Source organism: Panthera leo, chromosome C2 (assembly GCF_018350215.1).
Source record: "Panthera leo isolate Ple1 chromosome C2, P.leo_Ple1_pat1.1, whole genome shotgun sequence".
Taxonomy (NCBI): domain Eukaryota; kingdom Metazoa; phylum Chordata; class Mammalia; order Carnivora; family Felidae; genus Panthera; species Panthera leo.
Genome location: NC_056687.1, coordinates 94,437,230 through 94,916,011, shown reverse-complemented (window position 1 = coordinate 94,916,011; position 478,782 = coordinate 94,437,230). Strand labels below are relative to the sequence as shown.

Sequence of the window (478,782 nt, the reverse complement as noted above, 5' to 3'; positions counted from 1 at the left end):
AAATGAAAATAAGAGAACACACGTTGTTTTGTCGCGTGGATTAAATGTCATAGGAAACTGCTTAGCATAATGCATAAGTGCTCAGCAGTGTTGGCTATTATTATTATTGTTTTGGTGTATGTCAAGAGACACTCGTTGGAGTGGGGTTCTTAAATAAATCTGCCCATATGGCTTGAGTTTGTGCCCTTCTGTGTCTCCTGTATGATATTCAGTCCCTATGGGAGCCCAGGTGGCATCAAAATTGGTTGAACTTGAACTGTGTTTGGCGACGATTGTCACTGGCTCCACTGAGGCTCAGCTGGAACCAGGTCCTAGGGAGGAAATATAACAGAGAGTCCCCCAAGCCAGGGATGTTACAAAGAAACAGACAGTGATAAAGTGAAGAGGTAAAGGAGACTCTGATTTCATGTGTCTTGTATTTTGCTGTCATCCTTTTATTTCTATTACCACTCTCTGCAGGGTAACACAACTGAGTAAATAATTCAACTCAAACCACATACTTTTATTGAGCCCGGTACAGTCTCAGGCTCTGAAATACATGAGATAAATAAAACACGTGGAGCTCGTAAGGTATAAGGACAGATGAATGGAATCACAGACACGCAACACAGTTTTTTTTTCTTTAGTAGAAAGGCATGAAGGAATATTATTAGCAATGATAGTTAATCTTTATTGAGTTCTTGCTTGTTGCCAGGTGCTGCTCTCAGCATTTTACATAGATTAACTCGTTCATCGTAACATAAGGCACTCTCCGTTGTTGAGCTAAGCTTTGGGGGAGCAAAGTTAGCCCAGGTAGCCACCTGCCACCAATGACGTTAGTGCGTTGCCAGAGTCTGCTTTCTGCACCAGTTTCAGCGGCTGATGCGAACGCTTTCCCGTCAGAGCCTCTACAATCAGGGGAGAATTTCTTAGCAATCATCTTCCAGTGACATGACACCGCAATAAAGAGTCTTTGGGCGGCTGTGGAAACTGGGTTACCTTCCAGATTTTTGCCATCCTCTGTTTTTTGAATCTTCCTTTTTAAGAGGCAGCATTGGCCTTGAATGCTGCGTGGGATCAGGCGAGCCTTTAACTTCGGGTGCCGGTCGGAACAGCCCGGGCCTTGGGAACAGCGCGCGCAGGGCGCTGTCCTCCTCGCCGTTGGGAGCGCACCCTGGCTAACCGGGACGCGGGAACTTGAGCCACCCAGACCAGCTTCCTCTGGTTTAGCGAGGACCTCTCTTGTTCTGCTCTTGCTCCGAAATGAGTCATCTCCGCACCATTTAGGGAAGGGCTGAAACTATCTCCGGGGTGGGGGTGGAGGGTGGCAGTCACGGTGATTGCCTTGGTGGATTTAGCCCTCGGAGGACTGATACTCCATTTCGGCCTCTGGGGAGAGTTTGCTGGGGCGCCCACTGGAGGAGCTGCGGGTCCGATCGATCGATCGCACGGAGGCGTCCTCGTGTTTCCCCGGCTGTAGGATAAAGTCAGGCTTTTTGTGCTTTGCTGTCGGGTTGGGGGCCTCTCAGAGAGGTGCTTCGGTGCCCAGAATCACCCAGAGATCCCTGCCAGATGGGGTGAAACCAGTTCTGTGTGGTTGTTCTTTAGGCTTCACACTTTAAACCCGTGGGGTCAGATTCTGATTACTTCTTGCTTAATTTAACCTTCCTAGTAGATAACCAGTATCTCTAGGTGGTGAGAGTTTCCAAGTATAGAGAAGAGCCGCTCTTTATTATTATTATTATTATTATTATTATTATTATTATTTATTATCGTTCCATTCAGCAACACGAGTGTTTAGTTTATTTCTATAAATGGGAAGAAAGAAAACCAGCTATCCCAGCATGCTGCATTCCTCTCTCACTGGGGCAAGTGCGGGTAATGCAAAGGCATCTCTGGGGAACCAAATCAAGTTAAGTTCAAACTGGGCCAAGCCAGGAGCGCAAGGGAGTGTGGGAAACTCCTGTTCCCTGAGGAAGTCTGGTGTATTTTAAGATTTCCGAGTCAGATTTGCCCTCATCGTAGCCTGCCTCTTCTCGCCCTCTCCAGATACCTCTCTGGTCCAAGCTACCAGCGTCTCTTCTGACTGTGACTATCTGGCCTCCCTGTCTCCATTCTTACCCTATAGTCCCTTTTGACAGAGCAGCCAGCAGTGATTTAAAAATTAAACCAGACCATAATACCCCTTGCTTAAACGTCTCCAGAGGTGTCCCAGTCACCTTTAGAAGGAAACCCACATTCTTTACCATGGCTGACTTGGTGTAGCATTCCTTGACACTGAGATTTGCTCCCCTACTACTCTCCTCCTCTCCTGCTTAGCCACACTGGCCTCAGACTTGTTTAATGTGTTCCAGGCTCAGCACCTTTGTACTCCATGGGTTGCTGTCTAGAGTGCTCTGCCCCAGATTTGTCTGTGGCCAGCACCTCTACATTCAGATGACAGTTCAGACTCTCCAGCCAGTCTTTTTTTTCTTTCTTCCTTCCTTCCTACCTTCCTTCCTTCCTTCCTTCCTTCCTTTCTTTCTTTAAAAATTTTTAAAGTTTGTTTATTTATTTTGAGAGAGAGAGAGAGGCAGCATGCACGGGAGGGGCAGAGAGAGAAGGAGAGACAGAATCCCAAGCAGGCTCCACACCAATAGGGCAGAGCCTGATGTGGGGCTCAAACTCATGCAAGATGATCCTGAGCCCAGACCAAGAGTTCGATGCTTACCTGACTGTGCCACCCAAGTGTCCCTCTCCAGCCAGTCGTCTTCTTTTTTTTTTTTTAACGCTTATTTTTGAGAGACAGAGAGAGACAGAGCATGAGCAGGGGAGGGGTAGAGAGAGAGAGAGGGAGACAGAATCCTAAGCAGGCTCCAGGCTCCAAGCTGTCAGCACAGAGCCCGATGCAGGGCTCGAACTCATGAGTTGTGAGACCATGACCTGAGTCAAAGTTGGACACTTAACCAACTGAGCCACCCACGCACCCCTCTCCATGCATCCTGTCTTCTTAAGGTGAACACCACCTACCCCTTCCAACTCATTCTCGGTCCTGTTACTCTATTTTCTTCCTAGCACTTATGCTTGAAATTTTATTTACTATTATTTTATAATCAAAATATTAAACATTAAATATTTATATGTAAATTAATAAGTAATAATTATAGCACTATAAGTGTAATATGATTGTTATATATAATATAAATTAATAATTACATATTTAATTGTTTAAATATTAAAATTATTTTAATTAAAATTTATTATTTTATTATTTATTTGTGTATTACTTATCGTGTTCCCCTTTCTCCACCATATATGTGTAGACCTTGCCCATCTTGTTATTTCTAGTGCCTGTGAGAGTGCCTGGAGTAGAGTACTACTTCATAGTAGGCACTCAGTAAATATTTGTTTAATAAATGGAGGAAGTTCAAGAAGAGTTGCCCCATACTTTCTTGCAACGGGGGAGAAGGCGTCTGAGGCTGGCATTGGACACTGATTGATTTAAGTGTCAATAAATTCACTATTTACACTGTATTTTGCTAGGCACCTGTTACAACAGTGAATGGAACAGACAGGTTTCTACTCTCATGGGGTTACATTCTATGAAATAAATTAAATAGTACTGACGAAGAGAACAACAGGAGATGCCCACTTTAGAAAAAGTGCTCAGAAAAATGTTTTTTGAAGAGGTGTCTTTTTAGCTGATACCTGAAGAATGGGCAGGTGGTGTGGAGGGGGCAAGTATATGCAGCAAAGCCTGAGAGAGGAAAGATCTTAGGTGGAAGAATAAGAGAAGTGTAGTTAAAGCCAGAGAGCCAGAGGAACTGGAAAGAGATGTTATTGGGGAAATAGCAGCTGTACTCATGCAGGGCCTTGAAGGCCATGAGAATGAGCTTGGATTCATGCCAAGGACAATGGGAACTCACTGGAGGGGATTAAGCATGGAAATGATATGATCCAATATATGTTTTAAGATCACTCATGCTGTTGAGTGGGGGGCGCATTAGATGGGGCGTCCGAGAAAGAGAAGAGACATGATTGTAGGGCTCTTATAACAGTTCATCCTTGCTGTTAACCACTAGAAATAATGGTGGTAGCAGGGAAAGAGAAGTAACAAATTCAAGATGTATTTTGGTAGTTTAGCTAGACTTTTCCCTAACTGCTTGAGAGAGGAGTGAGGGGCAGAACTGAGGGTGATAGATAGGTTTCTGGCTTGTTAAATTGGGATGACTGTGATGCTATTTAAGGCTATAGGTGCTGGATTGTTTATTCATCTGAGTGATAATCCAAGTTCATCTCCCAGACCTCAAGGAGGGTCCCAATAAAATAACCAAAACGGACATATTTTGTTTTACTTTTTAAAAGTTAAACTTTTTTTCAAATAATTGTAGATTCAAATGCAGTTGTGAGAAATAATACAGAGTTCCCATATACCTTTTACCCAGTTTCCCCCAATGTGACATCTTGTAAAATACAGTGTAATGCTATTGACATCAGTAGTCAAGATATTGACATCAGTAGTCAAGATACAGAACATTCCCATCGCCACAACGATCCCTCATGTTGCCCTTTTATAGCCACACCTACTTCCCTCTTACCCCTACTGATTCCTAAACTATGGCAACCACTAATCTTTTCTCCATTTTTATAATTTTGTCATTTAAACTGTGTTATATATAAATGGAATTAGCTAGTATATGTATTAGTGTTCTCTAGAGACATAGAACCAATAGGACGTGTGTATATATATGAGAATAGGAGAGAAAGAGATTTATTTTAAGGAATTACCTCACATGATTGTGGATTTGGTGAGTCCAAATTCTGTAAGGCGAGGCTGGCAGGCTGGGGACTCAGGAAGGAGTTGCAGTTCAAGTCCAAAGGCAGTCTGCTAGAGAATTCCCTCTTGCTCAGGGGAGGTCAGGCTTTTGTTCTATGAGACCATCCACTGATGAGACCCATCCACATGCTGAAAGACAATCTACTTTACTCAAAGTCCACCAACTTAAATATAAATCTCATTCAAAACATTCTCCTGGAAACATCCAGAATAGTGCTTGACCAAATATGTGGGTACAGTGGTCCTGCCAATTTGACACATCAAACTAATCATTACAGCATGTAACCTTTGAGATTGGCTTTTTTTGCTCAGTATAATTTCTTGAGATGCATCCAAATTGTTGCATGTATCAGTAGTTTGTTGGGTTTTATTGCTGAGTAGTAAGTGTTCCGTGGTGTGGATGTGCCACAGTGTATTTAACCACTTACCTTTGAGAACATCTGGGTTGTTTACAGTTTTGGACTATTCCAAATAAAACTTAAGACATTTATGTAAACAAAAAACAAAAACAAAACTTTTGTGTGTGTGAACATAAGTCTTTTCTCTGGAATAAATGTCCATGAGTACATTTGCTAGTCCATAAACTTGTTGCCTGTTTAGTTTTTAAGAAACTTCCATTTTTACTTTCCTACCGGCAATATATGGGTGATCGTTTTCCTGCAAGCTTATCATCTGATATTGGCATTATTTTTTAATTGAGACATTCTAAAGGGTGTGTAGTAATATCTCATGATGGTTTTATTTTGCATTTCTTTATTTTTTAATTAAATTAATCACTTTATTCAAAAGAACAACATATCTAGATTTCATTTCATTTCATGAGACAGCTACTTTTTTTTTTTTTTTAGTATAATTGACCCAAAATGTTACATTAGTCTCTGGTGTGCAGGTTAGTGATTTGACAAGTTTATATATTATGCTGTGTTCATCACAAGTGTGGCTATCATCTGTCCTGTTACATCATTATTACAATATCATTTACTGTATTCCTTATGCTCCTACTTTTTACTACTGTAACTTACTCATCTCATAAGTGGAGGCCTGTATCTCCCTCCTCTTGATCCATTTTGCCCAACCATGCATCCCCCTCCCTTCTGGTAACCATCAGTTTGTTCTCTGTATCTATAGTTCTGACTCTGTTTTTTGTGTGTTTATTTAAAAAAAATTTTTTTTAATGTATATTTATTTTTGACAGAGATAGAGAGAGAGACAGAGCATGAGCGGGGGAGGGGCAGAGAGCGAGGGAGACACAGAATCTGAAGCAGGCTCCAGACTCTGAGCTATGGGCACAGAGCCCTAGTCGGGGTTCAAACTCACAGACCGTGAGATCATGACCTGAGCCGAAGCCGGATGCTCAACCGACTGAGCCACCCAGGTCCCCCTGTTTGTTCATTTTTTTTAGAAGATTCCATTTATGAGTAGAATGGTATAGTAGTTACCTTTCTTAGTCTGACTTATTTCACTTAGCATAATACCCTCTAGGTCCATTCATTGTTGTCTCAAATGGCATGATCTCATCCTTTTTTATGGCTGTATAGTATTACATCATGTATGTGTACCACACTTTCCTTATCTGTTTGTCTATTGGTGGACGCTTAGGTGGCTTCCATGTCTTGGATGTTGTAAATAATGCTGCAATAAACAGAGGGGTGCATATAAGTTTTTGAGTTAGTGCTTTCTGTGGGAAAACAATAGTGGAACACTAGTATTTTCCCTGGAAAAACACTCAATAGTTGAATTGCTGGATTATATGATATTTCTATTTTTAACTTTTTGAGGAACCTTCATTCTGTTTTCCACAGTGGGTGCACCAATTTACATTCACCCCAATAGTGCACAGGTGTTCCTTTTTCTCCACCTCTTTATCAATGCTCGTTTCTTATCTTTTGCATTTCTTTAATGATTAATGATGTTGAACACATTATCATTTACTTATTTGGCATCTATATATGCTTTTTGGTGAAATGTCTCTTCCTGCCTTTTGTTTATTTTATAATTAAATTATTGTTTTGTGTGTTTATGTATCTGTGTGTTTTCTGTTGAGTTTGACAGCTTCTTATGTATTTTAGCTACTACTTCTTTGTTGGATACGTGATTGACAAATATTTTCTCCCGCATTCTAGCTTGTCTTTTCATCCTCTGAACAGGATCTTTCACAGAGCAAAAGATTTTAATTTTTCCGGAAGCCAATTTATTAATTTTTCTTTTTATAGATTATGCTTTTGGTGTCATATCTTACTTTTGGATAGCCTTCATCTTGAAGATTTTCTTCTACGTCATTTTTTTTTTTCTAAAAGAGTTATTACGTTACACTTTATATTTAAGTCTATGATCCACTGCGTTGTTTTTGGTATAGTGTGGGACCTAGACTGAGGTTCATTTTTGCCTATGGATGGATGTCCAATTGCTCCAGTACCATTTATTGAACAGGTTATCTTTCTTCTATTGAATTGCTTCTGCACCTTTATCAAAAATCACTTGAGCATATTTATGTGGATTTATTTCTGGGTTTTCCATTCTGTTGCATTTATGTTTGTGTCTGTCCCTCTACCAATAACAGAGTGTTGCTTACTATAGCTACATAAGTCTTGAAATCCGGTGTACTGATTCCTCCCACTTTATTCTTCTTTTTAAAAATTGTAGTTCCTTTATTTTTCCACATGAAATTTAGAATTTCATATAAATTAACAAAAACCTCTTGCTGATATTTTTCTGGGAATTTATTTTAATTCCATTAAACTTGCATATCATTTTGGGAACAATTGACATTTTTACCATATTGAATCTTCCAGTCCATGAACATGCTCTTCATTTATTTGGATCTTCTTTGATTTCTCTTATAAAAGTTTTATGATTTTCAGCATACAAATCTTATTCAAGTTTTGTCAGATTCATGTGCTGAAAAAATTTTGAATATTTATTTTTGTGAGAGAGAGAGAGACAGACGGACAGACAGAGCATGAGTGGGAGAAGAGCAGAAAGTGAGGGAAAAACAGAATCCAAAGCAGGCTCTAGGCTCTGAGCCGTCAGTACAGCTCAAACCCACAAACCACGAGATCATGACCTGAGCTGAAGTCTGATGCTTAACCTACTGTGCCACCCAGGTGCCCCTGTTTTGTCAGATTTAAACTTAACTCTTTTATTTTTCTCAGTGATTTAAATAATATTGTATTTTTAATTTTAGTGTCCATGTGTTCCTTGCTAGAATATAGAAGTATAATTAATTTTTGTGTGTGTTCATCGTATATCCTACAACGTGCTGAACTCACTTATTCTAAGAGTTTTTAGTAGATTTCTTGGACTTTTCTATGTAGACAGTCATGTCACCTGAAAATAGGGAGAGCATTATTTGTTATGTTATGACCTATATGCCTTTTATTTCCTGTTCTTAACTTATGACACTGGTAACAACTTCTAGCACTGTGATGAGTAAGAGTGACATAAGTGAATATCCTTGCCTTGTTCTTGATCACAGGGGAAAGCATTAACCTCTCACAATTAAGGATAGTGTTAGTTCTGGGTTTTCTGTAGCTGCTCTTTATCATGAGAAAGTTCCTCTCTATAACTATTTTTCTAGGACTTAAAAAAAATTATGAATCAGTATTGAATTTTGTCAAATGCTTTTTTTTTGTATCTTCTTTAGCCTGTTAATATGATGACTACATACCATCTTTGTTTTTTTAGTGTTTATTTATTTTTGAGAGAGAGAGACAGAGAGGGAGAGAGCAAGAGAGTGTGCGAGCACAAATGGGGGAGGGGCAGAGAGAGAGGAGGACACAGTTTCTGAATTGGGCTCTGTGCTGACAGCAGAGAGCCTGATGTGGAGCTCAGACTCATGAACCATGAGGCCATGACCTGAGCCAAAGTTGGATGCTTAACCCACTGAGCCACCCAGGCGTCCCTGTCTGGTTTCGATATCAGGGTAATATTAGCTTCATAAAATGAATTTAGAAGTCATCTCCTTTCTTTAGTTTTCTGGAAAGGATTGTGTACAAATGATGTTTGGTAAGATTCTGCAATGAAACAGTGTAGGTCTGGAGATTTCTTTTGGGGAGGTTTTAAATTATAGATTCAATTTCCTCAGTAGTTACAAGACTATTCAAATGATCTATTTCATATTGGATGAGGTGTGGCAATTTGTGCTTTTTAAGGAAGTGGTATATTTCATCTAACTTGTCAAATTTGTGTCTTTCTTAGTATTCCCTTTTCATTATTTTTATGGCTGCATGGTTTATAGTGATATACCTTGTTTCATTCCTGATATTGATAATTTTTGTCTTCTCTCTCTCTCTTTCTTTTTGTCAGTCTTGATACAGGTTTGTAAACTTTATTGATTTTTGCAAAGAATAAGATTTTTATTTCATTGATTTTTCTCTGTTATCTCTCTGTTTTCAATTTTATTGATTTCTACTCTTATCTTTATTAGTTTCTTCCTTCTGCTTGCTTTGGGTTTATTCTGTAATTCAGTTTCTAGGTTCTTGAGATGGGAGATTAACTGGTTGATTTGAGAATTTTCTTCTTTTCTAATGTATTAATTTAGTGCTATAATATTGCTTCTCAGCATTGCTTTAACAGTGTTTTGCAAATTTTAACATGTTGCATTTCAATATTCATTCTGTTCATTTTTTTTTATTTCCCTTGATCTCTGGATTATTTTAGAAGTGTAAAAGAAGTGTTTGCACTCAACAAGTGTTGAGAATTTTTCTGTTCCTGTTATTGATTTCTAGGTTGATTCCACTGTGGTTAGGAAAAACACTGTACAATTTCAGTTCTTTTAAATTTGTTAAGGATTGTGTTGTGGCTCAGGATATGGTCTGTCTTGATATATGTTCCATGGACTCTTAGAAAGTATATCTCTTCTGTTGCTGTTGAGTGGAATGTTTGGTCAGTGTTGATTAGGGTCTGTTGTTTGATGGTATTGTTGAGTTCTTCTAGTTATGTGTCTAGTTGTTCTATCAATTGTTGTGAGAAGGGTATTAGAGTCTGCAACCATAATTATGGATTTATCTATTACTGCCAAGTAAAGGTAGAAGTCCATGCTGCCCATTCAGCTTACAATGATACTCAAGGTAGTGGGAGAGTTCTTCATTTATACTGGGCGGGGGTGAGATTTCCTGCTCCCCATGTGGTCTCCACTGATGCTGTGGTGGGGGATGACTTCATTCCTGATGGGCAAGGTAAAATTCCTGTCTCTCCACTAGGCCTCCTCTGGCAATACCCCAGCAGGAAGGGAGAGGGGAACTTCATTAATTCAAGTATGGGGGAAAGTCTAGAGTCTTCACGATTACCACCGATGCTGCTGGAGGGGAGTCTCAGTACAGCATGGATAAAAGTCATGCTCCTTATTTGGCCTTCTTTGACATCATCCAGGTAGAGATGTTGGGATTTTTTGTTAGTGCCTCCCAAGGATAGAAGTCTAGGTTCCCTACTCAGTCTTTGTCAGCTTAATTTGTGTCAGGGCCAGTTTTGTCTGTGATGATTGGATGGAATAAAGCAGTTATTATCCAAAAGTGTTTTTTTGTTTTTTTGTTTTTTTTTTTTTTTTTGCCTTAGTAAGTTTTCCTTTTCCTTTGGCTACAGAGAGCAGATTTTTGAAGAACTTTTTTTTTTTTAATTTTTGCTTATTTGTACCCATTGGCATTTCTGGGTTCTTCATTCCAAATTGGGGATATATGAAGCAGTGGAATTCACCACTACCATTTTTCAAATTTTGAGGTTTCTAGCCAGTTAGCTCTCTACTCTCCACCCTCTGTAGTTTTCTTCTGTTTGTTTTATATTAATGTCCAGGGTTTTAGTTGCATTTAGCCGGGGGGAATAGGGAAGAGTTTGTCTACTTCATCTTCCTGGTAGTTGAGGCCTTGTTCCATTTTCAAAAGACTTTAGGGAAAGAAACCTAATGAATTATAAAACAATCACAAGAACAAATAAACAAAAGATGAAGTCAAACCAAACTAAAACAAAACAAAAAAAATTATGGCATTTAACTTAACTTTCTCCTACTGAAACTTCAGGTCTCCCCACTCATTTTGCTTTTTCTTATCTCATCAATACTAGAGTTGAGAAGTTATTGTTTTTCATCTTCTGTACTTTGGTTCATCGTATGTAATGGTGAGATACGGGGAAAAGAAAATGGGCTAAAAAGGTAAATAAATGTGGGCTCAAAACTCTCTCTTTGAGCTCTAAACAAAAGGGTATTAACTGCCTACTCAATATTTTCACATAAGTGTCTAATAGGTACAATCTAAATGTTATCATAATTAAACAGAAATCTTGATTTCTTTTTTTTTTAAATATTTTTTAGTGTTTATTTGTTTTTGAGAGAGAGGGAGAGAGGGAGAGAGAGAGAGAGAGTATAAGCAGGGGAGGGGCCAAGAGAGAGGGAGACACAGAATCTGAAGCAGGCTCCAGGCTCTGAGCTGTCAGCACAGAGCCCAACGTGGGGCTTGAAGTCACTAACCATGAGATCATGACCTGAGCCAAAGTTGGGAGCTCAACTGACTGAGCCACTCAGGTGCCCCAGAAACCTTGATTTCTTACCTTCCCACCCTCGAATATCCCATTTGCTGCTAATGTAGCTTTAGGCCTCAATATCCACTTCTGTGAGACTGATATGATAATGTCTACTTTTTGGATTAGTTATAACAGTTAGAGAGTATGTGTAAATAAAGAGGACATGGCAAATACTAGCTGCTCAGTACTGATAGTGATTATTATTGTTATTGTACATGCATATGAATCTTTCTATACAAGTGAAATTTCATCATATCCTCCTTTATCTCCATACAACCGATTCCAACAGTTGGCCCTTCTGTAGTTTGCCCTCCCTGTTAGAGTGGAAGACTATGTCCCTGTTCGTCTCTAAAGGCAATGCCTACACTCCTGTTCTAGACCTTCTTTAATCTCTTAAGGACCTCATTCCTGCAATTATCCACTTTCTCTTCTTGCAGTCGAGAGAAATCATTACTTTCCTCATTTCTACCAAATTATTTACTTCAGCAATATAAAGCACATTAACATGGCCCATTTGGGGGGAAATGCTCTCTTAATGTCTAGACGTTTGCTGCATTTCTCTGCTTCCCTTAATGGCAGAACTCTTCCAAAAAGTTGTCAGTGCTATCTTCACTATTCACCAGTCTTTTCTCTTCAGTCTGCTTTAAATGGGCTTTTGTCCTTCACCACACCTCTGAAATAGCTCTTTATGAGTTTCCCAACAATTTACATCTCCCTAAGGATAATGGACAATTCTTTGTCCATTGGACCACTCTCCTTTTTATTGAAACGTTTTCTTCTCTTGACCTCATAACAACTGGATCACTTGAACTCATTTTCTGACTCCCTCTTCCTTTCCAGACTTCTTAATGGTGTTATAGTTCAGGGCTTAGTCCTTGTCCTATTTCTCTTTTTACCCACATTCATTCTGTATATAATCCCATTGGATCTAACGGCTGGTATCCAGAAGAATGTTCTGTGATGATAAAAATGTTCTGTATCTGTGCTGTCCCATATAGTTGTCACTAGCTACATGTGACTATTTGAATTTAAATTGATTAAAATAAAAATTCAGTTGGTCAGTCATACTAGTTACATTTCAAGTGCTCAATATCATGAATAGCTAATGGCTATTATATTGTACAACACAGAAGTACAGTATCTATCTCTAGCATTGCACTTCTCTCTCCAAGCTTCAGACAATACTCAACATCTCCACTTAAATGTCGAAGAGTTTTTATCTTAAGTCAATCCTGTGTAAATGGAACTCCTATTTTCTCTAATTTTTACCCTTAAATTTGCTACCCCACAAGCCTTTTCTTGTTCAGTAAATGGCATCAAAAATTGTTACAAGCCAGGAGTCATTTTTTGTCTTTTAAGTCCTATAGCCAGTTCATTGGAAAGCTCTGCCCATTATGCCTTCCAAATATACCCCAAATCTGACCACATCTCACCATTTCTACCACCATCACTCTAGTCCAAGAGAGTACCCTCTTTGGCCTTGACTATTGCAATAGCCTCCTAACTACTCTCCCTGTCTCAATTCTTGCTCCTCTGCAGTTCATTTTCCTTGTAGTAGACACAAATATCTTTAAAACATAAATATATCTTTAAAAAGTAAAAAACCAGAAGACATTTCCCTGTTTAAACTGCAATTTCTTTCCATTTAAATGAGAATAAATCAAAACTCCTAACCTTACCTAAAAAGCCTGCATGATTTGATCTTTTGCTTATTTTTTTAACATCTGCCCTTCCACCTTCATTTCTGTTCTTTTTACAGTAACTACCATGTTATTTGAGCCCATTAAGCTAGCTCCTTTCTATCTGGAACACTCTTCCCAAGATGAATGCCTCCTTCTTATAATTTAGGTCTCAATTCAAATATGTTCCTCTCACTGTCACCTGTTTCTACCTTCACCCCCGACCTACTCCTACCATCCTTCTTCCTGACCACCCTGGCTAAAATAGCATCTTCCCTCCATTCACTTATTATCATTATTACCCTATTGTAATTTGTTCACTGCATTTGTTAATGCCTAAACCCAACTTATGTATTTGTTTCCATGTTTATTTTTATTATCTCCCTAAAGACCATACAAAGTCCTTGAGGAACAGACTCTATCACGCCCACTGTTGTATTCTCAACTCCCCAAATAGTTTTAGTACACACACACACACACACACACACACACACAGTAGGTGCTCCTAAAAGACTGGATTTTAGGATATTTGTTGATTAATATCAAATATAAATATTTGTTGATTAATTAATAATTAGGCAATATACACAATTTGCCAGAATCCTTTTCTACCATACATCTGGAGTAGACTGCCTAGGTTTGAACCACAGTTTCATTGTTTAGCTATGTGACCTTGGGAAAGTTACTTAAACCTTCTGGGTCATAGTTTTCTCATCTGTAAAATGGGGCACATAATAGTGCTTCTCTCATAGTTGTGTAAGGATTAAAGAAGTTATTACATGTACTTGGAATGTTTGGAACAGTACCAAGCCCATAATAACTATTTGATGCTATTATTATTAATTACTGAATATATGCTAAATTTCATTAAAGGGCACCTTCATTTTGAAGATTTTCAATAAGGACATTGGGTTTCAAGGGATGATGATGATACTTCAAGAATTCCCTGACTCTGATCAAAACATGCCAACTGTAGTGGTTATTATAGATTTTATTTATTTAATAAATATTTATTCTCTTTTTAATCAATGATGCTTAGAATTAGTCCCAGGAAGCAGGCCAAAAAGATCATCTCTTGCCCACTTAGAGAGAAAGGGAAGGATATTTAACTAATTAGTATGGCCTTCCCACTAAGGGATTCCTGATGGGCATCTTTAAACCTTGGAAGAGCCCACAGGACATTAGCATCATCTCATTGCATTGTTTGTCTGGCAATGAAAGATCTTGATATTATCATTAACCTTTAGAAAATCAGTAAGGCAAGGGGCAATTTCACAAAAGAACTAAGAATTAGAAAAGTAATCAATAACCAAATTCCTATGACCTCTTTCTAAACTATTGAATGCCTACCATGGTTCAAAAATGTTACACATTGTCACTTCATCCCTGTAACACCATTTGAATAGGACACTATTTTCATTTAACAGTGAGAAGACTAAGGCTCAGAGCACTGAAGGATCTATCCCAAGCTTCCATGGCTAATCAATGGCAAATCTGCTCAGAAAAATGTTTATAGATTATCTTTTATGTTCCAGGACTGGACGGAGCAGTGAACTAATCAGATAAGATTCCTGTCTTCCTAGAATTTACATTCTTATAGGGATTGGGATCCAAGTTTTGGAACCTATCTTGAGAGCACCTCAAATTTGTGAAAATGACAACCTATGGGGGGGTGAGGTAGGAAATCGACAAATGTGTTAAAAAATACATCAAAACACTGAACAACCACTGTAGCAGTCACAAATATTTAATGGACACTTGATGGAAAACATACTCTTTCTTTTAGTTCTACCCACAATCCAAATAGAAAGTCATATATTGCATGGATAATCTCCATATAATAAGAGTATGATATTTTTCCTTGTGAAAACATAAAATGAGGACTTCATTGAGTGTATTAAGTTTGAGCATTGAAACTAAAATGTACTAAAGAATTTGGGTAAACAATTTAGAGATAATTTAGAGGCCACAAAAATATTACAGATTCAAGCCTTAATTAAACTTTGTGTGTGCAAACAATGTAAGGCAGTTGGGCCAATAATATTAGACCCTTATATCTTAGAGTAGGCCTTTGGGATAAATAAGTCAATGAGCACAAAAGCCTGAGCTCTGATGTGATAGACTCAAGGGAGAATGATGAAGAATAGATATTTCTCTGATAGACAGTAGTATGAGTTTGGGTTGTGTAGGGCAATGCGTAGAAAATGAAAGAGGGAGAACACCAAAAAGAATGGAGTCCAGGTTTCTAGGAAGGGCTGCTGAGGTTGGTGTATTGTTCCTGTTTGGATGCTGTGGGATTCAAATGGACCTCTTGGACTTTCCCTGGAAATGAGTCACAGCAGGGGTCCAGAGAGGTCAAGTTGTGGTCCAAGTGTGGTCACGGTCTCTATCTTCAGCCACACCCATGACTAGGGGAGACTGTTAGGACCTAAAGGGTAGTGTCCCATGCTGGGACTAAAAGGAAAGAATCTTGGGCAGATTGTTGGTGCCAGTTCTGTCTGTGGCAGCCAATAAATTGGCCAGTTTCCTATATTCCTTATCTTCTCCTTTCTTTAATTTTATGTATAATTGAGTCAATTCAATAGATTTAATATAGGTGGATGAGAAAGAATGAATGGATTCTTCTGGCTAGCTCAGTGGTAACCTGGAGAGACTCAGACAATCTAAAGTGACAAATCCACATGTACACAGAGGCCTGTGGGACCTCTTGACCCCATCGCAAAGACAGACCTATGGCCACTAAGTGCAGGGCAGAGGAAGTAGCCCTGGTCACTGGGGCTGTGACTTTAAGACTTCATGGACAGATGCAGTGACCTTAATAGTCTTACAATGACCTACATTGGGAGTCACAGACACCAGATAGTGCTACCCAGTGGTTTGTACAAGGCTAGGCACCTTTCCCACTTTTCTGCTCTTTCTTCTAGTCTGGAGCTTGTGATATTTGGCAATGAGGACAGCTCTCATGAAAAGAGCAAGAGGTCTACTGAGTGGGCAGTCCCCTGGATTTGTGCCATTCATGTCACGAAGGTTTGACAATCTGTGGCTAATTCCTTTGACAGATGCACATCTACAGCAATTTTTCAGCAAGCACTGTCCCAAATTAATTAATCATTGGGTAATTCAGTCTAAATTGAATGGTGCTGCTGCATGCAGAAAAGTTTTTGTTTGCAATTTTTAAGTCATCTCAGTTTAAATTAAGTCTATTAAAATTCTCTGTTCCTAACCAGTTTTCAATCAAGGATGCCTATATGGCCACAACACTCCTCAGGGCATCTTTCTGTTATGAGTTTGTGTCTCTTTAATGTTCGCAGGTTAATCATTTTCAGACAGTGTTTGTGCTATTTTCTACCATTGCCTTCGGTACCATTAATTTGTGGGGTGCTAAGGAAGGCTTACGAAGTTGACATAAAAAAGTGGGAGCAAAGATCATGAGGTCATCATGGAGGTTTCACAAACAATGTTGTTCCGTGTTGTTGACCAATAGGTCACCAATAAAAGGAGCAGTGTCAGGAAGAAACAGTTCTCGTGACAGTTGTTTACCAGACACAGAGGAGTTCCAGGAATGTACTGTCATAAGCAGATGGTGCAATTCGGTGGTGGGCAAGTTGTTGACCCAGACACTCCTTTGTCTTGTAGATCTCTAAGAGACACAGCGAGCTTCAGTTTATTAGCCCCATTCTCCTCAGAAAATCCCCAGTGCTTACCAACACCAAACGTGGGCTTCTGGAGTCTCTTTAGAGACATCTGAGAGTCAGTGGCAAGACTGGCAAACGTGAAAGCAAATAGAATGTCTCTCTCTTGCAACTTGAAGTCACCTCCTCTCTCTGAGCATGGCAAGCAGATTTGGTGAAGCACTTTTCGGTGGTTGATTGGAGGAGGGAGCAGTGTTTATTTTTCTTCAGTGACTCAACTGAGCATACCGGAATTGAAGGTCAGAGCCTCAGTGTCTCTGTGCATTAGATGACTCAGTTTCTCCAGCCCTGGGAGCAACCCTTTGGGCCTCTAGGGATGTTCAAGGTGGCCTGAGAATGGAGCCCTCCTTTTTTGGCAGCTATGGTCTCCCCTTCGAGGAGGAGTCTGCCCCGAGGCCACGTCACTGCCTTTCTTCTCACCTTCCCTCCCCCTTTTTCTTCTCTCTTCCCAAACTCTCCTCAAGTGGCCTATGCTAATGTGAAGGGGAAAATTGGTTTGCTACAGCAAGAGCACAGGTGTCCGTGTCTCTTACCCTGACCGAACTGCCAGACTCTAGCCGAACCTTATAGGTGGGCTCAGTTGCCACACACAAAGCCATTGCCTTTATTTTACCACTGATGGGAGCAGGGTGAAGAAAGGGGAACAGCTTGTTGGAGAGGAAAGAGTGCTGTCTTAGGAGTCTGAAGATGAGCCTTCTTGTTCCATTGCTGCTGTGGCCCTTCAGACCGCCTTGAGCCACTCAGTTATGGTCTCTGAAGGGTGAGGCTCTAAGTCCCTTATAGGGATGCAATTTTGTCCTTTCAAGACATGTAAGATCACAGCAGAGATAAGGGGTAGATTCCTTGTGATGGCTTCACACTGAAGGGCAAAGAGACCATCTGAGTGTTCCCACAGGTAAGGGTCTTGAGTGCCAAATGCTGTTCTAGTTCAATTCTGGTGATTATAGCTCCCACCAAGAGGCAGCCCTACCACTAGAATGTCCCTGGTCCTTTTGTCCTCATCAGTTAGCACTCGGCCTGACTCAACCATTGTCCTTATGGATTTCTTGCCAGTGAGAACTCACTTAGCATTTTAATTCATTAATTTGCTGCTGCAGAGCCAGCCATGCCTAGGAGATAACCACTCCAGATGCCGTGGCACCGAAAGTTCGCTGTCAGAAGAGTTTATTGGGTAATGAAATTTAAAAAATCTCAAACACCAGATGTACAAGGTAATGTTTTTTTTCCGATTGTCATTGTTAACTTCCACAAAGATTGTGGCTGGAACATTTGTGGGAATGTAGGAGTACAAAATAGATCAGGGAAGAAATTATGGGATTGCCACAGAAGCCACTGCTTGATTGGTAAGGCTAAATGCGAGTCCAAAGACAAACATTCTTATAAAGTATCTCTCATTAAGGTAGAGTTATATTCATTTTTTCTTAACCATCAAAGCTTAAGGAATGAAGCAGGCAAATGCATGCATATAATGCAGGAATATAAACCTAAGAGCACCAGATGGAAATGTGCAAAAAACAATAGAAAGTCAATAAAAAGTAATTTGGTTTTTTTTAAGGAGGAAAGGGAAAAAATATGATTTTGGGTATTGAGTGGCACAGGCACCTTCTTCTTTCCATCTTTAAATAGATAAAAAAAGTAACAATGGTATTCTTTTTATGTAGTTATTCCTCTAAACTTTTGAATCTTATGGTCATTATAAGAACAACTACACACAAAATTTCCAAAGAGTTTTTTTTATCTATGACCTGATGTGATCAACATAGCACAGTTGTGAGGCGGGCAGAAATGGTCTCATTATCCCCATGTTAGAAATAAGCACACACAGAGCACCTGGGTGGCTCAGTCAGTTAAGTGTTGATTTTGGCTCGGGTCATGATCCCATACTTCATGAGATCAAGCCCTGGTAGGGCTCTGTGCTGAGTGTAGAGCATGCTTGGGACTCTCTCTTCCTCTTTCTTCCCCTCTCTTGCTTGTACTTTCTCTCTCTCTCAAAAGAAATAAATGAACTTAAAAGGAAAAGGAAAGAACACAGAGGCTTGAAGACGTCTGTTTACCTAGGGTCACATATTGTATTGGCTTTGGATTCTGTTCTTCATGCAGTTTAGGAGTAAAGTTCCACTTCTCGGCTTTCCCCTTTTCATTTGATTTTCACATATCCTTTTGGTTAAAGGCCAAGGAACATCCTTCTCCCTGGGTGGTCACTGGCATTGAATCAGTCTTGACTCTAATGTCTCAGGAACCAAATGCTCTTTGAAGAGGTGCTATCAGGTGTTCTTTATTTTAAAGAAGGGTCTTCTTCCCACAGTAACTGTTATTGGCTGTGGTTTGATAGAAAGAGCACTGGACCAGTCACCAAAAAATCAGGCTTCTTATTTAAGTTCTACCATTGTCTACCTTAAGATCTTAAGTTATTTCCCTTCTACGCATTTCAACATCCCCAGTTACCAAATGAGGGGATTAAATAGAATGAGTTCTAAATTAAAATTAAAATCAGGCAGAAAAAAATTTTAATATGGTGGAAAAATAACTGTAATGAATAATTAATTAATTAGGACATAGAACAGACAAACCCAAAAAAGCAAACCAAAAGAACAGTAAGTTAAGAGAAAAAAATTAAAAGGAATGTAAAAGCAGATTAGAGCATATAGATAAAATGCAAATAAAAAGAGGAAAAAGTTAAAAATAAATAACATACAGCAGTACATGCAGAAATTGAATCATAAAAATATTCAAAGAAGCAGAACAAAGTAAAAAGAATTTAAAGTCACAAAGATGTAGAAATCAAGACAGTTGCTAAATAAAAGGGAAAGGCACAAAAAAAAGCACGCCCCCCCCCCCAAAGTAAATAGCTAAGTCAAAAGAAATTTAGAAGGTGGGTATAAAAAAGAGAAGTACTAAAAATAAATAAATAGTAATAAAACATTTTTATCTCAACTGAAATCTAAGAGACGATAAAAATGTTGGTAAAAATAGGTGGAGGTTTGAAAATCTGAGACAGAATGAGGGTAAGAATGGCAAAAGAAGTAGGCAGCTCTGGGCTGTCTGGGGAGGGTGCCCCCAGCAATTAGGGCTATCTGGGGAGTCTCACTGCAGTAAAGTGGCAGGTGTGTGGCTCAGAAAGCCACTTCCAAGTGATTGGTCACAGCAGCCTCTAGGCAGCCCTCTCTTCCCAAAGCCCTGCTTGGGACAGAAGCTGGTACCTGAGGCCTGCATAACATAAAAAAGGGGTGGCTTTTGGACACACTTTCCATGTCTAGACACGCTGGGAGCATAAAGAATTGTTCAGAGGGGAAGAAGAAAAAACTCAGAAGTGTATTTCTCAAGGCATGGGATTGGGGGCTGTTCAGGACCTGGGGCATCACAATGACAGATTCCTACTCACAGCAGGGTAGGTGATCCAGAAGTCTGCCTTCGTATTAGGCACACAGGTAATTCTTACTATCAGGAGAATTTGGGCCAGTAGGGCCACAGGACAGCTTCATGCTTCAAAGCTGGGGTGCAGTGAGGAAATCTGGGGGCTTAGTCCTACAGGCAGAAAGCACAAGAATATGCAGAATTATATGCACAAAATGATCCGTTTGAGGGGCTCCCACTATCAACACACACAGAAATCACTGGCCTTCCTAACTGATGTGATTCATTCCCTGAGCATTGCCCATGGGGCCAGGCAGCTGGCTGAATCAAGATCTGGAAGGCTCTGCGGCCTATGTCAGAGGATGGGCATGGGGTAAAGAGGGTAGGTTACATATTCATGTCGTCAGGTGATTGCTTTTCCTGCTCCACCAGCACCGTGTGCTTGTGCAGACCTACTTGTCCTTTCTGTGCCCACATGCTCCTCATTCCTCTGTGCCTTTGCTCAAGCCTCTCCCTTCCTTTTCCTGTCTCATAGCCTGGTAAGGGCCACCTCCTCCTGGCAGCACTCCATAACCCTTCTCTTTTGTCCTCCAGCAATCCCTGCATTCCTCTATCAAATACTAGGCTCTGCTGTTTTGGTATTGTCTCTGTGTATGTTGGTATTCCTCCCCACTCTTCCCATCTCCCCCGTAGCAAAAGGTGACTTTGGATCCTTGAGAGCAGGGAGCATTTCTTCCTTAGCCGTTTCTGTCTTGGCATCCAGTGTTGGGCCTGTGGTGTAATAAACAACTGACAAATAGCTACTTTGCTTTTATTCACACAGATGGTATGAGCTGGGTTTGCTTTAGTGGCTTGTCAAAAGTCTGATCATAGATGTTGCAAATACTTGAGAAATTAAGATGGCTTATAAACCGGCAAAAATGTAAAAATACTGTGATGATATTTTTGTAGTTCTCTGATACCTGAAGGTGATCAGGGCAGCCTTATTAAGATGAACTGAACCAGTGACCATTAACATATCCGCATCAAACGTTGCCATAAAACACAACAAAGATTCAAACGGGGTTCTTAGGGAAAACGTTTACAGTTAGATTTCCCAAATTCTGGATCAGGGACGTCAGCAGGGCTTAGGGTGTGGAACTATAACAAGGGGTCCAGTAACCCTCGTGGATACCACACGTTGTTTGCAGACTAAATACATGACTCACGTGTCTTAGTACTTTTCTCCAAATGAATGTGGCTTATAAAATGCAGTTTCATTTGAAAGTGTTCTTGGACTTCTTGTCGCCTTTTTCATAGGTGGTTATGATGGGAGGTCATCATATTTGGGATTGGGAACAACAGGCTGATAAGGTGGCTAGGATACTGTTGGCTGGTATCCTCCGTGTTTTGCGACGTCTTCTGCCTCGCAGCATGTCCGCTGAGTGATGAAACTGCAGCCAGTGGAAGTGGCTGGAATTCTGCATGAGTTTAAGCACCATTTGCCTTGATAATGCCAGCAACATAAGTCTAAATCACAGACACCAGGTGGGACATCTGCTTTGTTCTTGGTCCTGGATGATGCTGTTTCCCCCCACTTTTTAAAAAATACTTATCCCATCAATTTTTGAGATTGTTAGTACATGCTATCCTGGAAAAAAAGGTCTGGACTTTTATAAGCACTCTGGAGCAGTCATTCCCACACATTTTTTTTTTTTTTTAATTTCACTAAGCAGCAAAATTTCAAAAATAAAACCAAAGACTCCTCAATCCAAACCCCAAATCTTGTGAAGACTGACAAAAAAGCTGCCAACCTTTAATTTTGCCAAATAGAACCATGGGTAAAAACAAAAACTACCCCCCCCCCCCAAATCTCACAAATCATCTCTACTCCCTCCCCTCAAACCCAAACTAGAACATCTTATAAAATGAACGGCTATATATTATCAGCGTCAGCTCTCAAATACATCTCATCACTATATGATGAAAGCATGCCATCTCCAGGTAAGAGTGTCTTTGAATGAGCTTTATGGAAAACTCACTATGTTGTCCTTTCTGATCATTTTGTCTTGCACTGATGATAACTTTGGCTGGCATGCTGTTTTTTTTTTTTTTTTTTCCTAAGGAGGAAGAATGATATGGGGGGAAGTCTCAGGTTAATCTGAAGGCTATGCTGATTCTTTCTGCTCCAGGGATGGCTTCTCGTTCTAAATTCTTTCATCTTCCCACTGCCATCTATTTTTGAGCTTAGTAACACAAGATAACCTGATCACAGAAATCACGGAGCACTAGGTGTAGGGCTGAAAAATCTGATCAGACCATAATGCTGCTAAACTGTGTTTCCATTAAGTCCTCTGGTAAGTTCACTTTGAACTCTGGAAACCAACATGACTATTCTAGGGGGAAAGGTGACCATCCATCACATTGTTGTCACAGAACGTGGAATTAATTGCTTATGGAAATATAAAAACATAGTCAAGCTGGTGATACTCCATTTTAAAGAAAACCAAACCCTAAAATGATTTTTCACATAAGTTGTGGAAAGCTCATTTTGAAATAACACCTAAGAAACCTTAGCATCTGTTTCACATTCTCCACCCGAACCCAGAACCAGTGCCTTGTCTCTTTTGTAAAGAACTTCAGGAATCTGCAACTAAGCACCATGGAATCCCAAAATGGCGCTGGTCCTGGAAAAGGTTGATTAAGACCTTGACCCTGGCTATTTAGCATGAATTACACATTATCTTTCAGCTTGACAGGTTTGTGAAAAGACACAGAAAATAATAAAAGAACAAATAATTATTTCATTGTTATATTGCTTCATATTATGTCATTTCATTATCTTCTTCCTTTATTTTTAAATATGTTTCTTTTATTAAGTGAGCAGGAAAATACATAATTGAACAAATCGAAACTACAAGTGTGCCCTTTACAAGATTGAGTGAAACAATAAATTCATCAGAAGGCATGTTTCAATTTCCTAAATGAAACTTCATGCAACAACATTCAGTGGCGCTGAATATATACAGATGTTAGAGCCTGCCCAGGCAAGCTTCAGAATTATCACTTGGCCAAATGATAAGAGCCAAATGTCATTAGGTTTTCTTGAAGCTGCCTTGGGCAGGAGATACTTTTCCTGTTGTTTATTTCTTTTTTTAGAAAAAAAAATGTCATTTTTAAACATTTAGACCAGAAAACAAAATGCAGAATCCTCTTCCCACTTCCAATAACTCTGCAATACCAAGAGTTTAAAATGGATCATTATGTGTATAAACGTAAGGGTTTTGAAATGCTGCTTTTCTTCAGGTTCTATATAACAGTCTCTCCTCCAGCCCTGCGACTTGGTCTGTTAAGATGAGTAATGGAAAAAGACAGTACAGCCAGGATCATAGTGGTTTCCATCTACAATAGCCTTCCAGGAAAGAAAATCCATGGGGTTTTCTATTTTCGACATGAAAGCAAACCGATCCTTTTATGATATAAGCTTTGGACATAGCTTTTTGTTCTGATATTGAAATGAAAATGACCATATAGTTCTATAACCTTTTTTGATTCCCAAACTCCGTTATTGTTTACTTTCATTCACTCATTAATTCATCCAATAAATATGTGTACTGTTTGTCAGCTAGCTATTCTTCAAAGCACTGGAGATAGGCCAATGAACAAGGCAGATGCTAAGTGCTGTGAAAAGCAATAGGGCCGAAAATGAGTGGGCGATTAGAGATTACATAGGTCTCTGACAGTAAAGGAGTATTTGTGCAGGGACCTAAAGGAAAGGAGGGGCAAATCACGCAGAGGTGTGGGGGAAGAGGTTTCCAGACAGAAGCAGCAGCCAGGACAAAGATCCTGAGACAAGAGCACGCTCTGAGGGTGTTCTGGATAAAGCAAGGGCAGGGTGGTGGAGCAAATGAACTAGGGAAATAGCAGGTGAGGTCAGAGAAGTGGTAGCAGTGGTTGGAGATGGGGCAAAGGTGCCTCAGATTTATTAGGGGCTTTAGTGCTATTGGAAGGACACTGCCACTTTGAGGGAGGTGGAAAGGCATTACAGACACGAGCAGAAAAGTGGCAGCACCTGTACATGTTTTATGTCATCCCAGGCAAGATGTGGCATGGACTCCTATATCCATGGATTGTGGATACATTCTGAAGCTAGGAAAAACTATATATTCCCCTCCCCCCAATGGATTGTATGTGGTATGTGAAGGAGAAAATTTAAGGGCAACTATACAATTTTCCAGTCTGGAAGAATGGAGTTGTTTACTGACACAGAACATACTGTACGGGGAGCAGATTTGTGGGTGGGGTGCACATGAGGTGTTTTGGACATGTTGAGTTGGAGATGCCAACTACAGACCCAGATGAAGATATCAAGTAGCAAGTTAGACATAGACCTCTGGCATTCAGGAAAGAGGTGAGGGCTGGAGTTGGAAATGTGGGTGTTTCAGTGCACTGATGGTGTCTAGAGCCCCAACACTGGAAACAGACCAGTGCTGGGCACTCCAAGGACTTGGCAAAGGAGACCAAGAAGCAGTGGCCAGAGGCATGAGAGAACATGAGGGATATTCCAGAGCTGAGAAAGTATTTCAGGAAAGAAGGTGTTATTAACTGTGTTAAAGACTGCAGAGAAGTCAAAAGCATGAAGCCAGAGACCTAACCTTTGCAGTTGATAGCATGGAGATACATTTTTCTTAGCAATAGCTACTACCGTGGGGACGAGAGCCTGATTTAATTTGGTTCAAGAGACCAAAGGACAAGAGGACTGAAGACAGTAAGTTTACATAATTCCCTCTGAGGAGTTTTTCTGTGACGGGGAGAAGATAAATGAGACGGTGGTTCGACAGGGTTAAGGGGGCCAAGGTGTTTTATAAGACAAGAGGTAGCAGCATGAATGTAGTGAAATCCTCCATTAGGTTGGGGGAAAATGGCGATGCAGGAAAGGGAGGGAGTTCTGTGGGCAGTGACCTTCATTTGGTGAGGTTGGAGGAGACCGACCCAGAGCCTGCTATGAATTAAGGAGGCGGTAGAGTGGTCATGTGTTTCACGACACAAGACCAGGAAGCAGAGAAACCAGGGTATTTATAGGATTGTCTAAGTGGATATTGAATCTCCAAAAGTTGGAGACAGTGATGGTGAGCCAAACCTGAAAATACTTAAGCAATGAGAGGGAGTGAAGGAAGGTAAATAGGGACTTTGTAGGTTGATGGCAAGAGCTTCAAAGCACCGGGTGCTTACGAGGGATGGGTCACAGTCTGGAAGGGGCAATGAGGGACAAGCAGGCATCCTACTACTATTAATGTTTTATTACTCACATTTTGACAGTGATCATATAATATATTCCAAGGTGTGGCATTGACTCTATGGGAAAACCCTGGCTTAGAATCTACCAGATCATTTCTAAATACTGCTCAGAACAACTAGAGACAACAAACTGAAGGCTTTTTGTATGTAGGAAAAGAAATACTGGAAAGTAACCCAAAGGTTCAGACTAGAAAATACACCAAGAATACTTTCTTTTTTACCCTAACACAGCTGAGACTTACCCAGTTTCAGCATATTTTTGACAATTTAAAACACTTTAGAAAACTGGAGATTTAAACCATGTAGACATTTGTAGGCGTAGCAAAATGATAGTCTCCCTTCCCAATCCTGTAAATCTGGCATCTCTATGGTTATGGTGACATTGTAAATAAGACAGCTACAACGCCCCAAAATAGTTTCACAACATCCAATTTTAAAGTTCATCCAAGCTGTCATTTTTTTTTCCCCCTGCTGTGATTTCTTGCTGTCACCTAACATTTGAAATTCTGATTCAGGGTCATAACTAAGGTTTTAAAACAAGGCATAATACAATATTACTATTCCTTAACACTAACCCCAGGGGAAGAGACTGAGAGGAAGGGGCAGCTGGGGCATGGATAGTTGTCATGTAAATAACGAACCATTGCTGGCAGGTGAAGACTCACCTCTCCAGGAGACTTTGCTCTGCCTCAATAGCACAATGCAACGCGGTGATGATAAACACAAACCATCGAAACCAAACCCTGTCATGCAAGGTGAGTTAGTTTGAAGGTATCTACACAAAGCCCCAAATCTGTAATCTTTAGAACATTTCTATTTTTAACTGTGTGTGTGTGTGTGTGTGTGTGTGTTTTCAGTCTTCATCCAAACGTTTGGCCTCATGGACACAGAGTCTAAGATTTTGATCCAGATTTAAAATATCTCAAAAACATATCCAGGGATTTTTGTTTCAAAAAATGCTTTTATGGGGATTCTAGTTTTGGTGCATTCGGGCACTTCCTGAAATGGCAGGCCTGGAAGGATAAAGTTCACAGCAGAGAGTTATGGTCTCATACTGTTTAACACTGCAATTTTTTAAAAATATTCTAGTCATCTGTGGAAAAATTCCCACAAGAATGAGACGGCATGAAAATCAAACAACACTAGAAAATGCTTAGTAGAAATGTACAAATGGTCGGTTTTGAACCTGAAAGTTCTCAAGGGATTTTCTTCTTTGCTGAGGCTTCTGAAAAGAGCTCAGTTTATACCATTTTGAGACCCATGAAAGCACAGCACACCTTTGGATTTCTGATGCCACTATGCTGATCAGAGCCAAAATGTAGTGGCATTTGAGAAATATTGGCTGGTAAGTGAAATCACATTTAGACTTTTGGGTTTTATGTTGTAACTACGTAGTTTCAAGGGAGAAGCCAGTTATAGATTGGTTTGTTGTGCTTTGTTTGATTTGGTGAGATTGAAATTTGTGAGGCATGAATTAAAAGGTAATTAATAATTCACAGAAACTGTTGAGATGGCCAGAACATACTTTCAGAAAAGGATTTTGGAATATCAGGGGCTTGATAAGATGATTCAGGATTGTTATCAGTGTATTGTGGATATTCTGTTCTCCTCCATTGGGTTAAAGAGTTTTATTTTCTTTCCTAAAAATAATGTGGCACATCTTCCATCTTAAAGCAATCAGCACAAATACAAGTGATGCCTGTTCAAGCGGACTTTCAAAGACACACACACTAGTAACACAAAGAGCTCTTTCACATTTCAAGAATACAGTGACGGGAACTGGTACACATAATAGTAGAGAAAAAAAATTTTTTTTTAACTTCATGGAATGGGAGGTCAGGCTTCAGGCACTTCTTTGTCTGGCAATGGACAAAACCAAAAGGGCTCTGACCTGAATCTCGCATCTCTTTCTAATCTACCGCACATGAGGGACCAGAGACACCAATTACCGATGAGTCACAAGAGCAGACAGAAAACTGTTAGTAGGTCTTGACAACCAGGAACGAAGATGCTTTGGAAAAACATGTGCTGGATGCCAAGTATGTAAGAAGTGTACCTTAGAAAGCGATGCCATTGTGTTAAGAAAAATGGAATTCCTGTCCAAGTGGCCTTGTGGGATTTCATCTGTGCCATCATCTATACTGGTGAAGCAGCTCTGGGTCTTGAAGCATCGTTTAAAAGTCTTCAAGAAAAATCACGAGGTGTATATAAACAGAACCATAAATTTTATGTGGAACTTGGTGCAAGCTGTCTTCATTTATCTTGTGTGCACTGGCAGTGGTCGGAGTGCAACTGGCCTTGGGAGGACTCTCACCATTTGAACCGAGATCCTAGTGGTCATCTGTTTCTACCACCCACTGGAAGCAGGAATCCATACTACGGTTCCCCGGACTGGCACCCTAGAATGATGGCCACCTGCTAGAACCTGGGTCAAGACTATGACACGGGCAGGCTCAGTGGATTTATGCATGATTATCAATTTAGAGCAACAAGAACCAAAAAGCTCTAGTGAAACTTACTTTGGGGGGAAGGCTCAGTTTCTCTTTGTAAAAGAAAAATAAAATGAGCCAATTCTACTGACAAAATCCCCTATGGGAAGAACTAAAACTAAAAACGGAAACTAACTGGTTTCAAAAGTAAAGAAATTTTTATTAAAATGGAATTAACATGAATGAAAAGCACAATCCACCCCCCCCCCCAAAAAAAAAGAAAAAAGAAAGGGGGAAAAATGGGGCAAAAAAGGAGGCGGGGGCGGGGCGGGGGGAAGAAAACAAACCAGAAAGCTGAGGATTATTATGAGCCATGAGAACAATAGTCTGAAATACTCCGCATGGCACACTGGGTCTCCACGGGTCAGGGCTACGGCCTGTCCTGATGGAAGAAAATATATTCTTGAAGATAAAAGCTTCCAGGAGTGATTTAGGTATCTGTTAAGAAACACAGCTTTGGTAGGGGACCTTTTAAATTTAGTTTTGCCTTGTACTCAGTGTAAAATATTTGTACAAAAATATAGAAGGCATGGCTTGATGTTTAACGTCTGTGTTTTATTGTTGTTGGCACCAGAAAAAGCTCATGTTCTATGTTATGTCACTGTACATACTGTAAACAAGACTGCATTAATATTGTTTTATGAGTTTTTGTTTCAATGATTCTAGATTTTAAAAAATACATTCACAAACTACCTTATGTTTAAACACAATGATTCCCTTTTATTTCTTAACTGTACCCAAAATCCCACAATAAAAAAATCATTTAAAGCTGTGTGTTTCAAACTCATCACTTAGAAATAAAAACAAAACATAACATAAAAACAAAGATCAGTTTGCAACATAATTTAAAGAAGCTTCTGGTTCAAAATACCACAGCAGCAATATAAAGAGCTGGTGGCAATCGCATTTGGGGGTGAGACCCAAATCAATATATTTTGTCCACGTTGGCATCCAATTACAGTAGTTGTTAAATTCAATCCACAAAGTTATTGCTGAATTTGTTGCATGGAATTTGTGAAGATAGATTGTTCAGCAGCAGAACCACAGCAGTAAAAATGAGAACAGGGGGGATTTCATTGCTTTTGAGAGCTAAAGGGACCATGGTGAGGACATCTTGGTGATCACCTGAAGATAATCCTCAATTCCATTCTTGTGTGTTACCTGTTTAGAATAAATGCAAATGATAACCACCTTTACAGGAGGGGAAGAATCATTTACTTCAGAAACTGGAATAATTCCCCATGCCCTTACCCTGTTTGCCTAAACCACCAGATTGAGATGGCTCCATTTTCCTAACGTGTATTTCGTTCTCATTAATAGTACATCAGCTGCTAATGTATTTAGGCAAAATCAGTAGGATCACAGACTTTAAAAAGAAAATCTGTTTACATTAATTGTTTTCTTCAGAAATAAGCCACATTTGTTTTTGTTGTTGTTGGATTTTTTTTTTTTTAATTTTTCCAGAAGAACAATTTGGTCAACTACTGTTTTGTTTAAAAAAATATTAAATACACCTGAGATTGCCAGTTGAGCTCTCTATATGTCTCCTGGAGATAACACTGCTGTGATGAACAGTGAAACAAAACAAACAAAACGAGGTAGGTTAAAACAGGAAGCGCAACACAGATCGTTTTGCAACACCTCGATACCACAGGCGGCCATGCTTGTAGCTTTGGAAAAAAAAAAACCCAGACAGTCACGTAAAAGTTCAAATCATCCGAGTAAGAGTTTATAAGGACACAAGTCAACCTGAACTAAATACATACATATCTCTGCACAAATGTTGTTTACCGTATGTTGGGTAATTTGGAGGAAGGTAAAATGATTAGGGTCTCAGAAATTTGGCCAAAGCCTTGTTTTTAAGTTCTATCAACTCTGAACCAATGGTGCCCGCTGTGTCTCAGGCAGGCTTGGTAGTCTTGTCCCTTCTCTCACCAACCCAGAGAGAACACAGGCAGCTCAGAAACATTTATTGTTATTATTTTTTTTCAGTCATAGTTTTCATTTTCAGAAAGTGGCACCCTCAGGAGAAAGCTGGGAATGACCAGGGCTTGGATGTCATTCACTCCCCAATTCCCAGAAAGAACTCGACAAAGTCTCCCTCCTAATGAAGCCCAAAGCAAATGACCTCTTAGCTGGAGGCTTTATGCATTAAAAAAAAGAATGTGTATATATATATATATATATATATATATATACATATATATATATGTATATATATGTGTGTGTGTGTATATACATACATATATATATATATATATATATATATATACACACATTTTTTTAGCTTGTTTCCCAGAAGCTCTTTTTGTCTGACCCCAACAGTCATCCCATCTTTTGCCCTGATCTGTTGCATAATAGCTGAGGGAAAGTTGTGTTACGGAGTCCCTCAATCGTTAGAGCCAACTCGACTCAATGGCACTACTATCCCATTCCACACATTCCATTCTGTACAGGGCCATATAAAAACAGGACCTGTCAGACTCACAAAAATGGTAGTTGATTTTATTAGTCTAAGGCTAGTAGTTTAGCCATTTAAAATCTATTTCCCCAAAGAGGAGAAAACTAGTATTTTTCTTCTCTTAAAAATTCATTAGCCAGTTGCTATCAAAAAGCAACCTTTTGGGTTGGTGAAGGCAAAAGAGTTCTAAAATTACCCCACTATGCAATTATGGCCTTCAGTGTAAGGAGATAAGGTACATTTATTGTGCTGTCTCTCACCATTTGAAATTGGAAATTTTACAACATCTTGTATACTTAAAGCTAGCAGGCAGAAGGAATTAAAAAACAGACTCGTTTTCTCGGTATGCATTCTCTCCCCATTCTTACAAAGTAAGGGGGTAAAGAAAAAAGGTAACAAAACAAAACAAAACAAAACTCAAAATCCACCATAACACAGCTGAATCATAAGAGCACACAATATTTGTTTCTATCCCTAACTCCGAAGGGCACCATGGTCCATCTCTGTCCACAGACAACGCAGCATTCTTGGGGATCTCCTGGAAATTCCTGCCACCTTTTTCTCTCCTTCTCAACCAGGCTGCAACACTGAAAGATGGACTGTGGGCTGTACTGGGACGGGCGGAGAGAGAGGAAAAGGGGAAAGCGGGATGTTCAACCAAGCCTTCTGATTCTGCCTCTAGACTGGCATAAGTCCACATGAGTTATGTTCTTTTTAATTAGAAATAACGCCATGAAGATAAGTGCCAAGTGCTCTTCTGTTACCAGTTCATCATGGAATTTCTGTTGAGGGTCATGAAAAACACTTGGCTACTTCCTCCAGATCGCACGGATGCAAAAAATACCTGTTTGAAATTAAAAAGAAGTTAGTTCAACTGCATGGTTTCTTTTCCTCTTTTCTTCAACCGTCCATCCATTTTCTCTCACATGTTCTATCCTTGCCATGTGTCAGCTCTTAAGACTCAATGGCTGGTGTTTATAAAGTGCCTTTTAATACAGTGCATCCTCTGTAAACACTCCTGACTTTATTACTATGATTGTTACTATTACTTATTGTGGTACTGGCCTTCGGGAACATGGGAGGGGCTATATATTGATTTGCAACATCCCTTAGGATGCTTATGTTTTAAAAGGGAGTTTCGTGCTAGGGAATGTGCTAGACTTCTGGCCTAGGACACAACAGGTCTTTTGTTAATTTCTGGAAAGCCATAGAGGCTTTCTCCCATACCGACAAGAGGGCAGACTTTGGGACTGAAGAGAATCTTTTCAAATTCCCAAAGTCAGTGGGGGGGGGGGGATTTTGGGGTCAACTGACTACTATACAACCTCAGTTCTCAATTTTTAAAGTTACGAAAAAAAATTATGTCATCAGATAGGATAAGGTGTTTAATGCCTGTTCATTTGGTATGCCAAAAGTTAACTCTTGGCTTGTCAGCTGGTGCAGGCATATCCTAGGAGATAATGGCATTAATAGAACCACAGTCCATTAGGTCTGGGTCTGTGAAATCATTTTATCAAACAACTAAGAGAAGTGAGCAAAATTTGGGTTATTGCTTGCTTGAATGTCAGTGAACCACTGCCCGAGCTAAATACTATTCTGGGCTGTGGCCTAGCCCTTCAATCAGCCAACGCCAAACTTTGGTCCAAGGCATTTACTTTTGTCACTAGTGTAAAGTCTCTGCTACCTCATTTCCACAACTCCTTCAGAAGAATGTTGTCTCTCCCAACAACGACTTCTTACAAAGTTCTGTGGAAATGCTTGGCATTCAGCTAAAGCTACGTATGTAAGTACAGCTACTGTTAGGGTCAATGAATCAAAATGTGGAAGCACAGAGGACCCATGGAAACACAATGGGGGAAAGAAAGGGCTGCTGTTCTCTCCAGGTTGTGTGCACCCTCGGCTCTAAACCTTGGGCCCCAGATACTGGTGTGGTCCCAGCCGGCTCCTGAGGGCATGGGCATGGCTTGAAATCGGCTTGCTGGGGTTGGTCTTCTATGAACTGGAGTGTGGTGGTCTATGCCCAGATCACTCCTAGTCTTATGATCCCCAGAGACTGGATTGGGGCTGGAGTTTTGCCAGGGGTCAGGTCTGCTTCCTGGCATACTCTGGTAAGGCCCTGGAACCACCCGTGCCACCCACAGCTACTGTCTATCCAGACCACACCAGGTCAGAGTAGTTGGCCAGGGTTGGGATATAGTCTAGACTCACACTCCCAGGGTTGGACTAAGACCAATCAGGCCTCTGGCGTGCTAGGGCGGACCAAGAGATGTACATCTGTTCAATCCATCACATTCTTTACTACAAGTGTTTATTCCTGCTGTTTGGGGGACAGCATTTCTAAGTTGGCCATAGTCACAAAAGATGAATTCACAAATGAGCACAGCTTAGCTACTAACACTAAACACTTTGGGTTGGTCTACACGGAGGGCAAAGGAGAAGCAGTGTTGCCGAAGAATACCCTTCTGAGGCCACTGATCATGCCAGACGGACCCCACCAATTTCACTGCAAAACAGTCCCCCTATGACACTTTGGAAGAAACATGGCTGGAATGACACAGGACATGGCACTAGTTGAGTTTGTGATGGTGCATTTGTTAAGGAATGGGTGACAATTTTTGAAAGTTTATATTTCTATATGTCCAATGTTTTACATTTAAAAGTGGATATAATGTGATGGGTTAGGTTCTCATGGTGACTTTGTGACACGTCTAAAAGTGGAGTGTGAAGTTGACCCTGTGTGAATGATTAACGATGGGCCAAGCCTCCCAAGTGCTTGGGAGAATTTGGGATGTCTGCTGAGTCATCGCAAGGCCTGTGGGCCACAAAAGTTACTATGGGTTTACAAGAAATTTTTGGAAGTTTTAATGTCTTTTTTAATATGTGAATACTATATTTTGAGGGTTCACGTGAATCAAACCAAATAATGCCATTTGAAGATAATATTGATTGTTTAACACAGATGTGATTCAAATCAGTATAAAGGAAAATGAAGGTTTCACAGGTACCTGGTGGTCTCTTAAAATGCAAACACTAATGCAAATGTTGAAACGGATTTACCTTATCATTTCTTTCACATAGAAACTTTAACCTTTGAGCTCGCTTATGCATAAATACTCCATCCAAATGTCCTGTTTCCACTGACCGGATCTCAATAGCTTTCTCGCCCCAGCCCATTATCTGATTGGAATGAATGTAGGCTGTCAAAAGGAATTTCCAAAACTGCATTAAAAACATTAGATGGGCAATAACTCACAGCATCTGTTCACATCTTAACCACAAAAATGACAAACGACTTGAGATAAACAGACAAAGCAAGTCTTACAAGTGTTATTCACAGACTTTTTTTTTTTTTTTGTGGGATCAAATGGTTGTTTCACATTTCTTGACTTTCGTTTCATTTGGGGGGTGTAACTGCTGAAGGAGATAAGGAATGGTTAACCTACCCACAGACGTGGGCATTTCTCCCCATTGGAGCACCACATCCTTAGTTATCCGGCCATAGGTGTTTACATACACCCCCTCATCCTCATAGCAAACAAGCATTTCCATTCCATCTGTTTTAGGCAAGATGACAATGGCATGAGGAGTGATATTGCCCTGAATCTAGGAGACAAAGAAAGGCCAGGTATTATTCTTTTTAAAAAATAAGACAGCACCCTGACTATTAATCTCTAAGAATTGTACAAAAGGATCCCTCCCCCACCCCCATTTTCATTCTAGAGACTGACATTTTGCCCTGCTTTGCTTAATTTAACCACTGATCTGTTAGATACCCCAGCATACAAATACAAACTTCGGCACTAGGTCGAGAATCCAATTCACTTGTTCCTAAAACAAACGACTACAACTATGGAACACCTACTATGTGCCAAGCACTGGGCTCCTTACGTGCATAATTCCTAGTCCTTAGGAGAGCTCCCTGTGGTAGATATCTTTTTGGATGAGGCACCTGCATGTCAGAGGGGTTATGTAAATTGATCGTAGTTGCACTGATATTTGGTGGTAGAATTGGGATTTGAGCTCCTGTCTCATGGACATTAAAACTCATGTGTTTTCCATCTACTTCTAAAAAAGATGAGGGGAATGAAAATCAACTGAATCTAATGGGAACAGCCTAAATGGGGTCAAAGGGTGGGACCCAAACAGACGCCTACAAATAGGCTATGAGCATACAACACAGAATGTTTTTCTGGGTGCCTACATAATGCAAATTAATGGCTTGTTTAGAAAAAAAATTCCCCTAGCCGAGATGTCATGGTGGTCCAGTAGTTGCCTGGCTGGGTAGATGAGAGGATCAAGGATGCTCACAGTGAGGCCCCAGTCACCTCACTGAGAACATGAGCTGTGAGTCCTGTGTGCATTTGCACATACCTGTGTGAAAAGCTCTGACACAGCAATGAACGCTGCGTGCGTGTGTGTGAGGCAGCATGTGCGCATTAGGCACTGAAACAACTTTTTTCAATTGTTGTGCTTCTTTGCAGTAAAGTCTTTAAACTCTCAAAATACCAATCAGCAACAGATCAGGCCTCAGACTTTCCTGACAGCGTCTATGGTACGTTAGCCTTGGGATTACGTACAGGAAACACAACTTGCACCGCGCCAATCCTAATAAGTGGAACCATGTGTGGCATTTCTGTTTAAAAGTCAGGTTTGGGGCAATGTGTCAGTATAGCAATATTAATACTACAATTTGCAGGGGCTTATGGCAAGTACCTTAGAGGTATTGCCTCATTTAATGCTGACGATAACCCTCTGGAATAGGTCCTTTAATCCCCGTTTTACAGATACGGAAGTCAAGGCTTGGAGGGACTGTCTAATGTGCCCATTACTGCACAATGAGTACATGCTAATGCCAGGGATGCACTCCAGTGTCTGATTCCTCTATACGACGCTCCCCTCAAGTTGAAGAGAGCAACAAAGATAGCACAAAGGGGCCACTGACTTCCCATGTAAAATGAGCCCATCTCCCTTCAAAAACTGAAACTAGGAACTCATCTACTACACTTTTGCTTCAAAAACACAATTTATGCCCCTGAAGGAAAAATATCATATGCATTTTCATCTAAAGTCCAACGAGACGACATGTCTAATACATGGCAAAGAATTGCTGTTATGTGTTACTCAGTTTCAAGCAGTCATAAAAATGAAATTCACATGTTTTGTGTATTAAAAGCATTGTCTATTCAGTGGAGGCTAAAAGTCCATCTGCTTTACCGATTAGTAAAAATTAGCAGGACTTCCGCTAAAAATGTGCAAGAGCAAATCTCTTTCCGCATGCATGTTGTTGTACACAGAACCTGGACAGCGGGCTCCCAGGAACTTACATGAGATGGGATGTAGATATCATAAGAGTTTCCTGAATCAACATCAATTACATGGAAACCAGTGTGTGAACCAAAAATAACCTTTAATCTTTGACCTTCTTCTACCGTGAGATCAACAAGCAGTGGCTTGTGCTGGAGATCTGCAAAAGACTTTAAAAAGCACCCCATGAGTGTCCACATCGTTCAAAGAGGTTATCTGAAAATTGTTTTCTTTTAGCCAAAGCCTGGTGGAAGTTAGTATCTGATTTTCTTACACTGAAAGTCCCAGAGATCCCTCTTTCAGCTTTAGGTCTATTCATATTCTGGCTCTAGGAGGAAGGGTCTAACATCCTTTTGTGCCCCCGTCTCTACCCCTTGTCCTCTAGGGAAGAGAAGTGGTTTACCGTTGTCAGTTTTGACAGTGTCATTATACTTTAAAACTTGGCATCTGGGTGCTGCTGTTTCTTCCTGTTTATTTCTGGCCTTTTCCCTCTGGGGAAGGTACAGTCACTTCTCTCTGGCTCCTTTTCTCCCCATGGAACAGCCGGGCCCAGGCATGGCCGTTACCCTTTCAGAGATAGCCTGGGGTAGACAGCTGGGCAGCTCTGTGCCTAGTCTGTTGAGGATTAACGGGCATGCTCTGGTTCTGGTTTTCCCTCAGCGAGTGAGTGAGCATCAGACTGGCACCTTCTTTAAACTTACTGTTGACATCTGAGACTTAGGTTTGGGCAATAGAGAAGGCGGGGGAGGCTGGAACATCATAAGACTCATGACTTATGTTGGCTAGTTGGGCTTAACTAGGAAGGAAAAAAGAGAGCTCCAGCCAAGTTTATCAAGGTCCCATGTGTTTGAATCCAGAGCCCAAGCCCCAACAAGCTGTCAAGCATTCCTCTGTTTTCTTTTGCCATTATTCCTGCACAGCCAACCTTTATTGGGTCTTGACATCTGGGAGAGACTTTGTGAAACCACAAGTGCCTCAGCTTTATGGCCATCGCCACCCAAACGGAGCGCCCTTTCTTCATCTTTTGCTAAAGGAGTCTCTGACTAGGGGAGGCCCTGGCCTCATCTCCTGCCAGCTCCAGTCCTCCCTGCTCCAGTCCTTGTCTTTGCACTGGCCTCCTTATGGGCTCGGTGCCACAGGTGGCATTTTGGCTGGTAAACCAACAGCAGTAACTTCCCAACCTGACTAGGAATGGGAACTTTGAAAAGCGTTCATGGACAGAGATTTTGGCAGAACAGCAGCATTGCTCCGGCTTAGTTAGGAGTTATCCCTTAAGTGTTATTACTAACTTAATACATTCCAAAAATTTCTCTCCATGAAAGTGGAGGGGAGCCTATTTCCTTTGATGTACCTGCCTTCCTGAGCACCTCGCAAACGAGCCCCTTGCACTAACGGAACAGGAGTGGGGTGATTCCGCCCCAAAGGGCGCCTCCTAATGTTTCCAAGGCAGCTTCTGCCCTTACATGGCATAAGTGGCAAGAAAGAGTACATAAAGGGTCAAAGGGAGACAACAGTCACAAGGATGGGAAGAAAAAGTGAGGGCCAATGCGCTATAAAGAAAGTGAGAGACACAGGCAGACAGAGACAAGGAGCAGAAGATTAATTCACGTGGGCTGTGGATAGACTCTGCAGCTCTGTAAACACCAGAGTGCTAGCAAGTACTGGTCCTTCCAGCATCTGGGGGGAGGGGTCAGCTTTCACGAGCTGGAGTCCATGACGCTAGCATATCCTCATCACACCCTTACTGAGTGCCATGAAGACTGATCCAACCATGGTGGGTACAGACTCAGATAAGATCAAAAACGAAAAGCAGAATGCAGAGAAACCAAGCCATTTGTATGTAACCACATTCAGTATTCATTTCAGAGAAATCCGGTAACATTGGGGATATATGCTCATTATGTGAGTTTTAGGGATTTTACCCCAAAAGGCTTATAAGGATGAGAAGATTTGGAGACATGGTTCATCCTTGAGATTTGGTGCTGCCATTGGTCTGCCTTTTTCAGATGACATATCAGAGAGCACCCTAGTTAGGTGGCTTAATAATGAAGTTCATTGCCTAATATCACAACTAATGCTTTGCTCAGTAACCATCCCATACTAAATGTCCCTAGGAGATGATGATTTATAGACCTGAAATGAGGGAGGGCACACCCCAGTTTTTTCCCCTTTCATCTATCCCCCCACCTCCCAGTTAATTTTAATTTGACTAACTCTATAGCATTGATTGGTGCTTAGTCTTTGCTTTTGGAATAATAAATCTATATAAGAGTTCCTATACTTTTAAAAGGGGTTTATTATATATAAAAAAATTGGTACTGGTCGATGTGTGAGACAGATCACTTTGTTAACTGGTAGGAACCCAAAATCTAAAAAATCCCTTCTTTAGATAATCACATGCCCACTTACCTTAAATGCCATGAACTTATGATACGGTTTCGGAGCCCAAGCATATATCTCCACAGCATTCTTTAAGGCAATCACTAGGAATTTAATCCTTTCATATTTAACTGTAATAGAAAAACTATGAATTAAAAGAGTATATCAACTTATTCAGGTTTTTGCATTACTGACTGCGTAAGCCACGATATGGGAGTATACATTATAATTGAGGGTGATGCTCTTGGTGTGAGATTTGCTCATAGATACAGATTGAACTTTCTTTATTTTTTTCTTTTTAAATTTTTTTTTTAGCATTTATTTATTATTGAGAGAGAGAGAGAGAGAGCGAGCGAGTGAGCATAAGCATGAGAGGGGCAGAGAGAGGGGGAGACACAGAATCTGAAGCAGGCTCCAGGCTCTGAGCAAGCTGTCAGCACAGAGCCTGATGCGGGGCTCGAACTCATGAACTGCGAGATCATGACCTGAGCTGAAGTCGGACACTCAACCAACTGAGCCACCCAGGTGCCCCTGAACTTTCTTTAAAGTACTCGGTCTGCAGATGCTTGGGGTCTTTGGCTTTACACTGAAAGCTCTTCATCTGAAGGCTTAGGACTCTCTTTAATCACTAGGTCTAGATGTGAATTACTCATTGTAAGAAGAATCTGCATAATAGCCTTCCTGTTCCCTTGCCTGGCTTTCATAGTCACCCACACGGAAGATGCTGAGAGCTGGTATGGCCAAATGGTAGAAAAATTAGCAAATGGGTAGAGACATAAAGTGTGCCATTTGCTTATTATTCAAATTTGAATTCCAATTATTAGGAATTTATAAGTGATGAGTGCCTTTATAAAAAAAGGCCCTAGAAAGATCCCTCTCTCCAGACACTACATGAGGTTGTGGCGAAAAGACAGCTGTCTATGAATGAGGAAGCAGGCCCTCACCAGACCCTGAGTCTACCAGCACCTTGATCTTGGACTTCCCAGTCTCCAGAATTGTGAGAAATAGACTCTTATTGTTCATGGTATTCTGCGGTAGCAACCTGAATAGGCTAACACAGTCAGCAGTTATTTACTTTATTGAATACCTGGATGAACAGAATACTTGTGTCCTAAAGAAACTGGACAGCCCAGGACAACGAACTTAATTCTTGCTCTCTGAGCTCTCCCTTCTGTTTACATATTCTGTCTTTAATATACTTTCAACTACTTCTTCAGCCACTTATTTCCATATTTCTAAATAACATATTTATAATTTTACTGATTTTTTTCATTATAGATATTATCTATCGACTTGAGAGTATGGAAAGGATTTAGTTGATTAGAACTGTCTCCTCTCTGCACTTCTCTCTCTCAAACATACACATTTCTTCCTCACCCACACCAGTGATACAGTTATATTTTAAATTTTTGGTGAAATCAAGATCCCATGTTGAAATTATTATTGTTCACAGCTAACACATAATAGTATGCCACAACCACATTTCCTTTTTGGTTTTCCGTCATTTTTTCCCACTTCCTTATTGTCTATGTATCTATCTCTGACCACGGAGACTTTCTGCTGGTACTGTAAAGGCCTTCGGTACAGTCAAACATGGCAGGGAATCTATTAGTCACATTTTATTTTTCCTGGAGGCATCCCTTTTGGAATGCTCCTTGTTCTACTCTGCTTGGACTGACTCCTCTCTAGGCCTCTGTAGAGTTGTCATCTAAATTTCTTTCCCCCTCATTCTGGGTATTTTCTTCACCTTTTACCTGGATTCCTAGGTTTATTCCTTTATTTTGGTGGAATGCATCGGTCAGTAGTTTCCTGAGAAATAGGGTATGGAACATAAATGTTTGGAGAACCTGCACATCTGAAGGTGTCTTCATGCAACATTCAAAATTGACTGGCAGTTTGATGGCATGGTGGTTAAGTTCTATGTGTCAACCTGACTGGCCACAAAGTACCCAGATATTTGGCCAAACATTGTTCTGGGTGTGTCTGTGAGGGTTTTTCTGAATCATATCAACATCTGAGTGGGTACACTGAATAAACCAGGCTGCTCTCCCAATATGGATGTGCCTCATCCAATCAATTACAGACCTCAATAGAATAAAAAGATTGAGTGAGAGGACACCTCCTGTCTGACTATTGAGCTGGGAAACTGGTCTGTTCCAGACTTCAGATTGGGATTTACACACTGGCTCTCCTGGGTCTCCAGATTGCTGACTACAGATCTTGGGACTTCTCAGCCTCCATAATTGTGTGAGGCAATTTCTTATAATAAACCTCTCTCTCTCTCTCTCTCTCTCTATTTATATATATATACATATATATATATATATATATATATATATATATATATACATATACACATATATACACACACACACATATACACATATATACACACATACATACTTGTGTATATATGTTTATATTTATATACCTCTTTATATATATACATATATATATATATATATATATATATATATATACACGTGTGTGTACGTGTGTATCCTATTAGTTCTGTTTCTCTGGAGAACCCTATTTAATACAGATGGTTTATAAAATACCAGTTGAAGGCTTTGTTCCATCTTCTAGTATTGCTGCTAAATCTCAAGTCACCTAATTCTGTGCCTATTATATATAAACTATTTATTTTTTAATTATAATCTGGAAGCTTTAAGGACCTCCTCATTTCCTGGGTACTGAAATGCCATGTTAATATATCTTCCTGTGAATCTTTTTTTTCATTCACTATACCAGGTACTCAGTGAATCCTTTAAAAAAAAATTTGTTAATGTTTATTTAATTTTGAGAGAGAGAGGGAGAGAGATATAGAGAGCGAGAGACAGAGTGAGTTGCTCGAGCAGGGGAGAGGCAGAGATAGAGGGAGACACAGACTCTGAATCAGGCTCCAGGCTCTGAGCTGTCAGCACAGAGCCTGACGTGGGGCTTGAACTCACAAACTGTGAGATCATGATCTGAGCTGAAGTCAGATGGTTAACCAACTGAGCCACCCAGGTGACCTTATGTGAATCTTTTAAATTTGGGATTTCAAGTCCTTATTCTAGAAATTTTCTTATATTTCTTTTTTGATACTTTCCTCCCTTTCCATTTCTTTTCTTTTTCTTAAAACTCATGTTACTTGGGTAACTCATGTTACTCATGAAGCACTTGGATTGATCCTTTTACTTTCTTACCTTTTCTTGCCCGTTCTTTATGTCCTGCTTTCTAGGAGACCTCTCATCTTTATCTTCCGATACATTTCTTACACTTTTTATATCCCTACCAGCATATTTTAATCTCTAAGATTTTTTCTTGGTCTCTGAATGACCTCCCCTGACCCTGCTCTAATGTTCTGTTTAATGATCCTTATGCTTCTGTTCCGGAAAGAGTTTTTCTAATTTCCCTGAGGTTATTAAAGTTTCTTTAAAATTTTTTTCACTCCTCATTATCTTTGTTTTGTCTACCGTCCTTTCTTTCTGTTTAATTTTCCTTCCTGTTAGCGGATGTCCCCACATCAGGTAGTGGGCTTACTCACTGCCAGGCTTCATGTGTGGGTGGTTAGATAGCAAGCTTTTTCATGGCACTTCAAATGTTAGTACCTGAACATCTTTTCTTTCCGGCTGTTTAGTTTCTCCAAAACCAAATCTTTCAGAGTCTTGCTTGGGAATATAAATATGGTCGCCAACATTTTGGGAGCTAAACAGGGCTAGAAGGGGTGCGTCTGTGTGTGTGCGTGCGTGTGTATCTGTCTGTCTTTCCTGGCAATGCCGTATTCCCACAATTCAGATTGGTTGTGGCAACTTCTCATCCTCTGTTGCAGTGGGGGAGGACTTGTGGTCATCACCCATCCAACAATCCTATTTGCAGTTCCTCCTTCCACCTCTATCTCAGATACACCTGGGGCCTCAGACCCTGGGCCTTCCTGGGTTCTGTTATGTGGTTGGATTGATGTTGATGCTGTTCCTCACTGCAGATGTAGACTTCAGCATTTCCTGGTCATCTAGGTTAGGTCCTCGTCATTCAACTGTTCTTGTTCGATTCTGCTGATATCTCTTGTTTGCTGGTCTCTCTTCTTCTGGTCTCATGTCCTTGTGGGTTTATGGCATTTTTAATTCCTTCACTGTTATTTTAATGAGTATTTGGAAGGGAGTGGACATAAATGTTTAAACTGGAGCACAGGACTTTATTCTGAATGTACTCTTTGAACTTGATCAATCTGATGTTTTTGGAAATAATGCAAGTATACCTTAAGTTCCAACAACATCTTAAACTGGTAACAAATGCATCATCAATACCTGACTGGAAAAAAATGGAATGATTCTGATTGAGTAAACAAGTCCACGTCTTGACACTTACCAACTTTGTAATGTATGCAGCCTTCCAAGTCCCCAACTGTGATCCAGCCTTGTTTCTTTTCTACTTCTGGGTCGTTGTGTAGTATTCTGTTTCTTAGCCATGAAAGATAGTAAACTCGTAGCTTATTCTTTTTTCCTGTTGAAATAACAGAGCTCTAATTTCACACCCCTATGACAGCATTTTCTCTCAGTCTTTCCCCATCTCTATTTTATTTAATTCATTTATTTTATTTACAATTGTGTATGGTGTAAAGGCACAATAACCAGTGTCCCTAGCATCGTCATGCGTTGCCTATGCCAAGACTTATGATTAAAACACCTCCAAGTGTTTTGGACAAATAACCATTTTATAATTTGTCTTTACCTTCAGGTTGTTTCTTATCTGAGCAAGCTGCTCTTACTCTCTCTTCTCAATGCAAAGGGCAGTGTCAAGACCTAACTGTGTAACAGAATAGTTGATCAGAGTGCCAGAACATTCTAGATCTAATTACACGAAGGAGCGTTGATAACTGGACATTTTACTATGCTTATGTGTGACTGCACATAACCTTCTTTCCCTCACCTTCTAACCTAACAACATATGTTAACAGAGAGCTTCTTATTCGCCTCCTCTATTACTTTAAAGATGATAGCTGGTGGTAGTTTTATTTTACCTAACAACAACAACAAAAGAATTGTATACAGAGACAAGAGAAACAATTAATGAAGGCGACCTGGGCTCACAAGATAACCCTGGACACGTTTATGATTCTGGGATCACTTACTAAACAAAAATAGGAGAGAATGAGATGTGTACTTGGAAAATACAACATCCCCGTTGGTAAAGCGCTCCTGGGGCAAGGAATTCTGTGATAAGAAAACATCTTAAAAATGTTGAGGGGTGCACAAGGAGCAAAATTTAATATACCCTATGAGATCATCTGAGTACCAGATAAGAACACGTGCCTTGGGGAGGCTCTTCCTAAGTGATCAGACATTTAGGCCTGTGGGCTCTACTTCTTGGGTACTTATTTTCCCTTGATTTCTCTTAGGCATCAAAAGATGTTTTATATTTTACAGATGTGATATATATATAAAAAGAAGAACATTTATTTATTTTTTTAACTTTTAAAAAAATATTTATTTTTAAGAAAGAGAATTGGGGGAGGGGCAGAGAGAGAGGCAGGCAGAGGATCAGAAGCAGGCTCCATGATGAAAGCAGTGAGCCCGACGCAGGGCTCAAATTCACGAACTGTGAGGTCATGACCTGAGCCTAAGTCTACTGCTCAACCTACTGAGCCACCCAGGCGCCCCCAAAATTTATTTATCTATTATTTTTATTTTTTAAGTGTATTTATTTATTTTGAGAGAGAGAGCGAGCGAGCCTGTGTGCATGAGTAGGGGAGGGGCAGAAAGAGAGAGAGAGAGAGAGAGTGAGAGAGAGAGAGAGAGAGAGGGAGAGAGAGAATCCCAAGCAGACTCTGTGATATCAGCACAGAGCTCAATGCTGGGTTCGATCTCATGAACCTTGAGTTCATGACCTGAGCCGAAATTAAGAGTCAGACGCTTAACAGACTAAGCTGCCCAGGAGTTCCAGAAGAAGAAAATGTATTGAAGCATTACACACTGGATTTGACAGGAGAGTGCATTCATAAATGAAGGAAGTCACTGTGTAGTTGCTATTCCTTTTTATAGACAGAGGCCCAGAATTGATCCCAACAGCTAGGATGGGCAGAAAGGCCAGTGCTTCCTCCTTTCTGTGCCAATGCAGATAGGAGGGCAGTTCAAGAATCATTTGCTCCTATTTTCGTTTTCTACTTTCCCCATCTACACTTCATGATAAGAGGAGACGGTTACGTTTTTTAAGAACGGGGATACGTCACTAACAACATAACGAAGCCAGAATGTGAACTTTCTGGTATCATTTCCACTTTCGGTAGGTGAGTGACAGTTGTACGGTTTTAAATTTGATTTGCCAGTGTAGCAGTCAAGAAAGCCATTAGCAAGAACAAAAGACGACATTGAATTAAACTCGAATGATAATACAAGAACAATTTACTCGTTAACTCTTATTTGGAGAGAATAAAAAGAGATGAAACTTTTGTGGAATGGCAAAAGAAAGAGGGAATTGTAGCATCAAGTGAAGGTAGTTTTTCAAAATGGAAATACAGCTCAAGAGTTAAACTTTATTCAAGGTTGAACCCAGTAGCCCTGTGTCTTCTCTTTGTGAAATGATGGCTGAGTATAGAGCCCTGGTTCTCAAACTTTGCGGCGCATTAGAAACAACTTAGGAACTATGAAAGCTATTGATACCTGGGCCCTTCTCCCAGGCATTCTGACCCCACTGGTCTGGGCTTCTCCCATTCATTCAAGTGGTTCTAATGCACAGAGGTGCGGTGGTTTCATACTGGGTGGGATGGGAAGGCAGGGGAAAAGGGATATTGATTAAACTTCTTCAAAGATCATCAGAAAGAACTTTCAATAAATACAGGTTCCTTGAGGTTACATTTTTAACCTTGTCAAAAGGTTAACTTGTTACATTTTTAACTTCACTTCTGTGTAGGCTTTTTTAAATTTTTTTGAGTTCTTTTTGGGAACCAGAAAGCTGCAGAGTGTAGCAGGAATGATTCCCACATCTGAATCTCTTTGCAGACTCAATCACCCAATGGGCCAGCTGCATTTGCTGGCATCAGTGGAATATAAGCTAGAACAGTTCTTGAGAGAAAAGAGACCAGAGACATTTCTGCTTATAAAATTTCCCACCCTGAGAAGCCCACACTTTGATATTCTCCACCTGAGAGTAGGTAGCAATGACTGGAGCTCAGACATCTTCAAAAGATCCTTGCTGAGTCCTGGAAGAGGTTAAAGGCCTATAAACATACAGCCTTTGTGGTACTTCTCCTTGATTCAGAGATCGTGCAGAGGTGTGAGGCTTCCCTTTGGAGGTCAGTGTCTCCGGAGTTATAAAACCTGAGTGATCTCTCTGACTATCCTGCTATAATTTCTTATGTCACTATTAGCTGGGAAGGGCAGAGCTTACTGTTTTTTTCAGAACCGAGGGGATGGCCTTTCCTACCTGTGCAGACTCAGAGGACTTGGTCATTCCGGTGACATCCCAGTAACATACCTGATATCGTCACCAGGACATTCAGTCCTTCTAGCACGTCCATCTGCTGAAATCGCCTCCGGTTGATCAGATTATAGACTTTGCCTTGCCCGCTTCGGTCCAAAAGCATCAGGCCGTTTTCCGTTCCCACCAGGAGGTTTACACCTGCCAATATAAGAAGCACCCCAAGACTGACTTTTTATTGCTTTAACCTTCTGCATCTGGGGTCCCTGTAAAATCTAAGAAACTGTGCCTTGTTAATATAAACTAATGGGCAAGTAGGTACCCCAGGAGGGAGTGAAGAAGTGGAAGCCCTGCCATAGTAATTAAATCACTGCCCCTCTGGCAATGAAATTACTTCTCTTTCATAAAGTGGTAGCAGCATTCATTACATCTTGCCATTTACTACCTAGTATAGAGTCCTTCTTAAGAGATGCTCTGGGCACAGCTGTGACACTAGCATCATTACCTTTATTCCTTTCCTGTAACACCCATCCCTTTCTGGGCTCTTTCTATAAATCCCACCTCAAGACTTCTCCAAGGTGCAGCCCCGCCCCTGTCCACACAGTGATCTCTAGCCTACCCACCTTCACCATACAGCAGAGTGCCCCATTTCCATACCCCACTGGAAGAAAAGCCCTTCCTCCTTCTCACACAAAAGCTTACGAACGTCTCATGCCCTCAAGGTTCTGCTGTCAGGGAAATGACAAACCAATGCAAGTGAGGTGTTAAGAGCCTGAGAGTTGCAGAAAGATTGGCTGTAAGGGACCACTCAGGTATCTAAATCTAGCCCAGCCTATCTCCCATGCAATCATCCCTATTAGAAAAGCTCTAGCAGGTAAGTGGTCTCGTCTGGATAGTTGGCATCCTAAAAATTCATCCCTAGACAAAGTAACTCCCACCTGCCCCTGTAACACACCACACACACACACACACACACACACACACACACACACACCAACACACTGAGGGTCCTCTGTATACTGAACTATGTTCACAAACAGGTAACTCTGTGACTTCTCTTGCTTTTTGTACATGTATTTTTTTGAGTAACATACATGTCTATTCTGTCCACAAATTATTCAATATCAAACATGGTCATCTTGTCTTCTGTCTCTTTTCCAGAGGACAGTGCCTTATTCCCTCCATCACATCTCCCATGAAATGGTTTCCAGGCTTCATCTACTTCCCCAAACATCTCCAATGCTTTTGTCCTTATAAGACTGTGGTGCCCCAAACTAGGCCTAGTATTTTAGATGGATACAGATGGGTCATGTCCTTCCTTAATCCGTATGAGATGGTTGCAGTAACACAGACCAGGACTTTGACAGAATTTCATCCCAACTATACTGAGTTTGAGGTCAGCTAAAACCCGTGCATCATTTTTTATAAGAACCGTAGGTTGATGTTTTGAACTAAAAGGGAAGGTTCGTCATCTGCTGTCCTTTTCCAGTTTTCTCTTGCTACTACTAGCCTTCAGCAATTCACTAAAACATTCTAGGCTGGTTTGTCCGCTGTGAATAGGGGTCATATCTAATTCCCCTTGCAGGGTATTGCATAGATCATACAAGGCAGAATGGGGGACACATCACACAGTGCTGGGCAAATAGTGTGTGGTACATGGTAGCTGGTTCAGCAGCCGACTTTAGCTATCACTATTATGTGTCAAGGTCATTTCTGAATCTGATCTTGTTATCTTGGGCATTAGGTTATCAGCTTTTTTTTTTTTCATGTTTATTTATTTTGAGAGAGAGAGTGTGTGTGCAAGCACGAGAGTGGGAGAGGAACAGAGAGAGAGAGAGAGAGAGAGAGAGAATCCCAAGCAGAGCCTGACATGTGGATCGATCCCTCATGACTTGAGTCGAAATCAAGAGTCTGACGCTTAACCAACTGAGTCACCCAGGTGCCCTATCAGTTCTTGCTACCTGTAAAATTGCTCTTGATTTCTCCTGAGGCCAAGATGGTCTCAAGTCAGGACTTGACACCCCTGATTCAACCATTGCTCTTCGGATAGTAAGCTCCAGAGGTTTTTAATGTTTGAGGGTCGATGTGTTAACGAGTGGTAAAAAGAAGAACTTACCCCAGAGAGCTGCACAAAGTATTTCTGAGTTGAATCGTTTCTTGTATTTTCTGATTTCTGGTGTGTCGCTGTGAGGTCGAATGTTGGTTGGGTTTACATTTACCACTGAAATCTTTCTTGCTTCGTTGAGTTTGGCCTGTTCTTGCCTAAGAAGTTCGCTAGTAAACAGAGCTTTGAGAAAGAGAATCAGAGAAGTCAGTGGCATCTTAAAAAACAACCAGTGGAGGTATGGAGAAGGGGCTTCAAAACACTATGATTTCTCCTCGTTTAGTGTGCATTATGGGAAAGGCACAGAAACTCTGAAACTATGTACATTTTATACTTTTTTTTTTTTTTTTTAGTAGACTACAGTATAAGTCATTCACAGAAGCAGGATTTTAACCATTAGTAAAACAGACTTAAAGATACTACTTGGGTAGTTTAGAGAATACATACACACCACCCCCATCTCATAGAACACTGCAGGAAAGATTTACTTTTTAAAATTCCATATCATCAACTGACAGACTAGCCTAAGCCTCCCCTGATGATTAGTGAGCTGCATAAGTCCAGAAAGCAAGGCTCTCCTCTAAATCAGCCAGACCTGTGCGGTAGGAAGCACACACCTAGAGCTCAACACAACCCAACACGCACTGATTAAGTGTCTACTGCGTGCACAACATTGTACCCAGAAATTGCTTTTGAGAAGTATGTGGTAAGTTTGGAGATCGCTGAGGAACACCTTTTCCCAGGGCCCCTGGATACCTCTGGGTTCCTACCAGAAGCAAAATAGAAGAGATGAAAAAAAAATGGGAGACAAAGATATTTGTTTTAGAAATCCTACAAAAATAATAATGATAAAAACAAAACAAAACAAACAAACAAACAAAAAAACCAACCTCCCTTTAAGACAGGGTCTAAGCAGGAAATGGCTTAAGTACTAAACCAATAATTCATTTCTTTATCAGGTCACACCAGGAAGGAAAACCAAGCTGTTTCTAAAACATCTGGGCAGTTTCGCTTACCTGCGGCTGATGATTCTTCATCCTCTTCATCTTCATCGGTGGGAGATGTCTGGTAAACTCTGGGGTCCACAAAGGGGGTGAAGGAGGCCTTCGTGCTGCTCCCCATGCCATACTAATGGAAAGGCAAGAGGATTAAGAAGAACAGATAAGTACTACAGGAATGAACAATGCCAAGAATACTTTGCTTGGGCTTTAGAATGGTTACAGATTCTTCAATCTATTTAGCTTGTTCACACTCTGACCCTTGGAGTCAAGGTGTGCCTCTCTCTCCAGCTTCTCCCGGTGCTGGCTACTCACTGGCCATTCTGCCTTTGCAGGGCTCCATTAATTGTCAGACTGCAAGAGTTGCTGGGGGCAAATTATATTTTGGACCACATGGTACGATGACCGTGATGACAGAGCTTATCTCTCCCTTGAAGTACAAACAATCGCATATTGATCAAATGGTCTTAAGAAAAGCTGACACAATAAACTAAGTAAGCATGCCCACATAGCAGCATTTCATCCTGAACATCCGGTCCACCAAAATCTCCCTCTTGGAGCCTTTGGGCCCTTGTAAGCTGACCTGGTGATGCAGGTGGATTGGTGTCGGCTCAAGAAGCCTTAAAATCTTTAATTCAGGGACAATTTCATCCAGGGATTGAATATTTTTCCCTCCCAGAATGGTCACTTTAAAAGGATATTCCTATTTTCATGCCTTATTTAGGGACTTCATGAAGATGCTAGATTTGCAGGCAATGCACAGAGGGCTTGCTTAAAAAATAAATCTCAATAAAGACATGAAAGCCGACTCGACTAGGGAACAGCGAACTAAATATCAGGGCTTCACCTGGTGAAACTCCATATTTCAGCTCTGCCAAAGAAGGTACAATAACCACTTCCTCATCTTGTCTGTCATCTCTATTCCTTCTACTATGCTCAAGTCCTCTTAATATCACAAACAGACCTGCATTCGATATCAGAATATCTCCTTTCAGATAAATGTCTTTAACTGAGTTTTCACTTTCTAGCTTTATTTTCAGGTTTCCATTTAAAAATAAAAACATCTCAGGACCCCTAAACACGTACGGAGGAAACCGCAAAGATCCAATTGATTTTCCCTCCACCTTATGAAATTAAAATGATTTCACCCTCTACAAGGTAAGACTCCTTCCAAATGAAGAGCTTTCACATACATTCTCTCCTTTGATCTTTAGAAGAAGTCTGCGAAGGAGGTGGGGCAGGTACTAACATTCCCACTTAGAGCTGGAGTAGCAGCAGAATTTGAACCAGAGTCCAATCCCATGGGGTTCTTCTAGGTTCCGTTAGACATGTTCAGGCAGAGGAAACCTGACCACACTGTGGGAAGCCACAAGAGGATATGCGGCCTCCCAAGGCACCTCTGTTTTTTTTCCTTGAGGTAGAATCCAAAGGGTGTATCATAAAAAGTTAATGTGTGGACAGCATCAAAAACACCAGGGCATATGCTTCATGATTTCCTTCGGGGCCTCCGTGTGATTCATGAAACATGACCAAGCCCCATGAACTCATCCATTGGTCGGGCTTGGATAACTACACCTACGAGCACTGCCTAACAGACTGTATTTATTCAGGCTGTCTCCAGGGACTGTTTCTATACAGGCAAGCTAAATATCCCATTTCTCCCTTTCCCACACAATTTGGAGTTTAGGAAGATGGATGAGAGCCTATCTATCTATTGATTTTTATCTTTCATTTAACAAAGAATTTCAACCTCATTTTAAGTCAAACCTAGTTTGACTAAATCAATATAAACATGAACCTCAACCGTTGGCCATGGGATCTCTATAGGCTAAAGTTTCTCTCACTGGCCTGGGAGATAGGAAATCCGAGTTCTAGTCCTAGATTTGTCACCAGCTAGCTGTGTGCCATGGGCAAGTCACTTAACCTCTCTGAGCCTCAGTACTGTCATTTGTAAAAATAGGCATTGGGCCAGATCTTTTTACCCCTCAGCTTCCATGATTTTCGTCCGTTAAAGTATTTGCATAAGTAGTTATATAGCAACCGAACCAACACATCTCAGGTTGCTTACAAAGCCTTATTCCTGAAGACAGCAGGGTTTCGACACCCCCCACACCCCCAGGAGAACAGAGCTGTCACGACTGTTGCCCAGCACCTACCTCAGTCCCAGACTCCATCTCCTGCGGATGGGTGGAGACGCGTCCCAGGCCCTCGGTTGGTGTCCCGGCCGGGGAATGGCTCTGCTGCACCAGGTCTGGGAGGTTGATGTGGCCGGCAAAGCCATTGCTGTCACTGTGGCCAGACCGCTTCTTCTCTCCAGACGTCTGAGGGGGCACAACACATGGGGAGCATCAGAGAGGGATTAGAGAGGGAGGGTGAAGGCCACCGAGTGGTGTCACCCCTCACACAGCACAGGCACAGTCCCCAAACGGACCTGCTGGGGTGTGCGGAAGATAACAGTTACATTTATATTTTACTAAGAAAATAAAAAAGAAGTTAAACTTTGTTCACGCTTAGTATATGGACTGACCCTGCGGCCTTTTGCTTCTGCATGAGGGCAGTCAGGGTCACACAGGAAGTGGGAGTTCCCATGGGAAGGCAGGCGGAGGGGCTGAGCTCCTGAGGTCTGCATTTGCACAGTTCTCTCCTGCAGTATTTGTGTGTGTGTGTGCCTGTGGGTGCACCGTTGACTGGATTTGCAGGTATATTACCAGGTTACAATGATGCGAACCCCTAAGACACATACATGACCTAAAATGCTGCTGAAACACAGAGGCTGGGATGAGATAATACTATCTGTATTATCTGTATCTGTGTGATACCTCTGTATCACACAGAGGCTGTGTGAGATAATAACCCACATACCATGTACGCCAAGAAAACGCAGAGATGCCATCTGCCCAGATCATAGGGCTCTTTGTCAGTCATGAGGTCAAAACAATGATTAATTCACCAGATCGGACAGGAGTTACAAAAAAATGTACTGAAATAAACCACAGATTATTTGAAACTACAGGTGTGTGTCGGCTACTGAATCTGAATACTGAATCTTTTACAAGCAAGTATGGTGCCTTGCAGTAAAAAACGGAAGTCATCATGACTAACAAGGAATAGTCAATAACAATATTTGAACTATTTTGTATAGCATCCCTTTTTAACGTCTTTTCAAGGTATTTTGTAATATATATGATACGAGAAGTAAGACAAATGGATGAGTTATAAATAAATACACTGCAATTAAGTGGCATGCTCTCAAATTTTTACTGATAGGATTGTATGACCTAACAAGTTTGGAAACCACTGCTCTGCGAAACAAAGCCTCCTCTCACCCAGGGAAGAAATACAGGATTAAAAGACAGTTCTGCTTCCTAAAAGCCAGTAGCCACACTGCAGGCCTGGCCAGTATTGTGCTTTCTGATTTAACATTTGTGCGACTAGCTCACTGAGGTTTCTTAGAGTAGATCTGATTAAGCAATGATTCCCTTCTTTGCCTTTTCTTTCTTTCATCCATTTACCCAGCATTTCTGAGTGACTACTAAGTGTGAGGCATTTTGTTGAACATGGAGGGATCGGCCAGGATCAAGGCAGGTAGACATACTCCCTGCCTTCCTTGGGGCTGGCTGGCTTGGGCTCACTGGCCTGGCTTCCCCCTTCCAGAGCCTGTCCTTGTCTTGCAATGACCACTCTGCACCTGCTTCTGGCTAGAAGTGAAAGGGGGCAATTCTGGGGAGAGATGAAACAGATTCCCAAGTTCCTGAAGGGGTGCATGTAACAGATGTTACTGGGGAGCTTAAGAAATAACTGTAAAGCTGCGGTGCCCTCTATTTCTTGGCAACATGCTCCTGGCCTGCAAGCTGCCCAGGAGAGGGGCATTTTCTGGATTCATTTTGTCCACACAGTCTTCATGCATCCACAGCTTGTACTAGTGCCTGTTCTCAGGATCGAACATTTTGTCTTCTCAATGACATTTACAGGGTTCAGTCCTAATTTATCTCACTGTCTCCTATTTTATGTGTACTGGGCAGCTTTTCCTTTCTTCTAAGTTCTGTTCAAATACTGAAAGGCTTTTTAACATTTCCCCCCAATCTCCCAGTAGCATAAATCACACATGGCCTCTTTAGAGTTTTACGGGCTCTCTATTCTATCCCCAGCATTCTGCCTCGAGCCAAAAGCTGAGGCAGACGCACTGGTTATCAAAGACCTGAAGAGGCTAACGAGGGAAACGGCCCAGACAGTGAGAAGCTTGAAGGAATCCAGTGGTGACCGACTCCTGAATCTCCCCACTCTGAGTCATCGGCCTTCTGTCCATTCAACCAGCTCCTTTGAATTAAATACCTTCTGTGTGCCAGGCACTTTGTTAGCAATACAGAGATAAATGAACAACAGCCTGGCCCTCTAGGGCCTCCGTAACAGAGCCCAACAATTTCTACAGTCTTCACGCCCTCACCGTTCCCATGGGGGTGGGCACTAAGATTTCCCTGAGTAACAACTTGTGCCTGGGACCATGCCCAACCTTTAGGTATGGTATTCCCTCCAGTCCTTCAAATACCACCACAGGCTAGCTCCCATTATCCTCACTTTACACATGGAAAAACTGCAGTGCAGAGAATTCAGCTGACTTGCTCCGAGTGACACAGGTTGTAAGTGCTGAAATCAGGGGCTGTCTGTTGGGAGAGCCCGGGTGCTCTGGGCTGCTGCCGTGATAGGTGGCTCTGCTCTCGGCCGTAGCTGATTGGAGCTGGAGTGGACTCCTAAGCCAAGCAGGGTCAAGTTCCCTTTTGCAATTCATGTTGGGTCTGAGAGACACTGCTCAGTCTCTGCTGGGCAGCTGAACTGGGTGGGATGTGGTACATGTCTTGCAATTGGGGGATGGGGTGAGGGGAGAGCTCATGCTGGCAGAGGGAAGAAAGCGGTTCTGTGGAGCAAAAAGAACAAAGGAAATTGGAGGAAAGAGAAATGAGGGAAAAGGAGGGACAGGCATGGAGGAAAGCAGAGATGAGGGTAGGGAGAGACAGGCAGTTGAGAGAGCCAGAGATAGCTGCCTGAGCTCCTGGTCCTTGTTAATTTCTGGTTCTGGCCCTGTGCAGGGTCTCAACTAACTCTTTGCCTTTAGATTCCCTGTATGAAATACCTCTGAATCTTTATTCCCCTATCTCTGATACCTACTGCACCTTTCTCCCCACCACACTGTAAGCTGTTTTAAGCGGATTCTTTTTCCTATCATTTCCCATTCCCAGCTGGTCAGTAGGAAAGGTGCTATAGACAGAGGCTCATGGAGTCCCAAGAGAGGCTTCAAGGAGTAAAGGAAGGCTGAATCAGACCCACGGGGATCTGCTGGGTGAAGACTGGGCAGCAGGGGAAGTTAGGAAGGGAGAATAGCTCTTCTGACAGATGGGTCCCTATAGACAATGTGGTAGATGACAGCTGGTGTGGTTTGTTCTAGAACTAGAGTAGGGAAAGGTTCTCTGGGACCATAAGTTAGGGGGAGGTAGAACCAGAGGGCCAGGGTGTGCATTGATAGGGCAAATTTGTGTGTCTTGGCAGGACTGTGGGTAGTAGAGCCAGTATTTTCCTCTAGAACCATCTTGTCCACTCCCATGAGAATGCTGTCTTGAGTGAGTTCTCTTTGATGTTCATCTTGGGGAACTGAACTATAGCACCCTATAAACTAAGCTCTATTATGAGTTTTCATTTTATTTTCTTATTTTTTTGTCAGGGACATACTATTACTTGCATTTGCCTTTGTAATACCTGTACTTTTAATGATTCCAACTCAAGGTTGTTATGTTAAAAGCCCACCTTTGGGAAAGCTGGCATTTAGAAACTGAGGTACAAAAAGGTTTTGGGGCCCTCATTATATCAAATTCATAGAAGACACTGGTGAGTGCTATTTTCAAAGTGATTGGCTGTGGTCACAGAATACTGGGGTGCTTTAAATAACACAGAGCCATTTGGATATGTCTGGCAACTGAACTGAAAATGCGCCTCCCAATATCTTCTTCAAGGTACTGACTCTGTCATAACGACTCTAGCAAATTATAAACTGCATTAGAAAGCAGAGTCAGAGAGTCACTCACTCAGAACATTTCCCCTCAGGTTTTCCAAGCAGCAAGTTAGAATGACAGCAGCCTTCTACACCGCCATCGGAATTATCCATTCACCACATTGGGAGATTTATGTATCAGCACTACACAACGTCAGCTTGTGCAGCCAAGTCCATTTCTTATTTCAGGCTTACAGGATAGGGCTCTTTAAAGCCTACTTCAAAGATTCGGCAGGGCCATATCATGAAATTCTAGCAAGTTGCTTTGTGAACTACTTTTCCAGTTACTGACCTTCTGCCAATTATTACTTCAAAGGCCTTATTCATCTCAAAACTACACTTCCTTTCTTTCCTGGGAGAGCAAAGCCTGCTATTATGGTTTCCCAAACTATCCTGGCTGTAGAATGACAGATGATATACATTGTTTCAGAGGCAAGAGTAGGAAGGGATAACAAGTAAAAGGAGAGTGAAATGAAATAAATTACAGTTGACCCTTGAACACATAGGGGTTAGGGGCATGGTCCCCCAGTGGAATTGAAAATCTGAGTAGAACTTCTGACTCCCCAAAAGCTTAACTACTAATAGCCCACTGTTGACTGGAAGCCTTATCAATAACATAAACAGTCGATTCACACATATTTTGTATATGTATTATACACTATGTTTTTATAATAAAGTAAGCTAGAGAAAAAAAAATGTTATTAAGAAAATCATAAGGAGGAGAAAATAGATTTATAGTATTGGACTGTGTTGAAAAAAACCCACACATAAGTGGATTCACACAGTTCACACTCGTGTTGTTTGGGTCATCTTATGAGTCATACACTATTATTTACAAAATTTTATAGATGATAACACAGACCCAGGGAGGGACATCAAGTAACTTTTGCCCAATGTTACCAGCTATTGTTTTCCTTCCAATCAGAGACTTGTCAAATTTACACGGTGATGATGAAGTGTGAAAGAAGAGAAGACAAATTCTGATTTGTCAAGGCCCTTCTGGCTGGCACAGATGCAGTGAGGAAGTGCATGTGTAGCGAGCACATGCCCCCCACTCAAATGAAGTGATGTTCCTCGAGTTTAAACACACAAAATCAGGAGTACCTGGGTGGCTCAGTCGGTTAAGGGTCTGACTTGGTTTCGGCTCAGGCCATGATCTCATGGTTTGTGAGTCCGAGCCTTACGTTGGGCTCCATGCTGAATGTGGAGCTTGCCTGGGATTCTCTCTCTCCCCCTCTCTGCCCCTCCCCCACTCGCTTTCTCTGTCTCTCTCTCGAAATAAGTAAATGAGCTTAAAAAAATAAAAATACAGATAAAAAACCAAAATCACCGAAAGCAATAGGTACATTTTTAAGTAGATCTGCATATTTTTTTTTTTTAAATCAAAATAGCTCAATAGCCTTTTAATGTTGGTTTAAGCAGATAAGATGATATCACCGTTTCTTGGAACTTCTAACCATTTTCTATACATACAATCCACAAGGATAAAGCCATGGGGAAAAGAGGCATAACAAGGCCTCAGATGCTACTGAGTGAGGCCATGCATTCCCATTTCGCTGCCGTAGGAAACATCTGGGTTTGCCAGTTTTATATCCTCAAGCTCAAATTCTATACTCTGATTTGCATAGCTCCTACTGAAGAATTCGGACTAACGTAATTAAGTCACACTGCGGAAGCTTAGAAGGATACAGGAAAGAAGGCGGTGGACAACTGAAATCACTCAGCCATTTAGAAGCACGTGTTTCCTCTGGCTCCCCACCCCCATTCACTATGCTGAAAATACATGCTGCCAGCATTCTCTGCGAAAGCTCTGATATAAATACCACGTAAGGAAGCACTTCCTCTTCACAGTTTTTATACCAACTTACCTCTCTTATCATCAAGGTTCCTTCTCTTGAAATACTGCTGCTGAAAGTGTCTGCGTGAGAAGTCTCCAGCCCGTGCGTGCCGACCATTCCCACATTGTACTGCTCGGTGCTCCCGGGGGCTCCTGTTGGTCTGAGATGGGAAGGAACGGTATTAACAGCAATGTGTGTTTAGGGAATGCCTGTTTCCTGTTTATGTTAATTTTTCAAATTGGGGTAAAATATATGCAACTTAAAATTCACCCATTTTAACTATTTCTAAGGGTACATACAGTCAGTGGCCTTAAGTACATTGTATTTAATTTTTAATGTGGTGCTGATGCCTGAACAGGTGTCCTGCTTCTGCAGCATCCTCTCTCGACCTATTCTCCATGCAGCAGTCCTAGAGAGCAAGCTTCAGACTGTCCAAGGAAAAAAACACTGCCGTCGATGTCAGAGCCCCTCGCAGTCTCTGCAAGGCCTCCAAGCCTTCTCTACTCCTTCTCTGACCAGCAGGCACCCTGACCTGTGCTTTGCTCATGCTGTTGCCTCTGCTGGAAAACTCTCTCCCACTCTGGCTCTTGGCTGGTTGCCTCTCTTAAGTAACAATATTTCATCTTAAGTGATACTTTCCTTGAGATGCCTTCTCTTACCACCTAGGTTTTAGCCCACCAACCCCTCTTTTTTCTTTCTCTTCATCCTTTGTCTTATTGGTTCTTATCACAATTTATGATTCTTTCTCTTTTTGAGTCTCTTGGAACTTTCTCCCCCTGTCTCGTTAGAACATATGCTTATGAGGGCAGTCTTGTCTCTGTTCATTACTGTATACCTAGCGTAGAGCTGGGCACAGAGTAGGAGTGCAACATACATTCATTTGATAAATGGGTTTTACACTATTTATGGAGAAGAAATATCAATTAAGGGCATTCTGGCTTACTAGGACATCCATTAGGTAGGCTGTTTAAAAATATGCAGCACTTTTTAAAACCTCTGTAATTACTCCACACTGTGGTATATCTATTTTTAGTTTGTTTCTTGTTCTTGTGTTTAATGTCTAACGGAGAAGGTAACAGGACCTTCACATATACCCCGAGAGCAGAGACTCATGTTTTCTATGTGCCCCGTAACACAGACCACAACATCAAGGGAAAATGAGAACCAGGTAGGTGATGTGATTTGTCTACAGGATTTTAGTTTCCATGCAATCCTCATTGATACCCTGTATCAGCAGCTGCCTCTTTTTTAAAGTGGGTTTATCAAAAATAAAAAATGTATCAAGGCTTCTCTCATTAAATATATTAATTGTATCTTTTACTATTTTTTTTTTCCTCTTAACTGTTTCTTATGTATTTGAAAAAGACATTTCTGGTCTCTTGGATCCTATCAAAGTCCAAGTACTTGATGAAATACTCAATTCAAGAAAGAAGAAACATGACAGACTTATGACATCTCTGGGACAGAGAAAGCATATGTTAAGGATCCAAACAAAGAGGTGATAAAATGGGAAAGGGAGTCCAGACCAAAGAAAAGTGCATAGCAAGATGCTTACTTCAAAACTACTAAACTGGAACAGTGGATTGAATGAATCTAAAGATGAGTTAGAACTGACGTATTTGGGAAGAAAAAGAAGCAATATTTCATTCTCAGAAAGGAGCCATTTATAGCGATCCAGAGACATGGAATAAGAAACTGCTGCAATGAATGCCTGACATATTGCTAGACTGGCAAATCAGAATAGTTCTCAAAACTATGATATCTTCACTCATTTATTTGAAATTTTATTTTACCTTGTGTGTGTGTGTGTGTGTGTGTGTGTGTGTGTTTGTGTGTGTGTGGCAAAAATATGGAATGTAAGGCAGCTAAATATATATATTTATATATTATATATTTATATATTATGATATTTATATGTTATTATATATAATATATATTATTATATATTTATATATCATAATATTTATATATTATATATTACATATAAAATATATACTATATTATATTATATATTTATATATTTTATATATATTTATATATGTATATATATGTATATGTATATGTGTGTGTGTGTGTGTATATATATATATGTATATATATATGTATATATATATGTATATATATTTAGCTGCCTTACATTCTTGTTTGGGACAAGACGGTGTGATACAAATAAGTCCATAAATGGGGCATTTATCAAAAGCTAAAGCCTTCTGGGAAGGGAGGCACTTTCCTTCTTCGTCACTCAGACATCCTTGGCCACTGTCAGAAGTGTAGGTACACCGATGGTGACCACCGCCAGGCTGACACTGTCCAACTGAGTTCCCTTTCACCATTAAAGTTCATGGGAGTGAGAAGATCAAAGATATTTTGGCCCCACTTATTTTTTTCACCCTGATGATGTTTGATTCCCCCCAGTTTCATCAGAAACATGTCAATATGAGTGAAATTTTCATAAAAAATGTATTTTCTAGAGCTAATTCCATTAAGACAGTTCCTTGATTAATTTCCCATATATCTCAGCTAAAATCTTCCTCAATTTATTTATTTTCAGTATTGTTTTACTAAAATTATCATCATAGGTTCCAATTCTTCCCTATGTAAATTTTATGACAAAGATTTAATCAGCCAATCAAGATGTTTATCCCTGTCATCTTTCAAAGGCTTCTGTGGTCACTACTTCTACCAAGTCCAATTTGTTTGTATTAGTTTTAAAGGTGTAAATTGTATTAAGAAGGTTTGGTTCATCTGTCAAGTTTTAGTCAGTAGCAAGTTTTACAGTGTAGAGTGTTAGCCACTGTCAGTTTTACCTCCTGCATATTTTTAGTGAGATTATTTTTTTTCTGGGTTAATTTTTATACTTAAATTTTTATGAGTCAGAACTGCTTCATCTATGATAAACTTTTATGGTGAACAGTTCAGGCTGTTTTGAGTTTTTAAAAATATTACTTCTACTAGTAATATTCCTTATATTGAATAAAAGATAATAATCTGTATTTCTCCCTTGGCCAATTTTATCTAGAATGGTGAGCAATTTCTCTTAGTAAGGTTAAGGTTGTCTAAGGATTGGTCTGTTTTATTCTGAATCTTTTGTACATTCTGGATACCTTGTTTTAATTGACCACACCATTAATTTTTCTGTTATCAATAGTGGCTTTTGATTATGGAAAATTCCTACAAACTTCTGCATGTTCTGAATCACTTTTCTACAGAATTCTTTTTTTTTTTTAATTTTTGAGTTTATTTATTTAAGTAATCTCTACACCCAGTGTAGGGCTTGAGCTCACAACCTTGAGATCAAGGGTTGCATGCTCTTGCAACTGAGCCAGCCAGATGCCCCAGAATTCTTTTTAAAAGGCATAGTGACCGCAGCAATTTCTTACTTGACACATCTCCAAAGGCAAGGGAATTAGAAGGAAAAATGCACTATTGGGACCTCATCAAGATAAAAAGCTTCTGCACAGCAAAGGAAACAATCAACAAAACTAAAAGGCAACCGATGGAATGGGAAAAGATATTTGCAAACGACATATCGGGCAAAGGGCTAGTATCCAAAATCTATAGAGAACTCAACAAACTCCACACCTGAAAAACAAATAATCCAGTGAAGAAATGGGCAGAAGACATGAATAGACACTTATCTAAAGAAGACATCCAGATGGCCAACAGGCACATGAAAAGATGCTCAATGTCGCTCATCAGGGAAATAAAATCAAAACCACAGTCAGATATCACCTCACGCCAGTCAGAGTGGCTAAAATGAACAAATCAGGAGACTATAGATGCTGGCGAGGATGTGGAGAAATGGGAACCCTCTTGCACTGTTGGGGGAATGTAAACTGGTTCAGCCGCTCTGGAAAACAGTGTGGAGGTTCCACAAAAAATTAAAAACAGATCTACCCTATGACCCAGCAATAGCACTGCTAGGAATTTACCCAAGGGATATAGGAGTGCTGAGGGATAGGGGCACTTGTACCCTGATGTTTATAGCAGCGCTTTCAACAATAGGAAATTATGGAAAGAGCCTAAATGTCCATCCTGATGAATGGATAAAGAAATTGTGGTTTATATACACAATGGAATACTACTTGGCAATGGGAAAGAATGAAATATGGCCTTTTGTAGCAATGTGGATGGAACTGGAGAGTGTTATGCTAAGTGAAATGAGTCATACGGAGAAAGACAGATACCATATGTTTTCACTCTTACGCGGATCCTGAGAAACTTTCAGAAGACCATGGGGGAGGGGAAGGGGAAAAAAAAGTTACAGAGAGGGAAGGAGGGAAACCATAAGAGACTCTTAAAAACTGAGAATAAACTGAGGGTTGATGGGGGGTGGGAGGGAGGGGAAAGTGGGTGATGGGCATTGAGGAGGGCACCTGTTGGGATGAGCACTGGTTATTGTATGGAAGCCAATTTGACAATAAATTTCATATTAAAAAAACGATCCATAGCATAGGAGGAAATAAAAATGGATTATGGAGAAAAAAAAACCAAAATAATAAAAACCAAAAAACAAAACAAAACAAAAAAGGCATAGTGAGTGCCTTCCTCCACATACTACAACTCTTCAAACTGTTGCTCTCTATACTTGACTTCAAGCATCTCAAGGAAACTCAAGTCATTTCTTAGCTCTCAAGTACAATGATTGCTCTTCGATACTTTGAGTGTTTGGCCTCTTGTCTGTCTACTATGACTGACCTTCCAGTCCATCCTTCTCTGCTCCCCTGACCATGTCACTCTTCTGCTTTCAATTTATAAGAGTTCCCAATTAACCATAAGATAAGCCTGTGGCTTACAAGCCTTCCTGTATCTGGTCCTTGTGTATTTCTCTAGCCTCATGGTTTCAACGAAACCTACCTTCTATTTCTAACTCTAACAACATGTGATTTCTAGCGGTTTCCTACACACATCATGCTACCAACACCCTTGGGCAACTTTAGTGTATCTTCTGTCCACGAATGGTTCCCTTACATTCCCTGCCTCCCTCTAGGTATTCCATCCTTTACACTGCAGTTCAGGCACTCTCAAACCCCACCTCAGCCCCACTGGGATGGTTCAGTAGGTGGCTCTCCATTCTGCTTCCACAGTATCCCCTGTCACTTCTAACCATGCACTCAATGCACAGTCCTGCAGTTATCATATCTCAGTAATGTTGGTATCTTCAGTGCCAAGCACTGTGCCTGGCATGCAGGTGAGATCCAGCGAATGTTTTATAAGTCCACAAAGGCTTTGTTTAATAACCCCAATAAACATTTCATTCAAGTTTATTATCCAAATATACCTCTTTTGTGAAGTGATGAACAGTCAGCTATGAGAAGAATTATTACCATGCTTAAAGTGTCCTGAATACCTAATGTTGAATTTTGTCTTTTTAAAATTGACAAAATAACTTTAGCATTGGGTTCACTTTATATACAGGATGTGCCAAAAACAATTTTATTATAATTGTTATTAGAGGATAATGAAAAAATTTGTTCAGCTATGTCACAGAACTTTATAGCATGAAGACTGAACTTTGATGTATGCAAATTAAAAAAATCATTTAGGAGGTTGGAGGATCTAAGGAAAGAATGTAGACTGTGAAGAGAGAGAGAGAGAGAGAGAGAGAGAGAGAGAGAGAGAGATACGGAGCATGGGCAGGGGAGGAGCAGAGAGTGAGACACAGAATCCAAAGCAGGTTCCAAGCTCCGAGCTGTCAGCACAAAGCCTGATGCGGGGCTGGAACCTACAAACTGTGAAATCATGACCTGAGCTGAAGTTGGATGCTTAACTTACTGAGCCACCCAGGTGCCCCACAAATGTATTTTAAAAACGTGAGTTGGAGATGGAAAAAGGTTGACCTAAGTAACTCTGGAAATAAATGGAGTCCCCTAAGATTAAAGGTAAAAGAAACAGCTTGTAAGCACTGTACTCTGACTGATAAAGTTGTTTCCCATAGGTATACTGGTTAACCATTCTGATCCTGCTCTACATGGGTACTGGAAATGAACAACTAAGCAAGAATTGGCAGATTGTGACAGCCAGGTTTCCCGCTGTTGGAGTGGAAATTGACAGGTAAGGAAGCAGAAGGGGCTAGAAGGATCCATGTGGTAATGAATCAGAGTTGGAGATATCAGGATAAACTTTTATTTAATGTAGATACAGATGGATATATATAGAAATATTTATAGATATGTGTACATAATGGGTTAATATACACAATATATATTTCCTTGCTCTGTCAGTTGAGAGGGCCTAAAAGAACTGATTCACTAGTAGCAATGAGCACACCTAGTGCCCAACTCTTGGTTCTAGTATCAGTTTTTAATAAAGGGAATCAAGGCTTCTAGGAGGAAAGGGTGATTCCAGGACTAGAACAGGAAATACATGAGGTAAGCCTGGAACATCTTGTAGTGTCAGAAAGTAAAGAAGTGCTTGGTGGGGGGTAGGTCAGCCACAGGCGTACAGGAGCCAATGGAAAGAGCTTCCAATGGTTGAAGGTGGAACAATTTAAGCAGCAAAATGAAATAGTGGATTATAATCCGAAGCACTAAATAAATATCCATGAACCTATACTGATATAAATAAATGACCGAATAAATTAATAAATGGAGAAGAGATAAATTCCTGCAGAATAATTTCAAATAAATTATGTAAATACTCTACCCTAAAGGAACACAACTCCCTACTCCTTAAGTGCAGGCTGTGTGCACTGGCTTCCTTCCAAAGAGTACAGGATGGAAGGGGGGGGCGGGGATTACATTACAGTAGAGAAACCTGACAAGCATTACCTCAGCCAGATGATCAAGGTCAGTGTCAACAGTCTTAAGTCACACTGGTAGTACATACCCTTGATATGAAGTGATAAAAGTCACATGTGACCTCTGTGATCTTTCTCCTCCAAACCCATAACTTTGGTCTAATCATGACAAGAACATCAGATAAATTCCAGTAGACGGGAATTCTATGATATTCCTAATCAGTATTCCTCAAAACTGCCGACTTCATTAAAAAGAAGGTAAGTCTGAGACACTGTCACAGCGAACAGAAGCCTAAGCAGATATGGTAACTAAATAACTAAATGTAACAAGATGGGATCTTGATACTGAAAAAGGACTTTAGGTAAGTAAAAGCTAAGGAAATCTGAATAAACTTAGTAAAATGTATCAATACTGGTTTATTAAGTGTAACATATATACATACTAATGCATAATGCTTATAATAGGGATAACCGTGTGCAGGGGGTAGGAGGAGTAACATGGGAACTTTGTACCATCTAAACTTTTTTGTGAATTTAAAACTGTTCTAAAAAAATAAAGTTATTAATAGTAAAAAAATGAAAAAAAGCAATGATTTAAAAAAAAACACTAAGGCGAAAACAGCTAAAACATTTTATAGTTAAGGTAATCCTTTGTTCTAAAAATTATTTCCGAGGCACAGTCTGGGTGGGAACAATGAGTTGTCCAAATTCCTATAAAGACTGTAACAAAACAAAACAAAACACTTCTACTGATTAGAAGGTAAACTATAGGAAACTTACAGTGATTAGGCCACAGTTTTAGAACAATAATTTTCTCTAATTGGATTTGTCAAAGTGTTCCTGCAGGTACTGATTTAATTCAATTCAATACACATTTATCGAACATCTGCTATATGAAAGGCTCTTGGTTTGGCATTGGGTGGTGGCTATAAAAGTTGAGGAAGACATGGCTCCTGAAACTAAAGAGATTAGCATCCAGAAGAGCTTAAAAACGTAACATGAATCCTCAAAAACAAGGCAGGATGTAAATGGGAATGCAAACTAGAGGGAGAGGTCACTCCAAGAAAAGGCACAGCACTGGAAAAGTGCAAGGCATTTATTTGCAAGAATTGATAGGTCAGTTCTGCTGGAGCATATGTTGAGGGAATCATGAGCCGCAGGGATGAAGAGGGTCATAGGGCACTAGGATACAGCATGACCAGAGCCACGCTTCTGCAACACTAATAAGACCAGAGCTTGAAAAATGGATGGAAAGGCAGAGAGGACCACAGGCGAGGAAGGGGAGCATTACAACAGCCTGGCAGGGCAATGGGGTCAGAAGCTCGGCTTTCCAGTGATAACAGAATGAAGAAAACACACGGCATGTGGCTTTCATTGTCCAGACTGCATTTTACAAGACTGTACACAGCTCAGGGACTATTCTAGCAGCAGGTAGTCATAACGGTTAAGACTGTGCCTCACGTGTACTGTTCTGAAGCAGGTGCACGTACTTGAGGGAAGGTGCTGATACAAAAGGGTGTTTTTTCAGCTTGCTCGAGCTGATGCAAATTCACTTAACGTACCTTTCCTTCCCTTCTTCCCGTTCTATACAGCTCTTACTTTTTCCTGACTATAAAAATAGTACATGCTCATCATAAAACTGGGGGTCTACATAAAATAAAACCCACTCACAATTGTATAATCCAGTGATAATCACTTTTATAATTTTAGTCTATTTCCCTCCACCCATTACTTTTCTATGCATGAAGCATCGGGAAATAGTGCAGTTGGTTAGTTAGAGAAATCATCTTAATTATGTGCACTCTTAATAGGTGCGATCTTATACTATAAATATGAAACCAGCACTGTACATAGAAAACAGTTGTTGTTTTGAACACTAGGATCTACAGCTGCTTGTCTGAATGGCTGGACTCCATTTCTGAGAAGCTCTTTTGTATACATTTCATGGCAGTGAACTGTGTTGCAATCCCAGATATATATGTGTATATATATGGCTCTAAAAATACATAGCACAGAATGTAAAGGCTTATCTTAACAAGATAAATCTTAACAGAAAATAAAACTTATAAGAATGTACATAAGAAGTATTCTAACTCTGAAATACCCTATTCCAAAAGACACGATTGTTTTATAATGAAAATTTTTAATAGTGTGAAGTATACAACTATCATGCTATAGCACAACAGGCTGCTTATATTTTATATTCACGAAAATGCATATATTTACCAAACTGGAATAAACACATATAGACACACCCACGCACGTATATCTGGCCTTGTCTCTGATTGTAGCTCATATACAAATAAATATTTTTAAATGTTCTTCTTTGAATGTGCACTTCAATCTGTCTAAAATTTACCAATTCTTCAAGAGCCATGTCAACTTTTGCCTCCATTATAAGCATTCAGTGATAGCCTATTTATTATTTCTGGATGATAGCAATAGATCCTCTGAATTGCTTTACCAGTGTCTAGCCTGTTCTTTTTACAAATCATTTTGCTGAAATGATTTCTCTCAAACATAGCACTGATCATGTCATTTCCCAGCTCAAGAGGCCTTCTTACCAGTTCCCAGTGGCCACATGGTGAAGCACATACTTCTTGGTCTGGTTTCACTAGTCCAGACCACCCCCCGACCCTGCCCAGCACACCCTAAATTCCTACCAGAGTCAACCTTCTGTGCCTTTACTTCAGTTTCCTCCTGCCTGCGATTCCCATATTACCCCATGTTCTCTTCTGTCTTGACAACAGTTATTTGTGAACATGTATTTCTTCTGGATTGGGCTATAAACTCTATGAAGCCAGGACTTGCAATTTCAGTTCAGTGCAACTGAATATAAATCAAAGCCACTGAAGACCACCTCTATTCCAGACATCGCACAAGGTGTTAAGAGTAGAGAGATGAATGAGACGCCATCTTCACCCTCAGGGATCTCACAACCCAGAGAGGGAGACCATGTAATAAATAGCCTGATTCAAGCACTACCCGAAACTGCAGGGATACACTCAAGGTCCAGCGGCCACACAGCGGAAGATACAGGCTCTATCTGTGCAGGCTGCGCTGCGAGTAGGTGATTTCCAAAGGGACAGGAGAGTGCCAGACAGCAGAGAGGAAGTGCATCATGGCCTATTCAAGCAATTCTAGAAAGGTGGGTATTTCTGCAGTGAGGGAAGAAATGGATGTGCCCTTAGTGGTAGCAGGTTGAACACTGTCAATAGCCTTGCAAAATATGACAGGGCTTAAAAACCAAACGTGACTGAACATCTCCTCCAAGGCTGTCTTTGGTCATTCTTCCAAATATTTATATTAATCTGAAGTTTCCGTATATAATTTTGTTTGTCTCCAACTAGCCTACAAACTTTTAGAAGGCAGAATTTGCATCTGCACTTGCTGAATGTTTCAAAGCCCTCAGTATGGTGTGTAACACAGAGTGGAAATTTTATCAATATTTTAAATACATAATCCACCCTCATCCTGGTTGTTGTAAGCTCAGTGTTTAAAGGGAATTCAAAACATCTGTTAGAAGAATTAACCAATGCTGAGTCAAGACAAAAACTGAAAGGACCAGCATATTTTTCAAAAATGTTTTAGAATAGTGATTTCGCCTCTAGAACAATTTTATTTGCTGTTAAAAAAGCAATTTAATGCAATTTCTTGCAAATGTCATATTTTAGCATATTTATGGTTGTCAATAACTGTGTAATCAACAGTAACACAACAAGTACAAATTTTCAGCTGTGATAATTGGATTTGCCTCTCAGAATTGCTTGTATATAATGATTGTTAATCAATGGATGACGTTCCCTACAGACTGGCCAGCCCTGTCTCTCCGATCTCTGCTGGACAGGACAGTAACCGGTAGCCCGAAATGGCATCTTATCTACAGGGAGCGAGTGTGGTGTGATGGCCAATACTAGTAGGTGGGCTAAAGAAATGGAGGTGAATGAAGAGTGAAGTTGGAATAATCAGCGTCCCACTCTGTTAGATTTATACCAAATCAGGGTGACAGCACCTTGTGTTTATTTGGGGGAGAAAGCAAGAAATGTATGTGAGTGTGACTGTATGAATCCGTTTGCTTAAACTGGAGAAGCAACAGGGCAAGAGGAATTCTCTCATAGGACCCTATCCAATGACAAAAAGAAAAGTGAGCCTTTCCTTCACTTAACCAAAGAAAAGAAAAGACGTAAAGGCTATAAATAATAAGGGAGATATAGGTAGGCATACATACAGGTATAAATAGCCAAAAGAAGACCGCAAAGAAATGGGCAGATGTATGTGGCAAAGTCACAGGCCACAGAGAAAAGGATCACATGAGAGAGACAGTGAAGAAGAAGAAAATCACTACAGGGATATATTTAAGTCAGACACTCAGAAGGTTCTCTGCAGGATTATTTGACCCCTGATTCTTTTGCTGGGATGCTAACCCACACTGCCACATACGTTTGTGTTCCTCATTCCTCCTCTTGTCGAGGTGATGGTGAGGAAGGAACACATGTCTATGCTGTTAAATTTTAACTCCTAAACGTCATTGCCCATAACTCCATGCTTTCAGTTCTTTTCATTTTTTATAATTTTTTTTAATGTTTATTCACTTTTGAGAGAGAGAGAGAGAGAGAGAGAGAGAGAGAAGCAGAGCACGAGCAGGGTAAGGGCAGAGAGAGAGGGAGACACAGAATGGGAAGCAGACTCCAGGCTCTGAGCTGTCAGCACAGAGCCCGACGTGGGACTCAAACCCACGCACTGCGAGATCATGACCTGAGCTGAAGTCGGCCACTTAACAGACTGAGCCACCCAGGCACCCCTCCACTCTTTCAGTTCTAAGGGGGACAGGCAAGTGCCAACGGTCTGGTTGTCATCATTTTCCCTGGAGATGAAAAGAACCAAGAAAGTGTCACCAAAGAGAGAGTCAGTCCAATGAGAGTACCTAGATAAAGTATATGCAGGTACAAATGCCACTATGTATTATTCTAAGTGACCGTGTTTGTGGAGAGAGGTACTTACAGAACTATGCTCTAATAAACACTCCAATCCCAAAAGTCAGTTGATCCTGCCAGAGACCCATAAACGATCCTATATTTAATTCCTATTTCTTGTCCTTTCATTTTGGAGACCTAGCCCTCCCCGGCCGACATCGGAAAATCCGCCCTCTTACATCAGTCTGGGTATGTCACTGACAGCCACTGTCCCGTCATGGGCCTCGCTCTCTCCATCTTCCTCCTCTTCATCACTACTTTCCGACTCCTCGCTAGAGGAGGAGTAATCAGTCACCTTCTTCAGCGGGCGGTTTGTTTCTTCAATCCGGAGTTCTCTTAATTCTTTGGCTAATGCCGTCAGATCCTACAAAAGAAAAGTTTGTTCAGCATGTAGGAATTGTAGATACAACAAAGTCACATCTCTCAGCAAGTCAGTGCTCCAGCTTAAGCAACAAGAAAAGAAAGCTCTATATAGAACGGTTACAAACATAGTTGCTGCATGGAACTCAGAAAACGATGTTTGTAGCACAGAGAAACTAGAAAAGAAAGATGAAATAAATTTAGACTTTGCTCAAAACCAATTGCTAGACTGAGACGGCTCAGTTCTGAATATACGCGTGTATATATGTGCGTGTGCGTTGTGTGTATACACATATATACAAACATTGGGTTCTCATTTTATTTTGGGAAGGTGAAGTCGGTCACCCTCAGAGTTTATGGGAAAACACAGGGGATTAGCAATTGTTCCCCAGTATTTTGGGTCTCCTGCCCAAGCCAAGGTCATGGCCTCTCCCCTCTTTGATTGCTACTGTACCAAAAATCTAGCATCAGTCACAGAACAGAGCAATTCCCAAGGTTCCAGCTACTACAATGGCTCATTTGGTGGGTCATCATTCCCTGGAGAGCAGAGGCACCACATCAAATAATGGCCCACCCCAAAGCCTAGTGCCACTGAAATTTATAGCCACGGAGCTGAATTAATCAAGAGGAACAACAACAAAATCGAAAAGAAAAAAGAGAAAGGGAAAAAAAAAAAAAAACACAAGGAAATTCTCTTCCAGAACGATAGGTGTTTCATTTTCTTTTGTTTAAAATTACAGTCACCTGGCAGAAACCCTTATGAGGAATACCAAAGTGCATGTGCAAACACCAAAAGAGAAGAGATCGTTTTTCAGTTTTCCATGAGTATGATGCAATCTTTAGCCTTATGGATGTGATGATGTGGTATTTAATCACCAGGCACATTGCAGGCAGTGTGCTGAATCTCTGACTACCTTTTATTTCACATGCTTTCAGAGCAATGCAGAGGGAAGCAGTTCTGCAAAAGCATGGCCGCTCTAATTTGCATGGGTTAAACTGCCCATGGCACGTAGCATGCAAATGAGGAAAAAGCAATTTGATATCAGTCTTACCATTTCTCCCTACATTAGTGACCCATGTGGGAATCAGAGCATTCAGTGAGAGACAGGGGATTAGGGAGAAAGAAACTCATTGAAAGATACTAAATCCCACAGTTTTCTTATGGCCATATTCTCTCTTTATTTCAATTCAGAAATGTATTTGTCCAATTCACCTGATGTAAGATTAGAGCAATGTAGGTGATCTAAATGATACCTGATAATCTATCCTAATTGGTCAGAAGAAAAACTGAGATAAATGTGTATCGTTAAATTATAAATATAATTTTATTTTGAGGAGATAACAAATCATCATGTTTCTTTACTGTCACCTGTATATCAGGCATTACTATGTTGGTTAAATGCTTCAGGTGTTTTATTTGGTGTAGAATTTAGGAAGGTCAAGGTGCTAAGTGAAGGTCCAGGGTCATTTCTTTCTCATTTCATAATAAAGTCAAAGGAAAGCACGACTTTTAAATTTGTTCTGAAGTCACTTGAATTGAAGCACTTGGAAAAGGGTAGTTTCTGAAAATTCAAATTGTGCATTTTCCACCCAAACATGCTTGCTGGGCTTTTACACACATGCACACACGCATGGCCTCAATCTCAGTGGATATATTTACCCCATCTGTGAAAGTGAAAATAGAATTCTATTAAAAAGACTCAAAGGTGTTTAAATATAACGTATACCATTAAAGAAGAAAATTACCACATAGACAGAATTTTATGCAAATCTACTTGTTTCTTTGGCAATGGGCCAAAACAGGAAAAGCCAATATTCAGATTTCAGCTTATACCCCTCATTTCCTCTTGACATTGTCAATGTTTACCTTTATCAAATTGAGAAGAAAGTGAAGGGTAATGCAATACTTGAGCACAGTGGGAAATATAGTTTGGATATTTGTTAAAGCTATGAACAGAAAAGGTATTACAATCTTCCAAACCAGTAAAATAATAACAAAATTTATTTTCTATTTTGTCTTCTATATTTTAGGAGCATGTTAGGTCTCATCAAAGAATATAAGGCATTTAAAATGTTACTTATGATTAAAAAAAGCATTTTATTATAATTTAAAGAGAGAATATGGTTTAAAATAATTTATTTCTAATGTCAATAATTCTGAGTAAAATATAATAATATTAGCTATGATTTATTTAAATTTATAATACGTTTTCCCCGTGGATTCATTTTCCTTATCTTTGACATTTCATGACAAGATAAAAGAGATTTTTAAAAAGTCAAAACTATTTAGAAATATTTAGCTTGTCCAAAGCCCATTGAATTAAAGAAACTCTCATTTGTAAAAATGACCTAAATTTTTCTAAACACTGTATCTAGGAAAAGTTTAAAGCTCTGACCTGCTTTACAACTTCACTTTTAATTAGAATTTTTTTTTGTTTCTTCATTATTAAAAAGTTATCTTTCTTGAAACACTGGAAGTAATTGCAAATTCCTTTTAAGTTTACTTGGTAACAGCTTGGACGGTGAGACGTATATGAGACTCCCGAGGTAACAATAATGAGTAATTCGAAGGTAATACCCCAGTCAAAGAAAATTAATCTTCCATTGCCAATAGTCTACATGCTTAGCTACAGTTTTGTTCCTTATCCATCCACTCTGGAAAAATTTACAATAGCAAAGTTATAGAAAATAGACACAATCTAAAATTGACACCATTGGGTTCAGATCCATTTTCATACATTTTATTTTCTGACAATACCAATTTTCTCCATATAATGAGTTTTTGTGGTAATTTATTGCTTGGCTGTCTCAAGCCTGAAGCTAAAAAAAATTTCAAAAAAGAGAAAAAAAGTGCTATTTAGTATGGAAATATTTGAGAAATGCACAACTAAAAAAGAAATACGGCAAAATGGTAAGATTTTTTTGACTATGGAGTAAATGTGAAGATAGGAGACTCTTACCCAAAGGCTTGTTTGATGTAACACTTTTTAGAATTAACTTGATATATATTTTTTCATTAAAAAAAACTCTTATTTAATCTGACAATTATGTAGACTTTACCTCAAAAGGTGCTCTTTTTGGGTCTCTTTTTAGAAACAATGTAGTTTATTCAGATTTTAGTTCAATTTTTTGAATTATTAAAATAAAGGTTAAAAGCTTTTAGGCTGGTCTTTTTTTTTACATATGAAAATAATTTATCTCCTTTTTAGGAAATCTTAAGAAGTGACATTGGGGAAGTTACTTAACTCCAGCATCCTCAACTGAGAAAAAAAGCTTTTAGATCACTAGCTACTGTTCAAGTTTTGTCCTGTCTATGGGTGTGCGATGGGATTTTTCAGATTCTTACACAATAACAAAAATATAGTGCTAAAGCCAGTATTTGCTTATGTATCAATCTTCATGTCATATGTTTAACTGCTAGAGTGAAAAGAATATTTTCAATGATTGTATTAAATAATCACAGACTATATTGCACAATCTTATATCCCATTAGAAAGGAATGCTAAATTAATGGACACTCCTTGAGACTGATTTTCATGAAAAATCAAACTGTTAAATTAACAATAATAAGCAACATGTTTTCCAAGAGTTTAGAAACTTTTCATTTCAATCCTGGGTTATCTAAATGGCAAATCAGTCACAATGGAAGGAAGCCATATTGAACCCTGTGACTGAAGATGGGAGAAAGGTTTAATTCAAGGTTTCTCAGCTGTGGCACTATTGATGTTTCGGGCCAGATCCTTCTCTACTATGGGTGGCTCTCTTGGCATGGTAGGATGTATAACAGCATCTTTCTGCTCTACCCACAGGCTACCAGTAGCACTGCCCCCCACTTCCAAGTTGTGATGAACAAAACCACCCCAAACTTTGCCAAATATCTCCTAAGGGGAAAGAAGGGGATGGAAGGAAAAGGAGAGGTGGAATCGTCCCTGGGGGAGAACTACTGAGTTAGGCAGAACCAAGTAATCCTGTATTTTTAGTGGTTTGGATCAGTGATATTCAAGGGATAGTTAACAGAATCACCTGAAGGATATTTTCCAATCACACATGGTCCGAGATTTTGGTGTGCCACTTACATCACCTCAATTACTTATACTTCTGTTGCTATCTCTCATCTGTGTCCAGGGTATGAGAGTAAAGCAAAATAAATAAAGCAATTTTTAAAAAGCCTAAAATATCCTGGGTTAACCAGATGAAATCCATTTTCCTCATGACAACCACCTTCAAGCTGAAATCTTGTGAGATTTCCCTTGAGTTGCGCACACACACAACCCTTTTTCTGGCAGCCATAGCACCAGAATATTGCTTTCTGTCTTCAACCATGTGGGAAAAAACTGATAAAAGGTGTAATAATTGCTGTCCTTCTGACTATGATGAGGGAAAGTTCAGGGCTGTGGTACAAAGCAATGAAAAACGTTCCTCATTTTCCTCTCTTATAAATGCCGTCCACACACTGTAGACACATAGAGTCTCATTCTTTTACGAGCAGTAATCTCTTACCTAAGAAATAACATTCTAAACCACTCTGAATGGTAAGGCAGTCCTAATTCTGAAAAAGAGAGGCTCTTTGGTAAAGGTCAGAAGCATAGGATCCGACTTCTCCCACCTGCCAAAATGGCGCCATGCCGCGGGCTCAAACTAGCATGAGGACTGCCTCTTGGCTTTCTCAAAATGTTCTCGCACAAGTGATCTTGAGTGATCCTAATCAATCTTACGACCGAGGCAGAGCAGGTGCCTTCATCCCCATCTTACACATGAAGAAACTGTGGCCCAGAGAGGTTAGGAAACTGGTCCTGGCCAGTTATTTACTCGGGGGAGCTAGAATTTGAATGCAGCTTGCTGATTCCAAAGCCAGTGCTTTTTCCATGTCGTTTCACAAAAATAGTGCTCAGCAGAGCTACAGCCTTAAAGCCATAATAGTAGTCTTCAGATTCCATGCACTCAGGACTCTTTGCAAGGCCTGTCTCTTAAAACAAACAACAGCACAACTCCACTGTGCTGTATTCATGCAGGTCTGACAAACAGCAGGAAGGCAGTCATCCTTCTTAGCAAGCTACCTAAGATTGACAAAGCCATATATTTTTCTAATGGAAAAATGTCTCCGCAGATAAGGAAATAAAGTCACTTAACTCGCCAGGATTCATTAACTAAAGTTGATGTTGCTGCCGATGCTGTAGTTAATGTCCCACAAAATTAATCTAACAATACCCAGTAACTCCTTGTTCACAAATCACACATTATAAATTTGGAGTGCTTTAGAATGATGTCTCTTTCTCTGTTAGTAAAACTGCCATCCCCTCGCGAGGCTGGTGAGCACAGGTTAAGAGCTCGGGCTTTGCTATTGGAAGATGCTGGAATGAAAAACTGCCAATAACAAAGCACTAACTAATGTTTATCTTTAGCTAGATTGCAACATTGGAAAAGTGACATTTTGGCTTCGAAGGAAGGTCTCTGGAGCTTTACCCGAGTGTCTGAGGGCCTCAGGCTGGCTGCCATTGAAGGGGCTTGCCTTCCAGCAGACCACTCCGGAGGAGTGAACTTTAAATCTGTGATCCAACAGGCCACATTTCTGAATGTCAACATCAGGAAATCACCTGTATATTTACATCTTGTGACAGCATGACCAAGAAAAGGTAATACTAACCTCATCTATAGCTTTCTTATAGCTCTGAAAAAGGAGGAACCCAATCCAGAAGAATCCACAGGAGGGGGAAAAGCCAGAAGAAAGAGAGCAGGTTAGACACAAAATGGGAATTGTTAGTACACAACTGATAAATGCAAAATACCAGAAAGGGCGTCAACCCCAAATGGGGCAAATTCCCTTCATTATTACTCTCACTATGCTTCCTTACTTAAATATGTAAAAACCAGAGTAAACCAAAAAGCCTTCGCATTCATTTCATAGAAAAGGTTCTCAGAAATTTTAAGTAAAGTATGTGGATGGAAAATAACTCATCCCAAGTTAATTTCCAACTTTCAAATATCAGCCTCCATGCTCTTATTTCTTTTGCTAAAACTATCTGGGGTCTGTCATGTCACAGCAATGAAGCTAGATTTCAAGTTGTCAGGCCCATGGTCAAACCATGCTTATCATGTTTTGGTCCAGAAAAATAGAGTCCTAAAGACATGAAAAACAGCATAAATTACATTAATTCATATGGAAAATAATATGGGGAGAGGGCAGAGTAGACAACAGAAACCCAAAGAAAGTGCCCACATCCCTTCAACTGCTAGCTTGAACATCTTTTTGCCAAAGCTGCTGAGTAGAAATTATGTTATGATAGGAGTTATTTCCCACCTTTTTTATTCTCTAAAGTAGTGCTAATGATTGGCAGAAAGCCTAATGGCAGATAGGCAATCTGAGATCTGTCCAGTTCTTTCCTAATCAGGTATTACTTTCCTCTGGATACTTCTAGCATCCATTCTTCTTCTTAATCTCATTAAGTTTTGTTTCATAGTCATGGGTGTATCCCCAACTACTGTGTCCTGTGGCTTTTCTGGTAATTTAAAAGAGTTCAAAAGCACTCACAGCTGGTCGACTAGGTCGGGTAATGTCCCTGGATTCTTCTGGCTTCACCTTGGAAGGCTCATGGGGGAGCACAGGTGATCCTTCCGACTTACTGTTGGCTAGGTAGAAAGACAGGGATCAAGAAAAATAATGACCATCAAAAGTGTTGACTCAAGTTCTAGAGTTCTGTGGTGAGTCATCCTTCGGGATTACTCAAGGGATACATCATTCATTTAGGCAAATCCTGAAACACATCCATGAAAAAATTGTTAATATTCAGGCAAATGCACTTAGGCTTGTAACCTGGAAGTCACTGATAATAGTAAGAAAAACTAGCACGTACCAGCACCACCACCATTTACTGAGTGCTAAATGTGTGTCAGGCTTAATGCTAAAAGCCTTCTATGTCAACTGTCTCATCGAATTCTTGCTGCAACCCAATGTATGGCCCTCTTTTCCCATTTCACTGTTCAAAACAGACTTAGAGAGATGGCATACTAGCCTAAGGTCATGCTGAAATTATGGGCAGAGTTGGTATTCTGTCTGGCTTACCCAAGTCCTATTCTGGGCAGTACACTAGACCAGCTTCTGTGTTAGCATTCTATGGTTGGTTTCTTCTTGTACCACTTACCCGTCAGAGTAGGTTATTTTGAGGGAGTGTTGTGGGAAAAAATAGAAACCTATTTTATGTGATGGAATGGTTTTTAAATGGGGGGCAGGGGTTGTCTGGGTCCTTTAAGGAAGAAAGAATGAGGTGGGGACAGGAAGGAGAGTATTGGTGACAAAGGGGAAGAGCCCCAGAATGGAGGATGAAGGAGGTCCCCCAACAGCTACGGAGTGAAGAGTATCTCTCAGATTTTTTTATAGGTACAGAAAAACAATCTGGCATCGGAGAGATTCTTTTACTGTAAAGTGGTCTTTCATGGGCAGAAACACATCAGGGATACAACAGTGTTTTTAACCCAGAGGAACTAGGGGCCAAAGGAAAGAAGATAAGAATTAAACCCAAACCAGATCAGAGAATTACAATGATACGCATAACTTTAGTTTTCTTTAGTTTTCTCTAAGGATATTAAGATGCTTGTGAATAGAAAAAAGATAAATGAATGGCACTTTTCTCAATTAAGTAAATTTATATTTGAAGTAAAGCAACAGAAGTACACATAGCTATGTGCTGCACCACTGAGGTCTGAAGAATGCATATGGAGGCAGCCATATCCCGGTCCAGAGACAAGAGCACTGCACGCCAGATTTCAACCTTTCCAAAATGGAAATACAGTGACTCTACTTATTTGAAACCTTAAAAAGCTAATATGTGGCAACCTATGATTGTGGCTAATGAAGAGGCTAAGAAAAAGGGCTGGTGGTTTTTCTCAGAGCACAGCAATTTGTTAATATTTATCAAATTGCACTTAAAAAAGTTCTGGTGTTTATTACTTGGAAGCAAAATTATCTTCTGAAGGTTATTCAGAAAGAGTAAATTTTGATTAGCTAGAAGCAATGTGTTGTCATGTGTAATTAGCTGGACATGCTAATGTTTTTCACAAGCTTCCTCATTAATGAAAACTAAACAGTGATAAATGACTTGAATAAATGGTCAGAGAGGCTCATTTTTTATCCCTCTTTGGTAGGAATAACTAGAAGAGTGAAATATACTTTCTAAGTCAAAGAGTTTATTTCTTCTTTAAAATGTATATGTGTTCTACGTTAGTCTTTACCGAATCCCACTTTGAGAGATCCTTCATATCATGAAATATATTCACACACAAAGGGAAGACTGGCATAACGGGAAGAGGATACTTGGGGGTACATGAAACTCTAAACAGACAACAAATGGAAATGGGAATTCAGGTGACTCAAAAGTAGTATTTTCAAATAAGACCAATAGTCTATGATCATCCCGGAAAACAACGTGATCTGCAATTAGAAAAGATTTAGTCCACACTGTGACGTCACACATGTATATGACTGGGGATGGCGGTTCACTCATCTAAGGAGACTGAGGCTCCGGGAAGTCAGGACTCTGTGGCATCACACAGTGGTGGCCATGCCAGGAGCAGGAATCACAAAAGTCAGGAAGTAAATGGTGGGGGAAGGTTTACCTCGAACTCTGGTTCGCTCGCTGGACCCCGCTTGCGATCCAGGCTGAGAGCCTCCTTGGGAGCTGGGCTGGGAGCTGGGGGTGCTGGAGCTGGAGGAACTGCCACTGCTGGTCCTCTGCAAGGGGCTCTCCAAGACAGGCTCCGTTCTCCGGAGGTCGGGGTTGCTGTGTGGAAGGCAGAACGCGGTGACTACACCCTGGACACCTTGCCATCCACAGACACAGTACAGTCCAGTCCCACCCCCGGTGCAAAGGAGCAAAGAGAGCACGTGTGTGACACTGCACGGAAGGGGTCAACGGAAATGACAGTCATGTCGTCCTCTGTGGAGCTCCCAGCCAGATACTGCTGGATGAGATGAACTCTTGACCCAGCTCCTGGGTCATTACACTAAAGTATTAGCTCTGAAATGGTGCTCGTCAAAGGAGGCTTTCTTTGAAACCCTTGTTCCTGTGTTCATTATAAAAAAAACAAAAAAAAAAACCCAAAAAAAACAAAAAACCTTGAAAAATATTAAAAGATAAAAGAAGGAAGCAACACATTCAATCTCTGACCCAAGAGACATCCAACTATATTTTACTATTTGGTAGAGTATCTTCTAGACTTTTGTATATACAGAAGCATGCTGTATGTTCGGTTTTGCAGCTTTTTTCCACCCTCCCTTAGCACTGCTTTGGGAGCAGCTTCTTATGCTTACAAAAATAATAATGGCTGCATAATAACCCAGTATATGGATGAATTAGTTTAACTATTCCTCTACTGCTGGATATTAAGCTACTTCCAATACATTGCCGTGACATGCGACATTGAAATAAGTATCTCCAGGCACCTGCACATCCCAGTCACATCTCTTTCCTGGAACTGGGATTGTTGGGTGGAAGGACATGAACAGGGATGAGTGTGTTGCATATGTTTTTGTATGTGGGTGTGTAATGTTATCACTGGTTTTTGCTGAAGTGTATGAAACGGACCATCTTACTGAATTCTTACCACGCTTTAGGATGAGCAGTTTGCTACTTTGTAAAAAAAAAAAAATCTATCTTGTTGTTGTAATGTTGTTTTAAAACATTACTCTTGAGGTAGAATAATTCTTATTCACATTCACTTGCCATTTATAATTCTTCTGTGAATTGCTTAATCAAGTTCTCTGCTTACATAGTTAGTGGTATATTTGCATTTTAAATTTCTTTCAGTAAGTCTTTATATACTTTGGCTATTATCAAAAGGAGGTGTGTTTTAAAATAATTATTGGGTGTTAATTCAAGAATAAATACTTTTATAAAATCTTATTATTATTCACCTTTATATGTAAACTGCCCCCAAGATAGTGGTACTTATTTGCTCACTCAGATGGTCTATACCAAGCACTGGGTCAGGTATTTGAGATACGGTAATGAACAAGACACAGTCTTGTCATCTGCCGGTTTAGTCGGACGCACGCAGCCAATTTCCTCCATGTTTGCCTGCAGTGAGCACAGGGCAGCATGGGAGCATGGACAGAGCCATGTAAGCCACGTTTGGTGATCATAGAAGCTGTCCTAAGAGAGTGGTGGGAAACAGCTGCTGAGGTTTTTATGATTTTGTTATAAAAATAAGCAGCATCCTCAAAGTTTCCACAAAGCTCTTCCTTTTTAATTTATACCTTAGAGGCCTTTTCATTTATATAATTCTGGGCCTAAATTAGTCCATAGATAATTTAGTGAAACCTGCAACTCAAAGCTCAAATCCACTGCCATCCACCTGCCGAGGGCCCCTACATGTTTCCAATGTCTTCAGTTCTCCAAACAGAACTGCACACCTTAGTGTGATCACAGACTATGATTTTAATGCAATAATTCATGTTAAAATGCAATTTTAAGGCTTCATTTTGCTCCCCTCATTTCAAGACTGTCAAGTGCACACTAAACTGTGTGGGGTGTCCCATGTTTCATGTATAAAAATGGAAATAATATGGTCTCTTCCCTCGAGACGCTTGCATTTTAGTGTACCAAAAATCTGGCCACAGAATGACATCATTATAGCAGCAACTGGACCAAATAATTTCTATCTTGAAAACTTAAGAATTTTGCTTTTGGTGATATATCTTCCAAAAACATTTGATCAAGTGAGAAAATGTTTTAAATATTGGGTTATTGTAAGACATGGCTCGTGGCTCTGGAAAACATATGTGAAAATAAATATGTCCTCATAACTTAGTAATTTTTATCACATAAATATAGAATTTATCACAATATTTATCTTAAGGTTTTATGGTAAAGGAGTTGCTAAGTCAACCCAACAGTATGATCGACTGAAGCCGAAGTGATTATCAAATTTAAGGAAAATGTTTAAATTCTCAATATTTTTATAGGACTCCTTTGCATAGTAATTATTTTTGTGAAAACTGCTTGCACTTAATTGGCTAAAATAGATTTGGATCCATACTGGAACTAGCCCTGATTTGGAGAATACCTAAAATGATAAATGTATAATACTTATGCAGTATCCTACCTTTTGAATTTTCCTTAAAGAAACAATCTTATCTCCTTTTATTCCCAATAATAAATTATTTCCCATGGTCTTGTTTGATTAAACAGTGATGGTCAGGAATTATTTATACATAATTAATAAAGTCCAAAGGTTTTTTTTTTTTTTTTCTAAAAATTGCATTGCTAGCCAACTGTATCACAGATTAAAGGTAATGGACATGCTAAGGCTTCTTGGTAGTTGCTTTCGTTTTGTAGAATGGTAATGTAGTGTTCTTTGTATTTAAAAATAAAAACAGTTATTGTGAGAAGGGTGGCTGTGAGCTCTGAGATATTTTTCTCTGGTGACTGTGGTGTGGTAGCAGGATCCAGCTACTTGCTTGAACACAACACTCCTTTGGTAATTTAACCAATACCTTTCTGTGAAACACCTGCTTTGTGAGACTCGTTGGACCAATATGAGGGATGGAGGACAGCACAGGTCACAGGTGTGAGATGCAGCAGAATTCTAGACGTGAGAAACAGGCAGCGGAGACAACAGCGAAGAAGGCAAATCTCTGCATGCTATGCGTGAAAGAGCCCGTAAGTATTGTTGGAGTTTGGGGAACGATGAATGCAGCCTGGGGTCATTGAGGTGGTGTCAAGAAGGAGACAGGACTTGACTGGGCCTTTGAGGAATAAGCAGGAAGTCTGGGGGAGCGCCTGAGTGAAGACGCAGCGGCTGTGATTTTTCTGGGGCTAGCTGGTGTAGAGAGGACACCCACCCTGATGGAGTACTAAGTCTGTGTTAGGATAGCCTGGAAGAGTGGGTGATCAGAAGAAATGGATGCCTTATGCAGCAGTGCCTGTAAAGCTTGGTAGAGCACACAGGTCTCCCAGGGCAGGCTTATGGATGACTGGGGAGGAGACATGCAGGCTGACCAGGTGGGAGGCTGCTGCCATATTGATGATATAAGGCTTGGGCCCAGGGTGTCAGAGAGGGGCCTGGTCATTGGCAGAACCAGCTGGCAAGTGCATATGTCTCTGATGGAGCTCAGAGCCTCTTTTGGCATGAAATTAATTGAATCCCATGGGTGTTAAATCCGTGACCTGGGCCTCATTAGCACAGGCCCTTCTTACTGGAGCTAGGGTGCTGATCTTAATAGGTTGCTATTTTTGCTGCTGGAGACTGAAAGAAGTATTTAGTGTCTATACAAACACACATAGAAATAGGGGAAACTTCAAAATGCTTTTTCTATGTTATTTTTTTTTTTTTGAAAATATAAGTATTTAAAAAATTTTATTAAAAAAATTTTAAAAACATTCTAATTTATTTTTGAGAGAGAGAGAGAGAGGAGGGGCAGAGGGAGAGGAGGAGGGAGAATCTCAAGCAAGCTCTGCACTGTGAGCACAGAGCCCGATGAGGGGCTCAAACTCATGAACTGTGAGATCATGACCTGAGCTGAAATTCAAGAGTCGGACACTTAACCAACTGAGCCACCCAGGCGCCCCAGAAAATATAAGTATTTTGATAAAATGTCATACCATTCATATTTTTCTTTTCCTTATTGTATAGTAATCTGGTCTGGCCTTGGGGCCAAGAGGTCTGAGATAAATGCTTTTAGAGGGAATTTCAGAAGAATTCTATGAAATAATAGATTTCTCTTGTTCACATATCAACTGAAACTACTCAGATCCAAATGTGTAAAAACTTGAAAACATTCATATATACTTCTTCAAATGCTAACTTTTGGTTCAGACATTTGCCATCCCACAGACAATGCCATGGGGGCCTGTAAAACACACAGTAAAGTGAAAATGTGGCAATTATTTCATTTACTTGAATCATATAAAAAGTCAAAACAGAAAATTAGGATTACAAAGTGATTTCTTGGCCCAAGTGGGCCAAGTCTGTAATTAACTGGCTGACTGCCAAAATTCACTTTACTTTGTTCTGTGATGACACAGCCAATGAGAACAAATGAGCCATAGGAAGAGAGGTTTGGGATGGGACAGAGAATTATTTTTTTAAATTAAGCATTTAGTCATTGGGTTTTGACTCGGTGTTTCTGGCTTACTTTAAATCTTTTCATATTCTGAATGTACTTGTTTGATAAAATTTTAATTTGCTTTAAAAGAACACATGAATCAAAGTTAAATATTAAGGTACCTGGAATTTTTTAAAACGGTATTTTAAAAAATGAACAAACCAAATCTTGATTTAAACTCAACTAATCACTCTGACACCATAAGGCATCTGGGAGCCCACACAGCAGGTAGGAACCGAGCACAGATCTGCATATGCATGAGACAGAAGGGCAGGAACAGGTGTGTGGGGTTATGGTGATGGGGTGGAAACTGTCAAAAGCACCTAATGATATCAGTACCAGCTTGAGTAGGAAGGTTTGGGGGCTATAAATAGGTTCTATGGGACAACAACCACTAAAAGGTAGTCAATACCACAAGATGAGAATCAATAACCACAGGATTAAAAGGAGCTATTAACATTCTCACTCAATTACATGGTGGGAAAATGGAGGCAAAATGGAGGCAAAATGAACAAATCAAGAACCCTCTTTCCTTTGGGAACATGATGCAGCAACGCCAGCTGTGTTTATTGCAAAACAGGTAAGCATGACATGGTACTTAAGAGTGTGGACTTTGGTGCCACAGAATGGTTGTGGACAATGGTTCAAATGGTGGCTCTATCACTTAATAATCTTGTCACCTTAAACAATTTAGTTAACTTGTGTTTGTCTCAGTTTCCCTTCTATAAAATAGAGGTGATTACAGCCACTACCTCACAGAGTTGCTATGTGGTTTAAAGTTTATTTATTTTGAGAGTGAGAGTATGCACACGCATGAGCAGGAGGGGGGGGGGGAGAGAGAGAGAGAGAGAGAGAGAGAGAGAGAAAGAGAGAGAGAGAAGATCCCAAGCTGGCTCCGTGCTGTCAGTGCACCAGATGCAGAGCTCGATCTCAGGAATGGCAAGATCATGACCTGAGCTGAAATCAAGAGTCAGACACTTAACCAACTGAGCCACCCAGCCGCCTGTTAAATGGTTTAAATTAGTTACTATTTGAGATGCACACTGAAGAGTGCCTCACAAATAAAGATGTTCCAGATGTGTTTCTTAAATAAAGAAATAAATAAAAAATTGACCCAAACCAATCAGAAGGCAGGGATGCAAGGGGGTTGCCCAGTAACACTTTCCTGACCAGCTAATGTCAGCACAGCTGTATTCCTTGACACACACAATGATTTTAAGACATGTTCTTTACAGGGCTCTTTTTGATTTGGTGTAGTGTGTGTAGATAGGGGAAGTGACATAATAGGGAGTTTTTTTCTGGGAGAAGGAAGGCTTTTGAAAATAGTAAAGCTCTGCTTTTTCCTCACGTTGGAGGCATGCTTGCATCTCCCATTTTAACTCACCTCCAGAATCTTCCATTCAGGGTGCCAAGTAGCTTACTGACTTACACATACTGTTTCCTACATTCTCAGAAATTAGCATACATTCTGCAGTTACTATGGAATATACAATATCTTGCACCTAGTGCTTGGAGTTCATTAGTACTTAAATTCAGGAAGCAAAAACTGAGCTCTTTAACCATTAGGTTCTACTTTCTAGTCTTCCTTTTTCCTGCTGGCTTAGCACAAAAGTGGTTTATTTCTCACTCATATCACAATATACACAGATCAAACTGGTCTCCTTGGTGGTTCTTCCTCAGATGGGCACTTGGGGACTCAGGTTCCTTCCATGTTCAGACATTATTGCCTTAAATTTGTGATCCCTACATTTGCTACAAAAGAAGGGAGCCTCTGCTTGGGGACTCAGGTTCCTTCCATGTTCAGACATTATTGCCTTATATTTGTGGTCCTTACATTTGCTACAAAAGAAGGGAGCCTCTGCCTTCTTCCAATAATTCACATATCTACTTCAAAGCAAAGGAGGAAAGCAAGGCAAGAAATAGAATTTTGCCCCTAATAATGCCTATAGCTCCAAAGGGTAGCAGGTATGGTATATCCTCTGACCCATGGGCCCTAGACTCAGGTGGTCTTGGTTGAGTCACTGACTCCCAAGGTCCCATGCAGCCCTGAACACAGCAGGTCCTCAGTATACATTTGCTGAATTTAGCAAATGAAAATAATAACAACAAAACATCCTGAATTTGTCCTTTATTAGATGTGTGATTTTTCTTGGGATCCATTCTTACTTTGTTAATTTTCTACTTTCCCTTGAAGATCAATTTAAGGAGAAGGGCCGGGAGGATAAAAAGGAATACTGACCAACAACAAGAAGTATAGTTCATAAACATGGTAAAGGATGAATTCTTTAAAAGCAACCCTTTGTCATGGCTTCGTGGATGGCCAGTTGCCTGAAGAGCGGTACAAAAAGAACTATGAGAACTTCATTAAGACCAATATAAGATAGGAGAGTCTGTTTTACAGTAATGTCCCCAGCCAATCACATCTCCCATCGTCCGTGCGCTGTGTATTTCCTTTAGCGCACTGACTCAGGGCTTGCCCACATGACTTGTTGCCAATGGGACATCAACAAAGATGATGCAAGCAAAGGCTTTAAAAGTGCTACTGTACTGGGGCCCTCCCTCTCGGGAGGCTGTCCTGAGATGGCCAAACAGTAAAGAAGACCAGGATGAAGGTCCACATGAAGGTACAGCTGACCCATCAGCTCAGCGCAGCTGCATAAGTAGCCCAAGTGAGACCAGCCGAAAAACTTATTAGCCAACCCAGAGAATCGCAAGAAATAATAAATTGTTCCTATTTCAGACTACTAACTTTTAGGATGTTTTCTTATGAAGCAAAGGCAACCGAAACCAATAAACCAAAATCCTGAAGTAATAAACAGTAAATAACCAAAGAGTAAGTAAACCAAATCCTGAAGCTTTAAAAAATGCAATCCCGGGGCGCCTGGGTGGCTCGGTCGGTTAGGCGGCCGACTTCGGCTCAGGTCATGATCTCGCGGTCCGTGAGTTCGAGCCCCGCGTCGGACTCTGTGCTGACAGCTCAGAGCCTGGAGCCTGTTTCAGATTCTGTGTCTCCCTCTCTCTGACCCTCCCCCGTTCATGCTCTGTCTCTCTCTGTCTCAAAAATAAATAAACGTTAAAAAAATTAAAAAAAAAAAATGCAATCCAATCTAGAGTGGCAAAGTCTGATTCACATCTTAAGTGTTGGTCATTTGGTGACAGCAAGAAGTAGGGGGTCCGGTAGGATTACTCTAGTTGGCAGAGATGGGGATTCTCCACCCCCTCCCCCACAGTCCCTGATTTTCATTGTAGGTAAATAATTATTACCTCTTAGCTCACTCCCTCCCTCCCTTCTCTGTAAGCAGAAAAATGTTAGCTGTCGCACAAAGTTTGCATTCTTTGGACAAAGTACAAATTTAAGTGGTTCCGAGGGAAAAGCTCATGTTTTACAAGCCACTGACCATCAAAAGCCAACTATCTTAGGCCCTAGTGTCATTAAAATAACACTTCAGAGGGAACAAAGAGCTGCTTTTTATTTGATTATATAATGATAGTTCTCTTTCTTTTTGGTTGATAGAAAGGAAAAAGATTTTAGTTGAAATGACGCTTGATCTACAGCCGCTAAAATTCTAAGCAACTGATCCCATGACCAGAGCCTCGAGGGCAGGGTCCAAGGGACCAAGAAGCACGGATAATTGGGGGCTTATTGCTGCTCGAAGAGGGGGACTGACAAAGTTCACGCCCGCAATCCCAGGGCTGATGCTCCTTTGGCTCCCGGTCACAGTACACTCTGGTCTTCCTCAGCGCTGCTTAGCAACGCCAGCTCAGGCTGGAGCTGACAAGTCACTGGGAAAAAAATGGCTCATTCAGAGCTTCCTGCTATTGGCAATCCCACTCAGAACGGGCTAACTTCTTCGCCCTGAAGGGATTCCTGTTCTTAGTACAGTTCCATCTTATTTTTGGACTGACCTCTTTCTAAAGCTCTTCATGTGAAGAGGAAAATTAAAGCTTCCCGATCAAAAGCATTCCCTATATTAAAGATACGTACAAATAATCATAACTTTCATTTCCAGTCTCTCGTTCTTACTAGCTAGGGAGAGTCCTCTCGTGAACACAGTGAAGAAGAACATAACGGCCTGCCCAAGCTCATCCTTTTTATAGTCTCAGCAGAAACCATTTGCTATTTCAGTTCATCCTAAAAAGTGGTGTATTCATCATGAAAAGTCTGAGGGAATCTCGACGAACTGGAGAAGCAAACGGCATAGAATAAGCTCAGATACAGTACAGATATTGCTTACTTTCCAGATTCTCTTGAGACCTCTACACCAACCGGTAGGTGAATGCAGTTTCCTCACTGTAGGAATATCCACTGTTGATGGAAAATTCTAGGAGAGCACAGAGTGGCGGTGGAAGCATAATTGAATCTCAGTGACCCTCCATAATGCCAAAGAAGTGATTTTTTTGCTAAGAAATAGTTCTTTTGTAATTTGTCAAGCTAGGGAGCTCTGCAGCTGGCCACTAATACATTTCTTTGGCAATTACTTTGTAATGTCTTAATGGCTCCGAGGGTACATTTCTTGACCTGATGCTAAAAATCACCTCAAACCAGGCTGTCTTGTTCTGCTGACTTCATGAAATGGCCTCTTAAGTCATGGTTTGGGGTATTCCAACCAGACTTATATTTGCAATTTTACTCTCAGATTTTAAAAATGAGGTACACTTGGTTGGCTTCTGGGATGCCTCACTCACTCATTTATTCATGAGCCCTCACTCTGCACTGATTTCTGTGAAAGGTGACTGAAGAAATAAAAGGTGTATCTTCCGGCCCCACAGAAGCTTACAGTCCAAGTGCCCAGTCAACATGCCTCTGAAGTGAAACAAGGACAAAACCAATTTTTAGGAAAGCAATAATGACAGTGGAAGGTGGGGTTTTTTCCTTTACCTTAACCATCTTCCTTCCCTTACCTTGCTCTGATGGGTTGAGATCCCAGTCTGGGTCCCAGAGCACTACCATTTCCAGGAGAATTCTTTCTGGCTAATGCTGGGGATATAGAAGTTGTTCTTTGAGGCACCTGAAAGAAAACCGGAATTCAGAAATATTTTCCATGAAATAGCTCCCATAGGTTCCTACCTGAAAAGCAGCCTAACCCTTTCCTAAAATTTACCAGGAGTTACAGAAACAGGCAAGCAATAGTGTTCATTTTTCAAAGAAATATTTAACTCCCTAAACACAGACAAAAGACACTGGCTGAGGCACATTCAGCCATCACGAAGGAGTACGGTAACTATAAAAACAAATTAAAAAGGAGACCAAGCTAATTATTTTGATTCACTGGGCTAAAATAACCGACCTCCTTTGCTTGTGTAAGAGTGGTGAATATCAGATATTTCTTTTGGGGGTACCATCAACTCAGCTGATCATTGGAAATTTCATCAGGTGAGAGTCATCCAGAGAAGCTGAGCTACGTCACAACTGATAAACAGGCAAGGAAATGATGACATCTGGGGAGAAACTAGGGTATCAGGCTAGAACTTGGGACATAAGCCACATGTTGCTGAGCTCAGAGAAGCTGCTTCAATAGATTCTATATGTTTCCATTTCCTAATCAACTTGCAATCACTAATTAGAAACAAACCCCTAGACACTGTGCTTTGGAAGGTCATTTGCAAATGTAACACAAAACAGGATTAATATTGAAAATACTGGCAGGGTCTTCAAAAAGACTGTGTGTATCATCAGACACAGAGTAGGAACATGTATCATTATTAGCTTACCTGACGAGGGCCTAAGGTGGAATTCATGTATGTCTCATTTCATTAAACATTTTTAATGAAATCAAATATTGTAAGTGTACTAAAGGGGTCCAACATGAGGGAGGAGAATAATACTGTATGAAAGTGAGCAGGAAATGAAAATGTAGATATCCCATGATAGCTAATTGGGTTAAACATTTGTCAGGTACTTCCGTTTCATTCACTTCTTGGGGCTCTTTTAAAGTGGGTTTGTGGTTTTTTTTTTTTTTTTAATGTTTTTATTTATTTTCTAGAGACAGAAAGACAGAGTGTGAATGGGGGTAAGGCAGAGAGAGAGGGAGACACAGAATCCAAAGCAGGCTCCCGACTCCGAGCTGTCAGCACAGAGCCCAACACGGGGCTTGAACTCACGAACTGCAAGATCATGACCTGAGCCAATGTCGGATGCCTAACCGACTGAGCCACCCAGGTGCCCCTAAAGTGATTTGTGTCTTGCACTAGATATTTTAAAAATGTGCTTTGTTATAACATTATTGGTTAATACATTAAGTGATATTTAAGATTAATATAAATTTTGTTGGTTATTATGATGCATTTTAAGATAAAGACCTAGGAAGATTAGTCAGTGAAGTGAAGCGGAATGGCCAAATCAGAGTTTCCACCCGCTCAAATTAAATATTCCTTTTTCTTTTTGTAAACTTAAATAGTTGTAGAGAAGAAAGAATCTAACAAATTATTAAAACTAAAACCTTTGTATAGATGTAAAATTTTCTCCCAGAGTTATAAATGTATGCCTACATGCTTTCAGAGAGTGGACCACTCACTTCCATTTTCAGTTTTTCTGGCTCTCGTGACACTTCTCTGCCTGTCCTATTTTCCATATTGGACTTTGCTCCCTAACTAACCTTTTCTGATGGCATCTCGGCTTCCACAAAAAGAGAGCACCAACAAAAAAGCCATGATCAGCTATTTTCATTTCCAAAACAATGGAAATACTGTTATAATATCCTTTTGAGTAGAAGATGAGGAAGAATATTTGAAGATCATTGGGTAAAAAGTATTATTTCTTCCTGGAATCAACAATGGCACTGATCTTTGGAAATAGTGGGACATTCCATTTGTCATAGATCCTATGCTAAGTTCAAAAGAAAGGGGAATCTTGGACCAGGAAAAATCTAATGCAAACATTTCTCCAGTATTTTGAAATATTTCCAAGATGTCTGTAGTGAGATACATGACCACATTACATAACAACTTTTGGAATGAGTAACAACTGGCTTAGGTAAAATCAAAAGAAACCAATCCCAGGGTTATTCTGTCCGGTGGATGGCTAGTCATTTCACCCTACAGTTTTATCCTTAGGAATTAAATTATGACCTGGGCTAGAAGGAACTTGCCTTAAACAGCCAATTTTAAGAGCAGTACTATCTTCTGAACACCTGCAATCTGATTTCACTTTGTGTTCTTATTAAAAGTAGGAATAAATCAATTTTCTACTTTTTATCTGCAAGTTTTCAATTAGTCTAGATGTAGATTCAGTCACCAGTGAAAATATCCGTTTTTCTATTTCTCTCTCCTTTTTAAAGAAAGCTATATACCCAATGTGGGGCTTGAACTCATGACTCTGAGATTAAGAGTTGCCTGCTCTACTGATTGAGTCAACCAAGTGCCCCTATTATTCTATTTCTTAATATGGATAGTAAAATAATAGTTTGGAATGCTTGAGATTGAGAGTTCTAATTCTGGATACAGGATAGATGTTTCCAGGTCACTCAATCTATATGAGCCTCCATTTCTTGGGAAATAAAGGTCAGAAGTGATAAATGATAATCCAAGTTTTAGCTTGGGAATGAGGAGGGATGAAAACAAACATGGGCGGAGCTTTGACATTCTCGTGCTCCTCATTACCATAAAAGGTCTGGAATAGAGGTAATAATACCAATAAAAAACAATGATGACCATGACAGTAATGATGATAAAAGCAGGCCACACTGTTACCTTTGGTGGAATGTCTTCTTCCTGTCGTAACCAAGAGCTTCGGTCAAACTTCTCAATGCGGGTGGGGAGAGGAGGGTTTTCAGAGGTGGGATCCGAGTTCTGGCGTGGCATCTCAACACGGTGAGAGGTCACGTTCAGAGCCTCCTGAAACCCAGAGAGGCCCTTCGTGGGCTGCTCATGCACTGACTGGGAGGCGGTCAAGGCAGGTCCCTGGGATTTCACAGCTACAAGATGAGGAATCTAAGCATCGAACCAACATTAGAGCAACAGGATTAGAAGAAAGAGTAGATCAGCTAGTACCTCATTCAGTGGAAGGGAAAATAAAATCTTAGGGAGGACAAAGAGGCCATCATAGTTATCTCCAGCATACTTTCAGAAGCTTTTCCAAATTTCCCATTTACAGACATATGTAGGGCTGAACCAGGGTGCTCGGCAAAAATTAAGTGATTTCCTCGGGATTGCTAAGAAGTCAGTGAAATGAGTGTGGTGACAATGAGAGCAATTTTCAGTGAACATTTACTGACCAGCAAGATAACGTATTTAAATATTTTTCTTCTAACATGATAAATTTCCTCCTTCAACACCCTTAACCTGACATTAGAGAGTACTCTGTAAAACAAGAAACGCTCTGAATATCTTACTCCTTAAGAACTCACTAAATTCACCATGAGGTAGACACAATTATTTCATCATTTTACACATGTGAATGGAAGGTCTAGAGAGGTTAGATAACAACCTAGATCTCACAGCTTATAGGTGCTGGAGCCTGGATTGGAACTCACACATACCTCATGGTCCACACACCTAACTCTGCATTATTCTGTTTTCCGGTAAGCTGGCTCTTACCACCCACGATACTCTATATCTCTCCACACCAAGATGTTTTTTTTCGAGTTGTAAGTCACACAATTTGGCATGCATTGATATTGTTCATGCAGGGAAGACATGCCATCTTCTGGTAGAAATGTGGCACTTTAAGACAAATCATTAAACTCAAGAGTTCGCAGTGCTCTTGACCATTAGAACTGCTCACATTTTATTGCTACTGCTTCTGTAAGTCTGTCTACTTCTCCACCACAAAGGTAAATTCCCTGGAGATGGGAGCCATGTCCAACATGGTATCTCTGAGTCTAGCACTTTGCCTGGCATGTGGAATGTGGTCAATAAATCTTGGCTGGGAAAACACCTACAGTACTTCCTAAATTCAATAAACACTAATCTAATATCTGATTTGTGCAAGGGGCCTATCAGGCCCTCTCAGTGCCAGACCCTTGGGGGCATTTCCACAGTCCTCTTCCATTAGCCTAGCCCCATTCCTTTTGCCCTTGAGGTCTTACCCCTGGAGCAGCCCTGCCCTAGCCTCTTCAGACCATCTTTGGTCTGAAACCTGAAATATTATTAATTATAGTTCAGTGAAAATTCTCAAAGTCTAGTTCAGGTGAATGTTATGCTTCAACCAGAATAGAACTGTAACCAAATTTTTCTTAATGTTAATTAGCATGAAATATAATAAACAATAATATTAAAACAAAGCATATTTTACAAATAGAGCACAAAACCACAAACCTACTTCAAAAGAGTTTTCAAAGACGTGTGGGTGAAACCAGCTGCATTATCACCTTTGTTTTTCATAAAATTCCATTCTTTACTTCACTTCCTATTTCATTTTTAGTATTTAAAATTTAAGAAGCCTCCTAAAACCTCCAGAAACATCTCCCGAAGTGGAGTACCTTTTTTCTTTTTTAAATAGCTTACAACAGTGGCTCTCGAGTCCTAGACTGCATAGGAGCACCCTGGGGGCTTGTTAAACCACAGACTACCAGACCCCCACAGAAGGTCTGAGCAGCAGGTCTGAGGCGGACCCAGGAAACTGCATTTCTACCAACTTCTTGGGTGACGCTGATGCTAATGGTCCGGTTTCCCTTTGGGAAACACTGGCTTGGAAGACACAATTTCATGCAAGTTCATTTACTTTTTCTGGTTAAAGATCATACCAAAATCCCAATGAACAAAAGGTAATATAATAGTTTATATATAACATATATATATATATGTATATGCATATATATGTATATATATATATTTGTGTGTGTGTATACATATACGTATATACATGACTATTAGCTTGGTAATTATAACTAAAAGTATGCTTGTTCCTACCTTGCAGACACTCCCATGGGTCTCTAGTGAGGCCAATTTACCAAGAAATGACTTTGTGGTTGGCTCAAAGTTAAGGATGGGGTTTTTTTTCTTTCTCACCCCTTCCCCATCCTTCGAATCCAGTGGGGTCTCCTTTATTTCTATAGATTCTGTATTAAGGGCCATTGTTTGACTGGTCCGATGTGTGAATCCAAGTTACAATCCCCTGTTGTTTTCGTAGGCTTAACTGTACACCCTATAGAAATGGCTAATGGAACAAAGGGGAGAGGTACCTGGGGATCGACTGGTCTGAGCATGGGAGGTGTCCGAGCAGGCTGAACCCCACTGATACTGAAGGACTCCGACCTTGGAGGCAGGTTGGGGTCAGATATTCTGTTGGCAACCTTGTGAGGCATGGCAGGTGAACTCTGCCGGTTGAGCCTTGACCGCTCTTCTACCTGGAAGCAAAAAACAAAACAAAACAAAACAAAGAAAAGAAAAACAAAACAAACAAGAAAAAAAGGTGCTTCAATGGATAAATGGATAGAAACTGATTTGCTTCCTAATAAGGATTATCTGTAGTCACCTGCACAGCCATTTTTGTGTCCTTCTGGTCAATTTGTTTTAAGGAACCCAAACTCTTCATACCTGCTCTGCATCAAGAACTTCTTAAAAAAAGCTATTTTCTGTCACAGTAAACCCTAGCCCCCAAAACACAGAACACATAAGCCATCTGGTACCCAGTTATCTTATGCTGTTTCAGTTAACTGGGAATTTGGGACCCACTTAAGAGTTTATCTTGCACTAACTGGATATTGTCTTACTGACTGGTCGGTTGCAAAGCCATGGCGTCAGTGAGGGAGACACTGGTGGGTATTAAGATTGCTTGGGAACAGGGGTGCGTGGGTGGCTCAGTCATTTGAGCTTCCAACTTTGGCCTCACGGTTTGTGAGTTCGAGGCCAGCATCAGCATTGAACCCTGTGCTGACAGCTCAGAGCCTGGAGCCTGGTTCAGATTCTGTGTTTCCCTCTCTTTCTGCCCCTTCCCCGCTCACACTCTGTCTCTCTCTCTCTCTCTCTCTAAAAAACAATAAACATTAAAAAAAAAAAAAAAAAGATTGCTTGGGAACAGCAGAAAACTGCTTTCTCATGGGACAGGAAGGGAAGACCACTAATGGTGCATTTCCTCACATGCCCTTCTGATAAAGCAAGAGGGTGTTTCAAGCGCTCCCTTAATGAGCTGGACTGTCTTCAGACTTCCTGTATTGTTTCTGTCTTTTAGGATCCTTCCCTTTCACTTGTCTCCCTGCTCCCTAAAATATGTCTTTCCATTTCCATCCAGAACTTCACTGCCTTACTCTCCACCCTCCTCCCTGTTTGTCCACGTGTGGCATTCATTCTTGCTTCTCCCCTTCTTCTCTCCCCGCCTCCAACCCTTTTGCTTCTGTGGCCGCTTCATTTCCCTTTCTTGCTGAGTCTCTCCCAACCCAAAGCAGGTAACTAATCAGAACTGTTTCATAGGAAAGGCTCACAGTCCCAGGGAATGCCCTTTTTACAGGTAAGATTCCCCTCGGTACATGTCTGCAGCAGACTGTCACAGAGGATATTTCCGAATGGAAATTTAGATAAACAAGATGTTGGGGCAGCTGGTGGCTCAGTTGGTTAAGTGTCTGATTCTTGGTTTCAGCGCAGCTCACGATCTCACAGTTTCATGAGTTCGTGTGGGGCTCTGCGCTGACAGCACAGAGCCTGCTTGGGAGTCTCATCCTCTCCCTCTTTCTCTGTCCTTCCTCCGCTTGTTGCTGTCTCTGTCTCTCTCAAAATAAACAATCTTAAAAACAAAAAAGATAAACAAGATGTTAAGAACTTTGACGACTTTAAGAGGTCCAGGACTTTTCTTTCAGATCCATCTTATCCTGTCCTTTATTTCTTTAGGGTCAATTTGACAGCTGTATTTTCCAAATCTCCGGGGCAGTGCATCCACCCTGATGACTCTTCAGTGTGAGCATTAACTCTCTTCTGCTGACTCACTGATGAGTGTTCCAAGTGTCTGTCACAGAACCCACATGCAGGTCAAGATATATTTGCATGGAGCTCTTTATTCATTTCACTGCCTGATTTGAAATTAAAATTTTTTCACAAGAGCTATTCTTCCCCTTCCTTCTTATATCATTAGGAATCTTTCTAGAGGCAGACTCAGTCTCATACACTGAATAAGTCTTTTTTTTTAAACTGTCATATTAATTGCAAACATTTTAACATAAGAAGATACGCTGCAGAACAGAAGACCATCCCCCACCTCTACTTAGGGATAACTTAACATGTCCTCTCCCACCATGGCTGTGCAGGGTACATACAACTGGCATCCAGCTGACTTTGTTTTTCAATTCCATGTCCCAAGAGCTTTACCACATACCAAACAATGTTAGCTATAAAAAGCCAGACGTATAAACCAGAACATGTATACTTTGTGTATGCGTGCATACAAAGCATTGCACCAGCAATAATTATTTGGCTATTGCACTGAGCAAAAGAAAAGAATAAAGCCAGTTTTGAGCTGAGGTCATAAAGAAGACAAAGTCCCATGAAGACAGTGGTAGATAAACTAAGAGGAAGGCATTCAATGTATTGCTTTTCTAAGTACTAGACTCCTTGAAAAAGAAAGTGACTATTCCAGGCCACTGAAATTGGTCAAATATTAGCCATCTTCTTATTTCCACGGAAGATCATTAATAGATAAATCACGTGTACAAGCATCCCTCACCGTCCAAACTCCCCCAGTCTAAGCAGGTCATTGCAGTCTGAGCTCAGGAACCCAAGAGATTCAGATGCATTTTCAGAGAAATACCTGGCTATCCAATCGATAGCCACCTGTTACCCAACAGTCAGGAACCAAATATATTCAGAGAGTGGGGAATACTTGCCATTATTTTTATTTTTTAACTATAAAATTCATTCCTTGTTAAACACACACTTAGAGACAGCACATTAAAAACAGCAATTGAAAAAGTCTGCCTTGAGGGGATGGAGATGAAAAAGACTCCATCTTGAGCAAAGAAACCATTTTTGAGATAAAGAATTTTTTTGGCCAACAGCCTGCAGCAAGCTTCCAGTAAAGGAGGTATTCTCACCACAGGCCATATGGGCCATAGAGCTGCCATGGGAAATGAACAGGGCAGAAAGTGAGGTGCTGATTTTCATAGGAAGTTAATGGGTTTGATTGGTCGTGTATAAATATTACTAATGTACTTCTAGCAAAATCTGGTTTACACACTAAATCCTACCATTCGTATGTGTCAGGTTGTACCATTCTAGAATATATGGCATAATTAATTTATGGTTATATTTTGCAAATTATTTCAGGATGATTCAAAATCTGGTGAAATTTCTTGGGTTGGAACTTGTCCAACGAAATTTGAAAATCTATGAGAAAGGTGTAACAATGAGCCATCTGGCTATATACTTTGTCTCAAGAGAACCTTGTCCCAAAGTTTTTAGGAAGATAATGTTGCCCACTGCTTTTGCACCAAAGGAACAACATGAATATTGGAGCAAAGATATCAAATCAAACATCCTAATATCAGACAAAGGAGAAGTTGGGTAGCGTACTTGGGTGCAGGCCCCTCCTGATCATTTTGATACTGGGCAAAGGGCTGTCTCCTGATTCACTACATCTTACTTTCACTAATCGAAAAGGAGATAGATATGTGAATGAGACAAATAAAGAAGGTGTTTTTTTTCCAAACAGAATAAGGATATTTGTGATTAAACAATGGGGACAATGGAGATATATTTCAATCTGCCTTGCATGATATCAAAAATCTATTAGCTGAGCCTCTGCTCCAAGGAGATGTAAAATGTCAGAAGTACCACCAAAAAAGAATGCTCTAGTAGCAACAGATATAGAAGGTCAAGGTGCCGGACCATGACAACAAAAGATATCCGTTACAAAGGATTTCATACTTGTAGGGATTATCGATGAATATAGAAAACAAGATTAGGAGAGGCTGATCAGTTTTAGTATAAATGCAATTTGTTTCTTATTAAAAGGACTGTTTGAGCATCAAAACTAAATTTGGGGAGGTTCAGATCATCTCTGCAGAGATGCTGTACTATACTGGGTGGCTCAGTCAGTTAAGCGTCCAGCTTAGGTCAGGCTCTCACAGTTCATGAGTTTGAGCCCCGAGTCGAGCTCCACGGTGACAGTGTGGAGCCTGTTTGAGATCCTCTCCCTCCCTCACTCCCTCTCTCTCTGCTGCTCCCCTGCTCGTGCTCTCTCTCTCTCTGAAAATAAATAAACTTAAATAAAAGAGAAATGCTATGCTATGTTTTATAGCATTATAGGGAGAAATAAAACCATAATTATAGTCTCAGAAATAAAACTCTGCTCCAGGCAGCACTGTGTTGTCCATTGGGTTCAATGGGAGTGATGTCTAAGGCCTCTGAGATGCATAAAGGCTATACGAGCACAGAAGACCTGAAAATAAATTTGTTGATTGTAGGATTTCAAAAAATTTCTCAAAATAAATAAAAATATGTTTAAGCATGTATAAAAGGAAATATATCGATGTCAATTGTTGAAGCGTTTTGTACGTTGACAACAATTCATAGCTTACAGTGTCTCACTTAGCAACAATGAATGATACCTGCCGAGAGAAAAATTTCAAAACAAAATTATAGAAGTAATCTTTTAGATGTTGACAGCAAAAATATATTTACTATGTCACATGGGTGCATTTTTATAATATTTTATATGATGCAGCTTCTGTGGGGTCTATGGAGGCCTAGAAGGTCTTACTTAGAAGCTTATACATGGTGAATTGAACATAATCATACGGGAATTCCTTTTGTTCAAACTGAACAAAACAGTTTGATGTTTTTGTCTTTACTGGAAATGTTGGAGAAAGAAGTCAACAAATAACTTTTAAGTTTAGATACCCTGGCCCTGTATTCACTGGTCCCATAAAGAGTTGAGTCATATTGCCCTTTGGCAAAAACCACAGGAGCAAGATGGTTACTGAGCGAGACTGGGGATAGCCCTTCTCTGAGGCCCCTCTGAGGATAGGGGAGACTCTCATTCATATGAAATGTTTAAAATGCGGTCTCATCTGAAGACAAGAGCCGGGACTACTCTTCCACTATCTACTCTTAACCAGTGACTCCAAAGAAAAGTATAGGTCTTCATGGGGATGGAGCGTTTAAGTTAAAAATAATAAGGCAAATATTATAAGCTGAGAGGGAATGAAGAAGTGTGCATGTATCACTGGGGAGAAGGAGGGTGGAGGAGATGGGGACGCATGTGGGCTGCCCGTGTGAAGTACACACCGGAAACAACAGAGGCAAACACTTACTCCTTGTGGGTGACAGTGACCTTGGAAACAAAGTATGACTGTGTTGAATGCTATCTTTCATTTGTATCTGCATAGTGCTTATGGTTTCAATGGCACATTCATACACACAATGGCCCAGGGGCCTTCCCGAAGGCAGGAAGTGCAGATGGGGAAATTGCACCCCGGGAAAGCTCCAAGGCTTGTTCCATGTCACCCAGCCAGGAGGTGGAAGAACTTGAACTTGACCTCCTTATGCCAAATCTTAAGAGAGAGAAGCAGAAACTGAGGAAAGAAGGGAGCAGAGCTATAAACTCTCTAAATGGTCATTTGAAACCTCATATATAAAATAACATACAAAAAGGAAAAAAAGAAAACCCACATCACTACTGAGTAGGGAAAACCAAGTAGAGGAGTTCTCATATAGAGGATTTCAGAGTCCAATGGGCCGATGAAATATAAAGGGATATCTTGGTCCATTGTTTGCCAAATAAAACCATGGCCAGATGACTGGAATGCATCACAGAGTAAGAACATGATGTAGTATTGAAAAAAATTAAAATACAATTTCATACAGCATTCATGTAGAGACAGCATTCTGTCACTTTTGTGTGTTGATGAAAATTTGAAGAAAAAGTTGGGGAGGGGCACACACAGTTACTGCCAGGCCCAATCACATGCCAGTTTAAGGAAAGGAATCTGCTCCATTGTTTAAACAAAAAAAAAAAAGGTATTATAAGAAAATAAATCTCTATCTTTCAAAAAGTGGAAATGAGAAAGAAAAAGACCTTCAAATTTTGCTGACATTGAACAGAATATCATACTGATGTTTTTACAGAACAAATCTGATTTCCATCCCAATCCAGAAATGGCAGAGAATTTGAAAGGAGTAAAAATGTCCTCACCCCTCCTTTCAATAGAGACATAAATGTTCCTCCCTGGCTGAAATCTGAAAATCACAGTCAATGTAACAATCAGAACAGATCAAATACTCAGTGAAAGGAGAGAGGGAAGGGGCATCTGGGTGGTTCAGTCGGTTAAATGTCTGACTTTGGCTCAGGTCATAATCTCACGGTCTGTGAGTTCGAGCCCCGCATCGGGTTCTGTGCTGACAGCTCAGAGCCTGGAGCCTGCTTCGAATTTTTTGTCTCCCTCTCTCTCTCTCTCTGCCCTTCCCCTGCTCACACTCTATCTCGCTCTCTCAAAAATAAGTAAACATTAAAAAAATTTAAGGAGAGAGGGAAGAGCTCAACAAGATTTGCAAATGACCGAGTATTTTTATTTTTCTTATTACACCCAACAGATTAATGAGAAGGCTAATGAGAAATGCAATGATGACTTACGTTTTACAAAATGAAGCAAAAAAATCACAGAGGGTGAGGCATTATAACATTACACTAGCTAATGAAGAACTGTTGATTTGAAAAAAGGAAGAGAAAGAAGGGATGAAAAAGTAACCAAAGAAGGAAAAACCATTCTGGTGAGGAGGTATAGACATGGGTTAGAAAACCAGTACTGGCATAAGTTACAGAGGCCGCCAGGGGAATAGACAGCTGGGGGTGTCTTCAAGGGCACAGGGGCAAAAAAGGCCTAGCCCCTGCATCACAGGGGACCGTGGCAAGGATAATTCCAATTTTATACCCTGGTAGAGGATGCATTAGAAAAAGAAAGGGTGCCTTTTATTCTAACTGCAAAGGAGAGTTTAACCTAGGTTATTTTTCTTGGTTGATAATTAAGATACTGCTAGGCTAGAAATTCCATCCATATCTAAATTTTGAAAATATTTTACTGTTCAGCTACTTTCAGCCCCATCTACGTCACTACTATAAGGAAAAAAGTCTTTAAATAATGCTCTAGAAGAGAAGTTCATGCATTGCTACGAGAAGCATTAAAAGGTCAGGAAGATAAGGATCCTCATACCCATTTTTATTCCCATTTTAAGAAGTGGGTGTTAAGAAAATGATGAAACAAACCGAAGCACACAATTATTTGTTCTTATTTGTGTACTAGTTGCTCCAATCCCAAATTCAGCACTGTCATTTATTCTGTGATCTAAATGTTTCATCTTCTTCTAAAATGTGAACACCCACTCTAAGACTTGGGAATTGTTTCATGGAATAGATTGGTTAGTTGGAAGCTGGATTATGTTAACCACACCCAGAAGTATTGGACTAAATATGAGCCCCAGAAGCATGTTCCCACATATGTCTAGAACTGCATGAAGCCCAAAGAAGAGCGCCAGCTGCCTGGAAGCCAGGGACCTTGGAAGATGTCACCCACCAGAAGTGGCTCAGATTTATGACGGCCAGGGAACCTCACATCGGGAGTGCTTGCCGACATAGCCGGGTTGTTTGCACGCCCAACTACTGTGTTTCTTTCACTGCTAGAAGCCTGGCTAGGAAGCACAAGGGAATCAGGAGGTCTAGAAAACCACCTTGATGACATCTGCAAAGATTGGCGCCCAGGAGTGTCATGGCTTCTGAAAGCTCGGGAGCTGTGAACTAGTTCTGAACAGAGAGGATAGGCCAGGAAACTCAGTGAGGAAGACAAAGAATAACTAGATAACCATGAGGTCAAAGCAGTTAAGTTCACATCGGAACGTGCTGGGCAGAGGCGGAAGGTAGGACGTGGGAACTGCTCCAAGCTTTTCCCCCTTCTCTGGTACATTTGTGCATGAGGGAGCTGCATGGGGGAAAGAAGGAATTCTGGGATGCTTCGCAAACAATCACGGTCTTCTCCAACGGGATCTGTAGGTGTCCCTCTCCTAAACTCATGCTGGGGGCTGGGAACACTGAGGACCATGTAGTCACACATCAAGGAAACATCATTTAGCGATGCAGCACTTCTTAGAGGCGTCGAGGTACTTGGAAGGATGCGTGAATTCATGCCCCTCCTGCCCCAAGGTCCACAGGAGTCTCCAAGGCCCTCCTTACTTGCAGTGATGGACAACCTAGGGTTTGTCACTTTGAAGATGTTGGGAGAGGACACACAAATGACCTTAGATCCTAACTCTTGAGTCGGACTGCATCCTTGGGAGCGAGATCGCCTGGGGGATCTCACTATGATCCTTGAGGCTTCCTGAGCCTTCAGTTGTTCTTCAAGACCAACTCTGTTAGGACAAGCTGGTCCATCTTTCTTCTGCGAGTGATGCTCCAACAGGAGTCTTGCTCTGGAATCATTAATTTCGGCAGGTGATACTGGCATTAGCTTAGTGGAGCCTAGTTTTTCAGCCTTCTGAACACCTGCCATGATCAGGAGCTGTGAGTCTGGCTTAGCTGAGGGTTTCAACTTGGCAGGACTAGAAAATGGGTTAGCAGTGGAGGAAGGTGGCACATCTCTACCAGCCGGGATGCATGTCAGCTGCTGTTGAACAGCATGGTGATTCTGCTTAGCTGGAAGGATAGGTGGGTTATTAAAGAGTCGGTGCTGGACCTGGGAGTTGGATCACAAAATTGAGTTATTGATCTAAGAGAAAGAGGCAGCTGTTACAGACATAGGTAAATACAGATCGTATTAACAGACTCTAAAAGAAAGTGATCCAAAACATTCTCTATGTGAGATCAAACGATTTTCTCTAAAGGTTCAGATTTCTTTAAGTTTTAAAAGAAAAAAAAATTAATTTCTGTAAGAGTAGCACATGGTCATTATAAAAGACTTACACAATATATAAGAATACAAAAAAGTTGGAAGAAAAATCCCTGCAGCGTCTACTTCCCTTAAACAATCATCATTAACATTAGGGCAATATCATTTCAAGCATTTTTTTTACATATATGAAAGAGAATAAGAAAACGAAAAGACAGAAATATTTTTAGAAAAGGAGGATCTTATGTAAGAAATCCAGTTCTGGTGAGACTGTGGTCTAGATAACTTGAAAAAGCTCTGGCTATAAATACCTGAAGATACTAGAACGAAATATGAAGTGACATAAACACCATGCTCATAAGAAACTACAGGAAATCACTGGGAGCCACAAGCAATGACAGAACCGAAAGCCAGAGTGTTATGTGTGTGAGATGACACAGTGACTCCTGGGAGGGATGTTGATCCTGGCTGGAGTTATTATTTTGTTTCTTTGCTTTACCCATTTAGTTGTCACCTCCCCCCCACCCCCCACCCCCACCACGCAAATAGTTTTTAATTAGATTTTTAAAATAGCTCATCACAGAGCCAAGTTCCTGAAAATCCATCCTTAGTCGGGTAGTTGAGCAAATGAAGAACCATTGCCCTGGAAGTATTTGCAAAAGCAATACAAATGACCTCTGATCCTACAAGGGACGACCACAACCACAGGTCTGAGACCAACGGTGTGTCCATTTGTACCATAACAGAGCAAAGGAAGGTTAGCAACGATGCTGATGATAACTTTGAGGGTCTAGGTATGGACAAGAAATGATTCTACCTAAAATTCCTTAAATCTTTATTAAATCATATTCTTTCATGGGAAAGTCACTTAATTCCTCGTGCCACAAACTCATTTGGACTTCTGTGAGAAAAATGGTTTTTCTACTTCCTGTTGTTGATCACAAAAATCCCCTGTATCCGAGAAGATTAAAAAACAAATACAAAACACGCCAAAACCCCCAAAAACGGCCTGGAAAACAAAAAACCACTAATGGATTAAGGTGTCTTGCCAATTCTCTACAGAAATAATATTATGGCCCTTTCAGAAGCAAAGCATGCATTTCTCGTGATGAATTGTTTTCCAACTGTATAGAGCTAGTTCAATTCTCTACTTCTACTGGATGAACTCACTGTAGCCAATAGCCTGGTCAATAGGACATGGTGACACTTGCTAACGTACTTACCTCCTTGGCCCATGCTGGTTTCTCACTAGGACTCATCCCTTCTTTGTAATGGTACAGTGGCTTCTTCTCCACAGGCCTCTGCTCCTGCCGCTGGTGCTGGAGAGACACCAAGTAGTCTCTCTCTTGCTTCAGCTGTCTCTGTAGTCTTTCTGCTTGTCTCTGTTCTTCCAATTGTTTGCGCTTATATTCCTATCCAGATCAGAAAAGAGGAGCGAAGAAAAGGCCAAATCACCATATGGAAACCATCGGCCAGCACTGGAAAAGCATGCAATGGAGCCGGAAGAGATGGTAACAAGGGGCCTTAATGCTAACAGGGAGGCGCCACAGAGGTAGGCCACAGCCAGGGGTTAGCACTTAGTGAAAACACTATTGCTTTCATGGAAATCCCTACAGAACACCACCCATTGCAAAGTGACTTGCCCCTGAAATGTGACCAAGAAAGTGGCAATAATGAGGACATTTGGATGGTCAGCACACAACCCCTATAAGGAGTCATCCACTTCCTGATTTAGTAATTAAACCATTCAAACATGTCCAATTAAGTACAAAACTAAATAAGCAGTTACAGATAATTGCTTAAATCATCTTCTGTTTAACAAAACTTGGACCAACAAAGGCCATTAGCAAGCGTATGCACAGGCTAAAAAATATCACAGTGCCGCTGAATAAGAAGTTCAGTTAAAAAATATATATCAAGAAGCTCATTTGGAGAGCAGTGCAATAATAATAAAAAAGTACTTCAAGTGGAAGCCGTGTGAGCAGGGAACACAAAATGTTCCCATCATAAGGGTAAAACTAATAGTCTGCAAATGAAATATGACTGCAGATCTGAGTGGGCTCTTACAGAAGAGGTGCATTTTGCTGTGATTGTATTCCAGCATGTTGCAAATGACCTTAAAAATTACTCCGCAATAAACACAGTGGCTCTCAAAAACAGTCTGAACTTGTAATAAGACAGGATTCATGCTAAAGTTTTACAAAGAGGCAGAGTTAATAAGGAACACATAACATGTGTCTCAAATGTATGAAGACGGCAAACTAGGTCAGGAGATGTATTAAGTTTCCATGAGACTTTCTGAGGTCCACGAGGCTTGGAGGATCCCCTCTTGTGGACTGGCATGTTAGGGGGACACACACAGGGACACACGCACACACATGGTGAACACAGAGCGGGTTGCTGGCCCTTGGCTTTCCCATTACCAGAAGTAGAGCTTGTTCATGCAGTAGCTGCTGTTGCAAGATCTCTAACTGTCTCTGCTCCTCCTCTAACTGTCGCCTGATGTACTCCTGGAGAGGTAGGCAGCAGAGAATTCAGAGGAACACAAAGAGAGAAAGAGAGAGAGAAAGAACCGGTAATTTCAAAGGTGACAAGAGCTGCCGAGTAAAGTGTGGAAGGAAGGAGTGAAAAAAATACCCAGACGCCTCCTCACCAAACAGGAAAAGTACCGAAGCCAAAGCATTTCAATGCAGTCAAAAGCACAAGCCCTCTACCTACAGCAGCCGACAGAGATCGCTCAGTGCTTTGTCCTTACGATTTGGTTTTAATCGGCTACATCTTAAAGCTTTTCATTACAGGTTCCCTCTTTATGGGCTACCCGGAATGAACAACGCTATAAAGTTCAAAGGCAACTGTGCAAGCAGCAGGAATAAAATAATTGTTGAATGCCATCGTGCACAGTCTTTGTAACGGAACCATCCCGCAGAGTGCCACCTTGCTGCTGTCAGAATGCGATTCTAACAAAGAGAGAGGGCCCTGCATCCATGGCTCCGTCATGGAGATGGGAGATTGCAGGAGTGGAAAAGCCCTTCTAAAGCAATGAAAGATGTGGCTCGTTCATTACGCCGTGGCGCTACCTTCAAAGAACATACCCAGGGCTGGGAGAACCCTAAGATCAAGGTATGTCAGGGGACTCTGGCCTGGGTAGGAAGCGAGGCTCAATGAGTGGGCATTGCCAAGGCTGTGCATTTGACTTCTTGAATAGGTGAGAAGAGCGGCTCGAGAAAGAGTAAAAACCTGCTTAAACTGAGCAGTCCTAAGAGAAGGTGACCCACACCCCAGGGACGGCGGGCGCCGGAGCTCACACAGGGGCCATCTGCGGGCTCCGTCCCCGCTGTACCTGCTCGTGCTCCGCGCGCCGCCTCTCCTCCTCCCGGCGCATCTGCTCCTCGTAGTGCCGGCGCTGCTCTCTCTCTTGCTGCTTCCGCAGCTCCTTCTCTCGCCGTTGTTGCTGTGGGGCCACAAGCGGACAACCATGAAGGAAAGGGGCCTGGTGCTGAGCCGTCGGGACAGCAGCAGCGAGGGCTGCAGAGCCGCAGACGTGCCCTCTTCTCCAGAGATGCCTACGTGCCCAAAGGCTCTTTCTGTCCCGTGCTATTGGGGGACTCGCTGGCAAGGATGGGCTGATAGCAATTCAGTGTCACGCCCAACACCCTGTCGTTTCCGATGCAAGTACTCTCCAGATTTTAGTCCTCCCAAGAAGTTCCTGTTAAGTGCATTCTCCCTATTGGCTAATGATGGTTTTCAAACCAGGGGTAGGAAACATCAATGCAAAGTAAGTTACTCATTACATATCATCAAACTGTTTAGGAGATTCTGTAGGTTTTAAGGGGCACCTGGGTGGCTCAGTTGGTTGAGCTTCCCACTCTTGATTTCGGCTGAGGTCATGATCTCACAGTTTGTGAGATTGAACCCCACATTGGAACCTGTGCTGACAGTGTGGAGGCTGTTTGGGATTCTCTCTCTCTCTCTCTCTCTCTCTCTCTCTCTGCCTCTCCCCAGCTCCCTCTCTCTAAATAAACTTAAAAACACATTTGTAACGCTCATGTCATTCAATTCTTTTGACACCACGTAGAGCAGTTATTTCGTAGATAAAAGAAAGCAAAATCCAAAGAAATAAAGTGACATATTCAAGGCCATACAGTAATTAATGGCTGAGAGTACAACAAAATTCATTGATTCTGACCCTGTCCATTACCCTCTCCGATACATCATGCTGCCTTTATTTATTTTCTGAAGAATTCACTTGTAAGTGTCAATTTCAATGTCTCACTCAAGTAAGACCTTTAAATTCATCATCATCTCATACAATCACCATGCCTCTGAATATGGACAGTGTGGTAAACATCTTTCATGCTTTATCATATCTAATCTTCACAAAAATCTGCTGAGGTAGGTATTATTATCACCCCCATTTTATATGAGAAAACCGAAGCTCAGAGACATTAAGCAATTTTGAAGGTCATCCTCACGTTCAAGGTCATGCCCAGTAAGTGGTGGAGTTTGATTTCAAAGCCAGGCAATATGATTCCACAGCCTGAACTCAATCACTGCAGAAGATGAGGAGGCAACAGGGGGTGACAGAAAGATGACAGACGCATCCAGCTCTTCATTACACTCTCAGAAAAGGAGAACATCTTAGGAACAGTTACAGGAACCAGCGTTTGCCAATGGGACAGTATCGTTCCCTAATCCCTGGAGCATCTGGAATGTGTAGGGGCATGTGGGAGTTTTTCTGGTTGTCTCTATGACCAGAGGACATGACTGGCTTTAGCATGAAGTGTCAGGGATGCTAAAACTCCTGCAATGTACAGGACAGTCACACATTACAAAGTATTTTCCTATACCACATGCTATCCGTGCTCCTTTTGAGAAATGCTATAGCCCTTGGTATTGGATCTCTGTACTGGCATTGGGAGTTCTTCTTCCTCAAATATGGAACCGGTTTGAGGGAACCGATTGGAGGGGGGCGTCCAATTCTCTTTTAACTTTTTTTTCCTCTTTTAACATTCTTAACAACACGTCACTGCCTGGCTGAGAAAATATGAGGTATCGAAAACAGAATGGATTGTGACTATATCACACTGACAAGCTAGCTTTATACAACCAGGGAAAGAGCCTTCTAATACAAAAGCTCTCTGTCACAGCCACAGCACACCCAAGCAGACATTCAGACCTCCAAAGAAGCCCACAAATGAGGAGGCCTTCCTAATGTGGCCTCCTCCTGCAATCCGTTGAAACTGCTGTCTTCCGATGACCTCTGAGGTTTGCAGATAAGCTACATTTTTTGAGACTCAACATCTGTCACTTCCAGATCAACAATTATCTGTCCTCCTCAGATTGTAGGTGATAGAGAGCCATTGGAGGACTTCCTGCAGTCAAATGCCATAACCAAACTTGCATTTTCAAGGGGCTTCCTAACAGTCATGGGAGGAAGCATAACTAGGAGCTGAAATACAGTGCTAGGCCATTCTGTGGGTACAGACAGAAAATAACAGGGCACCGATGAGTTAAGCAAAGGCAATTGGAGAGTCCATGTTCATAATCACTGCTGAGAATGGAGACGCAGCCAAAAGGAAGACAGACTAAAAGCTATCCAGGTTTCCAACTCTTCTAACAGGACTGGAGTGGATGCCAAGTTAGAAGTAGAAATTAGAATTAGGCCAAAACAGAATAGGCAGGATTTGGGGACTATGGGGCTTGTGAGGGTGAGTGGAGTTCCTGGCCAAGGAGCAGAGCAGATGGTTTGAAACAGAGAGGAAAGGTAGGTTTAGGGAAAGGAACGAGGGGTGTGTTGGGGGATAGGGATGAGTCAAGCTCCAGACATGTAATTATTTGTTTTGCAGAAAAATAATACAGGAAGATGCGAGTAGAAAACATCATCATAGGAACTGACTGAATAATTTGGATTACAGACCCAAAACAGAGATCTTTCCAACACTCAACCCAAGTGAACCAATGCCAACACAGAGGATAAAATAATTATGTGTACAGATCTGGCTCCTGGCAGGAACTAGCCCTAATTTAGCTAACATTTCAAGATTTTTACTCCCACCATCGGTCTCTTTCTTGACAAAAAAAAATAATCGAGGCTTTTGAAGATTTAGCTGATTTTTATGTGAAGGATTTGTACATTTTCAACCCCTTCGCCAGGAATCAATACTGTTTTATAATTACATGCCACTCAGGTCCTTGTGTGAGGTGTACAAAGTATTGATTGCAACTCAAGAGGGTCTGGGCTTCCCAAGTACTCTGTAGTTTCTGAGAAAGACACTCAGAAGTGACTAATAATTAATAATGATCTCATTCAGATCAGCTGCCGCTAACGCATGGAGGCATCTGCCAGGGCTTTGGTTCCCGTGGCAAGGTTGGAAAAATAAATCATTCCCCAACCTTCTGAGGGCACCTTGCCAATTTCCAGCTGCTGTGTTCCAACGTCAATGCCTTTCCCGGAAAAATCTTTGCTTTCTTTCCTCCTGGGCATGGAGCTGTTTTTGGGTACATACCAAAACATGTCACAGAAAGACCAAGTCCCCGACCTCAAGCAGATACCTCTACAAAACCCTGACTCTTATTAGAAGCAGCTCCTTGAGGGAAGGCTTATGCTTGATTCCCTCTGGACCCACAGCCTCTTATGTGGGGCTAGGCAAGTGGCAGGTACACAGAAGATTCTTTGAACGGAACCAAGTAAGAAAGATGGGACAAAGAAGACAACACAATATCTTAAATTCCTTGGGGGCATCATCTGTCTCATTAATCCTTAGAGTTTGTATCACATTGTGTGTTAAATTATGTTTATCTGAGTATGTCTTACCTACTCTACAATCTAAGATGAAAGCTATTTGTGGGCAGGGTCTCTGTTCCACTCCACTTTTTATCTCCTACTAAATCCCATATTGGGCCCGATACCATTGATATCTATTGCAATGAATACTGTAAACTGGGTACCAAGAGAAGAGGAGAAAGCCTGGTGGAGCCTCAAACCACTCCTCCAGCCTTCTATGCCATTCTCAGACCAGAATGTTCTTTTATGTTGAGCATAGACAAGACCTGAGAATGTTTATCTAAACAGAGAGCCACCAACAACTAGCACTGGCATGGTACCTATTTGCCATCTTAAAGAAAGGCGGGAAATTAAAATAAGGGAATAAGAGTCTATGCATCTCTAAGTTGCCTTTTTAAAAATTGTCTTTTATTTATTTATTTATTTGTTTGTTTATTTATTTATTTTTAAATTCAAGTTATTTAACATATAGTGTAACAATAGCTTCAGGAGGAGAATTTAGTGATTCATCACTTACATATAATACCCAGTACTCGTCCCAACAAGTGCCTTCCTTAATGCCCGTCACCCATTTAGCTCATCCCCCCACCCATCCACAGCAACCCTCAGCTTGTTTTCTGTATTTAAGAGTCTCTTATGGTTTGCCTCCTTCTCTCCTTTTATCTTATTTTTGCTTCCCTTCCCCTGTGTTCATCAGTTGTGTTTCTTAAATTCTACATATGAGTGATATCATATGATATTTGTCCTTCTCTGCCTGACTTATATACTCTACACATCCATGTTGTTGCAGATGAAAAGATGCTCACCATCGCTGATCATCAGGGAAATACAAATCAAAACCGCAATAAGCATTTCTAAATTTCATTCAAACTATGCATAAAGATGACAGTGGTCCTGCTGTCAAAAAGGAATGGCTTAAACCAACTACCCTAACACTTTTGGCGACATCCTACCTTTACTGAACTGCCTAGAAGCATGTTTTCATCCACATTTTCTTCACAAATCGTATCACTTAAAATTAGACATTCTGTGGGGTCTTACAAGTGTCTTAATTTTTTTCCCCTGGGTGGGGGATGATTGATAATATCCACTCTGAAAATTTCTGAGGCTAAAATCAATATTGCCCTGCTCTATGGAGTAGGTCATGGGGGTCTTGTTGCCCCACAGTCTTCTATGGATGTTCTCAAAGAATAATTTTGTTTTGGGCAGCTTTGGTTCTCCCCTTGGGTGTTCCCCTCAGGCCACCTCCAGGTGGAGGCTGTGTGGCTGTACTTCAAGTATGTGAACTAGTTAGTTTATTTTAATGAAATAATCTTGTTTCCTTGCTCAGGGAACCCTCAAAGGTTATACATTTATTCCAGACTGATTTTGCAGAATTTTGGCTCCTCAAATTCTTGCAAGAGAATATCACCTTAACTCTTACATGTTCGATTCCTATCGAAGTTGTAACAAATAATCCTCATGGCTGACTGTCACCAAAGTTCTGGTGTTGATCTTTCTTTCGTTTCTTTAAATGCTCCTTTTAGATTAAGTTTAACCAGCAGAAACGTGTTACCTCCACCAGGGTGCTCTGGCTCTTGTAGAAGTGACTTTTTGATGAGCTGTCAGGCCATAAACTGCATTTTATTTTATTTTTATTTTTTTAAATGTTTATTTATCATATTTGAGAGAGAGAGACAGAGTGAGAGTGGGGGAGTGACACAGAGAGAAGGAGACACAGAATCTAAAGCAGACTCCAGGCTCTGAGCTGTCAGCACAGAGCCTGATGCGGGGCTTGAACTCACCAACCGTGAGATCGTGACCTGAGCCGAAGCCTGATGCCCTACCGACTGAGCCACCCATGTGCCCTCTATTTTAATTTTTTTTAAGTTTATTTATTTATTTTGAGAGAGAGTGAGCATGTTAGTGGGGGAGGGCAGAAAGAGAGACAGGGAGAGAGAGAGCCCCAAGCAGGCTTTGTGCTGTCAGTGTGTGGCTTGATTCCACAAACCATGAGATTATGACCTGAGTTGAAACCAAGAGTGGGACACTTAACAGACAGAGCCACCCAGGCTCCCCATAACTTGCAGTTAAAGTGTCATCAGAACAGCTGAAAAAAGCTAACCACTGTGTTTATGCTAGGAATATCACCTCACACATCATTCACGGCATTACTCCAACCACTACTAGGCAAGGGTAGAGGTTCCAAGTTATCTCAGAAAGCTTACCTGAGTAACAAGTTTACTCTGATCTGATGGACAACATGAATCTCAAACCACTTGTTTGCCTCTCTTCTTAGTTGCTAGGGTCAGACTCTCAGAGTCGGACTGGTGGCCCCCTCAGTCACCTGCACCTGGCATTCTGTGAACTGACCCCACCCTGGCTTTGTCTTGTTTTTTCTCTTCTGCTTTAAAGTCCCTTCTGCTTAATTTTCTCATTTATTTTATTCTTAGTTGGTATATTAATCTTTGTAAGCCACCTTTCATCCTTTCTTTTGGAGCAAAGAAGAATCATAAAGAAGGGTATACACAAACAAACGAGGAACAGATCTTGGATCTCCAGGGATTTTGAAACTTCAAAGCTTCCCTTGGAAAGATCAAAATGAGATAAACAAGAAGTTGTAGACTTGTAATTTGGTTCTTTGCTTATGAGGATGGCATGTGTGTTGATGACCCCTGAGCAAGTGGTTAAAGTTGTTTTTACAACATGGCAGTCAGTTTGCTCTGATCCTGCCACAACCTCTCAATGAAGAGCTGTTGAGGCAAGCAATGGTAACACACACGCCGGCTGGGACCGAAAGGGTAACAACACAGTCTCCTTTCTAATCTAAAAGATCTTACCTTGCACCAGAGCAAACATGGCTAAATAAAGCCCACCCACCATTCAAGGATATGGAATCTTTTAGGAAAAAAAGGACAGGATTACAATCTGTATGTATGGCATCATTTTTACCCAAAAAAGTACTGTATTGTAGATTATTGTAATCAGAGCCTCACATTAGCTCTGTCAGGTAAGTGAGGCAAATGTCGTTTTCTTTATTTTCCTTTTCAGACTCTCAGGAAGGTTCATTACCTTGTCACTGGCCACGTGGTAAGTTCAGGGAAAATCATGAAATGAATACAGGTCATCATATTGGGCACTGTCTGTAGGCGTCAAGTGTTTGCTTGGTTGGGTGCTCGGCGTGTTTCAACTCATTTGGTTCCACAGCGTGACTACAGACTTTATTATTATTATTCCTAAATGACAGATAAGCAAATTGAGGCACAGCAAAGTAAACTGTTCCATGTCACACAGCTGGGAAATGGCAGAGCTTGGAATCAAGCCCAGGTCAGTCTGACTCCATGCTCTTTCCATGAGTCCATCTGACCCCATGCCCAGCTTCTGTTACCTGGAAGAGTATTCCAGCAACTGGAGATGTAGTGGGATGTACAGTTTAGAGTGTGCAGGGAGGGATGGAGCAAAAGATACCTCATCTGTCCTACCACCAGTAGCACTTTCTTCAATATCCTTCAGAATTTCCAGATAGGAAACATGGCTGCTTTTTTCTACTTATTGAATGTTCAGATTGAAATTGAATCTTGTTCTCATGACATTCTGGTAGATTTGGGGCTCTGGGTCTATCTTTTATATACATTACATTTCCCAGTGGAAAGACTCAGAGGTAACACCTACATTTGGGAATTAATATCCCATAGCTGTAGTGACGTGTCACTGGAGGATGAGGGGGTAGGCAAGAAAGGCCACAGGGCTTGGGGAAAGAACACTGGATCAGAAATAGTAAGACTAGATTCTGGTGTTGCTCTGCCACCAAAGCAAACATTTAGACCACAGTCTCAAGAAATATTTGTTTAACAAATGAGTGAATGCTATATGACCTTGAATAAGTCACCTTAACTCAACCTTGAACATGGGAGCAGATTAGGTGATCTCACAGGTTTGTGCATCTGACTCTAAGCAAGGATGTGCTGCATTGCTAAGCAATCTACTAACAATTCAGAATGAGAAGTGAAACAGAGTAGAATTCTGATTTGCTCTTGGACAGCTCCACTTGCTTTCAACCTGGGTGACCTCCTGGAAGAGGTGAGAGGGGACCCCACTGAGCGTGGAAGACCCGAGCCAGCCTCCAGAAACAGGCCAGCAGCTGGCACGGGATCAAGTCAGGCTCTGTGGCAAGTACCTTCAACCATCTCCTCGACAAAGAAGCTCTCTGTTCAAAGACACTTGGAATGAAAGGACCCAGTGTGGTCTTTTGAAACCACTGCACAGCCCCCTCACTTAAATAGGACTGTTCTGTACAAGCCTTACAGCATCTGTATCGTGAGGAGAGGTGTTCAAGCATTTGGGCATTCTATTCACCCATTTTAACTTTTGCTAAAATTTCGGTTTTGGAAAGACCAACCACTTGCAGCGCAAGGGCATGATACCTTGCAACTAACACCAGGATTCTGAACAAACACCATGTAGTGCCTTCTATGATGCCAGGCAGCGTCCCAAGCCCTTCACTCATACGGACTCGTTAGTCATCACCACTGCCCTGTGGGACATGTTCTGCTGTCACCATCCCCATCTGACCGATGAGGAAACTGTGGCAAACACAGGTCAAGATCCTGCCCAAGTTCACCTGCTAAGTGCAAAGCCAGGACTATACTCAATGTCTGGCTCTTGCCATGCTCCCTCTAAGGATTCAAAAGAAGCTGGCCGAGACATCTACACATATGAAGTGAAAGATGCTGTCTTATGCTTTTACAAGTGGCCATTTCCCCTTCTTTTTATCCTCCCTTCCTTACCCATCTTTTCCTCACAGAATACAGAGAACCAATGAGAAAGCTAGACCAGCCAGATAGGCCACGTTCTTTTCTTTTTACACTTACTTCATACTACTAAAGTTAAACCATCCAACCTACCCATTCAGAGCTTTCCCGGAAGATTAACTTCCTAAGTGAAGCTCTTCCTTTGGGTTCCCAGGCCGACTTTTGATCGGTAGGCAGTCCTACGGCTAAGCACCATCTGAGTACCTATGTGCTAAGCAGATCTTCAAGCGCGTAGCCCAAGGAATGAAAGTTTGAAACAAAGCTGCGAGAAGGCTTAATGACAAATTCTGGTCCTGCCTCTTCTACGGGTGCTATTCAGCATGGTCATGCTCCTTATTATCTCCAAGCTGCAGTTTTCCCCTGGGGGGAAGGGCCACCGGGGTTTTCCTGGGTATCATATAGAGAAGCCAGAATGACATCCTGAGGACCTATGAATCTGTAGGTTAGTGTAAAAGTCAAGTGCAGTTGTGACTCCAAATTCCTTCTGCCATCCTTTGGAAGACTTAAATGAGACTCTCAGATGGGAGACTGGTATCCTATGAAAACAAGCTCATTATGGCCCAGTTTATTAACACAGTGCCTACAGAGAGGGCCACTCCAGCACATCTGGGATAGTACAGAAGATGCTAAATTGCATCTTACATGGAAAGGCTGCAGGAACCAGTGACAGTGGGAGAAGGAGATTATCATTGTCACAGACATTTCTGGGGCTGGAGGGGAAGGTCATTTAGTTTTCTTTGGCATCACTTGTATTAATGCAGGAATATCACAAGGACTTGAATCAATAACAGGATGAATTTTTTAACATTAGGAGCCGCTCAGAAATAGGACATCCTTCCTGAAGCCTCTAAACATAAGCAGAGATCATATGTTAAACAGGTTAAATGACTGAGGCATCTTATCAAAGGGATTCTTCAAGAGAAGGATTGGCTGAGATCACTTTCAAGGTCCCTTATGTTCTCCAGCCTCTATGATTCCACAAAACTGCTCACTGAAGAACACAAAAGGGAAATGACAACAATCCAATCTAAAAGTCATGCTGAAATTATATTGTCTGGGCAACTATTGCCGTAAAAGTTCTATGGCTAGGGACCACTAAGAATACTGATTGTACAATACGGAGATGCAGGCCAGATGTAATAAAAGAGGTTCCACAAAGAGCCCAGATACTGGAAGGCAGTCTGTAATGCCCATTCCATGCTGTCACTGAAAAGCCATCCCTGCCATCCACCTAAGGTGCTCTAGGTACATTGATGGTCAGGAACTGGCTAATGCAGGCTTTTTTCCAGCATGAAATGCTGTAAGTGTAAAATACTGGCATATGGGGGCCCCTGGGTGTCTCAGTCAGTGAAGCATCTGACTTCAGCTCAGGTCATGATCTCATGGTTTGTGAGTTTGAGGCCCGCATCGGCCTCTGTGCTGAGAGTGTGGAGCCTGCCCAGGATCCTCTCTCTCCTCCCTCTCTCTATGCCCCTCCCCAACTTGCCCTTGCTCTCTCTGTCTCTGTCTCAAAATAAATACACTTTAAAAAATAATAAAAAAATAAAATAACATACTAGCATATCTTTCCATTCCTTGGAAATGTAAAAAGGGGTCTGAAAAATAGGATTGCAAATATTAGTAACACTTTAAGCTGCCATTCAGGAATTTCAGCCCAACTGCTTTGCCCTATTGGCAAACCCCTCCCATCACAGTGTCCAAGGGCCCAAGCAGAATGGCAGGTAAGTCAGAACAAGGAGCCCTTCTGGGATCCACCGAGAGGCAGTGTTCCATACGGCCGTGCCGACCACATGGCCTCCTGAAGCACCGGTGTGACTTACACAGGCGTGCGACCACAGACCACCGTCAGAGACCTGTGGGCAGGCCCCACCTAGGACAATGGGCACCCAGTTTGCCTGCCTGGCTCCCAGCTGATTCATAATCTCTGTTCAGCTATTGCAATAAAAGAACAAAAGCCCAGCTAGAAAGCATTCAGTCTTCGTGCTGATGCTAAGGACATTCAGGGATAAAGGGCTGCTTTGCTTCCCAACTGAGGGCACTCGCAAGACACATTAGGATGCCTATGGTTAATGACGAAGTGAATTAAAGGCCGTTTCTCAGCAGTGCCAATGAATTAATACCCCAGGCCCTGAATGGGGGAGTTATTCTTGCTCATGGTGCTTTCTTCCGGTCGAGGGCCTGGGAGTATTGTCCGGTGGGTGGGAATGTGCACTTGTGAAAAGCCGCCCTGATTTCCCTGTCTCCCGCTTCTGTGCGCTGAGCTTGCTGGGGCCACCTTCGACTGCAAGCACCCTGAAAAGATGACTCAGGGTAGCAATGGCAAGGCAGACCATGGGAAACAAAGATTTTTCCCTCCCTCTGCAACTCTCTTCTTGAACTTCCTTAGGTACTTGCTTGGTGTCAGGTACTGTTCTAAGTGCTTTCTGTGTATTAACTCATTCAATCCTCAAAATTATCACTATCCCCTTTTATAAACAGACAACCTGAGGCAGAAAGAAGTCATGTCTCTTCCAAGATCACAAAGGCAGTAAGTGGCAGAGACAGATCCAAACCCAGGCAGTTGATTACAGTACCTTTGACTGCCTTGGTCCTACCTTCTCGGTGAAAGGGTTCACTCCTAAGGTACAGTGTCCTTGATGCCCAGAAGCTTACTATTGAGACACAACAAGATCTCTATCTTAGAGGTTTGTTTTAGGTACTGGTAGGACATAAAATTTGATGTAGCCATTTGGTGGCAATGATGGGATCATAATTACACAGTGTTGGAAATGACAGCAAGAAATACTGATAAGAGAATATATCGAAAAGCAGAATTTCTCCAGGGGAAGGTTCCCGGAGGCTTGGCTGGTAAGAGACTGCTCTAGGTGGCAGTTCATCCTACTAAATGAGGTACATCCGGAAGGATAGAGAATGGGCTGCCTCCGTGCGCCGGCAAGGCCAGGACCGTTGGCTAAGTCATCAGCAGACAGATGTGCCAGCAAGAGACAATGAGAGTTGTGCTCTCAGAAAGGGATGGAAAAGTCCATGGGTTACAGTAAATAGAGAAGGTGCCTTAGAGAATTCAGGAAGGCAGACAATGGGAAATGCTATCTATATAGAAAATCCTAACAACAATTTTGAAATCATCCATTGCAAAATAACAATAAAACCGTTGCCAATAATGTCAATCACTCTTGTGTCAGGATTGTGTCAAGCCTTCTGTACATGATTCCCTTTACTTCTCACAACAGTCCTGCAAAGTAAATAGTATATTTTTTAAGTTTATTTATTTTGAGAGAGAGAGAGAGAGAGCATGTACACTCATATGACGGGGGAAGTGCAGAGAGAAAGGACAGAGAGAGAGGATTCCAAGCAGGCTCCACACTGTTGGCACAGAGCCAGATGGAAGGCTCGAAATCATGACCTGAGCGGAGATCAAGAGTCAGATCAGCTTAAGGACTAAGCTACCCAGGTGCCCTAGTAAATGGTATTTTGATTGTGTATATACAGAAGCTGAGGTTCAGAGAGGGTAAGTAATTTACTCAAGACCACATAGCTTGAATTATACCTTTATTTCTATAGCTTCAAAGCTGGTATAGTTTGCCTCTGTACTAAGCTATCCAGTCATTTAAAAACTATTGACATTTTTTTCTCCTAATGACATAAATGAATTCCTACTAGTATAACACATACTCTTCTCAAGACATGAATAAAAGCTTACCTGTTGGTACATTTATTTTAATAAATTCAAGAGGATTTTACTACTGTACATAAAAGCATTTAAACTTTTGGAAATTACACCTCTGACTTCAGCCAAAGGCACCCACTCCAATAATAATAACTAATATTTATTGAGTGCTGCTGTAAGTGTTAGTCACATTCTAAGCTTTTCCAGGAACTAACTCATTGAATCCTCATGACAGCCCTGGGAGGTAATCCTACTATTCTTTCTAGTTTTACAAATGGGGAAACTGAGGCACAGTTAAGTTAAAAGCTAGTACTTAATAAGGAAGGTAACTGTTAGACAAAATGCTGCTATCAACAGAATCTCCCCCAAGTGCTCTGTTGCCCGTGGGGGTTTTCAGAGCTTTATTGTGATGTCCTGCACATACTGGCTCTTAAAGATGTGTGCAGCTCCCCCTGGCCCCTGCCCCTTTGCTTTGGTTTAAGAACAACTGGGAGAAACGACATAGGTTCCAAAGAATAACCTCACATACCAGGGGCTTCTCTGGGCTCAGGCTGCAGCTGCTACAGCTTCTCTGAGACTAGCCTGCTTGCCCTGAAGGAAAGCAGATGGTAAGGGAGAACGCGAGCAAAAGCTGAGCATAAATGGGGGCGCCTGGGTGGCTCAGTCGGTTAAGCGTCCAACTCTTGATTTCGGCTCAGGTCATGATCTCACGGTTCCTGAGTTTGAGCCCCACATTGGACTTCACAGTGTGGAGCCTGCCTGGGATTCTCTCTCTCCCTCTCTCTCTCTCTTTCTGCCTCCCCCTCCTCCTTGCACTCTCTCTTTCTCTCTCTCTCTCTCTCTCTCAAAAATAAATAAATAAACATTCAAAAAAGCTGGCCACAAATGGATGAACACAAAATTGTTTAGAGTTCTCTAAGCAGAAGCACGAGGTGGGGCTTATTAGCCATATTTAAACTACACTGGACAGGCCCTTCAAAAGAGAGATCTGTCCAGCTTTGGGCAGTTGACAAAGTTCTTTTGCGTCCGTCTTCCTGGTTAATTCCCAACATGACTTAGGTAGGGGACAAGCTTGCTTAGGGACCTCTGTGAGAGCCCAGGAATGGGAGCCAGGGTGGGGAGACTCAAGAGTGGTCAGGGTGTGCAGGAGGCACATGGCAGCGCTCAGACCCAAACTGATGTCTTCGCACCCCAAATTCAGATCCCACTTGCTGAGCAGATTGCTTCCCTTTCTCTCAAACAGGAAATGAATGCACTTATCTTACTCGACCTCTGGGCGGCATTCTGCACAGCAGGCCCCTTTAACTTGTTCATTGCACTCGAATACTCGATTTTCTTTGCAATAACATCAAATTCTACGGGTGTTCCTTCTACACCTCTATCAGTCTTTGCTGGCTTCTCCTCTCTTGCTCGATGTTCTCAGAGTTCAGGCCCACACCCTCCTCTCTTCTTGATGTATACTTCCAGTACCATAAGCCATGATGCCCCCTTTTCCCCATCCCACCCTCTCTTCTCTGGCTGGCTCTGTATAATCCAACTGCCTGCTTGGCATCACCACTGGCCACCTCACAGACATCTTCAGTTCACCACATCGCAAGCTCATCTTATCCTCTTGGTCCCAAACCCGGTCCTCCAGCCAGATGCTCCAGTCCACACTGGGAACCATCTATGACATCTACTCAGGCACCACATTTACAGATGCAGTCTGCATGTTCTACAGCCCGCATCTCTTTCCAGTGTGTCCCCTTTCCTCAATCCCCCTTCCACCGCCACTCACAGAAACACCACTCTCTCTGACCTGGACCAACTTGGCTCTCTCGTCCACTCTTCCCTCCTCCAATCACTCAACCTTGCAGCAGCCACAGTTTCCTTTTAAAAATGCCAATCTGATTGCATTCCCTTGGTTAACACATGTCAACACATGTCAATAGTTTCCCACTATTTTCAGGGTAACACTTAAAAATCCTTAACTGGGCCTGGGAAGCTGTCTAGATGAGTGTGCCTTGGCCTACCTGCCTGGCATCTCTGCGTGCCCCTCCCACCCGAGTCTTTCAGCTGGAATCCCCAGCAGGCCTCCCAGCCAGGCTGGGCTGCTGTCTCCACCCCACACCTCTCTGGTTGATTACTTAGCTGCCCTTCCTCTCCACCACAGCAGTCTGACAATGATAATGAGTGGTTATTTAGGTGACTATCTGCCCCATGCCTGTTTCCCTCAGAGATCTGGTGAGCACCAGGGCAGACTGTATTCCTGGGGTCCAGCATAGCAGAGGTGTGAATTCATGAAATTTGTTGAATGACTGCCCGTCGGAATAGGAAACATGTTTTAATTCTACCATACCCAGTTGAGCCTAACGTCTTCGAAAGCCCAGCCACTGACATTAAAAAGTTAGAGGCTTATAGGGAATTCACCTGTCAAGACTGTTAGGCTCTCATTTTTTATATCAGCGCTCCACTCTTACTGGCCAATAAGATACTAGTGGTACTTCTTAAAAAATGTTTTTTCAGGCAATAGAACCAAAGAGTATAACATCTTTCAGCTGGGACTGGTTGTTTCTATAACTGGCTGATGTTATGATGGTCTTGAAGGGCACTAAATAAGACGTAGGTGACTTGAAAGACTTAATGCAATTCTCTGAAGAATGAAACTTACCACCATTGAGCAATTTGGTGCCCGTGGGGTCAATCTGATTATTCTTGTGACTTAAAGATATTCTTCTCCAAACGAAGGCATAGAATGCTCTCAGCGAGTTGGAAAAAAATGATAAATCACTAAAACCATTCCAAAACCCTTGGGCACAGTTAAGTATCACCACAAATCTGGCCAAGGTTAGTCTGAAAAAATGACCATAGTAAGTGCTGTAGCACTTTAAGGTCATGATTCTTGGCCCCTAACTCTGTGATGGAGAATAAAACAAGAGGGATTTTGTGTAGGCCAAGTGACAGAAAGAAATTTTTATTGAACTAAATAAAAATAAAGGAGGTCTTCTATGTACTTTTCTCACTATTGATGGATTCATTCACCTTAGCTAGGTTCAATCAATTTCCTGGAAATTAGTTATACATTGTGCTTTATCACTGGTCAAAAGCTGAAAGTCTTATACCCAACCTATCATTGGTCCAAAGTCACGTCCTTTTCATGTACGTGTACAAAGTCCTTCTAAGAATATGCAGATACTGATATAGAACCTATTCAAATCCACATGGTTACCCATAAATAGCAAAGGACACACAGGGCTTCCTTGGAAACTAAAACTCTGGTAGGAGGTGACATCTGAGATCCCCGGGGAATATAAAGGGTACAACCTACACAGCCCTGCATCACCAGAAGGTCATCTGATGGCCCTTTATTTGAGAATCGAATTGCATTTCCAGGATGCCAACAAAAGCCCACCTGACCCACAATGAAGCTAAATCTGCAAGTCTAACTGTGGGCTTTCACTGCCTCTACATAGTCCAAGCTCCTACTCAAGGCACCAGAAACACAAGTTGTCACCAAGGGCCAGGGCGGCAGACTTGGATGGGGATCCAGCAGGAGCAGGATGCAGGAGAGGAGCCCCTGGCAGCAGAGACAGATATTACTTAGGAGTTCAGAATTTACAGCCACCTCAGTAGTTAGTATTTCTTTTTCTTTGTGTTGAGGAATAGGTGCAAGATGAAGGATCAAAAGATAAAGCTGGTGTAATCTCTTAATGCCCTGTGGTCACAAGTGTTCCTGCTTCTGAGGAGAAGCCAGGGCTCATGTGCGTTGGTGCACAAAGCAAAGTGTCCTTGGGCACACTGTTGCCTTTGGTGCAAGCGGGGACTTGGAGGGTGTGTTCTGTGGGTACATGTGCCCCACTGAGTCTGAACTCTGACCTGCCTCCAATATAGAGGCTCCAGAAAGTGCCACACAAGAAGAGACATGAGGAGGCCTTGGCCATAGCTCTGACGGGGCACACCAGAGCCAGAACCCATTTTAAAGAAGAGCACCCACTGGCTGGGTGCAGCTTGTTTGCCTTTGCTCAAAAGTCCTTAGGTTCTCAGAGTAAAAGGCCACAGGACCATGGGCCAGAAAAATATGCCTGGCTAATCAGTGGAGAGGCAGAATTGATGCAGTGACAGCTCTTTGGCTCTGGAGTGCGATCTCCTGGGATTGAAACCTAGTTTTCCCCCCAAGCTGTGTGACCTGTAGCAAGTTATTAACCTCTCTGAAAAAAATATTTTTTAAGTTTATTTGCTTATTTTGAGAGAGACAGAGACAGCATGAATGGGGGAGGGGGAGGGGCACACAGAGAGAGAGAGAGAGAAACCCAAGCAGGCTCCGTGCTGTCTGCTTAGAGCCCAATGTGGGGCTCTAACTCACAGAATGTGAGATCATGACCTGAGCTGAAATTGAGAGTCGGATGCTCAACCAACTGAACCACCCAGGTGCCCCATAACCTCTCTGAAATTCAGCTGCATTATCTTCAGACTGGGGGTTATTGTGAGGATTAAATGAGACAATTCATGTAAAGTGCAGAACAGAGTACCTGTCATATGGTAAATGCTTTGGAAAGCGTTAGAAATCGTTATTTTAGCAACTTGATGAAAAAAAACGTTTAAAGCTCAGATAAATCATATCAGGTAAGAAGGGAAGAAAATACAGATAAAAACAAAACAAAATAACACAATGCATCCTCTGAAAAGACTTTGCATTAATTGAGAATCCAGGCTCAAGGGTCAAAAGTTGTTATGTTAAAATTAAAAAAAAAAAAAGGAAGAAAGTGCACATAAGTGTGTGTGTATGCACAGGCACATGGGCATTCTTGAGTATTTTAAATGTTTTATGGGAGGACAGTGGAGATTTTCTAGGGTTTACATGGTAAGTGTCTTTCACTTGAAATTAAATGTAACAAGTCATTAGGCAAGGAGCCCACTAACTAAGGCATATGGTCAAGGTTTCCAGGGTGTAATGCCTCAGTGAGGTGGTGCCCTTCAGAAATGCCCTTGGAAGGAATAAACCATAAGGAAGGGAGCAGGAGGTGGGACGTGGGGGCAGAGCCCAACAGGGTACTGCTTAGGTGAGGGGAGAGGTTTGGCCAGAGTCTACACGAGTAAACATGGGCTCCAGCCCACAGAGGCATTTGGTTCTCAGAACCGGCAGACTGGTGGATATGGCACAGCTCTGGATTGGGGGCTAGAATGAGAGGTCCTGACTGACCTAGCTGGGCTGAAGGTGACACCAGGTCTTAGCTGCAAGGGATTTCAATTCGTGCCCAGGAGAGTAACCAGAGGGGGTACAGCCACCTGCACAGCTATACTCTGCGCTTCGCTTCTGAGAGCTGCTTAATTAACACCCGCACCTCCCTTTCCCCTGCCTCTGCCTGCTCCTTCCAAGGTCTCCTTTCCATGGCACCACAGGGTCTCTGTCTACTACAGTGTCGTTTTTAGAATAGAAGGTGGTGAACTTCAAACTTCTCTTGCACGGAGCATTCTTCACACTGACAAGAAGACAGACTTATAAACTGAAATTGGAACGTGCTTCACTTGCCCACTGATGCTTGCAGAAGCCTGCAAGGTCCTATTGTGAGGGTCGCAGTTCAAGGCTTCAATGACTTACTTCGGGGCTCGTGTGGACATTGAGATCAGATCTCAATGGGTGTGAACACTGTGCACTTAGCGGCCCTGTGATATTGGGCCAATTATTTCAATCTCTTCCTGAATTTCAATTTCCTCTTGGTTAAATGGGGATTGTATGCATTCGGCACGAGAGGCAATGGATATACGCAAAGAGATAATGATAGTAGATGAGATCCTGGATATAAGCAAATAACCTCACCCAGGAGCTGGTGCACAGAAGTCACTTTATAATTGCAACTGTTGGGTATTATTGTGGCTGGTCTGTGTATGAACATTCCAGGGATATATGAGGTTGATAGGATTTTACTGCAAACTGAAACGGAGGCCCTCACCGATTTAAACCAGGGAGGCTGGACCTGGATGTGCCAATTAAAAAGCAATCTGCTCCTGGTGCCTGCAATCCACCAGCCTCGAACTGCCATGGCCACCTGACAGAGCAAGTGAATTGCTGTAAACCGTTAACGAGGAGCAAGACGGCGTTTGGGAAAACTGTAAAATTGCTGCCCCATTATCGTGCAGTCGGTCAACCTTTCATCTGCCATCAGACTTTTCCAACAGCTATGCTCTCAGTTTCCTAACTATCTAGAGGCTTTGATGTATCTCATAAAGGAAGGAGGCTTAACAAACTTCTGTAAGACCACAAGGGTGAGAGCCTCACCCAGGACAAGGCATGCAGGAAGGTGTGGCTGCTGGTATGGTTTTCCACACAGATGACAGCAATGCCTGCTGGTGAAGGCAAGTGTGGCCAGCAAGCTGGAGGACGGGTCCTGGATACTAAAGGTGTGCAAAAGGACTTGTGAAGTGCTTTCCACAGTGTCCAGAGGGGTGACGAAGGAGTATCTACAGGAGGACCCTGCGTTTCCATACCTGACATTTCACTTGCCTGCCTAGTCACTGCGGTCTACTTAACACCTATATTGTACCTCTCCATATTGACTCATTTATTCCTATATTAGTTCATTCATTCCATGAATACTCACGAGGCATCTACCATGTGCAAGGCCCTGTTCTAGGCGCTGGAGATACATGATGGAGAGATGCATCGGGGATGAAAGAGACAAAATCCCCTGTCCTCGGGAGCTCAGATTCCAGCGTAAGACGTGCAAAGGTACATAGAGAGTATGTGTGAAGGTGGTAAGAGCTATGTAAAAATAATAAAGCCGGGAAGGGCAACAGGACATGCTAGAGGGAGGGGGTGCAAATTTAAGTAAGGTGGTCAAGGAGGCTGCACTGAGGAGGTGATATCTAAGTCAGACTTGAAGAGGCTGAGGTCTTTAGCTGCTTTCCTGAAGTGACCACACCAAGGTCACTTCTCACCAAGGTCACGCCCTGGCCCCCTGCCAGGCAAGGGAAGTCCTTGACTGGTAACACCATTCAGGCCTCATCCTCCTTTGCAAGTTAAGGTGTGTGCTCCCAGCGGGCCATGGCCCCGCACAAGGATGGGACACTCAGGAAGCGACCCGGCCAAGAGGCGTGGGCTTCCACGGTCACCCAGGCAGGTGCTCACCTCCTCCAGCCGCCGCCGCTGCTCCTTCTGCTCCTCTATGCGCTTCTGGCGCTCGGCCAGCAGCTGCCTCTTGTGTTCCTCGTTCTCCCGCTGCTGCTGTTCCAGCTGCTGCCGCCGCAGGGCCTCCGAACGCTCCTTGTTGGCCAGCTGGAGCCTCAGGAAGTCCCGCCGCAGTGTGGACTCCCCTGGCAGGTTCAGAATGGAGCTGTGGGCAGGAGGGAGAGATTAGGATCCTGCGTGCGGCAAGGGTCATTATTACCCGGGTCCTGGGGAGGACAGCGGGCAAACAACTCCCCTGTATGTGGGGAAGGGAGCCACATGTGCCAGCGGGGGCTCTTAGACCCTCTGTTAATTACAGTACTCATCCCCAGGGAAACTGAGTCAAGGCTCAGCCTCCTTTTCAGTGTGACTACTGCATACGCGTTCTGTCTCCATCCCTAGATGGAGATGTCACCACCTCTCTCCAGCACTGTCCACACTGCTCCCTCACCCTTGTGACATGCAAAGATCTGCTTCTAAAGGTTTTAATGAGTGTGCAAGCCTTAGGCACTGGATCGGCTGGTTTTCATGTTTAAGAAAGGCACAAAAAAATCCAGCAAATGAAATGAACAACCGGGAGCAGCAGGGAACCTATTTTACTGAGTACATCACCCCCACCCCCCCACCTCCTCCGTGATTCCCTGCACCAAACCCCAGGAGGCAAAGGACAGGCTGCTCATGTGAAGACATGATGAGCCAGGGAGGGAGAACATTTGAGTCAAGGTCAACACAGAGTAGAATAGGAACCCAAGCCTGCCAAAGTCAGAGAGTTCAAGGCTTGTCTCGCTGCACCAGGATTAAAGAGAAGTGACATGGTTTGTTCTGGAGCAGATGGTGTAGACTTCAACCCAGCTCACTGATTCCTAGATTCTATTTAAGCACCATGGGCTTCAGTTTCCTCATCTGTAAAACGGTGGTTGTGCATCATGTGTATGTGTGTGTGTGTGCGCACGCACATGTAAGAAAGAAAAAGAGGATAGAAAACACCATAAAGCAACTCTCCCCACAGCCCTGGTCTAGGGCTGTCCTATTCACATCTAACTGCATGTGAACAACTCAAAGTTAGACTCTTTGGTTGCACACATCAGCCTAACAGGGAGGTGGGGAAGGCTCTTGTTTGTTCATGCAAATCTTTTCATCTTTCTGGCAACTTCCACTTGTGATAAACCCATTAAATAACTATTGACCCTTTCTAGGTAGCAGGCACTGTGATAGGTTCCAGTGGATACAGGAGTTGCTCAATGAATGTTCTCTCTAGTTATCTTGTTGTGGGGAAGAGAGACAGACAAATAATTAGATAAGATACAAATAACAATTTCACTTAGGAGCAGGGCTCTATATAAGACAAAAGATGTAATGGCTTAAGAGTGGCAATGGCAGGAGGCCGGGGCGAGAATTAAGGGTTCTGCTCAAGACGGGGGTGATCAGGGAAGAACTTTCTGAGAAGGTGCCAGATGAGCTAACACTCAAATGATGACGGGTTGGTCCCACAAAGAGGTAGGGGAAGAACCTTTCAGGCAGAAAGAAAAGTAAATGTAGAAGCCTGTGGCGGGAACAAGTGCGGCATCTTTGAGGAACCAAACTCCATGGGACTTCCCGGAGCACAGTGAAGGAGAAAGGTGGTCCAAGAGGAGGCCAGAGAGACTGGGCAGGCCCGGGAAGGCACATGGCATGGAAGCCAGTAATGGAAAGGTTATAGTCAGGGTAGTGACGTGATGGGATTTGTTGGCTGCTGAATGGACTTCTGTCTGCAGGGTGTGGGAGGGGAGGGCAAGCAGGGCCACCAGCTGGGCTGGCACTGCAGTGGCTCTGTGGGGGTGGGGCGGTGAGGATGGAGGCAGAGAAGCACTTGCTGGGAGAGCTGATGAAGCCTGTTGATGGATCTGGTGTGTGGAGTGAGCAATGCTTGCAGGTTTTGTCTGGCACCTGGACAGTGGTGGTGACGCAAACGGGAGCAGATTTGGTGGCAGTTGACGAGGGGATTATTTCGTTTTGGAGAGCGGTTAGCATGCCGCGTGACTGCCATCAATGCCAAAAAATGACATGAAAAGGCTTTGTTCATGATGTCCCACAGACGGTGCTTGGATTCTACTAACAAAACTCCTCTAAAACTTACACTTTTGTTTAGGACTCTAAACCAAACCCCAAGCAAGAGAACTTATCCACACAGGCCACAAGCTCCGTGCAAAAAGGCAGGACTCGGGGAGCCCGGCCTCACCATGCACACGAGGATGCACTGGTGTTGAGTCAATTGATGTTGAATCAATTAACTGATGTTGAATCAATGTCAGGCGATTTGTGCTGTAGTAGTAGCTCAGTCATAAACTTGGTGTGTGACCTGCTTGCCATCTTTGAGTTCTCACCTCATTTTTAAAATGAGATAACAACTGTCCCTTTCGGGTTTTCAGGATTTCACAAAGATTAATTACATGTGCCCATAAAACAGGCCTTGGAACATAATCTTCAGTGTGATATAATGACACGTTACAATTATAGAAGCGTTAAGGCATGGCTAGGTCACCCTGCTAAGTGACTCAGTTTAGCAAGTACTAGTTAAAATGTGGCTTCTCAGTTCTCTAGAGAGTGATCAGAAGGGCTGACATGACATCTGGGTGAGCTTTGGAAAAATAAAAAATAGTGCACAACCTCTCTGAATGCAGGGCATTTGGTCCTTTGCCTTTGATCGTCACTACTTGACAGACATTATCTCTATGTAGCTAAACTGGGGGAGGCCCATGTAAAGTATCAGATAGAAGGAAAAACTTTCCTTCAGTCTCTGACCTTTAAAATTCCTGTAGCAGGTGAAGAGAAAAACTGGATGGCCCTGTAAGTCCCTCCTTCTTCCTGTAGTTCAGCAATAATCCAGCTTGGGAGATCCGAGTTAACTCAAAAAAAGAAGCCACTGGTTCATTCTAACAGCAGTGGCTGAGTTGGCCTCTTTCCTGGTCAGGTAGCTCCGCCCCAGCAGTATGGCAATTATGCCTCCCAGATCATTGGAGTCCTCTCCTTGGATGGCTAGAGGATGGAGCCCCATATACCCCACTGAGCTTTCTTCTTTTGCATTTTCCCCGATAAATCTCACTTCCCACCACCATGGTGTGTGTGCCTGTCCCCCTCAACTCACCAAACTGCTGCCAGCTGAATTGTCTCAAGGAACAGAAATCCCAGCAATGTGAGTACACTAACCTTAATCATTCATAAACACACTGGAAGAAAGTCAGAATCAATGTCAAGTGAAATTCAAAACGCAGGGATGGTAATGATAAAAGCAGCATTGGTTCTGGGATCCAACATGTGACAACTGAGGTGGGCATGAATGTTTCTATGTAGGGTTCCCCTCTCGAGCATGATTCAATTTCCTGGAAATCATTTCCTCTCAGATTAGACTGTGGTGAAAATACCAAGACATGTGACCAGGACAGTGGCTGCCCAAATGGGCTTCTTAAAGAAAGGTATGATGTAATGAAGTGAATAATTCAAGTCCCAAAATACCACTGAGGTCTCCTGAAAGTCACAGTTTTAGATACCTTGAGTCTTGTATTACCCAGATAATTGCCTCCTACCCATTCTACACATTACATACGTGAGGAAACAAGGTCTTAGAATAGAGACCATAAATCTTAGGGGACAAGATAAAGAATACGCTGATTTCCACATTTTTGTAAGAGTCTGCCTGGGGAAATTTTCCCAAATTAATGAGTATGTTCATGGGCAATAAATTAAATGAGACCACCTTGCTGGATTCTTAAAAATGAACCTATAAATCAAAACGAAGCACGTTTCACACAAGCACAACTCAGAATGTGAAAGTAACACTTAGCTTTTGCTCTCCTACCTGGGCTCTCCTGAGTCATTCTCCTCCTCTTCTTCCTCACTTCCGCTGTACTCATACTCTGTCTCATCTAAAGAGAGACTCACAGAATGTTAGTGCACAAAAAGATGCAGTGGCTCGGTCAATCCCCCCCCTCCCCCCGCCCCCGACCCTTGTTTTATATATAAGTAATCTGAGGCCCAAAGAGCTGTCATTAATGCTGACCCGGGACAGGCTCCAGGCCTCCTGACTTGTGATTTAATAGTTCCCATCAGCTGGATTCAAGTGCATGGAATTAACATTCAAAACTGTCCCAGCTGACTCTAGATACCTGTCCCTAATGGCTAGTGTTCACATGAAAGTCAAGACAAGGAACTGAAAAATAACTTTTCAGTTTGTGTTAATTCCCCATTATGGGACCACCTAAACCAACTTTTATTGGCCCAGTATTAACTTATTAATCATTTTTTTAAGTAGGAGTTTTATTATGACTTACATGGACCCACAAACTGTCTTTAGATATGTTGATAAACACCAGAAAGAAACTTGACAATGTGTGCTATTAAAAATATAGAGTTGGGGTGCCTGGATGACTCAGTCAGTTGAGCATCTGACTCTTGATTTCAGCTCTGGTCATGATCCCAGGGTTGTGGGACCAAGCCCCTTTCTCCCTCTGTCCCTCTCCTGCTCACACACACGTGTGTGCGTGTTCTCTTTCTCTCTCTCTCTCTCTCTCTCTCAAAAAAAAAGACATAAATGGACCACTGGGGACATTCATTCAATTGCCCATTGGGGACATCCATTTAATTCAGTAATATGTTAAGCAAGTTAATATGTAATAATAAATACGATTGAGTCTGCTTTGGAGGAGATCAGAATCTAATGGGCAAGATGGACAAGTAGGTAATCAGATCCTCCATGATTATGAAGAAATTAATCTTTATTGGGTATCTCCCATGCCAGTCACCCTGCTAGATACTTTACCTATGTTCTTTCATTTATTTTGCGTAACAGTACTTTAACACACTTTCAAGTGAAGACACTATCACAAGAGGTTAAGTGACCGAACCAATGACTTATTAATAAAAGGTCAGTCAATCTGGGATTTGAATTTAGAATTCAATCCAGAACTTTTCCAACTTTGAAACTAGTATTCTTTCCAACATATTATATGCTAAAGAGAAGTGCATAAAAAGAGCAATGAGATATCAGAGAAAGAAGCAAAGCCCATCAGTAATAATGAGGGAGAGGAGGGCAGCAAAGCTTTTGAGGAGGAAATGAGCTGCGCGTTGTAATTGTTGGTGGCCCCCTTCCAGGCAGATGGCAGCTGAAAGTGGTGGGAAAAGGACATTCCAAGCAACATAACCACGTGGGTAAGGGTGACAGTATTAAAGGGCATGACATGTTCACAATGAGTTGTTGGTGGCTAGATGTTGGGCGTGAGAAAAGCAGACAGAATGAGTAAGGCCAGCAGGTCTGATATGACTTTCTGATCCTTATATAAAAGTCCTTGCTGAAGACTTTTCTGCGGGGTTTGGGGTATCTTGGAAGAGCTTTTACTTTTAAGCAAGGCAGGGCGTCACATTACTGTTATCTTTTCATAGCTGTGGATTAGTAATTATAACTTTGAAGGTATTTGTGTACCCCTAAAAAGGAACTAAAACTGCAATTTGGTTGGGCTACCACCAGGAGGCAGCACACATGAAAAGAACTAAACCCTTTGCCTTCCATACTCTTCAGCCATTAAAGGGCTAATGAAAAGGAGCCAAAAGCATGATGATGTCAAGTGCATTTTTTTAAAATCACAAGTTAGTTTCAAATATTTAGATATGTATGAAGTTTTCAGACTACTTATTTTTGAGTATTATGCCACCAAAATGTAAAGGACTTCCATAAAGTGTTTCAATATTCCACACTGAAAGTGTACTTTTCCAAATTTACCTGAAATAAATCAATGGAAGAAGAGTAGGAAGTAAACTGCAGAAATTTTATCTAGAGAAGGAAATTCTAGCAAGGAAAAGAAACACACAATTAATCCAATTATTTCTACTCTCTATGGGAAAACCTGCATTTGTCAGGCCCTTCAACTGTAATACTTCACCAAAATCTGGTCTTATTGTTTTTATATTACTGGCATAAATTAGCATATGTCAACATATCTTAAGGAAAAAATAATATTGGCTTAAAAAAATCATAAATCAATTCTCATAAACTTGTTTGATTGTACCAAAAGCTGGTCTTAGAGCCACTAAGAGAGTATGAAAGTATTACAGGAAGCAAATGAAGTAATTTGATGAAACTGAGCAAATGGAATGAGACCTCATTTGATCAATACTCCTTCTGGGGAGCAGACAAAAATGAAGGCTTCTGATGGCTTTGAGCCTAAACAGAATTAGCTTTCTTAAATTACTATGTAACTGTGGAGCATACCTCCTACCAGGAATCTTACTCTTCTACTCTGCAGAGAAGGAACACATTAAAAATAGTCTTATTTGGGGGCACCTGGCTGGCTCAGTTGGTTAAGTGTCCAACTCCTGATTTTTGCTCAGGTCATGATCCCAGGATTGTGGGATCAAGCCCCTCATCGGGCTCTATGTTGAGCAAGGAGCCTGCATGAGATTCTCTCTCTCTCCCTCTGTCCCACTGTCCCTCTCCTCCCTTTTCTAAAATAAAAAAAATAGTCTTATTTTCATAGAATGGGGTGTTTCGAGTCACATTTTAGAGTTTGTGCCCTCCAAATGTGAAAGCAACCCAAGGCACAAGCTTTACCCATTCTACTCACAGGTCAAAGGCAAAGAGGTCATGAGTTCTCAGGAAGTGATTCTGAATAGTACTGAAAAATTATAGGTCAAAAAAGAACTGTCTATATGAGAATAGCTAATATTTATTAAGTATGACTATATGCTAGACATTGTATTAAATATTTCAATGCATTATCTCACTTAATCTTTGTAACAATGCCAGGCAATACTAATTACTATTATATCCCCTCTCCTATTTTAAAGATGAGAAAACTGGGATGAAGTTCACATAACTCTTCAGGGGGTCAGAATTTGTTGGAGAGCTAGAATTTGAACTAGTCTGAGTCTGGAAAAGACAGGCCCATAGAAAAATAAATTTCCCTCTTAGAGAAATTGGCCTTTAATGGTTGCATGTCTGACACACCTCTCTAAAATGTCCCCATTACAATTTTAACTCCCTGGAGTGGGAGACCACTATTAATAAACAGCAGTTGAAAAATCAGTCCTGGAGCTTTTTGACCTTGACTTACCTATTTCTCTCATGCCTGGTTCCTCCAGCTTGGGCTGCCCTCCCAGCCCCTTGGGTTCTGACAAACACCCCATCCCCTTCCACCCACTCACAACTGGAGATGAGCCTCCTTTTTTATTGTTTTGTTTTGCTCGGAATTTTTATTTATTTATTTTTCAGTGCTATAATAATTTTGTATTCAATCAAAATTGGCAATGAAGCTTTATTTCCTATTCAGCACTTCAAGTGAAAATAGTTTGATCCTCAAACATTCAGCAATGTATCTTTGTTTTATTTATTTATTTATTTATTTATTTATTTATTAAATTTTTTAACGTTTATTTATTTTTGGGACAGAGAGAGACAGAGCATGAACGGGGGAGGGGCAGAGAGAGAGGGAGACACAGAATCAGAAGCAGGCTCCAGGCTCTGAGCCATCAGCCCAGAGCCCGACGCGGGGCTCGAACTCGCGGACCGTGAGATCGTGACCTGAGCTGAAGTTGGACGCTTAACCTACCGAGCAACCCAGGCGCCCCATTGTATCTTTGTTTTAAATCGAAGGATAGTTGACATACAATATTTCATTAGTTTCAGGTGATGGGCCTCCTTTTTGGCTTTGCCTCATAACCTCCTACTCTGGAGTCTAACCTGATCGCACATTTCCCTGACTCCCTGAGGCCAGCAGCCAAGAAGGAAGCCTTCCCTTGAGCCTTCACTGAGGATTTCCCCTCCTGCCTCAGCCCCCTGCTGCTCCTACCTCTACGGTCTTGACTCCTGCAATGCTTACCACCCACCCCACACACCTGCTTGCACCTCGCCACATTACAGATGGTAGCTGCAGAGGCAAAGAAGGGAAATTCAAATAAAAGGAGAGCACACTCTGTCCTGTGGGGCCCACCACCCTCCAATGCTCCACCTGGCTTGGAAGAACAGAGGAGAATGGTGTTGAGGACAGAAAAGAGGAAAATCATGTCGCCAGTTGTGTCCCACTGTCGGTGCCTGGTCTTCCCCTTTACTCTCCATGGCTGCACGCTCAGGGCTCACCTTACCAGCCCTATACTGCCTCCTCACCGTCAGCCCTCCCCTTTTCTCCACTGACCCTCCTGCCTCCACTCGGGGAGGACTCACTCTGTCTGTCCTCTGGATCTTTCCCTTTCCTCCCCATACCTCAACCTTCCCCAACTCCCCATCCAACCAGGCACAAAGCTTGCCCCAGACCACGTGAATTTTCTGCTTAGTCAGGATGCTAGTTAAGGAAGTCCGAGTCTCTATTTGAACAACCAGGATACGGCCCCAGGACCCCAAGTTTGAACTCATGTTCTTTCCATCGATGCCATGAAAAGATAGTGTGGTAGAACAGCCAGAGCCATAAGAGATAAGAGTTTTTCAATCTATAAAATAAAGAAGTACATTAAATGATCCTCCAGCTCAAAATTCAATGTTCCAAATAGCAAGTCTGGCATCTCTGTGACTATAAGAAAATTCATTCTGACTTCTGAGCTAAATTCTAAATGAGCCTCAGAGCACAAAAACTTAAATGCTGAAGAGTGCCAGTATACAAAAATGTCAACCAAATGATTTTTTTTTTAGGTTGTCTTCTGTAGATTTTTAGCCTTCAAAACATGAATATTCATTTGAACTAAGAAAATCACTTGTCATATTAAACCACTTCATAGTATTACTCAACATGTCTCTTTGTTAGTGCCTGGAAGAGGTAATATTCCTTACAGTTCTATCCTTTCATGAAGATTCCATTTCACAGGCTCAATCCATTGATGCCTACAGGCTATGAGCTCAGAGGCAGGCCTTCACACTAAAGAATAATGCAGGTCCATCTGAAACCCCCATGGTCACCTCCAAATATATCAAGAGCCCATGACTCGCTCCGTCTTTTGTTTCCTTTGCTGAAATACAAATGTGCTTCTAACCTTTTTCTCCTCGCTTTTTCTTTGTTCTGTCAATATGGTCCTTGAGTTGAATGCGGACCTGTCGTTCATTAGGTTGGTCTCGTATAAATGGATGCTTCATCAATTGTTCTGTTGCTGGTCGCTGGCTGTGATTCTTTACCAAGCAGCTCTCAATAAATGACTGGAATTTTTTTGACCTGCCAAACAAAAGAGATGAACCCACAGATAAAAAGACCATCCAAAGAAAAAGCAAAATTCTATTTCTCCAAAATGCTAGAATAAAAAAAAAAGAAGAGAATAGGTTCAATTAGCCAACATAGGAATCAACCAATCACAAAGTACGTCTAGACCTTTATTAGGCACATGGGATTCAAAGACATCATCACCATCAACACACAGTTCAGGCAATGTATGGGAGTTACGTGCATAAAAGCATTTTTGCACAGTTTGTATGTAATATCACACAAGAGACCAAAAGGAATGAGAGAAGAGAAAGACCTTGGTGAAAAGTGTATCTGGAAGGTCTATTGTAATGAGGGAACAAGAGCTGAGACTTAGAGAATGAATAGGAAACCGGGGTGCCTGGGTGGCTCATTCAGTTGAGCATCTGACTTTGGCTCAGGTTATGATCTCACAGTTAGTGGGTTCGAGTCCCATGTCGGGCTCTGCGCTGACAGCTCAGAGCCTGGAACATGCTTTAGATTCTGTGTCTCCCTCTCTCTCTGTCCCTCCCCCACTCAAGCTCTCTTTCTCTCTCTCTCTCAAAAATAACTAAACATTAAAAAAAAGAATGAAGAGGAAGTCACTTTCAGGAGAGAGTTCAGGGAGGCAAGAAATAGTGAAAAACCAAGGACTGGGCTGAGCACACTATATGTCAGGGGAACTGAGATGAGTTGTCTAAATGATGCAGAAAATGCAAGCTGGGAGGAGGACATAAAATCAAGCTTGTATAGATAAAAAGGAGTACATTTGTAGAAATGAGAAAGATTCTTATGTGGTAAAGTGAGCTTGGTTAGGCAAATTTTTTTAAATGGTAATTTCAAAATTACTTTTGAACTTTGCTCTCCAATTAATAAGAACAGGATTTATGTGTATGTTTGCTATCAACCCAAGGACTTGCAAACTTAGGAACTAAGTTCATATCCAGAAACGAATTTACCTCCCACTAGACAGGCACTGTTTCCTCAAAGATAAACCCCGTGCCTCACACAGGGGAGGGGACAACTGGTGAAAGATAATATACCAAGGAATAGGGCAGCAAGTCCACAATGTGGGAGAAATTAACAGTGGACTTCAGCTATGATTCATGAGTTGGGCATGTATGTTCTTGCTGCATTCCAAGAAATTGTCCAGCCTCATAAATAATTATTTCACAACTATATAGCATGACTTTCTGATGTGCTACATTGGCCTCTTGGCACATGATGGGCAGAGACCTTAGTGGAACTCTGGTCACCCTCTTTGTGGCCCCCACCCTGCTCAGAGCAGGTGGGAATCCATTTTGTGCTCTCCGTCGCCCTCCTGTGGAGTGCTGTGGAATAACAGGAGCGGATCCCAGGAGCAAGCTTTCCTGTCTCCCAGCGGACCTTACACACAGAATTCAGGCTTGAAAGCTGTCTTCACCACACAGAACACAATGGTGAACATGTTATTCAAGATCCAAACACAAGAGGGCACTGGCATATGCACCACTCTGCATTTCTGCCTAGGTCAAAGCAGTTTCTCGTTCCATTGTTTTTGAAGGACTGCATTATTAATATTTTTTTCTCCCTACATTTCTAAGCTAAGTTCATGCTTTTACATTATTTTACATAGAAGCATATGTACCCTGCTATGTTTGGGGTCACCGCAGGATCAATCGGGATCGGCCACCCCGTGGCCTGTGGAAAATGGTGACAACAGCGTGGATACTCTATGTACCTCCTTGTATGTCCTTCAGCCTGTAGCCCTGCTTCCTCCACACTGTTGTTCTCCAAGACCACTGGTGTGCTGTTGGTATCCTGAGCACACTTACCTGCCCTCACATGTCTGATGAATGAATGAATGCAGGAATGGTTATCACTTGTAAGTTCCGGACAAATGCTGTAAAATGGCTACCATCAAATCTGTGCTTGTGAGGCACAGAGAGGGAGGTTTGGAGAGGAAATAGTATTGAATATGCTTTCTTTTTCAGGTCCATGAGACAAATCTGTAGAGGCACAATTGTGATATCATCTAAGGAGAGACTTTGCAAAAAACAAAACAAAACAAAACAAAACAAAACAAAACAAAACAAGACAAAACCATCATGGGATAATGGACTGTCCCAAGGAATAAATAGAAGAGAATGAGATTGACCTGTATAAAGAGATAGACAAATTCCACATGGCGCTTTTCTAGGTAGAAAATCAGTATTAAAAACATGAAAACAAAAACAAATTAAGACGGGGAGCTGTTAAATATTCATGATAAATGCAAATGAAAGCTGTTTTTTCTGCTTGCAACTAGAAGGAAGTGCTTTTTATAAAGTGCTCAGCTATTAATTAGAGGGTGATAAATAAAGAAATCACACCCAGTTTAAAAATGAGATGCAGACTCGATAAACTGTATGTTCCATTCCCCAGTACTGACACCCAAAAAAAGTCGGTGGCATCTCTAGGGTAAGAGAGTGTTCAAAGAGTTCCGCGGAAGCAGCTGGGGCTCACAGGCCACTTTCCAGGATCTCTTCCGGTGGGAAGGAACCTTCAGGAGAATAACCTTGAGCCCAAAGATTGGGCCAAGATGTGTAGAACCGCAACCCTGGCAATGTATCTGACGTCTTCTTCAAATGGAACAGTTTGAAGACAAAATAATGCTTACTTAAAATAAATCTTCAAAGGAAAGATTCATTGTCTCTTATTTAAGTTAGTGTGACCAAAGAATCAATATGCTTAATTACACATTTAATTAAAAGTAAAAACCCTTCCCTATGTTGAACACCACTTGACTGTTTGCTGAGTGGTCTAATGGGTTTAAAGTACATTTATATAACTTTATTGTTTGAATCTCTGCTGCCGGTAATTTAGTTCTGTCTATTAAAAAAAATGCCCGAGATTAGTAATACTAATTTCCCCAGGGGTGGCCTGGAGAGATAAATGTTAATGTTTGGTGCTTACAGTCTGAGGCCCTGGTTCTAATACCAGCATCACCAAACACTTTATCTTCCCAGATTTTTTCTGTTTATATATTCAATTGTGTTAGAGGAATTAAAAACGCCTGAAAGATTATTACATTAATCACTGTAACCAGTCAGGCTGAAGTTTCTGATAATTGCAGGACTCCCTAAATGCAATTTGAGCTTTAGAATTTGCATTTTCCCAGAACTACCCTTTCTCTCTAATTTGGGCTCCATCGCTTACTAACTGTGAGACTTTGGGCAGATTATTTAATGTCTCTGTGCCTCAGTTGCCCTGGCTGCAAACGGTGGGATCGTTAGAATTGATCTCAAATGACTGTTGTGATGATCCGATGAATTGCTTCATATAAAATACTTAGCACGGTGTCTGACATGTCATAAACGCCGTATGTATGTTTGCTGTTATTGTTACTGCTATTACTTTCATTGTGTTTTCAACGTCCTGCCACCTTTGAACATCACCAGGCTTAACCAACAGCAGTATCTGCCCTCAGAGCTGGGGGCAGAAACAGAAGTGGAACTGAATAGGTCAGTGTTCTTAAAGGGAATTAATTTCACATATATTTGGATTAGATATGCTCACAGAGTCAACGAGACCACTCTCTCCAAGGAGACTGTGCAAAAAAGGTTAATTGTAAAAGCTGTGGAACAATTTTTGTTTTGATTTCAATGAAGCCTGAAGTCATATTGTCTACTAGCAAATTCAGTTAATTTGAAGTATTTTCTGATATTTGCTTTCTATTATGATTTTATTTAGAACACACATACACAAATAACTTTGTCAGTTCTTAAAGAACAAAAATGCCTGACAATCCACCAAGAATCAGAGCTGTTGTTTCATAAAATAACAGTAGTGACTGTAAGGGGTTCAGGGCTGTGGCTCCAGCAATGAAACCTCTGGGACTCTGGATAAGCCAGTTAACATCACCAGGCCTCTAGTCTTCATCTGGGGCACAAATGGGCCGGACCAAGGAACCTCATGTCTCTCCCCAGTGATAAGCAGTTACGATTTTCCTAATGATCTCAATGAAACACTTCTTTGCCTGTGTGCAATCTTTGCATTTGAAGAGCAAGGAAAAAGAAAAAGACCAGTTGTCTGTTACAGGAATGAAATCATCCCCATCTTTCTCCAGAAACTCCTGCAGGAAACTGCAGCACTGAGTAGGGCAGGGGAGCTGGCCTGAGCACGGTGGGAAGATAAGGGAGGAGGAAATGTGTTGAAGGAGATGGTTCACCCACGTGGGTGGAATCTGACCACGTACAGAGATGGGAGGAAATGGGAGTCCCAACTTATTACGCGTTTGCTGGTGGTGACATGGAGACAGCGGCCGAGAGATGCCTGGTGTCCTCTAATTCAGCTGAGGTTATAATCCTCCCTGAGATCTAATTATCGAATGGCTGGACTGGAGCCCTGACTGCATGACCTCCTTGCCAAGGAGGCCTCTCCTCATCTCACTGACATGGGAGGGAAGGGCCGGGTTCTAGCAAGTGGACTGCTCTCCTTTACCCCACAATGGAAGGGGCAAAGAACCCTGCTACTGCCCTTCTTTCCCTAATATTAAGGCACAGGAAAAAAACTGTTCAACTAAGAGACCAGTATCTCATTCTCTATTACTCTAAGCTGGAACTTCAGAGGCCAGATGGTGCAGGTGGGAGAATGGGGGTTACAAACTTAGAAAATTAGAAGACTGTACAGCCTTGCACAAGGCTCATAACCTACCCAAGCCATAGTGTTACAGCAAGAGAAGGATGACTCAGAGCATCTGCCTGGCAGGGTTGTGGGTAAAATTAAATTTATAGAGACCTTAAATTTACATACACACACACACACACACACACACACACAAATTACTGAGTCTACAGCATGCATATATGCCTTATATGTCCTGTATGTTGTAGATTCAGCAAGTTAGGTGGAAATGACCCTCAACTGAATGCATATAATAAAGAGTTTATGGTCCATCTCTACCACAATGGCACCCCCACACCCACTTTGGTAGTATTTTGATATACACGCTGCGAACGGTGCACTTCATCTGATAATTCATTAGGCAGAGAATAAAAGAACATTTTGGAGTTTTGTTTTTTTTGACGGGTGGGGAGAGGGATCCTCTCCCTTGAAATATAAAAGGAAAATAAATAAAGTTTTCACTTCCTCCCAAGCACTAGGGTGTGTTAAAACCCTAACTGATTTGAAATATTTTTTAAATGTTTATTTATTTTTTTGAGAGAGAGAGACAGAGTGCCAGTGGGGGAGGGTCAGAAAGAAAGGGAGACATGGAACCCAAAGTAGGCTCCAAGCTCTGAGATGTCAGCACAGAGCGCGATGTGGGGCTCCAACTCACAAACTGTGAGATCATGAGCTGAGCCGAAGTTGGACGCTTAACCGACTGAGCCACCCAGGTACCCCATTTTTTCTCTTTTAATTCCTAACTTATTTCAAATCACTTTGGACCTGGTCATTCAGGAAAGTACTCTGCAGTGCTCAATATTCTCACTTAAAAACTAGAATTCTGTGCAGAGAGCTGGAAGGCACACTCCACGTCCCGTGGCGGGGGGCTGCATTACCATCTTATAAAGGCCGGGTTCTGAGTGAGAAAGAGCACCTGAGCAGGGCCTTTGTTTCCCCACTCACTCTCAGATAGCCACGTCGTTTCCCCCTCCCCTCTCTAACAGTGTGGGTCTCGAGCTCCTGACTGGCTTTCCTTTGGAGTCAGGGAGGGTGTGGAGGGAGGCTGGGCAAGATGGAGGCCTGACCTCCTCACTGTCCCTGGACTGTCCCTGTTCCCTGCAGCACCATCAGATATAGCTCCTGTTGTCAAAGGTTTGACTCAGAAAAGTCAGCCTGTATTTTCCTCAAAGTCTGTATTTCTCAAACAAGGCCAATACAGAGTTGAACTTTTTGGAGCAGGGGCAAAGAAAATTAAAACTGTAGGGCAGAGGCTGTTTACTCGCTTCTCTAGCAAGCCAGAAAGGTCAGACAGAGGGCAGTGCGAGCTCCGTATAAGAGGAAAACAGGACAAGTATGGTGGCCAAGTGACCCCCACTTCTTAGTCGGGGAGAGGTGGTGATGGGCAGAAAAGACCACCTGGTGTCACACCTTTGCACAAAAGGCCGGAAACCTAAAGGTAAAGCTCAATCTCCAGATTTTTCAAAGTTGGCAATTAATACAAATGTTCCTGAAACACGGTGTGTGGCCACGCTGTGTTGAGCACACATAACACATGTGTGGATGGCCAGTTTGACTCCTGTGGGTGGAACTCTGGAAACGTCTGTCCAGCAGCAGTTCTGGGAGAGGGAAGGGGAGGAGGGAACAGGCAAGTGAAGTCTGCCCTTTACAGTGTGTGTGTGTTGGGGGGAGGAGGAGAGGGAGGCCTGGCACCAAGGACAAGCAGAAAGCGAGCAGAGGGCTTTGTAGTGCTACTGATGCTTCCAGAGATGGAACTGAGCTGACTGCTCTCCCGAGGAAGTCTGTTCCGGGGAGAAGGGAGGAAGCAGGGCTTCCGGGCCCCACTGATCATGTGCCATACAGGTACCCAATGGAAGGCTGTTGCTGGGGAGAGAATGGCTATCACACAGCGACCCTCCAGAGTGAGAACGAGGAACAGGGGTTGCTCTGCCCCTTGTTGCCAATAGCAACTCTGATGCTCTGTTCTTCTTCTGCAACTCGGGGCTGCCGGCCCCTTCTGGCTGTTTTCCTCTCTTCTCTGGGCAGTATGCCTTTCCCTTGTCACACCAGGGTTGCTATGTCATTACTAGGTGGCTGGTATTAATTAAACTGCTCTCTGTATAGCAGAGGAAAGCTGTGAGTGGGTAAGGGAGGAATATGAGGGTCCCCGTGAAGGGTGATCATGAAGTACTGTGAAAAGGGACAGAGAGGTCTTGAACCTTCATGTTCTAAGTGCCCAGAACGTGCCTCTAGAAAAAGATAGGAGATCACACGTAGCCCAGGAATTGATCCCAGGGCAAGGGTGTATCAAGATCCACCATACATACAGGGGAAAGAAAGGACCAACGGATTCTTGTTATGCAATAATAAGATACAAAGACCCTGATGTAAGTAGGCAAAAAAGTCAAAAGTCCAACATCTGGCCTAACCTGCAGAACTGTGTGTCTCAAACTTGAGTCAACTGTATACTATCAGCACAATTTTTAGCCATATTCCTACACCGCCCATACTAGTATCCACTCGGTATTCTTTAAAAAATTTTTTTTTAACGTTTTATTTATTTTTGAGACAGAGAGAGACAGAGCATGAATGGAGGAGGGGCAGAGGGAGAGGGAGACACAGAATCGGAAGCAGGCTCCAGGCTCTGAGCCATCAGCCCAGAGCCCGACGCGGGGCTCGAACTCACGGACTGCGAGATCGCGACCTGAGCTGAAGTCGGCCGCTTAAACGACTGAGCCACCCAGGCGCCCCTCGGTATTCTTCTTTAAATTAGGCCAAGTTTTTAAGTGAATCAGTTTATTAAACGGGAAGGTTGTACCACCACCCAACTTAAGAAGCCAATATCACTTGCCATAAAGAGAAAGCAGTGGTAAAAGCAAAACTTACAAATATTTATGCACAGACCAATAAAATCATCTTTGACACTGCCAAGTATGTGTGTGTACTTACAGAACTGCCATCTTAAGGAATAGAAGAAAAGTCGGCCCTCCGAACCAGCTGACTCTCGGAACTATCCCCCTCTCTGATAAGATGTTTTGTGCAGCCAGGAAGGATACTTCTTGAGGTAATAAATCAAAGGGCTTTCATGTTATTTCTGGGGCTCCACTACTCACTTTAGGTAACAGTTCCTTACCTGGAAGGTGTGGTGATAAAGACTTGTGCAAACAGTAGGTACTTAATAGGTGCCTTAAGAGGAGTGATAGTATATGGAAAAGCACTCACTAAGTCTTGGTTTATGTTAGTCTACTCATGGAGCCGGACCTACGGATTTGAGCTCATCCAACAGAGCATCACAGGAAACCCTTCAATCTGCAAAACACTGAAGACCAAACTCACCACTTCTTAGACTTCAGGCGAGGTGCTGGGTTCCGGGGAATGAGGAAGAGGGCTCTCATGGGGTGCATGTCACAGAGAGCTGCAAGAGACCAAAACAAAGGGCAATTCAGGTTAGGAGGCCAAATACAGGCCAAGCCCACCCTAGCTGTGCAGCTCATGCTACCGAGTGGCTCCCAGTCGCACATGCCACGTGAGCAGAGTCAGAGGACTACAAAGCTTCTGTCTGTGAAGCACTTAAAAGAGCTGGTGTCTCATAAAATACGCACCTCAACTAGACATTGTTAACATTTCTACTTGTACTTCGTATTTAAGAAAAGTACATTACAGGGCCAAAACCTCTGCTTTGCTATCGGGATAGCCATCGGAGATTCAAAGTAGACAACATCAAGATAACAACTACAATGGAGATGGTAGGTTGTTTTTAATTTGTAAAAGCCTAAGTCATAAAATGAAAGATGAATGGTCTATTTCTTATATACCAAAGGCCCATACAAACGCAATGCTATGTACATAGATTTTTAGAGTAAAAAGCACTAGGCCAGAACACCTTTCTGTCTGTATTTCTAAATAACCTGATGGCTTTTCGGGTTTTATGATATGCTTATCGTTTGTTTGTTTGTTTGTTTGTTCATTTGTTTGTTCGCTGGCCCCAGAAAGAACAGAGAGATCAAGGCAAAGAGGGTCTGGTAGAAAAGTCATTAAAATATCTCAACTTGGAAACATGGCATTATGGTTTATAGAGAAAGGACTCATGTGTCCTTATTTTAATCAAAATATTTCACAGGTCTATTTTTCAAACATCAGGGGGTATCCTTTCCTTTGTGCCCAGAATATGAATATATTTTCTCTAAAAGCTAAAGGATTCTGTGGGTAGAAGTTTATTTTCAGCCCCCTCTACTACTCATCAAGAATGACAATATGGTTTTCAGACTGCAATATACTATTCTTCTGATTCATAAATGCCTATTAGCATTGTGAATGAAGGGAATTTTGTCATCAAACAATCCAAATCAATCACGCTTACAGATGAATCCTACCAACTCTAGAGTGAGAAATCAGACTATGATAACGTGAAGATAAAAAGTCATATAAACAAAATGACCTGCCATGCACAGATGGGGCCTGTTTTGGTTCGGGTCCCCTGCAAAGCAGACACCAGGGCAGCACTAAGGATGAGAAGGTATTACCAGGGAAAACCCCTGCCTGGAAGGAAGTAGGGATGGAGCCAGGGAAGGCTGGGAGAGTTTTCAGTTTGCTCTGCATGTCTGATCAGAGTGAAAGGAAGAGGCAGACAAAGTAGGTGGAAGTGTGCTGCCTGAGCAAACTAAGCAGTGAAACTAAGGAGTGAGAGTTGCCTACAAAGGCATCCTGTGCCCTCGAGAAAAAGTTCTGTCTTATATCCCTGCCAGGCTGGGTCACTGATGCGGAGGGCTTTGCAGGGCGGTGGGTAGAGCAGTGGCAGCGGAGGCCCCTTGGTGAGTTGCACTTCCTGTAGGGAAGCCTGTGGGGCACATGCTCACAGCCAGCACAGGACTGGTGGAGGCACTCTGCAGTACCAACACTGCAGAGCTCAAGGAACAGCAGAGGTTCCCCAGATAGCCAGAGCCCTGGCCACTCTGCCTTGGACCTCAAAATCTAAACGTCAGTATTTTATTAGGAGGGAGAGCAACTGAGTGTGCAAGTGTCTGCATAAGCCGTGCACTGGAAATCAGTTCTGACTTTTTGTTAAGTTGGAGTTTCTAGTCTGTGTGAATTGGCCCCAGTTTTGCGTTAGGCGAAGGGCAGTTCAAGAAGAAACTACACACTGAATCGGTAAAATACACAAGATCCCCGAGTTGTCTCCCTTCTCTTTCTTGTTTCCTCTAAACACGAGATCTTCACACCGCTCTGAGATGAATGGATTCCTGGTTGATTTAAGATGACTTTGCTTTCTAAATATGCCAGCTCGAACCCACGCCGGGCTCGGTGTAGCAGAAGCAAAGCTACTACAGAGCCTGGCAAGGAAGCGTTGCTCAGTCCCTGCAGAGCAGACCAGCAACAGATTTCACCCAGAGGAAGGTACTTACGGGGAGCGCCTTCTGCCATCTCGATAGCGGTGATTCCCAAAGACCACAAGTCACTCTGAAAAAGATAGAAGGCATAGACACATGCATAAATGCAGTCATCAGACAAGAACTTGGTTAAGCCCGGTAATCGCTCCAGAACTGCCTGTAGAAAAGCCATTCAGTCATCTCTTTACGAACCTATTTTGCTCACTAAGCCTAAAAGCAAGAACAGCTTTTTTCACTCTTCATGGGTAGTATCTCTCACAGTATTTCCGATACATGGTGAGTTTCCAGTAAATGTATGAAAAATGAATATAATGTCTCAAAAATTAATTGATCACCAAAATTTATCTGTCGATTGAACCCTATGTAACTGGTGCTGTTTTAATGCCTTCATTGAGGTAGAATTATCATACAATTAACTGCCTATATTTGAAGTCTATCATTTGCAAAGGTTTGACATGTATGCACCTGTGAAACCGTCATCACAATCAACACTGTAGATATACCCCTCCCCCATGCCAAAGGGTTGCACGTGCTACTCTGGCGTCTCCCCTCCTGCCCTTGCTATCCCCTGACCCAGTTCTGCTTTCTGTCACTATGGATTAGCTGGCATCTTCTGAAGTTTTATATAAATTAAATCATTCCATTTCTTTCACTAACATAATGGATTGAGGTCCAGCCTTGTTGCAGTATATATGAGTAACTTCATTCCTTTTCACTGCCAACTAGTGTTCTATTGTGCGGTTACATTACAATTTGTTTATCCATCCGCTTGTGATGGACAGTGTTTCCAGTCTGAGCTATTGCACATAAAGCTGCTACAGACACTCATGTACAAGTCTTCATCCGGACATATGCTTCTGTTTCTTTTGTGTAAACACCTAGGTGTGCAATGGCTGAATCATATAGTAGGTACATGTTTGTTTAGTCGATTGTTTTAGACCTACCAAAACAGCAATTTCACATGGCTTAACCAAATCAGATGAGGACAAGGAAACTTTTGGGTTGTATCTGCATGTATCTCCAGGGCCTAGATGGGAGCCAGGCAACAGTGGCAGGTGCTTGGTATGTCTGTTGAATGAATGAATGAACAATAGCTTCCATCTTGTAAGTAGACAATATGTAAAATAGAGAGTCTGCACCGTTATATTCTTTCTTATGATGAGACTGACTTTTATGTTCTCATTGGAATTTTCTTTTTTTTTTTTTTCTTTTTTTTTTTTTTTAATTTTTTTTTTAAGTTTATTTATTTTTGAGACAGAGAGAGACAGAGCATGAACAGGGGAGGGGCAGAGAGACAGGGAGACACAGAATCGGAAGCAGGCTCCAGGCTCTGAGCCATCAGCCCAGAGCCTGACGCGGGGCTCGAACTCACGGACCGCGAGATCGTGACCTGAGCCGAAGTCGGACGCTTAACCGACTGAGCCACCCAGGCGCCCCTCTCATTGGAATTTTCGAGGCTAACGTCTCCGCCCCTGCCTATGCAATCTCCGTCTGTAGCAGTATGCTTCTCCCCCACTCTGCGTCCATGGCTCAGTTGTCTCTGAGGAGCATAGGAAGGAGCAAATCAAAAGAAAGGGAAAACCAGGTTAGGAAACCCCAGAAGAGATGCTTGCTGCTTCAGTGTCCTGGTGGGTGGGTAAGAAAACACAGTGGGAAATTTGGTTCAGTGGCCTACAATCCTGATGAAGACTTTCATCCTCCTTTTCTTTTCAATATAACCTGCATTTTGTATGTTATTCCAAATTCTCTCCCGGAACCTCACTCAGATTACCGAGGTCAAAGTTCAGTGTCCGTGCTATTCCCATCAAACACATGTCAAGGCCACATGAGAGGAGTCACACCTGGAAAAGGACTATGAAATCCATGCTGGGCCATTACCCAGGACTAAACTTCTCGGTATCCGGTGAGTGACACCCAGGTGTGTTCAGTATTGGACCGAGGCCTGCACATAAAGGCAGAAGGCTTTCTGGGGGGCGGGCCTAGCCTCTTGCCTGAAGTATAATCTGCTTTTAATTATTTATTTATTTGAGAAAGAAAGAAAAAGAGTGTGTGTTTGCATGAGTGGGGGAGGGGCAGAGGGAGAGAGAGAATCCTAAGGGGGCTCCACACCCCAGCACAGAGCCAGCACGGAGCATCATGTGGAACTCAGTCTCAGGACTGACTGTGCGATTATGACCTGAGCCAAAATCAAGAGGTGGATGCTTAAGAGACTGAGCCACCCAAGTGCCCCAAGTGTAATCTACTTTAGAGTAGGTGGCTAGGGCCCATGCTAAGCCCATACTAGGACCAGAAAGGGGTTCTTTTAATGCATGAGCCCATCAATCGGTTCACATGATACAAGTTCTCAGTTCAACTTGGGATAATAACACACCTGCACAATACCACTGTTCGCAGACTGTAGGTCACTTCTCTGCACAGAACACAACTCAAAAAGGCTACTCTTCTCCTTTCACTTTGTTATATTTCAAGATGTATTCAGAGTTGTCATTAGACACACACACACACACACACACACACACACACACACACACGTTTGCATAGCCCAGCAAGTGACTGAGTTTTCCCGCAGGCTCCTGGCCTTGCGGAGCTAATAAGGAAGGACCAGCCTGCCATTACAGGCTGTAACCGATAAAGTTGAAAACACGGCTCTCTTGTACCTGGGGGTTTATGGTTGATTAACACAGACAATCATTTGAGAACATGACAAAAACACTGAGTCACTCGCTGTGCAGGAGGCATTCAACAGGAAACACAGCAAGAATAGGCTGGAAATGGTGGTTTGTGCTATTCTGATAGGATTTTAATATCTCCAGGTCTTGCTGGTTCTACCATTTCCCTTACATACCCAGAAATCAAGTGTTTCTGTAGCGTGAAATGAAGTACAAATATAAAGGTGGTGGCCGGGTACTATGTCTCTAAGTGCCACGGCAGGGTCACATTTAAATGGCCCTCCAGTCTTGGAAGCTTGAGCTTGGAAGTTTGAAAGACAACTGAAAGCCAATGCATCTGAAAGGAAATGATGGGGTTGGGGTGAGAAGGGCTCCAGGCCAGTTCTCAGATGGGAAAGAAACAGCTCAGAAAACCCAGGCACATGTCCGCCTCTGGGTCCTTGCTCTAGCTACTCTGTCTGCCTGCAGCCACTACCCTAATTAAGTGCCTACCATCACCCTCCTCTCCATTACGTCTTTGTTCAAATGCCATGTTCTCAGTGAGGGCCACTGAATCTCCCCCGGGGCACTGCCAGACCCCATCCCCTTTCCCACTTTTGTCCCCCAGGGAACGAATCACCTTCTAACGTCTACTAATTTACTCATCACTAGTTTATATTGCTTTGTGTTCATTGTTTGCACCCCCTGCCTCCAACACACCCAGACTGGATAAAACATAAGGTCCACAAGGCATCAAGGATCTTTGTTCTGTTAACTGGCATATTCCAAGTACCTAAAGCAGCACCTAATAAATAATTGTTGAATGAATGAGCAAACCAAAGGTGCAAACAAATGAAAGATACGTCCTAAGATTGTCAGACTCCTTGTAGATCATCTCCGACCCAGACAAGGGAAAATGACTTACCCAAGACCCCAGAGCAACTCAGCACCAGGTTTGGGGCAGAGCTGGGTCTTCTGCCCCTGGGCCACTTTTATTTTTTAACTGTCATCACTACATAAAAACCTGAGTATTCATCTTCTAGATAAAATTTATCAGGGGCCCATAAAATAATTGCTCTAAATTCCCACTTTGTCTACAGGGAACTGAAGGTGCTGGTGACTGAATGCAGGTGCTGAGATTCAGTGAGTCACCCCAAAAACCAAGGCTAGGAAACTGGCCTCAACTTCCCAGAGGCAGAGGGAATAGTCTTTTAAGTCTCAGACAGGCCTGGATTCAAATCCAGGTTCCTATCATAACTACATGCAGAGCACTGCTCAGACCTTAGCTTTCTCACTGTACAACACAGGTCACCGTGACCTGCATGCATGCAGGCATCCTGTCTTGCAAAGCGTCTGGCACATAGTAAGCTCAAGAATACGAATTTCCTTCTCTCCTGTTAGGTGAGACTGCCTGTGCTTGCCCAATGCACTCTTGTATTATTTCCCCCTCTTGGGTTGTTGGCTAACCCAACAGGCATTTTCTTTTTTTTTTTTTTTTTAATTTTTTTTTTAACGTTTTATTTATTTTTGAGACAGAGAGAGACAGAGCATGAACGGGGGAGGGGCAGAGACAGAGGGAGACACAGAATCGGAAGCAGGCTCCAGGCTCTGAGCTGTCAGCACAGAGCCCGACGCAGGGCTCGAACTCACGGACCGTGAGATCGTGACCTGAGCTGAAGTCGGACGCCCAACCGACTGAGCCACCCAGGCGCCCCCCAACAGGCATTTTCAGACCCCATTTCCCTTGCTGCCTCCAGTTCGGAGTATAGGAAAGCTAAACCTGCTTATCCAGACTTCCCTGCAGCCAAGGATGGCAGGTAAGGATGTGACGTAGTTCTGGCCAATAAGACACAGGCACACAACTTCTGGGAGCTTCTGAAACGTTTTGTTCTTCCTGATACAAGTGACAAATACAGATGATGTCCTGACAACTCTTTTCCACTTCTTAGTGCCTTGAATAAAAACATGGTATCTAGAGTTACAGCATCCATCTTGCAACCATGAGGCAATAAGCCAGCAAATGAATTATGACAGGGCAGAATGGTAGGAGCCTGGGGTTTGAATGAATCAATGAGTCACTACACTAACCCTGGACCGCCTTCCTCTAGACTACTGATGATGTAAGAAACAGAGGTACAGCCAAAAGCGTCTTTAGTGATAATATGTATACAGCGATAAATTGACGAAACATATTCTGAGAGCAGGAAAACGGAGAGGTCCCAGTTGTTAGGTGAGCCTGGATTTACCCCCACAGGGAGCAGGAAAAGTCAGCAAAGTGAGAGGTTTCTTTTATTCAGTACATAGCACCTCAGATCCCCTCTTAAGTAGCTTTCCCCCAAGTCCCAAAACAACCCCTTCAAACCAGAGGTCACACCATCCCAAGTCCTGTGCAACCTCTGTCACATGACCAGGCCAGAAACTGCCTCTTCTTTAAGGCCTCATTTGATATCATCATAAAGGTCTTTTTTTTTTTCTTTTTTCTTTTTTTTTCTCTTCTTTTTTTTCTTTTTGCTGGGGTTCTCTTCTTTTCCAAAAGGAACATTTACATTCCTGACCATCCGTACCCAGCGCTGCTTGTAAGCTACGCTTAACTGCCCATGCTAGACAGCAATAAACGTCCTTGACGGGACTTGTTTTAAGCCTTTGGATACATTAGCAAGTCCCAAAGACACTTCAGAACTTAAATACGGGAGAAAATGTTCCAATTACCACTGGCAAGACAGATCACAGGAGACGAGAAAGGGAAGAGGGAGGAACAAGATGGGGAGAGAGTCAGGGAGAGATAAGTTTCCTTCGTGGCCATGGTGTGACTCATTTTGGCAGGAGCTGGGTAATTCATTATTCTAGAGGCGCTGCTCAGCCTGGCCTGTGGCATGATTAATAGCCCAGTCCTGTGTGCTTTACAGACAGAACAGAGACAAATTCTAGAGCCTCTGAGAAGGCAAGCACACAACTTCTGGCTGCTGGGGGGCCCGCTGGCATGCAGGCAACTTGGACACAGCATAAGAGCATCTCTTTTGGGGCTGGGTTGCCCAACACATGAAGAAAAGAGCACTTGCTGATGGCTGACCCCTTCGCGGCACAGTAAAGAGCCCCGTGTGCTTGAAGAGGCAGAAAGAGCTCATGCAGTACAGACAGACAGACCTAGATTTGACTCAGCTCTGACACAACTAGCTTGGTGACCTGGGGCAAGCCACATAATTCCTCTGAGCCCAGTTCCTCACCTATAACGTGAAGAGAACACCTACCTTGCAGGGTTAATACCAGAACTCAATAAGGTGGTATAGGTACAGTGCTCAGCACGTTGACGTGCAAATACTGGGTATTTAACAAACTCTGGTATGGTTGTCATTGACCGGCAGTTCAAGCAGCACACCTGCATCAGGTAAGGTGGCAATGAGCTCTGGTACTTAAGGTACTCAAAGGAGTCACTGGGATGATGTAAGCTTACGGGAAGAAACGGGAAAGGGCGTGTTCTTCCTCCTTCAGCCCTGTGGTCTCTCTTCATGGGCAGAGCCTAAGAAGCCAGATGGAGTGCTAGTCCCATTATCCCAAAGCTCAGGGTAGCAAGGTAGTCTAGACTTGACAAGCAATAGCTCAATGACGGGCACGGCCAGTAGAGTGGACTCTACCAAGATTCACAGAGAAAAAAACAGTCTTCTGTTTTGTGAGTTATTGTTATTGTCTTTGTGGAAATGTTCAAGCTGGAAAAAGGAAATTGTATTTATTGTGTGCGGTCTCTAAGGGAAGCACCTTAATCCAGAGGCAGAAGTTATGGATAAGCGGATTCTGACTCAAAATAGGCAGACAATTAAAGATGTGTCATACAAATATGAGGTTTGAATCTTAGGATACTGCTGGTTTTTTTAGGTTTAAAAAAAAAAAAAAGGCCCCAAATGGCAGTCCCTTCATATGACACACAAACACAAATATTAACTATCATATGTTGAGTAGCTACCAAGTGTTAGGCATGGAATTAACCCCTTTGTATATGGTAGCTCAGTTTATTCTAATACAACTTTGTCATATACAATTTACTATTTCCATTTCATTGAGGTTCGGGAAGGTTTCAATAACCTCTCTGAGGTAATGGAGCAAATAGGAGGCAAAGTGTACATTTTAAACCACTCCTGTCTAACTTTGAAAGCTTGACTCTGAATTCACTATGTCATACGCTTAGATTCTACATTAAATATAAACAGCCAAGTTGGTGGGTCACTCAGGGTCACCGAGGGTGCTGAAGCATGGGTTGTGACTAATAATTCCATTTCACACATAAAACAAACTGAAAGCGGAAATCTCCAGTCCCTTGTTCATCTACATGTGTTATCTGATGGAAGGGAAAATGTTAGAACAGCTTTATCACCTTCGGCTGGGGACCGGCCTGCAGGCCAGGGGAGGTGCTACTGTGCCTCACTGAGGAATGTCATACAGGTGGATGTGAACACAGAGCCACAAGGGATCTGGTTCAATAGCGATTTCAGCCTCTTACTGGTGATAATAACATGGTGTCTGTATCATCCTTTCCTCCTTCCAAATAAGGGTGGCGCCTTTGAATCTCAGTAGACAGAGGCCAGGCCTTGTTTGAGAATACAAATCTCATGCTGCAGTCTGAATATCGCTCTCTCACATCACACTCTGCGTGGATCTTGGTGACTCCCAACGAGTCAGATTTCTCCTTCCATCCTGCCTGAATAAAGCCAAGTATCTGTGACACAGAAGAATGAGTATTTGCCCTACAGCCAGAGCACAACACTCACCTAAACCCTGGAGGAGACATCTATGCCTGCAAATGATCCACAGCACCTGTGTGCAAAGTCTCATAAGCAGAGTTGAGGTGAATGACACAGAACATTAGTGCAGGTGGGGCCAGAGGATGGGGGGGTGGGGGTTGAGGGGCTATGACATGTCACTGGACTTCTCTTACTTACTAATTTAATATGAATGCAAGGCCAACTTATGGGGTGGAGTGAGCAGGACAGCAAAATATATAAAATAAAAATTTTAAGCTCTCCACCCCCATATCATCCATCCATGGGGCAGGGGTGAGTAAGACTGTATCATGTGCACTATGCTGTAAGCTGCTCTTTGTGTCTGACACTCTGTCTTGGGATCTGTCCACTTCAGCACGCATGCTACCCCATTGCTTAAATGACTGCATGGTTTTCCACTGGACAGATGCTCTTGTCTTTATCCCACCAGTTCCCTATTGCTGAGAATTTGGCTGCAGAAAGCTTTCATTAACGAGTAATTCTGTTAAAGCAATAGATACATAGGACTATGAAATACTTGACAACCCCCATCCAACTGAAATGAAATTCAAATTTTAAAAATAAGAATTTAAACAGCTTAGGAAGTTTGAACCGTTTTATTAATTTTAAATCTTTTGAATGCTTATTATTAAATGAGAAAGCTTCCATTATTGCCCTACATACTTATCAGAGAAATGAAACCTTTCCTTTTGCTTGAAGTGTTTTGACAGAATTTCTGAAAACAAGAAAGAAAGGGCCTCTAGGGGGAAAGTGAACACACCAGGCATATGAGATTCTGGTACTCCTCCTTCGAATAGGGGTTATTTTCAATCAGTTACTTACTGTGCCTGGTAGATATCAGACAAAACTAGATTGCAAAGAAAACCATGAGCTCTTCAGACTACTTTTCTACAGAGGCCTTTATTTTCTTGAGTTGCTGTAGTTTTAGAAAAATTTACAGCAGTCTTTAAACATATCTTAGACAGATAGTAGATGGTAATCTATAAATAATAAAACAATAAAGCAAAACTATTCTCTTACATTTTGTTTTCATTTCATTTCATTTTTTTTAAAGCTCATTTATTTATTTATTTTTATGTTGAGAGAGAGAGAGAGAGAGAGAGAGCACGAGCAGGGGAGGGGCAGAGAGAGAAGGAGAGAGAGGATCCCAAGCAGGCTGTGCTGCCAGCACAGAGCCTGATGTGGGGCTCGAACTCACTAACTGTGAGATCATGACCTGAGCTGAAACCAAGAGTCGGATGCTTAACCGACAGAGCCACTCAGGTGCCCCAGTTTTGTCTTTATTTTAATTTTTTTTTTTTTAACGTTTGTTTATTTTTGAGACAGACAGAGACAGAGCATGAACGGGGGAGGGTCAGAGAGAGGGAGACACAGAATCTGAAACAGGCTCCAGGCTCTGAGCTGTCAGCACAGAGCCCGACGCGGGGCTTGAACTCACGGACCGCGAGATCATGACCTGAGCCGAAGTCGGCCGCTTAACCGACTGAGCCACCTAGGCGCCCCTGTCTTTATTTTAAAGGAAGGCCCCTGTGACATCTAATAAAGCCTAGTGGCTTTCAAGTCATCTTTTGTTCCAAACATACCCCTAGGTGGAAAGTATCGATAGCACATTAGAGCCCAAAGTGTCGACATAAGTTTCTGAGGTTGGAATATACAGCTGGGTCAAACAGACTACCAGATGCACAGTACTGAACGCCTGAACCTTGATGGGGTTGCAAACTAACTTTATGTGTCGAAAACTGCATGTACAGACCCAGCTTAGTTAATTCTTTACAGGTGGTGGGTATTTAATAAATATGTGCTGAGTGAATGAAGAAATGGTTTTGAAAGGCAACATATTGTCACGTTGTCTCCTGGTGACAGACTACATACCTAAGAATGGTGAAGAGAAAAAAAGGATACAATCTGGTGCCAAGAAAGAAGGAGAAAGATTATATTTACAGAATCACTGCTTCTCTAGTCCACTGTAAAAGTGTGAAATGGTTGAAATAAATCTTCAAAGAACGCTCAAGCCTTCCTTTTTGCCCAGTCTTCCTAACTTAACCCTTTAGTCATGATCCTTCTTGTACCTCTGGCAATGACCGGGGAGGCTCATGTTCTTGCCGTGGCTTCTTCCTCCTTTTGTACCACCTGCATTATAACAGTCCTGATGAATTAATTCTCACTAAGGTCTAAATGACTAATATAGCGAACCTGTTCCTCATCAGGATTCCTTATTTTTTAATAAAAGACACAGAAATTAGTCTTAACTTTATTAATGTTTCAGGATACATTAATACTTTAATAGTCACATGGACTTTCCAGTATCTCTGAAATCACCTTCTGCAGCATGATCCCCCTGTGGTTACTCATACACCAGGCTGTGTCCACACCTAGAATTATGCATTGGGCTCAAAAGTCTTTTGCTGATTCCAAACTATATTCCTTAGCCTTACTCTGAGGAAAGAGGACCAGAATATCGGTTTAATTCTAAGCTTTGGCTTTGCCAGAAGGAAGTCCTCTTCTACATTATTGAAAACAGTGAAGTCACAGGGATCTATTTTATGTCACAGAAAATAAATGCCACATACAGAACAACTACCCAAAATACTTAAAAGGCTAAGCCAAGGGTAAAAGTTTGAAACACCCTGATTGTCTATGGTATGTTATAAAGTAGTTTAAACTATCTGTGGCCCAGAAGTAGTCTAGTTAGCACTTGTTAAGTATAACTACTGTTTGAAGAATTGCTTATAGAAAATTATGATACACATATCTGGCCTGGGACATATATTTTGTAGTGGCTCCTCTGAAGGGATTTGCAAATTAAATTATTTAAATGTGCTTATCATTAGCAGTTTAAATAAATGACATTTATTTTGGCAAGAGATTAATTTTTAACTTGGCAGCTGTTTTCAGACAGATTGTTGTCAGGTTATTACAGTGCCTAACTTTGAAAGAAGGAAGAAATGTACAGGAGATTATTTTGGTTTTAGACTTTCAGCTTGCATTTCTCCAAAGAGGCAAATAATTTCGTCCATGCCCTACGATACTGGGTCCCAAAGACATTGCAATGTTGGCATCTTTGTGACCTGATTTCAATAATAACCCCACATGTGGAGAACTAAAAATGTTCTTTAAAAGAGGAATTCTTCAAATATACTCTTCAGAAGCTGTTTTGTTGGTAAATTGGAGATTTATATAAGAGCACATCATAGAGGAGCAGGGTAATATATTGGTAATATACTGAAAAGAGATTTGCAAGATGGGGGCTCAAGCCCCAACTCTGAGAAGCCCACTAACTTGGGGGTATACTTGCCAAGACCTCCGGCCTCAGTTTCCCATCTTCAAGAGAAGGGTATTTGGAGCTGACTACTAAAGTCCTTGCGTGAAAAGTCCGTGCACCTGTGAAACCAGCCTCAGTAGTGTCAGGTTTTGCCCAAGGTTGTCCTGTGGTCTACACAAAGGCCACAGGGTATCTCTTCATCTATTTCCCCGTCTGAAAACTCACAGTTCCTACATTCCATTTGCCTCCAATTTTAATATTTCAACTTTCAGCCACAATTCATGACAATAATGTCACCTGACATTGCAGCTGTCAATGGGATAGTAACCCCAAATTATGTTTTATTACTGGCTAGCATAATGGAAAAGAGGGAGGCTTCTTGAAGAAGGGCACAACTACCACCATCTAGTTAAACACTGCTTTGAATTCATGAGCAAATTGCCAGTTTATGATACAAGGTAACAAGCCACCAATCGAATTTCAATGGAACACTACAACAGGCTACAGAAATACCATAAGGTAGCTACCAACACCCCACTTCATTCTCTCTCATTGAAAAGAAACCTCAAAAATTAAACTTTGAGCAATGGAGAAACGAGGAAGTCTATTTTTAATCAGAAAAGACCCAAGACAACACATTGGCCTCTTTTAGCATAAAAAGCTCTCAGCATATATATCCTTCGCCAAAAGTTTAAACATTAATCAAAATAGAAATCTATTGTTTTTTCAAAGTTTTAATTTAAGTTCCAGTTGGTTAACATGCAGAATATTATTAGTTTCAGGTGTACAATCTATTGATTCAACGCTTCCAGAAGAAATCTATTTTCTAATAAGAAACCAGACTAAGTTCAAGAGAATATAGAAAATGGTTTCAACATTTTTTACAAATAAGCAACCAGATATAATGGGTCAATTCATGAAAAAGATTCTCACTTGAATGTCTTACCATTTTAAATTCAAATAATGCTTTTCAGTTCTCCCTTTGGATTACATAAATCGTAAACCCAGGATTATATAAATTCTAAACCCAAAGGCACATGAGAATTCTCCCACTGCAAGATTCAGGGCAGGATGTGAGACATAGTTTTGAAACAATGAAGAAGTCATACCTTGAAATCATATGTGGCATCTGGGTTTTCATCACAGGCAATAACTTCTGGTGCCATCCAATAAGGGGTCCCAATGAAGGTATTTCTCCTGCCCACTGTTCGATCAAGCTGGGCACTGACTCCAAAGTCCACTATTTAAGAGAAGACAGATGCATGAAGTCAATGTCCTTATATGGTGATAAAATGAATGTGCATTTTTTTTTTACTGTGGCAAAATAAACCCAACATAGAATTCACAATTTTAATCATTTTTAAGCGTACAGTTCTGTGTCATTAAATACATTCACATTGTTGTGCAACCATCCCCACCATCTGCTTCCAGAACTTTTCTGTCTTCCCAAACTGAAACTCTGTACTCATTAAACAATAACTCCTCATTCTCTCCTCCCCGCTCCCCACCCCTGCCCCTGGCAAGCACCATTCTACTTTCTGCCTCTGTAAATCTGGACTACTGTTGGTACCTCATATAAGTGGAGTCATACAGTATTTGTCTTTTTGTGACTGGCTTATGTCAATAAGCATAATGTCATCAAGGTTAATCCGCATGTGTCAGAATTTCCTAACTTTTTAAGGCTCAATAATATCCCATCGTATGCAGGTGCCACACTGTGTTTATCCATTCATCTGCTGATGGGCAACTTGGGTTGCTTCTTCCTTTTAGCAATTGTGAATGTTTATTTTTAAACTCTGTGTATAAATGGATAAAGTATACCAATGAGGAAAGCACAAAATGCTGTATTTGGTTAAACCAAGGGTCTGTAGGGACCAAAAACAGGTGTTGAATAAAAAGCAAGCTTGTTTGCCATAAAAGAGAATACTTAGAGGATACAAAGGAAGTGGTTATGAGCCAAGTTTCTAGAGTCAGACTGCCTAAGTTTGCATCCCATTTCTGCCACTTACTAGTGATGTCACCTAGTGCTAGCAGATCAACCTCTTTAGGCTTCAGTTTCCAAATTTATAAAATGAGGGTGATGGTATTTACATAGAGTTGCTATGATGGCAAAGTGAGAGAAACTATGGAAGAGTGTTGTGTACAGGGCCTGACATAATATTCTCTCAACAAGTGACTGTTGATTAATGATGAGTGAATATTCTGAGGATACATTATCTAGCCAGTATACACAAACATATGTACATGCACGCACGTGTGTACACACACACACACACACACACACACACACGCGCACACACACACACACACACACACACACCCTGCCTACGAAATGTATGCTTTTGTTTTAAGCGGGAATTACTCACAAGATGAAAGTTTGGCCCCAAATGCTAACTAAGAAAAAATGGAAATTATGTATTTTAACAAAGAGGCAAGAACAAATGTTTAGGATATAAACACAGGAGATATTTCAATCTCTTTGAAAATAAACAATCATATGGGCAATACCTCCTTTCTAGATGACAAATTGCATATCCTAGAGATAGCTGTCAATCCATGCCCTTACTCATAGACGCCAAGCAGGCAAATGCATGTGGAGATTCTCTACCTTCTCTTCCCACCAGATTGTTGGAAAGAAGCACCAAGGAGAAGGGTTGCCTCACAGATAACTCTGGCAAGTGGAAGTAGGATATCCAGCATGCATACAAAGGAGAATACTGAACACCTATTTTGTGCACGTGCCCTAGGTAATAATGAAGTCGATGAAAATATAATGTAAAACATATGGGAATATAGCAGGAATTCATTATTCTAAATGTGTCTGACAGGATATTTTTCAGTAAACAAATGGGTCATCACTTTCTGTTATAGCAGCAACAAAGTCAACAAAATGGTAAGATACAGGAAACCATTTCAAGGTCAGTCACTTCTAATCTAAAGGGTTTTGCTTAAAAAAAACCTCATTTTGGGGGGCACCTGGGTGGCTCAGTCAGTTAAGTGTCTGACTTAGGCTTAGGTCAAGATCTCACAGTTTGTGGGTTCGAGCTCCGCCTCGGGCTCTGTGCTGACATGTCAGACCCTGGAGCCTGCTTTGGATTCTGTGTCTCCCTCTCTCTCTGCCCCTCCCCCCACTCACTGTCTCATTCTCTCTCTCAAAAATGAATAAACATTAAAAAAATTTTTTAAGAATCTGAATTTTTTTCTACGTATTGATTAAGCAAATGGTTCTGTCTGCTATATTGTATACCAATTCACTCAAGCACTTTTAGAAAATGTTTTGAAACAGACAAAGAAACATTTTCCTCTTCGTTCTGTAGTACACTGACCTCCAAATTCACAGTGAGTGACAAATTTATATTCATTAAAAACAAAACAAAATGGAAAAACAATCAGCTGTTGAAATAATCGTATCAGTTCCCTCAATTCCTAGGCTCACTGGATCTTGTTCTTACCTAGTTTAACTTCTGCATTCTCAGTCAGCAAGACATTCTGCCCTTTAATATCTCGATGAATCACTTTATGCTGGTGCAGATGACTCAGCCCCTGGAGTAACAGAGAGTTGAAAAGGGTTAACAGGACAGAAGCCAAGATGCAAATAAACTAGCTGGGTTGTCAGTGATCCAAAAAAGATGTGAACTCACCCAGAGAGACTTTTGTTATCAGACTCACATCTTTCATATGTGTACAGTGCTGTTCTAAACTAGGCAACTGATCAATATAAACTAAAATACAGAAGCAGTCTTTGCAACGCCCGGTGCTGTATTAATGAACTGCTTGCATATCAGCATTGATCTCAGGTAGCATGGACCCAAGTGGACAATGATGTGGCTCTGGCATGCACGAGTTTCGGCTGATGGTACTGAGAAAAGTGAGGGCTGACTGCATGTGCTGGTTTGTAACAGAGTCTAGAGTCTCTTACAGAAAACTAACCTGATTTAACTAAGTACTCCAGTTTGTTTTTTAAATCAATATCTGAATTCAAAACTTAAAAGTTACATTATAGTGTATAATTTTAACTAAGCACAATGAAATATTTCTCAATCCAGACAAGAAATTTCCCATTGCCTTTAGCTAAAGTGCCTCACATTAAAAAAAGAAAACAGCAATTTCCCTTTCCTTTGTTTGGCATTCATAGCTGTCATCTTTAGTGCTTTATGATATTTATGACTTTGTGTTCATTATATGAAATAATTATGTGGTGGCATCCAAACCTGATTGTGTTCCCCTTCTCCATGAGTTACTCTCACTTTGGCTTCTCTGTGGTCTGAGTTCTAAAAATCTACAGACTTGCTCTAAGTCAGACAAAGCATAACCTAAAATAATCTCAAATTGGTGTCTTAAAGCAAATTATGTCATGCTAACACTTGCTCATCCAAGGTATTTATACTCAGGTATTGCCATTTTATTATTTATACTTTTATGTCTTTTAAATTTTCCTGCATAATGACAAAACCCTGGTATGAAAAATGAAGTTGACATAAAAAAATTCTAAATATCTGAATTCCCTTGTTGAAAAGACTCATCAGAAGAATATGGATGTTCAAAAAGATCAATGTGTATGTTCAGGAATATCAGTAAACATAAACCATGAGAGTTTGAAGCACTGGCTTGGGTGCTAAAAAATTACCTTTCTTATCTAGTCAGGTTAGCTCAAGGTGGACATCAAGCAGATTAAAATGTTTTACAGCATCTTAACATCCCATGAATTCTTAAAAGAGGGACTGAAGATCCCTTGGCCTCCTTCACTACCAGAGCTTTTGGAAGTAGGTACCAGAGCACACAAGTGAGCCAAATGCCATATTTTATGACATCGTATGATGCATGGAGGGTTATCTCTGAAACTTCTTGTGATTGAGTGTCTCTTCCAATGAGTCACCTTATCTCAAATGCCAGTACCTTTTGGGAGAACGTATTGGAAGAAGGAAGAAAACAGTTTTCACACATTCTACCCAAGCATGGAGGGAGAATCATCAGGTGATGATCCTGCTGTTTTCAGAACCCTGGAGAGCACATGGTGGATCCCCAGGGTTCCCCAGCAGCACAGAAAGGTATATTGCAGAACCAGCCCTGAAGACCCAACAGATTCTTGGCACCACTGGGTGGTCTCGAAGACTAAATAACCTTTCGTGCTTTCTCTAAATGAGTAAAATTGTAAGTCAGAAATTCAAATGAAGTTGACAAAAAGGCACCTCGATCTTTGAAAATAAATGTCAGATTTGAAGGACAGCAGCAGCCATACCTCCTTGTATCCCACTCAAATTTTGTTTTGTGTTCTTTTGCCCACCCCAAGCCATGGAGAGCTTATCCTATGTTTGCTCTTAAGAGCTTTATTTTTTGTGTTTTTCACCTTTATGTCTCTAATCCAGGTGGAATTAATTTTTAAGCAGGATATAAAGTAGGTATCAAGTTACATGTTTCCACACGACTATTCAATTAACCAAGCACTATTTACTGATAAGGGCACCCTTCCCCCATGCACTGCAGCACTTTCTTTGTCATAAATCAGGGGTCCATATGAAGTGCATCTGTTTCTGAATATTTATCCTGTTCCTTTGGCCATCTGTGTATTTGTGTGACGATACCTCATTCTGTCTTATCTACTCAGTAGCTTCATAATAAGTCTTGATAACTGGCACCATAACTCGTTCAGCTTTGTTCTTCTTCTTCAAGATTGCCTTGGCTATTCTTGGCACTTTGCATTTCCATTTAATGTTTTAAAATTCAGCTTGTCAAGGGGTGCCTGGGTGGCTCAGTCAGTTGACCGTCTGACTCTTAATTTCGGCCCAGGTCATGATCTCATGATTCGTGGTTTCGAGCCCCACGTTGGCCTCTGCACTGACAGCTCAGACCTTATTTGGGATTCTCTCTCTCTCTCTGCACCTTCCCTGCTTGCACTCTCTCTCTCTCTCTCTCTCTCTCTCTCAAAATAAATAAGTAATTGTTTAAAAAATAAAGCTTGTAAATATCCACAGATACACCTAGAGAAATTTTGATAGGGAGTTCAATGAAACCACGGATCAAACCGGTAAGAAATAACATCTTTACAATATTCAATATTCTTATCTGTGAAATGGTATATACCTCCAATTATTAAAGTCTTCTTTAATTTCTCTCACTAATATTTTGTAGTTTACAGTGTATAAGTCATTCACATCTTTCTATAAATTTATTTCTAAGTATATGCTATTACAAATGTTATTTTTATGGGTCCATTTTCTTTCTTCCTTTCTTCCTTTCTTCCTTTCTTCCTTTCTTCCTTCCTTTCTTTCTCCTAATGTGGTTTCAATTTCTTAATGCCTTCTATCCACCCACCCATCCATCCATTCACAGCACATAATCTGTCTCTCAAAAGTGTATCTTGGGCACATCATGAAAATAGTTTTAACTTTTATTCCCTTAGATTAAGAAGGCAGAGCTTATAAATAAATTATGATTGTGAAGCAGATCTAGTAATAATGCTCAGTAAACGTACAATAGACTCCATATTACTAGCAAGAGATAAATAAACTAGTCTGACTGAACCCTGACCAATTACCTTCTTCCTGAATTGAGCTCAGTACATATGATACTATTGTCCAGATTGCCTGACTGAGATTAGTGGGCAAAACTGGACAAATATACATAGTCTTATCCAGATATTTTGATTGATTTAAGTGACAACATCTCAAAGAATTTTTTTTTTTTTCATTTAAAATCAGTTAGACGAGGTTATAAATGCTGGAATGGTTAATGTCATGCAATTCGTAAACTATTTTCATAAATGGAAAATTCAAGTAATCGAAAAAGCTCTAAAAAATTCATTTCCTAAGTGAAACCTTATCTCTATGATCTAAAATCATATTTCTAATTGAAAACACCATTGGAAATGGTTAAGGAAAGTCAACCAATGTTAACCCCCCAAATGAGAGTTCACATGGCCTGATCAGAATGACTCTCCCTTCTATTGGAGCAGACCACAAAACCACCACCACTGCCATCATTGTTAGAATAAAGCTTTAGAAAGGTCTACAATACTTTTGTGAATGTCAGTGGAAGGTTGGTACAAAGTTCAACACCTCCCAAGATACTCCATGTTGTCACTTACTCGTAAGATCTCCCTGCAGATGTACGCGATCCACTCTTCCTTCAACGTGTTACCTTTTGTGTTCTTGATCAGGTCAGTGACAGAGCCAGCACCACAAAACTCCATCACCAACTGGCAAAGGAAGCAAACATACCATAATTATAATTATACTTCACAGCTTCCACTGGGTTAAGACAGCATAAGTCATTCCAGTTGGCTGCTTTAGAATGCCATTCCTGTAAGGAACAAGTGATCGTAAGACAATATATAAAACATAAACCTATATCTTAATTTCTTTCCAAAATGATGGAAAAGAAAGATTATTTTTAATTTTCCAATCTGAAAATTATAGTTGGAAATTGAGGAAAATCTCCATATTCTAAGTATTTTTAAAAACAAGGGCAGATGTATTTGAGAATATCTCTGCAGTTTTATCCAGCAATTGATCTCATCTCTCCTACAAAAGCGGATCATTCTCCTGTCTGAAAGAGCTATGGTTTTCTAGGCAGTCCAACATTAGGACAATAAAGTGTAGGCTGTTTATGCTATTGGTTTGTAAGTGGCACTGTAAGCTGTCAGAGTGCAGACTATCTGTTTTTAATTAACTTCAGCAAATGTTCCCGGGAGGTTAGACACATCAAATAAATTCGATAAACAATAAGCCTTAATTTAGCACCTTTCATCCAAAAAGCTTCAAGTTCTCTATAAATATAAATTCATTACAGCACTCAGCAACTTTATCGAATAGGCAGAAAATAATCCTCTCCCTTATTTAATAGAGAAATAAAGACTAGAAGAGGGAAAACAATCCATCTGATTTTACACTCATTTTCTAGGTTGAGGAAACATATCCATTTCCATATTTTCTTCCTTTTCTTAAAACTAAAAGAGGTCTTCTACAAATGTCATCTTATTAAGTACTTATATATTTTTTGTAATTATATGAAAAGAATTCAGAATAACTAGCAATCAATCTCTGACTAGACACTAGAAACAGAACTAAAATGGATCCATAAGAAATCACATTGATGGTTTTGGCTTTGTCCAAATGTCCATTCCCAACATCAACACCATGGTTGCCTAATAGAAACTCAGTAAAACTCTGAAATGAGTTTCATGAATGAGTTTCCAGTGCGTCTTCTGACTTGTCTTATGATTCCACAAATGGCAGGAAATGCTACCATCTTCTCCAGACTGCCAAGGGAAGTAAAGAGACCTATTAGAAGTTTCTGTAAGGAAATTTGAGAAGTGCCATAGTAGCTCACACTGCAACCTAAAAAGAGTTGCAGAGTTGTCATATATGATAGCCAGGAAGCTATAGGAGACCACAAGATCATGTTAGAAAGAACTCAAGAATCAACTTGAAGAGGGTCTCACTGGCCAACTATGGGATGATTTGAGCATCAATAAAAGTAACACCTGCAACGGCTTGAAACACATTAAATGTGCCTAACTAAATGCATTAATAAACAACCCTCAAAAAGAATATATATAACTGGCTCTGTCTTATTTTGAGACTGGTAAATAAAGGGAAAGAATCAAGAGTTTATACTGCCAATCTTAGACAAGTTTTACCACTGGATAATTAAGTACTTAAGAGGTAAATTTTCTTTTCATAAACAGCAGGCATTCCATGCAATAAATGAAGAGGACATAAGAGAATTAGAATATTACTATTTCATAGCTCCTAAATAAAAAATTTAAGCACTGATTATCAATGGCTGCTAACACTAAAATAAATAAATAAATAAATAAATAAATAAGAAGTAACCAGACAGGATTTGCCTCTTGATTAGAATAACAACATCACCTAAGAAGTAGCCTTGCCAAAAACAAACAACAGTAAACAAACAAAAAACCGAGAATCTGATCAAGTGTTTAGTTCCAACTGCCAAATTACAAAAAATTCAGAGTACTGAGGAACATGTTACCTCATGGGGACACAATCAAGAAAACCTAGAATAGAAAACTCCATAGGGCAAATGACCCATTTGCTTTAACAAATAAATTGCAAGAAGGTAAAAAGGAGATGGAGGGGATATCTATAGACTTAAAACCATTAAAAAAGATATACCAACAATGTGCAAAGGATGCAACTTATCTAAATATGATTTTTTTTAAAAAGCTGTTAAAATTGTTGAGGCAATTAAAGCTTTGCATACAGACTAGATATTTGATGATACTAAGGAAATATGAGGTTTTTTTAAAAGTGTGATAATGGTACTGTTGTTATGTAAAAAATTCTTATCTTTTAGTGAAACATACTGAAATATTATGGATAAAATGATATGATGGTCTTTTCTATAAATGCTGCTGGGACAACTGAATATCCATATGTAAAAGAATGATGTTGAACCCTGACCTCATACTATACAAAAATTATCTCAAAATGGATCAAAGACCTAAATATAAGAACTAAAACTATAAAACTCTGAGGAGAGAATACAGGGGTAAATTTCCATGACCTTGGACTTGGCAATGGTTTCTAGCTATGACAATAAAAGCACAAACAACAAAAGAAAACACAGATAAATTGGATTACATTAAAATTAAAAACTTCTATGCATCAAAGGATATAAACAAGAGAGTGAAAAGAAAACTCCCAGAATGGGAAAAATATTTGTAAATCATATATCTAATAAGAGTCTAGTATCCAGAATATATAAAGAACAGATCAACAACAAAAAAATAAACAACATAATTTAAAAATGGGCAAAACACTTGAATAGACATTTCTTCAAAGAAGATATACAAATAACCTGCAATCACATGCCAAGATGTTTATCATCAACAGTCATTAGGAAGTTGTAAATCAAAACAATAAGATACCACTCTATACCCACTAGGATGGTTATAATTTTTTTAATAAGTCAGAAAATAACAAATGTTGGCAAGGATGTGAGAAATTGGAGCCCTCATATACAGCTGGAGGGAATGTAAAATGTTGCAGTCACAAACAGTTTAATGGTTCCACACACATTAAGTTAACATAGCATTGCCATATGACCTAGTAATTCCAATTCTAGGTATATACTCAAAAGAATTGAAAACCAAGTATTCAAACAAAAACTTGCATCAGAATGTCCAAAGCAGCACTATTCACAATAGACAAAAGGTGGAAGTAACAAAAATGTCCACCAGTGGATGAATAAACAAAATGTGGTATATCCTATAATAAAGTATTATTTTGCTATGAAAAGGAAAGAAGTACTGATGCCTGATACAACATGGCTGAATCTTGAAAAGATTATACTAATTGAGAGAAGGACCAAAAAGGCTCTATATTGTATAAACCCACTTATATGAAATATCCAGACTAGGCAAATCCCTAGAAACAAAAAGATTAGTGGTTGCCAATGGTTTCCTTTTGGAGTCATGACAAAGTTCTGGAACTAGATAGTGGTAATGGTTGGACAATACTATGTACTTAATGCCACTAAATTATATATTTTAAAATGGTTAAAATGTTAAATTTTATGTTATATATTTTTATCAGAACTTAGAAAAAGAGATATAATGAAAAGATATGTTTCAAAATAATAGAAGGGAAGAAGTGGGTAAGCATATGGATGGGCAGGATTGGTCAATGATTGATGGTTTGGGGACTAGTGTTGCGCATACGAGTGTCCATTATATTGTTCTCTTTACTATTGTGTATTTGGGGGATTCTCTACAATACAAAGTTAAAGAAAAATCCCATTGTGTAGCAAACCATGGTTCAATGGTGGCAGGGTAGACTGAAGAAACATCCTTGGGTTGAAATATTTTCTCAAGTGAGCTGAATATGTTTGTGCTCCTTTCTCTTCTCAAATCTCATTTTGACAAACACAGTGACCAGACCTCCTATGAATCCTTCCATTGCTCCCATATCAGCAGGAGAAAATGTCCCACTGCTGAGCTCTATTAGGCCACGAAATTATAGTTCCCAAGGAAAGCAGTGGAAACCCAGTGACTCTAGTCTTTTAAAATTAGATTGGACAAAATACTTTCAAATATTCAGTAGGAAACAATCCTGCTCTAGCCAGGCACTAATGTCAGTGATTTCTATAATTTGCTTCGCTATTCAGCTCTAGCTGAAGGCTGCTGAATTCTTTTCATCTCACTATGGAATGAAATGATTGTTAAATTATGTAATGGGATTTTTTTAAAAAAGAGAGAAAGGAAGAAACCAGCATTTGCTAGCAACTGGTTCCTGCAGCCACACAGTGACACTGATAATTACTGCCACCACGCAGCAGGGACCCTCCCTCATCACAAGTAACCTCATCACATTAATAAACAGAAACAGGGCTCAACATGCCAAGCCCAGCAGCAATAAGTCAATAACTTCACATCTCACAAGCAAGAAATAATGGATCATTAATATTTTCCCCCAAAGAAAGTTCTTGAGGAGTTGACACTGGGGCAACAATACTTGCTAACATTAACTGAGAATTTGCCATGTGCCGGGTGCTGGGCTTGGTGATTTGCAGCTACTGATTCATTAATACGCCATTTCCTCAATTCCCTTTTCCTTATTCACTTAGAAATGAAGCTTAGTAATGGTCTGCAGCCTTATCCATGGTATATCTACTCATTAAGTAAGCAGAGCATGTTGAAAGAATGGTGCTCTCTCAAGTACTAGTTATGTGACCCTGGGCATGTATGTTCTCTAACCACCCTGGGCTCAGCACCCCACCACCATCACTATAAAATGCAACGTAAAACAATAAAATAAAATAAAATAAAATAAAATAAAATAAAATAAAATGAAATAAAACAAAACAAAATAAAATAAAATAAAATAAAATAAAATAAAATAAAATAAAGTAAAATAAAATAAAGCAAAATGTTTGGTGTGAACACTAAATGTGTTTATGAGTGTAAAGGTCCTAGCAGTCCCAAATCTTAAACTATAAAATAATATAAAATAATATAATAATAAATAATATATTATAATTAATTATTATAATTATTATAATATTATAATTATAATTATAATATAATATAATAATAAATATTATAATTATTATAATTATTATAATTATAATTATAATATAATATAATAATAAATAATATAAAATAAAATAAAATAAAATAAAATGAAATAAAATAAAACAAAATAAAATAAAATAAAATAAAATAAAATAAAATAAAATAAAATAAAGTAAAATAAAATAAAGCAAAATGTTTGGTGTGAACACTAAATGTGTTTATGAGTGTAAAGGTCCTAGCAGTCCCAAATCTTAAACTATACTTATTACTTTTTATCTGTTGGTCTGTCTGCATTTTTAAAAACGAGCAACCAGGAAGAGTTTCCAGCTTGGAAGATGGTATCAATAGCTTCCCAAGATCCACTTCAAATGGCTGACAGAGCATGGGGCACATGCATTTCTATAACCTCTATTAGCAAAAGAGCACAAAGAACACATGGCTTTTTTTTAAAGCTTGTATCACATGGCAAGAAAAAAACAGTGGTGCATTCCAGGATGTCGGATCTTTTTATTTGAGGCTGAAGAGGTAGAGGGAAAGGTTTAGAAGGAATGGTACATTTGAAATGCTCTTTCCACACCACTGAAATAACTGGGTCAGAAAATAGAATACACCTGTGTGTCACTTGGGAAAAGAGAAGAGAGGCTGGGTTGAAGGTGAGAACAGAACTAAGCTCAGGCAGGAAGGGGCCTGGACCTGGAACCGTGTCACTGACTAGATATTTAAGAAACAATATAGTGAAGCGAGACCCAATTAAGAGGGAAGGGGTTGGGGTGCCTGGGTGGCTCAGTTAGTTAAGCCTCTGACTTTGGCTCAGGTCATGATCTCACAGTTAATGAGTTCACGCCCTGCATCAGGCTCTGTGCTGACAGCTCGGAGCCTGGAATCTGCTTCAGATTTTCTCTCTCTCTCTTTCTCTCTCTCTCTCTCTCTTTCTCTCTGCCCATCCCCTGCTCTCTGCCCATCCCCTGTCTCTGTCACTCTCTCTCAAAAATAAATAAAACATTAAAAAAATAATAATAATAAAAGGGGGAAAGTGTTGCCTGGATGATTTGGACACGTAGTTATTGTTATCGACACTAAAAAGGTTAACTTTTAAAAACAAAGAGTTTGTTTTTAATGTTTACTTATTTTTGAGAGAGAGAGCGAGAGTGGGGGAGGGGCAGAGAGAGGAAGACACTGAATTCAAGGCAGGTTCCAGGCTCTGAGCTGTTGGCACAGAGCCCGACACAGGGCTGGAACCCATGAGCCATGAGATCATGACCTAAGCCGATGTCAGATGTTCAACTGAGTCACCCGGGTGCCCTTTAAAAAAGAACAACAAAAAAACACAAAGTTCTAACATATGTCACAACTTACATGGTTGTTTGTCATGTATTTTTGTCAGTTGTCTTATATTTGTTTTCTCTTAGAGGCTGTGGGGGGAGGAGGCACTTATTATGCCCTCCTCTGTCTTCCCCTCTCCAGGACAATATTGAAGCAAAAGGTCTTAGGTCTCAGCTGAGCCCAGAAGGAATTTCAGAAGCACTGCCTGAGCCAGCCCTGAGCTCACCTCATCAGGAGGGGCCTTCAATATGGAGTCACCTGCTGTGGTCACTTCTTTAAAAAATTTTTTTTTAATGTTTTATTTTATTTTTGAGAGACAGAGAGAGACAGGGCATGAGCAGGGGAGGAGCAGAGAGAGAGGGAGACACAGAATCCGAAGCAGGCTCCAGGCTCTGAGCTGTCAGCACAGAGCCCGATGCGGGGTTCGAACCCATGAACGTGAGATCATGACCTGAGCTGAAGTTGGACGCCTAACCAACTGAGCCACCCAGGCACCCCTGTGGTCACTTCTAACCTGCACTTTCCAATCCTAATCACCTCTGAAATACTTTTAAAAGGTTTATCCTCAGAACCAACTTAAGAAGCTTAGGATGATTTCTGGGGTCCCTACAGTATTCACTGGTCTGCTAGTTAACTGGTTTTAAGATCCTATATAAGAAACAATGCTTTATGATATTTTAGAATTGCAGGCACTAGCCCCAAACACCTCAACTTGTTCCCCTCACATATCACTAGTCAGTCACTCACAAGAATAACTGACTATTAACAGATCCTTCTCTTTTATAGTAAAAGGAGGAGAAAGAGGCAGGGAGAGGAAGATGAGGGAGCAGGATGCTTAAGGTCTGTCTAAAATGAGAGAAGTTCTGGGGCACCAGGGTGGCTCAGCCAGTTAAGTGACTGACTCTTGATTTTGGCTCAGGTCAGGATCTCATAGTTCATGAGTTCAAGACCCGCATCGGGCTCTGCTTGGGATTCTGCCTCTCTCTCTCTCTCAAAAGAAATAAATAAACTTAAAAAAAAATTGAAATGAGAGAAGTTTGTACTGAGCAACTGAAGGGGCATTCCAAGAAATGGGTAGGAAAGATAAACTCCCAAGAATTCACAGCTCTGCAGAGGGTAAGCATCTTGACCTTGAAGGTCCAGAAACATCAGAAAGGCACAGGATATTTTTATCATGTGTGGCTGGGAATAGCCACAGATCTCATCTGCATGATTTATGAAGGTGTAAACAAAACCAGTACTTTGTTATAGAATGCTGTCTCACTTGTCAGAGGTAGTTTAAAGTCCCACAATATAAAATACACGTGTATGTAAGTACAGAAATTGGCAGGTGTACATATGAACGTGCTTACCATTTAAGCCAACTTACGTAAAAGTAAAGTAAAACTGGTGGGAATTTCAAATTTGGAAATGCATTCATTTTTAAACTAGCATGTATTTGAAAAGAAAAATTCCTTCTACATTATATTTTTAGACTTCAGAACAAGTGCTTGAACTACAAATTCTAAGTTTTGCAAAGACAAAAAATTGAGTCCCAAGGACGTGAAGTCTCTCAAACTTTGTCAATATAGTTTCTGGATAATGAACGACTTTATATCTTGAGAACGACAATGGGAGTTTGAATATATGGAGCCAACTGGTACTTTTAGCGACAAGAAGCCTGTGTAAAGGATAGGCCCACTACAAGGGCTCAATGGTTACCATGTCTAGGGAGAGAGAGCCTCAGAGTTGGCATAGAAGCATTCAGGGAATAAGCAAAGTTAGTTGCATCTTGTATTTGGTTTCTGGTGCTCAAGTTTCTCAGTATGTATGCAAGCTCAGCTGGGGAATTTTTCCTGTTAGGAGTAAACCATTACGTGTCCATTCTGCTCACAGAAACTAACCTTATTAAGGCCGTTGAGAAATGCACAATGCTGCTGGTCAGAATGTTACAGCCAAATAGAAGAATTTGGGGAAGGGATGGGAAAGCAAGCTTTCAGACAAGTAAAAACAGGAAAAGAAGAGAAAATACTAGCCTCAGAAGATTTATGATTAAGCAGCTTGATAGTTGAGGATTTTGAGAAGCATTTAGGTTAATGAGACACAGACTTTGGTTCAGAATTTATCTAGAAAAGGAACCAGAAGGTTTGTTTAGACCAGTGGCAGAATAACTCTGGGGACACATAAGTTTTCCTTCTGCTCAGGTGAAAAGAAGTTTAAGCACATTTCAAATGAAATTCATTGGGATAAAAGAAGAAATCATTTGTACATTCTTGTCACAGAATCACCCATCGGTTCATAAAAATGGCTCTTTTAGGGGCGCCTGGGTGGCGCAGTCGGTTAAGCGTCCGACTTCAGCCAGGTCACGATCTCGTGGTCCGTGAGTTCGAGCCCCGCGTCAGGCTCTGGGCTGATGGCTCGGAGCCTGGAGCCTGTTTCCGATTCTGTGTCTCCCTCTCTCTCTGCCCCTCCCCCGTTCATGCTCTGTCTCTCTCTGTCCCAAAAATAAATAAAAAATGTTAAAAAAAAAAATGGCTCTTTTAAAGCTGATCTCAGGCCCTGTTGCAAAGTATCAAATTAGGTATGACTTTAACTCTGTGTTTGTAACTAAGTAACATATCTCTATAGGTCCTGCAATAGGACAGCTCTGAGACTGGAAGCCTGTTTACAATCATTCCTCCAAATATTTCAGGCACTCCTTCTAGAATTACCAAAGTTAGCCTTTCAAAAATTTCTACTCACAAATAATAAGATTCAATTACTTCTCCAGACAAATGACCTAGGCTCTATATATATGAAGAAAGGAGTTCTTTAGTTATACAAGTGACAAATACTGATTAAAACAATCAAAAAAAATTAAAAAAGGAAAGAAAAGAAAAATAAAGCCTCATTTCTGATGCATAGAACTCAAAAAGGAGAAATATTAATTATTCAAAGGACTCAGCTACAGGTGGCTGAATTTTTAATAATGCTATCTGCAGCATTTCATATTTATACTTTACAACAACCAAAAATGTCAATGGGCATGATCTTTTTGCCAGGCAAGATGCTACAGCAAATGTAAACTCTAGCAGACCTAGGTCTGGAGGCTGTGGCCAACATCACTGCAGATTCTAGAAAGGATCTCTCATTGGTTCATCTCAATATCTTATTTACAGATGATCTTATGCAGGAGCTAGGCAACTAACATCAATATGTGAAGTTTAGCATGTATGGAAGTCACCTGGGAGTGGTGGAATTTCTGGTACAAATTGGAGCAGGCGTGTGCTCCCCAAACAGTTATAACACACTGCTGCTATTGGGGGTTTCAGGCCCAGCATTTTCAAATCATCCTGGTTTTCAAAACTTTTTAAGGAATCCAGACTTTTGCAAGAAATTGATTTTTTCTAATGTTGCCATAACTAAAACACCGCCATCTTATGTGACTAAAACTAAATACATTCACCCAGACAGTACTTAGCCTCTGGGCTGCCAGTTTGAAAACCCAGGCCTATTACTCTAAAGTTACCATTTTTATATGGAAGAAACCAGATGTCAGAGATGCTGCCTCTGCCAATACCAGAACCCAGGTCTCTGGATTCCAGATCAGGTTTCAGCCAACGGTGGCAATGTTTGTCCCCTCAATGCATATATAGTTTTTGAACTCTTAGCTCTGCAAGGCTATACTGTTGCAATCTAATGAATGGCTTACTGAGACATTTCAGTACAGTAATCTGCTGTCTTACTTGACCACCTTACATTTTGGAAACTAATCGGATATTATTGCTTTTGGGGTGCCTGGGTGGCTCAGTCAGTTAAGAGTCTGTCTTCAGCTCCACCGTTGGGGAATTCCAGCCCTGAGTTTGAGTCCTGAGCGTGCTGACAGTACAGAGCCTGCTAGGATCCTCTGTCTCCCTTCCTCTCTGCTCCTCCCTTTCTCTCTCTCTCTCTCTCCCTCTACTCAAAAATAAATATTATTTAAAAAAAAAATTTATCATTGTTTATAAGATATTCTAGTCCTGGGATTGTGGTAGTATGAGAAGACAGCAAAATATGTATGATTTTGCCTTCTAAGGTTAGAGTATTAGTACCCCTAATAGATGGTACTTGTCCCTCAGTCCCAGTGCCCGAATGGTGTGCAGCAAAATGGAGAGCTTCTCATCACTGAGATGGGGTGGAATGAGACAGCCGTGCTGTGTGACAGAGCTTGCTTGTTTCCAAGAGATCAGAATCTTTATTGAAAGAGCTCCCTTTTTTGATTTCCGGTTCAGGCCCTGAGCGGTTGATAAAGGAGAATTACTTAGCCATTATCAGAAGTAGCTGTATTTCCTCAAAGAGCTGGTACTAAACAAGAGTTTATCTCTACAACAAGACTGATAGAATTCGCACAGATTATAATTCAATCAGACACCTAAAACAGCACATGTGTTGGCTGGTAGGATATGTGCAAAACCTCTAGCCACAACAAAAGAAATAACTGGGGAATATTTCCTGTAGTCTGGATACTGGGAATGCATGTTAGAAAGTGCTGCTTTTGGGAAGCTTGGGTGGCTCAGTCAGTTCAGCATCTGACTCTTGATTTCGGCTCACGTCATGATCTCATGGTTCATGAGTTCGAGCCCTAAATTGGGCTCTGTGCTGACAGCATGAAGCCTGCTTGGGATTCTCACTTGCTGCCCCTCCCCACTCACACTTGTGCTCTCTCTCTCTCTCTCTCTTAAAAAAGTGCTGCTTTGGTTGCTACAGGTTACGTCTCTATATAATTCACAATAACATTTTTATATAAATGTAATCCTAACAGAATGCCATTAGTCCAAAGAGTCAACTATCTGTGATCTTTGCAATTGTTTGCTAAAACATTCCCAAAAGTCTTAAGGTACTCCTCAAGGCATATTTCTTAGACTTCCACATCAGTCTTATTAGTAGCTAACTGGTCCTGCTACCCTCTTTGAAAATTGGGGAACTGAGGAATGGAGGTTAAAGATGAAGTCAAAATAAACCCAAAGCGTCAATCCTATTTGGAACACCAACTTTTGATATCAGAATTATTTTTTACAACTTAAAAGAATGTAAAGCTCAAGGGCTTGATTCTAGCATAAGAGAGCTTGGGGTTAGCTAGCACACTGGCTTTATCACTCACCAGCTGTAAGACCTGGGGTAAATTTCTTAACTTCTCTGAGCCAAATTTCCTTATCGGTAAAGTGGGGATAATGATAGATCTAAAGTATAGAGTAGTTGTAAAGATCTAATGAAATAATATGATAATGCAAAAAAAACCCAAAAAACCCAAAACCATAAAATTTGGCATATGAGAAGCAAGCAATAAATATTATCTGCCACTGTTATTATTAACACAGAATGGCTCAAATTTAGTGAGTCGGAGCCCTTGGAGTAATGATGCACAATCACATTCTATAACCAAGGTCCCACCAACATTGTACTCTGGTATTAATTTCCCATTATGTTTCTATTCTGCCTTTACTTTTCCAAGTTCCCCCTGAGTTTGTTAGCAAATAGAAAGAGCACAACTAGAAAAAGAAGATGGCCTCATCCTCGTAAGCATTTCATGGCTTGGTATTTTTTTCCCTGGTAACGCAGAAGCTAATGGACGATTACTAGTGGGGATGGTCCCTGCTAGGCCCTCTGTCTTCCAAGCAGAATGTGGGTCCTACTTAATTGCAGGTGGTCAAATGGAATGTGAAGGCCTGGCCCTCCCTTGGTGCCTGGGTTTGGGAGAGACCACTACTTGCAGATCTCCCTTTGCCAACCTCAGGAAGGGGATTCGCTTGCTAAAACAGTCTCCTAATTGGCCTCCCTGATTCTGCTCTGGCCTCCATCTGGTCTAGTCTCAACCCAGAAATGGGAGAGACCCCTTAACTACGTGGCTCATATTCCATCCCTCCTCTACTTTCAAAACCCTCCAGTGGCCCCCCCACCTCACTCAGAGTAAAAGCTGATATCTTTCCAATGGTCGGTAAGGCCTTGCATGATGTGGCTCCAGGTCTCATCTCCCAGGTTTCTGATCACACTGCTCCCATTGTTATTCTTGGAAACCACCAGGCTTGGAACACGCCTCCTTGAGTCTTCTACAATGGGACTTCCTCTGGATGCAACCCCATCAACCTTTCCCTGCTCTACTAGGCTCTTGTCAGCTTCCAGCACTCTCTACACTTTTCTTACTAACTGTATTTATTTTCTATGGTCTGTAGCAGGAGTGTAAGCTACATGTAAGTAGGGGCTTTCTTTAGTTTTGTTCATGGATATATCCTAAGTGTCTACAAGAGTCCCTTTTGTCTAGCAAGTGCTTGATATATATTTGTAGGATGAACAAATGAACGGTGACTGAATAAATGAATATATACACTTGCAGACTCTTGATTCCCAGCAACCACAGCTGTCTTTGTGGGAGGAGCAGCTGGCCAGGGTGAGAACTGGCAGGCAGCAACTGATTCCCAAGAATACGAAATCTCCTGTTCATGCCATGCAGATGCAAACGGGCTTCCTGCTTTCTCCCAGTGCCTATTGGAAAATGGACTGCAGGTCTGCTTATTTAAAAACAATAACAACAAACTTCCAGTGCCTTTCACAGAACTTCAGGCCAAGCTAAATTGTCACATTTCAGGATGCCTGCATTCTGACTCTGCATTCATCCATTAATGAGCTTTGAGGCCCTGGGAAAGTCAATTAACTTCCTGGGGATCCAGCAAAATAAAAGACGACTAATTTTGTTTCCAACTTAAAAAACTGCAGCATTAGGAAAAGGGTAAAAATAAGTGAATCCCTGCTTGACCACTCCTCTCTTTCTTTCAACCAATTTCTAAATAAACATCCAGATTTTAACAATTCACTCTCACAAGAAAACCAACTCTCCTATCTGGCCCATCTCACAGAAGAAGTGATAAATAGTTGGGTGTGACTCAGCTTGTACTATTGCAAGTGATTCCTGAAGGTGGTGGTTCCAAAGCTACATTAATGCTTTCGTTTAATTTGGAACCAGGGCCCTGACCAAACAAAAAAACTCTCTGCAGACAGCATTAAAACAGCTATCATTCTCCACTTGTTATCTGCTGAAGCTTATGGCAATATGGGGTCATTGCTAAAAAGCTAGATTCTTGATGACGTAGAAGTCCTTTAGGAACACAGAGATATTCCTACTTGAATCATCTTATCACTTCCTGTCGAACTTTTAGTCCACAAATAAAATGAACTCTCAAAGTACCTGCAGCCATCTGCTTTGTACTGACATTATTAGCAACCAGGTCTGTAGAAATAATAATCATTTTCATTTACAGTCCAATTATTCTATCAGCCTCGTATGCTCAGCACCTTCCTGGCACTGAGGCCACAGAGATGCAAACACAGTCCTTGCCTCAGATTGCTGACTGTCTTTGAGGAGCAAAAACAGCCCAATGGGGAGCAATTAAAAAAAGAAGAAACAGAAGTGGCTCTGATGTTCAACGTAAGAGAAAGTTTAGAAGAAAAAAGAAGCAGACATAAGAAAGAAAAAAATGTTTTAAAAGTTAAATTAGTGAAAATACTACCCAGATACAAATATCTTCGACACCATTGGTATCCTAGACATCCCCATCATTTAAATAGACAATAGATACATTTTTTCTTTTATTTCCTTTTTCTTCCTTTTTTATTTGCCAAAAATGAAAATGTATTTTATCTAATCATAGTATTTTTAAAAGGCTTTAAAAAAATCCCATTATATAAGTTAATGTTTTTGCACTATAAATATAAATCTACATCATTGTAACTGGCTGATGTGTCCTTTCACACTGTCCTTTAATGGATTTACTTAAGCAATTCCCTATTGGTTACCTTCTACATACATCTTTATACAGTTACCCAAATATTTATTTAGGACACATTCCTGCATATCTATCTATCTGTGTGTGTGTGTGTGTGTGTGTGTGTGTGTGAATGTTTATCTGTATGTATCCCAAATGCCCTTGAGTAAAGATAAGAGTACCAGCCTCCAATCTTCATTTCCATAAGCAGGGGGTATGAGTGTCCATTCTGGGCATATCATTTAAAAAAAATCTTTGCCAATCTATAAGTTTAAAAAATGGTATCTAATTCTTGTTCTGTTTTGCATTTATATTGTTGGTATGATTATATTTTAAGAACATCTTTACAGGTAATTGATAATTCTTACTTTGCTAATTGCTGCCTCATTCTTAACTCAATCCTTCTTTTAGTTCCATATTTTTCTATTATACCATATTATTTCTATTATTATTTCTAAAAACTCTTCCTCTCTAAAGGCTACTAAATTCTTTCTCATCATATATAAAATATTTTTCCTAAATTAGTTACTTGCATTTCACCTTGTTTTTTATGTTTTTTTTGTAATGAGAATCTTAAAAAAAAAATGTATACAGGCAAGTCCATCAAAATTCTGTTATGTGGTTATGCCCTTGCATATATGGCCTCGTTTATCTTTTTTAGTATTACACAGTTATAGCTTTTTTCTCTTACTATTTTTACATTTTTAATTTTCACATTTATATCTACTATACATTTAAGAGGCCACAATTAAAATATTACTATAACTTTTTCAGAAATCACATAAAAATATATAAAATCAATGTGATCATACAAAGTGGGTTTATTTACCCCAAAATACCTTTTTTATTTTAAATTTAAAGATGGGCTTATGGGGGAAAAATATACAGTAGCTCTTTTCACTTCCAAAGATTATAGTATTCAGTTATCAAAATACATGAAAATCTTGTTATTTTTCTGAGCTAACATTATAATATTCTTTTTGTCACCAATTCTGTTCACTGTGTATGTTTTATCTTCTCAACTGGACTACAGACAGATGTCTTTGCATTAAGAGAGTAAACTGAGATTCTTTGATTAGCTGTCCATGAAATAGTAGTTGCTGGATTCACACAATTTAGTATATAATTTGGCATATAGTAAATTCTGTCTAATTAAAGAATTTTGTGTGTCAGACACATAGTAAGAGCTCTAGAAAATGAGTAAGATGGTAAGTGGTTAAAAGGGTATTTTTAGAGTAATTAATCCAAGCAGCAACATATGGAATGAACAGAGATTCAAGAAAGAGAGAGCGAGGTAGGTCAAGTAGAAGTCTACTGCAAAATCTAGGCTTCCACTGAACGGGCCCACATGAAGTTAGCAAAGGAAGATTAAACCAAGACAGCGTTATAAGCCAGCCTGAGAGATAAGAATGAATAAAAGTTTCATGGACAGAAACCACGAAGGTGAGAGGAAGAGCAATCTAAGCAGGGCAGGGATAGGAATAGTGGTTTTGGTAGCAGATATACTGAATTTACCTTCCTTCAGTGGGACAGCTGTCTCACAAACTGTCAAAGATACAGGACTGGGGCACATAGCTAACTAGAAAGGAAAGCAACCATGAGAGTACTTATATGGTATCAGATACTGTTTTAGGTATTTCATTCACAGAACTGGAATTTAAATTTCAGTCATCCACACATTAGCCAGAGATGAGGAAAAGACCCATAGAACTTGGTTAGATTATTGTTCCACCATTTCTAGCTACATAGACCTTGGGGCAATTAACTTACCCTCTTTGTAAACCTAAGTTCTGTCATCTAAGAAATGAGGCAAACTCTGGAAAACAGTATGGCGTTTCCTCAAAAAATTAAAAATAGAACTACACTATGACTCAGCAATTGCACTACTAGGTATTTATCCAAGGGATACAGGTGTGCTGTTCCGAAGGGGCACATGCACCCCAATGTTTATAGTAGCACTATTGACAATAGCCAAAGTATGGAAAGAGCCCAAATGTCCATCGATGGACGAATGGATAAAGAAGACGTGGTATATATATATATATATACAATGGAGTATTACTTGCCAATCAAAATGAATGAAATCTTGCCACTTGCAACAAGATGGAATGGAACTAGAGGGTATTAGGCTAAGTGAAATTAGTCAGAGAAAGACAAATATCATATGACTTCACTCATATGAGCACTTTAAGACACAGAACAGATGAACATAAGAGAAGGGAAACAAAAATAATATAAAAACAGGGAGGGGGACAAAACATAAGAGACTCTTAAAGAGAACTGAGGGTTGCTGGAGGGTTTTTGGGTGGGGGATGGGCTAAATGGGTAAGGGGCATTAAGGAATCTACTCCTGAAATCATTGTTGCACTACATGCTAACTAACTTGGATATAAATTAAAATATGAATTAATTAATTAATTAGAAAAAAAGAAATGAGACTAAAAAAAATGAGACCATAATAATGTCCCTCTCAAAGAGCTGGAATAAATGACATAATACATAAAAAGCAAACAGTGTGATGCCTAACTCAATAAATGTGGTCACTAGTGGAAAAACCAGAGAACTTAACAAGTGGCTTTAGGGATGGCCCACATTAAGGGGTAGAAGATAAAGATACTTTATCTTTAAAATGGGAAAATGGGAAAGAACCTTGAAAACACAATGTTATGGAAATTATGGGGCCAAGAGTTTCAAAGAAGGAGTTACTTAATCCAATTTAGTCATGAGGACAGAGAAATGAACCATTCAGCCCTGGTTGTTCTTCCTGTAAGTAAAGTAAATTTGGGTAGCACTACATACCCAAAGTTGGTCATCCATGCCTGGAGGGTTCTTTTTGATAAAAGCACCATAGTATGTAGCAATATTCCGGTGATGAGAATACTTCTTCAACATGTTAATTTCTTGTTTGATTTCTTCCTCTTCATCCTGTATTAGAATAATAAATATTATGTCATGAACAGCCATTGTGCTTAGTAGGATTCTGTTTTTCGTCACCATCTATATCAACTACACAATAAATTCTTTCTTAAGTTTTATTCTTCTGTGGTGGTAAACAAGCATACTGACTACAAAGAAAAAAAATCACAAGACATCAAATTGGCAATCCTAGAGGCTCTTCTGTTTGTACAGCAAACAGGCATAGTATGCAACCATTTAGAAAGAAAAAGCTCATCCTTTCACCTGGAAAAGATCAAGGTAGACAGACTATTGAAATAAAATTCACTCTCGGCTTCTAGGAACTATGTCCACTGACTACCTATCACTGATCATATCTGATCAGTAGGAAAGATTGGGGAAAGAAAAAAAAAATACAAGCTCTGACATTTAAAATTTGTTAGGTTCATTTTCTTTGAAGCCTACTTTTATTGAAGTAACTGACTGAAGATGATGAAAGTCAGCTGGGTAAGTTCCCTAGATCTGAAGAAGTTCACAAAACAGGGGAACTCATCTCACCTTCTGGAAACTAAACATAAAAAGAAAGGGGGAACGTGGCAGTGCCATGGATGTGAAAAGAGGTAACTCTCCTACAGACTAAGTTTCCTGATGTTCGGGTTTCATTCATTCTGAGTTTCACTTTGGAGTCCATCAACTTGGCCACTTTTGGAGGCCCTAGCACTATCGGTGGGGGGTGCATGTGCTCTCCCATAATTTTATTTTGATATGTACACATCAGTTGGATTTATTTCTGAGATTGGCGAGACAAAATTCCATCCCAGGAGAGTTATGTGAGATGTGCATTAGTAACAATTACCTCTGAGGGTAGGTTGTAACATCACCTTTACCTAAAGGCCGCCTGTGCTGTGTCCCTGTCTGTCCCCTTGCAGCTTGGGCTGCTTGGCCTCACTTCAGTCTCTACATTGTCGGGCCCTTCTGCGGTTTTCCATGTGATGTCTTCTTTCCTGTCCTCCTCTGGACACAGCTTTTACTCATTATTCCTAATCGAGCTTAAAGGGCCCTCCTCAGGATGTCTTCCCTATTTCTCTCAGGCCATGTCAAGTCCCCCCTGCTGTATCTTATCCACCTCCTACACTTCACACAGGCATCATATTTGTTGGTACTGGTGTGGAGATGTGTCATAATTGCTCTTCTACTCGACGCTCTTCATGGATGGTAAGCTCTCCTCTGCCTTCAGGTCTCAGTTCCAGAGTCCCTTCGCCAGCAAAGGTTTCTGATCTGACTTGGTTCTAGCCTCATGGATCATCACATGTGTCTTCCTTTGTAGCACCTACCAGAATTGCAATCTACACTTATCCGTCCTATCATTTGATTAAGGCCTCTCTTTCCTATCAGCCCGTACCAACTGTGAACACAGGAATGGTGCCTGCTTTTGCTCTCTATAGCATGCCCAGCACCAGGCAAAGTGCTGGTGAACAAATACAAATAAAAGAGAGGACACCTGCAAGGACCCTGCTACTACAGTGGCATCGGGGGTACTTGAGAGAAAACAGTGAGGGTGAGATGAGAACGGTGAAGTGCTGACATTTCTTCATCATGAGAAAATAAGTTTTAGTGAAAAACAATGGAGATTTCCAAACCCAGGAGAGTGAAGCCTCTTACATGTCACAAGTCTTAACAAAATCAAAGACTAACTGATCTCAAAATAGAACATACGATTGAGGTGCTGACCTAAGGAGAAGCATGTGGCCCCAACATTGAGGAGGGGGGTCCAGGAGTGAGGGGCTGGGACAGTGGCTGAGGGAAGGGATGGCATCCGATGACCAATGGATTCTTCCCTGCAGCTATGGGAGACTACCTACACATTCACTGTAGCCTGAGGACAGACTGACCTTCACAGACCTTCTACTTGTTGAAGGGCCTCTGTAGCATGCCTCAAATGTCTTACTATGGTGCAGATTAAGCTATTTTAAACTTACCATGTGGGCCGAATAATTGTGGATGAATGCAGGATGTGAGCATATGTACTTTAGGGAAGCCCAAACAGAAGGAGGAAAACAAACCTGAGGGTTTCTGTGAGCAGCCTGGTATCCACAGCTGCTTCCATTAAAGAGGCAACTACCTGGGGCAGTGAAACACCAATCACTTTCCAATGGCAGCCTGCCAATCTCACCTTTGGTCATTCTTAGAGACAAGTTGGTTGTATAAGCATTGCTGCCGGCCTCCTAGGTTCTCAACAGGATGGAGGGTGATGTGGGACAATCCAAGAGGGGAGAAGTATCCTTTTTAAAAATGTTTGTTTATTTATTTATTTTTGAGAGAGAGAGACAGAGGGCAGAAGGGGAGGCACCGAGAGAGAGAGAGAGAGAGAGAGAGAGAGAGAGAGAGAGAATCCGAAGCAGGCTCCAGGCTCCAAGCTGTCAGCACAGAGCCCGACGCGGGGCTTGAACCCACGAACCGTGAGATCGTGACCTGAGCTGAAGTCGGATGCTCAACCGACTGAGCCACCCAGATGCCTCAGGGGAAAAGTATCTTAAAAAGTTTACCATACTATTAAGAAAACAGTTAAATAATAGTGTGATTCAATATATAATTAAATCCAAAATAAATAATACTGGAGATCGGAATGAAGGCAGCAAGTTCTCCATCACTTTGCGAAGGTAAACTGAGACAATATGAAAATGAAGAAAGCATATGCACGGAGTCAGAAAAATGAGGGTCGGCAGATGGGGTGCATGTTCACTTTGGGCTCCACTCTTTTCTGGCTACATCGCCTTAGGGAAGCAATCTCGCTTTTATTTTTATTTGTATTTTTTGAGTTTTATTTATTTAAGTTATCTCTACACCCAACGTGGGGCTCGAACTCACAAACCTGAGATCAACAGTGGCATGCTCTTCCAACTGAGCCAGCCAGGCATCCCTAACCTAACTTTCAGCACTTAAGTTTTCTCATCTAGAATTACATACAGATTTATAATAGTATTGTATTATATGCCCAGTCTTTTGTGATATTTGAACGAAGTATGTTTGAGTTATAAATGCAAAATAAACACTGTTATTAATCTTGTCAACCAAAAAAATAAATACATAACAAGGGTGGAAGGGCAAGAATGGAAGTATCTTGAATTTTAGTTTAAACTGCACTGTTTCCAAACACAATTATGGGACCACTGTGGGTCATGGTTATGGAGCTCTAGCATAGAACCTTGATTTGGAGGTTATGTGACCTTGTAGGTGGGCATGCATTTTATCAGGCCTTCAGGGCTACGGTTTATCCTGATTTCTAGTCTAGGGCAACGGTGGCAGCAAGTTAGGCAGTGGAACTGAAAAGCACACACGTACTAGTAACTATGAGAACTTATTCAACCATTCCATAAGCAGTCTACCCTCTCACAACACAGCTCATTGAAAAGGATGAGGTTACGATGGTTTCAAAAAGACAAAGATAACAACAGAGGCTAGAATTAGATTTCAAAGCTGTAAGAAAAGGATGTCTTCTGTTTTGTAAATGGGTTATTCTTATGTCTGAAGAATTAAGCAAAAGGATCAAGCTCACTGGGAAACAAATGAAAAAAAAAAAGTAATGGTACTAAATTGTTACAAATTTTACAAGGGAATAATTTTTAAAAGCCAAGTCCAGGATACTGGGAAGAACTATTACTTCAGTACTGATACTGCAAAATCTAGTCCAAGCTGATTCATTATGTACCCTCAGGCATTGCATAGATACTCTCTGGGTATCAGCCATTTTCACCTGTGATTGAAAATAAGAATATCTATTTAAGCTGCCTCTCAGGGCTTGGAAAAAACTAAGTGCTTATTTAAGCATAGCTTTATTGTCAAAAGAAAGAAGATTGCTTTTTTCACAAGATCATGGGAATCTACTTATTGCTTAGTATTTGTGGTAGACTTGGACTGGGAGGGAGACAGAGAGGGAGTAGAAAGGCCATGATATTCTGCAGCCTCCTTCACGAAGAAAGGGAGTCCATTAGTTCTTCTTTTTGTCTCTGGGCTCTGCCATGTGACCTGCTCTGGCCAATGGAACATTAGTAAATGTGCCCTAGCAGAGGCTGGAAAAGTACCTGTGCACTGGGGCATGCTCTCTCTTATTGCTGGCAGACAACTCTTCCATGTGAGAAGAAAGTGGTTTTCACATGCAAGGAAATGGATGCGTCCAGGAGATGCTTTTAAGCCACTGACTGCCTCTAATGATGATATCATATAACAATATGATACCAGGGTTATAAAACATAGCCAAAGCCAACCTCCACTATGTCCCAGAAACTGTGTGTGTTATCTTATTTCATACTCAAAACAGCTCTATTAAGTAGATGATTTAACGATCCCATTTTACAAGTGAGGAAAATGAATTTCACAGAGGTTAAGTAACCCCCAAGTTCATTCGTATTTTAAATGTCAGAGCTAAGATTCAAAGCAAGATTCCTCTGACTCCAAAGCCAGTGCTCTTAATTCTCTACTGAAAACTCCAGTTACCCATGGTAATAAAACAAAAGCTGCTAATCATGAAAGAAGTGTCTGGGAACATTTCAAGCCAGGGATGAAGAGAAACGCGCCTTTGGTCCTCCAATTAAAGAAGCTTGTTAGCACACATTAGTATTTGCTTATGAATGATATCAAGGGATAAAAGAGGGATTTTAAGTTGCATATTTAATACATGGGGAATATACTTTAAGCACCTACACTATGCTAGGATTTAAAAATGGGATTAATAAGGCATTTAATATTAGTGTGCTCTATAACAAAGAGTTTGACCAACATTTAGCTCTCAATCCATGGAACAAGAGTAAAACTGCATAACTTATAATAATCCAAGGGACGGGTCAGTTTCAATTCAGAAGTATGAGATGTATAGACTCGGAAGTGCCACTACACCCTAGCATATGGGCATCAGGTAGAACCACTTCTGCTCCTGCTCAACCAGTCCTGCTTTCCATAGCACTTGTTGGCATTAGGCAGTTGTTTGTGTTAATTTTCCTATCATTCTCAACTCAACTGTTGACAGAATATGACACGAAGTTGAAGATAATTTATTGTTAAAGAATCAGAGACTATTAGAATTTAAAGGGGTTGTTGACATTTTCCAGAATGTACATTTTAAAATAATTTGTAATAGTGAAATCCTTTCCTCCAATAGAAATTTGATTCAGGATGCCAACAAATATAGCATCAACAAAAACTAGACTTTTAAAATCAGTAACATTTATTTTTGTGAGTGTAACTATGTGATATCTAGTTATAAAATTAATCAATGACAACAAAGAAGCTGTTTTAGTGAATACGTTAGATGTTTGAAAGAAATATAAAGTCCCATATCAGCTTCAGTATCTCATTAATTTTCAGTTTTGTTTTGTTTCCAAGGCATAGAAAAAACAAGATAAGTAATTGCAAATTTCTCTTTTTAAAGAGAAAACTCTGAAATTTCAGTGGAAATTCTTCTTCCTGAATGAAATTGTGCACACAAACGGAGTAACTTAGCAGTACAAATTAAGAGGCTGCCATTTTCCAGTGTGTTTGTTGGTATATAACATACAGTTTGAGGTTTGTTTTATCACAGTTTATTAAACATGAATATATAATAAAAATTAGATAATATTTAAGCATGTACGGATCTTGTAAGATTATCTCAAGGTGGGGTTATGCACCTGTAAACTGTATTTTTATACATTGAAGGAAACAAACCCAGAATGGTCCAATGACCTTAGCCTTGAGAGAACTGGGACTTTGCCTTGACATTCTGTAGGCAGTGCCTGGATTTGCTGTATATGTTAGTCTTAAGCTAATGAATTCATTCAATAAACATTTAACTGCCTACTATACCCCAGGCACAATGCTAAATGCTAATAATATAATAATACAACAATGGGCACCATGGATTCAAGCTCTGCCACAATGAAACTTAACTATAGGCTAGTGGGGAACACTGATGGAAATCAAAGAATGACACAGATGCATGAACAGTTACAAACAGGAGAGGTATGGATAGCTAATCTAATTGGAGGCATCAGGGGAGACAGCACCAAGAATTTCAAGTTTGGGCTGAATTCTGAAGGCCTTGTCGGGAAGGCCTTGTCGGAAGGCCACCCAGTTGGGAAGAAAGGAAAAAAGTGTGACATGGTGTGACTATGGAGGGAACCAATTTTCGTGCAGAAAAATAGTGACTGCCAAAGCCCTATAGATGGAAGGGGTATGGCATGTTGTCTTCTATAGGAATTGTTGGTACCATGGAGAGAAAAAGGAAAGATGTCGGTAAGAGACACTGTGATAATAATATGCACTGAACATAGTGTTCTACATATGGTTCTCAAAAACTTTCTTTATAAATAACTATGCTTACTTCTCATACAAACTTTATAAGAGAGGGGGTGTGATCCACAAGGCAAGCTTAAGCAACATGCTCAGGGTAAGGGAGCCCTGAAATGTCAAAACTAGAATATACCCAGATGAAAGTGCCAATCTACAGTGCTCTTCTTTCCCATGAGGCTAACCTGCTCTCTTGCTGGGAAATTTCTCTTGCTGGGAAATGCTGTCCCTTAGAGATCCAGCTAGCACAGCCTGATGTGCATTTTTCTCATACCCAAGCTTCCACTGATGATGACTCCTTATAAAACCATGAATTAAAAATAAAATAAAATAAATAAAGACCCTTGATCAAGTTAACACAGAAGTAAATGAGTTTTACTCCTGGTAGTGTTGTCACTAACTTGCCTCAAGTCTTACATAAATGAGGTGACTTATATCCTCAGGGACCCTATACCTATAATTCAGGTAACAGCTCACAGGAATTGGAATGAGTCTTACCTGATGGTATAAACAGTATAATTGATAATGCCTCCCCTTTGTGTTTTGGTTACTAGGAAAAAATAATTTTCTAGTTTTCTGTGGCTTATCATTTGGATTTGTTTTTCTTTTATCTGGTTTTCTACTCTTTATATTTTCTCTGGTCTCTTGTTTTCACATATATATTATCATTTTGTATAGCATCTACTATGCCCCAGGTTCTAGGTTAGCAAGCCCTGCAGGAGGTACAGAGATGAAAACTTCACAGTTTCCATTCCTGGCTCATTAAAGTCGGTAGGGTAGGCTTTAAATGAGAGAGGACTTTCCATAAAGGGAACACAAGGGGTGAGCTTCAAGTTACTGGGAAGAGAGCCAACATATTGATGGGTGAGTCAAGTCACAAAAGAAAAAAAGCGCCCAATAAGAGAGAACCTGATAAAGTCCAAAGGTGGACATACATATGAAATGGAAATGTGCTGGCAGCACAGAGGAGGGGGTGAACGTACAGAAGGAGACCCCACAGTCTGCTACTGAAGAGCCTGGTTGCAAACCTGGATTTGAATAGCACGCTCAATGATCCAGGTACTCCTCATACCTCTGTGTGCCAACATCCTCCCCTACACGTATCTCAACTTCACTAGGGGCATAAGAGAATTAACTATAATTTTGACCAAATGCTTAGAGGTACACAAATGAAAGGCACTACTGAATACAGACCATAATGATGTACAAATATTTTTAAAAATGAGTGAGCCTCATTGTTCACCCTCATTAGTTTGGGGGCATAGACAGTAGTTTCCAGGGCCATTCTTTGCTCTTAAGGAATCTGTCTGACATGCGTGCATACATATATGACAAGTCTATACACCCAGTGTGTGTGCACGTGTGCAGAGACCTGGACAGACATAAGCCACCAAAAGGGGGATAGTCTGTAGGCAAGACAGGGGGTGATGCTGAAATGTGCAGGCAGTGGGCAGCTCAGCTTGTTCATTTTTAGAGCTCTAGAAGCTTTCTAAGTTCCAAATGCTGTATACCCTACAGAACTGATGCACTAAATATAGCCTCCAAGGTAAAAGGTATTATGGACACAAAAATAACATGTTTATCTTTTCTTTGTTAAAAGTTCTCATCATGTGCTTTATCAGACGATCTGTTTGCTAAAGATGCCTACCTGAAAAGCCACAAAGGAGAAGTCCCAAAGAGGTGTCCAGAGGGGTCTCTGAAGCAGAAGAGTGTGGGCTGGGGATTCCTAGGCTTTGTTGAACCCACCTGAGAGTGAGACTCCGAGAGCTGAGAATGCCCTTCTCCCAGCCCTAGTAACACAAAACCGAGATCTATTCATCCTCGGATCTCACTTACCTGTCACTTTATTAGGAAACATACTAGCCACCCGGATAGATTCGTTTCCTCTTAAATTCTCTCTTAATACCCTCTGTACAGTCCTTAGAAGCTAATCAAAACTGTGATTAAGTAATTGTTCGGCTATTTTTCATGTCTTTTATACATGTTGGAACATAAGATTCCAGAAGACAGAGCCTGTGTCTGTTCTACTCACTGCTATCAGTCCAGAACATAGCACACCCTTTCATTCTTAAATGAATGAATAATTATGGTTTCAGTCTTCGGCTTCTAGAATCTAGCTATATACATTCTCTCCTAGATCCTGCTCTATAGTAGGTCATTTGGTACATGCTTGGGGTGAGACATTGTTCAGGGTAAGACTAATAACTCTGTAATTGAGGTGATGAAGACAGGGCTGATTCAAACCATTTACACACATCAACAAGAGACTAACCCAGGGATGGTGCACAGTTCACAGCATAGGCTGCCATCTCCACACTATCATCTACTAATGACAGAAGTTCAATGCATGCTCTAAACCCTTCTTTCCATTCCTATCGACTGCCCCATTCAGGAACTCACTGTATCTTACCAGGACTAACAATTAAGATCATTTATTGAGGACCTGTTATGTGCCAAGCACCAGATATCATATCATTTTAGCCTCAGTATAAATTTGTGATGTCTGTATTTCCAGCCAACACATAAGAAAAATGAGACTCATGGGGTGCCTGGGTGGCTCGGTTAAGTGTCCAACTCTTGATTTTGGCTCAGGTCATGATCTCATGGTTTGTGAGTTCAAGCCTCACATCAGGTTCTATGCCGAGAGCACAGAGCCTGCTTGGGATTCTCTCTCTCCCTCCATCTCTGCCCCTTCCCCCCCACCCCCAAGTTCATTGTCAGTAAGGAGGTAGTAGGTGATCTCAGCTCTGAGTCTGCAGGCCATGCTCCACAGATACTCCCTCATCTTTCATTCCTAAAACAGGGCTGTGGGGAGAGTGGACACACCTTAACTGGCTGACTTTGAATTCCAACTCTGCCATTTACTATCTGTGGGGCTTGGACAAGTTACTTAGGCTCTTCGTGCTTTTAATTACTCATTTGTAAAATGAACACAGTAGCAGTGTCCGCTAATGGGAGTTGCTTCGAGGATTAAACAGACTAATATATGTTGTACTAAGTAAAACAGTGTTTTGGCATATGATAAGTACTCAGCCATTTTTATTTTGACCATGGATGTTGTTGTTATTACTATTATTAATAAAGTTATGTCCTGTGCTACCAATCGCTCCCCTGAACAGTCTCTCTTTGGGAAAGAGGAACGAAACGTGCTTATAGCAGTATGTGCCCTGACTCTTCAAAACAATCCGGATGAAAAGATTTTTTTTTTTTTTTGGTCCAGTTTCAGCCAACATTAACTATGCGCAAAGCCCTCTACCAGAGGCTCCAGGGAGACCACTTCCTTACCCTTCAAAGAAGGATGGAGACTGGTCATAAGCTTCAGCCACAGGAATTCAGTAAGCAGGACTGAAATAGGAACTCAGTCAAACAGGGTTTAAAATGGATCCTCCTAGTAGACAATCCCATCATATTAATTTACTGTTCAACTTCTGGCTCCCACATTGGCTCTTGCACTGGTTTGGGGGAAAGGACCAGGACGTATAGCATCCCATCCCTGGTTTAAAAAAAAAAAAAGTTTATATTTCTTTTATATATTGGATTTTTGCCTAAGAGGATGTGATCAAAATGTTCTATTGGGAAAACAGAAAGTTTGAAAACTATGTAAAATCCTGTCATGTTATTTACTTCCTTCATGACCTGGCCCTACCTTGTCCACAAGGATCTTGTATCACTCTCTCCTCAGCCCTTTTGAAACTAAATCATGTAATAGTTTCCAGAATATACTTCAATGCTATTTCAGCCTCCATGCCTTGGCACAGGCTGTCTCCTTGGCCAGGAATATCTGTCTGATTGTCCTTCCTGGGCTTAATTACTCTACCTCACTGTCAATATCAAACTTTATAAGTAGCTTGGTTCATGAATTTTATAACTTTATTATAAAATGGATTCGTTTCACTTATAAATATTTGGGGCGAGGTTGTATAATTGTGAGTTCCCCTGCAGGCAAAGGAGCACTTTTTCATCTTTGAATTTCCAGTGCCCGTCAGAAACTCAGTTTTCAGTAAATGTTTACTGAATATATTAATGGGAAAAAAACACACAGTAAATTAAACACTAAATGCCCTTCTTTGTTAATTGGAGACCTATAGCAATGTGGTTGAGATGATGGATTTCAAAGATACAGTTAAATCGCTCAGGCTGAAATAGTCACCCCACCATGTACACATTACATTGAGCCAGACACTTAATAAGCCCAGTCTTCTCACCTCTGTAATGGTGCTGCTAATGGAAGTTGTTTTGCAGGTTACTGAAAGGATTAAATAATCAGAATATAGAAGGTGCTTGAAAGAGTCTGGCTCATAATAATCACTCCCGCAGTGTTAGTTACCATTATTATTATTTCTGGCTGCAACATAACAAAGGCACTTAGAGAGGCACTTGAGAACCAGATCAGTTTTAAGCACATCCACTGCAATGGTATTTGATAGCACAGTGGTGCAATTCTCCCGGTTTTACCTACTCAGCATCCTTCCCACCCTTTCCTCAAATATCTCGCGTGTTTTTCTTTCGTGAATCGTCCTTTCATGAATCATCCAGCCCTTAGTCCCTGTAGCTTCCAGGGCCAGGCACCCAATCCAGATATGGAAGAAGGAAACAAGGGTTGGCTCAGGAATGGGGACGTGACCCAAGCTGCACCACTGATATTCAGACTGGCACTCTGCTGGGACTAACAATAATGAAGTAATTAGAACATGAGCCTGGACCTGTTGGTGGGAGGAAAGCAGAGCACAAAGAGAGAGAGAGCCAACATTCCTAATCACACTATGTGACTTCCAATAATTTCCATTTTCAGCTTCATTTGGTTTGAGGGGGGCTTTGGTACTACACCCCACAGTGTCCTGAGCAATAGGATCAGAACCAGTCATTGTAAAGGTGAAAGCCTATGGCATTAAGTTATTATCTCCTTAAGTCCTGTGTGGGCTTCAAGGTATCATTGTAAAGGGACTGGTTTACACCAGGAATTTTTCTCCAAATGAAAATGAGAATCATTTACAGGGTGATCAAAGAACCACAGTCTCTTCACATATGGTGGCCAGAAAGCAGCAAATCTAAAAGCCTAGAGAAGTGCCCCTCTGACTTTCACGAATCTGGAGTTCCTTGAGGAGCTTGTAGAAAAGGCAGGTTCTGAGGGTCCCCCAGGACCCTTTCTCATGAAGACCACCAGAGGGCTGACAGTTCACTGAAGCTAGTGGTCCACTTTGAGAAATGTTGTTTAGATATTGTAGGCAAATCTAGAGTACACAAACCCAGCTGGGAAGGAATCCCCAGAAAGCTGCGAAATGAAGAAATTCTCATAATTATTTCAGGAACTAAAACAACTTCAAAGACTGAGTCTGAGTCGAAGTACTAATTCTGAAGCAAATATTGGCAATTTTGGAAGTGTCTCGGCATTAAAACCAGAAGAGCAGAAGCATTATATCCAGTTCTCTTTGTGGCTATTTTCTATTAAAAAAAAAAAAAAAGAAAGTGGTGTAGAATAAAAACAATAATTTAAAAATTGATTTCAAGCTTATGGTTTTATCAATTTCATTACAATAAACTATAGTAACTTTGCAGTAGATCACTGCAGACAATTAACAAAGACGACCTTTGAGAATTCATCTCCATTTTTAACAGAGCAGCTATAATGAGCGCAATTATAATAATTGGTAAGAAGCGTTTGCAGCATTCCATAATACACAAAAGACAACATGGCAAAATGAAATAGATTGTTTTCTGAGGATACCACACAAATTCCACAAAAGAAATCACACACTGACTGTAGTGTGTAAGGGGGTTATACAAAAGTCATTTGATGCTGTATCAGACACCGAGGGAAATAAGAAAACTATCTCCTGATGTGCTATCCATATTTATCTTTGATAAAGCGTCAATGGTTACAAAATAGTCAATGATGTGCCTGAATCAGGGAAACTACTCAGCCTTTTCAACAAGGGTTCCCTTAGAAAATTAAGCCTAAATAACATAAAGCATACATTGTATGCAACAGATCGACTCCCTATGTGCTGGCAACAGCCTTAGCTCTGTATCATCCTCCAGAGAATTGAGAAAAGAGACTCCCAAGTTATTTTCTGTTGAGCTTCGCTATCTTGTGGAACCCAGTTTAAAAGGGCTAACTGACACTCCTTAAACTGAGAATACATACGCTGGGATAAAAAGCTGTGTTGATTTCAAAGCAAGGTGGTCTAACAATAGTCAGTGGTTCTTCAAGCAACTTGCAGTCTCAAAAATAGAACCAGAAACTAGAAAAGTAATATCCAGTGCTCTCAAGTCATACTTTGCGCATCAACATACAGCTTTGTGCGCTGAGATTAATGATGTCAATGGAAATCAACTGTCGGTTCCACAGAGCCACACAACAGAACTTTGCAGCATGAATGTCTTGGACCCCACCCACAACCAGCAATTGTTAAACTGCCAAGTGCATCACATTATGTGAAGATCCTATTCAATCCAGGGAAAATACAGTAGTATGACTTCAGCAGAATTGCAAAACAAATTGACTTGTTTTGTGGTAAAAACTTTGCAAAGGGTTTACAGACTTATAATGGGTTTCTGTGTAGATACTGATAGTACCTGATCTTGACTTTTGTGTCAGATTTGCTAACTGACCACATCAGTATCCATTCTCCCTTCCTGCCTGACTAACAGAACCCAGATTTTTAACTGCACATATTGGGAGAATAAAAAACTACATTTCCCAGTTTCCCTTGCAGCTAGGTACACCCAATGAAAGCAGAAGTTAACTAGAAATGTTGTATACAAGTAGACAAGATTTTAGTGGAAGGAGCTCTTTTCTGTACCCTTCTGCTCCCACCCACTCACTCTTCTTTTCTTGCCGCCAAAGAATGTGATCAGTTGAAATCTGACAACCACCTTGAACCATGGAAGTGACCTTTAGGGTGGAAGACACTTGGTCACACTGTTGCCATACATCCCTGGGCTATAGATTCCAGACTCCTTTAACATGAGAGAGCAAGACACTTGCATTGTGCTCCAGCCTTTGTTATTTTGAGTTTTCTGTTTCAAGTGGCAGAATCTAAACCTAATACATATAGTCTACATGCAGTTTCTTATTCAGTAAAGGCCAGGTGAACTAATAAACTAATAGGGATTAAGTAGCTGAACTGGTTTGCAACCTCTGAAATTTGAATAATGTATTTGAAAAAATAAAATAAATAAATGAAAGGACAAATAAAAGGGAGTAGTACTTTATCAAAGTGCCAATAAACATGGGAACGATTTTTTGCCACTGAAAGATATCTATAATTTAAAGATGAATTCAGATCATTAATAAGTAAGGAAAGGAAGGCAGTTCGAAGTGTGGTATAAATGAACATTAGTGAAATTAGTATTACGGTAGACAGTGTATCATATAATGTATACTTATCAAAGGTAACAAACTAGGCCAGAAAAGATATATATAGATTGAAGTCTGTCTGACAAACAGATATATTGTGTGCCTTTTTAAAATTTGTATGTTGGTTCTTGGTATCTTCATGTGGTTCATTCATTCTGTGTCTATTTACATCAAATAAACCACTTCTGGGCCAAATGGAAGACTTTGGTCTTTTAGCTTTTATGTACAGCAAGCAGACATCTTAGAAAAACCCCCAGAACAATAGAAAATTATTAACATATTTTTGATGTCCGGTGTGTGTTTTCAAGTCTGATTTTTGCTCTGTACTCTCAAAAAGGCATTAAAATATTTTAAATAGCCGCAGCAAAAAGATTGAAAGCATTAAGATTGTATTTAAAATAAAGTCTATTCCTTTTGATCATCCAGGCAGAAATTTTGTTTCAGTGTTGCTCCATAATAACAAGAATTTTTGGTTATTTGGTCAATAATTTCGAGGAGGGAAATGTTTATGTTAAATATCCTACTAGGATTTTAGAGCTACCCAAACTCTTATCTACTCCAGCGTTAGGTGGACCTTTGGGAAAACTGTTAAGACCCATCTCTTCTGTGTAATCTCTGTATTATTCTTTTAATACCTTCAAATCCGTGTTCTGTCTTCATATGCAAATATCCTTGGTTGTGTTTATGTAAATTTTTGAAACACATTATTCGCTCTACATAAGGCAGTGTGTAGGTTTCTAATTTAATTAGAATGGTTTATCCCTGGTCTTCTCAGTCAGATGTTGAATACTCTTACTGCTCTATGTTAAGCTCGGTGGGGAAATATCTTAGATGTTTAAGAAGATTCTATTTCTGAAAAATGATTTTTTCACTAATTTCTCTATCATAACTATATAGCTACTGCGATGGCAAAATAAAGATACATTACCCCTGTGACATCCATAACCTTAATGGCTGCAAGCTGGCCCGTTTTAACATGACGACCCTGTAAAGAAAAAAAAGTAATAATAGAAGACTTTAGTTCTGATAAGCAATGTCTATAGTCAGTTCCAACTATAGAGAACAATTATCTAGATCACTGTTATAGAACACCGATAGGGAAGACAGACAGGCAGAGATGGACAGACAGATACACACACACACACACACACACACACACACACACAGAAATCTTAAATGCTTTAAGGATCAATTTCTATTTAGCATTTACTTCGTAAAACATCTCCATCATTTTGGTTTTTTGGGTTTGTTTTCATAATGGTTGTCAAGTTAACCAAAAAAAGGCAATATTCAATAACTTGTTTTTATCTTCTCTCCAAGGTAAGGGCTAGTGTGAGAGGAAGGGGAGCTAGGTCTGGGTGTGGAGACACAAGTATCTCCTCTGTCAGAAAATACTCAGTAGGTGAAGAAACTTTAGTTTCCTTGATTATGAAAATATCTTGTATTAATAGTCTCAACTGGATATGACTCTGCTATTACTTGAGACTGTAAGTTTATCTCTATCTTAAAAGTGAGGTTAGAATAAAACAGATAGCAATAAATCTAAATTTGTGATCAAAGGGACAGCATTGAACAGAAGCAACTATTTCCCCGAAAACGGGCAACTTGGGTCTTTGGAACCACAATGAAGTGTCAACCACACAGAATCAGAAGAGAATAGGGTGTGGTGAGGGGCCAACACCAGAACAGAAGATTTCTCTTCACTTGCTCCTTGAGAAACGTGAAGTCTACCTCCCACTCTCACACAGTAGCAGGGATGACCAATACGTCTAACTTCTAAATGCATTTCATATATGTCTTCTAAAATACATTTCAACTATGACTGCTCCCCGGGAGTGTGATGCTGCTTCCAAGATCAGTTGGATTCAAATCCCAGCTGCATAACCTTAGGCGAGTCTCTTAACCGTCTTGGCTTCAGTTTCTTCATCTGAAAAATGGAGATAACGGTACCTGACTCCTGGGATGGCCGTGAAAATTAAATGTGATTATGTATATAAAGTGTTTGACAATGCCTGGCACAGATCAGCTGTCAGCAGATGCTGCCTATGATTGTTTGTGACCCTGTCCTGTGCTTCATGTTAAATGTCATCTTTCCTTCTAGGCCACGTGACTCATGAAGGCCTGGGTCATGTCTCATCGTTGTGTTTCCAGTACCTGGAATGGTGGGTGCTCACCCCACAGATGAAGTGGTGTGTTTATGGATGAAAACAGCAGGTGATGGACGCTTGGAGTTGGGAAGAGGGGAGAGGCTTAGTGCTGTCTGCCCCTTTGTGTCTCATCTTTCTCAGCTTTTTGCATCTATTTTCTCTGACTCTAGTAGCACTTCCTTCACCTTCCGGCCTCCCATCCTGCTCCCTTTCCTCCTTGGTCAGGAAAGAGCTAAAAGAAGGAGGCATCAAGTTGGTAACTCAATATGGACACGGCACAGCCCGTCCTACTTATTTCGACCTTCAAGACAGTAAGGGAGGAGCCGGGAGTGTCACCTCTCAGAGCCCTGAACTGAAGCTCCAGAGGCCTGAGTCCTGTCCAGGTTCTGCTCATGACCAGTAGGTTCATCCGAGACAAGTGATGTAACCCATCTGAGCCCTGGTTCCTTCCCCTGCAAAATGTGGGGGAAAAGGGCTCAGTGGCTGAAAGTGAGGGGAGCAAGTATTATTGTTACCACCACCCCTTTCCACTGCAAAGAGCATTTGGAAATAGTTTTGGCAATGACTGAGTGAGTAGTGTAGTGCTACTGCAATTCAGTGTCCAGAGATCAGGAATATTAACTTCAGGCAGAGAGTTAATCTCACACAAGGGAGAAGTAGCAACAGCGCCCTCTGTTGATAAACACTAAACGGCCTCTGGAATTGTCCAGGTCCCAGTAAGAGTCTATGGTGCTGTAATGTTGACCACAGCAAAGGAATCAACAGCTTTTCTTTGGGAATACAGTTGACTCCTGAACAGTGTGAGGGTTGGGACACTGACCCCTGTGGAGTCAAAAATCCATGCATAACTTTTGACTTCTCAAAAACTTAACAAATAATAATCTACTATTCACCAAAAGCCTTACCAATAACATAGATCGGTTGGTTAACATATATCTTGGGGCACTTCTGTGGCTCAGTCGGTGGCTTTTGATTTCTGCTCAGGTCTTGATCTCACAGTTCACGAGTTTGAGCCCTGCGCTGGGCTCTGCGCTGACAGTGTGGAGCCTGCTTGGAATTCTTTCTCTCTTTCTCTCTCTCTTTCTCTCTGCCTCTCCCCTGCTTGCACTCTTGCACTCTTTCTCTCTCTCTCAAAAATAAATAAACATTAAAAAATATATGTCCTATAGTGATATACATTATGGACTGTATTCTTACAATAAAGTAAGCTAGAGAAAAGAAAATGTTACTAAGAAAATCATAAAGAAGAGAAAATACATTTACAATACATACTGTAAAAAATCTGCATGTAAGTGGACCAATGCAGTTCAAGCTCGTGCTGTTCAGGGGTCAACTGTATAAAGTCTTTAAAGTAAGGGCCATAAATCATACCTTAAACAATGGCTGTTTCTCTACTAAAGCACTAAAGAGGGTAGAGAAACTGAAGGCAAATGTAGAGGGTCTGAATGGTATCCTAGAGCTGATTCACCTTGAAATTATTATTATTTTTTTTTTTTTTTTGAGAGAGAGAAACAGAGTGAGTGGGGAGGGGCAGAGACAGAGTGAGAGAGAGAATCCCAAGCAGACTCCACATTATCAGCACGGAGCCTGATGCAGGGCTTGAACCCACGAATTGTGAGATCATGACTTCAGCCAAAACCAAAAGCCAGACACTTAACTGACTGAGCCACCCAAGCATCCCCACCTTGAAATTCTTTTAATGGCTCCATACAGCCAGATAAGGGCAAAACCACCTGCATATGGCTTGCAGGGCCTTCTACGAACTGGGCCTCTATCTGCCATACCACCTTGGTAGGCTCCCACCTGCTCTTATTCCGTGGTCCTTGAGACTAAACTATTTGTGTTCTCTAAATGTACTATATTGTTTCTTGCCTCTCTGATGATGTGTTTCCTTGGCCTAAGACACCCTCACCTCCTGAATCCCTAGTAAACTTATTCACTCTTGTCAGATTCAACTTAAGTACCACCTTCTCTGAAACCTCACTGTCAATCACTCACCTCTGTGCTACCAATGAACATGTTCATGTTTCTGTTATTGCACTGGGCCCAAAGAACCTGTCCCTCTGTTTTTCCTTCCTACTCTCCCTTCCTTCTTCTCTGGCTTCATTTATAGGAGACTCCTGCCTAGGACCCCTCCCCCCAATCTTATATAGAATCCTCCTGGTTCAAGAAGAGGCTTGACCAGCAAACTCTGGTTTGCTCTGACAGCCACCTCCTTCTCTTCCTCTGTGGGAGCCTGAAGCACCTCTGTCAATACGCAGTTTGAGAAACAGTGCACTTGATGTTTAACTCCTTAAGAAACAGGGGATCCTCTTGGAATTAATAATTTGTAACAAAGACGCATCAACACCTAGTTCTTTCCACCAGCAGCTTGGGAGCCAAGCAGGTCTAGCTCTTGGTCCGGGCCCAAGGTCAGGGAGCAGACATAATACAAGCAATCCATTTCATATTTCAAACACAAGGCACTGGGCAGTTCTTGGTCTGAAATAAATAAATATCTGCTACTTTTTTGAATGTAGAGTATGTTGTTGTTTGGTATTTGTTTTTATTTTAGTAACTGCTCTAATGTCATTAAAGGCAACACTGAGAAAAAAAAAATTAACCTACTTCTCTCCCATTTTAAATTTCACTTCTAAGCTGAAGAATAGTTCTCGATGGCTCTGACAGATGACTGAATAATACACCCCGGGATGGCAGTTTGGGCTTAAATGAGATCCTGGAGATGGAACAATTAGCAGCCTCAGCTCAGTCCCGGGCAAAGGCATCCCCCGCACTCTGGAATAGGAAGGCTGCTGAGCTGTCAACCTTTGATAGAGGAGGGCCACAAAGGAGGCCCCCTGGCACGAGGTGCCTTTTACATCACTGGAGACTGTCAACCTCAATTAGGATCCAGATTAAGGCTGACTTTGAGGGAATAGCCAGGAGTCAGCTGACCTAAAGATCACTAGAAACTTGAGGCGCCGTCATTGTTAGGACAGTGTTTGAAGAGGCACATAAAGTGTTCATAAAGTCACAAATGAATTGAGTAGGAAGAGACCCTAAGGTGCCTAATTCACTGCCCTTTTTGAGATGAGGCCAATATCTTACAATTAATGAGGACCTAATGCCAGGGCACTTTCTCCTCTTTCCCACTTCTGCCATCCATCTCTTGAATTAAAAATTATTATCACTAAAATTAAAAAAATTATTTTAAACAAATCTTCTTTTCATATTTTACTTAACTGGGGTTAAACATTGAACCATTCATCTCTATTTCAGGTAGGGTTTAAAAGAAAAAAAATTTTTATTTGAGTGCAAGGCAACATGACAGGAGAATTTTATTTTATTTTTTACTTTATTAAAAAAATAATTTTTTTAATGTTGATTTATTTTTGAGAGACAGAGAGAGAGAGTGCGAGTGGGGGACAGGCAGAGAGGAAGGGAGACACAGAATCTGAAGCAGGCTCCAGGCTCCACGCTGTATGACAGGAGAATTTTAAAGTGAAAATTTAACATTACCCCTAATTTTAATTTATTTTCACTTATGAAAGAAACAAAAAATCTAAACATAGACTCCATCTATATTTGGATCTAAAATACATAGTCAACCAAAGACAAAATAATTTTTATTCTGAAAAAAAAACCTGAAAGGGAGACAAATGGTTAAAATTTTTTTTCTCCACAAAAATTAGAAAAAAAAAAATATCTTATTTAACTGTAGTTGCTGAGTCATTTTTAATAAAAGAATGAAGTGTTTTTTTTTTCCCTGAAATAACCAACAATAACAAAAATAACAGACTAATTCTAGAAAGGCATAATTGGTATTCGAGTAGGATCCAAGCCTATTGCCAATCATGTCCTCAAGCATAATAAGCCTGTACCCAAGAAAGGAGGAAGAATGGGCCTCACATCCAGGAAAGCAAAGGGTGTGGGGTCACTCAGAACTGGTGAGTGTGGTCCCGCCCCATCCTCAGACACACATACAAACACACTCTCTCCCCTTCTTCCTTTCTTTTTCCTCACACTTGAGGTTAAAAAAAACCCCTATCTGCTGGTTCTTGTTCTTTGCAAAATAACTCAACACTGCAGTGAAATCTAAATCACTCAAGGATTATAGTACTCTACCCCTTTACCTCCTTCCTAAAATGAATGCAAAAGAAAAACAATGGTTTTGTCTGAAATAGCCATGTAAGCCTTGGCTCTGTTATTGCTGTTATTTTTTTAAGGAACAGCAAGATGGCTTTAGAGCTGGTAGCCTGAGGCTAGCCTGGAAGAAAGAGTACTTTCATTTCTAGGTCACTGAAATACATCTGTTTCCAGCAGAGCACATGAGCAAACTGGGTTTGTGGAAAATGCAGACACTCTACCTACTCTTTCCTTCCCTGCTGTCCAAGGGCTCCCTTACAGGTAGAATGTTTTTAGCTCCTTGTGTTTAGCTTAGATTAGATCTTCCCCTTTATCGAGGAAGACTTCACTTTCCTAATTGCAAGTGAGTGTTATACTGTTGCATTTCCACAGTATCTTACATGAACCCTACTGATCATAGCCAATGCTATGATTTTCAAAATGTGCATCATAAGAACCATGAAAATTGGAGCACCTGGCTGGCTCAGTCACTACAGCATGTGACTGCTGATCTCAGTGTTGTCAGTTCAAGCCCCATGTTGGGCATAGAGCTAACTTAAAAATAAAACCCCACAAAGAACCATGAAAATAAATCAAATCAAACGGAAAAAAATCAGTGTAGAACATGTAGTAATGGCAGCCGTTGTTTCATGGATCAAATGTCATGGTTACATCTATCTATCTATCTATCTATCTATCTATCATCTATCATTGATGCTATACTGCACCACCCAGACTTTTCCTTCAAGACCAAAACATCTGATAGCTCTCAGCCAGTTCGATCTCCGGAAAGTGCCCTCAGCTACAAAAGCACTGCCAAAGTCATGCTCCCTCCTGAAGACAGACAAATCAATGATTGGTTGACACAGGAGTATAAAAGTCCCAGCCCTCTTGCCTTAAAGTGGGACAATTCTGAAGGAGCATCTCAGCTCCTGACGCCTCTAGCGATGGCTGTGGTCTTTGTAAGACTGCACTGCAGTTCTTCTTTCTTCTGCACAATTCTATTTTCTTCATAGGTATAGACCCTAAGACCACTCCTCAGTAAAACTCCTGCATGTAAATCTCCATCTCAGAGTCTGTTGCCAGAGGAACTCTACCTAAGACACCTGGTGACAGCAATGGCTTGAGGAAACAGGTTCTTAGAGTAGCTGCCAGGAGACCCCCATCAGTGGCTCTAGGATAGCCCCTGGCACGCTACAGCAGTGTCACTGTCGGGATGTTCGCTAGTAGGGAAGTGGAGTAGAGTAGGATACAGGTGCAAGAGAATTCACTAGTGATTCCAATATTTCAGACTTTTGAGAGGTCAAAAGAAACAGTAATTAAAAAAGAATGGAATCAGATGGCTTCTGCTTTTGCTGACAGCCATTGATGTACTAGAGAAAAACAAAGAAAAGCCAAGGGCAATTAACCATCAACTGAAGGCAATCTGTGAAAATCATCAGGGAGTTGAGGTTTAAATCCTGAGGCCTGTGCACTGTCTTCAAATAAGATGGGGACATCTCTGCTGTAGGCTCAGAGGGGTCAGGGAAATAGAAGATTTCAAGCTCTCAAGCACATCAAATTGGATGTCTCCTTTTCAAGTTTCAGAGTCTCATTCCTTCCCAATTAGACTCAAGTTGGGGATTCAACCTTTTCTTCTACCCTGATAATTCATTCCTGGGACTGGTCCTAAGCTTTTTCTATCCTCAGGCTGCAGAAGAGAAGAAGTTTTTTTTATTTTTAATGCCACCCAAAATTTTGGTAAAGGGACAACGGCATAGTCAAGCCTGAGAAAGTCATGGTAAGCATGCCTGAGACTTCTCAGGAACGAGGATCAGGTCACCCGAACAGGTCAGCCACATAGACAGCAAAAGTACTAACCAAGGAGAGGAGAAGTGAAATGGATAGTAGAGGAGGGAAATGATGAGCATAAGCTGCAACCATTAGATAAGATGTAGTTGGGGGCTTCTTATAACTTTGTTAAAGAGAAGAGACCAGCTAGAATACTAGAGGAGCTGTTTCCAAATGTATACAAAATAGGCAGGTCCAAGCGTCACAAGGGATTGACTATAACGGATGTTGTGGTGTGCCACACAAATCCCTTCTTCAGTACCTAGGTGTTCTGCTTCTTCAGGAGCTGCCCTTAGCCAAAGAGAACAGCTAGACCCAAGGTCATACTCCCTGACTAGAGGGAGTAAGCATTCGATGACTATTAATGAAGGTAGCAAGCGTTCAGTGACTGGTAGATGTGGGAATATAAAAGCCTGCATCACTTATGTGAAGGTGGAACAACTCTGAAGGGCCATCCCAACTCCAAAGCTCCTTTTTGGGTTTTTGGGATTGCCTAGGGCCTTGTAAGTGCATTCAACTTCTTCCTCTGCTCAAAACTATCTTTACTCTCCCACAGGTGTTAATTCTGAGAACACTCCCCAAAATACTTCCTATAATCTCTGTCCTCAAAATTTGTTTCCCAGGGAACTCCATCAAAGGCTCCTTTCTTTCTTTCTTTCTTTCTTTCTTTCTTTCTTTCTTTCTTTCTTTCTTTCTTCCTTCTTCCATTCTTCCTTTACTCTTTCTCCCTTTCTTCCTATCCTTTCCTTTGTTTCCTTTCCTTCTCTCTCTCTCCCCTTCCTCCCTTTCTTCCTTTACCTTTTCCTCTTTCTTTCTTCCTTATTTGATATTAATGTATAATATTTCTTACCAGATCTGAGGTGAAAGTTTTTTTGGTTTTTTTTTTTGGTTTTTTGTTTGTTTGTTTTGTTTTTTTCATTTTTTACAAAAACTCTGACCTAAAGGATGAACAAAATGAACTAAGTTGAGTGTTAGGAAATATATCCAGATAATGGGAATATGTCCAAAGGTCCTGTTATGCTATGGTTACTAGAGTATTTCAGTAACTAAAAATAGGCCAGTATGGCTGGAGTGGAGAGAAAGTGTCTGGCAAGTCCAAGAAAGGGCTCACAGGCTACTTTGAGGAATTCTGCCTTTATCGTAAGACCAATGGACAGCCAGTGAAGGGTCTGAAACAAGGGTGTAAAGTCACCAAGTTTGCATTTTGAGAAGATTGCTCTAGGGGCAGGACAGAGAATAGAGGAAATAGAAAGGATGATGGAAATATAGCATTTATAACGTTAGTTACTAATTAATTCAGTTGAGAGAGGATGGCAACTTGGACTGGGATGGAAGTAAGGGAGTGGGTGAAAAGTGGATGGAATCAAGAGATATTCAGAAGATCGAATCATCAAGGCCAGGGAATGGCTTGGATACATATTTACCCTGCACCTCCTGCACCTCCTACAGTGCTTGGCACAGCAGGGACTCAGAGCAAATAGGTGCTTACTAGTGAGACAAGTAGTGAGATCTGAGGGTTGTAGTCAGGTTCATGGTCAGCACCATCCACATGTCCATATCAGTTTCTTCCACTTCTCGCCATTTCTTTCCTTTTTTTTTTTTTTTAATGTTTATTTATTTTTGAGAGAGAGAGAGAAAGAGGGAGAGGCAAGATGCAAGTCGGGGAGGAGCAGAGGGAGAGAGACACACAGAATCTGAAACAGGCTCCAGGCTCTGAGCTGTTAGCACAGAGATCGACGCAGGGCTCAGACTCACAAACCATGAGATCATGACCTGAGCCAAAGTCAGATGCTTAACCGACTGAGCCACCTGGCGCCCCGTTCCCCCATTTCTATCCAGGCACAAAGTGTACAAGCAGATGGGGTGAGACCGTGAGCAAGAATCTCAATCATCTCACTCATAAATAAGACATGAGAAGACGAATTTAGTAGATGAAATTCCTTTAAACTTGATAGAGAGGCCAATCAACGTGCCCTCTGCACAGATCACAGAGACTAGGAATTGGCTTTAGTTTTCTCCCTGAGCTATAATGATGAGAGTGAAGGTGTACTCTTGATTTGCCAGTCCCAGTTAAGATTAAAGCATAGTTAAGAGACCTATCTGGACATCTTCAAGAATGCTACCTTTCTTTGGTACACCATGTCTTGAGTGAAAGAAGTAGACAAAACAACTTCATGAAAAGACTCCAAAGACCCTTCTAATCAAGGAACATGAACTGTCACAGGATATATTTGGACCAGTGTCTGCTCCTAGGGTTTCCCCAGGTTAAATAAGGACTTTATTTTTCCTTGGCCCGTATGTGCCATTCATCAGTAGCATAAAAAAAAATCCTGCTCTCCGTATCTGTCGAACTGAGATCCAGCCATCACTTCATCCAGACTTGTGGCAAAGACGAAGCAAGGCACTGACACAGGACAGTTCCCAAGCAACAGCTCCCCATCTCAACACCAGTCACTGTGAATTCCTCTGTTTGGCACCTCTGCGAGACAGAAAATGGATTGTTTTCAAGACTGTTCAGGGCTGGGCCAACTGAGAATGAGGCTTGCTCACAGACACAGGGTGGGGAAGAAAAGACTCTCATTTTTCTTTGTTGGAACCTAGGAGTCCTGTCTTCAGGGCTGACAGTTTGGCTCAGTTTATAAATCAAAATGGATGATTAAAAGGAAAAAAAATCAAATATTCACAATTTTTAGCAGACAATAGTTAATGTATGCAGATTCCATGGCAGGGAGCCTAATGCCTGTACCCAGGAAAGGCACGCACAGCTGAAGTGACAGCAGTGACGAGGCAGACAGGCTGCAGGGTGAGGAGAGCTCAAAAAAGTAGCAGAACCAGTCTCTTGGCCATGGCCTTAAGCCAGGAACACACTTCCCAGTAACCTCTTCTCTCAATCCAAAAAAAGGAGCACAAAACCAAAGACCTTATGGGCTCTCATCTAGTTTATGCCACAGAAGTACCACAATCATTGATGGCTTGTGTACATGAATTTCTGGGAGGATTTTTGAACCTCCTAGATGTAGGGTTTGAAAGATGGGGAAAGAATATGTATATATAGCCAACTCCTAAGCCTCCCCAATGTTCTACTCCTCCCTGCCCAGCACAAAAGCCCTCCCTATTCCCTGAATCAGGGTGGCCCCTGCGTATACAGATGGCATTTGAAAGCTCTGGTTCCTGGACACCAGTCCAGGATGAAGTGTATACTCAACTTCAGGAAAAGGAGGAAAATAAGGACTCTGTGGCATTTTTTTTTCCCAGAAAGCCAGAGATATTCAATTTAAGTAGTTTCCATTAAGATACTTGATGGAAAAAAATGTCCTTAATGAAATATTCTTAAAGATTACTCTTTAAAGAGTAAAAGTAAACTTTATGTTGATTTTCAATGGTTATTTTGTTTTTTACTGGGATTTTTCTATTGGGTGAGATTTTAGTACTCTGAAATCTGAGAGTCTGAGCACGGCGTTTTAAAATACATGGGTGCAGCACAATAGAGAGGTAAGTAATCTCCTTAAGATACAAAGATGGGCTGTTCTTGACACAGGTTATAAGAGTTCATGCCAACAGTGGACAGCTCCTAATAGCTTAGAGTAGACAGTGTGAAGGATTCTGGAGTCAACTCCTGTCTCCTCTGAGCTCACTTAGTCCCCAAAGCCTTTGGACATTCAGTCTGCCAGGCACATGGCTGCTATACTTCTAGAGCCAAAAGCTCCTCAAAGGCAAGGACTTGGCCTGATGTGTCCTCAGTCCTGTCGTTGTCTAGGACAGCATCTGACAAAGAGTAGGTGTTAAATCACACCTGGAAACGTGAAATTTCTAGGCCTAGTGGACCTTGTAAGCTGCCTCAAATCACAGTGAACAGAGAGACTCCAGTGATCCATCATGGCTTAACCTGGGAGAAGTATGACAGAATTTGAGGGAATGTCTACGTCAGAGTGGCAGATAGCTTTTGTCTCAAGCAATAAGAAACTGTAAGAATGGCTCCCAGTATGGTAACTGGAGGAAGAGGCCACTTGCTCAAGAAGGTTTTGTTTTTGTTCCCTTTTCCAAGTGCTAACCAACCCTCTGGGTCACTGGAATGAGCCCTGGAGGTGTGAGCAGGTATTAGAGTTCTGCATTCCACCATCTCACAATTTACCTCACCTAGGAAGGGGTCAGGGAGAGAAAGATATGACAAGAGAGAAGCAAGGCCCAGACACTGCCCTGCTCAAGTTCCTCTATCTCTGTGTTCCCTTTTCCTGAGAAAATACTAACTGAGGCAGAACAGATTCACCTCTTCTTGGAGAAAAGTAGCTCATTTTGTCAGATTTTTGAATCAACATTTCCCTCTTCAGAGACTACTTTAGGAGGTGACCCTGTCTTCCCCTCAGTACCTCTGGCAGACCCTTTTGCTCACTCCATCCCACTTCCCAGCTGCAGATTAAGAAGATCTACTATGTTCTCTCCCCAGGCCTGCATCAGTTTGTCAATCACAGCCCAACAGCAGCCCTGTCTTTTTGGAGATTTACAGCCATGTGGTCAGGAGTGGGTGGGTTGGCTTTGCACCACGAGGCACCATAGGCAACTAGGCAGAGATAAATAATAATGATGATGATAAAAAAGACAGTGCTACATTTCATTTCACCTAATTTATGGCTTCAATAGGAAGCCAGTCTACCCACAGTGCCGTCTGGGTTACTTAATAACAGAGTGTCTATGGCAGCAGCAAGAACAGGTCTGGAATTGGAGGTATGGGGGAAGGAAAGAACAGCACCGGTGTGGTGAGAAAAAAACAAAGGGAAAGGACCACTGTGTCCCCAGCTATCATTCTCGGGCAGCAGGGACACAAATAGGGACTCACTTGACTATCAGGGCTGTTGATGAATAAACTCTCTCCCACAGTGTCCTCAAACCCCCAGAAGTTTTAATTAAAACATAAGAAATGTCAGCTGGAGAAGCACTGGAATATAATTAGGGCCCACCAAATCTAAAGTAATGCGGGGAGAGAAGACTAGTAATGAAAGGGAAGCTTTCATGTTCTTACTGAATCCCTGCTCTGTTGCCGACACAAAAATCAATTTCAATAGGCTTTAGTTGTATCTGAGCAGGAACGCAGGCGACAGATGAAATTTAGTGAGCAATTTACTGAAGTTATAATGATTCTCATGGGGGAAAAAAAAAGTCTACAATGAGCGCTTCCAAACAAATACCTCCTCTGTAAGGACTCTGTAAGAATGTGTGTGCCTAGATAGATGGTATGGGTATGGGTGTGGGTATGAATGTGGATATAGGTATAGGTATAGGTAAAAGTATGGGTGTGGGTGTGGGTGTGGGTGTGGGTATAAGTATTGGCATAAAACGGTCATATGTGTTTTATCCTAAAAAAATGTCGCTAAAGTCTCTACCTCACTCCATTTAAGGGGTGGTTTTGACTCAGCCCCCAAAAGACATTTGGGGTGTCTGGGGACGTTTTTTTTGATTGTCAAGACTGGTATTACTGATACCTCATGGGTGGAAGCCAGAGATGCTATCAGACATTCTACAATGCACAGTACATTCCCCTCCCCCAACAAAGAATTTGGGGCCCAAAATGTCAATGGAGCCAAGACTGAAAATCCCTGCTTTAAAAGAATTTAACATTTAATAGGTGCTCAATGAATGCTGAGTTCTATTTAAAGTCACATTTCTTGGGGCGCCTGGGTGGCTCAGTCGGTTAACCATCTGACTTCAGCTCAGGCCATGATCTCTCAGTTCATGAATTCGAGCCCGGCATTGGGCTGTCTGCTGCTAACACAGAGCCCACTTGAGATCCTCTGCCTCCCTTTCTCCCTGTCCCTCCCTTGTTCATGCTCTCTCTCTCAAAAATAAATAAATATTAAAAAAAAAAAGTCATATTCTCCACCAGGTCACAAAAATCAAAAGGTAAGTTCTTGTTCTAAGGGATCTCCCATAGGGCCAGGGAGGGAGATGGACGTGGTATTGTTCTTTCTTTGCTTAGCAGCATTTACAAATGAGGGGCGTATTTCTCAAGTTCCAATACCCATGATCTTCTGGAACACAGGTAACACCCAGTGGCCCATAAGACCACTTTCCATTTGGCTTTTGTATGTGTAAGAAGCCAATTCCAAGATCTTCACTGTTTCCCAATTAAGGAGCATTTCCTAAATTAAAACAAACAAACAAAACTATTAAAGTAGTATTGGGGCTAGGTAGAATTTGATTTGTGATAATTGCACACAGAATTTTGTTAATTTTGTTATAATTTTGCTAATTACATTAATTTTTGAAAGAATAGCCTTTTTTGCATTTCTCAACAATGCTTTATAGTGTATATGTGTGCGTTCTTTCCCTCTTTTCAAATGTTTAGTTATAGGTTTTAATTACTGGCAGCTCAATTCAGGAAATACATTGCTCTGTCTGATTAAAATATAAATCATGATGAAACTTTAAGCTTAAAATATAAGGGTCAGTTATAAAAGAACAAAGGTGTTTGCTTTTATCCGACGTAAGTTCTTCAAATGAAGGGATATAGGAATCTTGCTGTTGCCATTGATGTTTCCAAGAAATAAGGAAAGCAGAATTTGCTTTCTGTAGAAAGAACAAGATGAGCAACAATATGCTTTATCAGTGACAACCATTCGCCGCCTCTTAGGTACCTGAGGATTCAAGAACTCAAGTTTTTTGGAGGTGGTCAAGGAATAATATCTATACATGGATCTCCCACACAGTGTCTGAGAGGAGTGATTACAGCATAGTAATGGCTCCACCTGCAACAGCACAAGACCCGGATCTCTGCAAAGGCTGAAAATCTCTCTCCCCACCAAGGAAGTCTCCGGTGTCAGCACAGACTGCATTAGCGATTGTGCTTTCCAAGCGAAGGCCTGCAAATCCTTCTTTGGGTAGGAGGGCGAGAGGACAAAAAGGACGTTTGAAAACGGAATGCCATTTTATAAATGCAGGCAGTTCCTACATATTCATAATCTTTCAACGTGGTGGCCAGCGAGGACGACAGCAATTTGTCAGCAGACACATCCATCCCTGGTAACAGGGAGTAAGAACTCATGTGCCTCTTAGAAAACTATACCCTCGTTCAGCAATAATATTCAGAACACTTAAGTCTGAAATCTTGGGGAGGTGGGTGAAATATGATAACACCGTGAGAAAGAACTTAGGCTCTTTTAAGTGAAAATGACACACCCTGAGCTCTGAGCAGGCTGGAACAGGCAGGTAGCTGACTAGCTTATAAACACAATGATTTCCAGCTAAATTTAGCTGCAATCTGACCTTGACCTGTCAGGTAGTTTCCTCCTAACGAGGGCGAGGTTTTCCTGACTCCAGTGAAATTCTTCTCTCCCACCACATTTTGATGCCTCCTGCTTAGATCAACTGATGAGGGATGGTGAGAAGGGCGAGGAGAGCATCTTGCTGACTTCCCTGACAATGTTCTCTTCTTAAGCAGGGATTTCCCCTGGCCTAAGAGACAGAGAGCAGAGGGGATCCCCATAGGTCCTACGGAGGAGTGTGGAAATCAAGAGATAAAGGCTTAGGAGGAGGGTGAGGTGCCCTTGTATGAGGTACTGGGTCTAGAGCTACTTTTGGTCAATAGTTTCCTTATCTGTAAAACAGATATAAATTAATAAGGATTAAATTAATATATATAAACACACTTGATATAGGGGCTGAGTAAATGATGACGATGTTTCATGTTTTTAGAGTGACTACAAGGTTCGATGTCTGACCTTGTCTCCTGTTGTCCTCCCCACCCCGGCTTACTTAGCATGCTCCAGGCAGAGAGCCTTTCTCCCTTTCCTCTGACATGCCTGCACACTCTCCCTGCTTTGTTTGTTCAACTGCTTCCTTCACATCCTGACTGAAAAGTCACCTTCTCTAGGAATCCTATCTAAAACTTCAACTCCGCCGTAACTCTTAGTAGCCTCCTCCCCTCCTGCTTTACTACTATCTAATGGATTACATGTTTTCTTTAGTTATCATATGTATTGGACATCTCTCTCCAGAATGGAGGCGTCTTGGGGGCAGGCCCTTCTCTTTGTGTTGTTCACTATTGCATCCTTAGTGGCAGATTGGTGCCTATACAGAGTAAACACTCAATGGGTATGTACTGTCTGAACGAATTACCAACCTCTTTGTGGAAACACTTTTCCAAGTCCCTCTGTTCTCTCTTTTAAAGAGCACAGCTTCTCTTATTTGAAAGTGTAACAACTCTTATCGAGCAAGTACTGTCATCAAATGAGGAAACTGCAGCTCAGAGAAGCAAGGTTTTGCAGGGCATAGTTTCCTTTCAGACTGGCCTTGCATCTAAGTAAACCAAGCAAGAACGGACCATCTCCATCTTTTTCCGTGCTATTTAAAATTCTCCCTAAAGCCGAAAGGGTGAAGAACAGAGCTATAATTCAAATGCCTGACAGTCTGAGTATATTTTATCTGGGAAGATTTGTGGAACTCTATATAGCTGTTTTATTTAGATATTATCAACATGGATTGAAAAGTTGCATAATATCGAATACTGAAATGCTGCTGCTAGCAGCAACCAACAGATCAACCTTCTAGGTAGCAACTGATGAAGAGGCCGTGCTTTTTGAACCAAAGAGAACATCTGATAACCTTCCCTTGACACAAATATGAAAAGATGGAGCTAGCAACTTTGCCTAAACCTTTTAGACCGCCATCAGCTAAGTTCATCTGCACAAAAGAATGAGGGATTGCCTTTCCTTCCTCCTCTTCCTCATTTCCAGGTGTGGAATAGGTATAGGGACATACACATCACACAACAAGTCTAATTTAAATCTCATTGCCCAGACCTGATTTCTATCACCTGGGGCCTTAGAGGTACTTGCTTACTATCCAGAAGATCCATATCAGTCTGCATTTCCTTGGCATTTACCTTAGCAATCTTGTGCTTGCAACATTAATGGTTTATTTCTTTGGTGGCTTCTGTCTTCAGAAGTGGTGGTAAGGAAATCAAAATGGTGTTCATTCAAGCAAAAAGCTGAACTAAGAGTTTTTAATTATTGAAATATACCATATATCTCAGTAACCCCTAACCAGAAAATTTGTCTTAGATTTAATAAACCATTAAATGACTATAATTTAAAGACTGTAATTCAATGCCAATAATAATCAGTATAGCAATTTATTAGTCATTGATGGACATTCAACAGTTTATAGATCTGAATATTAAAAAATACATAAGAATTGTACATATTCTTGAACTCTACCTTTAAAAATATACTACCTTTCTATTTTTACAGTTTTTTAATGTTTTTAAAAGTCCTTTTGAGAGGAATACATTTTAGAAAACAAATTCAGAAGTCATGAAAAATCTTTGGGAGATAGTAAATGCAGTGTCCCTGAAGGAGGAAAAAAGCCCATATATATTCTATTCAGAATTTGATATGTTCTCAATTTTTCAACATGGCTCTAGGCAAATCTCTTTAATTTTTCATGTATTTTCTAAAGAAAGAAAATAGAAATACTTGCTATGCCTGTTTTTCCTTACAGGAAAAAAATGTAAACAGAAGCAAGCACATAGAGTGAGTGCTTATGACTCACCTTATCAAGTCAACACTTCATTGGTATTGTTCATGATACCTTGCAATGGAGTTGTCTGACCTTGACAGTTTCTGTTCAGGGGCTCACAATATATCATAAACACAATCAGTACTGTATTCCACTATTAAACAAAATAATGTCAATAAAAAACTTTCCAAAAGGGCATCATTTCTATAAACTGAAATAGATTTCAGTGCACATTGGAATGTGGTCAGGTTATTACAAAGAAAGGTCTTATGAAGAAAATATACCTATTCACATAAAATGAGTAGAACAATTATGACAATAATAATAATAAAAAAAAACTTCTTATCCTACTCACAAGCCACATAGTTATACAACTCCAAGAAACACCATTCTTATTCTTTTCTGTATGAATGGAGTTTCCTGGAGTTGACCAGGACGGCAGCCCTGTTGATTAAAATGTAAATTCATAAGCTACTTACTGAGCATCTACTGTATATAAAACACTCTGTCCATCTCAGAGGAGCCTGAATCATCATCATCATCATCATCATCATCATCATCATCATCAAAATTATTAAAATTTCTTACACTAGTTTAATTTCATTTTAATAGATTTTACTCCTAAAAGAAGATTTATAGGCATAGAAGGTTTTTTTTCACAAGTTTGCTCCATTTTTAGAAGCTTCCTCAAAATTAACCCATGACCAACATAAAGTTATGGCATGACATTTTTAGAAAGACACCATTAAAAGCAAAATATATGCTGGCCTCATAAGTCACAATTATTACCTTGAAGAAAAATAGCAAGAAAGAAATCTACCTTATCTCATTGAGAAAGAATCATTTTTATTAGATCCAGAATATTCTTCCCTAATTTACTTTGCAAGTTCCTCCAAAACAACCCTAATGCAGAAAAACAAAACAAAACAAAACTGAAGAGGACTGAGATTCTAGAGAGGCTGTTTTCTAAGGCCATGATACAATTTTCATTTTGTGCTTTCTATTATACTATTCTCAGCACATACTCTTTTACTTACTGGGGGTGGGGGGCTTTTCTCAAAGAATTTAATAAATGGTAGCAAAAAAAGGGACTTCCTACACTCCAATTTGTATTTGCCAGCCCAAGATCACTCTCTAGTCTGGTCACATACTATCTCTGTCACAGCTTTAGGTGAATACACTATTAAAAAAATATCACTTTCAACCTGAAGTTTAAAATACCAGCTTCAGGGGGCTCCTGGGTGGCTCAGTCAGTTAAGTGTCCGACTTGGGCTCAGGTCATGATCTTGTGAGTTCATGGGTTCGGGCCCCGCATCAGGCTCTGTGCTGATAGCTCAGAGCCTGAAGCCTGCTTTGGATTCTGTTTCCCTCGCTCTCTGCCCCTCCCCTACTCACGCTCTGTCTCTCTCTCGAAGTAAATAAACATTAAAAAAAATTTTTTTTTAAATACCAGCTTTTGTGTTACAAAGGTCATATGTAAATAAACATGATGATTGTATTTTATTAATTAAAACACCCATATCTGATATTCAATTACTAGAAAAATTAATTCAATAGGATAACAACAACTGTCTGGTTCTCTATAGATTATAGGAGCATGTTTAAATTTCAACAAGAGACCTCAAATTACTATGAGATTTTGAAAAAAGAGGAAGTTGCTTAAACCAATTTGTATAAGCTTCCTAACTATTTTGTTTTTAAATACACCAATATTTATAAACAGTTTCTTTCTGGATTGCCAATAATATTCTCACAACCTTTTAGGAAATACACTGTTAAAGCAAAAGATTAGGGAAAGGAAGTTGGAATAAAAGGACATAGTAATTCAGGTCTGTTGAACTTCTACTTCCATTGTGTCTAAATGAGCCAGCTCTGTGGGGATTTGGGTCCTATAAAACAGACCTTTTTACTCTTCAACACTGCACTTAGGTAAATAAGTAATTACTACAAACTCCCAACAACCTAAATCAATGTTAGGGAAGTTAGAGGATTCTATGAGAGTGACCTGAATGATTTGGTAAACAAAATTATTGGGGAAAGGTATCAACATGTTTATGATATCACAGCCTAAGGATCAGGCTAGGAAAAAAATACAATGACAGACATTAAATATATGAGTATTGCTCAACCAGTTTACCACCATTCTGTACCAAAAATAAGAGAAACGATGGGGTGCCTGGGTGGCTCAGTCAGTTGAGTGTCTGACTTGATTTCGGCTCAGGTCATGATCTCACAGTTCATGAGATCAAGCCCTGCATTGGGCTCTGCACTGGCAGCATGGAGCCTGCTTGGAATTCTCTCTCTCCTTCTTTCTCTGTCCCTCCCCTGCTTGCACTCTCTCTTTCTCAGAATAAATAAATAGACGTTAAAAAAAGAGTAAGAGAGGGGTGGCCTGGGTGGCTCAGCCGGTTGAGAGGTCATGGTCACTAGTTCCGGTCATGATCTCAAGGTTCTTGAGTTTGAGCCCCATGTTGGGCTCACTGCTGTCAGTGCAGAGCCACTTCAGATCCTCTGGCCCCTTCTCTCTCTGCCCCTCCCCTGCTTGTGCACTCTTTTTCAAAAATTTTTTTTCAAAATATTGAAAAAAAAAGAATAAGAGAAACAATAGATTTAAACCATAATTTAAACATTTCTAATTTTCTTTTTTTTTAAATTTTTTTAACGTTTATTTTTAAGAGAGAGAAAGAGAGAGAGAGAGAGGGAGAGAGACAGAGTAGGATTAGGGGAGGGGCAGTGAGAGAGGAAGACACAGAATCTGAAACAGGCTCCAGGCTCTGAACTGTCAGCACAGAGCCCAACGCGGGGCTCAAACTCACCAACCACGAAATCATGACCTGAGCTGAAGTCGGATGTTTAACTGACTGAGCCACCAAGGCACCCCAAAATGTCTAATTTTCTTACAGATTTATGAAAGTGATCATCGGGTCAGAGTTACCTAGGAAGGTTGGGACTTCTTCTTAAGATATTTTCTCAAAAATTAAATTAGATCTTCATGATTTTGGTATGATGACAGTATTGTAGTACTCCATAATGGAAGAGGGAAAGACTGGATTAGGTTTTAAAAATCTGTGAGGTAATTTTTAGAGTTTATACATTTATCTCCTATAGATCGTCTCATTTGATTCTGATAATTTTCCTTTAAATGCCTACTCTGGGGCGCCTGGGTGGCTCAGTCAGTTAAGCATCTGACTTTGGCTCAGGTCATGATCTCAAGGTTCTTGAGTTTAAGCTCCACATTGGGCTTGCTGCTGTCAGAACAGAGCCTGCTTCGGATCCTCTGTCTCCCTCTCTCTCTGCCCCTCCCCTACTCACACATTCTCTCTCTCTCAAAATAAATAAATGTTAAAAAAATAAAAAAATAAATGCCTACTCTAACACAAATATGAATACAATGCTATATCTTGCCCACATGGGACTTTTAGTCATACCTTTGCTTCATTGCACATTTGTAATACTGTGAATGTTTTAATATAAGTAAATGAACACCAAGTCCTGCTGGAAATAGGGGGGAAAAAGAACTGGAGGTGGGGAGTAGAAAAAGAGCAGCAGTCAGTGTTTGTGTAGGGTAGCCTTGAAAACATAAAGGAAGCAGAAGCAAGGAAAGGTAAAGAAAACCAAGCAGAGGGCAAAGAGCAGTGTGATGAATGAGAGGGTGCGAGCATGAGCACGGGAGAGCATGTTGCCAACAAGGTTAATGAAGCCAGGTCAGACTCTTCTGCCATTTTCTGGAAATCAGGGACAGAGCTAACCCTGTGCTCTGGGGAAGGGAGTTCTGACCTGAGCTGAACCTGCTTAGATAAACATCATTCCCCAAACCCTTCCCAAGTCAAATAAAAAGGTACATCTTTGAGATAAAAGTGGAAACTAAGATGACTCAAAAACTATGAGTAATAAATTAGACCCGCTGAACAGTCGTCGGGTAGAGAATCAGTCAAAAAAAAGTGTCTCCATATTCATACTTCAAAACAAGACAGATTCTAATCACGTTAGTAAAAATAGAAATAACAAGCAGTGTGTAGCAATCATAGCTGGTAAGTGAAAATTGTTATTATTATTATCATTTTAATATTTTTGAGAGAAAGAGAAAGAGAGAAAGGGGGAGGGGCAGAGAGCGAGGGGGACAGAAGCTCTGAAGTGGACGCTCTGAGAGCACTGACAGCAGGGAGCCCAATGTGGGGCTCGAACTCACAAACCATGAGATCATGACCTGAGCCAAAGTCAGACGCTCAACCGACTAAGCCACCCAGGCGCCCCCACAATTATTATTAATAGTAAATACCTTCTGTGTGCTTACTATGTCAGGCACTGTTTTAAGTGTTTTACATATTTTAATTCATCATAACAAACTATGAAGTAGGTATTATTATTATCCTCATTTTATAGAGAAGGAATCTAAGGCCAAAGAAATTACACGACATGTCCAAAACATCCACTATTTAAGATATGTAGCGTCTTAACTACTACTTAAATTACTTAAAATACATATCAGTGACATTCATTTCTCTGACTGTACTTCCCTTCATTTTAGTGAACAAAAAATATTTCTCAAGGCTCTTGGGAGTTCACTTGCAGCCTCAGTCTTTCTAGCACTGGTTTCTCTCTCAAGATCTTGGATCCCCAGGTGTGATTGTTCAAATTGAGTTCTCAGAACTCTCAGCTTGAGAAACTAATACCATGATGGACACATTCCCAAACATTACACAACACTGGAGCTAGAGCAGACAACTCAGACTGGGCTGAACAGGAATGGAAGCGAATGTAAGACTTGAATTCAGTCCTAAATTATTCAAGGTACTAGATCAGGAGAAAGAGGAAGATGGACATTTAAGGCACTGAGCATAAAGGCACTAATAGGCCAACTTATTAGGAAGGTCCAGAATCTGTGTATGGCTATGACATCACACATATATGGAAAAAAAATTAAGAAATAAGCTTGGAAAAGTAGACAGGGTCCCCAATCAAGTAGAGCTTCCCGTGTCATGCTAAGGAGTTGACATTAAAGGATTTAGGCTGGAGTCACAGGATCAGATTGGATTCTAAAAAGGATACCCTGTTACCATCTTCCCCACTCCTTCCCCACCTCTCCACCCACTACCACCCAATCCCAGATGTGAGATTAGAGTTCATCAATCTTCTACCAAGATTTGTAGACTATCAAACCAGACAGAATCTAAAACAGAGTCTGTGGCAGAGAGAAGATATCCAAGGAATACATAAGATGTAGAATCAACAGGACTTTTACATGAGGTTTTGGAGAATTCAAAGGAAAGAACTCTTGGAAGAAGCTGGCATTTCTGGGTGGATTTATTGACACAGAAGACTCAAGGGGAAACATGAAGAGGGAACTTTTCCCCTCTTCAGTTTGAGACACACAAGGTTTCCAGGGGCCTAATGGACACGTAGACAGATGTGTCCACTAGGCATCCCAGCTGTGGGGTTAAGTTTCAGGGGGTCGAGTTGGTTTCATGGAGACAGAAGGACTCACAAAGGACACTCAGAAAAAACAACCAGAGGGGGTAAAAAGAGAAAGTTGTAACGCCACTGGAAATCAAAGAAGGAGAAATTTCCAGAAAGGAAGTTGTGATGAGTTTCAAAAAGGAGGGTATGGTCAGAACCAAATGCTATAGGAGACCAAGTGAAATAAGGACTGAGAAGGGTTCATTCAATCTGGCAATTATGAGGCCTCTGGAGATAGAAGCAGGGATTATGAAGCAGAGATAGAAGCCAGATTGTACAGAGGGAAGGAAAAATGGAAAGTAATCAAGTGAAGACAAAGAAGGTAGAAAAAAGTGGCTCAGATGGAAACTAACAACGGAGATCTCATTAAGAATGTAGGGGGGCACGGATGAGTTGCAAGGGGGAGAGAGAGTCATTGTGTGATACCTGTGCAATGGCTCCACTCTCTCTAAGAGGCAGGCAAGAATGTCATCTGCAGAGAGTAATGAAGGCAGGGAAGTGGAGGGAAGAAAGATGAAGTTTTGGAGTAACTTTTCCAGGGAAAAGGAGAAGGAACTGAGCAGGTATATATTGTGAGATTATTGAGTAGAACTGAGTGTCTCACTTGGGTTAGGGTTTGCTCTTTTCTCTTAGTTGAGTTGTACAACCCAAATGCAGAAAAAGAAAGCAAATGGTTGGATTGACCTTTGGGAGGGGGTCTGCAAGATGGATATTCTTGAAGAAGAAAGGGCAAAGGAGATAACACCTATTGGCTTAAAGTGATTAAATTAAGGAATCCTGAGGCCTGAGGCTAGATGGACAAGCTTTTCAAGTTTCATAGGGACTGAGAGGTTGCAAGAAGAGATCTGAGGGCTTATTCAACATCAAAGAGCAGCTGTGCAGGGTGGGAGGGAGTATACCCTAGGAGAGTCAAAGTCTGTGTTCTGAGATCTATGATTTTCAAAGCAGAACAGAGGTGGGTCCTGATAAGTCCAAGGTGTGAGTCACAAGAGTGGGGTGTCATTACAATTAATAGAACCACAGTTATAGTATCAATGTTATCCCATTTTAGTAATGAGCCAAAGATTAGGAGACTTATTCAAAGTCACAGCTGGTTAATAGCAAGAGCAAGGTTTTAATCCAGACCTTCGCTGCCAAATCCTGTGATCAATTCATACAACATCATTTCATTTGGTACCTTTTCCTTTCAACTTTTGAATAAAAAAATAATAAGATGGTGATTTTGCTTTTACTCTAGAAGTTAGAAATGAAAGAAAGCTATAAATCTGACTTAAAATACAGGTGAAAGTTTTATTTTCAGTATTCTGGTTATTACCTCTATGTCGAGGCTTATGAAATTCTGTTAAAATGTATCTTTGCAAGTGTTTTCTTATTATAAAAGCATTAAAAGTAAATAGCTATCCATTGCGGCCACAAAAATAGTTAAGAACCATTTTAGCTCAGAAAACATAAATCCAACCTGAAGGTGACTGTTGGCGATGATTTCACTATGCTGTACCCCCACTGCCTATCAAGTACCAGGCTGCTTTGGTATGATTCAGGCTGATTTAGGAAGATAAGGAGATGCTCTATCACATAGTTTTCAACCCAGGTACATTTGGACATATTCCCATATGTGAACATCAGATTTGTTCAAATGTAAATGGGGCTGTCATTTCCTTTGATGCAGAATCACACGGGCCCTCACTACCATCACCAGACCTTGTAAAGAGACAAGTTTGAGGATGCAGGGGCTGTGCTAAAAATGGCAATTAGAGGTGCTAGTGCCATCGGCCACTGCTAACTCCGTCGTGGGCAGCCCTCAGGTCTTTATACATTTAGAGGCACGTTCCAATGGAACATTGATGGTAAATGGGAGTAAAATCCAACCTTGAGTAATTCATTACAAAAGACAAATGAAAAAATGTCATTAGTTATCCCTGCCCTTGAATGTATACGAAAGCGGGGGGCCTGCAGGAAGACATATGCTTCACGAATTCTCACACGCGATCATTCCACCGCTATTAATTTCACCCACTCTTAAAGCGGGAGGGGTTCTCCCCTGTTAGCTGGGGCCCATCCAACCCAACCTGCCAAGACTCTCCAACTGTTCCTAGTTTTTCTGTTTCTCACAAACCTAACAGCTAATAGCTTGCTTTTCGCGCGTAATTACTTGGCAGGTTAGGACTTTGCGTGGATACTACTTGATCCCCACGTCACTCATGTGAAACCACCCCCATTCTACAGATGAGGCAAATGAGGCACTGTCACAAGGCTGAACAACTCTCCACATGTCCTCTCCATGCCTCTGCCTTTACTCTGCCTCCCCAACCAAATTTTACCCAATTCCTTCTCTACAGCTCAGATTCCACATGTTCAGAAAGACTTCTCACTTCAGTCCGCATGCATCTCTCCCCTCTCAGAGGCAGCTCGCCCACACCTGGATGGAAGGAAGCTTGGTCTCTGGTAGCATCAGCACCCTCCAACGGTGATGGTGAAGACCCTGAGGAGACCAGCTAGCCCTGTCTGCCTGGGAAACCAGTGCTGACGGCTGAGGCGGCTTCCTCACAGAAGGGAGGTTTGGGTTAATCAGTTTCAGTGCAACCCAAGCCCTGGTTCCCCAAAGTGTCCAGGAATAGAGATTCCCGGAGACCTCAGTGATGCCTTTTCTTTGATCTCATATGCTCAAAACTAGTAGATGCAAACGACTAGAAAGCAAGAATTTTGGAGCTGTTGGAGACACTTGTGCCTATGATATTAGCCCCTCCACTCTACTCCTCCAAGGCCATGTGGCTAACTCAGAGAAAAGCAAGGATTCCAACTACTTTAGCTGTAGGAGGAGGAAGAATGCTGCCCCTGTGGCCAGAAACCTTCTATCTGCACCAGGCCCTGCCACCCACTAGTTGGGTGACCTTGGGCAAATCACTCAAATCCTTCTGGGCCTCAGTTTCTAGATGTAAAGTCAGAGTAATGATACCTAAGGTTATTGTAAGAATTAAATGAGCTGGCATGTGAAGGTCTGGAAAATGCATAATGCTCTAAAAATACTACAGATTTCCATTATTACTCCACATTTGGGGTTTCTGGCTTTCATGTTGGAGATTTATTTTTTTCTTACAATCTTCTGTTCGCGGCAATCATCTGTTGACGATGTCTGAGACTGCTGTCAAATGCAGTGTCTATTGTTCAGAGACACCAAGTAACAAATGACCATGAGCCTGATAAGTTCTGTGCATCTGAAAGTGTGTGATCGAAGAATGGCTAAGCTCATCTAAATAGCAACAAGAAATCCAGTAAAACCTAACAAACGGTGTCACCTCTATACACAGACTATCAGACAACTTAAAGGTGGGCAACAGCCTACTGGAGAGGAACCCAAAGCAGAGCACATGCTGGAATCTGTGTAGAGTCTGGGAAGACCCGGACAAACAGCAGAAACCAGGACAAGATAGGAGGGCCTCCGGCAGGAGAAAGGAGTGCTTGTTTCTTTAAAGATGATGATTTCAAGAGTATTAAAGCTGCTCTGGCCCAGTCCAGCATGAGACTGGTCGCTCTTGTTGGCAGAGGACTGAGTTGATGTCTGAACATGTTTGGGTAAAATTTTGATGGCATGCATTGATGGCTGGGCCCAGAAACGAGAAGCAGGAAGTGTCATAATAGTTACTAACCCTTCTGTCAACTGTCTTGGGATAATTTCTTCTGATTTGGGCAGATTAGCCATCTAGAGACAGGGCAGGAGCAAGGTGCAAGGGCACTGCAAGACTGTCCTTATAAGATTTTTCATTTAACTCAGACCCACAGAATACATGTGCTTAGTTGGGACCTAAATTATCAAGAACCTGAACATCCTACATACACTATTGAACATTCAGCATAAATAATGTGTCCACTCTTATTTAACAGAATTACCAGGACTTGCACTCAAAACGGATTTTGTCTCTAGGCGCTAATACCATTGATGTTTAAATCATTTTCAAATGGTCCTCATCGCATTCCCCTGAACACCAAAAAATAATTATGACCCATCTTTATTTGCTGGAAAGTATATTTGATTTTGGGAAAGAGTTTAACATCTTTCCAAACAGGTAAAGATGGAGAAGGATCTGGGGTATGTGTAGATTCTCTTAATAGCTCACCTTAAAAAAACCTCTTGCGTTAGTTTCCAGTTTTTTGTTAGTTTGCTTGCCCCCCTTCCCTCACTTTTCTTTCATAAATGCATCTTCACTGAAGCAGTTTATGGGAAACAGAATGCCTCCATAGCTTCCTTATGTTCACCGGTTGGCTACAGCCTAGTGTGGGCAGGTAGTAGGTACTCAATAAATGACTGAGTTGGCGTTAAAACTTAAAACTTATCTCGAATAAGCGCTCTGAACACAAAAACTAGAAAACCAAACAGATCTGGGTAGCTGGTGGGAAATTAACATGTTCACTTACCCAGGTAGGTGATACTAAAAATGGGAGGAAAAGGTTAAGGATATAAACAGAATCATGGAAAGAACTGGCATGTCATGTACAATAATAGTTCACCTGACATGTCCTACATTTCCACTTATCTTCCGGTAATGCAAGCAAGATAGGTAGCCTGCATATTCAAATACACCTGTGTGAATGCCACACTTAGAAGGTAAACTACTGAAGGGAGCACATGGCCTGCCAGTGACAGCTGGATTAGAGCAATGGAATTGGTTCTTGACATTCACAAAGTAACTTAGATGTAAGAAACCAGTTTGGTTAGTTTGCTTCTTTATGAGAGGGAAAAAGAAAAACTAGACCAGGTTTGTAAGAAAGCAAAAAAGGGGTAAGTAAGGCCTGTGGGTTGGGAGAGCAAGAGGTCCCAGCAGTATCATCCAATTCCCCCCAAATGTGAAAATCTACAGCTGGGATTTTACCAAGGAAGGCAGGGAAAGGGGCATTTAAAGATAATTTAAAGGGAGTGCGGGTGCGGAGAAGTATTTCGTATTTATGAATGCACAGTTCTGCTAAGGCAGAAGTGCAAGCTGCTCTTCCTTGATTTTGTAAAGTACTGGAAGTGTCTGTGAATATTAACCCAGGATTTGAGAGTGGCCCTTCTGTCAGCTGGAGAGAGCAGAGGCCGGGCAAGGTCTCTGACTGTAGCTTCTCACTCTGGCTCCCGTCTTCCACCCCCGGCTTCGGTCTGTCTGGCTAGCCCCGTTAAAGCAAAATCCGTGATGAGGCCTCCCTTGTTCCTCTGTCTCCCCAACCCTCACCTTGCGTGTGAGATCAAAAGGCTGTTTAACAACCCCTACCTCACAGATCTGATTTCAAGAATATAAGAAATCAGGAGTTTTTTGGTTTTTTTTTTTAATTCCTTCAAATGTCCCAACTAGGAAGAAGTTTAGGCTGTCAGGGCCACCCAGACCCTAGAGTAAGTGCAAGTAACAGACCTTCTCCACCACCCTTCCCTGATGGAACTCTGATCAGCTGCATGCAGCCACTCTCTCCCTTAAAGAACAAAAGCCACAAAATTAACTTAAAAATTAGTTACTGAAGATTGAAAAAACAGCAGGAAATATCTTTATCCTACTCATTAGTACTTCCGGAGAAGTAAACAGAACAAAAAATGTAACTAGAGGGCCTTCCATTGTTTAAATGACCGCTCTGTAAAAACACACAACTGGCAAAATTATGAAATGGTCCACAACTGTCAGGATCTGGACGTGGCTCAGACAACCAGCCATCTCAATCTCTCTTTACATTTCATTTTTTAAAAATCTGTTCTTAAATCCTCAATTCACACCAAAATGCAAATGACTAATAACAACATAATGTATGTATCTTCTTTCCTAAGCATATGTTCATTTTAGCAAGAAATAACAGCAACTTCTGGAACTTGTAGAATACCATAACAAAGATATTCCATAGCTCATTTGTCATGATCTGCTTAATGTAGGCTGTCTATTATTGAAGGCGTTTTATACAATAAAAACCCAAAGTAGTCTTAAAAAGATGAACTGACTCTCTGAAAGTCCATTCTCCAATTCTTTGACCCCAAAGACCACCCACACCCTTCCTCTATCAGATGCCACAAGATCAAGGAATGAAGAACTAATTAACAGAATTTCAGTTTTTACCCAGACTACTGGAGGACTCAGCTCCTAGGGTTTCAGTATTTGCTCACTACTCCCCATATAAACCACAAGAGACCCACGTGAAAATCCAGATTCCCTGCAACTCTTAAATTCAGTTTCTGGGTATACATCACTAAAATCCATATAGCTAGATAAAAGCCTTACCCAGAAGTTTTGCACTGTGTTGATATTAACAACCCCATAAGCCTCTCTTTTTGGTGGAAAACAAACAACGATATTATGACTAATCAAATTTCTATTACTAGATGAAGATTCAACTGCTGACTAGCACAGTTACATTTCATATATCTATCCACCCCATTACAACTAAGATTTAAGAGCTAAATGGAAATCCTAGTTTTATAGCATTAATCCATCATCGTGATAAAGTTCGTGGGTAGATAACACAACAGAGACCCATTGTTTTAATCCTATTTCATAATCAGAAAGATGTGATATGCAAAAGAAAGCACAGAAAAGCTATTTGCAGAAAATACGATCTGATTTTTCACTGTTTTTGAATAAGCAAGATAAATATGTTCTCGTTTGGAGTACGGTAATGGCTTTCGGAATTGTGTTCTGAGAAGCAAAATAAAAAGGGATTTAGTATGCAAATTAATCATATGGCTTTCCCAAAGATTCAAAATGAGAAATCCATTTTTAATGTAACTGAAAATCACTTTGAATTTGCAGTGCCCAGCCCACCTCAGCCTCATGTCCCGCTGTTGGTTCATCTTGTACTGCTGGGTTGCAGCTGATTTTGAAGTTGCAATGTGTTTTATTTGATGCCAACTCAATTTAGAAAATAAAGGAGCGAAGTTCGTGAAAGAAACATCTGGCCAACAACACCTGATATGGGCAGAGAAACTATCAATCACTCCTTTGGTTTATGGAAAAGCCCAGGTTTAAATAAACTAAAAAGATTCTTCAAGTTCAATCCCCCCACTCTCCATGAGGCAACAGTAGATTTTTCTAAAGCCGTCTGGGTGACAAATGCCGTCTGGTTTTAAGTGATGCTCCATGGCTTAGCTAGAGTGAAGACAGTTTAAAAATCAGGCTACAAATCATTTTGAAAGTTCCCTGTTTCGCAAACTCCGGGTACAAGCTTTAGCTATTTTTCTATTCACTACCTAGACATCTTCGGCTCATCAACAGATTTGAAAACATTTTGTGGTGGCAAATTTCCAAAAAAAGGCCCTCACAGGTAGCCTAAGTACGTATCCACGATACCACCTCTTCAAAAACAGCACAGAGTAAATATAAAGTTGTGTGATGAGTCAGGAGACAAGACGGATTCAAGCCAAAGTGTGTTAACTCAGGCAAATGGATGTCTCGCGTCACAGGCCCAAAGAGCAGAGCTGACCTTGTTGTACATCCTTAGCTGTCATGGCTCATATCCTGGAGTTACCTTTGGAAACCACAGGCGTGGTGCTCAGTGTTTCAGAAAAGTCTTTCTGTGGGAAGGGCACTGAAAAGTCATCAACATGACAAAGAGTCTGCTCTGTACTTTCTAAGCCATGGATGGTTTTAAAATTCATCCCATCTCCTTGAGTTCATACTTAAGAGTGGGTGCAGGGTAGTGTAGAGGAGGGGTGATGGCAGGATCTAGCTCCCCAGGAGAGAAGGGAGGTATTTCGATAGAACTAGAAGTCTACATACAACAAAGGATTCTCAGCAGCCAATAAGACAAGCATTTACTACTTTGCCGCACAGAGTAAAGAGGGAAAACATAAACCCAAACAAGGCAGAAAGAAAAAGCATCTGCCGCCTCCCTGCCTTGCCTGCCTTGAGCATGGCTGTTGTTTCAGGACGCCTCCAGGAAGTCTTGTTTTCTTCCTCGGTTCTTTTCTCTGCCTTCTATGCCTGCTTCCTTCAGTTCTATGCATAAGAACCAAAAGCAAACTATGAGAAATTCAACAAATGACTCTACCATTCTCAAGGCCCAGAGCCTAGAGAAATACCAGCTGAGAATTAAAGTAAGCAGAAGGAAAAATCCATGAAGAGGTTAATTAGCTTATGCGGTACAGTCGAAAGAGGCAGAAAATTTTATTGAGAAATAGCCAGGGTGTCCCAGTGGGGAGACACTATCTTCTCAACCAAGTGAGATGACTGGGGAACTCTCTTCTGCAATACTTTATGAACACTCGAAAACAAAAGCCGCAAACAGAGAGGACGATGGGCTAACCGTGAAGGCTCATGGGGAGCTAGCTCATGAATACCTCAGGAAATACTATATTTTCCTCCACCCAACTTCCTCTAAGCTCCAAGGTCAGATAGAACCTTAAAGAGGGTGAATAGCTGAGGGGTCATTTGGTTTACTTCCTAGTGACATAAGAGAAGCCATTTATTATCACTGGTGTAGCTGGATGGATGCTGGGTCACTCCGTTCTGAGGCCTGGACTTTTTTGTGATGCCAGAGGATATCTGGAAGCAGTCTAGCTGAAATAAAAACTGGAGTTTGAGGCCCAGGATCAAAGCAAACTAAATGCTCACTCAGGTAAGCACAATAACATTGGCCTCTATCACGCAGACAGAGTCCTCGGCCTTCCCCAGGGATGGGGGTGCAATCCAGTGTATCCAGTCCGGTGTAAAAAATCAGCAGAAAAATAACTGCTGCTGAGAGACACTCCCACTTCCCCCGGTTCCAGACATCCTTTCCATCTTTTTTTATGCTCGAAAAGTACCCACTGGGGACTGTCTCTTCTTTTTTTAATGTTTATTTATTTTTAGGGTGTCTGGGTGGCTCAGTCGGTTAAGCGTCCAAATTCGGCTCACGGTTCATGAGTTCGAGCCCCACGTCGGGCTCTGGGCTGATGGCTCAGAGCCTGGAGCCTGCTTCGGGTTCTGTCTCCCTCTCTCTCTGCCCCTCCCCCACTCACGTTCTGTCTCTTTCTCTCAAAAATAAACATTAAAAAATTTTTTTTATATTTATTTTTGAGGTAGAAGGAGAGAGAGAGAGAGAGAGAGAGGGAAAGTGCACCATGCACACACATGTGCAAGGGGAGGGGCAGAAAGAGAGGGAGACAGAGGATCTGAAGAGGGTTCTGTGCTGACAGCAGAGAGCCCAATGCGGGGCTCAAACTCATGATGCGGGGCTCGAACTCATGAACTGTGAGATCATGACCTGAGCTCAAGTCAGCCGCTTAACTGACTGAAACACACAGGCGCCCCTGTTTATTCTAGTTCTAAAGTGGGTTTGACTTGATGAGTCACTGCACAGAAATGGCCTGGAGAAGGAAGTCAGGAGGGAGGAAACCGCAGGCCTGCTTCATCTCAAGGAAAGATGCTGTTCACTATGGTGCAGCACTCTGCTGAGGTCCTGGGGTGTCTGAGAAATTGGGGATCTGTGCTGGGGCAATCAGGGCACATGCTGCTCTAGGCCGGCAGTTCATTTTCTACACGCTCAACATATAAAGAGGTCCAAGTGATGACATATACCTGTCCCTACGGAAGCATGCAAATGTACTTAGCTTACAGGAATCCAAATCCCAGCTCTGCCTCTACCAGCCATGTGGCCGTGACACCATAATCATTTTAGGCCTCAGTCTCCTCATCTAAGAATAATGCCTCCCATCTCAGAGACGAGCTGGGACAAATTCCATGTAGGACAAAGCAGATACTCAGGCCACAATAACTATCACTACTGTAGTCCTAATTTAATTGTATTTATACTCATCACAGCACTCTGTCCTCCAATATGGCTTCTCAGAATAGAAAATAACATGTTGATGACAATGAAAGCAAGCTGGACATGTCAGGCACTTGAAAATCCACACCACTTGAAAAGCCCAGTTCGGGTTCCCATTGGCAACTGAGAGCCAGGAAGGCCATCCCTGGAGCACTTTCCCTCACAGCATTAACACCCCATTCATCTTTGGCGTAAACCAGACCACGCTTGATGTGACATTCTGGAGGGCAGCCATCCCTACTCTTTTCCTCACAGCCCAGACTTCGTGATTGCATTACACTGCCCATGGGATTTGAATTCCACATATGCTGTCAGCAACATAGCTTCTCGAAACACTTCTGCAATACCAACTGTTGGTCGGGGTTCTGGTTTCATTGCTGATGAATCTCATTCCAGAGGTACAAGTCAGAGAGCCTTTTTTGGTTTCTGCATTCGGAGACTGTCCCTTACCACCGCAGACAAACACATCATTTTGTTCTTACACATCGGCGCTTTTTTCCCTCGTCTTCATTTTTCCACCACAGTGGAACAGTGATGATTGATGCCCTGAGATCTCATGAAGAATAATGGCAGCAAAATGTAAAGCATATGTGTCATCTCTGGGAAGACACGTGGGCAGTAAAATATAGCTGTACCAAGGCTTCGTGGCCATAACTCTTAATATCTCTCTGCAACTGGAAATGATAAAGAAAACTTTATGATTAATATTTTATCTAGCACTGCCACCACTGTGGAGAAACCGAACAAAGGAAATACACATTCCCAAGGCCCTTAGCATCGATAAATAAGGAACCCTTACAGAACCACATTATCCCACTAATAATTTCCTGACTGACCCAAATCAACTTGCAGAGAGAAAATTCAAGTAGTAAAGACCTAGGAGATGGGAGGATTGTTTGTTTCTCCCTCTAGCTGTTTTCTAATTACCCTCACCTCTTTCTGATGCCCCCTGTCAGTCAAAGAAAGAAGAGCCAAAAGGGACCCAGCCCTCAAAACAACTGCCTACAGCCGCTGTGCCAGCTGCCCGGGAAAGCGGTGATGAAAGCAAAGCTCAAGCTCCTCTTGGGGAGAATCAGCCACGTTCCAACTTACAACAGATAAAAGGGAAGTTCTTTCAAGCCAAGCCCAATTGTTGCCATTTCTTCCACGGACACCATGACTCGGCCTGCCCTTTCTGCCCCATTCAGCCTAGTTCCCAGGATTTTTCTTTCTGCTTCCCTGACCCTCTCAGAAACTGTGTGAGTGGAGTTTATCTTCCTGGTGAAGTAGAAGCCAAGACAATTCAATGACGATGATCTTATTACAATTTCAGTAACCAATTATCCTTGTCTACTCCTTGTACTGCTTAGTTCACTGTCACACACAGGCCATTTAAGTTTGATTTCTCCCTGTAAATGTCCATTAGTCTGTCAGCTTTGCAATGTGTTGTAATGACCTGTTTGTGATTTTCAGGTGCACAGCTTATGTCCCGCAAAGTCAATTTACCATGTGTTGTTCTGCGTGTGTGTGTGTGTGTGTGTGTGTACCACAGTGTGTGCTTAATAAATATTTAGGGAATAAATCTTAGCCTCAGGCCTTACTTACATTCAGGCAAAGGGCTGACACTGAGTTATAAACACAGATCTAACGCTTAAACATCACCTTTAAGGAGGAGACAGTCATATTAGTTTTTCAGGGGCCATCATCCGGGATCTATCTCATGGCTGATGGAATAAGCCTCGGGTTTTAGGAATAAGGAAGAATTGGCAGTTGTCAACTAGTAGTTGATAACTACCTCCAAAAGCTGCCTGAGAAGCTGACCCACATAGGAATGCAACCAAGCCCACCAAAGATGTGATGAGCTTGTAACACTGAGCTCTTGGACAAAGAGGTTTGAAAGAATCCTTGTGCCTTACAGTTTGTTTCACACATGTGTTGAGAAGACCTAAATATCCACAAATGGAAAGAAATGACCCAGCAGATTAGCATACAGACAGAGCAGAGAGAAAACAAATGATTTGTCTAACCACATGACTGAAGGTCAAGAATTCAGAGAAATTAAGGCAAAAACTGCAGTGGTATCCACAACTAAAAAGCACTCACTTTTTACACTTTTTAGCTAGGCGCTTTTTATAATATCATAGAATTCCACTTCTAAACTCTGCCATTGTCTGTTTCATTGCCCTCACACCTCACCCAATGCTCTTTGAGAGATCCGGTTAAGTTGTAACTTGCTTAGTGCTCCTCAAGAGCCTTCCATCTTTCTTCTTGCCCTCATTAACTAAAGCCCAAGAAGTGTTCATCTGTCCCACACACCATGTAAGAAGATGAAACCCTGGGGAAATGGCATCCTTTCCTACACCTTCCCCTTTCAGACACAGATACACACACACACACACACACACACACACACACACACACACACACACACTTTAACTGAAGGCAAAGTTTGTGTTAATTTGGCAGGAATGGGTGAAAAGGGTACAGAGGCTCCCAGAATTAATTGCATCCTTGTCCTGTGAATCGTGGGGAGCTAAATTGACATGCACTTCAGAAAACAAGAGAGTTGAGCTCAGCTCACAATGGTGGCTACACCATCTGGTTCCCAATGAGTTGTTTTTAGCTAAATTTTCAGTTAGGTTCATTAAAATCTAAGACACTTCGGTGTTTAGTTTAAACAAATGGGCTCACACAGCATTTAAAAAACTCAACAGAACTTTCCTTTCCTTTAATGGCTAAAATGCTTTACAAAATTCCTTCGGGTCAGTTGGAGTGTTTTTCTGAAGCCAACTGCTTTAAGGATGTTACTAAATAACTTCTTACCAGATAACTAGGGTTATTGCTAAAATATTATAGATTTTTATTTTCAGATCTTTTCGTAGATCAAGGGTTTATTTTGTATTAGTTATTTCATAAAAATCTATGGTGACTAATAATAGATTATTTAATTGCTTATGAATTATATTTTCTAGAGATTTGTCTGCTTTCCTTTCTTCCTCCACTAAAGACCTACTGTGTACAAGCATGATGTTAAGTGCTGGAGACTCAGCAGCAAGTAAGACACAGTCAGTCCGTTTCAATGCTGTGGAGTGTAGAACGGCAGAGCTAGCAAAACCCCCGATCTTGGAACCCCCAGTCAGGGTCTCCTCTGCCACTAGGACATGTCCTTGAACAGCCTGTTTCATCTCTACTAACCAAAGGTAAATCTAGCCACTTCCAGTTGCTTTGAGAATTAAATAAGAATTGATGGAAAGCCCTTTCTCTGGTGGGAGTGGTGGGCATAGCAGGCATAGGAGTAGCAGTATTTTCCATCATTTTCCTCAGCGTTGCCATTTGAGTGAAATGTTGCTTGGAGATGGCCAGCCTGCCCTGTTGACCTGGCATATTTCACTAAGGAATAGGGAGGAGACTGATGAATTTAAATAAAAACATCTTTGTAACACAGTTGCACAGAAGAATATATGATCTGCAAAAAAGATTGCAAATCCTTTTCACAAACTGCCTTCTACCCAATGCTAAAGAGAAGCAATAATAGCAGTAAGCTTGGCAACTAAGCGTGTATAATTTTAACTTTAACAGAAAGTTCCGCAACTGCTAATACTTACAACTTTCTGTCAATGTGTCCATTCACACATAAATCCACCCATTTGCCTGTCATTTGTCTATTCCTCTATCTACCTATTAATCTTTTAATCTCTTTGAAAGAGTGCTAATTCAAAGGACAGCTAGACATGTAATGATAAAATTCTGGAATATAATTCTTGTATTTTCACTAACATTGTAAACCATGAGTCCCCAGTAGGTCCAGCTGCATCAGTTATGTCCATTATTCCATTATATTCCCAGTTATGTCCATTAAGCTTTCCTGATTGGAATGGGGAAAAAAAAGGCTGTCAAGTCCCAGATTTGGACGTAAATCTCTAGTCTGCTAGTTAGGAAGCCATATGAATCTGGGAATTACTCGACTTCCGCGAGCCTACAATCTTCATCTGCCCTTATTTCTCAAGGCTTCTCTGTTCATGAAACGAGTAGCACATATAAAGAACCCCAAACAGCGACAGGTACATTTTAGGGAGATGCTAAAAAAAGTTACTTATTTGTGTGTACCAACTGTACTAATGTTCAAATATCTTTTTTTATTGTGATATTTTCACTTTAAAGTTTTAGGTATGGTGAGAGGAACTTAGTTTTTCTAAGCAAACATGGAAATATATTATCCATACGATCCAATTACTTTAAAGTACCTGAATCCTCCTTTTTCTCAATTCATTATATGTAAATAAGCATGCCCATATTGGAGGTATTCATTTGAATATTGAATAAATGTAGCTCTTTTCAAGGCAACACTCAAAACCAACAAAGATTTTCATGTAATCCCTTGCATACAACACAGGACAGGATTTAAATCCAATAAAGAATCTCATCTCTGTAGCAAATACTAGTAGGATCTTACACCACAAATAATGTTTCCTTTATCACCACTTCTAACTGTATACAGAGACTCAGAATTAGGGACTATGTAGTAATAAGGGACTGGGGAGGTCACTTACAGTTAGGTCACCTCCTAAACATAGGATGTTACTTGTACGGCTGAGGCTCAGACACCACAAGTTGTCATAATAGAATCACATCAGTAAGTGGCAGGACACTGCTACCTAACCGAGAGCTCCTTACTCCAAATCCAGTGCCCTTCTGACTACATCTGTGTTCCAAAGTAGACATACAAAGGAAGTTTAATTCATGAAACCTAGCAGACATGAGACATTTAGATTCCACCTTACCATGATCCACCTTACCATGACATGAGGGATCCTTTATCATGCAACCCTAGTATTTGTCCACTCATATCTATTCAACAGGCACACTGAAGCAAACTTACGTGCATCCAACAAACGTCAACAGATGTAGGGTGCCCTAATAAGAGGGAGTGATTCTTACCAATCTCCACAGCAGAATACCTGACACAGAGCAGACACTTGGTGCATTTCTTTTGACTTGCTAAGTCATTCCAACTCTTTTCCAAGCTCTCGTACATGTCTTTCAAACATTTAGAGGTTGATCTCATGTTTCAGATATCTTTTTCCCAGATAATTAGCCCTAGTTTCTATAACAATTACTTGTGTATCAGGTGGATACCAGACTCTTCATCATTTTGGCTGTTTTCTTGTACCAGAAGTACTCCAACATGGTCAATATTTCTGCTAACATTTGGAGACCCAAACTAGACCTTGGTGCCAGGCAGAGGCAGGTGGGGCTGTTCATTCCCCTGAGCTGGACAACACCCATGCATTTTTCAGAAGAGTTGCTTATAAGAATGCCTTTCTCCTTCTCCTGATTTGCTTACTTCAATTCAGGGTGTTACATTTGTCCCTAGGCAATGTCACCTTGGTTCACATCGCTTCTACCCCATTAAAATAATTTTAATTTTATCAACCCATAGATTAGTGATCCCCATTACTTTTGTGTCATTTATAAATTCCATCTTCAGGCCTCCAACATCTTCATCAAAGTCACTGATTTTTAAAAGGTAAGAAAAGACAAAAAGAAAAAGACAGCTGCCTTAGGAACTTCCTACCAGATGGACGATGGCCCATAAATCAACACAGGGCTGTCAGAGAAGACATGAATCAAGCCAGCTCTATTCTTATCTAACCAGTGTATTTTCACAAATGATGTCTCTAAGACACAACACTGACAACTACATTGCCTGGTGTAAAATGTTCTGATAGCTCTTCATATTCTATTCATATCTATTTTATGGATAAAAAATGAGTATCTTTAATGTAATATACAAAGCCCTCCCCATGTGGCTTTTGTCTGGCTCTCCAGTCTCAATTTTGGTTCCATAGCCCCTCCCCACACCTTCATTCTTATGAGGCTGCTCTCTGGCCATTGGAAACTAAAGCATTTCTCCCACCATTCTAAGCGATGCCACCTCTCTACATCTTTGCTCATGCTCATTTCCCTGCCACAATTGCTCTCCTTTCTTTCTGCCCTGCCTTGGTAAACAGTCACATATATTTCATGATCCAACCCAAGCATTATTTTCTGTGTACAAGTCTTCCTGACATTTCTTCCCAGGCAGAAAAATCATTTCCTTCTTTCCTTGTATGTAATTTTAATCATAGTATCTGCACAGTTACTTCTTTACATGTCTGTCTCCCCTATTAAATGTCAGTCTGCTTTCAAGTAGGGGCCTCAGCACCAAAGATAGTTTTTAGTAAGTAATCAACAAATATTTGTTGGGTGGTTGGATGGATAAATGCATATTATTTTTGCTAAAACAAGGCAAATGGCAATGCCATAATACCAAAGGAAAATAAATCTATTTTAAAATCCTGTCTTTCTTATATAAAGTATGACTTCGTTACATAAAATGGGACTCATCCATTCAACAATTGAGCACCTATCGTACAGGTCATTGTTCTAGGTGTTGGAGCTACAGCAATAGGCAGAACAGGCAAGACCCTGTCCTAATGAAGTTAAATCAAATACATGAAGTAAAAACAAAATAATAATAAATTTAAAAATACATGAAGTAGAGACACAAATAAAGACCATTTCAGATCAAGATATGTGGTATTCAGGGGGCGCCTGGGTGGCTCAGTTGGTTAAGTGTCTGACTCTTGATTTTGGTTCAGGTCATGATCTCACAGTTTGTGAGTTCAAGCCCCATGTGGAGCTCTGCACTGACAGTGTGGAGTCTGCTTGGGATTCTCTCTCTCCCCCTCTTTCTGCCTCTCCTCTGCTCATGCTCTCTCTCTGTCTCTTGAAAGAAAGAAAGAAAGAAAGAAAGAAAGAAAGAAAGAAAGAAAGAAAGTAACTTAAAGATATGTGGTATTCACATATCTTTAAATTAAAGAGTTAAATTAAACAGGTGTCAAAATGCAAGGGCTGGGAGGTTTGGGGGGAGCAGATACAAAATTTTGCATTGGTTTGGGTAGAAAAAGTCTCTTCAAGGAGGTAACATTTAAGCTAATTCCTGGATAATAAGATGTCAAGTCATATGAACAACAGGAGTTAAATATGAATACTCCTGTTTATAACCTCTCCAATTCTAACCCAACAGTGGGGTCAATGGTAGACCATTCTGGGGGCACTGGTAGGAAGATGACAACCATGGTCTAGCTCTGCTCACCATAGACCTATCCAGAGGATCTGTCACCACTGTGCTGATGAGCCATCCTAGGATGAGGATAGACTGACCTAGAGAGGCTTACTTTTTCTTAGTTCTGTTTGTAAAACCTGTCTGTGCTGTTTGATTTCACTGACCTTTTAATAAAACAATCAGATTTAGTGTTTCTGCCTGTCTCCCTAGTGCCCACCCCCCCCTCCCCCTGCACATCACTCCCTACCCCACCCCACCCCACCTCCTCTCTGAAATGAGCTTGAATGCCATTCCTCATCACTTTCATCTGGACATTGACAGAAAGAACAAAAGCTGGCATTCCACATCTCAATTTATCTGCTTGCCCTCGAGAGCCCATAAATAAAACAAAAAATGCTAACACAACTCCTAAAAATACTCTGCAAGATGAAAGATCAATGTTTGCAAGCAACTTCTCTCAGTTGGTCAGGGCACAATCAGCAAGTGAGAAACGGAGCCACCCCTCACTAAACTTGAAGAGATTTCACCTAGTTTTCCAAGGTGAGTTGCATTTGTAAAGCCCTGTGGTTGACACACTGTGGGAAGTGGTGATACTAATGTACCTGTGGAGAGTCAGAAAGGGATTCAAGTTCAAGGTTTGTTACTAAGGAGTCGGTGGTCTATCAAAGAAAATTTTGTTTCTCACCTGCCACCTGGATAAGGGACCCACAATTTTGTTCTACTATTCACCCGTCAATGAAATGACGCTATTCCAAACTTAGGTATAAACCCTGCTCTATCTTGGTAATCTTAGCCCTCTTGCAAGTGACTGGCTTAGGGATGGATGTGACCTATTCTGGCTAAGAGAGAGGAGGCAAAATCTGCGGAAGGCCTTCTGGGAGAAGTTTCTTGGCTGATGAAACACTCACAGAAAGACAGAGTCCCTCTTACATTCCTGGACATTATCATACCTGCATCTGACACATGGAACTTCAATAGCCATGTTGAGGCTCCAGATAAGCCAGACTAAAGACAAGCTGAAAGCCTTCCAATTCATAACCTTTGTCACCTCAAAAAGTCACCATGCCATTCCTAGACTTAGAAACCAGTGAGTTTAGGTACATAAATTTTAAAGGACTTTCTAGCTCAAAAAACTATGAGATTTTCACAGAGGCACACTTAAGTAAGCACGGTTCTAAACAGTAGTGCTAATGTTGATGTATGTGGTGCTACCTGTAAAAACCCTGACAGGTGACCAGAGACTTACAGAGGTTTTTGTTCAGAGGGAGATATGAATTTGGATTTGTATGCCTAAAGGCTTTCCCTTTTTTTTTTTGGAATGAATAAGAATTCGAGAGTTCTAAGAAAGGGCATTAGTTAGGAGAAATATAAAATTGACACTGATTATGCCAGATTGCAACTCTTGTTACCAGAAAGGAACGCTTTGGAGGAAGAAACAAAAGGTAGGGCTTTCAAACTTTAATGATTTAAAAATGATTTCAATGATGTTAATGTTTTTAAACCTCCAGTCAACAAATATTTATGAAGCATCTAGTATTGGGCAGATAATGCCTGTATCCAATGATGTATAAAAAACACAGTTTCTTTCCTCAAGAAGTGAACAGTATAGTGAAGGCCATATATAGGTACAGATATTACAATATTTTTCAAAAGAACCATTATTAGAAGAGAGCCCAAGGGATTACGGGAGGTCAGATGAGGGTCTGGCCTGGGAAAGCAACCCTCAAATTGAGATTTGAAGTTGGGAGGGCCTGGTGGGAGGGATGTGATGCGGCCCAGCACACTGGAGGACACAAGTGTTTCCGTGAGGCTGGCTCACTGGATGCGTGGCAGGGAGCTGTGGAGCTAGAGAGGAAAGAGCTGGGCCCAGATCCCAGGAGCTCCGGCTGCTAGCCGGCAGGAAGTTCGTCTGCAGGGGGTGTTCTTCCCCTCCTACCTCCAGGCCCCACAGCCCCAGTTCCCTCAGGCTTTCCACCGTCTCTGCAAACCTCCAGTCTGGGGGCTCAACAATTGGAAAGAGATCCCACAAACTAGCTCATATCGTGGAATAAATGAATGAACACAGCTTAAAGTACAACTCTGTGTTCTACAGGAGGATAATCCTTTACCTCAGAGGAATGAAGCCACAGTCCTGCATTTCAGAGATGAAGGAGCTCCTTGGAGACCCACTGAGATCAACTCAATTTACAGCTGAGGAAACGGAGGCTCAGAAATGCTGTGGAACATTCCCCAAGCTCGCCCAAAGCATTTCAGACCCCTGCCATTTGAGGGGGTGGTGGTGGGGTTCCCTCCAGAGGCTGTTGAGTGAGGCACCCCACTGGCTGACGACTCCTGAGAAATCTGCTTCACCTTGCTGAACACTGCAACCAGAAGCCCCCTGAGGACAGCAACCACGCATGGCACACAAAATATGCACCCATTACACATTTGCCGGAGGGAGGCCGGGTCCTGCTGCTGCTATTCTTCATGTGCACGTGAATGCCACTTCTTTCCAAACAGAGGCACCAGAAGCAGAATGCGGAGCATGAAGCGTATTTTCCAGAGAAAAAGCTGGCAAATGACAGAATCCAAAAAAATTGGCACGGCTGCTTGCCATTTAAAGAATCAAATACTGAAAATATTTCAAATAATACAAGAAAATCTGGAAGAATTGTGACTTAGGACCAATTTGGAAAGAATTTCTAAGCAAATAATGTTCGGTTTAAAGAGACGTGCGGATGCTCATTTTCAAACCTGCGTTGACTTCTTTTCAGAAAAGCCATAGGCTAGAAGAGGTTCCTCAGTGAAACTTGATTCTTTGTCTTTCATGACATGACTGGTATTTCCACGACCTGTGTGGTCCCAGACCTGCCTTCATCCTGATAGAGTAACAGATTTCAAAACTGTCTTGGGGCGGAGGGGGCGGGGGGGGGGGGGGGGGGGAAGAATGCTATTCTTCAAGTGTTTAATTTCTTTGCATTTACAGTTCAAACAGATGCTCCCAAGAATGGTTAAAGGTTGCAAGAAAATGGTAATTAAAATCATCCTCATGAGGTGATTCATTTTTGTGAATGCTACCAGGGATAGACAAGCCAACATTAATTTAATCAAGGTTAAGTGGAATGCAGCAGGAAAAGGGGGGCCTTAAAAAAAGAATGTCCAGTGATTGTGTAGGAACAGAGCTGGCCTGAACCATTAGCGTTTGATTTAAAGAAGCATTATTTTTTTTCCTTCGTAAAGTCTCAAAAAGGGCAAAAATTACCAGATAAGGATCTACAACTTGCCTGTTCAGTAACCCTGCAGCTCCTGGGAGCCTCCAGAGGCACCAGCCTGTCGCGGCAGCTCAAATTTAGACATACCTCCTGGCTCAGCACACCGCCCAATGCAGTCTAGAATCAAGAGGAGGCAGATGCTAATGGGACAAGAGCCCAGGGAGCTGTCAGAGTTGAGAGACAAAGAGAAAGGACAGAAGGGAAGAAGGAGGAAGGAGAGGAGGAAGGAAGAAGGCAAGGAGGAAGAAAGCATGAAGAGAAGATAAAAGTAAGGAGAAAAGGAGAAGGAAGGAAGGAAGGAAGGAAGGAAGGAAGGAAGGAAGGAAGGAAAGAAGGGAGTCCCTATTCACAAATCAGATCACACTTGGCACAGGGCTGTGGACATGAATTTTACAAAATGAAAAAACAAAAATAACTAAGCTACTAATGTTTCCAGGAACTGTCATTTCATCACCCTTCCCTGAGGATAACTGCTCGGGAGCTAAAGAATTCTTAAATATTTTGAAAATTTTAAAAATCTTACATTCGGGTCTCATACTTGGGAGCATAGGAAGAAAGAAAGAAAGAAAGAAAGAAAGAAAGAAAGAAAGAAAGAGAGAAAGAAAAGCTTCTGGAAGTATCTCCCCTCTAGGTTTCCTTTCATCCTCCCCCAGAATGTGGAGGAATGAGTTTGACTAAGGATGCCCCAAGGCTATGTCACCTAACCGCATAGGACAGAGCTGGGCTCCTCTTTATTTGAAAGGCCTATATGGGGTTCTTACTCCTCATTATTGTGTACTTGTACTGATTTAGAATGCAGCCCTGCTCTGCCACACTTCTGTGAGATTTGCCAAGTGTCTATTCCAACCGAGTTGTGAAATCTGGATGCTTACATGGGAAAGCCTGGGTTTTAACAAGAAAAGAGTGCATTTTACACAAAGGGAACCAAATAAAAATTTGGAAAAAACAACCTGGAAAAAAAAAAAAATCATAGGATGCCTTGAAAACACTTCCTTCCTCTGGCCTTTGAGAAACCAGAGCCAATGTCTTCCAAGTTGCAAATCGGTCCAGCTTAAGTTAAACTGGCTTCCTTCCGTTCTCCAAAGCAGATGATTATCATATTTGACTATTCTCACTCGGAGTCTGTTCAGAACAGCCTGGCCAGTGTAAAATCCAAAAACATTTCACTCTCAGATTGCTGTTTAAAATGCCTCTCTTATAATGAAAGGCCTGGACACAGCAAATGACATTTTTGGCTTTACTAGACTTTTTTTAGTGATGAGAAGCTGACACAGATAAAAATCTACGTTATATTTATTGGGATGCAGCTTTTTTTTTAAGGAGTACTAGAAAAAAAATATTATTCAGGGTGTAATTGAAAGGAGAGTTTGTGATCAAACCATCTTGGTGTTATAGCAGTATTCAGCCTCTGTGGCAGGGATGAGTCACTGTGTAAGAGCTAGTAAATACAGAATTGACATCTTGCTTAGAGGAGCCAAGGGATTCTCAGGATTCTCAGTCTGCTGGTGCTGGGCCGCTTTCTTCACCTGGCTTGGTTCAATACAGAATCAAAGGATTCCTGGCTCAGCAGGTTCTGAGGGAAAATGAGGGGCCAACCTCTTCCAAGAGGAGATAAGATTCATTCAAGAAGGACCATGGCAGGGCTGAGGAGCCTGAAATGAGAATCACATACTCCCAAGTCAAACACACCCCTTTCTCCATCTGAAATGTTCCAGTCATGGGAGATGGTCATTAGTTAGAAAATTCTTCTTTCAAGGCAAGTCTCCAAACTACAATGTGCTATCGTGACAGTAAAATGCTTAGTCTTCATCCTTCTGAAGGATACTGTTAGATATGTTGGCAGGAATTACCCTGCTCTCTGAGTAATTTTTCCATCCAATGACCACCCCCCCACCCTGCTCCTTGACTACAAATCCCCACTATTCTTGTTGTATTTGGGGTTGAGCCCAGTTCCACACTGAGGTCTCTTTCCCCCTAGTGCAAATAGTCCTGAATATAATCTCTTCTTACTTTGACTGCTGTCCAGTTCTGGTTTTCTCTGACACCAGTCCCCCAAACCTGAACATAAATTACTTTGGTGACTCCATGATTTCTGACCTTAAGGAAGTAGAGACCAGCTGTGGAAAGGAGCCAGGGTTTCTTTCCTTTTGGTGGAAGCTGAAAGGGGTGGTAATTGAGCGAGAAGATCTGGGTGGTATGCTATAAGAGGAGGTACTGGAGAGGCCAAAGATAGGAGCTCCAGGAAGGGGGACAGAGCATTGCAAGAGGAGAGAAGGAAAGGGACAAAATACCCTGTGCCGGTGACATTATAGCTGGCAGATTTCAGAAGTGCCCAGGAGCCAAAACAATGGCTGCTACATGGAGCGATACAAATATAAAGGCATGGCTGCATCACAGCATTTACACTTCCCGGAAGTATATGTGTCCCATGATAGAAAAACCATTTTACATTTTTTACTCGGAGTATTCAATTCATATTTGATATAGCTCACTCAAGTTACCAAAGTTTTCCTATTGACACCTCAATACAAAAATTTTCAGGATTATTCAAAGCTCATTTGTAAAGCCTCAAAAAATGTAATTAAAAGTACAAAATGGCTACATTTTGGCTTCTTGGAAAAAAAAATCAAACTATAATTTTTCTTACAATGAAAGAGTAATACTGTCTGTAATTTATTTGGAGAGAATGGAGTGCAATGCAGACATGCATATTAAACACTATTTCATTTCATCTGACTAAATGAATAAATACATTACACCATCCAGACACACAGTTGAAACATTTCCCTGAGTATTCTTTAAACACAATGTGCAAGATTGCAATGGCATCATGACTGATAAAAATGACAAAGACGCTGTTAATCAAGTAAATAAAAAACAGCAGCATGAATTATTTATGCCAATAATATTTGTAACCATACAAATTATATACTGATGTTATATTGGAGTGTTTAGTATTTCAGTGAACACACATCACACGATGTCCCCACCCCACCCCCGCCTCTATATTTAGTTTCCTTGAAGAGCTTGAATTCAGTGGTACCACTTAAAATGGAACCATGGGTACAATAGTAAATTTTTTTTTGGTTGTCTCAAAATGTGATTTCTCTCTTAATATGAAATTGTTACTCCACAGCTACTACAGCCACAGCTGGTATTCTTTGAGAGCTTCCTACATGAAAGACCACCAAACTGGCCTATACTGGGGAGACTGGACTTCCCTCTGCCTTTGTCTTCAGAGAGAAGGGGTGTACATGACGACCATGGTTCAAATGGTCTTCTCTCACCCCTATATTAGAGTAAAAACAATTTAAGGGAGCAGCAGCCAAAGCAAGTCTCCTAAGCCAGGGGCCACAAAAATTTTCTTTTGTAAATCTAAAATGTTATCCTAAAAATATCAGAGAACTTCTGAAATACTGAATATCTAGAAAGATTTTTCCTTCTTCATGTATGAGATCACTCGTCTACATGGATTCCTACATCTCAATAGAAAATGCTTTCATGATCACACACATATTCACACGTGCACGCAAACATTAAGCCATTCAATTCCTGCTTAGAAACTGCCAAGATCATTATTTTTTCCTTAGCTAACTCCATCTTGCCAAGTCTGGCAGGAGCTACTCAGGTACTTGCCACAGTTGGGTTGGGCACCCACCAAAGTGTGAGCTCTTCAAGGGTTAGGGGCACGTGGATCACAGTGGTACTCCTATAGCATCCACTGTTATTGAAAATATTGCTTGAGCATTAAATTGAAGTGAGTTATTAGTGAACAATGGAACCCCTCAGGAAAGAGCTAGAAGGTAGTACTACATCTACTTTCTCGAGATGTACTTCCCTGCTCACACAGAAGTGGAATACACATGGAATGCACCAGAGCGTGTCTGCCAACATGGGGATAAAAAGAGACCAAACTGAGAATGCCTGGTAACTTCAAAAACACCCACCCATCATCTCCTTAGTGAGACATCCCCACCTAAATATCCCAGCAGTCCAAATGATGCTCAACGTAAAACTCGTCTCTCATCTCCAACCTCCTTCCTCCAACTCTCTGTATGCCTTTCCACGTGTTCCTTTTACTCCTGAAATACCTTTCCCCAGTTTCGCCACCCTTCTCTAACTGCTGACTACTACCCAACTCTCTCCTGATGGGAAGTGGTGGTTCAGAGCACGGACTTAGGTTTGAATGCCACCTCTACCACTGCTTTGCTGGGTGATGCTTCATGCTCAGTGCCTCATTTTCTTCACCTACCTAATAGGGACAATAAAAGTTCCTGCTTTAGAGGGTTTTCAGGAAGGTTAAATGAGTTAACAGATGCAAAATGGTTACAGTGGAGTCTGGCACATAACAGGTGGGTTTTAAGTGATAGTTGTCATCCTTTCTGCTATTTTATCCACAGCTGGACTGCCTGCCTCCCCTATAAGCTGAATTGAGGAACTAGTTTTCACTCCTCTGAGTGCAGCACCTGATGCATGGCCAAGACTCACGCTGTGTGTGCAGAAGGGGTTGTGTTCTGGCTTTCCCTCAGGACAACCTTATCCTCTCTGTGTCTGGGTTCAAAACCTGTCTGCAAGTCTTGTAACAATCCTGCTTCTAAACATGTATCTTTCCTACTTGTGTCGCCAACTCTAATAGTTTGGGCATTAACTTTTCCATTCTTCTCACAATTTTCCTTCCTTCTTCATCCTTTTACACTGTTATCTGAATAATCTATCTAAGAGCCAACCTGATTATTTCTTTTAAAAAGACAGTAATTATTGGCTTCGCTCAGATCATCGACATCAAATTCAAGCTCCTCAGCCTAGCACTAAGATTTTTTTACGATAAGACGCTGACTTAATCTTTCCAGCATCATTGCCCGTGACCTACCCAATATACACCTCTAACTTGCTTTGCATTTCCTGTCTCCGACTCTGTGCTCAAGCTGGGCCTTCATCCTGGGAACACTGCTGTCCGTCTGGTATAATCTTACTCATTTCTCAAGATCAAAACCAAATACAATTTCCTCCATAAAAGTTCTTTTCAAATTAGTCTCTACCTCCCATCTAGTTCCAAGACACTCTTTATAGGAAGTCTGTTTTTATCAAAGTATTTGTGACTATTTTGACTTTAGTTAATTATAGATATTAAGTTCTTAGAAAACAGGGACTGGGACTTAATCATGTCTGTATCCAGAAATATGCCTAGAGCAGTATTCCACAAACTACTATATATAATATTTTAATTGAATTTAAGAGTATAAATTTAATTGATGCATAGGATGTTAGGACTTTTATCTGCTTATAAGCAAATTTAAATTTTTTAATTAATTAAGTTCCGATTAAGTTTCAGTTTCAGAATTACCCTTGAGTGTTAAATACTTACTTGAACCCCACTATTTGATTACAAGCCTCAAAGTCTCCCTTATATGCGCAGATGCATCTTTCGCAGAATAGGCGTGCCAAACATTTCCTGGATTTAATTGTTGAATTAAAAGTTTATGTGATTATAGCTGCCACCTGGTACTACAAGATGATACCAAGAGGAAAGTAAAGACCAACTAGGTCCCTTTACTCTTCCCCAGTTGCCATGAAAACACATGCATCACTTACAGAACTGACCTTGACTTTCCCCCATCCCACCCTACTGGACTCAGGACAGTGTTGGGATTGCCGAAGTTCTGCTACTGGGGGAATCTGTAGGGCAAGATGTGAGCACCAAGGGCTTCACTGACAGAGAAGGAAATGACAACGTCAATTTCTGGGGAAGTCCAGGACCCAGAAGCCAGGCCTTTAGCAGGTGGGAAAGGGATGGCCATATCTTATTCATGGGCTAGAGCTCTTCAGTTGTGAGTTGCTAGGGGACCTCTCCTAAGATCACATCCTACATGTGGAGACAGAGGGGAGCCAGGAACAACCCCTGAAGTGGCTATCCTCAGGCTGAGGAAGAAGAAGCCAGACAATTTCTTACTTTTTCCCTGAGTTTATTTAATCATTTAATTTCCTGTTGATTGTTGTTCTCTCCCAGCCTCTGCTAAAGGGTTCATTAGCCATGCCAGCCATCTCAAACCATGAACCACTGGGTAATAAGAAAAGTACCTAGTGGTGTGATGGTAAATGTTTAACAACTACCTCTCTAGGGGAAATGCCCCTACTACCTGCCAATCTCTGTGGTATAAGTGCTATCACCATGGCCAATTTCAAACTACCAATATGCTGTCAATTAGCTCAGAGTTGGGAAGAGACACACAGAATCAGCTCCAGGCAGTACCAACTGGCTTTGGAGTACTCTTCACCTCCTCCCCACAGGGAATTATTGTCAGCAAATATTCATTAAAGGAACTACACCAGCAAAAGATGCCGGAATGAGATTCTATTCTTATCATGGAAAGCAGTGTACCTTTATCACACATACCAAAATTCCAAGGAAAGAGGAAATTTGAGGTTAGAGGCAGCTGTGAATTAATACGAAAGCCTTCTAAGTCACCCACTTTTGTCTACACAACCTGAAAACACACAAAATTTGGTGAGACCGAGATTGGCCCGGTGTTCCAAAACCTGAAACATAGCTAGGCTACAATATGCTGTGTCCTTTTTGTTAGGTATGAACACGTATTTACAGCCAATCAAATGTAAACAAGTGACATGCAGTCCTTCCAGGCTTGGCCATAATAGCCTACCAATGTGGTCTCTGTCTCCCTCACCCAAGTCTTTTCTCTTTCACCAGCTTGATGCAGACAAGTACTACAAGAGAAATCAGAGTGAGTAACTTAAAGATGGCAGAGTCACAAAATGTAAGGAGACTGGGGGGGCGCCTGGGTGGCTCAGTCGGTTAAGCGGCCGACTTCGGCTCAGGTCATGATCTCCTGGTCCGTGAGTTCCAGCCCCGCGTCGGGCTCTGTGTTGACAGCTCAGAGCCTGGAGCCTGCTTCCGATTCTGTGTCTCCCTCTCTCTGACCCTCCCCCGTTCATGCTCTGTCTCTCTCTGTCTCAAAAATAAAATAAACGTTAAAAAAAATTTTTTTTAAATGTAAGGAGACCGGGTCTCTGAATCACTTCTTGAAGGAAAGTTCCTCTTCCTATAAGAAATACCTGGTTTGGACCTTACATTAACAAGAAATAAACTGCTATCATATATGAACTATCTAAGGGTTGGTTTGTTTTAACATTTGTTTTAGCAGCTAGTCTTAACTAGCACATTTGGCAGTATCTGCCATGCTCCTGTTTACCGGGGATCATGAGTATTCTGGAAAATATTTATCGTGGATACTCTGGAGAGGATCTTCCAGGCAAAGCAAGAGAAAAATTTAAAAGCAGATATTTAGAAATGAAACTTTCGGCTCCTCTTTCACAAAATGCACTCTATTCATTTTGATTTGGCTGCAGTTTGAGGTCCCACTAAGAATTTTTTTGTTGTCATTTTGTTTGTTTTTTAAAGAATGACTTTTAGACTAATAACTCTAGGTGAGAATAAGAAGGGGAAATTAGAAAAGATTTTGAGAAGGTCGACGGAATCAGAGCAATGATCCATGCCTTACTGATGACATTGTGCTTTCCCTATAATTTATACATTCATTGTATTGAATTTATATACATACATGTGTTCAGATACTGAGTGACAGCTAAACATTTATAAAACAACAATATATATTTTCACAAACTAGAACCCCCTTTCCAAACTTTTTAAAATTGCATTTTGAATATTGCCAAATCTTATTTTAAAAATCAGCTTATATTTATTTTGTGTAAAATCATTGGCACCACATAAGAGTCTACTCACCCAACTTAAATGTGTGCCATTTTGCACTAAAGTTATTATATATTTGTTCCATAGTAAATAAATACAATTATATTTGCATGGGGGTTGGTCTGACAACCTTAATATATTATCATAATATATTATGTATTATAATAATGTAATTAATATATTATAAATAGAAGATTATTAAAACGTATTATATTTTTACTATTTTCATAATCTATGTTACCTAGGGCACTAGCTCATCAGTGCCTTGACGGGCAGTGTTTGTGAGCCATCCACGTCTAAGCTACTCACATCTCTCACAGTGCCATCCTATAGTGGGCAGAACAGTGTAAGATGAATGAGTAAATACACTAAAAAAGTAATTTTTCAATGACTCATTTGGATTTTCATTAGCAGTAATTCCCTTTTAGAAGTTGACGAGTCCCTCTTTCCTTTTAAGTCCACACTTGGATGCGCATGATCAAGGTGGGCTGTCATAGCAAGCCATCTCCAGGAGGGGTCACCAGCATCCATTTATGGAGGCCAAATTTGAGTGCTAAATCACAGTACAAGGGTAGCCTGTAGTCAACCGAATTATGCATATTTCAGCTTGATAGCCATTGTCTCCCTTTTAACCATTCTCCTATTTCCCATTATATTTTGGTTTAATAAACACAATAGCATATTCTGTGTTCAGAGACCCTGCTATCCTAGAGAAAAGCATTTTGTCTAAATGGAAAGACCATCAGTCTGGACATGGTCACTTAGATGCTTTCCCATAACTGCATATATGTTCCAGATTTCTGAAGACCAGTCTAAACTAAGTTCCTGGAAGATACACAAGCACTTAGAAGCAATGATGCACGGTGGTCTCGTGGACACTTACTCAAACAGGGAATGTGACTGCAGAGCAAGGATTAGCCCATACTCACACACAAGGTAATGGGTTCAAGTGGAATTAGATGGAGCCTCAATTTGCATGTGTCATGCCACCATCAGGACTTCATCTGGGAAACCTTATGAAAATTTTGGGTCTGACCATTCTTCGAGCTTATAGGAAGGCTTAGAAAATGACTCTCAGTTTTATTTTTACTTTCTTTATCCTTGGTTTTTGTTTTGTTTTAGACAGAGACTGTGAGCAAGGGGGGCACAGAGAGAATCTTATGCAGGCTCCATGCTCAGCCTGCATGCAGGACTCAATCCCATAATGCTGGGATCATGATCTGAGCCAAAATCAACAGACACTGAACCACCCAGGTGCCCTATTCTTAGTTTAAAAAAAAAAGCAGAAGTTCACAACATTTTACTAAACTTTTAACCCTGGGAACCCCAAAACTTACCATTTTTGTATGTGTTGCAAAGCTTATTATTAAATTAAAATGTAATTGGAGCCTAAAGAAACCAGCATAGGAATGATGGAGACTTTCTGACAACAGACAATGAACCACAAAACCATTTGTTTTGTTTTCCCAGGAGGGAAATCAGAGCTAGAAGATCTGTGAATCAACAGCTTGATTTATTTTAAATTTTCATGAAGAAGCCTGGATATCAACAAGACATAAGTCTTCCTAAAGAGCTCTGCACAGACACCCCAAATATCTGATTTCTCTCCCTCATTTTGAAGAACAAACATTTATATCATGAGGGCTGGACAGAAAATGGGAGAGAGGAAGTGAGTTAGCAGCCTGTTTTCAACAACATCTTGTTCTGTGTTTAAGGTGAAATAAGCACCCAGGGCCCTGTGTCCCAGCCAGCTTGTTAGTATTCTTTAGCATGCAGGGAAAGTCCTTAGCAAAAGGGAAAGGCACACAAGAAACACGAAGTGTTCTCATTCAAATTGTCTGTAATTCTCAAGGGTGAATCTGGGACGTTTGGAATTTTCGGGACTGAAAAGCAAGATTCATTCTAACTTAACAAAATACAATTTATTGTCGAAGCTATGGATAAACTCAGTCTCTCTCTCAGGTTGCTTGTAGGGACTGAGGCCAAGGAAGAAGTGGAAATCATCTCAGAAGTGGCTGACAGGCATTGGCTGCCTAATGAATAAGGAGCTACCCTTCCAACCCCCTGAATCTCTGCCAAGCATCACACAACAGATGAGGAGGGAATTAAGAAGAAGGAAGTAGAAGGAATAATGTTATAATGTAAGATAGAAATATGGTCCTAGCATCCCGAGTTTCAATGAACTCTCACACAGATACAGGTTAAGTTGGCAGTGCAACCCACATACAGCTATAAAATGGACAGTAGTATAAAATAATCACTAATAACAACTCAAAATACAGGTGCAAAAATAATATTGTTACTTCCAATTGACCACACAAGTTGATCTTCTCTCCATCCACCAAGCCCACTAAAATGAGAGTTAAAAGATTAAAAATGGTGTAAATCTACATTTTTTTTAAATGCAAGAGCCCTGAGAAGGTAAGAGATTCAAGCCAGAAAGAAAATGGAAGGGTGATAATCAAACATGGCAGAAGAGTAGTCTCTAATATGAAAATCCACGAAAAAGATTCGACTGATATTGCAGAATTTGGCAACACTTGGGATTCCTTGTAGAACAAAGGATAAGAGTAAGATATAAGCCAGGAAAAAGAATTTGAAAGGTTGTATACAGAGCAACCAACCACTTATGTGTACCATGTGCCTCCTCCATCCTGCCAACTAACATTCTCTTTCTTTCATCTCCCCCTCTCCCTTCCCTCCATCATCCTAGAACCTGCCTCTCCACAATATAAATAAATATATAAATTTGTAGCAATCTTCTGTAAAGAAATCGAAAGTCTCCACAAAAGAAAGATTCCACATTCAGACCCCAAACCACTCAACTATCGTAAAACTAAGCCCACACAGTGAGTCACAAAACAGCTGGTTAATGGCCTGGATCTTAATTATGAATGGTCATTTATGGGTTACCAGACAAATAAGGAAAATCTTCAACAAAAAAGAGCACAAGCAAGATTTTTAAAGAGGGGAATGGTTCTGGAGGAAATACAAATAAAACAGGCAATAGAAAAGAAATATCACCTATCCCAGAAGGAGTCAACAACCATAAAACAAGAAGAGAATGCCATAGAAAAGGAAGAATGAGTAAGCAAGAAAAAGTCCTGGTAATTGAAAATTCTTTTTTTCAAATTAAATAAATGAAAAATCAGGAAATATTCTCATTTCTCAAAAAATTATGACAGTTTTAGAATATGAGTTCATCACAACATGTGCCTTTGTATAAAGAGAAGGAAAAAGAAAAACTTGTCCTCTACAAAGGAATAGGAATCAGACAGGAAGGAGAATCAGACTTTTCACGAGCAAGCATGGAAGACTGAAGACAAAGGAAACCTCTACTGCCAAGTTCCCCTTTCACTCTGCCACATTCTAAACACCCTCCTCCCAATCTCTAACAATGTAGCCAGAAGGAAATAACATCCATCCTTGAACTCTATATTCAACTTAATCATCAATCCAAAATGAGAATAAAATCATTTTCAAACATTCAAAGACTCAGAAAAGTTAGTCCCTCCAACTAGACCCTCTATCTTAGGAAGATAACTGAAGATAGATACAACCAAAATTTAAGGAGTGGCCAGAGAATGGAGACAGGATGATTTGGAAGAACCAGCTGATCCCAAGCAGCGAATTCCCAGAGGGATGGGGGACAGTGGGCCTGTATGCTGGGCTGGAGGGTCTTGGGAAAGGGCACATACAATGAACATAGACCATGATGGGAATGCCTGGGTGGCTTAGTCAGTCGAAACTGGCTCTCGGTTTCGGCTCAGGTCATGATCTCATGGTTTGTGAGATCAAGCCTTGTGTCAGGCTCTGTGTTTATAGTGCATGCTTGCTTGGGATTCCCTCTCTCCCTCTCTCTCTGCTTGCCCCCCACCCTGAAAATAAATAAATAAACTTAAAAAAAAAAAGGACCATGATGAAACAGGCCAAGGATATGACATTCAGATTACTGTATCTCTTTAAAAAACAAAACAAGTATCTGTAGTATCTTTTAATGCCCAGCTGCTGAGTCTTTGGCCCAGAATGCCTAGTGCTTGTGTTAGTGGATGTCAATAAGCTTCATTCTTTTTTTTTTTTTTTTTAATTTTTTTTTTTTAACGTTTATTTATTTTTGAGACAGAGAGAGACAGAGCATGAACGGGGGAGGGTCAGAGAGAGGGAGACACAGAATCTGAAACAGGCTCCAGGCTCCGAGCTGTCAGCACAGAGCCCAATGCGGGGCTTGAACTCACTGACCTGTGAGATCATGACCTGAGCCGAAGTCGGCCGCTTAACCGACTGAGCCACCCAGGGGCCCCAATAAGCTTCATTCTAATATCCACATCGACATACAGGCAGAAATTCATTTTTATGTGAGCATGCGAAGGCTGCTCTTTTTTGACAGGTAACATCCAGCATTTAGCAATAAAAATACAAGGGCTGAGGTTTTACTGTCATCAGAAAGGTCAGGAGAATTACAATGTAATGACAGACTCTTTACATCACTATATACTGGAGACAGGGATAGTGTATTGCACCTTTTACATGCCCAAAGAAGGAAAATATTAGACACTGACTCCTGGAGCACATCTGTTCCCATTGAGTGAGCTGTCCTTGTAAGAGAGAGGGGCAGCCCCAACTTAGAAAGTGACTCATCTCTAAAACTCAAGTTGACTACAGATAACATTTTCCTGGAAAGCCAGTGTTTACAAATCAGGGATCAGTGAACTTTTTCTGTAAAGGGTTAGATAGTAAATATTTTAGGCTTTGTGGGCTGTTGCAACTACTGAACTCTGCTGTTGTAGCAGAAAGCAGGCATAGACAATATGTAAACAGATAGGTTTGTGACTGTGTTCCAATAAAACTTTATTTAAAAAAACAGACTGTGAACTGGATTTAGTTTGTCAACACCTGTTATAAGTGAACATTCATTTCCCAGCCCAACTCACAAAAATATTTATCTTGTAAGTTGTTGATACCTTGTAAATTTACAACAATACTATTGTCTTTAAAATTTATTAATTTTGATAAGTCAAAATAACGCAAGTACATATCTAAAAGCAACTGCTTGTTTCCCTTTTAGCTGTTTCTTCTGGGTGTTGCCTTCAAATCTCAACGTAATAGGCTTTTATTGTTGTTTCCTAATTTATTAGTTTTAGACATCTGTTGACTTTCTGCTAAGATAGAGAATTTAGTTCATGATTCTCTCAAGTGCCCATTCCTCCATATCTGCAACATAATTATATTGTTATTTTTGTTTCTCTACTTGTTACTGAAATAACTATTCATAGCGAAAAGTTCACTTCTTAAATAGACAGCTTGATGAATTTTCACCAATAGTATCTTTTAGATTCCCTTCTTTGTAAAATTAAGATTTTAGCATTCCTGCTCTTCCTACCTCTTTTTATTTTTGTATAACGAGGCTCATAATATTTGATTCTGTTATATAACTGCACTTAAATCTTTGGTGCTTTATGGAAAGCTTGATTCTGAAAATTGAAAAGCAAATAATATTAGTATTTGTAACTTAGTATTTCCAATGGAGCTAATGCTCACTGTGGCTCAATTTTCTTGTTTGTATATTTTCATTTTCACGGAATTTCCAAATGCCATTCTTTTCCCGGCCCAGTTGGTGTTTTAGTCACAAGTTCAATTTTTGTCACTCTTCCATTATGTTCACATTCTCATCATGGTCCTTCAAACTGTCATATTACCTGGAGGTAAATCTAACTCTGGGAAGAGGAAATAAGAATAGACATAATGGTCTGTTAAGGAGTCAAAACAAAAAAAAAGCACTATTCCTCCTAAATTACACAGGCTGATTTTGCTAAATTGTGTATTCAGAATGAACATTAAACAATCATAGTATTTACTAGTTCATAGGAGGTCTTTCCACACAGAACCCCATTTGACCTTCAAAAGAACTTAGCTTGTGACAAAACCCTTTATTCCACATCAAGGATTCTCAATGGGTATAATGGTAGAATGTGTAGGTTTCATGTCCCTTGGAATTGTATCAAAATTTCAGGGTGGAGGAAGCCCTTTGAAATTGCACTTGCTCAAGTTAGTGAGAAACATTACTGCACTGATTAGAATCAGTTGCACACCTCAGGTATATTGATGAGGATAACATAATTCTCCTCTTCAGGGGGAAAAAAGACTCCCATCAGCATCTCATAATTCTTAATATTTGGATGAAAGTTTATATATAGGCATTAATGGACAAAACTGTGTGTAACTAACAAAAACAAAGTATAAGCACATTTTGCAAGAAAATTTACTACCTCTGTACTTCTGGCTTTAAATAAACATTAAAAAACCTCATTTGAAGGTATCTATTAAGACATATTTTTAATAGAAGACCCCTAGATATATATACAGTATTTGTAGCTTGTCTTTTTTCACTTACTTTATTATCAAATCTTCAATGTCCATAAACATAAATCTCTATTTTTAATATCTTCAACTAACATCCTTATGCATAGTTTAGGCATATGTCACATTGTTTCTAGAGTAGAACTCCTAGGTCAAAGGGCTTACACCTTTTTAGGACTTTTGATAACAGATCTCCTAACTGACCTGCCAAGAATTATCCAAATGGTCCTACCACTATGCCATATGATTGTGCGAGACGCCCACCCCTTTGCCAGGTCTAGCTAGCATTCATTTCCATGATTGCTGTCTTAATGACTCTTTAACAAGTTCATGATTTGGTAGGGCTCTGTTTGAGCTGCTCTATCCAAGGTAACTGTTAAGTGGACTTAACATCTTTGACAACAGCAACAGCAATGATGGTGGTGGTGATGATAAAGGGGCTCTTTTATTATCATCTCATTTTACAGATGAGGCAACTAAGCTACAGAGAGACTGTGTAAATTGCCCAAGCTTACAAAGTCAATAAGAGGTAGAATTAGGATTCAAACCCCTGCAGTCTGGTTCTAGAGTCCTTCAGAATTAATCTTGCCTCTTCACATATCAATACATACTTGCTAATAGTCCATCCACCATAAGGAAAAAAGACAAACTAGAAAGATCACCAACCATCCCCCCACCTTGGGAATATAGTTATTGTTTATTCAGTTTTACAGATGTGAGCTTACTTAAATACAATTAGTCAAGTACTTTCCCATCTGGAATCTGTTCTCTTTTAAAATCAGAACCCATGCCCTGCCTATATACAGGGCACTCCTGGATACACAGCACTCGTGAATGGACAGGCACTGTTTCTGTTTATTCCACCAGTTAATCCACCAATCCTTTGGCCTTGCACCAATTAGATGGCCTTAACCTTGCCCAGTATCCAGATAATTACGTGAAACTTCCACTGAATCAATTCTCACAAATGCTGTGGTTCTATCTGATCACTGCAGATGAGACTTTCTGAACAGGATAACAGAATCTTGAGTTTTAAGATGCAATTGAACATCATGTGCAAAGGCCCTGGATTCCAGGATCCACACTTTAGGAGCTGTGTGCTCTTGGACCAGATGCTTAATCTTTGAACCTCATTTGTTTTTATCTGATAAGCACAGATAAAAATATTTACAGCTCATAGAGCTGATGTGAGTAAATGTGTATTAAAGGCTTAGCACTATGCCTGGCACAGAGTGAATTCTTGACAAATAGAAGTTGTTGTTATTCCTCTTGATCCCACCTTGAGAATTATGATGCTATACAATTCAAACTGTCTCTAAATTAAAAATTTCCTCCAAAAGAATAATTATTCAGAGATGTATCAAAAGATGAAACAAAAAACCATTCTTCACTTTAAAGGAATCAATATTAATTTATAATATTATAGAATGTTTTTAAGTTAATGTTTTATTTTTTAAATACTTTCTTATTTATTATTATTTTTAAGTTTTTATTTAAATCCAAGTTAGTTAACATAGTGCATAATAATGGTTTTAAGAGTAGAATTTAGTGATTTATCACTTACATATAACACCCAGTGCTCACCCCAGCAAGTGCCCTACCTTTTCTACATATCATAGCTATAGGCTTTAGGACTATGCTGTTACTAAAATTAGGGCTAATACTTTAATACTTGTTACACAGTAAATGTTAATTATCAACATTGATGTACTATTTATTAATATTGATATAGCTAATTAATAATTATAATTTTTAATACTGATACAATCTTATACAGTAATTACTACAATAACAACAGAGAAATCAATATTTCACGTTACAGTAACGCTGGCCATGATTCGAAGAATAACCTGACAACATCTAGGGCAGGCAATAAAACAGACAGTGCTGGGAACCTCCTGAATAAACAGCCTCAGCCACAGTTCCAGGAAGTACCCCATATAAGTGCCCCAATGTCCTTAGAGAATGGAGTAGCATTCAACACAAATAGTTCCTATTATTAGTGGGAAATATAATAGTCTCATTAAATTGAGATAGACTAGACCTAGTCCCCAAATTTCGCTTGGATGGGAGCTACTTTCTGTTTCTCTTGGGGCTTAAAAAAAAATAACAGGACCTTAAAAGTGAAACACTGGAATAGAGAGGGAGGAAAAGTGGGAGGCAGCCTCCCTTGGCCTTTCTCATATGAAAAATCTGACACTAGCAAAGAGGAAGGGCATTGCACCGAAAACAGGTTTTGACCACATTAGATCACAACTAGACATTTCCTTGGGTAGCAAAGTGTAAAAGAACCTTGCTTTTAAGCCAGATAGATATGGGCTCAAATTCTGGTGCTGCTACTTACCAGCTGTTAAGTCATAAACAAGTTACTTATCTTCTTTTAGTCTCAGCTTGTTAACCTATAAAATGGGGATTGTGGCAGAATTTCCCTCATAGGGTTCTTCTGAGGATTGAGTAAGGCAATGCACATAAAGTGCTTAACACAGTGCCAAAGGAGCTAGCAATACATTTTAAATATTATTAATATTTTTGATACATCAACAGTTAACACTAAAACTGCATCAAATATAATTATTTCGCTCTCTCACGCACACATACACATTTATATACATCTTAGCCCTCTGGATCTTGCTGTACCTTAGGGTCAATGAGGGCAATGTCAGCTGCCATTACATAGTAATTTAAAAACTTTGATTGTGTGAAATGGCACACTGCGCCCACTCATAGGGCAGACCTGAGATGTAATCTCGAGAATGACTGTCAGGGCTACAAGCCATCATCCAGGCCATCAGTGGTGTCTTCAATTCGGGTATAGGTTAAAATCGTTGGTTATCATCGAAACATTCTCCTCACAGCATCAGGCCAAGATCCCCATCCCAGTGAATCACAAAGAAGAGAAGGAAGAGCCAGCAAGAGTATTTATAGGTCAGGGCCTTGGTGCAGGGCTAAATTTATTTTCCTAACGACCATCCCTGCCAAAGGAACTATCTGTGGATTCTCCTAACGGTATCTTGAAGCTTTTCAAAATAACAAATGAAATTGAAAAGAAAAATGGAGGTATCGTATCAGTTATACCGAACAAATGATGTCAAAACCTCACAAAAGAAATTGAAACTACTTTCTTTAAAATTCAAAGCAGGAATTTAGAATGTAAAACTCCAAGAGAGAGAAAGGAGAGGATTGGAAACAACAGGAGGGCCCAGAACCTTAATCTTATAACAAACCTAGGCAATTGTTTGTTCTAACAGTAGAATGAGGTTAGTGCCCAGCCCGTGGCACCTGTAGAAGGAAAGTGAAACCCTGGCACATACAGGCCTCACACCACCTTTCTATGCAAACTCTTATTAAGAAGAAAGCAGTGGCCTTTATAAAGGAATCACTTTATTAAAATGGTATAAACTAGACATCTTTCATAGTTTCTTGTGGAGGAGAGGGGAAGGAAGCTAAATTTTAGACTAACTTTTAAAAAATCTCATGTAATGTTAACAACTGACCAAGTTCTCCTTGAATTTCATATGGATCAGGAAAAGGAGCTAAGAAAACATTACAGTCTTCTGAAATGTTTCCTGGATTCTTTCCTCTTTTTTCACAAAAATAGAACTACCCTTTTTTTTTTCTCTTTTGATGGGAGATGAGGATTATATAGGAGATTTGGCAACATGAATGCACATATGAGAAAGCCAATTGTGTAACGACAAGGAGTAGATCCTTCAAAATTATTCACTTAGGAGAATTTCAAGCTTTGGTGCTAAACCTTCAAAATAATAACCATCACTATCTGAATGCTTCCTCTCACCAAGGGGCTGAGGAATTCAGTCTTGCTATCTACCAGTTAAGCCTTTCTAAAAAAGAAAGGCTTCTTGACATTCAGACAAAGCTGATCATACAGAAGAGTCCATAGTTCCTGCCCTCTGTAAACCAAGGGAAAGACAAAGTAGAATTCCAGGTAGCCTAGGAGAAACCTTACAAATCCAGAGCTGTGGGGCGGGCGGATGAGGAACAGGAATTCCTACCACCCCACTAAGGTTCTGGAAGCTCTGGTAAACTGCGAACCACTGCAACTTCAGGGACTGGTTCCTAAGTCAAATACCCCGGTACCCCAAATCACAGGACGCAAGGAAGCCGCACAGGTACGGTGCAGCATGGGAATGCAGGCTGACCTTGTGTCCCCAAAACTACCTTTGAGGGTCTCTCACTATCTGCCAGGCCTCCCCAAACCCCCAAGGGTTCCTATAGGTGAATGTAATTTGGGTTATTGTGAGATAGTTATAGTACAACCTCAGTCTGAGAGACACGGGTATCTCATGTCTCAGACCTGAATTTTCTGGGTTTCATGAATATTTGCTCATTATCCAATCAGAAACATCAGCATCACCTGGGAATTTGTTCATGGATGCAGATTCTCAGCTCCACACCAGAATCTGAAACTCTGGGGGAGGGGACCAGCGATCTGTGTAGTATCCAGCCCTTCTAGGGATTCCAAGGCACTGCAGTGCAATCCCAGAATTAATCCCCGAGCATTCGTTCTAGAGCAACACAATCCCATGAAAACTTAGCCTTGAAAACAACATCTGGATGCATGTCAGGCAACAGATAGGTGCCTGAATAGAAGAAACCGTCTCTGTCCATAGTCACTTTCCACTCCCAAATTCTTTTACCAAATAGCTCCCACTTGCAAAAAGCTTCCTCTCAAAATGCAGCATTTTATAATGAGCAATGCATTGCAAATAGCCAGTGTCAAAGAAATTCCCCTGCCTTTGTAGTTTCCCTCAAAATCACACATTATTAAAGGGCCTGTCTTTTACACATTTTTAAATAACACCTAGAGCAATACAAATCCTCCACAAACTCTAACATGGAAGAATACAATAGGTAATTTAGGATCCAGCACTCAAATTAGTAAGGTCTGGTTTCCTGCAGATTACCAAAGGGTGAAGGGGGGGAAGGGAGAGAACTCAGATAAAATGTGCATTGACTAAAAAGGCAGAAAGGAAGTAGAAAATTTATTCTGAACAGATGCCAAGACTTTGCCACATGCTTACAGTAAGAGAAACGAAGAGCAGAGAAAATTATTTTTAAAACCTTCTTTCCTTGAGAACCATGTTAATAATAGCCCTGTTTTAAGATATAAAGCAAATACTTTTTTAATGGAAGACATTAGACAAATACAGAACCTTAGCATGAAATATGCCTTCGATTATTTAAAGGATACAGACTATTTATCTTCCATGGACAGGAATCACCTGTCTTCAGTGATAAAATTCAAGCAGATAATTTTTTGATAAAACTGTTTTCTTTATAAGCGGCTGATAATGTATCATTTATATCTGAGACCGGGATAAACACACCAGCCATTAAAATTCCTCAGCAATACTCAGGCTGCTGAATTTGTTAGCATTAATAGTACATGTTAGCCTGCCCGACTTTGACTGCATTTATTCAGAGGAAAAAGTTGACGAGACGGCAAGACTCTGGAGATGATGTGATAGAGTAAACAGTGAGGAACAAATTATAATTATGAAGAAGCACCCATTTTCACTTTCAATCAGTTCATTAGATGTTAATAAAATTGGTCCTATATTCTTCCATGTGGCAGGTGAGAAGGTTCTAGCCTAGTAGTCCTCAGCCCTGGCTGTACATTAGATTCACCCAGGCTGCTTTAAAACAAAACAGGAAACTGCCACCCCACCATAGAACACCTGGACCACAGTACCTGGGGGTGGGGTCCCTGCGTCAGTGATTCTGATGCATTCGGAGGGTTGAGAAACACTGCTGTGCTTTTTTAATTATTATTATTCTTTACAAAAATCAAGTTGGAGCAAGTTAGCTATTCTGGAATGTGGTCATTTGGGGGACTGGCCTCTCCATTCCTGAAGGATCAAGAGTAGGACATAGCCTTGGCCTATCTTAGCATTCCTGAAAGATGCCAAGTATACTCCATGGTGATGAAGGAGGAAAAAACACTTACTTCAATATTTCCTTATCGCCTTTTGGTGGGAGGAGAGGGGAATGTATCTACAAATGAGCCATTGAAAAAGCATATCTGAATCAAGTGAGATGACAGAAGTGGGGTTGGCTGTTATTCTTCTCCATCACCATCATCTGTCACCATAACAGGTACATAAAGAGTCCCTCCTATAGCTCTTAGTACACAAACTGAGAGTAAGAGGATAATTCATGCGTGCCTTGACTCACCTAGGAATAAAGGGGGTAGTAAGAGACCTATTCAGACATCTATGGAGGAAGCCAAAATCCTCCAGTGCTTCACAGCCTATGACATTCTTTCATAATTTTTCCCAGCAAAAGTATAAATTGCAAATTGAGATATAAAATTGTAGAGGCTGAAATGCCACCTTGCAGAGCAAACAGATGTTTATTTGTCCTGAGTCAATTTAAAATTACCTGGTACTAAATATAAGCCAGGACCATGCAGGGTCCTTCCATTCACACAAATTCATTGATGACACAATGCTGTAGTTGGAAGAGCTCTGTGTTCCATTTTCTAAAACATAAGGACTACTTGTAATAATCAATTACTGTAGAAGCTTTATGACGCTAGAATTTTACTCTATTGTTTCATACCTATCTTTATAGCTTATTATGGGTAACGTGGTTCATAGGATGCCAAGTCTTTGTTCAGAAGACCTGCTTCCCTCCATGATGTTGTTCTCATAAAATATATATGTTTTAAAATAAATCACTGTGTGTTACTATTTCCAGGAATATATTGAAGCAGAATGTAGGTGCTTTCCCTGTGGTCCTCAGGGCAAATCAAAATGATCTTGACTATGATATGCTGCTGAAATCTTCCTTTTCTCCTTGCCTAACTCAAAAACTGTACAAAAATTCTCATTTTAATTGCTGAAAAAGTTCTCAACACTAATCTCTTAGTATGTGACAGCAAACCCTATTTTTATCATTGGTACTTTTCAAATTCAATATATCTAAACCTCAAATCCATGGCATCTAAAAATGGCCAGAGATATATCTAATCAATTGATTTTGGTTCTAATGCAGACTCCAGCATAAGAACATCTAAGAAAGTCACCTAGTTGTACAGAATCCAATTCCAACAGGATCCTGTGCTTAGTAGCTTTAACTTGGAGTAAAGGCTCAGCGACAAATAACAATCCCCTAAAAATTTCCACTTAAGTAATGTTTTATGATATATTTTGGAAACTTACAGGGAATTTTATTATATGTCATAGTCACATGGCTTTCAAAGATTAACACATTTTGATCCCAATCAAATCTAGTGCATTGGTTGGTCAAATAAGGTGTTGAATGTGGTTGCGTATTTTATTCAAGGCCAGTATTTCTAGCACCAGCAAAACTATTCAAGATCACCAAAGCCAGCGAACTCCCTCCTTTATATCTTCTCCCCACTTCAAGATCATTAATCACCTTCAAATGATAACTTGTCCCAAGATGGGTTAAAATTTTTAATATAGCATGTACATTTTCATTACAAGTACCTTTTCAAGGATAGTAGTTCAAGAGACATAAAGGGGATCCTCGCATAGAGCTCATTACCTGAAGAAGTAGACTAAGAGGAAGTGGAAGGAAAACGTGGTTAGGAATGCCCCAAATGGGAGTTAGGACTCCTGATTGGTCTAGGATGACTAATTGTATGTCTCTGCCTCTCAAGTGGACATTGAACCGCTCTTGGCCTTAAAAGCACCTGTAAAAAGAGAATATGCGAATAGTGTTCTCTAAGATTCCTTCATCCTTTTAAAAGGCTATGGTTCTAAGTAAGCTGAGAATCTGATTTTGTATGGTCTTAAAAACTCTTCATCTTTCCAATTAAAAATGTTTCATCTCCTGTAAATGTCACTACCAATCTGATATGCTGCCATGACATTCCAGACATGAGACAGGAGAAAATGTGACAAGCTTATGTAGATGCTATTCCCATCCTCTTACTACTCTACTTTGCCAGGAGCCAGCTCAGTCCTGGAACACTTCAAAAAACATGTCCTTACCACTAAAGTTCTAGAATAGGGATTCAAATTTAAAGTGTAAGAAAAGGCCTCAGTTTAGATCTGAGCCCAGACATAGGACTTCACACCTTCTTCTTACACTACCATTCATCTGGGCCTCAGTTTATTCCTCCAAATAGTGGAAAAGAACAAATCATGTGGGCAAATGCTATGAGATTTACGTAGACTAATAGTTTTAAAGACAGAAGTGGAGGAGGATGAGAAAAAAGAGCTTCTAGCACCTTGGGCTCTTGGGAAGGCATGTATGACCCCTACCATCACCACTGGATCATGCATCTTGTTGCAACTTGTTATTCTCAAGTGCTCAACCATATCAATGGATGAATGACGATGACAAAGCAGATGTCAACATTTAAATGTGATAAACTTCAAACAAGAGGAACTGTAATGTGTGGGAAGGGGTTCAGATCCCACTCAACCATCATCAACTTGACCTCCTTATGCCTGTTCCCCCATTGCTAAAATAGGGAAATTGTAATTTTTCTTGTTGACATTATTCTGGGTATTAAAAGATATATGACATATAAAGAGCCAGTATAATGCCAGGCACTTAATAGGGGCAATTAAAAGCAAAAATTGACTATATTAAGCAAACTCAAATATCTTCGCCATCAGATCCCATTTACCCACGGCTAATAATATATATTATGAGCTGTCTGTAAGACTCCCACAGTCACCTTTGACTTGTAATTTGCCAGAACCTTATCTGTAAGAAAATATTTTTCTGGGTCCTCTGGGTGGCTCAGTCTGTTAAGCGTCTGACTCTTGATCTTGGCTCAGGTCATGATCTCATCGTTAGTGAGTTCGAGCCCCACATCAGGCTCTGTGTTGACAGTGCAGAGCCTGCTTGGGATTCTCTCTTTCCTCTCTCTCTACATCCATTGCTAGTGCACACTCTCTCTCTCTCAATAAATAAATAAATAAATAAATAAAAACAAAAGAAAATATTTTTCTTTATCTGAAACTTCCAAATCCTCATCTCCATAATTATGGAATTACTCCAGGTTCACTTAGAACAGTAGCCTTTTAAAAGTATAAAGGAATATTAGAGAATGGCATTCTCCTCCCTTTTTACAGGTGTTTTCAAGGCCAAGAGAGATTCAATGTCCACTTCAGAGGCAGGTACATACAATTAGTCATTCCAGAAGCAGGGCTACCATTCAGGTGTCCTAACTCCCAATTTAGGGCATTCCTTATCAAGTAATGGAAAGAACAGAACTACAAGCCCAAAGCTCAACAGATTGTTGGTGAATGGAAACACTGTGAAAAAGTCCAGTGGACTCCATGGGGAGAGTTCAGTGAAAACAGTCAGAGAAGTAGGAAGGAAGGAATGGTAAATACAATGAATTCCATGACCAGTCCATAGAACCAAAAAAGATCTGCTCTCCTACTATGTTAGTCTATCCATACCACAAATACCTCAATTATTTTTACAATTCCATTTTAAATTACCCATTGACTTTTTAGCATGCCTCTTTGCATTTTTTTTTAAATATAATCCTTAAGTTTTCACAATCTACTTAGAATTAATATTGTACCACTTCACAGAAAAATGTAAAACTCTCACAAGCATATATTCCATTTAACTCCCCTGCCCCAACACACACACACACACACACACACACACACACACACACACACACACACACCATACACTTCTTTATATGCTATGGCTGTCATATGTACTACCTGTTACATACATTATAAAGCCCACAAGATAATGATACAATTTTTGCTGTAAATAGTCATATGTATTTTTTAACTAAGAAAAAATGTAGTCTTTTATTTACACAAATGTCTACCATTTCTGATGCTTTATGTTACTTCCTAAAAAAATCCAGGTTTCCCTCTCACCTTATTTCCCTACAGCTTACAGCACTTTCTTTACAGATCTGCTGGCAATGAAGTCTCTCACACTTCCTTTTATTTAAAAATATCTCTGCATCTATTCTCACAGGATACTTTCACTGGATACAGGTTTCTGGTTCGACAGAGATTATTTTTTTTCTCCCTTCTAGAACTTTGCAGGTATTGTTCCACTCTCTTCTGGCCTTCATAGCTTCAGCTGGGAAGTCCACAATTACTGGAATCAGTTATTCTGTATGTAGTGTGCCATGTTCTTCTGCCTACTTTCAAGATTTTCTCTTTATCAACAAACTGTCTATAATGTGTGTTGGTATGTTTTTCTATTTAGCTAGTTTTGGTTTTGCCAAGGTTTTTGAATCTAAATTTATGGTTTTCATGAAACGTGGAAGTTTTGGTGACTTACTCTTCAATATTTCTGTGCTTCCATTCTCTCTCTCCTTTATTGCTAGGACATTAAACAAATGTTGGACTTCATTTTTGTCCCACAGTCTTAAGACTGTTCACTTTTTTTTCAACCTTTTTTTCTCTTTTTAATCAAGGATAATTTCTATTTATTAATCTTAATGTTTGATGAATCTTCCCCCATGACTTACATTCTACTATTAATTTAAGTCCATTTACAAAACTTTTAATTTTTGGATACTAAGGTTTTTTTTTAATGTTTACTTACTTATTTTGAGAGAAAGACAGAAGGGGAAGGGCAGAGAGAATCCCTCCTTCTCATGAACCATGAGATCATGACCTGAACTGATATCAAGAGTTGGACATTTAACCAAGTGAGCTACCCAGGCACCCCACAGATACTGAAAAATTTTAATTTCCCTTTATTCTTTTTTTATATTTTCTATTTTACTCCTGGAATTCCTTATACTTTCATTAATTTGTTATAAGAGTATTTCCTTTATCTCAATTTTAATAGCTGCTTTAAAATAATTGTCTGATAATTCCAACATATGGATCATCTCAGGATTGGTTTCCAACAACTTTCTCTTGAGAATGAGCTACATTTTCCTGGTTCTTTGTAAGTCAAGTAATTTTGGATTATACACTGAACATTATGAGTCCTATGTATGGAGGCTCTAGATTCTGTTATATTCCTTTGAACAGTGTTGATGTTTATTTTAACAGGCAATTGACTTTGTTAAATTATAAACATTGTCTTCTCTGAAGTAGGTAATAAATCAAATCTCAGTTAAGTTATTTTATATTTACCTGTGCTGCTTTGAGTCTGTCCCAATGTGTGTATGGTTCAGGAGTCAACCAGAGACAGGCACAGTTTACACACACAACCTGGGGCTCTCTGTGTCTGACTCTCCTTTCTGGAACTCCCTTCTCACTCTCAAGTAGCTATATAAAACTTTAAATGGTGAACTATAGTCTGCCAAGATTTTCTGTGCCTGTTTCATTCTCATTTCACCCTCTCACAAGAATCATGTTGGGTCTACCCACCATGGCCAATACACATCCCCTATTATATATTTCAATTCATCTTCAAGCCTTCATTCATATCTGGTCTCTACTTAGTAAGTCTTTGTTTTCCAAGTGCAAGATGTACACCATTGATAAACCAGATGACTTCAGATGGCCGAGACCTAACATTAAATAGCACCGAATCTGAATCACACTAAGAGAAAGATATTTTCAATTATTTTTCAACTCTTCTAATTCTGTCAAGGAGTAAATCTCAGTTTGGTGCTACTATGTCCTTAACACCTTTCTAATAATGGCTAATTCCCCCCTTTCAAACATAGAGACAGCAGGTCTCATGTGAAGAACCTTCTCCAGGCAACAGCACCTACCTAGAAATGAATAGCATTACTTTATCCTGCATTCAATGTATTTTTAGAGTTACCTTCTATTTGTGGTGATACTGTTTTCTATTTGTGATAACTAGGAAAGTTTAATTTTAAAATAAAAAGTCACAAAAATTAAAATTTATTTTAAAATAATAAATGACAGTATAGGTCATATACAAATAAGAATAGGAAAAAGATGAGTAGTCGAGTAGATAACTCTAGTTGTTATAACAGATATCCACTGTCCTTTCCAAATCAGCAGCTCAACACAACAGAACTTATTTCTTGCTCATGAAAATGCCAACTGAATATTTCTGATGTGTGGTAGTTTTCCATTTGTTCATTCAGAGGCTGAGAATTGAAAAATTTCTACCTTTTTAACACATGGATTCTAAGATCATCTTGAGTATATCCAGTCAGTAGACAGGAACAAGAGAGAAAAAGCATGACCTACAGTATGGGCAGTTTTTATTGGCCAGAATTAAAAAAGATGCACCCGAAAAACAAATAACCCAGTGAAGAAATGGGCAGAAAACATGAATAGACACTTCTCTAAAGAAGACATCCAGATGGCCAACAGGCACATGAAAAGATGTTCAACGTCGCTCCTTATCAGGGAAATACAAATCAAAACCACACTCAGATATCACCTCACGCCAGTCAGAGTGGCCAAAATGAACAAATCAGGAGACTATAGATGCTGGAGAGGATGTGGAGAAACGGGAACCCTCTTGCACTGTTGGTGGGAATGCAAATTGGTGCAGCCACTCTGGAAAGCAGTGTGGAGGTTCCTCAGAAAATTAAAAATAGACCTACCCTATGACCCAGCAATAGCACTGCTAGGAATTTACCCAAGGGATACAGGAGTACTGATGCATAGGGGCACTTGTACCCCAATGTTTATAGCAGCACTCTCAACAATAGCCAAATTATGGAAAGAGCCTAAATGTCCATCAACTGATGAATGGATAAAGAAATTGTGGTTTATATACACAATGGAATACTACGTGGCAATGAGAAAGAATAAATATGGCCTTTTGTAGCAACGTGGATGGAACTGGAGAGTGTGATGCTAAGTGAAATAAGCCATACAGAGAAAGAGATACCATATGGTTTCACTCTTATGTGGATCCTGAGAAACTTAACAGAAACCCATGGGGGAGGGGAAGGAAAAAAAAAAAAAAAAAAGAGGTTAGAGTGGGAGAGAGCCAAAGCATAAGAGACTGTTAAAAACTGAGAACAAACTGAGGGTTGATGGGGGGTGGGAGGGAGGGAAGGGTGGGTGATGGGTATTGAGGGGGGCACCTTTTGGGATGAGCACTGTGTGTTGTATGGAAACCAATTTGACAATAAACTTCATATATTGGAAAAAAAATAAAAAAAAATAAAAAAGATGTACATCCTTTTAGCCACATTCCACTGGCTGGAACTCAGTCAATAGCCATGCTTAACTGTGAGAAGCCAGGAGGAAACTAGTTTAACTCTGTGACCAGGAGAAAGAGAATATTGGGTTTGGGTGAGCATAAAGTTTTGGAAACTGAACTAAAGTTTGGAAAATTGCCCTAGGTTATGTTCCTTCAAAGCAAAGGGGAGGAGGCAGACATCGCATCTAAGAAAGCTTCCTTCATCTTTTAAGAATGACTCTGGATATTCATGTTGCTTCTTCCTGCCCACTTTCCTGCACTCAGCATTAGACCTCTACCCAACAAATGTAGCAAGACGGACAGGCAGTCCCAGAAAGGTTCTGCCCATTTCAGTAGACCTCTCCCCACACAGGATCCTGGGATGCTCACTCCAGCTCCACACTGCCCAAGGCTCCTGTCCCCTGCCAGTCTTTTTCTTCCTAGCAGTTTTGCAATCACAATTTACTAATCCTGACTCTCACCCTCTCTACAAAGTCAATGCTTTCTGAGACTTCAATTAGCTAACCTGAAAAAGTAACCAGTGTTCATGTTAATTGAAAGCTCTTCCTTTCTTCTCTCCAGGGAAATTAAGAAATTTTACACAGTGGCTTCCTAGAGCCCATGATGTTGTTCCCAGTGTGTCCTATCAAGATACTGCCACTGCAGTTCCTGCCTAGGCCACCAGGCACCAGGAAGGGAGCCCATGGGGAGAGGAGGGTCTTTCTGATGGGATCTCTGTCACTCCACCAACACCACTTCTAGAGTTACTGGCCAGTTCTTATTTGGCCACTCCCTCATGCAAGAAAGGAAAGCGGGGAATGTCCTTCCCCAGGATCTTTCTTTGATCTCCACAGATCACAAGCACCTAATTTAGGGTCTGAGATCTCTGCTCAGGTTTAGTAAATGTAACTGAATCAAATTCAAATTATTGATTCAGCACCATTGAGACATTAGCAGTCATTCAAATTTTGTTCTATGTATTCCTTAAAAATAGTAAAATCTTAAACAATCAAGAACAGTAAGTGTCAAACCTTTGATCATTCCAGAAATGCTGTAATTAAAGAGTCAGCTCCTCACACTTTTTCAGAACACAGTGGAAGACCCCCATGGGCTCAAGCTTTCCCTCAGAGGTGACCAATGCTTGACCTAGCAATTTTAAATTCACAAAATGCTGGCAAAGCGTGTCAGCAAATATTCATATCTATGAATATGTTTCAGGAGAGAAGCAGCCCCTGTAATAAGCTGGTGTTTTATGAATGTATAAATAAAATGATATGCTAGCAGAGAAGGCTTCTGATATTGAATCTTAAACCCACCCTATACATTCCCACCCTTTTAAGAAAGTAAGTGAAACACCTAGATTCAAAGGTAGTGTGGAGGCTCCCTAGAAGGTTTTGCTTATTACTTAGTTACACTAATTTTAAGAACAACTCCAATCTCAGTGGGCTTCTCCTCTGCCTTTTCTATTCCGCCAGAGCTTCTAAGAGGTCTGAACCCTGGATTCACCACTTTCTAGTTATGAAATTTGGAGTAACTTATTGCACATGATGTTTAGGATCAAGTTTGAAATTCTCCAACCAAAAAATAAAAGGGGAGCAGCAACAGAATAGTGAAACAGGACAGGCAAAATATTAATAATTACTGACAATGAGGAAGGTCTGTGTTAGGTCATTCTATCTACTTTCATGTTTGTTTGAAATTGGTATAATTAATTTTTTTTTCTGGGAGAGAGAGAAAGAGTGTGAGCGGGGGAAAGGCAGGGAGGGGGAGAGAGAGAATCCGAAGCAGGTTCCATGCTCAGTGCAGAGCCTGATGCAGGGCTCAATCTCATGACAGTGAAATCATGACCAGAGCCAAAATCAAGAGTTGGATGTTTCACTGACTGAGCTCCCCAGGCACCTGGGTATGATTAATCCTTAAATGACACTTTTTTTTTTTAATTTTTTTTAATGTTTATTTATTTTTGAGAGAGAGAGAGACAAAGCATGAACAGGGGAGGGGCAGAGAGAGAGGGAGACACAGAATCGGAAGCAGGCTCCAGGCTCCGAGCCATCAGCCCAGAGCCTGACGCGGGGCTCGAACTCACGGACCGCGAGATCGTGACCTGAGCCGAAGTCGGACGCTCAACCGACTGAGCCACCCAGGCGCCCCTAAATGACACTTTTTAATTATCTATAGCATAAATAATTTTCAAGTCCTCTTTTCATGAAACACCTTTATCCTGTTAAAAAGAATCACACAAGCCCAAAATGGTGTCATTTAGGCCACGTCACCAAATGGGGCTTAACACCTAACCTAACTGCAGTTTCAACATCCCCCAGAAATGTAGTCTTAACCAGTCAGTCAGGAATTTGCTGATCAGCATCAATGAGGTAATCTATCACATGGGCCCTCCTCATTGATTCCTCCCCCCGCCCATCTCAAAAAGATGAGGTCATCTGCATAATAAGATCCCTCTGACCTTCCCTCATAAGGTGAAGTAGTCTTGCCTGAAGCATTTTTTTTCTTTTGCCAATAACTTTCTTGCCCCACACTCTTTCCTATAAAAACTTTCCATTTTGTATATGTCCTCTGAGCCCCCCTCCACTTGTTAGATGGGCTGCTGCCTAATTTATGAATTGTCTAATAAAGCCAGTTAGATCTTCCAGTTTACTTGACTCAATTTTGTTTTTTAACACTCCTCTATTTCAGAAATATGTGATAGAGAATATACTTGGAATTCTATTTGATTTTGCAGAACAATTTCTTCCCTGTTCTCATAGGTTAATGATATAAGAAGAACTTTTTTTTTTCTTTCCACCATTTCAACCGTTCAGACCTAGTAAGAAACCAAATTCCCTGCCATGTATTTCACTGTGACCCTTGCCTTTTACAGACCAATTAAGATCCTAGGTATCTGGACACAGCTACAATTTAGTGCCACTATCTGTGTTTGCTCTGAGATTCCAGTCCCTCAATACCTCCCCTTTCCAAATGGAGAGACACTGGAGGCGGGAGGAGGAGACGAGAAGAAAAGGAATATACTGCCTTCCTTTTTAAGCACCAAACGCAATTCTGTTCTTCTCCCTTTCTCCCCACTGATTCTTAAACATCTGGAGAGAGCAAAACATAGATGCCACGTCCATGAAGAGGGGAGACAAGTAAGATGCTGTGTTGGGATCAACCTATACTTTCTTTTTTACCCTCATCTCATCTTTCACATGCCAGGAATGCACTGAGAAAAGAGATTGAGTCCTGCTGGAGCTCCAACAGTGCCAACATAAACTGCTGGCTTCCCCCAAGTTATATTAATATAACTGACTCACTGGTGATCCCTGTCAGGGCTACACGCGATAACGTCAAAATTGTATGGATTAGAGGAAAAGCTGTTTAAAACACTTTCCCCCGAATGATCAATTTTTAATTATATCCCAACAAAATATTGACACCTCCTTTAAAACTGACAGAGCATACAAAATTCAGACATGTTTTCCTTCACGTCTTTGAGAAAAATGGAACTTGGGATATAATTTTATTACTTCTTTCATATGTCTTCATCAACTAACTTAACCTGGATCTGTTCTTTTAAATTATTTTGAGTGCAAAAAATGAAATCAGTTTGAATTTTATGTTAAAAATTCAATAATTACAGCCAAAGTAAAGGTTAGAAATGTATTTAAAACCCATTAATATCAGCATCACAGTAAGAGAAAGTATATAATGACAGTTGTAATTATTGCATTCTCTTGTTTTTCACTTCTGAAGAGCAGCAATTAAATTCCTGCTTAGACTTATGGTGAAAGTAAAATGTTCTGCACCTGCAATACTGAAACCGTTTCATTCGCTCTAACTGCAGAAGGGTTTACCTCCTTACACAACAGCTTCCGGGTCATAATGGTGGATGCAAATTGTTTCAAGAATAGCACAGTGTTTCTGACGATTTAGGACGGTATTCATCTACCATTTGATTTCCATTCACTATTAACAAGTACAAAATGATCTTCCTAGCCTCTGCCAATATCAGTACAGACTGAAACATGTTGGTTTCCATCCAAATAGTATACATGGACCAACTGTAGTTGGTAGAGGACTGAAAACACTGTCATTCACTGTCTTAGCCCTTCCTCTGAACTTCTGAGTCTCTACCTCTTTCTAAGAGCAATTATTGTGAAAGCATTATTGTAAAATGTAAAGCATTCACACATGAAACTCTTCTTGGTGACTATCCACTTATGAGTGCTGAGCCAGACTGATAGGCTGACTCAAAAATGCATGCCTGTGTCAAAAACAATGTGCTCACTAAATATATCTGTTCCCCCACATTTCCCAGCCTTCACAGTTAGGTTGGACCATGTGATAATTCTGACCAGTATGCTGGTCCTGTAGAAATGACCTGTGTCACATTTAAGCCAAAGTATGAAAGAGCTGGCACATGATATTCTGGCTGTGTCTTCTCCTGTCACGGTGACTGAGGAGTCCATGAGTTATAGATGTTACAACTACAGGATGTTAAACTGGGGGCATCAGCCTGAGTCTCTGAATGACTGTGTGGGGTACAATACCACCACAACTGGTTACGGACAGTGAAGAAACAAACCTTTGTGTGTTATGCCACATACAAAGATGGAATTTGGGACTATTTAGTTCCTGCAGCACATTCAGGATATCCTACCCCGAATAAAATAATGTCTGAAGTCCAAACACCTTAAAATTTTCACCTAACTAGCTTCAAACAACTCTAGGTGCCTTATTTCTGCACTTCCTCCCACACCAATAGCTGAGATGAAGGACAATATGCAGAGAATGACTCCACCATGGCACCCTGGCAACCTTGCACGTCTCCACATAGGCCACGTGGGCAAAGCTTAACCACAGTCTGACCCGAGTGTTGGCAGGCTGCCCACAATTCCTCCCCAAATGAAGGGAGATAAGCAGCCTTGTGGGGAGCTGCCATGTGGCAGTTTCTCATCTACCTCCCAATCTTGTGAGACCGCCACAAGACGGTTTCCCATCCATCTCCCTAGGTTCAGTTGAGCACAGGACTTTCCACCTACCAGCCCCTCCCATCTAGGGCACAGCTGCAGGCTTCTGTGTCTACAAAACTACTTGGCTGTAATTTAGACGTGGCTCCTCTGGGGCAGAATGATCCACCACTCCTGCCACCTGTCATCTGGCCCTTGCAGTCCAGTGTCATCCTATGTGTGGGGTGAGGGAGATGGGGAACCGATGCCAGGCTGATCTTGCTTTTGCTGTCTGTGTAAGTAATACATGTCTGGATCCATCTGGACTCTTGTCCCTGTGGTGGCCAAATCTATGGAAGTGTGAAGATCCAAAGGAACAGCTGCCCTATTAGCCTATTAGCCATGATCATTAAACTGCTGCTTGGGGACTGCTTGACCACTTACTGCCATAAAAGGTGTTTCCATGATAACTCTTTGTTGCTCAACCTCAGACGGTTTTGTGCTAACATGTCTTTCTCCTGCTTAAAAGAGTGAAATGGGGTTCCAAGCGGGACTATAAATAGCTTTCTGATTTGAAGCTGGAGAACAAATCAGCCAGGCTGATTTCCCACTTCAGCCTCCCCAACATTCTAATAAAGTTAGCATTAGGTTTACAAAAGTTAGAAGGTTCCACCAACCCAGGCCCAGCTTCAGGTATTTGGCGGCAACGGGAGGTGACAGAGTCTGAAGTGTGCTGAGCAGTGGCCTCAGACTTTGGTATAGTACCTAACATGCAAGGGGATGACTTGGGACATTTCGTACTTTCACCATTCCAATGAGCCAGAAACATATATCAGAAAAACGAATAATTTCTTTCAAATTAAATAATCAATGGTGATACTAACACTATGTTTCCTGAGTATTAACAAACATGAATGGTGCACAAATTCGTTTACTAATTACTAAACATCAGGAAGTGTGACAGAAGGAGGGTTTACAAAGATAATATAATTCCATCTTTAGATGTAAACCCAAAGTTTTCCGAGGCAGGCAATGTTTCTGACTAGGCAGAAACAAATATACCACAATATATACCCCGGATTATGAGTTTCAGATATGAGACGACTTATATATGAGGTCACTTCACGACTGGTAACCCTGTTGTACCTACTGAAATGGTGAACCGCACACGACATTCTCTGTTGGCAATTATACGACACCACCATGCCCAATGGTACCACTGAGAACGGTGGTACAGTTTTGGTTCTCTCTTTACAAATGTCCTACTGGGAGCAAAAATCAACATGACATATTTTGCTGGTTGAAAGGGAGAGATTTTCTCAGGGAAAGAAAAGGCAGATGTATCGAATATTATTTCTGGAAGGGAGACATCCTTTCCTTACAAGACTTGGAAAGATGTTGCTTTAAAGATACTTTGGGGGAACCTGGTTGGCTCAGTCAGTAGAGAGTGTGACTCGATCTTGGGGTCGTGAGGTTGAGCCCCATGTTGGGAGTAGAGATTACATAAAACAATTAAAATCGTAAAAAAATAAAATAAAATAAAGATGATTCTGGGCAGAGAATGGTGAGGAGAAACCTGTGCTTTCAATGATAACTATGGGGATGGAACAACTGCTGACGGCTGGTAGGAACCACAGCACGCATGAATAAAACACTCAAACACTGGTGTTTTTCTGAGGGAAAAGGCCTAGTGTTCTAAGCAGAAACTATCAGAACTAATTAAAAGGAAATAGTCAAGTGTTGTCCTTATTACTATTCTCTCAATCACAATTGTTTATGTGGGCTTTTCTCCATGCCAGGCTTCCTGCTAGGCAGAAAGAGTACGAAGAAGAATGGGATAGATGTTTGGTCAGTCAGTGCCTTGGCACTGTTAATGCCTTGCAGCTCCATTTCCTTGGAGCTTCCTTGGTTCCTATGGTAACCAGTAGTGCTCAGTTAAAAGTTTCTGGACGTTGGCAACCTTCAAAATAACAGTTGATTCAGGCAAGGATTCTCAATGGACATCAAAACCTTTAGGTCAATGTTTCAATTATGCCACAGGCTACTTATTAATTACAAAAAGGAAAAGGAGAAATTATAACAGAGAAATTTAGTGGGTACCAGTTTAACCAAGGGATTAAACTCAGCACAACCATGAAGGAGACAAACATTATGTGGCTCCTGATGTGACCCAACAGAAAGGCCAAAATATTGCCTACATGGTACTCTTGCAAAATTCATTAAACCTAAATCTAATCATAAAGAAACAAGCAGGCAGACCCAGATTAGGAGATACTGTACCAAACTACCGAGGTGGACTTTTTCAACTCTGCACTGCAGTTTTATAAAAGATAGAAAAAGTGAAGAATTAATCCAGATGAAAGAAGACTAAAGCAACAGAACAACTAAAGCAATGCATGCACCTTGATCAAACCAAACAACCATACAGATAATTCTTTGGACTACTGGAGAAATCTAAATAAGGTCTGTGTACTAAATGGCATTACTGTGCTGATGTCAAATTCCTTTGTAGTTCCTGGTTTTGTGATCACGTAGGGACCAGTCTTTGCGCTTAGATGATAATACTGAAGTACTAAGGGATGAAGTAGCATGATGTCTCCAACTGACTTTCACATGGTTCACCAAATATGTGTGTATCTACCTACATGGATATGGGAGGAGACACAGAGCAAAAACAGCAAAATGTTCTTAATTGGTAACTTTAGATGAGAAGTTATGGGTGTACACTTACTATTCTCACAACTCTTCCGCTTAATTTGAAACTTTTCATGAAAAAGGCAGGGGTGGGGAGGAAGAAAAAACAGCAGCTGGCTGAGCTCAGGTTACAGTGGCGGGTCACAGAAAGCAGAAATGCTAAGGGGCCACATGCATGAAGCCTGCACCCGGGGTCTCACAAGTCCCCCTCTGACAGGGCGGGCCTCATCTGAAAGATGGGACAGTCCAGGAGGTGCATTCTTAGTTTAAAATGGTTCAAGATGCCTCAACTGCCACACCCGAAGAGATTCATCTGTTTTACAATACCTACAGACCTAACATAGGTACACTTCAGAAAATGGTCAACTTCTCACCTGTTATTTAATCTAGTGAAAAACAGCACAAATTCTACAACAGAAATGGTATGAAACGCTCAGTAACCAACTTTGGGACAGTGTCAGTACAGCTTTGGGACAATGTGGGTAGGGTGCCTACATCCTCAGACGTGGTTGCAACGAAGCCCTGGCTCCAGAGGAAATCTAAACATTAGGCTTTAAACTTTTCTTTTGAATTAGGAATTCTCTGCTGAAGAGTCAATAGCATATGCCTTAAAATTCTGGCAGAAGTCCACATATGGATGAATTCATTACATGTCTTAAAAGAAAATCATGAATCCTTTGTAAATATTCTTTTGGAATCTAAAGGGAAAAATCAAAAGATGTTATTTGTCCATAAAAGAATGATAACTCAGAGCCCAACCTTCCACCTCTCTTTGCAGCTAAGAAGACACAGAGCTCTTCCCATCCTGGAGCCCCCATCTCCTCCACCATCTGTGTCACATCAAGTCCAAGTCTCTTGCTCAGGTCATCTAGCTTCCTTATTATTATCAGTCAGCCTTTCCCTCTGTGTCTCCACGATGCAAAATCAGATTCAATTTACAAAGGGATTATTTTTCTTTACCAATTGTCTAGCACTGACAGAACAAAATGCCTTTATAACAAAGGGCTAACAGCAACAAACACAAAATTCATAAAGTCAAAGAAAGTAAAATTTCTATCATGTACTCCAAAGTAGTATTCTTACAAGAATTGAGCAAGGTCAAAATGACTCTTCCCTCATCTTTTATTGTTTAGTAATAGCATAAAATAAATAGGCAGTTACTACTCAGAAAATTTCTGAAGTTGAAAACAGCCATCCCTCCTTCATATTCCAAAGAATCTGTGTCCATTTCCATTCCTCTGGGTCCAAACTCCCAACCATATGTAGGGCCTAATGTATGGCTTTAGCATTGTTTTAAATTAATAATAATCTGTGGTACTTTCATATCATAACTTTTATTTAACACTGTGAAACACATAGCTGAAGTATCAAAGTATCTGATGTTAGTGTAGAGCTGGAACATACTCTTTTATTCAACTTATGAAAAATATTTTTTTACAATCTACCACATATCCATTTGGATAGATAGATAGATAGATAGATAAATAGATAGACAGGTAGATATTTGGGGCACCTGGGTGGCTCAGTCAGTTAAGCATCTGACTCTTGATTTTGGCTCAAGTCATGATCTCAAGGTCATGAGACTGAGCCCCATGTCAGGCTCTGCGAAAGGCATGGAACCTGCTTAAGATTTTCTGGGGCACCTGGGTGGCTCAGTTGGTTAAGGATCCAACTCTTCATTTCAGCTCAGGTCATGATCCCATGGTTCATGGGATTGAGCCCCACATTGTGATCTGCACTGACAGCACGGAATCTGCTTGGGATTCTCCCTCTGCCATTCCCCACTTACATGTGCGCACACGCTCGCTCACTCTCTCTCAAAAATAAATAAATACATATAGAATATATAACATTTCAAAACATTCAGATTATATGACTAAATGTTTGCCTTTCTATCAAGCATTTGAGGTATTATATAGCATAGCCTTCACACAAAAAGCTTAGAACTAGGCACCCTGTGGTTCAAGTCACATTTCTCCTGTGTTGACTACAATGTGTCAGACATATGTATTCAATTATTCTTCTAAGATCAACTCTTTAAAAGCTGGCATGCATAAGTAAATACTCTATACATGGTCCCCTGGCTCCACCGGAGTCCTCTGGTGGTGTAAGGAGTGTGTTATTGCTGTCCCCAGAGGGCGGGCAACACCAGGACTTAACATGATAATGCAGGGCATACACTGGATTTGTGCAGAGGAGTGAAGGAGTCCATCAACACAGACCCAGGGAAGGCCCAGGAGGAAGCATGACCTCAGTTGGGCCTTGAGGGAGGGGGATCCATAGGGGGACCTATGAGAAGAAATAGGTAAAAGGAGGGACAGAAAGAACAGTGTGGGATGTGTGCAGGAAAGTGAGGCCATAAACTAAGGATTCAAAGCAAAATACCTACTGCTAGGTCAACAGGTGCCCAAAACAAGAAAGCACTATGGAGAAAGCAGGGGAGGAACCAGGTCAGTTGGCTAAGAAAGATGGGACCATGGTCAAGATTTCGGTAAGAAAGGAGTTTGAGAACAGTGTTAAAAAAAGCAAAAAAAAACCCACAAAAACCACTAGATTAACAATGGTAGCAACTTAGAGAGCTAAATGTGACCCTGCTCCAATGTGGCCATTGCACAGCACATACGATTTTTTTGTTTGTTTTCTTTCTTTCTCTTCAAGTAGACCACTACGAAAAAGGCCACTGAGTGCAAGAGCAGTGGAAGATCCAAAGCATTCTTTACCCATTAAAAAAATAATAATTCACTTGGAAATTCCTCTGGAACTCTTTTAATAGCTTTTCATCCAGATCTGGTAGTGTGGAGTAGAAAGCACCATTATATAAAATAAGAAGACAGGTTATAGATGCCAGCTGTGCTCCTTAGGGCGTGCAAAACGACTTGTTACTGGATTTAAAGCAGAAAAAATAAGCAAGTGACATTTTTTAATCTTTCCATTTCAATGATCAATGGTGAGACTGTTAGACATTTGGACTCAATGTGAACCAAAAAAAAAAAGAAGTATATTTGGATGCCAAGTGTCTCACTCAAATGGATATTCATGAAACAATGAAATGACAGGGCCCAAATGTAAATACCACCGAGGCCCCAGGAAGTTGAAAAGGAAAACAACCAATAGAGAAAATTTGCCCTCGGTGGTCAGACACAGCAGCAGTGATTCCCAGCAATTCCGTCCTCAGCTTTTCTTGAAATAACAAACCCTCTAAAGAGAGAAGAGAAGGCGTGTGTGCTCTGCTGTCGCGGTGATGGGAAAAATCTCGGCTGGCAGCAATGGGAACTGACTGGGCAGATTTGGCAGACACCAGGCCTGGGAACAAAGTCAACAGCATGCTTCGTGTTTTAGGGAGCGTCCTCTGTGCATCTTCAGAACAAAGACTGACGATGGGATTCATGGCCACACTCAGAGGTCGCCTAGAGAAAGGGCAGCTGGTGCCAAAAACATCTGCCCTGATACCAAACCTTCCTTTATATAAGCTTGCCAAACTCTTGTTTTCCATTTAATTCTTTTGGACTTTGAACTCTTCAGGCATAGAGTTTTATGAGTGGTGGTGGGGAGAAGGGGTAGTGAGGACAGCCGGATGTGGCAGAGTTGCAATTTTGTGTCATCATGCTGGAGGGAACCTCGAAAGCTAAAAGTGATGGCAGACCAACCATAATCAAGTTCAAACCCTGCCTCCAGACTCATCCATGTAAACCAGGACTTTGAGGGAAGGCCTCTTCTTAATTAGTTCCATCTGGAGACTCCACACACATTCTATGTTCACTTACTCCGAAGGTCAAGAAGGTCCTTATGATGTGTAATTAAAATACACTCTCTTCACTTGATTGACTCACATCTAATTTAACACGTTTAAAAACAATGGAAAAGTTAGAAACCATTGAATAGTCTTCTTCTGTTGTAAATGTTGAGTTTTCCTTCTTTTTTACCACTAGCAGTTCCAGTCCTGGACCACAAAGCAACGTGTGAAATGCAACCTTGTTTATTTTTAACCCTTCATACAAAGTTATTCATCCTGGAAAAAGAAGTAAGTGATTGCTGACTGAATGAAAGAATCGGCACAATCACCCTCAAATCTCGAGCACAGAAAGCTACTGTGTCACCAGCATAGAGTGGTTCTCAAAGTGGTCTGGGGGCCTCTGAGGGTCTCTGAACCCCTTTCAGGGGGTCCATGACATCAAACTGTCTTTATAATAGGTATAAGATGTTCTTTGCCCTTTTCACTCTCTCTTTCCACAATTGTACAGTGGAGTTTTCCAGAGGCTACATGCCTCAAGATGACATCATCACTCTAAAGCAAATAGAATTTGTTTTTGGTATATTCTTGGACTTTAAAAATTCCTCATTGTATTTTATTAATTCTCATTTATTGATAATACAATAAAAATTGATAGAAATAAACCACCTGAGCAAAAGCTTTTTAGAATCATCAATAACTTTTAAGAAAGTAATGGGGTTCTGAGACCAATATTTTATAAGAGGTAGAGGTCTAAGAGAGCCTTTTCATTCAGGATCTTACTAAGTAATAACCTCGTAATATGGTGTCACATAAGCAGCTGGCTGATTAAAATAGGAAAAACTGAAACATCCTTAAGCTTTTTTCTTTAAGTGGTAGAATTCTAGGGATCTCTAGCTCTTACCAGTAGCTGGGCTTTCTTCCTTCCCTGGAACTCTATTTCCTGATTCACCTCTTGGAGAGAAGGACTTCATCTAATGCACCATCTCTATTCCTCCAGTCTACTTTTGCAAATAAGTCCTTTACTTGAAATTCCATTAGGATAGTCACTCACTGTGGCCCTTAGTCACCTACCTCCCCCGCCCGCCACTTAACCTCTCCCCATTGTGGTGATCACACTTACTTCTTCACTCATTTTTAATGATTATTTACAATTAATCTATTCTTTAAAACTTGATGTGCTCTGCCCCAAAAGATACACGTTACTGCCTCTCACACAACGCCTTTCCCATAGCTCTGTGCCTGGATCTTCTCCCTCCACAGACGGGAGGTCTGAGCTTCACGGATTACAGTCTTTGTTGAACCACAGTATTTGTTTATGGGGTTTCTCAAGATTGGGAGACGTATGGGATATTTTTTCTTTCCCTTCCAACTAATACAGAAAATATGTTTGATGACTGAATCGATGAAATTAAAAACTCAGAAATTAAAAACTTGGGGTGCTTGGATACCTCAGTCGGTTAAGCATCTGACTCTTGATTATGGTTCAGGTCATGATCCCAGGGTTGTGGGATCATGCCCTGCATTGGGCTCTGGGCTGAACATGCAGCCTGCTTAAGATTCTCTCTCTCTCTCTCTCTCTCACTCTTTCTCTCTCTCTCTCTCCTCTGCTCTTCTCCCCCACTTGTGCACTCTCTCTCTCTAAAAAATAAAAAAAAGAGAGAAATTAAAAATTTGAGGGAGAAAAAGGAAAGCAAGTGAGCAAAATAACAAAGCTATAATAGTACATTAAATCTGATTGTGACCTGGGGCACCTGGGTGGCTCAGTCAATTAAGCGTCTGACTCTGGATTTCAGCTCAGGACATCATCTCATAGTCCGTGGATTCGACCCATGCATCAGACTCTTGATTCTGACAGTGTGAAGCCTGCTTGGGATTCTCTCTCTCTCTCTCTCTCTCTCTCTCTCTCTCCCTCTCTGTCTCTCTCTCTCTCTCTCTCTCTCTCTCTGTACTCCTCCCTCACTTGAAAGTTCTCTCTCCCTCTCTCAAAAACAAATAAATGTAATTTTTTAAAAATCTGATTGTGATCTTCCAGGAGACTAAGAAGGAAAAAAAAATAAGGGGTTGACTTCATTTCCCCCATTTAGTAGAACAGATGCTTAACAAATACTCCTTGTAAACGAATGCCTCTTCTCAACAAAGTCTGAGCTTGACTGTTCAATGATATACTGTCTATTACTCATGACGCACCTCAAAGCAGGTGTGACTTCTTCTGAAGGAACCTGCCACTCATTTCAAAGGCAGAATCAAACTTTGTACTTCCCATACTACAACGTCTATCTTTCCCTTCAGGATGGATTTAACGGCAAAAACAAAGTTACTCCATTAAGTGAAATGCGAAAAACTTAAGGAAATCCCACTTATTGAGATGAAATGCATCAAGCTTAGAAAAATGGGGTAAGTAGTGAGGGGAATTAAAACCCAGAGTTGGAAATAAAGAATTTCCCTCAATTTCTTTTACCTCTTTGTATGAAAACTTTTCTCAATCCCTTTTCCTGCTCTACACTATTATTGAGCAATCTCTTGCTACATGCTAATATTTAGTAATTAAATAATAAATATTTTAAATGAAATAATAAATAAATATTTTTTAGCATTACAATACAAAGTCTACTCGTCCCTCACCTTATATTATTAAGAAGTGGAGTAAAAAGCTGATACCATACTCTTCAGAATGGCTGCCACAAGCAAAAAGCAAAACTATTTTCTTTTAAATTTTTCCTCCGGAAATCTGTCAAGCACTTATACAACACGTGTGCCACCCAGCTATTTCAGATCATAATCTGTTTTCCCAAATGTGTGTATCTTTTCAACTCGAACACAAAGTGGCCCCCAAAACCCAATCTCCCCTCACTGCTCCCACTCACTGAAATTCTTGGGAGATGATGAGAATGTCATAAAGAGATGCACTGCCAGCTTTATTAACAAATATAAGAACATGCTCTGACAGCAAAGCAGAGAAAATTTTTTCAATTCAATGACTTTCACTCTCATCCAAATCTTTTTAATATGAGGGAAGGAAAACTCAAATCACAGCATATGATGAGAACCTTTTCTGCTGATTAACATTATACAAATAGTTTTGTGCAAGGTGTTTATCTGGGTAAATATTAGCATACCATTATCATCATCACTCACTGCCTTGAGGATGAACTGTATTTCTCTGCACACTTTCCAGAAACCTCTGAGGAAAACAGAAGGAACAAGCTCACTAGTAAGCACCTACTGTGTGTTAGGAAACTCCACATATATTTTTATTAAGCTCCCTAAACATCTGGGAAGTACGCACCACCATCTGTAGCCCACAGGTGAGGAAACTCATGTTCATAATAGTTATATAATGTGCTCAAGATGATACTAAGGAGCTAAGAAAAACCAGTATTCAGTTCCAGGTCTGTCTGATTCCAAGGCTCTCACTGGTTCCTCTCACTAGGCTGCCTTCTGGGAGCCATTTTTAATATGAAGAGCCTTCTCCCAAACCAAACATGTGTCATCTGACTCCAGCTGACCCAGAAATACTAATTGGAAAGATTCTTTAAACATTTTCCCCCTACTTTCCCATGATTTTAACAAGTTCTGTCGTGTAGAATGACACGACCAATACTTTTGCTTTACAAAAGAATGTAGAGAACAAAAACCATCATTTATATTTTGCTCTTTCACCAGCCACTTTGCTGTAATTTAGATATGTAAAATATCACTCGGCCACCCAGACGTTAACAGCTGGGTAGGAAGGGGCAGGAAGGGTTTTAGCAACTAAGATACGAGCAAGGTCAGGAAGTGCCAAAGCCCCAAGAGTACACATGACTTCCCGCAGGGGATGACAAGGGAAGGTGTGTGCACACTGCAAACAGGGTGTCTTCGAGTCCAGCCCTTCTTTGGGGGGCTGCATGTCCACTCACCACCCGCTAAAGTGTGGGGAAAGGAAATGAGAGAGGAGACATTTTATGGCCCTGATCCTCATGCCCTTAGTTGCCCTAATGGCTGCTCCAAAGCAGAGAAGACCACACAATACTTGTCATGTCGGATTTTCAAAATGTGTGCACAACTGTGTAGGTGTTACGCTTAAGATATGAACAACAGCAACAAAAAAGACCAGAAGGAAATACAGCAAAAGGGTTAATAAAAGGTTAATATTAAAAAATTATACCTAGATGGGAGGATTAAACAATTGCGGGTTCATTCTGTATTTTTCTACTTCTAACCAAATTATCAAAACAATGTTATTTTTATAAAAATAAATGCCTATGCCACTATGTAGTGTATCATTTAAAATATTTCCATTTTCAAATGAAAATGAAGTTGAAACTTGAGGGTGGTATCTTGACCACCCACGGTAGCCACTTTCCGATGGGGCTCAGAAAACAGAAGTCCTGTGGAGGATTTCACTACCTCAGACACAAACCACTAAGGAAGCGTTTGCCCAAATTGCCCAGTTCTTGGTGGCTACCCAACGGGCCAGAAGATCTAGTTCACTGAATGCTTTCAACCTGTTGTGCCAGGCCTCTTCTCTTGACTGGGGTCTCTTTTCTGTTTTGCTATCAATTTTCAAATTTCTAAAATACATCCAGTAAGTTCACCATTTCCTCTGTCTATCGTGTTGAACCTTAATAAATGGCCACACTTTTTTCAGCAGGATGGCACAATGCCCAGTTCATTAATTCGGTAGTATCACCTGTGTGTCTCTGGCAACACTAGCTACTTCGGCTTTCACAAGATGCGTATATCCGAATTCTGGTTTATGGCTGAAATCCAGCAGCTCCCAAGTGGGGCACTTCCTTGAGTATTCATGGCAATTACTAATGCTTACAGATGAGTGTATTGGACCACAGAGTGCCATTAGGTGTACTTCTGACCTTCAAGATCTGTGCGTGCTTAACTTCACATGGATCCCGCCTGCGCCCAGCATGCTACCACGAATAAGAGATTACATTTCAGGGGAATCGCTCAGCAATCACGGAGACAGTGTTTTGAAAATGAAGGAAGTAAGAATACAAATGTTTAGAAACTACTCAGGAGATTTTTACCAGCAAATAGTCTATAAATTCAAAACCGGAATATTGCCTCTGAGGATTCTAGCTTGTCCAATTTTGAAAAATTTATCTTTGTCGTTATTTGTGATACTGCTTACCAACTCTTAGCTTACACACAAACCAAACAGGCTAGAATTGCATACAGCTAAAAATCACAGAACAGTAGAGCTGGAAGGCAATTGAGAGGTCCTCAGCTTCAACCTGCTCGTTTTAAACATTAGGGAAATCATGGGTGTGAGAGATTGGGTAATTGATGGAAGACACACAGAATTAGTGGCAGAGGGGATTCCAGAAACAGCTCAATCCTCTTTTTCTTACCTATCGGTCCTAGAAAGTGAAGTCTACAATTGTTCCTTTTGTCGTTACGTGGATATTTCACAAGAGTCCTCTTGCAAGTACAAATAACACCAACAGTGTGCAATTCACTTATAATAATAATTTTCAAAAAGATTATTGTGAAATAACAAACATGTAGCCATGTTTCCTCAAAGCAGGGCTCTGGCTTGGAGGAGAGGTGGGAGAAAAGGAGTCCCAGCATGTAAACAGTACAGAAAAACACATATATACAAACAGCAGGTCTATCACTCTGAGACCTGCAATCCCACTACCCTCATCTTGAGAATAAATGCTAATAGCAGTTCCCTCTGAAAATTAATTCCCTTCAATAAATCATTTATTGTACTAAATTAACTGCTAGGAGACTACTTTTTCTGTTGGTACTTTTCTGAGCAGCCTGAAAACAGGCCTTCAGGAGGCATGCTATGTATGGTTTCATCTGATATGGGTCTGTACAGGAGATGCAGGGGTGGGATACACTGAGGTACAGAGGCTAATTTCAACACCCTATCCTGAATCTTTAGGGGCTCAATAAATGTTGAATGCTCTGTGCCATATCACGTGACACTAATAAACACAGAGACATGTAGACGACAAGTAATAACATGAGGAAAATAAGCCACCCTCTTCAGAGGCGAGGACCACTATGCTCTGTTGCTGAAGTCACCTGCAAACTGCATCCCTTAATGCAACCTTAATACAAACTTCAGGTGTGAGAGAAGATTTCTGTATTAGGAGAACCTCTACTTCTGCCTTATCCCTCTGCACTGAGAGCCACAATGGCTGACTTAGCCTTCCTCCCCTGGCTATGACTCTGAGACATCTGGTTGGCACCTCGGAGCAAGGGTCTTGTGAGGAGAGCCTGGGAAAATGACGGACTCAATTCTCCATTGACAACACAACTAGGAGATCCATGTAGAGCTAAAGGCCAACTTCTCCAAGCTGCAGTGCCATCCCATTCCTGCCTCTCTGGGATTTAATTAGGTATTCACCACAGGGCTCCATGGGTATGGTCTTAGATGTATAAAATAGGAAGTAGGGGTGCCTGGGTGGCTCAACTGGTTGAGTGTCCAACTCTTGATTTTGGCTCAGGTCATGATCCCAGGGTTGTGAGATCCAGCTACATGTCAGGCTCCACACTTAGAGTGGAGCCTGCTTAAGATTCTCTCTCTCTCTCTCTCTCTCTCTCTCTCTCTCTCCCACTTTGCCCCTCTCCACCACTCATGCTCTCTCTCTCAAATACATATATATATATAATTTAAATATATATAAATATATATAATTTAAATATATAAATATATATAATTTAAATATATAAATATATATATATATATAATTTAAATGTATATAAATATATACTTTGGAGGGAGTCCAAAGGGAGTAGAAGGGAGTCCTTCTACTTTGGAGGGAGAAGAGGAAAGAGTTGGTGCTATTTCAATATTTAGTAATTCTAGCTTTTTAAAACCTCCCTCACTAGCCACAGTGACAAAAACACAGCTTTATTTCTAAAGACAGATCCCCATGGGCAATTAAGTAATTCAGTTCAGCCTCCTCAACTGATGATAATGTTGTTAACTGTGAATCCACATTTTTATTTTCCTTTTAAAAAAGAGTTGGAGCACAAAGAAATATCCTGAACTCACCCTGGTCTCTTAATATTGAAGAGAACAAACACAATACTCTATTCATTCATTCAATCATTTACACAAATTCATTCATTTACCCAAACATTAGTGCATTGTGGTGCTGTGTGCTAGTTCACATGAACTTCCTTCTAGGACAGTATATTGGTTTGCTAGCACTGCCAGAACAAATTACCACAAACTGGGTGGCCAAAAAAAGAAAACGAGAAACAAATTTATTCTGTCACCATTCTGGAGGCTAGAAGTCTGAAATCCAGGTGCCATTTGAGTTGGTTTCTCGGGGAGGTTCTGAGGGAGAATCTGTTCCATGCCTCCCCTCTAGCTCTTGGTGGCTGCTTCCATTCCTTGGTGTTCCTTGCCTTGTAAACCCATCACTCCAATCCCTATCTCTGTCTTCACATGGCCTTCTCTCTTGTGTCTGTGTCTGTGTCATCTCTCCTATTCTTATTAGACACCAGTCATACTGGATTAGGGCCCGCCCTGAGTATGACCTCCTCATCTGCAAAGACTCTATTCTAAGCATAATCATATTCACATGTACTGGGGCTTAGGACTTCCACATATCTTTTGGGGGGACAGAATTCAACCCCCAACAGAGAGCATAAGTCCCACCGTGTGGTCATAGCTGATTTATACTATTGCCTTCTCTACCAAGCAAGAGCCTGTCACTGACATTAAGAAGATTAGAGTCTAGAAAGAGCAATACACAAATCTATCTTCCTTGCTCTTATCTCAGCTGCAGTTTTAGCTTTGTGGATTTTTCTATGTTCTTATTGCCTATCTCTACCTGAAGACTGTATGCTCCCAAAGCATAGGCACCATGTCTGCTTTCTGCTTCCCACTACATTCCCATATCCTTTCACAGTACCACGGACAGAACAAGCTTTCAAGAAATAATTGTTGAATAAATGTATAGATAGATGAATGAATTAACTAGATGCAAGCAGGAATGAGAAAAGCCTATAAAGAGTAATAGTGGTACACACAATCGGCCAACAATGAGAAAGAAATCATTGATCCTGATTAGTAGGACTATGGAAGGTTTCATGAAAGAGAAGGCATTTGAACTCAGTCTTGTGGGATTAGTAGGATCTTATAAATGAATAAAGAGTAAAATTTATCCCTTGCTGAGCAAACAGTATGAGCAAAGGCCTGGAGATATAAAGCCTGGTCTTCGGGGGGAACGGCTAATATACCCGATAAGCTGGAGCAAAGAGTACCTAAAGGATGTGAAAATACTTGGGATGAGAAATGGGATGAAAGGCAACTCTGAGCACAGGCCATTCTGGGTGCGGTAAGATGCCACTGGACTTTCTTGAGAAGGGAAATGACATGATCCTACCTGTGCTTCAAAAGGAAAAAAAATACACAGAAATGATTCATGCATGTGTTCCTTCTTTACCTTCCTGCCTGAGTGATAGTTCTTATATTACTACAAGGAGATTTTTATATTTACCTGTGTATCTACTATGAACTTATTTGCCTGAGGAGCTAAGAACTATAAAGTTGACCCTTGAATAACATGGGTCTGAACTCTGCGGGTCCACTTATACACAGATTGTTTTTTTCAATAAATACAGTACAATACTATAAATGTATTTTCTCCTCCTTGATTTTCTTAATAACGTTTTCTTTTCCCTAGTTTACTTTATTGTAAGAATACAGTATATCACACATATAACATACAAAATATGTGTTAATGGACTGCTTATGTTGTCAGTAAGATTTCCAATCAACAGGAAGCTATTAGTAGTTAAGTTTGGGGGGACTCAAAGTTATATGCAGATTTTTGACTGTGTGGGGTATCAGCACCCCAACCCCCCACATTGTTCAAGGGTCAACTGTACATAAGTGATCACATTTCATAATTATTAATTAATTACATTATATGTAGTATATTATTATATAACTTATATAATTAATACTAATTTTATAGTTAAAAGATATCTTAGAAGTACTTTAATAGGATGATGTCACAGGACCTAAACTTCTTCCCAGGATAATAACTTGAAATTTAAAACCCAAGAGAAGATGATTTTGTACCAGCTAATTTTGTACTCTTTGTACCAGAGTAATAAGAAGGACTTTTATGTATAGCAAAGCATTCTAACTTCTGGGTCCAGCCTAATTCTTTGGTTTTGATTTGAGCATGGCAAGCCCACAAACCAATAACATTCAAACCTGAGGTAGGGTGGGGCTACCATCTGTTGTTCTCTCCATGAAGCACCAGGGACCCTACCACTTACCACTGACATCTGGAGAGCAGCCAGGCACCATCATAGTAGGACCCGAGGAGACACTCCAGTTCCCCATGGAGACCTGCTCAGTAGCCAAAATTCTATCAAATGAAGAGATGCTTATTATGGTTTTGATTCTCCAAAGGTCTTTGGTAATAACGCAAACATTCTTGGGAAGAAGTATTTAGCTATTGACCTGTAAGGGTATTCATTATATGGAACTGTTAACCAAGAGAAACAGCTACCCCAAAGAGAACCTCACCCAGCCAACAAGTTCCCCTAAGGCAAGTGGGGGACTGAGTGCAAAGAGAGGCCCTAAGTGAGCAGGATGGAGACGGCATGAAGGAGAAAGAAAACTCATTTCATCCTCACAAACCCTAGAAGATAGGCCCCAGAATTTCTAGTTTACAATCATCTCTTTGTTATTTAGACTGTAAGACAACAGAAGGGTCAGGACTGTGTTTACCTGTTTCACACTGGTATCCAAGTCCTAAGACTATGCCTAGCACTTAAATGTGTGCTGAAAAGGAGTGAGCTGCCAGGAGGAATGTCACTCTTCTGTGGCACCTTGAGCACATATCTCTGACCATGAGCATACCCATCACAAAATTATGCCTATGAGTCACCCTCTCCCACTGGTCAGTAAACTTCCTAAGGAAAGGAAAGATGTTTGCTTATTTTAGTATAATGTCTGGCATTTAGAAAATATACAATTCTTGAGTCTCAGGGGGCTAAAATAACATGCATGAAACTAAATAGCTAATTAACAAGAGGCTTAGGTTTGAGCCGGGTCTCTCTCCATCTAAAATCTATACTCTTCATTGTAGAAAAACATCCTATGTATGACATGGTTTGACCTGAAACTGGTCTTGTGAAAGAAGGTTCTTTAGAAACAGGTTAGCAACTGTGCTTCAGCCTTGTAAGACAGACAATCTATATAATTTTTTACTATGAGTGTTTTAATTATCTAATGCTTAGTCAAAATACAGGCAAAACATAATTTTAAACACATGCAAAAGCACCCCCAAAAGTTGAGTCCAAGTAATCATTTTCTAAAATACAGATTTTTAATTACTAATGGTCTTAAACTTCTGTTTAAAAAGGATGAGCATAGGTAGAGATAGAAAGTTTTAGAGAAATCCAAAGCAAACTTTTTAGTAAGTCAATTTCTATTTTATATATATGCTAGCTCTCATTAGGAAATATTGAAAATCTCCTGTTCAAACCTATTCTCCTAAAACCTGTAGCCATGTTCATACTCAAAAAAAAAAAAAAAGAGAGAGAGAGAGAGAGAGAAGAAGAAATCTTCAAAAGCTAATTATTTTTACACTACAGTTCCTCATGTAGCCAATGGACTTTATCCTTTGCCAAAAAGACCAAAAACTGTTTTTTAAATTGAAAAAAAGGAACTTCGAAAATGCACTAAGCTTAAGTCCTCTTTTATAATCTCTCAAATTAAGTCAAATTAGTTTAAGCTTTCATGCAATACATTCCATTTTAGTGGACTCCAAAAATTAATATTGTACCTCCCAATACTCCAATAAGGTGAATGTAAAAAAAATTATACTAGACTCAAAATGTTCAATATCACATGTAAAAAAATTAGTAAAGAAATTCTATCCTGAGGAATGTTTTATCCTTTTTACTTTATACTTTTACTAATGGGTGACTTTCTATCATTTTGTAGAAATGTTCCTGCTGTTGGGTAAAAATTCTGTATAGTTGAGCCCTTAACCATAGTCTGGAAGAAATTTAACATAAAGACAAGTTAAAATGACAGATAGCATTGTTTATCCCGTAACTGATAAACTAACAAGTCTAACTATTAAGTTTTACAAAACACACCTTTACCATCTTTTCTTGGTACTCTTAAAAAGCTTTGCAAAGGTACTAAGAAAGAGTTCCAGAGCAAGACATTCCTTCAGTGAAGTTAGTTTGTTGGCTGGTTGGTTGGCTGAATAGGTCATTGGTTGGTTGAACAAATTAATTTTTAAACATTTATCTTAGACTCCTGAACCAAGAAAATGGATTTTGGAGCAGTTGTTTGGAGAATCAAGTTTCTTAAAACTCCTTTAGAGCCTACAGTTTCTCAAGGCAGTCAAGGGAAAGCACTGGGACCTTTTTAAAGTACTAGCAGTTAACAAGGAAAATGCTCTCAAAAGATCATTAAGAAATTCTCCAGGGACACCTGGGTGGCTCAGTCAGTTAAGCACCCAGCTCTTGATTTCGAATCGGGTCATGATCTCCAAGGTTCATGAGATCGAGCCCTGAATCTGGCTTTGCACTGACAGTGCCGAGGCTGCTTGGGATCCTCTCTCTCCCTCTCTCTCTGCCCCTCCCCTGCTCATGTTCACTCTCCCTCTCTCTCTCAAAATAAATAAACTTAAAAAATTTTTTTCTGCCAAAGGTTATAACCACTTTGTTGTAGATTCCAGCTACCCTAACAGTGATGCCTTCCAGAAGCATCAATTTGAGAAGGCAAGATGCCCTAACTACCTCTTTACAGGGTGAGTCAGTTTCTAAACAATGCAATTTAAAACATCTGTCCTCACCTACTCTTAGAGGGATACTGAGAAGATTCAGAAGAAAATGACTGACAGCAGCAGAAGAGGACAGCCAATGCTGGGGCTACGCACAAGTGTCTGTGACCCTTGAACAATGTGGGGGGTTAGGTGGGTAGGCCTATCCACACACAGTCAACAATCCTCATATAACTTCTGACTCCTCAAACACTTAACTACTAAGAGCCTACTGTTGACCAGAAATCTTACTGATAACATAAACAGCCAATTAACCCAAATTTTGTAAATGTATTATGTACCATACTCTTATAACAGAGTAAGCAAGAGAAAAGAAAGTGTTATTAAGAAAATCAAGGAAGAGAAAATACATTTACAGTACTGGATTGTATTTATATAAAAAAAAAGTCCATGTATAAGTGGACATTCACACAGTTGAGACATTCATTGTTTAAGGGTCAAATGCACTTGATTGCCAGTGCCTGCAAAAGAACCTTATTCTTAGGGGAAGATGATTGCCCTGATCCATTTACCTCCTTATTACTGATCAAGGCTGAGAAAAGGAAGCCTTCCATGGGCCCCTGGCTTCTTCCACATTGGCTCATTATACTTAACTGCTTACCTGTTATTTAATTAGCAGCCAGAGCTAATAGATCAAAGATATTTCTGATTTGAATGTTCTAGTTAAGTACCCATGGTGACATTCTAATATATTTTCTGTTGCCCATAAATTGACTAATAAAACTAAAGTAACTGCTATTGGGGATTTCACTATAATGATCTACAAATAAAAAGTTAACCTCAGTTAAGATAAAAAGAAAATATTCAGGAAAATTATCTCTGAAAGGAAACCAAGAAACTGATCTGGCCGTCTCACTGTCAGTCTCCCCAGGTTGAAACTGTAGAGTGGAAAGAGATGAGATTGAACTTTATGATATTTAAAGAGAAAAACTTCTTCCGGCTTCAGTTTAGTACTATCGGAAAAATAAGGTCATTACTTAATTCTTTGTTGTTGAAAGGTATGAATTTCTCGTCATCAAGATTTCCTTCCCAAGGACATGACTGATGCAAAAAGAAACAAAAATGGTCAATGCCTATCTATTGGTTTGGACTCAAAACAACAGCAGCAACAACCACAAACTTGCTAATGGTCTTTTAACAAAATAAGAATAATTCCATGTGGACATACTTCACACAAAGTAGTATCACTTGGCCCTCGCATTAGTTAGGAAGCTTTTGCTACCTTCATGAATGATGTTCCAAAAGACAGGGCAAGGGAAGACGGCATTGTAAAGAGGCTACGTCTGACAGAAAAAAATCTTATTTGGTTATTAACATTTCCACTACTGCTGGCTTGCCTAACACAGGACTGGCTGTGTTCTCTTCTCCCAACATCGAGAAACAATGGGACCCTGCAAATGAAATGTGTCATCCTCCACCCATAGGCGCCTTCACAGGAAGGAGAGTGTTGGATCAGATACCCAGAAGCTGTGACATCTGTAACTCAGTTAATTCCAATTAAAAGTACAAAAGAAAACATTAATAACAATAATAACAATAATAAATTTTAAAACCCTGTATGTAAGTGGCATTGGAAGAAGGGGGGAAACAACCTTTTTTTTTTTTTTAAGCAACAGCTGTGCAGACTAATTTTTTTTTTTAAATCATTCATATACTTTCCAAAGCATCCATTCCCAACTGCTGCCTTCGTACTGGCAAACCCAAGAAATTCAAGACATGTAAACAAGAATAGATTTGCCCTTAAATCCCAAGGTCAAAGGCAGCATCTGTTGTTTCAGAGAACAAGGAGGGCTTTCTTTTTGCTGGTTAGTTTGTTGTGGGTTTTTTTAACAGAAAAAAAAAATGTAAGCATAAATTTTCTAGATGTTTCCTCATCACCTTAGGTGGTGCAAAATAGAAAAAACCTGCATAAAAGAAAACAAACATCCCATGTTTTGATATTTGAGTTGCATGGATGAAAGGCTGGCCATGCTGTGATTTTTAAAGCTGACAGGAAAATTCATTTTCATACCAAGTTCCCCTCATGCCATTTGGCTATTAAATTATTCAAGGAATTTCTCTGCTTCTAAAGATTAATAACATCAACCCAAACCATTTCTGAAAAGTACTTTCACCTCCTGTAGGAGACAGATGGACCACAGGAAAGCAGCCTATCATATTACAGGCAGACAAAAAGATTTCAGATTACCAGATTAACACACCAGGCGGGGAAAAAATGATGGAAGTGGCAAGATATGAAATACTGACAAATGGAACCAAATATTCTTCAGAGCCTTCTTTGTGAAAATAAACATAATTTGGAGTCCATTGCATTTCAATTTTACCTGTCTCGCGTTCACAAACCCAGCTAATTAGCATAATGTCAGTTCCAATTTAACCAAAGCCTTCGAAAATCTAGTGGAGCCTTATTAAAATACATTGGTATCAGGGGACAAAGGCACCACCTGCTTTAAAGGCCTTTTGTGTTCTAGTAAGAAATGTGTTTAAAATCTGGGTATATAGTTTGGATCCACAGTATTGAAGACTGTGGGCTTTTTTTTTCTTGGTACTTTCTGTGTATTTAAAACATCAGCATCCCTTGAGAAGATATTCTTGCTCCTATAAAACCTAACACTTCCTAATTATCAATTCCCTCATAAATAAAGGGATTTCCCAAAAGTTGTATTTCAGAAAGCATCAATATGAAACAATTACAATACTATTAAAAATCTATGAGGGGCGCCTGGGTGGCGCAGTCGGTTAAGCGTCCGACTTCAGCCAGGTCACGATCTCGCGGTCCGTGAGTTCGAGCCCCGCGTCAGGCTCTGGTCTGATGCCTCGGAGCCTGAAGCCTGTTTCCGATTCTGTGTGTCCCTCTCTCTCTGCCCCTCCCCCTTTCATGCTCTGTCTCTCTCTGTCCCAAAAATAAATAAAAAATGTTAAAAAAAAAAAAAATCTATGAATATGTGATTTGTATTTGTAGATTCACAGAAGCAGGCAGTGTTTATTTTTTCATGTATATATATACACACATATATATACATATATATATTTAATTCTTATTTATTTTTGAGAGAGAGACAGAGTGCGAGTGGGGAAGAGGCAGAGAGAGAGGGAGACACAGAATCCGAAGCAGGCACCAGACTCTGAGCTGTCAGCACAGAGCCTGAAGCGGGGCTGAACTCACGAACCGTGAGATCATGACCTGAGCCGAAGTCGGATGCCCAACTGACTGAGCCACCAGGCAACCCATGAATATATTTTTTTAATTAAATACTTAAATTTAATTCCACAAATAATGCAAGAAACATTCTCATTTTAAAGTGAATAATTCAGAGAAAGGTCAAGTACTGTGCTCCCCCCTCCCTTACCAATCCCACTCTCGACCATCATGGGTAAACCACTCTACCACTTAGTAAATGCACACTTTCCAGAACTTTTGACAAGCACTTTTTCATATAATATGCTTTTAAAAAACTGGGATCATACTGTATTTTCTACAATTCCCTGTCACCATCCCAAGTGGCTAGAACATGTATCAAATGCCATCTGAAAACTTGGTCCTACTTCTATTATACACATATGTATGCACACAGGCAAATATACATGTATACTTAAACACAAAACGGCATAAAAATAAGCCTCTTAAGAAAATGCCCCTTTGTTCCTTATTAGTGCTTAGCTACCTAGGAAATGTATAAGGCAGATAAAGCAAAAGTGCTCCATTTCACCAACACAACTTTGACTTTGGTATCAGTGTTTTTTGTTTTTGTTGTTTGTTTGCTTTTAGTGGGGGGGGGCACAATACTGGGGGTCACCAAACTGACCATTGGGCTACATCTGGTCTACCATCTGTTTTTGTATAGCCTGTGAATTAAGAATGTTTTTTCATTATTAAATGTTTGGAGGAAAATATTTTTTAAAGAATAACATTCCATGATAAGTGAAAGTTACATGAAATTCACATTCTGGTGTCCATAAGTGTTTGACTGGAAGGCATGTTCATTTTTCTTGTTGTCTATGGCTGCTTACTCCTACGAGGGCAGTAACTCAGAAGTTGTGGCAAAGAGGGGTGCCTGGGTGGCTCAGTCGGTTAAGTGTCCGACTTCGGCTAAGGTCATGATCTTGAGGTTTGTGGGTCCGAGCCCCGCGTCAAGATCTGTGCTGACATCTCAGAGCCTGGATTCTGCTTCAGATTCTGTGTCTTCCTCTCTCTCTCTGTCCCTCCCCCACTTATGCTCTGTCTCTCTCTCTTTCTCCCTTAAAAATAAACATTAAAAATAATTTTTAAAAAAAAGTTGCAGCAAAGACTGTAATTCCACAAAGCCTGAAATATTTACTATCTGGCTCTTTCTGGAAAAAGTCTGACAACCTCTGTTTTAGTACATGAGATTTAGTTTTCTAATATCTCACTTGTAAAACAATTCTTTAAATGCCATGTAGACACTCCTCTTTTAGTGGGTAAAGATGACCAAAGTATGCAGATAGGCAGTAGAAAAAGGTCACTTAGTACAACAAACAGGTAATATACATATGGACTTACCTTTCTAGATTTTCCAAAAATTCTCTTGGTCCTAAAATATTACTTATAATCTGCTAATGAAGTAAAGGTGCCATGGATTATGTTGCTAGAAAGTCTAACCCATTTGTCCACCTGTTGAGCACCTACTGTGTTCCAGGTCGGTGCAGGGCACTGACAATTCCCGAGTCAACAAGATGGACATCATCTCTGCCCTCAGGGACTCCCAGCCCAGTATGTTCATTACAATGTGAGAAGCTATGAAAGCATAGATCAGGGGAGCACAATTCGTCTACGAGATGGGGTGGGATTAGAAAAGATTCAAGGTAATTTCACTTTTATTAGATTGAAAACTCAAAATCCAGAGGGTAGTTGCTGCACAAGAAATTAGGTAGCAATGAGAGAATCTGCCACCACGTCACTGTCTCTGTGTTCTCACTCTCTGTTCTTTATAAGCTATGATTGTGAGCAAAAGGAGCATTTTTTTAAAAAAAAATTTTAATGTTTATTTTTGAAGGAGAGAGAATGTGAGTGGGAGAGGGGCAGAGAGAGAGGGAGACACAGAATCTGAAGCAGGCTCCAGGCTCTGAGCTATCAGCACAGAGCCTGACATGGGGCTCGAACTCACAATCTGTGAGATCATGACCTGAGTGAATTCAGTCGCCCAACTGACTGAGCCACCCAAGCACCCCAGCAAAGGGAGCATTTTAGCCTCTAATTAAGATGGGATCTTGGTGCACCTGGGTGGCTCAGTCAGTTTAATATCCAACTCTGGATTTCAGCTCAGGTCATGATCCCAGGTTGTGGGATCAAGCCCCACGCTGGACTCCACACTAAGTGTGGAGCACGCTTGAGATTCTCTGCTCTTTCTTCCCCATTCATGCATGCTCTCCCTCTCTCTAAAATTGAAGAGAGAGAGAGAGATGCAATCTCAATCCAGTTTATGACTAAGGCCAAACTGTGAGTGCTCTGTACCATCAACAGATTTTGAGTTTAAATTTCATTTTTTTAGTGGATCTCATCCAACCATCAAACCCAAGCCTCCTTCATGGAAAAAAGAAATGAAACTACTGCACATACTGTGTATATATCCACTAACCACCCCATGGCACTTAAAAACACAAAGCAAAAAAAAGTCACCCTGCCTTATTCCACGGTGTAATCCCAGCAGCTACTCCCAAGTAGAATTCCACCCAGATAAGAGAGGCTTTGTGTCCATATAAAAGAAATCAACAGTATTTTTTTATACACCTGAAATCCCCAGACACACAAAGTGAGGAGAAGAGGAGACGAACGGGAAAAAGACGATTTCAGCAATATTCTGCAATCCTGACGTAGGGTGGAGGAGTTTGGGTGAAGCTTAGTGACTTCAAGGTCCTGCGCCTTTAAGGCTTGAATTCTTTGAGTAACTGAACTATGGGGACATTCAAATTGGGTCAGAGTCTCTCACTCTTACAGGCTTCCTTGGTGTCCTATGTTCCTGTTGACTTCATACAGAACTAAGCAAGCATAAAAGGTCTCTAGAGAGAAGCAGCAACTGGAATCTGGGACAGAAAGAACAAAATGACTTCACAGTGCTGCCACTAGGTCTCTGTTATTTTCACAGAAGGCTGAGTGAGCCCTATTGAGTAAAGCTGTATCCGACACTATCTGTACTGGTTTTCCATTAGGGCCTGAGTTGGTGGGGGTCAGGTGTTCTTATTCATCTAATTGATGGTAATTAGATGGGCTAACTTTGCCTACACAAAGAACTAGGTTTGAAAGTTAGGTTTTGTGATTCACCAAAGATAAAACTCATGAAAGGGACCTGGAGCTAAACTTTCAGAAACACCGGGGTTTTTGAGCCACAAATATCCAGGCATCACCTAGCTCCAAAACGGAAAGATGAACTGAATCTTCGGGGAGAGACCAGTTTGTTAAACAGAACTCAGCTTGGCTGGTACTGTTCCTAAGAGGTCAGCCTTTCTCTCTGCAAACAGGCAGAGACCAGCCAGACCATCTCTTCAAGAAGTTGCCCAAAATCAGAGTGGCAGGAAGAAAGTAACAACGGTTCAATAAACGGAGTCCAAAGGCCAAATCCGTCTGCTGATCAGGAGCCATGTCTAGGGATTAGTAGGAAGCTCTGGACATCTAGGTGGCCCCAAGTATTCCTTTGCCATTAATTACATGAGTTGTTGCTAATAAAAGTTATTTAACAAGTAAAAATTTCTGGATGTCCACTTAGATTTAAATTTCAGACAGACTAACACTTCAGTAGAAGTATGTCCCATAACTAAGAATATGATAATGGAATATACTTCTACTAAAAAAAAAAAATAATCAGTTGTTTATCCAAAATTCAAATGGTCATACTTAATCCACATAGTTTTCAAGTTGTTCAAATATCACATGCGTACAGCTATAAGACATACACTAAAATGTTATTCATTGTTGATCTGAAATTTAAGTTTAACGGAGAGTCCTACATTTTATCTGGCAAATTTAGTCACAGAGAACACAAGCAGCCGTGGTCAGTGACATCTTAAAGACTTGGGGAAGCAGGGGACAGTTCTTGCACATGCTAGAAGACCACTTTGGAAGGGTTTATCTTGGACTTTGATTCATTAATTGACGTTTGCAGAAGGGCCATGAGGGCAGGCATTTTTATCTTAAATATGCTTTTACCATTCATGTGGAAAAGAGGCAAACATTGCTGACACCAACGATTTGTGACAGGAAGCAAATCCCAGAGTCCTTGCAGCGTTAGTTAGGGCCACTGGGTTCCCAAGCCTCCTCTCCTCCATCCTCCAGACATCATAATGAATGAGGTCCATATTGATCCTCTTGGGTCCCTGTGGGTTTAATTTGTTTAGATCTATTCATCTAAGATGGTGTAGTATGCAGTGGGAGAGGTGAGTTGAAAATATTTCCAATAAATAGGCTAGGATTACACATTGCAGGTCCCTACAAAACCATCATGCCCAGAGTTCTGGGTAGACAAAGAGGAGAGTGACCAAAAGTAATCAGTAAAACCAAGAGGAAAACTACAAAGGGGTTTTGAACGTATCTTTGCTTTAAAATGCTTTTTAGGGGGTGCCTGGGTGGCTCAGTCGGTTGAGCGTTTGACTTCAGCTCAGGTGATGATCTCACAGTTCATGAGTTCAAGCCCCGCTTCAGGCTCTGTGCTGACAGCTCAGAGTCTGGCGCCTGCTTCGGATTCTTTGTGTCCCTTTTTCTCTGCTCCTCCCCCACTCACACTCTGTCTCTCTCACAAAAATAAATAAACATAAAAATTTTTTTAATAAAATAAAATGCTTTTTAAAATATATTAGCTCAGGGGCGCCTGGGTGGCTCACTGGGTTAAGTATCCAACTCCTGATTTCAGCTCAGGTCATGATCGTGAAATCAAGTCCCGTGTTGGGCTCTGCACTGAACGTGGAACCCACTTGGGAGTCTCTCTCTCTCTCTCTCTCTCTCTCTCTCTGCCCCTCACCCACTCATGCTCCCTCGTGCTCTGTCTCTCAAAAATAAATAAATAAGCATTTAAAAAATAATAAAATAAAATTTATTAGCTCATTTCTTCTGCTTTATTATGTAATGTACATGAAAAATAATTAGTAATCTTGGGCACTTGAACTGCCTCAAGTTACCTTTCTAGATATTGATTCTCACTACAGGGTACTGTAGGCAGATATACAAAAGAAGCAGGCATCTAGTCTAAAAGAGTAGCAGTTTCTCTATAAAGTGTCCAGAAGGCTTATGTCCATCTCCTTCTCCCAGAGGAAAAAAAAAATTCCCAGATTCCCTAATTACTTAGGTTTAGACAAAACTATAATGAGTCGGTACAATCTATGCCAGTGATTCTCAAACACTGATGTGCATAAAAATCACTTGGAAGGTTATCAAAACACAGACTGTTGCCTTCATCCCCAGAATTTCTAATTTTTTAGGTGTGGGGTAGGGTTTAAGAATTTGCATTTCTTAAATGTTCCCAGATGATGCTAATGCTTCTGGTTCGAAGATCATCTTTTGAGAAACCAGGGCCTGTGCAATTATAAGTAATGGTATTGTTTAATACAATTGTTCACATTGAGTCTTTATGATTTGTCACACCATAAAGGCAAACCACTCCTACCTTTGAATGTGCCCTTCCTAGATTCTTATCTTGTCTGCTTATATTTTTAGACTGTCTAGAAATTCCCCAACTCACAAACACCATACTTAGAATCATCCCCTCCTACAGGATGTCTGCTCCGGCCCCCAAAAACCCCCACTGCCAATAACACAAGAAGCATTATAAAAAATGATGAAGTTTTAGAAATCTATGCTAAAGAAAGGAAAGAAGCTATGCCATCCCCGGAATGGGACTCCCACTTTAAGACAAAAAAATGATTTCTGGAATGGATGAGGAAGGAGGATCCAAGATGCAAATACACCTTAGTGTGATTTAGTCTAACCAGGGGATGGGTCTCCCTTTTGCTACACTGAACCAGGGCTGAAGTCAGAGAGGTTAGTAATCCTGAGCATGGACTGAAGTATCCAGCAAACCTGGTGGAAAAACACAAAGAACCTGCAGAAAATTGCATCAGGGAGTAGCTGATAGATGGCAGTTACAGAGTCAATGCCGTGTGTGTGTGCTCACCAACTACTTCTCTTGCCTCCTGAGCACATGACTTCCCTTTCCTGGCCCCATGCATCTGGGAGGAGTCAAGTGACTGATTCTGCCTAGTAGAATATGGTCAGAATGGCTAGACAGTTCCAGGCCTGACCTCTAAAATGACCTATAAATCGATCCCATTTACAATTGCATCAAGAGCCATAAAATACCTAGGAATAAACCTAACCAAAGATGTAAAAGATCTGTATGCTGAGAATTATAGAAAATTTATAAAAGAAATTGAAGAAGACACATAGAAATGGAAAAACATTCTATGTTCAGGGATTGGAGGAACAGATATTGTTAAAATGTCAATACTACCCAAAGCAATCTACACATTCAATGCAACCCCAATCAAAATTGCACCAGCATTCTTCTCAGAGCTAGAACGGCAATCCTAAAATTTGTATGGAACCACAAAAGACCCTGTACAGCCAAAGAAATGTTGAAAAAGAAAACTAAAGCTGGAAGCATCATAATCCCAGACTTTAGCCTGTACTAGACAGCTGTAATCATCAAGACAGCATGGTATTGGCACAAAAAACAGACATATAGACCATGGAAGAGAATAGAGAACCCAGAATTGGACCCACAGATGTATGGCCAACTAATCTTTGACAAAGCAGAAAAGAGTATCCAATGGAAAAAAGACAGTCTCTTTAGCAAATGGTGCTGGGAGAACTGGACAGCAACATGCAGAAGAATGAAACTGGACCACTTTCTTACACCATACACAAAAATAAACTCAAAATGGATGAAAGACTTAAATGTGAGACAGGAAACCATCAAAACCCTAGAGGAAAAAACAGGCAACAACCTCTTTGATCTCAGCCACAGCAACGTCTTACTCAACACATCTCTGAAGGCAAGAGAAATAAAAGCGAAAAGAAACTATTGGGACCTCATCAAGATAAAAAGCTCCTGCACAGCAAAGGAAACAATCAACAAAACTAAAAGGTAACCGACAGAATGGGAGAAGATATTTGCTAATGACATATCAGATAAAGGGTTAGTATCCAAAATCTATAAAGAACTTACCAACTCAACAGCCAAAAAACAAATAGCCCCGTGAAGAAATGGGCAGAAGACATTAATAGACGCTTTTCCAAAGAAGACATCCAGACCAACAGACACACGAAAAGATGCTCAACATCGTTTATCATCAGGGAAATACAAACAAACAAACAAACAAACAAACAAAAAACACATTGAGATACCACCTCACACCGGTCAGAGAGGCTAAAATTAACAACTCAGGCAATGACAGATGTTGGTGCAGAGGTGGAGAAACAGGAACCCTCTTGCACTGTTGGTGGGAATGCAAATTGGTGCAGCCACTCTGGAAAACAGTGTGGAGGTTCCTCAAAAAATTAAAGATTGAATTACCCTATGACCCAGCAATAGCACTACTAGGAATTTATCCAAAGGATACAGGAGTGCTGATTCATAGGGGCACATGTACTCCAATGTTTATAGCAGCACTATTAACAATAGCCAAATTATGGAAAGAGCCCAAATGTCCATCAACCGATGAATGGATAAAGAAGATGTGGTACACACACACACACACACACACACACACACACACACACATAATGGAATACTACTCAGCAATGAGAACGAATGAAATCTTGCCATTTGCAACAATGTGGCTGGAACTGGAGGGTATTATGCTAAGTGAAATAAGTTACTCAGAGAAAGACAGGTATCATATGTTTTCACTCACATGTGGAATTTGAGAAACTTAACAGAAGAACATGGGGGAAGGGAAGGGGAGAAAAATAGTTACAAACAGAGAGGGAGGGAGGCAAACCATAAGAGACTCTTAAATACAGAGAACAAACTGAGGGTTGATGAGGGGGAAGGGTAGAGGAGAAGAGGGGTGATGGGCACTGAGGCGGGCATTTGTTGGGATGAGCACTGGGTGTTGTATATAAGCAATGAATCATGGGAATCTACTCCCAAAACCAAGAGCACACTGTATACACTGTATGTTAGCTAACTTGACAATAAATTATATTTTAAAAATAGATAAATAATATAAAACAACCCATAAAGATGGACACTCTCTTCTGCTGCCTTTGCAGGAGTCTCTGAGAAGGCCCTAGGGGACATGGTGTGACTGGATGAAAGTCACCAGTATACAGTGGTTAGAGGAGAGCCGCTCATCCGGAATACTGGTTCTGGGTTTGGCAAGAGGAAGATACAGACTTTAGAGCATGAAGCCACTGAGATTTGGTGGTTGTTACTGCAGCATAGCCTAGCCTTTCCTAACTAATACAACTACAGAAGATAAGGTGTAACAATTGTCCCTTCCTCATCTGAGCCAAAGCAGACTGATGCCACATTCTGTTCTTCTGTATTACATAGAACCTATATTGTCTTTACTCTGGACCAGTGGCTCTCCAATTTGGCTCATTAAGACAATCACTTGTTTGGAAAAAGAATCCTGAGCTCTCTCCAAACCTACTGAATCAGAATCTTCAAGTTTGAGAGAGGCCACAGGCTTCTTAAACACAGGCTTAAAACAATTGGCTTGCCTAGGGCTAAATTGAAATGTCCCTTTCAGAGGGCTAGTTTGCCCCTATCTGGAGACTAGGTTATGCCTTGTCAGGTGCATAGTTTAGGACATTTTGGAAGGCTACTAATCTTTACCAAATTATTTTTGAAGTGAGGATTTTAAATTATGTATTGGCAGGAATCAAATATTCAAGTGTAATGGATTTAATTAATTTAAAAGCTTCTCTTTTAAGATGATGCAATAATTGGCATAAAGCCGAATGCCCGAAATACCTACCAGTGAGGATTTAAATGCTCAATTAAAACAATTTGAGTTTTATTCGTTGTGAAGGAGATATTTAAATATGTAAACAAGATTGACTCCCTAAGCTCTCCAGCTTGACAGTAATTTCTGCCTACCTTTCCTCATCCCCTTTAAAGGAGTTTCTTGGGGTGCTCAGGTGGCTCAGGGGGTTAAGCATCCGACTCTTGATCTCAGCCCAGGTTATGATCTCATAGTTGGCGAGTTTGAGCCCTACTTCAGGCTCCATGCTAACAGCACAGAGGCAGCTTAGGATTCTCCCTCTCCCTCTCTCTCTCTGCCACTTCCCTGCTTGCACAGGCCCGATCTCTCTCTCTCTCTCTCTTTCTCCCTCTCTCTCTCTCTCAAAATAAATAAATAAATAAACTTTAAAAAAAAACCCAGGACTTTCCATGCCCCTTGAGGATGAGGGCAGTCAGAGTAGACTTGGGCCATCATAAAAAGTAATTGAGGAAGCCCGGCTTGAGAATCTACTCTTGGTCAGAGCACAAGAGCACCACCTAAACTGTCTAAGACTGACAAGTCCTTGTTGATCCTCAAATATAACATCAACACTACCTCAGGGCCTTTGCACTTGCTATTTCTGCTATAGTCTTCCTGTAGTTGTCTGAAAGACTTGCTCCTACACTTCCCTTATGCTCAAATGTCACTATCCTTAAGGCCGTCAGTGAAAAAAGAACCCCTCACACACACACACACACATACACACACACTTCCTTATACCTTATTTTATTTTTCCCTCTAGCAGTTTCACCATCTAACATGCTAAATATTACTTGTTTATTTGTATATTACCCACTTCTCTCACTTACATGAGTTTCATGTATCCTTAGGGTTTAGAAGCTGGCAGACACATAAGTGTGCTCAATAAATATTTTGAATGAATAAATAAGCAAAAAAAAAGTTTAATGAATTTAAATATTTGAGTATTTGGGGGATTCTAAATAAAAGATGAGTATGGACTGGGCCCTGATATACTGACTATATGAATGAGAGGGTTTTCTTATGATGAGATTGGATAGTTCTCATTCCATACTGTTTAGTAATCTGTTCCATTCTGGGCAAATTTGCCACAGGTGATATTCTACCTAAAAGAGTTGCCCCCAAAGTATTTAATTTCTCATGTCCAGAAAAATATATCTGAACCAAACATTTTTTGTTTGCAAATATATGTTCTAGCACCACATATATATATGGATACATATATATATCTCGAGATATATATAGGCCTGCAGATAAGCTATGTTCTAAAAACATGTAACTCAGGGCCTGATCCTCCTCAAAGGGATATAATTAGGTGGTAGGGTGGCCAGTTCACAAGCTATTGAAGCGCCTCCACCCCAGCCCCCAATAATAGTCATGTGACATGGGAAAGCATGTCCAGGTCAGGAGGAGAAGGTTAAGAGTACCCCCTTTCTCCTATTGTCTCAGTGCAGGAATGGCTGTAAGCAAAACTGCAGAGAACTCTAGATTTGACCTCAGTCCTACCAGGACCTTTCTAACTTCTCCTGAGGCCACAGTCTCAAGTCCCCACCCTGTAAGAGCCCAACCGCATCCTCAACCAGTCTTTCAGAAGGAGAATGTTGCAACCATTAAAATACCCTTTAGAAATTTGTTCAACACAAGAGGATTAAGAAAAAAACAAACTCCGTAATTATTTGCCCATGAATATTATTGATACTTAAACAAAGAAAATTTATTTTTCTATAATAAAATATTACAAGAACACAAAATCAAAAGACTAATATTTAATTTCATTGCCATTTATATCCATCATTTATAGATCATTACCATTTTATGCTAACTTGAGTTGCTATAGTGAGATGAAGCATTTGGAGTATGAAGGCAGCTGGTCTGGGGTTTGGATCCCAGTTCTTCTAGTAACTGCCTTGCGGCCTTCCTGGGACAAAGGCCTCAACTTGTATGAGACTCACAGTCAAATGGGAAAAAAAAATTAATGCATCCCTCTGGATCACCTTGACAGCTAAATAATGCCTCGTCCATACTAAGTGCTTAATTCAAATAAATGTTAATGCTTCTGTCATTTTTTAAAATTACTTAATATTGCAGTAAACATTTTTCATTGCCTTATGAGGCATAAGATTGGCAACTTTACTGCAGTTTAATTATGTTTCACTAATATATATCAAATTTTTTTTTTAAGAAAATAATGTAGTAGAAAACATCAGGCCTTCCAGACAGAGAAATGTGTCCAAATCTTTTACTAATGAGTGAGTGTCCTTTGGCCATTTACCTTGAACTCCATGAGTTTCAGTTCCCACATAAAAAATGAGAATAAAAATTCCAACTTTCAGTGTTGTCTTGAGGGTGAGAAATGAAACAAGTAAAAGCCTCTAGCACATAATGGTCCCCACTGATATTCTGAAGGAGTAGATGGCAAAATAAAGAAAATAAGAGAATCAATGCCTCTTCATTTAGGCCAGTCATTAGCTAACAATCAGCCACTGTGAATGATAAAAAGTCTAGTAAAGTCAATAAAATGTGAAGTGAAACCTAATTCACTTTCACAATATGACCTACTTTCAGCTATTTTTGATTCACATGAACAACCAATGTTACGAGGAGCTGATTCTGCAAAGACTGTTCATTAAAAGCATTTTCTTTTCTTTTCTTTTCTTTTCTTTTCTTTTCTTTTCTTTTCTTTTCTTTTCTTTTCTTTTCATTATGGCTTTCCACTTTGAGGGGTTGAAAAAAAAAGATTTTCAGTGACAAGCATCCGTTGAAAGACCCCTTGTACTCATCTCACGGTGTGACTTTCAAAGTCTATGTAGTGTCAAAGGTTACTGCAGATGGGGGAGGAAAGGAGGACCCAAAGCAAATCGGTTTTTAATTCCACTCAATTATGCAGCTTCCATTAGGCCGCTCTGAACACCCTAAATAGACTATTATTTAGATCTTCGTATCTGAAGGTTTCAAAAAAGAAAATTCTGAATGATCTTCTCCCTTCCTATGAAGTACAAGTAGAAACACCTAGGTTTGTGCTCTGTGGAGAAGGCCTAGCTGTGCTGGTTTTTCATGTGGGACACAAATGTGCTTATTAGATACTGACCCCAAATCACTTAAGTACCTTTGAATCTTAGACAGCAAAACAGCTGAAGGAAGATGTTTTCAGGTGCCTTGGTGTATCTTTGTAAAGGGCCACTGTCTTTTCTCTCAGGGACTACAGCATTCCTTAAGCAATCGAATCCACCAGATGACCAAGATGCAAGAAGGAAGGCTTATTTTCCCAAAGGCTAAACAAGGAGTAATGACTGCCAAACTAATTGTCTCTTAATTTTCTTTTCTACTCCCTCTCTGGCCGGACTTCTAGAGATAGAATATATAGATTTTCCCTTTGTTAATAACATTAACTCAGGAGGCGGCAGTGTCCTAGCAACAAAGAGCAGGGTTTTGGTGTTTTTGGGTTTTGTTTTTGATATCCCAGGGACTCTGCCTTATAAACTGGAGAGGGGTGGGACATTTTATAATTGGGGTATTTCTAACCAGGCAGATGGGAAGTGTGGGAGACAAAACCTTCTTGGGAGAACCTGATATGTGATCCTTATATTCCCACTATATTTTCCAAACCAACCCAAGTGAGAACCACTGGTCCTTCACCCACTACCCTAATGACAACCACAACAAGCGATTCATCATGACACCCTCTTCCTATCCTAACAGACCCCTGGGTTAAAACGTCCACGGGCCTCCTACCCAAGGAAGAGTAAATGGCAAGTGAGCGGATGGCATAGATCTGCTTGTCTTCATTTCACAAAGAGAGAGAAAGAGAGAGAGACAAAAGACATAGACGGTCCTCCCAAAAATAACAGAAAAATTAAGCTATGGAAGTACCAGTGATGACTAAATTTTTGAATTTAACAACATAAACCTTTGAAACTGTGACATGAAAACAATATTTTGTGATCCTCTAAAACTGCAGACGTGTGCTAATCCCAATGAAAGAGAAAAGCACTGGGGATTGTGAATCAGTTCCCAAATCCTCTGGTGAAGAAACTCTTTGAGTGAAGAAAGGAGCCCTCCAGTGTCTTACACTATGAATCCAACAACAGGCCCCCAGTTCCACTTCAGGGCCGGGACCACTCCCTGGCGCTTTCCCATAGAGCTTCCATTCAGGAATAACATGGCAAAGAAAACCTCCTAAATGCCAACTGCTGTCATTTCTTAATGTTTTCTGTAATGGCTTGACTTGCTAAAATGACAGGGTTTATTATTTTTAGCTTTCAGCTTTGGTGAGTTGATCAGTCAAAACAAAGTATTAAAATAGCACCTACTTGGTAAATTCAATTTCAGATGACTGCATCTTAAACCCATTATAGACTAATATAAGCCTGACTTTTACATAGCTGAGGAAGTTTGAGAAGAAATAATAAATTCCTAGCTCAAAGAAGCAGGATGAATAACTTCTTTTGTCTTAAATAGGAGTCTATTTTGGAAGCAAATCCCAAAGGAAGTCAATGATAAACAATAGATTCATTTAAATCATTTTAGGACAAATAGCAATGAGGGTTTAAGGGAGTTTCTGAAAGTTCTAATGTTCCATCCAGCACATGTGAAATGCTTGAGATCTCAGTTAAATGCAGCATTACAAATAAGTAAGTAAGGGGCGCCTGGGTGGCTCAGTCAGTTAAGCATCTGACCTAGGCTCAGGTCATGATCTCACAGCTCGTGGGTTTGAGCCCCGTGTCAGGTTCTGTGCTGACAGCTCGAAGCCTGGAGCTTGCTGCGGATTCTGTGCCTCCCTCTCTCTCTACCCCTCCCCCACTTGTGCTCTTTCTCTCTCTCTCTTTTTCTCTCTCTCTCTTTCTCAAAAATGAATAAACATTAAAAAAATTTAAAAAACAAATAAGTAAGTAAAGTAAATGGTGGTCCAAGTCACACATGTTTTCTATGAAGAGCATAACATTTTTTTTCTTTGAAAACCTCCTTTAAAATAACCTAGCTGGCTCAGCCAGTAGAGCATGTAACTTCTTATCTCAGGGTTGTTAGGTCAAGCCCCAAGTTGCCCAACGTGGCAGTTTGCCCAAACACAGAGTTTGTTTAAAAAATAAAAATTAAATTGAATTAATCGAATTAGTAAAATAACCTAAACAATTATGAAAAATTATCTTGTGATAATATAAGCCACAGAAAGCTTTTTTAATCATTTTAAAATAACTTTTGTTCCCACTTTTTAAAATAATGCAAGTATAGGGTAAACTGGGTAAGGTATATGGGAACTCTGTACTATTTTTGGATTTTTCTCTTAAAAAGACAAGCTATTCTAAAACTTAAAAAAATATTTTTTTAAAAAGTTTTGTTTTACTGGAGAGTATTTGGGAAAAAAAGAAAATTGTAAAAAGGAAAACCACCTATAAAAAATAGGTATACATACATATAAACTATAACTCTGTATATATGTGGTCTTATAGCCTGTCTTCTTTGGATTATTATGGCATTTTCCCATATCATTAAAAATTCTTCATAAAAATTGTTTTAAAGGGCTGTTTATCATTATATCATATGGCTAAACCCAAAAATTTGTTTAGTCATTCTCCTACTGTGGGATATTTAACTTGTTTACTATTTTTAGTTACTGGAATTAGCTTTGTGCATATTTCTGATCATTTCTTCAAAGATGGATGTACACTTTTGGACATGGCCAAACTGCTTTCCAGAAAATTAACTTATTCTTGAAGAGTATGCATCACCCCACCTCAGCTCCAAGCACTACCACACATGACAACCTTCCACAATGGGAGTGCAGCCAGTTTAGCGTTAGGGTTCTTCCTGGGAAGAGCCTCAGGACTGACTGTCTGCTGTGAGTCAGGGCTGCTAGAGCCAAAGAAAGGTGTGAGATGCTCAAATGTCTCCAGGTAATCCTCCTGCCAGCCAACCTCCTGCTGATTCGGCTATAACCAAAAGCCAGGTGCATTTACTCAAACAAAATCTACCGAAATTGGTGTAAGGGGAAGAATGGCTAAGACAGAAAGATTTTACAAGAGTTTGAGGTGTCATATTTGGCCCAGATTATTCTCAAAATATGAAACACAAACAGAGATACTTGGATATCTATAATGATTCTGGAAAAACCTCAGCTGGGGGTGGGAATATTGTTTCCCTAGGAGTTATTTGCAAACTTGATGGCATTTTACACCTTGGCAGAATGACTGTAAAGCAATATTGGGGGGCGGGGGGGTTGAGATGGGAAGGCTAGAGATCTGTGAGTTTCTGAGAAAGAAGAATCATTCTGCCCAAAATGCCAACAGCATAGTGACATTCTTGAAGATACTTTGACCAGAACAAGAAGCAGAGGGGCTCTTTTTAGTTTTAAATTCAAATTTAACATTTGGAAATTTAACATAAAATCTGGCTTCCTCAGAAAATCGGAAGACCTGACAACATTGGGCCTAAATTCCCACGGCAACAAGTGGTAGGAAATGAGTAGTGGCCTGTCCTTGAGTTGAGCGGACAGACCAGTCTCATGAATTTGAATTACCTGCCTGGCAAGCCCCTTCCTAACCACAAGGTCTTACAAGGAGTTCTTCAGTTCCTTGGACTGAGAAAATTCTAGGAAGGCCTCAAGGAGATCCCCACCATTGTAACCATCACCACCACCACCACCCCGACCGGTCAAGCATCGGTGCCTCCTCCACCAAAGAAACCAGACTCCAAACTTCGGAGGAACTTCAAGTACACCAGCAACTCCAAACCAAAAGCCTTAGCAGACATGGAGCCAAGAAAAAAGAAGACATAAACAACATCAAGGACCCTCATGAAGAAAGGGATCCTGCCAGAACCACACCTCTCATTCAGACTCCTAGATTACCTCTCCTATGGCCTTGGCCTTGTCACTTAGTCCCTCTAAGCTCCAGTTTCCCCATCTGCAAAACGGGGATAACAAGACATCCTTCACAAGGTTACTGGGAGGTCTGAACGAGGTCATGACTATGAAAATGTCCTTCCTGCAGCTCGGGCTCAGTCAATGCCAGGTGAATGTGAAGCTAGTTAATACCGCTTTAACTTCCTCTACACCTAGAGTAACATGTCCCCGCCTGGACAGCTGCACCTGGAGATCTAAAATACCAACTACCTTATCTGCCCAGGGTCACAGGGTATTATTAGCTGCTTCCTGTAACCTCTGGTATCAAATGGGTTCATTTCTTTTATCATTGTTTATTTGATGGTGCTTTGAACAAGCATTAACTAAGCACCTACAACATGCTAGGGGCAGAGATACCAAGGGGAAAAGATTACAACTGCAAGGAAATCCAAGTATAGGACAAAAACAAGCATATAACCCATGATTAGCACTTAGTGTCATAAATCCTCCATCAGAGATATGTAATGGAGTTCAGGGAATGTGGGGTGACTGACGGCCTCCATGTGAAAGAGAGCCAAGAGATCAGGGAAGAAAGGGAGCTTTAATTTCCACCTAAAGGTTGACTGGAAATTCACCCAGTAGACTAAAAGAAAAGATGCTTTTTCAGACAGAAGGCAGAAAAGCAAAGGCATGGAGAAAGTGTCGTGATGCTTTTTAGGAAATACAAGTAGTGTGGCATAACTAATGCAGGTGCTAGGGAGGGAGTGGGGCAGAGGTTAAGCTCGAGGAGAGAGCACGCTTGGATTTTGGAAATAAGAAGGGTTTTAAGAACTGGAAGGAGGTGTCAGGTTTGGCTTTTAGGAAGAGATTACCCAAGCAGCCTGTTGGCTATTTAGTTTCTCTCTCTCCCTCTCTCTCTCCACATTCACACCCCCTCCACTGTGACTGTAGGAATGCAAGGGCCCCTCCCTGAGGAGATGGGGGTAAAAGGAATAGAATATTGGAGAAGGTGCTTGGGGCGATGAAGGAGAATAATGAAGAAGAGAAGGTGGTACAAACACAGATCATTTCTGGCAGGATCTGTGGGCACCAGAGATTTTTCAGGCCGTAGGACTAATTCATGGTCACACTAGGATATCCAGAAATGCCCTTGCCCTGCAAGGATCTCAAAAATATGACATTCAGGTGTAGAGTGAAAGAGTCTTCCAAAAATAGGCTAGAATCAAGCTATGTTTCCAGCCTGTTCCTCCTTCTTTCTTTTAAAGATTAACTACCCTAAGGCTTGCCAGAAAAACAAGAAAAAAAAAAAAAAAAAGAGGGTGGGTCAGGGGAACAGACTCAAGAAGGTCTGGGCAGGCACTGCTGTTTACTCACCACGTCTGACAGAACCATATTGTTTCTGTGCCTCAAACATGCCAGTAATTTCCTCAGGGAGAAGCACAGTATGAAGGGAGGGTAGTCTGTATTAAATTTAAAAACCTGAGTCCTTAACAATTGATCTTAATAAGCTGGATTTGAGGGTTATTTATTTATTTATTTATTTATTTATTTATTTATTTACTTTTGAGAGAGAGAGAGAAAGAGAGAGAGAGAGAGGTGGAGAGGGAGAGAGACAGAGGATCTTCAGCAGGCTCCACACTCAGCTTGGAGCCCAATGTGGGCTCAAACCCACAAAGCATGAGATCATGACCTGAGCCAAAATCAGGAGTCGAACACTCAACTGACTGAGCCACCCAGGTGCTCCTGGATTGTTGTTGTTTTTCTTTTATATATGCCATAAACTGTCACAACCCCTCTGATGACAGAATCTATTACTCTACTAGTACCGCAGATCACCATCACTTAAGGTGACTTTCAGAGCCTTTTTAGAGATAGGAATGATTAATAATGTGTCTCCTCAAATACGTCCTCCTAAAAGCCACTCAACAGTAACCTTCTATTGGGGCTCCTGGGTGGCTCAGTCGGTTAAGCGTCCGACCTAAGCTCAGGTCATGATCTCACAGTTTGTGAGTTTGAGCCCAGCGTTGGGCTCTGTGCTAACAGCCTGGAGCTTGCTTCCGATTTTGTGTCTCCCTCTCTCTGCCCCTCCTCCACTCATGCTCTGTCTCTATCTCAAAAATAAATGAAACACTAAAAAAAAATTTTTTTTAAAAAACAGTAACTTTCTATGAGCTTGGTTAATATTGGAGAATCTCTCTAATGCAAAAGACCTAGAACTAACACGAAAGAGGCCACGGCAAAGTCACATTTTATTTATATATCTATCCCCAGGGGCAAGCACAGTGTCTGGCACAATGTTGGCATGCAATAAAATTTTGTTGAAAGGCTAGACAAATAAAAAGAAAATGTATAGGTTATTGATTAATTTAATATGCAACTTCCAAAGTTTTAGATTTTTAAAAATTGGCGTAAAATTTATATATATGCAGTAAAACCTTGTACCGTGAGTAACTTGTTCTGCGAGTGTTCTCCAAGAGAAGCAAACATTTCCAACAAATTTTAACTTGATAAGCGAGGGATGTCTTGTAATACAAGTAGCACGTCATGCCGAATGTCACATGATCACAACCAACCCAATGATTCCTCTCTCTTTCTCTCTCTGCAGGATTGTGGGTGATCATCTCCCATGCTCAGACGCTCAGTCTCAGGCCGCAGTGTTTGGCAGTAATCAGTGATTTTTCAGAACAACAGAAGGTGCCCACAACTGGCACTAGTGTCCTTTTTGTCACTTTAAAGCACCTATGGAAAGTCCTTTGCTTTTCCATATGAGAGTAAGCTTAGGAATGCTTTGCTTCATTCTAGGTCAGGCTGCCTGCACATATAGACCCTTTCCTCTGCTTCCAGTTACAGAAAATACAGTATACGACAAGATTTTATTAATACTGTACTGTAGTCAACATCTGTGCGAGCATATACCATGGCCCCCATGAAGAAAAAGGTTGAAAGGAAAGACAGTAAGAAGGAGATGATTACAGTGGAGGTTAAGAAGGAAATCACTGAGAAGTATGAACAAGGTATGCACGTGGCCAAAACTGCAAGATTTTATAATGTCTATGTGCATGTCTACATCTCATCTGCCGAGGAGGAGGAGAAAAAGGCAGAGGAATCCCTCACTTCAGATGAGATTAGGGAGATGTGTACAATGTGGGAAACCGCAAAATTTTGTAGAAAAGCACCATCCAAATAAGGCTGTAGTAGTGTGAGTGATGAATCTGTTTAACGACAATGCAATGTCACATTTCCATGAAATCCTCAAAAGGAGGTAAAAGCAAGTGTCATTGGATAGGTTCCTTGTTAAATAGGTTAATTTGTTTATTTTTCTTTATATGTTGTATTTTCTGTATTATTTTGTATATTACAGTATTGTAATCATTTTATTTGAATATTTTTGGGCTACAGAATGAATCATCTGAGTTTCCATTATTTCTTATGGGGAAATTGGCCTTGATATACAAGTGCTTTGGATTGCAAGCATGTTTCCAAAATGAATTATGCTCACAAACCGGGGTTTTACTGTAATAAAATTCACCCCTTTAAAGTGTACAGTTTGAGGTATTTTGACAAATGTATACAGTCATGTAACCACCAGCACAATCAGCCCCCCAAAATTCCTCATGCCCCATTGCAGTCAAGTCCCCTCTCCATAGTACTGGTCCATTGATCTGTTCTCCATTACCATGGTTTGCCTTTTCCAGAATGTCCTATTAATGGAATCACAGAGTATGTGGCCTTCAAGGCTAGCTTCTTTCCCTTAGCATAAAGATTTTGAGTTCTGCCCTGTTGTTGCTTGTATCAGTACTTTATTAATTTTCATTGCTGAGTAGTATTCTATTGTTTAGATGTAACCCACTCTCCCATCGACAGATGTTTGGATTGTTTCCAGCTTTTGGCTATTATAATTAAAGCTGCTAGGAATATTCACATATACATCTTTGTGTTTGGCATGTGTTTTATTTCTTCTGAGTAAACACCTACAAGTGGATTTGCCTGCTCATATGGTAAGTGTATGAATAACTTGGTAAGAAATTGAGAAAGTGTGTTCCAAAGCAGCTGTATCATTCCACATCCTTATCAGCAATGCATGAGAGTTCTGGTTGGTTCATATACTTGTCAACATTTGATACTGTCGATCTTTTTAACATTAGTCATACTCAAGATGAGATGTGTAGCTCACTGCAATTGTAATTTGCACTTGCCTTATGACTGATGTCAGGTATCTTTATGTGTGCTAACTTGGCTGCATGTAGCTTCTTTGGTAAACCAAATATCTTTTAATAAAAATTAAAAGCACTTTACTCATGTAGATTTCCCCAATACATTTTAGTTAATATCCAAAAAAACACTTTTTCGTTTTCCTCTGTTTTTCATGGAAAATTTCTAAGATGAATTAAATACTTCTTTGACTCCTTCGCATTCTTAACCATTTTCTTACAGAGAAGACGGAAGTACAGTACCCATACCAGGTGACTATGTGCTTTTCTCTTAAAAATTAGGTTACGGGCACCTGGGTGGTTTGGTTGGTTTTATATATGTATAATTTATTGCCAGATTGGTTCCCATACAACACCCAGTGCTCCTCCCAACAGGTGCCCTCCTCAATGCCCATCACCCACTTTCCCCTCTCCCCCACCCTCCATCAACCCTCAGTTTGTTCTCAGTATTTAAGAGTCTCTTATGGTTTGCCTCCTTCCCTCCTCCCTGGTCTTTTTTTTTCCCCCTTCCCCTTCCCCCTGGTCTTCTGTTAAGTTTCTCAGGATTCACATATGAGTGAAAACATATGGTATCTGTCTTTCTCTGCCTGACTTATTTCACTTAGCATATTACCCTCCAGTTCCATCCACGTTGCTGCAAATAGCCAGATTTCATTCTTTCTCACTGCCAAGTAGTATTCCATTGTATATATAAACCATATTTTCTTTATCCATTCGTCAGTTGATGGACATTTAGGCTCTTTCCATAATTTGGCTATTGTTGAAAGTGCAAGCATCCAACTCTTGATTTTGGCTGAGGTCATTATCTCTCGGCTCTGGTCATTATCTCACGGGTTCATGGGATCAAGCTCTGACTCAGGCTACAGGCTGGCAGCACAGAGCCTGCTTGGTATTCTCTCTTTCCCTCTCTCTCTGCCCCTCTCCAGCTCACACACACACACACACACACACACACACACACACACACTCTCTCTCTCTCCTTTGCTCTCACAAAATAAACATTTAAAAATATATAAGTAAAAATAAAAATTAGGTTTGTGTTTCATTTTCACAGTCTTTCTCTCTCCTCTCTCAGGGATACTACTTCCTGCTGTCCATGTGCTTGCCTAAAATCACACACAGTAATCTGCTGTATAGTAAGCTACAAGCTTCTGTAATTACTTAAAAAAAGAAGCATATATGGCTCTGAGTACAAGTCTGAAGATCTCTCCAGGAATCAGGCCCATAGGCTTCTCTGAGGAACCTGATGACACACATTTTGTGGCTTATTTCCAGGTCAGGGCTCTGCTTGAGAGGTAGGCCGTCAGTCGATTAATGTCCTGTATCAGGATCAGTGAAGAGAATCTCTTGATCACCATTCCCAGATATACAGAAAGTTTTGGAAGGACTCAAAGTTTTGGAGGACACAACTCCGATGCATCCTTGAAGGAACCAATTTTTTTATTCTACACACATAAAAGATACCAAATAAATATTATTATGTTTAAGGCCAGCAAACCAGGGCAAGAATACAGTTCATGCTCCAGGACAGTGTCTTAAAATAAGTTCCCAGCTTTTCCTTTTGTTCACCCCAACAGCATAGCTACCCCTGGCAGAGAGCCTCATGCTCTCTGAAACTCTCATAGGGATGGGGCGCCTGGGTAGCTCAGTTGGATAACCTTCCCACTCTTGATCTCAGCTCAGGTCACAACCTCACGGTTTGTGAGTTCGAGCCCCACATCAGGCTCCGCGCTTACAGTGTGGAACCTGCTTGGGATCATCTCTCTCCGCCTCTCCCCTGCTCATGTGCCCTGTCTGTTTCAAAATAAATAAACTAAGGGAACCTGGGTGGCTCAGTTGGTTGAGCGTCTGACTTCGGCTCAGGTGATGATCTTGCAGTGTGTGTGTTCAAGCCTCGCATCAGGCTCTGTGCTGACAGCTCAGAGCCTGGAGCCTGCTTCAGGTTCTGTGTCTCCCTCTCTCTCTGTCCCTCCCCTGCTCACACTCTGTCTCTGTCCCTCTCTCAAAAAATAAAAATTAAAAAAAAATAACAATAAATAAATTTTAAAAAAAACCCACAAAACAAAAAACAAAAGCAAAAACACCTCTCATCAGGATGAAAAGCACGGATACCTCCTGCCTGAGAGACTCTGGACTCCAACACAACTCCACCCCTCCCAGCAACTGTGGCCTCTCTGCTGCTGGTTTCCTCATCTATAAAATGACAATAAAGTACATATTGCCCACCTCAGAGCACCTTGTGCCAGTCAAACAGGGAAGAGAATGTGAGCATGCTGCATCGAGAGGATCTGACTACAGGAGACCAGTCTTACCACAGCTCAAAGGGTAGCCTGACTCATGCCACCGCAGAAAGTTCTGAAGGAGAAAAACAACAACAAATACACAAATACCCCTTGAACAGGACTGAGCAAGGACAAGAGCCTCACAGTGAGATGGGGTGACACAGGTGCTGCCCAGGAAGGAGGAGAACAAAACTAGGTTTTGAGCAGGGAAGAAGCAAGAGACCCTGATAAGGAAGGGTGAGGAAGGGACATGAAGTCCATAGGCTGAATGTAGAAACAGCAATGTTTGTCTGTGTGTGCAGAGTTTAAACCTGGCATCCTGTGGGCACAGAGACAGCTACAGTGTGACACTTCAATCTTCAGTTTGGACTTGACAAGACTTCCAGTGAAACTTCAGCTCCCTTACTCTCACTTGGGTGTTCCTTGTCCATAATAACAGATGTCGATTCCATATATTTCCCATCCTTATTACATCTCCTGATGGAATTTTTCTCCAGGACTGCATTCCTCAAGAGTCAAAAGTAGAAGATCGTCTGTTCAGAGGAAGTGCCCAGCCATTCGATTACTTCTAGAAATATTTTTTCAAGATTTTCTATGCAAGCAACAGACCTTCAGAAGGCAAAAAAAAAAAAAAAAAAATTCCTAGACTCTTCCCAAAGTGAGCACTTCAAAATACCTCGGGATCAATGAGCTGAGGCCAAAACAAAATAGGACACTGACAGTGAACCCTAGCTCTGGGTCCTTTTTCCTCTAATATCATTCTAGCCTGAACAGAAGGGAGAGAGCCTGTTCCCACAAAAAGAGAACAACAAATCCATTTAGCAGCTTAATCTGCCCCTTCAACCATGTACCTCCAAGTCTCTAACAGGTCCTTTTATATGGACCCATTTTTTTGTAATTATTATCTCAATGTGATTGAAGAAAGATATGGTCATTATGCGGCTTCCCCCTCCAAGTCTTTTATGTTCAATCAACCAACAATTAAATTTTAGATAATATTGCATACGCTAATCCTTCTGCTCTCCCTTGCCTGGTCTCTAAGCTGTGGGATGGCTTCATTTCAGTAAGAGTAGTAGGTGATGTGTATAGATGGATGTGCATAAAATTCCATCATAGTTCATCTTCTCTATGAAAACAGTAACTTTTCTTAATTTTCTAAGGTCATCACAATGATATAAAAGAAAGCCAGACTTCACCAGAGAATGTGTAAAAGGTTAATAATACCCCCTCAGAAATTATTAATTAAAAATTATTATTGTTGTTCTTATTAACTAACAATTATTTATTGCAAGGAAATGCACTTGGCTCTTTGTAAGAACTGCCTCATAACCCTAAAGCATGGTAAATCCTGTGGTTAGCCCAATTTACAGAGGAGGAAACTGAGACTCAGAGATGTTAAGGAATCAGTTCAAGGTTTCAAGGGCTTTGAGAATGAAAGAGCTAATATTTGCTTTTTCATTGTTTTTTTTAAATTTTTTAAATTTATTTTGAGAGAGAGAGAGAGGAGGGGAGGGGCAGAGAGAGAGGGATAGAGAATACCAAGGAGGTTCTGCACTGACACGGGGCCTCAACTCACAAACCGTGAGATCATGACCTGAGCCTAAATCAGGAGTGGGATGCTGAACTGACTAAGCTACCCAGGTGCCTCTGGAACAGCTAATATTTGAACCTAGGACTGTCTGACTCCAGAGTCAAACTCATAATGACTATGTCATAGATACTAGTCTTATTTCTCCCATGCCTTTCCCACAATGCTCATCCTTCTTTTCTCCAAAATTATGCATTCCCTTGACAAAACTTTATTGAAAACCTACTAGAATACATGCTAGGCAGGAGGCTAGATGCTGTAACGCATTCCTGTCTCCATTTCAGTCACTGGCACTAAGTTAACTCCCATCTCCCATAACCCAGTATGAGTATCCAGGTACCAGCACTATACTTCCATTTGTAGGACGAGCCAGGTGCTAATTGTTTGGACCAATGTGACCTTAGACCAGAAAAGTGCACTTCCAGGTCTTTCCTCCATGACATGATGGTAAGTCACCGATGTGCTAGGAGTATGGCTCTTGCCTTGTGCATTCTGATAATCAATTCTGTCCCTTCCCCACACCTGAGTCTGTGTTGGAACACACTCAATATTCTGGTTCCTCAAGAACCAGGGCTCTACCTTGCTTTTGTCAGTCCCCATCCAAGGAAGATTTTCCTTGCTAGAATGTAAGACCCTGGGGATACAGATGGGTATCTGCCTGTTCACTGAGGTACCCCAAGCACCCAGCACAGTGCCTGGGATACAGTAGGCCCTGCCTGATAGCTGCTGGTGGAAGAGAGTAGGTCCTTCTGCTGAACACCAGGCTGACTGATGGCCACGTTGCCTCCTACAAGACTTCTTACCCCCTCTTTTCCTGTCTTAAGAGCATTTCAGCAGGCTTCTTGGGACACTCTACAAGTTCCTGAATCCCCTGATGTCAAGTGACTACCAGAATCCAGTCTGTTGCTATAATTTTCAGATTGTGTGCCTTGGCTGCCAGGCTAGGCCTTCTGGAGCACCTGCAAGGTGTGTTTGTTGGCATATACCAGGTCACGGGCTGATTTCCAGCCCCTCCCAGCTGCCCTTTTTGGCGGTGTTAACTGGTCTTTGCCTAGTTTTATCTACAAGTATTTTTTTATATGATTATATACCAAAATCATGTAAAATTCATAGAAATTTATGTTCAAAGATGGGATAGCAAGAAATTGGAGTGAATAATAAACCTGTTTGATGAAGTATGGCACATACACACAATGGGCTTTAATCTGGCCATCAAAACATTATAAAGAATTCTGATGACATGAGAAAATGCTTATAACATTTAAAAACCTATACGACGTTACATGTAGTATGATCCTAAATATAGGAAAACACATTTTTTAAAAAGACCAGCAATAATCATGGAATTATGAAAGATTCAGGATTTTCATTCACACTTTTCTGCATATTTCTAAATTTCTACAAGTATATATTACTTTCATAATATGAAAAAAAACTGTTAAGTTACATGTTGCAAACATGTCCCAAAGCCGATATCACTGTGCCTTGACAGTATTGTATTCAAGCTTCTCAGCCATTACAATGCGAATTACTAGCTTATGGTTATCAAGAAACCTAATTAAACAAAACAAAATGAATACAATTCCAATTTTAATTTACTTCCTTTTTATTTCAAACCAGTGAATGGGTCTACAGCCTGGGGTAGAGTCTGCCCTTCCTCTGCTTGTGCTCACTCTCTCTCTCAAAAATAAATAAACATTAAAAAATTTAAAAAAAAATAAGACTGCATCAGAATCACCTGAGGGTTTGGTAAACACAGGTTGCTGAGTTCCAGTCCCAGGGTTTCTGACTCAAGATGCCTAGGCCAGGACCAGGAAATATGCATACCTAACAAGTTCTCAGGTGATGCTAATTCTGCTGGTCCCAGAAACACAGTTTGAGAATCACTGATCTAAGTTAAACCCCAAAACAAACAATTCTAGAATCTCACTGGCTTACTGGAATTTTGTTTCCTTAATAAGAATAAATGTTCTTCACAAGTTAGTAGAAAGGCTTTGCTTGTTGCAGTCAACTCAAAAACCAAGTCTCTGGAGCATCCTGTAATACCAGAAAGTAAGAAAGTGCTCAAACAAACAAACAAAATCTCCAGTGTCAAAGGGACACAACAGATAACTGAAAGAGTTTCCAATGGCCAAAGTCAGAACAATTTGAGCAACAAGATAAATAATGTAGTACTAGAATACAATCCAAAGTATAAAATACAATATCCCTGTGTCCATACTGATATAAATTAGGGGAAAAGACAAATCTCTTATGCAGAAGAATTACAAATATTCTACACAGATACTCTGTCCTCAAGGAGGAGAATAACTCCCCATTCCATACGTGTGGGCTGGGCATAGAGACATCCTTCCAAAAAGGACAGTATGGAAAGGAAGTACAGGTATAGCAGAAGAACCTGACAGATGCTACTTTAGCCACATGATCATGGTCAACATCAACAGGGACAAGTCATGTTGATAGTACCTACCCTTAATGATGTGATGAGAATGGCATTTTACCTCTGCAGTCTTCCTCCCCCAAACCCAGCCTAACCATGAGAAAAACATCAGGGTATCGAAGAACATCCTACAAAACACCCAATCAGTACTCCCCAAAACTGTCAAGGTCATCAAAAACAGGGAAGTTTGAGACACTGTCAGAGCCAAGAGGAACCTAAGGAAACATGACAAGTAAATGCACTGTGGTGTCATGGATGGGATCCTGGAACAGAAAAGGACAGTAGGGGAAAACTAGTGAAAACCAAGGAAAGTATCAACTTCATTTAGCTTAAAAACAAAACAAAACACTGAGGCATGATGAGAAGCCACCATCTCTAGGGATGCTGGTCACCCTGACAAGGGAAAAGTGCATCAGTAATGAAAGGCTTTATTCCATCAATTTCATTGGCCACAACTAGTCATATGGCCCCACTCATCCAGAAGAGGACACTGTCAGAACCACCATATGCTAAGAGTAAAGGGAGCATGCAACTACTAGATGAACAGTACCAATGACTCCCACAGCACTTGCTTTTCATCCGTTTGAAACAGAAACTTGGGTCACTTATGCCTTGTGCAGATTCTTTGGAGTCAACCTCTAGACTGATGCACCCTGCATGGTTTCCATAGACAGATTATTTATACTGCATCTAATTTTCTCTTGCTCCTCCAAGTGTCTCCTAGGGTATGTATCATTATCAGGGGTTCTAGTCTTCTTCTCCAGCGATTCTTTTGATTTGACTCCAGACCCAGCATACAATCATAACCAAGTGAGCTATTTAAGAGTTGTTTGGTGGTTTACTCAAAGGCACAAATGAGTTTCAATGCCTCACTCACTTGTTTCAGTAAAATGAAAAGGGCAGCCCCCTTTTCACATGAACCTGCTCAACCAATTTACAAACCAAGCCCTCAACATGTCTGGTCTGAGCAGAAATCAATATTTCAAACTTATTGTGCTTTCCCCTTCCTCTCCCAGTACCCAACTCAGCTCTTAGTCTGTATGTCTTCCTAGAAACAGTTCCATTTTATTTATCCTCTCTTCCCCGTCCCCTAAAAAGCAAAAAAACAACAACAAAAATTTAAACCATACTTAATTCTCTTTTAATGCCTGGATCTTGACTCTGTTTGCATTTCTCTCTTTGTGACTAGAGCGAGACTTTAAATTTCATTTTGCTTTCAACATGTCTGGGAATTTAAACGCATGACTGTCAGTGTCAGTGGGCAGTTCTGGTAACCTCCTCCCAAAGGACATAGCTTAACCTTGAAATTGTCTCCAAACTCCAAAAGTATCTATCTCTTTCAATAAACAAGTATTCTTTTTTTTATTTTTTTTTAACGTTTATTTATTTTTGAGACAGAGAGAGACAGAGCATGAACGGGGGAGGGTCAGAGAGAGGGAGACACAGAATCCGAAACAGGCTCCAGGCTCTGAGCTGTCAGCACAGAGCCCGACGCGGGGCTTGAACTCACGGACCGCGAGATCATGACCTGAGCCGAAGTTGGCTGCTTAACCGACTGAGCCACCCAGGAGCCCCTAAACAAGTATTCTTTATATTCTTTATAGGCTATGAAACAGCCACAAGAAGGTCTTGATTCTCTATAACGGTTTTGTGGTGATAGTGGATGTAGGGGTGGGGGTGGGAGTGTGTGTATATCTGTTTTCATTTCATCCACTGAGGTGCTCAGCAGACAGATATTCATTTTTCCCTAATGCAGCAGTTTTTATAGCAGAGACATAATATGGCCAATCAGTACTGAAAACTGTACAAAATGCACCCAAGAAAGGAATGACTGAGGGCCTCATGTCAGCAAAGTATTAATGATCAGCACTCCCTATGTATTCTGCACAGCTCAGAATTCTAGAAGTCAAAGCCTAAGTTTTCTGAATGTTGCCCAAAAAATATAATCACAAGAAGATCAGGTGGTTTAATCTACTAACTGTACTTTTCTTAAATTATCTTTCTATATCAACATTAAGAAATTCTCATTTTTCTTAACTGCTTAAAATTCTCTCCATTTAGTTACAACAAATTTGCTCCAATGGTTTAGGATTCTTAGCCTTGCCAAAATTATGGATCCTATTTTCTGGAGTAAGAGTATTTAACTCTCTATATTTACAACAAAGTTGCCATAAGGAACAAACCGATTTAGAAGCTGTTGAGATTAATAATTCATTCGTACACATATCATGTACTTTGGCCCAGGCTCTAACACCATCAACACTTTTCCTAAATTGGTGTCCCCAATCCCTTTATTAGAGATAATGAATTCATCGCATGGCTGGGCGCAGATAGTGATTTCCATGGTCTCAACTGATATGAATCAATCCCCTTAGGGCTGGGAATATGTCTTAATTGTATACTTGTTCTTGAACAAAACTACTGCTTCCATTTGATTTCTTCCCCCCTTTACTTACCCAAATGATTTTCATTCTTACCTCACTCATCAACTTGTCAATTGGAGAACAGGAGCTATTTCCTTTCTTTGTTTGGGATTCTGGCCACAACCCAGGCACCATTTTCCAAGTAATTAATGAGCCCTGCAATGTCCTGGCTTGTGACCACCAGCCTCTTCCTTTGTTATATTACATCTTGCCAGGAGAAGGACTGAATGCAAGAGTAGGCTGCTGCTTAATGAAGAGCAAGCTGCTATTTTTAAGTGAAAATACCCTAAGGTCTTTTAGTTTTGCCACATGGCAAAAGTGTGTGCTTGCAATTAAATCTTAGGCTCATGAAGAAAGTCCCAGAAGCACAAGTATTTAAGAGTTATAGATTTCTAATAGACTGTCAAGAACTGAAACGGAGCACACAATCTGGTAGGGTAGGAACTCAACCTTGGCTCCTACCTGCCACACCAAAGCTGCTTTCCCTGCATCAGCAATGAGAAAACACCAGGATAGCCAATTTGGGGTGAAGGGCAAAAAGAGGTCAAAAGATGAAAGTGGACTTTTTTTTTTCCCATCCTTATTCCTTAGAAGCAAGGGGATAAAATGTTGAGGATTTCTTCACCATGATCATTCATGCATTGAAAAGATATGCTTTTAGTGTCTTCTAGGCATCAAACATTAATTTATTTCCTAGGGGCAGAGGACTCATCAAACAGAATCCTTATCCTCAAGAAAGAGTTTTGTGGAAAGAGACTGAAAAGAAGAGCACACAGTCTGGTAGGGTGGGAACTCAACCTCAACAGTAAGGAGGGAAAAGGATGACAGGTCTAGACGGTGGGTTGTTCCTATGAGGTGGTCAGGGAAGGTCTCTAATAAAACGACATTTGAGCAGAAACTAGAGAAAGTGAAGGAGCAAGCAATACGGGTATCTGGAGGAGAAGATTCCAGGTAGATGAAACAGCAAGTACAAAAGGCACTGCAATCAGCCACCTGTTTGCCTGGTTGACCATTAACTACCCTAAAAGCTTAACAATATATTCAGAACTGAGTCACTCTAGACAAAACTTCCTCTTTCAAGTCCCTAAACATTGATTTTACCATTTTTGAAAAAAAAATCATTGAAAATGGATTCTGTAACACTCTGCCCTGTTAGAAATATGGCTCATAATGAAGTCTTTTCTGATGACTCCCATGTGTAAGTATCATCGTTTATTCATGTACATATTAAGCACATAATCTATGTGCAACATTATACTTCTCCCTTACCTATCGAGCATCTACTCTTTACTAGGTACCATGTTAGTTATGGAGAATACTATGATAAGCAAAGCAGAAAGTTCCTGTCCCCATGGAGTTTCCAGTCTGATGAGGGAGTCAGGCATTAGCCAACTAATACACCACTATAAACTGAGCTTTACACCCTGAAGGAGTGTGCAGAGACTATGAGAACTCAAAACAGGGCCTAGGACCTTCTGGAAGATGAGGAAAGGGTTTTGTGAGGAAATTACTTGAAGGAGTTCATAAGAGGAGAAGAGGATTCCAGGAAGCAGGAACAGTATGTGCCAAGGCCCTGAAATGTACAGGAACAAATTGGGTTTGCTGTATTAAAAGAAAGCAGTGTGTCTGGATTCCAGAGAGCGAGATGGAACAGCAATAAAACTGATTTTGGAGAAGGAGAGTACAGTCACATCATGCTGGGCCTTGTAGGCTAAGTTCGGTCTTGATCAAATGGGAAACTATTTGAAATGTTTTGGGCCGGAGAAAGACACGATCAAATAAGCATTTTCGTATGACCTCACTGGCTGCACAATGGGAATACAGGGGCTTTGGGGATAGTATCAGGGGACAATCCACTGAGGTGCTCAGCAGACAGATATTCATTGCCTGCATAAGAAGAACGGTGGTAGAGACAGAAAACAGAAGAGGGAATTAAAAAGCATTAAGGAAGTAGAGTCAGCCAAGCTTGGTCATGGATTTAAATTCAGGAGATTAAGATGTCATGGGTGACTCCTACTTGGCTTTTGGAACCATAATGATGCCCATCTTTCTTTTGTTCACCTGCTAGGAAAAAAAGAAGAAGAAAAATGACAAAATATCCTAGCTCAGGCACCAAACACACAGAGCACAGTATCTCTTTTCTCTTTAGCAGCCAGCCTGGTTCTATGTTAATACCTGAATCCCTGACGTTCAAGTCTCCAGTGCCGTTGGCTGCAAAGGGTCTGTCACAAAAAAAATAATAATAATAAAAAAAATAAAAAATAAGGAGAAGCCAATACTCTATGTTAGACTGGAGACAAATGAACTCCTGATCCTCCTGATCCAAATGACTTCTCTGTTTCCACTTCATTATGGTGGCACTTAGCTGGTCACACCTACAAAGAAATCAGCAAACTGGGTGACTCATTAGGATTTTCTTTTCCAGAGAGCAAAGTACCTAAATAAAGAGTCTCACATTAAGCATACAATGCCAGGGAGTCATCTGAGCAGCAGCAGCAATTTGGGAGAACTTCAAGTGTGGCATTTAGGTTTGAGAGGGGAAGTTAGGAATCCGAGAACTGATCTCACAAACAAAAAGCTTTTATAATAGCCTGTCCTGGATAAGACAGTAATGAGAGGACAAAGAGAAAAGTCGTCCTCCTCTTAATGCCAAGGAAACCTAAGAATGTGACTTCTTAAAAAGGAGCAGGTGAAAAGAAGAATTTTAGTGTCATCAAGAGTGACTGTTCTTCCTCTTTGCTAGAAATAGCTGAGAGTCTAAATCACACAAGAGGCCCTAAGGAAGGAGGCGCTTATTATAAATGAGCCTGAAACTAAATCGTGCTGTATAGACTCTTCTAAGCTCTTCTGAGAATCCTAATGGGATCTTACTCACCTGAAGATCACCTGTTCACAGTCACAAAAGGTTAGGATAATATTTGTAGTTTGTTTTGTATGTGAATCCATCATAAACCTCATCCCTTCCTGTGACCATAGATTATTTTGGGGGAAAGGGTCACCACCCTATGCCAAGTAGGGGCAGGAAACCACAGATTTTTTTAAGTCTATCTTTCTGTAGGAATTAAGTTCAAATAATTTTAAATTGAAGCAACAATGAGTATTCCATAGTATAAAAGGCAAAATCCAACTGAACTTTTAAGATAAAACACAAGGTTTCAGGTACATGTCATTTTTGTGGGTTCCCCACCACCACCTTGAACCCCAGACCTCCTGATGGGGATGGGCAGGTACAAGCAGACTCCTCCATTAGGCATGGGTGGCCACAGTACCTAGGGCCCCACAGTGCTTTTCACAGCTGTCAATGTCATGCTAATTTTGAAATACGAAGAAAACAATGAACTCTTAGGTCAAAGAAAATGTTTTAATATATAATATTAACGTAATTGTCTTTATACCAAAGTAGGTTTAAAATCTATTTTTCAAAAATTTTTATGGAGTCAGATGACCAGAAAGAAAAGTGCCTAGGACCCACCCACAAGAGTCCTACCGTGGCCCTGGGTAGTTAGTTCCTCCTCAGGTAAGCCTCAGAATACAACTGACAATGGTACGTTTTAAAGTATAGTGGTCCAATATCATTGTGATTTGGTGGGACAGTGTCAAGCACTTTTAATTTGAAAAGTATGCACTATATTATTTATTTGTTTGTTTGTTTGTTTGTTTGTTTGTAAGTAGGCTCCACACCCAATGTGAGGTTTGATTGAACTCATGACCCTGAGATCAAGAGTCCCATGCTCTAGCAACTGAGCCAGCCAGGCACCCAGTATGTACTATATTTGAAAGTGTGGTTAAAATGATGGGTTTCCTACTAATAGTAGTAATAAAGTTTCCTTTTTGGAAAATTAGAAATTTTGAATACTAGTCTGATTACTTAATTCCATTTTAAATCATATAATGTTTTTCAGAACTAGTGGGTGAAACTGTTAAGACAACATGAAATATTTGTTGGTTGGGACAAAGCATCTCTCACTAGCACATGAAATGATCCTACATAGTTCTTACATTATACAGAGGGAAGCAGATAATTCATAAAGATTCCCCCCAAGAATGAGATGTTCACAAAAAAATGAGGTCAGCAAGTCCAGTCTTATCAGCTGGGATAATTTTACGAGGGTCAGACAGCCCTGGAGCATAAACAAGTCACTCTGGGGTCTGGAGGAAGCTGACTCCTGATTCCCGAGAGGCAGCATCATACAATTAGATTGTTTACCCTTGCTTAACACAAATTTGACACATTTTCTAAAAACCACCTGCTGGGGTCCTGTGAAAACGGATGATGGAAAGTCAGAATAATTTTCTGGCGCAGAATGTCTAGCATTCCAATAATCCATTCCATTTCAGTCATGTTTTGAATATAGAGAAGGATATTTTCCTCAAGTAATATTTGAAATCAATCTATTCTTGCATGCTTTAGCTCCCTCAGAGCATAGATTCACTTGAATCAAAAGAAGCCAGTGGAATCCAGGACCTTCTAAAAGTAGTATCCTAAGGCTTCTTTTTTTCTTGTATGTCTTGGAGTTGTTAACTCAGACAGAAGGAACTTATCTACTCCCAGAGCAACAAGGTCTTACATTATTATTTTTTTTTTTTTAACGGCCAATGAAATCTGCCCCAGGGAGCTGAAAGAAAGCTGCCCAAAGAAAAATATTCTGTATATCTTTCATGAGCATTCAGACTACAAAATAAATAAGATAGAGCATATAACATCATTACAAACATGCTGAAAAGGGTAAACAAGGTTCTCTATTGGCTTATTCACCGCTGCCAATATTAGCTATACCATCATCCTCACCTACTATTTACGTAAAATATTGTCACTGGTAATAATAGAATCAGGATTTGAACTGAGGTTTGCTTAGGCCTAAATTCATGCTCTTACCCCCTGTATTAGAATGGTACCTGGAACAAAGCTGGTAGTCAATATACATTTTTGAGTTGGAATCTAGATTAAGAAGTGGGCTGTCTGATCCAGGATTCTGAAGTATCTTCTGGAGCTACTTTGCAGCTAATCTCAACTCCCAGTATGAAAGAGCTCTTTAAAACATCTGATAGGATTCAAGGACTACACCTGATAATGCCCTGTCTCAAATATTCTTTCAGGTTAATTTTACTCCTTATCGAAATTCAATTAGGATGAGAAAAAATTAAGTATTACAGTTAAATAACCAAAATAAGTAAACGATTTCCATACAAAAAGTTTAAAGTTCTGTTGCTTTGCTTTAAAGAAAGGAATGTCCAAAGAATCTCAATCATTTAACTGGACTCCAGGTCATAGAGTATATTGCAAATATCCAACACTAGCTAACTCGTGTGTGTGGGTTTGCGTACTCATTTCATTCTTGAAATTCCTCTAAATGCATTTCATGCATTATCTCACTTAATCCTTGTGAGGTAGGTACTATTATTATTCCTATTTTTTAGAAGAGGACACAATGGACAGAGGTTAAGCAATTAACCCCATGTCAAACAGCCAACAAGCGGCAGAGCCAAGATTCTTGACCCAAAGGACCTCATGCCAAAGCCTCTGCTCTAAAACACTTTGCTCTGTTGCTTCCTATAATAATAACTACCACTTACTGGACACTTCAATGTGTCCCATATATCCTTTATACGCATTATCTCATTAACTATTTGCATCCACCATAGGCAGAATATTTGTATGTACAAGTGTGTATATGATGCATGCAGATAGAGAAGTAGGTTTGTGTGAATAACTCCACCTTCTAACCCATCACTATAAATCATTGGATCTATCTCTTAACCCTTGAAAGAAAGTCTTTTTAGATACTCTATGATTAATCACATGAAGAACTCCTACAAAAACTGCATTGTGTATCATCTTTCTCAAATTTCCATTAGGTGTTTTAAGTGAATCTTCATTTCAACATTTCAAGTTGAACAGAATTCATTTCTTCTCACATTCTTGCTCTTTTTTTCTTTTCATTTTAATATGAAATATAACAGCACCACAGGAAGTTCTGCAATATCGGTAAGGACAGAGTTTTAAGACTGTCAGAGTTTCAGGGCTATCATTAAACGTATAAAAGTTCAGAGGAAAGTCTCCAATGCATCGTAGCAGCCAAATGTCTCAAATCTGTATGTACTTTCCACTAAGTATTATAAGACTCCATCATGTATCCTGGTTATTGCCATTGCTAAGAAGATTTGCTTTCTCCTCTTCACTTACTCAAGTATGTGGTTTATCTCTCTGGGGTCTGACAAGCCAGCCAGCACTGGGCATCAAGGCCTTACCCTCATCTTCTCACTTCCCAGAAGAACAGTTCAACACAGAAGTTAAATGCCCCGTTCAGGCACCCAGCCCACCCCAAATCTGGACTTAACGCCTTCTCTTTAATTAGGAACGGTGTTTCACATAATCAAGTGATCTCTAGTCCCCAGGGCCTAACTAAGCGCATGCTTCCCCAATTTAAATATGCATATGAATAATCACCTGTACGATCTTGTTAAAAAGCAGGTTCTGGGAGGGCCTGAGATTCTGCATTTCTAGCCATCTCCCAGGTGGTGACAACCACACTACTGGACAGCAGATCACACTTGGGACACTAAAGGTCTAGTTCACAGGCAAATGCAAAAAGTAAAAAGTAAATGTCTGTGTTTCAGTTTTTGAGAGGTTCATCTTGGGTTCAAATCCAGAGTGATCTACAGAATTTTCCATTATCTTCATGTGGCATGAAAATTCTAGATAATCCTTAGAAATATCTATTCACTTTTCTAGTCTTTGCACTCCACAAGGTTATCTCATTCTAGGTAGGAAGGGAGACCGTTATCCCATACATAAAGTTCACCTAGCGATGTGTCCTCTTATGTCCCTTTATCCAACAGTAAGCAACTAATGACTTCAAAATGATGAATCCGTGACACAGATGTGTTCAATACTCAGTGAACTTCTCTAACTCAGACTACTTTGGATGCAAGGGTTGGTACCACTATGTAAATAAGGGACTATTTTACTGTACAGCTTAATGAAGCAAGTACAGGCAGTACAAATTCCTTGGAGAAAATGCTTGAACACTGAAGAGCAACTTGTGATTAGCATATCAATAGGAATAAATAAAGAGTTTTAAGATACCTGAGGGTACTTAAGGACAGAGGTTTTTCAACAAACTTCTTAAACTTCTGTTTATACTCCTAAACTACGTGGTAAATTCTTTCTTCTTAGACACTTTAAAAGATCAGATTCAACCCAGGTCTCCTGTCTGAAAATGAATAAGGTTTTAATGCTCAGAAATGCAGAAGTAGTGTCAAGGTTACTTGATTGACCCAAGTCAAAGAACCTTCTAGAATAGCAACATATTTTGGCTGGGCTTCTACCTATCCTCTTAAGTGTGATATTTTAAAGAACATATATTTCACACATTGGCGGAATTACTAGGTCACCTGCAAGAAGCAAGATAACTCTTGAACCTTTTTTAACTGGTCAGAGAGGAGCAATAAAGCATGTAGACAGTACTGAAGGATGGCTTGTCAGTGTGGCTCCTCCACTTTAAAAGGGATCCTAAGAACTAGAGGCTGTAGTTCTCAATTAAACCAGAAATATCTAAATTAAACATTTAATTAGATCACTGAACTCTTGAGTTGAGCAGTCGGCCCCACCATGCTTTCATTCTTCCAATGAATTATATCTACTTAAATCTTTGATGTCAAAAGGTTGCAGATGGCTCACTGCCAGATTGCACCATTACTGTCAGTGTGACCAAGGGCATGTCAAACTTCCTAAGGTTCAGATTCTTCATCTGTGGAGCAGGGATACTAAGTAGTAAGTATCTATCTTCCTTATGACATTGTGGAATGGAGCCTTTCATATAATGGGCATAAGTACTATATATACCCACTCTACTTATATGCTTGCATACTAGTATGCTTCTACTGTTAAAAGAATGGGGTTTAGTCCATGAACTTTAAAAAGACACATGAACCACAAGAACAGTCAAGAACTACCACCGAAAGTCCCTATTAAATCTATGAAACTCCTGAGCCCAGAGAAGACCCGGGGTAAAAAATACAAAGAGATTCTTCCTTAGCAAACTGCCAAAAGGGTTCTGAACGCCACTTAACTTCTAAGGTTCAAGTCCAGAGAGATAGTAGCATGTAACCTCAATGTGACTTTCCACAGCACACAAGCCCACAGGGCTGTGTTTTGACTTAAGTCAGTTCTGAGACTTGAGTGTTTCATTGGGATATCCAGTCCTTCATCTGAGAAATATTGACATTTGTTATTCTAGAGGATTTTTGTAAATAACCTCCATCTTCCAAATCCTCCAAAAAGCAGATATTAATATAAAGTACCATTATTCTAACAAAATCAAATTTTCAGGCCACATTTATATCTTAGGGTGACTGCACCACCAGGAAAAGAAGTGTCCTCAACTGCTACTTCCTCTTAGGGAGAAATCTAATTCAAGTAATGCATATAACTCAGTCAATAAGAACACCAAATGGAAACATATGCCCTTAGCTATCTACTCTTACTTCTTTCTTTTTTTAACTAATATCCAGCACTACACACTTAATTGCTTCTACTCTAACCCAAATCACTGCCTATGAAGAGCGGATTTTTCTCCCCCCCATTTACTTTGGAAATAGACACCAGCCATAGAGAAGTTAGTTGAGCTCGTGTGCACACAAACTTACAGCATCTTAGCTGATCATCAGCTCCCTGAGCTGTGTTCTTCATGGAAATCTACAAAGAAAACCTCTCAGCTTTAACCAAGACCTTAGAGTGAGAGGGCAGCTGTAGCAGAGCTCTGTGAACCAAGGCTACAGGCCTAGGAGTTGTGTGTGCCATACCCTTCCTGAGAAGCAAGATCCTGAGTAACACATTGAAACCTCTGGATGTTCATGTTCTCACTCAGGAGTGGGTATCATAATCCTAACTAATCTCCAGCTTTGACTGTTAGAATTACAACATAATGACCACAGGCTTGGAAATGCAAAGATGTTCCCTAGAAGATATTTATAAATCATTTATCTGCTAAGGGCTTAATATCCAAAATACATAAAGAACTCATATAACTCAGTAACAAACAACAACAAAAACAACAACAAAAACAGTTAAAAAATGGGCAGAGGACTGGGGTGCCTGGGTGGCTCAGTCAGTAAAGCCTCCAACTTCAGCTTAGGTCACGATCTCACCATTGCAAAGTCTGAGCCCCACGTCAGGCTCTGTGCTGACAGCTCAGAGCCTGGAATCTGTTTTGGACACCGTGTCTCCCTCTCTATCTCTGCTCTACTCCCACTTGTGCTCTCTCTCTCTCTCTCTCAAAAATTAATAAACATTTAAACAATTTTTTTTAGAAATTAAAATAAAATGGGCAGAGGATCTGAGTAGATATTTATCCAATGAAGACATCCAGATGGCCACAGGCACATAAAAAGAAGCTCAACATCACTAATCCTCAGGAAAAGGCAAATCAAAACCACAATGAGATATCACCTTAAACCTGTCAGAAAGGCTAGTGTCAAAAAGACAAGAAATAACAAGCATTGACAAAGATGAGGAGAAAGGGGAACACTCATGCACTGGTGGTAGGAATGTGAATTGGTGCAGCCACTATGGAAAACAGTGTGAGGGTTCCTGAAGAAATTAAAATTAGAGCTGTCATATGATCCAGGATTTTCACAACTAGGTATCTAACCAAAGAAACCAAAAACAATAATTGGAAAAGATATATGCACCCCTACGTTCATTTCAGCATAATTTACAATAGCCAAGATATGAAAACAACCTGTGTTGTTGGATGAATGGATAAAAAGAGATGTGGGGGGCGCCTGGGTGGCGCAGTCGGTTGGGCGTCCGACTTCAGCCAGGTCACGATCTCGCGGTCCGTGAGTTCGAGCCCCGCATCAGGCTCTAGGCTGATGGCTCAGAGCCTGGAGCCTGTTTCCGATTCTCTCTCTCTGTCCCAAAAATAAATAAATGTTGAAAAAAAAAAAAAAAAAAAGAGATGTGGTATATATGTGTATGTATGTGTGTATACATATATATATACATGCATGTATACATATGTATGTATGTATATGTATATATGTGTGTGTATGTATGTATGTATATGCATGTATATATATACATACACATGAATATATATATGCAATGTATACAAATGGTGACTCACTGTTGTATACTTGAAACTAATATAACGTGTCAACTCTAAATAATAAATACGTGACTAATAAATTTAAAATAAAATTAAAAAGGAATACATGAAAAAAAGTTAATTAACTTAAAAAACAAAGATGCTCCCTAGAGACTATTGCACAAAACAAGGAGTCTCTTCAACACCAAAATGCAGATGACCTAATGCTGGGGTGTGAGGTAAGTGGTAAGTGGGGTATGACAGGAAACCTACTTACTTTTAGATATTAACAAACATATGGATTTGAACAAGAACTAACACTACGATGCATAGTATTCAAGTCAAATTTCAAAGAGCACACTTAACCACAGTATTACTCATCAACTTAACCAGAAATTCATAAATCTCCTGTGCTTCTGGATGGAAAAACAATATTAAAAAAAAAGCTTTTTGTTTTGGAGATTGCTATTTTGCTTTGGGGTTTTTTTGTTTGTTTGTTTCTATTTTGTGTTTTCCTCCATCCCTTATCAACACTGATTTCTTGACCACATCTTAAATTTATAGCATATTTACTCAGATGACTAACTGTAGGCTTTAGTCTTGTTCAAGCAAGTCTTGTCTTCAGCAACATGCTAAAATCACCAGAAGGGTTAGCTGAGGGAAATCAGGATCTGCTTAATTTGAAACTCCTTTTAAGAGAATCTACAATTGAGGCACCTGGCTGGCTCAGCCACAAGAGCGTGTGACTCTGGATCTGGGAGTCATGAGTTTGAGTCCCACATTGACTGTAGAGAGTACTTAAAAACAAACAAACAAACAAACAAACAAACAAACCAACCTTAAGAAAAGAGAGAGAATCTACAATCAACTCTGCCTCCATCCAAAGAAAAGGACACAGTGCCCTGTGTTTTCACTAGCCTTCACTGTTTTGACACATAGTAAGAGAATGAGTGAGATCGACATGGGCAAAACTTGCCACTGAATCATCTGATAATAGTTTTTAGAGGCACTGCTAGTGTTCTTCGGTTATGGGTACTATATACCTATAACCTGAAGGGGAAAAAAAGGCTGAATAGTGTGGCCCTTAGTGGTACTAGAAATGAAGAATCTTTACACAAGTATTCCCAACTGGCTTTCATGATAAATTACACAATAAATCGTTTGCATCCTCATACTGTAGCCAGGTCACTCTCAACTACATTACCCAGAAGTTCTTACCTATCATCCTCTGTTTCATTGTCCCTCCCAGCCCCCCAAATCCTCACACATAAACCTAGATCCCCGAGAGGGGCAAATATAAAAGCAAAGAGTAAGCAATTTGCTACAGTGCCATGCCGGGTTACGGGTACCTGGTTTTCCCTCTGCTCTGGATAGAGAAAAGTACGGATTATGCACCTGGCAAATATTTGCATGGTCTCCAGAGCAGTTACATTCATCCATTTGCTCACAAAAGTACATAACTACAGCTGAAAGAAAAAATCAATTCAATTCAACAAACATTTAACAAGCTCTAGTCTGATTGCTGAGCCTTTGGGAAAAAAAATCATGCACCTGGCTATTGAAGCCGATTTTTGAAGAAGTCTAGAAATATGCTATTCTCTCCCCTCTCCCACCAAAAGCAAATCATGAGAAAAAAAGCAACCAATTCCCTCAAATGATCAGCACAGCCCCATTTCATATTGTAAAATGTAACTAGTGCAAAGCATGCCAGTTCCTTTTTGTAGAAGGAAAATAATTCCCTTCTTATCTTTCTGGGGAAACAGCAATTTGGTTTGTTGTATAAAGAACAGTGTCTCCACTTGCTAAGAAATCAGTGATTAATTACCTAGTCATCAATCACCTGTCAGTATTTTGGATCTAAAGATTAGAATAACTACATATTGAAATAAGTCATGGCATCATTGCTTTACATTCTGAATTCAGACTTATCAGGGATCTACATAAAATGAATTCTAACATGCAATACAAGGGCAGGGCAAAACCAATCCCTGTCAAACATTTAAAGAGATTTAGGCTACTCAACCACGAGCCAGGCTCTATCACCTACTTGGTGACATCAGGAAAGTCATGTATAAACTCTGAGACCTCAAGGGCTCTGTCTGTAAAACAGGGGTAACCATACCTCTTTTATCTCATTTGTGGGCATCATAAAGGTCACGTGAAATAATGTGAAGGAGGGTTTTATGAAAATGGTTAAATTCATCAGTACTGATGCTTAACTCCACAGTCCCGAAGACATGGCAGAAGGAAAAGCTAAGAAAATCCATCTCTGTTCCCCAAAGTGCAAAACAGGGTCTTTACAAGTTCAAATGAGCTGTGGCCCCTTTTGTTTTCCCACAGGGATGGTTATAGAATCGTGTCCATGACACTAGTTTTAGAAAGAAGGGAAAACACTTTTTCCTTATCCTATTTTTTTGTTACATGATGCAGTAGGTGGATACTTTTTATTTAGCTTGTCAGTATTTAAGCTGCTGTTGGCTATTAAATATTATATTTAGTGTCAGTCTCCGGGATGAAACAGTTGACATTAAGCAAAAATGACACATATTCCACTAAGATAGGGCGTTCCAAAACTCAGCAAAACATAGGAGTAATATGATCTTTTTCTTTTTTAAATCATCTACTCTATATTGGCACTAGAGACAAAATAAGGTAATGTTCTGGACCTCAAGGAACTCAGAGTTTAGAGTGGAAACAGCCAAAACATTACAAAACTGTGAGATCACTCTAGCGAGAAGATGTCAGTAGGTAGGTGTCACAAGGTACAGAGGAGGGGGCTGCTGTCTGAGCCAGGTGTTCAGGAGGGAGGGTAGCTGGCATGAAGAAATAGCGCCTGCTGTGTGCATGAGTGCAGCACTGAGATAGTGCTGAAGCACACTGTGAGTCAGGCTGGAGGGAGAGACAGAGATCCCATCATGAGGGACCTGGGAATGGAGGGTGTAGAACCTAAGAGTGGGGAATGCTCTGTGGATTGATGCAAGGAAAGGAGTATCACGTGAGCGGTGCATTGATGAAGGAACAGCTGCACGAAGGAGACCCTGACATTCCTCCACCCAGAACATTCCACTGTGAGCGAAATACTACATCTAAAAGAAATTTCCTGCTAAAAAAGGAAAGAGTTGATACACTTAAAGGTAAAAGGGAACCTAACTTGTAAAACTGTAATAAATGTAACCACAGCCTAGAACATGTTAATAGAGAAAACATTAGCCACACTCTTTTAGGATTTGTACAATATGCTTGTACATTTTTTATTGACCTCGACTTCTACTTCCACCTCAACCTAAAAAGGATCATTTTATGTACATATAAATGGGGTAGAAAAATCAAGGACTCAGTCAGTTTCGGCTTCCTAGAACAAGATGTAGCCCTTCAGGTGCTGGGTACTCAGTCAACTGGAGGGTCAAGTGGGTTGTCGGTGAATCATCTTGAGGAAAGCCAACACACAGACAGGCAGATGTGCAGGACCATTCCAGGCTCACTGGGAAGCCTGAGTTGCAAGACACTATCCAGGAAACGATTACCTCTACAATTAAGTTAACTGGGAATATTTTAAAAAGAAAAGACCGGGGGACACCTGGGTTGCTCAGTCGATGAAGCGCCCGACACTTGATTTCAGCTCAGGTCATGATCATGATCTCATGGTTCATGGGATTGAGCCCTGCATCATCAGGCTGCATGCTGACGGTGCAGATCCTGCTTGGGATTCTTCTCTTCCTCTCTCTCTGCCCCTCCCCCATGCAGGTTTTCTCTCTCTCTCTCTTTCTCTCTTTCTGTCTCTCTGTCTCTCTGTCTCTCTCTGTCTCAAATAAACATGAAAGAAACAAAGAAAGAAAGAAAGAAAGGGAAAAACAGAAAGAGAGAGAAAGAAAGAAAGAGAAAACAGAAAGAAAGAGAAAGAAAGAAAAAAAGAAAGAAAGAAAGAAAGGGAAAAAGAGAGAGAGAAAGAAAAAGAAAAAGAAAAAAGAAAGAGAAAGAAAGAAAAAAGAAAAAAAAAACAGAGAAAGAGAAAAAGAAAGAGAAAGAAAGAGAGAGAAAGAAGAAAGAAAGAAGGAAGGAAAGAGAGAGAGAAAGAGAGAAAGAAAGAGTGAAAGCAAGCAAGCAAGGAAGCAAGGCAGGCAGGACAGGGACTGGGGGGAAGAAGGGAAATAGGGAATGAAGAGTTATTGTTTAATGGGTACTGAGTTTCCGTATGGGACAGTAAAAAGTTCTGGATTTGGATGGTGGTGATGATTGCACAACTATGTGAATGTACTTAATGCTCCTTAACAGTATGTTGCGGTATGTATACTTCGCCACAATAAATAAGAGAGAAAGAGAAGCAAAACCAAAAAGTAGTAAGATTTTGAGTAAATTCAGCAAGGAGCCTCATACTGTCTTCCTGAATGTGATGCACAGACCAAAACACAGTTTATCAAGAAATGCTTTAAAGAAAAGTATCAACGGGAACATGCTAGTGGTCTGCCAGAGACTGTATGTTCCAGGGGACTCTATCATGTAATTAGGGCAGGTTTTCTAAAACAATAGAACACTTCCCCCTAAAGGAGACAGATCTCTTCACATAATCTGGTTCATAACTTTTCCATGCAGCCTAGTAAGATGATATTATCATCACCATGATTATGATGGTAGCTATTTGGTATTTATTAAGAGTTCTCAGTGAGCCAGCTGCTAGTCTTTTCTTCTTTGTTGTAGATGGGAACAAAAAAAGACAAGTTCTGTGCATTGCTTTGGAAAGTAAGCAACAGGACCCAAATCAGAAGCAATGCCCAAGGCCACAGCACTTGGCAGGAGATGTTGTACTCAGCCTGATTTGGAGGCCCTGGCAATGCTTTGTTCCCCCATTCCAAATCCTCACCGCCAAGCAGCGCTCCAACTTAGAAAAGAGTATGTATTTGCTTGTCAAACAGCAGATATTTCTTTTTGCAGTCGCAAAACGTCCAGTAGATTTCATAAAATTACTGAGGTTAAAATTACTGAGGTTAAACCACAGAGATAAGAAATTCAATCTCTGGTTTAATTAATTGGTTAGTAATAATTGGTTATTCTTTTTTTTTTTTTAAGTCTCAAATGTTTCCCATGTAAAAAGCAGTTAAAACTGTGCATGGCTCTAAATTCTGTGCCTGTAATCCTGGCAGAGTTTTATTTTACAGGTTGCAAAAAACCCCAAATAATGGTAATTACATAGTAAGTATTGACTGTTTAATTACATGAGACTGCCTTATAATCACCAAGTCATTAAGGGTGTTATGAGATCTAAAAACTACAAGCCACCAGAGTGCTGTGCATCAAGTTGTTTGGCAATTCACTGATATGAGGTAGAATGGAAGTATTTTGAACTAAAGCAATCTCAACACTTCAAATGAAAGGTGGGTACACATGTGCCAAGCCAGCAGAAGATGCTTATTAATAAAGGCTGATGCTGAATAAGTGAATAAATGAGGTGAACGGAGCCCCATGATAGAGGTAAGAGTGGTAGAGACTCCTTCTCAGAGGCAAAGACACCAAGAAGAGCCCCTATATCACCTGAGAAGCAATACCTTAGTCCAGTGGCTCTCAATTCTGGCTGCACACTAGAAGCATCTGGAAAGTTCTGGAAATCACTTCTACCCAACCATACACCAAACCAACTAAAACCAAGTCTTTAGAAAAGGACCCAGATATGTATAGGTTTTCAAAGCTATCCAAATGATTTCTATAAACAGCGAGGGCTGCGAACCACTAGTAGTAACAAGAAATCCCACGTCGTCCCCTGCAGCAAGTTTTGGTAGCAACTATGGAGGTCTTGCCGCCTAGCAGAGAAAGAGACCCTTCCACATGGCATGTGGCATACAGGCACTCACATAGGTCTTCCCTCTGTGCTCACATAGCAACCATCGAATTCATTACACCCGACAGATCATAGCATGAGGTAGCATGGTCTTAAGCCAAGTCAGACGCAAACAACATTGAGATCTATGAGGATGAAGAGTGCATCAGCCAACACATTTCAAGGGTGAATGATTCACTCTCACCCACCTCCTAAAGTTCTAGAGTGGTACAACCAACTCTTATTTCCTGTAATAATCCACCTTATCTTTACAAATCACTGAGAGGTTGAGTTTTCTTTTTTTTTTTAAACACTAAAAATCAACTATAATATCTAAATGGTAATTATGTCATTAAACACCATGTAAGAAGTATTGCAAACTGGATTTAACATAAATAATGCAATTCTTTATTGCACACACAAGGCTATGTGTGTTTCTGACTTCACCTTCTATGAATGCTTCTTTCAGATCGTAAAACTTATAAAAATAAGACCATGGAAAGAACTGGTAAGCTAGGCTCCACTGGCACATGTGTTTGGGAAGAAGAAAAGGTTGCTGAGTGCCTACTGTGTGTCAGGTGCTGTGCTGAGGTCTTCCATACACATTACACTTCGGGCTTCCCAACAGCCCTACACTGTGCTGTTACTAACAGATGAAGAAATCCAGATTTGGAGAGTGAGTTGGCTATCTTTACACAACCAGAACGAGGCAGAGCCTGACTGTGAATCCAGCTCAGTCCTGTTCCAAAATCCTTTTTATTTTCCACTTACAAAAATGCTAAATTGCACCCCAAGATGTGCAAATGCCAAGGCCTCAAAGCTTCTTCCATATCTCCCTTCCACAATCCATTCAGGTCTCTACTCTGCCTGGGCAGCATTAATTGCTCCATATTCTATACTCCCACTGTCTCTGCCCACCAATTTTAAGAGTTTTGCTATCTTGTCTCATCCTTAAAGAAATGGTTCTCAACTGGGGACAGTTTTACTCCCTAAGAAATATTTGGCAATGTTTGGACAAATTTTTGATTGTCATGACTTTGAAGTGTCATTAATATCTCATGGGTAGAGGCCAAGGATTCTACACATTCTAAACATTCTACAATGCACAGGAGAGCCCTCCACAACAAAGAGCTATCCGTCCCAAAATGTCAATAGTTCCAAGATTGAGAAACCCTGCCTTGAGTGATAATGTGGTTTAACAAATGTGCTTTAGTGTCTTCCCCTACAAAATCATGAGGAGTAACGAAGACAATACATATGAAAGCTTTTAGCACATGGTAAGCACCCAGAATCCTGATTAGATAATCTGACTGCACACTTTCGTAGAGTAGGAACCACCTCAGTTGGCTCTACATTCTTCCCACACAAAGCTCAGGGTTTTTTCTTTTTTTTTAAATTGGCACTCAACAAATGTTGAAATAATGCACTCTTTGTATCGGAAATTCTTGATTAAAAAAAACAAATGCCACTATTATCTAAGAAATACAACGTTCTCCCCATATTCATTCCTTACTAAACAACAAATGAATAGTATAATTTCATGATTCACTAGAACAGACTATGAAAAGCTACATTACATCTTGAGTATATCATAGAATCATCTCTATATTGAGATGATTGATAAGCTCACTATTAAAATGACTTGTCTTACTTTAGCAGAAGGTTAATTAAGAGATCACAATACACAGACTTGAGGAAATCTCATGCAAGAGGCTCAGATTCTTCTACCTACACCAGGTCAGTTTGACCATATCGATTCTCAGGTCTTGAGTTGAATTATTCAGGACAACCTTAAACTGTAATCACAACATGTCAAATAAAAACACCAAATGTTTAATATCTCGATGAGTACATCAAACCCGGTTGGCATCATATCTCGGGTCAAGATCTTTATGTTTTTTACTTTTCTCAGTTGATATAAGCTGGAGTCAGCACAGAAACCCTAAAATCCTAATGTAAATGATTACAAAAAGCATTAGGATTAGCATTCACTCAGTTGCTACAACAGGATAATCTACTTTCATTTTTGCAGTTTCTGGAGGCATGGCGCCATGGCCCTAACCATCAGAATAAACCCGTATGCTTATTAAAGGTGCAGATTCCTGCACCTCACCCCAGACCGACTGAATCAAAATTTCAAAAATTGATCCTATAAATCTACATTTTTAATAATTTCCCAAATATTTGTTTTGCACACTAAAGTCTGAGAACCTCTGCCAGGAGGCTGGACCCCAGAAAATGGATTTGCCTCACTTTGTAAATTTCCAGCATGGGTCTGGCTTCTACAGACTATGAACAATTCATTTAACATAAACTCCACATCCACTTCCGACCATAAAAATAAGTAGGGCATTTTGTTGATTACTTTTGTGCAAATAGGCATTTCTGAAGTAAGTAGACTAATATTTTATGGCAAACACTGAAAAAAAAACCTGGAAATGAGTATAAAAAGAATTCTCAAGGAAAACAAAGCTCAATTCTGAGCCCCACAATGGTCAACGTCTGCTATGCGCCAGACTGAGGAGACAGTGATGGCTAGAGAGACTAGGTCCCTATCCTTATTTTTCCTTTATTTATGCATTTAAATAGTTTAATATACACTCAAACAAAAAAGGAAGATGATTTCAGAGTGGCAATGCCACGAATTCAATAAAACAATTTCATGCGACAGAGAAAGTCTGTGGGGGAAGGAGGCAGAGGTAGTGGCTATCTGTAGTAGACACAAGGATGGAAAATGGCGTCCCTGAGGAGGTAACATTTGAACTGACACCTGAAGGAGAAGGCGCCAGTCATGAGAGGGTTGGGAGAAAGTGTTCCCGACAGAGGAAACTGTGCTGTAAAGACCCTGAGCTGTGAACAAGGTGCTCATGAAATTATTATAGGAATTAAATCAGAAATCAGATCGCATATACAAGATGTTCTGCAAAATAGAAAGCTATTTAGAAGTATAAAGTATTATTTTTAGTAATATATTAGAACAGTTCTGGAGAGAAGCTGCAATAATGAAAGGCCTCAGATCTGTGTGATATAAAGAATTAATCAAGCAACTTGAGGCTATATTGCTTAAAGAACAATAGACACAAGTATGTGTTTGAGTGAAGAAAGGAGAAGTCTTCTTTGAATATTTCAAGAACTATGTTCTTGTGGAAGATGATTCATTTTTTTAAATAGCTCTCAGGGTATGGAGCAACTTGAAATGGTAAACATTTTAGAAAGGTAGAAGAATCTTGGCTCATAATGATAATGAACACTCAAAGAGAGTTGTAGGAAAATGGACTGACTGGAAGGTAGTGAGTTCCATATGACCAGAAGTAATCAAGGTCAGGCTGAATAGACATTTGGCAGAGGAATGATTGGACTAGATTACCTAAGAGGACCTCTGCAATTCTTTGAAAACACACATACATTCACTCGAGGTGCTCTCTCTCTCACACGTCCTGTAACCTCCAAGATGGCCTCTTCAGTTCATGCTTTACAACTTTGGGAGGTTTTGAGAAAAACTTGAGAGATGCTGAGGATTCTACCATATTCACAATTCACCCTGTCATTCTGCAATAAATTATGTCTCCATGTCCATAATAACCAATATATATTTCAAAATGGCAAATTAAGAAACCGGATAGACCAACATTCATTTTTGAAATTTGTGGCTAAGATTTAGTGGTGTTTCAGCAGTACACATTAAACAATTATCTCAATATATTAAAATATTAAAATATTACTTTATTGTAACAAAAACATTATCTGGATTCCATTAGCTCCCAATAGGTGGCATGCCAATAAATAGCCAAAATCTTTAGCACACAGGTATGTGGCTTTTTGTTGGTTTGGTTTTTAATGGGAACCATAGGCCCAGGAAGATGATTTCTACAATAAAAGTCCTGACAGAGAATCACTACTCTATTATTTATGTATTAAATCCAATAAATAAAGTAAAAAACATAGTGACTTGTCACTTGACCACCTGGGACCAAAATGCTAAACGGTAAGCCTTCTAAGGACAGAGAGACCAAGCCAGACTTGGGAGTGAGACTAGAAATAACTTTGAAAATCTAAACATTACTAAATGACCTTTATATGTCCACACCCAAATGCATGTGGTTCATATTCAGATAGATTGCAGAAAATATTCTCTTAATATCTACATTTTTGTGCACATTTGTGTTTATTGTATTAAGTACATTTCTTAAAAACTACTTGCAAATAAAATTCTATCATGTCTCTCTTAGGACAACTCACAAAAATGAATCTTTCCATAAAATAAAGACAAGGTCTATGTAATTGTTCATAAAATTAGACTTCATTTTGTAAAATCCAGGAACACCAAAAGCTGAAATCAACAAGTTGAAATCAAACTTAATACAAAGAAACTTTAAAACTTAATACAGAGAAAGAGTTTATCATAGAATTTTTTTTTGGTATACAGATCTCTTCTCAGGGCTATGAAAATTTCTATGTATGCTTATAGTATTTTAGAAATATGTCTATTCCATAAAAGGTAAATATAACCTGTAATGTGAACAATCACTTCCTAACTTATTTTTCTTTAGGCTCACATATATTAGATTGTGCTATTTTATTAAGCTGAATCCCTCAGAACTCCGGGTAACAAAAGGACTGGATTAGTGGCTCAGGAAACCCAGGTATCTCTGTCCAGAAGCAGGTGCCACCTAACATCTGAGTTGCCTAGACACCGATCTCTTAAATGAGTAGGGAGTTTTAATTCTTCAGATATATCATTACCATTACAAATCCCCAAAGCATTTCTAATGACACTTGTACCTGACTAATGCACAGAGAAGCTGCGATGCCACAAAACAATACATAGGGCTGGTAAAAGAGACCAAGTCTTCTGTCCCAGAGTCCAACATGTTCACCAGGACCTTTCTTGGCAATCTCCTTCCAGCTTGAGTGGTGTCAAAGTTTTGTAACGACCACTAAAATAATGGTATCTCTAGGATAATGTTAACAACATAGTTGGTGAATATCTTTCCTCTCTAAAAAAGATCTGAGACCTCTTGACACTTGTCTCCTTTCCTTATTTTTTTTTCAGGCAACAAGAAATTCGGGATAGTTGTGAATTTTCCAAACCTTCTCATCCTTAACTGAACCTCTTTGTTGCCTTATCTTGCAAGAGTGTACAGTCCACCTCTTAGAGGTGGACAAAGTTGTGAATCATGACCCAAATGCATGTTCTACAGATGGGAAGAAGCATGGTACTGTGGAATGGCTCTAAGGGTGCCATGAAACCAGGAGCATGCCACAGAGTTGCAACTCCAGACTGTCAGCAAATCAGAAGTAATTTTCTACCTAAATCAGAGTTTAATTCATTAGCCCACATTAATTCACAAGTTCTAACCAATTTCTCAAAACGCAATAACACAATCTTCCAACCTAATTATCTTCATTGACAGCATTTAAAAGCATTTGCTGAGACACATTTCTTCCTTGTGTCAGACAGGATCAACGTCAAGTGAACAGCTTGGGTGGACGACATTCTGTCTAATTGCAAGGGGTTGCCATTTCAGGAACTAATCATTTCTTGCAAGGGAGAAATTCTCCCCTAGAGTGGACACCAATAAATAAATACCTCCCAATAAATAAAGGTTTAAATAGGTACCTGTTTACAATTGTGTTCAGATTCTCAAGATCATCGTGTGTGTGTGTGTGTGTGTGTGTGTGTGTGTGTGTGTGTGTGTACTCTTGGCATTCTGTTGAATTGGAAATATTACAATATAGATGACTTCCACAGTAATTTTAATCACTTAGAGAAGTTTAGGGATCTGAAGAGAAACTTTTAAAAACAGAACAACAAAAGAGATAATTTGTAATGAAAACACCATCCCATCTAACTACCACTCAGGAAAATGATAGATATTTCCCTATAAATAATCATGAGAAAAGAACTGTGTTTTTTTGAAGGCATTTATTTCAATAGCTCATTCACTAAAACCCCCTAAACTTTAATCCAAAACAGTTCATTTCCATTTCCTTTTGATAATCAGAAAGGAAATCAACCCACATTTTTTAAACAGTCATTTTTTTTAGATCCTTTACTGGGGGTAATATCTTTTAAAAGCATTTTGAGTGAACGTATAAGCAAAAACTACTAAAAGGACAAAACATACTTCTTATTCCTCATGTCAAGTTTAACTTTTACTTATTTCATATCTTCTAAAAGTCATTGCTGCCATTAGGCCTTTGCTTTGTGAGGTAGCCAGGTTTCTCCTAACATTGTTCACTAAACTCATTTTAATTCATGCCCTGGGCCAATAACAAATCTACTTTTCCAGCTGTAATGCTTTAACAGCTTAAATTTCTAAAGTAACAAGCATCTTTTGCTCCTTTGAAAACCAGTTCTGGCAGTGTGATGTAAATGAAAGTAAACACTTAAAGAGGTTCAAATATGCAGCATCAGAATTCACGTGTCAGATATAGATACTGTTGTATTTAATGAAGGTCAATGCCCAAATCCCAGAATCCAGTTTAGGCAATGGGACTACAGACATATTTCGAAAGATGGAGAGTCAATTAACAAGCACATAATTTTGTTGTAAATCTGTTATAAGACATATATGAACAAGAAGGGACAGCATTTCTAATTAGCATGCATGAATCAAAAACCATATATACGCCATGCTATATTCAAATTAAATGAACCTACCTTATAAACTTGTCCATATGTTCCATTTCCAACAAGTTCCACTAATTCAAAAATCCCTGCAGGGTCCTAAAAGAAAATAAACAAACAACAAATATTCAGCACAATATTCTAGGCATTGTTGTAATCAAAAGCAAAAATTCAAAATAAGCAAATAAATAACTTTAGCTTTGGGGGTACTCATGTGTTAATATTAATTGCTATTAAAATTTAATTCAGCTACAGCTATGAAATTAGTCAAAATCTACTTTCTTTCCATTTTACATCTCTATGAGATGTGTTTAAATCAGACAAAAAGAGATATGACTTTCACTGAAACAATAACAAAGAATTAACATATTTCTCACAGTCAGATGGAAACACACTTGCAGGTATATCAGGATAAAATGAAAGAGCCATCATCCTGAGAAAGGATTCTAATTTCTCAGATCTTTCTCTATGAAGCTTCTGAGCTGTCCATTATGTTGAACACAGTCAAGAAGGGGGTGTTTCTGTGTGGTGGGGCAATCTTACATAAGGTAGTCAATGGTTCCCAAGAGCAGATCCAACCAACATAGCTGCCTCTGGGGTACCTGGGTGGCTCAGTCAGTTAAGCGTCCAGCTCTTGGTTTTGGCTCAGGTCATGAGTTCACGATGCGTGAGATCGAGACCCGCATCGGGTTCTACACTGTCAGTGTAGAACCTGCTTGGGATACTCTCTCTCCCTCTCTCTCTAGCCCTCCTTTGCTTGTGTTCTCTCTCTCTCAAAAATAAATAAATAAACTTTAAAAAAAACACAGCTGCCTCTCTCAGCATGTTTTTCTTTGGATTCATCTTCCCTCTTTACAAGGCTGTCCTTGCAAAATATGTTTCTGTGGATGGTCTCCGGATCCTGCAGTACCTGAAGAGTCCCTGCAGGATTTTGAAGACAAACTAAATTGGAGATTGATGCAAGTCCTTACCACCAAACAGGTGTCACCTAACCCTCAGAGTCAGCTAAATGTTAGGGTGCTCCACAAATGTCCAATGAGTGCTACTTCTTACTAAATTACTGTCCACAAAAGTTGAAAAAAATATCAAAGGCTATAAAATTCAACTCAGAAGCATAAACTGACTCTGACCTCTACTGATATCTAATTGGACAGAAATTATTTCTTTAAGGGCCTAAATGAAGAATCACAAACTTAAACGTCCACAGAGACTAGGCAAGTAACATAAGAGAGCAAAGTGCAGGGCGCCTGTGGCTCAGTTGGTTAAGTGTCTGACTTCAGCTCGGGTCATGATTTTGCAGTTCGTGAGTTCAAGCCCCATGTCAGGCTCTGTGCTGACAGCTCAGAGCCTGGAGCCTGCTTCAGATTCTGCGTCTCCCTCTCTGTCTCTGTGCCTCCCCCACTCATGCACTCTCTCTCTCTCTCTCTCTCTCTCTCTCTCTCTCTCTCTTTCTCTCTCTCACACACACACTCTCTCTCTCAAAAATAAATAAACATTAAAAAAAAAAAAAGAGTGAAGTGGGCCGGCTGGGGTCTGTGGCAGCCTGAAGAAGCCATGTCTCCCTGCAGAGAGGGAGGTAACATAGCTGGGACCAGTTGGTTCTTACATTAACCTATGAGCACAATATTGCCAGGTCTGAAGTTTTGTGTTTTGTTTCTGTGTTTTGTGTTTTGTGTTTGTTTGTTTGTTTCCAAGATGTCCTAATTTTTATTTTTTTAAGTTTCTTTATTTATTTCGAGAGAGAGAGAGAGAGAGGCAGACAGAGAGAGAGAGAGAAAATCCCAAGCAGGCTCCTCACTGTCAGCACAGAGCCTGATGCGGGGCTCGAACTCACGAACACATGAGATCATGACCTGAGACAAAATCAACTGTCAGAGGCTTAACCGACTGAGCCACCCAGGTACCCCCGTCTTAATTTTTAAATGTTAGGCGCGAACTGTGAGGGAAGGCCAAATAAAAAAAGGCTGCAAAAGCGTCAACACTTTTGTAAGAGCACCACCATATGTTGTCAGGGTGACTGAGAGACAGGAGAGGGAAGGCCTGGGCTTTGGATTCAGACAGACCTGGGTCGAATACCAGCTTTCCCTTGACTGGCTGCATGATCATAGGACACCCTGGGAGAGCACCTCAGTCTCTGGGCAGAGAAAACAGATATGACACGCGCCTTGCAGAGCTCTGATGAGGAGTGAGTGAGGGCCTAGCACTACACCCTGCACATGGTTGGCCATCGGCTAACGTGTAATAGCAGTCATCCTGAAGCTGAGGGTCTGCACACCACTAGCAGCATTTAAAAGGTGAAGGGCTGCTCAAGGCTGCCATGCATGGGGAAGGAGACAAATGAGTTTGATGTGATAAGAGAGAGTCATTTCGAGTTACAGTCTTCAGCACATCAGGCCCAAGGAAAGCCCTTTGCTGTATGCCTTTGAAGACTCCGCAGAAAAAACAAATTAAAAAATAAAACAAAAGCCCAGCAGTTGAAGCACTTTGTCACTGAGAAAGATTGTCATCTGCGTAATCCATCGTGATAAAGCCAGGAGGGCAAGAAACCACACTCCACAGCCTGAGAAATCCGGAGGTTCCAGCCACGCCCCACGTGGTCAGGGGGTGTGGACAACGTTCCAGAGGGAACCCTGTGACAGGAGAGACAGTAAGGGCCCAGGGCCCTGTCAGCGGAGACCCCGCGGCTAACAGAGCACCTGGGAGGCCTCAGGATGGGAACAGAAAGTTGTGTGTGTGAGACCGCCAGGCCAGCAGAACAGCAGGTTCTATTACACGCAGGATTAGAAAGAAATGAGGGAACGAACAGTGGGGGAAAAAAAGCCCACAAATGGTGGCAGCTGCTGTTTGTTTCTAAGTTGTGCTCCCAGTAGTTTGTTTTCTCAGCGGTGTTTCTGCAACAAATTTTGAGAGAGGTTCTACATTTGCTCGAAATATCTCAATTGTGTTTTCAACATTCGTTTTTCTTGACTAAAAAAACAGAATTTGAATGAAAGAGAGAAGATCCAGAAGGGTGACTACCACCTGCCTTAGGGAGCCTACGAAGCAGTGGGGGAGGGGATGGCGGAAGGGGAGGGCAGGAGCAGAGCGGGGACAAGCTTCTAGGCCCAGGGGCCAACCCACCTCACAGACCCCTCCTCGGGGCTGAGGTTCAATGGGCTGATCTCAAGACCATCTGGGCAACTGACTTCTAGCTCGTTCCTCTTGAACAGTCCACTGATGGGCCTATGTCTCAGCCAGTCAGGACCAAGGAAGTGCAATGCCAAGATTTTTGTTCAGCTGCTGGGAGAGGGGTCTTCCAGCTGGGTGCATCCAACGGACTCAGAATTAAAGGTCAGAGTAACCACAGGGATGGATTGGTGACCACCTTGGGTAGACAAACAAACTAGAAACAATCATGAAATTGGGGTGGTTCTCCAGGAAATGGGACTCAGAATTACTGAGATTTACACAGAGGGATTTTATCAGGGTTTCCACGGAATCAACACCAGTTGAGAATGAAAGAATTCGGATTGGAATTAGCAGACAGAATGATGCAACAGAACCAAAACTTCATCTGATCCCACAGGAGCTCTGGAGCCGAGGCGACTCTTCAAAGTTATCCTACCCCGGGGCATGGGAGCCTTTGCACCCCACCTCCATTGACTAGTCATTGCATACAGGCTGTCCACTGTCCCCATCCCAGAGGTTATGATCTTGTGTGAAGTGACACTCTTCTGCTGAGGACAATCCCCAGGTGAGAACAATCACTAGCTGCCTTCACTCTCAGCAGGTGGACCCCAGCAGGTGGACAAGGAGTGCCTCAGGAGCAAAGAAGGCAACTGGGTGACACATCACAGCAACCACTACAAGCATCATGGCTAGAAACGAGTACCAACGTGGAACTGGAAGAGAAGTCGAGAAGCATCTATCTTCTACAGTATGCTGACAATAATAAGACAATGGCACAATTCGGGTCATGGTATTTACAAGGAGGAGGCTCTCTGAGACCCTGGAAAGCAGAGGGCAGACATATTGTCCAGGAGCACTTGAATTAAGCACTTATCCTAAGCTTCCCTCTCGCCTACCTCCACTCCAAATACCCAAGAGCTGATGTTTGTGAATACTCCCATACACAAATGCATCTAACTGCTAGTTAGGCTCTTGTGGAATAATGCTACAGCTTGAACTGGGTAAGCATTCATTCATGTGTCTTCTCCACTCTTGGAGAACTCTAAAATAATTTCTCCCAAGGGTCACCAATGACCTCAATCTCTTATCTATAATGGTCTCTTCTCAGTCCCGTCCTGGCTATTCCCTTTGAGGCATTTATACTGCCAAGCATCATCACTCTTGTTGAAATATGTCCCCTCCCTTGTCTTCTAGCATACCACTCAGTTTCTCACAGAGATTCTGTTTCTTCCACCCAGACCTTAAAGATAGGCTGACCCCAACGTTCCAACCTCATGCTGGTCACTGAGTACTAACGATTTCATCTCCCAGTATCCATTATATCCATCTACTCTGTTCTGTTCATACAACAGGCCTCATCTTCTCTTGCCAGGACTATTTACTTTCAATCAATTCTTTCCTCCTTCACACTGAACTTTCTAAAAAGACACAACACACCATGCTTTAGAATCCTACACAGTGTGGTTCAAATTGAAAGTCGAGGTCCTGTCATTCTCAGGCCCAGTTTTCATTCCCACTCTCACGTCCCATCATTTTGTACTACAACTAACCGCCTCAAACCACCCGCTATGTCCCTAGCACACCTTACAGGCCATGTCTCTTTGCCTTGGTTCATAATGTCTGTCTGCCAAGATTATTCCTTCTACCATTCAGGCAAGCCCGGCCTTAAAAACCCAGTATGCCACCTCCTCTGTGAAGCTTTTCTCAAATTAGTACCACCAACTCTCTGCACCCACAGCACGTTGTACATAGCTCTATCATAACCACTTTCACCTAGTGCCACTCCCTCTCCCATTTCTTTCCCTTGATAAATTACAAATGCCCTGAAAACAGGGACTATAACATATTTATTTTAGAATTTCCGAGCACTGAGCATGGTGTCCAACACAGAACTTCTAGACATAACTATTTGCTGAATAAGGTTGATGCCCCACTCCCAACTCTCCACCACACGCCTAGAGGAAGCTGCCAAAATTGGGATCAGAATGTCAAGCCAAAGGTCTAGCAAACTTACAACATTTCTTTTTACAATCTAGACAAGCTGTCCCAGTCACTACCCCTTCCATTTCCCTTACCCAGCTTCCAGTTGCACAAAACTGGCACATACTCTAGCTCCTATGGTATTCCCAGCTCTAAGGAAAATTCATAAAGCCCATTGGTCTAAGCTGTGCTTCAGGTGCATTGAGAGGACAGGCTGTCAGGATGCCGCCAAGTGCAATGCAACAAGGCGATGTACCTAATAATCATGTTACAAAGACAGGAAAGCCAAGAGACAAGATTCAGCTTAATTCTCTCTCTCATGTTTGTTTAGCTGCTCATAAAGCCAGGATGGGCAGCATGGAAGAAGGTTACATACGCCAAGAAGAAAAGAGCAAATCATTGACATTTACCAAAGTCAGGAATCCCTGTTGGCTATACAAGCCTTTATTCAGATCTTAACCTTTGCTGGGAGACGGAGAAGAGAATTTAATTCTAAGGTAGAGTAGTTTACATTATTTCATAATGAAACATAACTACATATCAAAAGGCAAGCTGTTCCATAAAAGAAAATGTAACTTTTCAGTAAGTACTGATAAAGACAAATTTGGTTAGCCACTATAATAAAAATCACAATAATAGCGAACATTTTAGGAGTCTTTACGTGCCAGGCACTATTCAAAGCATTTTCTACGAATGGGTCATTTAATTATTACAACTATGTCAAATGGATGCTCTTGTTGTCTCCTGTTTTACAGATGAGGAAACTGCGGCACAGAGAGGTTAAGCAGTCGGTTAAGGTCACACCATTGATGAATGACTGATCTAGGATGGGTACCTGGCTGGCCAGACTCCAAACACTGGACTCTTGACCACTTTGGACCTTTTCAGCTTCATAAAATCAGCATTCCCAGCCCTTGACTTACTACTCACTAGCTCTCCAGCCTTGGGCAAGCTTCATCACTTCCCTGAGTCTCAGTTCCTTCATCTTTAAAATGGGGGATAATACTGCCTCCCTCACAGGGTTACCTTGACAGCTGTGAAAGTGTCTAGACTAGCTCAGGCCCTGACACCTATAGTATTTCAACAAACATTAACCTCCTTCCTTCCTTTTTTTTTCTCTTCAAAGAAAGAGTTCATTTAATATACACGGCCTATGCCACAGAAAAATTCCGTCTGTATTCTGTATATTTTCAACTAACAAAGCCAATAAAAGAAAATCTATTGTTTTTAACCAACACCAAGCACTTAGCAAACAGGGTCAGATATTTATGGGCAAACAGATGTCTCTTTAGAAATTACTGAGAAATTGGGAAGACACATTAAGTTTAGGGGGGCTCCTGGGATGCTGGAATAAATTCTCTCCTTCATCAGCTGATGAAATTCAGGCAATACTGGCAGGCTCAGGCCTGACTTCACCGCAGAACGGAGAGATTTAAGATTTAGGGGTTAAAATCCCAGCCATTGAATTATATTTTAATTCCTCCGGGCCCCCTGAATGACCCAGCATTTCTCAGAACACTAAACAACATCTCTACACTAAATCCCAAAGATCGAAAAAGACAAACTTAAATATATAACCAGGACGATGACTTCCTTCGTTTCACAAGAGGTGATGTATATTCTCCCCAACCCTTCTCCCTTCTCTGAGATGAAATTAACAGAGGGATTGGGAGAGATGATGGCCAGTGGCCAGTGGTCAGATTCTAGACACCTTTTCTCCCAAACTCCTCTCAAAGACCACTGTTCTGTTGCAGATCTTTCACTTGGGGTCACCAGTGCTTTGACAGGGTAAAACAGACCCCAGTAGAGTCCGGATGGCTGATACGGCTCCCAGAATGACTGGCCACCCCCAGATTCCCTACTGACATCTGCCAAATGACTGTGCTTTACTCTAAACTTATGGGCCTTGAAAAGACCAAAATGTTATTTCTCTTGGAACCATATTTAGCAGCTGTTTTGTTCGGTTTCAGCCCTAACTGACAAGCATATGCTTACAAAAGCAAAACAGCACAAAGAAAACAGGAACAGTAGGAGAACTCTCCATATTTATCTTGAGCCTCCAGGCTTTTCAACACCATCGTTCTTCCCAAGTGAGCACAGTGATGGGAAACATCGTACTGAGGCCACATGCTGTACTCACAAACAGGCAAGGTCCCTCAAAGCTCATTTTTTACTGGCTTTCCCTCCTTCTAATGCAGGGATCTGAAGACCCAAAGGTCTTACCTTCCACAATGGGGTTTACTCAATCCCTGAATGCTACCCACACTCTCCACACCCAACTACTGTCCAATGTAGGAGTGGGGGTACACTGGCCCCCGCCTCCTGGTGCTTCCAATCTGATGAAGGAATAGACATGAGCACACATAACTACACATACATGGTCATTTAAATTTCAGTTAAATTAGAGTGACAAGCAACATGGAGGAAAAATGCAAGGCGCTCTAAGAGTATATACCTGGTAGACCTAGAATATAATCCAGACTTATCTTCATTAACATACTGCCCAAGCCAGCATTTCAAATAGAAGAGGTAATTCAAGTAAAAGAATATATTACAAAATATAAAAATAGGGGTGTTTTGGTGGCTCAGTTGGTGAAGCATCTGACTCTTGGTTTCAGCTCAGGTTATGATCTCACAGTTTGGTGAGTTCAAGCTCTGCATCTGGCTCTGCACTGGCAGCACAGAGCCTGCTTGGGATTCTCTCTCTCTCTCCCTTTCTCTGCCGCTCCCCCACTTGCACTGTCTCTGTCTCCCTCAAAATAAATAATAAGCTTTATATATATATATATATTATATATCATATATATATATAATATATATGATATATAATATGAACTCAAAATAAATAGATATAGAACAATGACTGCTGAATTTTCTCATTTGATCATTTGTGCAGAACAAATTAAATTATGCAGACCTATCAACTGATGCAAAAAAGCTAGGGTTCAATTTAGGATTCCACTCCTTGCTAGTGTTATTTGACCTCTTGTATTCTGGTTTTCCCACTGTAAAATGGGAGAATCCCACTTGGCCTGCCTTCCTGGCAAGGCTGTGTCCTGAATGTGAACGTGCTGAACACCTCCCCAGCCCCACTTGTCCAGTGTTGTCCTTTGGAAAGGGTGGTACTGACTGTGGGCTGACTCCAGGACACCATCTGCCCCACACAGCTGAGCCTAGCTAGGTGGTATTGCTCTTCTTTTTACCAGTACTAGCTCCAGGCAGGGTCAGGACATGGTCCTAGCTAAGCATCAAGCAACACCATCCTTGATGACGGTGGCTTCTAGCCCACAGGACAAGGAGTCCAGAACCTCCCCACCTTCTATTTGGTTTGCTACCTGTTTAGTTCCACCTGCTACTAAGCAACCATTGGTAGTGAAACAGCTTCCCATGCATCCTGCTCCCACTCACCTGCTTCACTAGAGACTCTATAGCTCCAGCCTGTCCTCATAAAGGCAGCCTTTAAAATTAGATCTGAAACCTGCTTCCTCAGAGCAATACCTGTGAGACCTGAAGCTGTAATGGTCATTATTACTGTCTCTGAAATAGACAATGGCCTAAATGCTTCATATATTTTTTCATCTTTAATCCTTACAACTCTATGAGGAGTACATATTACTAACCCCAATTTTCAGATGATGAAACTAAGGCTTCAAGGAATTAAGCAACTTACCCAAGGTTAAATATTATGTGGTAGAGACAGCAGCCAAGACCAGGCTGTAAAGTGAGGATAAATACACCTCTTCTGAGGACTGTTCTGAGCACCAGAAACAACGTATATAAAGAATTTCGCACAATGCACAGTGATAAATAAAAGCCACTGCTACTATTGCCATTGCTGCTGGTATTAGTAAACATTGTCCAAGGTGATAGCATTGGTTAGTAGTAGAGGTGGGAGTCAAATCCAATATTTTGAATGAAAGTCTGTCATTACTCACTTTTCTACAAATGGCCAATGTTGAAACTAACTTGTAGTTACAGGGATGGTGAAGACCTTGCAGTTTAACAATGGAGCCAGAGAAGGGCCAGTGACCTCCAACCAGGTAGTGCAATCAACCAAGCAACTTGGGACTAGAAGTAAAATATGCCAGTGGTTGCTCAGTGTCCCTGCCTTCCCACTCGAGCCTGCAGTTCCAGAGGGGGAAACCAAGCGGGCTCTCAGATTCTGTCCAAAGCTACAGTTTCGTTTCGTTTCTTTTCTTTTCTTTTTTCTTTTCTTTTGTTTTCTTTTCTTTCTTTTCTTTTTTTTTTTTTTTTTTCCGATTTTGCCACCAGCTAAGATGAATACTGGTTATTTTAAGTTAATCAATTGATAGTGACAGGCAGTATACCAAGCTAGTTAAGGCCACAGACCCTATAGCCAGAAATCCTGATTCTGATCCCAGCTTCACCATTTACTAGCTAAGTGACCTTGAGTATATTATTTAAATCTCTCTGTGCCTCAGGTTCCTCAATTGTAAAACAGTGATTATAGTATGTCCACTAAATGGAATTATTACAAAATAATTAACATACATAAAATATTTATAGCAATGTCTGGCGTGTTGTAAGTACTCAAAAGTGTTGGCTAATAATTCTTTATCTCAGAATACAAACTCCAAACTCAAAATATAAACACTACTCAGATCAGTGACTGGGACATTATAGACACTCAGAAAATATCTGCTGGCTGAAGAAAGAAAGTTCTACCACCAAGAGCCACAAGACAGTAAGATCTCTGACATTCAGAAGCAGGGATTTCTGAGATCTTGTCAATAAATCCCTCTCCCCATTTTACAGAAGAGCAAAGGCCCAGATAGATAGTTCCTATATACTCATACAATGATAGGATTTTCCAACAAGAGAGTTTACGTGGAATGTCCAACATATCACCTAGTTAGTGGCAGAGTTAGAACAAGGACCCCAAGTCCTTTAGACTTCTAGTCTTTTCTTCCAGTCAATAAAATCCTCTGAGGAAAGGAAAGAAATCACTCGCTTTCAAACAGTGTCTGGCAGGGAGGAGAGCAGGAGTGTGGGGAGGATAGGTAGGTGCTTGCATTCATTTGTAAATTCCAGGTATTTGGGTTGAGAAGTGAATCTAAATCATGCCTGGGGAATGATATAATGTTATATATCATACATTTGCCAATTTGGTATCACTGAGATAGTCAATTTGGTCATATGTACATAGGTACATATCAGCATAAGAGATCATTGAATTTTTCCAAATGTATTTTTCTCAGTTCACAGATTTTACATAGTCATACTCATATTTAGCTTAGTTCCAAATTATCTCCTTAGAGCAGAAAACGAATAATTCTACATAAGCTTATTGTTATTTTATGGCTTACATTAGAAAAAATGGGCATGTATAATTAGGAACATAAAATTAAAAAGAGAACAATCAAAGAAGAACTTAGAACATTAACTTGAATATTTATTCTGATTTTGGTAGACTGGCTACTTTAATCCCTTGTTTACTGTTGCGATTGACCAGCCAGCCCTTCTCACACTTCCTGACCCACACACAGATCCTGAGCTATGCCAACAAAGTAGCCTTTGCACATGTACAATGCACAAAGCCCAATGCTCTGTTCAGGGACTATTTCCAACTCACCCACTGTCAGGGAAAGGCATACTAACTCCATAAAGCGGACTGAGAAATTTCTCCAGGATACTAAGCCAAAAGGCAGATTTTAGACAGGGATGGGATCTCCACCTTCCAGAACTTTCCCCAACTCTCCCACAGTCTGTTCAAGCTCAAACATGATAAGTTGCTCTAAAGGCCAATTTGTACATAAAGGCCACTATCCTGGTCCCTTCCCTCCCATCATCAGGTTGTCCCAGAGATTATATAGCTATTTGGGAAAATGTATCATTCAGTATACAGAGATATGCAAACATGAGAACTCTCTAGGCCTGTCAGGACAGAGTAGCTTTCCAGTATTTGCAGCAACACGAGGTTGAAATGTTGGGAACCAGGCTAGCAAAGATTCGGGTATTTTGCCTTTTTAAAGACGCTTATATGAAGAAAAAGAATAGCATTTGCAGCAGATGGACTTTAAAGACAAGAAGTGATTACCTAAATCATCAAGTAAGAAATATTAGGAAACTACCCAAGGTTCCATTTTGGGAAGAAGAGCCTGAACCCTTCCCCCAAAGGTACTCATTTCCCACCTGCTTACAACAGACCAATGACATTTATATTTGCTTGATAGCATCTTCAACACTTTTCCCAACACCAGCAGGCAACCATGTCATTGACAACAGACCTTCTCTAAGGGGTGAGGAGGTTAATACTGGTTAGTTGGATTCCCTATTACTCTCCTGCTTCGAGAGAGGAGCGGGATGGCCAACAGCCAGGTAGGAACAGACAAGAGCCCATGAACATGTACCTGGGACGGGGGCCTGCCAACTGGCGAATGATGGTATGAGCCGTTCCAGTCATCACTTGGTGTCATCACTAATGGTACAGATGGCTGGTTAGTTAATACCAACTCTTACACAGATTATTGTAACAGGGCTTCGTTAACATCTGAGCTATTTTTTTTTCTTCCAGGCTTTTGTCCCTGTGGCTAGGCTAGCAGAAAGAATATTCAAATTTGTTTGTTTGTTTATGTTTGTTTTACAAGGCAGGTAATTTTTGAATGGGGGTTCTATACCATTTGTTCAAGGATCTAAAAAGTTTTTTGGCAAACTCAAGGAAAAAAAGCTAAATTTCTCCATCCCTCCGGGCTTCCAAAGATGTTAGATTTCCATTGTCAAGTAAGTCTGGGAACACTGAGTTTAAAAGATTAGCAATTTAGGTCATTCTTTACTGTGTGGCCTCTCCAGAGCCTTTAATGTGTTAATGTTCCCTATGAGTCTCCAAGAGACAAAGGCAAGGTTTTCCTTCTTTCCTAAACCTGTCTGGCTATAGAACATTTTTTGAAGGAATTTTGTGTCTTTCTAAGCACTGGTGTTCTGGGTAGCACAGGGTGGAAAATGATAGGGTATAGAGCGATCTTTCCCTTCCCATTCCCACTTAACAGAAGCTTGCATCTTAACTTACAGTAGCAGGGACTGCTCAGTGCCGCCTAATGTCCATTCTCCCATTGTTCCTTGGTAGCAAAAAATCCCAATTTTATTTGGGAGACCAATGCATCCAAGTCAAAAACTGTATGCCCTAGCTCCATTAAGCCTAGGAGAGAATATGTGACTGGGTTCTGGCCAATGATATGTAAGCAGAACTACGGTGAAGGACTTTCAGATGGGCTGCTTAAATGGAGCTGACTTAGCTGAGAGAAAGGCTCTTTTGTCTTCCACCTTCTTCCTTCCAGTTGCCTGGAATGCAGATGTGATGGCCAGAACTCTGCAGCAATTTCTGACCCTAAAGTGAATTTAAGAATTGAAGCCTCATGCTAGGCTGTTATAGCAGAACAAAAAAATAATCCCAAGCCTCAGATGACCCTAGAACTGCATAGGTTTTCTGTTTGTTGCAACTGAATTCGAATTGATTTGCTTTGAATTTTACCATTCAGACATTTTTTATTTATCTATGTTTAATTAACAGTTCTTCTTTAAAAGTACTCTTGTCCATCTGCCTTTTGATCTTTAATAGAGGTGATAGTCATTACAGTTGTTCCACAAATATTCAAGTTCTCCTGCTGTTATGTTAATACAATATCACTTCCCCAACCCCTCTTTAAGTTGGGTGTGTGACCACATGATTCTCTTTTGCCAATGCACTGTGAGTGAAACTGACATGCCACTTTCAGATGCAATATTTGATTGCTATATCAGATACGGTGATGACTTTGGAAGCATATGTGGACATGAAGTCTCCACTGGTCTATGTCTTTGTGTAGCTGCTGGACAGAGTCCTCTCCTGTTGGGCTCTGGACATGGTCAAGAAATAAACTTTAATTGTATCAAATCTCTAAGACTGTTTGTTATCACAGCATATCCTAGCCCATTCTGTCTGATAGAAAAGAAATGACCAAATGGTAGTGATAGTAATAATCTCACAGCAAAATGCTTTATGATTTCTGAGACAATATTTCTGAAAAGAGCCACTTTTTCCTGGGCACCTCCTAATGCCCAGACACTGTGCAGGCCATTTTGCAAAAATTATTTTACTTAATATCTGCATTGATCCTGTGAGGTAGATTGCTTACAAAAGAGAAAACTAAAGCTAGGAGAGTAACTTACACGAGATCGATGTTCAATGCCAAAATGCACATTCTCCCCACTGTCTCCAACCTGCAACATCTGAAGCTAACCCTGGGAAATAAAAATGCTTACAAAGCTGGCTGGTGACACAGGAATTCCAGGAACCCTTTGTTACCAGGAAGGGGGAGGAAACATTAAAACATGGAGTTTGCATTCACAGGGCTGACCACATCCTACAGACCTAAACCAGGGCATGCCGGGGCTTGTAGTCCCCCCCCCCCCCCCCCGACCCTCCCACCGAGGACAGCAGAACTGCAAGCCCTCCAGCTGCTCATTTGAGTCCTTTGAACTCAAAACCTGCTTTTGAGCCACTGTCAAGGTAACCACGCGGCTGAAAATAACTAATTGGGCAACATTCTCTGACTGCTGGCATGGGCAGTTATAATCTCAGCATCTCCGTGGCAACCTGACTGGAATTCTGGTTATTCGCACAAAGGAAAACCGGTCTCCGTTCAGACCAGGGCTGCATTTTGTCTCTATTCCACTTTTCTCATTACAAGTTGCTACTGAAGGAACAATGCCTCTTTTATGAAGAATGTTTATCACTGGTCCGTGGAAAAACAGCATTTTCGTAATCAGGGAAAATTTGGAAAGGGAGAAAATGGTAATGGATCCTTCACTGCCACATGCAAAGAGATTTTATTAAGATAGGCTCTATACAAACAATAGTAGAGGTCACCGTGGGGTAGTGACCTAAAGTCACGAGATGTCAATGGCATAGAATGGGCAATGGAGCCCTAACAACTACATGGCAATAAGTTGACCAGTGCTCATTTCCTGGGCGCCTACAAGGGGCTATTGTAAACCCCTCCTCTGAATCCCAGTGGCTCCCCAGGGATTACTGGGTGGCTACTCTGCTCTACCATCCCATCCCATGCTGGTGAATAAGGAGGAAACGTTTGTTGGAGGAAATGCTGTAATCCATTTCTCAAGGACCCTGCACAGAAAGGAGACGGGAGAGAGTGTAGGAACCCTGCTTGAACCAGCCAAACAGGCTGAACACAGTATAAATGCTAAAGGAGTTCAGATGGGTGGGAAATCAATACAGACTGACACAGCCAGGGAAGGCTGAAAGGAAAAGTTGGGCATCAGGCCGGACTTTGAAATGCAAACAGGATTTGCATAAGTAGAGAGAGCTCAGCATGGGGACAAAAATTGCTTTTTTTTTTAAATGGAGTCATTTAAAAAGGACACATGTTAATAGCCTGTAGCTCTTCTGTCAGAAAGGACAGAAGCTTCGAAACATGTCACTTGTGGGACAGCACCTTCATTCAGCAAGTTCTAGATTATTTCTAGAAACCATGGGTCCATAAGCATTTCATAGGGCAGACAGATTTCAAGTATTGAACACACATGACCATAAAAAAGTGGCAGACGCACATGGAATAAAGAATACATAACGCCATTAATTTTTTTAAACAAAATGCTATGTTTGTTCCAGGCAACAAAGGAACCGGTAAATGGCCTTTACTGGTAAATGGTGTTGCTGTAGTAATTTGCTTACATCCACCTTTCCCACTCAACTATGTTCCCTCCCGCCACAGAGCAAGGGCCAGGATCTCTTCAAATTAATATCCTTAGCAACGTGCACAGTATCCAGGCTACAGAGGGCACTTAATAAATACTGGTTAAGTAAATAAATAATTGTATCAAGACTGACAAGATAATATACATAAACTCTTTCCTTTTTCATTGGTGAAATAAAGACTAAGTAAGGAAGACCATATATCATGAAGATATGGATACACATTCCTCAGCAGTATACAGCTGGGCACCAGAGAACATGTGAGGCCACATTCAAATATGGCACATCTTCCCGGAAAGCCTATTTTCCACAAGGACTTCCGTGTTTGTTGTTTTAACATAGTGGTTAAACACGGATAAGCTGGTATCAGTATTTTTTTCCAGTAGAGGTACCATAGTCAGCCTACCAGTATCTCTTCAGGTTCGAATTTAGTCTCCTTCACCAATAGGAATGTTTTGGTAAAAACATCCAGAAGCATATTGTCCACCTGTACTGCTTATATCCTTGATTTTCAAATACAACAAATGCTCTTTATTTCACCTCCTTCATTCAAAATTTCCCGTTAGTTAGATGGACCTGGACAGTTGTTTAATTTCCAATTGTCCTCACAGAGTAGATTTTAAGAAAAGGAAACATTTAAAAAAGATAGCAAAAGAAATACTTATTTAAAAAAAAAACAGTCCATCAACTGATGAATGGATAAAGAAATTGTGGTTTATATACACAATGGAGTACTACGTGGCAATGAGAAAGAATGAAATCTGGCCCTTTGTAGCAACATGGATGGAACTGGAGAGTGTGATGCTAAGTGAAATAAGCCATACAGAGAAAGACAGATACCATATGGTTTCACTCTTATGTGGATCCTGAGAAACTTAACAGAAACCCATGGGAGAGGGGAAGGAAAAAAAAAAGAGGTTAGAGTGGAAGAGAGCCAAAGCATAAGAGACTCTTAAAAACTGAGAACAAACTGAGGGTTGATGGGGGGTGGGAGGGAGAGGAGGGTGGGTGATGGGTATTGAGGAGGGCACCTGTTGGGATGAGCACTGGGTGTTGCATGGAAACCAATTTGACAGTAAACTTCATATATTGAAAAAAAAACCAACACCATCTCAGTCATGTGCCATTTACCTCAAATTGCTGCTAATTATAGTCAGACATCTCTACCAAAGCTGGTACTCTAGGACCTGTGTTAGACAACATTGCCATTCTAGTATCTCTTAGTGACTCTGTCTAAACCGAAAAGGGAATAAGACTCTTTACAAATTATTATTAAGTCTTACTTCTCAACAACATAAAAATGTCCTCTCTTCCCCCCAGTCCTTTGGATTAGTGAAATTGTCCTGAGAGGCAAAAAGGATCATTCTATTTCTTGAGCAGAGAGATGGTCTAATGGCCATCTAATTAAACGAGCGGCACATTTTTGTTTTGTGCACTTTTCAGTATATATTTTGCAATTAAAAGGGTCAAAAAAATCATTGAATCATGAAGAAGGCAACTTCAGTGTAAAAGAATGAGGAAATAGATATAAGCAGCCACCCACCAATTAGTCAGTGCTCAGTCAGTGAGGCTTACTTAAAACCCACTAGGTAAAAGTCTTTTGTTACAGCACAGAAATTCTTGCCCTGACTATGGCATTCCCCTCAGTAGTTAACCACACCACACAGTACGACGCTAAGCGTATAATTCTTGTAGAGTATCTACTTCATTGACTACTGTTTGCCAGTGAATGTGCTGTAAAACAAATCTATGGTCGCATCCCCAAAACCTGACATCAGCTCTCACATTGTCCACACTTGTTCCAGAGATAGATCTTTCCAACAGCCCCCTCCTGTACCCTTCTCAGCCACTATATTCAAATGCATTTTTCAAGATGAGAAACCTGGGGAGTATGTGGCTGGAGGTATTGTTAGGCAGGTGGGATTTTGTGCAGCTGATTGTCAAGTCAAACAATGAATTACGAAGAATGACAACGACTGGAAAATCTGCATGTCATTAGAATAAGCTTTCTCTTTCGAGTAGAACCATTTGGCTAGGACCAAAGCGACTGGCAGACCTACAGCCTAACCAATAATCGTGAGGCCTGGGGAGTTCTAGCAAGCCCTGGCAAGGAGACACTAGTTCTCCCCTCTGCAAAGTCCCTTGGGTGAAGGCAGAGCTCTCCACGGGGAGAAACGCACAGTTAAAGTGGCTGAGTGGGGCAGAACTGGGGCTCCGGCAAAACCAAAGCCATGGCTCACCACCAGTAGTACTGGCAGAGAAGGTGGGGCAGGGTGGACCTCTCCAAAGTAGAGAAAAGATCCCTGCCAGTGAACTACTTGGCCATTTGATATGCTCATTTAACTTTAATCCTTTCCAGGAATAAGTTTTAAAAATGATTAAACGGCCTGCATGCATTCGGGTGATTTCCGTATACTATACAGCAGTCAACAGAGACACTGACCAGGGGCGGAGCTGGTGAGCTTCCCCTCAGCCTCCATCTCTTAGCACCACCCCATCCCTGCCAACGGCATGAGGTGAGGTCTTCCTCTCCTCCTCACAGAGGCACCTCTCGCCTTACGGGAGAAGGCCACCAGATCTCACCGTACCCTAACAACCACTGCTGAAGGGCCTGGCTTAGAACCTCATGTTCATAACACAAAACTTACTGCTGACACACATCATGAGCTAGAGATACTTTCCTCTGGAAAACGTTAGGGATCTAAGAAGTACCGTAAAGCACATTCGAGAATGTAATTTATATAGCTTTAAAATTAGGAGTAAAAAAGTAGAAATAGCACTGGCTCTGTAGAAATCATTTCCATTCCAATTCCAGGTCCTGCTTCTTATTAGCTGTGTGACTTTGAGCTAGCTGCTTACTTTGTTGAGGGTACTTCTTCCCCTACCACTTTTGTGCGCACACACACACACACACACACACACACCATCCCCTGCTTTACTTCAACTACTTTCAGTCTGTGCACAAGCAACTTCTCATAAGCTGGTTTTCACCTTCAAATCATATGAGGCATCACATCCAAGCCCTTCCTCAAACCCACATCCTTCTCCCTAGCAGAGCTAAGCTGCTCCTCCATTTGTGTTCTCATAGTATTTATTCTAGAAAACTACCATAGCACCTGCACATATGGTAATTATGTGTTTAAGTGCCTGACTCCCCCTCCAGACTATACCTAAGGGACTTGAGGTAGTTCTGAGTCATACTGATATCTCTAGCCTCTAACAGTGTCACAGTCATAGAAGGTCCTCAATAAGTGTTAAATGAATAAATGAATGAATAAAGTGAATAAATAAATGAATAAAGTGTTCGTTTCTTGAGCATTTGCTATGTGACTAAGCACTTACATGTATTATCTGCAACCCTGGTAAGAGCACTAAAAAAACATTCATTTTATAGATGAAAAACCAAAGGCCCAAACACAGCAAACTAGTGATTAAAGTCAAGGTTGGAGCAACCTACAATCTGCCTACAAAAAATCTAGCACAACAGCTAGCACTTATTAGGGCCTTGAAAAACGGCATCTTCTCTCCATTTGCACAAACAATAATAAGGGTGTGATTTGCACAATGTATCAGAAACTAGGTTCATTGGTGATGGTTAACATGGTTAACTTAGGAAATTTGAAAGAAAAGAGCTCAGTCACCAAATTCCTCATAGCACTCATGAACAGTGTTTTCATCGCACATTAATCACTCCCAAAATATTTTCTGAGCACCTGCTCCATGCCAGCTCTGTGCTGTGCACTGGGGATCTATGGATAAGAAGTCATGATCCCAGTCTTCCAGGAGCAGACACCAGGAAGTACCAGCATTTGTAAAGCGCCTGCTATGGGAACTTCTGAGTGCCTCAGAGCACATATTCTTAATGGACAGATGTTATATGCCCATTAAGTCTGCCATTAGAGGGGTCTATGAATCATTTAATGGAACACAGAGCAGCCTGCTCTGTGCAATGTATGTGGCCACAGAAGATTCTTTTAGGAAGATAATGTTCACGTTACAATTGAAGAGCAGCCCACATGTGGACTCCTGCCACCTGGGGTAATGAAGTCTTTAGGGAACTGATCAGAATTTCCAAAGAAATGCCAATATGGCTGCCACCTAGCAAAGCAGTGAGCAGCAAGACAACAAGGCCATTCACCATTGAGACTTTACCACACATGCCCTGCCAACCTCTCCCTGGAGGAACCCCTTGTGTCCACCAACCCATTATGTCCATCTTGAGGCCGGCAACCTGGTGTGCCTCTGCTCACAACACAGAGAGGCATCGTTAACACAGCATCCTATGTAAATTGCACCCAAAGCACAACAAAATGTGAAAGGAATATACCTTGAATGATGTGCAACAGAAGTGGTTCTGGCTACCAAAGGAACTAAGACTCCCAATACCTTCAGTGGCTATGCCATGATCAGCAAATCCAATTTTTAGGCAACCTGTGGGAAGTCTACTGTGCCTTTTCTAGCACTGACCAGCCACAGCAAAGCAAAGCCGAACGAGCAAAGGTGCATCTTTCTGCCCAAAAGCGCAAGCTCACAATCAGCCATATATAAGAAACCCTGACAAATTACCTCAGCATTTTAATTCAGGTATTAAAATGCTACCCAACTGAATACAGTCTTGTCAGATCTCCATTCAGTGTTAATAACTTTGAATAACTTGTTTCAGTATCTTTGAAAGCAGCACAAACATGGTTTAAAGTGGATAATAAATAATAATGGTGCAAGATTGCAGCCTCATCTTATGCCTTTTGTCACATAACCACATCTGATCTCTGTTCTAAACCTTTAGTTCTCCCCATCGTTGCTCATGGACAGTGATTATTGTTCACAAACCCCTCTGAAGCGCCCCTGTTTTGCAGAGTCTCCCACATAGCCACCCAATTAACATAACTAAATGCCTTAGTTAGGTACAGAAGCTGCCAACAAACTGCACTTGGCATTTACTTTCAAAGAACTGGATGCTGGGTGATGTTGGTGATCCCACCTCTTTCAGGTGAAAGTCTAAGACCACGAACCTAATTAGCTAACAGGATGCATGTTAACCTAACACATGCCCTTCATGAGATAAATGTGCTGTCCTGTAGCTATTAAAGAGGTTCAGAATATGCTACCCCAAAATATGTCACTTTGACGGATTCTTCTCAGCTGAAGACAAATGAAAAGAAACAGACACACAAACTCTCTGTCCTTTCCCTCCCTACCAGGAAGGGCAGAACAATTCTTACCAATCCTCAGAGACAACTCTAGACTCTTATAGTCCGGAAACACACCAGAGGAATCTACATAGCAAATCTTACAAATGGGCCCTTATCTTCCATTAGTTTCCCCTATATGTTCACCTTTCCACAGTTTGTGCTCTTGGAAGCTCAAGACCCTTTCTCTTTGTCTTGTCACTTCTCTACAAATTTATTGCTTTTCTGTTAAGGTGTTATTTTAAGTCCAAGTTCTAACCATTCCTTTGAGTTACTCATCACTGAGTTCTCTCATGTGTATGCAAAATGTACATGTTTAAAAAATTTTGTGTTTCTATTGTTAATCTTTCTTTTATCAGTCTAATCAGCAGGGCCCCAACCAATGAACCAAAGATGGGTAAAGAAAAAAGGTTTTTTTCCCTCCCCTACACTATATTCTATCAAAGAATTCTTTTTTTAATGTTTATTTAATTTTGAGAAAAGGAGAGTGCAAGCAGGGGAAGGGCAGAGAGAGAGAGAGAGAGACAGAGACAGAGACAGAGATAGAGAGAGAGACAGAGAAACCTAAGCAGGCTCTGTGGCAACAGCACAGAGCCCAACATGGGGCTCAAACCCACAAACGATGAGATCATGACCTGAGCTGAAATCAAGAGTCAAAGACTTAACCGACTGAGCAACCCAGGTGCCCCTCTATCAAATAATCCTTAACCTGTACCCATGAGGGTCTGTGAACCTCCTGAAACTAGATTCCATGTTTTAAGCATGTGCATTTTTTTCAGGGAAGGGAATCCAAACATATGGTTATCTGGAAGGAATCTAATATCCAGACTCTCAGTTGACCCTTCAATAATCCTTCAACATGAGCTCGAATGGCAGTACACTCACCTCCATTTCATAAGGGAAGAACAACCTCTGAGTTACTACTTACCTGACACTGGAGAAAAGTCAAGGAGCCCTCCCACTCCTAATCCACATTTTTATATGGAATGCATCCAGCATCTCTAAGACCCACCCCACACAGACCATTCTGGCTGGGATGACTTACCTCCCACCTAGACTCTCAGTCCTAAGGACAAAGTATTTTTCTTTGTTTTATATCATCTCTGCGTGCATTATGGGAAGGGGTATTTGTGTATAACAATAACCATAATCAGTCAACTGATGGAAAGAGCTTGGGTGGTCCAGTCAGTTAAGCATCCAACTCTTCGTTTCAGCTCAAGTCGTGGGAGTGAGCCCTTTGTTGGGCTCCATGCCGAGCATGCAGCCTGCTTAAGATTCTCTCTCACCCTCTGCCCCTCTCCCTTGCTCTCTCACTCTCTCTCTCTCTCTCTCAAATTAAAAAGAAAACAAAACAAACAAATATCTATTTCTATTTTTTAGCACAAGATACTTATAGGCCAAAATTTTTTAGTGACTGTATATAAGGCCATAACATGGGGGGGACAAGACTTTGAAAAAACTGTAACAGATAGCAGGATAAACCTGCCAAATGACTGAGAAAAGAACTTCAAGACCTAGAAGTTCCCTATACTCTATAATTGCTGAAGACTGACTAAAATTCTAACAAAGTAACAGCTCAAAACCTCCTTTCAAGTCCTCACAAAATCGACTAACTCATTTGAAAAAATGTTAAGCAACTACCAGGGTTTTACAGAGAACACAAAGATCAATCAGGTGTGGGCCCTGCCCTCAATGAGCTTAAGGAGTATGAGTAGAGGGAGAAAACCACTAAGCAAGAACACCTGCCCCCTTCACAGTTTCCCAGAATGCCTCTAGGTTTTTAATTCTAAAGCTGCAAAAACTGTACCCATCTCTCAATAGAACAGTATCTGGTCAGTGTGTACACAGAAAAAACATATATTTCATTCCAAAGCTCAAAACAACATTTTAAACAAAACACAATGTGAGAGAAAAGCTTCAAGTTACACTCAAAACAGCTGGCAGAACAGCAGAAGGATGTGTAGATCATTTTGCAAAGTGCCAAATTCAGCCAACAAAGACAGTGTAGCTGGGATACTGCTAGCTGCAGAATCCTTAGTGATCAGGAAACTAAGGTTTTAGCATTTTATATCCTAATGAAAGAGCTTACTCATTGGTATTTTAACTGTTTTAGCCACACTTTAAAAAATTGCTTTGCTGTTGACATGTAACATACTATCATTTTTCTTGGAAGGAAGGAAGGAAGGAAGGAAGGAAGGAAGGAAGGAAGGAAGGGAGGGAAGGAGGGAGGGAGGGAGGGAAACCAATCTGCCCCAGGTAGCTTCTTAAGCAGAATGTCTGGGTTTTAGGAAAAATTAATGCCTGTATCTGCGACACAAGTTAACAAATACTTAAGCACCCAAACAAGCACAAATGAAGCCTTGGCAGTTCAGAGAAGGGAGAAATTATTTCTAATAGGTAAGAAAAAAAGGAATATTTTGTTTAGGGACCTAAGTTTGTGCCCAGATGTTGAAAAGTGGCATTTACACAAATGTAAATGGTAGGAGTCCCACAGCACAAGGACTAAAAATTGGGCAGGGAAGGTCAGGACAGGGGCAGGGCAAAGGATACATGAAGAGACTGATGGACAGCTGGGTGTTTCAAGCAAGTTCTAGCATCCACAGTTCTCTAAATTGTCACAATAGCGAAACTGGTGGCTATGAGAAAGGGGAGGAGGCCTGGAGTCAACACAACCAGACAAAAGCTAATGACAGAAATCCCAAAAATCTTAGGGTCCCACCTGAGAGAAAGGCATAGTGACGTAATGAACATGCAGCAATTCAGCGTATGAAAACTGCACATCCTTGATCTGCCCAAAGACCATCAGTCTTGATTCTAACTTATACGTATAAAAAAAAAAAATCAATTATCATACACAAGGACCTTTCAAATGCATTCTTTTGTCTATGAAGACAGTTGGTTGAGCGTCCAACTTTGGTTCAGGTCACAATCTCACTGTTTGTGAGTTGAAGCCCTGGGTCGGGCTCTGTGCTGACAGTTCAGAGCCTGGAGCCCGCTTCGGATTCTGTCTACCTCTCTCTCTGTCCTTCCCCTGCTTGCTCACTCGCTCTCTCTCTCTCAAAAATAAATAAGCATTAATAAAAAATTTAAAAAAAGAAAGAAAGGAAACTTCCAACCATTTTACCAGGCACAAAAATAACCATCCTAGTCTGTTTCTATCTTATTTTGCAACAAAGACAATGGCTTTCTCCCTTCGACACAATGTGACATGCCCATATAAGTCACATTTCTAAGAACCACCCTAAGAGGGACACTTTATTGGTGTGTCTAAGGGCAGACAGCCCTTTCAACCCTCTCTCCTAGTTCAGGGCACCCTGTTCATTACACAAGTACAAACACATGGAGAATGTGAAGAATATATCTAAGTTTGGCAGTCCTCGCTGCATTCTGCCTGTAGAAGTGCCCCCAAATGGTGTGAACTGAAGCAAAACAGCCGCAGCAGCAAAATGCAATCTCGAGGTCAGAGCAGACCCAGCTGCCCTTGTCTCTTAGACATTCCTGGCTGGAATCCCACTGAGCAAATGTGGGGGAAGAACAGACAAGGCAGGCCTGAGGATCAGGAAATACCCAGCTGCAGCAGGAGAGAGCAATCACCAGACACGTAAACTAAGCAGGCAAACAGCAATTTCCCTTCAGGAGTGCCCCCGAGGGCAGAACTGTAAATTATCCCGGGGTATTTCTTTTCAATCAAGCCCCGACTTTAGCACTGAGTTTTTTAAACCCCGCCTCTTGAGTTACAGCATGGTCCCACAGGGGGTCAGCATTAGGTCCACAAACACAGCCTCCACACTTTCACCTGAAATCTAAATAGAATAATGTCACCCCCATAGAGCAGCTTCCTGATTCAGCCACTTCTGAAATCTTTTTTCCCAAAAATTCTATGGAGAGGGATCGTTACACCCACAAAAGAACAAGTGTTCAAGGAAAACAATCAGTCGCTTCTTTCGTAATCTCAACTGAGTGAAGTGTTAACTAAGGGAAGCCGCACAACTTAGAAATCGAGTGTAATGTTCATTTCTCAGGTATTTATTCCCTTCAAAGTCTACACAGGAAACAGCAGAAAAGATTCATGCACTCATTCTTTGACAACTGCATTTCAGCAATTCTAAAATACACATTTTTTTCCATATTTTAACATTTCTGGAATTGAGATACAGCTGAAAATTAAGATACCAGTTTCCTTCTTTTGGTACATAAAATAGCATGTTACAATTGATTATGTGTGCCACACAGGGACTGCTTCATACTTCTCAACTGAGAAAAACCATCTTTCCCCTTGACTTTGTCCTTTCCTCCCCAGTGCATCCTTGGATAGTGCTACCAGAGAAATCTCTACGGCAAATCTGATCATGTCACCCTTCCCCCTGTTTTGAATGAGCCAATGAATTCCCTTTACCTGTGGGTAAGGAGGGAGTGAGAGGCGTTCATGACATGTCCCAGGACTACTTTCTCAGCATCATCTCCTTGTGCCTTCTGCCAAATGATGAGCACTTCTCTTAATATACCACATTTCTCTCAACTCCATGTTAATTTTTGGGATTCATCTCAAGTATTGACTACTGGAAATCTCTTTCTCTGACATCGTAACTCCCCCACCAAGGTTGAAACAGATGTCCCACCTATATTTTATAGTATTATCACTCTAATTTGGGCCTCTTTACCTCTATCCTCCAAAAGACCATGACTTCTGCAAAGGTAGACTACATCCTGCACGTTTCTAATGCAAAGCCCTTGGGACACTGGGACACAGCCCAGCATGGAGTTGGAGATCAGAGCATAATTAATGAACAGATGGGTGAACAAAGCTCATGACATTTCTCTTCTTTGGTTCATGAGATGACTCACAAATTCACAAAGTTCATGACTTTTAGAGGTCATCAGCGATCGGATAGGGTTTCATTGTCTTCTTGGTTACTCTAAAGCTCAGGTCCCCCTTGTCTGAAAAATGACACTCCTATACTGATGGTCTCTAAGTGCCCTTCTATCTACAATTCTGTTATTTATATTCCAGTGAAAGCTACCTGCTATGCTGCTCAGCTAGCATTGATCCAACACTGTTTTTGAAAATGGATTCTCAGATTGGCAAAACAGCCTAGCTCTCAAGATTCTCAAGGTTGTGTGTTGAGGGGAGAGCATGTCCAAACTCCAGAGGAAATATGTCATTTGAAAATGCATATCCAGTGTAATTTTATACCTGGAAAACAAATACTCTGCTCATTACAAACTGAAGAATATACGGCTTGATAAAGTGATCTTAGCAGATAATGAAAGATAAAGAGCGTGATTCTCAATTGAAGAGACGATAGGATCTTTTTATAAAGTTTATCAAAGGGGGCATGGGTTTTAGAAGTTCACAAAATACTGGTAAAGCAAATGCTAACATGACATGGTCAGGAAGAGTATAGACTGTGATATGAAATTCTGGGTTGAAATTCTAAATCTATCCCTTACTAACTCGCTCTGTGATTCTGAACACGTAATTGCCCCAAGCCTTAGTTTTGTCATCAGTAAAATCGGAATTATCATACACATATCACAGTGTCATTATAGGAATTAAATTTTAAAAGATTGCACATAAATCACCTCCAACAGTGCTTGGCATTTAACAGGCCCCTAATGAATGATCACAATTATTACAACTCTTACTAATATCCCTTCTCCAAACACAGAGACCATGTTATATGCTCCTTTATATTGCATAGAGCACTCGGGATGTACACAGGCACTCAAGAGATACTGGAAAATTGGTGATAGTAATGATGATAATGAGACAAAGCAATAAGTATCCATGGAATGACATTTGATTTTTAAAAATTAGATACTGAAAAGAGATTGTTTCCATGATTCATTAGCTTTTTTTTTTTTTTTTTTGGATCACAGATTTCTTTTTATTCATGAAATACATCATAGATACCAAGAGTGCTTATGATATATGTGTGCAGTTTATATAAAAATTATAATAAATTAAACACAGTGAATATCCATGTACTCACCACCCAGCTTAGGAAACAGAACATTACCACCATCTCTGAAATCATCTGGATGCCCCATGCCCCTCCCTGGTAAGCCCTCCCTCCCACTTCCCAGGGCAACTGCTACCTTTAACATTATGTTTCTCACATTTACCATTTCTTGTTTTTTTAAAAACAACTTGATTAAGATATAATTCGCAAACCATAAAGCACCATTTAACATATACAATTCACTGGTTTGTCGTATATTCACAGATATGTGCAACCATCACTGTGGTAAATTTTAGACTATTTTCACCACTGCAAAAAGAAACCCTATACCTTTTGGCTACCACCCCCTATCCCCTCATCTCCCCACCCTCAGCTCTAAGCAACCACTAATCTACTTTCTGCCCCTGCACATTCTCCTGTTGTGGACATTCCATATGAATGAAATCATCCAATATGTGACCTTTCGTGACAGGCTTCTTTTACTTAGCATAATGTTTTCAAGGTCCAGCCATGTCGTGGCATATATCAGTATTTCATTCCTTTTTGTGGCAGAATAATATTCTATTACATGGAGATACCAATTTTGTTTATCCACTCACCAACTCATGGACATCTGGGTTTCCACCTTTTGGCTATTAAGGACAATGCTGCTCGCACTCATGTACAACTTTTGAATAGATGTATGTTTTCACTTCTCTTGGGCATATAATACCTAAGAATGGAACTTCCCAGTCATATGGTAACTCTGTTTAAACTTTTGAAGAACTGGGTTCACGAGCTTTTATGCTGATTCTCAGAAGACAAAAAGATAAAATTTTATTAATGACTTATGATGCTAGACCAACCAATTCCACCACAGGTAGACCCCCAGTGCCAGGGCAACTCCTCATCTACCTTATAAATAGTTACATATCAATTATTCATAGATGGGCAGATACCATCTTATAAGAATTGAAATTTTCTAGCTGTTAAAGACAGCCAGTAGCAAGAAGAAAAGAAGACTTAATAGAATCAAGGTGTCCCCATTTCCTGACCATTGTTGATTGACTAATTTGACTTTCAGAAGGCCATTTTTAAAACATTTTTCTTTAGACTCAATCCATTATTTTTGTGGATTGTAATTCCAATGATGATATCATTAAAGGTAGAATATATAAATAGACCAATACGGAAGACTTAAAGAAATATCAATCCATTAGGCATAGGCTGTTTTTTCAGACTTACTTTCCAGCAAGTATGTTTATAAAAATTAAGATAAACCTGCTTCCCACCAAGAGTCTGAATTGCCAGGAATATGTCGATAGCACAAGATGACCAGAAAGTGGGCAAGGGGTGGCAAGAAAGAGATTAAGGAAAGGAAACTTCATCTGAGAACCTCTGAAATGTGACATCTGGTAAGTCTATTCACACCCCCACGAATCACTGCAGGTCTGACGTGTCAGTCTCTAAAGCCTTCGATACAAGAGTGCTAAGGGCATCTGTCTGTGATTTTCCTACTGAATGCCTGCCTTGTTTTCCACGGTCTGCCGAACTCCGCTGTTATTAGTCATGGCTGGATTGATGGACAGAGAGAGGTGACAGACCAAAAAGTATATTACTTACCTTTCTGTTAGTATGCGGAGGGGGTTAAGAAGTTGGACAACACAGAAATGTCTCTGAATTTTAATATGGTATTTCTGAGTGTCTCTGACTCATGTTATACCATTGCTCAGAAAAATGTGGGGTGGGCTTCAGGAAACAAGGTTCCTAAATACCCCATGGTAACTGGCAGGAAAATATGCTCACTGTTCAGCTACTCATGTGAACCCTATGTCCCCCTAATCTTGAAGTCCCATTAGTTAAGAACAAAGAGAAAATAAAATAAAATTCTCCTGGTGTCAACTACACTTGAGTTTAAAAGAATTAAAAAAAAAATTAACTACTCCTTGCAAACAAATGGACTTGCAAAATGATAATATATTTAAAAACTGTATTTACATTTGAAACAGAAATATCACTGTAATACATTTATATTTCATAGAAAATACATACGCAAAGGCTTGTATACTTTCTTAAAATCCAAATACATTCAGACAATCCATACACATGAGACATCAGTATGTAACTTCTCAATGAAACTATTCCTGTAACACAACATAAACACTTTTTTTTTTCTTTTCTGCTTAGTTCTATGGTCAAGATCTACAACATTTACAAGACACAAAAATAGTAAAGCAAAGCGTGTCCTAATACCTCTTTAGGCATCCTAACATTTTTTTTTCTTAATCTTGCTGCTGCAGAATTCTTAGATCTTAGAGATGAAGTGATATGTGTAGAGCTGGAAGTGCTGGAAGGAGAAAATACAGTGGCAATACGTGGAGGCTGAATTGATGTTGGCCCAAACACAATTTTCTCATTTACTGATTCTTTTCACACCAGTCACAGTAAATAGCACAGAACTTTTGGAGACACCAAAATAACTGATGCTTTACTATTAGCACTTTTCAAATCAGTCCTCCTTAGACTGTCACCTTGTGCCAGCTCAAAACAGACTTCACAACTGCAAGTTTCCACTGTGTAATTCCAACATTGCTGTATTTTCCCCAAAGAGGTGTGAAACAGGTCAGTGTGCAGAGCTAATAGCATCAAATTGTTATCTAGGGGGAAAGAATGCATACTGTGGAATTGTTAAGATTGCAAAATTGTAAGCCAGCTGCATGTGTCTCTGTATGCAACTCGAGGACCTATATCTTCTCCTTGCACAGTAGTCTGTAATAGAAGCACTGTCCCTAAATAGCTGATGACGGAATCCAGATTCCCCGTTGCAGGGCCCACACAGACCTTCACAACCTGCACCCAGCCCAACTTTCCACCTTCTTGGCCATTATCCTTCTGCCATGTGCCCAAACCAGTGTTACCTTTTTCATATGGCACAATGAGGTAAAGGATGAACCTGCCCAGGGCCTAGGGATTCAGGCCCTAGGACTGACAGAGTCACTGTCTATGCAGATGTGTTACCTTGTGTGGCACTGAGGTTGGGAAGTTCTGCCCAGACACCACTTATGGGAAGGTTTCCATGATTTCCTGGACTTGTCAAGTCACCATCACAACTCCAAGATTCTGCACATGTCATTCCCTCCTCACAGAACACCCTCACTTCTCTGCAAAAATAAATAGTTCTGGGTCGCCTGGGTGGCTCAGTGGATTAAGTGTACAACTCGACTTTTGACTTCGGCTCAGGTCGTGATTCGCGGTTCGTGGGGTCGAGCCCTGCATGGGGCTCTGCGCTGACAGTGCAGAGCTTGCTGGGGATTCTCTCTCCCTCTCTCTCTCTGTCCCTTCCCACTTCTCCCCTCCATAAGCACGCACTCTCTCTCAAGATAAATACATAAACATAAATAAATAGATCTTGTTCTTCAAGATTCCACTCAGACATCATCTGTGCAGCCCTTAGCCTGAAGAATTGGAGACTCTTTTCTGTGCCCTTAGGGCAATTCTCACCCACATAAACCTTCTCCCTATCTGCCTCCTACACCGCAAGTCAACCCATTGAGGGCTTATTTTCATCTGTATCCCCGGAAGTAAGCAGAGTGCCTGACAAATAGTAGGTGCTCCGCTGCTGTTCTCTGAAATAATTTAGAACTCATCCAAAACATGCAGAGAAGAGAGAATTCAAAACCAGTCTCTAGCCAATAGGGATTTATTCTGAAGCGTATGTGTTCAATTTCACTTGTGGCAGTGCTTGCCATTTATGGATTCCTAAAGAAATTCTTTAAAGCCTCCTTCTGAAAGCCAGCATGCAATCTAGAAGATCTCAAGCAGATGTGAACAGCAGTAGGCAAATTCCCTCGGCCCCTGAGCCTCCCTCCCTCTTGGAGGCTGGTTTAGCTGGAGGCCAATCAATCACAAGAGTGCTGGTCTCACTCTGAAATCCAGCAACATTCAGCATCTAGAAATATGTCCTAAAGAAATAATCAGCAATGCATGAGCAATTATGTTCAAGATTATTAAATGTAGCATTATTTATAAGAGCACAAATTGGAAATGGCCTAAATGTTCAACAACAGGGGACTGGTTAAATAAATTATGAACATCTCAATGTTAGAATACTAGGCAGCCATTAAAAAAATCATGTTGATAAGAATTTTTCATGACAGAATAAAGATCACTGCCAGAAAGTACAGAATAAACAATACTACATACAGTTTTATCCAATTTAATTAATAGAAACCTGTATATGAATGTCTGCATTAAGAAGACTGAGAGGAAATGTACTAACATGTTTAGTGGTGTCTATATCTGAATGATGGAGTAACAGGTGATAATAAACTTTGCTGTGTTCTCCATTCTTCTTCAGTATTTTCCATGTTTCCTATACCAAGCATGCTTTACTTTTGCATGAAGTGGGGGAGTTGAGGTAAGATAGAATGAAGAAAAAAAAGAAAGCAGAAGGAAGTGAAGAATGCTGATTGATGGGTTGTCCTGCTCTGGGGAGCACATAATTGTCCAGTCAGGTTCTGGAAATAGGTCCGTTGTCAGTGCCACAGGATACGTAAATAGTAAAGCTCTCCCAGGAATATGTACACAAGGATGGCCAAGTTCTGACTTAGCTTCCGGTAAGCTTACCAGACTCAAAAGTGGATCCAAGTATTGACAGGTTTTCTTGAATTGGTGGAAACCATACTCTGGACCCACAGCTCACTTTCCATCTTCGGACTAAACCAAAGACTTAAAATTATAAGTTTGCTTTTAGTTTCATATTTAGAGATATATAGAGGTTTTAAGAAATCACACCAAATTCTTCCCTTGAAGTTCTCATTTTCCTCAGAGAAAATGCTAGATTCAGATCACTGCCAGGAAGACATTTCTTCTCCATCTATACTCTCCTACTACTCTGTTTTCTAAAAACAAGTAAAATTCTATTTTATTCCCAGTGTTGCTGAAAAAAATTTGTAGAAACACCCAGGATGTGGAAGAGATTGATGAACAGAAGGAGTGGATGGTGTCAAAGAAGGCAACGGAAGAGTCTCCTGAGCATCATATGCCTCGAAGAAGCTGAGATGAGACAGAGCCTAAAAGCACCCTTTGGATTTGGCTTCTAGTGAGCACTGATGATCTTTACCAGAGCGATTTGGGCAGAACCAAAGTCTGCATCACATAGGGCAAAAACTATGAACTATTCTTTATGAGGCTTGTCTAAGAATGGCAGGAGAAACATAGGCCAGTGATCACAAGATCAAGAGAAGAATCCAAATCTGTGTTTGAAGCTACAGTGAGGAAGCAAAGAAAGGAAGACCAAGGAATATTCAAGACAAAAGGGAATAATGGTGGAGCAGGTCTAGCCCTAAAAGAAAAAAAAAGGGGGGCTAAGAACCAGAGCCTAGTGAGAGATCACTCTTGAGCAAAAGAGGCACTTTGTCTTCCAGGGCTCAACCCAGTGATTCTTACCCAGGGAGCCCATCAGAATCTCCTGAGAAGATTTTACAACCCCCACACAGCTGGACCCCACCTGCTGTACTATCCTCTTAAACGACGGGGAGCAAGCTGATAATTTTCTAAAGTTCTGATGTGATTCTGATGCACACTGATGGGGAAAGAGGAGAGGGTGAGTTCTGAGGGAAACATGTCCATAGGTGTAAGGGCAGGAAATTGAAGGAAGAAAGAGTTCAAAGTTCTGTCAACACAAGACGTAGGTCAGGTAGAGAAAGAAGGCAGGAGGTGAGCGGAGCAGTGAAGTCTTAGCATGGCCCCCGGGTATGGCTCAGAGCAAGGCATCTGGGAGCAGGAAGCAGGAACAGCCATCTTACAGAATGTCCAGGAGCACTAATAAACACCATGGAAGTGTTTTCCCCAGGAGGGCTCAGCAATGCAAAGGGCCAATGAGAAGGAGATGGTCAGATGAATCTAAATGTGGGGCTCCATGGGGAATTGACATAAAAGAGCAAAGAAGCAATTTCATATCAACTTCATAGGGCTGTTGGAAGAATTACATAATGCATTTAAATGTAGCCCAGTGTCTCACACAAAACAAGAGTTCAATAAATGCTAGCTGTTATTGTCATTGCTGCTACTGCTGTTGTTATTTACTCCTGGAACCAGGCATAGGGATCCCTGTTTCTTAGGGACCTGTAAAATGTAAGTCAGCAGTTACTTGTCAATTAACAGGAAAATTCACAAACTATGTGGGGTGTTAAACCCTTCAAACAAGAGATGTTAATGACCATGTATTTGTATAGGTTTCCATTTATACTTACTTTTGAATAGTTAGTGGTTCAGCATTCTTGTGATAATGACTAAAGATAACTGGTACCATTTCTACCATGAATATGGCAGCACAAAAGATTTTAAAAATTGAATGGTAAATAATGCTGTTTTTAGAAAGTCCACGTGAGGCTGGGCCTGTGTATTCCGTTATTGCTGCCCCCACCTCATTTTAAAAGCATTTGTGGAGGTTGTCAAAGACACATACAGAACAAAATTAAGAAAAGAAAGTGAGGCAATCAGTGTAAAGAAAACTAAAGGGTAGGGGAATATACACTTGTTGCCCAATGGAAGTGAAAGGACATGCTAACCAGTCCTTTTTCTTGATGCCAGTGGTGGGCATAAAATTTGGCTGTGAATCACCTAGCAGTGAATGCAAAGAGAAGAACAGGACCCACACCATAACTCACAGTTTCCAGTAGTAAGGGAAAATGCCGGTAATGTTGTTACTGAAATATAAACATTTCTTCCTTTATATATTGACAGCAATACAGTGAACAATGCCTATAATACTCTCTTTACAAGTCAGGCAAGATCTGACTCAGAGAGGCAAAGGATGGCAGTGAAGGGAAGCCCAGGATTGGCCAAGGGCACAGGCTGTCCACCCGGAGTGATCAGAGGCTCCAGGAGAAATGACTCCAAGCGGAATACCTGCTGCAGCTAAATATATGGTGAGAGGGAAGTTCATACACAGGGCAAGAGTGTAGGGATACACTGGCGACGATGAGTACATGAGATACCAATCAGACACACAAGAGCTTTGCATTACAAAAGGGAGGGCATTACTATCTATACCCATTCCTGACATAAAGAAACAAGAGAAGCCTGGTAAGAAATTCATGAAAATGGCTACTTACAGGAGGCAGAGGGACATGAATAGATTAGGACAAGCACAAGAGTGAGGCTTTTTTAAATGTTTATTTTTGGGAGAGAGAGACAAAGCAAGAGCAGGGGAAGGGTAGAGAGAGAGGGAGACACAGAATCCAAAGCAGGCTCCAGGCTTTGAGCTGTCAGCACAGAGCCCTACACGGGGCTTGAACCCATGAACCATGAGATCATGACCTGAGCCAAAGTCAGACACTTAACCGACTGAGCTACCCAGGAGCCCCTGGAATGAGACTTTTGAAGGTACACCTTTTATGTTGCTTTAACTTTTGAGCCATGTCCACGTATTACCTATTCAAAAAATAAATAAAAAGAAAACAAACACTAAAGACCAAAAAAATAAAAAAGAATGTTGCATCCTATGAAATTGATGGCCAGTGAGAGGTGTTACTTGTTCTGGTTTTTCACAGCAACAACTCTTGACCTACACCTGGCTTTCTATATCACACACATCTACAGAGAATCAATGACAAAAGGTCACAGGACCTGGCTACAGCCTTGAAAATGAAATCGATGTAGAAAAGAAGTGGGAAGAAGCATTTCCAATTTATCAAAACATGAAATATAGCCACTTGTTTTCTATACAAGTAATAGTGGCTATGTACCCATAGTATAACCTATGTGCGTGTATAGAAATCTAGTAACAAGTTGTTTTTCATGGGGGCACTATTAGAATTGTGTGCAGAGTAATTCTTTAAAAAAAATTTTATTTATTTATTTTGAGAAAGAGAGAGAGTGTGTGAGCAGGGGAGGAACAGAGAGAGAGAAAGAGAGAGAACCCCAAGCAGGGTCTGCACTGGCAGCACCGAGCCTGATGCGGGGCTCAAACTCACGAGCTGGGGGATTATGACCTGAGCTGGAACGAAGAGTTGGAGGCTTAACTGACTGAGCCACCCAGGCGCCCCCTGAGTACAGTAATTCTTTGTTAAGCTAGGCTGCTCTGCTCATTGCAAAGGGTTTAGCATCCCTCGTCCCTGCCCACCGAATGCCATTCTGACTCCTCATTTATTGTGACAACCAAAAATGCCTGCCCCAGCACCCTACATTTCCAGAAACCTCTACCCCTGACTGAGAACCACCGGAAGCAATAAGTAAAAAGAATTGAAACTAAAACTTGCCAACTTTTTTCCCATCACTGCAACTAATTTTCATCAGTTAATTAATTTAATGAATTTCCATAACACATTCGTTAAGAAATCATCAGCAATCTGATCTTACAAATGTTTGGCTGTTACTAAAAATAGTTGTGCCTTGAGTTAAAAAAAAAAAACTGATCTAAAGAAAATTTGAGGAATCTAGAATCCCTGCCAGCTTTCAGTCAAACCGACTTCACAGAACGCAGTTTATTTTTTTTAAGTTCATATATATTCTCTCATTGATTATGCTAATTAAATCTCTTAAGAGTCCTGTGAGTTTGGCAAGGAAAAGAGTATTTCCCCCATTTTCACAGGCAGGGAGTCAAAGGCTTAGAGTAGTTAAGCAATTTTTCCAAGCTCATAATTGACAGAACTTGGGGTAGAAACCAGAACTTTTGGTTGCCAGGCTCTGGCAGTTTTTTCTTCTCACTCTAGATAGTATTTCCTCTCTGCCAAGCCAGGAACACACTGACTCAATTCAAACCTTTAACTCAGTAATTATAAATTTGAAATGTAGCATCTTCTTTTGAAATAGTTAAGGCAGAAAGAATGGTCCTCAGAATGGTCTGACTTGAAACTCAATAAAGCTGACTTTATAAGTTCGCAAAGGTGATAGAGGTAGGTGCAGCCATTATTCCGTTTTACAGGTGAGGAAATGGAGGTAGAGAAAGGAGGAAGCACTGTGTGTCAAAGGTCACACATTAATAAGGGTGGGATTTGAATGCCGGCAGTCTAGCTCTGAAGAGAAAACTTCTAATCAATTAAACTTAAAAATAAATCACAAGAAAAATTGGTAGATGGGATGCTTTAGATAAGCAATGAGACATTCTCTTTTGGCTTTGTAAATAACATTTAAATCAGTATCCCTCATTAAATGTTGGTTGATTTGTAAAAGCAATTTCACAGAATAGAAACAATCATGTAGGGGCACCTGCCAGGCTCAGTTGGTTGAGCATGTGACTCTTGATCTTGAGGTTGTGTGGGTTCGAGCCCCATGTTGACATTAGTTAAAAATAAGAAAATCTTAAAAAGAAAAGAAAAGAAAAGAAAAAGAAAAGAAAAGAAAAAGAAAAGAAAAGAAAAAAGAAAAGAAATAAAAGAAACAATCATGCAGCTAGTCAAATTACCCAGTATTTTAACTACTCAAGCAGCAGGCAGATAGTAAGTTACTGATTTTCTACTCCAATAATACTTCTGTGATAACGAAATAACTCAGAAATAAATAAGACTCTTGGACATCTTATTTGGACGACATGAAGGATTTATAATTTTTCTACCCTTCCTTTACCAATGTATACCTTGAAAAGACTAAGTACGCAAATGCACAAAGAATTCCCTAACACCAATAGGGCAAAAAAATGCAACAAAATAGAAGCAGACAGCAGTCTGACTTAATTCAAACAATTTCAAAATAGAGGTGAAGCAGCTGACTCTATTCTACTCCCTGTAGCAGGTTATAATGGTCACGATGGATAACCAATGCAGAAGATGTTTTCTCCTCCACAATTTCGACAGAGAATCTCAAAACTCTATTTGTTAGCCAAGTTTACTCTCTAGAAATAAGAGTATGATGTCCTACTAGGAAATACTACTTAAATTAAAAATTCACAGTTGTCAAACACTTTAACAGAGAGGGTCGTGTTCATGCCTGAAAATCCAAATCAGGTGGAAGGCAAGTGAGAAATTAAGGAAAAGCCTGAGCTGTAGCCAAAGAAATCATTGTCTGACTCCTCAGAAGAACCAGAGCTCTACAGAGGTAAGAAAGAAAGGGCTGGAGAAAAGGCAGTTAGTAAAACTCTTGTGTGGCCTAAACTTCATCATAATTTATGTTTCATGCCACAGTATAGGCGGACGGGTATATGTGGGCCTATAAAACCAGGATTACAACGCACAACCGAGTTAATAATTACGTTGTCAATAACCAATGACCAAAGAAGAGCTAGAAGAAAAAGCACAGCGTCTACTTGCTACTGGTTCGGTGATGGTCCCTGCTGCTACTAGACATTCATTAATCGCAGAGCCTTATGGTTACTCCACTACACCGTCTTCCTAGATGACAGAAATCTGATGCCAGTGTGCATTCCAGGAGTTGCCTGGCAGGGCTCTGGAGCCAGACCAACACAGCATCAGGGACTGAGAAGAACCCAGAGTTCTGCGGTGTGCAGCAGACACTCCACATACTGAGAGCAAACATGGTCCAAAGGCTCTCTAGAAAAGATCCCCCAAGTTAACCAGCCAGAGCAAGAGACCATGTCCCCATTTTACAGATGGCAAACAGAGGCACACGGAAGTGTGATATTCTTCAGTTCACTGGGTCAATACTGAATACCTGAAATAGCAAGCTTAGTAATTGGTTGTAGGGATCATAATAGATCCCATAAGACTAAACCTAGAAGAAAGGAGGAAGAAGGCAGAAGTGGAGGAGGCCCTTCCAGCTGAGCTTAGTTTAGGGGGCGGAAGTGGGTAGAGATAGAAGAACACAGGAAGAGGCCCTTCCAGTAGTGGGCAGGAGAGGAAAGGTCAGGAGGAGTTAGAAGGGGATGGGGACTGGAAGGGGATCTCCACTGGTATGTAGTGTGTAAAAGAGGGGAAGGAAAAGCAGAAATGGCTGTTGAGCCAAAGAAAGTGGGAGAAACAAGTAAAAGAGAACGAGGGCGGCTCTTACAGCAGTCAGTGTGGAAGGGGAGGGAGGTGGGCACAGGGGATGATGAGGATCTTGGCAGGAGTGTCATAAAAAGAAAGCAAGCATCTCTCTAGACGACCTTCAGTACTGCTAAGATTCCAGTAACTTTCCAGAGTTATCTGTTGCAAATTTAGAAACTCTTTTGCTTGTAAAATGAAAACAGCCTTGTTGCTGTGGTCCATTTTCTCTCATTTAAAATGGAGTGGGGCTGGGGGGACAGTTGGCCACCATTATTGAAATAGCAATTTTCATTGGCTTTGTGGCACCTTAAACAGTCTGGGAGGCAAATATTCGCCCTCCCCTGTTCCACACTGGCAGGGAGAGCCAGGTACGCAACGAAGCAGCCACCTACCCTCTGCAAATCGGCACTGGGTAAATACTCTACTGGAATAACAGAGCCTATACCTCCGTTTTCCAGGGGAACAGGAACATCCAAGAGTTTAATGTTTTTAACTTTCATCTAGCGAGTGTTTTGAAGCTCTGGCTACGGGCTGGACTTCCCTAAGTATGCATGAGGAAACACGGGGATGTCCCACTATGGAACACACATGAGAATCTAAGAGCTGTGAGCTGTGCCTATCTACCACATTAGGCTCATCCGAGCATCTGCTGTAGCATCATCAATAGTCCAGAAAGGAAGGAGTCCAGGTGCCTCATGGCTGCTTCCTGTCTCCAATCCCTTCAGTAATTACGGTTCTGAGTCAGCTTTCATAACCCGCAGTGAATGACACACCTACTCTGAAGCACACATCCTGATATAACCAAGCCCATAAAAGGCTAAAGATAAAAGAGAAAATCATAACAGTATGATGGGAATCATAACAAGATATAATTTCCATAAAAATCATCTCGGTGGCAGCTTCTTCTAAAAAAAAGGGTAAAGTAAACATAATATCTCTCACATTACATTTATGTTCTGTACCTGGTATAAATTCTATTTCTTCATTAAATAGAAAGGAGGGAAAAGTCTACATAGAGAACTAAAATATTACATGAGGGTTTTTTTTCCCCATTCAATTTGGAAAGTTTTTGCAAAAGTGGATCATTTATTTATGAAAGCCCTAACTTTCTGATCGTATTTAATGAAGAAAGCTTTAGCTCTGATGAAGGGAAAAGACCACAGTGGCTCATTTAGCCACCAAGGGAAGCTTTGACAAAGGTGGGGACCAAGACTCGTCAAGGAAGGCCCCTACAGCATGGAGGCTTGGGTAATGGCCATCAGATTCATTCTGCCACTAAGGACCTTTACTTGGTATCAGAAGGTGGACATGCTGGGGGTGCCTGGGTGGCTCAGTCAGTTCAGCGTCCAACTTCAGCTCAGGTCATGATCTCACGGTTCATGAGTTCAAGCCCCTTGTCAGGCTCTGTGCTGATAGCTCAGAGCCTGGACCCTGCTTCAGATCCTGTGTCTCCTTCTCTCTCTGCCTCTCCCCCACCCATGCTGTCTCTCCCTCTCTCAAAAATAAACATTAAAAAAAGAAAAAGAAGAAGATGGACATTCTGTACTCTTGGAGGCAGAAGATATCAGAAAGCAGGCAGATATGGATCAAATCCAGGCTATGGCACTCATCAGCTGCCTCAGTTGTGTTACTTAATTTCTCCGAGCCTCAGTTCCTTTGATAGTCAGATGAGAATGAGAACAGTACCTACCTCAGTGGGTTGTCATAATGAGATGAAATGTTAAAGGTTCTGGCTCGGACAACACATACCAGCCCTCTTTCACTTCCCCTTACCTCTCCTATGGCTGAACCCCAGACCAGCAGAACAGGACACTAAACATCTCTAAATTTCATTTTCTTCAGCTATGAACTGATGAAGGCTGATATATGGGAAAGCATTACATGTATGTACCAACATTAGGAAATATTGTTATAGTGCCAATCAGCACCCCTTCCTCAAAATTATATTTCATGGAATAAGAGTAAGAAGCATCTCTCAGACAGTTTCTACCCCATCTGTTTACCGCTAAATGTTGATATACTTTTATATTAGTGTCCCCTGAGGGGGATTAAACTGTGCTTTATAGTTATTTTCATTTTCATTTTGTGCATTTAATTAATGCTTTTATCTCTGTGCTCACACTCTGGGGTAAAATTTGAGAAAACCAGAATCTGAAAGGGTAAAGACAAATATTAGCAGTAAGCAACTTGATTCTTACTTATCCTTGCACCCGCAACCCAAAACGCATTGAAAATTTAGCAAACACGTAGTGGGATTAAAGCAACAACAACAACAACAACAACAACAACAACAACAACAAGACAAGCATCAAGAAAAAAAGGAACATGCGTTCCCCTGGGTGAAATTTGCCCTAGAATCCTCAGTACCTAAGTGCCCAGCACTTTCTCCATCTGGAGAAACAAAACAACTTCAATCTACCATCACCCATTATTGAGAAGAAAAAGTTAAAAACTAAATCTGAAAGGCACTAACATTCTTCTCCTGATATGTATCTCCACTGAGTGAACAGAAGGGCCACATGTAGCCTCCAGATGTACATGGCCTTCAACTCCAAGCTGTTTAAAATACACAAACCATAGCCCCCTTTCCCCCATTGTTGAGAAGATGAGGAGCTCGATGGACAGGTGAAGGCTGGGATTGAACCCCATCCTACCATCTCCTCCACACCACATGTGCCTGGTGGCTTTCAGAGAAACACCAGTGCACCTAGTCACTCTGTCTTCTCATTCAGGATGCCAAATGCTAACTAACCATAATCAGGAGTTTTGATTATGGAGTTTTCTCTTTCTCTCTCCATTCTTAGTACGAACACCATGTTTTCTCTAACTTCTAATCATTTTTCCTCTGTCCTTTCTGCCAATTTCTAGGTTCTTCCCACCCATCCCAGTGTTTCTTCTGGCCAGTGCTTTGCACTAGCTTTGCATGGATATCATGCCAGAAGAATGGAAATTTATATTCACAATTTTGTAACAAACAGGTAAGGCAAAGTTAAATAAAGAGAAATCAGAAGCCAGATGAGAGCAGCAATTTATACAGGGTTCTTTGGTCCACTGGGAATCTTAAAAGAACCCCAACAACATCAGTTTAAAGAGGTTCTCAGCATCTGACTGTAGAAATACACAATTTTGGACAAAGTATCTTCTCTCCTCTGAGAGTGAAGAATAAACATCTCCTGACTCTGGTTCTCTAATGCTAGATAACCAATGACTTCAAAATTTAGTGGCTCAAAATAACAGCTTTTTGTTATTTGTCATGATTCTAGGGGCTCTTGCTTCCCATCTGAAGCTCAAATCACCTGAAGGCTTTTCCTCACATGCTGGCATCTTGCTGAGATCACTGGTTGGCATCCCTCTCTCCAGACAACCTCTCCAAACAAGTATCTTAGACTTCTTCCCCACAGGCCAGTCTCAGAATAGTCGGACTTCTTGCATGGCAGCTGGCTGCTCCCAGAGCAAGTATTCTGATACGCAGGAAGTCAAGGCTGAAGTCTCTTAAAACCTTTGCCCAAAAAACTGGAAGTCACTTCTGCCATACTTTATACAACAAAGCTGTCATCAGACCCATTCAGATTGAAAGGGAAAGGGGGGCAGACCCCACCCGTCAAGAGAAGAACCGAGTTTGAAGACCGCATTAACAAACCACACTCAGATAGCCTTGCATGATCTCCATCACAAACGTGGGGCTGATGGCAGACTGAGCCCTAGCGGATCATCTACACATGTAGATGCCTACTCCCACAGGACAACATAATCTTAATGCTGGGAGATAAAAGGAGGCATTGGTCAACTGTGCTAGTTGGCTATTCACAGTGCTTTCATTTCACTGCCAGTCACCAAGGTTGGGGAAGTGACTGGAAAGAAAGAATAAGAGCTTTCTTTGATCACTAACAAGTCATCAAATTTCCATATGCATTGCCTGTGTTTTAATGTCTCCCGGTTAAAAAAAAATACCATTTGTATTTTCATGGAGGTACAATAGGTTTAACTTCAAATTTTGATCATTTTAAGACTTCACTGCTCCTCTACTTGTACTGGTCCTCCAAGTGCAGATGAATGGATAATTAGTCAGCGTTATTGGACAAATAGATTTGCAGGACATTAGCAATGTAAACTCATGCTTGAATTCCTGCTGTGAATATTCATTTAGATAAGCAGCAAAACTTCAGGTTATTTTAAATTAGACCCAGACATCAATCCTACGACTACTGGAGACTGTATCTGTATATAAAACTGCTCATTAAAGCCAGGCAAGAAAGAAGTAACTCCTGGAAAGGCCAACTGAGCAATTACACCAAAGCTTATCCTCACCAGTGACTCGTTAATGAATATCTCTGGTGTTCCAGCCCTGGAAGAACCCACAAAGGACAAGGCAAGGAGTTTTCAGTTTTAGATGACTACTAAACCCAGAGGGAACTGGTTCTCTTTGAATCCTTTGTCTTCCCCCTTCCTGATAACTGCAGGCAAGTAGGTGGCTTTTTTTGCCCTGCTTGTCTGGTTTCATAACAGCCTATTTCAAATTTGCTGAGTGACTTCTTCAGAAATCTCCTATCATCAGTTACTTGAGTTCTTCCTTGCCCCACATGGTCAAAATAAGATAGGACAGCTCTAATAGCTCTTCAGCGGAGGGGAGGGCAGTTCTTCCCTGGTGCGGACAAGGCAAGGGGGACAGTGAGGCAACATCAAGAGCTTCTTGCTTCACCGGCATCAAGTGTCCAGAGTACAGCACAGACAGCAGCTTATGGTGACCAGGATGGGCATGGAGAAAAGGGTGCACAGTGTCAACATGGAAACTGGGTTAAGAAAGTCCCGGGGGAAAAAATAGATAGCTAATTAGAGTTTTCCAATCAACACACACAAACCGGAATGGATTTTCAAAGATGTTCCTCTTTTTTTGTGTGCCAGAATTTAAGCCTTTTTCTGAGCACCAGGAAGTTACAGCCGACAGAAGGGGATTTGGTGATAGAAAATAATAATAAAAGAAAGTGATCATAAAAGAGCTATTCGTTGAGCCCTTACAATATGCCAGGTGGATACTATGACTAATCGCATTTTACACATGAGGAAAATGGGGCACAAATACATTTAATAACCAGACGAAGAGCACTTAGCAAGCCGGAGGGCAGAGCTGCCCAACAATGGAGTTCATACTCTTCACTACCACTAGTATAAAGATGAAACAGAAGTTTTCTGACTGGACAAGGCTGGTATCTAATCCCAACTCCATCATTACTGTGCCTGACCGTGACTTTAGTTGTTAGCCTCTAGGAGCCTCAGTTTCCTCACTTAATTCTTCCAGGTGCTATGAATTCCCAGAACATAGTTGGTTTTCAATAAACTATAGGTATTTTTATCATGCAGGCCAGAGGGAAAATGGTCAAGTTAACAACATAAACCACAATAATGAGAAGGAAACCCAGAAGCATCAGGAACATGAACACTCCATGCTGAGCTGAGCAGGAAAACCGTACCTTAGAGAGGACTCTTTCTAGGGCCTTGATCCCCTCTTCACACGTGAACTAGACCCAATCTTGAGAGAGTCTGTATAGTCTGTGTTCACAACTCAAAGAATTAACATAGGTTTTCCTTTCCCTTTTACCTGGAGATATAAAAATACATAATATCTGACATACAAAACTATATTTTTACTCATATCCAATCTTTTCTAACTCCAACAGGTCTCTACATCTGATTCTAAATTAAGTCCTCTCCAGGCACAGTTCTGATTAAATCCCACTGGCTTCAGAGCCATTGAATCATCTTCAATGCCAAGTGAATGAAATCCAATCTCTGTGGTCTTGCCTCCTCTACCTCACAGCAGAGATTTAGGCTTCCATCCTAATGCTATCTTCCCTCATGCCTCATCTAGAACTCCTCTTCTAGGAAGGACAAGGCCCATCAGCCCACTTCTCCCTGGACATATTTACCTTGGCTCATACCCTTCTATTGTGTTTGTACTGGCTGGTTCCCCTGAGCACATGCTCATTCTCTCCTGCTCAAATCCCTATGATTTGTTAAGACCCCACTAAAGGGCCTTCTCTTCCAATAAAACTCCTGATACAGTCTGAATGTTTGAGCCTCCCCTAAAATTCATATGTTGACATTCGAACCCCCAAGGTGATGGTATTAGGAAGTAGGCCTTTAGGAAGTGATTAGGTCATGGGAGTGAGCCTCATTAATGGCATTAGTGCCCTTATTTTTAAAAAGGGCCCAGAGAGCTTCCTTGTCTCTTTCACTGTGAGAAGATGCTCTTAAGTCTGTGACGCAGCAAAGGGCCCTTACCCCAACCATGCTGGTGCCCCGGTCACACAGTGATAAATATCTGTTGTTTATAAGCTGCCCAGCATGTAATATTTTTGTGTAGAGCCCAAACAGACTAAGACACACATCCCATAAGCAGTTCAGGCCCCAGTAATCCATCCTCTTCTTCCTCTAGATTCCTACCATGTATATAGCCTTCTTCTCTCCAATGCATGTATACACGGTTCAGTATTGCTATGTAACTTCTCCCAGGGAAATCCTTCTCTCTCCAATGATGCCCATATGCAACTTGAGACAACATATATGATTAAGAGTATAGGGTTGTAGTCGGGCAAATCTAAAGTCAAAGCACAGCTCTGCAATTTTCTAGCTATATGACCTTGAGCAAGCTATTTAACCTCTCTAAATAGTATTTTCCTCTCCTATAAAATAGGATAATAATATCAGTCATCTCCTATGATCTGGGGGTGGGTTCATACCAGGCACATATGAGTGCTGAATAACGTCAGCTATAATTATTATCAATACCCATTTCTCATACTTTTTTCTATCCCCGATAGCACTATCTAATCTATGTATCTATCCAACCACCTATCCATTCATCCATCTTTCCATCTATCTGTGTAAGACACTCAATGAATCTTTGCCTACTGCCTAATTTGGATGCACCAATCCTTCTCAAATTTCCATTTCTCCAAGAAGCTCAAAGCTGTTTCTAGTTTATTAATCTGGCATTGAAACTCAAGAAGAGTCTCCAGATAGGATCTCACAGAGAGCCTGCGGATTTCCAGGAGGCTGAAAGGGGAGTGAAAAGTGATCATTTCCTTAGTTGAGATATGCTGGTTTGAAGAACAGCTGAATAATTCATTAGGTCTTTTAAGGTACATTGATCAGATTCTGCTCTTTGAGAAGCATTTTACCTTGAAGTAAACTATTTGTCATTCTCCTTTCAAATGAGAGGTAGATAATAGACTGCCTCTCTTTAACAAAACTATAATAAAGGTCTAAATGATAATAATCCCTTAGACTTGCAGAGTGCATCACAGTTTATAAAGCACATTCATATCTATCATCCCATTCCATCCTTCCAACAGCCCCATCAGACAACCAGAGGGCTTATCTCAGTGTGATAAATGGGAATGCTCAGGAATGTTCAAGAGCTTTCCCACATGCCAATTTGTTGGTTCAAATATTCCAACTCCTAATTCAGTGCTCCTTTTACAGCACCATAGGATTTAAAACTATTTGCGCATCTTTACAAAGAGATACGCAGCTGGAAAGAATGGACCCCACTGCTAATTTGTATTCTGGCTAAAGTACTTGTGTTATCACCTTGGAGATATGAATGCAAAGCAAAACTGTCAAATGGCATGTAAGGCAGTTCAATACTTACATGAGGCTAAGTGGGAGACCTTGGTTGAAAGTCTATTTTAATGCAGCCATTTCCAGGGTCTTTCATACTTGTTTTCCTAGAGTGAAACAGTATACAGCTCCAGCCTCCAGGAATTTCCTGTTTCCATACTCAGTGTGGACCACATTTTGGTACGCTTCCTACACCTACTGTTCTACCAGGACCCCTCACCCACTGCCCTCCAGCTGCCCAACCAGCTACCTGGCTCCCCCTGAGACGTAGAGCATGTTCTAACTGAACACCTATTTGGGGGCTATTTCCATCTGCAACCTGCTCCCTTCTCTCATTCACACCTCTGAGCAACTACCTCAGAGAGACCTTCAGCCCATCTTATCACATACCATCCACACGCACACACCCTGTAACCACTTCCCTACTGTTTCATCATGGTACTTATCACAATTTGACACTTCACAATTCTTTTATGTCTCTGTTTATGAGTGGTCTCCCCTCTAGAATGTAAGTTCCATAAAGACAGGCTTTTGTTTGGTTCACCACTATCCCACCAGTACTTAGAACAGTGCCTGACAATAAGAAGCTCCCAATAAATACTTGTTGAATAAGGGAATGCAGTCTACAAATTTCCCTGTTTAGAACCTCTACTTCTTCCGATGTGAAAAGATTCTTACACATGAAACTAAAAGAACAGAAATGAATCTCACAACTAGGACAAACGCAGAGGCAATCAGTGCCATGGAAGGGATGCAAAACATGTGGGCAGAATCCTTGAGACCAGAACAACCATGACTGCAACTAGGTTACATCACTAGAGCTAATGCCATTCACTCGATAAGAACAGATTAATGACCAATACTCCTCTCCTACCCCAACCAACTGACTGTCTCATTGCCTAAGGCAATTCCATCAAATGCCTCCAGCTGTTTCTTTTGAAAAAAGATTCAAGTTATTTCCTGGATTTCACATGTATGACAATAAATTGGCATTTACCACCTGGGAGTAGCACAACCTGCCACTACCCATTTCAATCTGATACAGTAACAACTACTCAACATTGGTCATGAAGCATTCTTCCTAAAAATATTTAACCTGTATGTAATAATGACAAAATCATCACATGTCCAGAAGGTGGGATATTAACCAGGGTAACTGGCCAGGACTCCAAAAAAATCAGTGTCAGGAAGAAAAAAAAGGGACTGGAAGACTCTCCTAGATTAAATACATAATACATACATACAAACGAATGAATGAATGAATGAATGAATGAGTAAATAAATAAATAACTAGGTCGGATCCTGGGATGGGGAAAACAACTAAAATTAGGAAACTGGGAAAATTTAATATGGAATGCATAGTTTACAGAAGCTCCATCAGCTATACCCATTTACTCTGCATTATTGAAAACCAAGATCCAGTTTATCATCAGTCACCCCTACAAGTAATCATTATGCATTTTCCACATACATCACGTCCTCTAGTTACATACATCTGGTCACAATAAAATCTGCATCCTGAGTTCAATAGGGCTTAGCCTCCGCGGAGCATCTTTAATGCTAACTGGAAGAGACAGGGTTTATACATGCTTATTTAGAAGATGATTATGAAAACTGTATTCCCTAAGCCTGCCTTTTGGATTTTTATTATTCCTTCTATTTCTCCACCTCCCTCCCTCTCTCTTTGCATTGGCAGGAGTGGGGGATATGTCAATTAACATTTAGTAAGTTCTGGCATTGAATACGTTAAATACTACATTAAATACTACTTCAGCCACTAAATTGTAAATTCCTTGAGAGTAGAAATGATACCTGGTTAATCTTTGCATTCCTTGTGGCAAACAAAATGTCTCACATAGAGTACATAGTTCATAAGTGTTGAATTCTGGGTGAGGAGATGGGCTAAATGGGTGATGGACATTAAGGAAGGCACTTGTTGGAATGAGCACTGGGTGTTGTATGTAGGTGGTGAATCACTAAATTCTACTCCTGAAACCACTATTAAACTATATGTTAACTAAGTTGGATTTAAATAAAATTTTTTAAAAAGACTAACAACAATAACTAATAATGACAATAAAAATTAAATAAATGAAAATTACTGTATTTCAATTTAGAACATGTAATGACTATTGCTCGAATTTTTAAATGACCCCGAATCTCTGTACTTTGAAATGTACTGAGGAACTAATACATTTTTCAGATTTTGCTACTTTCATTCAGTTGCCAAGTCTCTTAAACATTTCATGAAATGTTTAACAATAAAACTACTCTTCATGTCTCAAGAAATATTTTTGAAGAAATTGGAAAATCAAGACATTCTTTCCATGTATAAAAAATTCAACAAGTGATTCAATAAGTCAATATCATACCTTATTTCAAAATGAAAAGGCATGAAGAGCATTTACTAATATCTTCTGAATACTCTTACCTACATCTGCTAAAAAAAAAAAAAAAAAAAGGCTTGTTTCACCAAATAATCCTTGCAGCATGATTTATCCACCTTTCTGCATCCATATCAACCACATCTTCACTCACCTTCTCCAATGAGAAATTTTATAGTTGCTTATTTCTTTAGTATTTATTGAATTGATTCTGGCAATGTGAAAAGTGTCATAATACTTAAAAATCATTTAACTTTCTCCTTTACAGCTCCCTCCTTGCTTTTTTAAGTTCCATTTCCATTTGGGAATCTTGACATTTGTAAATGTCCTGGATCATCAGGCTCTGAGACATTCAAATTCTACTTTACTGAAATCAGACTGCGTGGGGTGCCTGGGTGGCTCAGTGAGTTAAGCATCTGACTTTGACTCAGGTCATGATCTCAGGGTTCGTGAGTTCAAGCCTTGCATCAGGCTCCATGCTCACAGCATGGAACCTGCTTGGATTCTCTCTCTCTGCCCCTCCCCAACTTGCGCTTTCTCTCTCACTCTCTCAAAATAAATAAATAAACTTAAAAAAAAATCTGTGTGCTGAATTTCAACAATTATGTTTCCTCTACACTTGCTGACATTCTTTCATGACAATGCCCAAGACCACTACCTCCACTGGGGCCTCATGCACCCCCTTCCTATAATCAAAATGGTTTGCAAGGCAAGCTTTTTCTAAGACCACATAGCATATCCCAAAGAATTACCACGACCTAGTTCTAGAACATTACTCCAGATAGATTTCAGCCAGTGGCAAAATATACAAAACATCTTTACTTCAGCAGCTGAGCCTCGTTTCTAAGAACCACTCCCTCTTTGAGAGGCTAACCAGAGGAAATCACCCCGTCGGAGAAAAAGAGACCATGGGCTTGGTCCCCGTCCAGCCACCACCCAGCTGCACAATCCTGAGATGTGTGTCTCTGAGCTTCAGTTTCCTCATCTTTATAATAAAGCAGTTATACTAGATCATCTCTCACTTGCCTTCCAATTCTAAGATTCTGTAATTCCACTGAGTGTTCCTATTTGGGACAGAGGAGAAACATGATTATCAAATCTTATATATGTACACACACACACACACACACACACACACACACACATACACACACACACACACACACATACACACACACACACACAGAGCTTTGGGTAGCTCTTCATTATCTTGCTACTTCCATGTATTTTGGGTGCTCTGGCAACTTCCAAAAGGACCTATAAGAACTTAGAGATTAAAACACAGCCCAAATCTATGACATAGCAATTGTACTCTTAGGTCTATATACAAGAGAAATAAAAACATACGTCCACACAAAACTCGTACACAAATATTCACAGCAGCATTATTCACACTAGCGAAAAAATGAAAATAACAAAAATGTCTATCAGTTAATGAATGGATAAATAAAATGTGGTGTATCCATACAATGGTATATTATTCAGAAAGGAATGGAATACTAATACTTGCTACAACATGGATGAATCTTTTTTTTAATTTTTTTTTATCGTTTACTCATTTTTGAGAGACAGAGTGTGAGCAGGGGAGGGAGGGGCAGAGAGAGAGTGAGAGAAAGCATCTGAAGCAGGCTCTAGGCTCTGAGCCATCAGCACAGAGCCTGATGCTGGGCTCGAACCCACGACCAGGAGATCATGACCTGAGCTTAAGTTGGGCACTTAACCGCCTGAGCCACCAAGGCACCCCCAACATGGATGAATCTTGCAACCATCCCACTAAGTGAAAGAAGCCAGTCCCAAAAGACCACAAGTTCTATAAATCTATTTATATGAAATGTCCATTATAGGCAAATCTATTAATACAGAAAGTAAATTAATGGTTGCCTCAGGCTGGAGTGGAGAGAGAGTTGGAGGGAAATGGGAAGCAACTGCTAATAAGAAAAAGGTGTCTTTTGGGGGTGATGAAATTTTCTAAACTTGATTGTGATGATGGCTGCACAGCTCTGTGAATATACTAACATCCACTGAATTGCACACCTCAAAAGGATGACTTGTATGGTATTTGAATTATAGCTGAACAAAACTGGTTTTAAAATATTAACAAATAAACATGCCCCAGGTTTCTGCCTAAGGATAAAAGAATTAAAAAAAAAAAAAAAAACTTTTGAAGGAAGCCCTGGGTTCAAATCCCAATGCTCCTCCTCAATAGCTGTGTGACCTTGAGCCTGTCTCTGACCCCACAGGCAGAAATGACCCATCATGGTAAATTCATCCGTGTGGAAGATGTCCTCTAGGGACACAGCCTACCAGCCTATCATCTAGAAAACACACACTTCTTTCCACTGCCCTTGTTTGGTACTGCACATAAAGTAATGTTATGGTTCAACTTCAATGTGTATTCTTCTGAGGCCATATTATTATCAGCCTTTTGGGTGTCCATGATTGTGCCCCACAAATACACACACATTTATACATATGCATTCAAATTCACACACTGTTTCTAATTAGGCCATTTACTTCTGCGAGTTAGTAATTTAGACTGTAAACACAAAGGTAATATTTCTATGGCTTTAAAAAACTAGCTAAGTGATGTCCACCTTAACTCAATAATTTGTTGTTTTTTAAACTCTCTACTTTCTCAAAATACCTTCTTTTTTTTTATTACTTTTTTTAAGAACTACTATCAGAAAATGAGAAAATAGGGACCCCTGTGTGGCCCAGTCAGTTGAGCATCTGACTCTTGATTTCTGCTCAGATTATGATCACAGGATTGTAGAATTGAGCTCCACGATTCTCCCTCCCTCTCTCTCTCTCTCTCTCTCTCTCTGTCTCTCTCCCTTTGCCCCTCTCCCCTGCTCTCTCACTCTCTCTCTAAAATAAATTTTTAAAAAGATAGAAAATGAGAAAATAAGCTTGCTTTTGGCAATCATACAGTCATCAAACATCTAACATAGGGTTGGGCAAAATGGGAAAAGGAGAGTGGGAGGTATAGGCTTCCAGGTATGGGATGAATAAATCATGGGAATAAAAGACACAGCATAGGGAATATAATCAATGATATTGTAAGAACATTGTATGGTGACAGATAGTAGCTACACTTACTTGTGGTGAGCAGAGCATAATATATAAACTTGTGGAATCACTATGCTGTACACCTGAAACTAATGTACCATTGTGTGTCAACTATACTCAAAAATAAATAAATAAATAAATAAATAAATAAATAAATAAAACCTAACACGTACCAGAAGTTGTGCAAAGCACTCAAGATACAAAGATGAATATGGGACCCTAGTTAGCCTTAACTCTTGAAGAGCTCATCGTCCAGTGAAACCATAGTAAAAAAAATTCTTTTTTAATTTTCAAAATTTTTTCAGCTTTATTGAAATATAAATGACATATAACATTTTGTAAGTTTAAGGTGTATGACATGTTGATTCAATACACTTATTTTTACTGCAAACGATTACCCCTGCAGCATTAGCTAACACCTCCATCCAGTCACATAATTACCGTTTCTTTTTTATAATGAGAACATTCAAGATCTACTCTCTTCACAACTTTCAAGTATACAATAAATTATTGCTAACTATAATCACGGTGCTGTGCATTAGATCCCAGAACTTATTCATTTTCTAACTAGAAGTCTATACCCTTCGACCAACATCTCATTTCCCCCACCCTCGACCCCTGAAAAAAATTTCTTTTAATCAACCAAACTAATTCTCTTCATTGATATAAAAGAATGAGTTCTTGTTAGTGTTCTAATACCTCCCAGATGGGTTGGCTTCGAGCAGCTGAAATCTTTGGAAACTTAGAATCATCCCCTGCACCAATGAGAAGGCAGACCAAGAAGTCTATCACACTCTTCTCCAATGAAAATACGCCATTTTAAGCCAGGGTGAACTTTCCCCCGTTTTTATAAAGTTCCATGGCTAAAGCTGAAGATATTTTAGCCAATATGCAAATCAGTCAATGTGTAGCACTGTGTCGATATGTGAATAGTTACTTATTACATTGCTATATAAACCTGTACACATGTTACTAAATAGAAAAAAGGACTACAATCACCCAGATCATTTAAAACCAAACTCTTTACATTAAAAATAATCTGAATTCATATATATTGGTATATGGTGTTTATGTGCACTCCCACTCAATTTACACATGATTAATTTGTGTGCTTTAGAAAAAAGCAATGAAATCAATACCCGTTTTTAATATGTATATACTAATTTCAAAATCCACAACTTAAGCAACCTGCCAAATATTAAAACATGGGTATGCAAACTAACAATTCTTCTCAGATATCTGTTAGTAATGTTATAAATAGTAACACTATTCACACTAATATAAATGCCAATTTTTTGCCACCTCTTTGGCTAAAGAGAAGTATGCATAATCTGACTCCCTATAAATTCTAATTTTAAGAAATTATATTTATCACCATGCTATATTTATTACCCATACCTACACAGTATTTATCCAAAATTCTATGCAAAAGATATCTCATTGGTAACTTTTCTCGTATTAAAAAAAAAAAGTTTTAATGTTTTAAGTAGAACAATATGGGTTCTATTTAATCAAAAAAAAAAAAAGGAAAAAATGACAGCAACATGAATGTAAAAAATGCACATTTTTTCAACATCAAAGTCATCTTGGAATACATACAAAACTATTTTAAACAGGAATGAACTGTATTCAGGTCTACCTGAATAATTGCCTCAATTTTTTGCCCATTTTGACTGGAGCTCCATCCTATCTATACCCTCAAATCTTCCCCTTCTTCGTACTTGTCCATTACCCCTTCTCAGCACCCCCTGACACTGTTAACACTTCTCTACTTTGCTTATAAGGCCACAGATTACTCAGGTCCAACACCAGGTACCAATGACTGAGGAGGGGAGAGGTTAAGGTCACTGGATTTGGGGAAGGCAATGAACAGCAAGATCCAGGTGTTAAATGATCATCTACCTGGACAAATAATTAAGTCAAAAAAGATGAAGACAGGTACAGCCACTGTGGGAAACAGTATTACGGTTCCCTCCATAAAATTAAAAATAGAACTACCCTATGATCCAGCAATTCCATTTCTGGGTATTTATACAAAGAAAATGAAAACACTAACTTAAAAAGATTTTGCACTCACTGAAGGATAAACTATTTACAATAACCAAGATACAGCCTAAATGGGTGCATGGACAAAGAAAATGTGGTATTTATGTACAATGGAGTATTATTCAGCCATAAAAAAAGAAATCTTGCCATTTGTGATAACACAGATGGTTCCTGAAGGCATTATGGTAAGTGAAATAAGTCAGACAGAGAAAGACATTGTATGATCTCACTTTCCCACTTATGTACTTACATGTGGAATCTAAAAAACAAACACAAACTCATAGATACAGAGAACAGATTGGTGGTTACCAGAGGCAGAGGGTGGAAGGGTAAGCAAAAATGTGCCAAAGAGGTCAAAAGGTACAATCTTCCTGTTATAAAACAAGTAAGTCATAGGGATATAATGTACTGCATGGTGATTAGAGTTAATAATCTAATGCAATGGTATTGCATTTTTAAAAGTTGCTAAGAGAGTTAATCTTAAAAGTTCTCATTACAAGAAAAAAGAAACTGTAAGTATTTATGGTAGCAGATATTAACTATACTAATTGTGGTGATCATTTCATAATATATACAAACATTGAATAATTATATTGTATGCCAAAAACTAATATGATGTTATATTGTCAATTATACCTTAACTTAAAAAAATAAAAGAATGAAGAAGACAATAAACAAATGGAAAACAGATGTAAGATCTTCAAAGATGAGTAGAAGTGACCATGGTCTTGATAGATAGCAGACAAAAAAGATGCAGAGTGATAAAGTGTAACATTTGGGAGCTGAATTAAATGATCTCAAAGATGCCATCCATTGCTAACAAAGGGGCCCTGAAAACATCTCAAGAATACTAGTAGTGACCTCCTGTAGATTCATCAGAATGCCCAGACAGATCTATTTTCACACCTCCCTTGCCCTTCTAAAATCCCTAGTCACTTCCTCTCCACCTCAACAGATAATCTGGCTTCCTTCTTTACTAAAAAAAAAAAAAAAAAAAAATCAAGGTCATCAGAAAGAGATTCAGCACAGACTCTCTTTTCGGTCTCAGTTCTTACACTTCTTCATCTATTTTCTGTTCCCTAATAGAGGAAAATCCTTCCTGGCTTCTAGCATTAAACCCTCTGCTTTTCATCCTCTTTTCTTAATCAAGTATTGTAGAGTGCCTCCATAATCTAAGAGCATGAACTAGTTTATTAAGCTTGTGAAAGTTTATAAACCTCCCCAATACTCAGCTTCTTTAGCTATAAAATGGAATATAATGTCCACCATTCAAGACAGTTGTAAGATTTAAATATGATAATAGATTAAAGTAGCTGCCCCAAAGTAGGGTGCTTAACAATAACTAGCTATTATTATTACCCTCTCAGGGCTGTCTCCTTCAATTACCACGCACACTTCCTCTCAAACTAACTGCAAAATCCATTTAGAGCTGACTTCAAAGAGGTGGTCTACCCACTGGGAACATAGCCCTGAACAAAAGCAAGGGAAAGTCCTTGTCCTCACGGAGTTTATAGCCTAGCAGGCAGAGAGAGAGAGGCAATAAATAAAACACAGAAGTAAATTATATAGTGTTAAAAGATGCTAAGCCCTATGGAGTCACAATTTATGAAAGCATGTACTGGGAGGCCTCACTTTACACACTTAAATGCGTGTAAGCAAAAACCTGAATGAGGCAACTGGCCAAGCAGATATCTGGAGAAGAGCATTCCTGAGAGGGCCGAGGCAGGAGCATTCTGGGTGGTCTGAGGAATAGCAAAAAGGCTGGTGTCACTGAAGCCAGTGAGCAAGGGGGAGGACAGTAGACAAAGGCAGAACAATGAGGGGAGGGGAGCAGAAGCCGTGCAGATCAGACCTGACAGAGCCTTGAAGGCCATTGTAAGGAATTCAGCATTTACTTTGAGTGGGTCAAAGAGTAGGAGCCTCTGGTGAAATCTGCACAGTGGCATGATCCAACTTCACCTTTGTTAGGATCACTCTAAACACTGTTGAGGACAGGCTCAAGGTCAAGAAAGGAAGAGGAAGACCAGTTAGGAGACTATTTCAATAATTCAGGACAAAGATGATAGTGGCTGGTTGATGTCAATAGAGGTTGAGAAGTCGTTGGGCCCTGGATATATTTTTGAAGGGAATGTAATACCAAAAGGATTTTCCGATCCATCCAATTGCAATGCAGAAAAAGGGAGGGGCCAATGATGATTTCCAAGGATTTTGTCCAGAGCAACTGGAAGAACCCATTGGCCCTTTCCTGAGCAAGGCAGGAGGGTAATGAATGCCTTTATCTCTCCAGGGCCATTGCTTCCTGCCCACTAACAGCCCAAAGGTCTTCTTGCTTTAAGAATAGAAAAGAAAGCATGTCAGCTTTCTGCTCTCCTAATCTCTCCTAATGCTTGACACTAAATTTCCTTGCAAAATTGCTCTGTAACCACTGCCTTCACTCTTCCCTTCTTCTACAAATGACACTTCCCTTCTTCTACAAACAACACTCCTGCAGGGCAATGAGGACATTCCAATCTTCCGGCCCAGACTCTGGAATTCTGTGCTGTAACCTTCTTGCCACACTGCAGCATTTGGCATTGCCCAAATACCTCCTTCCTCAAATTCTAGCCTTGGTGGGAAGATCGAGTATCCTGGTTCACTGTAATGGCTATGATTGCTCCTCCCACATTCTCCTTTCTCCTTTACTCTCTCCTTCATTTCTGTTCTCAAGGACCAGATCCCCTAAATTCCTCTCTGTCCCTCTGAAGCTACACTGCCAGGACCTTCCACTCACAGCCATTCTAAGTGTTCCCTTCATGGGGTCGCCAGCAGCCCATTCAGCGCCTGCAACATTGTTGACTGCACAAATGAATGAATCAATCTGTCCATCAATCGTCATATCTCTATTTAGTTTTCACCTGTCTCCCAAGCTCCCGCTCTGCTATTATAGCCACGAGCTGCACATTCCTTTTAAGTTAACCGAGTCTAAAGAAATACTCCATCTTAACTATCCCTCCACAAAGCAAGCAGCTTTATTCTATCATTTTTTTTTCTTTTTAAAGTTTATTTATTTATTTTGAGAGAGATAGAGAATAGGGGAGAGGCAGAGAGAGAGGGAGAGAGAGATCCCAAGCAGGCTTCCCACTGTCAGCACAGAGCCCGACGTGGGGTTTGAACCCACAAACTGTGAGATCATGACCTGAGCCGAAATCAAGAGGGGGATGCTTAACCAAATGAGCCACCAAGGCGCCCCTGACGATCACATTTATTTTAAGGATGTAACGACCCCTGTATAAAAACTTTTATTTCTTCCACATTAAGATTTCTACAAGAGCCTCCCTTCTGCCCTTCTCATTTCATTTTACAATGCTACCAGCTTAATTTTGTAAAACACTGGTTTGATCATGTCACTCATCCAATCAATGTTTATTAGTACCACATTGGCTTCAGAAGTTGAGAGAGAGAGAGAGAAACAGAGAGACAGAGAGAGAGAGAGAGAGAAAGAGGAAGGAGAGAGAGAGAGAGAGAGAGCAAGAGGTTGTCTCTCCACCCCTCCAACAAGCCTTACACACCACTGCTCACACAGTTCCCCGCCTGGTTGTTTCTCCTCCAGCCTCTCTTCAGACTGTACCCTGTACTATGTGTTCATCAATGTTCTGCTGAAATCCTACATTGCCCCAGAAGCTGGACACACACCTCCCAGACAAGAGTGGTTTGCAACATTAATGCCCCAGGATTCCCTGTACTCCCACTTCTATGTTACTGATAACACTGGTTCTGCAGTGTGGCCCTGGGATCAGTAGCATCAGTATCACTTTGTTAAAATGTAAATATTTATGTGTGCCTTCCCCCACACCACGCCCCAGTCCCACTGAATCAGAATCTCGAGAGGCAGAGTTCAGCAGTCTGTGATTTACCAAACTTCCCAGGTAAGGCTAACACACATTAAAGTTTGAGAGCCATTGACTTATAATAAAATACTGCCCTACAATGTTTCACCTTGCCAACTAAACAATATGCAAAATGCCAAGAGCAGTATCTCGTGTATAGCCGTCCCTCAAGACACGAGTTTTGTGACACTGTTTTCAGTAATGGCATCACATTAAGTATCAAACCCCAACCTCTAATTTTGTGGGAGCTCAAAATTTAGCTCCCCAAAATTCCAAGAAACAACAAAAGTACTCTAGTTTTTAATATGAATCAAGAAAATAAAATAACACTCTTTTAATCAAAAGTTTAAGTCTTTTCAATGTTAAACAACAAAATTAAATGCTTTTACCTAATACTAAATAATTTGACATTAAGTGAATAAACAGAGAATCTTCTTTTATATTTCCTTTGTATTTCAGCTTCGGAAAAACAGTTCTGAAGTTTTGAGGTTTACCTTAATCGTGAATACAGGACAAGGTACCTAAATAAAAATACCTGCAACAAAGCATGCCTGGGTGGCTCAGTCTTAATCACTGACTTTGGCTCAGGTCATGATCTCACGGTTCGTGGGTTCGAGCCCCATGTCAGGCTCTGTGCTGACAGCTCAGAGCCTGGAGCCTGCTTCAGATTCTGTGTCTCCCTCTCTCTCTCTCTGCCCCTCCCCGACTTGTGTTCTGTCTCTCTTTCTCTCTCTCTGTCTCAAAAACAAATAAACATAAAAAAAATACCTACAACAAGATTAGGCCTTAATTTTAAATTTTTATTTATTTATTTGGAGAGAGAGAGAGAGAGAGAGCAGGGGAAAAGGAGAGAGAGAGAGACAGGGAAAGAGAGAATCCCAAGCAGGCTCCCCACAGTCAGCACAGAGCTTGATGCAGGGCTCGATCTCACAAACCTATGAGATCATGACCTGAGCCAAAATGAAGAGTCTGGCACTTAACTAACTGAGCCACCCAGCCACTCTGATTAGACCTTAATTTTAAACAATCTGTATGTTACAGAAAATGGAAAGTGAAACCAAGTCAAGTTGAACATTCATGTTTAACATTCTGCCTTCAGGAAATTCAGTAATAATGAGTTACACTTAAGTCCAGCCTATTTGTTTCCACTCTTCAGACAACCATATTTAAGAAAGAATTAATTTTAATTAAGGGCCCAAAATGACAAATTTTGTGTTCTGGATAAAAAAGGAAATAATTATTAACGCTAAAAATGCCTTTGGATGGTATTATATGTTCCATTTATTCCCTATATTGATGAACTTCCTTCATGTCTAATGTGAAGAGAACACAGTGATAGCTGTCATGCTAGGTGTGAGCATATTTTTGTATACTTAGCCTCTTTGGAGTTTTATTGCCAAAATGTCCAGGGTTCCATACCAATACATTGTTTTTAATAGAATTATTTAAAAAAAAAAAAAGAAAGAAAGGGAAGGAAAGAAAGAAAGAAAGAAAGAAAGAAAGAAAGAAAGAAAGAAAGAAAGACTGGAAAAGACCAAGACAAAATAGTAAAAGGAGTTACCTCTGGTACCACATAATTTTTTCCCTTCTTGTTTTATAATAACCAACTTTTCAATGAGCATATGTTAACTTCAAAATCTAAAAAAATATATAATTTTTGGGATGAGCACTGGGTGTTGTATGGAAACCAATTTGACAATAAATTTCATTAAAAAAACAAAAAAAAACAAAAAAAAACAAAAAAAAATAAAATAAAAAAATAAAAAAATATATAAGTTTTAAGGACATGGTTTTGTTTTATGTAACTAATCATACGGTGGCTTATGTCTGCATTTAGGAGAATTGTGCGTGTGTCTTCTTCACATATATCATCTCATTTAATGCTCACAATAGCCCCATTTTGCAGATAAGAAAACTGAATCACCGAGAAATTAAATATATGGTACACAGGACTCAAACATGTGCAGACTGACATTAAAACTCACTAAAGTGTCCCACTGGGAAGCTGCCATCTAGGCTGGAACTCCTATCTCGCCCTTTGGCAAATCCAAGACTGGTTCATTACTTCCTTTTGAGAATGTATAAACAGAAACCCAACGGCAAAAGCAATAGACCTATAACATTGGGTCATTTTTTTTTTCTTTTCTCTTACTCTGTCCTGTGTCCTGATGACTCAGAAGAAAACACATAAAACATATTAGACATAAAAATTTGAGAATGCACCTTCATGGCGTCCTCAAATGGGGGAACTGCAAAGAGGAGATGGTGTCCTTAAGATTAGAGCGAATAGCGAAAAGGGAAGAAAAGACCTAAAACGCAAGTGCAAAAGCAGAGACAGTAAAGAACAGAACTGATGCTGTGGAAAATAATGCCCATACTGTGAAAGACCAACAGGAAACACTCTCCCAGCAACAATTTAAAGGACAGATATAAAAATAAAGACAGGAAAGTTGACATATAAGGATCACAGGGGACAGAGATCCAAACAAAGCAAACAGATATTCCGCAGGATGAAATTCAATAGGAAATAATAGAAATAAAATAAAATAGTAAAGGTAAATAAACATATGTGGACGAGGGGCCCCTGAGTGGCTCAGTCGGTTAAGCGTCCGACTTCAGCTCAGGTCACGATCTCGAGGTCCGTGAGTTCGAGCCCCGCGTCGGGCTCTGGGCTGATGGCTCAGAGCCTGGAGCCTGCTTCCAATTCTGCATCTCCCTCTCTCTCTGCCCCTCCCTCGTTCATGCTCTGTCTCTCTCTGTCTCAAAAATAAATAAACGTTAAAAAAAAATTTTTAAATAAAATACGTGGACGAAAACCAGCTTGTAGGAGCAAAAGTACACTGAGTTCTTAGCAAAATAACTGAAAACAGATCCCACCTGTACCCAAAAAAGTAATTTCCAATTTTTTCAAAATTCATGTAACTAACCAGGCAGAAAATCAGGTTAACTACAAAGTAATATCAAATTAGCCCCAAACGTCTCTTTTACAATGTTAAACACCACAAGCCAATGAACCACCTATACAACTTGGTGAAGAAAGGGTGGTGATAAAGTAACTGTATTCCCCAATTATTGTTCACGAAAAAAGCAAAAGACAATTTTGAAGCTATGCAAGAACTCATAAAATATGACAAATACATAATAGTCATTTAAAAAGTAAAGTATATATTCCAGCTAACTGAAAGGCAAATCAAAAATAGAGAATTCAAGAATATAACAAGGGCAAACTACAACCGATTTAGTACAGCTAATTTAATGCAAAATACAAAGACTATCCCTGAAAAACAATGTATTGTTTTTAATACCTTCAAATTTTAACACTTAATCTTTAAAAAAACTAAGTATATAGTATTAAGACAGACAACATAACATATATATCCAATTTATAATCAGGTTGAATTAAACACTGGAAAGAGCGAGAGAAGCATGGGATCAGGGTAGGGGAATAAGGTTTCACACTTTATTATGCCATAGGGACATTAAAGGCTCCCATTTTATTATTAATATGTGTAATTTGAGAACTACAGGTTTAAGTACATATTTAAATTGCATTTTTGAAAAAAGTTTATATAGAAAAACAATAGAGGGTGACTGGATGGTTCAGTCAGTTAAGCGTCCAGCTCTTGATTTAGACTCAGGTCATGATCTCACGATTTGTAAGTTTGAGCCCCAGGTCAGGGTCTGAGCTGGCCGTGCAAGGCCTGATTGGGATTCTCTACCTCTCTCTCTGCCCCTCCCTTTCTCGTGCTCTGTCTCTCTCAAAATAAATAAACATTAAAAAAAAAAAAAAGCAATGGAGACACGAAGGAAAATGCAACTTTAAAAATGACAGATGATCAAACATATCATATGTATAAGTAATCAATAAAACCAAATGACATAAACTTTCCCTCTGAAAGAAAACCTTCAGATTAGGTCCAAAAATAAAATCTTATTCACAATACATACTTTCATCAAATCATAAAATTAATCAAATCCTAAAACGTAAAACTAATACAATGTCAATTATATCTCATTAAAAAAACAACAAAATCTACTATGTATATGCTCTTTCAAGAGATACAGCAAAACAAATCTATACAAAGTCTAGAAATAAAAAGAAAATAAAAAATATCAAGCAACCACAAAGAAACACTTTTAAAAAACAAAAATAATTTCTTCAAAAGCACTGAGTGATGGATAGAATTACTGAATCACTATATTGGACATATGAAACATATGTTAACTATACTGGAATTAAAATTAAAAATTTAATAAAAATAATAATAATAATAATAACAAGAATAATAATAATAATTTCTAAGAAAAGCCATTACCTGGGGCAGAGTGTTTTGGATTCATAAAAGTTACAATCTACTATGAAGTTGTAACCCTTAAAATTTATACAGCAATAAGACTGACACATATAACACACACAAATGACAGAAACACAAATTATACCAGGAGACTAGAAAGCTATTTTTGTGTGATCATTCTTCCAGATGAAATTTAGAATCATTTCCTAAAATCCTAAAACAAATTTTTCTTGATATTTTTGTTGAAATCTCATGTTAACACAGGAAGAACAGACACCTTTACGTTACTAAGTTTTCCTATCCAGGAACATGAAATATCTTTGTATTTACTCAAGTTTTCAGTATATCCTTTGTTAAGATTTAAATTTTTCTTTATATAAGTTGTACAGAAGAGTTCTTGTTAAATTCATTCCTAGAATATATATATGTATATTATATATATATAATATTATATATATGCATATTGTATATATATATATGTTTTTCGTTATTATTGTAAAGGTATCATTTTTCAAATATATTTTATAATTGGTTATTTTGGCTCACTAATAAGAATCCTATTGGCTTGGGTATAATTATTTTATATCCACCCACAGTGCTAAATTTTTATTGTTCTAATTTCTTTTAGTTGATTCTCCTAAATTTAAGGTATCATCTGTAAATAATGAAAGCACCACTATCATCTAATCCTTATAATATTGGTTTCAGGGTGCCTGGGTGGCTACATTGGTTGAACACCTCAGCTCGTCATGATCTCATGGTTTGTGAGCTCGAGCCCTGCATTGGGCTCTGCACTGACAGTATGAAGCCTGCTTGGGATTCTCTCTCTCTCTCTCTCTCTCTCTCTCTCTCTTTGTCCCCTCCCTGCATGCTCCCTCTCTCTCTTTCTCTCAAAATAAATATACCTTTAAAAAAATGAAAGGAATATACCAGACATTCCTTGACTAACGATGATTTGACTTACAATTTTTCTACTTTAAGATGGTGCAAAAGCAAAACGCATTTAGGAGAAACCATACTTGGAATTTGCATTTTCCTGGGCTAGCAATATTCAGTATAATACTCTCTTATGATGCTGAGCAGTGGCAGCGAGCTGTAGCTCCCAGTCAACCACACAATCATAAGGATAAGCAACGGATACACTTACAAACTTTCTGTACCCATATAACCATTCTACTTTTCGTTTTCAGTACAGTATTCAATCAATTACATGAGATATTGAAACCTTTATTATTAAATGCTCTTTGTATTATGTGATGCTGCCAAACTATAGGCTAATGTAAGTATCCTGAGTGTGTTCAAGGTAGGCTAAGCTAAGCTATGATGTTTGGTAGGTTAAGAGTACTAAATGCATTTTTGACTTAAGATATTTCCAACTTACAATGGGTTTATTGGGGCATCACACCATTTTAAGTCAAGAAAGATCTGTATATCACTTAGGGTGTTTACAAGTGCAAATAAAAGAACACGCAACTTCAATGGCTTAAACAATGAGGAAATTGTTAGCTAATATAATATGAAATCTGGACTCAGGGCAGTTGTAGCATTGATTAATTCAGCTACTCAACAATGTAGGGACCTAAGTCGGTTTTTCTATGATTCTCCAGGCTTTCCCCTCATGATTGTCAGATGGCTGCAGCAAATCTAAGTATCATGGTCTTCTACACAATATCCAAGTACAGAAGAGGGTAAGTCTCATTTTTAAAAGCTCACTTGTAAAAGTGAGAAAACCCTTCCCACAAACCTCCCTGACTCCTCCATTGTGTCACATGACTTGCCTAAACTCATCAACAAAAGGAATGGAATCCAATCCTAAATCTATTCCACATCCTCCATGCTGGGACGAAGGAGATGGGGATCCAATCCAATCCTTAATCTATTCCACCTCTTCCATGCTGGGACCAAGAAGATGGAGGTCCACTTCCTCTGAGATTGTGGGAGGGGTAAACATCAACCCAAATTCAGAGCAGGACATCAAGAAAGGAGATGGGAATGGCTGATAGGTAGTTAACCAACAGTATCACCACACAGAGATTCTCCGGTGTTTGAAGAGTAGGGATGAAGTGGGCTGTTGATTTTAAGCACATTCTCTATCAAGAAAGAATCCCCTTATTCTCAGTTTAATAAGAATAACTGGAATGGGGCACCTGTCTGGCTCAGTGGGTAGAGCATGAAACTCTTGACCTTGGGGTCGGTCATGAGTTCAAACCCCACATTGCACATACAGCTTACTTAAAATAAAAAGATTAGGGGTGCCCGGATGGCTTGGGTTGGTTGAGCATCTGACTCCAGATTTCGGCTCAGGTCATGATCTCATGGTTGTGAAATCGAACCCCACATTGGGCTCTGCACTCACCATGGGGTCTGCTTAGGATCCTTTCCCTCTCCCTCTGCCCCTCCCCTCCTTTCACTCTCTCTTAAAAAAAAGTGAATTTCACTCTCTCTTAAAAAAAAGAATAGTTGGGGGGGGGGGGCTTTGGGGAGAGGGGTTAAATAAGAATGACAGCTAAATTTTACCAATGTCTTTTGACATCTGTTGAAATGATTCCAGAGTTAACATCCTTTGACCTATTAATGTGTTGCATTAATAGATTTTCCAAGAAGGAAACAAAAGTGCTTAAAAGGCATTTTCTGTGTTTTCAGTTCCATACTGATTTGCAATATTTAGGCTTCCTCATACAAAGCTGGGCACACACATTGCTGCTTATTAATAAACAACATTTCATATACACACACTTATTAATAAACATTTCATATATATACATATGTGTGTGTGTGTGTATAATATATATATGTATGTGTGTATATGTATATGTATACACACACACACACACACACACACACATATATTAGATCCTATGTCAGAAGCATTGAAGAGGGAAAGACTAGACTCAGAGGGTGGCAGGCAGCAGAGAAAGATATAACAATCCAGACATGGAATACTTCAGCCTGTTCTGGGCTAAGGACAGCAGAGCAGGAGAGATGCAAAGGTTACTTCTAAGAAACAACTCCCACTTCACCCACATCAATATTTGGCATCAATGGCACTCCCACCACAGAACCAATGACATAGCTTTAAAGTATTTCAGCTCCCTGAAACATCCCACTCCCCATCCCGGTCCACTTCCCCCACTTTCCTCACCCCTATACAGCTAGCCATGCACCCCAGAGCTCCTACCAAACATACCTGTTTTTACGTTTGTCTCTATCACTACACTTCAAGCTCCTTGAAGACACAGCCTATACCTTGTAAACCTACATATACCCAATTGCTTGCACTGCCCCAGATTCACAGTGGACTCTCCAGTTGCTTAAAAAAAGTGATGCTGGTGCTGAACATGTTGAAAATTATATCATGCATTTGCAATATGGCAGGCACTGTCCTAAGTACTTTACATAAAATATGGTTTTTTTAATTCCTGCAATATCCCCACACGTCATTATTATCTGCATTTTACAGGTGTGGAAAAAAACCTAAAGAATTTATATAACTTGCCCCAAGTTGCAAACCTTTTAAGCTGCAGCACCAGGACTCAAATCCAGAATTTGACCCCTAAGGTAACCTCTAAGCCATTCTGCTTCCTGTAATTCGAAAAACAAATGAGATAAGCTACAAGCTCACAACGAGCCTAAATTATGTCACAATCACCTCCCATATAGGTTACTCTCCGTGGAACTGCCAAAAATGCTCTGGGTGACTTCACTGCCAAGGTGTCTTCTGGAGAATCCTAACCAGACGCCAGAGGCCATCATCATTCATTTGCACTCCCTGATTTTAGAAAGACTGAGAACAGGTTGAAGATTTGAACATTTCAGCACAAATATGCATTGGAATAGGCAGCACATGCACCTCGCCATCCTTTTCCCCATCCTCCACCAAAGCCCTAGGCACATTTCCCCTTCAGGATCCCTTACATGGTCAGCCGTGTTCAGGAATCTCAGCACACCTCAAAAAGAATGAGATGGAGTGTGACTATATCTGTACCCGTTTCCCTCTCCTTTTATTACTGCCCCAAAGCCTATAAAAGCTTGGAATCTATTAATCCTATGTTTATAGCAGGAATTTCTATTCATTATTACCTGCAAAAGGAAAAGTCAATTTAATACACTTGATTTCAAAGATTCTATCCAGTGAAGCCAGAGTCCATTACAGTCATATCAGCTAATTACTATAAAGTGCAACAGCCTGCATTTGTAAAAGAAAAAAGAATCCAAGCTTAGCAGGCTATATAACCAGTAGGAAACATGGGAACATGATGATCGCCTTTGTCGCTGAATTGCATTTTTAGATCTGATGTGAAAAGCTCCCCCTTCACCTTGTTCTGTTCCCAGAATGCCATTTCACTGCCATGGCCTTATCCTTCTACAGCTGTAAGAAAGAAACCACAAGAACCAGTGAGCACTCACTAAAGCTAATCAATATGTAGAAGCTAAAAATAAAACAAAGAATTAGACATATGTCAGCACAGGCAGAGGAAAGGGCCGTTTTCCTCGTGCCCCAAGACTTAGTTCTAGGCCAATTCTTGTGACTATTTCTGTGATTCTCTGGGATTTACAGGTGCAGGAGGTATTCAAACACCTGAATTTCTGAAGAATACCTGAGTCCTTCCTTCTGCACAGGCAGAATTCTTTCCAACACCAGTCAGAGAAGAGGGAGGGAGTCTGCAGCCAAGGTGGGACCCATCATTCCCAACTTCTATCAGGTAACTGAAATCCATGTATCATCCACTGCCACACCAAGAGGCGACCCTTGAACTTCACCTGATGCCTCTGGGTAAAGGAGAGAGAATCTTTCTTTACATACACCTCACAAAAGTAAACTTAGAAGGTTCCAAATGACTTCATTCAACAGATATCTGAGTGCCAACAATGTACATTAATGACAGGTGCTGAAGATATCCAGGGGATTGGTAACCAGCCCATTGGCAAGTTAGCTATCTGCACCATGATGTAACACAGTGTCCTTTACCCTGCCTTCCCGTTAGTCACTGGTGAAGCTGTCCCACAGTAAGTGCCTTTTAGAGTCCAAGGAACAAAAGTGGGAATATAACCACCATATGTTTTCAGTAACCTGTCACAATAAAACTTCACCCATGTCCCATTTACTGAGCCTGGGCTTATAAAGAGGTTTATCGTGTGCTTTGTTAATGAACCACTTTAACATGTGAGGGGAGACAGAAAAACAATATTTAAAGGTCATTTCACCATCTGAGAGCCCCTTTCTGCTTCTTCCCATTAAAGTTCGTGGGACCCTCGAAAATTTCTAATAATGCCGATATGAAGTCCAACAGTTGCCTGGGACAATTTTTCAGGAGTGACTACACTTTCTTAAGGTTTGATTTCCCAATAGCACAATCCCTCCTCTTAAAGGCTGAAAACACACTAAAATTATAGCCAGTCTCCCATCCATTCAGCGCACAGTGGGGCTGCAGAATCTAAACAAGATAATTCCAGGAATGCACCTTACTCTGAAGTATGTGTTAGACATTCTATGGGACACAGATGGAAAACAGGCACTATTCTTGTCCTAAGAAGTTTATAACTTAAAGACACTAATGACTATATGGGTAAATAATTCTAAAACAAAGAGCTGTGGGTGATATACAGTATAAACAAAACAAGACAGAAGAACAAAGTAGATAGAGATTAATGTGAACAAGGTAGAGAGATGTCTTACTAACAGGGGTTTCTGTAGATTGATCAGGGTCGCAAAAGGGAGACTGGATGAATTTATCAAGACCTGTCCAACAACCACTCATGGTGGGATCAGTATTCTGACCTGAATAGGGTACAGCCCTAAAGATCCTGGGTCAACCCCAGCCTTATTCCAGCCACAGTAAGTCAATTTCTGATCAAATTTTCAGATTCCTAAATCTCTCCAAAATCAGGAAGACGCTGCACTGGAGAGCAGACAGTTGTTCCAATACTAAAAAGGTATTTCTACTATATATTGAGAAAACAGGAAGTAGCAATGGCACAGTGCTCACATTTCATACTTTTCAAAGTCAGACAAGCCTGGGTTCAAAGCCAGGCTCCATTATTTCCAACAGGTCACTTAACCTAAGCGTGCGTTTCCACATGTGTAAAGTTAGAAGAAAAACAGTACACATCACAAAATCTGACTGTGTACATAAGACCAGACCTTTAAAATAAGTAGCCCAGTGCTTCACACATGGCAAGTGGTCACAGAGGATATTAGCTATTAATAGTGCCATTATCATTATTAAATAAATTATATTCCAAACAGTGTCAGGTGTATCTATGTGATGGTGCGACCTGAGACTCAGTACCCTAACCATATCATGTCCTGGGACCTGGAAAGATGAGGAACACATCGCTGCCCTAACCAGGGCCAACATGAGCCAACAGCCTGTGTTCCCCTCCCTCCCGGCCCCTAACTCAGCACCTGGCACAAGCAGCCCCAAAAAGCTAAACATATGTTCTGTCTCCACTGGTTTCAAGGACATTCCAGCCTGTCTCCCAGCTGCTCAGAGGGAAGGGTCATACTCTCCCTGCTTCCCCGACCCCACAGGGGCACACAGGACAAAACTGCTCCTTACAGTTTTCTGGCAGTGACATAATCTGACAGTGTCTACAGATTTTCTGTCTGTTTTTATAATATCCAAGACCATGTGAGTCTGGGGTATTTCAGTGATAATTGGGGATTTCAGTGATAATTGGCTCTCAGCCCCGACCCAATTCTGCTACTTCTGGTAAGTTCCCAAGCCTCGTTCCTTGCCCACATTTCCCAAAGTGTGCTCTTGTGGCCATAGTGGCTACTGCAGCTTGCAGCAACTTGTTCCTCCACGAGGAAGGACCCTTCCAGGCTTCAGCTGTAACCCCCAGAGCTCAGCTCTTCCGTTCTGAATTCTGGAGAATGCCTTTTATCAAGTGATCATAGCTCCTTTCAGCATCTTGTCTTCTTCGAATCTCTACACAGATACCAAATGTCATTGCACTTGACGAAAAGTAGCGGAAGACACGTCTAATTCCTCGGAGTGAACATTTGAAGGATGGATAGGTGTTCATTACAGAGTTGGTGGAGCAAACATGGCGTTCGGGGTTTCCCAAGAAGCAGAGGAAATGCCACGTATGTTTCCATCTTGCAGCTGGACTGTACCTGGTGTTCACCAGTCCAGGATATCCAGGGCCCTGGCAGTGCTCCTAGTGCTCAGAAGGTGTCCAACAGATGAACAAGAGGCCTCAATCAGCATGGTGGACATCAGCAACTGTAGCGTGTTATGGCTTCTTAAAATGGAGAACACATACACCCAAACTATGTGAGGGCCACGGAGTTGCAAATCTGTGGGCCCCAGGCTAGATAACTGAACTCCAATTTGCAAACTAAACTCCCTCTAGGTGAATCGTATGTCGTCTTATGAACTAAGCTAGAGCAGTGAACTTCAAACTTTTAGCTTCCTTACCCTATAAGAAATACATTCTACATTGTAACCTAATACACACGTATATACAATATACGCACAGTAATAGTTTTCTACTCTATTCTAATTAATTTTCTAAAGCTAATTGCAACCCATTAAACTCACTCCACAACTCATTACAACTTGAAAGACCCTGAATTGGTGTATAGTGAGGGGATAGTGTGGTGACTGCTGATACTGAAAAAAAAAAAAAAGTAGATCATCAAAGACCTTGCTAAATTAAGGAGTGTAGCTTTATGCTGTACGTCATGAGAAGCCATTCATTTCATTAATAAATAGATAGGCAAATAAACAAAACACAGGTCCTGCCCTGTGGGAATTACAGTCTCCTCTGGGACAACGGGTTGGGGGAAGAGACAAATAAACTATCTGTTAACAAGAGAGGCCGGAGGTGACTTCTAGGCAGAGAGAGCAGCATGCAGAACAGTAGAGGGGTGAGTAACTGCCAGAAACACCGCGAGAATTGAAAGTGGTTCAGGAAGGAATGGCTTCAGAGAGGAATAGCTATCCTAGACCTGGCTCCAAAGTTCTCCTTTCTCTGGGAGGGGAGATAAGTTATCAGCCACCTTATCTTGAAGGAAGTTATTATGATTACATTTATAAAATATGAGACACCCTTCACAATAAGGGAGACATAAGGTAGGTAGAAGGCATAAGGTAGGACCAGAGTCCCCATCCCTCAAGGTAGAGAGGAGAGGGCCTTCCTAGAAATACTGGAGTGGCCTGACTGGGGAATCTGCCCTCGTGGTATATGGAGCTGGTACAACCGTGAAGCAATGTCCCAGACAGATTACATTTTAACAGGTTTTTTGAGGTGTAATTTACATACCATAAAACTCATTCATGTTACCACCATCCAATTGTAGAACATATTCCATCACCTCAAAAAGACCCCACACGCCTATCTGCAATCACTCTCCGTTTTCATTACCAGCCCTAGCCGACCACTAAACCCACCTCCTGTCTCGACAGATTTGCCTTTTTAGACATTGCACATAAATAGAATCATAAAACATGTGATCTTTTGCGCTGGCTTCTTTCACTTAGCAAAACATCCACTTTGTAGCTTGTATCAGTACATCATTCTTTTTTACTGAATAGTATCCCATTGTACCCCATCACAATTTGTTTACCTCTTCATCTGTCGATAGACACTGGAATCGTCCCCACTTCTGGCTATTATGAACATTCAGGTTACAAGTTTTTGCCTGGACATATGTTTGCATGTCTCTTGGGTAGACATTCAGAAGTCAAATGCGCTGAGTCATAGAGGAAACTTATAGTTAACTTTTTCAGAAACAGCCAAACTATTTTTCCAAAGTGGCTTAACCATTTTATATTCCCACCAGCAGAGTGTGACAGTTCCAGTGTATCCACATTCTTGGGGATATTTTAAAATCAGATTTAGATTTCTAAATGGCATGAAGCATAGTTTGAATAAAGTTTTCACTAGCCGCCCTGTGAACTGTGGAAGTCACATGGCCTCGTAATTTATTCACATTCCAAATTTCACTGACAGTTAGAAAAGAAATGATCAGAGATGTTCATTTGAAACATGCTTGAAATCACTTAGTACCAAAATGCAATATCAAACAACCAGTTAGACCTAATGGTCACAGAAAACTTGACCAAAATATTTGCCGAAGGGGAATTATCAAGGAACCAAGCACGACAAACGAGAATGTGCCTTGCACACTAAACCGAGTCTCCACAGGAACAAAATGCTAATTGTGAATCCTGCGAAGCAGCAGCAACTTACAAAAGGCAGGGACTCGCAAAGGCCAGGGAACTATTTCTTTAAATCTGATGCAACTTGCATTGTATCAGGTGATGCGCTACAATAGCAGAGACCCTGCTTCCAGAAAAGAAAAGAAACAGATCCTGGCCTCTAGGGGACAGTAATGTCCCTGCTGCTTTGAGAACCCCAGGTACCTTTCACAAACTCACAAATTAAAGGAGGGAGTGGGCACCCAGAGATCCAGAAAGAGCTTTGGTTCAGAGACCAGAGGGACACCAAGCTCTCAAATCCCTGCCATTCACATTTTCTAATCTAGAAAACAAACCTTCTGTCTGGGGCTGGAATCTCTGTACCTCTAACATTTTACTTTGAGTGTCATACATATTTCACGGAAGGTGCACAATCCCCTCTCCACAGAGAGGCTTCCTCCTTGGGAAGGACCTTTTTTGCTCTTAGGGATGAAGACCTATGCTAATTCCCCACTAGCACTCTTCCTGGTACTATCAGTTAAGTGGAGATTTAGGTACCCAGCTGGTTAGGTTCCAAGAGATTTCCCCTGCTAATTTTCAGTCACTCAAGGAAAACAAGGAGTAACTAAAATTGAATTACCATGATTTTAAAGAAACAGTGTTCTTTCCCCCACCACTCCCCCCCCACCACCAAAATGTGTAAACTTGGGTATTTCACACTTTTACATCTGTTCTTCTCCAAAAATAAAAGCTGTTTATATTCAAGAAATTATGACTACAATACCAGTGCGAGTTACATCTTTAAAACACTCACAGAGAGAACATACATATTGTTCTGACCAAAAGTGTGTGTGCAATGTTCTTTCCCGGAGTAGCATCTGGGTATTAAGCTTCAGGGGAGCACAGTAGAGCTTTTGCTTACTTGTCCCCATGAAAAGAAAACTGAGTTCTCTCTGACTGGTGCCAGCGTTAGTAGTTTAAAGAAAAGAGAACAGAGGGGTGGCCTTTTAGGAAGAGCAAACACTTGGCTTTGACTTTATCAACCACACTTGAGTAAGACACCAGCACCAGAACCATCCAAACTCAGTTTCTGGCCTCTAAAAGAGTCAGTCTTATGAGTTCAATTGGAAAACTAGAGCAACTCCAAAGCTCAAAGGGCCCTTTTACCCATGCAGATGGCTACAAAGAGGCCATGCTAAATTCACAGTTTCCTCAGAGCCTAAGATAGCACCACGACAGAAACAAAACTGTCCCAAACTTGGTCCTAGAAGAACTTTTGGAATGACATAATTAATTCCCTGCCCCATGTAGAAAGTAACTAACATTCCTGACTAAAATGCTTGCACAGTGGGGTGCCTGGCTGGGTCAGTGGGTAGATCCTGTGACTCTTGATTTCCGGGTTGTGAATTCAAAGCCCCATGTTGGGTGTAGAGATTACTTAAAAATAAAATTTTAAGGAAATAAAATAAAATAAAATAAAATAAAATAAAATAAAATAAAATACTTGCAGTTAGCTATTACTTTAATGACATTAAGGCCTCTTCTGAGAAAGTTGGATCTGTCCTCCGATTGCAATATTACAAAAAACTCAATCATCTTTAACTAGACATTTTTTATATCCAACCTAATGATGATTATCTAATATCTCTTTTCCATGTAAAATAGGCCTTCTTGGGGTGCGTGGGTGGCTCAGTCGGTTAAGCGTCCAACTTCAGCTCAGATCACGATCTCTGGATCCGTGAGTTCGAGCCCCGCGTCCGGCTCTGGGCTGATGGCCCAGAGCCTGGAGCCTGCTTCTGATTCTGTGTCTCCCTCTCTCCCTGCCCCTCCCCTGTTCATGCTCTGTCTTTCTCTGTCTCAAAAATAAATAAAACGTTAAAAAAAATTTTTTTAAATAGGCCTTCTACGATGGGAGTCTTTGAATTTGATTTTTTAAAAGCATCTTCCCAGCAGTAAGTATGAAATACAATTTTGATATATGCTCATTATCAAGTTGTATACAAAGTTACCTTAACAACCATAATGGTCACCAACCTCCCCCAAACAAAAAAACCATGTAGTATAAGAAGTGTGTTTAAGAATTACGGATTAAAATAACAGCACGGGACATCTTTGTAGATAGGTAAGAGATGTTTGGGGATTGTTACAAGGACAGTCTGTAGGATTTCTCAGTAAGGGGATCCTTTAACTTGCTGCCTAGATTCCAAAAAGTCTATTTCATTTTTCAAGTTTCACAAAATAAACAACCCAAAGATTTCAGGCTTCAAACTAAGGTAGGGTTGAAAGAGCTGTGAATATGGATTCTTTTTTTTCAGCTTTTAGGCAAATGCCAGCACCTCCTGGGGCTTCAAACTGAATCCCCACAGGTCCAAAGGGAAAAACAGGAAATTAGCACCAAAAGGATGCTTCTTAGTCTTGGGACTGTGGCTTTCTATCCCCTGAATAAACATGCTAATAAACAAACAAAATAAAATAAAATAAAATAAAATAAAATAAAATAAAATAAATAAAATAAAATAAAATAAATAAAATAAAATAAAAAACAGCAATGCAAAGAACAGTCCAGGATTATCGGGTGAAAGTTGTAGACTTTTGCACTTCAAGTATCTCCTGGTCTTACAAACAATTAAAATGCATATATTAGTGTGAAATATAACATTCCATATTCCTAAAAGTATGCATCTTCTACAATTTGAAGCCATACATCTTATGAAAACCTGGCAGTTACCTTACATAAATAAATCACTATTTTCTACTCTGCAACATTTTCAGGCAAACTCAAATTTCTGTGGATTTGATGTTTGTCCCCCATTCATTAGACACCAAGGTCCATGAGGACAGCACTCACATGTGTCTTTGCTACCAAATTCTCAGCATGTAGCACAATGCTAGGCACATAGTAAGTATATGCTCAATTAATAGTTGTTGAATGAACGAATGCACCAGCATGAAAGACAAAAGAAAACTGTATTTTAAAAAATTAGGTCAGTGATTCCAAAACTCTAAAGTACATCAAATCACCTGGAGGGCTTCTTAATGCACAGGTTACCGGGCTCCATCCCCAGTTTCTGATCCAGGAGGCCAGAGAGGTAAAACCAAGAGATGAGCATGAGGCTACTAATTCAGGGAGCTCACTTTGAGAAACACCGTCTAGGCAGTTAACCTGTCAACCAGCTCTTAGAAAAATCACAATGCACAGGAAAACATTCACTGAAAGTCTACCAACTGCAGAATCCTCTACCGAGTAAGCCACGCAGGTACTGCTCCAAATGCTATCAAAATTGCCAACACAAGACATACGTGCAAGGGGATGATACACAGACACATGTCCAAAACAGCAAGAAATCATTAGTACAGTAAAACTAAAGATGTTTCATTTCTCCAGTGCATTTCTTTATGATGTATCCTACTGTGCAGTTTAATCTATTTTTCTCAGATGGAAATTACTAAACCGCAATGCGTAGCAGTTCTTTCTTGCACGACCCCACTTCATTTCACTTACTAATGGGAGTTTCATCTGAGGCCAGGGCAGGAAATGCAGAGAGGGAGCCCATTTTAAAGCTTATTGATGTTGTTTATACTTTAGTGTATGTAAGGAGGAGAGCAATGATCAAGACTCAGTTCTTAATGATCAGAAAGGAAGCAGAGGCATTAATAAGGTGCAAATTTAATCTAAACCGCCACCAGGTTTAACAAAAGGATACACAGAACAATCCAAGAGAATCCCAAACTCTAACTCTGACCATTGCGTAGCTTTGTAAATCATAGTTAGCATGAACTTTCAAAGGTATACGTTTCTCATGACCCTGTTCTAAATGTAAATGCATTTATATCCAGATCATAAGCAGAGAGGGTATCTAATTAGATAATGTTTGCAAGTACTTTGAAGATATTTAAAGTGCTCTATAAATGCTAATTATTATTATTATTATTATTATTATTATTATTATTTAAATACAGTTCGCAATTACTGCTTACAACCTATTCCACCCACCACACTGCCATAATTTGAATACAGGCAGCTAAAAAATGAAACAAAACAAAAAATCCTAGAAGTAGAAAAGATGAAACCATGTCCATATGAAGCTCTAGATTTTTACCAGTCATAAGTAATTTATAAGCATTTCAATTTTTTTTTTAACGCTTATTTATTATTGAGAGACAGAGAGAGACAGAGCATGAGCATGGGAAGGTCAGAGGGAGGGGGAGACACAGAATCCAAAGCAGGCTCCAGGCTCTGAGCTGTCAGCACAGAGCCCGATGCGGGGCTCAAACTCCCAAACCGCAAGGTCATGACCTAAGCCGAAGTTGGACATTTAACCGATTGAGCCACCCAGGCACCCCAATTTATAAGCATTTTAAATAGAGGGCTGGGATATCAAATCCAGTAAATCTAAGCAATTGGCCTCCGCAAAACGGACAAACCCAAAGTTGTGTCAATTTTCAGAATTTCTTACTTATAAACCTAGTGGAAAGCAGATTGTGGTCCAGAACACAAGGCTCTTTATTTACCCTTCTGGCTGCCAGCCGCATCTTCCATTTTCTCCACTGCAATCTTAAAATATCTACATCATTCTGAAAAAAGTATGACTCAAGATTTTGATTTTAATAATCATCAGACAGATAAAGGCTTGAGAATGGTCCTTCCTATAACATATCTTCTGACTCATCTTGCTAGCTTCTGCAATAATCACAAATTGAGTGGTCTCCCGTTCTTAAAAAATGGAAATCTTTGAGCCTGATTCCACATCTTCCAAACATACCTGTCAGATGATTTTCCAAAGAGAATGACAGATTAAATGTAAACATCCATTATACACAGTGTACAAGAAAATTATTGCTAATCCCAAAAAGGTTCACATTTTAGGTTTTTACATTTTTAAGGCAAGAAAAAGAACAATTAACATATTCAAAGCTGACTTTGGTTCATTGAAAAACAAAATCACAAGGAAGAAATACCTTGGAAACAACACTCAAACACCATAAGCTCACCAAAGAGAGCTTGTGCCCAAATGAAAGGCTTCTGGGAAACCTGTGAACTTTAGGGAGATAATACACCAGATAATTCTGATGTCTTGACAAGGTCTGCAGGGCAAATAATGACCATGGGAGTCACGATGTGCAGTGGCTTTGGAGCAGGTCGGTTGTAAGTTCCGCCATTTTGTAGCTCTATGACTTTTGGTAAATACGATGATTTTTCTAAGCCTCCTGTGTTCATTTGTGAATGCTAAACGCCTACCTCACAGAAAATTTGGAGGCAATTTGACAATACCAAGAGCTTTATACACTTTTGTCATAAACTACACTTCTAAGAAGTTATTCTAAGGACACAGAGATGTACAGAAAGACTTACATATATTTATTGAAGCATTATTTACAAGACTTGAAAAGTTAGAAATAACCAGAAGCTTCATCAATAGGAATTGTTTAAATATTATCATTCATCCTCACGACAAAATGGTAAGCAGTCATTAAAAACATATGGTTAGAAATTTGAACACTAAATACTTAAAGAAATTTTAACATACTAATTTCTTTCTCTTTTTTTTTAATTTGAGAGAGAGAGAGAGAGAATGCACGAGGGGGAGGGGCAAAGTGACACAGAGAGAGAGAGAGAGAGAGAGAGAGAGAGAGAGGGAGAGAATATCTCAAGCAGAGTCCATACTCAGTGCAGAGCCTGACTCGGGGTTCAGTCCCAGGACCCAGGGATCATGACCTGAGCCAAAATCAAGATGCTCAACTGACTGAGCCACCCAGGTGCCCCAGTTACATACTAATTTCTAAGCATGATAATAGGATTGTGGTTATGTATTTTTAAGAGTGTTTATCTTTTAGAGATGCATACTGAAATATTTACAAATGAAATGATATGATGCTTGAAAATAATACGGGGAGGAAGTGGATGGAGGTGTAGACAAAACAAGATTGGACACGAATGGATAATTGTTAAGTCGGGGCCTCATTCTACTATTCTATTTTAAATATCAAGGTATTTATTTATTTTTTTATTCAGATTAAATTCACACTCCATAAAAATTCACCCTTTTGAAGTGCACAAATGATTTTTTAATATGTTCACAGAGCTGAACAACCATCACCGTGGTCTAATTTTAAGACATTAGCAGGCATTCTCCACTTCTGCTCAAGCTGCAGAAATCCACTTTTCTTCTCTATAGGTTTGACTATAGATAAGTGGAATCCTATACTATGTGGCCTTTTGTGTGTGGCTTCTTTCACTAGCATAATGTTCATCCATGTTGTAGCATGTATCAAAACTTTCTTTTATTGATGAATAATATTCCATTGTATGGATATACTACATTCTATTTATTCACCCATCAATTCATGGACATTTGGGTTGTTTCCACTCTTTTAAAAAAAATTAATGTTTATTCATTTTTCAGAAACAGAGAGTGACGGGGGGAGGGACAGAGAGAGAGGGAGACACAGAATCCAAAGCAGGCTCCAGGGTCTGAGCTGTCAACACAGAGCCTGACTTGGGGCTTGAATCCATGAACCGTGAGATCATGACCTGAGCTGAAGTTGGACACTTAACCCACTGAGTCACCCAGGCACCCTGGGGTTGTTTTCACTTTTTGGCTAGTATGAATAATGATGCTACAAACAGGGGTACCTGGGTGGCTCAGTTGGTTAAGCATCTGACTCTTGTTTTCAGCTCAGGTCATGGTCTCAAGGTTAGTGAGTTCAAGCCCCACATCTGGCTCTGTGGTGCAGAGCCTGCTTGGGATTCTCTCCGTCTGCCCCTCCTCCACATCCATGCACATTCTCTCTCGCTCTCTCTCTCAAAATAAATAAACTTAAAAATATAAAAACATAAAAAATAAATTTTGAAAAATGCTACAAACATTTGTGTACAAGTTTTTGTTTGGATATACGTTTTCAATTCTCTTGGGTATATATACCTAGGAGTGGAATTGCTGGGTTACATGGTAACTCTATTATTCAACATTCTGAGGAACTGCCAACCTCTTTTACAAAGTGGCTGTAATGTATAAGCATTCCAATATTCCTTCCAATTTTATGTAACTTTAAAATCCCCCCATGACAAAGAATTTTTAAAATTATGTTATAGAAAAACATTAACAACATGCAAAAAGGGTGATTGTTAAGTTTAAAACACAGGTTGCAGGGGCACCTGGCTGGCTCAGTCAGTAGGGTATGTGACTCTTGATCTTGATGCCATTATTCTGAGCCCCACATTGGGTATAGAGTTGACTTTAAAAACCAATAAATAGATAGTGGGTGATAGGCATTGAGGAGGGCACCTGTTGGGATGAGCACTAGGTGTTGTATGGAAACCAATTTGACCATAAATTATATTTAATATAAAAAATAATAATAAAATAAATAAATAGAAACAAACAAATAAATAAAAGCAGCAAACAAGTGAAAACACATTTTTAAAAAAACAGCTTGCAGATAATATAGACAACATGATCTTAATTTTTAAAGCTATCCACTTAGCTATGCACAGAAAAGAACTACTAAGCCATATACCGAAAGGAGCCCTGGAGCCCCAAAGGTAATCCTGGTGGGGAGTCTTAAGAAAAATCAAATATATGCACTGCCTTCGTGAAGTTTACTATCTAGTAGTGGATATAATCCAGGTCAGAAAGTTCTGAGTGTGAGGTCAGTTCTGAAAGGGTTTACAAGTGGAATGGATAACTTCTTTCTGAGAGAAATCAGAGGAAATTTGGTGGAAAAGGTGGCATTTGAATGTTTACTGTTAAGGTAGTAGATACAGAAAAGGAATACAGTAAAACCTTGGGTTGCGAGCATAATTCGTTCCGGAAACATGCTTGTAATCCAAAGCACTCGCATATCAAAGCAAATTTCAAGAACCATTGGCTCAGTTGTGGTCATGTGACATTCGGCATCTCCTACCACTCGTACTACAAGACACTGATCGTTTACCAAGTTATAAAATTTATTTGAAATGTTTGCTTGTCTTGTGGAACACTTGCAGCACAAGTTACTGATGCTCCGAGGTTTTACAGTATAAGGTACAGCACCCCCTAAAGAGCATCCATGGGGAGAAGGAAGCTGTTCTCTGAGGCAGGAGTAAAGCATCGGTCATCAGAATTGCAGCGCATGGTGGGAGGCCCAGCTGAATTATAGCTGGTCTTACTGCTACACTAAAGAGTTTAGTCTTTGGTCTGTAGACTGTGAGGAGTCAGGGAAGGTCGTGAATAAGAAATACCCAGACTGAAAATGTGCTGTTCGAAGAGTAATGTCACTGCAGTGTACATAGAGACTAGTCAGGAGAAGGCTGATGGTAGAGACGCAGGAGGCAAGTCTCGTCATGGATGCTGCCCAGGGCACAGTCACCTCAGTGGTTGTAGGGAGGAAAGGAGCAAAAGGCCTCATGCAATGGATAGCAAGGAAAGATGGTTAAGACTGGGGTGAAATAAAATGTGTTTTGAGAATTTCAAGGCACCCCCTTGAGACAACTGGAGAACAGCCGAGGCATGTAAAAAGCAGAAAGCAAATCATCTTTCTCTAGAGGGAAATAAACTTCCAACCAGAATGAAAGAAATTACAAGCGGAATTCATCCAACATTTTCTATTTAAGTCCTCCCTCTCTCTCCTCTAGGAACCTTATATTTATATGAGCAGAATAACATTTCATTCAAAAAATATCACCCAGATTTTCTTGGAATTCTCAGCACACTGCTAGTTCAGGCCCTGTTCTCAGACAGCTACTTCCCCCACAGATATGGTAGAACCAATTTGACATAAAAGCAACTTTCAGACACAAATTATCCCAAATTCTCTCAGAAACACAGACTCAGAGACTGGTTGTGCTCAGCTGGGCATGGCGGCCATGATTCAATCACAGTAGCTCAAAACTGGGTGGACTGGAGAACTGTACCCCTGAAGAAAGGAACGGTGTAGGACAACAAGGACATGAAGACTAATACCAAGGCAGAAACACAGGAAGACTCAAAATTACAAGGTTTCAAAGAGCCTTACAGGTAAGGCAGTGGGAAATGTGATATTTTCATGAAGGAAAAATGTTAGGTGTTCTTTCATCAACAAAATATTCCATGACTTCCTAAGTGGACAATTAGGCAAACAGCAAACCATGACTTATGTTAGCTTTTTTACTAAGATTCAGAACACTGAAAATGATTACGCATATTTCTCTGATGTTCTGATAACTCCCACTACACCCTGTTCTATTATGAGGCAATGTCATGGCAAAGAAAACACCTGTTTAATATCTCTAAAAAACAGCAAATATATCTAATTAAAAAACTACTCTGCTGTTATTGTTTTCGAGACACTGTTATCTTATCAATTCTTTCAACTTTGCTAAACTCTCATTTAAGACCAAATTTAACTAAGTGCTCTGGGATAAGGAATTAATAATGTTTCAAGATTTCCTTAATCCCCATGAGACCTCTGACCAGGTTTTAAATACTGGACTAGTATTGTATCATTTCAGGTGGCCACTCCCCTCCCAAATACACAAACTTTGAAAAGGCACACGCAAGGGGTGCCTGGATGTCTCAGTTGGTGGAGAGACCGACTCCGGTTCAGGTCATGATCTCGCAGTTCATTGGTTCGAGTCCTGCGCCAGGCTCTGTGCTGACAGCTCAGAGCCTAGAGCCTGCTTCAGATTCTGTGTCTCCCTCTCTCTCTACCCCTCCCCTGCTCATACACACACTCTCAATCTCTCAGAAATAAATAAACATTAAAAAATTAAAAAAAGAAAGTAAAGACACAGACATAATAAATGTGGCTTTATTTAAACAATGTTTAATCCACAAAGAAGGGAAAAAGTTAAAAAAAGAAAAAAAAGAAGAAAGTTTTAATGAATAATGCTGATACCTGGTACTGGTTTAGAAATACACCAGGGGCACCTGGCTGGCTCAGTCCTTAGGGCATGTGACTCTTGATCTCAGGATTGTGAGTTTGAGCCCCATATCTGGTGTAGAGATTACTTAAAACTAAAATCTTAAAAAAAAAAAAAAAAAGTAGTGAATGCTGATACTGGGGCAAAGGTCAACCCAGGCCAGCAGAGAAACATATAAGGTCATGTTGACACATATAAAGGAAAAGGTACTTTTAAAAGATGCAGGACCTTCTGATATCTTTTTCTCAGAGCCATTTTCAATTAGGTGCAATCACTGAGATGAAATGTTGGTAGAATCAAGTTTCCTATAAAATTCTATTTAATCATGGAATAGTATATTTGTGTAGAGCATTACATTACGGTTTTATTTTCAAAAAAAGCATTGCCATAAATACTTTGATTGTTAAAACCAGCATATGAGAAAGGCAAGCAGTTGAAATCATTCCCATTTTTAAATTAATTATGGTTCCAGGACTTACCCAGAGTCACAGAACCAATAAGACATGGACATAGAATGCAGTACTCACTCTACTCCATTCACCAACTCATTCATGTATTCACCTGTTTATGCAACTAACTGCAGTGACAGATTCAAAAATGGGCAAGGCATAACCTCTGGCCTCATGGAGCCCACAGTTTATTAAGCTGGCAGAAAAACATCCCAATGCCATTTATAACACAAGAACAAAAAGTGCAGTGGGAAAGATGCATGTGAGTCTTCCAGATGAGGTCAGTTCTTAAATCTATAGGTCTTAACAGACAAAGAAATAGCTAGGCCTGGAAGGCAGTGAGGGGCAGGGGGAAAGACAAGCAGAGGTCATCTAATTCTGTTCAAATAGAAAACTGAGTGTGAGTCCTGGCAGAAACATAGTGTATGAAGTCAGCAGAGGCCAATCTTGGCCTTGAACGCCTTCCTCTGTGGGCCAAACTAAGGACAGCCAAGGTGCTCAGACTCAGATACATGCTAATCTTCAAAAAGCTTTCTGGCTGATCTCACCTCATATGTAATAAAGCCTACTGGTGGCAAATTTCATTTCTTTTAATACTGTGATGTCTTGAAGGGAGAATGACTCAAGCCATGAGTTTGAATGAGTAGATTGTTTTCTGTAGCCTATGTATGTATACACATATTGCATACACCCACATGGATAGTTTATAACCATAACACTATATATGAGTATCCACATAGATTATGCAAAACATACATAAAATTCTACAAACCTCACATGGAGAGACATCTGAATAATGTGTGTATCTAGACTGACCCCATGGGAGATATTCAGATGGAGACGGGTTACAGAGAGAGGGTACTATGCAGGACAACCATCTGTCCTAGATGATTCAGTCATTTGCCAGCAGAGGAAGAATTGAAGGGGGGGGGGGGTTACAAAGTGAATTCTAAAGGTATCTTAATGCTCCACGGTTTTATGTATTATGAGTTTACCTGCATGAAGCAGTTTCTTTATTCTCGATAAATAAAATTCCATGACTCCGGTGAAATAATTCCTCTCTGCCATTTTTTTGTGCTCAGGCAGAAAGTGTATTATTGATTTCTGATTCAGCCACAGACAATGTGACTTAGAGAAAGGAGCACTGAATGAGAAGTCAGGAAACCTAGATTCTCTCCCCAAACCACCGTTTTCCCCTCCCTCACCCCCACCCCAGCAGAGAGGGGGCTGTGTGACCTTGGGCAATGACTACAGTCTCTGGGCTTCAGCTTGGTATTAAATGAAAGGAGTGGGTAGGTGTTCTCTAATTCTCTTCCAGCTCTTAATCTATGAAACCATCCCCCTCCCCTAACACTTAGTTTATCTCCAGAGCTCTAAAAATCAAGACTAATAAAAGTGGATTCAGATCATCTCTTTTTCAGCCAAAGAAGATCCTGTTTTATCTTATTTTTTAAAACCATCCAAATCTTGCATAATTCAAATGATCAGTGCTGTCACTGGTTGCTCTGGTTTAAATTATGCATTGTTGCTATTTGGGGAGAATGTAGACTAGGTCCAGTCTGGGATCACTGGCTGAGAACAATAAGCCCCCAAAGTGAGAAGGATAAAGGCCTCTCCAGACAGGATCTGCTTTTAATGCACGGAGCTCAGGGTTTACAAAAAGAGCATTGATTGTGTACATTAAAGAGCCACCGAAACAGCAAGGGATTGGTAAGGCTGCAGCAAATTCTCCTAGATGCCACTGACCTTGGCTGCATTTCAGGGGTCAGGCATTCCCCATAAGGTTCTCAGCAGGCTGGCTTTCCTGAGGGGTTAGGAACAAATGAGACCTCTCATCCAGATAAACCCACCTCTCCTAATTTGAGAAGACAGAAATTATCTGCCCTCTGATTTGTGGAGATCACCTGTGTAGCCTTTGAACTCAACAGCCAGCCTACACACCTCACCCCCTACAAGGCGGGTCCTACACCCCAGCCCTCCCGGGTGCAATTGTCTCCACATCAGCATGTAAGTCCTCTAGCCAGCAGTACCCATCTCTAGAGCTGGCCTTAGCCCTCCCTCATTCCACACCTCCTACAGGCAGAAATACAGGGGCAAAGCACTAAGCCCAGGCCACAAAGAGCAATTTCAGGGAATCCTGCAAAGATATCTTTTCAAAATACAGATCTCTGGAGCACAGGCCTCCCATGTGTGAATCACACTCCAGGCAGGCCGGTGAGCCCTCGTGGTTCCTTACAAGCCTGCAGGCTCTGTGTGCTCGTATCTCAAAAAACCTTCCCCAGAAAAAGCCCACAAGGGACACCTCTGACCAAGCCCAACTTAAAAATCGCATCAGAGCCCTTTCCATTAGAGGAGCAGTGTTGAGATTCTAGCTCAGGAAAACCACAAGCCTTGCCCATTGTTCAGATTCCTTCCCCATACCCCCCACCCCACCCCCTACTGGGCTTTTGCCACTTTCCCCTACCCGGTAGTCTGGGCCATCCATCCACCTGATTAACCCGCTGGCAGTAACTCCCAGTGCAGAAAGTAGGGCAAATGAACATGCACAGTCTGTAAAGCAGGAAATCACAGACTTAGCCAAAGCACCCACCCGGTTACCAACCCCCACCCCCAGCTGCCCAGGGGGCAGCGGTTTCTGAATGTGGCATTTCTGTGCCAGGAAATAGACAGCTTACTGTAATATCACATGAATGAGCTTTTGCTGCCCAACTATCAAAAAAGCTATTTGAAATGGCATCTCTGTTCCTTCTCAACCCCTGGACGGCCTTGCAGAAACCCTCACCTCTTGGAAGAATTAAGAAAGGGAAGGGAAGTTAAAAAGAGGAGGATTCATGAGACTAAATAAAAAGTACCACTTTGACAGTAAAGGTAGCTCTTTAAAATAACTGTAGAGAAGGAGGTACTGTCAGGAGAAGTAATGAAGAGTCAGGTCTATAATCCCAAGATTTAGCATCAGTCTAACAATGTATGCCTCAGGAGGGCGTGTGAACTTCCAAGCTTCACCCATCCTGTGTGTCTGTGTTGAGACCCACCATCAATTCTATCTCACCATCCTCCATGCTTCAAGTATACATGCTGTGGCTTTTTTTTTTTTTTTATTCTTGGTTCAGGAGAGGAAGAAGCCATCCTTAATTGGTGTCCAATCCTCATCCCCCTCTGCTGCCGCCACCCACACCCCTCACCTCCTTTTCCGCAGGCAGCATCTAATTAAAATGGCAAGAAAGCTCTGCCCCCTTCCCCGATAGAGTGTGTTGGGATTCAGAGGTGGGGGTGGGGAGGCGTCGAGGCTACACTGGGATTCCTGGTATTCTGATCTCAAAACAACAGCAAAATGGATTCTATAGCAGTAATGTCTTAGTCAATACAATGAAAAGGCGTCTGAGGCGATTCACGCGAAGGTAAACGCAAACCAGTGGGCCTGGAGGGACGTAGATGCTCTCTACAAAGGACTGGCCGCGCGGGCGCGCGAACACACACACACACACACACACACACACATCCACACACACACACACACACACACACACACACACACTCACGGGAGTTCCGGTCTGACTGGGGGAAAGCAGAGAACACATCCTTCCACCTGCTTAAGTTCAACCATAAAACTGAAATGTCAGAGCCACAAAGTCAGAAAGCACAGGCAGGTCTAAGTTAAACCATAAATAAAGGTGACTGGCAGATTGGCATTGAAGAGAGCGCGGAGAGGGAGTCGGGGCTCAGAAGGCGGAAAGGGGCTAGAGGAGGCAGTTGCCATCTACAAGACCAGCACAGCAATAGCTGTCCCCGTGGAGCGGCAGGTTCGGCTTCGTGGGGACAGTCAGGCTCACAATGTCATCTTGCAGGTAGCTGGGAAAAGTGAGTGGCCAGTGCTTCTATTCACGCTGCTGTTACTCTCTTTGCAGAAAGGGGCAGTGGGGTCTCGCGCCTTGGCACCAGATGACCGTCTGGGGCTTGTGTGCACACACCACGCGCGCGCGCACACACACACACACACACACACACACACGAGCCTTTCATTTTAAGGCTCTTACGCTGGTCTAAGATGAAACTGGCATTAGCTCCACTGGTTCTCTGGGGAGCTTCGGCCACAACCAAAGGAGGACACGTAGTGCACAGCTTTGAGAGGAGACTTAGCCAAGAGCACCTCGGCGGACCCCGAATCAAAACCAGAAGCCAGGTTCTCTCCGAGTCGCATTCTCCCTCTGCCCAGTAGCCCCCGCCCGGGTTCACGCACCGAGCCCGTTCACCCCGAAACAAACCGCTGGGAAGAAATCAGAAAACATGTTCTACTCACCCTCAGAGCCGAGAGATCGATTTCATCCAGGCTACGAGCCGGGGAGTCGCTCGCCATGTCTACTTCTTCGCGGGAGAAATGGTCCAAAACCACCCTGAAGCTTCTCCCTTGGAAATTCCACCTTGGTCTATTTTACTCGCGTCCTCATGCGGGTGTCGCGCCAGAGGCCCCGGGCCCAGCCTCCCCAGCCCACCCCGGCCCCGCAGCGCCCGATCCCGATCCCCCGAGCGTCGGTCCTCCGGGTCAGGGAGCCCAACCTGCGTTGATCTCCAAGCCCGGAGCCGCGGTGCGTGTGGGCTGCGCGCCCTGCTCAGCTAAGGGCGCTGGGGCTGCGTGGGTGTATTTAAATGGGACATGCTTCTTTGCTTGTGCGTGGATGGCGGCTGCATTGGCTGTTATAATGAGACACATCAACTCCTCCACTCTGCTGGGGGGTGGGGGTGGAGAACCACACAGAACTGTCTATCACCGCTTCCTGGGAGGAGTAAAGGGGGGGGGGGGTGGAAGGCGGAGGAGGCGTGGTCTCCGACTGGGGAGAGGCCGCGCTTCCTGACCCGGTCCCTCTGCACCAGCGTGGTTGGGGGAAGGGCGCGCACCCTTTCCGCCCAAGCTTTTGCAGGCTAATCTGGATGGATCTGAAAAGCTGTTCCTGGACCCTGCCGTGTTTATCGTAGGGGCAAAGGGGCTTTATTTTGTGTGTCCAATTCGTGCACTGCAGCACAATGGCCCTCAATCGCATTGGGGGGGTGGGGGGTTTCGGTTCGGTTCAAATGCTCTAGCGCTGAAAAAATCCAGAAGGAAAAAAAAAAAAAAAAAAAAGAGTGACGGCCTCCCTCCTCCATTAATTATTTGTGGGGCTGGAGTAACGCGGGCTGGTGCAACCGGTGCATATAAGGACTTGTGTGCAGGGAAGGGGATCCGCCTCCAGGCGCGGAACGAATGGGGGAGAAGCGCACTCGTACCCTGCGCTCCAGCGATTTGCAATGGGGGCGGGTGGGTCAGCCAGCGACCCCCGGGATCCCGGAAGGCGGGTCTGGAGGGCCGGTCACTCGCGGGTCAAGGGCTAGGAAGGTTTACCAGAAGCGGGAAAACGGACATCTGAGTTCCTTGTTGGCATCGCCACACCCAGGACTTGCCCGTACCGCAATTCCCCACGGAAACGACCGAATTGAAACGAGAAGCTTTTTCTCTGGGTGCAAGAGCTGAATGCTTCAGGTAACTCCAAAGGGAACACGGGGTAAGGCAGCACTCGCCGCCTCAGGACGCTGCATTTCCCTTTCAGGCAGCGTTTTCGTGGCTGACCTACTCAGACTGATGGAGAAAGTTTAGCTGGTGGGTGAGATGTAACATACAAAATGCACCGGGTGAGAGCGATTTCGCTCCACCCGCTTTCTCATTTCAAGGCTGAACGTTTACAGTGGTAAACATGATATTCCGTAATCAAAAGTATGAAGTCACTTCCCCCAGCCCCCCGACCCGCCCCCCCCCCTTCCCCTCCAGCTTTGGCCACGCGAAATACATGGGAAGAAAAGCTAAATTTGAACTTTCCCCCCAAATACAGCAGTATCTGCACGTCTGTTAAAATGGGAGTTTACATCTAGCCAAGTGCAGTGAGGGCTTCTTAATCCTGTGGTGTGAATGTCAGTTTCAGAAAAAGACTTTTGAATGAATGAACGGAAGCCAATGCAGTTAGTTCATCAGGACTGCAGACACTGGAAGACTTAGAAACAGCATTCGGTTTGCGCCCTGCTTTTTGTTGTTGTTAACATTATTGTACTTATCTGTATGCACTGGGGATCATGAAACTGAAGAATTGTTCTAACATCTCAATGGCCACACAGTTACTTAGGAGATTTGCCCTTAAAATGTCAAACGTTTAATCATGTTATATTCAGAACGCTCGATTTGACCTATCATTTTCTAATAAGATCGTCCAGCTTAAGACAGTAAATAAGGTGCAGCAAGCCACCAAGGCATGTAGAAATGACATAAAAAACCTACCATTTCCCATCATGGTCCTTATTTTTCCCTTCTCTGTCCCTTTTTTACCCTTAATCTACATGACAAAGTAATGTATTTCTTTCTCATGTTGAAAGAAATCATTAATTTAAGATCAGGTATTTAGATCTGTGAATATAACTATTTTTAAAACTCCAGACATAGGAAAAATGAGATAAAAATTTTTTTTCATGGATAACCTTCATTTTATACCCCAGATTTTTATCTGAAACATCACAGATGGATGAATGGTCTCTTCCACCTTAGTAAGCTGCTCAGGCCATGAGGATGCCGTGAAACGCACTAAATTCCACCCTTGGATTTAGAATTGGAAGACTATATGTTCAATCCAGTGATGGGGGAGGGCTTCCTGGATGCTGACTGGTTGAGCTGAGAGTCAGGTGGAGGTGTGGGGGGGGGGGGGAATGGGGTGGTGATGGATGCAGGAAATACCATAAAAGGAAAGGTTGCAATAGCCAGGCCACCTTCAGCTAGTAAGGGAAGGAGCAAACTCCAGGCTGTTTGTGCTGGAGGCTAGGTAGTAGTGGTGACTGGACTGAGAAGGGAAGCAAAGGTCAGATCAGGTAGCACTCTGCATGTCCCATTAAGGAACTTGGACTTTATCCTTTAGGTCAAGTGTGTATCAAATTTCAGCCATTCCAATACAAACCCCTATTTTTTTGCCGTGTCTGTGAACCCCCATACTATTTATTATCTGCTTAATATTTTTCTCTAAATCCATACTTTTCTTTTTTTCTTATTTAATTTAAAAGGAAACATAAATGACTACTATAAATGGAAAGCTAGCAATACTTGCTAAAAAAAATAAAAGAAAACCATCAAAATAAATACAATGGAAGATAAATATTACTTAATTCTAGCTATCATTGCCTGCTCCAGGCTTCCAGCCTAGGGCTTGCTCTTCCTTTGTTAAAAAGAGGAGTTAATAAATGCCAGAAAAGGCATTCAAAATTTGACCAAAGTGAGATTTTTCCTCTTCATGTAATCTGAAGGATTGAAAGAACTGATATCATTTATGTTCAATTTGAAAGCCTGTAAAACAATACGATATGCTGTTTATGTCTGTAAATGTATAGCCAACTATAAAAAGCATGGGCATAGGCTGGAAGGACACAGATCAACTTCAGGACAGTGACAAGGGAGAAGTGGAATGGGAAGGTACAAAGGAGGATCCAACAATAAGACCTAATTTATTAAAAAGAAAAAAAGATCTCTAGCAAATATTGCTAAATGTTTGGAATTGTTAGATCTGAATAGTTACTAATTCATATTTATTATATTGTTCTCTGGATCTTTTTGTATATTTGAAATATTTTTATATTTTAAAAATATTTATAAAAAAAGAGAGAATCCCAAAGAGGGTTGTGTTCCCTCTATTAGATTCAATGTTATTTAATGCCATATCCATGCTCCAACTAAAATAAACACTGGAAATCAGTAACACAGCTTGTGGAACTTTTAAAAGCACACTCTGTATATCTTCTGTTACCACAAATCCCTAGATATAACAGAAAATATATTTTTAAAAATTCATTAGAGTTCTAGAAGACAATAAAGACAGTATCAGTGGTCTAGCAATTCAGAGGACTTCCTAGATTATATAAAGCAAATAGGATTTGATTGCCAGTAGATCTGTAAACCAAAACTGTACAGGGTAGGACCAGGGTGAGAGCTGGGAAGGCTTCAAGCTCAGAGGCAGTGGCTACAAGGAACTGGGACTTTCATCACGGTAACTAAACCCATTAATCCATTCTTTCATTCATTCCATACATATATAAATCATTTACTGTGCCAGTCACAATACCAAGTCCTGAAGATTTGCTTTCACAGAGGCAAATAATAAAATTGTAAATAATCCATTACTAACATTATTTTAGATGGTGATAAGTGATATGAAGAAAATCAAGCAAGATCATGAGAATCAGCAGGTACACATGTCCACCCCCAGTGCTGACACATGCTCTCCATAAGTATAGGTGCTTGGGCCAAGGAGACCAGGTATCACCCCAAGGAGCTGCTCACCGATTGCCAGGAGAAAGGAAACCACACACACGCATACACACAGAAGGTGAAGTACCTGCATCCCCCGCGCTGCAAGACATTTGCTGCTCCACTTTCCACCCCAGTCAGCAAAGCAAGCACTCAGAATATAGAACTGGTACCACAGATAGGCAAATGAGATTTTCAAACACTAAGATGAGTAGACAGCCCTGAATCACCAATCATTTCTAAAAATCTATTACTTTGAAAGAGAAGAACCAACTCCAATCAACAAACAGATTGAAAACCCAAAGTTACTGTTAAAAATGAGTTTTATAACATATATGTTTTATCCTCAAAAAATAATACAGGATCTTACAGTCATAAAACAACCAAGTTATTATGCAAACAAACCAGTTAGATGAATAATTAGTATATTAATTGAAATTTTTAAAATGAATATATAGATTGAACAATAGAAAGTAATACTATGCTGCAGATACTCCTTTAAGCATTCATGCATTAACATATTTAATCTTTATAATCTTCCAAAGTAGGCAATAATATTAGCATATTCACTTTACATATGAGTAAACTGAAGACTTAAAAGTTTAATTAACATACTCAAGGCAACACAGTAATAAATGACTGAACCAGGATTTGAACTCAAGCTCTTAATCATCATGCTATACTGACTCAAGCTGAACTGAAGAGTGAATTTGTTATCTAGAAGATTGGGCCCAGTTTGATCCCAAATTGCAGAAGAAAGTATGTAGAAACAGAGTAAGAATTTAAGTAATATGGAGCATAAATCCAGAAGTTCCAACCTTCATCTGATAGGAGATCTAGAGAATAGATAGGAGGGAATACTCAGAGAAATAATAGAAAATGGTCCCGTATCTTCAGGCTAAAATCTCCTATAGAGTGCATAAGTTAAAAAATACCACACTTGAACATATCATGATGGAATTTCAGAGCATCAGGGATAGAAAGAAAATTCTAACCAGATCACCTATTTCTCATCAGCAACACCCCTTTCCAGTGCTTTGTCCCTAGGACAAAGCATTCTAACGTATGGGATAACGGGACAAACATATCTTGCAACACTGACTAAAGGGGAGTGAAGAAAAGTCTGGTGTGTCTTATAAAAATGGTTTTCCTGTTTGAAAACTGAAAAAAGAAAAGAAGGGACCAAAGGGAAGAGAAGAGGGCCAGGAAAAGCTTTCTGCCTGTGGCAACCATTCTCCAAGATGGCTTCCAACAAGCCTCACCTCCTGGTATCTCCACCCTTGTGTAGGTCCCTCTAATATAGAATATAGCTGGGTAATAAGAGGCATTTCAGCTTTTACCTTGTTTTCTTGGTTCATATGCTTGAACGCCATGTTTTTCAACCTCAACACTATTGACATTTGAGGTCTGATAACTCTTGTTGTAGGGGGCTACCCTATAGTGTATGATGTTTAGCAGAATTCTGGTCTCTACCCACTAGCTCTCAGTAACACCTTCCCAGTTGTGACAACCAAAAATATCTCCAGGCATTGTTAGATGTCTCCTGGCAGGCAAGATCACTGCTCTAGGGGGAGTCATTCATCACATCCTGTGGACATTCATGCCCCTTGCCAGACTTGTGGGTGAGCCTTGAAGTGGATGTTCCAGCCCAATCAAGCCTTCAGATGACTGCAATTCCAGCTCTGACTGCAATTTCGTGAAGTTCCTCCCTGAACTAGGACAGTTCAATCCAGCTGTTCCCAAATCCCTGACCCACAGAAACCATGAGAGATCATGAATTTTACTGTTGTTTTAAGCCATTTGATTTGTTATACAGTAAGGGGTAACTAATACATTGTCTTCAGACAGGGTTTGTGTGGACATAATTGCTAGAGCTATAACAGCCATCTCCCTAGCAGGGCAGGATGAACTTGGGAAAGAAAACAAAAGAGGAGTAGCATCTGGATGTTTAATGACATCATTGAGCCACTCAATTAACTAATCCAGGGGCAACCTGTCTGAACTCCTTCTCATGAGACATAGGTTTTTCTCATTTTGTTTAAGCCACCATTAGTTGAGTATTCTGTTATATTTTTTAATGTCTGTTTTATTTTTGAGAGAGAGAGACAGTGTGAGTGGGGGAGAGGCAGGGAGAGAGAAGACACAGAATGCGAAGCAGGCTCCAGGCTCTGAGCTAACAGCAGAGAGCCTGATGCAGGATTCAAACCTACAAACTATGAGATCATGACTTGAGCCAAAGTGGTGCTTAACCGACTGAGCCACCCAGGTGCCCCAAACGTATTCTGTTATTTGTAACCAAATACTTCTTGTTACAGGAAATAAAAATTAAAACTATTCATTGTCTTTATCATTGCTGATTCACAAAGTAAAAATGAAATAATGATAACTTATAACTAAAATGATCTTATCAGGGCACGTGGGTGGCTCAGTCAGTTGAGCACCTGACTCTTGACTTTGGCTCAAGTCATGATCTCAGGGTCCTAGGATCAAGCCCCACTTCAGGCTCCCTGCTAAGTATGGAGCCTGCTTGAGATTTCCTCTCTCCTTTTCCCTCTCCCCCTCACCTGCTCTCTCTCTCTCTCTCTAAAAAAATAATAAAATTAAAATTAAATAAAATAATCTTACAAGTTTAAAAAAAGAGAGAGAGAAAACCAGGCAAAGATATTTTTTTTTTATCTTATTTGGAGATATACTTGGATACAATCTCTAAACAGAAAAATGTAAGTCAGTTACGCATGATAAATATAAGGGTCACCACATAGGCAAATATAAATTGGATGTTTAAGTTACAAACTAGTTGAGTGGAAAAATGGAACAAGGATAGTTTGAAGAATTGAATAAAATGAAGAAAGAAAATATAAACCATTGAGATTGACTAGTATAAAGGACATATGTTTGGAGTGGTGAGCTGACCCAGTATCCATTTTGCTTTTGTAAACCATGGTAGGTAGACTAATAGCTCCCCAAAGATGTCTATGTTCCAGTGCCCAAAACCTACAAGTATGCTATCTTAGATGGCAAGAGGGACTTTGCAGATGTGATTCAATTAAGGAATTTAAGATGAAAAGAGTATCCTAAATTATCAAGGAGAGACCCATGTAATAACAGGGGTGCTTAAAAGTAATGAAAAGGGAGGCAGAAAAGGAGACCTAGAGGAAGATGTGCCATAGAAGAAAGGCACAGAGAAATGCAACATTACTGCCTTTGAAAATGAAGGCAGGGGCCATAAGCGAAGGAATGCAAACACCTGTAGAAGCTGTCGAGGCAAAATAAAACCCAGATTCTCCCCTCGCACCTCCAGAAAGGGATGCAGCTCTGCTGACATCTTAATTTTAGCCCCACGAGACACATTTTGACTTGCTGATTTCCAGAGTGTAAGATAATAAATTTGTGTTGTTTAAAGCCACTAAGTTTGTGGTCATTCATCACAGCAATGATAGAAAACTACAAGACATACTGTATCCATATTCCCTTTTGAATGGTTGTCTCCCTGTGGTTACAGATTACTGGTGCTATTTCTTAGGTTTTCTGCCCACTGGGAGTCAAAAGGTGAGTGGGTATCTGAAAGCAGAACTGAAGCGGCCCCCTTCATAAAAACCTGGAACTTTAGAAGAATGGCAAGAAGAATGAAAATGGTTAGTCGTCATTCATTCCATTTGTGGTACTCTACCCATAGGGATTTGCCAGAGTCCATTCTTCCTTTCTGTTTCTCAGAAGTCACCTTGCTTCCTGCCCATTTTTAATCTTGGCTCTCTGGGCTAGTTACCTATGGCTGTGCAAAGAACCACTTCAAAACTTAGTGAATAAAACAACAATTAACTCTTAGCTCACAAATCTGTAATCTGGACAGGGTTTGGTGGGGAAGGCTCACGTGCTCCACAGACCATCAGCTACAGCTGGATGACCAACTTCTGAAATGGCTCACTCACTTACCTAGTAAGTTTGGTGATGGGCTACCTGCTGAGGGTTCAGCCAAAGCTGATGGCTAGAAACTTTGGTTCCTCTCCAGGTTGGTCTCTCCAAGGGCTGTTGGGACTTCTGGCATGGTGGCTAAATTTCAAGAACAAGTATCCCATAAAAACCAGACAGAAGTTATATCACCTTTTATGACCTAGCCTCAGAAGTCATGTGACTTTAATTCTGCCATTGTCACAAATCTACCTAGATTGAAAAGGGAGATGCCTATTTCCCATCTCTTGATGGGAGGAGTGTCTAAGTCACGTTAAAGAAGAGCATGTGGGATGGAAAAAGTTGTTTCAGTACCTGTAGAAATTAAGACCTACTGCATGCTTCCAACCTTTCTATCAGTTTTCTGTCCTCAATAGCTCTGCCACTTGTTCATGTTGACCAGAGTTGGTTTCTGCTGTTGATTGCAACCAAAGAATAATGGAGCAGATATAAGCACAAATGAAATATCAGAATAAGACGTATTTAAGTTTCCTTATTGAAAGACAGAATCTCTCAGAGTAGGTGAAAGCAAAGCAAAAGAAGCACAGTAAACTAAGGATATACACGCTTTCCAAATCTGCCATGGGAAATTAACAAAATTTGACCAGGCCACACAGGAAAGGTTGATACTTTCCAAAAGGCAGCAATCATAGATACCACATTCTCAGACAGTGTTACTAGGAGATTTCAATATTCATGTCACAGATTTATCTAAATAAGTGATTCATAATTCTTGGAATTTCTTCACTAGAATGACCATTGTCTCTCACAGAACTTAAATTTGCTCCCAGGAACCCGAACCGAAATTTATCATCATCTTAAACAGCTCTGCCTTAGAAAATGAAACTCCATTTCCCATTGTCCAATTACAAACCCTCTCTTTCTAGCTTTGTAGTAACCTTCACTAACATTACCACTGTTTTCAGCCACACAGGCTCCATCTCTGTCCATCGGTAGCATTCTTCATTCTTCTGCAATTGGTTGTAATTCCTCTTACCCTTTCTTCCTTCCCTTTGTGTCCTGGACCTCACAGTATTTAGGAGCCTGAAATGTAATTTGCTGTATTCTGTACAGCATGATCTAAAATGAAGACCATGGTCCCTGGAGTTGATCTGCTTGAGATCAAATCCCAAAATAGAAAAATAAAAATAATATAGCTGTTTTACAATTCTCATTTTTTTTTTTCAGGTAGATAGATAAGGTAGATTTTTTTTAACCTTGGTCACCATTGAAATAATAATGCCAGGTGACTACATCACTTTTGTATTAAATGGGTACAGAACAATTTTCATAATTATCTAGTACCATTTAAGTCCAAAGACAAACACAATACTTTATCTAAAATATCAGTATTACACTTTCTCCAAATACAGAAAACTATTTTTACTAAAAATTTGGCAAGCCCTTTCAAAACAGCATTTTCTGTTTTCATTCTTTGGGAAATTCTTAACAACAAATATGTATAGAAATTTTAATATGCAGCTGTAATCCTTCAATATTTATTATAAAAGTTTACTTGTTATTACACTGTATGTTAACTAACTGGAATTTAATAACAACTTGAAAAAGAAATAAAATAAAATTTTAATTACTTATCATTTTTTTAGAAGTTGCTTGATCTCCTTAAATCTTAAAACAGTTTTAATTTTACCTATATTCTAGCCCAGTAATGGAGTTTTCAGCTTGGTTTTCTCTCAATATTTTTAGGACCTAACCTAGTGTCTTGCAACAGTAAGCATTCCTTAAATTTCTGGTCAATGACCAAACATACTTGAATAGAAATGATGAAGGGACATGTATTCTGACCACCAATCCTGTCCAGAATGTGTCAAAAGCCTGTGGTGCTTTGCTTCCTCGTGGCTATCTCCACTAGTTTCCACTTGTTCTGTGTAACTTTTCTACAGGACTGTATCTTTTTTTTTTTTAATACTTTTTAAATTCTCAAAGGTTTGTTTGTTTGTTTGTTTGTTTGTTTGTTTGTTTAGAGGAGGGAGGGGCAGAGAGAGAGGGAGAGAGAGAATGTCAGGTAGGCTCTGCACTGTCAGCACAGAGTCTGATGCAGGGCTCAAGCTCCCAAACCGTGACCTGAGCTGAAACCAAGAGTCAGTTGCTTAACCCACTGAGCCACCCAGGAACCCCAGGATTGTATCTTTTTAAATGTTAGACTCTAAGCTCCTCATGCCCCAACATACACAAAATAATTTTCAGTTTTTCATTCATGTCCATATATTTTCACGGCACAATCCCATAGGTTAGCCCAGAGCTGGGAGAGGGGAGGAGTAGCCAGATGGATCTTAACATGAAGTCATAGGGTAGATAAAAGCTTTTATCATACTTTTAAAGCTGGAAGGAACATTAGATATAACCAGGTCCCACCCTCTCATTTTATAGATAAGGAAACCAAGGTTCAGAGACTCTGTGACTTGCTCAATGTCAAAGAGTTAACAAAAGGGCTCTGGGACTGAAAGCTTTATGTAAAAAAAAAAAAAAAAAAAAAAAAAGTCGGGGGAGAGCAAAAGAAGAAAGGCTGTGTTTTTATTGTTATTGTTCCCCCCCCATTCCTGATTCTCTATTCCTTCTACTATACCATATTGCAACCCAGACATTTAAAGTACTATCCACTTGTGTTGTGCTTTTTATCTTAAGGAAACTGTAAAGAATATAACTGATCGTATTTCCCTTAATGTGTGGGCTGCCTGAGAGCTCCAAGCTAAATGAGTAGGTTTGCCATGCCTGGTGCTGGCTCTAGCGTGGGAGGAGGAGCCACAAATGGAGCCAAGAAGCTTGTCTGAGTGGAATCTTTAAGCCACAGAACCCAGGCAACAAAATGAGGAATAGGTATTTATTTTGATCACTTGGCCACAAAAGGTAGAGGCCAAACATTTCTAGAGATTTAACACCCTCTGGTCATGCAATTACATGGACGACTTGTAAAGACTACACTGGAAAATGTGTTCTCTCTCTTATAACATTTAAAACATTGTATTGTAGCTGTTGATTTTCTTTTCCACCATGAAACTGTTGAATACAAAGAATTTTTTAAAAATGTTTTAATGTTTATTTATTTTTGAGAGAGAGAGACAGCAACAGAGTGTGAATGGGGGAGGGACAGAGAGAGAGAAACATAGAGTCTGAAGCAGGCTCCAGACTCTGAGCTGTCAGCACAGAGCCTAATGAAGGGCTTGAACTCATGAACTGCAAGATCATGACCTGAGCCGAATTCAGATGTTTAACCGACTGAGCCACCCAGGCACCCCAGGAATTTTCTTATTCAGCTCTATTTCTGTAGTGCCTCGCATAATGCCAGCAATAAAGTGGTGGTTATAAAGCTAATCAATAAATCAGTGTAGTGAAGAAATTGGTAAAGATGGACAGAACTAGCCACCTTGAAGCCAGAAAATTTGGGAAAGTCTTTTAAACCCTTTAAGTGTCATCATTTTTATACTTTTTATGATTTTGCATGAATAGTTGATTTTGAGAATAAAGCAATTGACCAACAGCTACGACTGTGTCAAAAGCTGATAACAAAAATTAGTTGTGGATATACTCTTTCCATCCATTCACAAAGAATACAAATTCATTCACTCATTAGTGTATCCATTCATCAGAAACATGTATTAAACACAGGGATCATCAAGATGGTCTCTGTCTTTGTAATTTATTTAGTCAGTGTTTCTAAAAGCATGGTCCATGAAGCACTTCTATCAAACAGGGAGACAGGGCTTAATTAACATGTAGATTCCCAGAATCTTGGGGGAGCAGGGTCCAGGAATTTTCACCTTGAAACTAGTACCTGCCCAGGTGATTTTTTTTCACCCATTCCCAAATATTTATTGAGCATCTTTGATAAGCAAGGACCTTACTTGGCTAGACCAAAGGAATAATGTGAGTAAATTATGCTCTGCAAATATTTTGGTCTGTTTGGGATGCTATAACAAAATGCCATACACTGGGTAGCTTATAAACAACAGAAATTTATTTCTCATCATCCTAGAGGCTGGGAAGTCCAAGATCAAGGTACTGGTTGATGCAGCATCTGGTGAGAGTCGGCTTCCCCATAGACAGCTGTCTTTTCACTATGTCCTCAAAAGGTAGAAGGGGCAAACCATCTCTCTGGGGTCTCTTATAAGAGGATGAATCTTAGTCAGGAGAGCCCCACCCTCATGACCTAATCACCTCCCAAAAGAGCCAACCTCCAAATACCATCATCTTGTGGGTTGGGATTTTAACATATAATTTGGAGTTGGGGGGATAACACAAACGTTCAATCCATATTAATAAGAGACAAAATCCAATTTAATAAATGTAATGAAATTTATTAGGTTAATGCACAGGTATAAGAAGAGCTGAGAGGGGTGGGGTGGCAGGAATTTAGGGTCAGGGTCCAGATTACGAAGAAAAAAAAAAGTATCCTAAAGCTGGTTAGATAGATACTCTAGACATTATACATGCTGTAGGTGATCTCTCAGTGAAGGAGGCCCCAAAAATTTGCTTTAAATTCTGTGTCTTCTAGTATATATATTCCCTGCTTCTACAGTCATATGCATAACACCATAGTTAATTTTATCAGTCTCCCCTCTCTATGCTTTTTTTTCTTGCTAAAATATTTTTAAACATATGTTTAAAATCATGTTATTTCATGTCTAAATATTTCAGTATGTAGCTAATAAGGGGGGAGGGTGAGTGTGGATTGGGCTCATTGACTTGTTTCCAAAGAATAGTGTATGGAAAAAGGGGTGAAAGTAACTCTACAGTGGAAAAATCTAGCAAACAGCAAACACTACCTTGGCCAAGTAATTAAGGTTAACATCATCAATGATAAGTCATATTGATAGAATATACCCTTGATAGTATATAGAAAGGCACTAGTAAGATTTAAAATATATATATATATATTCATATATAAATATATATATAAATATTTATATTCATATTTATATTATATATATAAATATTTATATTCATATATAAAACTATATATGAATATATATATAATATATATAGATATATATATAATATATATATGATATATATATATATATAATATATATATATATATATATATATATATATATATATATAGTTTAGCTAATAGTAATGTATCAGTATTGGTTCCTTAGCAGCGACAAGTATATCAGAGTAATGTAAAATGTCACATTAGGGGAAACTGGGTCTGGGGTATATAGGAATTCTGTACTGCCTTTGCAATATTTTGGTAAATCTAAAATTATTCTAATTTTTTTAAGTTTATTATTTAAAAAGAGGAGAGTATAGCAAATTGGATAGGCTGGAAGAAGTAGATAAATTCCTAGAAACATACTAAGGCTGAATCATGAAGAAATAGAAAATTTGAACATCCTAACAAGTGCCCTCCTCAGTGCCCATCACCCATTTTCCCTGTCCCCTTCTGCCCCGCCCCCTTCCACCCTTAGTTTGTTCTCTGTATTTAAAAGTCTCTTATGGTTTGCCTCCCTCTCTGTTAGTAACTATATATATATTGTTTGTAACTATATATATATATATATATATATATATATATATATAGTTACAATATATATGTAACTATATGTAAATATACATATTTACATATAGTTATGTAAATATATATATAGTTACAATATATATAAAAATATATATATATATACATACACACACACACACACTCACACACACACACACACGTATAATATCTGTCTTTATCTAATTTCACTTAGCATAATACCCTCCAGTTCCATCCACATTGTTGCAAATGGCAAGATTTCATTCTTTCTTGTTGCCAAGTAGTATTCCATTGTATATATAAACCATATCTTCTTTATCCATTCATCAGTTGATCGACATTTGGGCTCTTTCCATAATTTGGCCATTGTTGATAGCACTGCTATAAACATTGGGATATGTGTAACCCTATGAATCAGCACTCCTGTATCCTTTGGATAAATTCCTTGTAGTACTATTGTGGGGTCATAGGGTAATTCAATCTTTAATTTTTTGAAGAACTTCCACACTGATTTCCAGAGTGACTATACCAGTTTGCATTCCCACCAACAATGCAAAAGGGTTCCCCTTTCTCCACATCCTCACCAACATTTGTTGTTTCCTGAGTTGTTAATTTTAGCCACTCTGACCAGTGTGAGGTGGTATCTCAATGTGGTTTTTCATTTGTGTTTCCTGATGATGAGTGATGTTGAGCATCTTTTCATGTGTCTGTTGGCCATCTGCATGTCTTCTTGGAAAAGTGTCTATTCATGTCTTCTGCCATTTCTTCACTGGATTCTTTGTTTTTTGGGTGTTGACTTTGGTAAGTTCTTTACAGATTTTGGATACTAACCCTTTATCTGATATGTCATTAGGAAATTCCTTCTCCCATTCTGTTGGTTGCCTTTTAGTTTTGTTGATTGTTTCATTTGCTGTACAGAAGCTTTTTATCTTGATGAGATCCCAATAGTTCTTTTTTGCTTTTAATTCCCTTGCCTTTGGAGACATGTCAAGTAAAAAGTTGCTGTGGCTATGGTCAAAGAGGTTGTTGCCTGTTTTCTCTTCTAGGGTTTTGATGGTTTCCTGTCTCACATTTAGGTCTTTAATCCATTTTGAATTTATTTTTGTTCATGGTGTAAGAAAGTGGTCCAGTTTCATTCTTCTGCATGTTGCTCTCCAGTTCTCCCAGCACCATGAGCACTGGGTGTTTCATGTAAGTGATGAATCATGGGAATCTACTCCCAAAGCCAAGAGCACACAAATACACTGTATGTTAGCTACCTTTACAATAAATTATAAAAAAAAAAGAAAAAAGAAAATTTGAACAGACCAGTAATGAGTAAGAGGATTGAATCATAATACAAGAACCTCCCAACAAAGAAAAGCCGAGGACCAGATGGTTTTACTGGTGAATTCTACCAAACATTTTAAAAGAAATAATGCCAATCCCTCTCAAATCCTTTCAAAAAGATTAAAGTGGAATGGACATTCCTAAACTCATTTTATGAAACCAGCATTACCCTAATACTAAAGCCACATAAGGACACTACAAAACACACACACACACACACACACACACACACACACACACACACACACAACTACAGGCCAATATCCCTGATAAATGTAGATGCAAAAATTCTCAACAAAACACTAGCAAACCAAATTCCACAGCCCATTAAAAGTATACATCATGATCAAGTGGGATTTATCCCTGGGATGCCAGGATGGTCCAACATGCTCAGATCAATAAATGTGACACTTTACATTTGAAAACTGCAGGATAAAAATCATATAATCATCTCAATAGATGTAGAACAAGCATTTAACAAAATAAAACATTCTTTAATGATAAAAACTCTCAACAAATTGGGTATAAAAGGAATGTACCTCAACATAATAAAGGCCATGTATACAAACCCACATCTAATATCATACTCAGTGATGGAACATTGAAATTTTTTCTATAAGATCAGGAACGAGTCAAGGGTGCGCATTCTTACCACTCCTATTCAACATGGTACAGAGCAATTAGGCAAGAAAAAGTAAGAAAAGGTATCTAAATTGGATTGGAAGAAGTAAAATTGTCTCTGTTTAGAGATGATATGATCTAATATATTAAAAAAATCCAAAAGTCTCCACCAAAAACTGTTAGAACTAATCAAAAAATTCAGTAAACTTGCAGGATACAAAATCAACATACAGAAATCAATTATATTTCTACAACACTAACAACAAAATACCTGAAAGAGAAAACAATCCCATTTACAATTGCATCAAAAACAATAAAATCTTTAGGGATAAATTCAACCAAGGAGATGAAAGATCTGTACCCTGAAAACTATAAGATTTTGATGAAAGAAATTGAGGAAGATACAAATAAATCCCATGTTTGTGGGTCAGAAGAATTAACATTGTTAAAATGTCCATACTACCCAAAGCCATCTATAGATAAAATGCAATCCCTATCAAAGTCCAATGGCATTTGTCACAGAAATAGAAAAAAAATCCTAAAATATGTATGAAACCACAAAAGACCAAAAATAGCCAAAGCAATACTGAGAAAGAACAATTACATTATGGACATTACATTTTCTGATTTGAAACTACATCACAAAGCCACAGTTATGAAAAACAGTATGGCACTGGCATAAGACCAGACACATAGACCAATAGAACAGAGTTGAGAGCCTAGAAATAAACCATGGCATATATGGTCAACTAATGTTTGACAAGGGAGCCAAGAATACTCAAAAGGAAAGGATGATTTCTTCAATAAATGGTGTTGTGTAAGCTGGATAATCACATGCAGAAGAATGAATTTGGACCCCTATCTTTAACAATTCACAAAAATTAACTTCAAATGGATTAAAGACTTAAAGATAAGACCCCAAACCATAAAATTCCTAGGAAAAAACATAGGGAAAAAGCTCCTTGACATTATGCTTGGCAATGATTTTGGATATGACACCAAATGCCCAAGCAACAAAAGCAAAAATAAACAAATGGGACTACATCAAATGCCAAAATTTTCTGTACAGCAAAAGAAACAACAAAATGAAAAGGCAACCTATGGAATAGGAAAAAATATTAGCAAGATGTCTATCTGATAAGGGGTCACTATCCAAAATATTTAAGGACACATACAACTCAGTAGAAAAAAGAAAAGAAAAGAAAAGAAAAGAAAAGAAAGAAAGAAAGAAAGAAAGAAAGAAAGAAAGAAAGAAAGAAAGAAAGAAAAAACAAACAGAGGCACCTGAGTGGCTCAGTATTTTAAGTGTCCAACTCTTGATTTCAGCTCAGGTCATGATCTCACAGTTTGTAAGATCAAGCCTCGCATCAGGCTCTGTGTTGACAGTGCAGAGCCTGCTTGGGATTCTCCACCCACCTCCTCTGCCCCTACCCTGCTCACACCCTCTCTGAATGAATGAATTAATTAATTAATGAGTGAATGAATGAATGAATGACGAAATGTTTCAATAAACAGCAGAAAAAAAAAAAACAATTTGATCAAAAAATAGGAAGAGGAACTAAACAGACACTCTCCTAAAGAAGACTTACAAATGGCCAACAGTCATATGTAAAGAGCAGGTATATGAAAGCATGACTTGTCATCAGGGCAATCCAATCCAACACCTCAATGAGATACCACCTCACACCTGTTAGAATGACTATTATCAAAAAGACAGGAGGTAACAAGTGTTGGTGAGGGTGTGGAGAAAAGGGAAACTGTGCATTGTTGGTGGGGATGTGAACTGATACAGCCACTATGGAAAACACTGAGAAGATTCCTCAAAAAATGAAAAATAGAAATGCCATATGATCCAGCAATCCCACTTCTGGGTATATATCCAAAGGAAATGAAAATAAGATATTGAAGAGCTAGCTGCACTCCTATGTTTATTGTAGCATCACTCACAATAGCCAAGATAAAGAAGCAATCTAAGTGTCTGTCAACAGATGAATGGATAAAGAAAATGTGATATATATGGATTTCATGTTGAAAATAGAATATTATTCAGCCACAAGAAAGGAGGAAATCCTGCAATTTGTGACAACATGAATGGACTTTGGGGGCATTATGCTAAGTGAACTAAATTAGACAGAGAAGGACAAATATTGTATATTCTCACTCATATGTGGAATCTAACACAGCTGAACCCAGAGAAACAGGGAGTAGAATGGTGGTTTCCAGGGGCTGGGAGGGTGAGGGGCTGGGGAATCGGGAAATGGTGTGCAAAAGGGACAAACTTCCAGTTATAAGATGAATAAGTTTTAAGGATCTAATGTACAACATGGTGGCTATAGTTGACATTACTGTATTATATACTCAAAAGTTGCTAAGAGAATCAATCTTAAATGTCCTCATCACACACAAAAAGAGTATAATTATGTGGGGTGAGAGAGGTTTTAACTAACTCTATTGTGATAGTCATTTCACAATATACACATATATGAAATCATTATATTGTGCACTTTAAACTTACACAATGTTATATGTCAATTTTATCTCAATAAAGCTGAGAAAAAATAAAATAAAAACTAATAATATAAATAAAATATGTAATTCATAAATTCATAATTTTCTCATCCTGTCTTAAAATTTAGAGTAGACTTTTGGGAAACAAAAAATATCTGTTGCTTTCAATAAATACTTACCAAAATCTTAGTTAAAAAAAGAAGAGAGAGGGCAGGATGACAATACTACTCTCACACTTAAAAAGAAAACTTATGGTGCACCAGGTTGGCTCAATCGGTAAAGCATGCAACTTTTCAGCTAAGGGTCATGAGTTTGAGCCGCATATTGGGCCTGGAGATTACTTAAAAAAAAAAAAAAAAAAACTTGTCCCAAGCCAGGTCTGAGACAGAACATTTTTGCATAATGTAATTCATAACCACTTTCTGCAAAGATATTTACATTCTGATAAAATTCTTAAGCACTTGTCTGGAAACCAGTCATTGATTCACCCAAATGGCTGCTAGTTAAGGATCCAGTGACTTTTGCCTTTTTTGGTTTTGTTTTTGTTTTAGTCTGTTCTATGTTGAATATCTTACCAGTCTCCTTTTTTCATAAAATAAGAGTGAATCTTTGAAAGGCCCCGATAAAACCTTTTTCCTTGAATGATAGAAATGTATAATGGTGAAAAATCTTCACATATGTTTATAATGAAATTATATGAAAAGTTTTCTTTAATAGCACCTAAAAAACCATCATTCCTTAACATTATCTAATACCCAGGCATATTTGTATTTGGCTATTATATGAGGAGGGTTCTTAAAATCGCTAATGTTTGGGAATCACAGGCCTCTGTTGGACAGAGTAGAAGAGCTATAACAACTTCTGGCTTTGTTTGTAAAAGGAACATCAAAGTCCTTGATCCAGGCACGGACTCCAGAGTCCATGTGTCACAAACTACTCTTATTTTATGGATACTTTTGATGATTTTGAAGCTACGGACCATCTCCCCAGAAATACGCACATCTGCATGCATTTGGATTTTTTTTTAACTAGTCTCTATGCCCAATGTGGGGCTTGAACTCATGACCCTTAGATCAAAAGGGCTCATGCTCTACTGATTGAACCAGCCAGGCACCCCTGCACACATCTGAAATTTTGGCCCATAAATTCAGGGCGTTCCATGGAGCTCTTGAGCTCATCCAAAAGGTCTCAGACATGGGTTAAGAACACGTGCTTTAAACATTCCTTCCCAGTTGTCACTCTGCTGCTCTAACAAGGAGACCATTATCAACAAGACATACATTATTTTGTTTCTTTAGGAGAGGACATTGTGCCACTGTCAAGGCCTCCATACCTGGTTGAGAATACAATCTTTTTTTTTTAATTTGATTTTTTTTTAAGTTTATTTATTTATTTTGACAGAGAGAGAGAAGAGAGAGAGAGAGAGGAAGGGGCAGAGAAAGGGAAACAGAGACTCTCAAGCAGGCTCCACACTGTCAGTGCAGAGCCTGATGCAGGGCTTGAACTCACAAACTGTGAGATCATGACCTGAACTGAAGTTAGACGCTTAACCAACTGAGCCACCCAGGCGCCCCTTGAGAATACAATCTGTAGTCACATGATAGAATAGAAAAAACCCTAAGTTTGGTGACAGAAGACTTAGATTTTCCAAGTTATTTTTTTCAGTACTTTGAGCAAATAACGGGGACAAAGATATGGTTAAGGTTAAGGTTAGAAATTTACAATGCAAGGAACTCTACAATATTATTATTTGCATTTTAGAAATTGGAAACTGAAAATTAGAGAGGTTAAATAATGCATCCAAAGTAGTCTTCAGCCTATATATATATATATATATATATATATATATATATATATATACACACACACACACACACACACACACACATATACACAGTTTTCATCAATATCAGGCTGGTCCAAATTTCAAATTTAAAACTTTTGTTGTTTTTGTTTTTTTTTCAAATTTCACTAGTGGCCTTCAAATTGTACTTAAGAGAAACTTCTGGGAGTGGTTGGCCCCACAAGTAGGGGTAAGGGGTACCTTTGGCCCACTGGTTTTATATATATGACTTTTTAATTAAACTCTGCTAGGCTACAAGAATATTTGGAAACCGCTGCATTTTACTCTGCTGTTCAGTCTCCAGAGGTATAATGCTAATATCTACTTTATTGTGACAGATAAGCAAGAAGTACACATGAAACAGCTGTGTAAACTTCTAGGCATTATTCAGATGGGAAATATTAGTGCAATTACTATATGGCAGTGCAATGGAGAGTTTTCCTCCTTAAAAATCTTTACTACAATCAACCCACAAACTTGGTGTCATGTTTCATGCACCTGAAAAAACAGGTTGGTTTTCCTATGGTTTGGGGGCATTAGTTTAGATCTGAAAGCTCTATGTTAAGGGTGGTGTCTCTCTATATTTTTGACACTTTAATTATTAACAAACTATTGTATGTATAATTGGAGCTTAAGCTACCATGAATACATCTTCTCAGATGCATTTGAATTGGCCCACCTTCCATTGAAAACCTTCAAGCCTAACTTAGACTTTCTGAGAAATTTCAGATATGATGTTGGGTTTACCATAATCTTAAAATATTATGATAACTTTAGTTGGAGACTAAAGGTCAATCCAGGATTTTGAGACTAGCCTTGCCTGCCAGTCTTTCATTTGGTGACTTGGTGAAACCTGGTCAGACTGCATGTCTGTAATGAGCGTAAGAGGAGAATGGCCTCCAAAAGTCTGCGGAAACTTTCAGAAACGAGGCATCCAAAATCAAAGGAGAAATCTACAGAGTTATTGCTGAGCTGACTTGTGGGTAGAAATAACACCTTCCATAATTGAGACCTCTCAGAGGTGGAAAAATGTTTCCATTTCCAAAAAAAAATTTTTTTTTGAAAAATCAAACAGTGAAAAAAACACCTACAAAAAGAAAATTCCCCGTGTGTGCTTCATACTTCAAAACGAGATCACTTTCATTACTGAGTCATCAAAACTTCCTGGGTATTTCTTTTTGAAGTGAAAGAACCAATCACTAACCTATTTTCTTTTCCACCCCAGCGTCTACAGCAAAAACAACTCAGAACCAGTCTTCGGTAAAACTGCAAAGTAGGCAAGGTCTTTCTCCGGCTTCTTTCACCACCTCTTCTCTTTTAGTCCCTCACCCCACTGACCGCCCAGCCCCCTCCCTGCTCCTCCAAGCCCCAGCTCTCTAAAGGGATGCATTGTTCCCCAAGGCTTACTCTCTCAGAAACTTTCCAGGACCAAAAAAAGTTACCTTTTCCTTCCCTTTCCAAGAACCCAACCTCCATCTTTCCCTGCTGCAGTCGGACCCTTCGTACATCTCCAGTTCATGGCTATCACATCACAACATCCTTTCCCGGGGCCTTTCCTACTGCCAGGCCCCACCATACACACTGGCCTTGCAATATTTTTGTAAGCAACTTTGCCCGCTGCCACACAGTCTGCTGGAGACGGGCAGCTGGTTGCCACCACTTGCAGTGTGTGGCACGTAAATGGAGTCCCCTGGAGTTGTGCACGGGAACACAGTGAGCATGAGGCCCAGGGATAAGCAAAGTCACTGTCCTGGATGCGGCCATCCAAAGGGAAAGCCCAGGGCTTGCTGCTAATCTTCCTCAGGATTCATTTTTGTCTTCATTTCTTCCCTCTCATTGGCCCCCTTCTTTCCTTGTACAGCACACACGTTGAATTTAGACAGACTGGGTTTGAAGGGTGACATGCCACTTCCTGTGATGTGGGGAAAGTCATTTAAGTCTTCCAGAAAAGCAAGCAGGCTAATAATGACACTTCCCTCTAGTGTTATCAGGTGGACTAAACGTGGAAATGTTAGTAACAGCACTGGCCCAGAGGCAAGCTCAAAAGATACCTGGTGAGGGCCACCTGACTGGCTCAATCAGAGGTGCAGGAGACTCTTATTGTAGGGTCATGAGTTCGAGCCCACTTTGGGTGTAGAGATTACATAAATAAGTAAGTTTAAAAAAAAAAAAGGTTACCTGGCAAAATAATTTTGAATTCTAAGGCTGAGGTTCCACCCAAGAAGTCCACACCACCCCTCTTCAAACTGTGTAGAAATTATCTTTACGCTCCCCTCAGTTCTCCATACTAATTATAGCTTTTGCCCTTAGGTTTTTAATACATTTTACCATGTTAATAGTTCATTTAATTAAAGCAGTCCTTATGTCTTACAATGATGGAGCTTTTTTGTTTTTGTTTTGTTTTTTAAAGTAGGCTCCATGCCCAATTCGATGCTTGAACTCACAAACCTAAGATCAAAGACCTGAGCTGAGATCAAGGGTGGAACGCTTAACTGACCGAACCACCCAGGTGCCCCACAATGATCAAATTATCACACCATCTCTGTTCGGAGGTTTGGTGCCCACTTTCTACTGTATTTTCGACTTTGTATCTCTTATCCTGTGCACTTCCACACCCTGTGTTCTTTATTGATAAGAACAACAATAATAATAGAGGTAGTAGTAAAAATACTTACCATTTACTAAATGTGTTTTGTGTCAGACACCTTATCACATTGCTCGATTTAATCTCTGCAGCAGGTTGCCATTATTATTGCCATTGTAAAGTTGAGGACGCTGAAGGCAGGAGTTTTTAAACACATTGTCCAAGATATCAAGGCTTGTAATGTTGAATCTGCGGATACCTTATTCTTTTTATTTATTTTTATTTTTTTAATGTTTATTTTTGAGAGAGACAGAGTATGAGCAGAGGAGGGGCAGAGAGAGAGAGAGAGAGAGAGAGCAGAATCTGAAGCAGGCTCCAGGCTCCGAGCCTTCAGCAGAGCCCAGAGAATGACACTGGGCTCGAACTCATGAATACGCAAGATCATGACCTGAGCCGGTCAGATGCTTAAAGGACTGAGCCACCCAGGCGCCCCTGGGGATGCCTGATTCTAAAACCCATTCTTACCCTTTGCACCAGGCAACAATTGCTCTGCCTTCTGTCTCTGGACACAGGATCTTTGTGCCTGAGATCGAGTTTGCCTATTCTGGACTTTTCAGATTTCATATACATGGAATCATATAATGTGTGATCTTTTGTAACTGCCCCTTTCACTTAGTGTATTTTCAATGTCCATCCACACTGTTACATGCAGCAGTATTTCATTCCTTTTATGGCTGAATAATATTCCATGGAACAGTACGTTTTGTTTATCCATTCATCGGATGATGGACATTTGGGTCATTTCCATTTTGCTTACTATGAACATTTGTGTAGAAAGTTTTTGTGTGATGATATGTTTTCAAACCTCTTACTAGGAGTGGAATTGCTAGGTAGTCATCTGGGAAATGTAAGTTGAAGAAACTGCGAATCTATTTTCTAAAGCAGCTGTACTCCCACCAGTAATATATGAGAGGTCCAGCCTCCTCATATTCTTGCCAACATTTGTTATTGTCCATCTTTTTTAGTATAGCTATCCTTATGGATATGAAGGGGTATCACACTATGGTTTTGATCTGCATTTTTCTAATGACTAATGATGTTGAGAGCACTATCTAATTTTACAATACTGTTCTTTGGGTGCAACTACAATGTCAAAGTTTAGTGGATGCTGAGTGAAGAATGATCTAGATAGAGGCCCCTGGCTGGCTCCATCAGTACAGCGTGTGACTCTTGATCTCTGGGTTGTAAATTGCAGCCCCATGTTGGGTGTAGAGATCACTTTAAAAAATAAAATCTTGAAAAAAACGATCTTGATGAATATTTCTCTTGTCTTTAATTCAATACTAAACTTAATATAACACAAAATTAATTTGCTTTTTTGTACTAGCCAAAAAAAAAAAAAAAAAGGCTTTGTCCTTGTTGCATGTGTGTGTGTGTGCATGTGTGTGTGCACGTGTGTGTTTGGTTTTTAAATAAAGAGGTTTAAATACAAAAGAAGTAAGTATAAACCCTGGTGATCTCTGAACCACACTCAGCCCACTGGACTTCAGGGCAACTGTGATGGCTCATTCCATGTAGTTCCTGTGCCCACCTGAGTACCTATTCCTGGCATGGTCTGCTTTGGGTCTTAGAGCTTTCTTCACAACACAGAGGGCTACTCAGTCAGATCCTAGAGCCTGGAAGTGCGGGGGCAGGAGATTGGACGGGGAGACAGACGCTCAGGGGGAAGCTCCAGTCTGTACGTCTGGGAGTTAATGGATAAACACTCCCGTGCCTTAATGTAACCATTCTGCATGCATGGTCTACTTAGTCCCTTAGAAGTCCCCTGTAAGAGGAAGACCCAGAAACCCATTTGGCAACAAACATTTTTTTTGGCATTTCTCCTTTCCCTAGAAACTTCCCAACTTCCACACTTCTGCTTCTTGGGATCATCTCACAAATAAGCTCTCAGCTCACAAGTTCTTGTTTCTGTCTTTGGTTTTAAGGAAACCCAAATTAAGCAAAATTATATAAATGAAAAATTGTTAAATGGGTAAGGTCAGCATTAGCTGGTTGAAAAGTTAGAAATCATTTGCTTTGAAGATTCCCTTTTGTTATTTGTTCACTGTGAACCTAATGTTTTAAAGGTTTCTTGTTCAAAATATTGTATTCGTGAAGTAATAATAAATGTTATTGTTTTAAGGCCAGTGACAGTCTGCTTTCAATACCAATGTTTCTCTGCCAAGATAACATCATTTTTGCCAAAGAGCAAAGAAGACTGGAGTTTTAACTAGCCCACTTAACCTTGCTGTGGCTAAATGTGTGTGTTCCATTAGATCTGTTTAAAACATTTGCCCAAATTCGATTACTACTACTGTATTAATGAACAAGTTGGCACATAGCACACGGGTGCACTCCAGAGGCTGAGAGTTCCATGCTGGCAAGTTCTTCACATGATGGACTCTTTGGGGACCAAGGAGTAGGGCGGTGCCTGTCCTTGGTTCCTAGCTGCATGCAGAGCTTTTTACAACCTTGTCATGTGCTGCGCCTTCTTTGACTTCAGTTATTCCAGTTTGGCTTGCTGTCCATGAGCATTTCACAACTCCTCTTCCTGTGCTAGCATAAGTCTGCACTCTCCCCACTTAACCCAGACTTGGCAGCTCGGTTTGGCCATCTCTCCACATATACTTGTTATCCCCTGATACTTCATTCTGCTCAAACTGCCATCCTCTGCTAAGCTGAGAAATGAAGAGATTGGCTTATATGGTATAGTATAGTGGCATGCACTCAGAAGTCCTGGGTTCTAGTCACAGCGTTGTCTCTCCCTAGCCTTGGAAACTGGACAACTCATAACCTCTCTGAATGCTGTTTCCTCGTTATTTTTTTTTTTAATTAAGACTTAATGGGGGTGCCTGGGTGGCTCAATTGGTTGAGCATCAACTCTTGATTTCAGCTCAGGTCATGATCTCCCAGCTCATGGGTTCAAGCCCTATGGCCGGCTCAGTGCTGAGTGTGGAGCCTGCTTGGGATTCTCTCTCTCCTTCTCTCACTGCCCCTCCCCAACTCATGCTCTCACACTCTTTCTCTCTCTCTCTCAAAATAAATTAATTAATTAAAAAAAAGAGTTAATTTTTTTTTAAAACTAAGCTTAATGCCCAACATGGTGCTTGAACTCAGGATGCTGAGATCAAGTGTCACATGCTCTAGTGACTGAGCCAGCCAGGCACCTCAAGACTTAATGTTTTAGAGTAGTTTTAGGTTCACTGCAAAATTAGGAGGAAAGTATAGAGATTTCCCATATATCCCCTGTCTTCACACATGCATAACCTCCCTAATTATCAGCATCCCCCACCAGATGAGTACATTTGTTACAATTGATGAACTCACACAGACACATCATAATTACTCAAAGTCCATAGTTTACCTTACGGTTCATTCTTGGTGTTGTATATTCTATGGATTTGGACAAATGTGTAACAACATGTATTTATCATTATGGTATTGTGCAGACTAGTTTCACTGTCTTAATATTCCCTCATCTTAAATGTGGCACAACATGATTGATTCCGAATCCTCACAGGATTTAAGATAAAAACTGCTTAACAAAATAATAAGGTGTGGCGCCTGGGTGTCATTTAAGTGTCGTTAAGTCAGTTAAGTGTTGACTTTGGCTTAGGTCATTATCTCAAGGCTCCTAAGTTCAAGCCCTGCATTGGGTTCTCTGCTGTCAGCACAGAGCCCACTTCAGATCCTCTGTCCTCCTCTCTCTCTGACTCTTCCCTGAGCGTGTGTGCACAAGCATGCGCACACATGTGTTCCTTCTCTCTCTCTCTCTCAAAAATAAATAAACATTTTTTAAAAAGGCAAGAAAGTTCAGTACAGTGTTATTTTGAGGGTGAAAAATTAGAATTGTACTTAATTTTAAATATCGAAACACAGGAGGCCAGTTAAATAAATTATAATGTAATCAACAGAATCTTTGTAGTCATTAAAAAATATGTTGGAGAATAGTTAAAGGTACTGGAAAATTAAGTGTAAAAAATTATAAAACAACATGTACAAGTAAAAGTTATTATGGTCTGTGGGGGTGCCAGGCTGGGGAGTTATTGTTTAATGGGTACAGAGTTTCCGTTTAGGATGATGGGGACGTTACAGAAATGGATAGTAGTTATGGCCGCACAACAGTGTGAATGTTCTTGATGCCACTGAATTGTACACTTAAAAATGGTTAAGTGGCACCTGGGTGGCCCAGTCAGTTAAGCATCGACTTGAGCTCAGGTCATGATCTCAAGGTTCATGAGTTCTAACCCCGCGTTGGGCTCTGTGCTGACAGCTCAAAGCTGAAGCCTGCTTCAGATTCTGTCTCCCTCTCTCTCTGCCCCTCCCCCACTCACACTCTGTCTCTCTCTCTCTCAAAAATAAACATTAAAAAACTTTTTTTAAAAAAGGTTAAAATGGTAAATTTTGTCATGTATATTTTACCACAATAAAAAAAAAGGTAGCTGGAAGTTTGTACAAAGATCTTGGCAAGGTCGAAAACAATTCTCATGTGAAGGCATGGTGGTTTCTTACAGTTTGCTGCTGTTTGCATTATCATAATTGATGTTCTATTAAATTATTTAATGATATTTTCGACACAAAAAGAAATGTGGTTGGTTTAAAATATAATATGTACAGGATGAACCTATTTCTTAAATCTATCTGTCTCTTACATCTATGTCTCTATATATCTATATATAGATATATACACATTACATGCATGCCTGCTTTTTCTAAATTTTCTGTGATGAATATATATTACTCCTACACTGAAACTTTATAAAAATGTATGAAGCATTATATAAACCATAAGGAACTTTTATTATTCATGTAAGGGCTCGGGCCTATTATAGTATAGAATATACAACTGTTGCTAAAGAAATTTGTCTCAGGTCATCTCCAAGAAGATGAAACAGTATATGCAAAGAAAACAGTAGAAAACAAGAAGAGAAAACAGTATATGCAAAGTTCAAAAGCAATAGACTACATGGTTCATTTGAGATCTTGCAATAAATCATTATATTTGAAGCATTAGTCTGTGAGTGGGTGATGTTGACAACAAAGAGCTCTGGATAAGTCTGGAGAGGTAGGCAGGTAACAAATGAACAGTTGACCAAATTAAAGAGTTTGAACTTTATCCTAAGGACAACAGCAAATCACTAATGGGTTTTAAGCCAATGATATGATTATATTTGCATATTAGAAAGATGATGGTGTTTGCATCATGGCAAATGGACTGGAGAAGAGCAAAACTGGAAGCAGAAGGGTTGATTATAGTTACAATCATCAGGGCCATCTGGATAGGAACGGTCACAATGGGGAAAAACACATGGATTTCAGACCCCTTAGAAAGTAGAATTGGTGTCACGCTTGGTATTGATTGGATATGAGAGCCAGAGAGATCTAGGATGCCTCCTTCGGCAATCAAGAAGGGCTGTGTCACTCACTGAGAGAGGAATCGAGGGAGGCAGAAAGTAACAAGTTCAGCCTGTTGGGAGTTGGAAATCCAGGAAAGGGAGAACTCAGAAGAGGGATCAAAAGTCAGTAGCACATGGAGAGCATCTGAAAAGTAGGTAAGATTTCCATGGAAACAGATGTAGAAAAGAGGTTTTTAGCCTTCTTGGAGGCAAAGGAGTGAAAATCTGATGAATACTATGAACATTTTCTCCAGAGCTTTCTTTAAAGAATCTGGCTGTTAAGTGAATAAAAGAAATCAGGATATAGTTGAGGGTTGTCATAGGATCATGAAAGTGTTCTCCTTCAGCTGAGAGACTTGAGTAGTGAGGGAATGAAACAGGAGGGGCACCTGGGTGGCTCAGTTGGTTAGGCATCTGACTCTTGATTTCAGCTCAGGTCATGATCTCATGGTTTGTGAGTTCAAGCCCTACTTCAGGCTCTGCTGACAGCAAGGAGCCAGCTTGGGATTCTCTGTCTCCCTTTCTCTCTGCCCTGCTCTCACGTGCTCTCTCTCTCTCTCAAAAGTAAATGAACTTGAAAAGAAAGAAAGAAAGAAAGAAAGAAAGAAAGAAAGAAGCAGGAAAGAGGAAGAATAACTGGAAGACCAAATTCCTGGGAAGATCTACAGAAACAGGCTCTATCCCAGAGCAAAAGGTATGAGTCAGGCCCAGTAGGGCCTTTTTTTTTTTTTTTTTTTTTTTTGGACAGGAAACAAAGAGGCAAGACTAGAAGAGAATGCAGGTGAGTTTGTGGGTTGCATGCCTGGAAGTTGAAGCCTTTCTTATCAGATAACTTCTCTGGACTCAATGAGTACGAGATGAGGTCATCTATAATGAGGGTAGCCAGAGGTCAGAAGTCTGTCAAATGGCCACTGCAGAGATTATAGCATATGATTAGGGAAATGTCATAGGATTTCTAGGCTGTGAAAGCCCAGCTGAATATAGGCACTAGGCATTTATAAGTAGGAATCAATCTGGATGATTTTTTTTTCTGCAGCAAATCTCAGGATCCTTGATATAAGTGAGAAGGCAATAGTTCAATTCTTTGAAGACTATAGATTTGCCAAGAATTGTGAGTGGGACAAAGCAGATGAGGAGCCAAATAATAATTGACCATAGATTCCTCAAAAAGTTAAAAATAGAACTACACCATAATCCAGCAAATCTTGCTACTAGGTATTTACCCAAAGAATACAAAAACACTAATTCAAAGGGATGTGTGCATTCTTATGTTTATAGAAGCATTGTCTACAAGAGCCAAAGTATGGAAGCAACCCAAGTGTCCAAGGATTGATGGGATGATGAAGTGAGATATATAGGCATATATATATATATATATATATATATATATATATATGCCTATATATATAGATGTACATATATATCTATATATATATACACATACATACACTATATATATATATATATATATATATATATAGTGTGTATATATATATATATATTTTTATTCAGCCATAAAAAAGAATGAAATCTTGCCATCTGCAATGACATGGATGGAGCTAAAGTATTATGCTAAGCAAAATAAGACAGTCAGAGAAAGACAAATACCAAATGATTTCACTCATGTGGAATTTAAGAAACAAAAAAAATGAGCAAAGAAAAAAAAGAGAAAAAGAAACAGACTCCTTTTTTAAAAACTTTTTTCTTTAATGTTTATTTATTTTTGAGAAAGAAAGAGAGAGACAAGAGTGTGATCGAGAGAGAGGAAGAGAGAGAGGGAGACACAGAATCTGAAACAGACTCCAGGCTCTGAGCTGTCAACATAGACCCCAAAGCGGGGCTTGAACCCACAAACCATGAGATCATGACCTGAGCCAAAGTTGGATGCTTAACCGACTGAGCCACCCAGGCACCCCAACAGACTCTTAATAATAGAGAATAGGGGCGCCTGGGTGATTCAGTCGACTGAGCATCTATCCTTGTTTTTGGCTCAGGTCATGATCCTAGGGTCTGGGATCAGGGTCGTGGGCCCCACACTCAGTGTAAAGCCTGCTTAAGATTCTCCAATCTCTCTGTCTCTCTGTCTCTCTCTCTCTCTCTCTGCCCCTCTCCCCAACTCACACTCTCTCTCTAAAATTAAAAATAATAATAATAAAAATAATAGAGAACAAACAGATGGTTATGAGAGGGGAGGAGGTGGGTGGGGGGATGGGTGAAATAGGTGATGGGGATTAAGGAGTGCACTTGTGATGAGCACTAGGTGATGTATAGAATTGTTGAATCACTGTATTGTACACTTGAAACTAATTTTACATGTTAACTATACTGGAATTAAAATAAAATAAACTTTAAAAAAAGAAAGAAAATAAAAGAATTGACCATAGAATGATATATACCCATTGTCAAAGCTATAGAAAGAAGTGAGGTCAGGGGCTCCTGAGTGGCTCAGTCCGTTAAGCATACAACTCTTGGTTTTGGCTCAGGTCATGATCACATGGTTCGTGAGATCGATCCCTGTGTTGGGCTCTGCACTGACACGTGGAGCCTGGTTGGGATTTTCTCTCTCTCTCTAAATAAATAAATAAACAAAAAAGAAAGAAAGAAAGAAAGAAAGAAAGAAAGAAAGAAAGAAAGAAAGAAAGAAAAAGAAAGAAAGGAAGGAAGGAAGAAAGAAAGTGAGGTCAGGAAGGGACTGAGGGAAAGAGAAAAAGAAAGTATCAAAGAATTGAAAGTACCAAAATCCTTAATGATTCATTTTAAAACAAGGACATTTCTTTTCCTTTTTGTTATTTTTTAAAATCACCAAGTATCTTGATGCATCTATGCCGTAAGTTGATCATGAAAACTTGGCCAGAACACTGAAACTAAGGGAAGCCATTTGAAAGCAAATTCCTTGCCTCAGTGTAATAGCAAAGACTACTGCATAATCATTCATTCATCCTTCAGATATCAGACCAAAATTAGCCATTAAAATATATCTTCTTTTCCCATACTCAAGGCCAATATTACTTTGCACAAATAAAGTCTGTGGGGTGGGTTATAGATGATATTGGAGATTTATAAATATTTTATATGTATAAAGGAATTCTGGTTATACAGGTCAATATCCTTATTGTTAGGAGATGCTTTCTAAAATATATGGGGGTGGGGTGCCTGCCAGGCTCAGTCAGCAGAGCATGTGACTTGATCTCACATTGTGAGTTCAAGCTCCATGTTGGACGCAGAGTTTACTTAAAAATAAATAAGTAAAGGAAAATAAAATTTATATATATATATATATATATATATATATATATATATATATATATATGAAACACCTGCATATTTTCAAATTATTTTCAAATGGCTTTGAAAAAAAATTGTATAATAGAGCAAATATAGCAGAATGCTACATTTTTTATCACATTGGTTCTCAGTAGGGGAGAGGGAAAAATTTTACTTCCCAAGAGATATTTGGCAATGTTTGGAGACATTTCTGGCTGTCACAAGTTAAGGATAGTGGTGCTACCAGCATCTAGGGAGTAGCAGCCAGGAACACTGCTACACATCCTACAATGCATAGGATGGGCCCTGACAGCACAGATGATCTGTACCCAAATGTCTTATGTTGAGGTTGTGAAACCCTGTTCCTAGTAGTAGATATGCAGATGACCATGGTGCTAGTGCTGGCCTTTCAAATGCCCATTTGAAACATATGTAAACATTTTTATTAAAGGAAACTTAAAACTAAAACTTAAAACTAAAATATGAGAAGAAGAAAATCGATCTTTTCCAAGTAGGCAACAAATAAATTATTTTTGCCAGTAGTCAAATACAGAGCATTTTCTTGAGCATGACACGGGATACTCTTGGAAACTATGACTTTTAGGTGGATGGCTGGAAACCGTTCCTCATCTTCCTTCACTCAATCCATCAAAATAGAACATTGTCTTTATTCAGTACTAGGATTTTTGTAGAAAATGTTTTCAAAGAGAGGAAAACAAGCAAAAGGGAGAAGAATAGATATTTGTAGATCACTTTCTATGATCCAGGCAACATGTTGGGCACTTTTCATACATAATCCTGTCTGGCTTGGACTCAGCTGACAGAGTGAAGACTTGTGTCACACAATGACTTATTAGATTCATTCATTCAGTCATTCATTTGTCCATTCAAAAAACCTTTATAGATACCTACTATAGATACCTACTAGATACTATGCTAGGCCTGGAGATAGAGAAATAAACGAAGTGCACTCCTTGGTCTCAGGGAACATGTAGTCTATTGAGGGAGACAGAAAATTTAATACTGAGCAATGTGAAATGATCTTTCTTAGAGGAATGGACAGGTTTTTCTGGGAGCATATATGTGGACAACCAACCCAGAGAAGTCTTTCTCAGACCTGGGAGGGTTGGGAGCAAATAAACTCAAGGATTCTGAGACAAGAATAAAGTGAGTGAGGGTGAGGAGTGTGGGGGGTCAGGGCCAAGGGCAATCTGGGCAGGCAGAACATCACATAAAGGCCTAGAGATAAGAGGGAGGGAGTGGAATGCCTTAGAGATGGTCTCTAACTGGAGTATGCAGCAGAATCTTCTTGAAAGCCTTAGCCCAGGCAAGTTGATACATAAAATTGAACATCACAGCCCGTATGTCTTCATCCGTAGTATGGGAGACTAGTAACTATCAACTTGTCTAACTATCTCTCAGCATTCTTTTGAGAATAAAACCAAGCAGCAGTATATATATATATATATATATATATATATATACACCCCACTCTGCCCTTCCCTGCCACTCCAGTCAGAGGAAGCACTTCCCAGGGCCATAAAAGCCCACCTCTCCCAGTTATCAACCTGACTTCCTCTTGACCATAACCCGTTGAGTAAGGTAGATGATGAAGCTGATTGTCCCAGTTTGGAATGTTAGAGAATGACTCTCTGAGAAGTTAAATATCTAACCCAGTTAAGCAAAGGCAACTGGTAGAGCTAAGGTCAGACAGGCTCATAACTCACTGTTTCACTAGATCATACTCGAGGTTCAAGAGCAGGCTCGGGGGTGTTTTTGCAGAGGGAAGCTGGGCTCTGAGCCTGGCTCAGTCAGCAACTCAAACCTAAAAGGAGAACTCAGATGCTTCATTCTGGAACCTCTGTTCAGGGAAAGTAGGATAGTTTGGGGAATTGTTATCTTCGGGCATTCCTGTTAGGAGCTGCAAGAGACCTGGCTTTTATTTGTAATCCTCACATTTGTGTATTACTTTACAGTTTAGATTTGCTTTTATTTTTACTTTTTAAGTTCGTTTTCATGGGTGGTACGATTGTCCCACTTTACAAATGAGAGTTTTAGTGACTTGCTGAGGATGACACACCTAGCAGGTCTTTGGATTCGAAATCTTCTGTACTGAATTCCACCAAAATATTTATGTGAAACAGATGTGACATGTGCCAATTGTTTTCAATAGACATGGTGATTATGTATGTAGTATTTGTGTATATATGTATGTGTATGCATAAGTATGTGCGTTTTACATGTTTTGTGTCCTTATTTTTTTTGTCAATACCACTTTGGTAGTCCGTCAGCTTTTTTGTTGTTTGTTTTTTGTTTCTGTTTAACCACATGTAATCTATTCATAAAAATTAAAAAGAATTTTTGGGGTACCTGGGTGTCTCAGTCAGTTGGGCCTCTGACTCTTGATTTTGGCTCAGGTCACGATCTCACAGTTCATGGGATTGAGCCCTGCATCAGGCTCTGTGCTGATAGCACGGACCCTGCTTGGGATTCTCTCTCTTTCTCTCTCTCAAAATAAATAAACTAACTTAAAAAAAAAAAAAGAAAGTATTTTTGGTGAAAATAATCCTTGAAATAAAACAGTAGGAATTTATGATTTGATGGAATAAATGAAATTACCAAAAAATGTAGATTTAATGGTGAAAACTCTGTGCAGTAAAAAGAAACTTTAGTTGCCCTCAGGATGTATCATGATTTTTTTTCTTTTTAGTTAAGAAAACAAAAGTTCTGGAGCTCTTTGAAACATTTTCTGCAAATAATGCACATAGGGCTTCTGTGACAGAAATCAGAGTGCTAAGTAAAGTAAAAACATACGTCTTAACCACCTCCTTCTACAACCAAGATAATCCAGCTCAATAAACTATAAAGGCTTCAAGGTTGGGTAGAAATCAGAGTTCAAATTCAGAAAGCCACCAGATGCATCAACTGCAGCGGCAGGAAGAGGCCAGTGGCGGGGAGAGGTACACATCTGATGCACATACCATTAGAACATTTTAATCATTGCTTCCTCCCTTCCTGAATAACATCTGGCTTGCACAGAAGATCCTTAATATCATCAGTTTTTCGCCTTACAAATATTTGAGTATGTGAGTTAAAGATTTGAGTATATGAGTCTACAAAAACCTGGGCTTAACAGAAGGTCTGTCTTTTTTAAAATACAGAATCTATTTATTTTTTTAAGAAAAGTCATTACTCTGCTTCAAATCATAAAACCCTGATGCTGACATGGAATGTATACAGCATTCAGGTGAAGACGGAGTAATTTACCCAGAGTCACCCAGCCAAGTATGTCCCTGGTTTCCCGACTTTCTGCTTTGGTGTTCTACTATGGTTCCGAGGAAAGAAAGAGACTCAAACAAGAATAAAATGAAATATTTGATGGCATGGAGGAAATATTTGCAATATATTGCTGTGTAAAGAAAGCACATCCCATAATATATACCACATGATACTATTTTGGGGGGAAAAGAGAAGGCATGTGTGTTAGGTACAAAAAGGCTGGGGAGATGTTAGCAGGTCTGAAATCTCTAAGTGGGGCAATTCACAGGACTTGCTTTTTACCTCTTTTAGGTTTTTTTTTGTTTTTAATTTTTTGGATTTTTAAAATAAATAAGTATAACCAATAATCACAAATAAATTAATGTTATAAACAAAGAATTATCCTAAGAATGGCAGGCACATTTCAGAAGTATAGAGACAAGTAGCATTAGAACTCTTTCTTCTTGGGGTGCCTGGGTGGCTCAGTCAGTTAAGCGTCCTACTCTTGATTTCAGCTCAGGTCATGATCTCACAGTTTGTGAGTTCAAGCACCACATCGGGCTCCATGCTGTCAACTCAGAGTCTGCTTGGGATTCTCTGTCTTCCTCTCTCTCTGTTCTACCCCTGCTTACTCTCTCTCTCTCTCTCTCTCTCTCAAAATAAACAAACTTAAAAAAAAAAAAAGAACTCTTTCTTCTTAAGGGTTGGGAGGTAGAGGACTGTATCAATAGAAGTGGTGTGTTTGACCAGAGCTGTACTGTAGGGTGGCTAGAGCTGATGGACAAATGGACACCTAAAAGCCAATGCATGGGCCACAAGACAAATGTTCAGGGTGAAGGAAGCAGTGAGAGCTTCCCATTAGAAGGAATATCAATTTACTTCCCACTTCCCACTGCTCTTAACATCTAAACAATTGGGAAATATTGTGTTCACTTCTTTAGAAGCATGGAATATTCCTCTGGAATTAATGCTTTCTGAAGGAAGCTAATCTCTCATAGCTACTCCATTTCTTCCTACTTTGACTATGTAGCTGATATTCAGACCTGGTAAAGACCATGAAAAAAGGAATAAAGATAATAAGTAAAAGGATGGATGGATGGATGGATGGATGGATGGGTGGGTGGATGGGTGGATGGACAGATGGACCACCTTGGTTTATAGAGCACCTCCTATTTACTTGCCAGACTAATTTATGTGCTGTATAATTTCTAATCCTTGGCCTTGCTGCTAATCTCTACATTATCTCTAATTTCAACAGGTAGGCATTATTATTCCCATTTCAGAGATAGTAAAACAGGCTGAGAGAAGTTGAGCTACCAAAGAGAGCAGGATTAGAACTGAGGGATGTCTGACCCAAAGGCCTAAAGCCCCCTCCAAAGCCACTGCCTCCTTCTTGGCACCCTGGAATAGCCTAGCCCTTCTCGGTGGATCCACTAGACTGCTGCAGGGGAAAGAAGAGCACTGGATTAGGAGTCTGTTTCCGGATGCACTCCAGTCTGGCTGACTCTCTTCCATCTCCATAGTTTGCCCACACAACAGACATTCTTTGCCACAATTGTTTTGTTTTCTTTTTTTCTTTTTTACATATATTTTTTTTAATGTTTATTTATTTTGGGAGGTACGGAAAGAGAAAGGAGAGAATCTCAAGCAGGCTCTGTACTTTTAGCACACAGACATGGCGCTTGATTCCCATGAACCGTGAGATCATGACCTGAGCCAAGATCAAGAGTTGGAGACTTAACTGACTGAGCCACGGAGGCGCCCCTGTTTTATTTTATTTTTTTTTTATTTTGACCGAAATCAATTCACTGAGATAGAAAATCTCCTGCTTAAATTAAGAAAGATGAAAATCAGAATGAAGTCTGTTTCAGAAACCAATTTAGGTAGAGATAAAGGTAGGGTGAGTTTTCTGAAGTGAACTCTAAATGGCAGGGCCCTAGCTGTCAACCTTTATTTCCTTTTCTCATTTCCTTTTCATTTCATGTTTCCATCTCTAACACTCCTTTGTGAACCAGCAAATGTTAGTGGCATAGAGAACCTCAAACTTCCTCAGAGCTCTTTTAAGGTGGCCAACACTAATGTGGTTTGGGTCTTGTTAACCAGTAGTCTCTTGTTAAGTAAACAACTCAACTTTGATACCAGAGGGTCTGTGGTCAGGATGGGGGCTGAGGTTGAAGGAGAGTAGAAGCAGGCTTGGGAGAAATTTTAAGTAGGAGATTTCTCTTCAAAAAGAAAACAAAGTTTTGATGAAAGCTGTTCTCTATTCCACCAATTGGGACACATCCTCAGCACTCTTTACTGACCACACACTACACTCTGCTCTTTATATTTGGTCTGCCCTCTACTCTTGGCGTTGGGCTATAGGCCTACACTGAGTCACATCAGAGAACTTGTCTTATGTCCTACAAGAAGATCATTGAGAATATGGGTCGCTAAACCACGTAAGAGAAATTCTTCTCAGTTCTCTGTTCAGGAAAAGCTGCCTTTCCACTGATGACTGGTATGTTTTATCTTATGAATGTTGGGAATCATGTACTGTAGTTGATTTTCTTTTTTTGTTTGCTGCAAGGAAACTCACAGCCAAACTTGGGGTCCACTCCTAGTAGAAAGTGCTGGGCCTTATAGCATAATTTGGAACACTAATCTTACTTCTTTTTTGTTGGGTTCCTCCAACTACCTCTTTTTCTTTCCAATAGGTCTCTTCTCTCAAATGATTTTTTAGAAATCTTGCTTTGTTTGTGTCTTTCTAAGCTATCTTAAATTATTTTGGAACAAGTAGGAACGACTCTATATAATTGCCACACCGTGTTTTTAGGTGTCTGCCTACAATAGCACCCTCCTTTTTCTTTAAGAACTGCTTGAGCTGGGGTCACCTGGGTGGCTCAGTGGGTTAGCGTCTGACTCTTGATTTCGACTCAGGTCGTGATCTCAAGGTTTGTGAGTTCAAGCCCCACATGGGGCTCTGTGCTGTTAGCTTGTTAGTATGGAAACTGCTTAGGATTGTCCTCTCTCTTCCTCTCTCTCTGCCCCTCTCCTGTTCATGTTCTCTCGCTCTCTCTCTCAAAATAAATAAACTTAAAAAATATTTTAAGAACTGCCTGAGTGATCATAGGAATGGGGCCCCTTGCACCATGTGAGCCTGCCTGTCTGGCCAATTTGATTAGAATTGAGGTAGCTACCTAACCCAAGATAAGCAACAGATTCTTTCCTCCAGAAATGTGAAATTGGGACTTGACAAATGATCTGCTAAGCTGGTTACTTAACTGTGTAATATATCTACAGCATTGATGCTCAACACTAGAGGCCCTATAAAGTCACCTGATACTTTTAAAAAGTATCAATTCATCCCTGATTATCAAGGAAGGGGAAGGTACATACAGATCTATAACCAAATAGATCTACTGACTGGATTTATTTAGTGTCATTTCTCTAGAGTTTGTGACTGGAGAATGTGAGACCAAACCCTTAAATGGTCCACTTCTCACTGAAAATTGTTACCTAGAAAGCCTATGAAACTCAAGCACTTTGTATTCGCTTAAGTCTCAGCCATTTGTATAGACAGAATTCTGAATGAAGTGAAGGAACTTTCACTACCTTCGGGCTTTCTTTCTTTTTTTCTTTTGTTCTTTCTTTTTCTTTCTTTCCTTCTTTCCTTCTTTCTTTATGTTTTACTAGGTTTCACTCCCCCAAATAGATTTATGTATTTAACATAAAGTTGTTGAGTACATCCTAAGTGGGAAGTTCTCCAGTGGATGCTATGGGAGAGGTTGGGGGAGAGAGAAAGAAAGTGGGTACCCAGATGAACCTGACCTTAGGGAGGCAGGTGACAAGGAATGTGGCAGAGGATGATGGTCACATTCTCAGGATATAACAATAGGAAGGCATCAGAAGCTTGTTCTAAGCAGCACTTAACTTGCTTTACATACAGTAATCTATTATTCTTCCCATTTGTGGAAATAATCAAGGGATGGCTAAAGTGGCATTCAAATTATGCCCATGAAGAGGCTAGATGCAACCAGCCTCCAAGAACAGTCTCATTTAAATCTAGATAAAAATCTATCTGATATTCTGCATATTAGAACTCCACCTTGAATTCCTTGCTCAATAACAATTTTCTCAGCTGGCCTTTCTGGCCCCATTTTTTTTTTTATTATTGTTTATCTACTTTTGAAAATAACAAAGAAATGGAGTGGGAAATGGAAAATTACTCTGTTGGAAAATCTTACCTTCCTAAATGTGAGCTTTCAGTACATTCAGAAATAGTCTATAGGATTCCTGAGTGGTCCCAAACATCACCACCAGCTAATGTAACTAACACAGGTTCAGGTTGGAGAGAAAGAAAGAACTGTAATACTTAATATTTATTGAGTTCCTACATGCCAGGCATTCTGCTATGAGCTTAGATGCAGCATCTTATTTAATACTCAGAACAACCTTTGAATAATTCTATCTTCTCTGTGTAACAGAAGAGCAAACTGAGGCTTAGAGAGGTAAAGGGATGTGCCCAAGGTCATGCAGGTCATTAGCAGTGTTTCTGATAGTTGCTATAACTATAGTGTTTCAAGCAGTGCTGGGCACTTGGAAAGCGCTCAGTAAATATTTGCTAAATGAGTGAATATGTGAAGGATCATCTGGCTATAGAAGCAAATCTTTAGTAGCTGGGTAGAAAGAATCACACAGCTAATGGATAAGTCTCCTACACCATGCATTCTGAGCTTGGGTTCCATGTGGCACAGAGGTGTCCTCTTTCAGAAGTGAGTGGTGGAACAGAAATAGCATCCCATGACCCAGAAGAGCTAGGTGCTAATCTTGGCTCTCCTGTCGTGTGACCTTGGACCCATGATCCCCATGCCTTACTGAGTTTCAGGTGTCTTTTTTGCAAAATGAGGCCTCTAAGAGTACCTCTAAATTCTCTTCTAAATCTAACAGCCTGTCATTGACAAGAATTTTACACTAGAGAATTTATCTTCTGGATGAACCACTCTAAGGACAAACCACAAATGGTATCAAGAGCTTGTGGGAAAAGAAGAATTCCCATTTTCCATTCTGTATTTGCTATCACCTCTCCTCTCTTCCTAGAGTCTCTGCTGAGATGCTTTACACTGTAGGTTTTTTCTTTTACTTTCTTTTTTTTTTTTTTTCCATTTTTCAACTTTTAATTTTAAGATAATTTTTTACTTGTAAAACAAGTTAAAAAAATAGCACAAAGAATTCCTGAATACCTATCACAGTGTTTCCCCAAATGTTACTATTTCTTATGCCACATAAATGTGAAATTATCACAGTCAGAAAGTTAACATTAACAAAATACTGATTATCTGATCAACAGTTCTCAAGTTCACCAACTGTCCCACTGATGTTCTTTTTCTGGTCCAGAATCCAGTCCAGGTTCACATGTTACATGTTAGTCTTCCTTAATATGAAACAGATTCTCAGTCTGTCTTTGTCTTTCATGCCCTTCCCTTGAGACATCTGAAGAGTTACTGCCCAGGTACTTTTCAGAATATCCCTCAATTTAGGTTTGTCTGATCTTGATTGAATCCATACTAGACACTTTTAGCAAGAACACCCTAGAAGTGACTTTATTTCCTTCTGAGTGCATTTCATCAGAAGTGCCAATTTGTTGCTGTATTACCCATGAGGTACCTTTGATTACTGTTTGTTTTTTCGTATTCTACATATTTCATAAGAAAAATGGAGTAATAATAGTACTTGCGAGGACTAAATGGAAAAGAAAAATGGTAGATGAAGCACTTAACACCATTCTTGGAACATAGTAGGACTTAACTATTATACTATTACATCATCATCTTTTTTTCTTTTAAAAGCATATGGGACAATTAGGAAATTGTAAAACCGACATGGGTGTTGCTGATGGAACCGCACTGGGGTCATCTGCAGATACACATTCTGCTTTTGCATTTGCTGCTGCAGCTGTGGCCCCTAAGCCAGGACAATTCCAGCAGGCTCAGAAAGATCACAGCCCTCAGTGTTCCTCTGCAAGGGCAGTGAATGTAACTAGAGTGCCATTTGAATGTTTGGCTATTGTACACTCGGCGGCAGGGGACATGTCCATTCAGCCCTGGATCTGGCCTACAAGATGTCAGGTAACCTTTTCAAGGCCATGAGATTTTAATAGACTTTGAAGTAAAGTTACCAGATACTATGTTTTTGCCTGGCTGAAACATACAATTAATGTATGAATCTGGGTTTTACAAGTGACATCTGCATTCTGTGTTTATTTAACTAACTGCAGACTGATTGACATGTAGGCATTTTGTAATATTTTTCTATTAGTCTGTGAATAGGCAGTCCAATGAATTATTTATTGGTCTAACACATCCTGGTGCTCTTTTCTTTCTTTCTTTTTTTTTTTTTAAGAAAACATTCTCTATTGGAAGTCTTGGCCTTGCTTAGTCAATTAACCTTCCCCTGTCCAGACCTCCTCTCTTGAGGAATAAGCCACCAAAATCCAAAGTAACATTCTCATGTGCAGAGGAAGGGATCATGCCTGCTCAAGACCTTAGTCCCCTCCTGTTGTAATCTCCCCAAAGCCAGATGTGAAACCCCACTCCCAAGTCAACTACAATTGATGAACATGCATTCAGTTACTATGCTTTTCTAGAAATAAGCTAAAGCTGCTGTGGCAAAGGAGAGAGATGGCAGAACCCTGTTCCTGCCAGATTTAGCCTCATTGCCCTGAAAATAACCAATGGTGCCAGGGATGGGGATGGGGTAGAGGGTGGAGAAAGTGACAAGAGCTATTGAATCAGAAGTTGTCATTCTATTTTCCCTTTTCTTTTACCCTCTGCTCCCTCTGGTGCTGCTTTTTCCCATGCTCCCCTCTACTCCAGTGCGATATTGGTAGTTCAAGTGATGGTGGCCTGCTCTGGGGTAGTTGAGGAGGAGATGATGATCAGTAGGGTGGGATTCAGAGGATACTTTGAAGCTAGCTGACAGGTCTTGCTAATTGCTTGAGGGGTGGGAGTGAAAGAGAGGTCAATGATAGTATCAAATTTTTGGCCTGAGCAACTGGCAGGGTGCTGGTGTCTTTTACTGAGGTGAAGAACACAGAGAGGAATGAATTTGGAGGTAGGGAAAGTCAAGACTTTGTTTTGGGACCTTTTATAACTAAGATGCCTATTACTGAACAACAGAGAGATGCCAAGTAAGCTCTTCGGATACACAATTTGAAATTTTAAAGTATAGTGAAAAGAACATGGGATTTTGTGTGATACATTTGGAGTTCTAATCACATTATAAGAGCGTAACAATATATTTAACTTCTCTGAGCCCCAATTTCCATATTTGTCAATTGCAAATTTTATTACCCATACTTCAGTTGCTTATTGCTTTGTAACAAATCACTCTAATATATAGTGGCTTAAAATAACAGTTATTTAAGTTGTTTATTACTTTTTAAATGATTCAGTGGGGTGGGGCTCAGCTGGGTGGTTCTTCTACTAGTTTTGCTTGATTATCTTATTCACTTGCATTTAACAGGGAGTTTTGCTAAAGACTGAAATAATCTAAGATGGCCTCTCATTCCCTAGAACCTCTTTCCATGTGGCCTCTCATTATTTCATGATTTTGCCTGAGCTTTTTGCACAGCAACTAAATCTCAAGAGGAAAAAGCCAATGTCTAAGCACTTACTCTGTCTCGGCTTATCGTGTTTGCTAATGTTCCATTGGGCAAAGCAAATCACATGGCCAAGCCCAGAATCACTGTGGGAAGGGAATTTATAGTGGTTGATACTCGGAGGGTGTGGCTAACAAGGAAACACCAAGTAAGAGTCTACCACAACCGACTTGGTTGGGTTTTTATGCAGATTAGACTCTCTGCCATTTGGGAGATACTCAGTAAATATTAGCTGCTATTATTAAGACATAACAACCTTTGGGGCACCTGGGGCTCAGTCAGTTAAGCGTCTGACTTCAGCTCAGGTCACGATCTCACGGTCCGTGATTTCGAGCCCCACATCGGGCTCTGTGCCCATGGCTCAGAGCCTGGAGCCTACTTTGGATTCTGTGTCTCCCTCTCTCTCTGCCCCTCCCCCACTTGCACTCTGTCTCTCCCTCTCAAAAATAAAATAAAAACAAAACAAAAAATTTTAAAGACATAGCAACCTTCAAAATCAATACCCAGGGCCTATATTTCCTATTTTACTTACAAACGGACAGGGGAGGAAAGTTAACTTGCTTTTTTTGTCTCTTTTCTATGTTCTCCAGGAAAAGTAGAGCTATAGTCTTTTTAGCTTTGCACTCAATTGTGCTGCCTAATAAACGCACTATGATTACTCAAAATCCAGCAAAGATATGGTCCAATATTTTGATTTTGGAAAAGTAAAAATTCTCATATATTCTCATTAAAAATGGCTTTGAAACCAAAATTAAACATCTGAACATCCATGTTCTTTCAATGATTTTTCTAAACATAAAAGTTGTGGGGCACCTGGATGGTTCAGTCAGTTAAGCATCTGACTTCAGCTCAGGTCATGATCTCATAGTTCATGACTTTGAGCCTCATGTCAGGCTCTGTGCTGACAGCTCAGAGCCTGGAGCCTGCTTCAGATTCTGTGTCTCCCTGTCTCTTTGCCCTTCCCCTGCTCAGGGTCTGTTTCTCTCTCTCTCTCTCAAAAATAAATAAAAATTAAAAAAAAAATTTAAACATAATAGTTGTATTTGATTTTTGTGTTTGTAACCTAAATCCATTATAAGTCCTTCTTTCTCTTTTTTTTTAAGTTTTTTTTTTTTTTTTGAGTGTTTATTTAGTTTTTTGAGAGAGGGAGAGAGAAACAGAACACAAATGGGGGAAGGGCAGAGAGAGGGAGACACAGAATCCGAAGCAGACTCCAGGCTCTGAGCTGTCAGCACAGAGCCTGACGCAGGACTTGAACTCACGAACCGTGAGATCATGACCTGAGCCAAAGTTGGACGCTCTACCAACTAAGTCACCTAAGAGCCCTGTAAGTCCTTATTTCTAACTGTAATTTTCCCACTATTTCTTTGCCATTTGATATTTTTTCCTACATCAGTCACATCAAGGTCACTATAAATATTTCAATAGTAAAGGAACAAATCACCCATGCTTTACCCTTAGCTCTTCTCCACAAAAAACACACAAAGCAATTCATTGTCTAGGAGAGAAATGGACATATAAAGACAGCATATATGTGTTGTTTTATCCCATTCTGGGCCCCAGAATTTTTACTATAATGGTCACATAAGGAATCTGCCAGCCCAGAGGCGCCTGGGTGGCTCAGTTGGTTGAGCGTCTGACTACGGCTCAGGTCATGATCTCACTGTCTGTGATCTGAGCTCCGTGTCGGGCTCTGTGCTGACAGCTCAGAGCCTGGAGCCTCTTTCAGATTCTGTGTCTCCCTCTCTCTCTGCCCCTCCCCCACTCATGCTCTCTCTCTCTCTCTCTCTCTCTCTCTCTCTCTCTCTCTCTGTCAGTAATAAATAAACATTAAAAACATTAAAAAAAAAAAAAAAAAAAAAAAAGAATCTGCCAGCCCAGATACCTCTGTATCTTTATATTACAATATCCAGAAGGGTTCTGAAACCTGGGACTTTTTAAAGATGGAAAAATCGGGGCACCTGGGTGGTTCAGTTGGTTAAGTGTCTGACTTCAGCTCAGGGCATGATGTCACGGTTTTTAAGTTCAAGCCTCGCATCGGGCTCTGTGCTGACAGCTCAGAGCCTGGAGCCTGCTTCGGATTCTGTGTTTCCCCCTCTTTCTCTGCCTCTCCCCGACTCACACTGTCTCTGTCTCAAAAATAAACATTAAAAAAAAATTTAAGGGGCGCCTGGGTGGCTCAGTCAGTTGAGCGTCCAACTTCGGCTTGGGTCATGATCTCACGGTTCGTGAGTTTGAGCCCTGCATCCGGCTCTGTGCTGATAGCTCAGAGCCTGGAGCCTGCTTTGGGTTTTGTGTCTCCTTCTTTCTCTGCCCCTCTCACACTCGCTCTCTGACTCTATCTCTCAAAAATAAACATGAAAAAATTTTAATAAAAATTTTTTAATTAAAAAAATAAAGATGAAAAAATGATTTTTGAGAATGATTGTATTCAGGTTATGATAACATATATATGTATATATGTATACATATACATACATTTTATTTATAGTAACAAAAGCACCATGTAGAAAAGCTCTGTTATCATCAGTAGGGTAAAAATACTTAGCCAGTGGTGTTTGGTGAATATTTCTTTTCTTCTTTGCATTTTATGAGCTCCATAAATTCTGTTTCAATTCTGTCCCCAGATCTCAGCCCTGCTCATACTGAGAGGCCGTTTCTTTGGGCCCTGAATTCCCATGGCAGAGCATTTTTTGTCTGTCTTTGAAATGATTTGTAAAATGTTATCTCCTCGTTGTATGTGTGAGCCTGTTTTCCTGCCACCGCAGTTCCACCTCACCTTCTACATCCTGTGTGTGTTTCTGCTTGTGTGACCCTGGGAAAGATGATTTATTCTCTTTCCTTTGACAAGAAAAATAACTTCCTGTTTGGGATCCAAACATAAAATCCTTCATCCATTGGCGGCAGCTTGATTGTCATAACATGTCCTGTGTAACACCTCTAAACACCCCTCTCCATCAAAGCAGCACAGGGGCACTCTTGCTAAATCATAATGCACACAATGTCGTCTGGGTAACAATAGTAAAAGGACACAAAACAAATTAGATATGGATCCATTCCGTGTCTCAGAACTGACTTTTCCCTTCGTTACTGAAGTGCTGATGCCACTTTCATAAAAACCCACGGTTTACTTTATTCTTATGAGTCAAACAACTTCCTTTCTTCACTCTATTTATAGAAATGCATTAGGAACTTATTTTCAAATTGGAAAATCATTGGCTATGAAAACATGTTTTTATTTGTTTCAGATCACACCATCCTAGTGCCAACTTATGCATTCTCCTAAACTGAAAAGACATTGACCCATTTTTCACCTTATTTCCACACAACAACTACATAAGCTACATGAGTCAGGATAATCTCAATTACGTTGTAGTAACAACCAACGCTGAATTTCAGTGATTTCTTAAGATTTATTTCTCACTCATGCTACCTTTCAATGTGAGTTGGCTGGAGACCTCTGGTCACCACAGTCACCCCAGGACCCGGACCGGCAGAGGCTCCATCTCGACACGTGCATTTACGATCATCCCGGCAAGGAATAGAGAACGTGGCAAACTATGCACTGGCTCTTAAAACTTCTTGCGAGAATTAACGTATCATTTTGCTCATATTGTACTGGGGCAAAGCAGGTCATGCGGCCAAGCCTGTCTTAAAGGGGGAGAAGTCCAAACCTACTATGTTTCCAGCTGGAGAATGTGGAATGTGTGTGAAGAGCCCCAGTGATTGTTCTAGCACTTACAAATGAACTTCACCAAAAAGGAAAGTTGAATGACAACTGAATGACTGGGGTACCTGGGTGGCTCAACTAGTCAAACGTCCAACTTGTGCTCACATCATGATCTCACGGTTTGTGAGTTCCAGCCCCTCACCGGGCTCTGTGCTGACAGCTCTGAGCCTGGAGCCTGCTTCGGATTCTGTGTCTCCCTCTCTCTCTTTGCCCCTCCCCCATTCGCACTCTAGGGGAGAGTTTAATAAATACACATTAAAAAAAAAAAAAGCTGTTCCTTCTCAAACCTTAAAAAAAATAAAATAAATTAAAAACATAAAACATTTGAATGAAGAAAAAGGAAGAAAAAATTACTCAGTGCTACCAAAGTAGCCACAATATAGTCACTCTTTTAAGGGCAAGGGACTGTTATGCAGCCACCAAAAATTATCGAAGAATTTATAATGACATGGTAAAATGCTCAAGATGTAATATTAAACGATGGGGTGCCTGGATGGTTCAGTCAGTTAAGCGCCGACTTCGGCTCAGGTCATGATCTCACAGTTTGTGGGTTCAAGCCCCGCATAGGGCTCTGTGCTGATAGCTCAGAGCCTGGAGCCTGCTTCTCATTCTGTGTCTCGCTCTCTCTCTGCCCCTCTGCTGCTCATGGTCCGTCACTCTCTCTCTCAAGAATAAATAAGCTTTAAAATTTTTTTTTATAAGAAAAAGATGTGATACCAAACAAAAACTATCAAGGTATAGTATTATTTTCAATATTAGCTCATTAACAATGTTAGCCAGGGTTATCTCTGGCTGGTGGGATTAAAGTTTTTGTTTTCCATTTTTATACCTTGTACACTTTCTAAAATAGATATGCACATTTTTATAGAAAAATATAAATGAACTTAAAAAATACTCAAAACCTCTGTTTCATAGCTTTATTAGAATATAACTTACATACGTTTACATTCACCCATCTAAACCACACAGTTATAGGAGTTTTAGTAAATACATACAGTCATGCAACTACGACAATAAAAATTTAGATGTTAGGGGCATCTGGGTGGCTCCATGGGTTGAGCCTCGGTTGACCGAGGTTGACCTTGATTTCAGCTCAGGTCATGATCCCAGGGTCATGGGATCGAGCCCTGTTCATCATGGAGCCTTCTTAAGATTATCTCTCTTTCTCCCTCTGCTCATGCTCTCTCTTTAAAATAAAACTTTAAAAAATTAGAGTATGTTCAATGCCCGCAAAAGTTCCTTAAGTCCCTTTGTGGTCCAACCTCCCCCAACAAACTCCTCGACCTGTTTTCTGCTGCTATATAGTTTTGCTTTCGCTAGAAATTTCATACAAGTGAACTGTACCATATGTAGTCTTTTATGTCTGTTTTATTTTATTCACCATGAAGGTTTTGAGATTCATTCATGTTGTTACATGCATCAGGAGTTCATTCCTTTTTATTACCAAGCAGCGATTCTATAAAATGGAAACACCATTCATCAGTTGGTATACATTTGAGTTGTTTGTAGATTCTGGCTATTCTGAATAACACTACTATAAACATTGTATACAAATCTTGATCATATACTTTGAGTTCCCTTGGACAGATACCTAGGAATGGAATTTCTGGGTCATACAGGAAGTGTTAGTTTGATTTTTTAAGAAACTTCCAACCTGTTTTCCAAAGTGGCTGTACTATTTTGCATTCTTATCAACAATGTAAGAGGGTTCTAGTTTCCCTACATTCTTATAAAAACTTGGAATTGCCTATCTTTTAATTTTAGCTATTTTAGTGGATGAAAAATACACAGTAGTTGGACAACTCATGCACAGACATTTAGCTGGCATTAGCATGGTTGTAAGCTCCACTTGCATGGTGGAAACTTGAGTTTCATGCTTGCAGGCCCCCAGCAATCTAACCAAAGCTAAGGTAAGTCTTTTTTTTTTTTCTTTTAAGCTTATTTGTTTTGAGAGAGAGCACATGAGCAAGCAGGGGAAAGGCAGAGAGAGAGAGAGAGAGAGAGAGAGAGAGAGAGAGAGAGAGAATCCCAAACAGGCTCTGCACTGTAAGCGCAGAGTCTAATGTGGGGCTTGAACTCATGAACTGTGAGCTCATGACCTGATCTGAAACCAAGAGTTGGATGCTTAACTGCTGAATCACCCAGGCGCCCCACTAAGGTTAAGTCTTCACTAACTACCGAAAGCTTCATGCCCTCATTACTCTAGACTTGGGCCGAGTACGTTTCTTACAGTAACATGACATATGCAACTCAAGTTATATACAAACTAACCAGGATAGATATTTGTGCTCCTGGAAAATGTGTGTGTTGTGGGTAGGGGAATGGAGATGGAATTATGTTCTGAAATGCCACTGAATTTTTCTTTCTTTTTTGGTTTGACCAAAGTATGAACTGAATTTATAATTATTCCTTGATAACTACAAGGACCGGAAGCAACTGTTATGGTACTAATGGAATTCTTTGGCTTGGGATGAGCCTAGGGAAATGGGATACTTACACGTAAGAAAGGTAAAGGAGAAAAATCCCAAGAGAAACTGTGTGTGTAAGTTTCATGTTGTGTATGAGGAGATGTGCTGCACTGTTGTTGATGAATATTGTCCTAGAATAAAAATTTCCTAGGTTCAGACTAAGCTCTTCCATTTATCAGCTGTGTGACCTTAGATGAACCATTTAAACTCTCTGGTTTCTTCATCTGTAGAATGAGTATAATACTATCTGACCTACCTAGTGCACGGTAACCAGGGATACAAGCTGCCCTATAGAATTGTACTGCAATTTACATTATTTGTACATAGTATACTTGTACTTTTCATTTCACCTTTTATCTTATGTGATCACCCAATAACCTACTGAGGTAGGAAAGAGTAGTTATTATCTCCATTTATAGACTAAACTGAGATTCAGAGGGTTTGAAATCCCACAGTGAAATTTGTTATAAAAGAAAGACTTCTAATTCCCTGGCCAATGGATTATTATTTTGTGTTGTAATTATTTTTTTTTAATGTTTATTTATTTATTTTTCAGAGAGAGATTGAGAGAGGCAGAGAGAGAGAGGGAGACAGAGAATCCCAAGCAGGCTCCGTGTTGTCAGCACAGGGCTCAAATTCAAGAACCATGAGATCATGACCTGAGCCAAGATCAAGAGTCATACGCTTAACTGAATAAGCCACCTGGGCACCCCTGTGTTGTAATTCTTATATTATATGTTGTGCTGTAATTTGCCACGTTTTAATTGAAATACAGCCACGTTCAATTTATTTCTGTACTGTCTATGACTGCTTTTTGTGCTACAAGGGCAGAGTGAGTCATTGCATGAGAGACCACATGGCTTAAAGCCTAGAATATTTACTATATGGCACTTTAAGAAAATATTTGCTAACCCTTGCTTAAATGCTTTGTGTATGTATTAATTCACGTATTTCTCCTAACAATCCTATGAAGCAGGCTATATTAGGATCCCCATTACACATTTGAGGAAATCAAGGTAGAGAAAGGTAGAGCAACCAGATCAAAGTCAAACAGCAAGTAAGTGGAAGCACTGAGGTTTGATCCCAAGTATTCTGGATTCCAAACTTTTGCTCTTAATCCCTTTCATTATTAGTCTCACCTACTCCTATTGGGCCGTATTTCATTCAGGCAACAAGAATTCATCGAGCAACTATTAACTGCATTGTTCCAGGTAATGGACGCCATTCTAGGGATTGGGGATAGAGTAGAACAAGGTCCTATGGAGCTCACATTCCAGTGGGGGAGAGAGACAATTAACAAGTAACCAAATGAACAAGTAAGATTGTCTCAGAGAGTGATGAAGGCTGTGAAGTAAAGTAGGCTAGAGTGACAAGGACAGAGAAGTGGGTGGAGCCGGGGGGTAGGGAGAGGAGTTGCCAGAAACTAGCTGCATATGTTGAACATATTTGACTGTGATCTTCCCCAAGGCAAGGCCCTTGCTCATCCTTCTTTGCCTCTCCGGCCCCTGTCGCAGAGTAAGCACTCAGAAACCATGTGAGTCCATATGGCTGGTCCTTCCTCCACCTGCCTTCCCACTGGCCTTTGCCTGCCCCTTCATCTGGCTTTGTATCTGAGTGTTCACATGGCCCCTTCTTTCACACAACATCATGAGCCTCCAGCGGTCATGACCGCTGAGTCTGAGTTCCACAGACAGTTCAGAGTTTTGCACAGAAAGGGCCCTCAAGAATAATTTCTAACTGACATTTATAATCAACCATCAGCCTGGAGTGTTTCAAAAATAGCCACGTACATTGACATTTTAGTTAGTGCTGTATGTCATCTATAGTTTTCTCTCTCTTTTCTGAGGTAATAGGGAGGACCACAGTCATTGGCAACAAAGATCAGTCTCCAGTCCTGTCTGCATCTCTGTGAGCTGCCAGTGGCACTTCCATCCCCCTGCTCCATTTACCTGGCCCTGAGTCCTAGTGAGTCCAGCCTACCTGTGGGAGGTTGGGCTTCCACCTTAAGATACAGAAGGTGGGGAGGAGGGAATGACCCAAGTCCCTACAGGTAACACACAAATATACCATGTTTGGGTACAGTCTCAGTAGCTGATTAAAGGTTGATTTTAGATTCATACTATCAACTCATAGGAAACACAGCTTTCCAGGGATGATTTAAGTAGAAATTCCATCCTCCTGCCAAACTAGCCCTTTGCAAGCATAAGCAAACCCAGAGCCCCTGTGATGAAGGATGGAAGGAATGATTGACTGCCTGGAGAGAACCTGATATGAGCATTTTCAGTCCTGGCTTCTGGCCTGACCTTGTATGACCTTTGCGATTGTCCTGGGCAGGCTGACTTCGTGACACCTGTCTTCTATAGGAATTGTCAATGCCAACCCCACCTGGCTCCACTCAGCTGGAAGCTGGCTCTGGCCGACACTGCCTGCTGCTACTCTGCTGATGCCCACATTTCCCTTTATGGTTTTCCATTTGCCCTTATCTCCTTTGCTACCTCCTCTTGCTATTTATTTATTTATTTATTTATTTATTTATTTATTTATTTATTTTTTGCCTTTCTGTATTCCTATGACTACTAATTGCACATGTTTGAAAATATCCTGTTGCCGAAAAATGTTTTGTTCTGGATATGAAACTTTTTCCAGGAAAGGCTGGGAACAGATCCTGGAGACTAGAAATAAAAGCTATTTGTATGTGTATTAGATTCCTAGGGCTGCCATAACAAATTGCCACAAATTGGGCGGTTTAAAGCAAGAGGAATGTATTCTCTCACAGTTCTAGAGGCTAGAAATCTGAGATTAAGGTTTTGGCAGGAACGGCCTTGTTCTCTCTAAAGGCTCTAGGGAAGAATCCTTCCTCACCTCTTCCAGCTCAGGCGCTTACCAGTAATCCTTGTCACTCTGGTTTGTAGCTACATCGGTTCATTGTCTGTTGTCATGTGGCCTTTTCCCTTGTGGGTGTCTCTGTGTCCAAATCTCCCTCTCCTTTCTCTCATAAAGACACCAGTCATCGGATTTAGGGTCCACCCCCATTCAATATGACCTCATTTTGACTTGATTACATCTGCAAAAATTCTAGAAGGTCAAGTTAGGTCACATTCCAAATAAGGTCACATTCTCAGATGCCAGGGATTAAGACTTGGACATATCTTGGGGTGCCTGGGTGGCTCAGTCGGTTGAGCATCCGACTTCGGCTCAGTTCACGATCTCGCAGCTCCTGAGTTCGAGCCCTGCGTTGGGCTCTGTGCTGACGGCTCAGAGCCTGGAGCCTGCTTCAGATTCTGTTTCCATCTCTCTTTGCCCCTTCCTCTCCCTCTCTCTCTGAAAATATGAGTAAACATTAACAAATTTTAAAAAAAAGACCAGGGCAAAAACTCTCACTGGATTTGAAAAAAAAAAAAAAAAAAAGACTTGGACATATCTTTTGGAGAGGAGGGCACAACTGAACACACGGCAGTATGGGTTGGCTGTATTTAGGGATGTGAGGTCACATTTGGCCCACGCCATGTTGCTGTCTGATGTATTGACTGCACTTTAAAAGCCCACCTCCAAATGAGGAAGGGAGTGGATTTGGTGAGACGGCAGAAGCCCCCAAAATGAGACTGGTCTCACAACATCGTCCTGCTAGCTACAGATAAACAGAATTGGTTTATTCCATATGTCTTTTTCTGCACATTTTAGATAGAAGGCCCAATTTGCCAGAATCCAGGGCTATCTCTTTTTGCAACATGCCCATTCTCATCTTTAATTTATTGAGCATCTACTATGTAACAGACCCCATGTGAGTGCTTTCTTCCCTGAAAATTGTCAGGTAGAGCCTCCTACATATAGTAAACCTGAGGTGCAGAGAGGTTAAGTAAGCTGCCCACAAAATATAACTGGCAAGAGGCACAGGGAGAGCTGAATTCAATTTTATCAGTGTCTTTAGTCTACTCTCTCTGGATCAAACATGTATTCATGTGTGCATTCGGCTTATGATAGTTAAACATCAATTAAGTGTTCAACCTTAGTGATAAGGCAGGAAACCAGAGTTTCCTGAGTTCACGTAGGAAATGTGGAAGTTGGGGAGGACACAGAGGAATTAATTACATGAAAAGTCAGGAGAAGAGCGTCCCATCATTTCCCTTAACAGAGCTGAACTGTCTGAAAGGCTGTCATTTTTAGAATGGATAATGTGATCTATTTTGCTATTTTGATACACCTTAAAGATCAATAGAAGGAGTTTATTTTTGGAGGGCAAGGAATTTGTCAGTTAAGATGGCTTATGGTTCAAGACTACTCTCATCCCAGTGACCCGGCATTTACCACTCTGTGGCTAGCCTCTCTTTGACTAGTTCCCAAGACTATAAACCAGAGAGGACAAGCCCCTGAGTTAGTTCAAGGGCTGTGCAAGGGACATGTTGAGTATAAAATTCAAAAGTGAATATGATTGGGCTTCACAAATAACCACTGGGTTTTACCACAAGGTTTAATATTTATGCCCCATAAACATAAGATATTGTGAATTGCACTCATTTTATTATCAGGATACCTCCAAAGAAGGTGGAGAAATAGCTAAAAATTAGCCTGGGCTGGCAAACATGTTGTATGTCATTGAGAATGTTGTGATCCTTACCTGTGTGGTGGCCCTCCAAACCTGGAGGGTGCTAATTTGGCAGCTGGAATGGGCCCAGCCACCACCTTAGAGAGTACTGGGTGAGGAGAAATGATGGGGAAGAGCCTGCTGCTTCCCAGACTTTCCTCACAGCTGGAACGCACAGCCTAGCCCTGAATGGGAGGCACCAATGTTGAGGTTTCATCTGAAGTGTCAATTTTCATCTCACAGAATGCTGAAGAGCTGCCCAGGGAGTGGAGAATGCCATCCAAACATCTTCCCTCTGCCTGGCCTTCAACGCCCTCCGTGGTCTGGCTTCTACTTTCTTATCCAGCTTCATCTCCTACATCCCCTCCTGCCCCAACTGCCATGAGTCAGCACTATCGGTCCATGTGCCCGTGACTATGCTTTGCACAGTCGAACCTCCCAACCTGGCTCGGCCCTTTCCTTCTGCTTCTGTGGCAGGGTGTAAAAATGGCCACAATTATGCGTTTTCCTCACTGTATCCACACCCTTCTAGAATGTGACTTTTCATTTTCTTTCATCAAGAAGTAGAATTTCTCTGTACCCCTTGAATCTGAGCTGGGCTGGTGACTGACTGGCCTTGGCCAGCAGGATGCAACAGAAGTGAAGTAATACAGGTTCTGAGCCTAAGCCTTAAGAGGCCTAATGTGCTTTTGTTCACTCACTTGGAACCCTGCGGTCACAGTGGGAGCAAGTCTAGGCTGGTCTACTAGTGATAAGACATATGTGGCTCAGTCACCCTGTCCTTCAAGCCGACAGTCATCCAGCTACTAATGGAGCCACCAGAGGATTGCAAATGCTACGGTGAGTGATGGCTGCTGGCATGGAGATCAACCATGCTGGGCCCAGAGCACCAGAGCTGTCCATCTAATCTATGGACAGGCGAGCAAAAATAAATGGTGGTTGTTTTAAGTCATTAAGTTTGGGGGTTGTTACTATGCAGCAAGAGATAACTAACACACCCTGGAATTTCTTTTCCATCCATCCTACAAACACACACTTAATGCCTCCATGTGACTCCATCTGTGCGAGGCTTTGGGGGCTTAGAGCGAGCATAGACTATCTCTAAGGAGTTCTCATTTCCTCTATTTGGGCCTTTGAAGTTCAGTTCTTTCAAGATAACTAAATCCCATTTCCCAGATGTCTTCTCAGATCTCCCCAGTCAGAATGAGTCTCTCTCTTTCCCATCCTCAACCCACTGCATCTTCATAGCACGTGTTTGGATTCTCTCTCTCCTGGACTCCTGTGATGGCCGCCTAACTGGGTCTCTCCGTCCAGCCTGATGGCTGCCTAACTGGGTCTCTCTGTCCAGACTGCTCTTGAATCTGTCCTTCACAACCATACAGCAATCTTTCTGAGTGCAAATCATATTTCCCTGAGTAAATTCCTGCACTGGCCACCTCTCAGCCCTGACACAATGTTCTAAACTCCCCACTGTGCTCTGATTCCTGCCATCCAGGCTAATCTCCTGCCATGCTCAGCCTCACACTTTTATAGTCTAGCTATCAATAGTTCACTCTTCCCAGTTCTCTTCCAGGAATGTTCTCCCCACCCTAGTCTGCCTAATAGGCTGCTATTTATTTTATTTTTTTCTAAATGTTTATTTGTTTTTGAAAGGGAAACAGAAAGAGCACAAGAGGGAGAGGGGCAGAGAGAGAGGGAGACAGAGAACCCCAAGCAGATTCTTCTGTGCTGACAGCACAGAGCCTGATACATGACGTGTACCAAAATCAGAGCATGACGCTCAACCTACTGAGCCACCCAGGCGCCCCTGCTATTTAGGCTTAGTTGTCACCTCTTCCAGGAAGTCTTTATTGAACTCTCCTCCCTGCCCCACCCCTCCAAAGATAGTCCATCACTTCCCACTTCTGTGCTTTGTGATATTGCTGTTGTGTACCAGTGTAATTGCTTGTGTTTACAGTCTGGGGTCGAATATTTGTTCATTCAAGACCTAGGCATTAATATTATCTGTATATCTAGCTAGTCCTTTGGTAAAATCCTTTCAGTTAGGAAATAAATGTTTGAGTGAGTGAGCAAACACATGAAATATGAAATGAATAAAGACTGCCATTATAGTTACCCACCCCCACCCCAAAAGGGTAATTTCTCATATCTATAGAGCAGATAGATGTATACTATCCTTGTACAAATAAAATTTCTTTAATTCCTAAGAGAAAATTTCACCCAGGAGATAAAGGAGGAGAATCAGTGTCTTGGAGCAAAAGTGATGAAATACAAGTTGGAATGGGAGATTTATCATCTGAGACCCAAACATTATCTACAGTCTAATTCTTTACAATCTTTATGAATCCTGGGTTGTGAAGTCCAGTCTCTATATTTTTTAAAAGGGAATGCTAATCTTCTTTAGTGTTTCTGAAAAAGAGTAAAGAGGACCTACTTTATCCTAGCACCACTGCCCATTTATTCTTAACATCCCTTCCTAAGTCTTTCACACCACACGCATTCTGGAATCTGTCATCCCCAGCACTATGACCACCCAAGGAAAAAATACCTTCAGCATGACGGGATGCTTTTCCCTTTTTCCCACTTGTCTTCATTTCTTTCCTTCTCAGTTCTTTAATCAACTTATTTTTTTTAAATATTTTATGTACTTATTTGTATTGAAGAAGAGTCAACATACAACTATTGTATTACTTCCAAGTATACAACCTAGTGCTGCAATTACTTATAGATACTCCAAAATGGTTACCACAATAAGTCGAGTTACCATCTGTCACCATGCAAAATTGTTACAATATTACTGACTATATTCCCTATGCTGTACACTACATCCCAGTGTCTTATTTATTTTGTAACTGTAAGATCCAACTTCTTCTAATCATCCCTAACTGGTCTTTCTCTCATTAGGCTTTCTCTCTCGATTTTCAAATCACCAAAGCCAAGGAACATGTGTGGCAGAGAAATCCAACTTTGTTAGAAAAGAGGAGCTGAAAGAGAAGAAAATTTTACAAGGAAGTGAATGATAGCCTTCCTTTAATGAAAGCAAAGAGGCAGAGGTTAGGAACAATTGCATTCTAACACAGCCTGGTAGACTTAATTATTCTATCCCCACTGGTATGATCTGATTCATTGGTCCACAACAAAATGCAAAAAATAAATGAGGATGTTTTTGAAAACAATTATTAAAATAAATTTTAAAAACTGTATTTTAGTCTAGTATCTACCTTTCTGGAGTTGTCCTTTATTTTATTTTAGAGAGAGTGTGAGCAGAGAAGAGGGGTTAGAGGGAGGGAGGGAGAGAAAGCGAGAGCAAGAGCGAGAGAGAGAGAGAGAGAGAGAGAGAGAACCTCAAGCAGACTCCACACTCAGCATGGAGCCCAGCACAGGGCTTGACCCCATGACCCTGGGACCACAACCGAAGCCCATATCAAGAGTTAGATGCTCAACCAACTAAGCCACCCAGGCACCCCTGGACTTGTACTTTCTTTAATGAAACCATTGTGATAGAGGATAGTTTTTGAATGTTCTTATTCGGCAAAATAGAAATGTGGCAACCATATGTAAATGCACTTAAAAAAATTTTTTTTACTAGTCCTTAAAGTCCTAAAGTATGGAATCCATTAATCTACTATTAAGAGTTAAGAAAAAAGGGGGACCTCCAGTTAAGGGGTGAAGGAAAAGGAAAGGAGAGGGGGATAAATGTCCCAAACTCTAGGAAAACATTTCCAAAAGCTATTCATACTCTTTGCCCTTCTCCCAATCTGGACTTCTGGACCCTGTGGGCCTTCAGAGGTATTCTAATGAGGATACTCAAGCTATTGGCCATATTTCAAAAAGTCTAAAGAAAACTATCATTTGCTAAAAACCAGTCTGTATAGACTAGACAGCAAATTTCTCTGTTTGTGGCTAAAAAAAGAAGAAGTCAATGTAGTAGCAAGGATTACCTCGTGCTGATTAGAAGCACCAATTAATGTATTTGTGTTTATTAACAAAAAAATGGAAAATTTATTGATTTAAATGTTTTATTTGAAATAGTTTGGCACTCTCTTAAAAGGTTAAATATAGAGTCACTGTGTGACCCAGAAATTCCACTCTTGGGTGTGTATACCTGACAGAATTGTAAACACACATCCATAGAAAAGCTTGAATATGAATGTTCATAATAGCTCAAAAATGGAAACAACCCAAATGTCCATTAGCTGCCAAATGGAGAAACAAAATGCAGTACACTCATACTATGA

At 40.5% G+C, this 478,782-nt stretch overlaps 1 protein-coding gene and 1 long non-coding RNA gene across 9 annotated transcripts; one reads left to right on the top strand and one right to left on the bottom strand.

Annotated features, from left to right (window-relative positions):
* Positions 1-30,478: 30,478 nt before the first annotated feature.
* Positions 30,479-473,024, bottom strand: TNIK (TRAF2 and NCK interacting kinase). 8 transcript variants are annotated; one of them, XM_042955223.1, is made up of 34 exons: positions 472,847-473,024; positions 337,890-337,955; positions 246,570-246,745; positions 191,092-191,148; positions 176,387-176,512; positions 159,558-159,668; positions 155,926-156,016; positions 153,583-153,713; positions 141,807-141,861; positions 139,741-139,819; positions 131,603-131,778; positions 126,450-126,516; positions 122,576-122,780; positions 103,570-103,680; positions 102,653-102,739; positions 101,453-101,641; positions 91,611-91,775; positions 89,179-89,418; positions 86,392-86,498; positions 77,001-77,164; positions 74,920-75,017; positions 74,035-74,058; positions 68,210-68,394; positions 56,349-56,478; positions 50,597-50,761; positions 48,459-48,570; positions 47,455-47,625; positions 45,396-45,539; positions 42,291-42,425; positions 37,971-38,071; positions 35,582-35,731; positions 33,701-33,860; positions 33,315-33,454; positions 30,479-31,101 (listed from the first exon to the last, which is right to left on the bottom strand). In XM_042955223.1, the coding sequence occupies exons 4-34, from the start codon at positions 191,104-191,106 to the stop codon at positions 31,018-31,020; spliced, it is 3,918 nt and encodes a 1,305-aa protein (XP_042811157.1). In that variant the 5' UTR covers positions 191,107-191,148; positions 246,570-246,745; positions 337,890-337,955; positions 472,847-473,024; the 3' UTR covers positions 30,479-31,017. The 8 variants fall into 8 exon arrangements, with proteins under 8 accessions (XP_042811157.1, XP_042811154.1, XP_042811155.1 ...); XM_042955220.1 differs by lacking the exon at positions 246,570-246,745; XM_042955221.1 differs by lacking the exons at positions 246,570-246,745; positions 472,847-473,024 and adding an exon at positions 429,769-429,834.
* On the top strand, positions 376,317-381,409 carry LOC122229765. The gene is made up of 3 exons (XR_006207128.1): positions 376,317-376,655; positions 377,641-377,750; positions 378,036-381,409. It is a non-coding gene; the product is annotated as an uncharacterized LOC122229765 (long non-coding RNA).
* Positions 473,025-478,782: the final 5,758 nt, after the last annotated feature.

What these genes read in the sequence shown, in the direction of transcription:
- TNIK (XM_042955216.1), bottom strand. Translation starts at nt 421,884, where the DNA reads ATGGCGAGCGACTCCCCGGCTCGTAGCCTGGATGAAATCGATCTCTCG. An exon ending in TCGATCTCTCGGCTCTGAGG is followed by an intron (nt 337,956 to 421,827) that starts GTGAGTAGAACA and finishes ATTTTCTTTTAG; the next exon opens with GACCCTGCAGGGATTTTTGA. An exon ending in AGCGGCGGCGGCTGGAGGAG is followed by an intron (nt 103,681 to 122,575) that starts GTGAGCACCTGC and finishes GTGGCCCCACAG; the next exon opens with CAACAACGGCGAGAGAAGGA.